A 477,738-nucleotide genomic window follows, 5' to 3' on the forward strand; every position below is an offset into this window, starting at 1 on the left:
TTTGTTGCATGAGAGTACACGTGTATGTGATGTACATTACCTTTATATCCCCTTGAACGCTTCAATATTGCGCATATATACTATATTTTGTACAGCTTCTATAAAATTTTGTATGTTTGTTTTGGCTGTTAATCTAGAGGCTGGAGTACAAAGAAGTGGCACAATGATGTGGGCTGATGACATTTATAATTATCAAGGAATCACCCCTACATTCGCTCAGGTATATATCGTTGACTATAATGTATTTAACATATATGATTGTTAGAATATTAATAATTAATTTTTAATTCTATCAGAATTTTAATGAAACTGTCCCTTGGGAAGGAAGAACTGATACCTTGATATCACGGTTTGTACATCCTATATATACAACAAATTTTAGAACATTATATAACGAAGAACCAGATCATCGTGGCCATGTGATGTGAATAAAAGGACTTGAATTTGATGATATTTTTATAATGTTAGATAACATAACTAAGTATCTTCACAGTAAGATAGGATGACATGGTTTACATGATCTTAATGTTGTTCACTTGAGTGATGATATTATAAGGAAAAGTGTAATATCACAGGTAGGATGATTCATAATTTAGAACTACTAACTCATGTATGTATTAAAAATTAAAGAAATATATTAAATTTTATAGGATATTTATGTTTAGTAACCAGTAATCTAGAGATTGGAAAGATTATCATTTCTCCTTTGTGGTAGTTTACATATAACATAATGCAACTAACATGTCACGATTAATGCAAAATAAATAAATTACTAATATAGACATTTTTTTAGTAATTTGTATAATCGTGAAACGAATTGGACTTTTTAAAGGCAAATATTAAAGGAAACATGGAATTGATGCCAATCTATCACAAATATTATTTATACTACTTATTTGCGCAGTTTGAAGCGAATCAAATTGATGAAGGTTTCTTTGTTACATGTTAATTTACATTTTAAAAGACATAACAGGCACGCTAATTAGTTTGCTTAAGATACTTTCGAGATACCAAGTTAGACGCGTTTCCATGAAATCATATCAATTTTACCATGATATTTTTCTATCAAGCATGCAATTATAACCGTATCGTCGATTAGTGCATACAATTATCCATGTACATTCGTCTTTCCGAGTACCGCGCTTCAATATTGCTAATTTCAAATTCATACATTAATCTTCGTAAATGCTTGAAAATGCTATATAACTGTATCAGCTTCTGTTAAAAACATTTTATAGTAAAATCTCTATAAATTTGTAATATTTTTTAGACAATTTGAATTCATTATATTATACATCATACATTCTAGTCATTTCTAATTAAGTTACTTTTGCGATGTTTAATTACATTTTATGTATATTCTTATAACTCTCTCTGTTACGGCGCGTACGATGGTCCGTGCGCCGTCTGAAACTTTATACTATATACTGATCTACTACATACTATATCCTATAAACTGAATCCTTTGACGTAATCTTAATAGCTTGAAGGAATCTCTAACCCTGTAAGTGTTTTCGGTTTATGGATGGTCCTTAGAACAATGCTTAGGTTTATTGCGCACTCTTACAAATAACGGAGAAAGCGGGTAGTTATTTTTCCAATAAACAATGTCACCCACGAGCCACGTTGGTAGGAGGCTTCCTCCTCCTATCTTCATTCATTAACGTTGGCTATAATCAATGGGCACCCTCATTTTCCTAACGAAAAGTGTGAACAACGAATCCGCGTTCTTCGTTCAGAAAGCACACTGAGATTTCCTCTCGTGGCGGCACACGAGAACGCAAATCTCACCACTCGAAACCAACTAGTGTCGGACGACGGCAGCGCAGTGGTTAGCGCCATAGAGTACAAACGTTCGGATCCCGGGTTCAAATCCCGGCGCCTCGTACTTTTCCAAAGTCCGAATTTTCTTCCACGACATCTAAATAAGAAGAAAATACAGCAGTACTTCACCCCCGGCAAGCGACATCTACAGCCAGCAGCCTACAATTATCACGGATATATGAAGGAAGACGGAGAAAAAGAAGAAAAAAAGTGTGTTTCGTCCAGAGCCTGCTAGTGGACTCATCAGTAAGGCTTACCTAGCAGGCTCATGCCTTAGACACAATGGAAGGAGGGGGAAACAAAGCTATGTACATGGCAGAGACATTGAAGACGGATTCCTCCCTCCCACGGCCGGACACTGTATCCAAGGCCGGTCGGATCTCCTACCCTCTCTTGCGGGTATAAACAAAATAACATCGAACCGGAGAATAGGGGTTGTATGAGTACAGCAACTAGAAGAGGAACAAGAACTGCCCGAGCTGGGTGAAGTCTCGGTTTATATACGTTTTGGTTTTAGGATGTTGAGTTAGTTAGGTGTAGGTTATGATGTAGAAAAGTGTCCGAAGGTCGGGGGTCCATATCCTATCTCTGATGTGGACTGAGGTGCGTCACAGCCTTGGTGTATGCTATGATGATAAGGTGGTGATGTGTCCAAAAGTGTCCAAAAGTGTCCGAAGGTCGGAGGTCGATGTATTATCACTGATTTAGGTTGAGATGTGATTGATGTCACACTCCCATGGGCAATTTTCCGGCGCTACAATCATCCTCTTCCCTTTCTGTCACTCCATCTTGCCTTACGCACTGCAAGAGGGAAGACGGACGAGTAGGGTAGTCAAATAAAGGAGATGGAGAAGAGAGAAATAGTGTTTTTCGTCCGAGATCTGCTAGTTCGGACTCTTCAGTAAGGCTATGACCTAGCAGACCTTTGCCTTAGACACTGGGATAGAAAAACTTGTGTTGGAAGTTATATTTATCGAAACAAACAGTATCAATGTGACCACTAGTGAGAAAGCATTAATATCGCCTAGCCCTATGTTGATATCGATGGCCCTCTGGTGACAAGTGTAAGTCGTGTATTCTACGAACGTGTAATTTAAACTAAACCATTGTGATGAGTTATAAATAGATTGTACATTTATAGTAAATGTAAAGTGTAGAAATACACAGATTGCATCGAATATAATGTGCAAAGATATTGGAAATAAGGTTTTTTTTTATATTGTTAAGGATTAACGTAATAAATGAGTTATGATACTTAATTGTATTGAATGAAAGAAAGTTTTATTCAAGTTCAATTTCCATAATTGTATTTCTGTAATAGTGTTAAATAAAGCTACGAATTTATATAAACATGCACGGTCTAATCATAATAGAGAATCTGATATAAACAAAATTAGAAGAGTATGAAACAGAATATCGGCAGTTAGTGAATTCCTGTTTACATATCGTTAACGCCATATATGTTTCAAAGGAAAAAACAAAAGAAAGAAATGCACACTGTAATGTTTCTGGCCTGATGTTTTCTTCGTTTTTCCATATTTTTCACGTACGCAGCATCGTGATGAATCGAACTGTTGAATCTCGGTGACAAATAACAGGAATTACGTGCTGGATGCTAGAGGACCTCTATTTGCGCGTTCAATTGCTCGCGTTAGAATTTCATGGTTCGTACATCCTATACATCCAATAAATTTTGGAATATTATATATTGAGGAGCTACATTGAAGATTATTGTAACGTAAAATTGACACTTGGATTGTAAGAGAAAAGAAGGCTGAGTCGTAACCCAACTATTAATTTTCTTTTATCGAACTTTATTATAAATTTAGCACTTACAAGAACAGAATGACACTGAACCGGAGAGAAAGGGGCTGCACAAGAACAGAAACTAGAACAAGAACTGCCCGAGCTGGCTGAAGTCTCGGCTTATATGCCTTTTGGTTTGAGGATGCTGAGGGGCTTGGTGTAGGTTATGATGTGGAAAAGTGTTCGAACGTCGGAGCTCGATGTCTTATCTCTGTTGTAGGTTGAGATGCGATTGATGTCACATTATCATGGTCATGTGATTGGAATAAAAGGACCTGAATTTTGTGTAAGATAGAATATCGTGGTTTATACGATCTTAACATTGTTCCTTTGAGTGATTATGGAATGGTAACTATTAAGTTAGACAACGACACAGGCATTTCCTCTGACGTAAAAAATCTGATAATGGTAAATCATAACTTAGAATATTCTGATTAGTTGCGTCCTAAGATATTTGCTCGATTCCGGGAACGTGGCAACGAAGGGAATTCCATTTGTAGGAAAATACGGAGCATCCGTGGCTAGAATATGGCAAAGAAGAGATTGATTCCCGAAAAAAGAGTAACGATGTGTCAGTCTCTCTCTCGAGTGCGTATATATTATATACAGAGAGGTACGACATACTGTTAACGTATGATAGCGCGAGCGTGAAGTATCATTGTTGGAGCATTGCGAAATTTTCGTAAAAATGAGCATCGTTGAGTGGCATCTCTTAGTTAACCATCAAGCGTACAAGTAGAAGATTCTTAAGATTTACGTGATTGATTTCTGATAATTCGGTGCCTACAAATCAATGACTTTTACGATGAATTATAGTTGCACACGCACACAAAAAATTAATTCCGTGAAATGGAAGTGCAATCAATACGGTTTATCACGAAATAATAGCACAACGACGGTACATATTGGTATTGACGTCAGCTTCACAAAATTTCTCGAGTATCGCGGTCGACTATTTGAGTTAAGAATTCATTTTCAAGGTCCTACAAGCACGAGTATCTTATGGATATGAGATTTCCAGTGTACATTTTAATAATCGTATTTCATATTGCATGCTGCGGTCCGAGAAAAATCCGCAGTTACTATTCTGTTAATCCCTGCTGCTTTTAAAGACCATAAGTAGTCGTCCGTAAGGTTTAAAAGATTTCGAGTAGATTTGTATTACGTATTTTGTCTTCTAATTTTTAAAGAGAGGGTCGTGTTTAATTAATTGAAAATGACGAAACTGTAATGGGACATTATTATCAAATATTAAACGTGGTTCCATTGGGTACTTTTATGGTCTGCGAGATATATATGCATTATACGTTGCTATTAGCAACGCGTAGCGATGAACGATGGATCGTTATCTCGTCTCGGTTGTGTACATATCAGTAATGCACAGTACTCGTACTAAATATCTTACAAATTCCATACAGATTTTCAGATTAGTTTCGAATAATACCAACACGACCATGATAGTCACAGTACAGTATTAAATAGTGCCACTATGCATAATACACTCCTAAAATGTTTCTACAAATATATTTGTCCGAATATTTTTGTCAGCTACTATATCCTAACCACGATTTATTAAACAATATATAGATTTAAAAAAGAATATATAACGACATTACTTGTTTAGGCTAGATTGGTTTAACTTGTATAGTTTTAATAACTGTGTAAGATCAAACAAGAACTTATCGTTAGTTTGGCGAGATTTGATTACACGAAGCAACATAATTGCTTTGAAACTCAGGACAGAAAACAATGTCAACCGGTAGACGCGTTTGTCTGGTGAACGTGTAACGCGTGAATAATAGATAGCGACAATCACGCGAACGCTAGTTACAGCTGACTTGGCTTACATTGTAGCATTCAAACTAGAGTATACGAGCCGTAAGCGCTATTGAAAGTTGAAAGGCCGACTAGTGAGCTTCATCCTATCTCATTTTTTAATCAGGCGATGGATCGACGAATCGTATTGATTTCGAGGATTATTATAGTTCTGTGACAATTTTAAAGCGTGGTTTGTCTAATCTTGTCTCGTTAGCTACAGACTCTTTGGCGAGCAGCCTGAAACTTGATCCACTTTCGAGAAAATGAAAAATTCGTTTCTTCTCTTTGCTTCCCTGTTCCTTCTTTCCTCCCTTTTCCCTTTTTACATCGCTTTGTTTTACATCGCAATTTACATTTATTTGTAAAGTTTGAATCTCCTCGATATTGAAGATGTTGAAGCTGCAAGTATGTATTTCATTTTAATCCATTCGAGACCGAGATTTAATTGTAAGACGATACCTAGGTGTCGGTACGATCTGAATGTTTAGTTAGAATGATTCTGTGTTTTACTCTCTCCAGGGTATCCTTTTCATACTTTGATTTTAAATCGATGACAATCTTAAATAGTATGCTTCATATTTTTAAAATATAAAATTATATACTATGTTATTCTATAATGTATTATGTACAGTTATATATATATATATATATATATATATATATATATATATATATATATATATATATATAATAATTCTATATTGAAAAAAATATGAAATTAACATGATATATACATTACTACATAAGTTATATATAAAATATGTATATTATACCCTTGCCTACTGACTGATATGAATTTCTTTCGGTCTCGAATGCGTTAAAAGAGAGCGCAAAGAAGTCGAAATTACTTATTGTAATTAGTAAAACGACCTGAGAGGCAGACAGATACAAGAAAGAAGGAATATTATATTAGCGGCATTATCATGTTTTTGCTCTCTTTAAGTCTTTCATCGAGACAGACAATCTACAGGTATTAATCGACCAATTTCTCCAAGCTGATAACTTCGAATTGATGTTTATATATAAGAAGTGTTATGTGTTAATCTGTCTAAATGTTTAAAAGGTGTTATAAATTAAATGTTGTTAAACGATACGTAATTACCTTTTGATCGTAAATTTTACTATCAAAGGGTCTTTTATGTATGCGTAATCATTGTGAATTATAACAATTTATGTGATCGATATTAAAGGTGTTTAAAAGCATGTATTTTTTTCTATATTATTATTCTCCTATATTATTATCCTATATTATTATAGCATTCCTATATTATTATAATATCCAATTACATGTTGATACACAAGATATACAGATTATTATTTATAACGTTTTGGTTTTCTTAATTGAGTCATTCATTTAGTACAAATGATAAGAAATTAGTAATAATTCACAAAAAAAGGATATTGTAGTAGAAATATTATAAAAAAACATTTTCTGTTTTAGTGTAGAGTTACTCCTTCTTACAGACAGTGTCGTACAAATCTGTACGTCTCTGAGAAAATGTAGGTATCTGAGCCCTTACTTCCTCAACAACTTTTAGATCTGATAGAAAAAAGAAACATACGAAGTAATAAGTAATGCTTGCTAATAAATTCAACAAATACAGAGGAAGATGGCTAAATCGATTTTTTTTTTTATTTATTTGTTGAAATTTTTTTTTTTTTTTTTTTTTTTTTTTTGATATCGGTGACTGCCATATTCTCTTGAGTTTCCAAATCGTAAAGAATCTTTCCCCAGGGATTGGTCAACCAATCAAACCAACCAATTACTTTAATTAATGCAAGCTGTACTCGAGATTCGCGCATCTTGTGTAAACACACCGGGTCAGACAAAAGTTTTCATTCATCCCAGTAGAACTTTCGTAGTCCTTGAGGACGAGTGTCGCTTCTCGTGCATCTAAAGTTTCGTTCAAATTAGCCGATTTATTTGAACTCGATCGACTGGAAACCTCTTTGTCACTGTGAATTTGTTACTTAATTGATACTCTTATACGCCTTTGTCCTTTAAGCTCTTACATCCATTTTTAATTAGTCAAGTCGTTTGACTTTTCACAAGTATTTTGAAACTATTTTACTAGCGCGAATCTACTTTTTTTACTTGAGATTATCTGCTATTTTTATTGAAATGTATATGTACGTATATACACTTTTGAATTTTAGCCTTCTATTATTCTTATATCCTTTAAACGTCATTTCAAGCTTCAAGCGACTTTAACTCAAATAGCTCGATTTCAAGTTCTAACGTATACTGTAAAGCACACTTGCGAAGTGAAACAGTAAACACGATATGAAAACTCTCTCCCCAGTAAGAAATCGAATATCCAATTTCAATCGTGCTTCATCGATGAAGCATCAATGCTACGTAGAAGCATCGTGGCAGCCGCAATACGGATCCGTTGAACAAAAATTTCCTGGCACGATCGTTTTCGTAACGCTATTAGCCGTTTCAGTATCAGGGATGTTTTAAAAATCCGTATCGGATTGTACCATGAAGCGCAATAGCGCTTCGTTTATTTATTTACGAGAAGTGCCGATCAACTCGATTGCACTGCTCTTTTTTTTTGCCGGAACATACCGTTCAACGCGTTCACGCTTCACTTCATCAGCTATATCAGAAACGTTACACTAAAGAGTCAAAAGGTTGCCAAATATTCGTGCTTTACCTTTTGTTTGTGTGACGTTCTGTAATTGGTTTTCCAATTCAAGAGGTAATTTATACATTAGTTTTTTCTTTATTTGGTTTACGATTATTTGAAAGAAAAGTAATTACGAGAGGAAACTCTGATATGACTAGCGACAAGCTATGTTCGGAACCGAGCGCGTTGTGAATTGACAATCGTAACTAAACATCGCGACACAGTTCACCACACTACGCGTACAACATGATCACGCTGAGTGGCGTTGAAACGGTTAACGTAACTGCGCGTACGACCGTCGAATGGCAAAGATATTCAAGCTGAGAATCGTTTTCAGATGCTATAGACGACAACTGTACTGACTTTCAAGGAGAAACCATTCGACATGGTCTTATGCTTGTGCCGGGACCTGCGGTTTGCAGTCTCTGCATCTGCTATCATTCGAAGCCGAAGTGGTGCCAGGTGATCTCATGCAAACCGCCCGTAGTGAGTATATGCTCATTACTTAAACACTTAACACAACCAGAGAGAAACTAAAGCACACCGTTAACGCTTGCACGCTGGTCGTTAAAGCACATGCTACGCGAATACGGTACACAGCGATTCATCTAACTTGCCTTGAATTACTTTTACAAAGAGAAACATGGACAGGAATAATTTTTTGTTACGAGTCGTTTAATTTATTCGTTCGTTAGGACGATTGGTCTGACAAATTCAAAGTCTTGTTCCGTATAAATATTTTTAAACAAGCACGTCATAAGCTTTGTATATTTTTTCTATCGCAACGAAACTGTTCAGAGAAATGTTGAAATTATTAATTACAAAAGAAGACATTTACGTTGTAAAAATGTTAGCGAAAACATTTGTGAAAAAGTTACTTTGTTATAAATTCTACAGAAAGAAATATTGAAAATCACGTCCCATTTATTCAGTTGCACGTATGAAAAGTATATTGCATTCGCGCAAAAAAATCCCTTAAGGATACATATTTTATAATAATTGGAGTGTCAAAGTTATTACGCGGATTGGCGTACACGTGCCTTTTAATGAAACTAGGTTATTCATTTGTTATTCGTTCCTAACTTTTAACTTTATGATTTTTGCGGAATAAAATTTTATATTCCGGTTTAGTTTATAAATGATTCATTTTGAATTTAGTAAAATTAGAGTTACAGCAGTGCAATTTAATAAAGAACAAATAATCATTTGTACTTTATTAAAATGTTCTTTTAGCGTCTCGTTTTAATATTTCTCTAATAATATTTTCTTAACCGTAAATGGACGTACATTTATAATGAGAATTCAGAAGCAAAAATATTTCATACAAAAATAAATATTCCCCATGTGTAAATAGCTACGTTATTACTTTTATGTGTATCTAACGTCTTTCCATGCAAGGTAACGTATATTTGCTTCTTCGCTTCTGAGTAGTGAAACCTGGCATTCATGCGGCTGAGAGGTAGTTACGCGCCGACAACGAAAAACATAAAATGAATAAAAAGCATGAGCCATCCTATAAAAAAAATAAAGCTGCTTTTATCTTTCATTACATATTCGTCAGAATATTGTTAATAAATATTTAAGTTCAGATTTCAGCTTAAATAAATGCATAGGATTGGACATTTATTTATATATGTATCTGTGAACGCTTTTTGACATAAAATTTTTATAACGACTAAAATGACATATTCCGATATTAAATTAATTTGATGAGAATAAAAACTGAATTTTTTAAACGAGATTTTGTATGAAGTTACATTTATTGGGAAAAATTCATTCTTTTATAATATGATAAAACGAGACTCATAGTCTGTATAAATCATTTCATGGAATATTATATGTATGTACATGTGTTCTACGCTTTTATTATAAAAATGCTAAATGAACATAACGATCAAATGCATCGACAAATGCATTGAACATATCGATTGTTATTTTGAAAAATTGATTATCTTTTATTTGTTTCGAACTACAAATTGATTGAGACATTCGTGTTTGCTAAATTGCGAATTTAACGCAATGAAGTCGTCTGAATCCCTTGCGAGCATGTAAATATAGCGTCGAATTAACAGGTCAATTACTTGAGGTTGGAACTGAAAGAAAGAGAAAAATGGAGGAGGTCTTGCCTTTGAATGCTGGACACTTCTAAAGCCCACAGTTCGCTGAAATTGCCAGAGAATTCAATTAAATGGCAAATTAAACCATTGAACTGAATCTGTTTCCAATCGTGAGCTTGGAGGTTCTACCCTTTGAATTTTTAAACCAGTCAACCTTCTTTTGTACGTATGGTAACGAATATAATTCATAAACTAATGAAGTGTGTAATTCAATTGAAAGCTCTTTTCACTGAATTCAGTTTAGACTAAGAAAAATGATATAATAACGAAATTATCAATTTACAATTTATAGAGCGTATACTTTATTCGAAAGTGAAGTTTATTACTGCAAATATTAGTTGGCTATTTATAGCCTGTTTGAAAAGGTGATTTAATTTCGATTGATTTTCGATAAGTTTTTGTTGGTTTACTCAGGTTAATTAATCTCCAATAAAATAGAAATACCAATCCGGTAGTAAAATTGCTTTCTTGCTTATAACTTTTTTACTAATTAGCGATGCACGATTCCAGACCAGTAAATATTTTTCCATCGGGAGAAGTCTTACAATTAAATCTCGGTCTCGAATGGATTAAAATGAAATACATATTTGCAGCTTCAACATCTTCAATATCGAGGAGATTCAAACTTTACAAATAAAAGCGGCCTGTTCCCCTTTCCACGACAGACTCTCATACCATATCCGCTCTTATCCAGGCTTTTATTTGAAACCAGCAATGCGTTAATTTACAATTTAAATTTACCCGGACCATCCACTAAATCGTCAGCCCTTTATAAATATATAATAAACCCAGAACATGTGCCTGTGCCCCTGGTATCGACACTTGTGATGTTCGTACCGGAACCTTTGTACAATTTCAATTTGTCACGCGTGAATATCGATTCTTCCAAGGGTCCCAGCTTTGTGCGGCTAAATCCTTTAGAACGATTAAAATGATACTAATGATATGGTATTTTTTACAAAGATTTAACATATCCATAAAATAGGAAGTTTCGTGCTCTCCTATTTTATATTAATTATAAATTAATAAGTTTTATATGTGTTATTTATAGATCTAATAAATTTTTTATTGGTTTACAGCAGGTGCTCCGGGTATAAACAGACGACAAACGAACAAATAGAAATTCAAACTATTGTCGTTGTTTAACTCGCATGGGACTATAAGCTCGAATTGGACTTAAACGTTACGATCGTCGAGAATAATTACTATATATACCCTGTACGACGGGCAGAGAATCTTAAGTTATTAACGGCAATTCCTTTGTGCATGATTCAGGTTTATTAACAACCTGTAATGGATAATCATCGATGAACTCTTTTTGAATAAAGTTCACATTTATAAAGTAAACACAATAAAATACGACAGGACAATTGTAATCGATAAATAACATTTTATTAGGATATTATAAGAAGCTAAGATATCGAGTTCTAATTGTGAATATCAAGCGCTCGTCGTTCGAGGAGATTACCAATATTTTCTTCCTTAACAATATTAATTACGAAGTTTCGATACCGTTTATGACATTAAGATCTCTTGATAAAGTTGTATCGTTAAAATCTTACTGTTCCTAGGGAAAATATATAGTTAATATATATAGTTAAATATATATAGTTAAAACCGGAATATATATAGTTAAAACTTCCAGAGGAGCATCTCGCAGACAAATTATTGATTATTAGTGTCGATTGACTGTAATCGACATTTGGTGCGTGAAGTTGTATGTTTCGCGAACATGCGTTGATGCAGGGATTCTGTTGCAAATCATAAACTACGATACGTACTTCTCGCTACGATTCGGTGAATCGACGCCGCGAAGTAGTCGCTCCCCAGTTTCGGTTAAGATAACAGAGGTGGTTAAATGAATATGACACAGTAGAGTAAGTTATATTTCACCGTTTATTCCAACAACTTATAACGAAGGCAGTTACGCTGGTGCGTATGTACGAGATGAGTGAGTGACTGATCTACGGGTGTGTATACCCGGTTAAAAAGATGTTGACCGTTCGAAGGATGTAAAATCAGTACTGTCTTGGGAGACGATGCTGTCTCGGAGGAAAGCTAAGGATGGGTGTGTCTAGCGCACGGGACCATCGGATTTGTTGGTGACGATTTTAGTTAGGAGAGTGAGGGAATAGGCTTCGTTGTTAATTGGTTAAACGAAGGGTCTTAACCGCCCTCGAGAGAAGGTGGTTAGTGGGAGGAAAGTTGCAGCGTACGTGAGAAAAACTAACTTTCCCTTGTCCAGCCGTGGTAGACAATAGTCTTTAGAAATTCTTCGGAAATAGACGTTTGTTTGGTTTGAAGGACCTTTACTAGGAAATCTATGAGATTTATGGAAGGTGTAGTATCGGAATATATTAATAATGGATTGAAAATACAGATATTAGTTAGACAGAGAAACGATGTTTGATTAACAGGAAAACTACATGCAACGCTCGTATTTACAACAAATAACTTGACAACTATTTGGTAACTCTCTCTCTCTCTCTCTCACTAGCAATTCTAACACTCGACAACACTCGCAACTCAATTCTAACGACTCTATGCTTCGACGTCTCGATCAACTCTGATTCTCGCAACACGCACACTTTTCGATTCGCCTTGGATAGCGAAACCGTCCTTCTTCTAACGTTGTCTACTGTTTCCTTCATACCTATGTAAGAACTACCAACTACTTAGTCACGTAGACACTCTTAAATGTAAACGAACCACAGAAACACGACGTACACGGTTTTTCTATTTTCAGCCGATCTCCAATCAAAGCTATTCTACGATATTACAAAGGTACTTTTTTTTTATTTATTTGTTGAAATTACAATCAATTCTCGCGTTGAGAATTTTCAGTAATTTTTCTGACGTGGCGCAGTGACATGGCTGTTTATTTACAATAAGTTAATACTTATTATAGATAGGTATAATTTATAAGTATTATAAGTAAGTGCATATGCTTAATTTGGATAACTAAATGAATCTAACGTTTAGGTCTAGCGGGTAGTGCCTCTTCAGCCTGCGAATCTGGTCCGTCGTATCGAGTAGTCCAGCGATTAGGGGGTTTCGGTGTTTGTTAACTCTTTTGCTATATCTGTCGCTATATTTTGCTATTTCCTCTTTGACTGTAGGTATCTTGAGGTCGCGATGGATGGTTTCGTTGGTAACATACCAAGGTGCGTCTATTAAGGCTCTTAGCGTTTTCGATTGGAATCGTTGTAGTATTTCGATGTTGGAGTTACTTGGACAGCAACAGCTGGTGATACTGTCATACACCTCCATTTATAAACTTTCGAAAATCGATGTGACCTTCAAACTTTAGTGTATTCTGTTTCACAGCACAAAATGTTTCCGAAACGTACGTTTATTGTTACAATAAACTTGACTAGTGGCTCTGAAATACTATCCTTGAAAAAACAATGGGGAAATTGGAGCAAAAAAAAGAAGGAAATAAACAAAGACCTTGTTGGTTCGTAAAAATAAAATATGCTGCAGGAAAAACTTTTTCCAACGGATTGAGATGCGACAAGCTTTAAAAGCTATGACGCGAATCGAGCGTTTGTCTACAAGAGCACATTTTCGGTGGATATATATGTCGGAATGACATTGGGGATAGGGTTGTCGGTGTTTGAGGAGTCTTCATTGAAGGTAGCCATCGTTGCGGTGTAACGAAGATACGATTTATTGACACAGGTATGTGAGGTGGTATGGTGATAGGTGCGTAAGGAACTACTCTTGGTGTTTTTAACGAACAATAGTTTAATTAGAACTAATCAACAATCAGAGTTAACAATTAACAATTAACAATTACACTTAACAGACAACTGGTAACAACTAACAAATAACGATAAACACCGAGAGATCATTCGACGCATTGCTATACAAATAGTACCGAGGAGTTACACATTTAATGGCGTAAGGCAGACTGTCTGCCCTTTTGTTTCGGATCGCGCAGATTCTTCCCTTCGTAGCCCAACGATATCCCCCACTAGCGTGCATTCATTAGATGTGCCGCCAGTGCTGACACGTGTATGCTCTTCCGAGAATTCGGCGGAAAGAGTGTAAAGATATCGATGGTACATTGGGCACGTCGGTGTTGCGCTTTGGCGGCGTCGCGCTTTGCATCCGGAGCCGTTGAAAAGTTCCGTGGACCGTGCCGCCACATATGAATAACACAGGTTTGACAATCTACCACGGCGGTGAGACGTCCGCGACACTAGTGACAGTGGTCTCCGGTTCAATAACGAAACCGCGGCCAACGGGATGACAGATGGGCGTTCTCGCTGAATCTAAGTCTGACTCGTAAAAATAATTGCTGAGCGTAAAGACGTTACTCTTTGGTCGACGGGAGCGCGTAAAAGAATGCCCGTCCCGTCCCGATGATGCCACAGAGGAAAACTATAATGGGGTGTGTCTAAGGACACGAGATCATCTCGGTGACAAATAACAGGAATTACGTGCTGGATGCTAGAGGACCTCTATTTGCGCGTTCAATTGCTCGCGTTAGAATTTCATGGTTCGTACATCCTATACATCCAATAAATTTTGGAATATTATATATTGAGGAGCTACATTGAAGATTATTGTAACGTAAAATTGACACTTGGATTGTAAGAGAAAAGAAGGCTGAGTCGTAACCCAACTATTAATTTTCTTTTATCGAACTTTATTATAAATTTAGCACTTACAAGAACAGAATGACACTGAACCGGAGAGAAAGGGGCTGCACAAGAACAGAAACTAGAACAAGAACTGCCCGAGCTGGCTGAAGTCTCGGCTTATATGCCTTTTGGTTTGAGGATGCTGAGGGGCTTGGTGTAGGTTATGATGTGGAAAAGTGTTCGAACGTCGGAGCTCGATGTCTTATCTCTGTTGTAGGTTGAGATGCGATTGATGTCACATTATCATGGTTATGTGATTGGAATAAAAGGACCTGAATTTTGTGTAAGATAGAATATCGTGGTTTATACGATCTTAACATTGTTCCTTTGAGTGATTATGGAATGGTAACTATTAAGTTAGACAACGACACAGGCATTTCCTCTGACGTAAAAAATCTGATAATGGTAAATCATAACTTAGAATATTCTGATTAGTTGCGTCCTAAGATATTTGCTCGATTCCGGGAACGTGGCAACGAAGGGAATTCCATTCGTAGGAAAATACGGAGCATCCGTGGCTAGAATATGGCAAAGAAGAGATTGATTCCCGAAAAAAGAGTAACGATGTGTCAGTCTCTCTCTCGAGTGCGTATATATTATATACAGAGAGGTACGACATACTGTTAACGTATGATAGCGCGAGCGTGAAGTATCACTGTTGGAGCATTGCGAAATTTTCGTAAAAATGAGCATCGTTGAGTGGCATCTCTTAGTTAACCATCAAGCGTACAAGTAGAAGATTCTTAAGATTTACGTGATTGATTTCTGATAATTCGGTGCCTACAAATCAATGACTTTTAAGATGAATTATAGTTGCACACGCAAACACGAGCAGTTTTCACCGCAAAGGTTACTTTTATGTAATGTTGTACGCGCGAAAGTATTCATTTCTGTTACCACGCTATTGCTGTTTTGTAAATTTTAGTAGCACAACTATCGGTAATGTGCGATAAAACATGCCATATAATAGATAATTGTAAGTGAAATGACAAGGCGATGGTATAAATAGGTACTTCGACGAAAGTTGGTACAAGTATATCTACGATTCTCAGGAGTAAGTAGTGAGGTAAGTAGGAACGAAATATACAATAAGAATTGAATTTATATAGAGTATTTTGTTATAAATCTTCCTATGTACCTATAGAAACGTGTTTAATATTTTCGAGTATCCAGATTTTTCTATTAAAAGTTATCTGAAATTAATGATTTTCCTGATTTGTACCTTTCTCCTAAGTTTCTTGTAGTCGTCTTACTAACTCAACAGAAATCAACGTTAATTTTACAAAAAGAGCTATGGAGCTTTTTAGCGATTTGCACAAATGAAAATTTTGAAGCTTGTCACTGCGACGAGTTTGATCGTTCTAGTGTTATACTAAACAATCTTCAAACATGAAATTACACAGAAACGTATGTCGATGATATTTGTCATTCCTACGATCTATTTCACATGATCGTGCTTCCTGTCTAATGCAAATTCAATTTATAATACGAACTCGGTTTCCTTTATTGTTGTCAGTCTTTCTAAATCGCCACAGTTTTTCGCTCTTTGTTGCAAAACGTTGAATCATAGTGTGAACCAAGTTTCTTTTATTAGATTCATTCATCGTTATCAGTCCTGCGTCTTTTCAATTCGTCACTTTTTTATTTCAGAAAAATGATGGATCGCAAAGTGTTGTTTGCATGTTTGGTGTTAATTACTCTCCTGCATCCATTAGTTCACATGGTGTCTGGCGAAGGTTTGCACTTTAAGTTGTCTTTTTCCATGCACTTCAGATTCTAATACGACCTCGTCACGGAACCTTCGAGCTATTTCGAAATTTTACGCGTTTGTTAATTAGCACCGAAAAGAAAGAAGCTACGCAATACCACATAAAATACAAACGATTTTTATAATTTTTTATTTTCGAGATGGCGACGAAGTTAGTGGCAAAACTGAACTTGATTATTCACGTCTACTTCCCCGGTTTAGTTTCCAGAAAAAGATTCGTTAACTTCGCGAATATTCCAACGACCCGTTTTACGTACAAAATGAACGTGATAAACATTGCATCACGTCAATGAAAACTATTGGCGTAATGCCTAAGATAAAGGTGCAAAGATATTCTCGGAATTTCCAATGACAACTTTATAGATTTCTAGTTTAATGTCAGTACTGCACTTGAATCACTTTTACCTAACTGTGTTACATACTGTCGCTGAGAATTTTCCTAATTGCATAAAATGATTCACTAAAAATTGTCCTGAATTCCTAAGAATTTATTTACCGCAAAACTGAGAAAGTGTTTATTTAAAAAATGAGGTTGAAGGTAGTCCTTTCCTTTCAAGTATGGCTAACACAATATCTAATCAATTAAAACTTTATATTTTCACGTCGAAAGTTGTCTGTTGGGCAATCCGGTAGACTTGATCGGCTTTTTATTTCGAAAGTTGAGTAATCGATGTCGCGTTCTTACGTATCTTCGAACTGTATAAATGTATATACAATAAATAACAATTTTAAAATTGTTTGATCTAGAATGTACAACACCGAACAATCAAACAGGCAACTGTCTCAACATTAAAACATGTAACCCTCTGCAAAAAATACTGCAGACACAGGGTCATACAGCTACCGATTTTTTGAGGCAATCACTATGCAGATATGAGGGCCATGATCCGATCATTTGTTGTCCAAACGATCCAAACAAGGAGAAGAGAGGGATTTTAATAGAAACTGTGTATAAGTACGTGACCTTGCGTCCACCATATTGTGGTTTCAGCAACGGCGAGCATCCCAGGGTGGTTGGTGGTAAACCAGCTAAGCTTGGTACGTTTTATCTGTTCCTTTCCGATTAATAATAAGCGATTTACTGCGAAGAATGAACTTTAAAGGTACTTACGCGAGAGAAAATGATGTATGTTCACAACTATGTCTATTGCGTTTTAGGTGCTTGGCCGTGGATCGCTGCATTAGCTTTTCGTAATCCCCAAAACCCAGATATACTGAACCAGAATGGAAATGCGGAGGTTCCCTGATATCGGCTAGGCATGTTTTGACCGCAGCACATTGTGCAATACGCAGTGACTTGTACGTGGTTCGTATCGGAGACTTAAACCTAAACGAGAATGACGACGGAGCGCATCCTATTCAAATGGGATTCGAATCTAAACTAATACACCCTGATTATACTCCCAATATACACAATCATGATATTGCCATTCTTAGATTGGTGGAGGAGGTGCCATTTTCGAGTAAGTCCTCAAATATTGTTGAGTATATGCTATTGAGTATTAATGGAGAATCGTTTCCTAAAATTTCTTACCGTACACACATATTGTATCATAAAACATGTACTATTCTTTCTTATACTTTTCGTCATTCATTTCCTTCACTTTCATTTGTTTTCTTATTTTTCAGAGTACATACATCCCATTTGTCTCCCCATTGAGGAGTCCCTACGAAATAAAAACTTCGTGGGCTATAACCCCCTTGTTGCTGGATGGAGAGCATTAAGATATAGTAAGTGATAACAATTTTACAATAAAATTAAACAGTTCCAGTCTTAAATGTCTTTCTCATTTTCTTCGTAGGAGGATCACGAAGTGATGTATTAATGGAAGTATAAGTGCCAGTGGTTAGCAACGCCGAATGTAAGACAGCTTATTCCAAATTTCCTAATGCACCTATCACTGATGGTGTAATATGCGCCGGGTATGCTCAGGGTGGAAAGGATGCTTGTACGGTAATTAAGTAACAGATTAACAACAAATTATACGGTGTCTGAAGACGCATTAATTCGAATCAACATCAAATCGACGTCTTAAACTTTAAAAATAATGGATAAACACAATTTAATAGTTTAGTTTAATATTTAATAGTTATTTAATAGTTAAATAGTTATGGTATTTAATCTAATTTCCTTCTAATCTTAGTTATAGCATAATTATTTCAATATAATTCGATTGATATATTTCAGTATCTTTGATTAAAAATTTAACGATCGTTTAAGGGTGACAGCGACGGACCACTGATGATACGACAGCAATTAACCTTCTATCTAATAGGTGCTGTGTCTTATGGTCATGCGTGTGCTGTAGCTGGATATCCTGGTGTTTACACTAGGATCACTTCGTACCTCGACAACTTCATTCTCCCAGCGTTGCAATAATACGATTATTACTGTTCCATAAATGTCATTTTTCGTGTACGAAAGGTAAAGTTGGATTTTCTTATTGTGGAGATAAGAGACAGCTCAAATTTATATTGTTTTTTACGTCAAGAATTATAGTCTTAAAATGCATGAAATGTAACATCGAAACTACACTAATTTTTTACGTACGTTATACTTGTACCACTTAGATACGTAAAGATTATAAACGACCATTAAATAAATTTCCATTAATCATATTTATACTAATTTTGATAATAATAAACCAACTCTCTGAAGGTTTCTATAAATTTTCTTTCTGATGTATCAAGAGCCTGATTAAATATTCCATTTAAAACGTATACTTCTTGTATGTAAATACAAAATTTTCCGGCTAATCTAAAACGCTTCATAAGATAGAGAGCTTCTAGAGGTTGGGACACAGAAAGTTCATAAAATACAAGATAAATCTCGAGTCTTCAAAAACTATTTTTTATTCGCTAAAAATGTCCTGTATGCACATGCAATCACGTGCAACATCGAAACTTCGCTTATTTTTTATCACTTTCCAATTCAATACACTGTTTCTGCATTTTTGACTATATGTGTAATATCAAAAAAAGGGGGGGTATACGCTTGGTCTATCATATATTTAAGTTTGAGTTTTCTCGGGATAGTATAAGTTGTAAATTTAAGATATAGACTAAGAATCGTAAGAGTGCTGGGGAAGAGAGAAAGAGAGAGAGAGAGAGAGAGAGAGAGAGTGTGTGTGTGTAAGTAAGAGGGTATGCCTTGGTGATGTCAAAGCCAAATGAGTAATGGAGTGTTGAGGCTCAGTATTTTTTGACCTGGGAAGATAGACGTTGTAAGCCGAGTGTTAGACGTAGGAAAATATTTTTTTTTTATTATTATTTATTAAAATTACAATGAATTCTCGCGTTGAGAATTTTCAGTAATTTTTCTTGCGTGGCGCAGTAACATGGCTAATTATTTATAATAAGTTAATACTTGTTATAGATAAGTATAATTTGTAGTCAGTTTTTGGGTATTGCTTGTTAAAATAAAACTAAACTTCACTTCAAATAGAACATCCTTTCTTGTCCTTACTCTAGACTATTTAGATACTACATATGTATAGCGGTCCTTAGGCTAGCTGGAAATATTCGGTACGAATGTATCGACATTTGGCAATCATCTTGTCCGCAGGTATAGGGTCTTTGTGTCGTGCGTCACGCGACGTAAACTGTTGGGAAGTTTACTGTCAAGTGCCGCCACAGTACCCCCTTACCAGTGATAACGTTTTATACATTTTTTGATAGATCTTACGTGCTACTTATTTAAAACCTGCCTGGAAATAATCAGGAAAGCGAATTCTCCTGCCCGAGCGCGTGGTATACCGACTTCTTGAGTCGTCTTCGCGTTGCTGTGCCCGCTCGGTGTTTTGCGTAGTTGTGGTTTTAACCGGTATAAACATGTCGTGGGTTCCTGCGCTAGTTTTTAATTGTTGTTGTTCGATGTCGTCAGATACAGTAAAAGCGGGTTTCAACCGATCTAGGGAGACTATTACATTTTTATTATTTATTTTGATGGTAAAAGTCTTTTTTCCACGCTGTATAACCTGGTAAGGTCCGTCGTACGGTGGTTGTAAAGGACCTCCGCTCGCGTCGTGGCGTACATTTGTATTTACATATGGTGCTGTTTCGAGCTCGCGGAACACGAAGGTTTTCTTCTCGCCGTGTCGCGTAATCGGGTGAGGCCTGATTTTCTCTATTTGCTCTTTTAAACGGTTCGCGAATTCCGTATTGGCCTGTTGCATCGTTGGTGCGAAGAACTCAGTCGGTAATCGTATGCCGGTACCGTAAACCATTTCGGCTGCCGTCGCGTTCAGGTCCTCCTTGAAAGCGGTTCTTATGCCTAATAAAACAATTGGTAGGATTTCTACCCAATTGCTCGTATTGTGACATTTTATTGCTGCCTTTAGTTGTCGGTGTAGGCGTTCTACGATCCCGTTGGACGCGGGGTGATAGGCTGTTGTGCGTAAATGCTTGATGCCAAGCAACCGGCACAGTTCATTGAGGAGGTTTGATTCGAACTGGCGTCCTTGATCGGTCGTTATTTTTAAAGGTACGCCGAACCGAGCTATCCATGTGGAGAGGAGGGCTGAAGCGACGGTTGTTGCCTCCATGTCGGCGATGGGAATGGCTTCGGGCGAACGCGAAAAGCGGTCAATACACGTTGGACAATATCGGTAGCCCTGTGAAAATGGCATCGCGATAATGTCTATGTGTACGTGTTCGAAACGGCCTGCTAATTCTCCGAATGTTCCGACGGGCGAGGATACGTGCCTGGTGACTTTGCATCGTTAACACGGGATACATTGTCGTGCCCAAGTCCGGCAATCTTTATTTATGGATGGCCAAATGAAACGCGACGTCACCAGTTTTTGCGTTGCGCGTATCCCTGGATGGGAAAGTCGGTGGAGCGAATTAAATACATCGCGTCGCAAGGATTTCGGCACGTACGGCCTTACAATGTTGTTTGATACGTCGCAATATATTTCCGCGTCGTGTTCAGGAAAGCGTATCTTCTTTAATCGTAACGCGGTTGTGTTGGAATTTACGATGTCGCGGAGTTCGTTGTCGTTTTCTTGCGCGACGGCGAGAGTTTGGTGATCCACCGACTTCCCTATCGCGTCGATGCGTGACAGAGCGTCGGCTGCGTTGTTGTCTAGGCCCTTTATGTTTCGAATGTCGGTGGTGAATTGTCCTATATAGTCTAAATGTCGGAATTGTCGCGGCGAACATTTTTCTAATTTTTGTTTGAACGCGAAGGTGAGAGGTTTATATATATATATATAGGTCGGTATATATTGTAAAGTTTCTGCCTTCTAAGGCGTGTCGAAAATGTTTGACTGCGGTGTATATTGCGAGTAGTTCGCGATCATACGCGCTATATTTTTACTGAGCGGGGGTCAAAGATTTCGTTGCGAATCCTAGCGGTTGTAATTCGTTATTCGCGCGTTGTTGTAATACTGCCCCTATTGCGTAGTCGGACGCGTCTACCGTGAGACTGATCAGGTAGGAGATCTGCGAGTTCTTGTCCGTTACGAATATGCGGCGAGATGTCAAACCGTCGTCGTTTGCCGCTTTTACGGACGGCTGGTCCCGTTTCTCGAATTCCGCGAGTAAGGGAGTGTGGACTTTCTCCCGCTTTTTCGGAACTGTGCGTGATAGTAACGCAGTCCGTCTTGCCGCGGCGGATCGCGAGAGCGCGAACGGCGGCGGAATTGTGTACGCGAGCGTGATTGCGCTCGTGCCCTGCGGTGTTCATTGTTTCTTTGTTCGGCTACTAGCGCTCGTATCTCGCTCACAAAGGCGTCGATTCGCGCTAACAGCTCGGTGACCGAGTTGACGACGGCTGCCATAGCGTCGCCTAATCCGCTGTTCTGGAAAGGTGGGTGGGTTATAGTAGGTAGTCGGCCTGCGCTGGCCGCGACGATCTGCCCTGATTCAGAGGTGGCTTCGTAAATGATATCGGCTATTTGTATGAGGGTTTCCGGGTCTTTGTTCTGTACAGAGGCTAGGCAGCTCCGTACGCGCGACGGAAGTCGACTTTTCCAGACGATGAGGATGACATCGTCTGTTAACGAATTGGCGGCTAGGCTTCTTAGAACACGGTAAAACTGAGAGGGCTTCCTGTCCCCCATTTGTTCGTTTTCGATTACATGTCGGAGTCTCTTGGCGCCCGACTCTCCCAATCTCTTCATCAGCTCCTTTTTGACGTACGTGTAACGCCCGGTCGCCGGTGAGGCGTCCAATACGTCTCGAATTAATCTCATGTGCGACCTGTCGAGATTCGCAACGACGGCCTGGTATTTTACTTGGTCACTCGTGATCCGGAAAGTTTTGAACTGCAATTCCAACATCTTGAACCACAAGTCAACATCGTCAGGCCAGAACGGTGGCACGTGGAAAGGAGCGTTTATCGAGCGTTTATCCTTGTCCCCGCCGGCCGTCGTACGTTTGGAATGGGCGTTAGTGGTCATTTCGAACTGATTTAGATTCACGGTGTTACGTTTCACGAGTACTATCACGGTCACCTCTTTTACTGATAACCACGTCGGGGTCACCACTTTGAGGGGATATGTCGTGATAGGATCGGAAGGAAAACTCAGATTTATTGAACGATAAATGTTTATTCACTATAATGTCAATGAGTACACTTGATACAGGATTCGCGATTGTATTCGGTTCGCGAATGCGCGGCTATAAGATAGAGCTTTGATAGCTACGATTCGAGATACGCTGCGAGTGCGGACAATGATTGCACGAGATGTCGAGAGCTTAGATAATTATTCGGCTCGAACCGTGTAAGTATAACGATCGTGATATGTCGACTCGCGGTAATAGACTGACTTCTTGTCGCGATGCTGCTGCGGAGGAAGACTCGTTGGGATGTGTCTAGGGATGCGAAGGCATCGGATTCGTTGAGAAAAACTTTGGTTCGGAAAGTGAGGGAAATGTACGTTAATGTTTATTGGCTAATTCGTGTTGGTCGTTGGAAAAGAATGCTAGGTGGGAGAAGGGGGGCTCGAACCGTGTAAGTATAACGATCGTGATATGTCGACTCGCGGTAGTAGACTGACTTTTTGTCGCGATGCTGCTGCGGAGGAAGACTCGTTGGGATGTGTCTAGGGATGCGAAGGCATCGGATTCGTTGAGAAAAGCTTTGGTTCGGAAAGTGAGGGAAATGTACGTTAATGTTTATTGGCTAATTCGTGTTGGTCGTTGGAAAAGAATGCTAGGTGGGAGAAGGGGGGCTCGAACCGTGTAAGTATAACGATCGTGATATGTCGACTCGCGGCAATAGACTGACTTTTTGTCGCGATGCTGCTGCGGAGGAAGACTCGTTGGGATGTGTCTAGGGATGCGAAGGCACCGGATTCGTTGAGAAAAGCTTTGCTTCGGAAAGTGAGGGAAATGTACGTTAATGTTTATTGGCTAATTCGTGTTGGTCGTTGGAAAAGGATGCTAGCTGTCCTTGGGAGGGTGTTGCCAGCGGGCAGCATCCTACGAGAGAGATAGCAGATTTCTCGTGCGTCCCCGTGGTAGGTGGTCGACTTCGAGACTGATAAACAAAGACTGTTTGTCTCTTTGGAGGACCTTAGCTAAAATAAATACTAAGATTTATAGCGGTCCTTAGGCTAGCTGGAAATATTCGGTACGAATGTATCGACATCTGGCAATTATCTTGTCCGCAGGTATAGGGTCTTTGTGTCGTGCGTCACGCGACGTAAACTGTTGGGAAGTTTACTGTCAAGTGCCGCCACAGTATCAAGAGAATAATTAAATATTCCACTTAGATCGTATACTTCTTGTATGTACATACAAAATTTTCCGGCTAATCTAAAACACTTCATAAGATAGAGAGCTTCTGGAAATTCGGACACAGAGAGTGCATAAAATACAAGATAAGTCTCGTGTCTTTCAAAATTATTTTTTATTCGCTAAAAACGTCCTGTGTACTCATGCAATCACATGCAACCTCGAAACTTCACTTATTTTTTATCACTTTCCAATTCAATACACTGTTTCTGCATTTTTGACTATATGTAAGAGAAATTTCCATTCAGCCAAAGGTATACTTACAGATTACAGATTCCTATACGACTCTCAGTAAAAATTTATCCGCACTCCAGATAGTTAAAACTTTTGTCGACCATATTCACCCATCTGCACTCTTCGTATGACGTCAATATCTGTTCAGTGCTGCTGCGTAGGTTTCATTGTGTTACGTCAATTCGTTTGTGACCGTTGCGCGAGTAATGGCGCTTTGCAATGGTGATTTGCAGGAAAACAGTGCAGGATGCTGTGATTCGTTTCTTGTGGTCGGAGGCTATGTTTGATGCCTATATTTATCAAAGATTTAATGCACATTATGGAGAAAGTGTTTTGTCACGAAGTGTGTTTGAATGGGCACAAAAGTTCAAAGAAGATCGCACAAGTGTTATGAAAAAACAGCTGGTCGCCCGTCCACATCCACGATGACAACATTGAACGTGCTCATGAACTTATGCTCTATGGAATAGACGAGTGATACTGGATAATGTGGCAAATCATTTGCAAATCAGCCACGGCTCTGCTTATGCAATAATGCACGACAGATTTGGGGTTTAAAAAGTTTGTGCGAGATGGATGCCGAAAAAGCTGATGAAAAGGTGAAGACGACGATGCATTCGTGGTTCGCAGCTCAGCCCAAAACATTTTTTAATGAGAAAATACGAAGGTCCTTCAGCAAATGGACAAAGTGTATACAGAAATTGAGTGATTAAATAAAGTGATACATCAAAAAATGATGTATGTCTTTTTTGACAATTGCTTAAAATAAATTCTACACCGACAGAGCGGGTAACTTTTTACTCACCCTCGTAAGACACTTACATTTCCAATCTATTATGATGAATAAAAGAGCTTATACTATTAAATCTAATTGTATTTTGTTGCATGAGAGTACACGTGTATGTGATGTACATTACCTTTATATCCCCTTGAACGCTTCAATATTGCGCATATATACTATATTTTGTACAGCTTCTATAAAATTTTGTATGTTTGTTTTGGCTGTTAATCTAGAGGCTGGAGTACAAAGAAGTGGCACAATGATGTGGGCTGATGACATTTATAATTATCAAGGAATCACCCCTACATTCGCTCAGGTATATATCGTTGACTATAATGTATTTAACATATATGATTGTTAGAATATTAATAATTAATTTTTAATTCTATCAGAATTTTAATGAAACTGTCCCTTGGGAAGGAAGAACTGATACCTTGATATCACGGTTTGTACATCCTATATATACAACAAATTTTAGAACATTATATAACGAAGAACCAGATCATCGTGGCCATGTGATGTGAATAAAAGGACTTGAATTTGATGATATTTTTATAATGTTAGATAACATAACTAAGTATCTTCACAGTAAGATAGGATGACATGGTTTACATGATCTTAATGTTGTTCACTTGAGTGATGATATTATAAGGAAAAGTGTAATATCACAGGTAGGATGATTCATAATTTAGAACTACTAACTCATGTATGTATTAAAAATTAAAGAAATATATTAAATTTTATAGGATATTTATGTTTAGTAACCAGTAATCTAGAGATTGGAAAGATTATCATTTCTCCTTTGTGGTAGTTTACATATAACATAATGCAACTAACATGTCACGATTAATGCAAAATAAATAAATTACTAATATAGACATTTTTTTAGTAATTTGTATAATCGTGAAACGAATTGGACTTTTTAAAGGCAAATATTAAAGGAAACATGGAATTGATGCCAATCTATCACAAATATTATTTATACTACTTATTTGCGCAGTTTGAAGCGAATCAAATTGATGAAGGTTTCTTTGTTACATGTTAATTTACATTTTAAAAGACATAACAGGCACGCTAATTAGTTTGCTTAAGATACTTTCGAGATACCAAGTTAGACGCGTTTCCATGAAATCATATCAATTTTACCATGATATTTTTCTATCAAGCATGCAATTATAACCGTATCGTCGATTAGTGCATACAATTATCCATGTACATTCGTCTTTCCGAGTACCGCGCTTCAATATTGCTAATTTCAAATTCATACATTAATCTTCGTAAATGCTTGAAAATGCTATATAACTGTATCAGCTTCTGTTAAAAACATTTTATAGTAAAATCTCTATAAATTTGTAATATTTTTTAGACAATTTGAATTCATTATATTATACATCATACATTCTAGTCATTTCTAATTAAGTTACTTTTGCGATGTTTAATTACATTTTATGTATATTCTTATAACTCTCTCTGTTACGGCGCGTACGATGGTCCGTGCGCCGTCTGAAACTTTATACTATATACTGATCTACTACATACTATATCCTATAAACTGAATCCTTTGACGTAATCTTAATAGCTTGAAGGAATCTCTAACCCTGTAAGTGTTTTCGGTTTATGGATGGTCCTTAGAACAATGCTTAGGTTTATTGCGCACTCTTACAAATAACGGAGAAAGCGGGTAGTTATTTTTCCAATAAACAATGTCACCCACGAGCCACGTTGGTAGGAGGCTTCCTCCTCCTATCTTCATTCATTAACGTTGGCTATAATCAATGGGCACCCTCATTTTCCTAACGAAAAGTGTGAACAACGAATCCGCGTTCTTCGTTCAGAAAGCACACTGAGATTTCCTCTCGTGGCGGCACACGAGAACGCAAATCTCACCACTCGAAACCAACTAGTGTCGGACGACGGCAGCGCAGTGGTTAGCGCCATAGAGTACAAACGTTCGGATCCCGGGTTCAAATCCCGGCGCCTCGTACTTTTCCAAAGTCCGAATTTTCTTCCACGACATCTAAATAAGAAGAAAATACAGCAGTACTTCACCCCCGGCAAGCGACATCTACAGCCAGCAGCCTACAATTATCACGGATATATGAAGGAAGACGGAGAAAAAGAAGAAAAAAAGTGTGTTTCGTCCAGAGCCTGCTAGTGGACTCATCAGTAAGGCTTACCTAGCAGGCTCATGCCTTAGACACAATGGAAGGAGGGGGAAACAAAGCTATGTACATGGCAGAGACATTGAAGACGGATTCCTCCCTCCCACGGCCGGACACTGTATCCAAGGCCGGTCGGATCTCCTACCCTCTCTTGCGGGTATAAACAAAATAACATCGAACCGGAGAATAGGGGTTGTATGAGTACAGCAACTAGAAGAGGAACAAGAACTGCCCGAGCTGGGTGAAGTCTCGGTTTATATACGTTTTGGTTTTAGGATGTTGAGTTAGTTAGGTGTAGGTTATGATGTAGAAAAGTGTCCGAAGGTCGGGGGTCCATATCCTATCTCTGATGTGGACTGAGGTGCGTCACAGCCTTGGTGTATGCTATGATGATAAGGTGGTGATGTGTCCAAAAGTGTCCAAAAGTGTCCGAAGGTCGGAGGTCGATGTATTATCACTGATTTAGGTTGAGATGTGATTGATGTCACACTCCCATGGGCAATTTTCCGGCGCTACAATCATCCTCTTCCCTTTCTGTCACTCCATCTTGCCTTACGCACTGCAAGAGGGAAGACGGACGAGTAGGGTAGTCAAATAAAGGAGATGGAGAAGAGAGAAATAGTGTTTTTCGTCCGAGATCTGCTAGTTCGGACTCTTCAGTAAGGCTATGACCTAGCAGACCTTTGCCTTAGACACTGGGATAGAAAAACTTGTGTTGGAAGTTATATTTATCGAAACAAACAGTATCAATGTGACCACTAGTGAGAAAGCATTAATATCGCCTAGCCCTATGTTGATATCGATGGCCCTCTGGTGACAAGTGTAAGTCGTGTATTCTACGAACGTGTAATTTAAACTAAACCATTGTGATGAGTTATAAATAGATTGTACATTTATAGTAAATGTAAAGTGTAGAAATACACAGATTGCATCGAATATAATGTGCAAAGATATTGGAAATAAGGTTTTTTTTATATTGTTAAGGATTAACGTAATAAATGAGTTATGATACTTAATTGTATTGAATGAAAGAAAGTTTTATTCAAGTTCAATTTCCATAATTGTATTTCTGTAATAGTGTTAAATAAAGCTACGAATTTATATAAACATGCACGGTCTAATCATAATAGAGAATCTGATATAAACAAAATTAGAAGAGTATGAAACAGAATATCGGCAGTTAGTGAATTCCTGTTTACATATCGTTAACGCCATATATGTTTCAAAGGAAAAAACAAAAGAAAGAAATGCACACTGTAATGTTTCTGGCCTGATGTTTTCTTCGTTTTTCCATATTTTTCACGTACGCAGCATCGTGATGAATCGAACTGTTGAATCTCGGTGACAAATAACAGGAATTACGTGCTGGATGCTAGAGGACCTCTATTTGCGCGTTCAATTGCTCGCGTTAGAATTTCATGGTTCGTACATCCTATACATCCAATAAATTTTGGAATATTATATATTGAGGAGCTACATTGAAGATTATTGTAACGTAAAATTGACACTTGGATTGTAAGAGAAAAGAAGGCTGAGTCGTAACCCAACTATTAATTTTCTTTTATCGAACTTTATTATAAATTTAGCACTTACAAGAACAGAATGACACTGAACCGGAGAGAAAGGGGCTGCACAAGAACAGAAACTAGAACAAGAACTGCCCGAGCTGGCTGAAGTCTCGGCTTATATGCCTTTTGGTTTGAGGATGCTGAGGGGCTTGGTGTAGGTTATGATGTGGAAAAGTGTTCGAACGTCGGAGCTCGATGTCTTATCTCTGTTGTAGGTTGAGATGCGATTGATGTCACATTATCATGGTCATGTGATTGGAATAAAAGGACCTGAATTTTGTGATTTTCTTATCCAGTTGGATAATATAACTGGGTATCTTCACAGTAAGATAGAATATCGTGGTTTATACGATCTTAACATTGTTCCTTTGAGTGATTATGGAATGGTAACTATTAAGTTAGACAACGACACAGGCATTTCCTCTGACGTAAAAAATCTGATAATGGTAAATCATAACTTAGAATATTCTGATTAGTTGCGTCCTAAGATATTTGCTCGATTCCGGGAACGTGGCAACGAAGGGAATTCCATTCGTAGGAAAATACGGAGCATCCGTGGCTAGAATATGGCAAAGAAGAGATTGATTCCCGAAAAAAGAGTAACGATGTGTCAGTCTCTCTCTCGAGTGCGTATATATCATATACAGAGAGGTACGACATACTGTTAACGTATGATAGCGCGAGCGTGAAGTATCACTGTTGGAGCATTGCGAAATTTTCGTAAAAATGAGCATCGTTGAGTGGCATCTCTTAGTTAACCATCAAGCGTACAAGTAGAAGATTCTTAAGATTTACGTGATTGATTTCTGATAATTCGGTGCCTACAAATCAATGACTTTTAAGATGAATTATAGTTGCACACGCAAACACGAGCAGTTTTCACCGCAAAGGTTACTTTTATGTAATGTTGTACGCGCGAAAGTATTCATTTCTGTTACCACGCTATTGCTGTTTTGTAAATTTTAGTAGCACAACTATCGGTAATGTGCGATAAAACATGCCATATAATAGATAATTGTAAGTGAAATGACAAGGCGATGGTATAAATAGATACTTCGACGAAAGTTGGTACAAGTATATCTACGATTCTCAGGAGTGGTGAGGTAAGTAGGAACGAAATATACAATAAGAATTGAATTTATATAGAGTATTTTGTTATAAATCTTCCTATGTACCTATAGAAACGTGTTTAATATTTTCGAGTATCCAGATTTTTCTATTAAAAGTTATCTGAAATTAATGATTTTCCTGATTTGTACCTTTCTCCTAAGTTTCTTGTAGTCGTCTTACTAACTCAACAGAAATCAACGTTAATTTTACAAAAAGAGCTATGGAGCTTTTTAGCGATTTGCACAAATGAAAATTTTGAAGCTTGTCACTGCGACGAGTTTGATCGTTCTAGTGTTATACTAAACAATCTTCAAACATGAAATTACACAGAAACGTATGTCGATGATATTTGTCATTCCTACGATCTATTTCACATGATCGTGCTTCCTGTCTAATGCAAATTCAATTTATAATACGAACTCGGTTTCCTTTATTGTTGTCAGTCTTTCTAAATCGCCACAGTTTTTCGCTCTTTGTTGCAAAACGTTGAATCATAGTGTGAACCAAGTTTCTTTTATTAGATTCATTCATTGTTATCAGTCCTGCGTCTTTTCGATTCGTCACTTTTTTATTTTAGGACGATGATTGGCTTCAATATACTGTTCGCATGTTTGGCGTTAATTGTCCTGCATCCATCGGTTCAAGCGGGGCGCACTAAAGGTTTGCACTTTAAGTTGTCTTTTTCCATACTGCAGATTGCAGTACGATCTCGTCACACAGCCTTTATCAGTGAAAAAAGCGAAGTCACGCGTGACCACATAAAATTGAATGGAACACGTTTGATTTTTTATTTTCGAGATGGTCACGAAGTTAATGGTCACGAAGTTACTGGGAAAATTCCACCTAAGTATTCACCTCTTCACCGGTTTTGTTTCTGAAAAATGCTTCGTTAACTTCGCGAATATTCCAACGACTCGCTTCACGTAGAAAACAAACGTGATAACCAGGATAATCGTGAAACAACCAGCGAGGACGAATTAATTCATCACTCTACTGTCAATTCTCTAAATATAATAACTTCTTTCACTATAAATGTTTTATAGCAACCTCGAATGTGCCCTTGCGTCCACCACACTGTGGTTTTAGCAACGTTACACATACCAGGGTGGTTGGCGGTAAACCAGCTAAGCTTGGTACGTTTTATGTCTTTCTTTTCGATTAATCTTTCCGTTTAATTAGAAGCGATTTACTATGAAGCATAAACTTGAAAGGCACTAGCCAGCATATCAAAGTACAGTATGGACAGAGATCGAAAATTGTTAGGGGAGAAATTATATGTTTGAACTTATGAGTTCCGTATAATTCAAGTAGAAATTTTATGGAATTATCTAATACTTGTTATTACATTGTAGTCAAAATTTAATTTCTCTTTTAATCAAATCTTTATTTGAGAGTATTTGTACGTATCGTCCTTTGCATGATCGAATATCGAATACATAATAATAGCGTTTAACTCATTACGCGAGAGGAAATTATGCATGTTCACAACTATACTATTGCATTTCAGGTGCTTGGCCATGGATCGCTGCATTAGGTTATATTGATTGCGCTGATCCAGATGGAGAACCGTTTTGGGGCTGCGGAGGTTCCCTGATATCGGCTAGGCATGTTTTGACTGCAGCACATTGCGTAGAAATTTTTGGATTGTACGTGGTTCGTATCGGGGACTTAGATCTAGGACGAGATGATGATGGAGCGCATCCTGTTCAAATAGAAATCGAATATGTACTAGAACATCCTAATTATACTAACGGTACACACCATGATGATATTGCTATTCTTAAACTGAAGAAAGATGTTCCATTTTCGGGTAAGTCTTCAAATATTATTGAGTTTCTAATATCTATGCTACTGGGTATTACTGAAGTATCATTTCGTTAAATTTCTTACTGTATATGTATATTGTATTATAAAACGTGTAGAATTCTTCCTTATACATCTCGTCCCTCGTTTTCTTCACTATGATTTATTTCTTTACTTTTCAGAATATATACGTCCTATTTGTCTCCCCATAGACCAGCCCTTACGAAATAACAACTTCGAGGGTTTCCATCCTTTCGTTGCTGGATGGGGAGCGGTAGGATATGGTAAGTAATACTAATTTCATAACAAAATGAAATTTGTTCCAGTTCTAAATGTCCCTCTCATTTTCTTCGTAGGTGGAAATTTGAGTGACGCATTACTGGAAGTACAAGTGCCAGTGATTAGCAACACCGAATGCAAGAAAGGTTATTGGCCAATTGACAAGCAGCGTATCACCACAAAAGTAATATGCGCCGGCGAGAAAGGAAAGGATGCTTGTCAAGTAATTAAATAACAGATTTACCATAAATTATACAGTATCTGATGATAACTCAATTCGAATCAACGTCAAATCGAGTTCTTAAATATTGGAAATATTATTAAAGTTAACTTAAGACTTTTGTCCACTTCTCACACATCATTATTATATTTAATATAATTTCTTTCTAATCTTAGTTTTTCTTAAAATACATATAACATGTACATTAAAAATTGGAATATATCAATACATAAATTAATAATAGATTGTTACTGTATATAAGTATAATTTCAATATAATTCGATAGAAATATTTCAGTAATCTTGATTAAAAATTTAACGATCGTTTCAGGGTGACAGCGGCGGACCACTGATAATACCACAGCAATTCACCTACTATCAAATAGGTATTTTGTCCAGTGGTCACAGGTGTGGCACTGCTAGATTTCCCGCCGTTTACACTAGGGTCACGTCGTACTTTGACGACTTCATTCTGCCAGTGTTGCAAAATTATTAGTGTCTCATAAATATAATTTTTCGTGTACGAGAAGCAAAGCTGGAATTTATAATTGTGGTGATAACAGCCAGCTCAGACTTATTGTTTTGTATGGCACGGATTATAGCCTTAACATGCATGAAATGTCACTTTGAAGCGACACTAATTTTTTAGACACGCTAAAAATGCACGACATAGAGATATAAAAATGATAAACGAACATTAATTAAATTACTATTTCCGCTCCTTCTTTTTTGATGGTAATAATAAATCAACTTTCGCAAAGCTTTTATAAATCTTATTTCTGATGTATCAAGAGCATATTCCACATAGAACGTTTACTCTTTGTATGTATATGCAAAATTTCGGACTACTCTGAAACATTTCATAAGATAGAGAGCTTCCAGAAGTTCCAGAAACAAAGATAAACCTCGCGTCTTTCAAAACTATTGTTTTCCGTTGAAAATTTTCTGTCTATTCCTGAAATTACGTGAATCCTCGAAATTTTACTTATTCTTTTATCACTTCCTAATTAAATACACTCTTTCTGCATGTTTAGCTGTATGTAACAGAAATTTCCATTCAGCCAGAGGTATACTTATACATTACAGATATTTACAAAACACTTTAATTCCCAATCTATTATGATGCATAAAAAAATTTATAATGTTAAATCTATTCGTATTTTATTGCGTGTAAGTATAGATATAGTGACGTACATTATCTTTGAACGTACATTACCATTACTCCGTTGAATGCTTCAATATTGCGCATATTTACCGTACTTTATACAGACTTTGTAAAAGTACTTTGTATGATTCTTCAGATTATTAATCAAAATGCTGGTGCATAAAGAAGTGGTACAATGATGTGTAGTCTAGTGTCATTTGTGAATATCAAGGAGTCTCCCCTACATTTGCTCAAGTATATATCTTTGACTATACTCTATTGAAAATGTATAATTATTAGAGTATGAATAATTAATTTTTAATTCTATCAGAATTTTAATGAGATTGTACCTTGGGAAAAAAGAATTAATACCTTGATATCATATATACAATAAATTTTGGAACATTATACAATGAAGAGTCAAATTATCATGGTCATGTGATTGGAATAAAAGGACCTCAATTTGATGATATTCTTAGGAAGTTAGATAATATAACTAGGTATATGATATTCACAATAAGATAGAATACCATGGTTTACATGATCTTAGTATTGTTCATTTAAATGATCATGAAATAGCAACTGTTAAGTTAGACAGCATAATAGATTTTACAAACTATGTTAACAGCTCTGATTACAAATCTGTGGTTACCTCCCCAAGATTACACATTTTCTCCAATTCTGGTATGTTGCTTCATCGTACGAGCTATTAAGTCTATTTAAATTATTAGTAACAGATTCCTTTTTCTGCAACTCAAAACAAAAATTCTGAATCTCATATGGATGAATGATGTTAATAATTTGTGTCTCTTTTCAGATTAAACAATTTTCTTCTAGAGCCAAAGAGCCCTTCTAGAAGATAAACTTCTAAAGCCCACAGTTCGCTGAAATTGCCAGAGAATTCAATTAAATGGCAAATTAAACCATTGAACTGAATCTGTTTCCAATCGTGAGCTTGGAGGTTCTACCCTTTGAATTTTTAAACCAGTCAACCTTCTTTTGTACGTATGGTAACGAATATAATTCATAAACTAATGAAGTGTGTAATTCAATTGAAAGCTCTTTTCACTGAATTCAGTTTAGACTAAGAAAAATGATATAATAACGAAATTATCAATTTACAATTTATAGAGCGTATACTTTATTCGAAAGTGAAGTTTATTACTGCAAATATTAGTTGGCTATTTATAGCCTGTTTGAAAAGGTGATTTAATTTCGATTGATTTTCGATAAGTTTTTGTTGGTTTACTCAGGTTAATTAATCTCCAATAAAATAGAAATACCAATCCGGTAGTAAAATTGCTTTCTTGCTTATAACTTTTTTACTAATTAGCGATGCACGATTCCAGACCAGTAAATATTTTTCCATCGGGAGAAGTCTTACAATTAAATCTCGGTCTCGAATGGATTAAAATGAAATACATATTTGCAGCTTCAACATCTTCAATATCGAGGAGATTCAAACTTTACAAATAAAAGCGGCCTGTTCCCCTTTCCACGACAGACTCTCATACCATATCCGCTCTTATCCAGGCTTTTATTTGAAACCAGCAATGCGTTAATTTACAATTTAAATTTACCCGGACCATCCACTAAATCGTCAGCCCTTTATAAATATATAATAAACCCAGAACATGTGCCTGTGCCCCTGGTATCGACACTTGTGATGTTCGTACCGGAACCTTTGTACAATTTCAATTTGTCACGCGTGAATATCGATTCTTCCAAGGGTCCCAGCTTTGTGCGGCTAAATCCTTTAGAACGATTAAAATGATACTAATGATATGGTATTTTTTACAAAGATTTAACATATCCATAAAATAGGAAGTTTCGTGCTCTCCTATTTTATATTAATTATAAATTAATAAGTTTTATATGTGTTATTTATAGATCTAATAAATTTTTTATTGGTTTACAGCAGGTGCTCCGGGTATAAACAGACGACAAACGAACAAATAGAAATTCAAACTATTGTCGTTGTTTAACTCGCATGGGACTATAAGCTCGAATTGGACTTAAACGTTACGATCGTCGAGAATAATTACTATATATACCCTGTACGACGGGCAGAGAATCTTAAGTTATTAACGGCAATTCCTTTGTGCATGATTCAGGTTTATTAACAACCTGTAATGGATAATCATCGATGAACTCTTTTTGAATAAAGTTCACATTTATAAAGTAAACACAATAAAATACGACAGGACAATTGTAATCGATAAATAACATTTTATTAGGATATTATAAGAAGCTAAGATATCGAGTTCTAATTGTGAATATCAAGCGCTCGTCGTTCGAGGAGATTACCAATATTTTCTTCCTTAACAATATTAATTACGAAGTTTCGATACCGTTTATGACATTAAGATCTCTTGATAAAGTTGTATCGTTAAAATCTTACTGTTCCTAGGGAAAATATATAGTTAATATATATAGTTAAATATATATAGTTAAAACCGGAATATATATAGTTAAAACTTCCAGAGGAGCATCTCGCAGACAAATTATTGATTATTAGTGTCGATTGACTGTAATCGACATTTGGTGCGTGAAGTTGTATGTTTCGCGAACATGCGTTGATGCAGGGATTCTGTTGCAAATCATAAACTACGATACGTACTTCTCGCTACGATTCGGTGAATCGACGCCGCGAAGTAGTCGCTCCCCAGTTTCGGTTAAGATAACAGAGGTGGTTAAATGAATATGACACAGTAGAGTAAGTTATATTTCACCGTTTATTCCAACAACTTATAACGAAGGCAGTTACGCTGGTGCGTATGTACGAGATGAGTGAGTGACTGATCTACGGGTGTGTATACCCGGTTAAAAAGATGTTGACCGTTCGAAGGATGTAAAATCAGTACTGTCTTGGGAGACGATGCTGTCTCGGAGGAAAGCTAAGGATGGGTGTGTCTAGCGCACGGGACCATCGGATTTGTTGGTGACGATTTTAGTTAGGAGAGTGAGGGAATAGGCTTCGTTGTTAATTGGTTAAACGAAGGGTCTTAACCGCCCTCGAGAGAAGGTGGTTAGTGGGAGGAAAGTTGCAGCGTACGTGAGAAAAACTAACTTTCCCTTGTCCAGCCGTGGTAGACAATAGTCTTTAGAAATTCTTCGGAAATAGACGTTTGTTTGGTTTGAAGGACCTTTACTAGGAAATCTATGAGATTTATGGAAGGTGTAGTATCGGAATATATTAATAATGGATTGAAAATACAGATATTAGTTAGACAGAGAAACGATGTTTGATTAACAGGAAAACTACATGCAACGCTCGTATTTACAACAAATAACTTGACAACTATTTGGTAACTCTCTCTCTCTCTCTCTCACTAGCAATTCTAACACTCGACAACACTCGCAACTCAATTCTAACGACTCTATGCTTCGACGTCTCGATCAACTCTGATTCTCGCAACACGCACACTTTTCGATTCGCCTTGGATAGCGAAACCGTCCTTCTTCTAACGTTGTCTACTGTTTCCTTCATACCTATGTAAGAACTACCAACTACTTAGTCACGTAGACACTCTTAAATGTAAACGAACCACAGAAACACGACGTACACGGTTTTTCTATTTTCAGCCGATCTCCAATCAAAGCTATTCTACGATATTACAAAGGTACTTTTTTTTTATTTATTTGTTGAAATTACAATCAATTCTCGCGTTGAGAATTTTCAGTAATTTTTCTGACGTGGCGCAGTGACATGGCTGTTTATTTACAATAAGTTAATACTTATTATAGATAGGTATAATTTATAAGTATTATAAGTAAGTGCATATGCTTAATTTGGATAACTAAATGAATCTAACGTTTAGGTCTAGCGGGTAGTGCCTCTTCAGCCTGCGAATCTGGTCCGTCGTATCGAGTAGTCCAGCGATTAGGGGGTTTCGGTGTTTGTTAACTCTTTTGCTATATCTGTCGCTATATTTTGCTATTTCCTCTTTGACTGTAGGTATCTTGAGGTCGCGATGGATGGTTTCGTTGGTAACATACCAAGGTGCGTCTATTAAGGCTCTTAGCGTTTTCGATTGGAATCGTTGTAGTATTTCGATGTTGGAGTTACTTGGACAGCAACAGCTGGTGATACTGTCATACACCTCCATTTATAAACTTTCGAAAATCGATGTGACCTTCAAACTTTAGTGTATTCTGTTTCACAGCACAAAATGTTTCCGAAACGTACGTTTATTGTTACAATAAACTTGACTAGTGGCTCTGAAATACTATCCTTGAAAAAACAATGGGGAAATTGGAGCAAAAAAAAGAAGGAAATAAACAAAGACCTTGTTGGTTCGTAAAAATAAAATATGCTGCAGGAAAAACTTTTTCCAACGGATTGAGATGCGACAAGCTTTAAAAGCTATGACGCGAATCGAGCGTTTGTCTACAAGAGCACATTTTCGGTGGATATATATGTCGGAATGACATTGGGGATAGGGTTGTCGGTGTTTGAGGAGTCTTCATTGAAGGTAGCCATCGTTGCGGTGTAACGAAGATACGATTTATTGACACAGGTATGTGAGGTGGTATGGTGATAGGTGCGTAAGGAACTACTCTTGGTGTTTTTAACGAACAATAGTTTAATTAGAACTAATCAACAATCAGAGTTAACAATTAACAATTAACAATTACACTTAACAGACAACTGGTAACAACTAACAAATAACGATAAACACCGAGAGATCATTCGACGCATTGCTATACAAATAGTACCGAGGAGTTACACATTTAATGGCGTAAGGCAGACTGTCTGCCCTTTTGTTTCGGATCGCGCAGATTCTTCCCTTCGTAGCCCAACGATATCCCCCACTAGCGTGCATTCATTAGATGTGCCGCCAGTGCTGACACGTGTATGCTCTTCCGAGAATTCGGCGGAAAGAGTGTAAAGATATCGATGGTACATTGGGCACGTCGGTGTTGCGCTTTGGCGGCGTCGCGCTTTGCATCCGGAGCCGTTGAAAAGTTCCGTGGACCGTGCCGCCACATATGAATAACACAGGTTTGACAATCTACCACGGCGGTGAGACGTCCGCGACACTAGTGACAGTGGTCTCCGGTTCAATAACGAAACCGCGGCCAACGGGATGACAGATGGGCGTTCTCGCTGAATCTAAGTCTGACTCGTAAAAATAATTGCTGAGCGTAAAGACGTTACTCTTTGGTCGACGGGAGCGCGTAAAAGAATGCCCGTCCCGTCCCGATGATGCCACAGAGGAAAACTATAATGGGGTGTGTCTAAGGACACGAGATCATCTCGGTGACAAATAACAGGAATTACGTGCTGGATGCTAGAGGACCTCTATTTGCGCGTTCAATTGCTCGCGTTAGAATTTCATGGTTCGTACATCCTATACATCCAATAAATTTTGGAATATTATATATTGAGGAGCTACATTGAAGATTATTGTAACGTAAAATTGACACTTGGATTGTAAGAGAAAAGAAGGCTGAGTCGTAACCCAACTATTAATTTTCTTTTATCGAACTTTATTATAAATTTAGCACTTACAAGAACAGAATGACACTGAACCGGAGAGAAAGGGGCTGCACAAGAACAGAAACTAGAACAAGAACTGCCCGAGCTGGCTGAAGTCTCGGCTTATATGCCTTTTGGTTTGAGGATGCTGAGGGGCTTGGTGTAGGTTATGATGTGGAAAAGTGTTCGAACGTCGGAGCTCGATGTCTTATCTCTGTTGTAGGTTGAGATGCGATTGATGTCACATTATCATGGTTATGTGATTGGAATAAAAGGACCTGAATTTTGTGTAAGATAGAATATCGTGGTTTATACGATCTTAACATTGTTCCTTTGAGTGATTATGGAATGGTAACTATTAAGTTAGACAACGACACAGGCATTTCCTCTGACGTAAAAAATCTGATAATGGTAAATCATAACTTAGAATATTCTGATTAGTTGCGTCCTAAGATATTTGCTCGATTCCGGGAACGTGGCAACGAAGGGAATTCCATTCGTAGGAAAATACGGAGCATCCGTGGCTAGAATATGGCAAAGAAGAGATTGATTCCCGAAAAAAGAGTAACGATGTGTCAGTCTCTCTCTCGAGTGCGTATATATTATATACAGAGAGGTACGACATACTGTTAACGTATGATAGCGCGAGCGTGAAGTATCACTGTTGGAGCATTGCGAAATTTTCGTAAAAATGAGCATCGTTGAGTGGCATCTCTTAGTTAACCATCAAGCGTACAAGTAGAAGATTCTTAAGATTTACGTGATTGATTTCTGATAATTCGGTGCCTACAAATCAATGACTTTTAAGATGAATTATAGTTGCACACGCAAACACGAGCAGTTTTCACCGCAAAGGTTACTTTTATGTAATGTTGTACGCGCGAAAGTATTCATTTCTGTTACCACGCTATTGCTGTTTTGTAAATTTTAGTAGCACAACTATCGGTAATGTGCGATAAAACATGCCATATAATAGATAATTGTAAGTGAAATGACAAGGCGATGGTATAAATAGGTACTTCGACGAAAGTTGGTACAAGTATATCTACGATTCTCAGGAGTAAGTAGTGAGGTAAGTAGGAACGAAATATACAATAAGAATTGAATTTATATAGAGTATTTTGTTATAAATCTTCCTATGTACCTATAGAAACGTGTTTAATATTTTCGAGTATCCAGATTTTTCTATTAAAAGTTATCTGAAATTAATGATTTTCCTGATTTGTACCTTTCTCCTAAGTTTCTTGTAGTCGTCTTACTAACTCAACAGAAATCAACGTTAATTTTACAAAAAGAGCTATGGAGCTTTTTAGCGATTTGCACAAATGAAAATTTTGAAGCTTGTCACTGCGACGAGTTTGATCGTTCTAGTGTTATACTAAACAATCTTCAAACATGAAATTACACAGAAACGTATGTCGATGATATTTGTCATTCCTACGATCTATTTCACATGATCGTGCTTCCTGTCTAATGCAAATTCAATTTATAATACGAACTCGGTTTCCTTTATTGTTGTCAGTCTTTCTAAATCGCCACAGTTTTTCGCTCTTTGTTGCAAAACGTTGAATCATAGTGTGAACCAAGTTTCTTTTATTAGATTCATTCATCGTTATCAGTCCTGCGTCTTTTCAATTCGTCACTTTTTTATTTCAGAAAAATGATGGATCGCAAAGTGTTGTTTGCATGTTTGGTGTTAATTACTCTCCTGCATCCATTAGTTCACATGGTGTCTGGCGAAGGTTTGCACTTTAAGTTGTCTTTTTCCATGCACTTCAGATTCTAATACGACCTCGTCACGGAACCTTCGAGCTATTTCGAAATTTTACGCGTTTGTTAATTAGCACCGAAAAGAAAGAAGCTACGCAATACCACATAAAATACAAACGATTTTTATAATTTTTTATTTTCGAGATGGCGACGAAGTTAGTGGCAAAACTGAACTTGATTATTCACGTCTACTTCCCCGGTTTAGTTTCCAGAAAAAGATTCGTTAACTTCGCGAATATTCCAACGACCCGTTTTACGTACAAAATGAACGTGATAAACATTGCATCACGTCAATGAAAACTATTGGCGTAATGCCTAAGATAAAGGTGCAAAGATATTCTCGGAATTTCCAATGACAACTTTATAGATTTCTAGTTTAATGTCAGTACTGCACTTGAATCACTTTTACCTAACTGTGTTACATACTGTCGCTGAGAATTTTCCTAATTGCATAAAATGATTCACTAAAAATTGTCCTGAATTCCTAAGAATTTATTTACCGCAAAACTGAGAAAGTGTTTATTTAAAAAATGAGGTTGAAGGTAGTCCTTTCCTTTCAAGTATGGCTAACACAATATCTAATCAATTAAAACTTTATATTTTCACGTCGAAAGTTGTCTGTTGGGCAATCCGGTAGACTTGATCGGCTTTTTATTTCGAAAGTTGAGTAATCGATGTCGCGTTCTTACGTATCTTCGAACTGTATAAATGTATATACAATAAATAACAATTTTAAAATTGTTTGATCTAGAATGTACAACACCGAACAATCAAACAGGCAACTGTCTCAACATTAAAACATGTAACCCTCTGCAAAAAATACTGCAGACACAGGGTCATACAGCTACCGATTTTTTGAGGCAATCACTATGCAGATATGAGGGCCATGATCCGATCATTTGTTGTCCAAACGATCCAAACAAGGAGAAGAGAGGGATTTTAATAGAAACTGTGTATAAGTACGTGACCTTGCGTCCACCATATTGTGGTTTCAGCAACGGCGAGCATCCCAGGGTGGTTGGTGGTAAACCAGCTAAGCTTGGTACGTTTTATCTGTTCCTTTCCGATTAATAATAAGCGATTTACTGCGAAGAATGAACTTTAAAGGTACTTACGCGAGAGAAAATGATGTATGTTCACAACTATGTCTATTGCGTTTTAGGTGCTTGGCCGTGGATCGCTGCATTAGCTTTTCGTAATCCCCAAAACCCAGATATACTGAACCAGAATGGAAATGCGGAGGTTCCCTGATATCGGCTAGGCATGTTTTGACCGCAGCACATTGTGCAATACGCAGTGACTTGTACGTGGTTCGTATCGGAGACTTAAACCTAAACGAGAATGACGACGGAGCGCATCCTATTCAAATGGGATTCGAATCTAAACTAATACACCCTGATTATACTCCCAATATACACAATCATGATATTGCCATTCTTAGATTGGTGGAGGAGGTGCCATTTTCGAGTAAGTCCTCAAATATTGTTGAGTATATGCTATTGAGTATTAATGGAGAATCGTTTCCTAAAATTTCTTACCGTACACACATATTGTATCATAAAACATGTACTATTCTTTCTTATACTTTTCGTCATTCATTTCCTTCACTTTCATTTGTTTTCTTATTTTTCAGAGTACATACATCCCATTTGTCTCCCCATTGAGGAGTCCCTACGAAATAAAAACTTCGTGGGCTATAACCCCCTTGTTGCTGGATGGAGAGCATTAAGATATAGTAAGTGATAACAATTTTACAATAAAATTAAACAGTTCCAGTCTTAAATGTCTTTCTCATTTTCTTCGTAGGAGGATCACGAAGTGATGTATTAATGGAAGTATAAGTGCCAGTGGTTAGCAACGCCGAATGTAAGACAGCTTATTCCAAATTTCCTAATGCACCTATCACTGATGGTGTAATATGCGCCGGGTATGCTCAGGGTGGAAAGGATGCTTGTACGGTAATTAAGTAACAGATTAACAACAAATTATACGGTGTCTGAAGACGCATTAATTCGAATCAACATCAAATCGACGTCTTAAACTTTAAAAATAATGGATAAACACAATTTAATAGTTTAGTTTAATATTTAATAGTTATTTAATAGTTAAATAGTTATGGTATTTAATCTAATTTCCTTCTAATCTTAGTTATAGCATAATTATTTCAATATAATTCGATTGATATATTTCAGTATCTTTGATTAAAAATTTAACGATCGTTTAAGGGTGACAGCGACGGACCACTGATGATACGACAGCAATTAACCTTCTATCTAATAGGTGCTGTGTCTTATGGTCATGCGTGTGCTGTAGCTGGATATCCTGGTGTTTACACTAGGATCACTTCGTACCTCGACAACTTCATTCTCCCAGCGTTGCAATAATACGATTATTACTGTTCCATAAATGTCATTTTTCGTGTACGAAAGGTAAAGTTGGATTTTCTTATTGTGGAGATAAGAGACAGCTCAAATTTATATTGTTTTTTACGTCAAGAATTATAGTCTTAAAATGCATGAAATGTAACATCGAAACTACACTAATTTTTTACGTACGTTATACTTGTACCACTTAGATACGTAAAGATTATAAACGACCATTAAATAAATTTCCATTAATCATATTTATACTAATTTTGATAATAATAAACCAACTCTCTGAAGGTTTCTATAAATTTTCTTTCTGATGTATCAAGAGCCTGATTAAATATTCCATTTAAAACGTATACTTCTTGTATGTAAATACAAAATTTTCCGGCTAATCTAAAACGCTTCATAAGATAGAGAGCTTCTAGAGGTTGGGACACAGAAAGTTCATAAAATACAAGATAAATCTCGAGTCTTCAAAAACTATTTTTTATTCGCTAAAAATGTCCTGTATGCACATGCAATCACGTGCAACATCGAAACTTCGCTTATTTTTTATCACTTTCCAATTCAATACACTGTTTCTGCATTTTTGACTATATGTGTAATATCAAAAAAAGGGGGGGTATACGCTTGGTCTATCATATATTTAAGTTTGAGTTTTCTCGGGATAGTATAAGTTGTAAATTTAAGATATAGACTAAGAATCGTAAGAGTGCTGGGGAAGAGAGAAAGAGAGAGAGAGAGAGAGAGAGAGAGAGTGTGTGTGTGTAAGTAAGAGGGTATGCCTTGGTGATGTCAAAGCCAAATGAGTAATGGAGTGTTGAGGCTCAGTATTTTTTGACCTGGGAAGATAGACGTTGTAAGCCGAGTGTTAGACGTAGGAAAATATTTTTTTTTTATTATTATTTATTAAAATTACAATGAATTCTCGCGTTGAGAATTTTCAGTAATTTTTCTTGCGTGGCGCAGTAACATGGCTAATTATTTATAATAAGTTAATACTTGTTATAGATAAGTATAATTTGTAGTCAGTTTTTGGGTATTGCTTGTTAAAATAAAACTAAACTTCACTTCAAATAGAACATCCTTTCTTGTCCTTACTCTAGACTATTTAGATACTACATATGTATAGCGGTCCTTAGGCTAGCTGGAAATATTCGGTACGAATGTATCGACATTTGGCAATCATCTTGTCCGCAGGTATAGGGTCTTTGTGTCGTGCGTCACGCGACGTAAACTGTTGGGAAGTTTACTGTCAAGTGCCGCCACAGTACCCCCTTACCAGTGATAACGTTTTATACATTTTTTGATAGATCTTACGTGCTACTTATTTAAAACCTGCCTGGAAATAATCAGGAAAGCGAATTCTCCTGCCCGAGCGCGTGGTATACCGACTTCTTGAGTCGTCTTCGCGTTGCTGTGCCCGCTCGGTGTTTTGCGTAGTTGTGGTTTTAACCGGTATAAACATGTCGTGGGTTCCTGCGCTAGTTTTTAATTGTTGTTGTTCGATGTCGTCAGATACAGTAAAAGCGGGTTTCAACCGATCTAGGGAGACTATTACATTTTTATTATTTATTTTGATGGTAAAAGTCTTTTTTCCACGCTGTATAACCTGGTAAGGTCCGTCGTACGGTGGTTGTAAAGGACCTCCGCTCGCGTCGTGGCGTACATTTGTATTTACATATGGTGCTGTTTCGAGCTCGCGGAACACGAAGGTTTTCTTCTCGCCGTGTCGCGTAATCGGGTGAGGCCTGATTTTCTCTATTTGCTCTTTTAAACGGTTCGCGAATTCCGTATTGGCCTGTTGCATCGTTGGTGCGAAGAACTCAGTCGGTAATCGTATGCCGGTACCGTAAACCATTTCGGCTGCCGTCGCGTTCAGGTCCTCCTTGAAAGCGGTTCTTATGCCTAATAAAACAATTGGTAGGATTTCTACCCAATTGCTCGTATTGTGACATTTTATTGCTGCCTTTAGTTGTCGGTGTAGGCGTTCTACGATCCCGTTGGACGCGGGGTGATAGGCTGTTGTGCGTAAATGCTTGATGCCAAGCAACCGGCACAGTTCATTGAGGAGGTTTGATTCGAACTGGCGTCCTTGATCGGTCGTTATTTTTAAAGGTACGCCGAACCGAGCTATCCATGTGGAGAGGAGGGCTGAAGCGACGGTTGTTGCCTCCATGTCGGCGATGGGAATGGCTTCGGGCGAACGCGAAAAGCGGTCAATACACGTTGGACAATATCGGTAGCCCTGTGAAAATGGCATCGCGATAATGTCTATGTGTACGTGTTCGAAACGGCCTGCTAATTCTCCGAATGTTCCGACGGGCGAGGATACGTGCCTGGTGACTTTGCATCGTTAACACGGGATACATTGTCGTGCCCAAGTCCGGCAATCTTTATTTATGGATGGCCAAATGAAACGCGACGTCACCAGTTTTTGCGTTGCGCGTATCCCTGGATGGGAAAGTCGGTGGAGCGAATTAAATACATCGCGTCGCAAGGATTTCGGCACGTACGGCCTTACAATGTTGTTTGATACGTCGCAATATATTTCCGCGTCGTGTTCAGGAAAGCGTATCTTCTTTAATCGTAACGCGGTTGTGTTGGAATTTACGATGTCGCGGAGTTCGTTGTCGTTTTCTTGCGCGACGGCGAGAGTTTGGTGATCCACCGACTTCCCTATCGCGTCGATGCGTGACAGAGCGTCGGCTGCGTTGTTGTCTAGGCCCTTTATGTTTCGAATGTCGGTGGTGAATTGTCCTATATAGTCTAAATGTCGGAATTGTCGCGGCGAACATTTTTCTAATTTTTGTTTGAACGCGAAGGTGAGAGGTTTATATATATATATATAGGTCGGTATATATTGTAAAGTTTCTGCCTTCTAAGGCGTGTCGAAAATGTTTGACTGCGGTGTATATTGCGAGTAGTTCGCGATCATACGCGCTATATTTTTACTGAGCGGGGGTCAAAGATTTCGTTGCGAATCCTAGCGGTTGTAATTCGTTATTCGCGCGTTGTTGTAATACTGCCCCTATTGCGTAGTCGGACGCGTCTACCGTGAGACTGATCAGGTAGGAGATCTGCGAGTTCTTGTCCGTTACGAATATGCGGCGAGATGTCAAACCGTCGTCGTTTGCCGCTTTTACGGACGGCTGGTCCCGTTTCTCGAATTCCGCGAGTAAGGGAGTGTGGACTTTCTCCCGCTTTTTCGGAACTGTGCGTGATAGTAACGCAGTCCGTCTTGCCGCGGCGGATCGCGAGAGCGCGAACGGCGGCGGAATTGTGTACGCGAGCGTGATTGCGCTCGTGCCCTGCGGTGTTCATTGTTTCTTTGTTCGGCTACTAGCGCTCGTATCTCGCTCACAAAGGCGTCGATTCGCGCTAACAGCTCGGTGACCGAGTTGACGACGGCTGCCATAGCGTCGCCTAATCCGCTGTTCTGGAAAGGTGGGTGGGTTATAGTAGGTAGTCGGCCTGCGCTGGCCGCGACGATCTGCCCTGATTCAGAGGTGGCTTCGTAAATGATATCGGCTATTTGTATGAGGGTTTCCGGGTCTTTGTTCTGTACAGAGGCTAGGCAGCTCCGTACGCGCGACGGAAGTCGACTTTTCCAGACGATGAGGATGACATCGTCTGTTAACGAATTGGCGGCTAGGCTTCTTAGAACACGGTAAAACTGAGAGGGCTTCCTGTCCCCCATTTGTTCGTTTTCGATTACATGTCGGAGTCTCTTGGCGCCCGACTCTCCCAATCTCTTCATCAGCTCCTTTTTGACGTACGTGTAACGCCCGGTCGCCGGTGAGGCGTCCAATACGTCTCGAATTAATCTCATGTGCGACCTGTCGAGATTCGCAACGACGGCCTGGTATTTTACTTGGTCACTCGTGATCCGGAAAGTTTTGAACTGCAATTCCAACATCTTGAACCACAAGTCAACATCGTCAGGCCAGAACGGTGGCACGTGGAAAGGAGCGTTTATCGAGCGTTTATCCTTGTCCCCGCCGGCCGTCGTACGTTTGGAATGGGCGTTAGTGGTCATTTCGAACTGATTTAGATTCACGGTGTTACGTTTCACGAGTACTATCACGGTCACCTCTTTTACTGATAACCACGTCGGGGTCACCACTTTGAGGGGATATGTCGTGATAGGATCGGAAGGAAAACTCAGATTTATTGAACGATAAATGTTTATTCACTATAATGTCAATGAGTACACTTGATACAGGATTCGCGATTGTATTCGGTTCGCGAATGCGCGGCTATAAGATAGAGCTTTGATAGCTACGATTCGAGATACGCTGCGAGTGCGGACAATGATTGCACGAGATGTCGAGAGCTTAGATAATTATTCGGCTCGAACCGTGTAAGTATAACGATCGTGATATGTCGACTCGCGGTAATAGACTGACTTCTTGTCGCGATGCTGCTGCGGAGGAAGACTCGTTGGGATGTGTCTAGGGATGCGAAGGCATCGGATTCGTTGAGAAAAACTTTGGTTCGGAAAGTGAGGGAAATGTACGTTAATGTTTATTGGCTAATTCGTGTTGGTCGTTGGAAAAGAATGCTAGGTGGGAGAAGGGGGGCTCGAACCGTGTAAGTATAACGATCGTGATATGTCGACTCGCGGTAGTAGACTGACTTTTTGTCGCGATGCTGCTGCGGAGGAAGACTCGTTGGGATGTGTCTAGGGATGCGAAGGCATCGGATTCGTTGAGAAAAGCTTTGGTTCGGAAAGTGAGGGAAATGTACGTTAATGTTTATTGGCTAATTCGTGTTGGTCGTTGGAAAAGAATGCTAGGTGGGAGAAGGGGGGCTCGAACCGTGTAAGTATAACGATCGTGATATGTCGACTCGCGGCAATAGACTGACTTTTTGTCGCGATGCTGCTGCGGAGGAAGACTCGTTGGGATGTGTCTAGGGATGCGAAGGCACCGGATTCGTTGAGAAAAGCTTTGCTTCGGAAAGTGAGGGAAATGTACGTTAATGTTTATTGGCTAATTCGTGTTGGTCGTTGGAAAAGGATGCTAGCTGTCCTTGGGAGGGTGTTGCCAGCGGGCAGCATCCTACGAGAGAGATAGCAGATTTCTCGTGCGTCCCCGTGGTAGGTGGTCGACTTCGAAACTGATAAACAAAGACTGTTTGTCTCTTTGGAGGACCTTAGCTAAAATAAATACTAAGATTTATAGCGGTCCTTAGGCTAGCTGGAAATATTCGGTACGAATGTATCGACATCTGGCAATTATCTTGTCCGCAGGTATAGGGTCTTTGTGTCGTGCGTCACGCGACGTAAACTGTTGGGAAGTTTACTGTCAAGTGCCGCCACAGTATCAAGAGAATAATTAAATATTCCACTTAGATCGTATACTTCTTGTATGTACATACAAAATTTTCCGGCTAATCTAAAACACTTCATAAGATAGAGAGCTTCTGGAAATTCGGACACAGAGAGTGCATAAAATACAAGATAAGTCTCGTGTCTTTCAAAATTATTTTTTATTCGCTAAAAACGTCCTGTGTACTCATGCAATCACATGCAACCTCGAAACTTCACTTATTTTTTATCACTTTCCAATTCAATACACTGTTTCTGCATTTTTGACTATATGTAAGAGAAATTTCCATTCAGCCAAAGGTATACTTACAGATTACAGATTCCTATACGACTCTCAGTAAAAATTTATCCGCACTCCAGATAGTTAAAACTTCTGTCGACCATATTCACCCATCTGCACTCTTCGTATGACGTCAATATCTGTTCAGTGCTGCTGCGTAGGTTTCATTGTGTTACGTCAATTCGTTTGTGACCGTTGCGCGAGTAATGGCGCTTTGCAATGGTGATTTGCAGGAAAACAGTGCAGGATGCTGTGATTCGTTTCTTGTGGTCGGAGGCTATGTTTGATGCCTATATTTATCAAAGATTTAATGCACATTATGGAGAAAGTGTTTTGTCACGAAGTGTGTTTGAATGGGCACAAAAGTTCAAAGAAGATCGCACAAGTGTTATGAAAAAACAGCTGGTCGCCCGTCCACATCCACGATGACAACATTGAACGTGCTCATGAACTTATGCTCTATGGAATAGACGAGTGATACTGGATAATGTGGCAAATCATTTGCAAATCAGCCACGGCTCTGCTTATGCAATAATGCACGACAGATTTGGGGTTTAAAAAGTTTGTGCGAGATGGATGCCGAAAAAGCTGATGAAAAGGTGAAGACGACGATGCATTCGTGGTTCGCAGCTCAGCCCAAAACATTTTTTAATGAGAAAATACGAAGGTCCTTCAGCAAATGGACAAAGTGTATACAGAAATTGAGTGATTAAATAAAGTGATACATCAAAAAATGATGTATGTCTTTTTTGACAATTGCTTAAAATAAATTCTACACCGACAGAGCGGGTAACTTTTTACTCACCCTCGTAAGACACTTACATTTCCAATCTATTATGATGAATAAAAGAGCTTATACTATTAAATCTAATTGTATTTTGTTGCATGAGAGTACACGTGTATGTGATGTACATTACCTTTATATCCCCTTGAACGCTTCAATATTGCGCATATATACTATATTTTGTACAGCTTCTATAAAATTTTGTATGTTTGTTTTGGCTGTTAATCTAGAGGCTGGAGTACAAAGAAGTGGCACAATGATGTGGGCTGATGACATTTATAATTATCAAGGAATCACCCCTACATTCGCTCAGGTATATATCGTTGACTATAATGTATTTAACATATATGATTGTTAGAATATTAATAATTAATTTTTAATTCTATCAGAATTTTAATGAAACTGTCCCTTGGGAAGGAAGAACTGATACCTTGATATCACGGTTTGTACATCCTATATATACAACAAATTTTAGAACATTATATAACGAAGAACCAGATCATCGTGGCCATGTGATGTGAATAAAAGGACTTGAATTTGATGATATTTTTATAATGTTAGATAACATAACTAAGTATCTTCACAGTAAGATAGGATGACATGGTTTACATGATCTTAATGTTGTTCACTTGAGTGATGATATTATAAGGAAAAGTGTAATATCACAGGTAGGATGATTCATAATTTAGAACTACTAACTCATGTATGTATTAAAAATTAAAGAAATATATTAAATTTTATAGGATATTTATGTTTAGTAACCAGTAATCTAGAGATTGGAAAGATTATCATTTCTCCTTTGTGGTAGTTTACATATAACATAATGCAACTAACATGTCACGATTAATGCAAAATAAATAAATTACTAATATAGACATTTTTTTAGTAATTTGTATAATCGTGAAACGAATTGGACTTTTTAAAGGCAAATATTAAAGGAAACATGGAATTGATGCCAATCTATCACAAATATTATTTATACTACTTATTTGCGCAGTTTGAAGCGAATCAAATTGATGAAGGTTTCTTTGTTACATGTTAATTTACATTTTAAAAGACATAACAGGCACGCTAATTAGTTTGCTTAAGATACTTTCGAGATACCAAGTTAGACGCGTTTCCATGAAATCATATCAATTTTACCATGATATTTTTCTATCAAGCATGCAATTATAACCGTATCGTCGATTAGTGCATACAATTATCCATGTACATTCGTCTTTCCGAGTACCGCGCTTCAATATTGCTAATTTCAAATTCATACATTAATCTTCGTAAATGCTTGAAAATGCTATATAACTGTATCAGCTTCTGTTAAAAACATTTTATAGTAAAATCTCTATAAATTTGTAATATTTTTTAGACAATTTGAATTCATTATATTATACATCATACATTCTAGTCATTTCTAATTAAGTTACTTTTGCGATGTTTAATTACATTTTATGTATATTCTTATAACTCTCTCTGTTACGGCGCGTACGATGGTCCGTGCGCCGTCTGAAACTTTATACTATATACTGATCTACTACATACTATATCCTATAAACTGAATCCTTTGACGTAATCTTAATAGCTTGAAGGAATCTCTAACCCTGTAAGTGTTTTCGGTTTATGGATGGTCCTTAGAACAATGCTTAGGTTTATTGCGCACTCTTACAAATAACGGAGAAAGCGGGTAGTTATTTTTCCAATAAACAATGTCACCCACGAGCCACGTTGGTAGGAGGCTTCCTCCTCCTATCTTCATTCATTAACGTTGGCTATAATCAATGGGCACCCTCATTTTCCTAACGAAAAGTGTGAACAACGAATCCGCGTTCTTCGTTCAGAAAGCACACTGAGATTTCCTCTCGTGGCGGCACACGAGAACGCAAATCTCACCACTCGAAACCAACTAGTGTCGGACGACGGCAGCGCAGTGGTTAGCGCCATAGAGTACAAACGTTCGGATCCCGGGTTCAAATCCCGGCGCCTCGTACTTTTCCAAAGTCCGAATTTTCTTCCACGACATCTAAATAAGAAGAAAATACAGCAGTACTTCACCCCCGGCAAGCGACATCTACAGCCAGCAGCCTACAATTATCACGGATATATGAAGGAAGACGGAGAAAAAGAAGAAAAAAAGTGTGTTTCGTCCAGAGCCTGCTAGTGGACTCATCAGTAAGGCTTACCTAGCAGGCTCATGCCTTAGACACAATGGAAGGAGGGGGAAACAAAGCTATGTACATGGCAGAGACATTGAAGACGGATTCCTCCCTCCCACGGCCGGACACTGTATCCAAGGCCGGTCGGATCTCCTACCCTCTCTTGCGGGTATAAACAAAATAACATCGAACCGGAGAATAGGGGTTGTATGAGTACAGCAACTAGAAGAGGAACAAGAACTGCCCGAGCTGGGTGAAGTCTCGGTTTATATACGTTTTGGTTTTAGGATGTTGAGTTAGTTAGGTGTAGGTTATGATGTAGAAAAGTGTCCGAAGGTCGGGGGTCCATATCCTATCTCTGATGTGGACTGAGGTGCGTCACAGCCTTGGTGTATGCTATGATGATAAGGTGGTGATGTGTCCAAAAGTGTCCAAAAGTGTCCGAAGGTCGGAGGTCGATGTATTATCACTGATTTAGGTTGAGATGTGATTGATGTCACACTCCCATGGGCAATTTTCCGGCGCTACAATCATCCTCTTCCCTTTCTGTCACTCCATCTTGCCTTACGCACTGCAAGAGGGAAGACGGACGAGTAGGGTAGTCAAATAAAGGAGATGGAGAAGAGAGAAATAGTGTTTTTCGTCCGAGATCTGCTAGTTCGGACTCTTCAGTAAGGCTATGACCTAGCAGACCTTTGCCTTAGACACTGGGATAGAAAAACTTGTGTTGGAAGTTATATTTATCGAAACAAACAGTATCAATGTGACCACTAGTGAGAAAGCATTAATATCGCCTAGCCCTATGTTGATATCGATGGCCCTCTGGTGACAAGTGTAAGTCGTGTATTCTACGAACGTGTAATTTAAACTAAACCATTGTGATGAGTTATAAATAGATTGTACATTTATAGTAAATGTAAAGTGTAGAAATACACAGATTGCATCGAATATAATGTGCAAAGATATTGGAAATAAGGTTTTTTTTTATATTGTTAAGGATTAACGTAATAAATGAGTTATGATACTTAATTGTATTGAATGAAAGAAAGTTTTATTCAAGTTCAATTTCCATAATTGTATTTCTGTAATAGTGTTAAATAAAGCTACGAATTTATATAAACATGCACGGTCTAATCATAATAGAGAATCTGATATAAACAAAATTAGAAGAGTATGAAACAGAATATCGGCAGTTAGTGAATTCCTGTTTACATATCGTTAACGCCATATATGTTTCAAAGGAAAAAACAAAAGAAAGAAATGCACACTGTAATGTTTCTGGCCTGATGTTTTCTTCGTTTTTCCATATTTTTCACGTACGCAGCATCGTGATGAATCGAACTGTTGAATCTCGGTGACAAATAACAGGAATTACGTGCTGGATGCTAGAGGACCTCTATTTGCGCGTTCAATTGCTCGCGTTAGAATTTCATGGTTCGTACATCCTATACATCCAATAAATTTTGGAATATTATATATTGAGGAGCTACATTGAAGATTATTGTAACGTAAAATTGACACTTGGATTGTAAGAGAAAAGAAGGCTGAGTCGTAACCCAACTATTAATTTTCTTTTATCGAACTTTATTATAAATTTAGCACTTACAAGAACAGAATGACACTGAACCGGAGAGAAAGGGGCTGCACAAGAACAGAAACTAGAACAAGAACTGCCCGAGCTGGCTGAAGTCTCGGCTTATATGCCTTTTGGTTTGAGGATGCTGAGGGGCTTGGTGTAGGTTATGATGTGGAAAAGTGTTCGAACGTCGGAGCTCGATGTCTTATCTCTGTTGTAGGTTGAGATGCGATTGATGTCACATTATCATGGTCATGTGATTGGAATAAAAGGACCTGAATTTTGTGTAAGATAGAATATCGTGGTTTATACGATCTTAACATTGTTCCTTTGAGTGATTATGGAATGGTAACTATTAAGTTAGACAACGACACAGGCATTTCCTCTGACGTAAAAAATCTGATAATGGTAAATCATAACTTAGAATATTCTGATTAGTTGCGTCCTAAGATATTTGCTCGATTCCGGGAACGTGGCAACGAAGGGAATTCCATTCGTAGGAAAATACGGAGCATCCGTGGCTAGAATATGGCAAAGAAGAGATTGATTCCCGAAAAAAGAGTAACGATGTGTCAGTCTCTCTCTCGAGTGCGTATATATCATATACAGAGAGGTACGACATACTGTTAACGTATGATAGCGCGAGCGTGAAGTATCACTGTTGGAGCATTGCGAAATTTTCGTAAAAATGAGCATCGTTGAGTGGCATCTCTTAGTTAACCATCAAGCGTACAAGTAGAAGATTCTTAAGATTTACGTGATTGATTTCTGATAATTCGGTGCCTACAAATCAATGACTTTTACGATGAATTATAGTTGCACACGCACACGAAAAATTAATTCCGTGAAATGGAAGTGCAATCAATACGGTTTATCACGAAATAATAGCACAACGACGGTACATATTGGTATTGACGTCAGCTTCACAAAATTTCTCGAGTATCGCGGTCGACTATTTGAGTTAAGAATTCATTTTCAAGGTCCTACAAGCACGAGTATCTTATGGATATGAGATTTCCAGTGTACATTTTAATAATCGTATTTCATATTGCATGCTGCGGTCCGAGAAAAATCCGCAGTTACTATTCTGTTAATCCCTGCTGCTTTTAAAGACCATAAGTAGTCGTCCGTAAGGTTTAAAAGATTTCGAGTAGATTTGTATTACGTATTTTGTCTTCTAATTTTTAAAGAGAGGGTCGTGTTTAATTAATTGAAAATGACGAAACTGTAATGGGACATTATTATCAAATATTAAACGTGGTTCCATTGGGTACTTTTATGGTCTGCGAGATATATATGCATTATACGTTGCTATTAGCAACGCGTAGCGATGAACGATGGATCGTTATCTCGTCTCGGTTGTGTACATATCAGTAATGCACAGTACTCGTACTAAATATCTTACAAATTCCATACAGATTTTCAGATTAGTTTCGAATAATACCAACACGACCATGATAGTCACAGTACAGTATTAAATAGTGCCACTATGCATAATACACTCCTAAAATGTTTCTACAAATATATTTGTCCGAATATTTTTGTCAGCTACTATATCCTAACCACGATTTATTAAACAATATATAGATTTAAAAAAGAATATATAACGACATTACTTGTTTAGGCTAGATTGGTTTAACTTGTATAGTTTTAATAACTGTGTAAGATCAAACAAGAACTTATCGTTAGTTTGGCGAGATTTGATTACACGAAGCAACATAATTGCTTTGAAACTCAGGACAGAAAACAATGTCAACCGGTAGACGCGTTTGTCTGGTGAACGTGTAACGCGTGAATAATAGATAGCGACAATCACGCGAACGCTAGTTACAGCTGACTTGGCTTACATTGTAGCATTCAAACTAGAGTATACGAGCCGTAAGCGCTATTGAAAGTTGAAAGGCCGACTAGTGAGCTTCATCCTATCTCATTTTTTAATCAGGCGATGGATCGACGAATCGTATTGATTTCGAGGATTATTATAGTTCTGTGACAATTTTAAAGCGTGGTTTGTCTAATCTTGTCTCGTTAGCTACAGACTCTTTGGCGAGCAGCCTGAAACTTGATCCACTTTCGAGAAAATGAAAAATTCGTTTCTTCTCTTTGCTTCCCTGTTCCTTCTTTCCTCCCTTTTCCCTTTTTACATCGCTTTGTTTTACATCGCAATTTACATTTATTTGTAAAGTTTGAATCTCCTCGATATTGAAGATGTTGAAGCTGCAAGTATGTATTTCATTTTAATCCATTCGAGACCGAGATTTAATTGTAAGACGATACCTAGGTGTCGGTACGATCTGAATGTTTAGTTAGAATGATTCTGTGTTTTACTCTCTCCAGGGTATCCTTTTCATACTTTGATTTTAAATCGATGACAATCTTAAATAGTATGCTTCATATTTTTAAAATATAAAATTATATACTATGTTATTCTATAATGTATTATGTACAGTTATATATATATATATATATATATATATATATATATATATATATATATATATATATATATATATATAATAATTCTATATTGAAAAAAATATGAAATTAACATGATATATACATTACTACATAAGTTATATATAAAATATGTATATTATACCCTTGCCTACTGACTGATATGAATTTCTTTCGGTCTCGAATGCGTTAAAAGAGAGCGCAAAGAAGTCGAAATTACTTATTGTAATTAGTAAAACGACCTGAGAGGCAGACAGATACAAGAAAGAAGGAATATTATATTAGCGGCATTATCATGTTTTTGCTCTCTTTAAGTCTTTCATCGAGACAGACAATCTACAGGTATTAATCGACCAATTTCTCCAAGCTGATAACTTCGAATTGATGTTTATATATAAGAAGTGTTATGTGTTAATCTGTCTAAATGTTTAAAAGGTGTTATAAATTAAATGTTGTTAAACGATACGTAATTACCTTTTGATCGTAAATTTTACTATCAAAGGGTCTTTTATGTATGCGTAATCATTGTGAATTATAACAATTTATGTGATCGATATTAAAGGTGTTTAAAAGCATGTATTTTTTTCTATATTATTATTCTCCTATATTATTATCCTATATTATTATAGCATTCCTATATTATTATAATATCCAATTACATGTTGATACACAAGATATACAGATTATTATTTATAACGTTTTGGTTTTCTTAATTGAGTCATTCATTTAGTACAAATGATAAGAAATTAGTAATAATTCACAAAAAAAGGATATTGTAGTAGAAATATTATAAAAATACATTTTCTGTTTTAGTGTAGAGTTACTCCTTCTTACAGACAGTGTCGTACAAATCTGTACGTCTCTGAGAAAATGTAGGTATCTGAGCCCTTACTTCCTCAACAACTTTTAGATCTGATAGAAAAAAGAAACATACGAAGTAATAAGTAATGCTTGCTAATAAATTCAACAAATACAGAGGAAGATGGCTAAATCGATTTTTTTTTTTATTTATTTGTTGAAATTTTTTTTTTTTTTTTTTTTTTTTTTTTGATATCGGTGACTGCCATATTCTCTTGAGTTTCCAAATCGTAAAGAATCTTTCCCCAGGGATTGGTCAACCAATCAAACCAACCAATTACTTTAATTAATGCAAGCTGTACTCGAGATTCGCGCATCTTGTGTAAACACACCGGGTCAGACAAAAGTTTTCATTCATCCCAGTAGAACTTTCGTAGTCCTTGAGGACGAGTGTCGCTTCTCGTGCATCTAAAGTTTCGTTCAAATTAGCCGATTTATTTGAACTCGATCGACTGGAAACCTCTTTGTCACTGTGAATTTGTTACTTAATTGATACTCTTATACGCCTTTGTCCTTTAAGCTCTTACATCCATTTTTAATTAGTCAAGTCGTTTGACTTTTCACAAGTATTTTGAAACTATTTTACTAGCGCGAATCTACTTTTTTTACTTGAGATTATCTGCTATTTTTATTGAAATGTATATGTACGTATATACACTTTTGAATTTTAGCCTTCTATTATTCTTATATCCTTTAAACGTCATTTCAAGCTTCAAGCGACTTTAACTCAAATAGCTCGATTTCAAGTTCTAACGTATACTGTAAAGCACACTTGCGAAGTGAAACAGTAAACACGATATGAAAACTCTCTCCCCAGTAAGAAATCGAATATCCAATTTCAATCGTGCTTCATCGATGAAGCATCAATGCTACGTAGAAGCATCGTGGCAGCCGCAATACGGATCCGTTGAACAAAAATTTCCTGGCACGATCGTTTTCGTAACGCTATTAGCCGTTTCAGTATCAGGGATGTTTTAAAAATCCGTATCGGATTGTACCATGAAGCGCAATAGCGCTTCGTTTATTTATTTACGAGAAGTGCCGATCAACTCGATTGCACTGCTCTTTTTTTTTGCCGGAACATACCGTTCAACGCGTTCACGCTTCACTTCATCAGCTATATCAGAAACGTTACACTAAAGAGTCAAAAGGTTGCCAAATATTCGTGCTTTACCTTTTGTTTGTGTGACGTTCTGTAATTGGTTTTCCAATTCAAGAGGTAATTTATACATTAGTTTTTTCTTTATTTGGTTTACGATTATTTGAAAGAAAAGTAATTACGAGAGGAAACTCTGATATGACTAGCGACAAGCTACGTTCGGAACCGAGCGCGTTGTGAATTGACAATCGTAACTAAACATCGCGACACAGTTCACCACACTACGCGTACAACATGATCACGCTGAGTGGCGTTGAAACGGTTAACGTAACTGCGCGTACGACCGTCGAATGGCAAAGATATTCAAGCTGAGAATCGTTTTCAGATGCTATAGACGACAACTGTACTGACTTTCAAGGAGAAACCATTCGACATGGTCTTATGCTTGTGCCGGGACCTGCGGTTTGCAGTCTCTGCATCTGCTATCATTCGAAGCCGAAGTGGTGCCAGGTGATCTCATGCAAACCGCCCGTAGTGAGTATATGCTCATTACTTAAACACTTAACACAACCAGAGAGAAACTAAAGCACACCGTTAACGCTTGCACGCTGGTCGTTAAAGCACATGCTACGCGAATACGGTACACAGCGATTCATCTAACTTGCCTTGAATTACTTTTACAAAGAGAAACATGGACAGGAATAATTTTTTGTTACGAGTCGTTTAATTTATTCGTTCGTTAGGACGATTGGTCTGACAAATTCAAAGTCTTGTTCCGTATAAATATTTTTAAACAAGCACGTCATAAGCTTTGTATATTTTTTCTATCGCAACGAAACTGTTCAGAGAAATGTTGAAATTATTAATTACAAAAGAAGACATTTACGTTGTAAAAATGTTAGCGAAAACATTTGTGAAAAAGTTACTTTGTTATAAATTCTACAGAAAGAAATATTGAAAATCACGTCCCATTTATTCAGTTGCACGTATGAAAAGTATATTGCATTCGCGCAAAAAAATCCCTTAAGGATACATATTTTATAATAATTGGAGTGTCAAAGTTATTACGCGGATTGGCGTACACGTGCCTTTTAATGAAACTAGGTTATTCATTTGTTATTCGTTCCTAACTTTTAACTTTATGATTTTTGCGGAATAAAATTTTATATTCCGGTTTAGTTTATAAATGATTCATTTTGAATTTAGTAAAATTAGAGTTACAGCAGTGCAATTTAATAAAGAACAAATAATCATTTGTACTTTATTAAAATGTTCTTTTAGCGTCTCGTTTTAATATTTCTCTAATAATATTTTCTTAACCGTAAATGGACGTACATTTATAATGAGAATTCAGAAGCAAAAATATTTCATACAAAAATAAATATTCCCCATGTGTAAATAGCTACGTTATTACTTTTATGTGTATCTAACGTCTTTCCATGCAAGGTAACGTATATTTGCTTCTTCGCTTCTGAGTAGTGAAACCTGGCATTCATGCGGCTGAGAGGTAGTTACGCGCCGACAACGAAAAACATAAAATGAATAAAAAGCATGAGCCATCCTATAAAAAAAATAAAGCTGCTTTTATCTTTCATTACATATTCGTCAGAATATTGTTAATAAATATTTAAGTTCAGATTTCAGCTTAAATAAATGCATAGGATTGGACATTTATTTATATATGTATCTGTGAACGCTTTTTGACATAAAATTTTTATAACGACTAAAATGACATATTCCGATATTAAATTAATTTGATGAGAATAAAAACTGAATTTTTTAAACGAGATTTTGTATGAAGTTACATTTATTGGGAAAAATTCATTCTTTTATAATATGATAAAACGAGACTCATAGTCTGTATAAATCATTTCATGGAATATTATATGTATGTACATGTGTTCTACGCTTTTATTATAAAAATGCTAAATGAACATAACGATCAAATGCATCGACAAATGCATTGAACATATCGATTGTTATTTTGAAAAATTGATTATCTTTTATTTGTTTCGAACTACAAATTGATTGAGACATTCGTGTTTGCTAAATTGCGAATTTAACGCAATGAAGTCGTCTGAATCCCTTGCGAGCATGTAAATATAGCGTCGAATTAACAGGTCAATTACTTGAGGTTGGAACTGAAAGAAAGAGAAAAATGGAGGAGGTCTTGCCTTTGAATGCTGGACACTTCTAAAGCCCACAGTTCGCTGAAATTGCCAGAGAATTCAATTAAATGGCAAATTAAACCATTGAACTGAATCTGTTTCCAATCGTGAGCTTGGAGGTTCTACCCTTTGAATTTTTAAACCAGTCAACCTTCTTTTGTACGTATGGTAACGAATATAATTCATAAACTAATGAAGTGTGTAATTCAATTGAAAGCTCTTTTCACTGAATTCAGTTTAGACTAAGAAAAATGATATAATAACGAAATTATCAATTTACAATTTATAGAGCGTATACTTTATTCGAAAGTGAAGTTTATTACTGCAAATATTAGTTGGCTATTTATAGCCTGTTTGAAAAGGTGATTTAATTTCGATTGATTTTCGATAAGTTTTTGTTGGTTTACTCAGGTTAATTAATCTCCAATAAAATAGAAATACCAATCCGGTAGTAAAATTGCTTTCTTGCTTATAACTTTTTTACTAATTAGCGATGCACGATTCCAGACCAGTAAATATTTTTCCATCGGGAGAAGTCTTACAATTAAATCTCGGTCTCGAATGGATTAAAATGAAATACATATTTGCAGCTTCAACATCTTCAATATCGAGGAGATTCAAACTTTACAAATAAAAGCGGCCTGTTCCCCTTTCCACGACAGACTCTCATACCATATCCGCTCTTATCCAGGCTTTTATTTGAAACCAGCAATGCGTTAATTTACAATTTAAATTTACCCGGACCATCCACTAAATCGTCAGCCCTTTATAAATATATAATAAACCCAGAACATGTGCCTGTGCCCCTGGTATCGACACTTGTGATGTTCGTACCGGAACCTTTGTACAATTTCAATTTGTCACGCGTGAATATCGATTCTTCCAAGGGTCCCAGCTTTGTGCGGCTAAATCCTTTAGAACGATTAAAATGATACTAATGATATGGTATTTTTTACAAAGATTTAACATATCCATAAAATAGGAAGTTTCGTGCTCTCCTATTTTATATTAATTATAAATTAATAAGTTTTATATGTGTTATTTATAGATCTAATAAATTTTTTATTGGTTTACAGCAGGTGCTCCGGGTATAAACAGACGACAAACGAACAAATAGAAATTCAAACTATTGTCGTTGTTTAACTCGCATGGGACTATAAGCTCGAATTGGACTTAAACGTTACGATCGTCGAGAATAATTACTATATATACCCTGTACGACGGGCAGAGAATCTTAAGTTATTAACGGCAATTCCTTTGTGCATGATTCAGGTTTATTAACAACCTGTAATGGATAATCATCGATGAACTCTTTTTGAATAAAGTTCACATTTATAAAGTAAACACAATAAAATACGACAGGACAATTGTAATCGATAAATAACATTTTATTAGGATATTATAAGAAGCTAAGATATCGAGTTCTAATTGTGAATATCAAGCGCTCGTCGTTCGAGGAGATTACCAATATTTTCTTCCTTAACAATATTAATTACGAAGTTTCGATACCGTTTATGACATTAAGATCTCTTGATAAAGTTGTATCGTTAAAATCTTACTGTTCCTAGGGAAAATATATAGTTAATATATATAGTTAAATATATATAGTTAAAACCGGAATATATATAGTTAAAACTTCCAGAGGAGCATCTCGCAGACAAATTATTGATTATTAGCGTCGATTGACTGTAATCGACATTTGGTGCGTGAAGTTGTATGTTTCGCGAACATGCGTTGATGCAGGGATTCTGTTGCAAATCATAAACTACGATACGTACTTCTCGCTACGATTCGGTGAATCGACGCCGCGAAGTAGTCGCTCCCCAGTTTCGGTTAAGATAACAGAGGTGGTTAAATGAATATGACACAGTAGAGTAAGTTATATTTCACCGTTTATTCCAACAACTTATAACGAAGGCAGTTACGCTGGTGCGTATGTACGAGATGAATGAGTGACTGATCTACGGGTGTGTATACCCGGTTAAAAAGATGTTGACCGTTCGAAGGATGTAAAATCAGTACTGTCTTGGGAGACGATGCTGTCTCGGAGGAAAGCTAAGGATGGGTGTGTCTAGCGCACGGGACCATCGGATTTGTTGGTGACGATTTTAGTTAGGAGAGTGAGGGAATAGGCTTCGTTGTTAATTGGTTAAACGAAGGGTCTTAACCGCCCTCGAGAGAAGGTGGTTAGTGGGAGGAAAGTTGCAGCGTACGTGAGAAAAACTAACTTTCCCTTGTCCAGCCGTGGTAGACAATAGTCTTTAGAAATTCTTCGGAAATAGACGTTTGTTTGGTTTGAAGGACCTTTACTAGGAAATCTATGAGATTTATGGAAGGTGTAGTATCGGAATATATTAATAATGGATTGAAAATACAGATATTAGTTAGACAGAGAAACGATGTTTGATTAACAGGAAAACTACATGCAACGCTCGTATTTACAACAAATAACTTGACAACTATTTGGTAACTCTCTCTCTCTCTCTCTCACTAGCAATTCTAACACTCGACAACACTCGCAACTCAATTCTAACGACTCTATGCTTCGACGTCTCGATCAACTCTGATTCTCGCAACACGCACACTTTTCGATTCGCCTTGGATAGCGAAACCGTCCTTCTTCTAACGTTGTCTACTGTTTCCTTCATACCTATGTAAGAACTACCAACTACTTAGTCACGTAGACACTCTTAAATGTAAACGAACCACAGAAACACGACGTACACGGTTTTTCTATTTTCAGCCGATCTCCAATCAAAGCTATTCTACGATATTACAAAGGTACTTTTTTTTTATTTATTTGTTGAAATTACAATCAATTCTCGCGTTGAGAATTTTCAGTAATTTTTCTGACGTGGCGCAGTGACATGGCTGTTTATTTACAATAAGTTAATACTTATTATAGATAGGTATAATTTATAAGTATTATAAGTAAGTGCATATGCTTAATTTGGATAACTAAATGAATCTAACGTTTAGGTCTAGCGGGTAGTGCCTCTTCAGCCTGCGAATCTGGTCCGTCGTATCGAGTAGTCCAGCGATTAGGGGGTTTCGGTGTTTGTTAACTCTTTTGCTATATCTGTCGCTATATTTTGCTATTTCCTCTTTGACTGTAGGTATCTTGAGGTCGCGATGGATGGTTTCGTTGGTAACATACCAAGGTGCGTCTATTAAGGCTCTTAGCGTTTTCGATTGGAATCGTTGTAGTATTTCGATGTTGGAGTTACTTGGACAGCAACAGCTGGTGATACTGTCATACACCTCCATTTATAAACTTTCGAAAATCGATGTGACCTTCAAACTTTAGTGTATTCTGTTTCACAGCACAAAATGTTTCCGAAACGTACGTTTATTGTTACAATAAACTTGACTAGTGGCTCTGAAATACTATCCTTGAAAAAACAATGGGGAAATTGGAGCAAAAAAAAGAAGGAAATAAACAAAGACCTTGTTGGTTCGTAAAAATAAAATATGCTGCAGGAAAAACTTTTTCCAACGGATTGAGATGCGACAAGCTTTAAAAGCTATGACGCGAATCGAGCGTTTGTCTACAAGAGCACATTTTCGGTGGATATATATGTCGGAATGACATTGGGGATAGGGTTGTCGGTGTTTGAGGAGTCTTCATTGAAGGTAGCCATCGTTGCGGTGTAACGAAGATACGATTTATTGACACAGGTATGTGAGGTGGTATGGTGATAGGTGCGTAAGGAACTACTCTTGGTGTTTTTAACGAACAATAGTTTAATTAGAACTAATCAACAATCAGAGTTAACAATTAACAATTAACAATTACACTTAACAGACAACTGGTAACAACTAACAAATAACGATAAACACCGAGAGATCATTCGACGCATTGCTATACAAATAGTACCGAGGAGTTACACATTTAATGGCGTAAGGCAGACTGTCTGCCCTTTTGTTTCGGATCGCGCAGATTCTTCCCTTCGTAGCCCAACGATATCCCCCACTAGCGTGCATTCATTAGATGTGCCGCCAGTGCTGACACGTGTATGCTCTTCCGAGAATTCGGCGGAAAGAGTGTAAAGATATCGATGGTACATTGGGCACGTCGGTGTTGCGCTTTGGCGGCGTCGCGCTTTGCATCCGGAGCCGTTGAAAAGTTCCGTGGACCGTGCCGCCACATATGAATAACACAGGTTTGACAATCTACCACGGCGGTGAGACGTCCGCGACACTAGTGACAGTGGTCTCCGGTTCAATAACGAAACCGCGGCCAACGGGATGACAGATGGGCGTTCTCGCTGAATCTAAGTCTGACTCGTAAAAATAATTGCTGAGCGTAAAGACGTTACTCTTTGGTCGACGGGAGCGCGTAAAAGAATGCCCGTCCCGTCCCGATGATGCCACAGAGGAAAACTATAATGGGGTGTGTCTAAGGACACGAGATCATCTCGGTGACAAATAACAGGAATTACGTGCTGGATGCTAGAGGACCTCTATTTGCGCGTTCAATTGCTCGCGTTAGAATTTCATGGTTCGTACATCCTATACATCCAATAAATTTTGGAATATTATATATTGAGGAGCTACATTGAAGATTATTGTAACGTAAAATTGACACTTGGATTGTAAGAGAAAAGAAGGCTGAGTCGTAACCCAACTATTAATTTTCTTTTATCGAACTTTATTATAAATTTAGCACTTACAAGAACAGAATGACACTGAACCGGAGAGAAAGGGGCTGCACAAGAACAGAAACTAGAACAAGAACTGCCCGAGCTGGCTGAAGTCTCGGCTTATATGCCTTTTGGTTTGAGGATGCTGAGGGGCTTGGTGTAGGTTATGATGTGGAAAAGTGTTCGAACGTCGGAGCTCGATGTCTTATCTCTGTTGTAGGTTGAGATGCGATTGATGTCACATTATCATGGTTATGTGATTGGAATAAAAGGACCTGAATTTTGTGTAAGATAGAATATCGTGGTTTATACGATCTTAACATTGTTCCTTTGAGTGATTATGGAATGGTAACTATTAAGTTAGACAACGACACAGGCATTTCCTCTGACGTAAAAAATCTGATAATGGTAAATCATAACTTAGAATATTCTGATTAGTTGCGTCCTAAGATATTTGCTCGATTCCGGGAACGTGGCAACGAAGGGAATTCCATTCGTAGGAAAATACGGAGCATCCGTGGCTAGAATATGGCAAAGAAGAGATTGATTCCCGAAAAAAGAGTAACGATGTGTCAGTCTCTCTCTCGAGTGCGTATATATTATATACAGAGAGGTACGACATACTGTTAACGTATGATAGCGCGAGCGTGAAGTATCACTGTTGGAGCATTGCGAAATTTTCGTAAAAATGAGCATCGTTGAGTGGCATCTCTTAGTTAACCATCAAGCGTACAAGTAGAAGATTCTTAAGATTTACGTGATTGATTTCTGATAATTCGGTGCCTACAAATCAATGACTTTTAAGATGAATTATAGTTGCACACGCAAACACGAGCAGTTTTCACCGCAAAGGTTACTTTTATGTAATGTTGTACGCGCGAAAGTATTCATTTCTGTTACCACGCTATTGCTGTTTTGTAAATTTTAGTAGCACAACTATCGGTAATGTGCGATAAAACATGCCATATAATAGATAATTGTAAGTGAAATGACAAGGCGATGGTATAAATAGGTACTTCGACGAAAGTTGGTACAAGTATATCTACGATTCTCAGGAGTAAGTAGTGAGGTAAGTAGGAACGAAATATACAATAAGAATTGAATTTATATAGAGTATTTTGTTATAAATCTTCCTATGTACCTATAGAAACGTGTTTAATATTTTCGAGTATCCAGATTTTTCTATTAAAAGTTATCTGAAATTAATGATTTTCCTGATTTGTACCTTTCTCCTAAGTTTCTTGTAGTCGTCTTACTAACTCAACAGAAATCAACGTTAATTTTACAAAAAGAGCTATGGAGCTTTTTAGCGATTTGCACAAATGAAAATTTTGAAGCTTGTCACTGCGACGAGTTTGATCGTTCTAGTGTTATACTAAACAATCTTCAAACATGAAATTACACAGAAACGTATGTCGATGATATTTGTCATTCCTACGATCTATTTCACATGATCGTGCTTCCTGTCTAATGCAAATTCAATTTATAATACGAACTCGGTTTCCTTTATTGTTGTCAGTCTTTCTAAATCGCCACAGTTTTTCGCTCTTTGTTGCAAAACGTTGAATCATAGTGTGAACCAAGTTTCTTTTATTAGATTCATTCATCGTTATCAGTCCTGCGTCTTTTCAATTCGTCACTTTTTTATTTCAGAAAAATGATGGATCGCAAAGTGTTGTTTGCATGTTTGGTGTTAATTACTCTCCTGCATCCATTAGTTCACATGGTGTCTGGCGAAGGTTTGCACTTTAAGTTGTCTTTTTCCATGCACTTCAGATTCTAATACGACCTCGTCACGGAACCTTCGAGCTATTTCGAAATTTTACGCGTTTGTTAATTAGCACCGAAAAGAAAGAAGCTACGCAATACCACATAAAATACAAACGATTTTTATAATTTTTTATTTTCGAGATGGCGACGAAGTTAGTGGCAAAACTGAACTTGATTATTCACGTCTACTTCCCCGGTTTAGTTTCCAGAAAAAGATTCGTTAACTTCGCGAATATTCCAACGACCCGTTTTACGTACAAAATGAACGTGATAAACATTGCATCACGTCAATGAAAACTATTGGCGTAATGCCTAAGATAAAGGTGCAAAGATATTCTCGGAATTTCCAATGACAACTTTATAGATTTCTAGTTTAATGTCAGTACTGCACTTGAATCACTTTTACCTAACTGTGTTACATACTGTCGCTGAGAATTTTCCTAATTGCATAAAATGATTCACTAAAAATTGTCCTGAATTCCTAAGAATTTATTTACCGCAAAACTGAGAAAGTGTTTATTTAAAAAATGAGGTTGAAGGTAGTCCTTTCCTTTCAAGTATGGCTAACACAATATCTAATCAATTAAAACTTTATATTTTCACGTCGAAAGTTGTCTGTTGGGCAATCCGGTAGACTTGATCGGCTTTTTATTTCGAAAGTTGAGTAATCGATGTCGCGTTCTTACGTATCTTCGAACTGTATAAATGTATATACAATAAATAACAATTTTAAAATTGTTTGATCTAGAATGTACAACACCGAACAATCAAACAGGCAACTGTCTCAACATTAAAACATGTAACCCTCTGCAAAAAATACTGCAGACACAGGGTCATACAGCTACCGATTTTTTGAGGCAATCACTATGCAGATATGAGGGCCATGATCCGATCATTTGTTGTCCAAACGATCCAAACAAGGAGAAGAGAGGGATTTTAATAGAAACTGTGTATAAGTACGTGACCTTGCGTCCACCATATTGTGGTTTCAGCAACGGCGAGCATCCCAGGGTGGTTGGTGGTAAACCAGCTAAGCTTGGTACGTTTTATCTGTTCCTTTCCGATTAATAATAAGCGATTTACTGCGAAGAATGAACTTTAAAGGTACTTACGCGAGAGAAAATGATGTATGTTCACAACTATGTCTATTGCGTTTTAGGTGCTTGGCCGTGGATCGCTGCATTAGCTTTTCGTAATCCCCAAAACCCAGATATACTGAACCAGAATGGAAATGCGGAGGTTCCCTGATATCGGCTAGGCATGTTTTGACCGCAGCACATTGTGCAATACGCAGTGACTTGTACGTGGTTCGTATCGGAGACTTAAACCTAAACGAGAATGACGACGGAGCGCATCCTATTCAAATGGGATTCGAATCTAAACTAATACACCCTGATTATACTCCCAATATACACAATCATGATATTGCCATTCTTAGATTGGTGGAGGAGGTGCCATTTTCGAGTAAGTCCTCAAATATTGTTGAGTATATGCTATTGAGTATTAATGGAGAATCGTTTCCTAAAATTTCTTACCGTACACACATATTGTATCATAAAACATGTACTATTCTTTCTTATACTTTTCGTCATTCATTTCCTTCACTTTCATTTGTTTTCTTATTTTTCAGAGTACATACATCCCATTTGTCTCCCCATTGAGGAGTCCCTACGAAATAAAAACTTCGTGGGCTATAACCCCCTTGTTGCTGGATGGAGAGCATTAAGATATAGTAAGTGATAACAATTTTACAATAAAATTAAACAGTTCCAGTCTTAAATGTCTTTCTCATTTTCTTCGTAGGAGGATCACGAAGTGATGTATTAATGGAAGTATAAGTGCCAGTGGTTAGCAACGCCGAATGTAAGACAGCTTATTCCAAATTTCCTAATGCACCTATCACTGATGGTGTAATATGCGCCGGGTATGCTCAGGGTGGAAAGGATGCTTGTACGGTAATTAAGTAACAGATTAACAACAAATTATACGGTGTCTGAAGACGCATTAATTCGAATCAACATCAAATCGACGTCTTAAACTTTAAAAATAATGGATAAACACAATTTAATAGTTTAGTTTAATATTTAATAGTTATTTAATAGTTAAATAGTTATGGTATTTAATCTAATTTCCTTCTAATCTTAGTTATAGCATAATTATTTCAATATAATTCGATTGATATATTTCAGTATCTTTGATTAAAAATTTAACGATCGTTTAAGGGTGACAGCGACGGACCACTGATGATACGACAGCAATTAACCTTCTATCTAATAGGTGCTGTGTCTTATGGTCATGCGTGTGCTGTAGCTGGATATCCTGGTGTTTACACTAGGATCACTTCGTACCTCGACAACTTCATTCTCCCAGCGTTGCAATAATACGATTATTACTGTTCCATAAATGTCATTTTTCGTGTACGAAAGGTAAAGTTGGATTTTCTTATTGTGGAGATAAGAGACAGCTCAAATTTATATTGTTTTTTACGTCAAGAATTATAGTCTTAAAATGCATGAAATGTAACATCGAAACTACACTAATTTTTTACGTACGTTATACTTGTACCACTTAGATACGTAAAGATTATAAACGACCATTAAATAAATTTCCATTAATCATATTTATACTAATTTTGATAATAATAAACCAACTCTCTGAAGGTTTCTATAAATTTTCTTTCTGATGTATCAAGAGCCTGATTAAATATTCCATTTAAAACGTATACTTCTTGTATGTAAATACAAAATTTTCCGGCTAATCTAAAACGCTTCATAAGATAGAGAGCTTCTAGAGGTTGGGACACAGAAAGTTCATAAAATACAAGATAAATCTCGAGTCTTCAAAAACTATTTTTTATTCGCTAAAAATGTCCTGTATGCACATGCAATCACGTGCAACATCGAAACTTCGCTTATTTTTTATCACTTTCCAATTCAATACACTGTTTCTGCATTTTTGACTATATGTGTAATATCAAAAAAAGGGGGGGTATACGCTTGGTCTATCATATATTTAAGTTTGAGTTTTCTCGGGATAGTATAAGTTGTAAATTTAAGATATAGACTAAGAATCGTAAGAGTGCTGGGGAAGAGAGAAAGAGAGAGAGAGAGAGAGAGAGAGAGAGTGTGTGTGTGTAAGTAAGAGGGTATGCCTTGGTGATGTCAAAGCCAAATGAGTAATGGAGTGTTGAGGCTCAGTATTTTTTGACCTGGGAAGATAGACGTTGTAAGCCGAGTGTTAGACGTAGGAAAATATTTTTTTTTTATTATTATTTATTAAAATTACAATGAATTCTCGCGTTGAGAATTTTCAGTAATTTTTCTTGCGTGGCGCAGTAACATGGCTAATTATTTATAATAAGTTAATACTTGTTATAGATAAGTATAATTTGTAGTCAGTTTTTGGGTATTGCTTGTTAAAATAAAACTAAACTTCACTTCAAATAGAACATCCTTTCTTGTCCTTACTCTAGACTATTTAGATACTACATATGTATAGCGGTCCTTAGGCTAGCTGGAAATATTCGGTACGAATGTATCGACATTTGGCAATCATCTTGTCCGCAGGTATAGGGTCTTTGTGTCGTGCGTCACGCGACGTAAACTGTTGGGAAGTTTACTGTCAAGTGCCGCCACAGTACCCCCTTACCAGTGATAACGTTTTATACATTTTTTGATAGATCTTACGTGCTACTTATTTAAAACCTGCCTGGAAATAATCAGGAAAGCGAATTCTCCTGCCCGAGCGCGTGGTATACCGACTTCTTGAGTCGTCTTCGCGTTGCTGTGCCCGCTCGGTGTTTTGCGTAGTTGTGGTTTTAACCGGTATAAACATGTCGTGGGTTCCTGCGCTAGTTTTTAATTGTTGTTGTTCGATGTCGTCAGATACAGTAAAAGCGGGTTTCAACCGATCTAGGGAGACTATTACATTTTTATTATTTATTTTGATGGTAAAAGTCTTTTTTCCACGCTGTATAACCTGGTAAGGTCCGTCGTACGGTGGTTGTAAAGGACCTCCGCTCGCGTCGTGGCGTACATTTGTATTTACATATGGTGCTGTTTCGAGCTCGCGGAACACGAAGGTTTTCTTCTCGCCGTGTCGCGTAATCGGGTGAGGCCTGATTTTCTCTATTTGCTCTTTTAAACGGTTCGCGAATTCCGTATTGGCCTGTTGCATCGTTGGTGCGAAGAACTCAGTCGGTAATCGTATGCCGGTACCGTAAACCATTTCGGCTGCCGTCGCGTTCAGGTCCTCCTTGAAAGCGGTTCTTATGCCTAATAAAACAATTGGTAGGATTTCTACCCAATTGCTCGTATTGTGACATTTTATTGCTGCCTTTAGTTGTCGGTGTAGGCGTTCTACGATCCCGTTGGACGCGGGGTGATAGGCTGTTGTGCGTAAATGCTTGATGCCAAGCAACCGGCACAGTTCATTGAGGAGGTTTGATTCGAACTGGCGTCCTTGATCGGTCGTTATTTTTAAAGGTACGCCGAACCGAGCTATCCATGTGGAGAGGAGGGCTGAAGCGACGGTTGTTGCCTCCATGTCGGCGATGGGAATGGCTTCGGGCGAACGCGAAAAGCGGTCAATACACGTTGGACAATATCGGTAGCCCTGTGAAAATGGCATCGCGATAATGTCTATGTGTACGTGTTCGAAACGGCCTGCTAATTCTCCGAATGTTCCGACGGGCGAGGATACGTGCCTGGTGACTTTGCATCGTTAACACGGGATACATTGTCGTGCCCAAGTCCGGCAATCTTTATTTATGGATGGCCAAATGAAACGCGACGTCACCAGTTTTTGCGTTGCGCGTATCCCTGGATGGGAAAGTCGGTGGAGCGAATTAAATACATCGCGTCGCAAGGATTTCGGCACGTACGGCCTTACAATGTTGTTTGATACGTCGCAATATATTTCCGCGTCGTGTTCAGGAAAGCGTATCTTCTTTAATCGTAACGCGGTTGTGTTGGAATTTACGATGTCGCGGAGTTCGTTGTCGTTTTCTTGCGCGACGGCGAGAGTTTGGTGATCCACCGACTTCCCTATCGCGTCGATGCGTGACAGAGCGTCGGCTGCGTTGTTGTCTAGGCCCTTTATGTTTCGAATGTCGGTGGTGAATTGTCCTATATAGTCTAAATGTCGGAATTGTCGCGGCGAACATTTTTCTAATTTTTGTTTGAACGCGAAGGTGAGAGGTTTATATATATATATATAGGTCGGTATATATTGTAAAGTTTCTGCCTTCTAAGGCGTGTCGAAAATGTTTGACTGCGGTGTATATTGCGAGTAGTTCGCGATCATACGCGCTATATTTTTACTGAGCGGGGGTCAAAGATTTCGTTGCGAATCCTAGCGGTTGTAATTCGTTATTCGCGCGTTGTTGTAATACTGCCCCTATTGCGTAGTCGGACGCGTCTACCGTGAGACTGATCAGGTAGGAGATCTGCGAGTTCTTGTCCGTTACGAATATGCGGCGAGATGTCAAACCGTCGTCGTTTGCCGCTTTTACGGACGGCTGGTCCCGTTTCTCGAATTCCGCGAGTAAGGGAGTGTGGACTTTCTCCCGCTTTTTCGGAACTGTGCGTGATAGTAACGCAGTCCGTCTTGCCGCGGCGGATCGCGAGAGCGCGAACGGCGGCGGAATTGTGTACGCGAGCGTGATTGCGCTCGTGCCCTGCGGTGTTCATTGTTTCTTTGTTCGGCTACTAGCGCTCGTATCTCGCTCACAAAGGCGTCGATTCGCGCTAACAGCTCGGTGACCGAGTTGACGACGGCTGCCATAGCGTCGCCTAATCCGCTGTTCTGGAAAGGTGGGTGGGTTATAGTAGGTAGTCGGCCTGCGCTGGCCGCGACGATCTGCCCTGATTCAGAGGTGGCTTCGTAAATGATATCGGCTATTTGTATGAGGGTTTCCGGGTCTTTGTTCTGTACAGAGGCTAGGCAGCTCCGTACGCGCGACGGAAGTCGACTTTTCCAGACGATGAGGATGACATCGTCTGTTAACGAATTGGCGGCTAGGCTTCTTAGAACACGGTAAAACTGAGAGGGCTTCCTGTCCCCCATTTGTTCGTTTTCGATTACATGTCGGAGTCTCTTGGCGCCCGACTCTCCCAATCTCTTCATCAGCTCCTTTTTGACGTACGTGTAACGCCCGGTCGCCGGTGAGGCGTCCAATACGTCTCGAATTAATCTCATGTGCGACCTGTCGAGATTCGCAACGACGGCCTGGTATTTTACTTGGTCACTCGTGATCCGGAAAGTTTTGAACTGCAATTCCAACATCTTGAACCACAAGTCAACATCGTCAGGCCAGAACGGTGGCACGTGGAAAGGAGCGTTTATCGAGCGTTTATCCTTGTCCCCGCCGGCCGTCGTACGTTTGGAATGGGCGTTAGTGGTCATTTCGAACTGATTTAGATTCACGGTGTTACGTTTCACGAGTACTATCACGGTCACCTCTTTTACTGATAACCACGTCGGGGTCACCACTTTGAGGGGATATGTCGTGATAGGATCGGAAGGAAAACTCAGATTTATTGAACGATAAATGTTTATTCACTATAATGTCAATGAGTACACTTGATACAGGATTCGCGATTGTATTCGGTTCGCGAATGCGCGGCTATAAGATAGAGCTTTGATAGCTACGATTCGAGATACGCTGCGAGTGCGGACAATGATTGCACGAGATGTCGAGAGCTTAGATAATTATTCGGCTCGAACCGTGTAAGTATAACGATCGTGATATGTCGACTCGCGGTAATAGACTGACTTCTTGTCGCGATGCTGCTGCGGAGGAAGACTCGTTGGGATGTGTCTAGGGATGCGAAGGCATCGGATTCGTTGAGAAAAACTTTGGTTCGGAAAGTGAGGGAAATGTACGTTAATGTTTATTGGCTAATTCGTGTTGGTCGTTGGAAAAGAATGCTAGGTGGGAGAAGGGGGGCTCGAACCGTGTAAGTATAACGATCGTGATATGTCGACTCGCGGTAGTAGACTGACTTTTTGTCGCGATGCTGCTGCGGAGGAAGACTCGTTGGGATGTGTCTAGGGATGCGAAGGCATCGGATTCGTTGAGAAAAGCTTTGGTTCGGAAAGTGAGGGAAATGTACGTTAATGTTTATTGGCTAATTCGTGTTGGTCGTTGGAAAAGAATGCTAGGTGGGAGAAGGGGGGCTCGAACCGTGTAAGTATAACGATCGTGATATGTCGACTCGCGGCAATAGACTGACTTTTTGTCGCGATGCTGCTGCGGAGGAAGACTCGTTGGGATGTGTCTAGGGATGCGAAGGCACCGGATTCGTTGAGAAAAGCTTTGCTTCGGAAAGTGAGGGAAATGTACGTTAATGTTTATTGGCTAATTCGTGTTGGTCGTTGGAAAAGGATGCTAGCTGTCCTTGGGAGGGTGTTGCCAGCGGGCAGCATCCTACGAGAGAGATAGCAGATTTCTCGTGCGTCCCCGTGGTAGGTGGTCGACTTCGAAACTGATAAACAAAGACTGTTTGTCTCTTTGGAGGACCTTAGCTAAAATAAATACTAAGATTTATAGCGGTCCTTAGGCTAGCTGGAAATATTCGGTACGAATGTATCGACATCTGGCAATTATCTTGTCCGCAGGTATAGGGTCTTTGTGTCGTGCGTCACGCGACGTAAACTGTTGGGAAGTTTACTGTCAAGTGCCGCCACAGTATCAAGAGAATAATTAAATATTCCACTTAGATCGTATACTTCTTGTATGTACATACAAAATTTTCCGGCTAATCTAAAACACTTCATAAGATAGAGAGCTTCTGGAAATTCGGACACAGAGAGTGCATAAAATACAAGATAAGTCTCGTGTCTTTCAAAATTATTTTTTATTCGCTAAAAACGTCCTGTGTACTCATGCAATCACATGCAACCTCGAAACTTCACTTATTTTTTATCACTTTCCAATTCAATACACTGTTTCTGCATTTTTGACTATATGTAAGAGAAATTTCCATTCAGCCAAAGGTATACTTACAGATTACAGATTCCTATACGACTCTCAGTAAAAATTTATCCGCACTCCAGATAGTTAAAACTTCTGTCGACCATATTCACCCATCTGCACTCTTCGTATGACGTCAATATCTGTTCAGTGCTGCTGCGTAGGTTTCATTGTGTTACGTCAATTCGTTTGTGACCGTTGCGCGAGTAATGGCGCTTTGCAATGGTGATTTGCAGGAAAACAGTGCAGGATGCTGTGATTCGTTTCTTGTGGTCGGAGGCTATGTTTGATGCCTATATTTATCAAAGATTTAATGCACATTATGGAGAAAGTGTTTTGTCACGAAGTGTGTTTGAATGGGCACAAAAGTTCAAAGAAGATCGCACAAGTGTTATGAAAAAACAGCTGGTCGCCCGTCCACATCCACGATGACAACATTGAACGTGCTCATGAACTTATGCTCTATGGAATAGACGAGTGATACTGGATAATGTGGCAAATCATTTGCAAATCAGCCACGGCTCTGCTTATGCAATAATGCACGACAGATTTGGGGTTTAAAAAGTTTGTGCGAGATGGATGCCGAAAAAGCTGATGAAAAGGTGAAGACGACGATGCATTCGTGGTTCGCAGCTCAGCCCAAAACATTTTTTAATGAGAAAATACGAAGGTCCTTCAGCAAATGGACAAAGTGTATACAGAAATTGAGTGATTAAATAAAGTGATACATCAAAAAATGATGTATGTCTTTTTTGACAATTGCTTAAAATAAATTCTACACCGACAGAGCGGGTAACTTTTTACTCACCCTCGTAAGACACTTACATTTCCAATCTATTATGATGAATAAAAGAGCTTATACTATTAAATCTAATTGTATTTTGTTGCATGAGAGTACACGTGTATGTGATGTACATTACCTTTATATCCCCTTGAACGCTTCAATATTGCGCATATATACTATATTTTGTACAGCTTCTATAAAATTTTGTATGTTTGTTTTGGCTGTTAATCTAGAGGCTGGAGTACAAAGAAGTGGCACAATGATGTGGGCTGATGACATTTATAATTATCAAGGAATCACCCCTACATTCGCTCAGGTATATATCGTTGACTATAATGTATTTAACATATATGATTGTTAGAATATTAATAATTAATTTTTAATTCTATCAGAATTTTAATGAAACTGTCCCTTGGGAAGGAAGAACTGATACCTTGATATCACGGTTTGTACATCCTATATATACAACAAATTTTAGAACATTATATAACGAAGAACCAGATCATCGTGGCCATGTGATGTGAATAAAAGGACTTGAATTTGATGATATTTTTATAATGTTAGATAACATAACTAAGTATCTTCACAGTAAGATAGGATGACATGGTTTACATGATCTTAATGTTGTTCACTTGAGTGATGATATTATAAGGAAAAGTGTAATATCACAGGTAGGATGATTCATAATTTAGAACTACTAACTCATGTATGTATTAAAAATTAAAGAAATATATTAAATTTTATAGGATATTTATGTTTAGTAACCAGTAATCTAGAGATTGGAAAGATTATCATTTCTCCTTTGTGGTAGTTTACATATAACATAATGCAACTAACATGTCACGATTAATGCAAAATAAATAAATTACTAATATAGACATTTTTTTAGTAATTTGTATAATCGTGAAACGAATTGGACTTTTTAAAGGCAAATATTAAAGGAAACATGGAATTGATGCCAATCTATCACAAATATTATTTATACTACTTATTTGCGCAGTTTGAAGCGAATCAAATTGATGAAGGTTTCTTTGTTACATGTTAATTTACATTTTAAAAGACATAACAGGCACGCTAATTAGTTTGCTTAAGATACTTTCGAGATACCAAGTTAGACGCGTTTCCATGAAATCATATCAATTTTACCATGATATTTTTCTATCAAGCATGCAATTATAACCGTATCGTCGATTAGTGCATACAATTATCCATGTACATTCGTCTTTCCGAGTACCGCGCTTCAATATTGCTAATTTCAAATTCATACATTAATCTTCGTAAATGCTTGAAAATGCTATATAACTGTATCAGCTTCTGTTAAAAACATTTTATAGTAAAATCTCTATAAATTTGTAATATTTTTTAGACAATTTGAATTCATTATATTATACATCATACATTCTAGTCATTTCTAATTAAGTTACTTTTGCGATGTTTAATTACATTTTATGTATATTCTTATAACTCTCTCTGTTACGGCGCGTACGATGGTCCGTGCGCCGTCTGAAACTTTATACTATATACTGATCTACTACATACTATATCCTATAAACTGAATCCTTTGACGTAATCTTAATAGCTTGAAGGAATCTCTAACCCTGTAAGTGTTTTCGGTTTATGGATGGTCCTTAGAACAATGCTTAGGTTTATTGCGCACTCTTACAAATAACGGAGAAAGCGGGTAGTTATTTTTCCAATAAACAATGTCACCCACGAGCCACGTTGGTAGGAGGCTTCCTCCTCCTATCTTCATTCATTAACGTTGGCTATAATCAATGGGCACCCTCATTTTCCTAACGAAAAGTGTGAACAACGAATCCGCGTTCTTCGTTCAGAAAGCACACTGAGATTTCCTCTCGTGGCGGCACACGAGAACGCAAATCTCACCACTCGAAACCAACTAGTGTCGGACGACGGCAGCGCAGTGGTTAGCGCCATAGAGTACAAACGTTCGGATCCCGGGTTCAAATCCCGGCGCCTCGTACTTTTCCAAAGTCCGAATTTTCTTCCACGACATCTAAATAAGAAGAAAATACAGCAGTACTTCACCCCCGGCAAGCGACATCTACAGCCAGCAGCCTACAATTATCACGGATATATGAAGGAAGACGGAGAAAAAGAAGAAAAAAAGTGTGTTTCGTCCAGAGCCTGCTAGTGGACTCATCAGTAAGGCTTACCTAGCAGGCTCATGCCTTAGACACAATGGAAGGAGGGGGAAACAAAGCTATGTACATGGCAGAGACATTGAAGACGGATTCCTCCCTCCCACGGCCGGACACTGTATCCAAGGCCGGTCGGATCTCCTACCCTCTCTTGCGGGTATAAACAAAATAACATCGAACCGGAGAATAGGGGTTGTATGAGTACAGCAACTAGAAGAGGAACAAGAACTGCCCGAGCTGGGTGAAGTCTCGGTTTATATACGTTTTGGTTTTAGGATGTTGAGTTAGTTAGGTGTAGGTTATGATGTAGAAAAGTGTCCGAAGGTCGGGGGTCCATATCCTATCTCTGATGTGGACTGAGGTGCGTCACAGCCTTGGTGTATGCTATGATGATAAGGTGGTGATGTGTCCAAAAGTGTCCAAAAGTGTCCGAAGGTCGGAGGTCGATGTATTATCACTGATTTAGGTTGAGATGTGATTGATGTCACACTCCCATGGGCAATTTTCCGGCGCTACAATCATCCTCTTCCCTTTCTGTCACTCCATCTTGCCTTACGCACTGCAAGAGGGAAGACGGACGAGTAGGGTAGTCAAATAAAGGAGATGGAGAAGAGAGAAATAGTGTTTTTCGTCCGAGATCTGCTAGTTCGGACTCTTCAGTAAGGCTATGACCTAGCAGACCTTTGCCTTAGACACTGGGATAGAAAAACTTGTGTTGGAAGTTATATTTATCGAAACAAACAGTATCAATGTGACCACTAGTGAGAAAGCATTAATATCGCCTAGCCCTATGTTGATATCGATGGCCCTCTGGTGACAAGTGTAAGTCGTGTATTCTACGAACGTGTAATTTAAACTAAACCATTGTGATGAGTTATAAATAGATTGTACATTTATAGTAAATGTAAAGTGTAGAAATACACAGATTGCATCGAATATAATGTGCAAAGATATTGGAAATAAGGTTTTTTTTTATATTGTTAAGGATTAACGTAATAAATGAGTTATGATACTTAATTGTATTGAATGAAAGAAAGTTTTATTCAAGTTCAATTTCCATAATTGTATTTCTGTAATAGTGTTAAATAAAGCTACGAATTTATATAAACATGCACGGTCTAATCATAATAGAGAATCTGATATAAACAAAATTAGAAGAGTATGAAACAGAATATCGGCAGTTAGTGAATTCCTGTTTACATATCGTTAACGCCATATATGTTTCAAAGGAAAAAACAAAAGAAAGAAATGCACACTGTAATGTTTCTGGCCTGATGTTTTCTTCGTTTTTCCATATTTTTCACGTACGCAGCATCGTGATGAATCGAACTGTTGAATCTCGGTGACAAATAACAGGAATTACGTGCTGGATGCTAGAGGACCTCTATTTGCGCGTTCAATTGCTCGCGTTAGAATTTCATGGTTCGTACATCCTATACATCCAATAAATTTTGGAATATTATATATTGAGGAGCTACATTGAAGATTATTGTAACGTAAAATTGACACTTGGATTGTAAGAGAAAAGAAGGCTGAGTCGTAACCCAACTATTAATTTTCTTTTATCGAACTTTATTATAAATTTAGCACTTACAAGAACAGAATGACACTGAACCGGAGAGAAAGGGGCTGCACAAGAACAGAAACTAGAACAAGAACTGCCCGAGCTGGCTGAAGTCTCGGCTTATATGCCTTTTGGTTTGAGGATGCTGAGGGGCTTGGTGTAGGTTATGATGTGGAAAAGTGTTCGAACGTCGGAGCTCGATGTCTTATCTCTGTTGTAGGTTGAGATGCGATTGATGTCACATTATCATGGTCATGTGATTGGAATAAAAGGACCTGAATTTTGTGTAAGATAGAATATCGTGGTTTATACGATCTTAACATTGTTCCTTTGAGTGATTATGGAATGGTAACTATTAAGTTAGACAACGACACAGGCATTTCCTCTGACGTAAAAAATCTGATAATGGTAAATCATAACTTAGAATATTCTGATTAGTTGCGTCCTAAGATATTTGCTCGATTCCGGGAACGTGGCAACGAAGGGAATTCCATTCGTAGGAAAATACGGAGCATCCGTGGCTAGAATATGGCAAAGAAGAGATTGATTCCCGAAAAAAGAGTAACGATGTGTCAGTCTCTCTCTCGAGTGCGTATATATCATATACAGAGAGGTACGACATACTGTTAACGTATGATAGCGCGAGCGTGAAGTATCACTGTTGGAGCATTGCGAAATTTTCGTAAAAATGAGCATCGTTGAGTGGCATCTCTTAGTTAACCATCAAGCGTACAAGTAGAAGATTCTTAAGATTTACGTGATTGATTTCTGATAATTCGGTGCCTACAAATCAATGACTTTTACGATGAATTATAGTTGCACACGCACACGAAAAATTAATTCCGTGAAATGGAAGTGCAATCAATACGGTTTATCACGAAATAATAGCACAACGACGGTACATATTGGTATTGACGTCAGCTTCACAAAATTTCTCGAGTATCGCGGTCGACTATTTGAGTTAAGAATTCATTTTCAAGGTCCTACAAGCACGAGTATCTTATGGATATGAGATTTCCAGTGTACATTTTAATAATCGTATTTCATATTGCATGCTGCGGTCCGAGAAAAATCCGCAGTTACTATTCTGTTAATCCCTGCTGCTTTTAAAGACCATAAGTAGTCGTCCGTAAGGTTTAAAAGATTTCGAGTAGATTTGTATTACGTATTTTGTCTTCTAATTTTTAAAGAGAGGGTCGTGTTTAATTAATTGAAAATGACGAAACTGTAATGGGACATTATTATCAAATATTAAACGTGGTTCCATTGGGTACTTTTATGGTCTGCGAGATATATATGCATTATACGTTGCTATTAGCAACGCGTAGCGATGAACGATGGATCGTTATCTCGTCTCGGTTGTGTACATATCAGTAATGCACAGTACTCGTACTAAATATCTTACAAATTCCATACAGATTTTCAGATTAGTTTCGAATAATACCAACACGACCATGATAGTCACAGTACAGTATTAAATAGTGCCACTATGCATAATACACTCCTAAAATGTTTCTACAAATATATTTGTCCGAATATTTTTGTCAGCTACTATATCCTAACCACGATTTATTAAACAATATATAGATTTAAAAAAGAATATATAACGACATTACTTGTTTAGGCTAGATTGGTTTAACTTGTATAGTTTTAATAACTGTGTAAGATCAAACAAGAACTTATCGTTAGTTTGGCGAGATTTGATTACACGAAGCAACATAATTGCTTTGAAACTCAGGACAGAAAACAATGTCAACCGGTAGACGCGTTTGTCTGGTGAACGTGTAACGCGTGAATAATAGATAGCGACAATCACGCGAACGCTAGTTACAGCTGACTTGGCTTACATTGTAGCATTCAAACTAGAGTATACGAGCCGTAAGCGCTATTGAAAGTTGAAAGGCCGACTAGTGAGCTTCATCCTATCTCATTTTTTAATCAGGCGATGGATCGACGAATCGTATTGATTTCGAGGATTATTATAGTTCTGTGACAATTTTAAAGCGTGGTTTGTCTAATCTTGTCTCGTTAGCTACAGACTCTTTGGCGAGCAGCCTGAAACTTGATCCACTTTCGAGAAAATGAAAAATTCGTTTCTTCTCTTTGCTTCCCTGTTCCTTCTTTCCTCCCTTTTCCCTTTTTACATCGCTTTGTTTTACATCGCAATTTACATTTATTTGTAAAGTTTGAATCTCCTCGATATTGAAGATGTTGAAGCTGCAAGTATGTATTTCATTTTAATCCATTCGAGACCGAGATTTAATTGTAAGACGATACCTAGGTGTCGGTACGATCTGAATGTTTAGTTAGAATGATTCTGTGTTTTACTCTCTCCAGGGTATCCTTTTCATACTTTGATTTTAAATCGATGACAATCTTAAATAGTATGCTTCATATTTTTAAAATATAAAATTATATACTATGTTATTCTATAATGTATTATGTACAGTTATATATATATATATATATATATATATATATATATATATATATATATATATATATATATATATATAATAATTCTATATTGAAAAAAATATGAAATTAACATGATATATACATTACTACATAAGTTATATATAAAATATGTATATTATACCCTTGCCTACTGACTGATATGAATTTCTTTCGGTCTCGAATGCGTTAAAAGAGAGCGCAAAGAAGTCGAAATTACTTATTGTAATTAGTAAAACGACCTGAGAGGCAGACAGATACAAGAAAGAAGGAATATTATATTAGCGGCATTATCATGTTTTTGCTCTCTTTAAGTCTTTCATCGAGACAGACAATCTACAGGTATTAATCGACCAATTTCTCCAAGCTGATAACTTCGAATTGATGTTTATATATAAGAAGTGTTATGTGTTAATCTGTCTAAATGTTTAAAAGGTGTTATAAATTAAATGTTGTTAAACGATACGTAATTACCTTTTGATCGTAAATTTTACTATCAAAGGGTCTTTTATGTATGCGTAATCATTGTGAATTATAACAATTTATGTGATCGATATTAAAGGTGTTTAAAAGCATGTATTTTTTTCTATATTATTATTCTCCTATATTATTATCCTATATTATTATAGCATTCCTATATTATTATAATATCCAATTACATGTTGATACACAAGATATACAGATTATTATTTATAACGTTTTGGTTTTCTTAATTGAGTCATTCATTTAGTACAAATGATAAGAAATTAGTAATAATTCACAAAAAAAGGATATTGTAGTAGAAATATTATAAAAATACATTTTCTGTTTTAGTGTAGAGTTACTCCTTCTTACAGACAGTGTCGTACAAATCTGTACGTCTCTGAGAAAATGTAGGTATCTGAGCCCTTACTTCCTCAACAACTTTTAGATCTGATAGAAAAAAGAAACATACGAAGTAATAAGTAATGCTTGCTAATAAATTCAACAAATACAGAGGAAGATGGCTAAATCGATTTTTTTTTTTATTTATTTGTTGAAATTTTTTTTTTTTTTTTTTTTTTTTTTTTGATATCGGTGACTGCCATATTCTCTTGAGTTTCCAAATCGTAAAGAATCTTTCCCCAGGGATTGGTCAACCAATCAAACCAACCAATTACTTTAATTAATGCAAGCTGTACTCGAGATTCGCGCATCTTGTGTAAACACACCGGGTCAGACAAAAGTTTTCATTCATCCCAGTAGAACTTTCGTAGTCCTTGAGGACGAGTGTCGCTTCTCGTGCATCTAAAGTTTCGTTCAAATTAGCCGATTTATTTGAACTCGATCGACTGGAAACCTCTTTGTCACTGTGAATTTGTTACTTAATTGATACTCTTATACGCCTTTGTCCTTTAAGCTCTTACATCCATTTTTAATTAGTCAAGTCGTTTGACTTTTCACAAGTATTTTGAAACTATTTTACTAGCGCGAATCTACTTTTTTTACTTGAGATTATCTGCTATTTTTATTGAAATGTATATGTACGTATATACACTTTTGAATTTTAGCCTTCTATTATTCTTATATCCTTTAAACGTCATTTCAAGCTTCAAGCGACTTTAACTCAAATAGCTCGATTTCAAGTTCTAACGTATACTGTAAAGCACACTTGCGAAGTGAAACAGTAAACACGATATGAAAACTCTCTCCCCAGTAAGAAATCGAATATCCAATTTCAATCGTGCTTCATCGATGAAGCATCAATGCTACGTAGAAGCATCGTGGCAGCCGCAATACGGATCCGTTGAACAAAAATTTCCTGGCACGATCGTTTTCGTAACGCTATTAGCCGTTTCAGTATCAGGGATGTTTTAAAAATCCGTATCGGATTGTACCATGAAGCGCAATAGCGCTTCGTTTATTTATTTACGAGAAGTGCCGATCAACTCGATTGCACTGCTCTTTTTTTTTGCCGGAACATACCGTTCAACGCGTTCACGCTTCACTTCATCAGCTATATCAGAAACGTTACACTAAAGAGTCAAAAGGTTGCCAAATATTCGTGCTTTACCTTTTGTTTGTGTGACGTTCTGTAATTGGTTTTCCAATTCAAGAGGTAATTTATACATTAGTTTTTTCTTTATTTGGTTTACGATTATTTGAAAGAAAAGTAATTACGAGAGGAAACTCTGATATGACTAGCGACAAGCTACGTTCGGAACCGAGCGCGTTGTGAATTGACAATCGTAACTAAACATCGCGACACAGTTCACCACACTACGCGTACAACATGATCACGCTGAGTGGCGTTGAAACGGTTAACGTAACTGCGCGTACGACCGTCGAATGGCAAAGATATTCAAGCTGAGAATCGTTTTCAGATGCTATAGACGACAACTGTACTGACTTTCAAGGAGAAACCATTCGACATGGTCTTATGCTTGTGCCGGGACCTGCGGTTTGCAGTCTCTGCATCTGCTATCATTCGAAGCCGAAGTGGTGCCAGGTGATCTCATGCAAACCGCCCGTAGTGAGTATATGCTCATTACTTAAACACTTAACACAACCAGAGAGAAACTAAAGCACACCGTTAACGCTTGCACGCTGGTCGTTAAAGCACATGCTACGCGAATACGGTACACAGCGATTCATCTAACTTGCCTTGAATTACTTTTACAAAGAGAAACATGGACAGGAATAATTTTTTGTTACGAGTCGTTTAATTTATTCGTTCGTTAGGACGATTGGTCTGACAAATTCAAAGTCTTGTTCCGTATAAATATTTTTAAACAAGCACGTCATAAGCTTTGTATATTTTTTCTATCGCAACGAAACTGTTCAGAGAAATGTTGAAATTATTAATTACAAAAGAAGACATTTACGTTGTAAAAATGTTAGCGAAAACATTTGTGAAAAAGTTACTTTGTTATAAATTCTACAGAAAGAAATATTGAAAATCACGTCCCATTTATTCAGTTGCACGTATGAAAAGTATATTGCATTCGCGCAAAAAAATCCCTTAAGGATACATATTTTATAATAATTGGAGTGTCAAAGTTATTACGCGGATTGGCGTACACGTGCCTTTTAATGAAACTAGGTTATTCATTTGTTATTCGTTCCTAACTTTTAACTTTATGATTTTTGCGGAATAAAATTTTATATTCCGGTTTAGTTTATAAATGATTCATTTTGAATTTAGTAAAATTAGAGTTACAGCAGTGCAATTTAATAAAGAACAAATAATCATTTGTACTTTATTAAAATGTTCTTTTAGCGTCTCGTTTTAATATTTCTCTAATAATATTTTCTTAACCGTAAATGGACGTACATTTATAATGAGAATTCAGAAGCAAAAATATTTCATACAAAAATAAATATTCCCCATGTGTAAATAGCTACGTTATTACTTTTATGTGTATCTAACGTCTTTCCATGCAAGGTAACGTATATTTGCTTCTTCGCTTCTGAGTAGTGAAACCTGGCATTCATGCGGCTGAGAGGTAGTTACGCGCCGACAACGAAAAACATAAAATGAATAAAAAGCATGAGCCATCCTATAAAAAAAATAAAGCTGCTTTTATCTTTCATTACATATTCGTCAGAATATTGTTAATAAATATTTAAGTTCAGATTTCAGCTTAAATAAATGCATAGGATTGGACATTTATTTATATATGTATCTGTGAACGCTTTTTGACATAAAATTTTTATAACGACTAAAATGACATATTCCGATATTAAATTAATTTGATGAGAATAAAAACTGAATTTTTTAAACGAGATTTTGTATGAAGTTACATTTATTGGGAAAAATTCATTCTTTTATAATATGATAAAACGAGACTCATAGTCTGTATAAATCATTTCATGGAATATTATATGTATGTACATGTGTTCTACGCTTTTATTATAAAAATGCTAAATGAACATAACGATCAAATGCATCGACAAATGCATTGAACATATCGATTGTTATTTTGAAAAATTGATTATCTTTTATTTGTTTCGAACTACAAATTGATTGAGACATTCGTGTTTGCTAAATTGCGAATTTAACGCAATGAAGTCGTCTGAATCCCTTGCGAGCATGTAAATATAGCGTCGAATTAACAGGTCAATTACTTGAGGTTGGAACTGAAAGAAAGAGAAAAATGGAGGAGGTCTTGCCTTTGAATGCTGGACACTTCTAAAGCCCACAGTTCGCTGAAATTGCCAGAGAATTCAATTAAATGGCAAATTAAACCATTGAACTGAATCTGTTTCCAATCGTGAGCTTGGAGGTTCTACCCTTTGAATTTTTAAACCAGTCAACCTTCTTTTGTACGTATGGTAACGAATATAATTCATAAACTAATGAAGTGTGTAATTCAATTGAAAGCTCTTTTCACTGAATTCAGTTTAGACTAAGAAAAATGATATAATAACGAAATTATCAATTTACAATTTATAGAGCGTATACTTTATTCGAAAGTGAAGTTTATTACTGCAAATATTAGTTGGCTATTTATAGCCTGTTTGAAAAGGTGATTTAATTTCGATTGATTTTCGATAAGTTTTTGTTGGTTTACTCAGGTTAATTAATCTCCAATAAAATAGAAATACCAATCCGGTAGTAAAATTGCTTTCTTGCTTATAACTTTTTTACTAATTAGCGATGCACGATTCCAGACCAGTAAATATTTTTCCATCGGGAGAAGTCTTACAATTAAATCTCGGTCTCGAATGGATTAAAATGAAATACATATTTGCAGCTTCAACATCTTCAATATCGAGGAGATTCAAACTTTACAAATAAAAGCGGCCTGTTCCCCTTTCCACGACAGACTCTCATACCATATCCGCTCTTATCCAGGCTTTTATTTGAAACCAGCAATGCGTTAATTTACAATTTAAATTTACCCGGACCATCCACTAAATCGTCAGCCCTTTATAAATATATAATAAACCCAGAACATGTGCCTGTGCCCCTGGTATCGACACTTGTGATGTTCGTACCGGAACCTTTGTACAATTTCAATTTGTCACGCGTGAATATCGATTCTTCCAAGGGTCCCAGCTTTGTGCGGCTAAATCCTTTAGAACGATTAAAATGATACTAATGATATGGTATTTTTTACAAAGATTTAACATATCCATAAAATAGGAAGTTTCGTGCTCTCCTATTTTATATTAATTATAAATTAATAAGTTTTATATGTGTTATTTATAGATCTAATAAATTTTTTATTGGTTTACAGCAGGTGCTCCGGGTATAAACAGACGACAAACGAACAAATAGAAATTCAAACTATTGTCGTTGTTTAACTCGCATGGGACTATAAGCTCGAATTGGACTTAAACGTTACGATCGTCGAGAATAATTACTATATATACCCTGTACGACGGGCAGAGAATCTTAAGTTATTAACGGCAATTCCTTTGTGCATGATTCAGGTTTATTAACAACCTGTAATGGATAATCATCGATGAACTCTTTTTGAATAAAGTTCACATTTATAAAGTAAACACAATAAAATACGACAGGACAATTGTAATCGATAAATAACATTTTATTAGGATATTATAAGAAGCTAAGATATCGAGTTCTAATTGTGAATATCAAGCGCTCGTCGTTCGAGGAGATTACCAATATTTTCTTCCTTAACAATATTAATTACGAAGTTTCGATACCGTTTATGACATTAAGATCTCTTGATAAAGTTGTATCGTTAAAATCTTACTGTTCCTAGGGAAAATATATAGTTAATATATATAGTTAAATATATATAGTTAAAACCGGAATATATATAGTTAAAACTTCCAGAGGAGCATCTCGCAGACAAATTATTGATTATTAGCGTCGATTGACTGTAATCGACATTTGGTGCGTGAAGTTGTATGTTTCGCGAACATGCGTTGATGCAGGGATTCTGTTGCAAATCATAAACTACGATACGTACTTCTCGCTACGATTCGGTGAATCGACGCCGCGAAGTAGTCGCTCCCCAGTTTCGGTTAAGATAACAGAGGTGGTTAAATGAATATGACACAGTAGAGTAAGTTATATTTCACCGTTTATTCCAACAACTTATAACGAAGGCAGTTACGCTGGTGCGTATGTACGAGATGAATGAGTGACTGATCTACGGGTGTGTATACCCGGTTAAAAAGATGTTGACCGTTCGAAGGATGTAAAATCAGTACTGTCTTGGGAGACGATGCTGTCTCGGAGGAAAGCTAAGGATGGGTGTGTCTAGCGCACGGGACCATCGGATTTGTTGGTGACGATTTTAGTTAGGAGAGTGAGGGAATAGGCTTCGTTGTTAATTGGTTAAACGAAGGGTCTTAACCGCCCTCGAGAGAAGGTGGTTAGTGGGAGGAAAGTTGCAGCGTACGTGAGAAAAACTAACTTTCCCTTGTCCAGCCGTGGTAGACAATAGTCTTTAGAAATTCTTCGGAAATAGACGTTTGTTTGGTTTGAAGGACCTTTACTAGGAAATCTATGAGATTTATGGAAGGTGTAGTATCGGAATATATTAATAATGGATTGAAAATACAGATATTAGTTAGACAGAGAAACGATGTTTGATTAACAGGAAAACTACATGCAACGCTCGTATTTACAACAAATAACTTGACAACTATTTGGTAACTCTCTCTCTCTCTCTCTCTCTCTCACTAGCAATTCTAACACTCGACAACACTCGCAACTCAATTCTAACGACTCTATGCTTCGACGTCTCGATCAACTCTGATTCTCGCAACACGCACACTTTTCGATTCGCCTTGGATAGCGAAACCGTCCTTCTTCTAACGTTGTCTACTGTTTCCCTCATACCTATGTAAGAACTACCAACTACGTGCCTTTAGTCACGTAGACACTCTTAAATGTAAACTTTTTTTTTTTTTTTTTATTTATTTGTTGAAATTACAATCAATTCTCGCGTTGAGAATTTTCAGTAATTTTTCTGGCGTGGCGCAGTGACATGGCTGTTTATTTACAATAAGTTAATACTTATTATAGATAGGTATAATTTATAAGTATTATAAGTAAGTGCATATGCTTAATTTGGATAACTAAATGAATCTAACGTTTAGGTCTAGCGGGTAGTGCCTCTTCAGCCTGCGAATCTGGTCCGTCGTATCGAGTAGTCCAGTGATTAGGGGGTTTCGGTGTTTGTTGATTCTTTTGCTATATCTGTCGCTATATTTTGCTATTTCCTCTTTGACGGTGGGTATCTTGAGGTCGCGGTGTATTGTTTCATTGGTTACATACCAAGGTGCGTCAATTAGGGATCTTAGCGTTTTCGATTGAAAGCGTTGGAGTATTTCAATGTTGGAGTTACTTGCTGTTCCCCATAGTTGGATTCCGTAGGTCCAGACAGATTTTATTACGGTCTTGTAGACCCTTTTATCTTATCCCTTCCTTTTATCTGAGATGTGTGTCTTCCACGTTAGTCTCCTGTCCAGGGTCATGCCCCGGTATCGGACTGTGTCGCTGCTAGGAATTGTTGCATTGTTGATGGTGACCTGGGGGCAGGTTTGTTTTCGGAGCGTGAAGGTTACATGTGAGGATTTCTTTTCGTTGACTTTGAAGCCCCATTTGTGAAACCACTTTTCCATGGAGTCGAGACTTCGCTGGAGAGTGGATGAGGCTATTACCGGGTCTGCGTGGGTAGCTAATAGCGCTGTGTCGTCTGCAAATGTCGCTATTGTTATATCGTTTGATATAGGTAGGTCGGCAGTGTAGATGAAGTACAGTAGGGGGCCGAGGACACTACCTTGGGGTATGCCGGCTTCTATTGGGAATGTTGCGGAAGTGGCGTCTAGGCATTTAACCATGAATTGTCTGTTGGTTAGGTAAGATTTTAGGATGGAGTAGTAGGGGTGGGGTAGGATCTTTTTAAGTTTGTATAGTAGCCCTTCATGCCATACTTTATCGAATGCCTGTTGGATGTCTAGGAAAACCGCTGAGCAATATTTTTTCTTTTCGAGTGTTTGGCTGATCGTATGAGTTAAGCGGTGGATTTGCTCTACTGTAGAATGATGTTTTCGGAAGCCGAATTGGTGACCTGGGAGTGTTTTCAAGTTCTCTAGGATTGGAAGGAGTTGGTTCGTGAGCATCTTCTCGAATAGTTTGGACAGGGTAGGTAAAAGACTGATTGGACGATAGGAGCAGGTTTCGTATATCGGTTTACCGGGTTTAGGGATGAGGGTAATCAATGAGATTTTCCAAGCCTTAGGATAATGTTCCAGGCAAAGGATAGCATTAAAAATCGATGTGATGAGTGCTATCCCTTTTGTGGGAAGTTCCTTGATTGCTCTATTGCCTATTAGGTCGTGTCCTGCTGCTTTCTTGGGGTTTAGGCGACTGATTGTTTCTATAGTCTCTGCAGAGGAGAAGGGTTCGATAGGAGGGGACATTTGGAAGGGGGTGTGCAGGTATTCAGTAACGTCCGCGGCGGCTTGGGGGGAATGGGGTTTGAATACTTTTGACAAGTGTTTGGCAAACAGGTCGGCTTTTTCTATAGGGCTTCGCGCCCATCCACCTTGCGGACGGCGGATAGGTGGGATTATTTGTGGGGGGCGTGTGAGTTTCCTGGAGGCCTTCCATAGTGAGTAGTTGGCGTCGGCTGTGGGGGATTAGCTGGCGAGGTATTTATGGAAACAGTCGTTTTTATAGTTTCTTAAGGTTCTGGATAGCTTTCTAGTTGCGCTGTTAAGTTTGCGTTTGTTCTCCGGTGATCTATGAGTCTGCCATACTCTTCTTAGTCTACGTTTTTCTGCTATTTTTTTTAGTATGTATTGGGGATATTCTTGTTTGCTGCTAGATGGCTTTGTCGGTGTGGAGAGGCGGATTGCGTTTATTATGCTCGTGTTTAAGTATTCCGTGGCTGCTTCGATATCTTCCTTTGTTTTTAGTGGGGTGAAGGCTGAGGTTGAGTGTGTAAAGACTTCTCTGAAGAGCTGCCAGTTGGTGTGTTGGTTGTGAATGGAGCCATTAGGTGTATTCTCGATGATTGTTGAACTGATTGTTGCTATCACGGGAGAATGATCAGAGGAGAGATCAGCCGAGGAGTTGATCTGGACGTGTCTTGATGGGATATTTTTAGTTATGAAGAAGTCGAGAAAGTCGGGTATTTTGTTGGTATCAGTGGGCCAGTATGTGGGTTCGTATGTGGTGAGGTAGTTGAGGTTGTTGTTTATTATGCTGTTTAAGAGGTTTTTGCCTCTTGCTGTAACCAGTCTGCTGCCCCATTGGATGTGCTTGGCGTTGTAGTCTCCTCCAACTATGAATCTATTGCCCAGGGTGTCCAGGAAGTTATCAAAGTCTTCTTTGGCGATGGAGTGTCTGGGAGGGCAGTATACTGCTGAGGTGGTGATTGAGCCATGACAGTCTTCTATTGCTACGTTTGTTGCTTGGAGGTAGTCTTTCTGGAATGATGGGAGCTCGTAGTGCTTGATACTTGCTTTGATTATTATTCCGGTGCCACCGTGGGCCTTTCCGCTGGGGTGTTGGGTATGGTAGAATTTGTAACCATTTATTTTCAGGTAGCTCTTGTCGGTGAAGTGGGTTTCCGATACGAGCATTACGTCGATTTGCTGGTGTTTTAAGAAGAGTTCTAGTTCAAGTTTGTGTTGCGCTAGACCGTTGGCGTTCCAGAGTGCTATACGCCTTGGTTTTATTTTGAGTCGGGGCGTGCTAATTTTTCCACGATGAGTGTTAGTAGCGATAGCAAGTGATTTATTTGCTCCGATTGTTTCTCTATTAGCTTTTCAAGCCTTGAGGAGTTGTCTGTGTTAGGTGGGTTGGGGACACTGTTTTGGGGAAGGTTCCTTTGGCTGTTCGGGTTATTTTGGATGCCTTGTACTGCTTGGGCATAGGAGGTTGAGGTGGAGATGATTTTGGTAGGACTGGGTGTTTGGTTGGTTGAGGGGGTTGGGGTAGTCGTGAATTTCGGCGGGCTGGGTGTTTGGTTGGATACCTCTTTTGCTCTGAGCTTAGGGTACCTGTTCGTGTATAGTGTTTTATATGCTGGGCAGCCTTTGTAGTTGGCAGGGTGGTCCCCTTGGCAGTGGATGCATTTCGCTGGGGTTTCCGGTGATTTGGCGCACTGGTCAGTGGAGTGAGTGCCTGCGCATTTAACGCAGCGGAAAGTATGGTTGCAGTATTTCTGCGTATGACCGTACCTTTGGCACCTTTTGCACTGCACTATTTCTTTTTTCACGAGCGGTGGTTCGATCTTTACTATCGCGTTCATTAGGCGACTGATGTTGTAGATTTCCTTATTGTTCGGTTTTTGTTTAATGTCTAGGAAGAATAAGGATAACGGGTCTTTCGAGACTCTATGCCTTATATTACTTACGTTGATGACTTCGTGGCCGAGTTTTGAGAGTTCGTATTTTAGTTCGTCTATGTCTGCTGAGTGGTGTATGTTTCGTAGGACTACCCGGAAAGGCCTTTCCTGTTTGAGTTGGTAGGTGTGGAAGTTGGCGTTCAGGGTCCTGAGTGTCTTGGTGAGTTTTCTGTAAGCTTCTGGGTTCGTCGGTAGTATTTTCACCTTGTTGTTGCTTATCTTAAGGTTATATTCCTCCTTGCTGGTATCTCTCTCTAGGGACTTGATCATTGTCTGTATGTCAATGACGTCGTCCACAAATATTGGTGGGGGAGGGGGGATTCTCTGTGAGTGTTGGTTTGGTGGCGGTTCTACGATTTCCATGGCGTCGTTTGAGGATTCCAATACGGCGAACCTGTTGTGTGTGTTTATTTGCGTTGCTGTTTCTATTTTCCTTTTCTTTGTAGTGTTAGCGTCGTTAGTGCGGAGAGTTCTGCTACACTTCTGCCACGGGGGGGGGAGGGGGGTAGCGCGGGATAGCTGCGAGTCTGCTCCGGAGAGCCTGGTCGCGGTTGCTGGGCCATCATCGAGCTAGTTAATTCGGAATGAACAACTAGTCGTGAGGCTGTGAGGCTAGTATTCGGGTTGGGGTTAGGTGCGTGGGATTTTCTTCTCCCTAAAAGGTAAGGGACACTTAGCTGTGTTCTCTTTCGACGGTTGGGCGACACGTGTTGTTTTCGAACTACGCTGGGCACTAGAGACACGTCTGCACGCTTCGGCACTCCACAGCGAACTGAAATGTAAACGAACCACAGAAACACGACGTACACGGTTTTTCTATTTTCAGCCGATCTCCAATCAAAGCTATTCTACGATATTACAAAGGTACTTTTTTTTTATTTATTTGTTGAAATTACAATCAATTCTCGCGTTGAGAATTTTCAGTAATTTTTCTGACGTGGCGCAGTGACATGGCTGTTTATTTACAATAAGTTAATACTTATTATAGATAGGTATAATTTATAAGTATTATAAGTAAGTGCATATGCTTAATTTGGATAACTAAATGAATCTAACGTTTAGGTCTAGCGGGTAGTGCCTCTTCAGCCTGCGAATCTGGTCCGTCGTATCGAGTAGTCCAGCGATTAGGGGGTTTCGGTGTTTGTTAACTCTTTTGCTATATCTGTCGCTATATTTTGCTATTTCCTCTTTGACTGTAGGTATCTTGAGGTCGCGATGGATGGTTTCGTTGGTAACATACCAAGGTGCGTCTATTAAGGCTCTTAGCGTTTTCGATTGGAATCGTTGTAGTATTTCGATGTTGGAGTTACTTGGACAGCAACAGCTGGTGATACTGTCATACACCTCCATTTATAAACTTTCGAAAATCGATGTGACCTTCAAACTTTAGTGTATTCTGTTTCACAGCACAAAATGTTTCCGAAACGTACGTTTATTGTTACAATAAACTTGACTAGTGGCTCTGAAATACTATCCTTGAAAAAACAATGGGGAAATTGGAGCAAAAAAAAGAAGGAAATAAACAAAGACCTTGTTGGTTCGTAAAAATAAAATATGCTGCAGGAAAAACTTTTTCCAACGGATTGAGATGCGACAAGCTTTAAAAGCTATGACGCGAATCGAGCGTTTGTCTACAAGAGCACATTTTCGGTGGATATATATGTCGGAATGACATTGGGGATAGGGTTGTCGGTGTTTGAGGAGTCTTCATTGAAGGTAGCCATCGTTGCGGTGTAACGAAGATACGATTTATTGACACAGGTATGTGAGGTGGTATGGTGATAGGTGCGTAAGGAACTACTCTTGGTGTTTTTAACGAACAATAGTTTAATTAGAACTAATCAACAATCAGAGTTAACAATTAACAATTAACAATTACACTTAACAGACAACTGGTAACAACTAACAAATAACGATAAACACCGAGAGATCATTCGACGCATTGCTATGCAAATAGTACCGAGGAGTTACACATTTAATGGCGTAAGGCAGACTGTCTGCCCTTTTGTTTCGGATCGCGCAGATTCTTCCCTTCGTAGCCCAACGATATCCCCCACTAGCGTGCATTCATTAGATGTGCCGCCAGTGCTGACACGTGTATGCTCTTCCGAGAATTCGGCGGAAAGAGTGTAAAGATATCGATGGTACATTGGGCACGTCGGTGTTGCGCTTTGGCGGCGTCGCGCTTTGCATCCGGAGCCGTTGAAAAGTTCCGTGGACCGTGCCGCCACATATGAATAACACAGGTTTGACAATCTACCACGGCGGTGAGACGTCCGCGACACTAGTGACAGTGGTCTCCGGTTCAATAACGAAACCGCGGCCAACGGGATGACAGATGGGCGTTCTCGCTGAATCTAAGTCTGACTCGTAAAAATAATTGCTGAGCGTAAAGACGTTACTCTTTGGTCGACGGGAGCGCGTAAAAGAATGCCCGTCCCGTCCCGATGATGCCACAGAGGAAAACTATAATGGGGTGTGTCTAAGGACACGAGATCATCTCGGTGACAAATAACAGGAATTACGTGCTGGATGCTAGAGGACCTCTATTTGCGCGTTCAATTGCTCGCGTTAGAATTTCATGGTTCGTACATCCTATACATCCAATAAATTTTGGAATATTATATATTGAGGAGCTACATTGAAGATTATTGTAACGTAAAATTGACACTTGGATTGTAAGAGAAAAGAAGGCTGAGTCGTAACCCAACTATTAATTTTCTTTTATCGAACTTTATTATAAATTTAGCACTTACAAGAACAGAATGACACTGAACCGGAGAGAAAGGGGCTGCACAAGAACAGAAACTAGAACAAGAACTGCCCGAGCTGGCTGAAGTCTCGGCTTATATGCCTTTTGGTTTGAGGATGCTGAGGGGCTTGGTGTAGGTTATGATGTGGAAAAGTGTTCGAACGTCGGAGCTCGATGTCTTATCTCTGTTGTAGGTTGAGATGCGATTGATGTCACATTATCATGGTCATGTGATTGGAATAAAAGGACCTGAATTTTGTGTAAGATAGAATATCGTGGTTTATACGATCTTAACATTGTTCCTTTGAGTGATTATGGAACGGTAACTATTAAGTTAGACAACGACACAGGCATTTCCTCTGACGTAAAAAATCTGATAATGGTAAATCATAACTTAGAATATTCTGATTAGTTGCGTCCTAAGATATTTGCTCGATTCCGGGAACGTGGCAACGAAGGGAATTCCATTCGTAGGAAAATACGGAGCATCCGTGGCTAGAATATGGCAAAGAAGAGATTGATTCCCGAAAAAAGAGTAACGATGTGTCAGTCTCTCTCTCGAGTGCGTATATATCATATACAGAGAGGTACGACATACTGTTAACGTATGATAGCGCGAGCGTGAAGTATCACTGTTGGAGCATTGCGAAATTTTCGTAAAAATGAGCATCGTTGAGTGGCATCTCTTAGTTAACCATCAAGCGTACAAGTAGAAGATTCTTAAGATTTACGTGATTGATTTCTGATAACTCGGTGCCTACAAATCAATGACTTTTAAGATGAATTATAGTTGCACACGCAAACACGAGCAGTTTTCACCGCAAAGGTTACTTTTATGTAATGTTGTACGCGCGAAAGTATTCATTTCTGTTACCACGCTATTGCTGTTTTGTAAATTTTAGTAGCACAACTATCGGTAATGTGCGATAAAACATGCCATATAATAGATAATTGTAAGTGAAATGACAAGGCGATGGTATAAATAGGTACTTCGACGAAAGTTGGTACAAGTATATCTACGATTCTCAGGAGTAAGTAGTGAGGTAAGTAGGAACGAAATATACAATAAGAATTGAATTTATATAGAGTATTTTGTTATAAATCTTCCTATGTACCTATAGAAACGTGTTTAATATTTTCGAGTATCCAGATTTTTCTATTAAAAGTTATCTGAAATTAATGATTTTCCTGATTTGTACCTTTCTCCTAAGTTTCTTGTAGTCGTCTTACTAACTCAACAGAAATCAACGTTAATTTTACAAAAAGAGCTATGGAGCTTTTTAGCGATTTGCACAAATGAAAATTTTGAAGCTTGTCACTGCGACGAGTTTGATCGTTCTAGTGTTATACTAAACAATCTTCAAACATGAAATTACACAGAAACGTATGTCGATGATATTTGTCATTCCTACGATCTATTTCACATGATCGTGCTTCCTGTCTAATGCAAATTCAATTTATAATACGAACTCGGTTTCCTTTATTGTTGTCAGTCTTTCTAAATCGCCACAGTTTTTCGCTCTTTGTTGCAAAACGTTGAATCATAGTGTGAACCAAGTTTCTTTTATTAGATTCATTCATCGTTATCAGTCCTGCGTCTTTTCAATTCGTCACTTTTTTATTTTAGGACGATGACTGGCTTCAATATACTGTTCGCATGTTTGGCGTTAACCTTTTGAGTGCTGGATACTCCCGGCGAAAGCAATCCGCGTGGACGGCACGCGCTTAGCGGTTGCGATGATTGAAGACGGTATACCTTTTTTGCTAAGGTGAATTGTGTTAATTGAATACGCATGGCGGAACTAAGTTATAATTGTAATTCCTGTACACCAAATGAAATAAAACTAGAAAGTTATTTTCGAACATTACTTATTCTATTAAAAACATTAAAATGTAAAACATATTTAAACTTGAAATTGTGTTAATAAATCTAAATATTCGAGTCCAAAAAAGTATGGAAAGTTCTTTACGTATATTTTAAACAAAGAAATATTTAGTTTTAAATCACATGCGTATTATATCTACACCAGATTCATTTCACAAAATAAAAACTTTTATGTATATTGATAAAATTAAAATTGTTTAATTATTTTTGTTTGGACATGTATAATTTTCTGTGCTGGGCTGGGTTAAATGCGCAGTAGAGATACTTGTATGCGGGTATCGGTGTGTGGAGGTATGTGTGTGCGCGGCGTTTCGAAAACAGATGAATGTAAACTATTCAGTGGGTTATAGGTCGAGTATAGGAGAAAGTGCCGAGACGCGCGCAAGTGTGTATCCATGAATATATAAGAAATCGTCCATGAAATAAGTATATAACTATTCTAATATTAATTCCAAGTGTAAATTTAGTGTTCCTGTAACATTATTTCGGCTTCAAAGATCCACAATTCTCAACAATTTTCTAAAAACTTTGAGCAATTCAAATCCACTAAAATTAGAAGTTCATTTGGGTGTGGTAAGTCTCAAAACAATCGATACATAAACCGACATCGCATTTTCTGCATTCATATCGCGTATCACTTCGTTTTTTATGTTTCGCGCAAACAACGCATTTTCTTCGTGCTAATTGTGCCTTGTCCGTTTGATTTGAACATTTTGATAGAAAATGTCTCTCTGTTAAACGAAACGGTATATCTTTCGAATCTTTTTTATCACCTCCCACTACGCTTCTACTTTGTGGATATTTCCGTAAAGTGTCTTTTACCAGCGCCGAATGAAATTCATTAAATTTTTGTTTCGTACCAGTAGAATTTTTGTATAGGATATATGCATTGTATATTGCTAAATCTAGCAAACGGAAAAAAAGTTTCTTATACCATTTTATGGTTTTCCTTGTAGAATTAAGTGTACTTAAAACCATATCAACTTTGTCTACAGCACCCATGTAAGAGTTATAATCTGCAATACACGATGGTTTGGTCTTCTTTAACCCTGTTCGATAGTTTTGTTTTTCCGTTTCAATCAACCTAGCTGCGTGTACAGTAGATAGCATCCAGACATCCTTCTTGTCACGCCATTTCATCGCCAATAAATTATTCGTAGATCGGTAACAAATTTCACCTTTCTTCAAGCTTTCTTCCATACGGGGCATTTCGCTCCTATTTTTGCGAACAGTTCCGAATGCATTGGTTTTGTGCTCGTGTAACAAAGTATATAAACGTGGGCTTGTATACCAATTGTCCGTAATTAACGTATGACCCTTCTCAAAGTAAGGTTGAAGGAGCGTCATAACAACGTTTCCAGAAATCCCAATGGTCGAAGTACTTTGACTTATTTCTGTCTTTTTTCCAGTATAAATGATAAAATCCAATACGTAATTAGTTCTACAGTCGCAAAGAACAAATATCTTGATACCAAACCTGCTTCTCTTAGAAGGTATAAACTGCTTGAAATAACATCTGCCTTTATATAGTACGAGGCTTTCGTCGATGCATAGATTTTCATATAGTGTAAATGACTGTGAAAAGGATTTCTTCAGTTTGTCGACTACTGGTCGTATTTTTATTATCGGGTCATCGTTTATTACGTTATGATCATTGAAGTTTAACATTTGTAATAATAACATGTACCTGTCTCGTGCTATTATCTTCCGGAATATACTGGTTTTCAGCATTTCATCGGTGGACCAATACTCCCTCAAAGAGAGTTTCCTTACCCGCGACATTAGCATTGTAGTACAGAAAAATCCATACATTTCGCAGACTGAGGCATTCTGCCAATTGTTCAAACGCGAATTCGTTTTACATGCTATATGATCTTTTACATACTTGAAGTAGTTGTTCGTCTGTTCGGTAATTTGAGAGACCAATTCCTCCGAGAAGAAAATTTGGAAAGCATCAAAAGGTGTTGACTGTGCGTTCAAATGCACTTTTACTCCGGAATTTCCATCGTCAAAGATATGTAATATGGGCGTCAAATTCTTCTTCGTCCACAAGAACATTTCCGTCCGTTTACAGTTTTCGATATTTTGAGTTAAATGCGGATCTTCCTCCTCCGAAGACGTACTCAATGTTCTACACCATTTTCTATTTTTATTTCTACGTGTACCTAATCCATTATTTATATAGTTTTCCACATATTCTTCGGAGTCCGATGAATTGTAATTTTCATTTATTTCACTATCGTCTCTTGTAGTATATTCTTCAAGGTTATTCGACATTTTTTAATATATTAAAGATAAAAAGTAATACAATGATTTATATAAACGTTAAGGAGGTTGAAAATATTGATAAACACATATATAGGTCCTTAGTCCACACAGATAGACTCTCGCTGGACTCGTATATGCGTCCATAGCACTCAAAGGGTTAATTGTCCTGCATTCATCGGTTCAAGCGGGGCGCACTAAAGGTTTGCACTTTAAGTTGTCTTTTTCCATACTGCAGATTGCAGTACGATCTCGTCACACAGTCTTTATCAGTGAAAAAAGCGAAGTCACGCGTGACCACATAAAATTGAATGGAACACGTTTGATTTTTTATTTTCGAGATGGTCACGAAGTTAATGGTCACGAAGTTAATGGGAAAATTCCACCTAAGTATTCGCCTCTTCACCGGTTTTGTTTCTGAAAAATGCTTCGTTAACTTCGCGAATATTCCAACGACTCGCTTCACGCAGAAAACAAACGTGATAACCAGGATAATCGTGAAACAACCAGCGAAGACGAATTAATTCATCACTCTACTGTCAATTCTCTAAATATAATAACTTCTTTCACTATAAATGTTTTATAGCAACCTCGGATGTGCCCTTGCGTCCACCACACTGTGGTTTCAGCAACGTAACGCATACCAGGGTGGTTGGTGGTAGACCAGCTAAACTTGGTACGTTTTATCTATTCCTTTCCGATCAATAATAAGCGATATAATATGAAGGTTGAAATTGAAAGGCACTAAACAGCACATCAAAGTACGTTTCAATTAATTTAAATAATAATACAACGGTTTCATTGGTAGTAACTTTGTTTATTAACTTGAATTATTTCCTCCTTTTAGTTCATGTTAGAAAGAGTATGTTTTTACTTGAAATTAAAAATCGACATACGAGTAATGATACGGATGGCGATGAAAAAGTGTTCGGGAAGAAATTACATATTCGAACTTTAGAGTTCAGTATATTTCAAGTGGAAATTGTATAGAATTAACTAATAAGTGTTGTTCCATTGAAGTCAAAATTCAATTTCTCTCTTAATCAAATTTCTATTTGAGAGTCTGCATCATCGAATGTCCAATGGATAACAATAATTTCTAACTCATCACGCGAGAAAAAATTATGTATGTTCACAACTATGTCTATTGCATTTCAGGTGCTTGGCCATGGATGGTTGCATTAGGTTATCCTAATTACACACACCCAGATGCGGGACCAGTATGGGATTGCGGAGGTTCCCTCATATCGGCTAGACATGTTTTGACCGCAGGGCATTGTGCAGATGACGAAGATTTGTACGTGGTTCGTATCGCGGATTTAAATCTAAAACGAGATGATGACGGAGCGCATCCTATTGAAATGGGGCTCGAATCTATACTAATTCATCCTGATTATATTACCGGGCAACCCTTCCATGATATCGCTATTCTTAAATTGGAGAGAGATGTACCATTTTCGGGTATGTCGTCAAATATTGTTGAGTTTCTAAAATTTATGCTATGGAGTATTACTACACTATCATTGCTTTTGGTTTCTTATCATTTTTTATCATTTATTTCCTTACTTTTCAGAGTACATACATCCCATTTGTCTCCCCATAGAGGCATCCCTTGAAAATAACAAATTCGAGGGCTATAATCCCTTCGTTGCTGGTTGGGGAGCATTAAACTTTAGTAAGTGACATCAGTTTTATGATAAAATGAAATACTTTCATTCTTAAATATCCTTCCCATTTTCTTTGTAGGTGAATCATATACTAACGCATTAATGGAACTGCAACTGCCAGTGGTTACCAACGCCGTATGCGAGAAAGCTTATGAGGATTTTGACATAACTATCACCTATAAAGAAATATGCACCGGCGGAGACCCTCGAGGTGGAAAGGATGCTTGTGGAGTAATTACATTACAGATTTACTATAAATTATACGGTGTCTGAGGACATGTCAATTCGAATCAACATCAAATCAACGTCTTGAACATAAAAAATAATAGATAAACACAATTTAATAGTTTTGCCCATTTCTCACACATCATTATGGTCTTTAATCTAATTTCCTTCTAATCTTAATTTTTTTCAAAATACATATAATATATACATTCTAAATTGGAATATTTCAATACATAAGTCAATAATAGATTATTACTGTATATAAGTATAATTTCAATACAATTCGATTGAAATATTTCAGTAACTATGATTAAAAATTTAACAATCATTTCAGGCTGACAGCGGAGGACCACTGATGATACCACAGCAATTCACCTACTATCAAATAGGTGTTGTGTCATCTGGTCATGAATGCGGCGTACCTGGTTATCCGGGCATTTACACGAGAGTCACGTCGTACCTCGACGACTTCATTATCCCAGTGTTGCAAAATTATTAGTATCCCATAAATATCATTTTTCGTGCACGAAAAATAAAGTTGGAATGTATTATTGTGGAGATAAGAGGCAGCTCAGATTTATATTGTCTTTTACGTCAAGAATTATAGTCTTAAAATGCATGAAATGTTACTTTGAAACGACACTAACTTTTTACGTACGCTATATTTGCACGACTTAGATACGTAGAGATGATAAACGAGCATTTATTAAATTTTTACTAATTATATTTAAACTAATTTTGGTAATAGTAAACCAACTTTCTGAGAAGTTCTGTAAATTTTGTTTTGGATGTATTGAGGTGATATGTCGTGATAGGGTCGGAAGGAAAACTCAGATTTATTGAACGATAAATGTTTATTCACTCTAATGTCAATGAGTACACTTGACGCAGGATTCGCAATTATATTCGGTTCGCGAATGCGCGGTTATAAGATAGAGCTTGGATGGCTACGACTCGAGATGCGCTGCGAGTGCGTACAATGATTGCACGAGATGTCGAGAGCTTAGATAATTATTCGGCTCGAACCGTGTAAGTACAACGATCGTGATATGTCGACTCGCGGTAATAGACTGACTTTTTGTCGCGATGCTGCTGCGGAGGAAGACTGCGTTGGGATGTGTCTAAGGATGCGAAGGCATCGGATTCGTTGAGAAAAGCTTTGGTTCGGAAAGTGAGGAAAATGTACGTTAATGTTTATTGGCTAATTCGTGTTGGTCGTTGGAAAAGGATGCTAGCTGCCCTTGAGAGGGTGTTGCTAGCGGGCAGCATCGTACGTGAGAGATAGCAGATTTCTCGTGTGTCCCCGTGGTAGGTGGTCGACTTCGAGACTGATAAACAAAGACTGTTTGTCTCTTTGGAGGACCTTAGGCTAAATAAATCCTAAGATTTATAGCGGTCCTTAGGCTAGCTGGAAATATTCGGTACGAATGTATCGACATCTGGCAATCATCTTGTCCGCAGGTATAGGGTCTTTGTGTCGTGCGTCACGCGACGTAAACTGTTGGGAAGTTTACTGTCAAGTGCCGCCACAGTACCCCCTTACCAGTGATAACGTTTTATACATTTTTTGATAGATCTTACGTGCTACTTATTTAAAACCTGCCTGGAAATAATCAGGAAAGCGAATTCTCCTGCCCGAGCGGGTGGTATACCGACTTCTTGAGTCGTCTTCGCGTTGCTGTGCCCGCTCGGTGTTTTGCGTAGTTGTGGTTTTAACCGGTATAAACATGTCGTGAGTTCCTGCGCTAGTTTCTAATTGTTGTTGTTCGATGTCGTCAGATACAGTAAAAGCGGGTTTCAACCGATCTAGGGAGACTATTACATTTTTATTATTTATTTTGATGGTAAAAGTCTTTTTTCCACGCTGTATAATCTGGTAAAGTCCGTCGTACGGTGGTTGTAAAGGACCTCCGCTCGCGTCGTGGCGTACAAATACATATGGTGCTGTTTCGAGCTCGCGGAACACGAAGGTTTTCTTCTCGCCGTGTCGCGTAATCGGGTGAGGCCTGATTTTCTCTATTTGCTCTTTTAAACGGTTCGCGAATTCCGTATTGGCCTGTTGCATCGTTGGTGCGAAGAACTCAGTCGGTAATCGTATGCCGGTACCGTAAACCATTTCGGCTGCCGTCGCGTTCAGGTCCTCCTTGAAAGCGGTTCTTATGCCTAATAAAACAATTGGTAGGATTTTTACCCAATTGCTCGTATTGTGACATTTTATTGCTGCCTTTAGTTGTCGGTGTAGGCGTTCTACGATCCCGTTGGACGCGGGGTGATAGGCTGTTGTGCGTAAATGCTTGATGCCAAGCAACCGGCACAGTTCATTGAGGAGGTTTGATTCGAACTGGCGTCCTTGATCGGTCGTTATTTTTAAAGGTACGCCGAACCGAGCTATCCATGTGGAGAGGAGGGCTGAAGCGACGGTTGTTGCCTCCATGTCGGCGATGGGAATGGCTTCGGGCGAACGCGAAAAGCGGTCAATACACGTTGGACAATATCGGTAGCCCTGTGAAAATGGCATCGCGATAATGTCTATGTGTACGTGTTCGAAACGGCCTGCTAATTCTCCGAATGTTCCGACGGGCGAGGATACGTGCCTGGTGACTTTGCATCGTTAACACGGGATACATTGTCGTGCCCAAGTCCGGCAATCTTTATTTATGGATGGCCAAATGAAACGCGACGTCACCAGTTTTTGCGTTGCACGTATCCCTGGATGGGAAAGTCGGTGGAGCGAATTAAATACATCGCGTCGCAAGGATTTCGGCACGTACGGCCTTACAATGTTGTTTGATACGTCGCAATATATTTCCGCGTCGTGTTCAGGAAAGCGTATCTTCTTTAATCGTAACGCGGTTGTGTTGGAATTTACGATGTCGCGGAGTTCGTTGTCGTTTTCTTGCGCGACGGCGAGAGTTTGGTGATCCACCGACTTCCCTATCGCGTCGATGCGTGACAGAGCGTCGGCTGCGTTGTTGTCTAGGCCCTTTATGTTTCGAATGTCGGTGGTGAATTGTCCTATGTAGTCTAAATGTCGGAATTGTCGCGGCGAACATTTTTCTAATTTTTGTTTGAACGCGAAGGTGAGAGGTTTATATATATATATATATAGGTCGGTATATATTGTAAAGTTTCTGCCTTCTAAGGCGTGTCGAAAATGTTTGACTGCGGTGTATATTGCGAGTAGTTCGCGATCATACGCGCTATATTTTTACTGAGCGGGGGTTAAAGATTTCGTTGCGAATCCTAGCGGTTGTAATTCGTTATTCGCGCGTTGTTGTAATACTGCCCCTATTGCGTAGTCGGACGCGTCTACCGTGAGACTGATCAGGTAGGAGATCTGCGAGTTCTTGTCCGTTGCGAATATGCGGCGAGATGCCAAACCGTCGTCGTTTGCCGCTTTTACGGACGGCTGGTCCCGTTTCTCGAATTCCGCGAGTAAGGGAGTGTGGACTTTCTCCCGCTTTTTCGGAACTGTGCGTGATAGTAACGCAGTCCGTCTTGCCGCGGCGGATCGCGAGGGCGCGAACGGCGGCGGAATTGTGTACGCGAGCGTGATTGCGCTCGTGCCCTGCGGTGTTCATTGTTTCTTTGTTCGGCTACTAGCGCTCGTATCTCGCTCACAAAGGCGTCGATTCGCGCTAACAGCTCGGTGACCGAGTTGACGACGGCTGCCATAGCGTCGCCTAATCCGCTGTTCTGGCCAGGTGGGTGGGTTATATTAGGTAGTCGGCCTGCGCTGGCCGCGACGATCTGCCCTGATTCTGAGGTGGCTTCGTAAATGATATCGGCTATTTGTATGCGGGTTTCCGGGTCTTTGTTCTGTACAGAGGCTAGGCAGCTCCGTACGCGCGACGGAAGTCGACTTTCCCAGACGATGAGGATGACATCGTCTGTTAACGAATTGGCGGCTAGGCTTCTTAGAACACGGTAAAACTGAGAGGGCTTCCTGTCCCCCATTTGTTCGTTTTCGATTACATGTCGGAGTCTCTTGGCGCCCGACTCTCCCAATCTCTTCATGAGCTCCTTTTTGACGTACGCATAACGCCCGGTCGCCGGTGAGGCGTCCAATACGTCTCGAATTAATCTCACGTGCGACCTGTCGAGATTCGCAATGACGGCCTGGTATTTTACTTGGTCACTCCTGATCCGGAAAGTTTTGAACTGCAATTCCAGCATCTTGAACCACAAGTCAACATCGTCAGGCCAGAACGGTGGCACGTGGAAAGGAGCGTTTATCGAGCGTTTATCCTTGTCCCCGCCGGCCGTCGTACGTTTGGAATGGGCGTTAGTGGTCATTTCGAACTGATTTAGATTCACGGTGTTACGTTTCACGAGTACTATCACGGTCACCTCTTTTACTGATAACCACGTCGGGGTCACCACTTTGAGGGGATATGTCGTGATAGGATCGGAAGGAAAACTCAGATTTATTGAACGATAAATGTTTATTCACTCTAATGTCAATGAGTACACTTGATACAGGATTCGCGATTGTATTCGGTTCGCGAATGCGCGGCTATAAGATAGAGCTTTGATAGCTACGATTCGAGATACGCTGCGAGTGCGGACAATGATTGCACGAGATGTCGAGAGCTTAGATAATTATTCGGCTCGAACCGTGTAAGTATAACGATCGTGATATGTCGACTCGCGGTAATAGACTGACTTCTTGTCGCGATGCTGCTGCGGAGGAAGACTCGTTGGGATGTGTCTAGGGATGCGAAGGCATCGGATTCGTTGAGAAAAACTTTGGTTCGGAAAGTGAGGGAAATGTACGTTAATGTTTATTGGCTAATTCGTGTTGGTCGTTGGAAAAGAATGCTAGGTGGGAGAAGGGGGGCTCGAACCGAGTAAGTACAACGATCGTGATATGTCGACTCGCGGTAATAGACTGACTTTTTGTCACGATGCTGCTGCGGACGATGACTCGTTGGGATGTGTCTAGGGATGCGAAGGCACCGGATTCGTTGAGAAAAGCTTTGGTTCGGAAAGTGAGGGAAATGTACGTTAATGTTTATTGGCTAATTCGTGTTGGTCGTTGGAAAAGGATGCTAGCTGTCCTTGAGAGGGTGTTGCCAGCGGGCAGCATCCTACGAGAGAGATAGCAGATTTCTCGTGCGTCCCCGTGGTAGGTGGTCGACTTCGAGACTGATAAACAAAGACTGTTTGTCTCTTTGGAGGACCTTAGCTAAAATAAATCCTAAGATTTATAGCGGTCCTTAGGCTAGCTGGAAATATTCGGTACGAATGTATCGACATCTGGCAATTATCTTGTCCACAGGTATAGGGTCTTTGTGTCGTGCGTCACGCGACGTAAACTGTTGGGAAGTTTACTGTCAAATGTCGCCACAGTATCAAGAGAATAATGGAATATTCCACTTAGATCGTATACTTCTTGTATGTACATACAAAATTTTCCGGCTAATCTAAAACACTTCATAAGATAGAGAGCTACTGGAAATTCGGACACAGAGAGTGCATAAAATACAAGATAAGTCTCGTGTCTTTCAAAATTATTTTTTATTCGCTAAAAACGTCCTGTGTACTCATGCAATCATATGCAACCTCGAAACTTCACTTATTTTTTATCACTTTCCAATTCAATACACTGTTTCTGCATTTTTGACTATATTTAAGAGAAATTTTCATTCAGCCAAAGGTATACTTACAGATTACAGATTCCTATACGACTCTCAGTAAAAATTTATCCGCACTCCAGATAGTTAAAACTTCTGTCGACCGTATTGATCCATCTGCACTCTTCGTATGACGTCAATATCTGTTCAGTGCTGCTGCGTAGGTTTCATTGTGTTACGTCAATTCGTTTGTGACCGTTGCGCGAGTAATGGCGCTTTGCAATGGTGATTTGCAGGAAAACAGTGCAGGATGCTGTGATTCGTTTCTTGTGGTCGGAGGCTATGTTTGATGCCTATATTTATCAAAGATTTAATGCACATTATGGAGAAAGTGTTTTGTCACGAAGTGTGTTTGAATGGGCACAAAAGTTCAAAGAAGATCGCACAAGTGTTATGAAAAAACAGCTGGTCGCCCGTCCACATCCACGATGACAACATTGAACGTGCTCATGAACTTATGCTCTATGGAATAGACGAGTGATACTGGATAATGTGGCAAATCATTTGCAAATCAGCCACGGCTCTGCTTATGCAATAATGCACGACAGATTTGGGGTTTAAAAAGTTTGTGCGAGATGGATGCCGAAAAAGCTGATGAAAAGGTGAAGACGACGATGCATTCGTGGTTCGCAGCTCAGCCCAAAACATTTTTTAATGAGAAAATACGAAGGTCCTTCAGCAAATGGACAAAGTGTATACAGAAATTGAGTGATTAAATAAAGTGATACATCAAAAAATGATGTATGTCTTTTTTGACAATTGCTTAAAATAAATTCTACACCGACAGAGCGGGTAACTTTTTACTCACCCTCGTAAGACACTTAAATTTCCAATCTATTATGATGAATAAAAGAGCTTATACTATTAAATCTAATTGTATTTTGTTGCATGAGAGTACACGTGTATGTGATGTACATTACCTTTATATCCCCTTGAACGCTTCAATATTGCGCATATATACTATATTTTGTAAAGCTTCTATAAAATTTCGTATGTTTGTTTAGGCTGTTAATCTAGAGGCTGGAGTACAAAGAAGTGGCACAATGATGTGGGCTGATGACATTTATAATTATCAAGGAATCACCCCTACATTCGCTCAGGTATATATCGTTGACTATAATGTATTTAACATATATGATTGTTAGAATATTAATAATCAATTTTTAATTCTATCAGAATTTTAATGAAACTGTCCCTTGGGAAGGAAGAACTGATACATTGATATCACGGTTTGTACATCCTATATATACAACAAATTTTAGAACATTATATAACGAAGAACCAGATCATCGTGGCCATGTGATGTGAATAAAAGGACTTGAATTTGATGATATTTTTATAATGTTAGATAACATAACTAAGTATCTTCACAGTAAGATAGGATGACATGGTTTACATGATCTTAATGTTGTTCACTTGAGTGATGATATTATAAGGAAAAGTGTAATATCACAGGTAGGATGATTCATAATTTAGAACTACTAACTCATGTATGTATTAAAAATTAAAGAAATATATTAAATTTTATAGGATATTTATGTTTAGTAACCAGTAATTCAGAGATTGGTATTCATGGTTACTATAACGAGGCTGTAGAAACGCACCCTTTCTTCTTTGCAAATGGTCCTGTATTTATGTCTAAGCCGATAGACCATAAGGAATGATACCGTATCACACCTAATCAAGTGCCTTATGAAACATCAACAGGATATCACAGTAATCCCTTATCGACTGATACGTAAGTAAAAGTTATGTGTCATTGTTATACACAGTTATGTGTTATTGTTATACACAGTTATTTATCATTTTCTATTAATTCAGTTGTAGCCACTACAATATCTATGACACTGGTAGTAATTATAAGAACAATAATGATGTTCTATAAGAGGAAATGATGATTAGGAACAAAAACTTACAGGTAAGTCAAAGTATATGTTATTTGCCATTTGAAAAGAAAGTTACTAACTTAGAATTTTTTGGTAAATAATAATTGTGCAAAATATATTGGATTTCAAATTTGTCAAAAATTGAAATTTAAGAAGCATTGTAATAATATAACATTAATATTTTGATTTTTCAGGAGATATCATGCGGTGGATGGATAATATGTAAAAAATATTAAGCAGTATATGAATTTTCATATTGCGTAGAGATAACAAAAGTGAATTTTAAAAAATGTCGACATGGTAATAAGAAATAGCATCATGACAAAGAATGTATAAACACAGTTTCATTTTTTATAAATAAAAATTTGTTGTTCCAGATTTTGAAATATAGTGAAACGTTTAATTAGTATCTTAATATCTTTAAATAATTATTATTTTAGAATCAATTGTAATTGTATCATACGTACTTTTGAATTCATGCAAGAACATATGTAATTTTGAAGTAGTTATTATTAGGAAATTGTTAGACGCGAACAGTATGCGAAAAGTTAGTATGTAGTGTAATAATTATCAATCAAAACACAAGAATTAAATTCTTTAGGAAAAAATTTCCGGAATTTCTTATTTACATGATTATAAAGAAATCCATAATAAAAAGGAGCTGCTTTCTAATACTTCTCTTCCTTGTAATGCCTACGTTAACAATAACGAGGTTCGACTTTTTGTTTTTAGAGGGATACTGGAAAATTTGAAAGTACAGTACCGTTGGGAAGAAAATCACGATATTGAAAACGATATTTGCAAGTAAATTTCCCAAAAATCTGTTTTCAAATTTTCGCTTTCTATTTCACATTAAAAGAAAGGGCTGCCTTCTTTTTCTGCAAGACAAAACAAACATTCTGAATCTCGTATCAATGAATGATGTCAATAAGTTATTTTTCTTTTCGGATTGAACAATATTCCAGATTTATTCATAATTTCATACTACGCGAAGAATAGACTTTCATAGGTATATAAAGGAAATATTAAGTATAGGAAAACTCTTTTTCGTTGTAGGTGACATATGCTTCACGGTTGAACGTATTTTTGAACACATATAAATGAAAAAGTACTCTTATGGAGAAAAAGAATTGATACCTTCGATTGACATTAGATAATGTATATAAACTTATGAACAATCACTATCAGTTTGTATTTTAGGTGCACACGCAGATTTGTTGGAGTTCTTATAAAATGTACTTCCTGTACGAACGTTTTATTCTTCCAAATTTTACGATACTATGTCTCATATAATAACTATATGGATTAAACGTAATATAAATGATCCGAAAATAGACTCGAACGACATTAATTGTCTTTCTATTTATACCAATATCGAGAATACAAGTAAAGCTGGAGCAATAGTATGCAAGAATGGACTATTTATTATTTTAAACCAAATCATAGCATATTCAGAATGCACAGTATTATCATGAAATGTAAATGAATCAGTTGTAAACGAACGATTTTACTGTAAAATCATTGCCTCCTTTTTTTCATCTGAAATATAGCAGCAAGTACTCATTCTTTTGATATATAATAAAACGAGATATCTTTATAAAGTTACATATGTCATCACTGGTAACTGTTATCTCGTATGACACCAAATATACCGTTAGTATGGAATGATATTTTTATGAAGATATACTTTAATGATAGATTTTATGAATGAAACGTTATATAAGAAAAATTATCTCTTGTTATTCTATGAAGTGTAGTAGCTAATGAAGATTAATTTTACGAAGTATTAGAGCAAAAGAGAATTAAAAAATTAAAAAGATCTAAATAAGATTGTTCGTGTGGCTTAATTATCTCAATTCTGGTACACCACTTGTTACATTCCAACTAATTAGCGCTAAACAATAACTTGCAAATATTAAAGATATTAACATCTTAATATTAACACCTAAAGGTTTTCAGGAAATTTTATAATATTTGATTATTGTATATCTAGTCATTGATTGATAAAATTTCTTGTATAAGCATAGATCGAGGTTGACGTCATACGCAGATTGCATTACAGGTATCGTTTTAATTTATTTTATGGCTAGAATCATTTGAATATTATACGAATAATTATTTCCATTCGAACGATTAATAAATCACGTACCTATAAAAGATATATTATGAAAAAGACGTGACGAAACAAAAAAATATTGGAAATTCCGTTGTCATTAGATCAATTATTTTTGCAATGATTTTTATTTCCATGTAATTACATATGAAATGGGTAATTCATTAACATCTCCTCGAATCGAATATAATTCGTTACACTTCACAACGATTCAAATAATGGACGGGAAATATATAATAACTTTCCTGTCCTTGCGTTAAAATAGTACTGTACAAATCAGATGATACAGGAAATACCCAAAAAACCCAATTACATCCACATTGCATGACAGCACACTTGCAATGGATTTTTGTGATTTCAATGTCACAGACAATGACACAACTAATCAGAACACGTTCGAGGCTATAGACATTGAAATTACCGCGTGTTTAATACGTTTAAAGCATAAATCTAAATTTCACGCGATTATTTCTTTGTACATTGTGAAACTCTTAAATTATCTTAATCGAATAAATAATCCTAATGTAATAAAACATCTTGAAATAGACCTAGATATCTGAAAGAGAAACTCGAAGGATAAGAAATCCTAAAAGGTACTAATCCTAAAATAACAAACTCCTAAATAATAAACAAGTGATAAAACCTGTTATAAATAATAAACCTTACCTGGAATAATCAAATCCTAACTAATCGAAAATAAAATAAGGCAAGCAATTCTTAATCTTTCAAGTAATTTTTCCGAAAACACAGAAAGATAGAGAAATTAAAAAGACGCAGCACAAATTGCAGCACAATGAAAGTTTCAGAGCGATGAATACGATCGTATTAAACTAAATAATTTTCAAAAGTGAAATTACACTGAAACGTATATCGATGATATTTGTCATTTCTACGATCTGTTTCGCTTGATCGTGCTTCTTTTCTGATGTAAATTCAATTTATAATACGAACTAAGTTTCCTTTATTATTATTAGTCCTGCGTCTTTTTAATTCGTCACTTCTTTTATTTCAGAACAATGACGGGCTCCAAGATGCTGTTCGGATGTTTGGCGTTAATTGCTTTTCTGCATCCATTACTTCACGTTTGTACTTCGAGTAGTACAGCTCAAGGTTTGTACTTCGAGTTGTCTTTTTCCATGCACTTCAAATTCCAATACGATCTGGTCACCTGGCCTTCGTACAATTTCGAAATTTTACCTGTTTGGTAATCGTCAATGAAAAAAGAAGTTATGCGTGACCTCAACACATTGAAACAATTTTTATGATTTTTTATTTGCCGGTTGGTCAGGAAGTTAATGGAAAAATTTCACTTAACTATTCGCGTTAATTTCTTCGGTTTAACTTTTGGGAAATGCTTCGTTAGCTTCGGGAATATTCCAACGATTCGTTTTACGTACAAAATAAGCATGATAAATATTACATCACGGTAATGAAAACTATTGGCGTAATACCTAAGATAAAGATGCAGAGACATTCTTAGAATTTCTAATGACACCTTTATAGATTTCTCGTTTAATATCGCTACTACATTTGAATCACTTTTACCTAACGGTGTCACATAGTCTCGTTGGAAATTTGTCAAATTCCTTAAAATGATCACTGAAAATTTTCCTAAATTTCCAAGAATTTATTTATCACGAGGTAAAGAAAATGTGTATTAGAAAGATGAGATCGAAGGTTTACCATTTTTTCAATTATGGCGAAAGCAATGTGTAATCAATGAAAATTTTATATTTTCACGTTGAAAGTTTCTTCAGATAATTATTATCCAGATGATGACTAACTCTTACGAATTAATGCGTGTCTGTAGCACAATCCGGTAGACTTGATCCGCTTTTTATATCGAAAGTTGAGCAATCGGTGACGCGTTCTGATACACCGAACCGCGAAAAGCAAAATTTCATATGATCTCACCAATTTCGGATGTCAGTCAAATCAGTCAAATAATAAGTTCGCGTTAATATACACGTTCGATTTTTGAAAAGCTTGTTCAATTTAATAAGAGTCTTGGTAACAGGCTTATGTTCTTAGACCTAATTGGTTGTTTTCATTTACAAGTACCTCGTGTTAAAGTACTCATAAAATGACATTAAAATCAGAAAACTAATAACTGAAAGATTATCATTTTTCCTCTGTGGTAGTTTACATATAACATAATGCAACTAACATGTCACGATTAATGCAAAATAAATAAATTACTAATATAGACATTTTTTTAGTAATTTGTATAATCGTGAAACGAATTGGACTTTTTAAAGGCAAATATTAAAGGAAACATGGAATTGATGCCAAATCTATCACAAATATTATTTATATTACTTATTTGCGCAGTTTGAAGCGAATCAAATTGATGAAGGTTTCTTTGTTACATGTTAATTTACATTTTAAAAGACATAACAGGCACGCTAATTAGTTTGCTTAAGATACTTTCGAGATACCAAGTTAGACGCGTTTCCATGAAATCATATCAATTTTACCATGATATTTTTCTATCAAGCATGCAATTATAACCGTATCGTTGATTAGTGCATACAATTATCCATGTACATTCGTCTTTCCGAGTACCGCGCTTCAATATTGCTAATTTCAAATTCATACATTAATCTTCGTAAATGCTTGAAAATGCTATATAACTGTATCAGCTTCTGTTAAAAACATTTTATAGTAAAATCTCTATAAATTTGTAATATTTTTTAGACAATTTGAATTCATTATATTATACATCATACATTCTAGTCATTTCTAATTAAGTTACTTTTGCGATGTTTAATTACATTTTATGTATATTCTTATAACTCTCTCTGCTACGGCGCGTACGATGGTCCGTGCGCCGTCTGAAACTTTATACTATATACTGATCTACTACATACTATATCCTATAAACTGAATCCTTTGACGTAATCTTAATAGCTTGAAGGAATCTCTAACCCTGTAAGTGTTTTCGGTTTATGGATGGTCCTTAGAACAATGCTTAGGTTTATTGCGCACTCTTACAAATAACGGAGAAAGCGGGTAGTTATTTTTCCAATAAACAATGTCACCCACGAGCCACGTTGGTAGGAGGCTTCCTCCTCCTATCTTCATTCATTAACGTTGGCTATAATCAATGGGCACCCTCACTTTCCTAACGAAAAGTGTGAACAACGAATCCGCGTTCTTCGTTCAGAAAGCACACCCACACTGAGATTTCCTCTCGTGGCGGCACACGAGAACGCAAATCTCACCACTCGAAACCAACTAGTGTCGGACGACGGCAGCGCAGTGGTTAGCGCCATAGAGTACAAACGTTCGGATCCCGGGTTCAAATCCCGGCGCCTCGTACTTTTCCAAAGTCCGAATTTTCTTCCACGACATCTAAATAAGAAGAAAATACAGCAGTACTTCACCCCCGGCAAGCGACATCTACAGCCAGCAGCCTACAATTATCACGGATATATGAAGGAAGGCGGAGAAAAAGAAGAAAAAAAGTGTGTTTCGTCCAGAGCCTGCTAGTGGACTCATCAGTAAGGCTTACCTAGCAGGCTCATGCCTTAGACACAATGGAAGGAGGGGGAAACAAAGCTATGTACATGGCAGAGACATTGAAGACGGATTCCTCCCTCCCACGACCGGACACTGTATCCAAGGCCGGTCGGATCACCTACCCTCTCTTGCGGGTATAAACAAAATAACATCGAACCGGAGAATAGGGGTTGTATGAGTACAGCAACTAGAAGAGGAACAAGAACTGCCCGAGCTGGGTGAAGTCTCGGTTTATATACGTTTTGGTTTTAGGATGTTGAGTTAGTTAGGTGTAGGTTATGATGTAGAAAAGTGTCCGAAGGTCGGGGGTCCATATCCTATCTCTGATGTGGACTGAGGTGCGTCACAGCCTTGGTGTATGCTATGATGATAAGGTGGTGATGTGTCCAAAAGTGTCCAAAAGTGTCCAAAAGTGTCCGAAGGTCGGAGGTCGATGTATTATCACTGATTTAGGTTGAGATGTGATTGATGTCACACTCCCATGGGCAATTTTCCGGCGCTACAATCATCCTCTTCCCTTTCTGTCACTCCATCTTGCCTTACGCACTGCAAGAGGGAAGACGGACGAGTAGGGTAGTCAAATAAAGGAGATGGAGAAGAGAGAAATAGTGTTTTTCGTCCGAGATCTGCTAGTTCGGACTCTTCAGTAAGGCTATGACCTAGCAGACCTTTGCCTTAGACACTGGGATAGAAAAACTTGTGTTGGAAGTTATATTTATCGAAACAAACAGTATCAATGTGACCACTAGTGAGAAAGCATTAATATCGCCTAGCCCTATGTTGATATCGATGGCCCTCTGGTGACAAGTGTAAGTCGTGTATTCTACGAACGTGTAATTTAAACTAAACCATTGTGATGAGTTATAAATAGATTGTACATTTATAGTAAATGTAAAGTGTAGAAATACACAGATTGCATCGAATATAATGTGCAAAGATATTGGAAATAAGGTTTTTTTTTATATTGTTAAGGATTAACGTAATAAATGAGTTATGATACTTAATTGTATTGAATGAAAGAAAGTTTTATTCAAGTTCAATTTCCATAATTGTATTTCTGTAATAGTGTTAAATAAAGCTACGAATTTATATAAACATGCACGGTCTAATCATAATAGAGAATCTGATATAAACAAAATTAGAAGAGTATGAAACAGAATATCGGCAGTTAGTGAATTCCTGTTTACATATCGTTAACGCCATATATGTTTCAAAGGAAAAAACAAAAGAAAGAAATGCACACTGTAATGTTTCTGGCCTGATGTTTTCTTCGTTTTTCCATATTTTTCACGTACGCAGCATCGTGATGAATCGAACTGTTGAATCTCGGTGACAAATAACAGGAATTACGTGCTGGATGCTAGAGGACCTCTATTTGCGCGTTCAATTGCTCGCGTTAGAATTTCATGGTTCGTACATCCTATACATCCAATAAATTTTGGAATATTATATATTGAGGAGCTACATTGAAGATTATTGTAACGTAAAATTGACACTTGGATTGTAAGAGAAAAGAAGGCTGAGTCGTAACCCAACTATTAATTTTCTTTTATCGAACTTTATTATAAATTTAGCACTTACAAGAACAGAATGACACTGAACCGGAGAGAAAGGGGCTGCACAAGAACAGAAACTAGAACAAGAACTGCCCGAGCTGGCTGAAGTCTCGGCTTATATGCCTTTTGGTTTGAGGATGCTGAGGGGCTTGGTGTAGGTTATGATGTGGAAAAGTGTTCGAACGTCGGAGCTCGATGTCTTATCTCTGTTGTAGGTTGAGATGCGATTGATGTCACATTATCATGGTCATGTGATTGGAATAAAAGGACCTGAATTTTGTGTAAGATAGAATATCGTGGTTTATACGATCTTAACATTGTTCCTTTGAGTGATTATGGAATGGTAACTATTAAGTTAGACAACGACACAGGCATTTCCTCTGACGTAAAAAATCTGATAATGGTAAATCATAACTTAGAATATTCTGATTAGTTGCGTCCTAAGATATTTGCTCGATTCCGGGAACGTGGCAACGAAGGGAATTCCATTCGTAGGAAAATACGGAGCATCCGTGGCTAGAATATGGCAAAGAAGAGATTGATTCCCGAAAAAAGAGTAACGATGTGTCAGTCTCTCTCTCGAGTGCGTATATATCATATACAGAGAGGTACGACATACTGTTAACGTATGATAGCGCGAGCGTGAAGTATCACTGTTGGAGCATTGCGAAATTTTCGTAAAAATGAGCATCGTTGAGTGGCATCTCTTAGTTAACCATCAAGCGTACAAGTAGAAGATTCTTAAGATTTACGTGATTGATTTCTGATAATTCGGTGCCTACAAATCAATGACTTTTAAGATGAATTATAGTTGCACACGCAAACACGAGCAGTTTTCACCGCAAAGGTTACTTTTATGTAATGTTGTACGCGCGAAAGTATTCATTTCTGTTACCACGCTATTGCTGTTTTGTAAATTTTAGTAGCACAACTATCGGTAATGTGCGATAAAACATGCCATATAATAGATAATTGTAAGTGAAATGACAAGGCGATGGTATAAATAGATACTTCGACGAAAGTTGGTACAAGTATATCTACGATTCTCAGGAGTGGTGAGGTAAGTAGGAACGAAATATACAATAAGAATTGAATTTATATAGAGTATTTTGTTATAAATCTTCCTATGTACCTATAGAAACGTGTTTAATATTTTCGAGTATCCAGATTTTTCTATTAAAAGTTATCTGAAATTAATGATTTTCCTGATTTGTACCTTTCTCCTAAGTTTCTTGTAGTCGTCTTACTAACTCAACAGAAATCAACGTTAATTTTACAAAAAGAGCTATGGAGCTTTTTAGCGATTTGCACAAATGAAAATTTTGAAGCTTGTCACTGCGACGAGTTTGATCGTTCTAGTGTTATACTAAACAATCTTCAAACATGAAATTACACAGAAACGTATGTCGATGATATTTGTCATTCCTACGATCTATTTCACATGATCGTGCTTCCTGTCTAATGCAAATTCAATTTATAATACGAACTCGGTTTCCTTTATTGTTGTCAGTCTTTCTAAATCGCCACAGTTTTTCGCTCTTTGTTGCAAAACGTTGAATCATAGTGTGAACCAAGTTTCTTTTATTAGATTCATTCATCGTTATCAGTCCTGCGTCTTTTCAATTCGTCACTTTTTTATTTCAGAAAAATGATGGATCGCAAAGTGTTGTTTGCATGTTTGGTGTTAATTACTCTCCTGCATCCATTAGTTCACATGGTGTCTGGCGAAGGTTTGCACTTTAAGTTGTCTTTTTCCATGCACTTCAGATTCTAATACGACCTCGTCACGGAACCTTCGAGCTATTTCGAAATTTTACGCGTTTGTTAATTAGCACCGAAAAGAAAGAAGCTACGCAATACCACATAAAATACAAACGATTTTTATAATTTTTTATTTTCGAGATGGCGACGAAGTTAGTGGCAAAACTGAACTTGATTATTCACGTCTACTTCCCCGGTTTAGTTTCCAGAAAAAGATTCGTTAACTTCGCGAATATTCCAACGACCCGTTTTACGTACAAAATGAACGTGATAAACATTGCATCACGTCAATGAAAACTATTGGCGTAATGCCTAAGATAAAGGTGCAAAGATATTCTCGGAATTTCCAATGACAACTTTATAGATTTCTAGTTTAATGTCAGTACTGCACTTGAATCACTTTTACCTAACTGTGTTACATACTGTCGCTGAGAATTTTCCTAATTGCATAAAATGATTCACTAAAAATTGTCCTGAATTCCTAAGAATTTATTTACCGCAAAACTGAGAAAGTGTTTATTTAAAAAATGAGGTTGAAGGTAGTCCTTTCCTTTCAAGTATGGCTAACACAATATCTAATCAATTAAAACTTTATATTTTCACGTCGAAAGTTGTCTGTTGGGCAATCCGGTAGACTTGATCGGCTTTTTATTTCGAAAGTTGAGTAATCGATGTCGCGTTCTTACGTATCTTCGAACTGTATAAATGTATATACAATAAATAACAATTTTAAAATTGTTTGATCTAGAATGTACAACACCGAACAATCAAACAGGCAACTGTCTCAACATTAAAACATGTAACCCTCTGCAAAAAATACTGCAGACACAGGGTCATACAGCTACCGATTTTTTGAGGCAATCACTATGCAGATATGAGGGCCATGATCCGATCATTTGTTGTCCAAACGATCCAAACAAGGAGAAGAGAGGGATTTTAATAGAAACTGTGTATAAGTACGTGACCTTGCGTCCACCATATTGTGGTTTCAGCAACGGCGAGCATCCCAGGGTGGTTGGTGGTAAACCAGCTAAGCTTGGTACGTTTTATCTGTTCCTTTCCGATTAATAATAAGCGATTTACTGCGAAGAATGAACTTTAAAGGTACTTACGCGAGAGAAAATGATGTATGTTCACAACTATGTCTATTGCGTTTTAGGTGCTTGGCCGTGGATCGCTGCATTAGCTTTTCGTAATCCCCAAAACCCAGATATACTGAACCAGAATGGAAATGCGGAGGTTCCCTGATATCGGCTAGGCATGTTTTGACCGCAGCACATTGTGCAATACGCAGTGACTTGTACGTGGTTCGTATCGGAGACTTAAACCTAAACGAGAATGACGACGGAGCGCATCCTATTCAAATGGGATTCGAATCTAAACTAATACACCCTGATTATACTCCCAATATACACAATCATGATATTGCCATTCTTAGATTGGTGGAGGAGGTGCCATTTTCGAGTAAGTCCTCAAATATTGTTGAGTATATGCTATTGAGTATTAATGGAGAATCGTTTCCTAAAATTTCTTACCGTACACACATATTGTATCATAAAACATGTACTATTCTTTCTTATACTTTTCGTCATTCATTTCCTTCACTTTCATTTGTTTTCTTATTTTTCAGAGTACATACATCCCATTTGTCTCCCCATTGAGGAGTCCCTACGAAATAAAAACTTCGTGGGCTATAACCCCCTTGTTGCTGGATGGAGAGCATTAAGATATAGTAAGTGATAACAATTTTACAATAAAATTAAACAGTTCCAGTCTTAAATGTCTTTCTCATTTTCTTCGTAGGAGGATCACGAAGTGATGTATTAATGGAAGTATAAGTGCCAGTGGTTAGCAACGCCGAATGTAAGACAGCTTATTCCAAATTTCCTAATGCACCTATCACTGATGGTGTAATATGCGCCGGGTATGCTCAGGGTGGAAAGGATGCTTGTACGGTAATTAAGTAACAGATTAACAACAAATTATACGGTGTCTGAAGACGCATTAATTCGAATCAACATCAAATCGACGTCTTAAACTTTAAAAATAATGGATAAACACAATTTAATAGTTTAGTTTAATATTTAATAGTTATTTAATAGTTAAATAGTTATGGTATTTAATCTAATTTCCTTCTAATCTTAGTTATAGCATAATTATTTCAATATAATTCGATTGATATATTTCAGTATCTTTGATTAAAAATTTAACGATCGTTTAAGGGTGACAGCGACGGACCACTGATGATACGACAGCAATTAACCTTCTATCTAATAGGTGCTGTGTCTTATGGTCATGCGTGTGCTGTAGCTGGATATCCTGGTGTTTACACTAGGATCACTTCGTACCTCGACAACTTCATTCTCCCAGCGTTGCAATAATACGATTATTACTGTTCCATAAATGTCATTTTTCGTGTACGAAAGGTAAAGTTGGATTTTCTTATTGTGGAGATAAGAGACAGCTCAAATTTATATTGTTTTTTACGTCAAGAATTATAGTCTTAAAATGCATGAAATGTAACATCGAAACTACACTAATTTTTTACGTACGTTATACTTGTACCACTTAGATACGTAAAGATTATAAACGACCATTAAATAAATTTCCATTAATCATATTTATACTAATTTTGATAATAATAAACCAACTCTCTGAAGGTTTCTATAAATTTTCTTTCTGATGTATCAAGAGCCTGATTAAATATTCCATTTAAAACGTATACTTCTTGTATGTAAATACAAAATTTTCCGGCTAATCTAAAACGCTTCATAAGATAGAGAGCTTCTAGAGGTTGGGACACAGAAAGTTCATAAAATACAAGATAAATCTCGAGTCTTCAAAAACTATTTTTTATTCGCTAAAAATGTCCTGTATGCACATGCAATCACGTGCAACATCGAAACTTCGCTTATTTTTTATCACTTTCCAATTCAATACACTGTTTCTGCATTTTTGACTATATGTGTAATATCAAAAAAAGGGGGGGTATACGCTTGGTCTATCATATATTTAAGTTTGAGTTTTCTCGGGATAGTATAAGTTGTAAATTTAAGATATAGACTAAGAATCGTAAGAGTGCTGGGGAAGAGAGAAAGAGAGAGAGAGAGAGAGAGAGAGAGAGTGTGTGTGTGTAAGTAAGAGGGTATGCCTTGGTGATGTCAAAGCCAAATGAGTAATGGAGTGTTGAGGCTCAGTATTTTTTGACCTGGGAAGATAGACGTTGTAAGCCGAGTGTTAGACGTAGGAAAATATTTTTTTTTTATTATTATTTATTAAAATTACAATGAATTCTCGCGTTGAGAATTTTCAGTAATTTTTCTTGCGTGGCGCAGTAACATGGCTAATTATTTATAATAAGTTAATACTTGTTATAGATAAGTATAATTTGTAGTCAGTTTTTGGGTATTGCTTGTTAAAATAAAACTAAACTTCACTTCAAATAGAACATCCTTTCTTGTCCTTACTCTAGACTATTTAGATACTACATATGTATAGCGGTCCTTAGGCTAGCTGGAAATATTCGGTACGAATGTATCGACATTTGGCAATCATCTTGTCCGCAGGTATAGGGTCTTTGTGTCGTGCGTCACGCGACGTAAACTGTTGGGAAGTTTACTGTCAAGTGCCGCCACAGTACCCCCTTACCAGTGATAACGTTTTATACATTTTTTGATAGATCTTACGTGCTACTTATTTAAAACCTGCCTGGAAATAATCAGGAAAGCGAATTCTCCTGCCCGAGCGCGTGGTATACCGACTTCTTGAGTCGTCTTCGCGTTGCTGTGCCCGCTCGGTGTTTTGCGTAGTTGTGGTTTTAACCGGTATAAACATGTCGTGGGTTCCTGCGCTAGTTTTTAATTGTTGTTGTTCGATGTCGTCAGATACAGTAAAAGCGGGTTTCAACCGATCTAGGGAGACTATTACATTTTTATTATTTATTTTGATGGTAAAAGTCTTTTTTCCACGCTGTATAACCTGGTAAGGTCCGTCGTACGGTGGTTGTAAAGGACCTCCGCTCGCGTCGTGGCGTACATTTGTATTTACATATGGTGCTGTTTCGAGCTCGCGGAACACGAAGGTTTTCTTCTCGCCGTGTCGCGTAATCGGGTGAGGCCTGATTTTCTCTATTTGCTCTTTTAAACGGTTCGCGAATTCCGTATTGGCCTGTTGCATCGTTGGTGCGAAGAACTCAGTCGGTAATCGTATGCCGGTACCGTAAACCATTTCGGCTGCCGTCGCGTTCAGGTCCTCCTTGAAAGCGGTTCTTATGCCTAATAAAACAATTGGTAGGATTTCTACCCAATTGCTCGTATTGTGACATTTTATTGCTGCCTTTAGTTGTCGGTGTAGGCGTTCTACGATCCCGTTGGACGCGGGGTGATAGGCTGTTGTGCGTAAATGCTTGATGCCAAGCAACCGGCACAGTTCATTGAGGAGGTTTGATTCGAACTGGCGTCCTTGATCGGTCGTTATTTTTAAAGGTACGCCGAACCGAGCTATCCATGTGGAGAGGAGGGCTGAAGCGACGGTTGTTGCCTCCATGTCGGCGATGGGAATGGCTTCGGGCGAACGCGAAAAGCGGTCAATACACGTTGGACAATATCGGTAGCCCTGTGAAAATGGCATCGCGATAATGTCTATGTGTACGTGTTCGAAACGGCCTGCTAATTCTCCGAATGTTCCGACGGGCGAGGATACGTGCCTGGTGACTTTGCATCGTTAACACGGGATACATTGTCGTGCCCAAGTCCGGCAATCTTTATTTATGGATGGCCAAATGAAACGCGACGTCACCAGTTTTTGCGTTGCGCGTATCCCTGGATGGGAAAGTCGGTGGAGCGAATTAAATACATCGCGTCGCAAGGATTTCGGCACGTACGGCCTTACAATGTTGTTTGATACGTCGCAATATATTTCCGCGTCGTGTTCAGGAAAGCGTATCTTCTTTAATCGTAACGCGGTTGTGTTGGAATTTACGATGTCGCGGAGTTCGTTGTCGTTTTCTTGCGCGACGGCGAGAGTTTGGTGATCCACCGACTTCCCTATCGCGTCGATGCGTGACAGAGCGTCGGCTGCGTTGTTGTCTAGGCCCTTTATGTTTCGAATGTCGGTGGTGAATTGTCCTATATAGTCTAAATGTCGGAATTGTCGCGGCGAACATTTTTCTAATTTTTGTTTGAACGCGAAGGTGAGAGGTTTATATATATATATATAGGTCGGTATATATTGTAAAGTTTCTGCCTTCTAAGGCGTGTCGAAAATGTTTGACTGCGGTGTATATTGCGAGTAGTTCGCGATCATACGCGCTATATTTTTACTGAGCGGGGGTCAAAGATTTCGTTGCGAATCCTAGCGGTTGTAATTCGTTATTCGCGCGTTGTTGTAATACTGCCCCTATTGCGTAGTCGGACGCGTCTACCGTGAGACTGATCAGGTAGGAGATCTGCGAGTTCTTGTCCGTTACGAATATGCGGCGAGATGTCAAACCGTCGTCGTTTGCCGCTTTTACGGACGGCTGGTCCCGTTTCTCGAATTCCGCGAGTAAGGGAGTGTGGACTTTCTCCCGCTTTTTCGGAACTGTGCGTGATAGTAACGCAGTCCGTCTTGCCGCGGCGGATCGCGAGAGCGCGAACGGCGGCGGAATTGTGTACGCGAGCGTGATTGCGCTCGTGCCCTGCGGTGTTCATTGTTTCTTTGTTCGGCTACTAGCGCTCGTATCTCGCTCACAAAGGCGTCGATTCGCGCTAACAGCTCGGTGACCGAGTTGACGACGGCTGCCATAGCGTCGCCTAATCCGCTGTTCTGGAAAGGTGGGTGGGTTATAGTAGGTAGTCGGCCTGCGCTGGCCGCGACGATCTGCCCTGATTCAGAGGTGGCTTCGTAAATGATATCGGCTATTTGTATGAGGGTTTCCGGGTCTTTGTTCTGTACAGAGGCTAGGCAGCTCCGTACGCGCGACGGAAGTCGACTTTTCCAGACGATGAGGATGACATCGTCTGTTAACGAATTGGCGGCTAGGCTTCTTAGAACACGGTAAAACTGAGAGGGCTTCCTGTCCCCCATTTGTTCGTTTTCGATTACATGTCGGAGTCTCTTGGCGCCCGACTCTCCCAATCTCTTCATCAGCTCCTTTTTGACGTACGTGTAACGCCCGGTCGCCGGTGAGGCGTCCAATACGTCTCGAATTAATCTCATGTGCGACCTGTCGAGATTCGCAACGACGGCCTGGTATTTTACTTGGTCACTCGTGATCCGGAAAGTTTTGAACTGCAATTCCAACATCTTGAACCACAAGTCAACATCGTCAGGCCAGAACGGTGGCACGTGGAAAGGAGCGTTTATCGAGCGTTTATCCTTGTCCCCGCCGGCCGTCGTACGTTTGGAATGGGCGTTAGTGGTCATTTCGAACTGATTTAGATTCACGGTGTTACGTTTCACGAGTACTATCACGGTCACCTCTTTTACTGATAACCACGTCGGGGTCACCACTTTGAGGGGATATGTCGTGATAGGATCGGAAGGAAAACTCAGATTTATTGAACGATAAATGTTTATTCACTATAATGTCAATGAGTACACTTGATACAGGATTCGCGATTGTATTCGGTTCGCGAATGCGCGGCTATAAGATAGAGCTTTGATAGCTACGATTCGAGATACGCTGCGAGTGCGGACAATGATTGCACGAGATGTCGAGAGCTTAGATAATTATTCGGCTCGAACCGTGTAAGTATAACGATCGTGATATGTCGACTCGCGGTAATAGACTGACTTCTTGTCGCGATGCTGCTGCGGAGGAAGACTCGTTGGGATGTGTCTAGGGATGCGAAGGCATCGGATTCGTTGAGAAAAACTTTGGTTCGGAAAGTGAGGGAAATGTACGTTAATGTTTATTGGCTAATTCGTGTTGGTCGTTGGAAAAGAATGCTAGGTGGGAGAAGGGGGGCTCGAACCGTGTAAGTATAACGATCGTGATATGTCGACTCGCGGTAGTAGACTGACTTTTTGTCGCGATGCTGCTGCGGAGGAAGACTCGTTGGGATGTGTCTAGGGATGCGAAGGCATCGGATTCGTTGAGAAAAGCTTTGGTTCGGAAAGTGAGGGAAATGTACGTTAATGTTTATTGGCTAATTCGTGTTGGTCGTTGGAAAAGAATGCTAGGTGGGAGAAGGGGGGCTCGAACCGTGTAAGTATAACGATCGTGATATGTCGACTCGCGGCAATAGACTGACTTTTTGTCGCGATGCTGCTGCGGAGGAAGACTCGTTGGGATGTGTCTAGGGATGCGAAGGCACCGGATTCGTTGAGAAAAGCTTTGCTTCGGAAAGTGAGGGAAATGTACGTTAATGTTTATTGGCTAATTCGTGTTGGTCGTTGGAAAAGGATGCTAGCTGTCCTTGGGAGGGTGTTGCCAGCGGGCAGCATCCTACGAGAGAGATAGCAGATTTCTCGTGCGTCCCCGTGGTAGGTGGTCGACTTCGAGACTGATAAACAAAGACTGTTTGTCTCTTTGGAGGACCTTAGCTAAAATAAATACTAAGATTTATAGCGGTCCTTAGGCTAGCTGGAAATATTCGGTACGAATGTATCGACATCTGGCAATTATCTTGTCCGCAGGTATAGGGTCTTTGTGTCGTGCGTCACGCGACGTAAACTGTTGGGAAGTTTACTGTCAAGTGCCGCCACAGTATCAAGAGAATAATTAAATATTCCACTTAGATCGTATACTTCTTGTATGTACATACAAAATTTTCCGGCTAATCTAAAACACTTCATAAGATAGAGAGCTTCTGGAAATTCGGACACAGAGAGTGCATAAAATACAAGATAAGTCTCGTGTCTTTCAAAATTATTTTTTATTCGCTAAAAACGTCCTGTGTACTCATGCAATCACATGCAACCTCGAAACTTCACTTATTTTTTATCACTTTCCAATTCAATACACTGTTTCTGCATTTTTGACTATATGTAAGAGAAATTTCCATTCAGCCAAAGGTATACTTACAGATTACAGATTCCTATACGACTCTCAGTAAAAATTTATCCGCACTCCAGATAGTTAAAACTTTTGTCGACCATATTCACCCATCTGCACTCTTCGTATGACGTCAATATCTGTTCAGTGCTGCTGCGTAGGTTTCATTGTGTTACGTCAATTCGTTTGTGACCGTTGCGCGAGTAATGGCGCTTTGCAATGGTGATTTGCAGGAAAACAGTGCAGGATGCTGTGATTCGTTTCTTGTGGTCGGAGGCTATGTTTGATGCCTATATTTATCAAAGATTTAATGCACATTATGGAGAAAGTGTTTTGTCACGAAGTGTGTTTGAATGGGCACAAAAGTTCAAAGAAGATCGCACAAGTGTTATGAAAAAACAGCTGGTCGCCCGTCCACATCCACGATGACAACATTGAACGTGCTCATGAACTTATGCTCTATGGAATAGACGAGTGATACTGGATAATGTGGCAAATCATTTGCAAATCAGCCACGGCTCTGCTTATGCAATAATGCACGACAGATTTGGGGTTTAAAAAGTTTGTGCGAGATGGATGCCGAAAAAGCTGATGAAAAGGTGAAGACGACGATGCATTCGTGGTTCGCAGCTCAGCCCAAAACATTTTTTAATGAGAAAATACGAAGGTCCTTCAGCAAATGGACAAAGTGTATACAGAAATTGAGTGATTAAATAAAGTGATACATCAAAAAATGATGTATGTCTTTTTTGACAATTGCTTAAAATAAATTCTACACCGACAGAGCGGGTAACTTTTTACTCACCCTCGTAAGACACTTACATTTCCAATCTATTATGATGAATAAAAGAGCTTATACTATTAAATCTAATTGTATTTTGTTGCATGAGAGTACACGTGTATGTGATGTACATTACCTTTATATCCCCTTGAACGCTTCAATATTGCGCATATATACTATATTTTGTACAGCTTCTATAAAATTTTGTATGTTTGTTTTGGCTGTTAATCTAGAGGCTGGAGTACAAAGAAGTGGCACAATGATGTGGGCTGATGACATTTATAATTATCAAGGAATCACCCCTACATTCGCTCAGGTATATATCGTTGACTATAATGTATTTAACATATATGATTGTTAGAATATTAATAATTAATTTTTAATTCTATCAGAATTTTAATGAAACTGTCCCTTGGGAAGGAAGAACTGATACCTTGATATCACGGTTTGTACATCCTATATATACAACAAATTTTAGAACATTATATAACGAAGAACCAGATCATCGTGGCCATGTGATGTGAATAAAAGGACTTGAATTTGATGATATTTTTATAATGTTAGATAACATAACTAAGTATCTTCACAGTAAGATAGGATGACATGGTTTACATGATCTTAATGTTGTTCACTTGAGTGATGATATTATAAGGAAAAGTGTAATATCACAGGTAGGATGATTCATAATTTAGAACTACTAACTCATGTATGTATTAAAAATTAAAGAAATATATTAAATTTTATAGGATATTTATGTTTAGTAACCAGTAATCTAGAGATTGGAAAGATTATCATTTCTCCTTTGTGGTAGTTTACATATAACATAATGCAACTAACATGTCACGATTAATGCAAAATAAATAAATTACTAATATAGACATTTTTTTAGTAATTTGTATAATCGTGAAACGAATTGGACTTTTTAAAGGCAAATATTAAAGGAAACATGGAATTGATGCCAATCTATCACAAATATTATTTATACTACTTATTTGCGCAGTTTGAAGCGAATCAAATTGATGAAGGTTTCTTTGTTACATGTTAATTTACATTTTAAAAGACATAACAGGCACGCTAATTAGTTTGCTTAAGATACTTTCGAGATACCAAGTTAGACGCGTTTCCATGAAATCATATCAATTTTACCATGATATTTTTCTATCAAGCATGCAATTATAACCGTATCGTCGATTAGTGCATACAATTATCCATGTACATTCGTCTTTCCGAGTACCGCGCTTCAATATTGCTAATTTCAAATTCATACATTAATCTTCGTAAATGCTTGAAAATGCTATATAACTGTATCAGCTTCTGTTAAAAACATTTTATAGTAAAATCTCTATAAATTTGTAATATTTTTTAGACAATTTGAATTCATTATATTATACATCATACATTCTAGTCATTTCTAATTAAGTTACTTTTGCGATGTTTAATTACATTTTATGTATATTCTTATAACTCTCTCTGTTACGGCGCGTACGATGGTCCGTGCGCCGTCTGAAACTTTATACTATATACTGATCTACTACATACTATATCCTATAAACTGAATCCTTTGACGTAATCTTAATAGCTTGAAGGAATCTCTAACCCTGTAAGTGTTTTCGGTTTATGGATGGTCCTTAGAACAATGCTTAGGTTTATTGCGCACTCTTACAAATAACGGAGAAAGCGGGTAGTTATTTTTCCAATAAACAATGTCACCCACGAGCCACGTTGGTAGGAGGCTTCCTCCTCCTATCTTCATTCATTAACGTTGGCTATAATCAATGGGCACCCTCACTTTCCTAACGAAAAGTGTGAACAACGAATCCGCGTTCTTCGTTCAGAAAGCACACCCACACTGAGATTTCCTCTCGTGGCGGCACACGAGAACGCAAATCTCACCACTCGAAACCAACTAGTGTCGGACGACGGCAGCGCAGTGGTTAGCGCCATAGAGTACAAACGTTCGGATCCCGGGTTCAAATCCCGGCGCCTCGTACTTTTCCAAAGTCCGAATTTTCTTCCACGACATCTAAATAAGAAGAAAATACAGCAGTACTTCACCCCCGGCAAGCGACATCTACAGCCAGCAGCCTACAATTATCACGGATATATGAAGGAAGACGGAGAAAAAGAAGAAAAAAAGTGTGTTTCGTCCAGAGCCTGCTAGTGGACTCATCAGTAAGGCTTACCTAGCAGGCTCATGCCTTAGACACAATGGAAGGAGGGGGAAACAAAGCTATGTACATGGCAGAGACATTGAAGACGGATTCCTCCCTCCCACGGCCGGACACTGTATCCAAGGCCGGTCGGATCTCCTACCCTCTCTTGCGGGTATAAACAAAATAACATCGAACCGGAGAATAGGGGTTGTATGAGTACAGCAACTAGAAGAGGAACAAGAACTGCCCGAGCTGGGTGAAGTCTCGGTTTATATACGTTTTGGTTTTAGGATGTTGAGTTAGTTAGGTGTAGGTTATGATGTAGAAAAGTGTCCGAAGGTCGGGGGTCCATATCCTATCTCTGATGTGGACTGAGGTGCGTCACAGCCTTGGTGTATGCTATGATGATAAGGTGGTGATGTGTCCAAAAGTGTCCAAAAGTGTCCGAAGGTCGGAGGTCGATGTATTATCACTGATTTAGGTTGAGATGTGATTGATGTCACACTCCCATGGGCAATTTTCCGGCGCTACAATCATCCTCTTCCCTTTCTGTCACTCCATCTTGCCTTACGCACTGCAAGAGGGAAGACGGACGAGTAGGGTAGTCAAATAAAGGAGATGGAGAAGAGAGAAATAGTGTTTTTCGTCCGAGATCTGCTAGTTCGGACTCTTCAGTAAGGCTATGACCTAGCAGACCTTTGCCTTAGACACTGGGATAGAAAAACTTGTGTTGGAAGTTATATTTATCGAAACAAACAGTATCAATGTGACCACTAGTGAGAAAGCATTAATATCGCCTAGCCCTATGTTGATATCGATGGCCCTCTGGTGACAAGTGTAAGTCGTGTATTCTACGAACGTGTAATTTAAACTAAACCATTGTGATGAGTTATAAATAGATTGTACATTTATAGTAAATGTAAAGTGTAGAAATACACAGATTGCATCGAATATAATGTGCAAAGATATTGGAAATAAGGTTTTTTTTATATTGTTAAGGATTAACGTAATAAATGAGTTATGATACTTAATTGTATTGAATGAAAGAAAGTTTTATTCAAGTTCAATTTCCATAATTGTATTTCTGTAATAGTGTTAAATAAAGCTACGAATTTATATAAACATGCACGGTCTAATCATAATAGAGAATCTGATATAAACAAAATTAGAAGAGTATGAAACAGAATATCGGCAGTTAGTGAATTCCTGTTTACATATCGTTAACGCCATATATGTTTCAAAGGAAAAAACAAAAGAAAGAAATGCACACTGTAATGTTTCTGGCCTGATGTTTTCTTCGTTTTTCCATATTTTTCACGTACGCAGCATCGTGATGAATCGAACTGTTGAATCTCGGTGACAAATAACAGGAATTACGTGCTGGATGCTAGAGGACCTCTATTTGCGCGTTCAATTGCTCGCGTTAGAATTTCATGGTTCGTACATCCTATACATCCAATAAATTTTGGAATATTATATATTGAGGAGCTACATTGAAGATTATTGTAACGTAAAATTGACACTTGGATTGTAAGAGAAAAGAAGGCTGAGTCGTAACCCAACTATTAATTTTCTTTTATCGAACTTTATTATAAATTTAGCACTTACAAGAACAGAATGACACTGAACCGGAGAGAAAGGGGCTGCACAAGAACAGAAACTAGAACAAGAACTGCCCGAGCTGGCTGAAGTCTCGGCTTATATGCCTTTTGGTTTGAGGATGCTGAGGGGCTTGGTGTAGGTTATGATGTGGAAAAGTGTTCGAACGTCGGAGCTCGATGTCTTATCTCTGTTGTAGGTTGAGATGCGATTGATGTCACATTATCATGGTCATGTGATTGGAATAAAAGGACCTGAATTTTGTGTAAGATAGAATATCGTGGTTTATACGATCTTAACATTGTTCCTTTGAGTGATTATGGAATGGTAACTATTAAGTTAGACAACGACACAGGCATTTCCTCTGACGTAAAAAATCTGATAATGGTAAATCATAACTTAGAATATTCTGATTAGTTGCGTCCTAAGATATTTGCTCGATTCCGGGAACGTGGCAACGAAGGGAATTCCATTCGTAGGAAAATACGGAGCATCCGTGGCTAGAATATGGCAAAGAAGAGATTGATTCCCGAAAAAAGAGTAACGATGTGTCAGTCTCTCTCTCGAGTGCGTATATATCATATACAGAGAGGTACGACATACTGTTAACGTATGATAGCGCGAGCGTGAAGTATCACTGTTGGAGCATTGCGAAATTTTCGTAAAAATGAGCATCGTTGAGTGGCATCTCTTAGTTAACCATCAAGCGTACAAGTAGAAGATTCTTAAGATTTACGTGATTGATTTCTGATAATTCGGTGCCTACAAATCAATGACTTTTACGATGAATTATAGTTGCACACGCACACGAAAAATTAATTCCGTGAAATGGAAGTGCAATCAATACGGTTTATCACGAAATAATAGCACAACGACGGTACATATTGGTATTGACGTCAGCTTCACAAAATTTCTCGAGTATCGCGGTCGACTATTTGAGTTAAGAATTCATTTTCAAGGTCCTACAAGCACGAGTATCTTATGGATATGAGATTTCCAGTGTACATTTTAATAATCGTATTTCATATTGCATGCTGCGGTCCGAGAAAAATCCGCAGTTACTATTCTGTTAATCCCTGCTGCTTTTAAAGACCATAAGTAGTCGTCCGTAAGGTTTAAAAGATTTCGAGTAGATTTGTATTACGTATTTTGTCTTCTAATTTTTAAAGAGAGGGTCGTGTTTAATTAATTGAAAATGACGAAACTGTAATGGGACATTATTATCAAATATTAAACGTGGTTCCATTGGGTACTTTTATGGTCTGCGAGATATATATGCATTATACGTTGCTATTAGCAACGCGTAGCGATGAACGATGGATCGTTATCTCGTCTCGGTTGTGTACATATCAGTAATGCACAGTACTCGTACTAAATATCTTACAAATTCCATACAGATTTTCAGATTAGTTTCGAATAATACCAACACGACCATGATAGTCACAGTACAGTATTAAATAGTGCCACTATGCATAATACACTCCTAAAATGTTTCTACAAATATATTTGTCCGAATATTTTTGTCAGCTACTATATCCTAACCACGATTTATTAAACAATATATAGATTTAAAAAAGAATATATAACGACATTACTTGTTTAGGCTAGATTGGTTTAACTTGTATAGTTTTAATAACTGTGTAAGATCAAACAAGAACTTATCGTTAGTTTGGCGAGATTTGATTACACGAAGCAACATAATTGCTTTGAAACTCAGGACAGAAAACAATGTCAACCGGTAGACGCGTTTGTCTGGTGAACGTGTAACGCGTGAATAATAGATAGCGACAATCACGCGAACGCTAGTTACAGCTGACTTGGCTTACATTGTAGCATTCAAACTAGAGTATACGAGCCGTAAGCGCTATTGAAAGTTGAAAGGCCGACTAGTGAGCTTCATCCTATCTCATTTTTTAATCAGGCGATGGATCGACGAATCGTATTGATTTCGAGGATTATTATAGTTCTGTGACAATTTTAAAGCGTGGTTTGTCTAATCTTGTCTCGTTAGCTACAGACTCTTTGGCGAGCAGCCTGAAACTTGATCCACTTTCGAGAAAATGAAAAATTCGTTTCTTCTCTTTGCTTCCCTGTTCCTTCTTTCCTCCCTTTTCCCTTTTTACATCGCTTTGTTTTACATCGCAATTTACATTTATTTGTAAAGTTTGAATCTCCTCGATATTGAAGATGTTGAAGCTGCAAGTATGTATTTCATTTTAATCCATTCGAGACCGAGATTTAATTGTAAGACGATACCTAGGTGTCGGTACGATCTGAATGTTTAGTTAGAATGATTCTGTGTTTTACTCTCTCCAGGGTATCCTTTTCATACTTTGATTTTAAATCGATGACAATCTTAAATAGTATGCTTCATATTTTTAAAATATAAAATTATATACTATGTTATTCTATAATGTATTATGTACAGTTATATATATATATATATATATATATATATATATATATATATATATATATATATAATAATTCTATATTGAAAAAAATATGAAATTAACATGATATATACATTACTACATAAGTTATATATAAAATATGTATATTATACCCTTGCCTACTGACTGATATGAATTTCTTTCGGTCTCGAATGCGTTAAAAGAGAGCGCAAAGAAGTCGAAATTACTTATTGTAATTAGTAAAACGACCTGAGAGGCAGACAGATACAAGAAAGAAGGAATATTATATTAGCGGCATTATCATGTTTTTGCTCTCTTTAAGTCTTTCATCGAGACAGACAATCTACAGGTATTAATCGACCAATTTCTCCAAGCTGATAACTTCGAATTGATGTTTATATATAAGAAGTGTTATGTGTTAATCTGTCTAAATGTTTAAAAGGTGTTATAAATTAAATGTTGTTAAACGATACGTAATTACCTTTTGATCGTAAATTTTACTATCAAAGGGTCTTTTATGTATGCGTAATCATTGTGAATTATAACAATTTATGTGATCGATATTAAAGGTGTTTAAAAGCATGTATTTTTTTCTATATTATTATTCTCCTATATTATTATCCTATATTATTATAGCATTCCTATATTATTATAATATCCAATTACATGTTGATACACAAGATATACAGATTATTATTTATAACGTTTTGGTTTTCTTAATTGAGTCATTCATTTAGTACAAATGATAAGAAATTAGTAATAATTCACAAAAAAAGGATATTGTAGTAGAAATATTATAAAAAAACATTTTCTGTTTTAGTGTAGAGTTACTCCTTCTTACAGACAGTGTCGTACAAATCTGTACGTCTCTGAGAAAATGTAGGTATCTGAGCCCTTACTTCCTCAACAACTTTTAGATCTGATAGAAAAAAGAAACATACGAAGTAATAAGTAATGCTTGCTAATAAATTCAACAAATACAGAGGAAGATGGCTAAATCGATTTTTTTTTTTATTTATTTGTTGAAATTTTTTTTTTTTTTTTTTTTTTTTTTTGATATCGGTGACTGCCATATTCTCTTGAGTTTCCAAATCGTAAAGAATCTTTCCCCAGGGATTGGTCAACCAATCAAACCAACCAATTACTTTAATTAATGCAAGCTGTACTCGAGATTCGCGCATCTTGTGTAAACACACCGGGTCAGACAAAAGTTTTCATTCATCCCAGTAGAACTTTCGTAGTCCTTGAGGACGAGTGTCGCTTCTCGTGCATCTAAAGTTTCGTTCAAATTAGCCGATTTATTTGAACTCGATCGACTGGAAACCTCTTTGTCACTGTGAATTTGTTACTTAATTGATACTCTTATACGCCTTTGTCCTTTAAGCTCTTACATCCATTTTTAATTAGTCAAGTCGTTTGACTTTTCACAAGTATTTTGAAACTATTTTACTAGCGCGAATCTACTTTTTTTACTTGAGATTATCTGCTATTTTTATTGAAATGTATATGTACGTATATACACTTTTGAATTTTAGCCTTCTATTATTCTTATATCCTTTAAACGTCATTTCAAGCTTCAAGCGACTTTAACTCAAATAGCTCGATTTCAAGTTCTAACGTATACTGTAAAGCACACTTGCGAAGTGAAACAGTAAACACGATATGAAAACTCTCTCCCCAGTAAGAAATCGAATATCCAATTTCAATCGTGCTTCATCGATGAAGCATCAATGCTACGTAGAAGCATCGTGGCAGCCGCAATACGGATCCGTTGAACAAAAATTTCCTGGCACGATCGTTTTCGTAACGCTATTAGCCGTTTCAGTATCAGGGATGTTTTAAAAATCCGTATCGGATTGTACCATGAAGCGCAATAGCGCTTCGTTTATTTATTTACGAGAAGTGCCGATCAACTCGATTGCACTGCTCTTTTTTTTTGCCGGAACATACCGTTCAACGCGTTCACGCTTCACTTCATCAGCTATATCAGAAACGTTACACTAAAGAGTCAAAAGGTTGCCAAATATTCGTGCTTTACCTTTTGTTTGTGTGACGTTCTGTAATTGGTTTTCCAATTCAAGAGGTAATTTATACATTAGTTTTTTCTTTATTTGGTTTACGATTATTTGAAAGAAAAGTAATTACGAGAGGAAACTCTGATATGACTAGCGACAAGCTACGTTCGGAACCGAGCGCGTTGTGAATTGACAATCGTAACTAAACATCGCGACACAGTTCACCACACTACGCGTACAACATGATCACGCTGAGTGGCGTTGAAACGGTTAACGTAACTGCGCGTACGACCGTCGAATGGCAAAGATATTCAAGCTGAGAATCGTTTTCAGATGCTATAGACGACAACTGTACTGACTTTCAAGGAGAAACCATTCGACATGGTCTTATGCTTGTGCCGGGACCTGCGGTTTGCAGTCTCTGCATCTGCTATCATTCGAAGCCGAAGTGGTGCCAGGTGATCTCATGCAAACCGCCCGTAGTGAGTATATGCTCATTACTTAAACACTTAACACAACCAGAGAGAAACTAAAGCACACCGTTAACGCTTGCACGCTGGTCGTTAAAGCACATGCTACGCGAATACGGTACACAGCGATTCATCTAACTTGCCTTGAATTACTTTTACAAAGAGAAACATGGACAGGAATAATTTTTTGTTACGAGTCGTTTAATTTATTCGTTCGTTAGGACGATTGGTCTGACAAATTCAAAGTCTTGTTCCGTATAAATATTTTTAAACAAGCACGTCATAAGCTTTGTATATTTTTTCTATCGCAACGAAACTGTTCAGAGAAATGTTGAAATTATTAATTACAAAAGAAGACATTTACGTTGTAAAAATGTTAGCGAAAACATTTGTGAAAAAGTTACTTTGTTATAAATTCTACAGAAAGAAATATTGAAAATCACGTCCCATTTATTCAGTTGCACGTATGAAAAGTATATTGCATTCGCGCAAAAAAATCCCTTAAGGATACATATTTTATAATAATTGGAGTGTCAAAGTTATTACGCGGATTGGCGTACACGTGCCTTTTAATGAAACTAGGTTATTCATTTGTTATTCGTTCCTAACTTTTAACTTTATGATTTTTGCGGAATAAAATTTTATATTCCGGTTCAGTTTATAAATGATTCATTTTGAATTTAGTAAAATTAGAGTTACAGCAGTGCAATTTAATAAAGAACAAATAATCATTTGTACTTTATTAAAATGTTCTTTTAGCGTCTCGTTTTAATATTTCTCTAATAATATTTTCTTAACCGTAAATGGACGTACATTTATAATGAGAATTCAGAAGCAAAAATATTTCATACAAAAATAAATATTCCCCATGTGTAAATAGCTACGTTATTACTTTTATGTGTATCTAACGTCTTTCCATGCAAGGTAACGTATATTTGCTTCTTCGCTTCTGAGTAGTGAAACCTGGCATTCATGCGGCTGAGAGGTAGTTACGCGCCGACAACGAAAAACATAAAATGAATAAAAAGCATGAGCCATCCTATAAAAAAAATAAAGCTGCTTTTATCTTTCATTACATATTCGTCAGAATATTGTTAATAAATATTTAAGTTCAGATTTCAGCTTAAATAAATGCATAGGATTGGACATTTATTTATATATGTATCTGTGAACGCTTTTTGACATAAAATTTTTATAACGACTAAAATGACATATTCCGATATTAAATTAATTTGATGAGAATAAAAACTGAATTTTTTAAACGAGATTTTGTATGAAGTTACATTTATTGGGAAAAATTCATTCTTTTATAATATGATAAAACGAGACTCATAGTCTGTATAAATCATTTCATGGAATATTATATGTATGTACATGTGTTCTACGCTTTTATTATAAAAATGCTAAATGAACATAACGATCAAATGCATCGACAAATGCATTGAACATATCGATTGTTATTTTGAAAAATTGATTATCTTTTATTTGTTTCGAACTACAAATTGATTGAGACATTCGTGTTTGCTAAATTGCGAATTTAACGCAATGAAGTCGTCTGAATCCCTTGCGAGCATGTAAATATAGCGTCGAATTAACAGGTCAATTACTTGAGGTTGGAACTGAAAGAAAGAGAAAAATGGAGGAGGTCTTGCCTTTGAATGCTGGACACTTCTAAAGCCCACAGTTCGCTGAAATTGCCAGAGAATTCAATTAAATGGCAAATTAAACCATTGAACTGAATCTGTTTCCAATCGTGAGCTTGGAGGTTCTACCCTTTGAATTTTTAAACCAGTCAACCTTCTTTTGTACGTATGGTAACGAATATAATTCATAAACTAATGAAGTGTGTAATTCAATTGAAAGCTCTTTTCACTGAATTCAGTTTAGACTAAGAAAAATGATATAATAACGAAATTATCAATTTACAATTTATAGAGCGTATACTTTATTCGAAAGTGAAGTTTATTACTGCAAATATTAGTTGGCTATTTATAGCCTGTTTGAAAAGGTGATTTAATTTCGATTGATTTTCGATAAGTTTTTGTTGGTTTACTCAGGTTAATTAATCTCCAATAAAATAGAAATACCAATCCGGTAGTAAAATTGCTTTCTTGCTTATAACTTTTTTACTAATTAGCGATGCACGATTCCAGACCAGTAAATATTTTTCCATCGGGAGAAGTCTTACAATTAAATCTCGGTCTCGAATGGATTAAAATGAAATACATATTTGCAGCTTCAACATCTTCAATATCGAGGAGATTCAAACTTTACAAATAAAAGCGGCCTGTTCCCCTTTCCACGACAGACTCTCATACCATATCCGCTCTTATCCAGGCTTTTATTTGAAACCAGCAATGCGTTAATTTACAATTTAAATTTACCCGGACCATCCACTAAATCGTCAGCCCTTTATAAATATATAATAAACCCAGAACATGTGCCTGTGCCCCTGGTATCGACACTTGTGATGTTCGTACCGGAACCTTTGTACAATTTCAATTTGTCACGCGTGAATATCGATTCTTCCAAGGGTCCCAGCTTTGTGCGGCTAAATCCTTTAGAACGATTAAAATGATACTAATGATATGGTATTTTTTACAAAGATTTAACATATCCATAAAATAGGAAGTTTCGTGCTCTCCTATTTTATATTAATTATAAATTAATAAGTTTTATATGTGTTATTTATAGATCTAATAAATTTTTTATTGGTTTACAGCAGGTGCTCCGGGTATAAACAGACGACAAACGAACAAATAGAAATTCAAACTATTGTCGTTGTTTAACTCGCATGGGACTATAAGCTCGAATTGGACTTAAACGTTACGATCGTCGAGAATAATTACTATATATACCCTGTACGACGGGCAGAGAATCTTAAGTTATTAACGGCAATTCCTTTGTGCATGATTCAGGTTTATTAACAACCTGTAATGGATAATCATCGATGAACTCTTTTTGAATAAAGTTCACATTTATAAAGTAAACACAATAAAATACGACAGGACAATTGTAATCGATAAATAACATTTTATTAGGATATTATAAGAAGCTAAGATATCGAGTTCTAATTGTGAATATCAAGCGCTCGTCGTTCGAGGAGATTACCAATATTTTCTTCCTTAACAATATTAATTACGAAGTTTCGATACCGTTTATGACATTAAGATCTCTTGATAAAGTTGTATCGTTAAAATCTTACTGTTCCTAGGGAAAATATATAGTTAATATATATAGTTAAATATATATAGTTAAAACCGGAATATATATAGTTAAAACTTCCAGAGGAGCATCTCGCAGACAAATTATTGATTATTAGTGTCGATTGACTGTAATCGACATTTGGTGCGTGAAGTTGTATGTTTCGCGAACATGCGTTGATGCAGGGATTCTGTTGCAAATCATAAACTACGATACGTACTTCTCGCTACGATTCGGTGAATCGACGCCGCGAAGTAGTCGCTCCCCAGTTTCGGTTAAGATAACAGAGGTGGTTAAATGAATATGACACAGTAGAGTAAGTTATATTTCACCGTTTATTCCAACAACTTATAACGAAGGCAGTTACGCTGGTGCGTATGTACGAGATGAGTGAGTGACTGATCTACGGGTGTGTATACCCGGTTAAAAAGATGTTGACCGTTCGAAGGATGTAAAATCAGTACTGTCTTGGGAGACGATGCTGTCTCGGAGGAAAGCTAAGGATGGGTGTGTCTAGCGCACGGGACCATCGGATTTGTTGGTGACGATTTTAGTTAGGAGAGTGAGGGAATAGGCTTCGTTGTTAATTGGTTAAACGAAGGGTCTTAACCGCCCTCGAGAGAAGGTGGTTAGTGGGAGGAAAGTTGCAGCGTACGTGAGAAAAACTAACTTTCCCTTGTCCAGCCGTGGTAGACAATAGTCTTTAGAAATTCTTCGGAAATAGACGTTTGTTTGGTTTGAAGGACCTTTACTAGGAAATCTATGAGATTTATGGAAGGTGTAGTATCGGAATATATTAATAATGGATTGAAAATACAGATATTAGTTAGACAGAGAAACGATGTTTGATTAACAGGAAAACTACATGCAACGCTCGTATTTACAACAAATAACTTGACAACTATTTGGTAACTCTCTCTCTCTCTCTCTCACTAGCAATTCTAACACTCGACAACACTCGCAACTCAATTCTAACGACTCTATGCTTCGACGTCTCGATCAACTCTGATTCTCGCAACACGCACACTTTTCGATTCGCCTTGGATAGCGAAACCGTCCTTCTTCTAACGTTGTCTACTGTTTCCTTCATACCTATGTAAGAACTACCAACTACTTAGTCACGTAGACACTCTTAAATGTAAACGAACCACAGAAACACGACGTACACGGTTTTTCTATTTTCAGCCGATCTCCAATCAAAGCTATTCTACGATATTACAAAGGTACTTTTTTTTTATTTATTTGTTGAAATTACAATCAATTCTCGCGTTGAGAATTTTCAGTAATTTTTCTGGCGTGGCGCAGTGACATGGCTGTTTATTTACAATAAGTTAATACTTATTATAGATAGGTATAATTTATAAGTATTATAAGTAAGTGCATATGCTTAATTTGGATAACTAAATGAATCTAACGTTTAGGTCTAGCGGGTAGTGCCTCTTCAGCCTGCGAATCTGGTCCGTCGTATCGAGTAGTCCAGTGATTAGGGGGTTTCGGTGTTTGTTGATTCTTTTGCTATATCTGTCGCTATATTTTGCTATTTCCTCTTTGACGGTGGGTATCTTGAGGTCGCGGTGTATTGTTTCATTGGTTACATACCAAGGTGCGTCAATTAGGGATCTTAGCGTTTTCGATTGAAAGCGTTGGAGTATTTCAATGTTGGAGTTACTTGCTGTTCCCCATAGTTGGATTCCGTAGGTCCAGACAGATTTTATTACGGTCTTGTAGACCCTTTTATCTTATCCCTTCCTTTTATCTGAGATGTGTGTCTTCCACGTTAGTCTCCTGTCCAGGGTCATGCCCCGGTATCGGACTGTGTCGCTGCTAGGAATTGTTGCATTGTTGATGGTGACCTGGGGGCAGGTTTGTTTTCGGAGCGTGAAGGTTACATGTGAGGATTTCTTTTCGTTGACTTTGAAGCCCCATTTGTGAAACCACTTTTCCATGGAGTCGAGACTTCGCTGGAGAGTGGATGAGGCTATTACCGGGTCTGCGTGGGTAGCTAATAGCGCTGTGTCGTCTGCAAATGTCGCTATTGTTATATCGTTTGATATAGGTAGGTCGGCAGTGTAGATGAAGTACAGTAGGGGGCCGAGGACACTACCTTGGGGTATGCCGGCTTCTATTGGGAATGTTGCGGAAGTGGCGTCTAGGCATTTAACCATGAATTGTCTGTTGGTTAGGTAAGATTTTAGGATGGAGTAGTAGGGGTGGGGTAGGATCTTTTTAAGTTTGTATAGTAGCCCTTCATGCCATACTTTATCGAATGCCTGTTGGATGTCTAGGAAAACCGCTGAGCAATATTTTTTCTTTTCGAGTGTTTGGCTGATCGTATGAGTTAAGCGGTGGATTTGCTCTACTGTAGAATGATGTTTTCGGAAGCCGAATTGGTGACCTGGGAGTGTTTTCAAGTTCTCTAGGATTGGAAGGAGTCGGTTCGTGAGCATCTTCTCGAATAGTTTGGACAGGGTAGGTAAAAGACTGATTGGACGATAGGAGCAGGTTTCGTATATCGGTTTACCGGGTTTAGGGATGAGGGTAATCAATGAGATTTTCCAAGCCTTAGGATAATGTTCCAGGCAAAGGATAGCATTAAAAATCGATGTGATGAGTGCTATCCCTTTTGTGGGAAGTTCCTTGATTGCTCTATTGCCTATTAGGTCGTGTCCTGCTGCTTTCTTGGGGTTTAGGCGACTGATTGTTTCTATAGTCTCTGCAGAGGAGAAGGGTTCGATAGGAGGGGACATTTGGAAGGGGGTGTGCAGGTATTCAGTAACGTCCGCGGCGGCTTGGGGGGAATGGGGTTTGAATACTTTTGACAAGTGTTTGGCAAACAGGTCGGCTTTTTCTATAGGGCTTCGCGCCCATCCACCTTGCGGACGGCGGATAGGTGGGATTATTTGTGGGGGGCGTGTGAGTTTCCTGGAGGCCTTCCATAGTGAGTAGTTGGCGTCGGCTGTGGGGGATTAGCTGGCGAGGTATTTATGGAAACAGTCGTTTTTATAGTTTCTTAAGGTTCTGGATAGCTTTCTAGTTGCGCTGTTAAGTTTGCGTTTGTTCTCCGGTGATCTATGAGTCTGCCATACTCTTCTTAGTCTACGTTTTTCTGCTATTTTTTTTAGTATGTATTGGGGATATTCTTGTTTGCTGCTAGATGGCTTTGTCGGTGTGGAGAGGCGGATTGCGTTTATTATGCTCGTGTTTAAGTATTCCGTGGCTGCTTCGATATCTTCCTTTGTTTTTAGTGGGGTGAAGGCTGAGGTTGAGTGTGTAAAGACTTCTCTGAAGAGCTGCCAGTTGGTGTGTTGGTTGTGAATGGAGCCATTAGGTGTATTCTCGATGATTGTTGAACTGATTGTTGCTATCACGGGAGAATGATCAGAGGAGAGATCAGCCGAGGAGTTGATCTGGACGTGTCTTGATGGGATATTTTTAGTTATGAAGAAGTCGAGAAGGTCGGGTATTTTGTTGGTGTCAGTGGGCCAGTATGTGGGTTCGTATGTGGTGAGGTAGTTGAGGTTGTTGTTTATTATGCTGTTTAAGAGGTTTTTGCCTCTTGCTGTAACCAGTCTGCTGCCCCATTGGATGTGCTTGGCGTTGTAGTCTCCTCCAACTATGAATCTATTGCCCAGGGTGTCCAGGAAGTTATCAAAGTCTTCTTTGGCGATGGAGTGTCTGGGAGGGCAGTATACTGCTGAGGTGGTGATTGAGCCATGACAGTCTTCTATTGCTACGTTTGTTGCTTGGAGGTAGTCTTTCTGGAATGATGGGAGCTCGTAGTGCTTGATACTTGCTTTGATTATTATTCCGGTGCCACCGTGGGCCTTTCCGCTGGGGTGTTGGGTATGGTAGAATTTGTAACCATTTATTTTCAGGTAGCTCTTGTCGGTGAAGTGGGTTTCCGATACGAGCATTACGTCGATTTGCTGGTGTTTTAAGAAGAGTTCTAGTTCAAGTTTGTGTTGCGCTAGACCGTTGGCGTTCCAGAGTGCTATACGCCTTGGTTTTATTTTGAGTCGGGGCGTGCTAATTTTTCCACGATGAGTGTTAGTAGCGATAGCAAGTGATTTATTTGCTCCGATTGTTTCTCTATTAGCTTTTCAAGCCTTGAGGAGTTGTCTGTGTTAGGTGGGTTGGGGACACTGTTTTGGGGAAGGTTCCTTTGGCTGTTCGGGTTATTTTGGATGCCTTGTACTGCTTGGGCATAGGAGGTTGAGGTGGAGATGATTTTGGTAGGACTGGGTGTTTGGTTGGTTGAGGGGGTTGGGGTAGTCGTGAATTTCGGCGGGCTGGGTGTTTGGTTGGATACCTCTTTTGCTCTGAGCTTAGGGTACCTGTTCGTGTATAGTGTTTTATATGCTGGGCAGCCTTTGTAGTTGGCAGGGTGGTCCCCTTGGCAGTGGATGCATTTCGCTGGGGTTTCCGGTGATTTGGCGCACTGGTCAGTGGAGTGAGTGCCTGCGCATTTAACGCAGCGAGCCGAACATGTACTGCGGAGACGCATCGACATCTGGCAATCATCTTACTCGAAGAATAGGGTCTGCGTGTGGCGAGCCACGGGACAGAAACCGTTGGAATGTTTACTGTCGCGTGTCGCCACGAATATTTCTTTTAAGGAGAGCTATAGAATTACTCCATACCTTTGTTAGGCAAAGCGTTCATCCCTTGACCGCGGCTACGTTGGGCTACAGACTGTCACCTCGAGCCAAAGCTCACCGTCACTAATCTCGAACAATTACAATCGGATTGAATAACTACAATAGTTTAGTTACAGTTATAGTAGACTTTAGATTGCAATGTTGCGGGGCTATCCAAAGGTTCCGGTGTCCTTTCATCTCCGACATATAGATATACATGTATATGTGACGAAATATACTAAAGCAATATTGACCCTTTGTCGCTGAAAGTACCAAACTACAAAACTTCCTTTCAAATTTTCAGAATAAGGAAATCAGGATCATGATAATTGGAACATAATTAAAAATAATATATCTTCTCTATAATATAATGAATACATTGGTTCATTTAATTTTTATGGATATTCAAACGCTTCTGTGAAATAAACCGTCAAGATTATAGAGTGTAAAATTCATAGCTATGAAATAACTAAAACTCTGATGTATTATTAAAAATATACGTTAGGTTGTATGTAGTGATACATACAAAGATTACATGTACAAACCCATAATTAACACAATGCTACCGCAACCATTCTGCAATCTACCTTGCCCAAAACACTCTTCCAGTCACCTCCAAACTCTTCAATTCTCTCCACCTAACCACCCACAAACCATTCACAAACATGCAATTCTCGACAAAAGAAGAACTTATCGTCAGTTGTCCTTAACATCTCGTTCATTCATTTGGTCCCTATCCCCCTATTTCCTCCCACTGCGATGATCGCACTACATTTTTCCACGTCTCTATTCTATTCTCTGGATGACCTGAATTCTCGAGCAGTCGAGTGACGATTGATCTGTACAATTGATCGATTTCTTTTTACTGCAGACATGCAAGAAATTCCGTGTTGGAGAGCGATGTTGCGAGTTCGAGTGCCCGGACCATCTGAAGAACGTTACCGGAACTGGTATAGTTTATGTCGTTGATGATAATAATTCCTCCACGACTCAGCAACAAGAGCTATCATCTGGGTGATGAGCTTAATGGTGCTGTTGCGGCTATTTTAATTTTTCAACAAGGATCCAGATGGCGCCGTTGACGAAATTCTTTCATTATAAACGTCAACGATCAACATCAGCCATCAGGGAACGAAGAAGGTACGCTGTAACGTGTCTGAGTAATTATACCTCGAGGAGTACATACAATTATGTAATGAAGATTCGTATGTGAGTGTTTGTTTTCTTATTTCTTTTCCCTTTGTTTCATTTGAATGGATTTTTGTACTCAAAGAGCGAGGTAAGATTACGTCAGATACGTTTTTACATATGCTAAAAAAATGGAAAATGATGATGATGAATCAATGACACGTAGAAAATTATAATCTGTTGTATTGCTGTTATCTAATGGTGTTGTAGTTGACTGTATGGTGGATGTATCTAATGGTGTTGTAGTTGACTGTATGTTGTTCAATATTGCTATGAAACTCTTCTGATTCATTGTCACTTATACGAAGGATGGAAGTATACGAAATTGATAAAATTATTAATAATATTTACGAAGAGAAAGTAAACTGTTGGATATATGACAAAATAATTCTATTTTAAATAAGAGACTGGTCAGCGTGGTTATTTTGTTTACAAAATCAAACGAATTTAATGAATGTAATGATAAGGAAGTAACTATAAGTGGCTGTTAAACTATTTTTATGCTTGAAAAGTAATTCGCAAAGTAATGTAAAGCAGTACTACTGAGCTGTACATAACCTCTTTCAGAATTTGTTCTTAACCTCTTGCTTCATAACTTCCTTAATTATACTCTTCAAACTTATTGACTACTTCGATGTTGTTACGAACAGGAACTGATAAAATATTAATCTTAAATATAGATTGAAATGAAAGCTTGTCACGTAAATATATACATATATGTACTACTTACTCAAACTATGGATCACATAACCTATACAAAAAAAAAAAAAAATTATTGTACACTATAAAGCAAGAGGTTAAATCTTTAATCTGTTAAGAATTAAATTTTTTATTGTAACTGCGAAAATTATAAAAGTACCAAGCGAAGCAAGTACGGAATATATGCGGAGTATGAATCGCTCAACGAACCAAAGAGCGGCTCAGTGACAAAATTAGTAAAGTAAAGACCACAAATATTACAACATTATATTCTACCACAAAATAATTCTCTATACAAAAAAGGTACACAACGAATCGATTTTTCACAACGTTAAGAATCAACAGAACCAATCAAGACCAGGCGAGACTCTCATAAGACAACGATATCAGAGGGATCAAATCAGCGACTTCAATCTATGTTACAGAGTATAGTTATCAAGAAAAATTGCTCTTTTCATGAAAAGCATGGTAATGATACTCTTATAATACATTGTATATCTGGCAGTCGGATGTGCCCGTGGCCATCGGAAATGTAAAGACGACGCTTTTAGAAAGTGATAGCGCCATCGCGTTTTAAAAACTTTTACTTTTTCATTTACCATTACGAAGATTGTGATGGAAGAACGTAATGGGGTAAAAGACGACAATTCCTTAGTGAAGAATGCTCAAAGAGATTCTATAGAGATCGATGCTCGTTCCGTTGGGTGGTTCATTCGAATTTTGATTGTGTTACGTCGCGTATCAGTTCGCTGTGGAGTGCCGAAACGTGCAGACGTGTCTCTAGTGCCCACCGTAGTTCGAAAACAACACGTGTCGCCCAACCGTCGAAAGAGAACACAGCTAAGTGTCCCTTACCCTCTAGGGAGAAGAAAATCCCACGCACCTAACCCCAACTCGAATACTAGCCTCACAGCCTCACGACTAGTTGTTCATTCCGAATTAACTAGCTCGATGATGGCCCAGCAACCGCGACCAGGCTCTCCGGAGCAGACTCGCAGCTATCCCGCGCTACCCCCCCCCCCCCGTGGCAGAAGTGTAGCAGAACTCTCCGCACTAACGACGCTAACACTACAAAGAAAAGAAAAATAGAAACAGCAACGCAAATAAACACACACAACAGGTTCGCCGTATTGGAATCCTCAAACGACGCCATGGAAATCGTAGAACCGCCACCAAACCAACACTCACAGAGAATCCCCCCTCCCCCACCAATATTTCTGGACGACGTCATTGACATACAGACAATGATCAAGTCCCTAGAGAGAGATACCAGCAAGGAGGAATATAACCTTAAGATAAGCAACAACAAGGTGAAAATACTACCGACGAACCCAGAAGCTTACAGAAAACTCACCAAGACACTCAGGACCCTGAACGCCAACTTCCACACCTACCAACTCAAACAGGAAAGGCCTTTCCGGGTAGTCCTACGAAACATACACCACTCAGCAGACATAGACGAACTAAAATACGAACTCTCAAAACTCGGCCACGAAGTCATCAACGTAAGTAATATAAGGCATAGAGTCTCGAAAGACCCGTTATCCTTATTCTTCCTAGACATTAAACAAAAACCGAACAATAAGGAAATCTACAACATCAGTCGCCTAATGAACGCGATAGTAAAGATCGAACCACCGCTCGTGAAAAAAGAAATAGTGCAGTGCAAAAGGTGCCAAAGGTACGGTCATACGCAGAAATACTGCAACCATACTTTCCGCTGCGTTAAATGCGCAGGCACTCACTCCACTGACCAGTGCGCCAAATCACCGGAAACCCCAGCGAAATGCATCCACTGCCAAGGGGACCACCCTGCCAACTACAAAGGCTGCCCAGCATATAAAACACTATACACGAACAGGTACCCTAAGCTCAGAGCAAAAGAGGTATCCAACCAAACACCCAGCCCGCCGAAATTCACGACTACCCCAACCCCCTCAACCAACCAAACACCCAGTCCTACCAAAATCATCTCCACCTCAACCTCCTATGCCCAAGCAGTACAAGGCATCCAAAATAACCCGAACAGCCAAAGGAACCTTCCCCAAAACAGTGTCCCCAACCCACCTAACACAGACAACTCCTCAAGGCTTGAAAAGCTAATAGAGAAACAATCGGAGCAAATAAATCACTTGCTATCGCTACTAACACTCATCGTGGAAAAATTAGCACGCCCCGACTCAAAATAAAACCAAGGCGTATAGCACTCTGGAACGCCAACGGTCTAGCGCAACACAAACTTGAACTAGAACTCTTCTTAAAACACCAGCAAATCGACGTAATGCTCGTATCGGAAACCCACTTCACCGACAAGAGCTACCTGAAAATAAATGGTTACAAATTCTACCATACCCAACACCCCAGCGGAAAGGCCCACGGTGGCACCGGAATAATAATCAAAGCAAGTATCAAGCACTACGAGCTCCCATCATTCCAGAAAGACTACCTCCAAGCAACAAACGTAGCAATAGAAGACTGTCATGGCTCAATCACCACCTCAGCAGTATACTGCCCTCCCAGACACTCCATCGCCAAAGAAGACTTTGATAACTTCCTGGACACCCTGGGCAATAGATTCATAGTTGGAGGAGACTACAACGCCAAGCACATCCAATGGGGCAGCAGACTGGTTACAGCAAGAGGCAAAAACCTCTTAAACAGCATAATAAACAACAACCTCAACTACCTCACCACATACGAACCCACATACTGGCCCACTGATACCAACAAAATACCCGACTTTCTCGACTTCTTCATAACTAAAAATATCCCATCAAGACACGTCCAGATCAACTCCTCGGCTGATCTCTCCTCTGATCATTCTCCCGTGATAGCAACAATCAGTTCAACAATCATCGAGAATACACCTAATGGCTCCATTCACAACCAACACACCAACTGGCAGCTCTTCAGAGAAGTCTTTACACACTCAACCTCAGCCTTCACCCCACTAAAAACAAAGGAAGATATCGAAGCAGCCACGGAATACTTAAACACGAGCATAATAAACGCAATCCGCCTCTCCACACCGACAAAGCCATCTAGCAGCAAACAAGAATATCCCCAATACATACTAAAAAAAATAGCAGAAAAACGTAGACTAAGAAGAGTATGGCAGACTCATAGATCACCGGAGAACAAACGCAAACTTAACAGCGCAACTAGAAAGCTATCCAGAACCTTAAGAAACTATAAAAACGACTGTTTCCATAAATACCTCGCCAGCTAATCCCCCACAGCCGACGCCAACTACTCACTATGGAAGGCCTCCAGGAAACTCACACGCCCCCCACAAATAATCCCACCTATCCGCCGTCCGCAAGGTGGATGGGCGCGAAGCCCTATAGAAAAAGCCGACCTGTTTGCCAAACACTTGTCAAAAGTATTCAAACCCCATTCCCCCCAAGCCGCCGCGGACGTTACTGAATACCTGCACACCCCCTTCCAAATGTCCCCTCCTATCGAACCCTTCTCCTCTGCAGAGACTATAGAAACAATCAGTCGCCTAAACCCCAAGAAAGCAGCAGGACACGACCTAATAGGCAATAGAGCAATCAAGGAACTTCCCACAAAAGGGATAGCACTCATCACATCGATTTTTAATGCTATCCTTTGCCTGGAACATTATCCTAAGGCTTGGAAAATCTCATTGATTACCCTCATCCCTAAACCCGGTAAACCGATATACGAAACCTGCTCCTATCGTCCAATCAGTCTTTTACCTACCCTGTCCAAACTATTCGAGAAGATGCTCACGAACCGACTCCTTCCAATCCTAGAGAACTTGAAAACACTCCCAGGTCACCAATTCGGCTTCCGAAAACATCATTCTACAGTAGAGCAAATCCACCGCTTAACTCATACGATCAGCCAAACACTCGAAAAGAAAAAATATTGCTCAGCGGTTTTCCTAGACATCCAACAGGCATTCGATAAAGTATGGCATGAAGGGCTACTATACAAACTTAAAAAGATCCTACCCCACCCCTACTACTCCATCCTAAAATCTTACCTAACCAACAGACAATTCATGGTTAAATGCCTAGACGCCACTTCCGCAACATTCCCAATAGAAGCCGGCATACCCCAAGGTAGTGTCCTCGGCCCCCTACTGTACTTCATCTACACTGCCGACCTACCTATATCAAACGATATAACAATAGCGACATTTGCAGACGACACAGCGCTATTAGCTACCCACGCAGACCCGGTAATAGCCTCATCCACTCTCCAGCGAAGTCTCGACTCCATGGAAAAGTGGTTTCACAAATGGGGCTTCAAAGTCAACGAAAAGAAATCCTCACATGTAACCTTCACGCTCCGAAAACAAACCTGCCCCCAGGTCACCATCAACAATGCAACAATTCCTAGCAGCGACACAGTCCGATACCGGGGCATGACCCTGGACAGGAGACTAACGTGGAAGACACACATCTCAGATAAAAGGAAGCAACTAAAGGACAAACTAAAAAAACTCTATTGGCTCACGGGCCGACGCTCCAAACTAAACATACAGAATAAAATTACCCTCTACAAGACCGTAATAAAACCTGTCTGGACCTACGGAATCCAACTATGGGGAACAGCAAGTAACTCCAACATTGAAATACTCCAACGCTTTCAATCGAAAACGCTAAGATCCCTAATTGACGCACCTTGGTATGTAACCAATGAAACAATACACCGCGACCTCAAGATACCCACCGTCAAAGAGGAAATAGCAAAATATAGCGACAGATATAGCAAAAGAATCAACAAACACCGAAACCCCCTAATCACTGGACTACTCGATACGACGGACCAGATTCGCAGGCTGAAGAGGCACTACCCGCTAGACCTAAACGTTAGATTCATTTAGTTATCCAAATTAAGCATATGCACTTACTTATAATACTTATAAATTATACCTATCTATAATAAGTATTAACTTATTGTAAATAAACAGCCATGTCACTGCGCCACGCCAGAAAAATTACTGAAAATTCTCAACGCGAGAATTGATTGTAATTTCAACAAATAAATAAAAAAAAAACGAAAGTGGTACAAACGAAGTCCACTTAAGAATAGTACAACAAAATCGGTTGAGGTTAGGTTATCGTGCAGATATCGCGGCTTTTGCATTGGAAATCACGCAACTGCCAGTCTCGTCGTTCCTTGTAAACGAAAGAAATTTATTGTAATCGGTCGGAATTAACATAAAACTCGTCGCATGCGACCATATGGCCTGAATGTTGAATAAACGAGAGTAGAGCGCGAGCTATGTGATTCTAACCGTTTAGGCGGAAACTAATGATTGTAACCAGAGCCGAGATATATGCCAATATTACTTTGCTCGACAAAGCGTATAAGATGAGGAGAGAATCGCGATAAGGTAGAACAAGAGACAGATATTCTCTACGTAAAGCAAGTCTGTCAACTAGATTGAAATCCTATAGCTATAACTACAGTGAATCCATATTCTGGCGAATTGTCTTTTCACAAATGAAGCTTCTGAAGAACGGAATTGATACAATAACTGCTGTTCATTCATAACTACTGTTGTAAGAATCTATATATTTGTCTATCTATATCTATATATATCGAACTATATATATTTGTCAGAATGTCATTTTATCAAAAAATCCATCCTCTGTAATCATAGTTTAACGAAGCATAATTAATAGAAGAGGTAGAGCGTTCAGTGGAGATGATTTAATCACAGTTAAGTAGATAAATCTCTATATTAGTCTCTTTAATTAAAATGTCCTACGTTTTATTTGCGTCATGTTTTTTCTTCATCCAATTTAAAATGTTTAAATAACAATAGCCTATACAATATAATCTTATGTAAAAAAATTGATTATACCATGTTTATTATAGATATTTAACATTTTTGTGTACATACAAAATTTAAATTATACCTCGCTTGAGAACAAAAATTCTATTTGTTTCCCTAACATGTACTAATAATTATTGATCAAACTAGAAAAAGCTGGAGGAGATTACTTAGGAAGATTACTTAGCATCTTATATTCCTGGCAAGGCTCGAACGTTTTATCTTCCTTTAGATTTTCCTAAGTTTCCATTTCTCTGACTTGCTATTTTAGTTAGCTTAGTATACGTGCTATACATAGGTATGTATAGTGTCATGATCGCAACAGTCGTGAGTTACCCACGCTTTATCCTCTGTAAACTATTTATAAAAGAAGAACAAATTACATGTTAGAACTTTCATTCAATTTACCAATACAAATAATTTTAAACAAGAAAAAAGACCTAATGCAGTGGTTTCAACTTAAACATATCCAACAGTTATTTACGAATAAATAGTATAAATCTTTTAGCAACATGAAATTCGCGATATTTATTCAAATATTTATATTTACAGTGCGCCATCAGCAAAGAAAACGTGTTTATCGAAACGTGCGCTATCGATTTTATGCTTTTGCCACGCAAACAGGGAAATTGCAACTCAAAATTGAATTCGCACTGCAAAGCGTTGACGTTACGACATCAATTACATACTTCAAAAACACCGAAGGTATCACACGGAATCAGAGAGATTCTATGAGAAGTTAAACGCATAGTCATCCTATTGGGAATAGGATTGCTTTGATTCGAGCTCAAACATAGGGAAAGCTGAAAGAATCTTTTGCGGATCTTCCTTCTTCTCTACGTTGGATTTTATACAAAACGACTTTAACCTTTTCAAGGAAATACGGAAATAAGGATTTTAGATAGAGAGATTTATCTGGAAGGAAATGGATAGAAAACGTAGAACCAGTTCTTGTTGGTTGAAAGATTTTTTCTCTTCGCAGAGATTCAAGCTTTAAAGAACGATCAAATATGTGCGCAGCTGACTTACGCGTGAAGTTATTATTAAAAAAAATTGTTGCATTTAAAAGGATAAATATTAATTTAAATTTAAAAAAATTGTTTGTTCAATTATCATAAGTTTAATTTAAATTTAAAAAAATTGTTAGTTCAATTATCATAAGTTTAAAGATATGTAGATATTGTATTTACATATCGAAAATCAGACAGCAATATTAATTAACACACCTAGTCAAACGCACACGTACTTTAAAACCGTGCTTTAAAATCGATATTCGCTGAAACAATACATCGCTCTGCGCTTCCAATTTGTTTTCGCACGAAGAATCAGTCCACTCATTGTTACCGTCACCATCTCTACCGTAATCTATATTACTCGAATAAATTCTATATCTTGATTGGAAAATCACATATTTTAACGAACTTCCTTATTTTTTGTTTTTTATGACTTTAATTGGCAATTTCCATAATGTTCTATAACTTGACAATAGACTGATAATATATCAGGATATATATACATACATCATGTTTTTGAGGATTCTGTAGTAAAATAATTATAGGAAAAACAAACTATTTAAGAAAAAATTACCACCTTCGAGTAATAAATTATAGAAGGTTACCAATGTAATTTAAAACTTAAAAATAATCTATTACACGTAACAAAGAAAAAGATTTCTTCGCAAACAGTAACTCGAAAATTACTATTTGGATTAAGAATTCATTTTCAAGGTTCTACAAGCACGAGTATCTTATGGATATGAGATTTTCAGTGTACATTTTAATAACCATATTTCATATTGCATGCTGCGGTCCGAGAAAAATCCGCAGTTACTATTCTGTTAATCCCTGCTGCTTTTAAAGACCATAAGTAGTCGTCCGTAAGGTTTAAAAGATTTCGAGTAGATTTGTATTACGTATTTTGTCTTCTAATTTTTAAAGAGAGAAATTCTTAAAGAAACTGTAATGGGACATTATTATCAAATATTAAACGTGGTTCCATTGGGTACTTTTATGGTCTGCGAGATATATATGCATTATACGTTGCTATTAGCAACGCGTAGCGATGAACGATGGATCGTTATCTCGTCTCGGTTGTGTACATATCAGTAATGCACAGTACTCGTACTAAATATCTTACAAATTCCATACAGATTTTCAGATTAGTTTCGAATAATACCAACACGACCATGATAGTCACAGTACAGTATTAAATAGTGCCACTATGCATAATACACTCCTAAAATGTTTCTACAAATATATTTGTCCGAATATTTTTGTCAGCTACTATATCCTAACCACGATTTATTAAACAATATATAGATTTAAAAAAGAATATATAACGACATTACTTGTTTAGGCTAGATTGGTTTAACTTGTATAGTTTTAATAACTGTGTAAGATCAAACAAGAACTTATCGTTAGTTTGGCGAGATTTGATTACACGAAGCAACATAATTGCTTTGAAACTCAGGACAGAAAACAATGTCAACCGGTAGACGCGTTTGTCTGGTGAACGTGTAACGCGTGAATAATAGATAGCGACAATCACGCGAACGCTAGTTACAGCTGACTTGGCTTACATTGTAGCATTCAAACTAGAGTATACGAGCCGTAAGCGCTATTGAAAGTTGAAAGGCCGACTAGTGAGCTTCATCCTATCTCATTTTTTAATCAGGCGATGGATCGACGAATCGTATTGATTTCGAGGATTATTATAGTTCTGTGACAATTTTAAAGCGTGGTTTGTCTAATCTTGTCTCGTTAGCTACAGACTCTTTGGCGAGCAGCCTGAAACTTGATCCACTTTCGAGAAAATGAAAAATTCGTTTCTTCTCTTTGCTTCCCTGTTCCTTCTTTCCTCCCTTTTCCCTTTTTACATCGCTTTGTTTTACATCGCAATTTACATTTATTTGTAAAGTTTGAATCTCCTCGATATTGAAGATGTTGAAGCTGCAAGTATGTATTTCATTTTAATCCATTCGAGACCGAGATTTAATTGTAAGACGATACCTAGGTGTCGGTACGATCTGAATGTTTAGTTAGAATGATTCTGTGTTTTACTCTCTCCAGGGTATCCTTTTCATACTTTGATTTTAAATCGATGACAATCTTAAATAGTATGCTTCATATTTTTAAAATATAAAATTATATACTATGTTATTCTATAATGTATTATGTACAGTTATATATATATATATATATATATATATATATATATATATATATATATATATATATATAATAATTCTATATTGAAAAAAATATGAAATTAACATGATATATACATTACTACATAAGTTATATATAAAATATGTATATTATACCCTTGCCTACTGACTGATATGAATTTCTTTCGGTCTCGAATGCGTTAAAAGAGAGCGCAAAGAAGTCGAAATTACTTATTGTAATTAGTAAAACGACCTGAGAGGCAGACAGATACAAGAAAGAAGGAATATTATATTAGCGGCATTATCATGTTTTTGCTCTCTTTAAGTCTTTCATCGAGACAGACAATCTACAGGTATTAATCGACCAATTTCTCCAAGCTGATAACTTCGAATTGATGTTTATATATAAGAAGTGTTATGTGTTAATCTGTCTAAATGTTTAAAAGGTGTTATAAATTAAATGTTGTTAAACGATACGTAATTACCTTTTGATCGTAAATTTTACTATCAAAGGGTCTTTTATGTATGCGTAATCATTGTGAATTATAACAATTTATGTGATCGATATTAAAGGTGTTTAAAAGCATGTATTTTTTTCTATATTATTATTCTCCTATATTATTATCCTATATTATTATAGCATTCCTATATTATTATAATATCCAATTACATGTTGATACACAAGATATACAGATTATTATTTATAACGTTTTGGTTTTCTTAATTGAGTCATTCATTTAGTACAAATGATAAGAAATTAGTAATAATTCACAAAAAAAGGATATTGTAGTAGAAATATTATAAAAAAACATTTTCTGTTTTAGTGTAGAGTTACTCCTTCTTACAGACAGTGTCGTACAAATCTGTACGTCTCTGAGAAAATGTAGGTATCTGAGCCCTTACTTCCTCAACAACTTTTAGATCTGATAGAAAAAAGAAACATACGAAGTAATAAGTAATGCTTGCTAATAAATTCAACAAATACAGAGGAAGATGGCTAAATCGATTTTTTTTTTTATTTATTTGTTGAAATTTTTTTTTTTTTTTTTTTTTTTTTTTTGATATCGGTGACTGCCATATTCTCTTGAGTTTCCAAATCGTAAAGAATCTTTCCCCAGGGATTGGTCAACCAATCAAACCAACCAATTACTTTAATTAATGCAAGCTGTACTCGAGATTCGCGCATCTTGTGTAAACACACCGGGTCAGACAAAAGTTTTCATTCATCCCAGTAGAACTTTCGTAGTCCTTGAGGACGAGTGTCGCTTCTCGTGCATCTAAAGTTTCGTTCAAATTAGCCGATTTATTTGAACTCGATCGACTGGAAACCTCTTTGTCACTGTGAATTTGTTACTTAATTGATACTCTTATACGCCTTTGTCCTTTAAGCTCTTACATCCATTTTTAATTAGTCAAGTCGTTTGACTTTTCACAAGTATTTTGAAACTATTTTACTAGCGCGAATCTACTTTTTTTACTTGAGATTATCTGCTATTTTTATTGAAATGTATATGTACGTATATACACTTTTGAATTTTAGCCTTCTATTATTCTTATATCCTTTAAACGTCATTTCAAGCTTCAAGCGACTTTAACTCAAATAGCTCGATTTCAAGTTCTAACGTATACTGTAAAGCACACTTGCGAAGTGAAACAGTAAACACGATATGAAAACTCTCTCCCCAGTAAGAAATCGAATATCCAATTTCAATCGTGCTTCATCGATGAAGCATCAATGCTACGTAGAAGCATCGTGGCAGCCGCAATACGGATCCGTTGAACAAAAATTTCCTGGCACGATCGTTTTCGTAACGCTATTAGCCGTTTCAGTATCAGGGATGTTTTAAAAATCCGTATCGGATTGTACCATGAAGCGCAATAGCGCTTCGTTTATTTATTTACGAGAAGTGCCGATCAACTCGATTGCACTGCTCTTTTTTTTTGCCGGAACATACCGTTCAACGCGTTCACGCTTCACTTCATCAGCTATATCAGAAACGTTACACTAAAGAGTCAAAAGGTTGCCAAATATTCGTGCTTTACCTTTTGTTTGTGTGACGTTCTGTAATTGGTTTTCCAATTCAAGAGGTAATTTATACATTAGTTTTTTCTTTATTTGGTTTACGATTATTTGAAAGAAAAGTAATTACGAGAGGAAACTCTGATATGACTAGCGACAAGCTACGTTCGGAACCGAGCGCGTTGTGAATTGACAATCGTAACTAAACATCGCGACACAGTTCACCACACTACGCGTACAACATGATCACGCTGAGTGGCGTTGAAACGGTTAACGTAACTGCGCGTACGACCGTCGAATGGCAAAGATATTCAAGCTGAGAATCGTTTTCAGATGCTATAGACGACAACTGTACTGACTTTCAAGGAGAAACCATTCGACATGGTCTTATGCTTGTGCCGGGACCTGCGGTTTGCAGTCTCTGCATCTGCTATCATTCGAAGCCGAAGTGGTGCCAGGTGATCTCATGCAAACCGCCCGTAGTGAGTATATGCTCATTACTTAAACACTTAACACAACCAGAGAGAAACTAAAGCACACCGTTAACGCTTGCACGCTGGTCGTTAAAGCACATGCTACGCGAATACGGTACACAGCGATTCATCTAACTTGCCTTGAATTACTTTTACAAAGAGAAACATGGACAGGAATAATTTTTTGTTACGAGTCGTTTAATTTATTCGTTCGTTAGGACGATTGGTCTGACAAATTCAAAGTCTTGTTCCGTATAAATATTTTTAAACAAGCACGTCATAAGCTTTGTATATTTTTTCTATCGCAACGAAACTGTTCAGAGAAATGTTGAAATTATTAATTACAAAAGAAGACATTTACGTTGTAAAAATGTTAGCGAAAACATTTGTGAAAAAGTTACTTTGTTATAAATTCTACAGAAAGAAATATTGAAAATCACGTCCCATTTATTCAGTTGCACGTATGAAAAGTATATTGCATTCGCGCAAAAAAATCCCTTAAGGATACATATTTTATAATAATTGGAGTGTCAAAGTTATTACGCGGATTGGCGTACACGTGCCTTTTAATGAAACTAGGTTATTCATTTGTTATTCGTTCCTAACTTTTAACTTTATGATTTTTGCGGAATAAAATTTTATATTCCGGTTCAGTTTATAAATGATTCATTTTGAATTTAGTAAAATTAGAGTTACAGCAGTGCAATTTAATAAAGAACAAATAATCATTTGTACTTTATTAAAATGTTCTTTTAGCGTCTCGTTTTAATATTTCTCTAATAATATTTTCTTAACCGTAAATGGACGTACATTTATAATGAGAATTCAGAAGCAAAAATATTTCATACAAAAATAAATATTCCCCATGTGTAAATAGCTACGTTATTACTTTTATGTGTATCTAACGTCTTTCCATGCAAGGTAACGTATATTTGCTTCTTCGCTTCTGAGTAGTGAAACCTGGCATTCATGCGGCTGAGAGGTAGTTACGCGCCGACAACGAAAAACATAAAATGAATAAAAAGCATGAGCCATCCTATAAAAAAAATAAAGCTGCTTTTATCTTTCATTACATATTCGTCAGAATATTGTTAATAAATATTTAAGTTCAGATTTCAGCTTAAATAAATGCATAGGATTGGACATTTATTTATATATGTATCTGTGAACGCTTTTTGACATAAAATTTTTATAACGACTAAAATGACATATTCCGATATTAAATTAATTTGATGAGAATAAAAACTGAATTTTTTAAACGAGATTTTGTATGAAGTTACATTTATTGGGAAAAATTCATTCTTTTATAATATGATAAAACGAGACTCATAGTCTGTATAAATCATTTCATGGAATATTATATGTATGTACATGTGTTCTACGCTTTTATTATAAAAATGCTAAATGAACATAACGATCAAATGCATCGACAAATGCATTGAACATATCGATTGTTATTTTGAAAAATTGATTATCTTTTATTTGTTTCGAACTACAAATTGATTGAGACATTCGTGTTTGCTAAATTGCGAATTTAACGCAATGAAGTCGTCTGAATCCCTTGCGAGCATGTAAATATAGCGTCGAATTAACAGGTCAATTACTTGAGGTTGGAACTGAAAGAAAGAGAAAAATGGAGGAGGTCTTGCCTTTGAATGCTGGACACTTCTAAAGCCCACAGTTCGCTGAAATTGCCAGAGAATTCAATTAAATGGCAAATTAAACCATTGAACTGAATCTGTTTCCAATCGTGAGCTTGGAGGTTCTACCCTTTGAATTTTTAAACCAGTCAACCTTCTTTTGTACGTATGGTAACGAATATAATTCATAAACTAATGAAGTGTGTAATTCAATTGAAAGCTCTTTTCACTGAATTCAGTTTAGACTAAGAAAAATGATATAATAACGAAATTATCAATTTACAATTTATAGAGCGTATACTTTATTCGAAAGTGAAGTTTATTACTGCAAATATTAGTTGGCTATTTATAGCCTGTTTGAAAAGGTGATTTAATTTCGATTGATTTTCGATAAGTTTTTGTTGGTTTACTCAGGTTAATTAATCTCCAATAAAATAGAAATACCAATCCGGTAGTAAAATTGCTTTCTTGCTTATAACTTTTTTACTAATTAGCGATGCACGATTCCAGACCAGTAAATATTTTTCCATCGGGAGAAGTCTTACAATTAAATCTCGGTCTCGAATGGATTAAAATGAAATACATATTTGCAGCTTCAACATCTTCAATATCGAGGAGATTCAAACTTTACAAATAAAAGCGGCCTGTTCCCCTTTCCACGACAGACTCTCATACCATATCCGCTCTTATCCAGGCTTTTATTTGAAACCAGCAATGCGTTAATTTACAATTTAAATTTACCCGGACCATCCACTAAATCGTCAGCCCTTTATAAATATATAATAAACCCAGAACATGTGCCTGTGCCCCTGGTATCGACACTTGTGATGTTCGTACCGGAACCTTTGTACAATTTCAATTTGTCACGCGTGAATATCGATTCTTCCAAGGGTCCCAGCTTTGTGCGGCTAAATCCTTTAGAACGATTAAAATGATACTAATGATATGGTATTTTTTACAAAGATTTAACATATCCATAAAATAGGAAGTTTCGTGCTCTCCTATTTTATATTAATTATAAATTAATAAGTTTTATATGTGTTATTTATAGATCTAATAAATTTTTTATTGGTTTACAGCAGGTGCTCCGGGTATAAACAGACGACAAACGAACAAATAGAAATTCAAACTATTGTCGTTGTTTAACTCGCATGGGACTATAAGCTCGAATTGGACTTAAACGTTACGATCGTCGAGAATAATTACTATATATACCCTGTACGACGGGCAGAGAATCTTAAGTTATTAACGGCAATTCCTTTGTGCATGATTCAGGTTTATTAACAACCTGTAATGGATAATCATCGATGAACTCTTTTTGAATAAAGTTCACATTTATAAAGTAAACACAATAAAATACGACAGGACAATTGTAATCGATAAATAACATTTTATTAGGATATTATAAGAAGCTAAGATATCGAGTTCTAATTGTGAATATCAAGCGCTCGTCGTTCGAGGAGATTACCAATATTTTCTTCCTTAACAATATTAATTACGAAGTTTCGATACCGTTTATGACATTAAGATCTCTTGATAAAGTTGTATCGTTAAAATCTTACTGTTCCTAGGGAAAATATATAGTTAATATATATAGTTAAATATATATAGTTAAAACCGGAATATATATAGTTAAAACTTCCAGAGGAGCATCTCGCAGACAAATTATTGATTATTAGTGTCGATTGACTGTAATCGACATTTGGTGCGTGAAGTTGTATGTTTCGCGAACATGCGTTGATGCAGGGATTCTGTTGCAAATCATAAACTACGATACGTACTTCTCGCTACGATTCGGTGAATCGACGCCGCGAAGTAGTCGCTCCCCAGTTTCGGTTAAGATAACAGAGGTGGTTAAATGAATATGACACAGTAGAGTAAGTTATATTTCACCGTTTATTCCAACAACTTATAACGAAGGCAGTTACGCTGGTGCGTATGTACGAGATGAGTGAGTGACTGATCTACGGGTGTGTATACCCGGTTAAAAAGATGTTGACCGTTCGAAGGATGTAAAATCAGTACTGTCTTGGGAGACGATGCTGTCTCGGAGGAAAGCTAAGGATGGGTGTGTCTAGCGCACGGGACCATCGGATTTGTTGGTGACGATTTTAGTTAGGAGAGTGAGGGAATAGGCTTCGTTGTTAATTGGTTAAACGAAGGGTCTTAACCGCCCTCGAGAGAAGGTGGTTAGTGGGAGGAAAGTTGCAGCGTACGTGAGAAAAACTAACTTTCCCTTGTCCAGCCGTGGTAGACAATAGTCTTTAGAAATTCTTCGGAAATAGACGTTTGTTTGGTTTGAAGGACCTTTACTAGGAAATCTATGAGATTTATGGAAGGTGTAGTATCGGAATATATTAATAATGGATTGAAAATACAGATATTAGTTAGACAGAGAAACGATGTTTGATTAACAGGAAAACTACATGCAACGCTCGTATTTACAACAAATAACTTGACAACTATTTGGTAACTCTCTCTCTCTCTCTCTCACTAGCAATTCTAACACTCGACAACACTCGCAACTCAATTCTAACGACTCTATGCTTCGACGTCTCGATCAACTCTGATTCTCGCAACACGCACACTTTTCGATTCGCCTTGGATAGCGAAACCGTCCTTCTTCTAACGTTGTCTACTGTTTCCTTCATACCTATGTAAGAACTACCAACTACTTAGTCACGTAGACACTCTTAAATGTAAACGAACCACAGAAACACGACGTACACGGTTTTTCTATTTTCAGCCGATCTCCAATCAAAGCTATTCTACGATATTACAAAGGTACTTTTTTTTTATTTATTTGTTGAAATTACAATCAATTCTCGCGTTGAGAATTTTCAGTAATTTTTCTGACGTGGCGCAGTGACATGGCTGTTTATTTACAATAAGTTAATACTTATTATAGATAGGTATAATTTATAAGTATTATAAGTAAGTGCATATGCTTAATTTGGATAACTAAATGAATCTAACGTTTAGGTCTAGCGGGTAGTGCCTCTTCAGCCTGCGAATCTGGTCCGTCGTATCGAGTAGTCCAGCGATTAGGGGGTTTCGGTGTTTGTTAACTCTTTTGCTATATCTGTCGCTATATTTTGCTATTTCCTCTTTGACTGTAGGTATCTTGAGGTCGCGATGGATGGTTTCGTTGGTAACATACCAAGGTGCGTCTATTAAGGCTCTTAGCGTTTTCGATTGGAATCGTTGTAGTATTTCGATGTTGGAGTTACTTGGACAGCAACAGCTGGTGATACTGTCATACACCTCCATTTATAAACTTTCGAAAATCGATGTGACCTTCAAACTTTAGTGTATTCTGTTTCACAGCACAAAATGTTTCCGAAACGTACGTTTATTGTTACAATAAACTTGACTAGTGGCTCTGAAATACTATCCTTGAAAAAACAATGGGGAAATTGGAGCAAAAAAAAGAAGGAAATAAACAAAGACCTTGTTGGTTCGTAAAAATAAAATATGCTGCAGGAAAAACTTTTTCCAACGGATTGAGATGCGACAAGCTTTAAAAGCTATGACGCGAATCGAGCGTTTGTCTACAAGAGCACATTTTCGGTGGATATATATGTCGGAATGACATTGGGGATAGGGTTGTCGGTGTTTGAGGAGTCTTCATTGAAGGTAGCCATCGTTGCGGTGTAACGAAGATACGATTTATTGACACAGGTATGTGAGGTGGTATGGTGATAGGTGCGTAAGGAACTACTCTTGGTGTTTTTAACGAACAATAGTTTAATTAGAACTAATCAACAATCAGAGTTAACAATTAACAATTAACAATTACACTTAACAGACAACTGGTAACAACTAACAAATAACGATAAACACCGAGAGATCATTCGACGCATTGCTATGCAAATAGTACCGAGGAGTTACACATTTAATGGCGTAAGGCAGACTGTCTGCCCTTTTGTTTCGGATCGCGCAGATTCTTCCCTTCGTAGCCCAACGATATCCCCCACTAGCGTGCATTCATTAGATGTGCCGCCAGTGCTGACACGTGTATGCTCTTCCGAGAATTCGGCGGAAAGAGTGTAAAGATATCGATGGTACATTGGGCACGTCGGTGTTGCGCTTTGGCGGCGTCGCGCTTTGCATCCGGAGCCGTTGAAAAGTTCCGTGGACCGTGCCGCCACATATGAATAACACAGGTTTGACAATCTACCACGGCGGTGAGACGTCCGCGACACTAGTGACAGTGGTCTCCGGTTCAATAACGAAACCGCGGCCAACGGGATGACAGATGGGCGTTCTCGCTGAATCTAAGTCTGACTCGTAAAAATAATTGCTGAGCGTAAAGACGTTACTCTTTGGTCGACGGGAGCGCGTAAAAGAATGCCCGTCCCGTCCCGATGATGCCACAGAGGAAAACTATAATGGGGTGTGTCTAAGGACACGAGATCATCTCGGTGACAAATAACAGGAATTACGTGCTGGATGCTAGAGGACCTCTATTTGCGCGTTCAATTGCTCGCGTTAGAATTTCATGGTTCGTACATCCTATACATCCAATAAATTTTGGAATATTATATATTGAGGAGCTACATTGAAGATTATTGTAACGTAAAATTGACACTTGGATTGTAAGAGAAAAGAAGGCTGAGTCGTAACCCAACTATTAATTTTCTTTTATCGAACTTTATTATAAATTTAGCACTTACAAGAACAGAATGACACTGAACCGGAGAGAAAGGGGCTGCACAAGAACAGAAACTAGAACAAGAACTGCCCGAGCTGGCTGAAGTCTCGGCTTATATGCCTTTTGGTTTGAGGATGCTGAGGGGCTTGGTGTAGGTTATGATGTGGAAAAGTGTTCGAACGTCGGAGCTCGATGTCTTATCTCTGTTGTAGGTTGAGATGCGATTGATGTCACATTATCATGGTCATGTGATTGGAATAAAAGGACCTGAATTTTGTGTAAGATAGAATATCGTGGTTTATACGATCTTAACATTGTTCCTTTGAGTGATTATGGAACGGTAACTATTAAGTTAGACAACGACACAGGCATTTCCTCTGACGTAAAAAATCTGATAATGGTAAATCATAACTTAGAATATTCTGATTAGTTGCGTCCTAAGATATTTGCTCGATTCCGGGAACGTGGCAACGAAGGGAATTCCATTCGTAGGAAAATACGGAGCATCCGTGGCTAGAATATGGCAAAGAAGAGATTGATTCCCGAAAAAAGAGTAACGATGTGTCAGTCTCTCTCTCGAGTGCGTATATATCATATACAGAGAGGTACGACATACTGTTAACGTATGATAGCGCGAGCGTGAAGTATCACTGTTGGAGCATTGCGAAATTTTCGTAAAAATGAGCATCGTTGAGTGGCATCTCTTAGTTAACCATCAAGCGTACAAGTAGAAGATTCTTAAGATTTACGTGATTGATTTCTGATAACTCGGTGCCTACAAATCAATGACTTTTAAGATGAATTATAGTTGCACACGCAAACACGAGCAGTTTTCACCGCAAAGGTTACTTTTATGTAATGTTGTACGCGCGAAAGTATTCATTTCTGTTACCACGCTATTGCTGTTTTGTAAATTTTAGTAGCACAACTATCGGTAATGTGCGATAAAACATGCCATATAATAGATAATTGTAAGTGAAATGACAAGGCGATGGTATAAATAGGTACTTCGACGAAAGTTGGTACAAGTATATCTACGATTCTCAGGAGTAAGTAGTGAGGTAAGTAGGAACGAAATATACAATAAGAATTGAATTTATATAGAGTATTTTGTTATAAATCTTCCTATGTACCTATAGAAACGTGTTTAATATTTTCGAGTATCCAGATTTTTCTATTAAAAGTTATCTGAAATTAATGATTTTCCTGATTTGTACCTTTCTCCTAAGTTTCTTGTAGTCGTCTTACTAACTCAACAGAAATCAACGTTAATTTTACAAAAAGAGCTATGGAGCTTTTTAGCGATTTGCACAAATGAAAATTTTGAAGCTTGTCACTGCGACGAGTTTGATCGTTCTAGTGTTATACTAAACAATCTTCAAACATGAAATTACACAGAAACGTATGTCGATGATATTTGTCATTCCTACGATCTATTTCACATGATCGTGCTTCCTGTCTAATGCAAATTCAATTTATAATACGAACTCGGTTTCCTTTATTGTTGTCAGTCTTTCTAAATCGCCACAGTTTTTCGCTCTTTGTTGCAAAACGTTGAATCATAGTGTGAACCAAGTTTCTTTTATTAGATTCATTCATCGTTATCAGTCCTGCGTCTTTTCAATTCGTCACTTTTTTATTTTAGGACGATGACTGGCTTCAATATACTGTTCGCATGTTTGGCGTTAACCTTTTGAGTGCTGGATACTCCCGGCGAAAGCAATCCGCGTGGACGGCACGCGCTTAGCGGTTGCGATGATTGAAGACGGTATACCTTTTTTGCTAAGGTGAATTGTGTTAATTGAATACGCATGGCGGAACTAAGTTATAATTGTAATTCCTGTACACCAAATGAAATAAAACTAGAAAGTTATTTTCGAACATTACTTATTCTATTAAAAACATTAAAATGTAAAACATATTTAAACTTGAAATTGTGTTAATAAATCTAAATATTCGAGTCCAAAAAAGTATGGAAAGTTCTTTACGTATATTTTAAACAAAGAAATATTTAGTTTTAAATCACATGCGTATTATATCTACACCAGATTCATTTCACAAAATAAAAACTTTTATGTATATTGATAAAATTAAAATTGTTTAATTATTTTTGTTTGGACATGTATAATTTTCTGTGCTGGGCTGGGTTAAATGCGCAGTAGAGATACTTGTATGCGGGTATCGGTGTGTGGAGGTATGTGTGTGCGCGGCGTTTCGAAAACAGATGAATGTAAACTATTCAGTGGGTTATAGGTCGAGTATAGGAGAAAGTGCCGAGACGCGCGCAAGTGTGTATCCATGAATATATAAGAAATCGTCCATGAAATAAGTATATAACTATTCTAATATTAATTCCAAGTGTAAATTTAGTGTTCCTGTAACATTATTTCGGCTTCAAAGATCCACAATTCTCAACAATTTTCTAAAAACTTTGAGCAATTCAAATCCACTAAAATTAGAAGTTCATTTGGGTGTGGTAAGTCTCAAAACAATCGATACATAAACCGACATCGCATTTTCTGCATTCATATCGCGTATCACTTCGTTTTTTATGTTTCGCGCAAACAACGCATTTTCTTCGTGCTAATTGTGCCTTGTCCGTTTGATTTGAACATTTTGATAGAAAATGTCTCTCTGTTAAACGAAACGGTATATCTTTCGAATCTTTTTTATCACCTCCCACTACGCTTCTACTTTGTGGATATTTCCGTAAAGTGTCTTTTACCAGCGCCGAATGAAATTCATTAAATTTTTGTTTCGTACCAGTAGAATTTTTGTATAGGATATATGCATTGTATATTGCTAAATCTAGCAAACGGAAAAAAAGTTTCTTATACCATTTTATGGTTTTCCTTGTAGAATTAAGTGTACTTAAAACCATATCAACTTTGTCTACAGCACCCATGTAAGAGTTATAATCTGCAATACACGATGGTTTGGTCTTCTTTAACCCTGTTCGATAGTTTTGTTTTTCCGTTTCAATCAACCTAGCTGCGTGTACAGTAGATAGCATCCAGACATCCTTCTTGTCACGCCATTTCATCGCCAATAAATTATTCGTAGATCGGTAACAAATTTCACCTTTCTTCAAGCTTTCTTCCATACGGGGCATTTCGCTCCTATTTTTGCGAACAGTTCCGAATGCATTGGTTTTGTGCTCGTGTAACAAAGTATATAAACGTGGGCTTGTATACCAATTGTCCGTAATTAACGTATGACCCTTCTCAAAGTAAGGTTGAAGGAGCGTCATAACAACGTTTCCAGAAATCCCAATGGTCGAAGTACTTTGACTTATTTCTGTCTTTTTTCCAGTATAAATGATAAAATCCAATACGTAATTAGTTCTACAGTCGCAAAGAACAAATATCTTGATACCAAACCTGCTTCTCTTAGAAGGTATAAACTGCTTGAAATAACATCTGCCTTTATATAGTACGAGGCTTTCGTCGATGCATAGATTTTCATATAGTGTAAATGACTGTGAAAAGGATTTCTTCAGTTTGTCGACTACTGGTCGTATTTTTATTATCGGGTCATCGTTTATTACGTTATGATCATTGAAGTTTAACATTTGTAATAATAACATGTACCTGTCTCGTGCTATTATCTTCCGGAATATACTGGTTTTCAGCATTTCATCGGTGGACCAATACTCCCTCAAAGAGAGTTTCCTTACCCGCGACATTAGCATTGTAGTACAGAAAAATCCATACATTTCGCAGACTGAGGCATTCTGCCAATTGTTCAAACGCGAATTCGTTTTACATGCTATATGATCTTTTACATACTTGAAGTAGTTGTTCGTCTGTTCGGTAATTTGAGAGACCAATTCCTCCGAGAAGAAAATTTGGAAAGCATCAAAAGGTGTTGACTGTGCGTTCAAATGCACTTTTACTCCGGAATTTCCATCGTCAAAGATATGTAATATGGGCGTCAAATTCTTCTTCGTCCACAAGAACATTTCCGTCCGTTTACAGTTTTCGATATTTTGAGTTAAATGCGGATCTTCCTCCTCCGAAGACGTACTCAATGTTCTACACCATTTTCTATTTTTATTTCTACGTGTACCTAATCCATTATTTATATAGTTTTCCACATATTCTTCGGAGTCCGATGAATTGTAATTTTCATTTATTTCACTATCGTCTCTTGTAGTATATTCTTCAAGGTTATTCGACATTTTTTAATATATTAAAGATAAAAAGTAATACAATGATTTATATAAACGTTAAGGAGGTTGAAAATATTGATAAACACATATATAGGTCCTTAGTCCACACAGATAGACTCTCGCTGGACTCGTATATGCGTCCATAGCACTCAAAGGGTTAATTGTCCTGCATTCATCGGTTCAAGCGGGGCGCACTAAAGGTTTGCACTTTAAGTTGTCTTTTTCCATACTGCAGATTGCAGTACGATCTCGTCACACAGTCTTTATCAGTGAAAAAAGCGAAGTCACGCGTGACCACATAAAATTGAATGGAACACGTTTGATTTTTTATTTTCGAGATGGTCACGAAGTTAATGGTCACGAAGTTAATGGGAAAATTCCACCTAAGTATTCGCCTCTTCACCGGTTTTGTTTCTGAAAAATGCTTCGTTAACTTCGCGAATATTCCAACGACTCGCTTCACGCAGAAAACAAACGTGATAACCAGGATAATCGTGAAACAACCAGCGAAGACGAATTAATTCATCACTCTACTGTCAATTCTCTAAATATAATAACTTCTTTCACTATAAATGTTTTATAGCAACCTCGGATGTGCCCTTGCGTCCACCACACTGTGGTTTCAGCAACGTAACGCATACCAGGGTGGTTGGTGGTAGACCAGCTAAACTTGGTACGTTTTATCTATTCCTTTCCGATCAATAATAAGCGATATAATATGAAGGTTGAAATTGAAAGGCACTAAACAGCACATCAAAGTACGTTTCAATTAATTTAAATAATAATACAACGGTTTCATTGGTAGTAACTTTGTTTATTAACTTGAATTATTTCCTCCTTTTAGTTCATGTTAGAAAGAGTATGTTTTTACTTGAAATTAAAAATCGACATACGAGTAATGATACGGATGGCGATGAAAAAGTGTTCGGGAAGAAATTACATATTCGAACTTTAGAGTTCAGTATATTTCAAGTGGAAATTGTATAGAATTAACTAATAAGTGTTGTTCCATTGAAGTCAAAATTCAATTTCTCTCTTAATCAAATTTCTATTTGAGAGTCTGCATCATCGAATGTCCAATGGATAACAATAATTTCTAACTCATCACGCGAGAAAAAATTATGTATGTTCACAACTATGTCTATTGCATTTCAGGTGCTTGGCCATGGATGGTTGCATTAGGTTATCCTAATTACACACACCCAGATGCGGGACCAGTATGGGATTGCGGAGGTTCCCTCATATCGGCTAGACATGTTTTGACCGCAGGGCATTGTGCAGATGACGAAGATTTGTACGTGGTTCGTATCGCGGATTTAAATCTAAAACGAGATGATGACGGAGCGCATCCTATTGAAATGGGGCTCGAATCTATACTAATTCATCCTGATTATATTACCGGGCAACCCTTCCATGATATCGCTATTCTTAAATTGGAGAGAGATGTACCATTTTCGGGTATGTCGTCAAATATTGTTGAGTTTCTAAAATTTATGCTATGGAGTATTACTACACTATCATTGCTTTTGGTTTCTTATCATTTTTTATCATTTATTTCCTTACTTTTCAGAGTACATACATCCCATTTGTCTCCCCATAGAGGCATCCCTTGAAAATAACAAATTCGAGGGCTATAATCCCTTCGTTGCTGGTTGGGGAGCATTAAACTTTAGTAAGTGACATCAGTTTTATGATAAAATGAAATACTTTCATTCTTAAATATCCTTCCCATTTTCTTTGTAGGTGAATCATATACTAACGCATTAATGGAACTGCAACTGCCAGTGGTTACCAACGCCGTATGCGAGAAAGCTTATGAGGATTTTGACATAACTATCACCTATAAAGAAATATGCACCGGCGGAGACCCTCGAGGTGGAAAGGATGCTTGTGGAGTAATTACATTACAGATTTACTATAAATTATACGGTGTCTGAGGACATGTCAATTCGAATCAACATCAAATCAACGTCTTGAACATAAAAAATAATAGATAAACACAATTTAATAGTTTTGCCCATTTCTCACACATCATTATGGTCTTTAATCTAATTTCCTTCTAATCTTAATTTTTTTCAAAATACATATAATATATACATTCTAAATTGGAATATTTCAATACATAAGTCAATAATAGATTATTACTGTATATAAGTATAATTTCAATACAATTCGATTGAAATATTTCAGTAACTATGATTAAAAATTTAACAATCATTTCAGGCTGACAGCGGAGGACCACTGATGATACCACAGCAATTCACCTACTATCAAATAGGTGTTGTGTCATCTGGTCATGAATGCGGCGTACCTGGTTATCCGGGCATTTACACGAGAGTCACGTCGTACCTCGACGACTTCATTATCCCAGTGTTGCAAAATTATTAGTATCCCATAAATATCATTTTTCGTGCACGAAAAATAAAGTTGGAATGTATTATTGTGGAGATAAGAGGCAGCTCAGATTTATATTGTCTTTTACGTCAAGAATTATAGTCTTAAAATGCATGAAATGTTACTTTGAAACGACACTAACTTTTTACGTACGCTATATTTGCACGACTTAGATACGTAGAGATGATAAACGAGCATTTATTAAATTTTTACTAATTATATTTAAACTAATTTTGGTAATAGTAAACCAACTTTCTGAGAAGTTCTGTAAATTTTGTTTTGGATGTATTGAGGTGATATGTCGTGATAGGGTCGGAAGGAAAACTCAGATTTATTGAACGATAAATGTTTATTCACTCTAATGTCAATGAGTACACTTGACGCAGGATTCGCAATTATATTCGGTTCGCGAATGCGCGGTTATAAGATAGAGCTTGGATGGCTACGACTCGAGATGCGCTGCGAGTGCGTACAATGATTGCACGAGATGTCGAGAGCTTAGATAATTATTCGGCTCGAACCGTGTAAGTACAACGATCGTGATATGTCGACTCGCGGTAATAGACTGACTTTTTGTCGCGATGCTGCTGCGGAGGAAGACTGCGTTGGGATGTGTCTAAGGATGCGAAGGCATCGGATTCGTTGAGAAAAGCTTTGGTTCGGAAAGTGAGGAAAATGTACGTTAATGTTTATTGGCTAATTCGTGTTGGTCGTTGGAAAAGGATGCTAGCTGCCCTTGAGAGGGTGTTGCTAGCGGGCAGCATCGTACGTGAGAGATAGCAGATTTCTCGTGTGTCCCCGTGGTAGGTGGTCGACTTCGAGACTGATAAACAAAGACTGTTTGTCTCTTTGGAGGACCTTAGGCTAAATAAATCCTAAGATTTATAGCGGTCCTTAGGCTAGCTGGAAATATTCGGTACGAATGTATCGACATCTGGCAATCATCTTGTCCGCAGGTATAGGGTCTTTGTGTCGTGCGTCACGCGACGTAAACTGTTGGGAAGTTTACTGTCAAGTGCCGCCACAGTACCCCCTTACCAGTGATAACGTTTTATACATTTTTTGATAGATCTTACGTGCTACTTATTTAAAACCTGCCTGGAAATAATCAGGAAAGCGAATTCTCCTGCCCGAGCGGGTGGTATACCGACTTCTTGAGTCGTCTTCGCGTTGCTGTGCCCGCTCGGTGTTTTGCGTAGTTGTGGTTTTAACCGGTATAAACATGTCGTGAGTTCCTGCGCTAGTTTCTAATTGTTGTTGTTCGATGTCGTCAGATACAGTAAAAGCGGGTTTCAACCGATCTAGGGAGACTATTACATTTTTATTATTTATTTTGATGGTAAAAGTCTTTTTTCCACGCTGTATAATCTGGTAAAGTCCGTCGTACGGTGGTTGTAAAGGACCTCCGCTCGCGTCGTGGCGTACAAATACATATGGTGCTGTTTCGAGCTCGCGGAACACGAAGGTTTTCTTCTCGCCGTGTCGCGTAATCGGGTGAGGCCTGATTTTCTCTATTTGCTCTTTTAAACGGTTCGCGAATTCCGTATTGGCCTGTTGCATCGTTGGTGCGAAGAACTCAGTCGGTAATCGTATGCCGGTACCGTAAACCATTTCGGCTGCCGTCGCGTTCAGGTCCTCCTTGAAAGCGGTTCTTATGCCTAATAAAACAATTGGTAGGATTTTTACCCAATTGCTCGTATTGTGACATTTTATTGCTGCCTTTAGTTGTCGGTGTAGGCGTTCTACGATCCCGTTGGACGCGGGGTGATAGGCTGTTGTGCGTAAATGCTTGATGCCAAGCAACCGGCACAGTTCATTGAGGAGGTTTGATTCGAACTGGCGTCCTTGATCGGTCGTTATTTTTAAAGGTACGCCGAACCGAGCTATCCATGTGGAGAGGAGGGCTGAAGCGACGGTTGTTGCCTCCATGTCGGCGATGGGAATGGCTTCGGGCGAACGCGAAAAGCGGTCAATACACGTTGGACAATATCGGTAGCCCTGTGAAAATGGCATCGCGATAATGTCTATGTGTACGTGTTCGAAACGGCCTGCTAATTCTCCGAATGTTCCGACGGGCGAGGATACGTGCCTGGTGACTTTGCATCGTTAACACGGGATACATTGTCGTGCCCAAGTCCGGCAATCTTTATTTATGGATGGCCAAATGAAACGCGACGTCACCAGTTTTTGCGTTGCACGTATCCCTGGATGGGAAAGTCGGTGGAGCGAATTAAATACATCGCGTCGCAAGGATTTCGGCACGTACGGCCTTACAATGTTGTTTGATACGTCGCAATATATTTCCGCGTCGTGTTCAGGAAAGCGTATCTTCTTTAATCGTAACGCGGTTGTGTTGGAATTTACGATGTCGCGGAGTTCGTTGTCGTTTTCTTGCGCGACGGCGAGAGTTTGGTGATCCACCGACTTCCCTATCGCGTCGATGCGTGACAGAGCGTCGGCTGCGTTGTTGTCTAGGCCCTTTATGTTTCGAATGTCGGTGGTGAATTGTCCTATGTAGTCTAAATGTCGGAATTGTCGCGGCGAACATTTTTCTAATTTTTGTTTGAACGCGAAGGTGAGAGGTTTATATATATATATATATAGGTCGGTATATATTGTAAAGTTTCTGCCTTCTAAGGCGTGTCGAAAATGTTTGACTGCGGTGTATATTGCGAGTAGTTCGCGATCATACGCGCTATATTTTTACTGAGCGGGGGTTAAAGATTTCGTTGCGAATCCTAGCGGTTGTAATTCGTTATTCGCGCGTTGTTGTAATACTGCCCCTATTGCGTAGTCGGACGCGTCTACCGTGAGACTGATCAGGTAGGAGATCTGCGAGTTCTTGTCCGTTGCGAATATGCGGCGAGATGCCAAACCGTCGTCGTTTGCCGCTTTTACGGACGGCTGGTCCCGTTTCTCGAATTCCGCGAGTAAGGGAGTGTGGACTTTCTCCCGCTTTTTCGGAACTGTGCGTGATAGTAACGCAGTCCGTCTTGCCGCGGCGGATCGCGAGGGCGCGAACGGCGGCGGAATTGTGTACGCGAGCGTGATTGCGCTCGTGCCCTGCGGTGTTCATTGTTTCTTTGTTCGGCTACTAGCGCTCGTATCTCGCTCACAAAGGCGTCGATTCGCGCTAACAGCTCGGTGACCGAGTTGACGACGGCTGCCATAGCGTCGCCTAATCCGCTGTTCTGGCCAGGTGGGTGGGTTATATTAGGTAGTCGGCCTGCGCTGGCCGCGACGATCTGCCCTGATTCTGAGGTGGCTTCGTAAATGATATCGGCTATTTGTATGCGGGTTTCCGGGTCTTTGTTCTGTACAGAGGCTAGGCAGCTCCGTACGCGCGACGGAAGTCGACTTTCCCAGACGATGAGGATGACATCGTCTGTTAACGAATTGGCGGCTAGGCTTCTTAGAACACGGTAAAACTGAGAGGGCTTCCTGTCCCCCATTTGTTCGTTTTCGATTACATGTCGGAGTCTCTTGGCGCCCGACTCTCCCAATCTCTTCATGAGCTCCTTTTTGACGTACGCATAACGCCCGGTCGCCGGTGAGGCGTCCAATACGTCTCGAATTAATCTCACGTGCGACCTGTCGAGATTCGCAATGACGGCCTGGTATTTTACTTGGTCACTCCTGATCCGGAAAGTTTTGAACTGCAATTCCAGCATCTTGAACCACAAGTCAACATCGTCAGGCCAGAACGGTGGCACGTGGAAAGGAGCGTTTATCGAGCGTTTATCCTTGTCCCCGCCGGCCGTCGTACGTTTGGAATGGGCGTTAGTGGTCATTTCGAACTGATTTAGATTCACGGTGTTACGTTTCACGAGTACTATCACGGTCACCTCTTTTACTGATAACCACGTCGGGGTCACCACTTTGAGGGGATATGTCGTGATAGGATCGGAAGGAAAACTCAGATTTATTGAACGATAAATGTTTATTCACTCTAATGTCAATGAGTACACTTGATACAGGATTCGCGATTGTATTCGGTTCGCGAATGCGCGGCTATAAGATAGAGCTTTGATAGCTACGATTCGAGATACGCTGCGAGTGCGGACAATGATTGCACGAGATGTCGAGAGCTTAGATAATTATTCGGCTCGAACCGTGTAAGTATAACGATCGTGATATGTCGACTCGCGGTAATAGACTGACTTCTTGTCGCGATGCTGCTGCGGAGGAAGACTCGTTGGGATGTGTCTAGGGATGCGAAGGCATCGGATTCGTTGAGAAAAACTTTGGTTCGGAAAGTGAGGGAAATGTACGTTAATGTTTATTGGCTAATTCGTGTTGGTCGTTGGAAAAGAATGCTAGGTGGGAGAAGGGGGGCTCGAACCGAGTAAGTACAACGATCGTGATATGTCGACTCGCGGTAATAGACTGACTTTTTGTCACGATGCTGCTGCGGACGATGACTCGTTGGGATGTGTCTAGGGATGCGAAGGCACCGGATTCGTTGAGAAAAGCTTTGGTTCGGAAAGTGAGGGAAATGTACGTTAATGTTTATTGGCTAATTCGTGTTGGTCGTTGGAAAAGGATGCTAGCTGTCCTTGAGAGGGTGTTGCCAGCGGGCAGCATCCTACGAGAGAGATAGCAGATTTCTCGTGCGTCCCCGTGGTAGGTGGTCGACTTCGAGACTGATAAACAAAGACTGTTTGTCTCTTTGGAGGACCTTAGCTAAAATAAATCCTAAGATTTATAGCGGTCCTTAGGCTAGCTGGAAATATTCGGTACGAATGTATCGACATCTGGCAATTATCTTGTCCACAGGTATAGGGTCTTTGTGTCGTGCGTCACGCGACGTAAACTGTTGGGAAGTTTACTGTCAAATGTCGCCACAGTATCAAGAGAATAATGGAATATTCCACTTAGATCGTATACTTCTTGTATGTACATACAAAATTTTCCGGCTAATCTAAAACACTTCATAAGATAGAGAGCTACTGGAAATTCGGACACAGAGAGTGCATAAAATACAAGATAAGTCTCGTGTCTTTCAAAATTATTTTTTATTCGCTAAAAACGTCCTGTGTACTCATGCAATCATATGCAACCTCGAAACTTCACTTATTTTTTATCACTTTCCAATTCAATACACTGTTTCTGCATTTTTGACTATATTTAAGAGAAATTTTCATTCAGCCAAAGGTATACTTACAGATTACAGATTCCTATACGACTCTCAGTAAAAATTTATCCGCACTCCAGATAGTTAAAACTTCTGTCGACCGTATTGATCCATCTGCACTCTTCGTATGACGTCAATATCTGTTCAGTGCTGCTGCGTAGGTTTCATTGTGTTACGTCAATTCGTTTGTGACCGTTGCGCGAGTAATGGCGCTTTGCAATGGTGATTTGCAGGAAAACAGTGCAGGATGCTGTGATTCGTTTCTTGTGGTCGGAGGCTATGTTTGATGCCTATATTTATCAAAGATTTAATGCACATTATGGAGAAAGTGTTTTGTCACGAAGTGTGTTTGAATGGGCACAAAAGTTCAAAGAAGATCGCACAAGTGTTATGAAAAAACAGCTGGTCGCCCGTCCACATCCACGATGACAACATTGAACGTGCTCATGAACTTATGCTCTATGGAATAGACGAGTGATACTGGATAATGTGGCAAATCATTTGCAAATCAGCCACGGCTCTGCTTATGCAATAATGCACGACAGATTTGGGGTTTAAAAAGTTTGTGCGAGATGGATGCCGAAAAAGCTGATGAAAAGGTGAAGACGACGATGCATTCGTGGTTCGCAGCTCAGCCCAAAACATTTTTTAATGAGAAAATACGAAGGTCCTTCAGCAAATGGACAAAGTGTATACAGAAATTGAGTGATTAAATAAAGTGATACATCAAAAAATGATGTATGTCTTTTTTGACAATTGCTTAAAATAAATTCTACACCGACAGAGCGGGTAACTTTTTACTCACCCTCGTAAGACACTTAAATTTCCAATCTATTATGATGAATAAAAGAGCTTATACTATTAAATCTAATTGTATTTTGTTGCATGAGAGTACACGTGTATGTGATGTACATTACCTTTATATCCCCTTGAACGCTTCAATATTGCGCATATATACTATATTTTGTACAGCTTCTATAAAATTTCGTATGTTTGTTTAGGCTGTTAATCTAGAGGCTGGAGTACAAAGAAGTGGCACAATGATGTGGGCTGATGACATTTATAATTATCAAGGAATCACCCCTACATTCGCTCAGGTATATATCGTTGACTATAATGTATTTAACATATATGATTGTTAGAATATTAATAATCAATTTTTAATTCTATCAGAATTTTAATGAAACTGTCCCTTGGGAAGGAAGAACTGATACATTGATATCACGGTTTGTACATCCTATATATACAACAAATTTTAGAACATTATATAACGAAGAACCAGATCATCGTGGCCATGTGATGTGAATAAAAGGACTTGAATTTGATGATATTTTTATAATGTTAGATAACATAACTAAGTATCTTCACAGTAAGATAGGATGACATGGTTTACATGATCTTAATGTTGTTCACTTGAGTGATGATATTATAAGGAAAAGTGTAATATCACAGGTAGGATGATTCATAATTTAGAACTACTAACTCATGTATGTATTAAAAATTAAAGAAATATATTAAATTTTATAGGATATTTATGTTTAGTAACCAGTAATTCAGAGATTGGTATTCATGGTTACTATAACGAGGCTGTAGAAACGCACCCTTTCTTCTTTGCAAATGGTCCTGTATTTATGTCTAAGCCGATAGACCATAAGGAATGATACCGTATCACACCTAATCAAGTGCCTTATGAAACATCAACAGGATATCACAGTAATCCCTTATCGACTGATACGTAAGTAAAAGTTATGTGTCATTGTTATACACAGTTATGTGTTATTGTTATACACAGTTATTTATCATTTTCTATTAATTCAGTTGTAGCCACTACAATATCTATGACACTGGTAGTAATTATAAGAACAATAATGATGTTCTATAAGAGGAAATGATGATTAGGAACAAAAACTTACAGGTAAGTCAAAGTATATGTTATTTGCCATTTGAAAAGAAAGTTACTAACTTAGAATTTTTTGGTAAATAATAATTGTGCAAAATATATTGGATTTCAAATTTGTCAAAAATTGAAATTTAAGAAGCATTGTAATAATATAACATTAATATTTTGATTTTTCAGGAGATATCATGCGGTGGATGGATAATATGTAAAAAATATTAAGCAGTATATGAATTTTCATATTGCGTAGAGATAACAAAAGTGAATTTTAAAAAATGTCGACATGGTAATAAGAAATAGCATCATGACAAAGAATGTATAAACACAGTTTCATTTTTTATAAATAAAAATTTGTTGTTCCAGATTTTGAAATATAGTGAAACGTTTAATTAGTATCTTAATATCTTTAAATAATTATTATTTTAGAATCAATTGTAATTGTATCATACGTACTTTTGAATTCATGCAAGAACATATGTAATTTTGAAGTAGTTATTATTAGGAAATTGTTAGACGCGAACAGTATGCGAAAAGTTAGTATGTAGTGTAATAATTATCAATCAAAACACAAGAATTAAATTCTTTAGGAAAAAATTTCCGGAATTTCTTATTTACATGATTATAAAGAAATCCATAATAAAAAGGAGCTGCTTTCTAATACTTCTCTTCCTTGTAATGCCTACGTTAACAATAACGAGGTTCGACTTTTTGTTTTTAGAGGGATACTGGAAAATTTGAAAGTACAGTACCGTTGGGAAGAAAATCACGATATTGAAAACGATATTTGCAAGTAAATTTCCCAAAAATCTGTTTTCAAATTTTCGCTTTCTATTTCACATTAAAAGAAAGGGCTGCCTTCTTTTTCTGCAAGACAAAACAAACATTCTGAATCTCGTATCAATGAATGATGTCAATAAGTTATTTTTCTTTTCGGATTGAACAATATTCCAGATTTATTCATAATTTCATACTACGCGAAGAATAGACTTTCATAGGTATATAAAGGAAATATTAAGTATAGGAAAACTCTTTTTCGTTGTAGGTGACATATGCTTCACGGTTGAACGTATTTTTGAACACATATAAATGAAAAAGTACTCTTATGGAGAAAAAGAATTGATACCTTCGATTGACATTAGATAATGTATATAAACTTATGAACAATCACTATCAGTTTGTATTTTAGGTGCACACGCAGATTTGTTGGAGTTCTTATAAAATGTACTTCCTGTACGAACGTTTTATTCTTCCAAATTTTACGATACTATGTCTCATATAATAACTATATGGATTAAACGTAATATAAATGATCCGAAAATAGACTCGAACGACATTAATTGTCTTTCTATTTATACCAATATCGAGAATACAAGTAAAGCTGGAGCAATAGTATGCAAGAATGGACTATTTATTATTTTAAACCAAATCATAGCATATTCAGAATGCACAGTATTATCATGAAATGTAAATGAATCAGTTGTAAACGAACGATTTTACTGTAAAATCATTGCCTCCTTTTTTTCATCTGAAATATAGCAGCAAGTACTCATTCTTTTGATATATAATAAAACGAGATATCTTTATAAAGTTACATATGTCATCACTGGTAACTGTTATCTCGTATGACACCAAATATACCGTTAGTATGGAATGATATTTTTATGAAGATATACTTTAATGATAGATTTTATGAATGAAACGTTATATAAGAAAAATTATCTCTTGTTATTCTATGAAGTGTAGTAGCTAATGAAGATTAATTTTACGAAGTATTAGAGCAAAAGAGAATTAAAAAATTAAAAAGATCTAAATAAGATTGTTCGTGTGGCTTAATTATCTCAATTCTGGTACACCACTTGTTACATTCCAACTAATTAGCGCTAAACAATAACTTGCAAATATTAAAGATATTAACATCTTAATATTAACACCTAAAGGTTTTCAGGAAATTTTATAATATTTGATTATTGTATATCTAGTCATTGATTGATAAAATTTCTTGTATAAGCATAGATCGAGGTTGACGTCATACGCAGATTGCATTACAGGTATCGTTTTAATTTATTTTATGGCTAGAATCATTTGAATATTATACGAATAATTATTTCCATTCGAACGATTAATAAATCACGTACCTATAAAAGATATATTATGAAAAAGACGTGACGAAACAAAAAAATATTGGAAATTCCGTTGTCATTAGATCAATTATTTTTGCAATGATTTTTATTTCCATGTAATTACATATGAAATGGGTAATTCATTAACATCTCCTCGAATCGAATATAATTCGTTACACTTCACAACGATTCAAATAATGGACGGGAAATATATAATAACTTTCCTGTCCTTGCGTTAAAATAGTACTGTACAAATCAGATGATACAGGAAATACCCAAAAAACCCAATTACATCCACATTGCATGACAGCACACTTGCAATGGATTTTTGTGATTTCAATGTCACAGACAATGACACAACTAATCAGAACACGTTCGAGGCTATAGACATTGAAATTACCGCGTGTTTAATACGTTTAAAGCATAAATCTAAATTTCACACGATTATTTCTTTGTACATTGTGAAACTCTTAAATTATCTTAATCGAATAAATAATCCTAATGTAATAAAACATCTTGAAATAGACCTAGATATCTGAAAGAGAAACTCGAAGGATAAGAAATCCTAAAAGGTACTAATCCTAAAATAACAAACTCCTAAATAATAAACAAGTGATAAAACCTGTTATAAATAATAAACCTTACCTGGAATAATCAAATCCTAACTAATCGAAAATAAAATAAGGCAAGCAATTCTTAATCTTTCAAGTAATTTTTCCGAAAACACAGAAAGATAGAGAAATTAAAAAGACGCAGCACAAATTGCAGCACAATGAAAGTTTCAGAGCGATGAATACGATCGTATTAAACTAAATAATTTTCAAAAGTGAAATTACACTGAAACGTATATCGATGATATTTGTCATTTCTACGATCTGTTTCGCTTGATCGTGCTTCTTTTCTGATGTAAATTCAATTTATAATACGAACTAAGTTTCCTTTATTATTATTAGTCCTGCGTCTTTTTAATTCGTCACTTCTTTTATTTCAGAACAATGACGGGCTCCAAGATGCTGTTCGGATGTTTGGCGTTAATTGCTTTTCTGCATCCATTACTTCACGTTTGTACTTCGAGTAGTACAGCTCAAGGTTTGTACTTCGAGTTGTCTTTTTCCATGCACTTCAAATTCCAATACGATCTGGTCACCTGGCCTTCGTACAATTTCGAAATTTTACCTGTTTGGTAATCGTCAATGAAAAAAGAAGTTATGCGTGACCTCAACACATTGAAACAATTTTTATGATTTTTTATTTGCCGGTTGGTCAGGAAGTTAATGGAAAAATTTCACTTAACTATTCGCGTTAATTTCTTCGGTTTAACTTTTGGGAAATGCTTCGTTAGCTTCGGGAATATTCCAACGATTCGTTTTACGTACAAAATAAGCATGATAAATATTACATCACGGTAATGAAAACTATTGGCGTAATACCTAAGATAAAGATGCAGAGACATTCTTAGAATTTCTAATGACACCTTTATAGATTTCTCGTTTAATATCGCTACTACATTTGAATCACTTTTACCTAACGGTGTCACATAGTCTCGTTGGAAATTTGTCAAATTCCTTAAAATGATCACTGAAAATTTTCCTAAATTTCCAAGAATTTATTTATCACGAGGTAAAGAAAATGTGTATTAGAAAGATGAGATCGAAGGTTTACCATTTTTTCAATTATGGCGAAAGCAATGTGTAATCAATGAAAATTTTATATTTTCACGTTGAAAGTTTCTTCAGATAATTATTATCCAGATGATGACTAACTCTTACGAATTAATGCGTGTCTGTAGCACAATCCGGTAGACTTGATCCGCTTTTTATATCGAAAGTTGAGCAATCGGTGACGCGTTCTGATACACCGAACCGCGAAAAGCAAAATTTCATATGATCTCACCAATTTCGGATGTCAGTCAAATCAGTCAAATAATAAGTTCGCGTTAATATACACGTTCGATTTTTGAAAAGCTTGTTCAATTTAATAAGAGTCTTGGTAACAGGCTTATGTTCTTAGACCTAATTGGTTGTTTTCATTTACAAGTACCTCGTGTTAAAGTACTCATAAAATGACATTAAAATCAGAAAACTAATAACTGAAAGATTATCATTTTTCCTCTGTGGTAGTTTACATATAACATAATGCAACTAACATGTCACGATTAATGCAAAATAAATAAATTACTAATATAGACATTTTTTTAGTAATTTGTATAATCGTGAAACGAATTGGACTTTTTAAAGGCAAATATTAAAGGAAACATGGAATTGATGCCAAATCTATCACAAATATTATTTATATTACTTATTTGCGCAGTTTGAAGCGAATCAAATTGATGAAGGTTTCTTTGTTACATGTTAATTTACATTTTAAAAGACATAACAGGCACGCTAATTAGTTTGCTTAAGATACTTTCGAGATACCAAGTTAGACGCGTTTCCATGAAATCATATCAATTTTACCATGATATTTTTCTATCAAGCATGCAATTATAACCGTATCGTTGATTAGTGCATACAATTATCCATGTACATTCGTCTTTCCGAGTACCGCGCTTCAATATTGCTAATTTCAAATTCATACATTAATCTTCGTAAATGCTTGAAAATGCTATATAACTGTATCAGCTTCTGTTAAAAACATTTTATAGTAAAATCTCTATAAATTTGTAATATTTTTTAGACAATTTGAATTCATTATATTATACATCATACATTCTAGTCATTTCTAATTAAGTTACTTTTGCGATGTTTAATTACATTTTATGTATATTCTTATAACTCTCTCTGCTACGGCGCGTACGATGGTCCGTGCGCCGTCTGAAACTTTATACTATATACTGATCTACTACATACTATATCCTATAAACTGAATCCTTTGACGTAATCTTAATAGCTTGAAGGAATCTCTAACCCTGTAAGTGTTTTCGGTTTATGGATGGTCCTTAGAACAATGCTTAGGTTTATTGCGCACTCTTACAAATAACGGAGAAAGCGGGTAGTTATTTTTCCAATAAACAATGTCACCCACGAGCCACGTTGGTAGGAGGCTTCCTCCTCCTATCTTCATTCATTAACGTTGGCTATAATCAATGGGCACCCTCACTTTCCTAACGAAAAGTGTGAACAACGAATCCGCGTTCTTCGTTCAGAAAGCACACCCACACTGAGATTTCCTCTCGTGGCGGCACACGAGAACGCAAATCTCACCACTCGAAACCAACTAGTGTCGGACGACGGCAGCGCAGTGGTTAGCGCCATAGAGTACAAACGTTCGGATCCCGGGTTCAAATCCCGGCGCCTCGTACTTTTCCAAAGTCCGAATTTTCTTCCACGACATCTAAATAAGAAGAAAATACAGCAGTACTTCACCCCCGGCAAGCGACATCTACAGCCAGCAGCCTACAATTATCACGGATATATGAAGGAAGGCGGAGAAAAAGAAGAAAAAAAGTGTGTTTCGTCCAGAGCCTGCTAGTGGACTCATCAGTAAGGCTTACCTAGCAGGCTCATGCCTTAGACACAATGGAAGGAGGGGGAAACAAAGCTATGTACATGGCAGAGACATTGAAGACGGATTCCTCCCTCCCACGACCGGACACTGTATCCAAGGCCGGTCGGATCACCTACCCTCTCTTGCGGGTATAAACAAAATAACATCGAACCGGAGAATAGGGGTTGTATGAGTACAGCAACTAGAAGAGGAACAAGAACTGCCCGAGCTGGGTGAAGTCTCGGTTTATATACGTTTTGGTTTTAGGATGTTGAGTTAGTTAGGTGTAGGTTATGATGTAGAAAAGTGTCCGAAGGTCGGGGGTCCATATCCTATCTCTGATGTGGACTGAGGTGCGTCACAGCCTTGGTGTATGCTATGATGATAAGGTGGTGATGTGTCCAAAAGTGTCCAAAAGTGTCCGAAGGTCGGGGGTCGATGTATTATCACTGATGTAGGTTGAGATGTGATTGATGTCACACTCCCATGGGCAATTTTCAGGCGCTACAATCATCCTCTTCCCTTTCTGTCACTCCATCTTGCCTTACGCACTGCAAGAGGGAAGACGGACGAGTAGGGTAGTCAAATAAAGGAGATGGAGAAGAGAGAAATAGTGTTTCGTCCGAGATCTGCTAGTTCGGACTCTTCAGTAAGGCTATGACCTAGCAGACCTTTGCCTTAGACACTGGGATAGAAAAACTTGTGTTGGAAGTTATATTTATCGAAACAAACAGTGTCAATGTAACCACTAGTGTGAAAGCATTAACATCGCTAGCCCTATGTTGATATTGATGGCCCTCTGGTGACAAGTGTAAGACGTATTCTACAAACGTGTAATTTAAACTAAACCATTGTGATGAGTTATAAATAGATTGTACATTTATAGTAAATTTAAAAGTGCAGAAATACAAACGATTTTTATAATTTTTTATTTTCGAGATGGCGACGAAGTTAGTAGCAAAACTGAACTTGATTATTCACGTCTACTTCCTCGGTTTTGTTTCGAGGAAAAGATTCGTTAACTTCGCGAATATTCCAACGACTCGTTTTACGTACAAAATAAACGTGATAAACATTGCATCACGTCAATGAAAACTATTGGCGTAATGCCTAAAATAAAGGTGCAAAGATATTCTCGGAATTTCCAATGACAACTTTATAGATTTCTAGTTTAATGTCAGTACTGCACTTGAATCACTTTTACCTAACTGTGTTAAATACTGTCGCTGAGAATTTTCCTAATTCCATAAAATGTGTTACGCCATGCGGCTTACCATAGGTCATATTCTTAACTATCGATCGCGGCACTATAATGTCGCAGACGGACCGTCGCGTCTGCCCGGCAAATAAACATTGTAGTGGCAAGCGCATGGTTCATTAAGCAGGGCGACTTCCAGAAACGTCGACTCGTGGCCCGTATTTTACCTCGCAGTAAAAGAATGTGGCGTGATCCGAACGTAGTGGGGGTCGCCTTCCAGAAAAAACGAAAAAAATCGAAAGACGTTCAGAACTTTTCGAGAAGTCGAACCGTCTACACATCTGATATGTCGCGCATTACTTATCAACCAAAACGCAATTACATTTTTTTTGTTCCATTTATATCTTTCTAGTTAATAAGTTGTTGAAATAAACATTAATTTATTTGTGTTAATTCTGTGGAATTTCATTGAACTACCTTTATTATCATAATCGAAATAAGGGGATCGATCAGTTCGTGGCGTCGATTATTTAATCGTAACGGGAACTTACAACTCTCGTTGACGTGCTATCTCGCGATCGCGTCTCTCCGCGAACGGTCGAAACATTTTTGGTCCTTCGAGCCGGATCACGTGCCAGTGAAGAGTGCACTTACCAGTGACCACACAGTGCCACGTGACTTTATCAAGACCAGCAGCGGGAGCGGGAGCAACCACTACTGCGAAACCAGTGACGTCAGGCGCGTCATCTTCGAAGAAGCACATCCCATTGGCAAGGGAACACAACCACGCAGCCTTCCGCCGCAGCTGGACAGTCATCAACGCAACGAATTTCACAACTTAATAATACAACCGAACGAGTGGCCGTCGGGAAGGAACAAGGCGTTCCTCGCCAAGCATACACGCGACCTCACGCCGCACGATAGTAAGGTAAGCTCGTTCCTTATTTCGACCATCTCCTATCCTCGGCAACGATGACAAGCGAAGACCAACTCATCTCCCTGCGGAGACGAGGCTATTGTAGCGGCCGATTCACATACGTATCGAACCGACTGGACGAGTATGAGCAATCCGAGCGTCAGCAAAATTCCTTGTTAACGAACTACGAGAAACAACTGACCGAAGCTGCGAGTCAATTCGAAGCGATCCAACTCGAGTTAGAAGTATTAGACGAGGAGGAACAAGCGCGCGGCTTCGAAATAAGGAATCAGTACGTCGCGGTAGACATAAAGCTACAAAATCTTCTGAGGAACGCGCAAGCAGCATCGCCGTCGACATCCATAAACCTTCCAACCTGTGCATCATCCGCAAGTTTAAATCCGATAGCCATTAAATTACCAGATCTTCTTACCTACTTTTCTTACCTACTTTTGACGGAAGCTTAGAGAAATGGAACACGTTTTATGATACCTTTTCTTCCACAATCGATAAAAATCCTAGTCTCACGGACATACAGAAATTCCATTACCTGCAGTCCGCCCTGCAAGGAGAAGCAGCCAATTGTTTAAACGCGTTACCCGTTAGTAATGTAAACTACAGTCAGGCTATAGCCGTTCTCAAGGAGAGTTTCGAATGTCCACGATACACAGCTTTCAGTCACTGCATGGCAATAATTGATTATCCAAGGATAACCAAAGAATCTCCAACGGAATTAAGGCGCTTAGTCCACACATTTAAACAACACATATATGCATTGAACAAATTAGGAGAATCCTACCCCGATACCAGTGCTATGCTCAACAGCCTCATCCTCTCGAAAATACCACTAAGTATCCAAAAACAATGGGAAATGACGCTGCCCAATAACGAGGTGCCTCCGTACATTCATTTACTAAACTTCCTAGAGAGATTAGCACGAAGCTCCAGACCGATCACCACGGTCAAACAAACAAGAGAATTACCGGAACAAACTACTCCGGTCCATCAACGCGCACCATGAGGGCATGCACTTACGGCGACACAGGTTACTCCAACATGCCCCACCTATCAAGGACCACACCCCATTTGGAGATGTGACACCTTCAAAACCAAATCCCTTCGCGAACGCATTCGGGAGGTCAAAAGAGCATCACTATGCCTCAACTGCCTCGGGAAAGGGCACGCAACGAAGCATTGTTTCGCAGGATCATGTCGCGTATGCGGAGAACGACATCATACAATGCTGCATAGGACAAAACGCCATTCAGGGTCTCGTTCCAGCAAGTCCAGCTCGAAATCTTCCCCATCAAATAGCCGATCCACAACACCTTCTTTGCCACCCTACGTATCACCCACTCGTCGCAAAAAGCACACAACAGACCACAGATCGAAAACACCACGAATAGCCGCGTCTCCAAGTCCACCGCCCAGTGACAGACGAACACATAACCAATGACGCCGACAATCGACGACTCCATTGATGACCGAACATATCAGACCAATAGCATCCGAATTATTATCCAATGATCTAATCATCACAGCGCAGATTAACATTTTGAATGATAAACAGCAACCAATCCGATGTCGAGCGTTGCTCGACACCGGATCTAGTATGAATTTCATTACCGAGGAATTAGCAAAATCGCTAAAGATAAGGCAAAACAAATGTTCGGTCCCAATCGGAGCTCTAGATACCTTGACAACGACTTCTAAGCGACACATCACGGCCACGATCACTTCCACTGACGGTACATACACACGGACATTAACGTTCCTTGTCATTCCGACCATATCAACCTTAATTCCCAGCGAACCCATCGATCGTTCGACACTTGAGATACCAAAAAATCTCAAATTGGCCGATCCACGATTTCATTTACCAGCTCCGATCGATGTACTACTAAGCTCAGGTTCAACACTCGCGTCGATGTGTGTGGGACAAGTCAACCTAACGCAGCCAGACGAGCCTGAACTGCGTCTGCAAAAGACGCGGTTCGGATGGGTAATCGGGGGGAGTCCAACTTCCCAAACCGCGACAAACATATTTCACACATCCACGACGACTTTACAAGCAGACCCCTCGCGGTTTTGGGAAATCGATGAAGGACCCTCAATTAAACATATCTCAGAGGGCAGATCGACGATGCGAAGAACACTTCCAAGCCCACACCCGACGCACCAGCGAAGGACGATACATCGTCGCTCTGCCTTTCAACGATCAGCTTCAGTCACTCGGATCCTCTAAAACGCTGGCAATTAAACGACTCGCCTCACTCAATCGCCGATTCCAGCACGACAAACGCTTCGAATCAGAATATCGAACGGTAATACAGGAATACCTGGCATTGGGACACATGACAAAGGTCAATGTCAACCACTCCGACGACAACGGATACTATTTACCCCATCATGGCGTGACCAAAGCATCGAGTCAAACCACCAAACTCCGTGTAGTTTTCGACGGATCGGCACCAAGCACTACTGGAACCTCCCTAAACGATACACTTTACACAGGACCCAAGTTACAGGAAGATTTATTTTGTATATTAATTAGATTCCGCGCTCATCAGTACGTACTCACTGGCGACATCGAGAAAATGTATCGGCAATTCCTCGTACGACCAGAGGATCGGAAATATCAAAGGATATTATGGCGCAGCGCGAGTGGAGAAACAGAAACATATGAGCTTAACACCGTAATACTCTTATCATAGAAATAGAAGCAGTCCTCAATTCCCGCCCGCTAACTTCTATCTCCACCGATCCAAATGATCTCCTAGCCCTCACTCCCGGACATTTCCTCATTGGCGATTCATTAATGTGCTTACGTGATCGAGATTTCAGAGACATTCCATCGAACCGACTCTCCAAATGGCAGCATATCCAACAGCTTAAACAACATTTTTGGAACCGCTGGCATAAGGAGTATTTGAACGAGCTAACCAACCGCAATAAATGGAGCAAGGGTGGACACAGCATCCAAAAGGGCACAATCGTCATCCTCAGAGAGGACAACGTTCCCTCCATGCATTGGCCTCTGGGCCGAGTTATCAAGGTTCATCCAGGCGCCGATGGTGTCATCCGGGCAGCTACAGTTCAGACGGCAAAAAGCATTTTGGATCGGGGCGTCAAAAGGCTTGTCCCACTGCCGATTCAATCCGATCTCGAGAAACCCGAACAACTAGCCACCGAGACGAAATAAGATGGGAACTTCAACCACACCTCGCTAGTTTGATCGGTACCCTCTCAACGGGGGGAGAATGTTACGCCATGCGGCTTACCATAGGTCATATTCTTAACTATCGATCGCGGCACTATAATGTCGCAGACGGACCGTCGCGTCTGCCCGGCAAACAAACATTGTAGTGGCAAGAGCATGGTTCATTAAGCAGGGTGACTTCCAGAAACGTCGACTCGTGGCCGTTATTTTACCCCGCGTAAAAGAATGTGGCGTGATCCGAACGTAGTTGGGGTCGCCTTCCAGAAAAAACGAAAAAAATCGAAAGGCGTTCAGAACTTTTCGAGAAGTCGAACCGTCTACACATCTGATATGTCGCGCATTACTTATCAACCAAAACGCAATTACATTTTTTTTGTTCCATTTATATCTTTCTAGTTAATAAGTTATTGAAATAAACATTAATTTATTTGTGTTAATTCTGTGGAATTTCATTGAACTACCCTTATTATCATAATCGAAATAAGGGGATCGATCAGTTCGTGGCGTCGATTATTTAATCGTAACGGGAACTTACAGCTCTCGTTGACGTGCTATCTCGCGATCGCGTCTCTCCGCGAACGGTCGAAACAAAATGATTCACTAAAAACTGTCCTGAATTCCTAAGAATTTATTTACCGCAAAACTAACAAAGTGTTTATTTAAAAAATGAGGTTGAAGGTAGTCCTTTTCTTTCATTTCATTCATTTTCATTTTCTTTCTTAAGTATGGCTAACACAATATCTAATCAATTAAAATTTTATATTTTCACGTGAGTTTCTTTAGATAATTATTATCAACATGATGACTAACTCTTACGGATTAATACGTGTCTGTAGGGCAATCCGGTGGACTTGATCGGCTTTTTACTTCGAAAGTTGAGTAATCGGTGTCGCTTTCTTACGCATCTTTGAACTGTATAAATGTTTTAAAATTGTTTGATCCAGAATGTACCACACCGGACAATCAAGAAGGCAGGTGCCTTGACTACAGAAAATGTAAACCTCTGCAAGAAATATGGCAGATACAGTACCGTACAGCCACCGATTTTTATAGACGATCAGTGTGCAGATACCAGGGCAATGTTACGATCGTTTGCTGTCCGAACGATCCAAACAAAGAGAAGAGAGAAATTTTAATAAAAACTGTGTATAAGTATAAGGCTTTGCGACCACCATACTGTGGTTTTAGCAACGTCTCTCATACCAGGGTGGTCGATGGTAAACCAGCTGAACTTGGTACGTTTTATGTCTTTCTTTCCGATTAATAATAAGCCATTTACTGCAAAGAATGAACTTTAAAGGCATTAAACAGCACATCAATGTACATTTCAATTAGACTAAATAATAATGCTATGATTTTATCGGTAGTAACTTTACTTATTAACTTGAATTATTTCTTTCTTTTACTTCATGTTAGAAAGAGTATCTTTTTGCTTGAAATAAAAAATTGATATAGGAGTAATAATATGGATAGAGATCAAAAACTGTTAGGGCAGAAATTACACGTTTGAACTTTATAGTTCAGTATAGTTCAAATAGAAATTATATAGAATTATTTAATAATTTGTATTCCACTGGAATAAAAATTTAATTTCTGTCTTTATCAAATCTCTATTTGAGAGTATTTGTACCTATGTACTTATCGTCTGCTGTATGATAGAATATCGAATAGGTAATAATCGTTGTTACTCATTATGTGAGAAAAAATTATGTATATTCACAACTATGACTATTGCATTTTAGGCGCTTGGCCATGGATCGCTGCATTAGGTTTTCGTAATCCCCGAAACCCAGATATATTGAACCAGAATGGAAATGCGGAGGTTCCCTGATATCGGCTAGGCACGTTTTGACCGCAGCACATTGTGCAATACGCAGTGACTTGTACGTGGTTCGTATCGGAGACTTAAACCTAAACGAGAATGACGACGGAGCGCATCCTATTCAAATGGGATTTGAATCTAAACTAATACACCCTGATTATACTCCCAATATACACAATCATGATATTGCCATTCTTAGATTGGTGGAGGAGGTGCCATTTTCGAGTAAGTCCTCAAATATTGTTGAGTATATGCTATTGAGTATTAATGGAGAACCCAGACAAACCACTATGGAAGTGCGGAGGTTCCCTGATATCGGCTAGGCATGTTTTGACCGCAGCACATTGTGCACATATGGATGGAATAGAAAACATACACAATCATAATATTGCCATTCTTAGATTGGTGGAGGAGGTGCCATTTTCGAGTAAGTCCTCAAATATATATATATATATATATGCTATTGAGTATTACTGAAGTATCATATCCTGAAATTTCTTACTGTACACATATATTGTGTAATAAAGCGTGTACAATTCTTTCTCATACTTTTGGTCATTCGTTTCCTGCATTTTCATTTATTTTTTTATTTTTCAGGGTACATATATCCCATTTGTACGAAAGAGCCCCTACGAAAGAGCAACTTCGTCGGCTATAACCCCCTTGTTGCTGGATGGGGAGCATTAAGATATAGTAAGTGATATCAATTTTATAATAAAATTAAACAGTTCCAGTCTTAAATATCTTTCTTATTTTCTTCGTAGGACGACCACAACGTAATGCATTAATGGAAGTACAAATGCCAATGATTAAGAACGCCGAATGCAAAATAGCTTATTCCAAATTTCCTAATGCACCTGATATCACTGATGGTATAATATGCGCCGAACATGCTCAGGGTGGAAAGGATTCTTGTACGGTAATTAAGTTACAGAGTTACTACAAACTATACGGTATCTGAAGACACGTCAATTCGAATTAACATCAAATCGATGTCTTAAACATTAAGAATAATAGATAAACACAATTTAATAGTTTTGCCCACTTCTCACACCTCATTATGGTATTTAATCTAATTTCCTTCTAATCTTAGTTTTGCTCAAAATACATATAACATGTACATTATAAATTGGAGTATTTCAATACACAAATCAATAGAAGATTATTACCGTATATAAGTATAATTTCAATACAATTCGATTGATATATTTCAGTATCTTTGATTAAAAATTTAACGATCCTTTCAGGCTGACCGTGGCGGACCACTGCTGATACAACATGAATTAACTTCGTATTTAATGCTTATTTATAATGCGTATTTAATGCTCTTATGCTTATAAGTGCGGCACAGCTGGGTATCCCAGCGTTTACACTAGGGTCACATCGTACCTTGACTTCATTCTCCAAGCGATGCAATAATATGATATTACTGTTCCATAAATATCATTGTGTAAAAAACGTAAAGTTGGATTTTCTTATTGTGGAGATAAGAAACAGCTCAAATTTACATTGTTTTGTACGTTACAAATTATAGGCTTAAAATGTACGAAATGTAACTTTGAAACGACACTAATTTTTTACGCACGATAAACCTCCACGACTTAGGTATGTAAAGATGATAAACGTATATTAATTCTATAAATTTGGTAATAATAAACCAACTTTCTGAGAAGTTCTGTAAATTTCGTTTCTGTTGTATCAAGAGAATAATGGAATATTCCACTTAGATCGTATACTTCTTGTACGTACGTACAAAATTTTCCGGCTAATCTAAAACACTTCATAAGATAGAGAGCTTCTGGAAATTCGGACACAGAGAGTGCATAAAATACAAGATAAGTCTCGTATCTTTCAAAATTATTTTTTATTCGCTAAAAACGTCCTGTGTACTCATGCAATCACATGCAACCTCGAAACTTCACTTATTTTTTATCACTTTCCAATTCAATACACTGTTTCTGCATTTTTGACTATATGTAAGAGAAATTTCCATTCAGCCAAAGGTGTACTTACAGATTATAGATTCCTATACGACTCTCAGTAAAAATTTATCCGCATTCCAGATAGTTAAAACTTCTGTCGACCATATTCACCCATCTGCACTCTTCGTATGACGTCAATATCTGTTCAGTGCTGCTGCATAGGTTTCATTGTGTTACGTCAATTCGTTTGTGACCGTTGCGCGAGTAATGGCGCTTTGCAATGGTGATTTGCAGGAAAACAGTGCAGGATGCTGAGATTCGTTTCTTGTGGTCGGAGGCTATGTTTGATGCCTATATTTATCAAAGATTTAATGCACATTATGGAGAAAGTGTTTTGTCACGAAATGTGTTTGAATGGGCACAAAAGTTCAAAGAAGATCGCACAAATGTTATGAAAAAACAGCTGGACGCCCGTCCACATCCACGATGACAACATTGAACGTGCTCATGAACTTATGCTCTATGGAATAGACGAGTGATACTGGATAATGTGGCAAATCATTTGCAAATCAGCCACGGCTCTGTTTATGCAATAATGCACGACAGATTTGGGGTTTAAAAAGTTTGTGCGAGATGGATGCCGAAAAAGCTGATGAAAAGGTGAAGACGACGATGCATTCGTGGTTCGCAGCTCAGCCCAAAACATTTTTTAATGAGAAAATACGAAGGTCCTTCGGCAAATGGACAAAGTGTATACAGAAATTGAGTGATTATGTCAAGAAATGATGTATGTCTTTTTTGACAATTGCTTAAAATAAATTCTACACCGACAGAGCGGGTAACTTTTTACTCACCCTTGTAAGACACTTAAATTTCCAATCTATTATGATGAATAAAAGAGCTTATACTATTAAATCTAATTGTATTTTGTTGCATGAGAGTACAAGTGTATGTGATGTACATTACCTTTATATCCCCTTGAACGCTTCAATATTGCGCATATATACTATATTTTGTACAGCTTCTATAAAATTTTGTATGTTTGTTTAGGCTGTTAATCTGGAGGCTGGAGTACAAAGAAGTGGCACAATGATGTGGGCTGATGACATTTATAATTATCAAGGAATCACCCCTACATTCGCTCAGGTATATATCGTTGACTATAATGTATTTAACATATATGATTGTTAGAATATTAATAATTAATTTTTAATTCTATCAGAATTTTAATGAAACTGTCCCTTGGGAAGGAAGAACTGATACATTGATATCACGGTTTGTACATCCTATATATACAACAAATTTTAGAACATTATATAACGAAGAACCAGATCATCGTGGCCATGTGATGTGAATAAAAGGACTTGAATTTGATGATATTTTTATAATGTTAGATAACATAACTAAGTATTTTCACAGTAAGATAGGATGACATGGTTTACATGATCTTAATGTTGTTCACTTGAGTGATGATGTTATAAGGAAAAGTGTAATATCACAGGTAGGATGATTCATAATTTAGAACTACTAACTCATGTATGTATTAAAAATTAAAGAAATATATTAAATTTTATAGGATATTTATGTTTAGTTTGTATTTTAGGTGCACACGCAGATTTGTTGGAGTTCTTATAAAATGTACTTCCTGTACGAACGTTTTATTCTTCCAAATTTTACGATACTATGTCTCATATAATAACTATATGGATTAAACGTAATATAAATGATCCGAAAATAGACTCGAACGACATTAATTGTCTTTCTATTTATACCAATATCGAGAATACAAGTAAAGCTGGAGCAATAGTATGCAAGAATGGACTATTTATTATTTTAAACCAAATCATAGCATATTCAGAATGCACAGTATTATCATGAAATGTAAATGAATCAGTTGTAAACGAACGATTTTACTGTAAAATCATTGCCTCCTTTTTTTCATCTGAAATATAGCAGCAAGTACTCATTCTTTTGATATATAATAAAACGAGATATCTTTATAAAGTTACATATGTCATCACTGGTAACTGTTATCTCGTATGACACCAAATATACCGTTAGTATGGAATGATATTTTTATGAAGATATACTTTAATGATAGATTTTATGAATGAAACGTTATATAAGAAAAATTATCTCTTGTTATTCTATGAAGTGTAGTAGCTAATGAAGATTAATTTTACGAAGTATTAGAGCAAAAGAGAATTAAAAAATTAAAAAGATCTAAATAAGATTGTTCGTGTGGCTTAATTATCTCAATTCTGGTACACCACTTGTTACATTCCAACTAATTAGCGCTAAACAATAACTTGCAAATATTAAAGATATTAACATCTTAATATTAACACCTAAAGGTTTTCAGGAAATTTTATAATATTTGATTATTGTATATCTAGTCATTGATTGATAAAATTTCTTGTATAAGCATAGATCGAGGTTGACGTCATACGCAGATTGCATTACAGGTATCGTTTTAATTTATTTTATGGCTAGAATCATTTGAATATTATACGAATAATTATTTCCATTCGAACGATTAATAAATCACGTACCTATAAAAGATATATTATGAAAAAGACGTGACGAAACAAAAAAATATTGGAAATTCCGTTGTCATTAGATCAATTATTTTTGCAATGATTTTTATTTCCATGTAATTACATATGAAATGGGTAATTCATTAACATCTCCTCGAATCGAATATAATTCGTTACACTTCACAACGATTCAAATAATGGACGGGAAATATATAATAACTTTCCTGTCCTTGCGTTAAAATAGTACTGTACAAATCAGATGATACAGGAAATACCCAAAAAACCCAATTACATCCACATTGCATGACAGCACACTTGCAATGGATTTTTGTGATTTCAATGTCACAGACAATGACACAACTAATCAGAACACGTTCGAGGCTATAGACATTGAAATTACCGCGTGTTTAATACGTTTAAAGCATAAATCTAAATTTCACGCGATTATTTCTTTGTACATTGTGAAACTCTTAAATTATCTTAATCGAATAAATAATCCTAATGTAATAAAACATCTTGAAATAGACCTAGATATCTGAAAGAGAAACTCGAAGGATAAGAAATCCTAAAAGGTACTAATCCTAAAATAACAAACTCCTAAATAATAAACAAGTGATAAAACCTGTTATAAATAATAAACCTTACCTGGAATAATCAAATCCTAACTAATCGAAAATAAAATAAGGCAAGCAATTCTTAATCTTTCAAGTAATTTTTCCGAAAACACAGAAAGATAGAGAAATTAAAAAGACGCAGCACAAAAATAGAAAAGTAAGAAGATTTAAATTCAAACAGCATGATTAAAACTTATATTGATGATGTACAGAATATATTAAAGATCTATTACGTTTATATGGAATATAAAGATTCCCAGAATGGCAACGAAATATTCCTTTACGTTTTTAATAATTCGTATATCCCCAGCTTTCTGAAAACTAGCTATGCAAATGCGTCCTAAATAACGTGTTATGCGGCACAGGCTTTTCAATTTATGATATAAATAATCTGATTATCGTGAACTATAACTAAGAATGTTTTGATTAATGGCATCGTAAGATATCCTCGATTCCCCGAATGTGGCAACAAAGGAAATTCCATCGAAATATTCGTAAGAAAATACGGAGCATCCATGGTAGGGATATAATAAAGAGGAGGTTGAATGCCGAAGAAGGGATAACGAAATGACAATCTCTCTCGAGTGCGTAAATACTATATACAAGGAGGTACCATATACTATTAGCGTATGATAGCGTCAGCGTGAAGTATCATTGTCGAAGCGTTACAAAATATTCGTAAAAGTGAGCATCGTTGACTGGCATCTCTCAGTTAGCCATCAAGTGTGTAAGTAGAATGTTCGTAAGATTTACCGTGATTGGTTTCTGATAATTTCGTGCCTACAGATCAATTACTTTTGAGTTCAATTAAAGTTGCACGTGCCACACGAGCAAGCAGTTTTTATCGTGCAAGTAACTTTTATGTGATGTGTTAAGTTTTTATTTCTGTTAGCACGTTAGTTTTATTTTATAAATTTTAGTACTGGGTTTATCGGCTTATAGTGTGCAACTAAATATACCGTATAATATACAATTGTAAGTGAAAGGACAAGGTGATGGTATAAATAGGTACTTGGAAGTCAGTACAATCGTATCTTTTTTCCAAGACTAGTCTGGTAAGTAGGAATCGAAACATAATAAGATTCGAAGTTATGTAGAGAATTTTGATATAAATCTCTGAATCTTCTTGTGTACGTATAGAAACGTGTTTTGATATTTACAAGTATCCAGATTTTTCTATTAAAAGTCATCTAAAATTATTGATTTCCCTATTTGTACTTCCTCTCTAAGTTCCTTGTAGTCATCTTACTAACTCAACAAAAATCAACGTTAATTTTACTAAGAGTACTATGCTGCTTTTTAGTAATTTGCACAAATGAAAGTTTCAGAGCGATGAATACGATCGTATTAAACTAAATAATTTTCAAAAGTGAAATTACACTGAAACGTATATCGATGATATTTGTCATTTCTACGATCTGTTTCGCTTGATCGTGCTTCTTTTCTGATGTAAATTCAATTTATAATACGAACTAAGTTTCCTTTATTATTATTAGTCCTGCGTCTTTTTAATTCGTCACTTCTTTTATTTCAGAACAATGACGGGCTCCAAGATGCTGTTCGGATGTTTGGCGTTAATTGCTTTTCTGCATCCATTAGTTCACGTGGCGTCAGCTCAAGGTTTGTACTTCGAGTTGTCTTTTTCCATGCACTTCAAATTCCAATACGATCTGGTCACCTGGCCTTCGTACAATTTCGAAATTTTACCTGTTTGGTAATCGTCAATGAAAAAAGAAGTTATGCGTGACCTCAACACATTAAAACAATTTTTATGATTTTTTATTTGCCGGTTGGTCAGGAAGTTAATGGAAAAATTTCACTTAACTATTCGCGTTAATTTCTTCGGTTTAACTTTTGGGAAATGCTTCGTTAGCTTCGGGAATATTCCAACGATTCGTTTTACGTACAAAATAAGCATGATAAATATTACATCACGGTAATGAAAACTATTGGCGTAATACCTAAGATAAAGATGCAGAGACATTCTTAGAATTTCTAATGACACCTTTATAGATTTCTCGTTTAATATCGCTACTACATTTGAATCACTTTTACCTAACGGTGTCACATAGTCTCGTTGGAAATTTGTCAAATTCCTTAAAATGATCACTGAAAATTTTCCTAAATTTCCAAGAATTTATTTATCACGAGGTAAAGAAAATGTGTATTAGAAAGATGAGATCGAAGGTTTACCATTTTTTCAATTATGGCGAACGCAATATGTAATCAATGAAAATTTTATATTTTCACGTTGAAAGTTTCTTCAGATAATTATTATCCAGATGATGACTAACTTTTACGAATTAATGCGTGTCTGTAGGATAATCCGGTAGACTTGATCCGCTTTTTATATCGAAAGTTGAGCAATCGGTGACGCGTTCTTATACACCGAACCGCGAAAAGCAAAATTTCATATGATCTCACCAATTTCGGATGTCAGTCAAATCAGTCAAATCAGTCAAATCAGTCAAATAATAAGTTCGTGTTAATATACACGTTCGATTTTTGAAAAGCTTGTTCAATTTAATAAGAGTCTTGGTAACAGGCTTATGTTCTTAGACCTAATTGGTTGTTTTCATTTACAAGTACCTCGTGTTAAAGTACTCATAAAATGACATTAAAATCAGAAAACTAATAACTGAAAGATTATCATTTTTCCTCTGTGGTAGTTTACATATAACATAATGCAACTAACATGTCACGATTAATGCAAAATAAATAAATTACTAATTTAGGCATTTTTTTAGTAATTTGTATAATCGTGAAACGAATTGGACTTTTTAAAGGCAAATATTAAAGGAAACATGGAATTGATGCCAAATCTATCACAAATATTATTTATACTACTTATTTGCGCAGTTTGAAGCGAATCAAATTGATGAAGGTTTCTTTGTTACATGTTAATTTACATTTTAAAAGACATAACAGGCACGCTAATTAGTTTGCTTAAGATACTTTCGAGATACCAAGTTAGACGCGTTTCCATGAAATCATATCAATTTTACCATGATATTTTTCTATCAAGCATGCAATTATAACCGTATCGTTGATTAGTGCATACAATTATCCATGTACATTCGTCTTTCCGAGTACCGCGCTTCAATATTGCTAATTTCAAATTCGTTCGGGAATGTAGCCTGTATCTTGCACAGGAAATTGCGCAACGAAGTTTACACAAAGGCAAATACGTATCCTTCGCTGTAGGTTCTGAGAAACCATCCGATGATAACATTACTTCATGAGAATTAACATAAGCGTTTTGAGCGTGGCAAGAATGTTTATGATTACGTTATTCCAAGGTTTTAAGATTTAACGTGCATGTAAAAGTAACGACACAAGAGAACATTATGCAGAAATTCACATTTGTATAATCCTCGAAGCCTTTTATTTAATATCTAATGAAGTTAAATATAATTCAAGGATATTCCAAAAATATACTACATGCTTATATGCCGATTTGCCATATGCTATATGATGATTTCATATTTTCTATTTTTGTATTGTCATCGTGCTAATAACTATGTCGTGCTAAACTTACGAAGACGAATGAAGTATCCGCAATGTAACTATATTGTTAATTCTAGGAGAAACACGTAATCCAATTGTATACGACGTGAACGAAGTATCAACAGTAACGGTTAATATTATGTAATATATATATACACATTATTATTACAAATTTTATTTAACAAGTTAATCAGAAAAGACGAATTAACTCGTCACTCTATTGTCAATTTCTTAGTTATAATAATTTCTTTTTTTATAAATGTATCATTTTAAAATTATTTGATCCAGAATGTACCACGCCGAACAATCAAACAGGCAAGTGTCTTGGCATCAGAGTATGTAAACCACTGCTGGAAATGCTGCAGACACAGGGCCAAGCAGCTGCCGATTTTCTGAGGCGATCAGTGTGCAAATACGAGAATAATAATCCGATCGTTTGTTGTCCGAACGAACAAAGCAGGGAGGACAGAGGAATTTTGGTAGAAAACGAGTATGGGCCTTTGCGTCCACCACAATGTGGTTTTAGCAACGTCTCTCATACCAGGGTGGTCGGTGGTAAACCAGCTGAACTTGGTACGTTTTACGTCTTTCTTTCCAATTAATAATAAGCGATTTGTTACGAAGCATGAACTTTGAAGACACTAAACAGCACATCAATGTACATTTCAATTAGACTGAATAATAATGCTATGATTTTATCGGTAGTAACTCTACTTATTAACTTGAATTATTTCTTTCTTTTATTTCATGTTAGGAAGAATATCTTTTTGCTTGAAATAAAAAATTGATATAGGAGTAATAATATGGATAGAGATCAAAAACTGTTAGGGCAGAAATTACACGTTTGAACTTTATAGTTCAGTATAGTTCAAATAGAAATTATATAGAATTATTTAATAACTTGCATTCCACTGGAATAAAAATTTAATTTCTGTCTTTATCAAATCTCTATTTGAGAGTATTGGTACGTATGTACTTATCGTCTGCTGTATGATCGAATATCGAATAGGTAATAATAGTTGTTACTCATTATGTGAGAAAAAATTATGTATATTCACAACTATGACTATTGCGTTTTAGGCGCTTGGCCATGGATTGCTGCATTAGGTTTTCATTATCCCAGAAACCCAGTTCTTGAACCACTATGGAAGTGCGGAGGTTCCCTGATATCGTCTAGGCATGTTTTAACCGCAGCACATTGTGCAGAAATCAATGAATTGTACGTGGTTCGTATCGGTGACTTAAATCTAGTACGAAATGACGACGGAGCGCATCCTGTTCAAATAGAAATCGAATCTAAAATAATACATCCTGATTATATTTCCGGGGTAACCAAACATGATATCGCCATTCTTAAATTGGTGGAGCAGGTGCAATTTTCAGGTAAGTCTTCAAATATTGTTAAGTTGCCTATATTTATTAGCATAAAATATGTTGAATTCTTTCTTATACTTTTCCTCATTCGTTTCGCTCACTATCACTTATTGCCTTATTTTTCAGAGTACGTATATCCCATTTGTCTTCCCGTAGAGGATAACCTTCGAAACAACAACTTCGAGCGCTATTACCCCTTCATTGCTGGATGGGGATCAGTAGGACATCGTAAGTGATACCAATTCTCCAATAAAATGAAATAGTTTCCGTCTTAAATACCTTTCTCATTTTCTTTGCAGATGGACCCGGTAGTGATGATTTAATGGAAGTACAAGTGCCAGTGGTTAGCAACACCGAATGCAAGAACTCTTATGCCAGATTTGCTACTGCACATGTCACTGATAACGTATTATGCGCCGGATACACTCAGGGCGGAAAGGATGCTTGTCAAGTAATTAAATAACAGCTTTACCATAAATTATACAATGTCTGAAAACACGTCTATTCGAATCAACATCAAATTGACGTCTTAAACATTAAGAATAATAGATAAACACAATTTAATAGTTTTGCCCATTTCTCACACGTCATTATGGTATTTAATCTAATTCCTTCTAATCTTAGTTTTTTTCAAAATACATATAACATATACATTAAAAATTGGAATATTTCAATACATAAATTAATAATAGATTATTACTGCATATAAGTATAATTTCAATATATTTCGATTGAAATATTTCAGTAACCTTGATTAAAAATGTAACGACCGTTTCAGGGTGACAGCGGGGGACCACTGATGCTACCAAAGAAATTCACCTTCTATCAAATAGGTGTTGTGTCTTATGGCTTTAAGTGCGCCGCAGCTGGATATCCTGGCGTTTACACTAGGGTCACATCGTACCTTGACTTCATTCTCCAAGCGATGCAATAATATGATATTACTGTTCCATAAATATCATTTTTCGTATACGAAAAGTAAAGTTAAATTTTCTTATTGTGGAGATAAGAGACAGCTCAAATTTATATTGCTTTGTACGTCAAGAATTATAACCTTAAAATGCATGTGATGTAACTTTGAAACGACACTAATTTCTTACGCACGTCAAATCTGCACAACTTAGATATGTAAAGGTTGTTTTCGCACGTTCGCGGGGAGACACGATCTCGAAGAAGCGCGCCAACGGGAGTCGTAAATTCCCGTTACGATTTGCTAATCGACGCCGCGAATCGTTCGATCCCTTATTTCTTTTGGGATAATAGTGTAATATCGAAAAATAAGGATAGAAATTTTTTTCCGATTACTTACAATTTATTAATATTAAACTGAATATACAGATATAAATTGGACAGAGAACGATATTTATTTAACGGAACTAAATGCAATACTCGTATCTATATCAAATAACTTTACAGTTATTTGATCACTCTCGTCACAACGAATCTAACACACACACACTCTCTCTCTAACAACTCTATCAATTCTCACGACTCTACTCTTCGACGACTCGAAACCTCTAACGACTCTACTCTTCGACAACTCGAAACCTCTAACGACTCTACTCTTCAACGACTCAATTAGCTCTGACTCTCGCAACACACTCGCTTTTCGACTCGCATACTCTGACCTCTCGGTCGTCCGCCCTTGAAACACGAAACCGTCCTTCTGCTCTAACGTTGTTTCTTGTTTTTCTCATATCTCTGTAAGAACTAGGTGACTTTAGTCACATAGGCGCTCTTAAATGTAAACGAACCACAGAAGGACGACGTACACGGTTTTTTTTCTATTTTCAACCGATCTCTAATTCAAATCTATTCTACGATATTACAATAGGGGTAGTTAAATTGAAGATAACGCTGCCACTAACAGGTTATTATATGTTTTCACAATCCAACAACTTCGGTGTAACACAAAATGAATGTAACACTGTATAGTAAGTTATAAATCCCGTTTATTCTAACAACTTGTAAAGAAGATAGTTACGCTGGTGCGTATGTATAAGATGAGTGAGTGACTGATTTTCGGGTGTAAACCCGGTCGAAGGATGTTGACTGTTCGAAGGATAGAAAATCAGTGATGTTCGGAGACGATGCTGTGACGGAGGAAAGCCAAGGATGGGTGTGTCTAGCGCACGGGACCATCGGATTTGTTGGTGACGATTTTGGCTAAGAGAGTGGGGGAAATAGGCTTCGTTGTTAATTGGTTAAACGAAGGTTGGTGGACTAGGAAGGGTCTTAGCCGCCCTCGATAGAAAGTGGTTAGTAGGAGGAAAGTTGCATCGTACGTTAGAAAAACTAACTTTCCCTTGTCAAGCCGTAGTAGACAATGGTCTTTAGAAATGATTCGGAAAATAGATGTTTGTTCGGTGTGAAGGACCTCGACTAGGAAATTCCTGAGATTTATGGAGGGTACTTGAGACTATTTTTTTTTTTTTTATTGAAATTACAATCAATTCTCGCGACTTGAGACTATTGAGGGTACGCAGTAAGTATCCGAAGACATCTGGTTGCCATCTTGTCCGCGGTGTGTGGCCCGGTCCAGGTAGAGTGTTACGCGACCTAACAAAGGTAATAAATGAACATTAATTAAATTTCTATTAATTTTGATAATAATAAATCAACTTTTGCAAAGTTTCTATAAATTTTCTTTCTGATATATCAAGAGCCTGATTAAATATTCCACGTAGAACGTATACTTCTTGTATGTACATACCAAATTTCGGAATAATCTAAAATACTTCATAAGATAGAGAGATTCTGGAAGTTCGGACACAGGGAGCGCATAAAAGACAAGATAAGTCTCCCATCTTCCAAAACTATTTTTTATTCGTTAAAATCTCTCTGTATATTCAGGCAATCACGTGCAGCCTCAAAGTTTTTATCACTTTGCAGTTAAATATTCCCTTTCTGCATTTTTAATTAGATGTAAGAGAACTTTCCATTGAGGTAAAGGTATAGTGAGAGATTACACATACTTACAAAACACTTTAATTCCCAAACTATAATGATAAATAAAAAAGTTTATACTGTTAAATCTGTTCGTATGTTATTGCATGTAGATACATGTGTACGTGACGTGCATTACTTTTGTATCGCCTTGAACGTTTCAATGTTCATAGGAAAACACTGTCATAGTTGATAAATCACTAAGGAGCTTTCACAATAATAGAGAATGTAGACACGTATGTAAGACATGTATGTTCATAGATACAAAAATGTACAGACGAGGCTGCGGTAACATATTTTTCTGTATTACGATCACCCGCAACCGACTTTTTTTTTGTCATTTTCAATGTTACCGACTGAGCGTAGAATAAGATTCTGACACTGGTGATAGTAGTAGGAATTAAAACTACATTTAAATAGATGATTAAGGGGCGGGATAATCAAAATATCATTGGACTAGGTGCGTTTGTACAGCTATCTATAACAATAAGTATTTTACGTTTAATGCATTAGAGATTATCTATGGACTATGACCACGAAAAATTCATTGATACTATTCACTACCGATTATCATTATATCTGATTCGCCGTTTAAAAGATCACAGATTGAAATTTCACATCTATTGTAGTCGATATTAATATCAATTTAGAGTGATATATAAGTAAAAAATATACCGCGATATTGTAAAACTTCTATTGAAATTGATCGCTACCATTCCATTGTCTTCGAGGTAAAAAAAATATTTTAGTGATAATAGATTAGCAGAACTTTATCACAAAAGAAATCCTGCTACGTAATATAGACGTTAGATGTCAGGATGTCGTTGATAACGTCGCACGTGTTACGTTGTCGCAGTTTAAATAAACTTGTTACTCCGTTCAGATTAGCAGTGACCGGTACTGTTAGTAAGTCACGATTGTGTTCTCTGTTTGAAAAATACGTAAGGAAAATGTCATACACCACGATCGAAAGGGGTGCACCGAACAGCACTGATTACAGAATATATTTCAGTAAGTATGGAATAACATAACCTTAAAGCTAAACCGTGATCTTTCGACTGTCTCAACGACCGTTAATATGTCGTCATCGGATACTTCACTAAAATTTTTGAACATATCATCGTACGACCTCGTGTTCTTCATAACATGACTCTTATATTTTGTATCATTTTCAACTTGAATATTGAAACTGCATATTTTAACACACTGAGTGTGGAACACGTTTCTTCGAACGTGTGTACATAACATGTTACTTTTTCGTACGCATTTTTTTCATCTTAATGTATGAAAAAACCAATGTTTTTCTGAACGTATTTACATTCTTAGAATAGGAGTTTCGTCATTTCAATAGGAACGAGTTCCGCGTAATATGAACGTGATATTTAGCTTTGGTGAAAGGATCGGATGCTTTCAGTGAGAGAAAAATATTCGGTTTCCTATTTGTCGCATATGTTTATAGTTCATTCCTATTTTTACTAGTGTTATTTCAATTCTATTTGATATTTTGATTATTGAAGGTGATCCGTTTGAAGGTACCTCAAGTTTGAGGTTTGCGCGTTCGTCTTCATTTTTTCAATACGTGTTGCGCAAAAAATTGTACGCTTGTCTATGATTTTTATTTATTATGTTATTACGTATGACGTAATTCCTCTGTTAAAATTGGAAAATCAAGTCTATCATCTTTTAATATCAGTTTAAATTCCCCCAATACTCCCTAGCGCATTTTATTTATATATATCAGATCCTTGTTTCTAAACTTTAATTTTTTTTACAGTATTTTTTTGAATACTTGCTCTTGTAAAAAGAAAATCAGATTTATGAAGAAATATATTTCTATATACAAGTTATGTGCTATATGTATTATAGGAAATGATACTGGCCCAATTTCACCCATGCATGACATTCCACTTTATGCTGATGAAGCTAATAAAATAGTGAATATGGTTGTTGAGATACCAAGATGGACAAATGCAAAGATGGAGATCAATCTTAAAGAAACATTAAATCCTATCAAGCAAGATGTTAAAAAGGGCAAATTGAGATACGTTGCCAACTGTTTTCCTCATCATGGATATATATGGAACTATGGGGCTTTACCACAGGTAGTTTAATCCTCTGATGAAACTATTATCAAAGTATTAGGTTATCAATGTGAGGAATTAGAGTACAAAGAGATTTGTAATTACAATATGATAAAGATGATACATTTCCCCTTCTGTGACATTCTCTAATGGTTATAAAATGATATCATCAATTTTATTAGCTCTAATCTGAAGTAAAATGAATGATGATTGCGTGGTGTAGACATATATACATTTTTCTATCCATGCACATTCACTCAAGTGTGTGAACAATGTCTTATCATAGCTTATGTAAACTCTTAGTCTGGGTTCAAGACCATATTATCTGTAGTGGTTATTGTACAATGCTCAATTTTTCTCTATTTAGTTTTATATATACTCTCTATTAACTTTTTCTCTTTTATTTAAATATTTTGATAAATAAATTTGTAAGGCATTTTGCAATATAAAATAGTCACAAGAAATAATGCTTTTTAAACAGACATGGGAAAATCCAGACGTCATGGATAAAGCTACTGAGTGTAAAGGAGATAATGATCCCATTGATGTCCTTGAAATAGGATATAGGGTAAGGAATTTTTCTCAAAAGTCAATTAATGAGAAATTTTACTTTGCACTTAATAAAATGCTTCTTGTCATTAGATTGCCAAAAGAGGAGAGATCTTGAAGGTAAAAATTTTGGGTTGTGTTGCTCTCATTGATGAAGGTGTGTAATATTGAATAAATAATTAAGAATTATTTTTTCAGATATGTTATCTTATTTTTACTAATTTTAGGTGAAACTGATTGGAAGATTATTGTTATCGATGTCAATGACCCCTTGGCAGATCAAATGAATGGTAAGATTAAGATTCTACAGCTGATGATTAGATTAATCATACTCTGATTTATTTAGCAATTTATGATATTTTTTACAGATGTATCTGATATCGAAAAGCTTTATCCTGGTCTAATGAAAGCTACAATTGAATGGTTCAAGATTTATAAGATACCAGATGGTAAACCAGAGAATCAATTTGCATTTAATGGGGAGGCAAAACCAAGAGACTTTGCTTTGCATATAGTAGATGAAGTAAATCAACATTGGCAGAATCTCATTAAACGAGAAGCTCCTGCAGGAGGAATTGCATGGTTTGTAAATTCCCCAAATATTTTATTCGAACAAAAATATTCATTTCAGACATTAAATTACACAAATAAAAACAATTTGCACAGCACTAATACAACCGTGATAGGCAGTCCCTTCAAAATAACTCCAGAGGCTGCAGAAGAAATACTGGAGAAGGCTCCAGGAACATTGGAGGCTCAAGCAATAGATCCGATTGGTAAGTTACAAATATTCGTTTGTTTGTGTCAATTATTTAATTAACTTCAAATAACACGCAGCCTTGATTTATTTACAGTTAATAAATTTTACTTCATTGAACTACTACAACATAAATTATAAACACATTCAAGATATTAATTCTAAAAAAGTTTCGTTATTTACTTATTCTCTATATGTGTTGTTGATTGTTATATGTATTGTATACATTGATATTAAATGATTGCTATTAAAATATTTTGCTATTTGATTTCAGTCGATAAATGGCATTACGTGCATCTTAAGTGAGAGTAAAGGGGTATTCTCACATCAATACATCTGTTGATGCTTACATACACTTGCTTGTTTTTATGGCACATAATGGAATACCGCGTATTGCTCCCACACCATAAGTTGTAATACATTCGATAGTTATAGATAGTATTTAAATGTTATTGCATGTGCTTACAGTACCGAAACAAGTAACTTATACGCGCAGTCAAACATACATATATCTTATTATTTATTTTAATACGTTTGTAATTATCAAATTGGAAAGTATGTGTACAAAGTTCCTTAAGTATTTTTTGTTTTGCATTGAAATATTCTTGTTACTGTACTGTACGTACATATAGATGTAATGGGCAGGAGGAATTAAATATACTCTTGTTAAAGGTTGTGACACGGCTTTTCATAGATATTCAGGAATAAGGTATTCTAAGCCAATAAACTTATTTTTCACCCACAATTTGTTATATCACAGATCCAATGTGATACAATAAATTAGTTTGCGACTTAAATTTCATATTTTCTATGAAAGATCTTAAACCCTGTACACCTATTTCCTACTTCCGAAAATATAAAAAAAAAAAAAAAAAAGAAAAGAAATGAACGAAGAGACTATATTGTGAAAATTTACATAATTACCTTGAAATCTATACTTAGATTAATAGATTTAAAAAATCGATGACTAATCAGCTGAGTTGGAATTAAATTACTGATATATCTAATAAAGGCACAAATGCTATTAATTATAAAGAGAATCTTACTTATACTGTGTGATCGTGTCGAAGATGCGTGTTTAGTTACTACATTCCGCGATGAAGTAGTCTCTGAGGAGACATTTGAGTCTGTTTCGTAGTATACTAAACATATGAGCCGCGAGGAATATACATCGTTCTGCAGGACACACATCTCCGAACCGGGGAGACGAATTGGCCCTTTGGTACAATAAATTCCTAAGAGAAGCGAGATCTAACATCGAAGTGAGGAATCGAACCATCTCAAATATTAAAAGCAATTTTAAACCAAGTTATCTCATCTATCAATAATACATACAGAATTTCACAATTTTAATATCTAAATCTCTTTAAACTTCTCTAAAGATAAAAAAAAAGATAAAAAATTTCATTAACATTTCATAGAGAAAAATGAATAGGTATAGAATTGTACAATATTATAGTTCTTTGTTATAACTTCAATCTCTTATTCAAAAGTGTTGGTGTAAATGTAAAGAGTATGAAAGATGAGATGGGTAAATAAGCAAGCATATATTGTACTATGGTTATTGTAAACCAAGCCTTATTTCTTCATCGTGAGGGCAAAGTTAAATAAATATCAAAAAGAAATATTAATCAAGTAATATCGTAATCCCGAGATTCCGCTGTAGCAAATAGCGGTTAACGTAGCAAGACAGCCGGAAAGAAGGCAATATTTAACAAATATGTATAAAGTAGCGACCCCTTCGAGTTGGTTTAGTAACATCTCCCCCTTTGTATTTCCCGGTGATGCGATCTATTTTATAGAGATGTCTGCGCGACGTTGTCTTCCTGGTTTCTACTCTCACGGGAAGTGTCCGTGCACTTCCACCCGAGGAAAATAGCTCAGCAGCCAGGGAAGTGGGCGGGGGTTAAGATATAGTCCAGGTTGCACGGTAAGAAAATAGTAAGACAAATTGCCACGACAACTTTTCACTCGAAATACAGGCCTGCTTTTATGTCTCTAAGTACCTTCAAAGAAAGGATGAAACTTAACGAAATGATAGAAAGTACCTGCCACTTGTATCCCGCGTTACTAAAATCTTGAACGTAACTCCAGAAAGTATAGCCACCATAACGTAGATACACACCATTCTACTATTAACTTTCCTTTAAAAGCTCAATAATGGTAACGATTTAATTTTACGGCGTCGATTTTGAGGCGTTTCAGAAATTCGTCGCGCGATTTCACTCAATTGACAAATAATTTAACTGTTGTTCTCCGATAGGTTGTCCATCTCGACTTTTCATTCCCACCCTTCCGATTCCTTCCCGCCATTTTTTGTATCAGTTCGAACGACAGATGTAATAATCGATGTCAATCATCGTCAAATCTAATTCCTTCCACAAATTGTTTATAACATCTAATTTCAAGCATTAATCTAGAAAGTAATGGAAGTAACTAGATTTATTTATAGCCGGATCATTTATTACGGAACTTTTAATTCCACAATTTTGAAAACGAAAAAGGTGTTTCCATCTTCAGATCATTTTCAGGTAATACGTACATATTCTTTTCTCGCCCTATTAAATCTCCATTTCCAAATAATACAACAAAACCCCTAAGGATTTTAGCGAATATCGGTTCGACTCCTATCAAAACACGATACGTCATCGAACGTAATGAAACCTCGAGCAACGAGGTGTCGAGTTAAGGAGATTCTGGTTTAGAATCACTCGTCAAAGAGTCTCTAATCTGATGCGGGTTCAAGAAGAAAGTACATAAGAGGAAAGAAAATAAAAAGAAAGAAAACGGTACAAAGAAAAAAAAAAGAAAGGAGAATCTTGCCAGGTCAGTTTGGACGAGTATCCGATGCTGGATGGGGACTGGATTCTTTCTTGGTGCCCTCCTGCCGAATTCCCCGCGCCCTTTTTTTCTCTTGTCAACTCACTGGCGATACCGGCTAGGTGAACCGAGAGAGCAAGTGGAGGTATTGACTGGCGCAGTGTACCACGCGCTCGCGCGAATCTTGCTACCGGAGACTCGCTGAGGTAGACGTAGCTGTACCGTAGCTCGTGGAAAAGGAACAGAGTGAGAAGGGTAGTCCCGCTTATATAGGTAACCGCCCGCAGCCCCCAGCGTCCCTCTCCGACATTCGCCGGAATCCGACCAATAGGCGGCCACGCGTCTGTGGTAGTGCGGCGTCGCCTCAACTCAGCTCGCGCAGTCACAACTCGTTCGACCGTCGAACTGTACGCTTCCGCTTAGCGGGATACACGGGTAACACAGAACGTGTTGGAGTTTACGTGCGCGCCTTTTCAACGTCGTTTTCCTGTCATCGTTTCGCGGACAGATTCTATTGTTCTTAGTTGTCGAATCGTGTGACGGTGCACGTGTTTTGCGGGAATTTGCGCGGCGTCTCCTCGTTTCGTTGGTTCACGGTGGACGGTGCTCTCCCGCGGGATCAAGAGCCATGCGATTTTCCTGGATGTTCGTGGCCACGATGCTACTGGTTCTAGTCAGCGAGGCGAGGTGCAAACGAAAATTCGACGGAGATTTTGAGTTCGCCGAAGAGGTAAGTTCAATCATAGTTATTTACGATTGTACGACGTTTCTTGGTTGCCCTTGTCGCGCAACGACCGCCACCGGCTAGCTGACATGTCACGTCGCGTTTTGGAGATCCGACAAGCGCATTAATACACTGCATAGTGGGCCATATAGCAGTTCTAGTAAATAAATAATGAAATCGATCAGGGGCGTATTCCTGTGCTTCTTATTTGTAACTTATTTATGCGTTTTTGGAGAATATACGGGTGCAAAAATTTACAGAATGCACATGACATTGTCAGTGGACAAAACAAAGTTTTATTTACATTCTATTCTTTTAGTTATGTTCATAGAAATATAAAATTACATAAACATCCACAGTCTATTACGAAGAACATAGAAAGTGATGTTTATACTTGTGAAAAGTACAATATTCGAAACAAAAATAATTTTATTCAGTAATAGCTTAAATTTATTTTTTACCACTCAATGGAAAAGGCGCGATGGGTTGAAAAACAACCAGTGCTGGTTCTTGTTTCCGTGTAATGATTCGAAACGGAAAAGCATAATCGTGAATCTATTGAGTCTCTGTTGTTTGAATCCGTGTTGCGTGTTGTTTACGCGATATGCTTTGTTTTATTAGTGGAACAGAAGTCGCGGTAAAACGATTCTTATTGGAACGCGTCGGTTGGCTGTCGTTCGTTTATCGATAGGACGAAGATCGAACTCGCGATTCTCTAGCGAAGTGGTTATGTTTTTCGCGAAGTTAGTCATAAGATGTAACGGGACAGTTTGAAAAGTTCGATCGAATTTGTTAGTTAGTGTCGCCAAGGATACAATTCCTGTAAAACGACCGTCGAAGGTTGAACACATCGTAAAGCTGTCGCTGAATGAAATAATACGTTGTTTTTGTTTTCATCTCGCGGTTCAGGTATGTCTTATGGTTTGTTTTTCAACTCATTATCCATCGAATGTGAATACAATCTTTCGATTCTTAAACCGAGCAAATTTATAACAAGGTATCGAGGATTCAACGAACAGTAAATTGTTTGTTATTTTTCGTTTATATGTATATAAAGACCACAGGTATAAAATATGATCGTCTTTTAGGGGGGAGCAATTTAAAAATTCAATATGTCGTCAATCAATCTCATCTTCTAATTCGATTCTGGGATTGAATATGTGTTTTTTTTTTAGCTTTTTGAACATTTCAGAAATATTAATAACATTGCTTGTGCGGATTAATATTGATATAGCTAAACTAACATAAGAATTATAGTAGTATTATTCGTTTCTTACAAAATATTGTGAATTTATCATCTATTCTCAAAGATTTATATCTTTCATTTCATTTCGTTTCATATCGAAATACTTCTCTTTATTTTTTTCGTGCATGGTCTTCACATATTCATAACGAAATATAATTGGCGGCAACCTTCTTTAACAGCGTCCATAAAATACACATTTATAATCGCAGTTCATTAGGTGGCTAGAGAGCACGCAATGCAGCCACTTTTACTTTCACGTAACTGGATCAGTGGTCTAATGCGAGTTATAGGTCCAATTGTTTATTTTTTTCCTGGACCGTGGCGTGGTCGCTTTCTATACGTCCGATCTCGGTTAGATAAACATCATGATAGCAAATAATTATGCATGTATAATATACGCGCGTGCATAAGCACGTACATCTTTCATTACGCATAGTGTTTCCATGGTGCGTGCACCATATGCCATTGAGCACATGTAAATCTTTTAGAGTACTAGCCCGAAGTGTGCTTTCGACTGCAATGCAGTGAGTCGAGTAACAAAGACAAAGAAAGAAACACCGTGTAACTTAGCTCTTGCTACGTCTTTTTTATTTTACGTACGAACGATTGTATCGCTGGCTCGCTAGGCGAGTGACACGTTTTACAAATCGTCAATTGTCAGATGTTTGTATAAATTGACACTGGAAGCGAGCTACTTATGAGGATGATAATGTTATAATTATTCGATAATAGAATTATACCGTTTAATGAAAATGTGATCATTCAATGTAGGATTGCTTTAATATATTTCTAGATTGTGAAATCCGAAGCCAATTAATTAAATTGTAAAAGATAGAAAACATTTCCAGCACTAAATAATTGAGTAACCAATAATTCTCTATTTTCAATTTTCTATTGCAAATCAATGTCTGGAGAAGTTCACTTTTTTTACGTTGTATCATATCGCTCTTCTATAGCGAATTGACGTTATCAATGTAGCAAGAAGTTCGTATTGCAACTATAGAATTATTTATACCGTGTAAGGTCAACTATTTTTCACATTTGAGTACCGCCTATGTGCTGCGGAACATTCCATGCAGGATGTATCTTTATCGACGAAGTCCACGTTAGGGATGAACTTAGAACGCCATATTTGATTTTCTACACGTCCAAACAACGAATCCTATCAACGAATCATATATATTCAATTGAAACTTCCTTCTTTCAATATTTCCACGCGATAGAAGCATAAATGCGCCATTTCTGTTGATCATTGCAGGAAATAATATAATGGGATTAAACTGCGCGTTCGGCGAGGTACTTCGAACGTCAACAAATAGGAAAACTTTTTTTTGGTTATTTACTCGTATCATATTACGCTGCGTTTTAGGCTCACGCTTCTGGCCTTGGTTTCAAGATGTAAACACTCCAAGACACATGGACACATTCGCAGGATCGTTTCGTGTTGCGCGGCCATCGTTTAATATCCGCAACTCGAAGGAATTGGAAAACAAGGTCAGGAACAGAGACTGCACGTGTGCATTTATCTTTCCGCGGGACTGGGCCAGTTAGCATTATTGTTGTTGAGCCTCGGATCCGAAAAAGGTTCGTTTCATTGCGCGCGCGAGCTTAATATCGCGCGCACTTTAAATTTCTGAAGCGGCATTTTGAACGGCGTGGCTCTGCCCCAATTTTTCCCATTGCTATAACGTTATAACTCTCTGTACCCGGTGCTGGCTGTATGCACCACCCACCGACACTTGACCCTCTTATCTTTTCTTCTTTACAATCCGCATCGCCATTTTTCGACTCGCGAGCAACGCGCGCGCGAACACGCGTCACGCATCGCCTGCCCTCCGTGAGAAACTGTTGAACCACTTACCAATAACGCCTCGCTTTCACGATAATTGCGTTTTTTTCCCCCGTTGCTTCCCCCTCGTTACCTCGCGAGCAACTCGCGTTTTCCACGTTAGGCGGGCAAATACTGCATTTCCGTTCGTGGGAATGCTGCAGAATGCTATATAAAGCAGTCGGTTATTAGAGTTAGGTATTTTTTGATTGTTCGAACCTCTCAGAAATCACATCGATCAACTTGCGACTTATTTCTTGTGAATTTCACAATTATTTTATCTAGGAACGTAATTGGTATAGGACTTCTTCAGAAACAACTGATTTATTTCTGTAAATTTATTTATCCTAATTTTTGAAAAGTGTATCAAGCTTCTCTTGCAATTTAGTCTGCAATTTATGAAGTCGATCGATGTGACTTTTGAATGGTTAAATTTACCTTGAGCATTAGGTATTTACTGGAAGGTAAAATTAATTATCTAATGATTTAGGGTAATTAAGGTTGATTGCTTCTGGATTTAAGGTAATTTTGAGAGATACGAATTTCGTTTCTAAATATGTTTCTAAATGTTTTGAAGGTATCGATATTTATTTGTTATGCATAGCTGATTATATTAACTAACGATTTTTATGAACTCGAGCTTCCATAGATTATACTACTAAAATACCTAGACCTATATCTTATAGAAGATGTATTCTCACTTGTATTTTGTTACAAGCGAATTGAATTATTTTCATTAAAATTTTGAGGGATTAAATTTTCACGTAATTGGATGTAAAGTTAAAACTAAATTGCAATAAATATAAAAATAAAAAATTAATATATAAATATAAAAATATAAAATAAATATAAAAATTCTTGAAAGGTGAGTACGTAAAACTAGACCCATCCACTACTTACAGAGCAGAGCACTCTTTGCCAAATTAGTTGTTTGGCTGAATCGCAACAATTTTTTAACGATTCTACCAACACACAGATAGATACAGATATCTATGATCCAGCTAATTATGCTGATACAAATTTCGTTTCTGTTTATTCAGACAATACACTGGCTAAAGCGTAACCGGTTGGAACGGCCCTGGTCTCTAATTAGAAGAAGTCTGTATTTCATCGTGTTTGTCGATTCACTAGCAAGTTTATTCGAGCGATTTTTCCCCCGTCCTTTTTTTTGCTCAGCCAATTTGTATAAATTAACCCTCGTTTTCGTCGACGTTTTTACACGATCAATCCACGATCGTAATTTCTCCGCACGATCGTTTGTTTGCAGTCTCGTTTCGAAAGGGGCGAACATACGAATCGCGTTTTTTTTTCACACGGTCATCGATTACCAGACTATTAGAAATATACTCGCGAACTTATTCCAGCACTTGCCATAGAAAACACTTATGTCCATTTTATATGTGTTACATAAAAGACATTTACAAATTTCATTAGGATTGTAGTAAGACACCATTGTCATGATTACATTGATCAAATTTTTTGAAACCAATTTGAAAATGCATATAGGAATGGCAAGATATTTATTGCACACATATATTTACCAAAAAATTAGCATACAACGTGAATAGTCATCCGAAGGATACGATGAATGTCGAATATGATCATAATGGATAATTACTTGTTTGAACACTTTTTGATTTTTGCGAAATATATTTGCACCAAATATCGTATAGTTTCTATCTTATATTTTCAGATTTGTTCCAAATTTTATTAATATGTAACCACGGCAGTCGAGTTTCATTACAGTGGTAATGAAATTTCAAAATGCTTCGTACAGCGCATAATATATTCATAAAAGATTTCTGCAAGTTTCTGCAACCTTCGTCAAGGTTCCGCAACTTGATGATTCAATCAAACATAGTTCTTCTATGATATAATTACGGATACACTCACAGCAATCGCGCAATGAATATTTAAACGATGAATATCTCGCCAAAGAAAATTAAGATTTATCGAACAGAAATATTAAAGACGAATATCGTCTGGAAAGAGACAAACATGAACAAGAGTTTTTATCGCGAGCCTTCAATTTTATCGTTGGCTACGACATGATGCGCAGCAGAATCGATCGCGTATCAGAAATGGTAACTTTGCTCTCCGTCCCCCCTGCTGCTTCGAAGGAACTTCTCGATGCGAATTACGATTATCATTTATTTACCGTGACCGAAGCCAATCGATCAGGCTTGATTCGATAACGATTGCCTCGATATTCCGACGTACTCGAGCGGAAACTTACTTCTCTTTTGTTCTTGCACTCGCAACTTGTCGGACTCGGTTGAAAATGGAAGTAGAATCGAACATCCGGGCGGAATCGCAATTCAATTTTTATTCGCCTCTTTTTGCGGCACTTACATTTTCTTGGCGCTGGAAACAAAAGCTCGGAAGTTTAACACTTGACTGAAAGTGGAGATTAAAAGTCGAGTGAAAATTTCAAGATCCTCTTATCATTATCGTGACATTAACACGTTCTGTATGGACAAGCAAGCGTTTTGGAAAAATGTTAAGTGGAAAGGAAAATGATTGCTACTTGTATTAAAATTTCAGTGTTTTAACTTTTTTTTTTAGGATTTTTTTTCAGGATGTCAGGATTGACACGGGAATTGTAAATCAAGAATTAGGAATTATTAATATAAAATTAATATTTACTGAGAGCGACACACTGTGTATATGCGATAGTTTCTAATTAAGTTCTCGCCATTCGATATCTGTAGTCGAGGTTCGTAATGAACTGCATGATTCAGCATTTCTCAGGAATTTGAAATATCCTGTGTGGACATTTCTTCGCAATTTAGGAAAATACTTATACAACTAGAAGGTTTATCGTTTAAACAAAATCATACAAGATATTTCCAATTATATTAAATATTCATATTTTCCCATTGCGTATGACGATGAACGACAAGTTGAATATTCAGCTAAAAATAAAATATTCCACGTATGGCAAATATTTATTAATTTTCGGTAAATATCTTCCACTTAACTGTTGACATAATTTTAACATACCGTAACACATTATGCCATGAATATCTTCCAAAACAATTTGTACAGTATCTTCACAATTATGTCACCGAGAATAAACAAAATGAAGCACCCTATCAACCGATTACAAACGTACAGAAATATATAGCAAACCAGGAACTGGCGTAAATTAGGGCCTATAAACTATCAATTTCCTTATTTTACAGTAGGTGCTTATGGGAATTGTAGGTTAAAGATAGACGATTGGAATCATGCACGATCCACGTGAACAGGTGTTCCATTATACGAAAGACGGGCGGCAGAAGTCTGCCTTCACCGAGCATGCTACGAAACGACGTTCATTAAAGCCACGTTATTGCGGATCGTGCTACTCCCGTTTTGTAATTTCAATAATCGAGCCGCAGCCTTGTCGCGAACCACAATCTCTCTCTTTCTCTCTCTCTCTTCATCCTCTCTTTGCTTTCTGCTTTCTGCTTTCTCTCTGTTTCTTGGTGGGATGCGGTTTATAGGCACACACACGTATATATCAGACGCTTTTCATCGTATCGAAGAGAAAATCGATTATCCTGTGGCGTAATGGAAAAGAATTTCTCGTATCGATCGTCACGAGGAGAGAGAATACCGTGTGACCTAGTGGCGCGAAGGTAAACGAGCATACCGGTTGCACCCGCTCTTTTTCACGACCTATTGTTCCTCATAAATTACTACTTACCCCAGCCACCCCCTCTCTGGTCGCAGTAGTAATGTCTCTTGTTCCCTTCGTTCATACTTTATGACACGAACAACGCCACCGTCACGAGAACGTAATAATAATAATAATAGATATCGAATGATGCATATTTGATCGAGGCAATTGCAACTTTATTTCGTTACCATCCTGTAATTCTTCTAGTTTATTTTTATACTTGCAACTCTGCTTTGCATAGGATGTTGTATAACAGTGTTTTGCGTTTGGTGGTTTATGACGAAATATTTGTATTTTTTTCTTTTTTTTTTTTGGAACCATAGAATTTTTCTTTTCAGCGATGATAGGTATCTATCATTCGAATATGTTTCACGTACTTCGAAAAAGCAATTTATTCCATTTACAATTGTTCAATAACTTTTTTCTATACGTATTATTTCACTGTTTAATGGATTGAAGAGATTTGAAGCTTCCTTTGTCCTGAAATGACGAAACGTTCCATGTTTTCCCTCGTTGTATAATTTCCTCGACACTCAAAATATCTACCGAAAGTTCAACATCTCTACGACTACTAAAATTGATAGCGCGTTCCATCCAGATGAAAGAAGAAGATAATTCCATCGTATAATCTTCCCCGGGCACGATTTCCATAATTACTGTTATTTGCACGTTTATTCAGCCGCGAACCTTGAACTTTCACGGCCGAACAACGTTGGAGAGATTGAAACGTTCCTGTCCGTGGATATTTCCACCCTGCGCAGCAACCCCCGGTGTTCGACTTTGTCACGCGAGTTCTCGTTGCAACGCATACATTTCTCGCATGTTTTCCGCGCTTCTGTCTCTCCCTGTATAGTCACGGACCCACTCGAGATCACTCGATTATCTCCTTTGTCCTGGAAGCTACTCGACCGAGTGTGTTTCGTGTTCCAAGCCCCTTTTCCTTTACAACCCCTCTCGGTTGTCTGCTATTTGAAATCTGAATGGCTATACTATGCGTTAGGTTATCATCGCGCGGTTCGAGGACCCTGTAGTTTCCTATTTATTCTTGTTTCACGTAGTCACGAATTAGAGAAGCGAAGTAGTTTTTGTGGATTTATGTATCTTTGTAATTGACTAATCTAGTTAAACGTTATGTTTTATCTTCACGGATTTATTCCTTTAATTAAGTAGGAACAGTTAAATGTTGGGTAATCAAAATAAAATTCAAAGATCGATCATTTTATCTAGTTATGTAATATTTCATTGTGCACGTGGATTATCGTTGGACGCGACAAAGGAGAACTGTGTTTCTGCGGTGGAATTTGATTTTAGTTGAAATTTTTATTTTTCCATGCCGGATTAACATTTTTGAAACGATAGTTATATATATATATATCTCGAGAGGATTGAAGATCATTATGATGCGAGATAAAATTTTATTGAAGTGAAAATTAGAATTTTAATTGCGTTATTTTAACTTCTGAAGGTATCGTTCATTTAGCAGTAAATCATCACGTTTAACAGCCACCAAAAATATCAAGTAAGGTGTAGATTAGATTATTCGTATATTCAAACAACGATCTTTGACATATCTCTTCCAGCACTCCAAATGTCCGACCACTTTTCACGACTATCTCGAGCCCAGAAAACGGCCTTTTCCCTTTTCCCATTGACTAGTCGCTAATCTCTGCTTGACGTAAAATTCCGTGGGTCAGCATCCAGACGCTTCGTTGTTTCATTTGCTTTACTCCAGATAAGAGCAAAGCATACTCCAACGAAGACAAAAAAAGAGAGTCAAAGTAAGGAAAAAAAGAAAAAAAAATGAAAGAAAAAGAAACGAAGAGGAAAAATTAGAACGGTGGTAGAGGATAGTCCGACAGTTTTACAGGGGTAAAAGGGTCATTAAGAACCCTTTAAAAACTCAATACGCTTTTCATAAATTTCGAAGCATCGCGGCCGCATCCTCGCATCCGCGTAATTCGAATACCGGTTCTGCTGGGTATTTATGACGAACACACACGCTCTTTGAAAACGTGAATACGCCCTTTATAGGTCGTTCCGTTACGCGTACCAAGGTGTTCATAAAGTCGAATTTATTCACGAAGGGAATCAAGCGGCTAGAGAAGCGCGAGATCTTCGTTTTCGACTCTGTTGAAGCGTTAGGGATAGTTAGTTCTAAGCCATTAGTTTATCATATTTACGTGCTTTCTATCTTCGAGTTTTTGATTTTCTATACGCATCTTTCAAATGAACGTTGTTCTAAAAACGTGTTTCAGAATTAAACGTTTTAAAGGTACATACTGACTATTAATTCTTGGCGTATAACGAACATTGTTATCTTTAGATTGATTACATTAAATTGATACATTAATATACATTAAATGGCGTAATAATTAACGGAATTTAAATAGAGATTTCTTTCGTCTATTAAATATCGCTGTTCGGAATTTTGAGTGGTCGTCCGTTTATGGCACGAACAGGCCCATTTCCTTCTTTAGGAAATTCCGAATTATATGTCCTCCCCGAGCTGTAAACCTAATGACTCCGAGGTCAGGTATAAAACCCCGGGAAAGGACTAGTCGGAAGGGCACGAGAGGCAAGCGAAATCCAACGGTTGGTAGAGAGAATCAGCAACGTAGGAGGACAATTCATCATCAGACATCGTACCGGTGAGATACTTCACTCCCAACAAGATCTTACCACCGTCGTGCATAACATCACACTTTACGTTATACAATAAGTGCAGATACAATGCTGGATTACTTCAACACTCGATCTATTAAACCTCCTCCACCTTGAGCGTTAAGTCATTCAAGGTACGCGATATCGACCGATCGGTTTGACCTGACCGGTTGTTCTTTAGTCGATAATTGGCAACAATCGCGAAGGGTGAAATATTTCGTATGTTTTATATAGGTAATTGTGCATATTATGTGCGTTCTGTGTATTCTAGCATCTTCAAATTGTTCTATAAGCGTGTAAGAATCCTAGTTGTTGTTTTCGGTTATTGTTATATATTGTTGTTGTATAACAATTGTTTGAAATGAACGATCTATGAGGATGTATCCATAGTGAAAGAGTTAAAGCTCGCGATTACTAAACTTGCGCGAGATGTAACTACCATGAAAGCTTTTATAAACCCCTTAGCGAGGGATAAAGTGGCGCCGAATGCTACGAAATATCTCGGAGAATTTCGTTTCTATACAATTTTCTTGCCACCGGTGCACGGTAATTGGCCGCGGCATCCACCGGAAGTCGCAAGCAAACCACGCTTGTGACTTAAGTTTTGCTACCTGTAGTTTGTCTCTCGGGGACTGCAAAGGAGTATAGCGCAGTCTTCGGTGGTTTATGCGTTTGCGTGCTTTATTCTCTCACAGTTCTTGCTTCTTGGATGTTAATTCAGATAATTTCGTTTGTTGTTACGGAGGGTTGAAAGGATTTAGAATTTTGTTTGGGGTTGAGGTTTTACTCCTTGGCTTTATGATCTTCTACGCGTGTCTGCGTATTAGAGTTAACTGCTTGCTACTTTGGTAATGAAATGTTCGCATGGAGTTTGTATTTTGCGACTATGTTGTGCTTTCCACGTAATTCGTGACTCAAATATGACTCGATTCTATTATGGCAACAAGCTGTGCGTGAATTTAGTTCTTTTCTTTAAATTAGTTAACACAGTGGGTTGAACGATTGATTTAAGCAGAGATGTACACGTGAAGGATAATAAAAAAGAACGATATCGTTGATTGATGTCAGATGGAGGATTCTGTTGGCCATTTTACAATTCGTGTCCTGTAAAATGAAATCTGACAGTACTCGAAGCGTTTAAAACGTTACATCGAACAAGTTGACACGAAACGTTTTATCGTCGACACAATAGCGATCGATTCGAGAATCGTTCCCTATTCAAACTTTATTCTCAAACCTTCTGTTACTGTCGTTTACACGCACTTTCTAACCTCTAACCTTTTTCGTTTCTTCATTTACATACTTTCTATGTGCTGTTATTTCTAAACTTTCCAGACGCTTATCTTTCACAGTGCTCGGCATAGAAAATATAATTATTTAGAAACTTACATTTTTCTTAAGATACGAAATATCGGAGAACCTACTTTGCTGTTTACGAGCAGCCAAAACTCTTTAGAATACGAAATTTCCAAACATCGGAAATCTGTTATCTGTAAATCTGAAGATCTTCGGTATACCAAGCACTGCAAAATCCACCCTTCAGAGTATTAAATAGCCGAAAACCATCTCTTCAGAAGTTAAACCTTCAAAATTACCCTAATCCTATAAGCCCGTACATTCGCTCCAAATTTCTCGCCTCCTGCAAAAAATATCTCGCCGGTTACACGCTCGGTTCCACGTATTTCCATCGACGACCATGGGATTAAAAAATTTCAGCTCGCGGGTACTCAGCACTTGGCTTTTCCGCGAGTACAGCGAGTCTCGTATGCGTCAGGAGAAATCGTAAACCCGTTGGACGATCATCGACTATGAAAGCCAGGGCTTTGTGTGCATTGCGTTCTGGTGCAATGCAGCAAAGACAGGTGGAGCAAATCGGCTCGAACGTTGCAGGTGGCAGGAACGCGAGGAATGCCGACCGACACCTTTGGCAGCATTTGCCAACTCTCCTCCTTCGGTGTCACATCCATTCACCTTGCAATCCGGCTTTGCCGATCGCTTCGCGAGCTTATTGTTTATGGCTGCGCGAAACTGCTCCGGGGAAGGCGTGGCGAACACGATCCTTCTTGGTTTGCGCGCATTCTCTCTGATCTCGTTTTTTAAAGGCTTGTTTGTCTGCTTCTTGCTTCGTTCTTTAATTTCATTTCGACGATCGGCTAGGAAGATCAGCTCGTTCGAGGCCAAGCTCTTACTAGAAAATTCGGCCGATCTTTTTGGACAATTTCAACTATATTTGTTCATTCTGGAGTGTTTTTCAATACCACGCTGGTCAAATAGGTTAGATAGGACGATCTATGATAGAGATTTACGCGACAGCAATGGCAGTTTAGAGAAAATTCGCTACTTTTTTTCTTTTCCTACTTACGACGTTATTAATACTCGGAGGATTTGGATATCTGAGCAGCAGAGTTATTATCGTATCGCGCCTCTTTTGACAGAATTCTCCATTTCTTATTCGTCGTTAGATAGGACAGATTAGGTATTTTTTTTTAGTTACGATCTTTGAGAAATTTGAATATTTGCCGTATGAGCGTAAAGTTGAAACGTTTCACGTGGTAATATGTAGAATTTGAATATTAGACACAAGGTATATAGTTGCTGAGAAATATTCCACTTTTTTTATTGACAAACAAGTCTTTCTATTCATAAAATCGTCTATCTTCAGAAAGTTATACTTGCGCAAAATCGAGAAATTAATAAAAATATAGCTCTAATTAGCTCGTATTAGATCTTCGAATGAGTTAACATCAAATCAATTGTTATTTTCATTTTTACAAACATTTCTCTATTACCTCCTGTTTGTATTTATAATGTCATCTCTTGGACAGTTCCTCGGACGTTAATGTCGATTTATTCCTAAGAAACGTATGCGTCATCGTTTGCATTAGACAATATATGATGTACCTACTTACTTATTGTGTCATCGGTTTGGAATGGGTTAGAGTGTATGGCGTATGATAGAGGAGATTGTACGGAGTGGATGAAAGGTGGATTGATAGGGTTTGCAGTTACTTTTTGCGCGTATGAGTTGACAGGATTATTGATTTGCATATGAGTAGGGAGTAGGCTATGTGGTTATGTGCGAAATGTGTAAGGTGCACGGTTTTAGAAGCCTGCAGGGATATTGTGCTGAACGCTGTGTACTTCTCATACTTTATTCCAACTATAATCTAACTCCGGCTACATAAAATCCGAGTTTCCCAGTGAAGTTACGTAGTTAAATGCTTCTAAATATGAACTTTTTGTAACACGTTTTTACTAAGCTTTTATTCTTTCTTTTTATAAATTTATTATTCAACGTAGAACAATGATTTGTGTTATACGTAGATCACGAGTGAAAAACACGATAAGTTAGATTTTCTGTGTTTTGTACAAGAGCAGTTGTAGAGTTCATTACACGGCAAACCAATTCTACTTGTTGGAACTTTTTACTTGATTTTATCACCTTCTTAATATTTAAGTAATATAAATCCCAACTAAAGAGAGTCACGCAGAGTAATATTAATTAAGTTAAACTAATCTAAGAGTCTCAAACTAATATTATTCTCTGTTTTTCGAAAAACATCGTGGATTTCTGTCACCTGCTTTCGAAAGGTTTACGTTCCTTTTTACGACCAAATGGTAAAAGAGTTAGAAGATTAACAAAATATTAATAAAGTTGACTTGACCGAAGAAGGATTAGCCAAAAATTAAGATTTTCTATGCGTATCTCTCGGTATGTGGAAAATGATAAACGAATTGATGGAATGCGATCGCCGGGCAGGACTGTTGATTCTCTTTGTCAAAATTATAGCTCGTTAACCAGGGAACAGGCGTTGTATCTGTGATTTGATACACTCGTTTCATTAACTTTATTTATTTATTCATTTATTTATTTATTCCTCCTTTCTCTAATTTCCTTTTTATTTTCTTTCCACGCGAAGCTGCAATGAGTCACTATCGGGCCGAATGAGATTTTGTTTTATGTAGGTCGTCGGATTTATTTCGTCTCGGGGCGTTCGTGCGGCGGAAAAAGAGGTTTTCGGCCGTGGAAATTAAAAAAAAAAAAAAGGAAAAAGAATACAAAAAACAGAAAAGAGAAGAAATAAAAAACGAAACAGAAAAAGTGCATAAAAAACAACGAGTATAGGTTCAATCTGTGAAAAATATTTCGAGCAATCTGGATGTGCTATCACGTCTCTCTCTCTCACCCTCTTCCTAGATGATTTGCATTTGTATTGCTTTATTTGTCGCCAACTTCTCGTAGCCGTTTTCTTAAATTAATTAGCCACTGGCCATTTTATCTTGGATATTCTTCGTGCCCTAACATCGGGTCAGTTATCGGTTCTATTTAAATTCCCTGACACAACGACGAGAAACTAAAACGCCGCCTATTCCTTGTGTACGTATATAGGTGTTTCATACGTGTTAATCAGATTACTCCCGTCGACGTTTAGTATTCGTGAGATCTAGATCGCCATGACCTTGTTTCACTCTCGTTTGTGTAGTTTTTAATGAATATCATTAAAATGTTATTTTCAATTGCTGAAACTTTCCTTTGATAACAGTATGCTTCAACGAGAAGTACTTTCACTTAAGAATAAAAAAAGTTAAAGCGTTATATTTCTATTTTTTATGTAGCATGCAATATCTTTGACGATAGTATTTTGATAAGAAATCGAGAAACTTTAGAATTGCATGTACTTGAAACGACCGTAGGATTGCAGAAGATGTTTAAACAGGCAACGTTGTTTATTAATGTAGATTCTACTTACGAGACGCAGTTGGAATCCTTAGTAGTCAGTTTTAAATTTAGCTTCGCCTTCTTAAGATCTCCGAAGGTTTCTCTGCATTTATCAGATATGTTTTCATTAAAACTCGAGACACGACCATAGAGAATCCATAAAAAACGAAAAAACTTCAAGAAACAACTTAAAACGTTTTATCAATTATTGATAAAGCTAGAAAATTTTTTAAGAAATGCGAACGTGAGCCAGAGGCACAAGAAATCACAACGCGAATATTCTCCTTAAATCTATTAGCAGTTTAAATGCGAATAAACCTTACATTTCATAACCCAACGTCGCTAGCGACACGAAGAATCCCATTGTTTCTAATCGATCTCGTTAGCTCGCGATTTTTCGAAAAATATCAAGCGAACACTACACTGTATCTAGGTCAGTATTTATACTAGAGAGATGCTGGTAATCCAGCCCATAATCCTTTCTCCGAAGTTCGTTTTTAATAGCCGTTAAAGCCTCGGTCGAGTGTCGTAATCCGCGATTCGTTCTCACGCGCGTTCTTCTATCCCGCGTGGGTATCATCAAATGACTCAGCCGTCTGTCATCCTTTAATTATCCCCCGTGTCCACGCGTTTTCAATTATCGCTTTTGTTTGCCGCAACGGTTCGCGCATTTGCTAGGCCATGTCCACGCCCTGCATATTTCAAGATCTTCGCTTAACCACAACTCCAGTCGCTTAACTTGTTATTACCGAGGTTATGAATAATTTTCGCTGAAATGGGCCCCTCTGTCGATTGCTTTCCGTTTTTAAAATCTCTTAGGGTAAAAATTTTGCCGTGTCGCGAACAGAAGGTTTACTTACTTAGTATATCTTCGCTTTAATTTTTTACTATGCTTATCATTATAACGCGTTGTAATTTTTGTTAAGAAAAGGATTCTTCTGTCGACTGTTTCTTTTTTTTTTTTTTTTTGGTAATTTTCAGAGAAAAGATTTTCTCTTTCATTTCTTTCTGATTAGTAGCGTGTTAGATGTATCTTATCAACCGATTGTTCTTCGTTTTTACTTTAAAAATTCTCAGGGAGAAGCATTTCTCGTTTGGAGTAATTTTGTCTTAAGTTTCGATTTGACTTATTATCGGTACGTTAAGGATGTTAGGAATGGGTGTTTCCGTCTATCGTTGTCTGTTTTTAAAAATTCTCAGGGAAAAATATATTTCCATTTACGTACCGATTCTTCTTTTGAATTTTCTAGTTTAGATATTTATTGTTATTATTTGTACCGCGTTACGAATAAGATCGTTGATAAGGAGCCCTTTTCAAACATTTCTCAAGGAACGTATGATGTTATGTCGCGTCGCTGAAGAAAGACTTTCTCATTTGTATATTAGCTTCTCTTTAATTTTCTGTATTTTCCCTAAGCTACCTTGATGGTATTTACTTAAATTACTCGAGATATATATGGAAGAAGCGAAGAGCGATCTTGTACTTTACACTGGCATTACTTTGAACGTTTTACTATTTTTCGAGGTTTCCCTCGTTTTGAGAAGATACGATGATTTGTAGAGTTATTGGAGTGCGTAAGAGGAGCGACTTTAGCGTTTTCAAAACGAGATCCTCGTCTTTGACGTCTTCTTAATTCGATCACGCTCGTTGAACTCGCACCAATGTTTTCGTGGCGGGTGTTTCCTTGTATATGAAACTTACGAATAACGTTTCAGAGATTCTTACATTCAACGAAATAAATATTACAAAATTTCGCTGGATCTTCGCGTAATTTTCGTGTCGTTTCCTATAAAGCTCATCTTTTTTTTTTCTTTTTTATCGAATTTGTAGTTTCAAGAGAGTGGAAGTTAGGATCGGTCTGTTTCCTGGGAATGTTTCCATTGGAAAGAGATTCTTTCCGATCGGGAGATTACGAGAAGCAGAAAGAGGATTAGGAGTTGTAGAACGTTTCTTTATTTGTAGACGAGCCCATGAAGAACCAAAAATGTGGAACCAGTTTTCGAACGCTAGGTTTCCCACGACTACTTTTTCCTGGCCAGAAACAAAAATAGAAACGATTTTTAGAAAAGTACTAGCAAAATTGCAACGTCGTAACTTTTGAAGAAATTATTAAAGAGCATCGACCAACGAAGAAATTCGAAAAAATTATCCTACTAGAATAAATTGATTTCCTATCCAAAATTTAATTGTCAATGTAAAAAGAAAAAATGTACACGATTAAGCATAAATTAAATTTCTATTAAATCAATATTAATAAAAATCTGTATTTACTGATGATCATTGCTTCGAAAAATTGATGCATTTTACGTTGGCCTTTTTTTAGGAAGCGCAAAGAATATCTGCACACAGAGAGATGTACGCACACACGTACACAGTGCTAGTTTCTTTGAAAAGTGCATAACGTCCTCTCGTTTCACATGCATGGAATTTATGCACTTGGGAGTTCTTTATGCCTGTTCGAGTATTTTAGTCAGAAAAGCTGCTTTTTTGGTTATTTTATTGGAGGAATTTTTACTCGACATCGTATTCAACGTCTACTTTATGGCCTCGTGTAACCGCGAACGGGCCAAATAGACATATTCATAGGTCACTTCTTGCTCCGTGTACCGGTGATATTGCAAATTTGTTTTTCGCACAGACTTTAAAGGAACCGAGTACCCGCAAAAACTATTCAGGAATAAATGGGTGAGCAGGCATGTAACCACTAAATATAAAAGCGACTAGAAAATTTTTCTCTATATAATATAACGTATAACATCAGCTAAATAAAACGAGAGTCAAGACATACAAGTATACGTACAAAAGTACGTAACTTTTAAGCTACATGATGTTCTATGGTTTTTGAAAGTTTCATAAGTATAGACTGTTTAAAATTAGCCGAAATATTCCAATATTTAATTTTTATAATATTTTTATAATATAAATTATATATTGTATATAATATATACAATAAAAATCGTATTGTAAAAGTATCGTATCGTTACGGTACACAAAGGTAATATAAATAAAATATGTTAAAAATCCAGATATCTGTAGTTGGGGATTAACCTAATGCAACCTAACTCTCGTCCGAATTTCCTGAATAAAAAACAAGATCTAAGCACCATTGTTCTGTAAAATGAAGCAGCGATCCAACATCTCGCTAAATTCCCATTCACTCGAGATCGCCGGAGATTATCGGATCCTTAGGTAGCTTGGCGAAATCCGTAAACCATCTCCGTACTAGGTAAATCCTTGAAACCTCAAGAGAGAGACGGAGAGAGGAGTTCGCGGTGGTACGGTAAGTCGAGGGAATCTCGAAGGTGTCAGGTGCACGTGGTTGCTTTTATTCGCCGCGTGGCTCTTCAACGGGCCGACAACCCTTAAATTGCCGCTGGTACTTCCGATGTCGAAGTTTCACCCGGTTTCTTTGTCTTCGCGATCCGTATCGTCGCTAGACCGATGCTTTTCTAATTTTCCAAAGATTTGTTCGACGAAGACACCGATTTCTGTGGTTTTTGGGTATCAGACATGTGATTTCATCGGTATTTTTATAAACTTGATTGAACAAATGGAATCTCAATATTGTAGCAGGTATTATACTTTGGATATTTTGTATCGTGCATTTTTGCAATTTTAAACTTAAAATTATATGCGTATATATTTCTTTATCACTCGGTGCAAACAATCTTCACACGCCCGATAAAACTTTTATCATGACAATAATTACGAAAATATTATTATTAACACGATTACATTGCTTTTATTGGGTTGACAACTGAGTGATTGCGTATTTTGTCAATGACCACCTAATGACAAAATCTGCAATCATTTAGTTGCCAATCCAATAATTTATAAATTGAAGACTAAATTGAAGACGAGATGGAAAAATTTAATACATCCAGGAATTTAATACGAACGTGATAGTCCGATATTACAGAAACTTCTATCGTATAAGGGAACAAAAGTGAGAATTTCTTTTGTCATGGAAATCAACGTCAATTTGTATATTCCATTGTGCAAGCTTTTATGAACCATTGTTCTGTGAAGACCTTCATCAATCGAAGTTTATACCGTGCAAAGGTATGATCTTCGATTTAATATCGAACATTCCATCTTGAATTTTCGGTGTTTTTAACCATCAACCGCGACGAATTAATGCGTTTATCTTTTGACTATTTTCCTTTAGAAGACGTTAAAACGTTGTTTTACGTTTGACGCGATAAAAACGATAAACGATAGAAATGATTATGAAAAGCTCATATACGACTAAGTTCGATTATCCTAAGCAGTGTTGAAGATTGGATTTTAAGACGTTGAAATGAATCGAATAACCTTTACCTGCATTGGTATACGCTGAGGGATTAAATAGTATCAGGAATATTTCGAGAGATATGGATTTTTATCAGAAAAGAGGAATTTGATTTGCGTTACCAGTAGCTTTAGCACAAAGCTTGACAAAAAGATCGCCAGCGTCTGATTGTGAATTTTAAACGTTCAGTGATATCGTCTTGCGGGATCAGCTTTCCAATATCGTGAAAGTACAGGGGAGCCGTCTTACCTGAAACGTTCTATTCATAGTATGTAATCTCGAATGCTGCGGAATCAGTGCTCGATAGGATCTCGGGACCCTTCTTATTCGCAATAAGCCGGTGTATTTTGTTCGCTAAGGAGAAACCAATAAACTTGGCAAGAAAATATCCGGGATCATGAAAAAGAAAGGATCTAACCAATCGTTAAATATCCAATCAGCTAACTAACACGGTTTTTGAACGTTATGGAAGGAAAAGAAAGCTGTTTGCAACCCCGGGGGTCAAATTATTTTTTATAGTAAAATTGATCAATTATTAAGATACTTTGTTCGAGTGTATAATAATAATTTCAATAGCTTAAGAGACCGATATGTCATTTAGAAAAGCGAAATATTCTCATATAGTCGCAATTCACAATTTACGTCTAACGATAAGTGTCGTAATATTTCTCTTGTCTCTGAAATATTTCAACGTAATCGACTGACTATTTAATATGCTACGTACGAGATTTGATATCTCTAAACCTTCGAACAGTAGAATTCCATTTTTTTCTTCTCCATATCGACAATAAAAAAAATATGTAAGGTATGTGTACGTATTGGTATGTACGTATGTATGTATATATTATATATGTGTCTAAATATATGTTCAAGCAATGGAAGAATACATATGTATATGTAGATATGTACTTCGGTCTTCTGTGGCGGATGAGGGAGGATGTTCTCAACTACGCGGATTTCCATCTATGCGGACAGTCGGCGTCCCTAACCCCTCCGTGTTGTTCGAGCCAGCACTGTAGAAGATCAAAGAAAAGCTGATTGAATTTTTCGTATCAAAGACATATTATAGTATGCATGTTGTAATATAGTCTAGTATTTGCCTAAGAAGGCGCGATCGTTTCTCGAAGAAAGGGGATGAAAGGAAGGCATGAAAAACACGGAGCACATAACTCGAACGTTCTGGAAACGAAGATTGTTGCGGAAAATGTTGCCACGCAGGATCATCGTAGAGAGAACTTTTCGCGGAATCTTGCCGGTATGCTTTCGTCGCGACGACATCGTGGAAAACAGCGTGCAAAATGAAACGATTTGTAGTTAACGTATCCTCAGAGGTATAGGAAAATGATCGTGATCCGATGATTATTATTTCTAATATTCTCGAGTTTTCTCGATTAGAAATTGAAACTCGGAACGACGTTACCTTGATCGTTGTATTTCTTATTCTTTGACAATAAGCGAATAAACCGAGTTCGGTTAAGTTGTCGAACTTAGTCCTAGAGAATGTCACGGGAATGGTTAGTGGTACAAAATGAAATTGAGGGGAATAATCGTGGATTAATTTACTGGAGTTAGGAAGGAAAAAGTTTGAAAATATTGTTGACTGGCTGCTAGAACTCGTGGAACTGCTTGTACTTGTTGAAGAGTAAAAGGAAGTTCTAACGAAGGAGCGAACTCCAGGCTTGGAATTTGTTAGGACGGGAACTTCGATAGACGTTGTAACGCTTGTAGGCACTCTCACGTTGAGCTTTGGTAAATCTTCGCCATCCTTTCCGATGTCGTCGACGAACCACTGAAAGTATAGACAGGAACTTGTTGCAGATCGATCTCAAGCATCACGAGATCACGTGAAATCGATTACATCGTTATATAAAAATCTGAACTGTATATTTCCGTAGGTTATGATTTTATTTCCTTGCCACCTATCTCTTTCGTATCGAATACAATCGTATCTGTATCTGTACAGATAAGTTTCTCTTGTTTATTCAATTTAGCGCAGCTTATCAGACAAATGGTGTAACTTCTGCAGCTTGTAGTTTCGTAACACGTGCATGAACTTTCATAAATACCATATACAATAAGACAGCGGAGTTGCATCTGGCAAATACGTAAATTAAAGTTATAAATCTTTGTTTATAATACATTAAGAGCTAACGCTCCATTAATCCCATGTTCCTGAATTTTCGAGTGTTCAAATTTTTAAATATTCGAACAACCAGGAACTCAAATTCTTCAATATTGAAATTTCCGAATTTTTAAGAATCAAACTACCTAAATACTTATATCTTACGAATTTTCTAATTTTCAAATCTTCGCTAATTATATACGTATAAAATTTCCATTACACATAATTCGTTCTATAACATAGCGTGACCATAACTTTCACGCATTATTTCACTGCTTCACCCTTAATCGCTTAACCCGATAGAAAAGAAAAAGAAATTAATATCACCGGTACTAGAACTGTCTCAGAATCGCTTAATAGCGAAGCGTGTACGAAACTTGTGAAATACACGGCGAAGTCCCAGCAGTGGTTAGAGGACGTTGTTAAATTTCCGCAAGAAAATAACGAGCCGGTTTTTAAAAAAGCAGCCGGGGTTGGTTTGCAGGGGTTGTCGCGTGACAGAACGGTGCGTAAAAGAGGGGCATAAAAGGACCGCCTTCCTCATTAGAGAATATAATCCGCGATAAAATTGTAACATGGTCGACGCGTTGATGGTAACCAACGAACCAGCCCAGAACGTGATAAGTACTCCCCTTCCTTGTGCCGCCGTGTTACCAGGATAGCGTGACTACCTCCGTGAACACGCAGGTGGACACGCACCTGTAAATATCTTCGACACCCACGCCAAACCAAAGAATCTCCTCGAATCGTGATACCTTTCGTGTTATCCTTGGTTGAGCCTTGTATGTAACGATCGAAACGTTAGATAATCGATGGCCTTGGATGCTGCTTTGATTCCGGATAATGTACGCGAAAATATCAGCGATGGTTTAGAAACGAGAGAAGTTTGATACTCTAGGTTTGCTTACTTATGTAATATTTAAATAATTTTATACCAAGAAATTAGAATTCTGGTTGATAGTCTGAAGTCGATGATAGTTTAGATATTCGTTCGTTTGATATTTCTTTAATATTCTGAAGAATTAGAAATTTGAAAACGTTTGAATTAAAATATTGTGACTTGTGGTGGTTCTTAATTACGTGGAAGGCTCTAGGCAAAAAGTTGAAGCAAAAGGAGGATTTAAGAAAGTTTCTAGTTTACAACGGAAAAATGTGGTTGATAATTAGCATGCAAGCTGGTGAATTCTCACGCTAGAGAATCCATAATTAGAGAAAGTATCAGATTTCAGAGTCTAGGCTCGTTGAAGAATGATATATTAACAGTTTTCTAGAAAATCTTAGGATCCTATAATTTTATGGGTGGAAAACAAGAAATAAGTAAAAATTTCGAAAATAAATAGTAGATGGATAATTGTCCATAGATATAGCAGGAATCGTAGAGTATAGGAATTTGAATGATTTTTATACGATATTTTACAGAATCTTATTATTATTATTATACAGTAATTTTTATACAACACTTTATCCATTGTTTTTATACAATATGTTATGAAGTATGTAACAACTATTTTTTCTCTTCGGATTATATATTTTTTTTTTTTTTTGATATGTTATTCGTTTTAATCCCCCCCATAAAATTGTTACGAAATCTTAGAATTCGCATAACTTCCACTTCCACTCACCATATACACAGTCGCTGACTGTTTGCGATGAAAACTCCAGGCAATAATCTTGGCGTGCAATCGGGCAAATTCTCGAAACAGGCAATCGATAAGGAAGGGAGTACGTGAACGGTGTACACGGTGCAGCGTGTCCGGGCCGATGCACGGACATATATTGAGGATGTACGCGGGTATATTGAATTATCAGGAATTTGGGTCACGTTCACCGGGCAGTATCGGAAATTCGTCGTGGGCGGTCGCGATCGATCGCGATTGATTAATTTTGGAAAACTGCCGGAGGAACCATCGTGAAAGGACCGGTCACGTCGAATTTTCCACGGGTCCCACGGAAGGGAAGTTGAAACGCGAAATATCAAGTTGTCCAGTCGGTTGTGAATTTCCCCGAGCCGCAAGGATGCACTTCATAAACTTTGCTTAATACATTGAGAGCTAACGTTCCATTAATGCCATGTTTCTGCATTCTTAAATGTCCAAACTTTCGCATATATACATTTTCAAATATCCACATTTCCAAGTATCCAAGTTTTTAAAATGTTTGCCAACTTCCAAAGCTTCGCGATTTCAAATCCTCCAACTTTCAGGTTTTCGATCTTCTAAATTTTCGGATCTCCGAAACGCGATCTTTTCCTCGCTGTATCTACGACATTGTGCAAGAAGTTGACTTTCGTTTTGAGAAAGATCGAAGATGCCTTAAAAATTTCTAAAAATACAGGCGAATACAAATTAATTATTAAGTACGTATACAGTGTACCCTCTTCGAACTATATTTATTTACCCAAACTTTTTTACTAGAGTTATTAATTTGTCGAAGTAGTTCCTGTCCCATCCCGTGTATTTTATTCGTACAAAAATGTTTCATTTTTCTGTTAATTTTTTATCGTAACCAACGTTACAGACCAGAATGTAAGAGCCCTTCGGCGATCATAAAAAGTTGATCTGAATCCTTAGCTCGTGAACCATAACGAAGAGCCCAGAGGGAGTCGTATCGACGGATTAAGGGCGTTTTAATTTATATTACCATCGAACTAGCCCAGCGTACGCGTTACGAGGGAAGCGCTCGGAGTGTACTGGCTATGCGGGTTAATTGAAAGCAAACGCTTTCTGCTATTGTTTCAGTCTGGCGAAGCTCTATAATATTCGTCTACAATGAAAATCGCATCGATGATATTCGGTAGTATTTCGGGATATTCGCGAGCCAGGGAAAATTATTTCGGAGCGCAGATGCCAAGGAAGATGGATCGGGTGATTAGTCGCGAGCGACCAGGTTTTGTCGAAGACCGTACGGATAATCGAGCGATGGGCGCACTTGGGTGCACCAGGGAAATAATTCGAATTAAGAAACTCAGGCACCGCCCGTCCGAAGAGAATGCCGGATGGATGAACAAAATGTACTTTGATGGCACTACGGAGAATGGGAGAGAAGCAAAGGTTCGAGCACTTAATCGAAGGGTTGCAACCCTGAATTTGCCTCGCCTTATCGGTTCGTTTCAAATTAAATTTTCTATAGAAGAAAATACCCTTGATAGTGATGAAATTAAGTTGAACGTTGTTATAAATTTAAGTCGATATCGGTACATAAAAGTTTCATTTCGTGATATTCGGATTACCGTTTCAATAATTCAGAAGCCATGCCGATCGAATCTACAAATTAGAGTACAAAGAATAACGACGATTCTAAACACTCTATTCTTTTAAATTTATCTGGAAATTTGCAATTATTTATACTAGCTGACTCTAACAGATAAATTCACGAAAATAAGTGTTATCACCTCCAACAAGTATCAGTTTTTGTTCAAAAAACCAGATAGCGTGTTACTTGCTCGTATTGGACAGCGAAGTGGCGAACGAAAAGTTCATTCTGGTGCATCCTGCATCATCGGCGATGAGAGAAGAAACCGAAAGATCTGGGGGCGTTTTCATCGAGCGTTCCGCGCAACCTTCCCTCGAATTTTCTCCTTTTTCCACCCCTAACCACACTTTCCGGTATTCTCTATCCCATTCGGTCGGATTCGACTCGTTTCCTCTTTTTCGCCGCCATTGGCCACGCCACGGGAAAGAAACGGCACGGATAATGGTGGCGCGAGGGGTGGATGCAGAAGGGGTAGTCAGGGGTGGCTGGTGTTGGATAGTAAAATATTGGCCAGACCGGCGGGCGCCACCAACGACTTTTTCATCGGACGACGACGACGACGTCGAGAATGTTCGGTTCTCGCCCTCTTTTTCCAGCCACTGACCCCTCCGTCCGCGCATTCACCCCTTTTCCGGTCTCAACATCCCCTCTATGACTCTCTGTCTCTTCCTCTAGTCGTCTGCATGGCGACGCTGCGTGCTTCAGAAACTTTCGTATCTTTCTTGCCCTCGTATCTTCGCTTGTTAGGTGTTGTATTAACGTTGGCGCATGCGAAATGTCGCTTCGACAGTTTGTACCTGACAGTTTGATATCACATTAAATTATGCTCTATCTAATTACGAAGATCACAAGCTGAAAACATAAGTCGTATTCTTCGTTTCTTTATAGAAAAACGAATTTTAAACTTCAACGTTATTTTTATATTTTTACGAACGTAGTTAAAGAAATAGGATAGATAGATGCGATAGAGATAAAAATAGAACAATAGATGTTATATATATAATTATCGTGCGTAGAAATCCGCAATTTAGATATCAAACAATTTCATATCAGAACTATCTTTTCATTTGATTGTGGGATTAAATACAATCTCTGTCAGTGACTCGTACATTTAAAAATTATTGATAACGTCAACCGCGTAGATTATCGTTAATCAAATTGAACTAACTAAACAAATATTATTAGCTTGTTATAAATATCGTGGGTTTACCCCTTGTTTTTTTGAAGTTTTATTTTTAAAAGCCTTTCATTGTAATCTTTGAATCTACCAGGTCATTCACTTTTCCCATCGTTCCTCTGTTTTCTCCACTGTGTTTCTTTTCGTACGTCTGCTGCAATCGAACGACGTTGCGGTACAAAGGGATGGTTCCGTGTTCGCGGAAAGTGCAGCGAAAATATAAATGCAGACACGGAGGTTAGAGGTCGGGTTATGGAGCGATCCTTCGGTCGATGGCTTCGCAGATCGCTCGTTCGATCTGTTCGCCCGTGGAATTTCGAATGGACTCTGCGGACTTCTCGGTTCCCCTATTCGTCCATTCTAGTAAATCTCTTTTCTTGTGTTTTGGAGAATTTACATTGATCGTGGGTATTCTTTTTGAGAATTTTCGCGAACGGTTTTATTCATGTATTCCGAGATCTTCAGGTATGCAAGTAAATAAAGTTTACGAATCTGATTTTAGTAGAAAGTTTGAGTAAAAAGTTTGATGCGAAAGCATATAGATTCAAACGTGATAGAAAAATTGAAGAGTATTTTTTTACGAACAAACCTTCTTATACGATCGTGAATTAAATAAATTTTCCTTTATAAATTGTAACTCGAGTTTCAATACGTAAATTATATTTCTTTCTAACGAATGTCTAATGTTTCTACTTTCACGGTTTCAACGTTACGAATTTATTTGTCCAATTTACTTATTTTATTCTTTCGTTTATTTTTCATGGAATATTCCCCTCTTCCCGTTAGAGTTCCAGTTATATTTCTCTTTGATTAACACTTATGGTTTACCTTTCCAACTAGCAAGCTTCTCTGAACATTTCTTCTTAACATTTCTTAGCATTTAAACTTAAAACCTGCAACTTAAATTCAATCTCGCTATGTCTATATATCTCTTATGTTCTCTACACCTTTACATACTTGTGTATGTACATTCTCTCAGTGTCTAAATCTCAATAACATACAAATGCAAACAGAAACATAAAATATGAATCTCCAACAACGTAAAATTTAAAAATACAAAAATATAATATAAAGCTATAAGTATGCAGCTATTCTCTATTCTTCTTTGGTCCTTCTTCTCCTGTTCTCCTCTCTTCCTACTTTCTTCTGAATTAATTTTTATTATTCCATCTGACGATTTCTCCTTTGTAATTCACATCTTGATATACAAACAACATTTTCTTTTCTTTTCTACTGAATCCCCTGAATGTTTCTTGACTCACGATTTTAAGGCGACGAATTGATCTCTGTGCGTTCGCCCGATGAATTGCCTGTTCCTTATCACAGTGTTAAAGCATGTAGATTAGATGGCGGTATAATAGTATGATATTGTCCCCGGGAAGGGCGCGAGATAGATAAAATTTTGAAATTTTTATTCCGCGGTACACTTTTATTACCTCTACACCAAGTCTATTACTTGTTTCATCTCCGGCGCTAAACGAAGTTATAAGGGGTGCCCGTGGCCGTGGCAGAAGTTACAAAATAGTATGTAAATTTTAAACTTATCGCCGTATAAATTTTAATATTTTTCGAAAGCCTTTGAGGCGGCACCTGATGAAATTGCGTTCGCCACGGCAGTCGAGTGAAAATTTCATTCAACGCCGTTCAATTTCGCTATATCCTGATGAATTTTATTTTTTCTATCTCGTCAAACATTCTATTCACGCGGATCGTAATTTATTCGCTGACAAATTTGTATCTACTCTTCCTTTATTCTTGTCGATCGTATATACCAAAGAAAAACACGGCGCAATATTATTATGAAATGTCGAACTTGATAGAGCTATAGTTGACAGAACTGATGTAGCGAGATCGTAAATTGAAATATTAAATAACAGCGAATGATGTGTATTTAGAATGTCTCGTAGGAGCCATGCGAATATCAGGTTCCAAAAATCATTTACGTACCGTGACAGTGCTAATGCAATATTGTTAATATGAAAATCACTTTTTACGTCATTTTAACGGATAACAAGCAAAAATTGCGGATTACTATTATATAAGTTTCCTTTCTGAAACAACATGTTTTGTTTGAAAAGCTTAAAGTTGATCGATCGTATTATACAAATTTTCCCAGTGTACAAAGTTGAAAGTTCTTTGTAATATACGTGCATTAAGTAAAAGTAGGAAATTACGTATTTATAAAACCTGTTTATCAAATCGTATATCGTACACAATTTTCTAAAATACTTTCTAAAGAACAATATTAAGAAAGATTTTTGAATGGATACCATACGACTGAATCTTATAAATGAAATTTGAATTTTTACCTAAGTTCTATGTGCCTGGAATGTGCTGTCTTTCTTTGCTTTTGAATCGTGTCTCACTAATTCTCGAAGACCAACTTTCACCGACTGTACGTTCTCTTCGTTTCCTTTCATTACGTCAAGGAACGGAACGAAAAATCGGAAAAAACAGTGCGAAAAGTCGTATCTTTCCCTCCGCGGAAGAAGTTCCGCTTCATTATTCCAGCGTTCCACAAAGCGTCTCATCCGATCTCTTTCGCATTGACTCTCGAGAGCCGAAAGTAAGATGAAACAGTCGCGACAGTTGCACATTCGCCATTGTTACTCCACCTTCTGTCTACTGGGGCGGTTTTCACGTGGGTTGTTTACGTAGACAACCGATTTGAATTGTGCAATCTCCGCGCCCCATTTTCTCTGGATACAGAGAATCGTTTCTTTCGATCTTTATCCATTGCTCTGGTTAACCAGACCCACTATCAAGTGCTAAGATACTTTTTTATGTTTGCAAACGTTACGAGTCTTCAGATAATTTCTCTTCCTGAAATTATGAACAAAGCTGATTAAAGGCTCGTGCAAGAATAATCCTTGTCCGGGTCTGCATTTTTTTCTAGAAAAAACAAAGATTATTTTATAAAAATGTTTTATATAACGCACAGAATGTACACGAGCGTTGTTATCCAAAAAGTAGACAAATTTGATAATTATTATCTAAAAGACGAGGAAATTTGACGAGAGTTGTTTTCGTTCCGTGTCTCGTAATTTTTGATTACTCCTCCGGATGTTCAGGGAAATTAATTTTTAGTAGGATATTAATTTTCTTGCCGGAAGCATGAAAACGCAGCACGTGCTGCAAATTCCCTGGAAGCACCTTTGAGCAAGTTAAAGTTACATCGTGCGGGGTAAAATAAAAGTTGAGAGGAAACACGCTTCGTACGTGATACATTTGTATCTCGAGTTCGGCGCAGCTTGTGTATACAGCCAATTCAACCGACTGAAATGTTATTTAACACTGCAAACATTGCGGCCACTATTCTAGCGCGAATCGGTAAAGAAAAATGGAGGCTAAAATTTAGATCGCACACGGGCTTCGACTACTTCCTGGATAAACTTTGCATCTTTTATGGTAACGACTCAAGTTAATATGTTACTCGAATATGGACCGTTTTAAGCGTCGTTCAGAGATTATAAAAATAGGAAACATTACGAGAAAAGATAATGAACTTCACCCGATACAATGGCTCGTTTGGTTAATAATTACTATCGGTATTTCTCCTGAAAATATTATTCGTCTCTAGCAACGCAAGATTTACCTCGGCAAATAGTTCAAGATGGATAAGAGAAATTCATAGTGTATCAATTCCCGCCATTATAAATATCAATACGAATTCCACTCGGACAGAAACTGGACGAAAAGTGGCAATGACGAAGAAAATATCTTCAATCGTAAATCATCCTACACGTTAAAGACAATTAGTCTTCGTCAGAGCGTGAGAACAAACGATTTTTTGTCTTACCATCGTCGAATAGGCAGCCAGGTAAAGAATATCGTCGCGACACAAAGCTACGCGTCCCAGTTTCTTTCTCGGCTGGTCGTTTCGTGGTAAACGAGGCTTGTTTAATTTCCCCCAGTCCCATTCCAGCAGGGGAGGAAGAAAAAAGGAAGAAAGGAAGAAAGAAGGGAAGAAGAAAAAAAGAAAGAGAAACATCGGTGTTGGCGCAATTTGCACGCGCGCGTGCCATTATTACGAAACTCGTAATACGTGCGAACATGCCGTGGAACCGCGGCCCTTTTACGCCTTGTGATGCAACCAGACTGGCTGTCCCGCGAAGTTGCCGCCACTCGACTGACCGCCTAATGGTCGCGACAATTCCGAATTGCGGCTGAGTCCACTAATGCACTCCACGTTGCTCTCTAATACCGTGTGTTCCAGTCGATTTTCCCTATCGAAAGACGTTGTTACGGGGCAGAAAGAGTGCAGAATGAAGTTCACGGGTCGACTAGCACGGTGGTAACTGGTCGTCGGTAAACCACGTTACCAGATTATTTAACTAGAGTTATTAACCAATTAACTGGGTTCGACGTGTATACACGTCAATCCAAAGTTTTATTTCGATGTGGTTGACGTGTATATTGATCGTGTAAAATAAAAAATTACCATTTACTATAAAAATCGAAAATTTTAGTAGAAAGTAATATAAATGACATTTAATGGTATGTTTCCTTTATGCTTTCAGTAAACCTATTATGTATTTTATGAAAAAAAGTTTGGTTGTTTGATTGTTCTCTTTGATACGTATATTGGTTATTCCCCGAATTGTTCTGTGTTTTATACCGGCTGATGTAACTTTATACCAACTACAGCATCAAAAGCGAATCCACTTCGAAGATATACCGTCTGATCAAAAAATAGAATCCGTAAGCAGCCACGTTATTGGTGCTCGACCTGCGAAGTGCCACTAGGCGTGCTACCACCTTGCTTTGAACAATATCACACTGAAATCAATCGAATTTCTCAAAATTGTTCTTCTTCAATTTTTCTTGTTTACCAATTTTATTATTTTTTGGCAATTTTTAAGTTTCCAATAACAATGTACCTTTTCCAACGACGAATTGTCAACTTTTCATCGAATAAAAATATAATCCTTCCTCGTTTTGCTTTACTCTTTTCGTAAAATTTATGGTACGATCATTTGCTCTGCGTTCGACCAGTGTATACTCATCGTTGCTTGGTTTTACCTGCGCATCCTGTAAGGGATTTCTGAAACTAAATTCCGCAGTTAATAGGTTGGAGCGGGATAAATTTTATGGACTAGAAGATCGTCAACAATGTCAGGCTATGCGGGTACTAGCGACGACAATTTGTCGCGCAACCGTTTCGTCGTTCACGAAGAGGCCATTCGTTTATTTCCCATCGTACAGATATAAGAAACGAGTGCACGAGTTATCTGTTACAGTGTAAGTGGTTCAGATGTAGGAATAGAAAGAGAACGCTGCATATAAGCCCCTTATATGCAGGTCTAATCAGGCATGCACATTGAGGTCGCTCGTTGCTTGCTGTTACGTTTACATATTTATTGTACGAATACGCGTGCATTATTAGACAAGGACACAAGAGATCTCTATGCAGAGTTCTCTTTCCATTGCTATATCAGGTTTTCAGCACGCCCACGCTATATCTCTATGGTTTATATGGACGTATGCGCATTGGATAACGCGACTTTAGGACGAACTTCTTGTTATTAGAAACTGTGGTAGACGATGTGACGTGTTGTTGGTTAAGATAATAACAAGACGAGTTAATTTAGTTAATTATATTTACAGATATTTTAAAATATAGAATACAATGATATTCGTTGTGAGATTGCGCGATACTGCGGTACTGATACTAATTGTTATGCTGATTCGCCAGACAGAGACTTATACGCTCGACTGATTGACTGACTGATACTGATCGATACTGATATTAATTCGTGCGACTGATTGTGTCTGGAGGACATGGTCGTCTATTTATACTGGTCGAGGGGGGTACCGAAACGTTTGAACTTGTCGCCGATTGTAGGTTGCACGTAGCAGCGGAATTGCTTTGTCCAGAGTTTGTTTATTACATTATGTGCATCGTACAGTGTTAATCCTTTGTGGCAAAACAACTACGTGAGGCATTTTCGTATCGAAATGTTCTAAGACGCATATGTCGCTACAAAACTTTTGATCGACACGAGCGAGAGCGACGAAACTGTTGTACAGTAAATTGCTGCTAATGCCCGCATAGTCTTAGGTAACAGAAATAATATTGTCAAAGGAAAACAGCGGGATGTGACATTTTGTAAAAATGAAACGTTACGACGTAGCATAATTTCATTCTATCGCGGGTCCCAGGGAAAAATATATAGAAGTAACAGTTTACGTATTAAAGGATTTCCTGAATATTCGAGATTATGAAATTGCAATTAGCAACCCACCGGTAAAAGGCTATATTTCCGAGACTCAATTTTACCCTTTTCTTCTTCTTTTTCCACAATGTCATTCACCCTAATCTAGCGACAGACACACGAACATCTGTTAATTTTTTCTCCACGTCTATCGAGATTCGCCCTTCTGCAGACAGCACAAGGACATATCTGCGTCTGGCCCTTGATCCGCTTTGATCGAATATCCTTTTCGCCTCGTGACACAGCGAATAATAATCCCCTCTTACGGGATCACTTTTACGGACTCTCGTCATAATGGCGTCTGAGTCTCGTCTTTGCGACGACCTGCTCTTCTCCTTCCATCTATTACAAAATAATATTTAAAAGCCAATCGAATGAAAGGAAACTTACGTTGACTTTTACGATCCTATTGACTTTTCATTGGCCATTTTGTTACATTCACATTGATTTCTCTAATAATTTCAACATTATACATTCGATCTTTCTGTGTTCTTTGTGTCATTGAGTGATCCAAGTTTGAGGAAACTCGCTATCGATACGTCTGATTTGCTCCTTTTATGTTTCTGCCAAACATTTTCTTCGAACATTAAAATCTCTTTGTCTATGTAAATATTATAAATACTTGTATATAGTTCGCATAAAGTTCCAAAGGCTTCGTTAAAAAATAGGCTAGAATAGGTAAGTAAATTAATTAAACAATTCAGAAACCGGGTTTTTCATTTTCATCGTCATTTAGTATCTTATTACGCAAACTTACTATCAAAATAAATTTAATTTTTCTCATACGTTTAACATCCCCATTGTAATTGTAGTTCGATTGACAACGTATAACGTTACTGCGCGTAACGCTGCAAAATAATCTCCACGCAGAGATTTCAATTGCCTCAATTAAAAAAAAAAAAAAGAAAAAGAAATTCTTTCCCTCGATCGAAGCGAGGTTGAGTCGCAAAAAAAGAGGAGAATCCCAATTGGGATTCCAATTGATATGAAATCGTCATTTTCTCCTAATTTTCGTACTTTTTAATGGAATTCCAAGTTTGCAAATTTCAATATCTCCGCGCGCATTTTTCAACCGGGACGCGAATTGAGGATGGAAAGCGTAATTTTTGCAAAATTCGCCAATTCGAAGTGCAACGTAGACCTGGGGTGGAGGCGTGGGGAGAGGCTTGCAAGTGGTGGGCCGAGGTGATATTTCATACCAGTGTTCCGTATATAATTAATGGCAAGTTCTTCCGCTTCCTCGGCCAATTCCGTGGTCCACGAACGCCATTAACTTCGTCTCTTTCGCGTCACACCGACGTAAATGATCGTATTGTGCCGTGTCGTATTCATTTACCTTCTAAATCTCGATTATTACTCGGTTCTGAAGCGGCGAGAGAATTATAAAGAACCCCGTTGCTCTTCGGTGCCATTTATGGCCAATAAAAGTTCCTCGTGCTTCACGGTCCCGGCAATCCGTGAATTTATCTCGACCCGTAATTGTCTCTTTTTTATTGCTATTACGATTTTATTAGTTCTCACCAACGGATACCGGTATTTTCATTGAGACCGACAAGTTTCGATCTTGCGAAAGGAGCGCGCTAGAAAATAGCCAGTTTCCGAAATGAAGGATTTGTTCGGGTCATTAACCTTTTATGCCCTGAGGATACTTTTAGAGCGCCGTATACTTTCGTTAGAATGATATCATGAATCAAATATACTTGCAGTGACTCGCGGTAGTATTTCAATAATTATCGTGGTAAATTTTTTTCCATATACGATGTGCGTTACGCGAGACATTTTGAAATTTCAGTAGCAGCGTAGCGAGACACGATCGTCGTAATTATACTGGTAAGATTCGGAACTAATGTGGGAATGCACGTAAGTAGAAATTGCAAGATATTTACTGCAAATATATACGCATTTAATATGGCCACGATTATTATCAATTACATGGTACGTAACCTCGTAACTCGTAGACGAATTCAACGAATTGGAAAACAAATAGTTTTTCATGTAATGGCATTCAGCGTGGTATTTAAGTGGTACGTAATGGATTTTGTATGGAGCATCCTCGTTTAAAAAATTTCATGCAAACGCTGTTTTACCTTGATATATTCGAAGCATCAACGTTTCTTTGACATAGGAACGTGCGCGCACGTCACAACCCACGCCTCTGTGTAATTGTACTCTGTACACTCTTCTAGTTGCTAGCTAATGAGTTAAATTGAAGTTAGCTTTGCGTTACACGTGAGTCACACTCTTACGTTAGGCCAGCTTTGTCCCATTAGATTAATGAATAAAATTAGTTGCGTCTTCCACCGAAGCTCGCCAGTGTACCTTCATCGCGTACAACATCGTTTGCATAATTTATGCCTGACTTAACAGTACAACGTTGGCAGCTAAATGATTGCGGATTTTGTCATTAGGTGGTAATCACAAAATCCGCAATCACTTAGTTTCCAACCCAATAGAATATACCGTCATAGTTGATCGCGTAAAGATTTTCGTCTGGAATGCGACTGACCCTCGATTCACACGCTTTCATAAAAGTATCGTAAGTGATCTGAATTACGTCACTTAGAAATATTCCACGTTGATCAATTTTGTAAATCAGAAAAGTGAAGGAAACAATTCTATTACAAACGTTCGTTTTCTTAGAATTCAGCTTGGAATTTTTTCAGAGAAATGCAAGTATTTCCAGTTTTGTCGCGTTAGTCGATAGACTGCGGATTTTTATGGATTCCTGGGAAAATGCAGAGAACGTACATAATATGCAGAGACGTATAAATTATCAGAAGCACAGTATATTTGTTACAAAGTATAGTTTACATAGACAAAATTACGAAACAATTTTCCGAAGTCCATCTTTTTTTTTTTAATTACCTTCATAGAAACGTGAATTTGTATAAATATCCGAGATCGTCGATCAACTCTTATAAATAAGAAAATAGACAAATGTGTGCATAGTATTGCAAAATTAATCACTTAAACAGCGTTCAATAATTTATAATGAAAGTACATCGTTAATGAAATACAGCTTGTTAATCGTAACAATAAAGTTTATTGGACAGGTATTTCGATATTTATCATCGCGTTATTCGCGCGTACCTTTCAGCTAACCATCCGTGTCGATTTGTTCGCGAAAAATGGGGGAAAAAAAAAGAAAAGAAAAAAGAGAAGGAAGAAAGGAGAAATGCCCAGAAAAGAGGATGGTAGGTGAAAAAAATGGCTGGACGAGTCTCGTGATTTCCATTCAGCTGGCTGGTTTTCGTATTTGCTTCCCCCTATCATGAAATCGCGTTTATTAGAGCGCTTTTCATTCTACGCGTGTAATTTTTACGCTCCGTTGATGCAACGAGCCTGACCCGTAATTCGAAACCGTGTTTTCAGCCCGGGAAAGGCCGGGCTTTTACATCGATACTCGTCGCATCGACAAATCCAGCGTAAAGTTATCGATACACCACAGCACCGTCGGTACCCATTAATCAGTTCCCCGGTTACGCGCCTCGAAATTCTCGAAATTGCTCGTAATTGGTGCTATTATGGCACCGCACCGTACCGCCAGAAAGCACACGATCAGCCCGAACCGAGAATTTTCTATTCCGTTTCACTTTCAGTCGGTTCGTTTCCTCTTTCGATACTGTGCTTTGATAATCCGGCAAATAGATAAGGTTTCATTTCAATAGAACATCTCTTAGATCTGAAGAATTCAGTTGCAAACTCTACCTTTTACTTATTTCGTTAAACCTTTTTGGAAAATGGTTGACAGGATCTTGTTTGGTTAGTTTGTCAATGGATCGAATTACTTGTTATTAGATGTTAATTTTGTAAGATATCGTAGAAAAACATAGAGAAGTTTGTATTAAATACTATGGTTTATATTCAAGGATTTTGATTGCAAATTACGTATCTTCCTCTGAAAAAGACTGAACCTTTATTTGTTACATATGGCAACTGTTTGTTTGTGATGATGGTGGAGGTTCGTTTGTACGATGAAATATAATTAAACGTATTAGTAAATTATTGTACAATATCTTTGAATAATTGTTTACAACTGTCCCTTCGTGTAATGGAAAAATATTCAAGGAAACTTACACGTAAATGTCCGTTATGTAGGAAAATTTATTAACACCGATAACTTGTAACTCGCAGTTTGGAGAATCTCACTAACAATGTTGCGCAAGGATAGCCAACAAACTTCGATTCCACTTTACCAAATTCAGACGGCGTTTCACAATTACTTTACTCCACATAGAATACCACTACAGCCCTTTTACCTTAAAATTCTCCGCAATAACCGTCTCACGAACTCATTTCCCATTTCCTGATTAAAAGCAAATAGGCTTACTTCCACTTTATCTTGCCTTCCACCAACCAACTTTTATTCAAACAATCGCCAACTTCCTCCAACCTTGTCCTTCCTCGATACACCGCGTAATTGAACGATACAGCGTTAGGTATCGAGGCACGAAGGCGAAGAAAGTCATGTGTAAGGGTGTTTGAATGGGGTCGATACGTCGAAGCTCGGTCTTGTGGATGGTAAGAAGGTGGAGAGGCATGGCAAGTGGTCGATTACACGTTATTGCTCCGTGTGCTACGCTTCCGGGTGGCTGCATCTGCATAAACACGATGTCGTTGCCGAGGCTCGGTCAGAAATTCCAACTTGGTTATTTTGCTAGGGAGTGGCGTGAGCGTATCGATTTTCCGTGCTCACCTCCCGAACCACCGTAAACGGAAAACACCGCCGGTATCGTTCGCGAGTTACAGCTTATACATCGTCTCAGATTCGAACGCTACCTTGTTTTCACGTTGCGTTTCCACGTGTGATGCACGTGTGTTCGTACCGATGTAGGTTACAGTTATTCGTTTCGCTATTCACAGCGTTATTCGAATCGAAGGTTTCATAAATTGGAGAAAATCATTAGGCAAATAGATTCGAAAAAGTTGGTTCATTGTTCGTGGTGGAAGATTTGATTGGATTTCAAGCTGTATAATTACGCCTGCAGAAAATTTGTTAGGATATAAGTTTTATCTGCGTATCACTGTGGTTTTAGTTATTCGCAATTGTATATGTGATTGAGTTCAAGGTTTCGTGATCCGCGGGATTTATCAGTTTCAATGGATTTGAAGAAGTTGATTTATCGTTCGCGGTGGAAGATGCGATTGGATTGAAAGTTGTGTGATTACATCTATAGGGGATTTGTTAGGATAGAAATTTTGTCTTCGTACGATTGTGGTTCTGGTTATTCCGTTATTCGCAATTGAAAATGTTCTGATTGGATTCAAGGTTTCACGATTGCAGGAATTTATCAGCGAATAGATTTGATTGACTGTGTTCGGGTGTGTTTGAAAAAGAAGAAGTTCATTCTACGTGGGCGAATTTGGATCGATGGTTGTATGATCGTATAGGGGAATTTGTTAGAAAATAAACTTTTATGGATGTAATTTTTGATTACTTGTGATTGAAAGCGTCGTGATTGGATCGAAGATCATATCGTAAGATTATGCAGAGAAATTTATTGGGAGATGGATTTTGTTAGGTTGCAACCCGATATATTCCAATCTAAAAAATGTAATTTTATTCGCATAATTGAACTTTGAGCTTCAACCGAAAATCAAAATTCCCTTTGCGTTTTAAATAATAATTAATGGCTGCTGAAATATTTTTACAAGGTAATTTGATCAAGACACTGAAATCACTATCCAACGAAATCAGAGGCGAAAGTTGGAAATTCCGTTTGTTAGCTCTCTTATTTTCAAATGGATTTTCAGGCTCGACCGTGTTTGAAGCGCATTTAAATTGGTCAGACGTAACCAAACAGATTACGGGCCGTGCAAAAGCGTCGGATGGTTTGTCCGTACCGAGTTTTAAGGGAATTAGGTTTTTCGATGCGATCCCGACCGCGTCGATCTCCAAATTGATATTACAAATTACCAGAACAGTTAATTAAAACTATGCCGTAGTCCCGTCCCAATTAAGCTTCTGTCGATTCTTCCGGAGCAGTAACTCATAACTCTGTGAAATCGTATGAAACTCGTTTCAGTTATACAAATTGTTTGAATAGTTTGTTATTCCCGCGTGATTACCTCTAACATTTACAAAAGAAATACTCCATTAACTTTAATTTCAATTAACAATGCTGTTATAAAAATAAAAGTTGCACGTTTCATTTTCTCTTCGCCTAATAATCCAAGAATCGGTTTTATCAACCAGTTAGCTTTTTGAAAATACCTAACATGTGTCGTCAAAGGTATACTCGTCAAACACACAGTACGTGTGATTGTTACGTTTGTGGTGAGTTATAATGAAACGACTTTATTTTATTTCTTAATTTTATTGCTAACAGAGCTTGTTATAACACAAAATGTTGCCATTTCTTCACGACGAGTGTGACATATTTTCACGAGTATACTGGTTAAAAACACGTGACTGGTTAAAAATACCAAAATAGTATGTGATCTATCGACACTATCGACTCCAAAGCGAAGATCTTCAATCGATAAGTCACAGCCGAACGATGAAAGAAACTCGGGCATCGTCTTGTTAGTTTTAATTGAATCGCCGGCCCCACAAAGTTGATGCGTCTAGTTTTACCGTTGTATTTGTTCTCGGTTAGTAATCCGCATCGTCGAGTCTCGACTTTTCAAGTGAAAACCTTTGGCAATCGCGTTCGGTACACAGGCGGGCCGAGAGTGGATGAGTTGGAAACTGTGCTCGTAACGAGGCGACGACGCGAGGTTGACTTGCAGGAACCTCTGAAATTGAAACTTGGACTTGTTCGAGTGCTGCAACGTTACAACTTACATCCTCGTCCGGGACTCTAATTTAAGAACTTTATATGGATTCCAATTTCCTCGCGCCGGAAACCGTCGGCGTGCGCGACACTTTCTTTGATCCTGGAATTCTTTGTCTACCCTGCCTACCCTGGCGACCTGTTTAAGGTGTCGCGTCTCGACGATCGATCTTTCTTCGGGCTAATCGGACGCGGTTTATCGGGTTGTTATTAAAGAGACGGTTGGATAGACTGAAACGCAGAATTTCCAAAGCTTGTGTTTTTTCCCCCGGTTCCGCTGCTTTTTTAATATACGAAATAAAACAGAGACGCGGAATTTTTACAGCTTTTGTTTTTTTCGTTGAACCGCTGTATACTAATATTGAGTTGGCAACTAAGTTATTGTGGATTTTGTCAATAGGAGGTGTTGACAAAATCCACAATCACTTAATTTACTCAATAATAGATTGTATTGTTATAAAATATTGTAGCTGAGCAAAATCTTCTTATTCCGTTCTGATACACATAGCAATTCTTTGGAATTTTTAAAAGGATTACTGGACACACCTATCACAAACTTTGGATGCAAGAATTTATATTCCTCATTATGCATGGATATACTTTAAAATAACACAAATTACAAAATACTGAGAAAAAGATAAATTTATATAAATTATAAACATAAAAATTACTTTTTACCTTTAATATCTGATATAATATTTTTGCAGTGAATCGACGCTGTACGAAGATAATACAGCAAAATACCTGATCGTTAAATTTTTTATTATAAAAGTTCTTTAGTACTGTAGCGGCACATAAGTCAGAGGACAATTCAAATCATGTTGTTTTACCTCGGAGTATCAAGATCGTTAGGATACAAGTAATGTCAGAACAAATAGACTCCGGGCGAAACATGCACCGTCGAATGAAGACGAATTCAAATTTTCCGACTTCCCCCGACCAGTATAAATAAACGGACGCGATCGCGAGCAAGAGAGTACATACCGAGTATCTAACAGTATCTACGAATATCGCGAGTACGCTGAGTACTGCGATGAACATTAACGAGCTTTTATCCACGATTTTATTTTGCAATGTATACTTTGTACTAACGACTCACGTATATAGGCTGTACATTAATTTATTATTTTAAATATATTCGACGGTTTCAACAACTCACGTACCAACTATCCTCTACACATAAACCCCTACAGTACTTTGACAAGTTTTCGAATCTGATCAGATGAATAATTGAAATTCCATAATATTGTTTGAAAATATTGAAAATATTGAAAATATCATTAGGTGGTAATAACAAAATCCGCAATCACATAGTTGCCAACCCAATATATAAAATACGATAGCGGGTGTTCACTTTACTTTGCTTTAGTTTTAAAATGCTTAAGGAATGTTTAAGGTTTCTATTCTTCCAATCGTTATGGAATTGCGTATACAAACGTAATACAATTTTTAATTCTTCCATTCTCGTCAAGTATTACGATGCAAAATACAACAGAGAATAGATAGAAATATAAAATTTTCCAAGCTTCTGTTTTCAGAGTAACTTCTTTTACTGAGTGTAAGTTTAAAGAAGTGTAACTTCTTTTAATTAGAAGTATTATACTCAACAGTTTCTTCGATATTTAAACGATTCAAATTGGGCCTCAAAAATTGCATCGAAATCGATTACCCGGCACAGAACTGCATCTCCAGTTTCAAAGCTATTCATCATGCCAAAGCATCGTTCCGTTGAAGGTTCGGTCTATCCGCGCCAGTCGTAGATAACCAGCACCTAAAGACACCCAGCGTTCTAACGGGGGTGATTAATCGTCGACAACCGGCGTCTCCGGTCTCGTCTATTTTCTTATCTCTCGATTAATAATCTGCAACAGAAAGAGCGTTGCTCAGCCAGATGTCGATGACTACAGGCCTGTCTCCTCGTTTCACGAGAGTTCAGCTACGGCTCGGTTCACGATTATTTTAAAGCACGATCGATCCATGGAATGACTTATTTTTATAATTCGTTCATCGCAAGAACATCACACAAATAATCGTAAATCCCAAGGAAAATTGAAGAAACGCAGCGTTTTGTAACATTATCGCCTCTTCAATTCATGAAATCGGTCAATGTAGTTTCCGAGCGCCTCATTCGTATTAAGTTCAAAGCAACTGTTCGTACCGTATCTATATCAGTTTTTCATTAATCAGCCACGTGTTTGCAACGAATTCCTCGTAACTTGCGATCGCTGTAATCTCGATAGTTCTGTTTCGCTATACCAGCGATGAAATTTCAGAAATTTTTCATACGAAGCACACGAAGCGTTCAGAAAAAATGTTCTACGGTAAGCGTTCCAATACTTTGGCGATTATCAGTGTATCTCGCGGTTAGTATTCTAAGTTTTAACGAGCCCTGCGGGGCAATTATGCCCGTGTTCTGCCCCTCGTCGCGTAATTGCCTAAAAATTGGGTGAACCTTTCCAATGCACGCGTCGCCAACCGAAAATGTATGCGGAAAGTTTCGCGTTACGGTTTTTCCCTTGGCCACCATTAAGGGAAACTTCGTCGTTGACGATGTTATAATGCGCGACTAGACTCAATGAAAATTCCAAGTTCCTTCGTTCTTGTTCGAACGACGGCGAAAGTTATACCGGTCGATCGCGAAGAACTTGCTAAATGCTGACAAAACGCGGCGAATTTTTGCGACTGCCAAGATCATTGCGAATTCTCTCAGTGACCTTAATTGACCCGGGAAATAGGCTGGAGACGGTTCAGAACGTCGGTCGAACATTTCGACGAAAGAAATTGTTTGGCGATTGTTCACTTCGCTGATTTTTTGTGGAAAATGTGGAATTTCCTTTCGGATATATGTTCGAGGAGAGGCAACTGATGCTTCGAATTGCGAAATTGATTTTTTCATACAGATCTGTAGAAAATTCAAATTGTCACGATAAGTAGCAAAAGCGATAGCGATAATATTAGAAGAATTTTGTAGAATATCAAATAGAAAGCAGTAAACAATTCGTACAAGCTACTGATAGAATAAATTCTTAATTAAACTTGCTTTAGGGGTTGATGGGTTGACGAGTAGGATTCACGAATAAATTCGCTACTCAAGGGACTAAAAATTTCATAAAGGGGAAGAATACGCGAAAATGTAATTTATTATAGTAGTAAGTAGTCGACATAATGAAATACACGACATATTTCAAAGAGATTCATATACATATATATTAGAATTAATAAAACTGCTGGCGACACAAATATCGGCAAAATAAATTCTCAAACATCACCGAAAATATCGGTGGAAAGTTCATTTAAAAAAGTTCAATTTATCGAGCTGTCTGACTATGACGTTGCGCCAGTGGTAGAAACTTAAAACAAAGCCGACAGTTTGAATCATTCCGCGTGCCGTTTCTTTTCTATAAAGAAGAATGAATTCCCAATTGCACGCTGCGTCTCTCAATGCACGAAAATCCTCTCCTATCTATCAACCACACGCACCAGACAGTAACGAACTTAACGAACGCTTCCAATCACGCATAAATCTTCAATCGAACATCGTGAAAAATCCACGAAAATCGATTGAAAAGAGACACGGCCGCTCTTTCAGCGTGCTGCGCGACTTCGTTTTGAAAAAAATACTTTTCGCTGCAGGTCCATTGTTCGCGCGTATCTGGTTAACGTCCGCTGCCACGGAGAATACGTACTCCCGGGGTTTATTGTGCGAAACATCCAACGCGAGAAGTTGGCGATAATTCGTAGCCGCGCGGATATCGAGCGGATGTTCTTTCCCGGCGCGAAATGAAATTTCAGTGAAAAGTTGTTCCCGCGCGGTTCTTCCTGTGCCGGGTCCAGACTCGCCACGAGTTCTCCCATTAAATCGTTGCAACACGCGCCGCATATTTACCGACCTCCTTTTTTTTTCTCTTTCGTTTCATAAGAGAGACGTACGCGTTGTACAATAACTATACCGAATGTCTAAATCTCCTGGATTTATAGATCCAGAGGAATTTCGTTTGGAAGAATGGTCCGGCTGAAAACCTGTGTCATCCGCGATTCCTTTCGTTCAAGAGAAACAGTTCTGGAAATTATTGTACTGTAATTTAGACGTATTGATTTCTTACGTATTTGTAAGAATATCGGAAACTCTGAAATTAATGAGAATTACGTATGGCAATTGATGTATTGGACGAAGTTTTTTGTACGGAGAAAGTTTTTGGTTTGCTGAAAATTCCTTTAATTTTGTCAATTACAGCGAACTATTTTCGTGAATTTTTAGGTTCATCACGAAACGGTTATTTTTCACGGACAGTGCAACTTATTGCAAAGAATAGTATGAAATTTGAGGGTATGACAATTCTTTCTGAATTTTATCAACTACAGTCCTTCTTATTCGAGTCGACCATTCTTTGTTAATTTTTATTTTCGTCGTAGAAAAGTGTCTTTCTCAACTAAACGTCAATCTATTAAGCGATTTAAAGATTGGCCTAGGTGGCGATGATTTATAAGCATAACAAATTGCATTTGAGAAAATCGATTCACGAAAAATTCTCTCACCTCTGACTCCCTCCATTCCCCTTGATTCTACCAATTTTCGTATTTGTCATGGAAAACTTTGTTTCGCGACAGAACTATTAACTTTTACAAAGAACACTGAGAAATTCGAGTTATTTAGTGAATAACAATGTCGACGTTTTTAGCTAGCGTGTAGCTGATACCGAAGGGAACGAGAGAGGAAAAAAAAAGAACATTTCAGCGGAAATTTTAGGAACGTTCCGGGGATTACAACTCGGCGAAGCCATTTATTTTAAACAATATCGATCCGCCGGCCGTTTTAATTGAAAATTCAGTCGCGTGTTTGGGGGTGGTTCGAGCGAATATCAGTTATCGATGCTTTTTTTTAACTTGTACATAACAATTTCGAAATTTTACGAACGATCAAACCGTTTGTCGTTTCCCTTGGACAAACAGACCGGACGAAAAATTATATCCGAAAGGATATGAACATTTTATGCACGGCATAAAATGCTCGCGTTTACAGCGTACGAACGTTTCGCTGTTTCCAACGCGTATAAAAAAGATATACGCGCGGAAGAAGCTTATTTCGATGCAGTACAGAGTCTGGCGAATTAGCTTCTTTTTTTCAACCGGTCTCATATTTTTTTTCTTTTTTTTTTTATGTCGACTAAACTCGTCCACCATACGTTGGATCGGATCTCGTTCAGAGATGCGAGGAATAATGCGCGACACTCGTAATCGCGCGAATAATTGCGGCGTGACATAAATTAAAGGCATAATCTGTGGCCCGTGGTAATATCCCCTGGGAAAAATGCTGATAATAAAAAGTGCCTCGGTATAAACATTTGTCGGCGATGTTCATATAAATCTGCAGATTTTTGCTTGGGATTTTGTAACACAGGCAAGGGGCCGAGAAATAATATTTTTTGGAAATTAAAACATCGCACGACATTTTCCCAGTTTTTTCTTCGAGCAAACAATCTAACTACGATAAATTCAATTCTTATAGCCCAGATTGTGATGGAGCGTTCCGAATGAAATTCCGCGCTCTTTTGTTAAGTTTTATCTTTACCGTGTGAAACTGATAGGTGTCAAGGGTTTATTCCGACCCGAGATACGTAAAATACTTCTCTTCTCTTATAGTTATCACAAATTACACGTTTCTTTCGACGGATTTTATTATTTTAATAAATAACGATAAAGTATGATTTATTCGTGATACTCAAACAGAGTAATCTGTCTGGTCGTTAATAATCTTACGGTTAACGAATATCTCAGTCTTAAATGTCATTTTTACAGACATTTCAACGTTGAAGATCTTTTAAATCTGCCACTCGTTCATCAACTATAAAATACGGTATAAAATATATGCAAAGTAAATTGATCAACGAGATATACCTTTGTATCTCTTAAGGGTCGCAGAGTGTTTTATTTAAAGGTTTTATTTATCGGAGACGTTGGTATAGGAGCATGTTAATGTTAAGGTCGCACGTTACTGCACTTTGGCTTACAAAAATTCACGTGAAATTGCAAGCTATAGCGGGGCAAGTTAAAAGAATAGGAAGAAAAAGAAAACGACTTTGGAGCGGCTAGAACAACGTTCGCGCGTAAAACCCTCCGAAAACCGAAACGCCACATGCACTGCATCTAAAGTACGCGAAGAATATACAGGGTGTTTCCGCTAACAATCTACGGTCGCGCCTAGTAATTTCAATTGTTTCGTTGCAACTAAGTTTCGTGACTCGCGTTCGAATTACGTTTCTCCGTTTCTCGCATTAAGAGGGGAAAAAGAAAGTTATTCTGAAAAAATGTTTACGGATTTTAATTAAAATACACAAATACTAATAGGAAACCAAACTTCGTAATGGAAAAAAAGAAGAAAAATAATACGTATGAAAGTTGACACGTTCGTTAATTAAAAATATATCGCGGGAATCGTTATGGGAAAATCTATCGGTTGATCTAAACTAAATGTCAAGTAACATAATTTCGTATTTCAGTTTTCAAATTCTTCGTAATATCGAACTTCAATCGTTGTCAATTTACAAAAGTACAAAAGTGGATTATACGAATTGTAGGTTTTTAATATATGTAACGTTTCAAATAAAGTAGGATGTACGTTTAATAAAATTGAATCCATACAATGCTGCATCGGTTTCCATTATTTCTTTTTCTTTTTGACAAATTTCATTTTCTATTTACATTTATCACAAATTAATTCATTCAACGACCAGTGTGTCTCTGTCAGCTGCATAGTTACAGTATAGCTGTGCGTACGCGTAAAAACAAATGAATTCTTATCTTCTTCTTCCTTCAAATAGTTTGTCAAATGTTCGAATTCGATTTTGTTGCTCGATACATACGGCGATGATTTCAGGCGAAGACAGTTGCGTCTAATGGTTTCGTAGCGAAGACTACAACGAGTGAATTTAACAGACGTAAATTTTAAGATATAATATACATTTTAAATAGTACATATTATGCGTATGTACTGGAAATATATGAATATGCGTACGTACGTGAATATTTCAGTTTTTGCGGGAGAGAAAGAGGCTCCGCACCTACGCGGATTTAACTCTACGCGGTCAGGCAACCTGCCTAACCCTTGTTTTAAGCACCTCTGTCGAGCAATTCTTAATTCTATTCTCGAATCATGAATTTCATCTCCGACTGATTCTTCAATGATCAACTTGATAGCAAAAATAGCACGTTTATGGGATGTTTCGCATTCTACAAAAAAAGACAAAACAACGTTTCAACGTGGTGCAACGCGATCGCATTCTTCTATCCTTTATTTTTGCCTAAGAGATTTTTTTCTAAAAAAATACTCAGTAAAATAACATAAACGAAAGAAACATCGAAATTTTTAATACTTAACTGATACAGTTCGGTGTCTTAGAAGCTGATACAAATCGATTCGACCAAACCAATCGTCGCTGCATCTTGAAACCTTCTCGTTTCATCGATTTTCTGAATCTCAATCAACGATATCGATTTTCATTTTTCACTTTGTTCATCGTCGTTTAAGACGTTCGTTTCAAGAATTATTAGAACCAAACTATCACCTTGTAGACTGGAGAGTACGCCACTGGATAGACCTTCGCGTGTCACGTACAGAGAGAAAGGAAGGGACCGCATTGTACGTACAGGTGCGATGCACTTTTGCGGACGTGCTGCATCTCCATTGTTGCGTCGTGAACATGGACACGGATTTAGCGCGTTTCACGCCACGGAGAAAAAGGAGCAGACAGATCTGCCCTAGTTTGCATGCGCCAGGATTTTGCATATTATGCGACACCCAGGACTTTGCTTCTATTTCGTTACGTTCGTAGCAAACTGACGGAAATCTTCGCTCTTACAACGGTGCCTCCTCTGATCTCACGTTCGTTTGATTATTTCACCGAGTTGATACGAGTTTCGAACAGAATTTGTGGTAAAAGGCTTGATTGTGCAAAGATTGAAAGCTTCCAACTTTTCATTCCAAGGCATTCGAACAAAAGAATTTTCTTCTAAGGGAAAACTGGGTTTTCGGTGTGTTGGTTGATCGTTAGTTGGCTACAGATGTTTGTAGGAGGTATATAAAATTATATATATGTATATTAAAATATTTAGGAAATTCTGCGTCCGTATAAAGTGTTTCTTCAGTGTTTGAGAAATTTACTGGACAGTAAATACGTATAAATACCAGCTGCGGTAACAAAGTATTATATTTTATTATATTTTTCCATTGAACCAGGTAAAACGTCCACGGATATTAAAAGGTACACAGGAACCCGTTTCGCGTATTTTCGCAGATACTCCATTTTTCCAGTTGAAATAAACTTTCGTTAAAGTTTGAAACGCTTAATGAGAAAAACAAAAAAAAAAAAATACAAATATTTTAAAGATCATCGGTGAATGACACGGACATATCCTAATCGTTGGTCCTGAAAAAAAATCACAACTTTAAACCACAAACCTCAATATATGTACACAATATAAAATTCTCGAAACAAATAATTTATAAATCAATATACTTGCTATACCAATATTGAAAGTTGTGGGAAAGTTCAGGCGATACGAAAGTTTCTTTACTTTCCACGCAAGAACACGAGAGAAGGGAAGTTGGTATTCTGCGGTATTTTTGTGGCGTTGGTACGTCGTCGACAGAGAAATCGATGGACGTATAACGCGATGTCAGCCGGCGTTCTTACACCCAACTAACAGAGTCTAGGCTTCCTAATCTGAGCAGCTTAACCTGGACAGAATACTGTCTTAATCGCTCGTGTTTCGCTACAACGCTGGGCTGCAGCTGCGTCGATAGATGTCGAAGTTGCGCCAACACTTGGCACGATACCGTGGGTCCGCTAGGCTACAACGACGTTATGTTATCCCCATCGCAAATTAATGCGACTCAACTTGCCGTGTATAGCCAGAGCATACAAGGTATTGAATTATTTCGACGTTTCAATCACTCTGTTCCATTCTAATACGATTCTAATACACGTTCCATTACAAATCTGATACACTGCATATCAGTACGAATGTAATTCTTTTAAATGCACCTATACACGTATATTGTTCATATTATTCATACGTAAGCTATTAGGTTGTCCGAAAAGTTTCTTTCGTTTCATAAGGTGATAATAGACGAACAACAATTTACCTTTTATATTATTTTATTGAATTAGGTACGATCCATTTCGTCATATTTCTATTATTATGTTCGTGCATAATTCAATAAACTAATATAAAACAAAAAACATTGTGCGTCTATTATTTCCTTATAAAACGAAAGAAACAACCTAATACATAGTCGAAAATCATGCTACCATTCCTCGCGTATCCACCGATAAAATTCCAAAACGGAAAACCCATCCTGAAAGATCGTTTAGCTCGATCAGACTATACCAAATCAATCAAACACAAAAATCCGTGACAGACTAAAATCCCTTTGAAAATTCCCGGAGGGATAACTAACGTCCCGAAGAAGTCAGGTCTCGTGTTCGTGTACATCAATCGCGACTACCGCCATTTGTTAAGTTACGCAGTAAAACGGAGATTTACGATGGCGCGTGCGGACCAAACGATGCAAACAAACGAGGGAGAAAGCGAGAGAGAGAGAGAGAGAGAGAGAGAGAAGAAGCTTGAAAGTTGTACATATCCAGTTCGAACGTAGATTCGAACATTTTGCGGCTAATTTTTCAAAGGATAAATCCACTTTGTTCGATGAAGAATTTAGAACGAACGCTTAACTATGGCGAATCGAGCCGGACCGTATCGTTAGCAACGCGCAACAGGGGAATTTCGTTGGGCCTCTTCCTCTGTTCCTCTTGATCGTAGCGACCTGCAGGTACAGCTGCGCAACACTGATTCACCCCGTCTGGTTGCGGTGTAGTTTACAATTGGCGGATCTGTAAACACATTAGCCCCAGAGGCAACGACTACGCGTCCTTAATACAACGAATTCCCCGAGCCTGTTTGTACTCGTGACGGCGGTCGTGAAATCGCGATTCCTGGCACGTCCTGCACCCGCGCAATACGGATCACTTTCTGCATTCAACTGCGCTGAATTATCGCGCAAGGAACTACGAAAGCCACCGACGCGTACCTTTATTTCCCACCGAAGCGTCCTTTAATCAGATTCTGACTGTACATTTTGTCAAATTTGTATAGTTGTCGCAGCGCAACAACGCGATCATGAACCCGTCGAATCAGTTTGTAAGCAATCGACGACCGTTTATAACCAAGAAAAAACCAAGGAATTTTTTGGAATTAGCATACTTTTCCTCCTTTGCTTGAAGTGTGGTAGTTTCAGAACTTGCCGCTACCTAATCCGACTGGTGAGTAGGGGTTGGACTTCAACCCTCTTCGAAACGTGTATTCGCCAATTGCTTATTCTCGCCATTCTGTCCATCCGAAGAAAATGCCAAGTCAGGCAATTCCAGGTCCACTCGCAGCCCAAGTTTAACCATTTTTTCCACCATCGCTGTGTAATGGAGCCTCGACAAGTGACGCGCATTTTTTCTACAGGTCTATGCGTCTATTATAGTCTTTTTCTCGAGCCATCCTTACGCTTCAGTGAAACTCGATCGCGTCCAGTTGAACTTCAAAGTAGTCGAGCGATAGTTCACGCGAACGGTACTGCAACGATAGTTATAATATGAAAGTGCTGGCGAATGATGCGAAATTTAACATACTTGGTTCTAATTAACTAGTACGTAAATACTATAATGATAATACTTACTATGGCCATATATTCTGGTATTATATACTATTGGGTTGGCAACTAAGTGGTTGCGGATTTTGTCAACACCATCTAATGACAAGATCCGCAATCACTTAGTTGCCAAGCCAATAGCACGTGAATTACCAGCGTAGTTTCCCGATCGTTTGTTCGAAATTCTTTGGTTGTTTCGAGGTGACGACGAGAGGTATCGTGACTATTGTCGGCGATACGATTGAATTCTCGTCAGAGGCGAGAGAATGGAATGTTGAGGTAGACACGTGTCTACACGAGTTTGTGTGGCATTATGATGGGACGATGGGACGTGTAACGAGACACGAAGCGTTTTCATAATCTATTCAATCGATTCTCGCTATAATTGTATGATTTTTAGACAGATTAATTTTTATATTGGATCATTTGCAACGACAGTTTTCATGGACTATTCGATTGACTCTTGCCGTGACACGTTTTTATTGGCAATTTTTAAACCTTCCTTTTTCACCACTGCGTTTAATGGCCAACTAACGATATTTACGTTGAGGTATTTCTATTGAATTTCGTTCTATTAATTTGAACACGAATATGAAAAATATGTGGAAGCGGCAAGAACTTGAAAAAAGAAGATAGCCAATTAAAAAGTTGCATGCAAAGGTAGCCAGGTAAAGTGCTAATGAGAAATCATTGGATAGAAAATTCAGAAAGCGTTCGAGAGAAGAAACGAGGAACAGCCGGAGTAACGATCGTATCAACCGACGTTCAAAAGACCCTTCGCGTAAATTGCAATGAAATTTATCCTTCGGAACTTTTCGCACGTTTTGGGAATTCATTATCTTCTTAAAAGCAGTTCAAATGTAATTAGTTTGGCGAACTATCATTAAAAGGACCACCGTACGTAATTAGCACGTTGGGATTTTCCCAGTTAACGAAGCGTCTTAAGTTTCTTTAATAAGTTGCCGGCGATCGTACCGAATAGACAGAAAGGATTCTGTACTAACAATGACTTCCTTTTAATTCTCTGTTTCAGGTGAGTATCTTTTGAAGTTTCCACTGTGAACAACCGTCCGTTCTTCAGCTATTATCTACGTTACTGTAAGTTCTTTTGAATCATGTTCTTGTAACGAGGATATCTTGCCAGTAAGAATAAAAAAAAGAAAAAGAAAATGAAAGAAAAGTCGATACGATCCTCGATTATGACTTTTCACGAAAATATTCGCGAAGATTAGTAGACACTTTTTATGAATATATCGCGTGTGTTGTACGAAACATTTTAAAATGTCGTTAACACTGTAACGAAACTCGACTATCGTGTCGGTATTGGTAAAGTTTGGAACAAATTTGAAAACGTACATACGTAGAAGCTACGAGATATTTGGTGGAAAAATAATATATCGGGGAAAGTCTGAAACAACTCTACAGTCTGTTTTTGAGGTAATACTTTGAACTTTGCTATCTGGCTTTCGTGACATCTAATCAATATCTGTCTTTTATGCTTCAAATTGATAGCAGAAATACCCAGAACTATTTTCGATTTGGAAACGCTACAAATCGAATGAAATATCAAACAACGACATATATTTCTCAGAGATCATAAAATTATTTAACCAGTCAATCATCTACTATATTAATTAACGAACGATATTATGCCCATTAAGATAGATATCCATGTAATATTTTAATTTTCTATTAAATACACTTTTTACTAAATCCTGCAACTTTCACGTACATATTTCAAGCTGTTTTTAAATTTGACTATTTTGATCGTGACAGTCGTGTCTCGTATTACAGTGCTAATACAAAATATTTTATATGATCAAAGTTTCTTCTATGCTAACTGTTATACAAATACTTGTTCGACTCGCCAAACTTGGATATTTACATTCTTCGAAGAAAAATATGTTTGATCTTTGAAAAAAGAGAAGGAGCGAAGGTATCGTATGAATTTCAACGCGAATAACCAAGAATGTATAAATAGAGTAATGGAGGAAACAACGCTGGTCCCCCGTAGGGAATCACCGATGTATATATATCTCGTCGAGAACTTATTAAAAGTTTTATCGAGAGGACCGTGGACGGGAGGGAGGAAAGTTGAGGTTCAAACACGTGGAAAACATTTTGTGGAGAAATATGGAGACGGTCGTGACTTTCATCCATTGCAAATTGCACGACCTATCGCGAATCTATTGGTTCCCAGTATTTTATTTCGGTCATAATTTTCCTCTTGAAAGTTGCAAACTTGCCTCTGCCGACTGAACGGCGATGCTCCATTAATTTTTCTTAAATCGATATATTCGCGTTTCAAATAAGAAGAATTTTGTTCTCAGACTGTTCGTTGTTCATTGAATTTGTATGTAAAGAGTGAAGCAGTTAGACGATAGAATTAAATCGAATAGTCTTAGGTACAGCATTTTCACCCTCTTGAGTATTTACAGGAAATTTTATTTTTATTACAAAAATCGACTTAACAAACAATCGTACGTTAAACAAACCAACAAGGTCCTCAGAATTTTTATAAATTTTCCGAAAGTCTACCACGGTGCAAAAGAACTGTGCTTCAGCACAAGCGAATCATTTATCAACGAAACGTAAGAAAATAAGTAGATACGATCGAATGAAAGAAGTGAAAATTAAATAGGTAGCAGAATAATAAAATACTTGGAAAATAAGCATTGAATTATGTATATTTAAGAAATTTATATGCATCGGTACGACGTATATTTTTCTTTAACATACAATTTTCCTAGATTTATTTTAATACCATTAATGGCGTAAAAATCAGCGTGCGTAACGACCGTAGACTTTCTCTTCCCCTTTCACCCCATCTGAAAAGTTTAGCTGCGCGCGTAACGCCGGGTAAATTTTCTCTGGCTCCCTTGTTACAACGACTAGTAAGTATATTTCCCCTTTTCCATCCCTTGTTTGATTCACGAGCGAGAAAATAGCAGTTTCCACGGTCTATCGCGTCCAATGCGCTTCTCTATGCGCGTTCCACAACCGGTTTTTATATTCTAACGCGGACAGGAGTTGGCTTCGGTGGCGTTTTTACGTCCGAAACACGGCAGTATTTTAACGAGACGAACTCCGAAAGTGCCGGCGTTCCCGCTCGGTTGCATAGGTACACACACGGAACGCAACGCGGCCTCGTGTGTATCACAGTTGTAAGAAACTCGGCCGCGGAGGGAAAAATATGCACACGCCCGGGACATCGTTTCCCCGCGTTATTTGCGAGCTTTCCCGCGCAAAAATACCGACCCCTTTCGATCAATTATTTTAACTCCGCGCTTCGACGAAAATCCATCCATCGCGAATTCTTTCATTAAATTCTGCTTCTTCGACTCATTTCCAATTCGAGACGAGTATAATTGTCGCTTGAAGGGAGATATTTCGAGGATGAATTGGATGTGCAGCTAAGTCTCGATATAAATTTGATCACCGATCGCCTTCACTTTATAATGAAATAGCCGTTTTAGAAGATTGTTTTTATCGCAAGAAGGAAAAGCAAAGCGGAACGGTGAGGTATTCAATCGAGTGATGAAAAAGAGACAATGACACTTCTTTGAATACAAAATGCTCTACATTTAGTCAACGCCGACCCAAATAGCGTTCAACCCCTGTGACTTCCTAGTCGATTTTTGATCCAAATTTTCTACCACTCACCGCTTCTGTCAATATATCAAAAACGATATTAAGCTTGACAAAATTTATTCCTATAGACAATTAATCGGAGAAGATCCTTAAAGAAGGAAAATATTTTCACTTCGAATAAAGAATTCCCTCTCGACGTATCAGGAATAGACGTATCAGGAGCGAAAAAGTATTTTCAACCCCGTCAACTTCCACGACTTTTCAATCGACTCTACCATTCCTATCCCAACCCTGTCGTCTCGTAATAGATCGAAAAATACGTTCGATTCGCGTTGACACGTTTCGTGGCGGTGGTGACATAGGCGCGTCGCGAATTGTTTCTCGGCGTGAAGCAGGCCGCGATGTGTAATCCGCCGGCGGTTCTGTAAGGAAATTTGCACCGTGCCGGATATGACTGACTCTGTGGAAGAGGGAGACTAGTCTCGGGTGAAATTTTTCACCGCGGAATTTCACGGGGTCGCGGAACCGCCGTGGGCGTAACGTTGGCGTGAAAATGGAAACGCGATATTCGCGCGAGTTCTCGCTGCTCCCTGAACCACTCGCTCTCGAAATGCGCGTTTCCCCTGCTTATTCTTCGCTTGAAAAATATTTGAAACGTGTATCGGCCTTCGTGATTCTTGCCCGTAGCGAGAAACGCTTGGGAATTTCACCGTGTTTCAGCGCGCGCGCGTTCCTTTAGCTCGTTTGTGCAACCTTCTTTTCTTTTTCTATGTGGAAGGATTTTGACTTTTTTTTTTTAAGTTATTGTCAAATTGGATGGTTCCCTGTTTCTTGATATTTTCTGCATTTTGTATTGAATCGTGGACAACAAAAACGCTGATAGTTTTATCCGTCGATCAGGTTGTCTCTTAATCGGAAGCTTTTATAGCTGCAGGGAGTATTTTTACAATTTTAGAATTTTTATGTTTCAGATGATAACGAAGTAGCGAGAAGACGATAGTTATGGTATGATTATTTATATTAAGTTGACAATAGGAATCGCATATTGTTATTATAAATTGATCGATTATTTATCATCAACAACGATCGATGACTATATCCTTACTTTTATCACGAACCAGACAATTACGTTATTGCTCGTAACTAGAGGAAATTGTGAACTGCGTAATGGATATTTTATTATAATGGCATGAACGATCGGGTACGCGTATATAATATTATCGATAACAGTAGTAAAATTCTCGACGTTTATTACATGGAACGATGAGCTTCGTATTTCAACAAAATATATTAATACTGGATAAATATTCGCGATATTCACGCGCACGTGTTCTATGAATTACACTTTGGAAGTTCATTACGGGATATTGCAAATTGTGCGAATTCACAGTGAACGAACTGCTTATCGGAATATTAATTAACATAATGTGTCAGCAGGACTCGATTTTGTTAACAGCCACGTTAATCGTTCCGTGTAATCTGAACTTTTCAATTACACCAAAACTCGTTTCGCGAAATCGTGTCGTACCTCTCAACGTTCTGCTGGAATTTGTATAATTCGCGCAGATTTATTCTCTTTTACAACATGTTCGGTTAATTTCAGAAATTATTCTAAACACGCTCATCTCTCTATATTACCGAACGCGATTTTCTATAGTCGAAAAGAAAGCAAGCGTATTCGAGAGACGCTAAAATTCGAGTAAAAATATCAGTCGGAGCGAAACAGGCTTCGTTTCGTTAGAGAAACCGAGCAGAATTTAGAGAAAAATAACAATTCTCTACTGTCGATTTCTTTCATATTTCTTTCTGGTTATTGAAACGCCAGTCTCTGGCGTCTAATTTGTTCAAACACTGTATCGCAAGATATTTGTCTTCGTCTAATGAAAATTAATTTTCGTTGGTCGCGTAATTTATTAGATGATCAAATTGAAATGAAATTCTGGTAATCAAGGGTAGCGACAATTAGTATAATGTTGTGTTAAGTTGATAATGGTATTCAGTTAAGAGGGGTAGATAAGAAGTGCTTTGGCATAGGGATAGTGATAGGAGGTAATTAGGTCTTCGGTGTTCAGCATCGGTAGTCGAGGTTTGTGTTAGATTTCTCAGGAATTTGCCCGCCATTTCGATATTAGTGTTTCCAAGTTTATCTACACAATTTCCACTGTAAATATTTCCCTTGATACATTTGTGTTGCACTGATTTAATTAGATTGATTGCTTTATTATCATTAATAAAAGTACTTCATAATAATTAACATCGTCCTAACGTTATTATGCCACTGTTGCAACGACAATTGCATATTTCGTACAGATCAACTAATTCTCCTTCTTTCAGTGAAAAATAAATAATTTGTCGACTCAGAAAATTTTTTGAAATATGATTGATCGAACGTAATTGAAACATATAATGGTTCAACGTGAGATTCTATACTATCTAAGAATTGTGTATTATTTAAATATAAAAAGAGCATCGTAAAAATTGTTAGAAACACGCATTTCGTAAATTTCTAATGCACAAATTATTCAAAAGAAAAAATTAGAACAATTTCATTGCAAGAATTTTTGAATTCTCTAATCGACATTTCGTAGCAAAGAAATATTTGTAAAATTCACGCGATTGACGCAGGAGACATTTATATAATAACATTGGCCTAAATAAATATTTTCCAGAGTGAAAATAACTAATTTCGCCATTTTCTCAGTTATTTTGAAGACATTTCACTGTCGTTTCGTATTAACACTCTCTCCGGACGAAGTAAATAAAATTACCACGGTAGCAGTGGAACGTATCTCCGTTAGGAAAATATTTTTCGTATGCACGACATCGACTACACCGGAAGGATAATGAATTTATTCGTGCTCCAGTTCTGTCGCAGACGTAGGCGCGCCGGATAGTTCGTGTTCGAGCTAATTAATTATCTCCTGTTGATTTTCTGGATTTTCTTGAGCAAACAAGCCTCTCTTTCCTCCTTCCCGAGGGAAGCTTTCAAACATCAGGCCCAGATTATAAAGGTTCGTACAAGTAGATTAAAGGCCGAATATATATATATATATATATTTTTCGGAATAAGACAAACGTGCGATGTTATAAGGAAAAGATTGAGCCTTTATTAATTATTATTATTGATTGGCGATTAAATTGGTAGGTTGGAAATTGAATTAGATTTTCTTAAAACGTCGTCAAATTAAAAGTGTCGTTAGCAATAAAATTATGAGCTAGAAAGTGAAAGTGTTTGTTTGAGATTCGATTTGGAATGTATTTTACCTTTGAATTATTTCACTGGAAGATCAACCTGTATGTAAACGTACGTAGCTTTATGTGATCCGCAACTTTTCCATTCGTTGTAGTAAATACACCACCTTTTTCGCTATTCCGTATCGCTATTTCTATTTCAATACGTCATACGTCATACGTCAATACGAGTATCTTGCAACCATCTGTAGCGCAAACTTTTTCAAGTGTCAAATACCGAAATCGAATGAAACTATCGAACGAGTGATTTTCTATTTTCATTTATATATTAAAATTTCGAAATAATCACGCAGAAAGAAATGGATCGCGTGGATATTACGCAGCAATTGTCTATGATTTATCTTCTCCGCGGCTTTCCCTTCTCATTTTCCAAATAGCAAAAACTATCGCCGGAGAAACTCTAAATTACGGCGACTGTTTACGCAGGAAGAAGTACGTTCTTTCGTACAAAGAAGCTACCAGGGATGATCGATAACGTTACGTAAGCATGCAACAAAGTGTTCGTTCATTCATCATCCCCTTCACCAAGCACACAGAGAAAGAGGAAGGGGGGGGGGCGGGAATGAAGAAAGGAAATTGGATAGAAAAACAACCGGAGAACGCATCATCTCGAGCTACGAGAAAGTTGATCATGTAATAAATAAAGATTTTTCTCGTCTCGTTCATTCGCAACGCCTCGTTTGCGTAATTGCCTTTTATATCGAGCCGTTTTACAGTAATTTCGCCGGTGACGTAACGAAAATCCGATTCGTTGGTTGTTAGTTTCGTAAAAAAAAAAAAAAAAAAAAAAAAAAGAAAAAAAGAAAAAAAAATCTTATATAACGACGTATCACCGCGAATTATGTCGCAACGAATCGCAGACGAGATCGTAGTTTGACCCGAATTACCTAACACGGTGGAAATCGAAGAAGTCGAGGAACTGGAGGAATTGGCGCGAAATTCGAAAGTCGATCTCGGAAGTATCAGTCATTTGTCGTTCGATTCGTTAAAAATAACTGACGTAACGATACAACTGACGTGTAATATTACCGCGAATTAATGATTCCTCGGCGAGATCAAATTGCCTAGCACGGTGAAAGTGGAAGAGATCGAGCAACTGAAGGAATTGGCGCGAAACTCGAACGCGAATCACGAAAATTCCATTTATTTGTCATAATGATTCGTCGACGGGATCAAAGTTTTACTCGAATTACGTAGCGCGATGGTAACCGAAGAATAGGAGAGAGGCGGAGAGATTGGCGCGAAATTCGAACGTGGATCCCGCCCGTGGCCTAATAAAACGGGACAGGAAAACAATGGAGGGTTAACGAGCGGTCTTTACTCCGGAACAACGCCGTTTTTTTGTTGTTCTTTCCCTGTCAACGGGGACAAAGGCTGGTGTTCGATTTTTTGATCCCACGAAGCCGATGTATCTCTGCGCTCTTTGCTTCCTTGTTGCGTTTTTCCTTTGACAAGCGTTCATCTTTTGTCACGGGAATAATTGCGAAATGGATTACAAATTTTCGATCTCGATCACGAGGTATTTGTTTCATTCGTATTCTATTCAATCCTTTCACGTCGTTTCCACGATTTTACGCTCGTTACACGAACTTTCTCTTAGCGAATAGCAGTTAGCGAAGCGATAAAGTCACTTACTTAACCTGATTTTCAGTTTACTAAAGAGAGCCTGTTCACGCGGATTCGTTTTAATCTTGTTCTTTCGTCGGAAAGGATTTATCTTATTTCATCATCTTTCACCATGAATATTTATAGCAAGGATAAATATTTACGAGACATGACCAGAAACTTGGAAAATGTAGTAGCATTTCCCGTGTTCCGCTACGTCTGAATAATATAAATCCGGAAAATTGGTCGCCCGTTATATCGTTATATCAACTAAATGAGTTTTCAGGTGCAAGAGCCGCTACGTTCGAAGATGCGATATGTACGTATGCGCGATGTTTCGTGCGTTAAAGAACTAGGAGGGAAAATCAAGTAGTAGAAAGCAACGATTACATTAAAAACCTAAGACGATAATAGCGTGGATATAATTATTTCAAACGCGAATTCAGCATGTTGGAAGTTGCTGACAATTAGAAACTCATAGAGACGATCCCGCACAGTCGCGGATCTGCGTTGAAAATACCAGGTTAGGTCGTTAACGCAGCCTCAACGATGAATCTAGCGAGAACGACCGAAGCGATATCAGAATTATTGTAGAAACACTAATGAGCATCCGCACGCAATACCAGAAACCGGTGTACGTGAGCCGTAGGGCTTTGGTTTGTCTCCAGAACACGCTCGACAGCCCGAAGATTATGCAATTTAGGATGACGTCTTTCGGTCGTGGGTGCAGCAATTCCTGCGGTTGAATCAATTAAACACGCTCCCCTTCGAACAAATTCCCGCGTATTTTCCTCAACTTCTGGCTTTCCAACTCTAATCGAATTACAGGCCGAAATAAATTTCCTCGTGTTGGGACTTTCGATTATTCAAGTTCTTACACGTTTAACGTTTCGCATATTTCAATCTTCAGGTATCGAAAATTCCAAATATCCAAATTCTCGAATATTCAAACATCAAAATTTTCAAATATCTGAGCTTCTGAAATTCCCCATCATCAAGATTGTAAATATTTTAATGTTCAACCCATCGAATCTTCCAAGTTTCATTGTTGTTTCTTCCATAATGTTGCATCTATCCAACTTGCACTGTATATTCGCTAGTTCATCGTCGAATCCTTAACGAGTTGATCAAGAAATTTTTAAATTTCATTAACAATAGTATCTCGGTGTTGGAGTTTACTATTGTCGGATACAATCTTCAGGAAGTCTTTCAACGTCTGTTTACCCGCTTATCGCTACCCGTCCTATTGAGAACGTCGAAGTTTGGTTGGCTGGAGGATCGGCAACATTCGAAGTTTCATCGAACTACCTTGTTTTCTTCGGCGGTAGTTGTTCGACGGCAAGAAAACGCTCGAGTCATAAAGAAATTCTGTCAGAAGCTCGTTCGTTTTGCCGGCGTTCCCTGAATGGAGCGCGCGTTTCTCTTCCAGGACCCGGATGACGTTCATGTCTGAATTGCTGCAGAAGTCATCTCGGTTTTATTGTCCTCGCATTAAGTTATGAAACGTTATAACCCTTAAAGAAGCACCGTGCGAGTATCTTCCGCTAGTTCCATGGAATTCTGCCCTTAAATTTATTAAATTTAGCAAAAACACGAACCTCTGTTACTATTTCACTCGAAATGACGCACACGAGTCTTTAAGACGAAATAGTCCTGCGAGTCATCTTGCGATGCTTGCAATTTTTCATAGGTTACAAGTTAGATAAAGTAATGTTTAAAAAATAATGAAATATCGTATTTTATCCTCCCCCTGTTCTTCATAAATCTACGTCAACCAGATACCTGTTTTTCTTCGTCATCGTTCAATCTTTTTTTTAAAGTCGTTTTATCGGTAGGATGGACTCTCCCCCACTGTCGCTCAATCTTTCTAAATTCGTCTTAATATTAGTCGAAACTGGTTTGAAGCTTTTCGTATATTTAATACGCAGATTTTAATACACATGTTCCGTGTAGTTTTCTTTGCGAAAACGAGAACAACAAGCGTCACAACATATACGATACCTATAAAAGCGGTACAAATATCTTGTGGTAAAATTTATAGGTTTTGTAAATTTCTTTTTATTGCGGTCTACGCAACAATCTTTTTACCCTTATAACGACTTTCGAATATTCGTGAACTCCTTTTCTATTGTATTTTTATACACAAATCTGTCTCCTACAGTTGTATCTCCTATAACTGTAGCCACAGTCTGCCCAATTTAAGGACTCATCGCTCGAACCACTTCTACTTATTCGCTGGAGCAATTTCTGCTTTGCACCGAACTTCCTACAAAATCGTCGTCTGTCTGTAAATAACTGTGGAAACTTGCAACTATATAACGATTGGATCCAAAGCAATCCAGTTACTCAAGTTGCCAGTTTTCACGCTGCGCAAGCTTCCAGTCACATCGATCTACCGACTGGCTTCCGTAAATACACATCTGTAGGTACAAGTTTTAATCGCGAGTCCCAGGTTTCGACTAGTCAGCTTCGAGTTGATGAAACGTGGACTAATGAAGCGTCGTGATGCGTGAGGAAACGCGATACGCACACCTTATAATGGTGGATATGTCGTTATTAAGATTGGTCAGTTCGCACCCCGAGAGAAACGCGATATTGCCGATACGTTTGACACAGAATGCCAGCTGAATTCGATTAAAGCTGACGATAGTGGCAGCCATACGCGATCTGCCTCTCCCTCTTTCTCTCGTACAACGTCCTGTTGAAGATAATCCCTCGCCAGTGGAGCAAGGAGAAGCCCCGACAGGTATTTACTTACCTTCGCTGATGTAACCAATAAGGTTGACTCTATGGATTCGTTTGTGTCGCAGAGAGAGAGAGAGAGAGAGAGACAGAGTGAGAGAGAGAGAACGCAGCACGTGTAATTTGTAATACCTTCTAATCGAATTATTCGACGTCTAGTTTCGTGCAGACGACGTGAATAATGATTGATGATCGCGATGATTAGTGAAAAATGGTTGATCTGCAGTGTGAATAGAGTCAAGAGAGAGAGAGAGAGAGAGATACCTTGAGGTAGATTAATTCCAGGCCGAACTGTAGATCGCGCGTTCTTAGTTTGAAGCATGCAAACACTTGCGTTGTAATCCTAATTTCTAGAACCGTAATCGCGAACGAAGGCGTCCAATTGAATTATTTGCTATCTCGTTACGCGTACACTTGCAAGACGTGGACGCCACGTGAGCGACGCGATGATTGATGAAAAATACTTGATTATTCTAAATGAGCTTCCAAGTGGGGGAAGATAGCTCGAGGTAGATTAATTCCAAATGAGTTGTATATTAGTCTCATAGTTTCAAATAGAGAAACACTTGCTTTATGATCCTAATTTCTAGATTCTTAATGGGCGAACACGGTTGAATTATTCGCTGTCTCGTTTCGTGTCAACGTTTGAAAGACGCGGACGACACGCGTGGGTGCTGCGATGATTAACGAACGACCGTCGTTTGGTAGGTTCTATGAGATGGATTTATTGCAAACAAGCTATAACGTACGTTTCACCAATCTGGAATATAGAAATATTTGTATCTCGATTCTAATTTCTACTACACGCGATTCACGTTATTCGTACGTATATACGCGTTTACCAGAGACAAGTTGATCGCGCACGAAGTCGTTCCATATTTCGCGTATACGCAACCGCTATCTTCCACTTGTAACGCGCAAAGATGATAAAGAGGAAGACGAAGGAAAAGAAAGAAAAGAAAGTAGAAAACAGGAGAAACGACAGAAAGGCAAACTACACGGAAACGTATTACGTATGCATCAGCGAGATGTTAGGGGCACAACAAGGCGCGAGAGCTTTCTAAAAATTGAAAGGAACCCTTTTAACGCTAGCATCTTTGATGCTTCGACCTTGGAACGCGCCAGTCTCTCTACCAGGCTGAGTTTCCTGTCTTCTTTATAGCTGTTTCTATCCCGGGCGACCTCCTTGGAAAGCAACCCTACAAGCGCTCACAATACACACATCTGCATACCGATTCACCGCCGCGTATAGAACCGTACGAACGTGCTGGCTCCGCTTTTTTCCACTTTTTGCATTCTTCCTTTCCTCGCTCTTTCTTACCTCTCTTACCTTCCTTTACCTTCCCTTTTCTTCCACTTGTGTTCATCATCTTCTTCTTCATCTTCGTGTCCTCTTCCCTCTCTACAAGGTTCTTTCCTGGTTCGTCCTGTCTCAACCTTTCCCACCTATCAACTTTTCCTGGCTGCTTTCTCTTCTCGTCCCTCTCTTTCCCTCTCTCTCTCTCTCTCTCTCTCTCTTTTCAGAGTGGTACCAGAGGCAAGCAAGGCAGAGAGGCCCTCTCTCGTTATCGATTCGCGGAAAACCTCCTCCATCATTTCTCTACCGCCCCCTTTTCATCCTCTGTGTCTCTCTTGTGCAACGAAGCGGCAAAAATCTGTCTAGAAATTCCTCGTACTCGGCGATCCTTCGTTACGAGAAATATCGGCAAAGAATCTTCTACTTATTCTTCCTCTTTTTTTTCTCTTGCCTGCTCTTTCGCTGCCACTGCTGGAATGCTAATCGAAGCTTGAGCATGGAAGCTTGTTCGTGGTATTTCAGCAGAGAAAGCGTAGATGTTTTCGGGTAATTTTGCGGATCGATAGATTGGGAATTTAGCATGGAATCGGTCGATCGATTTATCCATCAATTGTGGATCACGATCTTTCGTTTTTGACTGTCGTTTTCATTCTCATCTGTAATGTAAATGATGAGCATAGCGACGAAAAGCGTGAACGTTGATGCTTAAAGAAGTACGAACGAGCAATTATCAAAGAATTGTACGCGCATGAATCGTGTAAATGATCCTAGAAATACATAGATTTCGGTAATAAATTTTCTAGCTTCTTGAATTTTAATCCGCTTAAGCTTAAATTCTAATACAGAAATTTTCTCTCCATTACCAGAAATAAAATTGATCATCTTGTCACTCGTATCATTTTACCTTCGAGCCTCTCAATTATCCTCAGAACAATAGGTTCGAGTTTTCTTGAAGATGTACCGCACCCGGTCGCGTCTTCTGAAAGCTGTCGAAGCGTGAATCGAGATGTTTAGCGCGTATCGTTTCAGGTACACGCCGTACGTTTCACGTTTCTTCGAGGATGGTGCACTAATCTCGACCGAAGGATCGTCTCGTGCGTGGAACTTTGCTGCCCTATTGATATCCAGTTCTACAATAATATTTTATGCAATGAGGCCAGCATTAATGAATGCGTGTCACTGACGCGAGAGGTACTTCCCCGAAGGCGTAAGCGATTTTTGAAAAGACACTAAGAGCCACATAGATTATTTCTAAAATTCTGTAAAATTCTTACGAAAGTATTCGTTGATGCTGGAAACCTACAACTTGTAATTTGTATAGTTTCATTGATAATATTACTTTAATTGTATACAAGCGGACTGGGAATTTTTCTGCTTTTGTGGGAAATTTAAAAATATAAAATTGCACAGAATGCAGATAATAGGAAAAAGAGTGTAAAATATTCAAATAATACTTGGTAGGTAAGACAATTTTCTATCGAGATTATAATTTTTTAATTATATTCTCAAAGATATTAATTTACGCAAAAATTCCCAGTTTACGCGCACAGAATCAACGAGCGAAAAAATGTGGAACGTCAATTTTAACGAATTTTGAGTTTAACATTGTTTCGTAAGCTGCTATGTGCGCTCTTTGTCGCTGGCTGTGTCGCGATTTCGAATTAAAATTCTCTGAGTTTTACGGTAATTATACAAAATTGAGGTGTACAACGGTGGGGGAAAAAAATGGGGAACGTGAAAGAAAAGCAAGTAGGCGAAATATTTCGGGGCTCGCAAAAGTTGGAAATAGCGCGGGATAAAATAAAAAACGAAACGATGTTCCATTTTAATTTACGAGAAAATATGAACTCGTGATATTATATATCGAAAAATAAATTTCCGTTTGCTCAGCAATGAAATTAAAACTTGGCGTTCTCCCTTTTTTCCTCCCACAGTCCCTTCGTATAAGAAACTTGTGACAGTTAATTTTCATCTGAATGCTGTTAATTCGCAAAGAAACCAAAAATTCTTGCCACCGACATTTGACTAGTGAACAAAGAACGAGTTAATGAAATGCAGATCTCGCGAGAAAGTAGCTTGCCGCATGCATAAGCGATTTTTAAATTGTTACCAAGTCATCAGGGGATGGAATTACACCGTTTGCATGCTTTGACGTTTTCCTTTTTCTTTCTCCTTTTTTTGTTTTCTTCTTTTTTTTTTCTTTCTCCCCCAAGAGTTCTCCACTTGCGAGGATACGTCGTTTCTCGTAGAATCTTGAGTTGGATGTCGACGTCGGTTTCGAGGAGAGTCGTGGATCGTCGATCTCGCGGCCACTTTTCTGACACGTAGCAAGGTAACGACGTGCAAGCACGGGGTTGCGGCGACGTGCGTCGCATACAAGCGAGCGTTGCAGAGAAAATTCATTTCACCCCGCGGCCTGCTCTCTTCTCCTGTTTTTTACCCTCTCGACGCGGATATTACGTTGTAACGTTGCTTCATGATTGCATGGCGACGCGTGCCGTTGCGTTGCCAGGCGATCCATTACACTGACGCACTTAATTCTCCCAAGACGTTTCCTTTGGAACTTCTTCTTCTCCAATTTTATTCGCTTCTTCTCGGCTATCCGATACACGACAATAAAAGTTCTTCGGTTATTAGAATTTACAGAGACGCAGCTCAGAGTTAGGATCGTTTAATTCTCAATTGGTGTAGTTAGTCGCTTAATTCAGCCAAGATACTCGCTTCGCAACTTCTTCTTCTTCTCGAATTTCGTTATCGTTATGAATGTTGTCTTGTTCATTCGACAGAAGGGGATAAAAATGATTTATTTTAAAAGAATATATAAAGATGTAAATTTAAGATTATGGTTTTTTTTTCTCGTAATTGATACCACTAACGGTTCTATAAATTTCAATGAAGTCTCAATGATCAATGCTTAATCTGCATATTTAACATATATAAAGTGTATAATATGCTTTAATTTCTTGGATAAACACGAGAGTCGGATAGAAACTAAGACATTAATTCGTTCAGTACATACAGAAGCATATGTATTATTACCATATTTAATTATTCTTTCTCGTATAATAGCGAGGGTGGTGAACGACACGCGATGCTTTAGTGAATTTTACAGCAGATCCTAGATGGTTGCGGATGATAGAACAAATTGTTTTACAGCTGCTTAAATTGCATCGCGGTATAACAATATCCCGTTTATACGGAGAATTACGCGTTGAAATATTTGATCAACGTTTCGAGATCACGCTGATACACGAGTCGAGTTCGGTATGATTTAAGTCGCGGATAATGAAAATTACCCGGGGGAATCGCGTTTCTTTGTTTACTCGCGTTGGTATTTAATCAACCAGCCCATGGAATTATCTGATAGCACGGCGGTGGCGAATGAAAGAAAAAGTCTATTCCAACTGATTCTATTCCAAATTGAATCCAAAATTGATGGAATTTATCGAAATGTAACGTAAATGAGACTTTCGCGACGTTTGAAAATTCCAAGAAATAATTGAAATTATTGCACAGTACTCGAGAAAAGGTTATTATATCGAATATTACGTCGAATCGGTATAATTTCAATTTCTTCGTACAGACAGAAGATATTGCGCGATCTTTTGCAACGCTTGTAACAATAACAGGCAACTATCGTCGCACGATATTCATCAGAATATTAATCACCCTTCGACGACATTACGTGGTAATTTCTATCGACGCGTAGCGTCTCCCTGGAATTCAATTAGTTTTATTAATTCATCGATCGGAGAATTTTGCGGGGCGATGAATCGCGTCGCGAATTTCCATGATATACGCATATAAAAGATTCGAACGTGAGATCGTCGTTTATTAAAATCGTGTGTATTTCACGAGCACGGCGCTTGGTACGCGGCTTGTTCGGGCACTGGGCTTTGCGTTTCAATGCAGACGTAACATTCTTCTGCAAACAAAAAGAGAGAGAAAAGCACGATGGAACACTGAAAATCTCGTAAATTCCAGCCGCTAAAAACAAGGTGCTTCACGTTTCGTGATTTTGTTCACTTCATCATTGGCACGCTCCTACGCGCGAATGAAAATATTCTCGCGACGAATGAATCCTCACAAATTTTTTTTCGTCCTCCGTTAAATAAATGAATTATGTGTATGTAATTGCAGATTATGCGACCAGGCTCGATGCTTGACACTTTGACTGCCACGCCGAAATCACATGTTTCGCTGAGGACGCCACGCGAGTGTTTTTATTATTCAAAGCATATACTGACAAAATAGTAATAAATCGATGATGTAAGACAACATTCTTGCCCAATGGACCGTTTATCTTATTGGTGGTCATGGGTGACCACCGTGGCGCCTTGGTAACAGTCGATAGCGACATATTACAACAAGGCTTCGTTTATTTCAACAAACCATTCGCATTCGTTATTTCGTCGTAAGCAAAACGTGCAGAATATATTGTTGAAACGTATAGAAGATATTAGTAAACGATATTTGCTCGTTCTATGTATAATAGTAAGGTATGTGCACACTTCTAACTTCAATTGTACGATTATAAAGCAGCATTTACGATTATTTTCTAAGCTGTGTTTATAATAATATTCGTAGATTACCCCTCAAAGATATGGATGCAAACACAGTGCACCGTTAGATGCAAGATTTGTTCTCATTTTTTTTTTTTATTAATGTTCTAATAAAAATGTTCAATCGTTTAATGGGGCACTTTTTATTTCAAAGTATCTTCTATTTATCGGTTATATTCAAAATGCCCTAACTGTCAATTTTCATACAATTTTTACAATTGTAAGAAGTTTAAGCTCCGGTCACCAACGACCACCGTGGCGTCACAGGAGAAACCGTGGTCGGTCATATGCGACCAACGTGACAGTCAAAGTTGTAATATTGGTTTGTTCTCTTATCATTTTATTGAGTCGATTACAATTATTTTTCCTTTTTTCTTTCATATCTCAATGCTAACAGTAGATTGGGTTCGTTGCTAAGGACCAAATTATCTATGCCTTTTTATTAACAGCATATAGTTGAACGAAATTGATTATTTAATGAAACTGATAATTTAATGAAATTATACGAAAGTTCCTGCCTGACGCGCTTTCGAGACTATCGTCTTCATTGTGAGAGCTTTTTCGACGATTTCTTTCATCCTCGTTCTATGGCGAGACGATCAAACCCTTCACCGAGTCTTTTGTTCCACGTACGAAAGAGCGCGGTCAACTTCTCTGAAAGAGATCGTCCACGTCTCTTTCTCTTCCTCTTTGAATATTCACCTGTTAATGAAAAACCAGTCAGCTGTCTGCCAAGAATTCTCTGTTTTCCTGACGTCCGCGGTAATTAATGATCGAACCTCCGAGATATTATTCGCGGCATTATTCTCGGCGATTCCACTTCGTCTCTCTCTTCCCTTTGCTTCGCCTCGATGATGATAGTTCGTCGTTTAATTGGAAAATTCATAAAATAGGAGAAGCTCGGAGAATGAGAAATTTGGGGAAACAGCAAAACTCGAGGCAACTAAATAGAATATCGAACCAAAAAAATTCTGAGGCCCATAGAAAGACTACGACGATTCTCAAGCGTTGGAAGTTGTAAGGAATTTTTAAAAATCGCGAAGCTTGGTAAGATAGAAGCTTGTGAAATTTTGAAAAATTTTGTTAATTCGATCCAAAGTATACTTTTATTGCGAATTCCCATCGACTGCACAATTGCCCAAGTAGTTGGGAATTTTCCTCTGTTAAGGGGACTACGAGATTGCCAAAGTGGTGGAAATAGTGATCGGAAATGCGCGTCGCTGTTGTCGGAATATCATGAATTTTCGCGCTGTTTAACAACCATTTTTCGTCGAGTCTCTTTGTGCGTCGACAGATCGTCGATAAGTACATCGAGCATTGCTCAACTGAAAATAGAAAAGGGGAAATATTTTTAGCGTCGATACGAATTGATGACGTTCGAGCCGCTATTTACGTGTATTATAGGTATCACGTTTGTTCTCGTAGCTCGTATCGTATCTGTTCTTTGAAATCATTTACCAATAAATAATCCATCCGAGAGAATCATTTGATAGATACCTGTGCAGAATATTTCATTTATTCCAGTCGAACCTTTTTCTTATGTTCTATGACCTACAACAACAAACAGGAATATACTTTTCTAAAATGTTAGAACGAAAATAAAACATAGAAGAAATAGAGTTTAATATATATGAACAGCTTTGAAAGTGTACAAACTATGAACTGAAGCAACGATACAAGAAATTATTTGTACTCATAAAGCATCTTTTATTGCTCGTATTCATAAAGTATTTTAACAAAGTTTAACAAAGCTAGAAAAAAAAAAAAAAAAAAAAGACGAGACGCACCCGACAAAGGTCCATTTATCCGAATTTTCCCCGTTAGCTATAGTTTTTCGTTAACACAGCAATAACCCACATTCGGATAACAGTGAAACTTGAATCGCAGTTAATCTAGCGAGGCTTTAACTATAAAATTTTGTTGAAATAAATGGTGTTGCGTTAAGTACAGGTTTTAACACGTTTGCAAGTACATATTTATTATCCACGCTCATGTGTATCCTGAAAAATAAATATATTACGTGGCGTATTACATATATTACATTATAACGAGCGAGGTTCGGGTTAGGTTCGTGCGGGTCAATTGTCGCGCGTGTCGTACATGCCATTTAATAATAACGTATAATTAGCGAGCAATCGTGGCGGAAATGTTTACGGCCATTATAACGAAATGCACGTGACTAAAACGTCGGAATGATCGTATATTCGTTAATTTCGAGTTAGTACCTAGACCCTTCGTTATTATGCATTATCAAATTCGTACCAATTATACCTTTGTAATTGCGTATTAAAATTGGATTACGCGCGAAACATTGGAGAAGAACGAGCTTTTCAGAACAACTGGGTCACAGACGTGACATTGACGCGAGAACTTCTATTTCCTATCGGAATTTGTATTGTTAATTTTTAACGTTTGTGTCTGCAGGGTATAGCGCACTCGCGACCGTAAGTAACATCGCGTAACGTACTTCAGTACGTTGCCTAAAACAGAAACTTTAAAACAATATGACGCGATTGTTCGCTCAATTGATTCTACTATTCGTGTTACAGTCAAAGAATGTTCTCCTTTTTCAAGTGCAACGCCTCTGGTTAGAACGGCTTTCGTAATACGGTTGAAAGTCAATGAGATTGTGAATTAAAGTGAATATATAGCGATACTTGGCATCGCTTGCGATATTTCACCTACTTCGACAGAGATTAAACGAAGGCTAGCGAATACTCAAAGCGACCCTAATTCACGTTTTCGATGCTTATATTTTCTGTCTGCTTCCTGTTAATTCGCTCAGCGACGCACTTGTTCGTCTAGGTTTTATTCCGATCGATTATCGCCAGATTCGTTCAACTCTTTTTCATTCATTCGCTTAATATTGGCAAAATCGAATGATTAATATCTGGAATATTAACTAAGATCCTTGGCATTTGGAATAATCAGTAGTTTGCTGGATGCTCGTATATCTTATAAGTACAGTCATATGTGAAAATAGCACGGAGTATAATCACCAGATGCTATCTTGGACTAATGATTCCTCGTCGAAACTCATCTACAAATGAATGAACGCGGATCCTTCAAGAGCGAATCGAATTAAATTGAACTGAAGTAAATCTTTCTTCTGATACCGAATACTCTAAGCTATTAATTATCCTTTTGCTCGAATACTTCACGTGGATCAGCGTCTTTCTCATGTCCATTCAGTGATAGTCTCTAACGACTACTTTCTTTGAAATCATTCTTGACAATTATTTGATTACTATAGGGATTATTGATTAATTTAGAGATTCTCTTCTGGTCCCAGGTATTTTCACGAATAATATACATCAGGTTCAATGGTGAGAGCTAATTCATTAGTCTGCTGAATTTATTAGTCTCTTACTCCTCGAGTATGTCGTAGCCTAATGAGGGTGGAACTTGGGAAAAAATTGTACATTTCAGAAAACGATTCTGTCATGGTGGCGGGTTCTACAGAGAACTTCAGCAAAGGGAACGTCTTAAGTTTCTAGGGGAGGACGAAGTAAAACGAAGAAGGGTTTAAAAAACGGTATAAGTACACCGGGACTGAGAAATTTCAGTCATAACGACGGCAAAAGAAATGGAATAATAATAATAATAATAATAAAAAAAGAACAGGAGTAATAAAAGGGGACACAATTGGTAGGTAAGAAAGAAAGAAAGCTGTTCACCTATTAACGAGAAAAGCAGTTGTAACTGATTGCCAGAAAAAGGCAGGAACGAATAGTAAAACAGGTTCGGTATAATGGCAGCAAAAGAAGACTCTGAAGTGCGATAGAAACAGCGGCGTAAAGCTACTAGAACAGGAGTTACAGAAACGGAAAGAATAGCGCAAAGATACCAAAGAAAGAGCTGCAGCGGTAAAAAAGCAGTGGAAATTCACCGCGAGAAAGAATCGCGATAATAGAAGCGCGTAAGAAACAACAACAAGCTTGTACGAATGAAAGCAGAAGAATTCTAACAACGAAGAAAATTATTTTCACACGTAGAATCATCTCCGAATCTTCGTTTGTTCAAATTTCACTTTACACGTCCACTTCACGTTTTTTTTTTTTTTAAACTACTATTTCGACAATAAATGTTAGCCTCACCCAGACAACGTCCACACCATCGTGCGAGGAAAATTGATCCTTCGAATATTCCCCCTTAAAATTATTGAAAATTATTGAGGCTTCAGGGTTAGTTGGGGGTTAGCAACCCTTGCAGTATCTTTTCTACGGTGTCAATGAATATTCGTGGCAAATTTGGTGCGTTGGACGGTACAGAACATTTTACAGAACGTACACACATGTATACAAATGTTGACTTTTATATTATACAGATATTTGTCGACTTGCTTAAATACCTACGATATGAAGCTCAATCAATGCAACACGTTACTCGTCATTATAAGATTATTGTAAATATTTATTAACGTTTATTTACTTATAATTCTCAATGAGAATTGATTGTAAAATTCATCCAAATAAACAAAGAAATGTATTAACGGTAAACGCAACGGAATGATCTGGTGCCGATTACCTTCTGCTACCCGGCTAGAAATTTCATCGAATTTACAAATACTCGACGAGTTTTCAGATCCCATTGTCCCGGAAATGACACCATCCGGCGTAATTTAATTATCGTTGGTTTTCCTTGATTTTCGTTTCATTTTGAGCCGACGTATAAGAGTACTTGGTGAATCTCCCGGATGTCCTTCGCGTCACGAATTCAGAATCAGTATTTTAGGTGTATTAGGAAGTCTTGGTACGTACTAGTTGTAAATTACAAGCTAGTGTAACGGTGTTTTGTCACGATGTTTCTGTCCAGGCCAATAACGAGACGGTTAATCAGCATATTAACGCGGCGGATAATCACGAGCGGGCAAATTGTTAGTAGAAATTCGTGGCCCGTGAACGAAGATTATAATTTAGCCGGGGCAATGTAAACGCGTTCGGTATGCACGTCGCGTGTTTCAAAGCGGACATTACGCGCGAGCATTGGTTTCACGTCACGGACGATCATCGTCTAGAATAATCGACGTGATCGAACGTGATCGAACATGAAGAACTGCATGCGCGTTTTCAACGGCCAATCAAACTATTATTTAATGATTGTCCAATGGACCGTTGGAAACTCTGCATGATTCTCGATTGTACGGAATAAATAAATGAAAATTAAGCACCGGACTAGTAGAGAATGGATTCAGTTTAGCAAGCATTCGAATTTGATCATTTTGATTTTCATAATGCTATTTAGGACGCGGATGATATCGATGTTTAAGCCCAGCTGATTCCATACCTCGGACGAACGATCTGTCCATTTTTTCTGTCCACTTTTCTCAACGTAGAATAACGCTACATAAAACTAACGAGATCGTTTAACATCTCATAGTTGAAATAACGACAAAGAATACTAACAATAAAGTTTCTGAGACGCGGTTAATTGGAATGGTATTTTTCATTCCGATTTCGTTCTCGTTACGTATCAACGGAACCAAAAAAAAAAAAAGCTATCGCTTACGAAACCATGCAGGGTAAAGGCGTAACTTCAATCCATTAACGACGAAACAATGGAATAATACGCAACAGTTACATAAAAGCTATATAAAGAATTGCGAAGGACGTATTAGAATAATAGAGACTTTTCAAAAGTCTGGCATTCAAACCAGAAACAAGAAAACGCTTATGATTTCTGAAAGATATAGTTTATATCATGAAATATAATTAATCCTCGAATTTACTCGAAATTTATAAAATCACACGATCAACATAGAAGAATGATGGTAACAAAGGAAAAAGAGGAATAATTATTAGCAACTACTAATTTATTAATAACTACTAAATAATACTGAAACAATAATTACTAACGACAATGAAAATATACACCATATTCTTAGGCTTTCTTTTCATGAACGCCATAATATCACGGTTTCACGATATAAATCAACAAAAAGAAAAAAGAAAGATATTGTGGGAATAGCGTTTGCACGAGCGATACGTCGATCCTTATGTAATCGGTTAAACGAACGTAGTATCAGCCATAAATCCACACTGAAATAAATCACATTGCATTGTAACAACCTCCAACAAGATATCCGCTCGCAACAATCACTTTCACCGGTTCTTTGATCGAACGGCAAACGTTTGAAATTAACCACAACATCGGAATAAATTGAACGCGTTGGGAGTTGCTGAGGAAATCACGGGCGTTTAAATCCCCATTGAAATCGGCGGCGATTAACCTGGCAGCCAGTGCGAAGACAGAGGTGAAACGAATAGATCTCTGTCGCGCATTTGTGTATTTTAATTTGCCTCGGTTCCGCGAGCCTCGATTATTACGAGAGCTAAATAGAGAAATATGTATATCGCGAGAATGGCGGTAATTCGGCGAATGTTCCATTCAAAAGCCGAAGAGCTGAGCAGCCATCGCGCAATTGCCAACGATAATGTCGTAATGGGAGCGCGTATCATCGTGAATTTTTGCTACATGTTCGATTAGCCAGATTTCGACTCGGTCACGCATTTATTCGTTCGTTAACGTACCTTCTGATAACCCAGATACGGCTGATATTTTTCCAGAGGAACGGCCGTAACATTCATTTTATTTGAGGTGTCAGACAACCAAAAAGAACTAGGTAATAGCGCGCGTAACATAAAGATTTAATTAACATATCTGTACGATTTTCGAAGAATGGCTGTGAGATAATTTTGTTCGATCGTTGCTTCTGTTTATATCTGGCAAAGCTTAATCTAAGTACAAAGTTATCGATGAAAGAATTTGCTATTCTGTTCATTGCTATAGTCGTATAATAACATTTCTATTATAATAAAATTATTATTATCATAATAAAATTATGGTTTAGATAATATCGATTAATTATTCTGCCCTTTATAAAGTTACTAATTGGACGTTGTAGAAAGATAGTTAGATGCTGGATGACTGTTTCGTTATTCGACGAAAATATGACATTAAATTATAAAATTGTTAATAGAGAGCGAGATATTTATAATTGTAATTTACTGGCAGGCAAAATCGATTCAGATTCAGATAACGTCTAAAATACGTTTATCGAACTTAATGACATGGAAATTATGAATCTGTGCAAGACAAATAAGGCGAGATATTAAAAGTAAGAATCGAAACAGCGACATATGCTTTGTCATTGAGATGGATGCTTTTGTCGAACAACCTTCTCGATATTTTCCAACGATCGTTGGTGCGTTCCATCGTGACGCAATTCTCGTCGTGGGCGCGCCGGCTAAACGAGTTTAACTTTGTTTACCGGATCGAGAGAACCAGCGAGCGAGCGTTTCGATTAAAAGTGGCACCGTGTCGTTCATTTGAAATGGCAATTGTGCTCGGCTGCCGGAAAGCGCAGTCCTTGGAGCAACACGTGCGACTTTCTAGCGAATCGACAACTTTTGGATCGTCTGAATTGCCGACAGCTAAGTTCCAACAGTGACAATCTGTAAATGTAATAACAATAAATTCGTTTCTTGTCATTCTATAAATTTCATCGAATTTATCTAGAATTTGGAGGGCAGTTTCTTTCCCTTCTTTTTTTTTTTTTTTTTTTTTTATTAAACGTTAACAAAGTTCGTGAGATCGAAATACTAGGAAATGTTATAGAAATCGTTAGACTCCAAGGAGGAATTATTACGTAATTAGTATTAATTAAGAAATATTTTAAAACAAATTTCCAAACGATACCGGTGTGTTTATTTACGAAGACTTTTTAATCGACAACTGATAGCTTTAAGAATTGAAAAGAAAAATTATTATAGAATAGAAATTATAGTAATTCGAAGTAAGAGAAAATTAGAAATTCGAATGATTTAAAAAATAATTTAAAAGATTTCCAGATTACGAAGGATTCATCGATAAAGCATCAAGAATTTACAGCGACGTTAAGGAATTTTAGACTTTCATTAAAAAAATAAAAACTCCTGTTATTCGAAAAAGGAGGATAACTATTACACGGTATATATATATATATATATATATATATAATATACCATAGTATAGCATAGCTGCACGATGTTTTTCGAGTATATATCCGATGCTTTAAGTAATCCGAACTCTCTCGATTTATGATCATTCACGTGGAAGTATATCTGGAACGGTGCAATTACTCTTTTCCGTGGTCGTAATCCTACGTCGGCAGCCTCGACAGGAAACTTACCCATCTGTTTCGGAGATTTTTTTAAAGTTGGTAATTTCTTGGGAAACTTTGCCACCATCCTGTCCTAATTTTTATCTCTCGCGTCCGTTACGTAGACTGTCTAAGAAGTTCCGCGCCTCGAGATAAATCGAGATGACCTACATTTTTGAGAAACGACGCTGCTCCTTTTAAAATATAGAGATCTCCTGGTTTTACACGTTTTTCAAGGACCCGCATAAATCGAGATCCGCCATCAAAACGAGAAAGCTACACCGTTCGCCGCAAATGTCTTGGGCTGGGAATTTATGAAGCGACTTACCTTGGGCTGAAGTTTGAACATTGCAATCCAATAACTCGTCCGATAAGAATGTGTAATCTCTAAATTGGACTCTGTTCAAAGAAATCGTTTGAAGTAGATCGTATATTGTACATTAGGAGGCAAATTATATACACGTTATTCTTCTTTATATTTTTAGACGCAATTCACCATAAGCATTGGAACATCTATTGGTCATTGAACGATTCTAACAAATTCTATTTTATTTAGTACTCTACGTTAGAAGTCTATGATCCACAGAAAGAGATCAACGAGATCAACGAATCTTTGTTGAGAAAAGAAAGTTTAAGAAATTGATAAAACAAAATTCTTCGGTTCTTTGGAATCTAACACCGTTCAAACATATCCCAATTACGCCTTCAAGCATTAATTTTCTGATTAAAATATCAAATGTTAGTATAGCAGAATTTCTGCAATTACGAAGAGATTTTTAGCAGAAAATACTTCCGAACGCACAAACTTCGTCGATACGAGGACACACGCGCGAATTGAAAATCAGCATTTCGCTTGTCCATCCCCTAATTTGTGGCCAAAAGACAGTACAGTGCAATGGTAAAAGTAAATCGGCACGGTCAATATTTGAGGGAATTCGATTAATATCGGACAGATTGGCAGAGTTTGCTTGTTTCCTGGCTAGTTTTCGACTTTCCTTCCTCACCCTAAATCGGCCAAATATTTGACGTTCTCTCTTTTTCCACGTGACGGCCGTTTATCCCTCGTGTGGCCCCTGCTCTCCGTAGCGGCATTAATTAACGCCGATTCGCCTTTTAATTTGCCACGGCCCCCCCCCGACAGAAATATTGCCGAGGTTTGACGGACAGTATTGACGGAATCTCGCTAGCGGCTGGCTGGCTAATCAATCAACGGCATCGACATGTTGGAATTAGTCGCGGATTTCCAGGGATTCACCAAATACTCCAACTATCGCGAAAGATTTGGTTAAGGAAGGAGATTATCGTATCGTTGTACGACAGACGTTTTTGTAGGAAATTTTAACATGTGACACGTTCTTTTGTTCTCGATCATCGAGTTTCTTAAAATATTCCAAAATGAATTTGCATATTTATATACCTTAGATAATACAGTTACGATGGGATTCATAGAAGGAAGCTACTGTTGCTTAAATTTTCGAAAAAGAATTTATATATCTGATATACATTTTAAAATATAAATTGTACAGTTATTTGCGCCCTTTAAATTTAAATCGAAAGAAAAATAAAATACTCCTTTGTCGTCGATATCTTTTGCGTTTATGCTACCACGCAATTTGTCCTTTTGAATTTCTGCACGATCACATTTAAGATGTGAATTTTATGCGTGTGCCTCGTATTTAGCATTTTGTAAAGAGTCTTTTCTTCAGCGGATAAATCTTCAGAAAATTTCTGTTCAAAATACTCGTATCTTCCTCCAAATCCTTATTTGTTCAACTTTCACTTTATACATTCACTTCCCGTTTTTTTAAAACTACTGTTTTGACAATAAATATTAACATCATCCAGGCAGGGTCCACACCATCGTGCGAGGAAAATTGATCCTTCGAATATTCCCCCTTAAAACTATTGAAAATTATTGAGGCCTTAGGGTTGGTTGGGGGATGGCAACCCCTACAATATTTTTTCCAAGGTGTCGAAGAATATTCGTAGGAAATTCGGTGCGGATACGTCGCACGGTACAGAACCTTTTACAGAAAGTATTAGGTTGTCCGAAAAGTTCCTTTCGTTTCATAAGGTGATAACAGATGAACAACAATTTCTGTTTTATATTATTTTATTGAATCAGGTATGATCCATTTCGTTGTATTTCTATTATTACATTCGTGCCTAATTCAATAAACTAATATAAAACAAAAAATATCGCGCGTCTGTTATTTTCTTATAAAACGAAGGAAACTTTTCGGACAAAATAATACATACGTGAATACAAATTTTGATTTTTATATTATACAGATATTTGTCGACTTTCCCAAATGCCTACGATATGAGAAGGCTAAATCAATCTAACATGTTACTCGTCATTGTAAAATTATTGAAACATTTATTAACGGCAAACACTCTTTAGAACGTTAACACTTTACTGAGTTCAACTAGCAGTTCAACAGCATACGCACGTCCGACCAGCAGCTCAGGCGCAGATTCTTCCTGGCGCCGGCTCTGTTTCGGTTTAGACTCTCCAATACCATTCTTTTCGTCCATCGCGAACGATAAGTTTTTCAAATCGGTATAAAACTGTGGCAGCTTACAAAGCAACGCAACTGAAGCAACTGAGCAAGGTACCTTAATACTAAATAACAAACTACTGTTTAAATAATAAGAAAGATTGTCGGAGACAAAAAACCGATTAATCGGCTATCGGTCGGTAAGCGTCGGTGACAAAAACCGATTAATCGGGTATCGGTCGGTAAGCGTCGGGGACAAGAAACCGATTAATCGGCTATTGGTCGGTAAAGTGTTAAATACCGTACGTAAAAATACGGGACGAGCACAGCGGATGGAAAACGAGGACAATAAGTAGGATGAAGGAAATAACAATTGAGAATAGTTGATTACAAGTAACAGCTGTTGGCGATGGCTCGCTTCGAGGCTGTTACAGAATCATGAAAAATATCACTTTTGTTGCGAAGCTTGTTGACCAAGATACACGTTCGGTTAATAGGACTAAATTTACCGTAAGAGGTACAGCGTTGTTGTACAAAAAGCGTAAATGGGAATCTGCAAGCTCCGCGAGGAGCGTAGATTTTAAAGAATTCGACAATTGCCGCACAATTTATGGCACCACTTAACACACATTGCGAACGAACAAGATGTCACACATGGCGCGTCTCTGCTCGAACGTTAATATATTTAAATTAGAAAGAGTAAACGTACAATTTTTTACGATTAAAAAATATGGATCAAGCCGTACTCATATGTCGCTGCTACCCTTAAGAATCTACGTTGTGCAACTTCGACAGCGGAATGTAAGCGATGCTGACAATTATCGTTGAAACCTCTGCCCTTATAACGCACGAATAAAAATGAAGGGACGCGTGGATCTCGCGAAATCAAAAGTAAGATACTCGAGAACAAAAAGATATCAACCGCGTCGTGCATGCAATTTTTTCATCGTAACTTGCCACGAAGAAAGTGTCGAACAGGCATGTGCGACGATGTTCCGTTAACGAGCCGACCTCGAAGCTCGCGGACCATTAAATTCTTCGAGTTTCCACAGAGCGACTCGGTAAAACTGACAAAGCGTCATTAAATCTCCAACCTTACCCTCTTTACTTTACTTGTCGCGAGAAAACGTAATTGCGCGGACGTTGCCGAGATTCCTCGCTTGTTTCGCGGCTAATGCGGCCGCGTAAATACCAGACTGAACGATAGGTGCCCACCGTGTAGAATGCAAGTCTACCACGATCAGCCAGGGTGAAAGAGAGTGTAAAGGGGATGTATAACGTTATTGGAACAGGCGTACACGAAGCTGCGTACGGGGTGAGTCGAAACTCTCGATGAAGTTAGGGAAAGATTCGGTAACGGAGCAGAAACAGATAGAAAATTTTGTTATTCTTTGAACTCCTTTAGAAAACTTTGAAAAATATACTTAAATTCTTTAATCCTTGCAAATAGGAAATCTCGTAATTTATTAAATAGGTAGATCTTTAAGGGTAGAAATAAACAGTAGGATTAAATTATGAAATGTACAAAATGCACGGATAAAAGAAGAATGTGGGAATAAATAAGATTTCTAGGGATGGAAGTAATTACTATTTAATAATATAATTAATAATTAAAACAATGGCTGGCAATAGATAGAAAGTTATTCAGGATGGAAATTAATATTTCAGCAGCTAGTAAATATTGAAAGATACCAATGGATAAAATAAAGTAGGTTGAATTAAATTAAAATTATGAATATAACATTGATAAATATAGAAATGAACGGAGAAAGGAGTTCAAATAAATAAGAACATTTTCAGAGATACATATAAATATTTCAGCAAAATCAAATATAATATTCCAAAGATAGGAACGAATAAAGATGTTGAAGATGGTAAAAATGAAAGGTATACTTAAATAGTTTGGTTTTCGAGAAATTGAATAAAGATTTACTTTCAGGGCAATAGAGTTTGGAAGTTAATTGTTGTACACGCGTACTTGAAATTCTATATAGTTCGGTTGTTACTAGGATTTTAATGTTTACCGAAAGGCTAATAAGATAAGTATTATGTATACATTACTAAAATAGTTTCAAAATAAACGAGTGAATTTGTGTTATTAAGTGAGGAACCTGCGCTGTACTCGTTATTATTATATTTTATCCTATAACTTATTCAACAGAGACTTACAGTTTCCGCGGAAAGTTAGCTCGGGAACTTACAGTTGCCTGCACTATCGATCACTCCTGCTAAATAATTAATCGATTAAATAACCAGGATAAGATAGTTATTTATTAACTAAAATGCATCTATGAATCGGTTCAATCGACATGACATACAAACATATTTGACTGGAGCTGCCATTACAAAATCTAAGTAGGAAAATAAATACCACAGAGGTATTTCCTCGATACTCTGAATATCCTTCGTACAAGAAGGAAAAAATCAAGGAAGAAGAGGAATACTGCGAAGTTCCCGCGAAACGATGGAAAACCAATTAAACAAAGTATCGAAGGAATCACGTCAATTTCGCCGCGAGCCTGCTTTGCCGAGAAGATTGGAAAGTTAAACGAAAGACAGAAGAGCGTCGTCGAGAATAAAAAGGGAAGCTTTCCGATAAAACGGTGAATAAGAGAAAGCCAATATAAAAAAAAGACGAAGGAAGACGAAGAAGAAATAAAAAAAGAAATAGAAGAAAACATCAAAATCCCTGACACGAGAATTTCGATCGAGCCCTGCCAATAGCACGGAAATCAGGATCCTGATGGATTGCGTTCCTGCCAGGCCCAACTTCCTCGCGTTCTCGCCCAACCGATAGAGAAGAAGTGACCCTGTCAGAAAGGGTAAGAGACCACCTTACCATCCCTGTCGATATCTTCCACTGATTCACGAGCGCACGAGGAACTACGTACATCCTGCACCATAAGTTTCTAGATACTTGATTGGTAGACAGTGGTAAATTAATTTTACCGTAAACTTAGTTACCAGATCTTCAAACTGAAGATGCTTATATCGTAAATTATACATCGTTGTCGCAGCCTACAATCTCGAACACTTTCTTATCTCCAAGAAAAGTTGAGATAGTTGGCTCCATATTTTTTATCATTTCGTTTTGTCACAATCCGATGCTCGCACTCAACACTTATACTCAAACATCTTCCTAAATCCAATTAAAAACTATGTTCCTGTCACAGCGATTTTTAAAGACGGAATTTTCAAACGCGATCAAAATATCTTTCTCTGCCCCTCATTTCGCTACGCACGATCCGATCCTTCTCACGCAGATACCTTCAAATTACTCGCACCATAAATTAAGCCAAGAGTCTGCCTAAAAGCTAATTATAGTCCTGTCAGTCCAATTTAAAAAAAAAAACACCGCACAATCTTCCCACACGTCCTCGTCTCCAAAAGGAATCAAAATATCGTCGTTCTCTCTTCCCCGTTTTTTCGTCTCTCGTCTCGCTCCATATAATTCGATACCTCTTGCACAAGCCCCCATGGCTCTCCCATAAAGCCAACCAAGAGACCTTCTAAAAGCTACCACACTGCCACTGCTTGGAGGAATTCAAAAGCCAGGGTCCTCTGTTCCTGGAAAATTCGTTTCGATAACGGCCACCAACAGCGGCAGCCTGGTCGTAGATTATTTCTGCCGGTCCTCGAACAAGTTGCCCTTTACTTTGGCGCGTCGAACCGGCTGAATAAGTTTCGATGCAGTGGCCCGGCCGATCCATTATCGGGAAACTCTCCTTTCGGACGCGGCCTCGTGAAACGCCGCGATAAAACCCCTTTTTCCGGGCCACGGGGAATAGGGTTGCAGCTTTGGCGACGGAAGTGGCCCAGAACCAGGGCGAATTCCATCGGCCCTCTCCGCTCTGCCCAACAGGGATTCGATTTCGGCGTTGAAATCAGCTTTATAGCGGAGAAAGAGGCGCTCGCTCACCTTTGTGCGCTCCAGGGCTAAAAGTCGAACGGTGTCTTCTCCTATTTTTCCAACAGATATTACCCGTCAACTGACCTGCTTTCAACCTCCAACGTAACTGGCTCTACAGTTACTTCTTTCAGGAGATAAATAGCAGGTGGATAGCGTATTGCCACTTGATACGTCGCTGGGAGATCTTTATCACAATGGTAACAACGATGGACGATGACAGCGTTTATTTGTTTCGCGTGTGCTTAGATTTTGGTGGACTTTTTTTTTTTTTAAGTAAACTTTAAGTGAATTTTACATTTAGTAGAAGATAGTCTCGTGAAAAGCTCGTTTGTCGTTGTAATAGAAGAATTGTAAAGATATAAATGTTTATAGCTGTTGATTAATTAAGGAGCGACAGATTTAAAAAGATGCCAAGTATCTTCTTCGCATCCGTGGTTCTTGGAACGTTTCTGTTGAGCGCAGGATTTGAAATTAAAATATGCCAAATTACAGTGTAATAAAAGACGTAAACGTTAGAAAAACGAAAAAGAAAAACATCTTAGCGTTTTGTAAAATTAAACGTGCAGCTTCAACAAGTACCTTTCGTTTGATAGTGACGAAGCGTTTCAACCGAACAGTTGCTCTGTTCTAGTTGCTTTTTCACGATCGAGAGAATAGTTGGCACGATCCATCGTGCACGAAAGGAATTCGTGGAAAGGCTGATCCGCCGTAGACGAGGCAGAATGGAAGTGTAACGCTCATAACGAAGCGTGCATCGACAGTATCGGAAAAGCGTTTATATAGAAATGTCCAGCGCGATAGAGTAAAACGTCGGTGAACGCGGTCACGGGAGGAGAAAATGGCGATCGGCCGGAAATTGCTGAAAGAACGTCAGGTCGATTAGCAATTTATTGCCACGACCATGGTACGACGGTTGACCTGCAACCTACGACGTAGAAGAAATATTATTAGCCATTAGATTTGCGGTGCGCGATATTTTCACTCGTCTAACCCTTATATACGGGTGTCCTGGCTGCAGCTTGCTCGTAAAGTCACGTTAAAGTAAGGGGAAGTTTCTTGAGTGCCCCTCAGAGTTATATTCTATCTTTGCGAAAGATATAACTGGAATTTTATATGTAAATTTTCCACGCAGTGAATTTATCTTTAAAATATGTTTTTCCTAGAAAAGTGATTTTCAATTTGAATCGTGATCGATTTGCGAAAGTGTATCGACCGATTGGTCCTCCATATGATGGTTTTTGAAACTAATGGATGTTCAAATATTTATACAAAAAATTTGATAATCCAGGCATTTGATTAATTATACTTCTGAATGTTTGGAACGATGATTCAGCTTCTGTGAAATTAAAATAATCACCACCACTTTGTGCAAGTTTCGCAATTTGGTTATTTAATAGACGGTACGAATTCTACAACTCGCTCGTTACACGTGTACGTATTTGATAATTTAATGCATAATTTAATCCAAGAAGTTTATTACTGATTTAAAAAAAAAAAAAAAAAAAATGAAAGAAAATTGACTAATTCTAGAATGGATTCGAATTAAAAGGTTGTTAGTTCCAAAAGAATTGCTACCTCTAAAAACTCTAACGCGATATCTCTCGAACAAAGGAAATTATCTCACGGGCAACGTGTAGCGTAACGTTCCTTCCAGCAAAACGAAAGGAAGAAAAATAAATGGCCGACCATCACGGTGGTTTCTCACAGAGCGAACGTTCGCTCAAAAAATCATGCAGCTTCCGGTGCAACACATTTCTGCGTGATTACGAGAATAGCTGGAACATTCCGGATGATAAAGCGAGACGACACGACACGCGCACACGCGAGCGCAAAAATTGGAATTGCCCCGGTGTCCAGGTGGATTTACGAGTCAGATTAGCTCCCACATATTTTTATGCGAGATGTGTTTTACGAGATTAACAAGGTCCACGTTCGTATTTTATTTTAAAGCCCCTTCCACCTTGATAGAAATAAATGTCATTTTTCGAGGAGCGTGCCTTGGAAAATTTATGATCTTGTTTCGTTGCAGCCTACGTTAAATTACTTATAATTTCATCTAGTTAATCTGGTAACTATTAAGCCATTCAAAAAAATTCAATTTTTGTATTTTGCCCCATATACTACATTTAGTAAGTCGACTGCGGATATTAAGGAAAGTCCTATTTTTATGGATTAAATTAAATAGATGGAAGCTAACATTTTTCACGTGTTAAACGTTCCAACGAGTACTATAGATTAAGTATCTTATATATTTTACAGTATTGTATTAAGAATTAAAAAATTTAAAGTTAAAGAATTTAAAGAATTTAAAAATAGGATTAATCAATTTTTAGTAAATAGCAATTTTTGTTTTAAATGTAATTTATAGTATTCTGTACATGTTCGTACCGTTAAATTTCACGTCGTAGCTGCATAAGGATTGACAATTTTAGGGTAGTTTTTGCAGTTAAGAGATGCAGTATAATTGCGTGTATACAAGACGGAGACGGCAATTTCATTTGGCACGTTTTTAACAACGAACTCATAAAGTTAAAATTGAAGGTAATCGTTGATGAATTAAGACTCTTCTCTTTAGACGAAGGAATTAATTAAAGGACAGTTCCATGTCCTACCGACAGAAGTTTAAGGCTGTTCTCAAACGAACGAGGGAAAGAAATATCTGTATGTTTGCACGATGCGACGAAGAACGTCTATTCTCGGGTTTATTTGGACCAGATCTGGTCCGAATGAAAAGATGATCCGCTTTTCTTGGAATAGACGTCGTAAAGCGTGTTACATATTTTAGCGGATATTTAATCGAGAATAATAGCGAATGTATGTCCTATTTATGCCGCGTTATACTTGGAACGAGTGGTTTTATTTTATTAGATCGTTTCAGTTGAATGATTGAGTAATTGGGATTTGGAAAATGTATGAAAATGAAGTTGGACGCGATGCGATTTGAAGATATAGTTCATTCAAAAGATGATAACGAAGATTCAATGAAATGTATTGAAGCTAACAGCATTTGAAGTTTGAAGTTATTCACGAGAACGAAGCTTTAACATTCTCCTCGATAGTTCTATTTCATAGAATTATTCGACAGAATATTCCCAACTAAATAGGGATAATGATAGCTGGTACCTAAACAGAATGATTCATGCGAATGCGGCTTAAGACCTTCGAAACCGATAACTCGGTAATTCTACCAATTTCTAGGATAACATTGATCTTCGTGTTCATCAAACAGACTCGCAAATTCGAATCGAACTGAACGCCATGTGAACGCGGTTTAAGTTCTTCTAAACCAGCGATTCAATAATTCTACGAACTTCCACAATACTGTTAATCTTCGCAATATCGCTCGGTTCATCCAGCTGAATTATATACGAATTTAATCACGCTCAACCGAATGTGAACATGGTTATTCATGTAAATGGGGCTTAAGGTCTCTTAAGCCAAGCCAATAATTCAATAACTTCTTTAACTTTTTGTCGAGAATATTCGTTTGCTTATTCGTCTACAAGTTCTATTGATTCGCTGAAGTCCGATAACACGGCAAGAGAGCGTTCATGAAAACGTGGTTTAAGCTCCAGTAGATTTAGAATTAAACTCAAAATTGATTACCTAATTCTTTCTATCCCTTTCGTAGAATTCTTTTTTTTCTATACTTGTCCACGAAGATATTCGAATTTCATCTAAGCCGGATAAAGTATAGATAGACAATTACATGGAAATGTGACCCAAGGTTCGATAGGCTCAGAATTAAACCCACAATTAAACGAATCTTTCATTACAAAGGACCTTATTTTCATACTTATCCACCGAGAAGATGCGGATTTCTATAAACCCAATGAAACGAATTTAAGGAACATTTCATGAAAACGCGATTAAGGCTCCGATAAATTGATAATTAAACTTTCCCTCCTTCACGAACGATGTTTTTCGTGTTTGTTCACGAAGATGCGCAAATTTATCTAAACTCGATAAAACGAAAGCGTATCATGGAAACGCGGCTTAAGGCAGCCTTTCGACAGGTTCTGGTAACCACGCAAATTTCTACGAACGACGGTTCCCGGGAGACTCGATCGCAAGGCGGAACACAAACGTCGGTCTCGTGAAATTCTTACGCGCGTTGGAAACCCGGCTTAATGAATATTGGAAGGTCTCGTTGCGTTGCGCGCGCGCACCCTACTCGCCGTAAGTACCTGGAATATATTCATTCGACGGATCTCTCGCCATTTATCCGGAACCCTTTGAGGGCAAAAAAGGGGGAGGATGGCGAACGAATGGTCGACATCTTCCACTCTTCAAAACTATCACCCACATTCTACTTTTCCACCGCATATGAGAGGGTTATTATTATTTTTGCTGGTTGGTTTATTCAAAGGATCGTCACGGTACGCCCTTGATCCTCCCGTCAGGATAATTATAGAATAACACGGAGAGAGAACGAGTCTGTCGTGTCATTTGAAAATAGAATATGGAATCTCCAGGCTCTTCCTATCTGTTCGATCTGTTTCGGGAAAACGATGAAAAAATAATATTTTAGGCGTGATTGAGTTTCACACGGATGAATCGTTAAGGAGCGAAATTTGTTTGAAGCTTTGATTAGATTAGTCATGTTGTTAAAGTAATTCGAGTAATTGTTTACTGTCTTTGATGTCCTTATATTTTATATAAAAATATGTCCATATGTTCTGTTATGTTTTTTGCATTGTTACATTGTTGCACAGATACTTGGAGTTGATTTTTATATTCTTCTTTACCCTTCGTAACTAGATCTTTTAATGCACCTCAATTACGTAAATGTCTGATTTTCCTGATCAATTTTCTTATACAAAATACCTGTATCTTTTTAAAGTATCGTTTTTCAAAATTTTTAACAATTCTTTCATAGTTTCTGTATATACATCGCAGCAAGCTGTTCGATGCTGTTCGATGCTATTTCCTACATACTTAAAGTTAGGATACCTACTTGAGTGCACACTACTTCCAGTCATATATATTCGAAGTAGAAAAGGAATTATGTAGACGGACAGTTAGAATACCGTACGTATTATTGGAGTTCCAGTTATGTGTTGATGAACTCGCTCCATTATCCAATGTTCTCTTAAGCAGACTCCGTTATTTGTCACCAGTTTAAAGTAACAGCTTAAATGTTCCTAGTTTGAATACAACATAGTATCGTTTACGACGTTCTTCATTGCTACGATCATTTATGATTACGCGATTAATTCACTGCATGAGTCGTTTAATGTAAAAGTGTCGTAAGTCAATTTTTCGCCCATTTGCTTTAACAGAGCATCTCGAGAGCTTCGTTCTGTTTTGTGCAGAAGTCGCGCAAATATATCTTCGTTAGTTTCTCGGTGGATAAGAGAACGTGTAAGAATCGCCCACTCGACCCCTTAAAAAAGTTTTGCTTCATCCCTCATTATTCGATGATCAAGTTTTTCGACCTACAGCACTTTTGCATTAAGCGATTCATGTACCAGTAATACAATTACACGCTGTTAGAAACGATTAGAATAATCATTTTCCAGTATCAGTGTGACTTGTCTCGTTACTCTTTATGTCTGTACGTTTCTTATTTCCGAAGTCAATTTTTATATACAGCATCGTACGAAGAACGTGTCTTAGTTGGTACAATAAAATCGTTCGTAACAGCAATCGTGCAACTGTATCAAGCAGCGTGTTTTAGTTAAACATATGAGTACCTAACATGAGACACGCCTATCGAGCAAATATTCCATTAAGTTGCCGTTCGAAAAAGGAAACTTTAAATTGCAATCACGTTCAATTCGAAACGCAGATCGGAACGAGCCATCGTTTTCAATCAGCGCTACAATTTCCACGTTACCGTTACATCGGAAAAAAGATAGGCCGGCGGGGAAGAGAGGCGGAAAAATCCAGTCAGCAATCGACACAAGGTCCAACCTATTGGCCGGGCGTTTTCTATTTAAAAGCGGTGAATTAGTGAGGAACGCGATCGAAATGATTTACATCGTTTCCCTTTTAGCGTGACCACGCCAGACGGCGTCGTCTCTGTATAAACAGACGCCAATCATTATTAGAGCGTTCCATAAACGATTCAGCCGATAGAATATTTAATGAGTCGGTTGGAAAGCCCGCCGTGTAAAGAGACAGACAGATAAGTGACACCAACGAGCCGGAGAGAGGAAGATAAAATTGGCGCGTGCGTCGCCGCATTTGCAAATTCTGCGTGAAAGTTTCCACGCAGACAGAGGGAATGGAAAGGTTCGAAAAATTTGAAAGCTCTCCGCGTTGAGTCGCGGTGGAATTTTTGAGAATCCCTTTCAACGTCGGCCAAAGATAAATTATCGCTATAACGCTGGCTAGCATCGTGCCTCGTGTTCGTCTCTTTTCTTCTCTGTTTAATTTCGTTCCATGTTTCCTGTATTTCCTCTCTTTTCATTTTCTCCCCCCGAGTGTTTGAAGTATTATGACGAATATTTCTCCTTGTTACCGTATTTATCTTTCTACTCTCGGTCTGATGGCTAAGACCAAGTACAGTTACTAGTACATTAATCTGCTCTATTGCAGATGTTACGAGCCGATCGCTTAAGTAGATGCTTACTTCGCTTAACCAGACATTACTGGCTTTTTGTATAGACGTGATATATCGTTCTAGATATGTAGGTTTGTGGTAACGATATAAAGTAATGACATCGATAGTGATCTTACTAGATTAGCTACTAAATACATGATACGTATATGTTGAAACATCCGTTTTGTGTATTTAAATATAAAGTGGAACAAATTTTAGAATCGTAAATCCTGGCCAGGTTCATTATTACATTATATTTATTTAGTATTTTAATATACTAATATACTAATCTAGTAAGTCTTGTTCTTCCAATCTGACTATCGACTAAATACCACATCACAACCATTTCTCTTTGTAGCTCGGTTCAACTCATCTCCGTCGCATATTTAAAACGCAATGAATATCCTTCTTTATTGCACCGTTTACTTTCTCATCAGCTCGCAGATTCTACTCGCTGGCTACTCGCACCAGCTAAAACCAGCAGAAATGAATCAAGCTTAAACGTTCTCATTTAACAATATTAACAACATACCGCCGTCTGAATATCCTTTGTTACAACCAGATTCCACGCAGATATCAGTTACACGAAATAAGTTTAGAAACTATCATCAAACCCAACTGTCGGCTAATTGCAAATATCGTTCCACCGCTGGCCACCATCATGGCAACCGTGTTCCATTCCTCCATATCCATTTCTCTCCTTTTATTTCTCTCTTTACCTTCGCCCAACCTTCCCAAAAGCCCTTCTCTCTTTGCATTTCCCTTTTTCTCCTTTTTCGTTGATTCTCCGGCTGGTTCCTTGCGCCACTCCACAGGCAAACGCATCAGGCTAGCTTCCTGGTACTTGTGGCTTTAATCTCGTTAATGCAGGTCCGCGCAGTTCGGCGGTCGTTTCGTTAATTCCCAGCCATTTCAATCGCTCCATCGAGCGAACCCTCGTTATGCTGGATGCATATACAATGTACGCCCCTGGTTAACCCCCTCCTCCAACCCCTCCAGCCCTTCTTGCCAACCTCGTCGACGTCCAATTTCATATCCGACGGCTGATTCGTGTCGGGAACGCGTGTTCGATAAATAATAAAATGACCGGCTTTAGGTACTACGAGATGATATTTTCGATGTAGCATGCTCTAATTGTTGGTTATATCGCGTTTGATTAATTTGTATTAATTTGGCTGACGGATGGTAATGATGCGCGCCGAGACATCGAGGGTTCCCGTGGTGATTATAGGGGGGCGGGCGGAACTTCAGTGGATTTCGAGTAGCCCGGTTATTGTTGGTTTTCGTTTCTGTCGCGTTCGAGTGATTCTTGCATTAATTGGAAGCTTAATGGGAAGGGATTTTTATCGATTACGGGGAATAATTTCCCTGGGATCTTTGGTGCGAAAAATAATTAACAGAGAAAATGAATAGAAAAGAAGAATATATATCGTGAAGTATTTTTCTTTTATTATACGTTATTTTTAACCATTTTACCATACAAAATTACAGCTTTCTGTTTCGTTCAACGAAGAGACACACATTTCGATACATACGAGAATGCACAAACACGCATAAATATGAAAATCATCGATTCCTGGCAATTTGATATTTGCAGGGCTGGTTACCGCGTTACGATACAAGTTTATTTTCGCTGTCGTTCTTCGAGTTATGACGTTGTAAAAATACCCCCCCCCCCCCCCCCCCTCTAGTAAACTTGTAACGTAATTATGATACTAAGGAGATGATATTTCTGAAAGTTCAAATACGTGACTAAATTCGAAGTGTGATCTTCGGCCCGTCGTTCAGCAATTTATAGGAGAACGGTAGAGCATAAAGTGTTTATCTATTCTAGTAATTCGAGCAGTAAATCCAGGCTGATCCATCAGGACGATAAGCAATCGTTATCATCTTTGGTAAATTTCGTTGTCGAACGATGTTCACAGCGTGGCATCGAGATATCGATTTTCCAGTGCTTGCATAGAGGATGGAAAAGCGTGCGTGGCTCGTAAGTACCGAGGAATTCTGATTGTTCGCTAATTAACCTCGGGGCCTGAATTGGCCCGATGACTTTTCGATCGCGGCTTCCAATTTATCCGTGGACGCTTCGGTTGCACGCGCGTCCCTCGGAAAATGATAGTTTCGCGTCGTTAACGTGCTCTTCAATAAACAACGCATTAATCGAGCCGTGAAGCGTTTTCCAATTTATCCGTCGCGAAAGAAATAATTAACATAAAGGACCGACGGCGCCGAATGAATTATCGGTTCGAGTGGCATTCCACTTTTACGTTTCTGTTCCACTTCTTTCTTTGAAATACTTAAACATTTAAAAATGCCAATATTGAGATTATACAATATTTACAGGAAAATTTCGCTCCCTGAGACGTCTGCTCTAGTTTTCTTTATAAACTGCGCCGGTTACCTTCGTGAACGATTATTTTAGAATATTATTGAGCGACAGTGTGCGACAGATTTATTCATTTTTAAAGAGCGTTCAGACGATCGATATTATCGTCAATATTTAACACGTTCCAGCCGGCGCGATTTTCCACACGCGCCTCCTCCAGTGGCATTTGCATTTTATTCCAGTTTTTGTTGAATTACATTTTTGTAAATTAAAATTTGGAACGTAGATGGCGTGAATCACTGTTGGATCAGGCCAGCCGATGATAAAAAAAGAAGCCACGACTCACCGGTGATCCGTCAGATAGATGCGCAGATCTGTGGTCCACCGGTGGGCCACGCCAGTTTCAACGCGTTAAGCTTCTCAACATTGTATTGACAAATTCGCGTATATTGATCGCCTAGAGGGTCTCTTACGTACGATAACGCGAACGACCTTAAATATCGACGATAACATTCACTGTCGCAGCGCTCATCAGATTCGTTTGACGTTTTTAGAATCCAGAATTTGTTCGAAAAATTCCGTTTCTCTTATGTTTCAATCTCTTTCTCAACTATTACACGATTGTAAAATACGAACTTCGTTCTGTACATTCGAAGTTTGTTTGTCTTAATCCCTGATACATTATCTTCACCCATTTCTTGAAATTCTATTAATCACACCAGAACGATTCAAACGACTCGTCTCTCAAGAGTCTTTTCCTCTGTCTTTGAATTCTTTCTCTTCACGCCCCTTCCGTTACCCTTCTCTTTCCCGATTGTTTAACCTTCCACTTCTCGACACTTGGTCTTGTATTTCTCTCGCGTTCGACCGGCTCTTGTTCGCCAAATTGCTTCACCGTCCAAGCGGAACCGAACCGAATCCGCGAGGAAATCGTCGATTTTTCCTGCAAATAGCTGCACGTTCCGCTCAATTCGTGGCTAACCGTCTAATTACTCACTCGGTAGTTAGCGAAGTGGATGCCACGTGGGATTTTCGTCGCGGGAAGCACTCGAGACGTAGGTTCGTTGCCGGGTCGTAAGATCGCTTTTGTATTTGAATTAGAAGAATCAAAAATTGAATCCAACGAAACAAGATTTACGATGGCGTGGTTCGAGGAATTTCTGAATTTAATTTCTTGTAAAATATATGGAAAAGAATTAGTTTTCTCATATGCTTCTTTTTAACGATATCCTTCGCTTTATTATCGATCAATATTTTTATCATTTAATTTTATCTTCTAATCATTGTTTTACTTTAATTTTCTGCCGTAAATTTCAATTAAATGTTGCGAAATAAAATTTAGTAAAAAAAAAAAAGAAAAATAATAGAGCGCTGTATGTTCTTTAATCGCGATAGTTCTAATGTAAAGAATATCCACCGCAAAGTATATCCCTTTAGCGCTTTCTATCTTCCACGCTACGGAACTCGATGCCTTCGTTTGCTCGTCTAATGGCGTGTCCTACATCTCCAACACTCTGTCGCCTCTCAAACGATGAAAAATGATAGGGGCAGTTTGTTGTCTCTCGATAGAACGACGGAGCGACGTTCGGCTCGACGAGAGGGTTGCTCAGACGTTGTTTGCCCAGGATGATTGAATTTTTCCAACAATGGTTTTTTTGGAGAAGTTTTTGGCTCCGCTGGAGTTGTTAGTCAGTGTTGATAATAAAAAGATCATGGATTTTTAAGCGAATTCGTATCTTTAGAATAGAAGATTATTTCATTTTTTAAATACTGCAAGGAACGCTTCGTAACGAACGATTACGATTATCGAAAAGTTCTTTTATGTGCAAAGTCAAATTGAAACGATATGCATAGAAAGATAATAGGAAAAGAGCGACGAGATACTTATTTCAAAAAGAAAGATACCGATCAAGCTGAGATTAATGCCAATATGGATACTATAGATTCATCCTTCTAAAATCATGCAAGTACGTTTCCAACAGAAACTTGATCACTGGCAGATTTTTACTCTTAACGTTTTAACTACTCTAATAATTCTAACATTCTATTCTAGTAATATTCTGCTATTATATTAATTTCACTAATATTCTCCTAATGTTCTGCTATTCCAACAATTCTAACAATCCCCTACTAACATTCTATTATTTCAGTAATTCCAACAACATTCCACTATCACTGCGTTACTTTAGTAATTTCCAACATTCTAAACAACATTTTACTATCCCAATAACCTCTAACCCTCCAACAATTTACCACTTGTTTAACGTTTCACGTTTCCTACGCCAGTTATTCGTACTCGAAACTCCGTTATTCGGGAAAATAACAAACCTTCGTATTCCTCGTTCGACATAACCGACTGAGGAATCCTGAAATCCATTGTAGCGACCGCGCCGTACAATAGAAAAGTGGATACAAAGATCCTCTCGACCGTTCCGCCAACAATAACCGTATTCCTTAACAAGGTCCAATCGTTGAAAAAAGGCAGAGTAAAATTCAAGTCGGATGCGTTTCACAGTCCGATTGTTCGCCTAATAGCAAAGATGCGCGTTCCCCGGACCCACGGAAAGACGGATGAAGGAGAGACAGAGAGAGAGAGAGAGAGAGAGAGAGAGAGAAGGGGGGAGAAAGAAGCAGGAGAAAGGCAGATGGGAAGTGGAACGTCGACAGTCGGGATGGAAGTCTTCGGTAACGCGGATGGAACTCGTTATCATCCTCATTCTCGTCGTCGGGATGCTTCTTATCTGGCCCGTTGGAAGCTGGTCTTCCCCGTTTGTTCTAGTAATAGGTAGCCCGACCTGCTAGCTCTAGGAATACTACTTGCCGTGTTCCACTTGCCTGGCTCTGTCTGTGCTCTACTCTCTGTTTTTACACGCGACCCGTTTCGCAAGGCAAAACCTTCTTCTCTGTAATTCCGTGGCTGCTGTTAGAACTCCTAACCTTTTTTATTTTTACTTTTAAATGTGGCAACGAGATTAGAGACGTCGTTGGCGAGCTTTTCCATTTTTCCACTTTTGTGTCCTGCAACTTATGAATCTTTTAATTTTCGTACCGCGCAGCTAGGGAATTTTTAATCTTCCGAATTCGCGTGTTTGCGAAACTCGAGAACACTTTCAGCAACGTTTGGCGAGTATCGTTCGTTACTTTAGCGAGCAAGTACGTTAAAAATAGGTGTTCCGCGTTCTTTCGTTCGGAGAATTTTAATCCGCATCGGAGAGTACGTTCATTAGAAACAGATATCCTGTCTGTTTTTTATCGCTGGACGATAGATCAGAGAAATAAATAAACGACCAAGTAGTATAATATAGCAGCTACTTCGAACAATTTCCAGACTGATACTTAACTATTTACGAAGTGTTGCTCGGTTTCTTAGAAACAGCTGAAACGAAACGAATTGGAGGAGCTGCTGTAGTACTCTAGTTACTGTATTCGAGAGTTGCGATTGTTTTTAGCGTGTCGATTAGTGGAATTGCTTTGGGCGTGTAAAGTGTTTCTCGAGAAGCGTTAATTGTTTGGCGATTTAGCGAAGCGTCCCGAGGGTGATCGACGCCAGCGAAGGGATTAATTTAGCATTGAGAAGCTGACGGGGATCGTTGAAAAGCCTCTGGTGGCGAATCTCCGGTCTTGAGCGTTCCTTGTTCCTCTGATATTAATTAACGCGACTTTGTGTTCGGGCAACGCGACGATCGCGGTGAACGTCGTATAACACGCGGTTCTTCGACCAAGTAAACTTTTCTTCCAAGTTTTGGTAGATACGCGACAAAATTCTCATTGCGCTAATTGCAACAAATTTACAGATCATTGTGCTAATTTACTCGCACACTTCTGTTTCTGTTTTTATTTCTAGTTGTTGTTTCTTTGCTTTCTGTTTGATTTGTTTACGTTCGCTCCAGCTTGCTTGCATCTTGGGCTTATCTCTTTTTCAAAAAAATCTCTTTTCCTTCAATCTTGCCCAACATCCTTCGACATCTACAAACTCGTACTTTTATTTTTCCTCTCAACCTTTTTTTCTCGCTAGAAACGTTACGGTGGAACTTCGTTTATCCGCGCCTCGTTTATCCGCGCCTCGTTTATCCGAACAAGTTAATGCTAAGCTTCTTTTATCCAAACTACGATCGAGCGTAATTTCGTAAAACACTTATTCGTATAATGAATATACGCGTGAACGTCTGTTATAGCAGCTTCTCAACTGTTTTGTCCGCTGACGTGTTCGGATAAACGACCTTCTACCCTATTCGAATTTTCAATTTGTGTATTTACGTGCTCTTTCTATTTGTTTGCTTGCATCTTGCACCTTAAATAATTGTAATTACGTGCTTATCACATTGACAATTCCACACGCGGAGAACCGAAAAAGCGTAACATTCGCGACACAAAAGTCACTGCAAAACAGCTGCTCAAAATTCCAAAACGTATAGTAGCAACTCAATGTTCCAAGCAACCTGAAGAAGATGCTAAGTAAGAAGGAAGAAACAAAGCGCCTTCTACAGTTTCCAAATGACACGAACCTTCCCAATCCGCTGTTTTCCAATAATTTAGCCGCAGAAAAGTAACGATATTCGTTACAACTGAATTAGCAATTAGCTAATATCAATTTATGTTAGAAATATTGTACACATTTCTGACCAAACAACAACATACTAGTCTGATATAATATCGCATAAACCTATGAAATCCAACAATGGACAACTGTAATTGCTAATAACTCTGCAAGGTGAATAAGGCTGCAAATAAATAAATTAAGAAAAAGAAAGAAAGAAAAGAAGAGCTGGATGCGCCTCACAGCAACAAACAACTCAACGATTCAACCAACACCCCTTCTTCAGTCATCCTCGACGAACCTTCACGTCTACGAAATCCACGAACTTGTGTACTTCCATTCTTCATCGACGTTTCCAACCCTCTTCAATCCTTCTCAGCCTTACTCGTCTCTCTCAGCCTCTTGGCGTTCCTCGAGATAATCCTTATCCCGAAACAAGTCTCGCGTCTTGTCTAGTTGTTGCGGCTGTTTTTTTGCACCACAATGGTCGTCGATATAAATGCAGCGATAAAACGTCGCGACGCCGCCATTCCTTACCGAAGCGGGCGTCGCGATGCCTGGCCACCCCTCCACGGTCTGTCTTCTACGACTACGCTTTAACGCCGGTTTATTGTTAATTTCGCGTTACGCGTTTTCCGCGCCGTGAATCCAACGATGGGACTCGAGACGAACGAGACGACGAACCATCGTAAAAGACGAAGCAACTTGGCATTCCGTGGAAGGAGAGCCAGGAAAGTAGGTTATTACATGGTCGTTGGTCGATTACCTTTGGGTCGCGCGAAGGCTGCTTTGGTGGCTGATTAGATTTCTCCGAGAATTTCGGCTCGGATTTTCCGCGATCCTCCGGAGGAAATAGGATTTACAGGACGGGTAAGGGTACGTGGATTTCATAATGGAAGAATTTTGATTCGTATTTGCTGGTTGAAGAGAATTTTTCGTACGTTTTAAATGGTTAACGTGTGTCGGGTATGGCGGATACGTTTTAATTTTGCTTGTTAGAAAAATAATTGAATCTGCTTTTTTTCTGCTCTTTGCGATTGTAGCGGCACATGAGACAGAGGGCAATTCAAATCATGTTGTTGTTTTCTCTCGGAGTATCAATATCGTTAGGACATACGTAATGTAATAATAAATAAACTGCGTGCAAAACGATGTTATTAGCGACTTATACACTGTCTTTAGCAAATTTGTTAGTACGAGCGTCTTCGCGAACGTTATTTGTATTTATTTATTTATTATTTTAAATACACTTGACGGTTTCAACAGCGAGTTATCTCGTTATTCAAACAACAAACCACACAACCATCCTGCACACGGTTTGTATTAAAATTTTGTTGGGTTAATGGAAGAACAAATTATGTGTTCAGAAAGATTGGACAGAAGTAGCCGTGTTACGCGTCTTCAAATTTTTCCCGCCAATTCACAGCATATATACAAGTGTATACAGGGTGGTTGGTAACTGGTGGTACAAGCGGAAAGGGGGTGATTCTACGCGAGAAAAGAAGTCGGAAATATAGAATAAAAAATTTTTTTTCTTTTTTTCTTTTTTTTTTTTTAATTTTTCCATCGAGACAACGATCTACAGTGAGATCCGTTATAACGAGACGTGATAAAGTGCACGCGTACCGAGCGAAAATTCAAAGTCGATTTTCTCGAAAACAAAGCCTCAAACGAAAGATTTTTATTCTATATTTTTGACTTCTTTTTTCCCGTAGAATCATCCCCTTTCCGCTTGCACCCTGTATATCGTATATCGATAACGATACTTTTATGCTATCTTCGAACTTCAGAAGATTCTAAATGAAATATCAACGCGTTATCATATCTCTGTAGATTTTTTGCTTAAGAAACTCAATTTTCCTGTGATACTGTTCGAATATCTGGCAAAATCCCTGGCGAGTCTCGCCATTCACCACAACTCTGTCTTCCTAACGCCCCAATTACAAATCCATTTAAACCGTTCGCTCAACCTCGCTCGGAAGAAGCTTAAAATTTAATTCCCCGCCATTCCCACTCTATATCAATATTCATCTCGCTGTTCCCGGAAGAATAAAGGAGCAATAAATTCCAGATACTCTTGGTTCATCGCGAATCTTTACACGATTAATATGTATTTCCTTGCTGTTCTAGCGGACTTGCTAAATATTCTACAGTTCCATCTAATCGCATCCGAATTTGTAAAATTTGAGAAAGAAAAAGGCAGCTTCAGTTCTTCATGCCGTTTTAGAACATAAAAGAATGTTTAAAAAAATTCAATTCAGGGACGCGAAGATAGAGGTTCTGCTTTTTAAAGGGAGCCCAGGTAGATCGTTGTGCGACATTTTTTCACAAAGTCACAGCGATTCAAAGACCCGCAGTTTTTCGTGCAAAATTTTATGATCTTTTAGTTTCGTGCAGTAATACGTTAATAACGAAACAATTGTTCGTCACAGCAAGGAAATTATTTCTAGGAACGGGTTGGCTGAAATAAAAATTGGTATTAGCAAACTGCTGATTTTTATGCATTTATGAAAAGATTTAAAAACGCAAAAATACAGAGAATGCACGTAATATGAAAAATGTTAATTAAATTATAATACATAGGAAGTATTTCTATAGTATTTGGTAGGCGAAGAAATTTTTTACCGAGTTCCTACTTTTTTTACTCGTATCCTCATTTCTGCAACGTTTTAAATCTTGCCCCTGGCATAACGTCCAGATCGCAAAATATTCGGCTAGAATGCCGCTCTTTAGGGATTTTTGAGGTCGCCGAAGCCGAAAATGAGAGTCGTTTTTCCCGGGAATAAGACGTAAAAAATCCTAGTCAACCTGTTGATGCGTTATGCCCTCGTGGATTTTGACAGTTTCTCTTTTAGAATTTCCGGCTCTTGACCTACCATGCGTATGGCTTACTCTGTATGCGTTTCAATCGTAAGTATCCGTTAACTTTGCACCATTTTTTATTATTCGGACGCTGCCTTCAGTATATATTCTGCCATACCTTCTGTATGGTCACGCTCTTACGCAAATTTCCAAGGTTAAGACCTTGTCGGCCAAATGGACGAGTTTTCCAATTCTTAATCCGTTGGAAAACGATCTTCATTTTCAGCTTTAGCATTTTGTCATCCAAAATAACTCCGAAAGAACACCCTCGAATTATAAATTTTGCAATCCGGATCCTATATCAAATCACAAATTTCTTTTTTTTTTTTTGAACTGTCAAATTGCCAAACTATTCTCGTCAGTAATATTCTGCGAAAGATTCTTCCTGTCGTTGCTTGCAACGCGTACGTAAGCGTGTCCCTTCCCTTCTTTTTTTTTTTTTTTTTTTTTTTTTTTTGTAGACAAGGGTGAAGAAAAACTCGTTTAGCACGCGTCAAGTCGCACCAGAGGTAGTTTTTGTTTAATTGTAAGCAGGGTGCACCGTTGGGTGCACCGAGGACGAAGACGACGAATACGACGATGCTTGGGTGCAGACACGCGGAATCTGCAGTCTGTGCGGGTCGTTTAAATTTCATCCACGTCGTTCGTTTGTACAGTCACAAGACAGGATCGAGTCCCTTTGATTACTCCTGGGATTCCGTGAATTCCGGTTTTCTATCTGCCTCGCTCTCTACTCTATTTTTAATTCATTATATGCGGTACGTTCTGATGTTACCCGAGTCACGGGATTCCATTTGTAAGGAGATTGCAACAAGCGCGTCAAAGCGAAAACGCGATATGCTTCTTTACATCTTCCTTCTTAGCTTCTTCGATCTAATCTTGTGTTTTGTCTGTTATTTTCATCTTTCCTCTTTTTCGTTTGGTACTTATGTATTTTTGGCAGAATAGGAAATTGGCTCGCTTCGTTTCCAGGAGGATATTTGATGGAACTATCGTCGGGAAACTGTGCGTTTTTACTAGAAAAATATTGGATCGGCAACTAAGTGATTGCGGATTTTATCAATGCCACGTAATGACAAAATCCGCAACCACTTAGTTGCCAACAGCAATTTAATAGGTTGAAGGAAAGCTGTTGACGAAATGAGTCGAAGAAACGTTTGTAGAAACTGAAAGTAAAATCAATTCGAATAGAAGAATCTGTACGGTTTCAGATATTAACACGTCAACGTCCGGAGAAATGTGGTCTAAAACAAAAGTTCGTAAAAGCATGATTTTAGTCGACTGCTGGCGAAATGCCAGAGACATAAATAGGGTTTTACCTATTGTGCGTTAAATGTCGCTTGTTTATAAATCTAATATGTGGCGTCTCTTATCGATCAGATTAAAGAAATGATAGTTTTAACCGTAGTTAAACTGAATCTGTAATTATACTCGACACGTAGTTTTATGCAAGACACGAAAAAACATATAGTAGGAAGAATGAAAACTAGTGGAAAAATACGCCACCCATAGAAACGGCGCCGCGTGTGCAGTAAATATAATAAACGCGGCACAACGATTTACATCTGCAAACATTGCAATGTAGCTTTTCACAGATGTACACGCTTCGAAAAATATCGCACTATAAAAAATTACGAGCATTGTAATATCGCAGAATACACACGCTTTATTTAAAATAAAAAATTTAATCGTAACGTTTATTTAATTGAATTTAAGTGAAACTTACTTTGAATGGAGCAACGTATCTTGTAAATTAATTGTAAAATAAAGTTACTATCGAAAAGTCTTGTCTTCAAATTTCGTGAAAAGATAAATCATATTTGAAAAGTTACAACGATTTTTGCAAAGCGACGCAATGTAGACGGAAACCTTAAAATATTCCGGCTAAACGTATTAATTTTCACGTTGATGGACGTACGCGTAAAAACTTGAAAGTCTATAACAAATTCTTTTAGAATTTAAATAAATATTAAGTTGTAGCATATGAAATGTCCAATTTCATGGTGTTCTTGTATTTTTACATCCTCTGCAACAATATTTTCAAAGTACTACATGTCGTAATATTAAAATATCAACAAATTATATCTCGCCTTTCAAAAATCTTCGACAACGTATCTACGTCATTTTTTAAATATTTATCTTCTAGAATCTATCAAATTATTTTCACTTTCGATTGTGCTATATTAACCTTAAATTAGCTGTCGCGATCTCATTAAAAAGTGTGCACATAAAGCGTATCGCAAAACGTAAGTCGTCGAGAATCGCAAGACGTCGAGTATACTCGTCAAACACATTTTGAGTATACGTGGCTGCTATGATATAGAATTAAGTCGTAACGAAACTACTGTCTTATTTTTTAATTTTATCATCGACAGGGCTCGTCGTAACGCGAAATATCGCCATTTCTGCGTGACGAGTATACTCGTCAAAAACAGCTAACTGGCTGCGATTCTCTTATTTAATCAGAAAGTAACGTCAAAATAAAACCCATAGAAACAAGGTCCTCGCTGCACATTTTTATCAACGATCTTCGCGCACAATGAATCAAAATTCTATCGCGCGATCAAAAACAGAAGCAAGAATTGCCAAGCACAGTCAGGAAATTTCATTCGCGATTATTCCTTTCGTTTTATCGTATCTTTTGGTCTCTTTGGTTGCCGGTGTCTCGTCGCGTAGCGCACTTCCTTCGCGTTATCAGAGCCAGGGCTTCGTTTTATCGAGACGCGAGATCGCTGCTCGCCCAGAATTGCTACACTTTAAATCTCAGACTGCACTTAGCCAGTCTTATCAGCGCCGGCGTATTTCATTCATATTTCATATTGTGTCTCGCGCACGAATAAGCCGCGCTCCGCGTTTGGTCGCAGCGATTGCTAGCGAGAAAAAAGGCAGAGGAAGAGAGAGGATAAAAAAGGAGAAGGAAGTCAACGATCTGTATCGTGCCGCCGTATATCGCTTTTCCACGCGAACGAATAAATTAACGGCTGGGTAGGGAAAGACCCTGCGTCGTTCACGCGTGCTTCCATGAACCGAATAATAGTTGTACGATGATGTCACAGTTGTTTTTAATTCTACTCTGATAATACGCTTCTGAATTTTCCATCGTTGTATTCGTAATTTTGTGGATTTTTAGTAATTTTAGTATTTCTCAGCAAGTCTCAAGGTGAATCGTCGAAAGTTTCGCGAGAGTAAGCGAATTGCAGATTGAAATTGTAATTCTTACGTTTGTACGTCGAGGCTTGCAGTATTAGATCGTTCGATCTGTGTTCGCCGTGTGTTTTCTCTCGAAGTGAACGATTGTATATCAACGATTAGTCGGTGACGTATCTTCTCCAATTTTCAACAATTGTTTCCAGTCTTTCGATGAAGTTTTCTATGTCCCTTCTGCAAAAGTTGGACCGTAACGAGTTTCGCTGTTCGAAACTCAACTGGCAGTACTTATGGGATGACCCAATGGAAAAACGAAGGAATTGAAGATGTCTAGAGAAATCTGGATAGAAAAAGTTTCGAAAAAGAAACAGAGATCTTTACCCGGAGGAAATTTTTATAGCGATATGAGAGCAGCGCTGTGTAATAGCTGTTTCATCGACTTTGCCATAGCTAAAGTTACAACAACGAAAACAAAGTTCAAATTGAAAAAATGAACAATCTTTTAAAACTGCTCAATTGTTTATAGAATTATTTTCTTCTAATAATTCCAATTTATCGTATTTACCGTTAGGAGATTACCATTTTTAATTCGACCATTCGAAAATTTGAAGCTTCGCGTTCCTCGTTTCGCGCAGTGAAAATTTGATCGTTTCGCGTATCAAGACACAACATACTTTTTCATGAAAGTTATTCCAAGTGAAGGAAATTTGTAAAGAGTTTCGTTACAGTTGTATGGGGGTTGGGGGGAGGAGAAATATAGTTTGCAGCTTTCGCACTTGGATTACCAGAAGCTGCTGCGTAGTAGCTGCGTTCTTTTGCGAATTTCTCGAGGGAAATTCTCTGAACACATCGAAACGCTCCGACAACATTGGCGCAGGCGCTGGCTACCATTTAAACGCCGTTTAAATCATCCCGTTTCTTCCTTTTAATTGTTCGGCTAACGAAAATTTACGGCCAACGATTCATTCTTTAAGCGATATTTATTATTAGTTCCCAGTCTTGGCGAATGCTAGTTATAAACTACAGAAATGTTTAAGAAAGAACATATAGAGGAAAATATAGCGAAAATATATACCGACGGATAAAAGAAAACTCTCTTACAGAGCGATTCTCGGGTTCGTCTAAATGTATTCAACCGGCAGAAGTTGATTCGGAGTTGGTTCAATCATACACCAACTTTGGCCAAATAAATGGAATTCATCTAACTATAAAAGTACGTATAAAAGTATAATACATCATAAAATCGCGTACCAACACCAAATATTCCAACTGTACTTGCGCTATTTTATTTTAACGATTATTTACGTTATTTCATTTCAACGACCATTCAAGCTACTTTATTTCGGTAACATCCGTCGAAATACAATTTTCATTTCGGTTCGTACAAACCCGCATATAAACAACAGTGTTAAACATCTGTAACGGCCCATGGCCGTAGAAAAAGTTATCCGAAGATGGTATCCCACTGGGAGTAGCCACCCACATGATAATCAAACAGCTAAAAAAATTTTACCAAATGTCCAAACTGGACAAACTGTGAATGTAAAGAATTAAATAAAAAAAGAATATATTTACTGCACCTACGACCGACCGCGGTGATAGGACCAGTTCTCTTAAGTAGGGCCATGATGCAAATGGGTTAAGGACCCACCATGGGTCTTGGCATTTTTCATAGTCAAGGTCCTTCAGAGCAAACAAGTATCTTTTATCTTAAGTGCCCCTTTTACATTTATTGTTTACTATGGGAAGATTGGTTTTCCTCACGTTCGGTATCTTCCGTTAGCAACTTTCTCTCGAGGGCAGCTAAAACCCTTCCTGGTCCACCAACCTTTTTATTATCCAATCGGAAGCGGCGTCTACTCATTTTCCTAACCAAAATTGCCATCAACAAATCCGATGGTCCCGTGTCCTTAGACACACCCACCCCTAGCTCTCCTCAGACACAGTATCGTCAGTAAAACTTCACTTATTTTGTATCCTTAGAATAGTCAACATATCTTTTTATCGAGTTTCTACCCTTAGACCAGTCGCGTACTTAACGTATCAGTGTAACTAGGTCTTACATAAAGTTGTTAGAGTGAATTGTGATTTATGTGTGTTAATTCGGTGTGTATTCCATTGTGATTGCTGAATTCATAACAAAGTTTAATAAAAGCAAAATTGATAGTTGTCTTACGACTCGGCTATTTTATTTTATCATCCAACCCTCGAGTTTACGTGACAATCACGTATGCCTCCTTCTTTGTTGGATAAGATAACGGTCACGTTGAACGAATCGATGTTTCTCGAACTTGATGAACTATGCACTTGCCGCTACATGGTCTATTTTTCGTCGGTCAGATAAGACGGTCTATTTGCGACATTGTAGTGCCACGAGCGGCGGTTAGGGTACCATACAATAACAATAACAATAACCATAAGGAACCTCTTGACTCGAAAATGTTTTATGCCAATTGTTACGATAATAGGGGTGGTTCAATTGAGGTTATACTGAATTAACAGGTATAAATTAATTTTTATTCCAACAACTTTGTGAAGAAGATAATTACACTGATGCGTATGTATAAGTTACGTAAGTGATTGATTTAAGGATAGAAACTCGGTAATGACATGTTGACTATTCTAACGATGAAGAATAAGTGAGTTAAAGTGACGATGCTGTGTCAGAGGAAAGCTGGTGATGGGTGTGTCTAACGCAAGGGGCCATCGGATTTGTTGATGACAATTTTGGTTAGGAAAGTGAGGGCAGTGGACATTGCTTCTGATTGGATAAAAGAAGGTTGGCGGACTAGGAAGGATCCTAGCCGTCCTCGATAGAAAGTTGCTAGTGTGAAGTGTCATGCGTGAGAAAAACTAACTTCCCGTAGTAAACAATAAGCCTTAGAAACGATTCGTTAAAGAGATGTTTGTTCGGCCTGAAGGACCTTAGCTAGCAAATTCCTGAGATTTATGATGGGTCCTTACGACTATTGAGGGTACACAGTAAGGATGAGCGGATATCTGGTTCCCATCTTGCTCGCGGTGTGTGGCCTGGTCTAGGTAGAGTGTCACCCGACGTAACACCAATTGACAGTCTTAACGGTAAATCAAATCAGCCTCGATCTATGACAGTTCCTTAGGATTATTGCGATCCGCTTAATTCTATGTGCACAGCTGGTGGCCACCTCGAACGTAAAGAGTCACCGGACGTAACTATCTCTATACGCTATCTCTGTACTTATTTTAATACATCTGACTATTACAAATTTATCTACTCGTTGCTTTATTAGATACGCCTGCACGTTATAACTACCTCACATCGACTGAATGGAAACGACCAAGTTAAGAACTTTCCCTATAAGAAAAACAAAACGGCGAGAGCCAAGTGGAAACGCGGGGGCGAAACAACGTAGGAGCAATTTCGCCGTGTCATCTCGAGTTTGCGAAGTCGACTCGACGAAATCGAGGCGGACAATCTTATTACGGCACAGTAACTGTCGCGAATTGGATGTTTCGATCGACCGAGAGGGTCCTTTCGGTCGAAAGTCGATTCACCCTACAGTGGTGACTGTGTCCAATAAGACGAGGACGTTGTGCTCTCTACTTGGAGACGTCCCGAAGGTTAACTGCGTCAGAATTCTGCCTTCGGTATCACGAACTACGATCTAAACCCCACGGAACAGAATAGGGACAAGCGTAAATGGCCTTCGTCCGCGAAATTTCATAGAAGCAAAGGACGAAACAGGAGACGCGGCATTGCAGGTTTTAGCTTGGGTTTGTCAGCGACACCGGTTTACTGCCGAATGATCTGACTGGGTTCAAAGAGACAGAGGAAAAAGGGTTTCAGGACTGATCAAAGGAGGCTTGTAACGAGCTTGGAAGCTTTCGAAGGACTGACGAGACGTTGCAAGATGGCCAGGATCAAAGCTTGTCGGAAATTTTGGGTTCGAATAAGGGTTGAATGGATCGTTTATAGTTATCTCAACGAAAGAGCTTTATGTTTTTGTCAAATAAGGTTTTTTTCCCTTCCTTTTGTATTTTAGAGATAGAGAGGTTTTGTCGAATAATTCATATTCGATAGGATAGCTTGTTTGTTAGAAAATTTGTTCTCTATATTTATATATTTATAATAGAAAGAAATATAAGAGTGGAAAGACTAGTGAAATAGGTAGAAACGTCAATTTAAGAGGAAATTGGGATAAATGTATAGTGGAAATTGTAGAAAATATTAAAATCGCGTTTCGACCAATAATAACTTTCTTTTCGTCCTCTGTTTCAGGTGAGTACTTTTCCAAGTTTCCATCGTGAACAACCATCGTTCTCCTGCTATTGCGTACGTAACAGCGGGTTCTTTTGAATCATAACGAGATTATCTTACGAACAAAGGGAAAGGAAAAGATGAGAAAGTATTTCTTCGCTATCATGTGAAATCTCCAAAAACACAGTAATCTATTACACAAAATTTCAACGAAAAATCGTAAATTTCTTATTTTAATCGTTCTAATAGTTGCCAAGCTTTCTATCTTGACTACTTTAATAAAATTCTAATACAACGAATAAACCTCTGATAAAGCAAGAATAATATCTTGTAGTAACGAGCTGCGCTGAATTGTCCGTAAAACATGGTACCAGTCGTTTCTTGTCTCCGCTTGTTTCACGAGGAAACAAGGTTTTTGCAGTGACGTTTTGCGTACGGAATCTTAGTCGATGGACAGCGTAGAAACGCGGGAAGAACAAAGACGCGGAAGATCACGGCCATACCACGACGTTTCCCCTAATAAAGGTAAATCCGCTTTCACGGTCCCGGACGCAAACTACAAATTGCTGCGTTCCCAACGATCGACCGTGCTCCCTTTGCCACGACATTATAATCCTCCCGGTTGTCCTGACGTCGAATATTCTTCGCCAGGGAATTTCCTTCTGTCTCCCGCGGCGAACGTCCCCGAGAGATTCTTCGAGTTCGATGCACCCGCGGTTTAATCGCGAATTTTCTCAAATATATTTTCCCTTGAACATCCCATCTCTTTACCTTTCGAGATTGTTTTTCTTCGAGAGTCGTTTGGTAGCAGACCGTATTGTAAAACGTCGAAGATAGATGGAACGTGAACCGAGAAGGATCATTAGGTGCGCGTTTCAGAAGAAATTTCCAGAGATACAGCGCGGTACGAAACAAAATTTTAACAGCGGAGTGCGGCTACTGCTCTTTTGAATTTCACGAAACACGTTCGTCCCGAAGAGCCGTCTTTCCTTCTCTTTCGACGTTGTTTCTCTCGCAGATTCGTTTGATAGGATGTGTCGTAAAATATAAAAGATGGCCGGTACGTTTATTAGGTACGCGTCGAAGAGGAAATCGCAGAGATATAGCGTAATGTGAAACGTAATGAAAAATTGGAAGAATTTTAGATTTGCAATCTTCGCGATGATCAATGAAACGTGCTTTTCCCGATCGATCGCATAGGAGGTTTACTCGGAAGAGAAACTTGGTCGCGAAATTCTTCTCCGCGATGTTATATAAAAAGGGGAACGCTCTCTGCGATTTCTTACTTAGCTTTAATTTTTACGGCGCAATAGCTAGATGGCTAACAATTTTACGACAGAATTCGAAGGATTAAGTCTCGAGATGGCATCGTTTCATGGACCCGTCATGTCGCTACTTTCTCATTCTACGGACAAGATGAGCCCTGGGATCCAATAAACCGTGTGTATCTCTCCTTTGTGCTCTTACGAGCTTGGAAATCGCCTACAGCCTTTCAAATTCTCTCCAGGCCAGCGTAGTTTCAGCAAAACTGCGACTCTTACCCCGTTTTCCGCGACAATCCTATCGCGTTTATTACGCCGCCTTGAATTCTTCATGCTCGATTTATCGCCACTTTCATATCCGACCCGAATGCTTCTCCATACCGAACTTCTCTCTCTCTCTCTCCTCTCGCGTGTTTTCCCTTTTTGCCCTTCGAAAAATCCCAGTCCCTTTTCACCGGCTCCGATTGATATTCGATCCGGTGGACTCTATGAAAAAACTGTGTCACCGGTTTTTAACATCCCCCTCTTTTCTGCTTGGGAAAAAATTCCCTTTTTTCCCCGAAGGAAAATTCGAACGCGTGGTTCTTTGATCGCGAATCGTCGAAATAAGCGCGTTTGAAAGCCAGATACGCGAGTTTCCATGGACTGGCTATAGAAGAGCTTAGGCTAATATCGCTTCGAAGACTTTAACGAGAAAAGTTCACGCGAATATGATTTATGAACAGCGGAGTTTTATTTAATATAGGATTTTTTCTTTATTCGATGTTACATTACTGTTATCCAAAACAGCCATTTCATATGAGAATCTATAATCGTTTAACGAGAGAATTTAATTGTTACGCCTTCAGGATTTTTTCATTCAAATCACAGATGCTTTTCACGCGGAAAATGGATGCTATCGCGGCTATTTTTGTTTCAAACTTGTTGACATTCCACCTTTACGGGACACGATCAAACGTCAATTCGAATTTCACCGAATTCTCCACAAAGAGATACAAAGAGATTCTTCACTCAGTCGCTTTACATTCTCCGAAACTAACGCCAACGCAACTCTGTTTTCCAATGTCTGTTTTCTAGGAAACGTAATCCTGGAATTTCAAACTGGCACCTTATACAAATAGGAGAATATTTTTTCACGCGGACAAGTAGCTTGAAATTTTTCGATTCAGGACTGACATCGACGTTCCAGCTCCTCGAAACACGATCGAATTCCACCGATTCTTCCATAAAGAGCTTCTTCGAATCTAAAATCAACAAAACGCACTGTTTCTACAACCGTGCATAGAAAAATACTTTCAAAATTTTCCATCCAAGATTTTTCTTCCTCCTACACGAGCAAACAGCAATCGAATCTCAGTGATTCCATCGCAAAGACTCTTCCACCCAACGTTCTCTAAAACAGTCCAGGAAACAATTTATTGGAAGAGAACGCAATCCTCGAACGTGGTGCTATTTTATACAAATAGAAAAACAGCGAGCCACGCAAGAACTTGCAACCTGAAAAACTTCTTTCGCGCGAACCTCTGTTTCCTGCAAGAACACGTTCAAATTTTTCCATAGAAAATGGAAATTCCTGCTTCTTAAACACGAGCAGATTTCGATCGAATCTTAGTAATTTCTGCGCGAAAGAATATTCTACTCTCTCTCTTTTATCCTGCATTCTGTAAAACCAATGTCCGGGAAGCAATTTATTACAAGAAAAGGCAATCCTCGAACGCGCAACCATTTGATGTAAGTAGAAGCAGCGGACAAAAAACGTCGAATTGAAAAGCTCCTTTCGCGTAAGCATCTGGTTCGCGGGAGAACACCTCCAAATCATTCCATTCGAGATTCCTTTTTCTCAAACACAAGCGAATAGCAATCGAATTTTCCTCGCCGCCCTTTCACGCTTCTCCAAATCCATCACCAGCGAGACTCTTGTCCCCTCGAAAATCCTGCACCTTTGCTTTACCAATCTGCCGATACAACAATCTCAAACTTGAAATCCAATTTCCAAAAACCAACCGTAAACGCGCCTGTCTCCGTACAATCTCACCTTTTCTGTCCGCGATAAGAAATCGTTGAACGAGGTTTTCGATCAGAGAAACCGGAGCAGAGAAAAGCGTGGAAGAGGAGAATCAGTGGGCCACGTTTGCCAGTGTTTTCGATAGCATGTAGATAAATCGATTCCGCAGCGCGGCAACACAATTTCGTGGTTGTCGTCGTGTCGGTGACCTACGATAAGAGTAAGAGAGGAAGGCAGAGGGCAGAAACAGAGAATTGGTGGAAGGAGCAGGTATTTCCATTTGGCGGAGTGCAATCGACACGGAAAAGCGGCTCGCCGAGGTTTCTCCATTTCCGGATGAGTTTAGCCTGACGCAGCGACGGCGGCGGCTATCGAGAATTGATTTGTCCCGGGAAAACACGCGAATTGTTGGCGACTACCGTCGCGATTCACCGCATCGTGATCGACACGTGGCCACCCTGTCACGCGTCCCGTCTGTTTGCTCCTCCTACGCAAGATTTTCTCTTTTTTTCATCCTCGTACGTTTTTCTGTATATACACGGTGGTCATAAATTCTCGTGATAGGATAGAAATTCTATGAATATCTCTATCGCCTGCCACGGCTATCGATCGATGCTGTTGTCTGATGGTGGCATTACAACGCTGGAAAGTGGAGGAAAGTTTCGCGATATTTTATTTGTACGTAGAATGTTTAATGAACTCGTAGACTGTCCCAAAGAGAGAGAAAGGTGGAGGAGGAGAGTGGAGAGTTCCAAAATTAATGTTCCTGTGAGAAATCTACGGCATCGTGAAATTTTCTACGTTCAACCTCGTAAAACTGAGTTTGCTCACCGCATTGACGTAAATCACACGGCCGTTAATACTGATATTCTGCTTTACGTAATTGATATATTCTTCGAATCTTCTTTTACTATGAAAAAGTCGAGTTTTTACTATCACGAAATTGAATTTTGCTAGCTATAGTTGTAGCCGCAGTCGCTTTATCTTTTTATATGCAAATATGTATATTAACTTCGTGTAGCCTAACGGGTTATTTCCGTAAACGATGAACGACAAAGTAAAATAAGACGAAAGTCGAGAGCAATAAAATTGCGAGGCAGCGTTTTCGAGAAAATCGGGTTTGAAAATTTGCCAAGTACGCGTGTAATTGTTTGGCAAAGTACATGTTCAAACTCTATTTTCTTTAAAACAAGGCTCGTCTCTAAACGAGGAAACTTTATTCCACATTTTCCACTTACTTTCGCCGATAGAATAATTTCCTGGCAATTGTCTATTCTTGTCTAATTGGAATTAAGCAATTTACATGTACTCGACAAGTTTTCAAACTTGCTTCTCTCGAAAATGAAGCTTCCCAAGCAATTTTGTGTCTTGATTTTTATCTTATTTTGCGCCCTGCTATCTGCCCGGTTTTTTAATTGTACGACGAATTTACAACCACCGTGTATATTCGTTCGTAATAATATCAATGAATTAATTGCATTTTAATATAACAAATTGCAATACTTTTTCTGGTTAATAGAAACATAAATTTTATTCGTTTAACGTCAATACTATAGTGTTCGAATATTAATAAGAGTCACTGTATAACAGAGAATTGATTTGTCTGGGGAAAATACGGGTTGTTGGCAACCAATCGTCAACCAATCCCGAGTCGAAATCGACACGTGGCCATCCTATCACACGCCTCGTCTGTTTGCTCCTGGAATTCAAGAGTTTTCCTTTTTTTTTTTTTGCATATGTGTGCATGAGATGGTGTGTTTTTGGGTGTGCGCAGCGTGGGAGACAGGTTGATGGATTTCGATTGTTTCGTTTGGTTAAAGTTCAATTCGCTTATCGAACGAATCGTGAGGTTTTAATTTAGTTGAAGCTTGGTTCGCGTGTGTGGAAAGTTCGTCTTTCGGAGAACTCTTCCTTTCGCCCTTTTGTTTCGAGTGATTCGTTGGGAAAAATTTTCGGTACGAGGGTCGTGAAGTTGCTGCCTGATAAGAGTTTTGTTTGTAGCAGAGGATTTTTCTATTTCACAGCAGATTGCTTCGTTTAAAGAGACTGTTTGAGTAATAGTTTGATTAAATTTCGTGTTCGTGATATGAATTGCAAAATTTATATTCGCTTGAAGCTTCCTGTGTATCGTGGAATTCTGTATTCCGAGTGGTCCATAGAATTTTGGCTAATTTATTGGATGAAACTGTAATTTATTTATGTCGTGAGCTTATACAATTTTCTATTTGCCGAAAGTTTCATTTTTAGATGTATGGAAAGCTTCTTCGTTGTGGAATTTTCATTTACTCGCGAGTTTCGTTCGCATCGTGTAATACAGACATTTGTATTTGCAGAAGTTCAACGAATTTTTCTCAATTCGTCGAACGAAAATAGAATCGGATAATGTCGTGGATTTTGAATTTCTTGTTTTCTTGGAATTCAATTTGCTCGTATATAGAGCAACTTTTTATTCGAGAAGAAATTTCTAGTTTCTAATGAGAATCTTACAAACTGACATAGTTCAGAAGCCATTTTATGCATGCAACACTCGTGTAGAAAAGCGATTGCGAGTTTATTTAAGACAGATGTATAATGTTGTCTTAATGCGAGTTCGTGTTATGATAATGGTCATGGCTTAGGACGAGCGAGTGGATTAGGCTAGACTACACTAAATTGAACTAAGCTTAGGCTAAAGTAGATCAGGCAAAAGTAAATTTCGGTTAAGAGTAGACCGGACTAAATCAAACTTAAATTATGCCTGAGTAAAGCGCACGAGATTTCTCTAGGTCGGACGAATCTAAATTAATCCAAACTATATGGCAATTAGAATGAACCTTTCTCATATTCAAAGATTAGAATATTTGAGATACTTATAGTCTTCTGTCTGCTATGATATTCGAGAATAATTTTCGAATCTCAGAGAAAATCTGCACGCTACGTAGTTAACTTTGAATGCTCATGAATTTAAAATGCCACAACTGCACGATACACAGATATACGTAAGAAACTCGAAAAATATAGCAGTCTTTTTATAATATTTCACAAATAAAACAATTGCCTACCTAGGTCACGATTTTCTAAACTATATAAAATATGAATTTACACTGTTGAGAATTGTGAATCTTAATTGCCGAAATAAAAGTAAAGGAACACTAAGGTTACACTTAGAATTCATATTAAAATAGTTTTAGATTTATTTAATTTTACCATTACTCCAAGTCTCACCATTTTTTATACCACACTGCCAACGGAACAGTTACATTCATCTGTTTTTCGAGACGCTCTGCACACACATACTTCTGTAGCGACATTCGACAGCAAAACTTTCCAACGGTTCCTGTTCCGTGGCTTGCTACGCAAGGACCCTATCCTCAGCTGGACGACGGCAGTGCAGTGACTAGCGTAATTGGTTACGAACGTTCAAGACCCAGGTTCGAACCCCGGCACTCATAGTGCTGTTTTTCACGATTCCTAAATGAGAAGAAGTCAGCAGTCCGGATGGTTGGAAGAAAATCCCCAACTCGAACAAAGACAAAAATCATATGCATCAGCAAGTAACACTATGACGATCTATATCCACCTCACTTCCATATACTCATATTCACATATCACTACTACGTGTGTCACTACCACGCGGCTAATCTAGTCTAGCACACAAAATTATACATTTGTGGCGGCAGTCGACCACGGAAATTTCCTGCAACGGCTTTGCGACACAAAGCGGCTATACCTTCAAAGCGTAAGGCTGACAGGCCTAATATACCATCGATATCCATACGGTTCTTTCGCCGAATATTCGGAAGAATGCATACGCGGCAACCGTCGCGGATTTCTAATAAACGCGCGCGTAGTGGGGATATCGAGGGGCAACGAAAGAAAGAATCTGTTTGGTTTTGAACCAAACCTAACCCCAAGCTGCGAAGTACGGAAGGTTAAGCGAAGCCAAACACAATTAGAGAAACGGGTTATTGACTCTTGAGAGTTCAGTGTTAATCGTTACTTCTTATTAATCGTTATTTGTTGTTAATTGTTAAGAGTTTGATAAACGTTATCGTTGAAAATCAAGAGTATTTCTTGTGGGCACCTTCGCCGACGATCACCTCACATATCTCAATATGCACAAATATTCACAGTCTACTCGTTACCATCGTCGCGAAATTCCATGCTAAACGTAAGTTGCGTATAAAAAAAAAATCAAGGAAAGAGGAGAAAAGTTTATCACGATCGCTATAGACGTCGTCGAGAATGAACAAAGCCGAAAAGTGTTGGCCGTGTGTATCGGGGGTTAATTTACCCCTAGCTAGTTCTTCGTTGTTTTCCCACCCCTTCTTTCTTCTCTCTTCGTTCCTTCTTTTTAGCCTGGCGCATATTTTCCAGAGTTATTGCAGCGCTAGTAAATATAGCGATAAGCTTATCGAAGTTTTCCGCCGGACCGTGAGTTTCCCGTCGAATTTATATCCGGCCTCGTGAACGTTTCGTTACGTATCTCACGATAAATATTTATTTATAGAGCGCTTTCAGCGACGCGCATTTCAGCCTCGATAACAAAAACCTTTCACCGATTCGCTAGCCGTGCTGCGTTATTTTCTAAATAACGCGAGCAAATGTCCGGCGTCAAATTTTCGTCGCGTATTTATCTCCATCGTCTGCTTGTTCACTCGTTTCATCAATTTCCTGTGTATTGTATATCGCATCGTAATTTTGAAGCGGCTATTGGAAGAATATGACAGTCGAAATACACTCACAAATATATATATTTAGTTTATAAAAGAGTGTCTGTCAAGGAATTGCTAGAATATATTTTTATAAAATTTCCTATCTATCGCTACAATGTCACGCGCAAAATTCCCTAGAGTATCGGAGGTGCGGAGGAAGAACGTTTGGAGTGAGTGAGCGCTTGAGACCGCAGCACGGACGAAGGGTGAACTACCCCGGTGCGAACGTGTTTGAATGTCTTCTAGAAATGACAGTATCGAATGGAAGAGGTAGAGTACGTGTACGACGATAAATGGTTGGGGAATATGAGCGAGTGTATTAGTTAAGAATAGAGTTGAGTTCATAGTTTGTATGGATCAAGTTGTTACAGTTGAGAGTAGAAAGTTAACAGGGGTAGTTTTTGAGTAAATTAAGGGTGGTAAGTTTAACGAAATTTAGAGAAAATGTAATATATTTGATACTCGTTAATTAAATTATCATAAGTTATTGTTTTTACAAATATCATTATTATTAAATTTTATCGTTACTAAATATAGTTTATTATCTTTCATTTGAAATTTCTCGTTTGAAAAAACTGTTCGTAAAGTTACTACTATACTCTTATACAAAATGTTTAGTAGAATTCAATAAACTACGTGATCTATTTATTGCAAGATATAATTTAATAACAATTTGCTCCTCGATGAATTTAACTGCGGATAAAAAGGAAAAAGAATTTAGCGAAATTTATGGCAGGAAAAAAACGACCGGTTCGAGAAGAATGATGTTTACGATGGATTAATACTGGGAAAAGTGTGGCTCGTTAACCGTGTCGAAGATAAACGTTTCGCGTTGAAAAGCCCAGTGACTTTCCCGTGGAAAGCTCAACTTGATTGTTTGCTCGGCGTCTTTTTTCCTTTACCTCCCGTTGCTTTTTACACGTGTTGTAATTCCGCGTCAATGCGATGTAATTTGAGAACGACAGGGAGCAAAAGATGCGAGAACACAGGACGGCGAAAGGAATTGAATTCCCGTTGAATTATTTTACAGCAGAAACAAGCCGGCGTTTGTCGCATTCGCCGCATCGTTTTTTAACAGATTTTTTCGTACCATTGTTCTCGTGATCGCGTAGAATTTAAGAGAATGAGAAAGAATTCGAACAAATTCTCCCATCTAGTTGTTCGAACAACGACTAAACTTTATTATTGATCGATGCAATCTAACTTTATACTTCTATTTTTTTTTTTTTCATTGGATATTTAACCCTTTCCTGTTTTGCTTATATCGCGAATATTATTATTTTCTTAATATTCGAAAGATCTGATAATCTGACATCTGCAAAATTCGCGAAAGAATAAACATTCTATTATTATACAGTTCATATACTCTGTTAACCAAAAACGTAAAAGAAGAATACAAATTGATCATAGTATGTTCTAGCAGTCGAAAGACAATATATCCAACGTTTTAAAAATAACAGTAGTGAATCGCGAATATAAAAATGTAACATATACCAGCTATTTATTGAAGAGAAAAAAAAATACAAAGAGAGGGAGATGTTACAGACTAGTTATTACACAAATGCACGATGTACAAGTGTAACTCTCGACGCTCTGAAAATCAGTGATAATACTCGACCATTCCATCTACCGACGCTTCAGTGATGTAGGTCAACAATGCCGCAGACGGCTTCAACTATTTCGGACACTACAAGATTCGAGTATAGAATATCTTGAAAGTTATTGATCACTCGTAGGACCTAAAATCTACACACACGAGGATGAGTATGTGAATTGCGTATTCTCTTAACACCAGAATTATTTTTAATATATCTTTAAGTATATACTTAAATATGTCGTACGTAGTTGAAATAGAATTGAAGCAATACGACGAAAGGAAATAAACGTTTCGTAAGAGCGAATTAGCAATTTAATTGTATCAAAATACTATTTGATATTATCGGAAACATTTTCGATATTTCATGGCTTTTGGTAATTATAAACACGAAATATCAGAAATCTAATCTATCAGCAATCTATCAGAATTACTTCTAATGTTATAATTAGACTGTATGTAGATAATAAAATTAAGAATTTACATAAACGATCGATGTCCTCGTATTTCGCGTATTGAATCCACCGACACTGGAAGACACTGAGGAAAGTTTGCTGACATTTCTGTTTCATTTGAAATCATCAACGATCGGATCGTCAGTCCTCCGTTGCTTCAACCTGATTAATTTCAATGCTTGCTCACGTTCTTTAAAGGCAATACTTTGGTATTCCTTGTTCACATCTTCTTAACTGATTTCAGATTTGGCGATCACGTCACCAGATTACGCAACTATGCAAATAGCATCTCCGAACGAGTCGATCTCATCTTTGGACATTGCCATAAGTCAAGACGATCAGCGTTGCGATTATTTAACCCGTAGCGTGCTATTATAATTTAACGTCCCTCGTCCGTCTAATTCCTTATATATTTATATATTTCTTTCCTTTTCTTAGTTGTACGTCTGTTATTCATTATCCTAACTCATTTTCTTCTTCGTACCATAAGAAATTGTACCATACCAAAGTAATTGTGTATAGTAATATAATTACGCTTTAAGCACATACTGTATGCGAATGGAACGTAAATGAGAAACGATCTTAAGCCGCAAGGCAAGGATTAAGAATAAAATAACAATAGATGAAATAATTAACGACGATAATTAGCCAGTTCAACGGTTTCGATATTACAATTTCGAGTACATATTCACCTTCCAGTTGCTTCTCACCGGAGCTACGTTACGAACGAAGAAAAATTCCGCTGGCAATTTTTATTGGCCACACGTGCCAATATATATGACATAGGATAGGATAGGCGCGAAAATGAAATCCGAACAGTTGCTTGCTCAACGATGAATCGACGTCGCCTTCTATTCCTCTTTCTCTCTCTTCTTTCTCTCCTCTCTCTCTCTCTCTCTCTCTCTCTACCTTTTACTGTGCATGCATTATGCATATCGATTCGGGCAGACGTATGCAAAGCGTGCAGCTTTCTCGCACGCGCGTGTTCCTCTGTTTCTCTAGATTAATCGGATTAGAGGGATAGTTGGGAGGCATAGTAAGGCGAGTTCTCGCCTGCTGTCAAACTTTTACATTACATCGTATCGTCGAAAAGGGAGTTTCCGGTGTCCTTCTTGGACGCTTCCGCTCTTTCCAACACGTCACACGTACACACGATTATGTGTGCACGTGATAACGCTGCCAAGCTATGGCGAAAGGCTACTCGTTAATCCTTTGTAGTCCACCGACGTCGTTGTTTCCACGATTGTTGCAAATTCTTACGTAGTTTTGTTTCTATTGATGAAACACAGGAAAGGGAAACGTAGATTTACAAATAATTTACATCCCTGTTTCTTTTTCTCTTCTTTGTTTTTAGAACGTCGTTTTTGGTTTTGGAAGAAATTGTACAAAATTTGGAAAAGAGCGTTGAAATTGTTGAGTTGTTACGTATATTGCATCGGTTGGTTCTCGTCGTTATTGGCTCTCGTAATTTTCAGATGGACTGCTTGAGTCTTTATTAAGGCTAAATGGAAACGTTCACGCGGTATTATTGGCGGAAAGTTCAGATATGTTATTGGTGCAATATTCGGTCCGGTGGGTTGATAATAATACGCATTTGTAGACTCGACAAACAAGGATGAAGATAAAGATATGTGAGATACTAGGTGGAATTGGTTAGATAAGTTAATATAATTTATAGAAGAGTTTTGTAGTATATTCGGATAATATTAATGTCCAGACAATGCGTGTGCAAAGTCTGGCGAGTTGGAAATTTGGATAATTGGGGGGTTTAATATGTCGATATTAACAAAGATATCGGTAGCCAGATTAGTGTTTGTAACTGTTTCGTGCCTGTCAAAGTTATAGAAAAATTTTGCCCAGATCTGATTATCGCATCAAATATTACATAGCTCGTGTGTTTCAATCGTTCCTCTACTTCCATCGATTCTTTAAAAAATAATCCTCAACGTAACAGCCACTCTGCGATAATCCTAATATTAAACTGTCTATAAAACATATGCTAGAAGATAAACGTCCTTCTACGATCAAAGAACGTCTAAACAAAAAAAATTATATATCCTTTGTAGAACAACTTAAAATAATAAAGGGAACATAAACTAGCAATAAGAAACTAAAATATATAAAAATATATTAGATAAATTCTAATAATTATATATAATAATAATAATTAGTTATTATATAATATATATAATATTATATAATAATATAAACATATACTAGAAGATAAATGTCCTTCTACGATCAAAGAACGTCTAAACAAAAAAAAATTATATATCCCTTGTAGAACAACTTAAAATAATAAAGGAAATATAAACTAGCAATAAGAAACCAAAATATATAAAAATATATTAGTCAGATAAATTCTAATAATTATATATAGTAATAATAATTAGTTCTAATAAATATTAGGTCCTAAGGTATGGAATATTAAGTAGAAATAAAAGAAAGAAATATTCTACGACGTCGTACAATAATATATAGTAATGCGATATATTGGGTTGGCAACTAAGTGATTGCGGGTTTTGTCAATACCACCTAATGACAAAATCCGCAATCACTTAGTTGGCAACCCAATAAGTGATCGCTAGTAGCTTTAAAATATGATGCGATATTGTAATAAAGAACTAAAACGAAAGAAGAGTAATCCCTACAAATTCCATCGACTCTCCAACTTTCAATACATTTCTTCGCTACTGAAAAAAATATCAGCCCCATTCAGGAACCAAACGATACAAAACCTTCCGTTGCACAAAAGAAACTTTCATCCACCAAACAAACCCATTCTCAAGCGGAATAACCGTACGAAACGAAATTTTCCTTGTCAATCATCTATTCTCTTGGCTGTTTATAACCAGAGAGGAGAAATTATTCGCGCGATTCGCGAGCCGTTTACCAACACGGTAGAGCGGATCGAAAGCTCGCGGAGGAAACAGTCGACGAGGCCGATTCATTTTCCGGCGAAAACGTACGTCCGTCAAAATGTACATCCGGCCGTGCTGTTGGCGCGTACGCGCAAAAATATTCGCTTACGTCCGTCAGCGGTCCACGATATGGAAAATCTGTGATGACGGGACTGAGTTTTACTCGTTGCGAGGTTTTCGCGCGCGCCAATGTACGCTTTTGATACACATGCAAAGCCACGCAAGAGAAAGAGAGAGAGAGAGAGAGAGAGAGTGCGATCGATCCATGTTTTTCCTTTTTCTTACGAGTTAGTAAGACAATTTTCGAGAGAATCGCGACAAGATTCCGATGTGTGAACGTTGTAGGAAGATTCGCGGACAAAGCCAAACACCAGGAAACGTTTGCTCGTTCGCTGACGTTGGTAGAAGTTGCTTTCTCGAAGTATAATAGAGGGATGTTAATGAGCAAAGACAGGAACGTATTTTCGTATTCCTCTTTTTAACGTTATTCGAGCTTCTTTTTATTATTCGTTCGTAATATTAATCATTTAGAATGAAAAAATTATTAATCAACGGTAGGTTATCGAGAGTAACGTGCGTTTGGCGGTGCTTTCGAGAGAAATGATATTTTCAATGTTACGATAGAACCTCGTAGTTACGAACCTCTATAATTCGACAAAATTCCATAAGACTAGAATTTTATTCTTCCTCTCTGCTGTAAGAAGATCTTTGTAAGTCGAAATATTAACTTCCTCTACCTGGGATTATTTTCTCCTCGTTTAGCTGCGTTACTTTACCCGTGTAACTTAAATCACAGACTAATTGAGACTAGATAACTGAAATAACAGAAAAGCTCTGTACATCGAGCTTCGCGTCTATAAGTTACCGCGTACCGTGATCCCTTTTCTTCCAGATTGTTTTTCGTCACTAAAGTGAAAAGCGCATATGCACAATTTCTACCTTTAATTTTTATTTGTTACGTATCTTTGCGTCCTTGGATATCTATAAACCGAAACACTTAACTCGTAACAAAACCTCTGTAAGTCGAACTTTCGTTCGTAAAAATTGCCTACTTCCTCGAGAACTTCGATAAATGGAAACCTTAACAACTCGAAGGTTTAAACTCTTCCCTTTCGATTCGAGTTACCGAGGTACGTTGTTTATTTATAGTTTCGATAAGACAAAAAGAGCAACGTTTGCTCGAGGAAGAACAAGCGGCACAAAGGTTGCTAATAAAATCAGCCACGTCGGACTATTTGGAAGCGTCTGATCGTGGAAGAAACGGTTGGAACAGCTGTGTGTCTGCCTTGTGTAACTCATTCGTAGCATGTAACCGCGCATTCCCGACAACGCGATTCGCGCGAGGAACGCTGGCTATGTTTTACGGCTCGCCATGGAGCGTGCACGCGCGTGTGGCACGAGGATTTGAAATATCGCGACGATCCGAACCGCAAACCCGCGGGAAAACGCGCCAATTTCTGGTCCATTTGTCCCGTCTCCCCTACGGAAGACCCGTTTCCACCAGTTAGAACCGAATCTCCGTATACTTTGTCTTTTTGCGATTTTTAGGAAACGCAACCTGCGTGTGAATCTTTCTTAAATTATAAAACTCGAGTCTTGGTGTCTTAATAATCGATGTTGAGAAATATCGGATACTTTTATGAATTTTAGAAACTCTTAAAATAATTTAGAATACGGCGCTGATGTCTGTTTGAAGCAGATTAGAAACGATACTTGGAATATTCTGTAATTTAATGATCAAAGCAGAGAATGGTGTGTGCTGGTATCTGTCTTCATGAATTGTAGAATTCTTGTAGATGACTTGTAATAATTTATTTATTTTGCAATAATTGAAATAATTATTGAAATTGTTGGTCAGATAGCATTTGATATTGCTATTCTATATAATAGATTAAAGACTGTTAATAGAAAAAAATTGTTTTTTTATTTGGAAGTAGTTTACAATCAATTCTCATTGAAAATTATAAGTAAATTATTTTGCCGTGGTACTATAACGTGAATAATAAATGTTTATCGTATGTTTGGTTCCAGCTGAATCTAATGTTTAAATCTAATGTCTTTTTAGCCTGCGGATCTGATCCGTCGTGTCAAGTAATTGAGTGACTGATGGGTTTTGGTTGTTGTTAATTCTTATGTTATATCTATTACTGAATTTGGATATTTCTTCTTTAACTGTAGGTATCTTAAGGTCGCGAATACAAAAATTGAGAAATTATTCAAAAGCGTGAAGTTAATCGGTTTGACTTCTAATTCTATGTATTATCAGTGTATTATTCTGGTGGAAAATTTGCTTGATACTAACACGATCCATTCATTTATGCTCTCTTCTTTTTTTATAACTAATACGTCACGTTAGGTGCTACCTATGGGTATTTTGTTGCTCGAATTGCAGGCTAGAATGAGAAACTGCAAGTTAGAAAGTGGATGTTGTATGTTAAATTAATGCTCACGTTTGATGCAGCAATTGCAGCCGCGGCACGCACATTTTATAGCTGCTACGTCTTTACAGCTCGTGTGGAACGTTCATTTCAACGAATTTAATGGTGGCTCGTTGGTACGATCGCCTGCTCGAAATTCATGCGCATGCATCCCGAGATAGTCCGAACGCTCAGACTATTTCCACGAATAATTTCGAGATATCGTAAAGAAATATCGCATCGAATGGCATAAACCGTCAAAAAAATATGTTGTATCCTTTAAAATAATAAGCTCGATGTTCGAAATTAATTTGAACATTTCAAATCGTCAAAGCGCGTTACCGAAGTACAAAATTCATAAACACAAAACTTGCCAATTCAAGTATTCAGAATTCTGATTAACTTATTAACAAAATGATTATTTCGAATTTTCACAAACTTATCAAAAAACTAATAATTTGACATTTTGTCTGATTAATCGAGAGACTAATTATTTGGAATTTCGACTCGTTTATCGAAAGGCTAATTATTTCGAATTCCAAATGATTTATTGCTGCACATGATTCGGTGCTTTAGAAATAGTTGCATCTGGTTTACGGTTTCATGACGTTCAACCGCCCAGCTCAGCCGTGTAGTTCAACATAGTTAACGGTAGACCGAGATTGTGTGGTCTGGGATATTTCTATAGTGACGCGGTTTGATATGGGAGCCTTGAATCGGAGAAATGGCATGCAGGCATGGCGCGTTCCAGTTCGAAAGTTGGATGCTGAGGACCGACAGCCTGTGGAATAGACTATATAGCGAGGATCTTAGGATCATGGAAGTGGAAGGTGGAGGTTTTAGAGTCACGGCATCGGATTCTACAACGCGACGGCTAAAGTCGAGGATTCAGGTTGTTCAAAGCTATAGAATTTAGGATAGAGGAATAGGTAAGTTACTGTTGATGATAAAATAGAAAATATGAGAATATGCAGAATCGTAGACGATTAAGATAGAAGAAATATGTTGAGCCGTGAATTTTCCAATGTCTGTGGGGTTAGGAAACTCAGATTCAACGAAAAAGATAGTACAACTCGATATACGGTATGGTAGGTGACGAAGTTTGATAGAAAAGATGGATCAAGGAACGTGATAAAGATATTGGAATATAGAAAAATTGAAAAATGAAATTGTATTAATTGTATATTTCATTTTATTCGAATCAAATGGCTTTTTAACGTGCGAGAAGAAATTCTTTCTCTATGGAATATTAACTTTTGTTTAATAATTTTGTTTCCAATATTGGGAGCAATTTTACCAGAAACAAATTTCTACTTGTATAATACAAGTGGTTAGATACATCAAACGTGAAAATGTTACTAACACGTAACTAATATGACAGCAACTAGATACTAAATATCATAGTGGAAGTTTCTCCTGCTCTGTCAAAAATTCTGACACTCGCTCTGAACTCTCAACTCCAACTAACTGATCTCAACTCTGACTCCTACTCAACTGACGCTTGCATCCATTTTCTCTGGCCGTTTATGCTCGTGCCTGCACATTCTCCGTTTATTTATTTCCACGTTTCGTTGTATATGATATTTTTCAAAAGGCATTTACACTTTTTCAGACCTTTGATGCGCATTGCCATCTCGAGTATTCGGTGCAGATATTCTTCTCTCATCATTCGTTTTACACATTTATCACTCCGTATAACTAGACCGAACACCTCCAATTCGCTCCGCGTAAATTCTAACATTCCTTCGCGAGAAATATCAGAATCGTGGAAGAATGCATATGAAGAATTCCTGAGGTCGTCGGATTCCATGCATAAAATACTTAACTTCAGGATTATGTGACACGTTAACTGCATAATGATCAAAATGAACAACTCGTCATTTTTCGTAGAAATGTTATACATTTACCTACGATGTTTTTGGCAGATTTGAATAATTTTTCATCAGCTACGCGTATCGACGAATCATCGTTTTTCTCCTCCGTTGTGTATCTCGTTGTATATTTTCCATCTTAATTTTTCGAAAAATAATTTTTTTCACTGTATTACGTCAAATTAGATTATTCAATGCCAAAAAGCAGTAACATCTCGCTACATAATGCATCAGGACTCCAGTTTCAAATACAGTAGAGTCCCCTTAAATATGCACATATTTTATTAGCGTTCATATACGATATATTCTTTCCTTTATCCGATTCAGTGAATGCTAAATACAAGAACTTAGTATGAGACTAATCGCGTTCTAACTGTCCAAGCAAAACACGAGAATAATCGAAAAACTGGAAAGCGGCGTGATTGGAAGAGAATTAGGAAAAATACACGATGTTGGAAGAGCCACGATCACGGACATTAAGAAACAAGAACACGATATTGGAAATTGCATGCAAACGTTCGTCTGATGCTGGCAACGGTAGAACAACACTAAATATACTGATGTAATGAAATGGTTCCACTACGATAAAGACGATAGTAACGACGATTTTATACAAATGGAAACAGAAAATGGTAATGAGAAGTATTCCTCCTGATGCCGAAACTTTCGTAGCATTCGAAAAAGGACCTCGCTGGTTCGAAGCATAAAAAGAATATAACTCTTCGCGGTTGCTTGCGTTGAAAGAAGAATTATATGATTTAGCAGGCAAATAAAAATACACGATCCCTAAATATTTCATTTATTCGTCCTATTATCTGAAAATTCCATCGTCCGAACAGTGCTGTCGTCTCTCCCCATTAGTTCGGATAAGGGAGGCTGTAATTTCAATATTGACTCTCGTAATCTTGATTTTTCTCCCTTGTGTTACATCTCGTTATACCAAGTGTCCTTCCTTTAGACCTTCATAACCTCTAGTTTCCGCGATATTGGATTCTACAAGGCTGGTGTTTCCCGTACCGAGTCTCATAATCTTGATGTGCCTGGTATCGGACTCGACGATCCTCAGCGTCCTTGCTATCGAATTCTTCGTCCTACTTTTCTTTCCATCGAGACTGCCGCGACTCTGATATCTTGCTTGCCGAGCCTTGCGGGCGCAGAATGCTTCGTATCGAACTCAACAATCGTGGAATTCCAGCTATCGTGCTTCTCCATCTAAAACACTCTGATCCTCCGCTTATCGATAAATCCCGTTTGCAACTGCGGTCTTCTTATCAGAAAGACATGCTTTCCAAGCACATTACGTGAGACCATTGCGCATCTGTGTGCATACGCGCGCCTGTGTTTACGTTAGGATAGATGATGCGAGCAACCGAATGACGAATGATACGTGACCCAGGACGTAAAAGCGTAAGCCAGTGACCGTTCTGCGGCTGCATTCGTACACATAGAAGACGTTCTTAATACTAGAGCTACCACATCAGTCAAATTGACTGGTTTTACAATTTTATTTTAAAATTCCTAAAAATTCATGTTATATTTTTTTCCGCGATGATGTAATGACTTTCGCAACGATAACTAAAAGAATAATATAATGAATTTTATTTTGTTTTTTATGTATTTAAACTGAAAATAATTTTGTATCAAAGCTACTTATATCAATACCAGTCAAAATGACTGGTACTTGTCGAAGTGTAAAAGGATGCTGCAATCTGTTTGTCGAACCTCAATTAACCAGTTTCCTCGTTTTGCACAACTTCCCACACGTTCTTACAATTTTTACTGCGTATCATTCGATATGATGATATCAGTTATCAGGAAAATTCCGGATCGATCGCTAGATCGCTAGATGCTAACACTATAAATATCACACCAGTGAAAATGACTGGTTCTACAATTTTATAAATGTGTCAACCCTCGTTTAGAGATCATGGTCCCAGATGGATTAATAATACCAGAAATGTACTACATAACATGGAATTCCTTCTGTAAGAAAGTAATAGATCAATAAATATAAAAATATTCTATTATTACATATTTTTTAAAGTCCAGTCATTTTGACTGGTTTTAGTAGAAATAGCTTTGTCTTAATTATCGGCAGTTCTAGTGTTAATAAACTAAATCTTTTTATATAGATTCCTTGTAAAATCGTCAGGAAGTATGCTCGCAAAACCGTCACTGGCTGAACGATTGTATCTTCGATCACGTGTTATTTGTAATTCGACGCTATCAATTTTTATGAATATTCCGTGGTATATATTATATTTATTTGTGGTCCCTGTTAAATATGAATCCATTTTATGAGACTATGGTGTCTTCTTGTTTTATGAAGCTTCTTTATCGATTTATAAATTAATTCAGCATCAGTAGACACTTGGTAAACTATACTTTTGCAAAAATTGCCAGTATATATACGTTTTTAATTATTTATCGTAGTGTATTCAACTTGCTGTAATCCGCAGATCTTGTACATCGATGTATTATAGCACCTTGAAAATTCCTGCAAATAGGAAAAGTGAAAATTGAAAAAGTCGACTGAAAGAGAGAAACTGAACGCTCGCACCTATCGGATGCACGTCGAAGAAGCAGATGGCCGCGATTTGTCTAGGCGGATAGGATTCGAAATGGACGAAAAACCGGTCGTTTCAGCCGCAGTCGGTCCGTGATGGATGGTCGTAGAAAGTTTCGAGGCTTTGTGACCGATTCGAACGGGAACGAGCTTTATCGACTCGATCGACCGAAGGATCTACGCTGGCCTCGATTTCCAATACAAACGCAAATGAAGAAAACGAGAAGAAATGATTATCATAGGTGGTCGTTAGGACTAGATTCGACCGATTATCGATTGTTGTTACGTTTGATTGTTGACTTCTGCTCCTAACCACCTAATGACAAAATCCGCAATTACTTAGTTGCCAACCCAATATTTTTCTCGCATATTCTTCACACGGTTCCATAGTTATCTTACTGTACGTATTTCCATTATTAATTCATCGATTTATTCTATTTAAGATTCAAAGAGAAAGCGTAATTAAAATTCTTATATCGTTATTCGTTTGTTATATTTCATCTGTCCAAGCAAGACGATCCGTCAAGAATCATAGAATCGATGGAGAAAAATTATTTCTTGAAAAATGACAAACGTATCGCTTTCTGTTGAAACTTATTTCCAGTGTTTTATGGTATTTTCTCATCTTCCTAAATTTTAGCGATGTGGAAACCTACTTCGACACCGATTTAAACCAGTAATATGAAAACGAGAACGATCGTGATGTATTCGCAGTCACGATTCCTACTTCTCGAAGGGGAAAGCCACAAATAAGCGTGATCTTTCGAGGCGTGGCGAGGCGAAAATTATAACCGAGCATTTTACATCAGTTAAGCTGGCGGTAGTACGAGGTAGGCGTAAATTATGGATAATGTACATCCACTACATTAGCTCACTCCGACGCAATTAACTCGTCGAGTTGCCCGCATTTCGCCATTTACCGTTCCCTTCCTTCCCTGGCACCGCCCAATTTCTTTGTATTCCTATTCCTTTGCCTGTCACGCGTTTTCCATTTTCCTTTCGTATACCTGTTCGATCTTTCGCCACGGAAATACGTTTCTTCTCTTCTTTAACGATCCTTCAAATTTTCTATACTTTCCTTTGACTGATTGTCGCTACCACGAATTTCGTAATATTACCATATATTTGGTTAAAATTTTCATTGAATTATACGAGACTCTAGTTTCTTTCGCGAGAGTTAAAATATTATAAATCTTGGCATTAGATTCTCTTTATGAGTAATATGCAAATGGCGTAGCGTGTACTGAAGATTCAGCAGCGAAAGAATACTCGAGGTTTATGACGCGAACGTTTAGTTCATGTTAATGTAAAAAAAAGAAAGAAAGTCTTTCATTCTTTATTATTATTGTTTCATTAGGTTAATAAATTTGTTTAAGTAAATTCAAAAATCAAAGGCCAGAAACTATTTTCTAAATGCAATTTTCCATATTCGGGTGCTTCTATTTGTATCTTGTATTCTGGATAAATTTTCTCGTGTATCTCCATTACCAGATATGTCGTAAAACAGGAACACGCCATCGGTGATCACTGAACACGGGGCTACTCCCCTTTACGTCTGACTCTCCATTGACCTATACTCCTAACTCGTTACCCTTCGAATCATCTTGTTACTCACAGGCCCATAAGGACTGTCCAAAGGAAATTCATTTACTGATAAGACTAGTCGTCTGTCCACTATATTTTAAGATAAAAGGTGAAAGAATCAGAAGATCGAAGTACAAAGGTTCAAGACTTAATTAACCTAATTCGTTGCTGCTAACGCGTGTTGCGTGGATTCGTGCGTTACACATCTCTACAGTTGTATCTTTGCAGCATTTAACAGTTATATTTTTGCAACAGTATATTATACAGCGTTCTTTTAATAGTAATTTTAAATTATAAAAGTCGAACGACAAGGGGCAGAAAAACTATAGTCGAAGAATTAAGGAAGTGTAGAAACCAGTTGCATTATTAAACTCAAGTTAAATTAATTTTCGTATTTATCTTCTTTTGCAACTGTAATTACAATTTACGAGGAAATTCGTTACGTTTGATACTAATATTCGCCGTTGGCGAATAAAACGTAGAAATCCCGTCTGAGTAATTCGTTCTTCTAATCCGCGGTTCTTCCAAGCGGCACGAACAGTACACGTTATTTCTTCGTTCGTACTAATTTCACGCTGCGTTTCTTCGTTTCTTCGTCGCGAGGCTGGCCCAATTTCTATTCCAGCGAAAATAATATCGCCGCGAACGCATTACCGCGTTACGTGGCTTTCTCCTGTACACAATGCGACCAAAATACACGTCATTTCCAGTTTTCCCAGTTTACCTCCAATAGATATCTAATAAAATCAAATTAAAATCTATATACAGTCGTAATTTATGTTCCTTCTTTTCTCCTCTTTCGAGTTTTCCATTTTTAATTCAAATTATAACTTACAAACTATATTTAACATTCGAGCATTGCATAATATTTTCTCACGTTATCAACTTCTGACCGACGTTATCGCAATCACAGAGCTAAAGACAATCTTTTAGAAACGAAGAATCCTTTTTGCTAGAGAATCTCATCTCTCGAAGGTACTTTGCGATGCTGGTATTTCGAGATGTTTGCTGTGACAAAACTGTTAAAGTAATTACTTGAAGAAAAATTCTACATATTTCTCTTTCGTACACCCGTGACATGGAAACCGCTGTTACGAAGAGAATAGAATTTAGCGAAACAAACAAAACAGTTCAAAAGAAGGAAAGGTCCATATTTTTGTGCCTTTGAATATAAATGTTGTTTTGGGTTGCAAGGTCTAGAAACAAAAGAACTATAAGCTGATTTATATTGCTGTTTCTTGTAGCCTTCAGCTAGAGCTACACGCCAAAGTTAATTTCTTTGGTAATGTCCTTTGCTATAAATGTATGAACGTGCTCCCTATTACATTCTATTGTATTGTAACAGTGAAAGAGCGAGGATCTGGATCAGCATACACTGTACTTGTACTTATTTCAATATATTTTTCTATTAAAAATTCATCCACTCGTTCCTCTATCAGTCAACCTTCACAAAAAAGGTGCGATAGGAGTCTCGATAAATTAAGCATTCCTTGCTACGATAGACTTTTACTTATTCCCTTTATCGTTTCTACTGTACCTTGGCAAATTGGTCATTTCTTCCTACAGAGTGTTTTTGTCCATCGACCAAGTTTTCAGGACAGAAAAAATAAAAAAAAAATACATAAAAAAGCTCCGCTCCCCAGAGGCTTAAACCCAAAAACTGTATCATACAACGAAAAATGTAAAGCGCTGACACATAATACAGCATGGCTATGTCATACCGCCGCGTATCGGTACCTTTGCCTAACATACCATTACAAAAATTCATGTTTATTGTGAATAATGTACCTAAAACTGTATTTTCTGGACTCAATAAACTTTAAATCTCTCAGTATTTTTGTCCATCGTTTTCGTTTACTTTGCCGAGGATACGATAAACGATCGAAAGACAATCGCTTTAAAATGTCACACTCGGTAGATATTGCTAACAATCACGTGCCATTGATCGAAATTAAGAAATACGCGGTAACGTTGGGAACGGAATTCCTTTCCAACGTGCAAGGAAAAATGGGAAAGACGCTGTTTTATCGGCAGAGTAAGGGTCGAGAATGAAAAATACAAGGGCGCCCGATGTATATTCCGGATTAACGGCAACGAAATGCAGTTGCCTGATAACTGAGATTAGAAAGACGGATGGCCGGTGACCGGGTTCCCGGATTACAAGCGTATCCAACTTAAATAAATCTGGATTAAGCGTAAAAGCATTAGCCCCATGGCACCCTTCGCGATGTGTACGACAACCCCATTACACTTATGGAATAGCGCACGCTTGATTCCACCCCTATAAAGATGGTGCTCCCTGTGGATCGGAAAGTCTGCCTATTAATATCGATAATGATAGTTTCGAATGGGATTAATCGTCGTTCTAACTTTCAGTATACTGAAGTATCGGATACTCTAAAAAGTTTTATTTCTTATTGGTATCTGAATATCAAATTCTTAGCCATTAGAATCGTCGATGATATTTTTGGCATCAAACTTGCTGATGTAATCTGTACGAAAGCTTTGGACACTTTTGGCGGAAATGAAGGAAATTGATATCGCAGGCAGAGATATCCAATTGTATAAAATAATATTTCTATTTAATTTACAGTGCGAGTGTTTCAAACAAAATTACTTAAATATTTCAACCCTCATTTTAACGCGTCCCTTATTTTCGCAACTTAATATATCTCTGTATGAAATCGACATAACGATAAGACACGAGTGCAACGAACACGAATAATTAATTTTGTCCCTCGTCGTTCACATGCATCCGCACGAATTCTGCTTAATCGAATTTCATTCGCACGTGCTCCACTTCGTACTGCTTCGATCTTACCGTTCTTAACTTTGTCTCGCGACGAAGAGAAAAACGAGGAGAAGCCACAGCACCTCTTCTTCATCATGTTCGCAGCAAATTTCGATATTCAAAGCCGTACACGTCTAGCTACATTTTGAAGGAACTTGTGCAATGAGTGCGCAATTGTGCAATAATTACGAAGCAGTGAAGTGAAATATAGGGTCTTTCTTATAACAAATATCGCCATACCTTCTTATCGCGTGTTATTCCATTGATCAAAACGAAATATATATATTTCCAAGTATACTTGATCACATGAAAACTAAACCTTAAATGAAAAAATTATATTCCATATTTTGCTCTTATTCTTTCATAAGGAACCACCTCGTGTCCAATACTTGTACGTGTTATTCGACCGCACCCTGTACATAATATATTATATTTCACGTTAATAAAATAAAAGTCACGTAGCGTTAGGTCCAGTTTTCTACAAATGCCAGTATAACGTCACCCTTTGCGTGAAAAATTGACACGAGGTACGGGAGGAAGGTCGTGCAATCGACAAATCAATATCTAACAAAATTCGATTAATTCTACAAAACATTCCACATAATCGTCCACTTACAAACATTTCTCATAAACCAGTCTTCCTTTCTTCCATCTCAAACTTATCTAAATATTGTAAAACCCGAGATCGTTCGAGCCACGCGTAAAAATCGATGATCCAACCTCGTTGAAACCCTCTCAGCCTCTAGGATTCCCCTTTCGAATGTCCCTCTAGCGGCGAGTGACCGAAACACGGTCGCATCCCTATCGATCCCAACACAGGGCCAGCATTTTTTAGCGAGCCACTCTGTTCGTACGCGTTTATAAATAAAGCTTGGCCGTCGAGCGTACGTCAAGGCTCGCGAGGGTTAAATCCCTCTAATTAACTGCAGCGTGGCGTCGTCGCACGTTCTTCCGGTGCGACTGGATTAAAGCGTGCTTATCGTTTGGCGAGGGGCCGCGAAAGTCGCTTGAACGGACGCACGAAGGAAAGTGGAACGCGATTCAGTGGCGAATAGACGGTTTTATTCGACCCTGGCGGGACACGCGGGGTATTAATCATGGAAAGTGGTCGGTACAATCACATCCAACTTCGAAGGTTACACGATTAATCCGCTCTATTTTTGGTCACCAAGGTTGCAGGCTCTCGTTTGCTTTCGAGTTTGGATTTTAGCAGCGTCGCAAGATATTAGGTTGTCCGAAAAGCTTCTTTCGTTTCATAAGATGATAATAGATGAAGAACAATTTCTATTCAATAAACTAATATAAAACAAAAAACATCGTGCGTCTATTATTTCCTTATAAAACGAAAGAAACTTTTCCGACAACCTAATACAAAGGATACGCGTTTGAGTAATCATTATATCGGTACTTGAGTATGTTTGTGTCTGTGTAACGATACTTAACTGTACTGCTGCGTGTTCTTACTGGTGTGAGAAACTATCTGAAGCTGGAACGAAGTATGAGAAAATTGTTATTCGTATGCGTGATTACTTTAAACTGGTTTCAACTTTATGGTAAACATTTTCTTGAAACGTTACGAATCTGTTTTGTTCGTATTATGTAATTGTTTAACTGTTCTTTGCTAATGTAGAAATAGTAACTACGTTTTGTAACATTCATCGAATTGATTTGTCAGCCTACCGTGTTTGGATCAATTTTAACACTTGAAAGACAGGCCATGTAGATTTAGATATTTGCATTTATCTAGTACGAGCCGCGTTGATTCACGTTTTTGCATAGTATGTATTAGGCTGGGTGGCATACGGAACGCGACAGGGCGATGCTATCCATTAAGTTTTTAGAGGATGAAGCGCAGAATATAATTTCTTCGGGCTTTGTATACGGCGCAGTATGTATCGATTACTCGCACGACACGTAATTAGATTATTACTCGGCTGTTTTTTTTTTTTTTTTTTTTTGTTAGTCTCGTATTTCCTGAGAACTTTATTTTCCGTCGATGTACGCGTTATGATGTTTCAAAATATCGAATTACGTTTCTCCACGTACAGGCAGAAAATTGAAAATGAAAACATAGAATGAAAAATAAGATATCCAGGTGTAACAATTTACGTAACTCACCCGTCACGTGGAACAAACGGAATCTATTAGAAGGTGATAAGAAATTTAACGCTAGCTCTTTCATTTCTCCATACAATGGTTATCACCAGTCACGTGTTTCTACCAAACGTAGCAAAATTGTTCCCCTTTAGAATTTCGAACGATCTCTAGAAAATCGTTTTGAACAACAGAATTCATCCCTTTGCGATGCAAGAATTTTTCCAGAAATTTTCAAAGCTTAGAAACTTCACAAAGTAATCTTTACACGTCATGTACTTCTTTAACAACCACACGAGCAGACTTACAAATTGACCCATTAACCAAACATCAGCCCTGTTTCTGTTTGCTCCACGACAAACTAAAGCCTTGACCATTCGCAGGAAGCCGAACGTGAAAACCAAAACAGAAACAAACTCCCTCCGATAATCGAACCATCTTCGCTTCCAAACCAATTACCCTGCAAGCACGTATCCAAACCGAAAACCTCGATCCAACCTTAACAAACCAGATTTCTCAAATAAATCTCAATAAATCATTTCGCAACCTGTTCAAGTTTAACCGAGTATCTCGGCTTAACCTCGTTCGGATGCTTTTATGTTCGGAATTCGAGCGGAAATCGAAGTTTCTGCTAAAGCGGTCGATGCACTAGGATAATGCAACGAAGGAGTAAATCGATTCGTTTCGAAGGACGAAACGGTGGCCGGCGTAGAGAAGAGAAGAGGCGGGCAACCTCGGTTGATCGAGCACGAGGCCAGAGGTCATCGTGGTCGATCTCCGTGGACCGAATTGCGGAGGAATGTCGCGCGGTTCCGCTACAAAATGCATTACCTCCGGGATGCTCCCGTGTCCAGCTGTGTTCCACGGCAACGGAATCCCCTTTCTCCGCGTAAAAGCTGCTCTCTGACAAATTAACTTACATTGTCCTTCCCCGCTCGTCCTTCGTTTGTCTTAACTCGACCGAGGAACAAGAACGGTTGGTCAGGATGATTTTTGACTTTTGTAACTTGACGTTCGTGCGATTGGTTACATATTGCATCAGAGATCGCAGTTCTTACAATTTTCGTTCGATATTTGTGAGAATATTAGGTCGGTCGTGGCGTTTGGGAAAGGTCGGGATAATTTTGGTGGAAAGTATCGTAACGTATAATTTTCTTTATCTTGCAGTTTTGTTGAAGGATAGTAGGACACGATGATCTTCTTGAGTCAATTAACAAATTGTTTGAGAGTGTATAGGTATATGGTGGTTTATCTGTCGCCTAATTATGGCATTCAGAGCAAACTGTTTTGCGAAGGGTTCGTCTAAATTAGATTGGTTTTCGTGTAACGTGTAATTTTCTTTATCTCGAGTCAATTATCAAATTGTGCGAGACTGTATATGCAAAAGGTCGTTTATCGATCGCCTAATTGTGGGATTCACAGCAAGCTGTTTTCTGAAGGGCTCGTCTAAATTAGATTGGTTTTCGTGCAATTTGTAGTTTTCTTTATCTCCGGTTAATTGTGAAATTTAATCCAGTTTATTCGAAAAAACCTGTTCATTTATCACTGAAGTAATTGTTGGATTTAAAGTAATGTACTTTGCGAAACGATAATTCCAGTTACATCGGTATTCGCGTATGTAAGTATAATTTTCTTTATCTTCGGTGAATGATCAAAGTTAATGCATTAGTCTAATTTATTCGAAAGCGTATATGTAGAAACTTGTCGATCGATCGTTTGAGTAATTGTGCGATTTAAAGAAACATGTTTCGCCAAGGCTTTACTTAAATTAAATTAGTTTCCACATGGTGCGTGATTTTCTTTATCTCGAGTTAATTATCAAAGTTACTAGTCTAGTTTGGTCGAAAACGTATATGGAAAAGCTCGTCCATAAATCACTTAGGTAATTGTGGGATTTAAAGTAAGATGTTTTGTGAAGGGCTAATCCGAGTTAAATTGCTTTTCACGTGACGTATAATTTTGTTTATCTTGTGTTAATTACCAAAGCTACTTGCATCAGTCTGTGTAATTCATTCGATAACGTAGGAAGCTCGTTTATCTATTACTTGAAATTACTCTGAAATTCATGATCGTTCTGCCCCTCGAAAAAAATATTTTTCTTCTCTTTAAAAAAGAAAAAAAGAACTCTAAAATCGATATTTTCTTTCTATACGTATAATCCAGAAAGACACAGATTCGATGCAGTGCAGAAGGACGAGCGCAAATCCTCGAGAATAATCCGTTTAGGTCTGGTCCGTGGAAAATCCAACGCGATTTTCCAAAATCGCACATCGAGAACCGCTCGATCGTGGTGCAACACAGAGGGTGAAACAGACAGAAACAAAATATTCTTTGGGATAAAAGCAAATCTACTGGCGAATAGGTCGAGAGTCGAAAAGGAGCAACGAGGATGAATTCGACACGGATATTCATCGAACTATCGGTACAGGGTTGCATCGGTTTCATCGATCGAAACCTTGAATGCTCTCGAATACACGTTCGACTTGCTTTCATCGTTCAGAGATCTTCGACTACTTTGTACGCCGTGTCTGAAAATAGCCCTTTACACGTCCGTGACTCGATCGATTAAATCGGGACAAATGAAAATTCGGTGTTGGCTGTAATTGGAGCGTGAATCAGTAAGTTCACAGAGCGGAAAAATTAACTAATCGAAGATAGTATGTGGAAACGATGAAACCGTGATTTTTCTAACGAAAAAATATTCTCTTCGTTTGTGTATCGAACAAAATTTTGTACGATACAATTTAGATCCTGCTTTCGTGTTAACGAGCATGAAATGCTCGTAATGTTCTAACAAGATATTTTTTACATGAGATTAAAATTTTCTAACTCGTTAACTAGAGTTCTATTATCTTGGCTGTGATAATTCATCTATTCAGAAATAATTTCTTTTCTTCATCTTTCAGAAATAATTGCCACGTCTAGAATGTACTATATCATGTTTCTATTCGCAAGACATCATTATATTGTAATATTTTATTGATCAAAATTATTTCCAACTAAGAAATAGTCCGCTCGATAAATTAAGCTCGTGAACTTCTATAATTTCGTGCACTTTCAACCCCCTTGTGTTCCTTTATTCCCCGCGTGTTTCAATATCAAATACGTACGATAAGAGAAAACAAAGCTATTGGATAGATTCTTTTCTCTACAGTGTCTTAGTCAAACGTAATTCTACCACAGATCAGCTAACATCTAAATAGAACGATAATGTACACGTACAGAATTGATCTCTATCATTGACCTACCCCACAATTAGATCGGTCGATCGGCTCCACCAAGTTCTATCATAAATTCGAGCAAGGGGTCGAAGGATTTCGGTTAATTGCAGAGGATCCAACGGGAGAAATCTCTTCGACTCTATCTCGTGAGGGCAACGAAATGGTTTTGAAACGTGGCCAAAGCCTTAAGTCACCTCCGATCGGTCGGAGTCCTGGTGGACGTGGCCACCGAACAGTTCCATCCGATTATCGGCAACGCCGGTTTAACGTCTTCTCGACACTTTGCGCAGATCCACCGACAACCGCCATTATTTTACCGAAAAATCGACGAGAAACGACTAGCTTCTATTCTTAGCAAATTTTGCGGAAGATCGGATCACAAGAAATGAGAATATTTTTGACTCGCGTCGAGTACCGCGATACTATAATAGTTAAATTTGTTTCTAAACTGATTTGATAAAATCTTTTTATTGAGTTAGCTGCGTAGTAGCGATACTTGTATGTGAATATCAGTGTGTGGAAGTATGTGTGTGCGCGGCGTCTCGAAAACAAAGGAATGTAAACTGTTCAGTCGGTGAACAGTCTGGTATGGAAGAAAGTGCTGAGACGCGTGTGTATCGACGAATATCTTTGAAATCGTTTATCAAATAAATATATAACTATTCTAATATAAATTCTAAGTGTAAGTTTAGTGTCCATATACCATTATTTCGGCTATTAAGATCCAAAATTCTCAACACTTTTAACAACTTGCAAGCACAAAGTTTAAGGAAGATTCGTAAGAATAATATTTAACAAGATTTTTTAAGCATCTTCGAGGAGGAAGATGTGATCAAATTTCTTCATAGACGTTTATATCAATTTCATTGAAAAATTATACTACGTTAGGTTGCCAAAGATGGACGCTTGTTTCGCGTACGATCTATTTCACTCGAGGTATCTTTCAGAAAAGAGATAGCTGAGGTTGGTCGGGACAATTTGGACAATAAGTTGTTGTTTTCTTCAAATTCTTTTGTGCTTTTGTATAGAACAAAAACACTGATATGAACAAACTATAAACGAATTATATTTTACAACGTTATATAGCAAGAGGAACATCACTGGAATTTGAAGCTAATCGGTCATTTAATCTTTGACGCGTCGTAAACTATGACAGAAAACTACCATCATAGATAAAACTATTAAGATAGACAAGCCATGAACAAACTATATTTTACAGATTAAACTACAACGGGGAAATGATTGAAAGTTAGAAACAATCGATCATCGTGTCACTATAATTAAATTTTTGATGCATCGTTTCGCTAACCCGACTTTGCTACCACTTGCGATATCGAACGCCGGATTTTCAAAATAGTTTGAAATAGGGGAGGGGCGCGGGTTGTAGGCGATCCTGGGTGAATTTGAGGGAAACGATGACCGATGACGACCGCGGATAATCACGGGGCACAGAATTTTCGAGGCAGTGATCGAGGCCCGACCCTCGAGCCTAGAATAACAGTGAAAAGGCGCGCGACAGTCTGCTTAATTGGTAAAGTTTCGCGTTTACGGTGACCGCCTCGTCCCGGACGCTGTTCCACTCACTTTTAATATAGTGGCAGGCAAAGGGGCAGGTATTAATAGCGGGGAAAAAGTTGATCGTTCCGTTGGGTCGCTTTGCAGATTGAATGTTTAAAGAGGAACTGCTCAGAATACGACGAGCCGATGATATTTGTGTCGATATTTTCGTTCAGGCGAGAATTCTTTCATTGTTATGCGTAACATTCGTGTAATTATTAATCTTGCGTTATCCAGATGACGCATGATTAATATCCAATGTCTGGAAAATGATATTTTATTTTCATTAATTTATTTATCATAATGAGATAGCACGCGAAGACTATAGTAGTAGAGTTAATTTCAAGGAATATCGTTCGTTGTTGTCGTTCGTCTATGCATTCCGATTTTTAGAGTTAATCAGAACATGGCTTTCGAGCGACTCGTGTATCAGCGTCACGTAAATGTCTTTTTCGTGTTATATCAGTCGACCATCGTCCGCGTAAAGATATACCTTTGTGTCATATTTTAGCGTATTATTATATCGCGATATATTTTACATTGGCATTGAACAGCTTCCTAGTTATAACAACGTTTTTCCACATTTCTATCGTGAAATTTTCGCTTAAAATTTTAGATTGCCTAATAAACATCGCTATCTCGCGTGATAATATCGCGTAATAAATATGTGACCGGTAGATGAACGCTTTTATTAGGAATAGTAGACATTGTTATATTTATCGTTAATCGATATCTCTGCTAAAATCCGACGTACATTGATCGCTCATTGTCAATGTCCACATTTGTTAAGCTTTACATTTTCACCGTGATATGTCGGTTTATAGCACATCTCGTCTGCGTATTTGTTTTTACATGGACTTTATGTGCAGAAACAAGCAATGACGATAAATGAACCGAAGAGCATCTTTGAATCGAGACAATTCTAAAACTTGGAACGTCTTGCTGGCTTTAACAGATCACCACTTTACCAAATGAGAAATTAACAGGAGAAACGTTTCCAAATTCCTCGCCAGTGCCGAACAATTCGACGAACTATTAGACGCTTATCCAATCTCTAAACTATCGTAGATTATCTGCTCGAAATGCAGCCAACAAAACGAGGGCCAGCAATTGCGAGACACGAGACATCATAGGGTGGAAACACGAAAACGCCAAACTAGAAAAGTTCCCGACCCAATTAGCTCGTGCACAATTTCCAGACACACGTTTTCACCTTCCTCCCCGGTGAACTCTTCTGCGGAAAACCGTAGACACGGTCGACGTGGTACGTGGAATCGACTTATAAAAATGTCGATGCCGTTCTCCGCGTGCAGGGCCATTTTTACAGGACGCTTCCAGTTGGCGCCTCTCCAACCTCTCTTAACCCTCTCCCCTCCACGTATCATTTCTCTAGACGTCCAGACGACGAAAAGAGATATTTGCCAGCCACCAGAAGAGAAGATCTCTAGATCGGAGGGGACGTTTCGCAATATTCTTGGATCGTGTTTGAGCGTTTCGCGTCCGTGCACGAAATATCTCGCGACGTGACGTCGTGCAATGTTTCGCATGTTTGGATATTTCGTAATACGATGTCATTTATTTTCCGCGTAACGCTGGCTATTATTGCTATTAATACGAATATTAATGTCGTTATTGTTATTGGCATTGTTGTATCGTTGCTATACTTTAAGGATGGTAGAAAATATACATATTCCATTGATATGAAAAACTTCGGAGTAAAAAACAGTTAATAACAGAAAAATCTTGTTAACGAAATTAATCAAATTAGTGAAATCGTCGATAGGGTAAGATGAGATAACGCGATTGATCTTTATTCAAAAAATCATCTCGTCACTGGGTGTAAAGAAGTTAATGGTAATTGTGTGAATGTTTATGATTTATTGAAAATTGAACAGTGCAAAGATGGAAAGAGTTCTATGCGTGTTGTAATATATTTGCTGAAACAAATTTCTATCCGGATATCATTTTTTAAGCTATTAGAGGAATATGCTCGCAGATTTGCGTAATACTTAATTTACGTCCAGCATATAAAAATAAATGTTGTTGGTTGTGAAAAATTATTAGTCTCTGTATTATAGGGGTCCTCGGACGATGGGAAATAATTTTGCTAAATCCACATCAGACTTTTTTATCTTATTTATCGTTATACGTACTTCAAAGAATGTTTGTCAAACGAGTGAAAAAAGAAAATTTCACGAACGAAACTGCATCACGAGATATTTTAGCTGCGGACAAACGAAGGCTAAAACAAACAAGGGATTCGTCGGGAATGTTTTGTTTCGCCGACGAGTCGTTTACCTAGGAAGGAAACCAGACACGCGTTTGCGGTTCGAAACAAGTTTAGACCAAGTAGCTAGAGCTGTGGAAAGGCACTTAATTGGCCAACTTCCGTGGCCCAGTTCCTCCGTAGATTCTCCCCTTCGCTTTTTCTTTCTTACAAATCTTGCTCGCGTCTCGAATTTGGATTTACGGAAAAAAATTCGTTGTTGATAGAAGAACAAGCTTCAAGTAAGCATGTTAATTGATGATGATCCTCTCGACTTACTTGACGTCAGACTAATATCCTGTCCTGTGCAAGATGATAACGAAGCGAGTGTTGAATGTAATCAGACGCGATGGGCGCGAGATGAAACGAGGAAACAAGATTGAAGACAGAATCTGCTAGGAAATATTCGAAATTAATTAACAGTAAATTAAACGAATGACTTTTAGAACGAGAAATTCATGAAATATTGCAATTATGATGTTAGATTTTGTTATTTGAAGAGTTTTCTAATTGCATCTCCGTTATTTCTCGAGTTTCTTCGTTGAGAACACCGTCTGACTACGCACAGTCCGTTTCTACTTATTCCACTACGCTGTAATTTGTACCAACAGGCTTGTTTCCCTCTTGTTGCTTCTTTCTCTTGTTTCTTCGTTACGTGCTTTGGTATACTTGCTGCATTTCATTCATTATTTACATACGAAAATATTCACCGTTAGACAATATATTTACATCGTTCTCATCCGATAGATGCTGTTCTTCGATGCTACAAAGAACTAAGATCTGTCGGCCTTTTTCAGTCATTTTACGTTGGTTTTTAAATTTCAGAAAATTCCACGATATTTCTTCATTCCGGATCTCGAGTATTTCCCATTTTCACGACACTGTATTAAAATCAAATATTTCTCCGAGCAACAAAAAGCGAAATAAGAAAGCGAATCTAATGTTCTAACTTTAGCCAACAGAGAGAAATCATTCTACATGCGCGCAATCGTCGTATTCCAAAAATCATGCAAGCACTTTAAAAAGTCGAGAAGGTTAGCAGAAGCGTAACGGGATGAATGAAACCGGAAGAATCGTGGCGCGTCTCTGGAGGAACGTTATCCGGTACTGTTTAACGCGGGAGCATGTGCCCGGGAATGCATACACCGTAGACGAGTGAGACCTGCTCCTAAAAGCAGTTCTTCATAGACTTGAAAGGCCATTTTCGGCTCGACGAATAATTCAGTCGGCTCGCGTCGGGCGAAAAGTGGCAGGTTATCTCGACCGAGAGTAACGGAATAACGATGCGATAGGAGGTTATGCACCTAGTTGAAACGACGCACATCTACCCCCTCGGAAGAGATCCTCGTGTATCCGGCGAACGACCTTGTTAAATTCACGTGGATCGATACGCGATCTCGTACGAGCCTCGAGAGTTAAGTAGCACGAAAATTTCATTCGATGGTAGAGTAAAAAGTCGAACGTGTCAAGTTTATTGATGAGCAATTGGAAAATCTTGAAATCGAGATGATTGGAGGAATTTTTATTAGAAATAAAAATTTTTCACGTTTCGCTATGATTCTAGATAGAAAGATGAATAGATAGATACGCGATGATTCTAAAGTTTTAAATTTGTGAATTCAGGTTCTATAGTATTAATAATTTTCGAAATTAAACTTTTGCTCCAGTAGAGAGAACGAAACGCGTGTAGCATTTGTCGATGAGGAATTGAAGAATTTTTATTGCGAATAAAAATTTCACGTTCCGGTATACGCGATGAATAGAGCTTTGATATCGCGAATCCGGATTTTTTGATATTAATAATTTCGGAAATTAATTGAACAATTTTATAAACTACTTTATTGAAGAATTTTTAGTGGGAATATAAATTTTACGTTTCGGTGTGCGTGGTAAATAGAGGTTTGTATTCGTGAATCTGGATTCTTTCATACTGATAATTTAGAAATTAAACCTTTGCACCAGGAGAGAATCAAACGTGTGTGGAATTTATCGATGAGGAATTAAAGAATTTTTATTTGTTATTCACATTACATTTCAGTATATAATTCTGCAACTTTGAATTTCTGAATCTAAACACTATCATGTGTATTAACAATTTTAGAAATGAAACCTTTGCTCCAGGAGAGAGTCGAATGTGTAGAAATTGTTGATAAGTTTGTAGTTTCTGTCCTCTTTCATTTTCTACCCTTTTTGTTTCTGTAGTATTTATTATTCAATGATAATTTTGTAAGTTGCTTTGTAATTTTAATACCTTCAATCTCGGAAAGTTAGGTAGCATTCTATGAGGCACAGTTATGTATTAATATTTGTAGGGTAATTAGTTCTTAGAGGCTTTAGAGGAAGTCCATGGTACAAGTTGTTGCTGTTAATGTAACGCAATTGTGTATTGCACCTAAGGCACATTGTTTAACCAACATTGTTGAGCATCTAATGCGACTATCTTCATTATTGTAGTCTTATTTAAACGAAAATATCTTTAACCTTCCTCATCGTATATCTTGTCTCATGAACCTCATTGAAAGAACCATTTATATATTCTAATAATCAAACCAAAAATATATATTGTATGTATAAAAGGAAGAATTTAATTCTCTGATTCTTTTGATCTTAATATGCTGAACAAAAATGGAAATTCATGAAAAATCCTTCGATGTTATACAAACATTGTTTCTTCTCCCATAAAATAGATAATGAACATTTGATCCGCAGCGAATTATTAAACTCTTCTCAAAAATTTTCCCCTTGAACCACAAATTTCAATTTTAATTCCAATTCTTCCAAAAAGTTGTCCGATCCCAGTTTCTTTGGAAAAGCTGTTTCAGTTCTAATCGATAATAAAATTATGCCATGAACCTGAGCAATTCACTATGCATACAACATGGGCCGCTGACTGACGTAATTTCTTGAGAAATTAATACCTCGAATGCTCGAAACCAGCCCGGGAATCATGACAATGGCGTAGCCCATATAAAATGATTAATTCTCGATCAGCAGGCGGCCGAATTATTCGGCTGCATATTTTCGGATTGACAGCGACATAATTCCATGCATTGTAGAAGAGATGATTCCGCGAAAGCTGATTACGTCGCTGATTAATTATTGATCAACGGGAAAACGGACATTTCCATAATCGGAATGCCGAGTGTTCCGCTCGTCGTTTGGGGAAACTCGTCGTCCGCTCCATATTTATCGACGCTCAAAGACACAAGAAAATCTTGTTCTACATTATGGTTCATAAATAATGCGTCACCTGATGTAATTTCATCAAAAGGTCGATGTCTTTGCTATACAGTGGTTCACTGCACGTTTACATCACACACGCGTTATCACGCTTTAAAAATATTCTACGACTCTGGTTATAAACAATATTAATCTTCAGGAATACACAAAAGTCTATACACGACAGTTAATACGTACAGTTTAACACACGAGGAGCATAATTTCGCAATTATTAGGTTGGCAACTAAGTGATTGCGGAGTTTGTCATTACCACCTAATGACAAAATCTGCAATCACTTAGTTGCCAACCCAATATGTCCATTTTGGACCAATTTGAGATATTTATGAGTTTTAGTTGTTAGAATATTCAAATATTAATTGAAACTATTATACGAGAAGATTAAAGAAATTATTTTGATAATTTTTGAGATATAAGTGATAAATTGGACATGTCAATGTCCGTTAAACGTGACCAGAATTTTCATAGCAAAGTCATTCAGATGTATTCGAATTTCAAAGGCAAAGAGTCAGGGAAATCATGACAGAAGGAAGCGTCTTGTTCTTCACGCCCCCTGTTAAAATACACGAAGGGTGTCTAATAAATTTCGAGAGGGCCGGCATTAGCAACGTTCCCGATCACTGTAATTACTCGCAGAGACAAGGAATTCGTTTCTAGGCGAGGACGATGGTTTGGCTGCAGTAAATTCGACGTTGCGCCGCGTTTCACAAGCTAAGCTATTCCTTATTCCATCCGATGATAATTACAGGGTGTCGAGTCTCGTCGTTTGCAGCGATTCGCAGCAGGGCAATTTGAAAGTCCGAAACGCGGCGAAATAGTTGAAGCGGCACCCCTCGTGTCTTCGAATTTCGCTCGAGAAACTACCGTTATCCTGCTAATTGTAAAATATCATTCCGTTCTAATTGCATACTCGTGTGAAACGCGACGAGAGCGAGGCTCTCTTGTTTAACACGTTGACGATGGTCATCGGTAATGCACGTTCCTTCGCTAAATTCTTTAGAATTATCGAGATAAGTTTCGTGAACCAAGCAATGTTCAACAATGCGAATGATTTAAGGGGGTGTCCTGAATTAGAATGTTTTAAAACAGCGTCCTTTTGTGAATTTTTTTTTCTTTTAAAAGGGAAGGAAAGAAATGAAGTTATTGAATTTTGAGATATGGTTTTATATATATTTAACGAATACAAAAAAATTTTTTTTAAAGTAAAAAAAGAAATTATAACAGATTTCTAAGCCTATTTCATGGGCTGCAGTTTTCAATCGGCGGGAAAGATCCACCTCGTAATTCTTGACCGAAACAAAAAACCAAAAAAGAATTAAATTATTATATATTTTTCTTCTCGATGAACTAAAAAAGTTCGTCAAAAAGTTTATTTAAATAATTGTTGTAGCACCTTAAAGTTTATTTTTTCTTTTTATAAAACACGTTTTTTCTTTGAACCCGCCAAAATTTTTAATTTCATACTGTTTTCTGCTTCTTTTTTTTAGTTCATCGAGAAGAAGAATATATAATAATTTAATCCTTTTTTGGTTTTTTGTTTCGGTCAAGAATTACGAGATGGATCTTAGAAATCTGTTATAATTTCTTCTTTACTTTAAAAAAAGTTTTTTTGTATTCGTTAAATATATATAAAACCATACCTCAAAATTTAATAGCTTCATTTCTTTCTTTCCCTTCTAAAAAAAAAATCACAAAAAGACGCTGTTTTAGAACATTCTAGTTCAGGATACCCCTTAAATGCACGTCCTCTTGAAAATAAGTGGGCAAATATAATATAATATTTCGTGGAAATGAAGTGTTGCTACGGTGTATATTTACAGTGGCTACAAAAAGTATTTGTACAAAAGTTTGTAATTAATTAAGACCCGGTATATTACATTTCGTATCATCTGATAGTACCTTCATGCCACTACAAAAATTTAATGCTATGAAAATGAAATGCGAAACTTGATAAAAAGTGTTTCGTTGGAAATTAATGGTATGTACAAATACTTTTTGCGGCCGGTGTATTTGAATTTATTGCGACTGCCAGAACAAAATATGTGAAATTCGCGTGGCCTTCCATCGCCGCTAAAATATTTGTCTTTTGAAACTCGTCGATCTTTCCTACGACATTTCAAAGCTATTTGCGCGTGACGCTAACATGCCGTCACCCACCTTCCAGGTCATGACGTCAACGTTGAGTCATCGGCAGTCAACGCGTTAATGCTTGTTACGTTATGTTACACAGCAGTGAGAATGTTTAACAGAAAGTAGCAGAAAAATCGACTTTTAACGGAAACCTGGTAAATTGATGATTCGGACGCGAGTACGCGAACGTTTTTCACCGAAATGCCACGTACAGAGCGTGGGCGCGATTTGCATGAAAATTAAAATATCACTCGGTAAATGGATATTGTAAATCGGTGTCTAAAAATGTTACATTTTATCTTTCCTTGTGCACAGTGGAATATCATTAGGACAGTGTGAGAGTGAGGTAGTTGAGTGAAAAAAATTGATCATCTATTGTTGTAGTACCGCGAAGTTAGGAAAATAACTGCAAACAATGTAAAGTAAAAATACAACGAGTATAAGAATCGTTAAAGCAACGTTCACACGTTCAATATTATTGTCAATATTTGAGGTCCTCTACGTTGTATTGAAATATATTTACATTAATCGTCTAGAGGATTTCTTACATACGATAATGCTGAGAACCTTAAATATTTACGATACTATTGATCATAATATTGATCCTCTGAACGTCCCGTAAGAAATTCTCGAGAAGTAAACAGTTCAAGAAAGGAAAAAATATGAAAGGAACTCTCTTCTCTTACGCAGCAATAGGATTCATTGAAGAAAAGAAACGTTAAACGAAAAAGAAAACAGGGAAATAAAGGAAAAAGCAATACCGTAAAAGGGACGAAAAGATAGAAAATCGAAAAGGAGAAAAATAAAACAACAAACGATGTCTAGAAAGAACACGAGTTATAGAAGGTAATTTTGAATTCACCAAGCACTCTCTCAGAATTTTGTCCGCAACCTCTCCAATTTCTGCAACCTCTCGGAAAACACGGTCGAAAGATCTCGAACTCCACTCAGTTTCGTTCGAAACTGTTGGTCAGCAATAATATAGCCTAGATGATGAAGCCAGTTTCTCCTTCGGTATTTCAGATATTATCCTGGAATTGTTGCAAACTGGCACGTGAACTATCACGCGAGCGTTTCGCGATATCCCTTCGTTTCACTCTTGGTATTCGGTAGCACGGGACGACCTCGGCCTAAACTTTGAAACGACTCGTTTTTAACCGCGCAACCCTGAATTTTATGCACGTGATGAGCGATCGTTGTTGGTCGTTTCGCCCACGACCGCAACCAAGGTTGTTGCGGTACTCGACGAAAGACTGTTGGCGCAGGACAAGGCTGAACCATGAATCTCGTGACACGAGCCACGACCTTCGATACCGGCCGTGCTAAAAACGCGAGCTGCGGTATATTCGCTCGTGAAAGTATTTCAACATTTATACACAATTTTTATTTATAGAAAAATCCACATATTATGCGTATAGATTCATCGTCACTGTGGCAAGACACAAGCGACACGATTACGTTGGCAAATTCTCTGAAACCGATCTAAAAATGCATGCAAGGCAACAAGTTTGTTCTGATCAGTGATCTCAATACGTCTTGAAGATCTTCCAATGTGCCATATATATTTCATTGGAATGCCACTTTAAACAAGATATAATCACGAAATTATTTGAACGCTTACCATAGAAAACTTTCATGTGAATATCGTGTATGTTTTATAAAAGATTTCAAAATTTCATTAGTGTTGCAACAAGACACGACTGTCGTCATTATATTGGCAAAATTTGAAATGAATCTGATTTATTGAAGTTACGAGACGTTTACTATGAATTTACAAAGTGAATATTCATCCTAAGTATTTAATAATAAGTATTAAAAGATGATCCTACTGAATAGCGAAACTTATTAATATTACGGATATAATCACAGTCGAATGTCGTGACAGTGTTAATGAGTTTTTGAAAATGTTCCGTATAATACACGTAAAATATTCATGGAACGTTTGTACAAGTGTTTGAATATTTTCGCGAGCCGGCGTACGCTGCTTTTACGACGCATACTTTGCATCGAGAAAAGATCATGGAGGATTTATGAAAATTCGAGGAACGGGAAATGGGTTTTACTTTAATTGTCTCGAAGGAAGCAACGATCGTTCCGTTTGCTTCCATTTCCTTCTCTTTACTACAGACCAGCTTTGTTATCATTTTCGTGTTTGTAACCTCGGATTACGCAAAGCGCGGATTACTCGTTGTTACGTAACAATGAAGAGAATTTCATTATTGGATTTCATGTAAAATCGTGTGCTCGCGGCGGATTATTGAAAAAATACCTTCAGAGATGTTTTAAATAAATAAATTAGCGAAATAGAGCGGAGAAGGATATTGCAGGTGTATAATTTTAATTGGAAATATTCTTTTGTTACAGGATGATACGCGTATAATGAAAGTGGGCGATAAGAAAAGATGGATACACGACCCAAATAGTAAGTATCGAATATTCAATTAGGTATGAAAATAAAGCTTTGTATACAACGAGACGAGCTTGATGTAGTTGCATTCGTTAAAAAATATTTTTAATCCTAAATTTAGTATTCTCCCTGATAACTTCTAATTTAATTAATTTTAATCATATCTATATCTTAAAATTAGTGTAGTGACATAGAAAGAGAGAGAAAGAAAGATTGAATATTTTATAAATCATAGAATTGCTGGAAGCAAATTTGAAAGAATTTTACGAATTCTCTAATAAAATATTCAGAATCGAGATATTAATGTTAATTAACAGCTCTATAACCAAAATTTTGTTAATCTCGTTCTTTGAAATGATTATCCTATATAGATATATAGAAGAATAAATTTATTGATACAATTGATCGAATCGAATTTCAGTGAAATTTATCTATCAAACAATCGGATTAACTTCAGGATCCAATTTCTTACGGTCAGAATAAAGTATGGCTAGATGGTGTAAAATTTATTACATTCATATTTATCAATTAAGATATAAATATGAAAATAAAGAGGTGACTGTGCAAATATTTTACAATTCACTGTATATTTTAACGTTACATAAAACAGCCGGTAATGATCACCAGCTAAATGTCGAATCACGCTATTATTCACATATTAAAGCTGTAACAATTAATCAAATTTTAACGTGCCACCAAATTGCCCATTTTTTCATATCCTCGAAACCAGACCGTACGTTGCAATTTAATAATCGCGATATCTGTTAATTGACGACTCTGGCGCGATCAGAAATTTATCATTGAAAAACGATTAAAATCATTGTTACTCGTCTGATTGGAAAGTTAGTCGCTTCTATTCTACCCGCTCCATCGATGTGTTCTTTTTTTATTCCCAGGCTAAATAGCCAATTACTTCGAACTTTGGGGCTAACCCACTTCTTGAAGTGCAAATTCTCTCACTAGAAGAAAGAAAAAAAGAAGGAAGGAAGAAAGGAAAAAAGGTAGCGAGAGGGGGTGGGTGCGTTAAAGTTTGCCAAGAAGTTCGGCGAACCTTTGGTAGGAAAATTATGTTAATCGGTCCGAGGGATACGTAACTTTTTTCTTTTCCTTCCAGCTACTTTGTGCCACGGTTGCAAATACTGTTACGAAATTTGCTTCTGATTAACTTTTCCATACGCACCGTACGATGAAACTGTTCTACTTTCCAAACTCTAAGTTTCCTAGAAGAAATAGATTGTTCGCATTGGCTACAGAAGTATAGAAAACAATATTCGCTAACTAATTAATACCTAAGATACATAATTATTTACCAATTAAATTCGCTAATTAATCGACTAAAGTAAAGTTTATTTGTTACAAAATATATATGGTCGTTTGAAATTTCATATTGTATGAATTGGTACGTATGAAGCGTAATGTGGATTTTAAAGAGAACCCATGAATTAAAGAATGTAATATAACGTAAATCCGGAAATTCTTTATGCAAACTCGAAAGAGAAGGTCTGGGTTAAATAAATAACAAAATAATAAAGTGAAGCAACTGCACCGTATTAAATGTGCAAACATTATTGACTTATTTACATATTTATAGAATACGTGTAAGTCGTAGTTGGTAATGCAAATGGTTTAAAAAAAATAAACAAAAAACAGTTACTATACTCTCTGCTCGAGTTATTGTTCAAATATTTTATCATATTTGAGGAAACCATTTATGGAAGAGTGCATCGTTCAAAATTTCCAAACTTTCTTAGATTCCCCTGTTATCTCTCAAATTTCTCAAACTCCATAAAACCTCGCAGAGACAGTCGACCAGAAATTGATTACACATTCAATGTTCAATTGTTTCAAATTCGGGACAAAGCTTACGTATTCTTCGTTTGTCACTATTGAAAACCATCGTATCGTTTATGGTTTTCCGACCAAGCTAGTGGCGAATTTATCGATGGAAAAAGAAAGCATAAATCCGGCGGAAAACGTAATATCAACGCGTTCTGTCATTTACGCAGAAAAATCCTATGAAAAGTATATTTATCGTGTTTTCTCGTCCCTAGGCCGGCCAATATGTTTCCAGGGCTGTGCTCGTTTAATGCGCACAATGTTGCCGTACCGATTCCATAAATATTCAACATTTGCTAGGCACCAATATAATCCGCAAATAAATTCGTTTGCCGCGGTTTCCTCGATCTATCCGGTTAATTAATCATTTCTTTCTATCGTTCGTTGCTGTGATTATTTTCTTTCCTCTACCAGCAATAAATATCGCGCTCCTTTACCCTTGTAATCTAAAAAATCCATAGTGATTTTGCGATAAAAATGCGAAACACTTTCGATGCTTTCATCCCTTTCTTCCCTTTTACGTATCTTTCAGTTATGTTCCTCCATTTATCTTCTTTTCTCTTCGTTACGCGTTTCCAAAGTATCTCTGCTTCTGCTCCAAATTTCATTATTTTCATCTGCTGTTAATTCCTAGATCCTTCATCACATGTTCACGCGTCTCATTAAGAACTCTTCTAAAAATATTTTCCTAGTTGCAATCAGAATGTTCATAATAAAAAATGATTCTCCTGAGCCAATTTCCGCCTCGATATAACATTTCAAAAGGTACGTAAAGTAATTTTTTCACCTTGCCAATAATAGAACCAATTACTTTGACCAACGAGAATTCATTCATCTCTCGCATATTTTCCTTTCGTTTTAATTATACACAGAGTGCGTCCGATTCCATGCCCGTGTTATTTTTTCCCCCTCTTCTTTTTTCTTTTTTATTTTTTCGTTTTCAGCAAATTTGTTTCACCGTGGAGAGCGCGTCTTTGAAACTATACGAGGCGGAATCGGTGCTGCATTCTCAAAAAGAAAGAGGATTCCGTTTTGAATCGTTAGTAAAGGAGCTACGCGATTGTACGAACGAAACAAATACAATTCTTTTGTAAATTGCGCTGTTAGATCAGCTTGGCGAACGACACACAAAGAATGAATGTAATCGTGCGCACTCGTTCTGTTATTGCCACGATTACAGTTCTGCCGTTTTATCTTTTATCGTACCGTCCATCACGTTACGCCCTTTCACTGCTTTTACTTCCATATGTTTGTTTTCCTTTCTTCCTTTTCCCTCTGCTATTTTTATTTCTTTCATTTACCAACATGTGCAAACGGTATCATACTTTTTGTTCGAACCGGTTTATTGAAATTTGTTTGACTGTTCGTAGGTAGTTTTTGATCATTCGTCGTTTTGTATTTGAGCTGTGTGTAACGAAGAAAAATTACTTTACATTTAATCTCATGGTATCGATATTAGACAGGAAAAATCTATGGATTATTTTTTAATGAAATTATTTTAATTTTCACCTTATTTGTATTCGCACGTTTCTGTACACGGGTTTAAGTACTGTATACTCGGTGGATGATGCATATTTACTTGTTTTTACTATGCATTCCATTTCGTTTTCAAATTGCTAGACTGTCTCTGTACGAGTATCGTAAATGAATAAATATTTATTAGAAAAAGGATTTTGAAAGACATAACAGAACTTTATTCTACATCTTCGACTCGCTTCTACCACAGAAATCACATCTTTTCCGCTTTTATCACCATTTCGCAAACATTCTGTATACTAAGATTATCTTGCGATCAGGATTGATACGTTCCAAACGTATAAATCACTGCCAGTAAATTATCACACTGTGTATATTCGTATTCGATTCACGTTTCCATAAACGCGATCAGAGAAACGGAACCCAGGCAGAAATTCGTTTCAACCGCTAAATATCGTAATGAGTATCGTACCTTGGCACATTTCATACATTTTTGCGTGTCATGCATTTTCGCATCCTTAAATTTCTCATAAGCGCGCAAAAATCCACAGTCCGCTAATTACACGCAGTACGATGGTAATATTATAATGCCAACTTTTACTCAAAGCCGTGTGTCAAAAGTCGAAAGTATGAACGCGTTCCACGCGAGTCGCTGGAAAATTTCGCCGAGCAGCAGTCAGAGAACAAAGGTAGAGGAATCGATAAATCAGATTTGTCCCCTTCCTGGAGGCGACGTTTTTCCACTGGTTCGTTCGTTAAATTGAATCGCGAGGCGAGAGAGCCGCGCGCGCGTCCAATCGCCGGTATACCCGCCGCAATTACTTTGTCCCCTTTCGCCGGAAATAACCGCGGATCCGGCCGCTGATTCCAGGCTGGTCATAATAATAGCCCCGTCGCGTCGGTTAGCCCTTTGTGCATACCGCGTTACGTTCTTCTTGCTGCGGCCGAACGTAAGCGTGGCAGGGTTGCGTTTAGGGGGTTGAAACGAATGTCACGTGTTCGTCGGTGGAAAGGGGTTGAACAGTCCGGCGATTACTGCAAATCAGAGGGAATAATCGATGGGGTTGTTGGAAGGGTTCGATTTGTGCAAGTGTTTTTTTCCCCTGCTTTCTCCGGGGTCAATGGTTAGTAGTTTGAGGCAAATGGTTTTTCGTAGCAATTGCAACTGAATTTTTTCTAACGGTAGTTGGTTAGTTGATGTTCGGTTTCAATTTGTGCTGGTGTTTGTCTTCTGCTTTCTCGAGGACGAATGGCTAGTGGTTTAGGGCAAATGGTTTTCGCGATGGATTCTGAAAGCATTTGGAATTAAATATTTCTAGGGATGGTTGGATAATTAATACTCGGCTTCGATTTGTACTAGTGTTCGTTTTTCCTGTCTTCTCCAGGGTCAATGGTTAATAGTTCGAGGCAAATGGTTTTCGCGATGGATTCTGAAAGCATTTGGTATTAAATATTTCTAGAGATGGTTGGATAATTAATACTCGGCTTCGATTTGTGCTAATCTTCGTTTTTCCTGTCTTCTCCAGGGTCAATGGTTAATAGTTTGAGGTAAATGGTTTTTCGTAGCAATTGCAACTGAATTTTTTCTAACGGTAGTTGGTTAGTTGATGTTCGGTTTCAATTTGTGCTGGTGTTTGTCTTCTGCTTTCTCGAGGACGAATGGCTAGTGGTTTAGGGCAAATGGTTTTCGCGATGGATTCTGAAAGCATTTGGAATTAAATATTTCTAGGGATGATTGAGAAGTAGCACATAGTCTTTAATCTTTGACCTATCCGCTACGAGAATAGATCAATGAAGTAAGAAGTTGCATGAACTTTGAAGAAACTTTATAAAGATCTTGAGACGCCCACCTCCCGATCGAACTCTTCCGTGCGGATCGCGATTGGCGAAATATCGTTATAAAAATACATTTCTTCTGGAAAATAGACTATTTTTTATTTGCAACGTAATCAAGACTTCGTGACCTGTTTGGGAATCGCAGAGTAGATTGAGAGAAGAGATTGGGAGAAAATTGAAGAAGAAGTTCGAAAGTAAAATGGAAAAAGATAGAAGAGGAGGAGTAGTAGTGTTAGATTAAAAGTATCTAGTAGAATTATTTATGTTGGGACATGAAGTACCTATGAATTAATGCTGAACGAGCAGAAAGTTGTTATTCGTAAATTTGATTTTGAAAATGAAATAGAAAGAACTTGTAGCATCGAAAATTTCGTGATTCCTTTTAACGGTGAATGATAACAGACAAAATTTTCTGAATTAAAAAATATCTATCTTTTTTCTCTTTCATAAATTCATCGAATAATTAATTTTAAAACAGCAGAGGCAGTAATGGTAAATAAATAAAAATTTCTTATTAAAAAGAATGGAAAATTCTAATTTCAGGAAATTAATGACTATATTAATATGAACGTGATATCAACATAATGAAACAAATAATTTCAAATTACGAGAATAAGGTACGATACGTATATCAAAAAATTTAATTATAGTGATGTGTTTTATGAATATACTTTTAATTATAAAATGTAATATACATATGAAATATACATATTAAAATACATAATCCAGCGTCATAAATTCTTTTCCAACTTTTCTACTCTTCCCATTCTTCTTCAAACATAAAGTGACCCGACCACGTTGTTCGATTATAATCACAAACTCACCCAAAGAATTAACCTCCTAAAACGCAAAACAAGAGAAAAAGACATTAACCCAGAGAATTCCCCCTTCTGTCGCTCATACGTTAAATGCTGAAACAAAGGCACACGCTAACTAACAATAGGAAGAGCTGCTCAACTATAGGAGTAAGTACAGTAACTATAAAAATATAAAAACGAATTTCTTTGTAACTCGGAATAGTTGCAAACACCTTGCGACTTGACTTAACGCAAAATTGCAGTAAAATCCAATATTCTACTAAAGAAACATCAGTAATATACTCATTGTCCACAAAAACACAGAAATCGATAACTATATTACAAAGTACTATCGTTTAAAATGTTAATAACTGAAGCTGTCGAAATTTATGTCAACTTGCCACTAATTAATCCTCTACCAAATATTACACGGAAACTATGGTTTCTCCGTGGTTACTTCCCCGTAGAATACAGGATGGCTCGTAAGCACCACACTTCGGCAGTGGTTTTACACACGAAAACGATAAAAAGAAAGTTCGCGTATCTTCGCAAGCTGCGTTCAAGATGACCTGCGTGCGTACGAGCGCAGAACGCGAAGACGATTTATCATCGATTGGAAACTTTCACAAGATTAGAACACAAGCTTCGACGTTAAATATCGAGCTCTGTTTGTGACCAGATAGGCGAAATTAGTTCAACTACATTCGTCTTTCCATGGAATTATTCCAACGATAAAATTCGTTGTAACCCGAAAACGAAATGAAACAGAACATTTTTTATTATTTCTACGTGCAGAACCCACCGGTCTAATGTCGAACAGTCCGTACGATCGAAGAAACGGCAAAGACGTTGTTCAACCTGTAAATCTCGTCTCGCGTGACACTAGTTGTCTGATTTTAATGGCGGCATAAATCGCTGTCGAAAAAGCGTGGCCGCTCCCGATCCGCGCGTACAACTTGTTACTTTGATTCCAATAACATCCGTGCCAGCCGCTCGTAAATTTTATCGGCGTAACGATACGAGCAATTACGCGATATCTATATAATTTAATCGTGTATCGAAACCGGAATAACCGCGTGATCCTTCCCGCGAGCTCGTCCACGCTCACCATTCCACCAACCTTATCTTTCCCGTTTATCTTTCGTTGCCTCAGGCGATACACACACGAGCCATCGTTCTTTGTGCGACCGTTAGGTACGAATCTAAGCATGTGTGGGCGCATCCTTAATTCGGATGCAGCGGCACGTCGTGACTCTTCGCTGATATACAGCCACGAGGACAGATTTCCTCGCTTAATTTAAGCAGTGACCGAGGAATTTTCTTCCTTGAGAAATTCTCGCGGACCAGGGGGTGTGTCTTCGCGAAATATCGCAAGCGGTGCGACGTGTTTCTTGCCCTCGTACATTCTTCCTGAGTTATTCAGTCAGCGATATCTATTTTCTTTTGGATCTTTTTTTTTTTTTCTTTCTGCTTCTTTCGGATCTTTTCTAGTAGTCGGAGGTTGGTTCTTTAGAAGCGAAAGTTTCTTGAAGGGAGAATTATTACTATAGTTATCGTGGATTGTGATAGTTCTATAAATCACGCGACTATTGTAATCTTCTCTGAAACTTTTCTATCGTAGATATCGATTTTTCTGTTTTTCATTGGAATTCGCGAATATTGTAAATGAGCTGTCTAAAATAAAGTATTCTTCAGCGTGCCTTTTATCGAACGCGAAGCTACCATAAATTTGGAAAATTTGCTATTTTCTCGTCGGCAACTTTCCTTTGAAGCATTTAAAAGTTTCATAGAAATTATTTAGATGCGAAATGGTAGATGAAATGGTATAACTCTGCAAGTATTATTTTATATGCTTATCGTTCGTCATAAAAAATATAATTTTCTGTGTGTATAAACAAATTTCTACGTTTTAAATTAGCCGCTATGAACAAGAATCCTTTAAATTGAAACTAGAACAGCCCTTAGCAATATAATTTACTACGTTCAGCTATCAGCATCAAAGTTACGTGATTTCCAAGAGTTATTACAATTAACTTGCATAGCTATCATTTTTCTCTCCTTTGAAGCATTCGTAAACTTGACAGAAATTTTCTAAATACAAAGACGAGTACTGTCTCTCGCAATGTTTCATTATATCCGGCCTGAAGGCTAGATTTCCATAAGTTTCACAAATACTGTAATTTCCTATACAATTTACCTGAACAGGAAACTTCTTTCTTCTTGGCCACCTATAATTTACGTAGAAATTTTTATTATTATATAACTTTATCACATACATCGTTGCAATTTTCTGTCTGACTTATCTAATTATCAAATACCTACACTTCTCTTAACTATTTATTATCATTATTATTGTTGCTTAGTCCGTGCCTTTCGGCTTTGGACGAACTTTCGGTTTTACATCTGTTATGTCTATTTCTCTTCTTATATGTCTACCTGCCCTCTTTTCCACTCTATTCTATTGCATTACCTTACTTATTCTACCTCTAAAAATTAAAATTACAAATTATAAATTAGCAACTAATGACTATTGCAACTTTGGTTTTTAGCCTCCTTGCTGTGCCTCTTTCCTGTCGTTTGCCCTTCTCTTCTATATTATTGCTTTCAGTTCTGTTAAACCTTCTGCAGTCTCGTTTAGCGTTTTCCTATGTCCTTTGGTCCTCCCGTTATTTCACATTCTCCTATTACATGTCTTAGGTCTTTCTCTTAACTATTTTATTACCTAAACTTATGACACTGTAATATTGTCACGTCGGAGACACAATAAATCACGAAACCGATAGATCGCCGGTGATCTCCTCGCGTTGCAGTTCGAACGTTTCACGAATAAGATGAAGAAATTGAACTTTATATATGATGATAGAATTTATTATGCAAATCCAACAGAATGACGGTTCAAAGTTTTACAGAATGGTTCAAAGTATTACAAGAGACTGAGTCAAAATATTTTAACAGACTGGGGCGAGCGCTTATTTTGGAGAGTTTTTATACTCAGGTTTTAGACCCTCTGGAGGGTTTGTCATCTGGTGCATCTCAGAGGCGCCTATTCCGTTACTATTTTATTATTGTTTCGATGGCTGTGGTATGCAGGATGTCTAGCCTATCCTATTACTGTTTCTGAGCGGGTGGTCTTCTTGAGCGTGTGACAACATCATAATACATCCACCACTCAGCATAAAGTTTTTATAATCTCCAGAAAAACATTATAATTTTCTTACGACTTTTGTAGCAACCGAATTTTCTCTCCTTACTTAACTATAAGCTTCTCAGAAATATCCCAAATATAAAGTAAAACACTGTGCCTTGCGCTGTTTAACATAAATGTTTCACAAATCAAGCACAATATCTCACTATAACTAGCACTCTAATCTCGATCCATCGATTTCCTCCCTTTGACGAGTTAAGAACAACACCAGACGATTTTTCATCTTTTTAATTATCTATAAATTTACCAGCTAACTTGGAGAATCCTCTACACGCAAACCAAAACACCGTTGGATACATACGTTTAACAGGAAACTTGCATAAATTCAAGAGATATTGCGATATTTCCAATGAAATAAATCTAATGCTGGAAGAATCGTTCAAAGAGCAACCGAGACGCCTATTGTTAGGTTCACGATTCAGCATAAAATTTGCATGAATTCAAGAAACATCTAAATATAGCCAGCAACTTCCTTATCCATTGATTTCCCTCGTTCGACTGATTAAAACGGTATCCCTCGCAATATTCGTATAGCAAGGTTCGCACAACTGGCCATAAATCTGGCCTCTAAATCATCACGCATTCCGAGAATTACCAAGGAGCCGTGGCGAACCAACCGTTATAAATTGCTATTACCTTCGTTACATTGTTCCATCGTGAATCGTGATTAACTTTATCGCGCAACACGATACTGTTTATTATTTATGTCTTTATCAGTGGATACTTAATCGCTATTACTCACCGGTCATAATATTTTTCTTAGCGGTATAGGACAGCCTGAGCCACGTGGAATATAGCGAATCCACTTCTACTACGGATATGATTAAACGTGACTACGAGATAATAATACGATCTTATCGCAGGACCACAGACGCCGACCTTACGGACAGCTAATTATATATTACGTGGTAATAGGCACGTATGAAATTAGATGCGTGATTATCTTGCTTTTATCTTGATCGGCGTTCGCCACGACGAACGTGTCCCTGTCTGAAAATCGAGGATATCAACATATGTTACATGTAAATACGTGATTGGATATCGTGGAATGTGATCGTTTGTATCAGACTATCGGAGGGATTTTATTGTATCAGAGTTAGTCGCGTTTGTCGTTATTTCGCTTTGATATTTAGAGTTACTTCGGTTACTTTCATAACAATTTTCAGGTATTTTGTTCGTTCAACGACTGATTTGATCTTCGTCGGCTTATGAAAGGAAAGGTAGACTTTTTGGAGCGTCCAATTTATTAGAAGATCGTGGGATTTATTTCTAAGACGCGTGTGAATCGTCTAGTTTCAATTTGAATTACGCTACGTTATTTTTCGTTGTACAAATTGTAAAAGTAGTTTGCTTGACTGTTTTATTGGTCTTGAAGGAAGAGAGCAAGTCTTTGGACCGCCGGATTTACTGCTAGACCGTAAATCTTGGATCCTTAGTTCGCTTGATTCGTTGGATGATTGCGTGATCGCGATGAATTAGTCGAGAGATACGTTAACCCGATAACGCCAAATTTTTCCAACTCATCCACCAAACAATTTACTCGAAACAGTTTACGCGCGTCATCCTGGACGATGGCCATCGTTCGTCAAATAATGGAGCATCGATTCACTCGGATGACTCCTTCGACCTGAAACAAGACCCGACATTATCGTCGATGACTTAGCCCACCATCTTGGCCATTAGCATCGTCAATTATTCGTCAGGCAAAATGCACGATCGATCGGTACATTATCTCCGTTTTGCAACGTCTAATTCACGCAGAAGTCTGACCATTTTGGGCCGCATTGTGCGCCGTAATTGTCAGTAGCGTAATATATGCTATAATCGATATCGTAATGCGGTTTCGAAGGGACAAGGGTTGATATTGAGAGAGAGAGAGAGAGAGAGAGAGAGAGAGAGAGAGGGAGGAAGAGGGTGGGTCATCGTACATTCGACAGTAAGATAGACGGATAATTTATGGGGTTAATGGGTTCTTGAAGCTATTACGCCGCGGGGTTGAGTGGACGCGAGTTCACCACGCTCGTTAATTTTTTAACGTGACTGACCTTGACGTTAATGAGGCTCGGCGTTTAGTTAGATTGTTCTGAAAGCGGTTACCATCTTCTGAGGAATGAGTTTCGTGATAAGTATTTCACGTTTAAATTTTTCATCGACGCTTGAGAAAATTTGGTTCGTTTTGAAAATGGTAATTTATGCTTCGGAAATTGTGAAACATAAGCCGATGCCTGCGTTAATGACGCGGTACTATGAAAGTATCATGTATATGTAAAGTTACATATAATTCAAGTAATCTTCAGTGTATAATCATATTAAAATAAAACCGATCTTTCGAATTAGAATAATCTCCTTGGTTATACGAAATATAAATGACAAAGTTCAACGACTTATTTGTCGTTGTTATATACAAATATCGCAATATCCACCATACAAACTTTCCCACAAATAAAAACCAGCAATGGAACAATTTCGGACCAAGTATCAAATATCCCATAAAATATCGAATATCGTGTCCATAAAATGAACGCTGCAACAAATAAAACACTTCTTCCTGTATAAAAAAAAAAAAAACACATTATTTGTCAGGATTCATCTATCTCGGTGTTACGAACGATCGATTCTGTTTCAATGGTATTATCAATCGACGATAAAAATCGCGAAATTGAAACACGAACGCGTGAATGAACAAAGAAAAAGTAAAATTTCTGCATGGCAAACGTGGGGAAAGAGGGTTGGAACGACGTCAGGTGGTAGAGGAATTGAGCGTATTATAATTGCAAAGGAACGTCGTATCCGGTGAGCACGCTAATTCGCTTGGAACGATTCCACCGAGCCGATTTTTGTTTCGAAAGTTCCCTCGTGGAATCCACGCCACGGTCCATTGTCGACCGACTTAAGGAACTTCGAACGTGGTCCGCGATAACTTGCCTCGATTAGCATATTACAAGCATAGATGTAATTACTTCCGTGGACAGGAAGTTGTTTATTCGCTGTCTCATTCAGATTTCATGCGAACCGATCTTGCGAATAAAATGGGTAAATGCAAATTAATCGAACGAAGAATTGGCAAGATTTCGAGCTGTAGAGTTTCTATCGGAATTTTGAATTTGCAGATTTATTTGGCTTCCGCTCGGTATCTGCGATTTTTTCAAACCTCGATATATCGAAAAGCGGTATTTAAATAAGCAAAACGTCACACAGAAATGATCGTAAAACAGAATTTGACGAATCGTCAAATAAACATGATTTTATTATTATATTTCAGCTATACAGATGAAAAACATAGCCAATTTATGGCTTTTCAACAGAAGTAATTTTACTTGATCGACGTTAATCGTATCGATTAACATATTCAAATGTAGACACTGGAAACAATTTAGAGCAACTGAAATTTCGCTGCAATTTATATTGTGACATGTACACGCACGAATTAGTCGAAGATAGAATAAGTTCGAACAAGAAGATGGCACGAAACCCTATTAAATTTCCATGTTGCTCGAGCTGTTTCACTGACCAAGCGCAATAAATCTACCTTGGAAAGATGGTTCGTGACGTCTGTCAGAAAGCAAACGTCCGTAGAAATCGTCGAAGAGACGTTGGATCCAATTCACTTGGCGCGAAGCCCCACGTGGAAACTGTCGGCTCGCATCATTGTCTTCCGCCTTCTTTGAAGCGGCACGCAAAGTTCCGGCGAACGGATTACCGTCTTGTCGATTCGTTTAGAATTTCTACGAATCTGACATAAATCTTTGTCATTGGAAATGTTTTAGAAATATCGAAGATTCGCTTATTGTACCTTTTATAAAAGAAACATTGAACTTTAACTCTGTTGTATCAATCTTCGAATTTTTATATCCGCCAATATTTCGAGAAACTCTTCGTTGTTTTTTCTTGTTTTCATTATAAATTGAAAATTGTTAGCCTTCGAACGTATAATTGGGTTCTTTGCGCCTGAAAAATTAGGTTGAACAGTTGATTGAATGGGACAGAATTGAAAGAACAATAGCGCTGTAGTTGAGAGAGGGAAATAAAATTATCTAGCATGGAATTCAAAAAGACACGAGGCAGACCGATTTAACAGTATAAAAACAGTGATAGTATTTTAAACCTACGCTCGAACAAAATAATAAAAATAAAACCGATCCTTGTATAAAATATATCGGAACTCTTTTTTATTCGCTGTCTCTGGTACCATATAAAAATGGCATTTTTGAACAGTTCTATGCGATACGTCAAATAAAATATAAATTACATTACATCCTTAATTAAATATAAATGAATATACTAAATCCAATTTAACGATAGAAAACGATTCTAAAATACAAAACTGTCATTATTTACTGCCACGATATATATATGTACATCGTATCAATATCACATTCTTTCCTTCTCAGTTTTATATATCACACACACTGCCAGATAAACTATGAAAACTAGACGTTCCTAGATATTCACTTACGCTCACCTAAAATTTTCTATGGTCACAGTAAAGCTCCTTATGTCTTCCGAAACGTTTCAAAATACTCGTTTCAATCCTCTAAACTGTAAAACCTTTAACGTCAGCGCAGTTTTACAACGACTATTAACTTAACTCGTTTTAACGTCAATTTAACTCGTCTACTAGAACAATTCAAAAATTCAATTCACCTCCCAATTCGCACCAAAATTCCCATTATCGTGCGGAACAAAAGTTCCTGTACGCGGGAACACAGCACACCTTTGTCTATCAAACGCCTTTATCTCGCAAATCCAACAAAATGCCATCGATCTCGGTATTCCAATCTCCATTTGCCGCAATTACACCGTTCCTCGAGGTACCTGCTCTTTAACGGCGTTCCATTTGCGAAAAGGTTCGTTCGTAGCACCGAGAAGAAGACTTCGATACCGAGCCCTTTGAACGGTCAGGTTTTTTTTCCTTTCTTTTTTTCTCCTCTTTTTTTTTTCTTTTCAAATCGTGTACCGATGCAAATGGCCTTCTAAGTCAGAGAAATCGGACCGAGAGGCCTCCTTAATTCGCGCCCAAGCTCCACTTTAATTCTGCCTGCCTCCTTTCCAGCGGATATTACGCGACGAGAACTCGAACATCGCGAGACAAACCTTTAATTAGACGCGTAATGAATCGCGATCTCACGCCAATCCTTTGTTTGTTTGCGATAGATGTTTTCGAGCCACTGTATTGAGGATGTTCGCCCAAAGAGACGGAGAATGTGAATTAGAGAAATATTTGAGAAAAATCCTTATTAGGATTTATTATTTAATTTAATCTAATTTAATTTGATTTAGTTTAATTTATTTTTAAACGGGTTAAATATTCTTTTTAGTACAAAGACAATACACAGTGGTATAAAGAAGAGAAGCGAAAGGACGAAACGAAAAAGAAATAACAAATGAGCAAGTAACGGTACAGAGGAAAGAAACACAGTAGAAGAAGAATGAGCAATTAAGTAAACGTAGACAATAAGATGAGCTGATTTAACATGGAGAAACTCGGCCTCGTTATCGAGTAGTACATTGTACAGCGAAGATTTTTATTTTAAGATTTTTTATTTATATTTCCCGGAGAAAGGTCAATTTCTCTCGTTATACGATTTAGCAGGGATATGCTGGGCAGAATGGGACGACAAACATTGAGACAAGACGAGCGTAGAGACCATTGGAAAACCATTTAGAAGGACGAGCTGGTGCCTTCAAATTGACAAGTGATAAGACGATGGAGTTGCTGGTTAGTCTGTGCATAATCTTCTAAAGAAAACAGGGGTCTGTAATAGTCGTTCAAATTTTGAGCGAAATGATACTTGAACATTTATGATCATAATCCAGGAACGACATAATTTTATTATTACAATATATAAAGATACGTAAGATATCGGAGGTAGAATATGCCTTGCAATTTTTAGCTGGTGAAACGAACTTTTGTTCAAGTTTACGTAAAAATCCGCGTGAAATAAAATATTAATAAAAACAGAGATTAACGCAGCTGTGATTCTAAAAGAACGAGCTCGTAATGTTAAAAAAATATTTTAGTAAAAAACATGGTGTCAAGGATATATACGATTAAAAAGTAGAACTATATATAAATATATGTAACGTATACATATGTGTATATAGGGCGGTACTCTCGGTTGAATGGTTCGAAAAAGCTTTTGTAAAACAGGTTGATGTACTGTTTTAAAATACGGTGACGTAATTTCTCGATGGAAGTAAAATGCACTCAAATCAAGGAGATCCTCACAGTCGCTGTTTAGAATGCGAATATCCGTGAATTCATTGAGGTTACATTAAGTACAGTAGTCGCGTAAAAGCAACGTGGAGACTGTTCTGGCGAGGTAAAATAGACCTGTATATAGTCAGACACTTAGAATGGATCGCATATCTAGAACTACACCTTCTACAGTCAAATGAAATGAGACTGTTCCTGTTTGGACAAGTAGAACACGACAATTTGTAGTTGAATCAGTGAAATTGGACAGTATATAGATCGGACAAATGAAATTTAAGCAGAGGAACGTATAAAGCAATTTTCCTTATCTATCTTCAAATAAGTTTTAGAATACGTTTAAATGAATGGAATTTTCAAAGTAAAAATCACGAATAAATCCATCACAGTAAATATAATAAATGTAAAAATGATTGGTAGACACGTAAGTAGTACAAATCCATATATAAGTAGACAGCTAGCAGAGGAACTAGCCATAGGATAATAGAACAGATAGAAATAAAGATGAAATAATAGAATGAATAGAAATAAATTTGTACACAGTTAAATAAACAGTGTAAATGTATTAAATTAACAGGTAGGAATATCTTTCTGTCAATCGAGATACCAGAAATAGAAATTCAACCGTAAAATGTCGTTAATCTGAGAATACATGTCACGCATCGAATACATCAACTATCGACCGAAAACGATGCAGGGTCAAAGGTACTTGGTTCACCAATTAAAAAGGAAATCTACATCCAAAAATTCCACGCAGAACCGTCGATCAAAATTTCTAAAACCATCAATAAAAAGAAAAAAGGATGATAAAAGAAAGAACGATACAAATCTCATCGATCAATTACCACCTGAAAAACCTCCGAACCCATGCACCACTTAAATCGTCAATTTAAAAAACCTCAAATGCAAACATTCCACGTGCGACGATCAATCAAAATTTCGAAGACCATCGCTGGAAAAAAGGAAAAGCATGCGTGGTTGTCACTGCAACCGAGTTAAGATTTTGCCGAAAAAAATTCTCACGTGGTCGTTGGACACGCCGATCCGGTCGAACGATCGAACACGAATAGCCAACGATCAGAGAATCACGATAGTACGTCAGGACAAATCCTTATCGGTTTTACAGGTGAAAAGGTAATCGCGATTCGCGAGTGCAGATGCGCGATGGCTGAGCCATGTTCACGGGCTTGGGGTTAATGGAGAAGAGAGAAATTCGATCCGATGCGGTATGCTCTCTGAAACGACCAATATCGCTTGTCGACTATTTCCACGCGAATGCAATTGCGCCTGGCCATTGAACGTTCGGCCACGGCACGCTACATCAAAGAAACGAATCATTTCGCCCGGTGAAAATCCCGAATTGCTTCCTTGCGTTCAACGACAGAATTAGTTTCACCCTCTCTCTCTCTCTCTCTCCCTCCCTCCGCCTCTACCCTTCGAGCCTGGTTACTCCAACAAACCCGATCAACCGTAACCCTTTCGCGACTTCGAAATCCATTTTCGACCTTTCAGAGGGGAAAAAAGGCTTTTCACCGGTCGCCTTTGAGAAATTGATTTTTGGGCGGAGTCGATGCCGATTGATCCATTGGAATTGCTTGGGGATTTGCGACTCCTCGTTGACGATAGTTGCTGGCATAGAATTTTTGTTTGCCAGACATCTATATAGTTCGGGAACTTCAAAAGGTAGAATTTGAAAAGTGAATTTCATATTACAGCGTGGAAGAATGGATAATTGAGATAGAAAATTCTAGGTTCGTTGTTTAACGATGGTTGTTCCGCGTGCAAGTCTTGTTCAAGCTTCTTTAGATATTTTTTGGAAGGTCGGAATGAATGGTGAATTTCATGTCGTAGCGTCGAAAAAGAGAACGATCGTGGATATTTCGCATTAATAAGAATTATTTGGAAATATTATTTGTAGATATTTGCGCGACTTTTCTAAATTGCAGAAGGATTATTGATTCGTTATGAGATCGATATTCAATTTTTTCTAGCGCCACCCTTTTCACGAAATAGAATTCCAATTTCAAATTACATTATCAACAACCACCATTATCGTCGCATTATCGTCGTCATTCGCGTCGATTCTTCTCTGTAGAAAAATCCTCTCCGACTTTTTTCTGCGAGGAAGAAACGAACGTTCGTGGCGAACAATATCGTAAAACGCGAGGAAATCAGGTAGGTATTCCTCGGCCGGAAGCGGTCTTAAAATTTAATAAGGCGAAACTGCGCGCGTTCCAAGGCGTCAATACGCTGGCGGATTACGAGGCCGAGGCGTAATATCGACGTACGAGGGAAGGATAGAGAAAGGTAGAATTTTTCCACGTCGTCGATCGTGACTACGAATGCTATAGTTTAATTCTGACGAACGTGAATCCGCGTCTTCGACGTCGTTTACAAGCGTCGCCGAACGAGAAATTTTTCCGCCTTTTTAATATCGAGCCGCGTTCACAATCGTCAATACCGTTCTCCGATGCTTCCTGGATCTTCCTTTTCTTTCCTCTTTTTTTTTTTTTTTGTTTTGTTTTTCTCTTCCCTTTTTATCTCTCGGTATTCTATAAAACGAAACGATCACGGCGTTGCGATGCAACTCTCAAGAAATTGAAATCGATTGGACGCAGAAAGTGTTGTTAAAAATGGCAGAGACTCGAAAGTCTTGGGAATTAAATTGGTTTGTTGTACTTAAGAAACCGTAACAAAAGATCGATTTATGTAATCAGTTCCGGTTTGTAGTTATAAATTGATGTAACGAAGAGAATTCGCTGTGGGAAACGCAATTAATAAACGAATAATTACCTCTTCTATCTTCCAAATATTACAGTTAATATTTAATTACCGTTATAAAAATTATTTAAATCACTGCTTTGGATATTTCTATTGCTGTACATTCTTTCGTATTACGGCGACGAATAATTACACGTACTGGTGACGAATAATTTGAAAATCGTATTAGATAATTGGAATCTTTCGCTTAATATGGTTTTTTGCTGATTTCAGGTGAACTTTGTCGTCCGCTGAACTGCAAGAAGAAGGACTTGTGCCTCTTGAAGGATACGTTCACCGCTGTGTGCGTCTCCAAGAAGGAACTTGAGAAATCAGGGTAAGCATTCGTACGTTGAAACGCATAAATCTGATAGATCCAAAATCTAAAAGCATTCTGTCAAGCAACAGGATATAAAGCAATTTTTACGCAAAACAGACCCGAGGTCTCGTAAATTTCATTAAAAATAGTTGCCACGTTTATCTCCGATAACTGTCCCGTTTGATCCTCCATATCCTCGTTTTGGAATTCGAAATTCTAATTAGAAGCTAACTAGCGTGAAACTTGGATGCCTCTCTGAACAGCGATTGACGTAACACAAACCCACGAGAACGCGAAAATTTAAACCTATACATGGCGATTGCCAGCTGTTTCGCCAACTAATCGCTTGGATAGTTAAAATCGTATTTGGAATACGAAATCCAAATAAAAGTTCACACTTCCCTACAATCACGATTCATCCATAAAAAGAACACGAAAACTCCTATAACCGAATACCTTGCACGATCCACTCTACGAATTAACCAATGCTACACCGACCTCGAAGCCTATCTATAAAATCTACGAAATTCCTTTGCCCTTGCTCAACGTGCCATCAAATTCCCCCAGAACACCTATTACAAGCCGAAACCTCTTAAAACTTGCAAAACTTACGCTGCAAAATATTCTCCGCCCCAATAACCAAACAGCTGCCAGCCCCGTAGATCCCATTCAATCCCATTTAATCGCGTCGAAAGTTTTCGACTTTCTGCCTTCTAACGCGGCAAGAGCCGAGGAGTATGGCGCGATCGAGGCGAAGTGCCACTCGAATCCGGAACATCGTTTCGCCGAGAAGAAATAAACAGGAAATAAACGGTTCTGTTTGAGGATCAGTCTCGTGGAATCGGCGGATTCGTTGACGCGGTCGCGACGGATGATTAATCGCGGCGATATTATCCATGGAACACGGCATTAAACCGTGCAGATCGTCGGCTGTTGTGGGTGGAGAGGAGGGTGCGGGGACGTTGATCATTGATTTCCGAGCGTGCTTATTGCCAGTTAACGGTGATTGCAGGTTTCCACGTGGATATGAAGGCATTCAGGCGGCCCCTGGAATTTATCTTGAACGGTCCGCGCGAGACATTAAACGGCCTTTCATGGCCAATTAACGCGTAGAACGATCCGCGTACCCGATGCTCTTCTCTTCGTGTGCCTATGGGGTATACAGGATGAACAATCGCCAGCGAATTCGATCGTTTATAATTGGCGTATTATAACCGGGGAATATCACGTTTCTCGGATGCGTTGATTGGGATTCGGTGGAGTGCGAATCGCAGCGTGAAACGTGTCGCGGATCGATTACCGAGTTTGATACGTTTGTGAATTTGCTAGGACTAGCGCGTTGCCGTATTGATATTATTACAGCGGAGTAAATTACGAATTGTTAATTGTTAATGTTATTGTGTTCTGTTCGCGCGTTGATGTATTCTCTTAAATATCGGTGACGTGTTTGGTGATGAAACCAGCGAAGAAATTGATAACTTTTGATTAGCATTTGGTAGCGGAATCTGTCGCGATGTTTGATCAGTTGGCGAATTTGTTGTAATTAGAGTGTTCCTGAATTGATAGGTATTGTTAGCGGAATTTGATAAACTGCGAATCGCTGGTTATCGATATTATTGTATTCTCTTCGCACATTCATAAATTCTCTTAATTAACAGTAACAGCTTTGCTAATAAAATATGTAGTGATCAAGGAAGTTTATTAGAGCTTGTGAATCGTGGTGTGAAATATGTTGAATTTCTTAGGTCGAGAATTTTTCTTGCACCGAGATGTCATTAATGAAATTTTATCACCTACTATTGTAATATGATAAAAGGTTAGTTGCTTGTCCTCTTTCGTATGAAATTGTAGAATTATAAAAGAGATCCTTCTGACACGTTGGTCGTAGTCGTTTAGAATTATTTCAGTTTTTAAAAGGCAGCCTGCGGCGATTTTAAACACCGCACAGAGGCTCGAAATTTAGTCGAAACATTGCAAAATATTTCCCAAACAATTTTCAACGTTCTGTTGCAGCGATGAAAAGCAGCCCGTGGCTGCTTGAAACTCTCGTCAACGTCGTCCTAACGCTCGAAAAATACATCGAAGATAATAATTTTCATCTATCGTTATTTTACTCTAAAACATCGTTTAGACATCGTTGAACGTCGTTCGATGACACTAGAACTGTGGATTTCGCGAAACGGTTATTTCATCTTCGCAAGATGCATCTAAAATTCTTTTCTAATTTTCTTCCCGTCTTCTTTTATCGCGCAAAATTTTATATTCTGCTGGAGATATTACGCGCTAAGGAGCAGAGAATGGTACAGATCGACGAGTTCTCGCGTAAACGCGAGTCTGGCAGCATGAAACATGTTATGAGTAAAAATCTTCCATTGGACCGTGCAAACTGAACGTCGTTATCGACGATAGAAATTTTTCACGCGGCCTCCTAGGAAAATTTCTCTCTTTCTGTCTCTCTTTATCATTCTCCTCCGCCACCTCTTCTTCCTCTTCGTTTCGCACTCCATTCTACCCCGGCGAGAAATTATATTCGAAAGCGTTCCATTTTCCGTAGCCAGAGAAATCGCTTTTAACTTATTCCATTTCCAGAGTGCGACCCCGGTATCTTGACACAGTGGATCCGCTTAAATTTTTTAAATTCGCCAGACCTCTTTCGCCCCGAGAACGCGAATCGAGGAAACCGGTTGCGTTGTCTTTAGCGCCAACCGATCTGTCTAATATTAAATCTGCTTTTAACCATTTGCATTTATTTTTGCTTAGATTAATTAACTGAAGCGATTTCAAATAACATGTCTGGATTCTCGGTGTTTCTTGCGTGAGAGTCAGGAGCAGGAATTAATTCGATATCTTTTTCGTAGAAACAGAAATCTTGTCTTTTTAATCTTTATTAATATTTTTCGAGATTATGTACAGTAGCTACGAGAGATATTTCTACGCCGTAGTATTTATCATAGAATTTAATGTGCTAATTAATTAGGTTCGTGTTAATTAATTAAATTTCGTTCTATGTAGTGGTACTTTCGTACGACCATAACAAATTGACAATGAGAATGAAATATAAAAATTGGAAATGAAACGTAGGTAAGAAAAGCTAAAAAAAAAAACAGCTTCATTGCAAAGCAAGGTTGTAATTTGCGTACAAATACCCTGTTTTTGCAGCTGCTACGCGCGTGGATTTGAAGAATAAAAATATTTCAATGGTAAAATTTAGTGGAAAAAGCGCATTGGCTTGGCAAAAGCAATTGAAGAAGGATAACGCGGTTCAAAAGCTAGATCAAACACAGACCGTTTCTACTTGCTGGTTCTTCTTTTTTCAGAGACATCGTAATCCCGAAATCCCGGGCGGTTCAACAGAACCGACGAATGAGAACGGAAACTTCGGTTGACGCAGAGGACGACGATGCCTTCTTTGACTCCGAGGACGATGACGAAGATCAGGATGAATCCAAGTAAGTATTTAACACGTCGGCTTAAGTTAGTATCTACTCTAGTCGTTAAATTATTATCCAGATTAGCGTAGTTAGTGAATTATTACGAATATCCGAAACTCGATATCGCTATTAAAATATTGCTTCTAGGTATTAATTATCTTTTATTATCGCGTTATCGACGAGGCGCGATATTAATATCAAATGAAATTAATATGAAATTAATATGAAATTAATGTGAAATTAATATGAAATTGAAAGGTTGTATCAAAGAGAGAGAGGATTGTTATTATCTGTACGTTATTTGTTTAATATTATTCAGATGAAATATTGCTTGAAACAATTATACATCTCGTTTTTATATTACAATACGAGATTTTATTGAATCGTATTTATTACACATTCGTTATATAGTTACATGCTATCGATTCTTTAGATGTATTTTATACTCGGTGTTTCACCGTCTTTCTTTTTTAATCAGATGACCAATGTGATTATTTTTCAATTAACGCGTTAACCGGTCCGTCGATAAAGCGTTAATGTATTTCAGTTGTCGCTTATTAATTTCACTATTGATTTAATATTTTTTAACAAGTTAACGAACGAAACTTTTAACAAGCCAAAATCTTAATAAATTCCCAGTTTGCAATGTTTCCAAAGCATCGAAGATTTATTATATACATAGATATATAAATAAATGATAGATACAAATATGAAATCGTGTTTCCCCTCGTTCCCAAAATTTTCACCATTTTTACTCCGACCACTACATTAATTTAAAATTCTATTTTCCCGTTTTCTCGCCGAGAACTGAAAGAATTTCGTTACGCTCGGCTAAATTACCAGAAAAAAAGAAACGCGTGTTTTAATTAATTTATATCTCGAATGAAACACTTGTGCCAGATGAAAATCAGCCGAATGACAGACGAGTCACTGACGGGATGAAATAACACGTTCGAGCGACTCGAAGCAAAGATAGAGAATCCGGTGAAAGATTGGAACGACGACGGACTGTTTTCGTTAGTTTCCAAAAGTTGAAGAAATTTCTTTTCGTAACACGAACCAGTCCGAAAAGTTCGCACCTGGCCTGGTTATTAAAAGAGAAGAAGACTTCAATTTCAAAGTGGGAAGTGAAAAATCTACTTCCGCCGTTGTTTTTCCCTGGACGCGTAAAGTATCTTCCGCGAAAGCAACAAACTTTCAACGTGGAGAATAAAACACCTGAATCGCGATATCGAAAGTTTTAGTTTTCGAACAATACAAATATTCTACGTTTATTTTCTTATAGAACTCGAGAGGAATTAAATAAAAAAAAAATAAAATGAAAAAACAAACGTTTATCGGTAGAATTTATTTCTCGTCACGAGTTATGCGATGGCAAATAAAAAGAGGATAGGAAAGAATGCTCGTGTATGTGCCCGCGTGTGCGTAGACTGAGCGATATTGTGGTAAAAAATAGAGAAATTCTGTGTAACGAATAGTCGAATAATTCGGTTTAATTGGTTTCTCTGTTCCATGTCGCGTAAGTCGTATTGTGTTTTGCTAAAACGAGGATAAAACATTAAACAAATAGAAGAAGAATGCAAAACAAAAAGAGAACGAACACGCGTGTAAAGAGAGAAATAAAATGCGAAATGGTAGGAAAGGAGAGAAACGTGAAATGGACGAGTAGCAGACGCGGCCTCTGTTTCGTTTTTCACGAGACATTAAGCTGAAATTATTGGTTTCGCTGGTTCTCTTTGCGTGTCGAACGCAAACCTACGACCCCATGGGGCACGATGGAATAAAAGGCTAGCTTTATGGGTCACGTTTTCACGGATGCGTGCCTCTTAAGTTTCAATGCGATCATCCGCACCTGAAAAAAAGTGCCGTGCCTTAGTTTCCACCTCGAGTGCTCCGTTTGATGGTTTTCATAGCGTGTGGAAACAAGTTCCGAGAATTTTTTCGACACAGGGAAACGGGTAGGTTTCGTGGAAACCTTTTAATTAGTCGTTTGTGGAAGAATTCTTTTTTTTTCTTTTTGGGGGGTGAGATGACTCGGATATCTTTGGATATATTTTACTAATTAATAATTTGTAGTTGTAGAGTGTGTTAGGTGTTCAATTATCGCGTACAACTTTCAATTTTGTTATATTTCCATTTTTATATGAGATGAAGCTATTTTACACAGACGAAGCTCGTTTTATAGAAATGAAATTAAAAAAATGAAACATGGAATATTCTTGACAAATGCATTCCTTTATAGACAATCGTTTAAGGATTCTTATCGTTCTACATATTTTTCTGCATTCTCGAAAATTTCGATCGACCCATTGTCTTTCGTAGTTTCATTTTGTGCAAAAGGAAGCTTCCAACGCAAGAAACAAGGTGATCCAAGAAACATGACGATCCAAAAAATCGATGTAAATTCCCAAGGCTTTCGTACGGTGCCGCATCTCCAATGTCTGACCGTACACGTTCCTCTACTACTGAAACTACCTCGACATATCCCTACTATATAATGAATGACAACGAACCGTCCAGCAATTTCTCCTATATACAATATATTTAATAATTCAACGCACTGCTACCATAAACAATAACCATCTGACACGTTTCATTCCCTTGCTAATTTCCTATTTTAAGGTCATAGCTGAATGAATCCTAAACCATCAGATACGTACGACACTGTTAGCGATCGTATTTAATCCAACGAGTTGCTGCAAAAAGCAACACAGAGAACGATAACGTTCACGACTTAAACTCGCAAAACACGTAGCTACATCACGAATGATGAAATATGCAAGACGAGGGACGTAACAATTTCGCGTCGACTAAGAGAGAGAGAGAGCCGTGGCCGAATTCGATATTGTCTCGAAACGAGTCGGATTCCCTTGAAATTCAGACAATCCCGTATCCGTGTACACGTACGAATACACGGTACAACTTCGCGAAAAAATAAAAAATGAATTTCGAACGACACCGTTGAGGGCCGGAAGAAGAATAACACGGAAATAGAGGTGAGCGTTGTTGGAGGAACACGTGAAACCGGATGCGTTTACTTTAGCGCGAAGCCACGTCAAACAGGAGTTACCCCGACGTTTTCTGACGAGGATATAGGAAAAGTGAGGGTAAGAGGGTGGGGGAGAGAGAGAGAGAGAGAGAGAAGGTTTCGAAAGGGAGCTTGGTCGCGGGAGAAAGAAAAATTCCACGGGAAAAACAGCTCAGACGGAAGATGAACGAACGGAGAAAAGGGCAGGTAGAAAAAGCCAGCGTTGCCAGCGAAACATTTCTTCCTACTTAAATTTGCACGAGCGAGCAGAGCAAGGAGGGTTTTCCATCCACAATCTCCCACTTTGTTCCTCTCTCTTCTTTTTTTTTTTTCAATATTTTTATCCTGTATTCCCCGCCCGTTTTCATTCTTCGCCCCCTTTTTCGCTACTCCTGTTTCATTCCGAGCGTATCCTTCGGAAATCCCACCTGGAACGTCGCGAAAGTTGAGCGAGAAACGAGCCTAATTGCACGTTAATGTGGCGAACGGTGATGTTTCACGCGAACGCCATCTCATTGCCGTAAGCTTAGCTTGTACGTTGTATTATCCAACAGACGTATCTGTTTTTAACGTTAGAACAAATTCGTTGAAATAACGGAATCTCAGATTTCCTATCTTTGCCATTACCAAAGGCAAAATTAATTTTGATAGTTATGTTCATTAGCAATTTTCAGATTCTCTAGAACCCACAAACGGCCGAATAATCAATTTTATTCAGAAATGACCAATGGTCTCCGTATATGCTATAAAACATGGTAATCTACTACATCATCATCGGACGTAAACGTCTGGTTAATTTTTGGATCGACGTTGTGTGGTAGTGTCCGACCAGGCACGGTTTTATTGTACTCGCCCGGAGATCCGCTGACCTGTTCTACTTGTCACGCGCAGTCGAACGCGCGATTTCATTGTGCTCGAAGGTGTTTAATGGTTTGTTCTACTTGTCGGCCGGTGTACCGCGCCAAGCTTTTGTTCCATTTAAGGGCTTAAACTGGAAAGCTGTGACGTGTTTTTATGGACGATCCTCGCACAGGGGAAGATAGAATGTTCGAGCTGAATATTGAAATTTCCGCTTTTTTTTTTTTTTTTTGTCCAGTCGTTAAGCTAGAAAATGCGTTTCGATATTTCTAATGCGATACAAGAAACCAATTCTAACAAAATTAACATTGGACGTAATTAAAAAATTGACCAAATATAGACCAAAGAAATGAAATTTTAATTCAGTAAGAATTACCCAAACAATATTGGAAAATTTGGTAATTATACAGTTCACCGACTCGCCCCAATTTTTAGTATTTCATTGTAGTCTTCCTTTTCCTTTCTTTTCTTTTTCACGAAACAATTTTTTAAATTTGACGTTTAATCAATGAAGTAATAAAAGCTATTAGATTGTCCGAAAAGTTTCTTTCGTTTCATAAGGCGATAATAGATGAACAACAATTTCTGTTTTATATTATTTTATTGAATTAGGTATCATCCATTTCGTTATATCTCTATTATTACGTTCGTGCATAATTCAATAAACTAATATAAAACAAAAAAACATTGTGCGTCTATTATTTCCTTATAAAAAAAAAGAAACTTTTCGGACAACCTGATATATTAGTTTCTCAAGCTGTGACCACTAATGTCTTAATTTGGTAATAAAGTAAAGCTTGTTAAAAGCGACTGGAGAAAGTTTACCGTAAATTGCGTCATTTTCGCAAAAATTGCTAACTTCGACAAATTCGCGTACTCGTGTATATGTTTCACATTTCACGTATCCGTTTTAAAACGTCGTTGCAACGAATGTCAGTGTCTCCTTTGTTACCAAAAAAGAATCTTCTAATGGAAATCCACGACAAAGGGGTCGGTGTAGGTCACGTGGAAGACTGGCGAGCACGTACGAGCTTTAACGTCGCCAGAAAACTGTACCGAGGATCGTTAACGAGGAGTGGCCGCTTATCCGCGCCCCTAATGTGCCTTTGTCCACTGGCACGCGACTTTTCCGGCGAATTCCGCGGCATTGCCAGGATTCCTCCTCGTTCCGTACGATATACGAGGAAAAATTATAATAGCAGCCTGAAAAATTTCAAGCTTCTGTTGTATGCAAATTATTTTTGAATTGTACGCGGAATTATCCACCGGTTGGTAAAATATTTTGACCAGAAGTTTATTAAATATGCGCGAATACTTCTACCGCGATCCTCAAGTAGAATATCTCCGAGTAATGCAGTTAAGATGAGGGCTATTGAAATTACCTAAATATAGTCCACTTTATTAAGAGCGGTGATACTAAATGTCAACAGTTTTCAGTAGAAGAGAATAGAGATTAAAAGTTTTTCATTTTTACGTTTAATTTAATTTCGAAACAAAGAGGCGGTCTTTTGAAGCTCTCGAGAACCTTCAACCCAAAGAAGAGAATTATTACCGAAAAGTTATGCTCGTATCTCACCCCCATTGGCGTCGCAATTGCTTTATTTAATTCCATAATAAGAAACTCCATAGTAGGTAAAATAGAAAATGATAGAACAAATGATTAAAACATATATTGCAACCCAGAAGGAATAATTATTATATACGAATATACATATATATGTAATCTTGAAAATAGTCGTAGAAAGTTGTATGTAATTTAATTTAATTAACGATGAAATTAAAGAGCAATTTCGTTTAGAATTTTATTTGAAAGTTAATCGGAGAATGTATGAAGAAGAATAGAGAGGAGAAAACAAGTGACTGTCACAGAGCATAGGAAACGAAAGAGGAATTGTTTTTGAAACGATCGAAAAACATAGTGTGAACGAAACGGGCTCGATTCTGCCCGACGACTAAAGGATATTCTCCGCTAGTCTAAAAGCGGATTTTAGCGAGCTTCGCTTTCCGGTTCACAGAAACGATCCTGGCTGCCCCATTTTCAGACGAGCTGTGTTCTACCATTCTCCTTTTACGCGTCTCTTTGTTATAATTAACGGAGCGCAGGCCTTTCGAAAACGAAAGTTTCGCCCGGCCGTGAAATATTGCTCTTTCGCGATCACGCGTTTTTCTCCTTAAAAATAATCCAAACCCAATCTTATTTGATTAGGCGGTAGTTTCGAAATGAGTAAATGTACAAAGCTCTGATGATTGAAAAATAGCAAAGGAATAGAATACCCGGAAATATTTTCGAAAATTAATAATACGGATTGAAATATGGATCGGTGAGAAAAATTGATATCGACGAATGGAATATTGAACGAAAATGCTTTAGAACTCTTAAATAAAATCGATATATAAATCTAAGGAAAAGAAACGATAGGAGATGAAAATATTTGGAAAAATTGGATGGAATATCGGTCGGTGGAAATATTAACGGGAGGATAACCAGAATTCCGTCGACGTATCAGCAGAATGTTTTTTACTGGCGAGCTGATTGCAGCTAATAAATATAAATCGTTTAATTTCCGAATAGAAATCGCAGGAAACTTTAGCGGTGGCCATAAATCGGCGATCGTAAATGATCGCGCGTAAACACGGATATAAAATGGATCGTGATTTCTTATTTTCGCGGACGGATCTTCGAGTTTGAGCGTGAGACGCGTTATTGCTAATAAATCATTTTATTATTCTTGCCAAATAACGTCCGCTATGTTTATCGCTCTTTACCACACGAAATACGACAGACACGCAAGACAATTCCATAAATTTCACGAAATCGCGAGATCTAACATTTACTTCGAAATTTCTATTTACAATCAATATTATAAAAAATTGTATCACTCCATCGTATCATTTATTTAAAAGAAGGAAACATTTTTCAGCTTCTCCCTTATTCAAAAATTGCAAACATTCCCTTCATTTTGAACGAAACAAAATCTTTCCCTACGTACCCTAAAAAAGAAAAAAAAAAGACAAGAATATCAATTACAATCGTAACCTTCGTTGCTAAATATAATCAAACAGAATCGGTGTAAATGTAGCGTAAAAATAAAAAATAATACAGCGTAAATGAACAAGATTAAATATAATAACGAAACACTTGCTTACTTAAGAAAGCCATTACTGCCTTTGAAATCGCAACGTGCCAAACTTTTCCACCGTAACAAGTTTTCCAACTTCGACTAATCACATTTACAACGACTATTATCATTCTTGATTGTCTCCTACACCGGTCAATTACATTTAATTCGCCGAATCGTTTATCAAAGGATTCCAGCGAACCACGTTTCCCGCTCACAATTTACAGTTCAGTAGAAGTCCTTAAAAGCACCGTGAACAGAGAAAATAACGCGTCCATTCCTGGAGACCGCCGGAAACGCGGCGAACACTCGAAAGACGTCGCGGAGTTCCTTTAATGCCCGAAGTTATTCCCGGACTCACCGTAAAGGATAGTTTCCTTTCCTCTTCCCTATTTTGCTTCTCCTGGCTCGATTCCTTCCGGGAACGAGAAAGGGGAAAAGGCTTTCGGCCCGGCGAAACGTGTATTTACGATTCCCCGTACGGGAACGAACATCCGGCTATCGATGCCGTTTCCACTTCTCCTTCCTTCCCAAGTGAAACAATCCTCGATACGTTGAAACGACAGTGCGAGCAGAAAATGAAATTTTATAAACATCGCGATGCAACGGCGGTTGGTCGCGCTCGTACGATGCTTCTGTGCGCTCTTTGGTCGTTGGAATTGCCTAATAGATGCATCGATATGGTAAACTCGAGACATTTGCGATTTTAAATGCAGCGTACAATGTTTCACGATCTTCCCGACGATTCTTTTTCACTATTTTTTTTTCTCCTTCTTTTTGTGTTTTTTATTTGTGTTTTATATTTTCTCCGTTTCTCGCGCGCGTTGCATTTTTATTTTATTTTAGTTTGTTGGTTTTTGGTAAATTGGTCGATTGGATTTACGGAGGATTGTAAAGGTTTAGAAGTTTTAGGTATCCCGTGAGGGGAATATCTTGTTCTGTTTTTTTTCTTTTTTGTCAATTATTAGTAGATAATGTTATTAATATCGCAACGCGAGTATCGCAAAATTCGAAAGATAAAAGAAGCAGCTGGCGGTGTTTCAGTATAACCGTTGCTATCTGAAGGGAAGAATTTGAAAGAAAACTTTTGGATAGAATGTGCAATTCGCAAGATGTGATATTTCCATAAAAAATATGTCAAGTTTCTCATAAAGATTACATTTTACACGGAGAAAGCATAATTTGTAAATTCCAGATTGATGGAACATTTTCATCAAACGTGTTCATGACACTGCGCGACATTCATTTCATGACATTTTTATTTTATTTTTTAACACGTTGTATAATTCGTATACAACATGTATCGTATGTGTAATATTTTCCTACGTTCTAAAGATGGATCCCTTTGCCGACGAAAAGTATCGTTATTTTCTGTTTTACAAATAAATCAGGCAGTTTATAAATATCGTGTATCTACCGTTCAGTAAAATAACAAAATAGATTCGCACAAAGAAGCTTGAACTGCACGTGCGCGTCCGGAGGAAATAGAAATAATCGGTCGCAAAGAGCTGAAACTACTTTTTTCACCTTCAATACGATTTCCATTATTCCCATCAGGAATAGACTGTTTGGTCGATTTGTTTCGACGATCGAACACCGTAAAAATTCCATTATTACAGCCCCGTGGAAATTCATTACAATTGGAACGCATGCGGCCACGCGTATCGTTCAGCGCAACGAAAATCGCGGCGATAATGGAATTTTTATGATCCCAACTCGCGAGCCTTGGCGAAGCTTTGGGATAACTGCGCGATATTCAATGCGACGGCTATCCACCGAGAACCTTGAATTATTCTGGGAAATCATCATGTGCGGAAACTTTCGAGGGAATTATTCAAAAGTTTCGAATGTGATCATAGAAAAAGCCGCGAATTTCAAAATGTACAGTATATACGTGTAGATCTTTTGTATGTCTCGTTGATATAAAAGAGATTATTGAAACAAAGATTTAATGACTTTTCCTGCGTTTTATGCTATGTCTCTTGGAGCACGGTAACTCTTTCGTTTGGTTTGCGCGATAGGACCATTTATAACGGCTATTCTCTAACTACTTTGAACAGTAAAATATTACTTCGTTTATTACTTTCAGACCAGGAGTAGGAGAGTAAAAGCCGAATTAAGAAACTTTCAATCAAAGAGAATGGAAGAGATTTCAATACTTTCATGGAACCTAGAATTATATCCATAGAACTGTTCAGTAGAATAAACTGAAAATAGAAAATAGGATACATTACATCCCCCGTTACTTCCACAAATAACGAAAGAAAATCTGAATTAAAAGACTTTCGATCAGGCAAAATTGAAAATATTGTAATACTTCCAGCGCGCTGTATGCTACGCTGAAAATAGAAAATGCTACTTCTTAAATATAATTAAAAATATTACTCGCAGATCGAAAGTGGTAGAATAAGAGCTAAATTATGCAACTTTTAATTGGAGAAGAGCGAAGAAATTTCAATACTTTCAATACTATTTCGAACTGTATTTTTACGATTGGGATTAGCCAGTATAATGCTGGCCTGTTAAGCCAAAAATCATTACTACCAGATAGCACTGGTTTATCTGTACGTATGTTAAATAAGAAAGCCGTATCTGCATTGGAACTTGAAGATATAACAGTTTAAGTACGCGAGATCGATGTCTGGTTGTTGAATAGTAAAAGTCCTTTTTCTCAAAAATCACCTTTTGACTAGATACGTCTTTTTGTATTAAGACGACAGACTATACGCTGAAGGTGGAAAGAAAAATTCCTAAGGGAGGATTCTCATGTATGTAATGATAAAAGCGAGTGATTTTTATGAATTGTGTCTTTTGTGGAGGCGGCTAATTATAAATTATATGAGACACTGGACCTTTTTGGGATGTAAATGTAGTCTTGAAGCAGAAAAGTAATCTTTTCCTATTTCAGTTCTTCTTATCGTTTACTAACTGGCACGCACGCTGACTAGTCGATTAAACAATTCCGGACAAAGCTTATTCGCTTCGTTAGAAATTTCCCCAGAGATTGAACCTTGAAATTTCTATTGAATTACTCACTCGCATGTTCTTAAACGATACAAGCTCGATTTATCCGGCGAAAGAAGTAAATTTTTCTTCTAAACGTTGCAACATTCCAATTTTTCATATTTCTCTTTCAAAAATAAGTTCAATCACAGTGTGAACCATCTGGCCTTAAGAAAAATTCCTCGCTTTTGCGTTCTCACGACAGTGACAGATTCTACGCTACGCGCCAACGATGGATGCATCGTCGAAGATGATCAAAAGACTCGTATAATATACCTACAGCAAACGAGAAGAGTAACTGTAATAGAAAAATAGAATTTACACTTGCAGACTATTTACATCGAAAAAACATCTAGTCGCACATATTCGGTAGTTATTCTAAAAAAATATTCATAGAAATCGCTTGATTTTATTGCCTGTACACGAGAATCTCTCATAAAACGACTAAAAATATTCCAGCTCAAGCCAGAAATAGTGGAGTGGAAACCTAATTAAATTAAGAAACTGTTGGTCAGGGAAAATTAATGAGATTTCGATACCTTCCTTGTGACCTAGAATTATATTCTCGGAAGCGGCCCGGTTAATACACTGAAAAGTACAACGTAATGAAGAAAAATTCCGACGAAACGTCGTTTCGACAGCGGCTGCCAACGGAGTACGGTTCCGCTGGTCGTTTCTGGAAAGTGGAACGACGTAGTAGCAAGGACAAATGGCGGAAAGAGTATCTTCAGTCGATAAGCAGCCAGGTAATACGATGATGGACGAGCATCAGGGATCCGTGGCGCGCATTTTGTCACCGTTTCTCGAGCCCTTCCGCGACGAGAGGGCTTCGTCTCGTCTTTATTGCCGAGTAAGCTTCGCTCGTGCCCGAGGTGAGCCCTCGTTTCTTCGTCATTCTTCGTTCTCTCTCTCTCTCTCTCTCTCTCTCTCTCTCCCACTCTCTCTTTCTCTCTCTTCGACTCTCGTTCCTCTTCATTGCGGCTGAATTGGCAGCTCGTCGAAACAAACGGCATGTAAAATTGCACTCGGCAGTGCCGAGCTCGCGGTCACTGGACTCTTTATCGATTTAAAAAGCCTCTTCTTGCCTCGTGGAAACCTTGTCACGTTTTCGGGACAAGAGGAAAATCAATCCTGTTCTTCTACTGTTCGCCCGAGGCGTGAATAATTGGAAATGGACTGGATGTCAGGGTTATTCGATGGTCTTCTTAGCTTCTTGCATTTACGTGACGAGATGAAATGGAGGTTTTTTTTTATCTCGGTTGACTCTTTGATATTTTGCACTGTCAACTGGGCAGCTTTTTTTTAATGGATAGAGGACAGGCATATTTATGCATATTCCTATCTTTGTGAGCATAAGTAAAAAGAGTGGAAGAAATAATAATTGTTTTATCACAGGGAAGAGAACGAAGGTGTTGGAATTTCTAATTTGCTATGAAATTTTTGGACTATTATCTTCTCTGTTTGTAGACAATTGTGTTATTATAAAGCGTACCCACTGAAACTTTTATTCCACACATTTTAGCATTAATTGGAAACTTTTATTATCGTAGAGGAAGAAAGAAATTCCAGATAACAAGAACATTTATTTTGCTTTGAAAAAGTTAAAGCCGAGTGTTCTTAGTGATCTTAGGACGAACATTATCCAATGAAAGTAATTTGGAAGATACGATATATTACACTTTGCTTTTTCTTCTCTTCAATTGTCCTCTTGTTCTTAGTAAAATAAAACAGTTATATATCTATAAAAATCAGAAGTTGCTTTCTCTTCTGTACTTATCCTGCTTCCAACTGCTTAAATAACGCTAATTAAAAACTAATTCTAACTCTCATATTTTTACCTTGAAATATCTGTTAAAAAGCTATACGATCCTTTAGGATTTAGTTAACGCAATGCAAAGTAACAATTGTAACTGAACTTTTACGACACGGTAAATAAATTTTATTTATAAATGTTAACAGTTTCGTTCAATCTCTGCTTTCAACACGTACAATGCGGCACAGAAAATCGAAGAGAGTCCCTGGTGGCGGAAATCGATTTTTCTATACCGTGTTTCCATTTATCCAGGCGTCATCCGCAAGGAAAATAGGAAATCCCGATGACGCGTACGTTCACGTCTTCCGCATTGAACGTGTTAGGTTCGAACACTGAAACGAAGAACGTTCGAACAGAGTAAAATATTTTCATTTCTATAAACTGAATATACAGATGACAAAGATCGATAGATATTTAATGACGTATAAACGTTCGAACGACTAGTATAATCTGAATTACACGATATATATTTCCTCTATTTGCACGAGACAAAGATAGAATCCGATATTCATCTCTACGTAAAAAAAAGCAAAAAAGAAAGAAAATCTTGAAATAACGTTTTCAACGGATAAATCGAATTCCTTTGATTTCTTTGGGTCGCATTAAGAGGAATATCGTGACGTGCTGAAAAATTACAGGAGACACTTGTACGAGCGCGGTTGAGGACGACATTACAAGCGTCGTAAATTTCGTGGCACCGCGGAAGATTAATTTCTACCTGTCCGCTGGCCGCCGCGGAAAAATTTAACTCGTCCTAGACGTCGTAAACAGAAATTTCTTTGATAGTGCAACGCGTTGGAACATTCCTCTCTTGTTAAAAGTAGCGAAGAAACAGTTTTTAAAGTGTTTAAAGTAGATGATTAGGATCTTGTATTCGTTTTCTTGTCAAAATCTCGATCAGTATTTACAGCTTGGTAGGAAAGTAAAAATTAAATTTCCCTCGCTAGTGTCTGATTACGCGTCGACCTATTCTACTCTGTGGTCGACGTCGCGTTAATTATAAGCCTGTTCTACTTGAGAACGCCTATCTCGTTAAAAAATATGCGATGTATCGTATTCGCCGTCGTTTCATATTTTTCCTATGTTCTATTATCTTAACGAGTCTACGATAGTGAATTATTTAAAAAATAGCATTATAAAATTCGAACGTATGGAAACATTTGTTACATTCGTTTGTAACTTACAGGAGCAAGAACGATCCTAATTAGCCTTTTCACGGCATAACGAAACGAAGAAGTACACCAGACGGACAACTGAGAAAATAATTATTTACTCGACAAAATTTCTCCCACTTCCCATCAAACGTACGGTATCTCGCCGGTCTCTCACAAGCGATAAATTTTAACACTCTCGTTGCTCATTCTACATAATGATATGTAAAATACACGATTCATAATGCGCCGTATCTGACTTGTCCGAGTTTACTTTACTCTCATGCTACACTGACACAGGATTAAAATTAATATTTGATTCCATGATGGGACCAATTTCATCGATAACAAATACTGATCCCCAGATATCGAATTAAAAAATCAATATCCCTTCCTCTTCATCGACTAACAATACACACACACACACACACACACACACACACATATATATATATATATATATATATATATATATACATATAATCTTTTATTTTGCAACCAAAGGAACTTCTGATCAATGAATAACGCAATTCGCTGAACGAACTGAAATAAGAGGAAAAAACAGAGAAACAACTGGGTGGAATTTATCGACGAACACCGAATTACCTGTATATAGGGGTGCAGGATTAACAGCGGGCTCATTTCAAGCGGAAACCGCGTGTTTGCGCGCGGAAACGTATCGACGAGCCACCGTGCGAATTAGTCTAGCCGATTGGATTCCTTGCTGCCCTTTGCCGTCTCTCTGTGCACGCGTCTCGGCCAATGACACTCGCACGAATTAGGCTTTGCATCGTCGTGTATGCGTGTCCCTAACCGGACGCCGAAATGAATGCCGCTACATGCAATTCCGACTGCAATAGACTGCGGTCTCCAAGCGTATTTTGTGGCCATGGCTGCCACGCGCTCGCGGGACCTAGTTAATGCACTGTCGCCCGGTACACAGTGCGCTGTTGGATTCGGTTTCGGTTGTTATTCGTTAATCGATCCCTACGAACGACCGATAAATCGCCACTGTATGCTTTATTTCGGTGTTCGTATTGTTATGTTTCTCGTTTCGCTGAAACGGCCGGCAAAAGTTGCGAGAAAGTTGAAGCGATGTTAATAGATCGTTACGAATGGTCGAAAAATGACGCTTGTACTAAATTTTGAAAAATTTGAAACTACATAGTTTCTGCTGCGTTTCATTCGAAATTACGAGGAAATTGTGAGAAAGTTCAAATCGTTTTCAAATTGTGATCCTCGCTAAGCTTCGCCTGAGGTTTGTTGTATCATTGGTTTTCAAGAGCAACAGAGATAGTGATGGTGGATGATGCCAATAGGTTTGCGTCAGTAGCGTCTGGGTTTCTTCTACTTAAGAATGTTCTCACTCAAGTAGATATCAGTAGATCGTGCGCGATGATATTATTTTAATTTAATAATTGCAGTTAGACAACAATCGTCAGTACGCGAATATGTGTTCTTTTAATAAGACACTTTTATACCGATATTTTACAAACGGAAGATTTTACGTAATAAATTGAATGACAGGAGCGGTGTCTTCGTAGATGGAATTTTTTAATCGAAATTATCGAAACAATCGAATATTCCTGGAAATCGAGGATATCTACGAAACAGTAATTACAGTATTTTCTTATACACAGCGGTTGTTGCGACCGCAGAATGGAATATTCCGGGCGATGAACAAGAAACAAATTGAACCAGACTTTTAATTTCCCCGGAAATAATGGCCTCCGTCTCTGCTACCCGCCAGTTTTACGAAAAATCGAAAATTCATGCTACGATGAACGACCAAATTTGTTATCCGGTAAACTCTACCTATCCACCATAATATCCTCGCTAAAAAAAAAAAAAAAAAAAAAAAAAAAGATTAAAGAAAAGATATATAAAAGAAGAAACCAGGAAAATGATACTTTTTATACGTAATACAAACTGAAAACGAAAACACGTGCGCTTCTTGAGAATTAAAAAAGTATTGAAGAAGAATTAAACGATCAGATTCTTCAGATATTTTTAGGATCACTCGCCATGGATTAGAGACGTCACTTCGAAATCCATTCACCGTGTGATAACGATCGCCACATTGAAATCGGGTTAACAACGTTTAAACTTTACACGAGCTTGCCATTAACCACTTGAATTCAGCCTGCACGAGCTACCTTCTTCCTTTCGCGGTAATTATTACAAGGACAAAGTAACGTTTTGTACTTTCTACTGGAACGACGCTTCACCTTTCTTTTCCTCGGAATTGGCAGAAGAATAGGCGACGATTCTACGAGCAAACTCTCGAATCTTACCGCCGTGAAACGTAAAGTATTCCACGGAAAGAAATCGTCGCTGAAAAGAACGCTGAAATGTTTGAAAGCATCGCGATGATCCCAGAGATTTTGTTGTTCGCTGATCCTTTTCAGATACGATACCATGCGTGTAAACGCAGCAACGTTTGCTTGTAAATTAAACTATAAACGTAGCGTAGCGAGCGTCTTCCGTGTAAATTTTCTGTGAAAAGAATATTGTCCGCGCATTGTTCGCGAGAAGTACTTTTTCTTTGACGAATAGGATCTAAAAATACATTTGTCGTACTTTACTTACTTTGAAAGACTGTGAATATAAAGCGACAAATACGTTTTCATTAACGTTTTGATTAGAAATTGTTATAAAAATAGTCGTATCTTTTCTACACATAGGAAATCTTTCAACGATAGAAAAAAGCACACGTTGATTCGAAAACGATTGTATCACGGCCAATAGATATAACGAATATCTTTATTCGTTAATACTGCAATTACGCTAAAACACGTTCCGATTGTTTTCCACTTTTCCCCTGATATTGTTTCATCGAAATTGCACCGTGGAAATAGATTATTTTCCGATTTTTAGATATTTCCATGCGTGACCATTTCCGCGACTATGTGTTTCGTTGGTAGCGAACCGCGTTTAGAAACTATCAACGAAACAAAACGGAACGGAAAATACAATAAAATAAAATCACCTCGTACAGGTATCGCAAAAAGAACGTGGAACGATTGTTGCGTTCGATACGCATTAAAACGTGAATCGTGATTGAAAGTTACGCGTGCAGGTACTCGACGTCGAACACTCGAGCCCTATTATTTTGCCAAGTTACGAGCCAGGGATAATTCCGCGTTTTAATATGCATCGAACCGGTATAAAATTTCAATGGCCCGGCCAATAATAGAGCTACGCGGACATTTTACTTCCATTTGTATTCCACTTGGTCGACTTAAACACGCTGGGCTGTAAGGCTTTCCTATTCCCCTTCGTGCCGCGGTTAACATTTACGTCGAACTGTTCTGCTGTTACTGCACGATCATAAAAATAAAAAGAAGAGGAGGAAAAAGAAAAGAAAACACTCGTATGTAAAACGGCAGTGAAAGTTTCTGCTTCCATTTTGTCGGCCATTTAATTGCCTAACAATGAATCGCGCTGCCGCGGAAAATGCTTTCGTCGTTTAAATAAGTTCGCAGGAAACGAACGCTACGATTAAAACGATGTGATTGCAAGCTGTTTATATAATATACGATCTTCTGTTAATGATTCGTGGCAGTTTATTAATTGGCTAAAACGTTCGAGAGTAATTTGCTGCACTTAAATATAATCTATGGAAATTCGATCGGAGCGCAGGATATACGTGAGAATTCAAGTTACGTTACTAAACAGAGTCAGTAGAAAATGAAGTAAAATTATGACCATGTGGTGAGAGTAATTTCAGGCGCAACAATTATATTGTAACGCGGAGCTTACTAAAAGCGGAAATAAAGTTACGAGCGTGTAATTAAGAGAATGCTTTTGAACACAAGGAACCAGGTTATCGAATAAATTCTTCGGAAGCTGAATTAAAATTATTAACTGGCGTTAAGGGGAGTAACGTTAAGTACAAGAATTATGTTGTTAAACGGTATGGCCAAAAGCTGAACTAACGAGAGTAATAACATTGAACGGAAGAATCACGTTATCAAATAAAGTCTTCGCCAGATGTGGATGAAAATTAGATGCACGCAATAAAAATAATAATTTCCAGCGCACGTCAAGTTGCATCATATTATAGAAAATTATACGAATATCAGTCTCGACGCTTAATACATACACGTTATATTACATTTTCTTGAACGAAGCATACTCGGCAGACCACTTTGATTACCAGCAAACTCGTAAAACCATGATATCACTTTTTACCAAGCAGCAGCTTTGCTTCCCACGATCCACCTGCATCTTACACAAAGCTGTCATCCTGCTTTTATCTTTCTTTTTTCGCTTCTTTTCGCTTTAGAACATGCCTTTGGCGACGATCACACTTTGAGAGCCACGGAAAACGACAGGGAAACGGGACAGACAATTAGATGCATCCTAAATGCGGACTCTCGATGTCCATTAACCGAACTTTACAGTTTTCTGTGGGTGTTTTTTCTACTGGCGAAGAAAAAACTGCGAGAATCGCCCACAGAGACGTATTATGCCAATGGACGAATTCTTTCTGCGGGAATTTTAATTATTCGCTGAATTCGGTTCGTTAAACTAATTTGCGTGGAATTGTTTCTCAGCTAATTCTTTTCTGTCCCTCTCAGATCCCATCGGGTTTTCTTCGTTCTTCTCACAATGATTTCTGTCGTGCAGGATTTCTTAATTGACGGATGATTAAAGAGTTTACGTTTGGTTTAATTTTCACGAAAGTATCGTTCGCGAAGGATAGTTAATCGGAGGTCATAAATTCCACGCATTTAGCTATAGAATTTTTGTAAAGGAATTTTTCTACCACTTCGTAGATAATATTTCGTCTTTTCAGCTTGATTTGTTCCTTATAAATCTCAAATTATTAAAAAGAATTTTTATTAAAACTACCATACATTCTGTACACGATACTTTTCAATACGAGACCTCTCAAATAATTCTTTACTTTCTTAATTCGAAATCTCCTCTCTCCCTGAACAAAATTTCCTATCACGATAGATATTTCCTATACAGTGAACACACCCTATGCTTCTTATCGCCAAAACTACCCAACACAAATAATCCAATCCCGCCAGATCCAACCACACCTCGTTCCTCGCCTCACATCGTAAACAAGCAGCCTTATAAAGACATTAGCAAGCAAGTTCCTCCGAAACTTTATCATCAAACCGATATGTTTGGCGAAAGAGAGCGAACAGACAGGGGAACCATCGGTAAACGTCGTATTTCGTCGCGAAGACGGCTCGACGTCGTTTGTTATCCAGTTGGGCCGATTGAAAGGCGAAGTTTCCGTGGGCCGGTCGACTGCCAGAAATATAGCGACGTAGGAACGCGATGGGACAGAATCATGGAAGCGGTGTAGGAAGGGGCCGAAAGAGGAACGGCCAGAGGATTACATTTCGCATTCATGGAATTCCATGGTGCTCGCGTAAATCAAAAGTTCCGTGTAAGGGTACGGGAACGTGTTCGAAAATGCGTGTTCGACCGAACAAACCGTCGTTCGATCGTAATGCGCTCCGGCGTGGCGACGTCACGGGAAATAAAAATCGGCCGTGTACGGAAAAGGATGAGAAGTACAGCAACGTAGTAGCGTTCGTCCGAAATCGACCGTAATTCTTTCGCTTATGTTCAAATGATCTGACTTAGACGACGCTCGGTGTCTCGATTTCGATGATCCAACTTCGACTATCTTTGAATCAGTGCAACTCGAACCTAATAACGATGGCGGTAAATGTTGAGTTGGCAACCCAATACTATCCCTGTAAATCTAACGCAAACTTGGCTAACAAAATATAATAATACGTAGAATCTCGATTATCCGAACTGCTGTTATCCGAGTTCTCATTATGCGAATGTTCCATTATTCGAACAAGTCTCGCGCGTGAAAGGCTCGATCTCCTAGAAAAATTTCTATCGACGATCAACGATACTACCGACGAGAAGATGATACAAGCAATTATGTTTAAAGTTTACTGTTATATGCTGGCATATGCTTGAGTGAACGTCAAATGTGTGGCGCTAAGAAGAGCATGGAAGATACGTTGGAGACACGATGTAGGAAAAAATGGAAGATAATATTACGATAGATGCGGAAGAAACTCCTTCTGCGTTGAATATAATACCACAATTAGGTGATTGTGATAACGACGTGATAGAACGGTTTCAATCTGATGAATCTTCTTCAATTGACCATAATACCATCGTTGTATTACGGCTCGATTAATGAATTGAAACATGAATATAATGGCGATGATGATATTCCTCAAGGTTTTGAAGTATCTGAGACTTTAAAAATAGAGTTAAGATGGTAGGAGGTGGGAAAGAAAGGTAACTTTACATAGCATAAATCTTGAATCGAATTATACTTCGTTTCATTATTTGCATTGCTATTATTAACATTTATGTTCTGTTTTAAATATATACATGAAGATGAATATCGGGAAAGTAAGTACTGTATTAGCATTGAAATTCCTTTATCCGCAAACCCATTTGTCTGCCATTTAGTTCGGATAACCGAAGCTCTACTGTATATTAAAATTTTTGTAACAAGACACTACCTAGTAAAATTAAATTCTAATAATAATAGATAGATAAATGGAAAATAGAAATCAGAGTTTTCGTTTGTTATGTAGCAAAGAATAACGAACAGACAAAATATTGCTGGGAACATTGAAAATGCAGAAACTGGAGTAATTCGTCAATTGTCATCCCCTCATTAAAATTTATATTATTTCTCCCATTTATTTCACATCGGCATAATGTGATCTTGCCGTATGTTTTATACAATATCGTGACGTTCCGCATTTTCCAGGAAAACTTCAGCACTTCTAATCGGCTTAGTGCTGTGTATTCCATTCGATGGAAATCTTATTGCAAGGGATAGTAGGCAAAAAGGTATTACGTCTTGCTCGTTTGTTCTCGTCAGATGCATTCTCTTTCGTTGTCGAGAGGCGGTTGCGCGGTATTCATAGCACGGAATCGATACTTGTTCAATGAAATTTAAGCGAGCATTACTACACAATAGAGAAAGCGAGCTTCGACTTTGGAGAATAAATATTCTAGCTGGTGACAGGTTTTTAAGCGAAACGCACTTTGTAAGGGGGTGCAAAACGCGCTACAAACGTTGTAGGCGAGCTGTGTACGAGTTCTGTTTGGTTCGAGGAAACTCCTTCGGGTATACAGTATGGTAAACGGGCCTTCGTGTAGTTACGGAAGTGGCAGCGAATGAAATTCGGGAATTTGAATACAAATTGAGGCGAGGACACGGGGAATGGAATGGGATTCAGGGTGTGTTGATAAACTCTCTTTTCCCCCTTTTCAGTTTTTTTCTTTTTTTTTTTTTTTTTTGTTTCGAGGGTGAGAAATGATGGATCGGTTTTAGCGTAAACGATATTGCGAATTTGATGAAGCGAGGAAAGTTCGTGTTAGCTAACTTTTGATTTTCTGCTGTTGAATATTATTACGACAGAAGCTACATTTCCCTTTAGCAGAGAAAAAGAAATCTATGATAAGCAGAACGAAGAATTTTGTAATGGAAGTTTACTAAGAGAAGCGTAAAGAACGTTAAGCTGATTCCCAATGAAATTGCTGCAGATAATTTTTTGTCGTTACGCGTGATTTGAACGAAAATTGTAGCTTTTCTTTTAAAACTAGCGAAATAAATTCTCGTACCCTCGCGGCAAACGTTCGAAGTTAAACAACCTTCGCCTCAAATACGAAAATTTCATAGAAAGAAAAAGAGAGAGAGAGAAGAGTTCGAAAGACCGCCGGGCTTGGACCAAAACTTTTTTTCCCCAATGATAGCACCTGATCGAAGTTTCGTGCTTCTCACGGGCCGGATCGATATAGAAGCCTTGGATTAAAGACGGATTGGCACGTTCATTACCAACGAAGCTTCCGCTTTTCTTTCTCCCTCGTCCCTGTCGATCGAAGAATTTAGGAAGATACGAATTTAACAGCTGAATTGGAAATCTTATATCCTTTCAGTTATTATTATCCACAAAAGCCTTTGTACACTTTATGAAAAGGCTAACTATTTTTATTGAAATAAAACTATTTTTATATGGCTATACAGTATATATATGTAGTAAGTATGTAAATTAGTACCTGTGCAAAGCTATGAAATTTTATAACATTTTTTGATGTACGAATACTATCACAGGTCACTGTGTAACGATCGAACGTGTATCGGAATTCTTCGTACTTTGCAAAGAGAAAAATATTTGATGCTATTTATTAATCGTACACGTTCGTTTATGTGCAAACAGAATGTAAATAAAATAATTTTGTATGTTTATCTCAATTAGATTTATGAAAGGAATGGTAAACAAATGTCGAGCTGTTTGCTTCAAAGTGGGAAGAAGGTATCGGAGGAAACATTTTCTACGAAAAAATTCGATCTCGGGGGGAGAAAATTCCATTTCCATGGAAGTGAAACATATTGTATCAGGAAACATTTATTTTAATCTTCTTTGGTAAATAGTCGACTAAAAGAATACCACGGCACTTTGGATTACGTTCCTCCATCCATTCTCTTTTTTTCTTTTTTTTTTTTTTTTTGCCTTCTAACATTTCTAACGAAAAATTACCTTTGAATTCGATAACTTCGAATTCAATTATTTCTTGTCACCTGGCCTCTATTTAAAAGAATTTTTCTTTTTTTGACAGCAAGAAATTTTGAAACATAATTAGGAAAAGTATTTAAATACGTCGCTAAATCCGACCCTAATCCCGAAATTTTTTTTATTAAAACGTTAATCGCATTAATTATGTATTATACATATTTATATTATTATATTACATACCATAGTATTATGTATGAAACATAATATCCTTACGTTAATATACATGAATGAGAAACGATGAAGGCAAAGTACTAATTAAACGATAGCAAACTTCCTAAGCCACCCTAATGGATTTTAACTTTTTAATGCGGCGCATCCACCATAAAGCAGAAGAATAAACATTTCGTCGAACGGCGAAATTAAAAGCGAAGAATTAAACGCTTCTATGATTCGCCGCGGCTCCGGCCAGCGTTTACGGGGCTTATCAGGCTTTTAAAACCTTATCGGCACGTTTTAGTCGAGCAATTTCGTCAGGGATAAACTTTGGGAAACGCGAAGGCACGTAACAGTGGCGCGTAAATTCACTTGGCTAAGGCTCGTAACGTGGCCGGTCTCCCTCGTTTCGCGCGTTCTATCGTCAGCCTCAAACGAGACCTCAAAACTGGCGAAAGGCACTCGAAACGTCCTCGTGAAAACCCATGGTACGCGTCGGCGTAGCGGCGATGGTGGCCGCGATAAGAACTCGTTGAAACTGTGGTCGGACAGACGAAAATCCATCCGGCATAATGTGAAAAGACGAGTGCTTTTTCTCTCGGTCCCCGGGTCTTCTCGAAAGAGCATTTTCCCCCAAGAAGCTAAAAGAGACTTCTTGTTTTATTCTACCGCAGCCTGGTTTCTCGCAATTTTATCTTCTGCTCCTTTCTCGTTCGACGTCCATTAAAAGCAAGGTTTAGCAAGGGTGCAGAGGTTAATCCGTGACGTGAATCTGTTTGAAGTTAGGGTAGGCTAATTACGGTCTGATCGTGGCTGTTTGGGATGCGTTTATAGCTTGCGAATATTAAATGTGATAGACAGCGAATTATTAGAGTTGTTGGAATATTGAAGCTACATGTTTAGTATTTTGTTCTGAGCGGTATATTTTCGCTGATTTTATTCCATATGAAAGTGTCAGGTTGTCTGAAAAGTTTCTCCCGTTTTATGAGGAAATAATAGACGCACAATCTTTTTTTTTTTTTTTTGTTTTATATTATTTTGTCGAATTACATACGATCCATTTTGTTCTGTTGAGATAAACACCACGACATTTCACAGACTTTGTTTCACGTTTGTATGAAGGTGTATTGTAAAAAACACGTTTGCGAAAGAAAGACACTTTCCAGACAACCTAATATACACGTTGTGATAGGAATCTATTAAATTTATTAAGTAGCAGGGTAAACTATTAGGAAATTAGTTTGGACATGATATGAAAGGTGCGATGTTAAATGTAAAATTCGTGCTACGTGTTCAACCTGGATGCGATAAATATATAAAATATTGGAATGCTATTTGTTACGCATATATGTTACACGTGTGTATCAACAGTCCTGGAAAATGTACAGGGAAAGAAAAGGAATATTTGGTGGCGAATTCTTGTTCAAAATTTAAACATTTCAGACGTAAGTTTGCGAGCGTCCGCAGAGAAAAGTATAGAGAAAAGGAGGGCGACTAGTAGTTTACATAAATATGAACATTCTAGCCAGTGTGCAACGAAATTCGATTCGAATTTCTCTGTTCCCGAAAACCATCTCCAGGGAAAATTGTGTTCTCCGTGCAAAGGAGGGTCACGAGCGTATTTCTTCTACCGTAAAATTATTGCAAAGCACAGTGCTTGAAAAATTCAGCGAGAATATTTCGAGTAATTTCTCTCTCAGCATAAAAGCAGCAATTTTTTTCTTTTTTTCATTTTATTTTAATACCTTAATCTTCCTCCCTGAGGAAAGAAAGATGTTTAACACTAGGTTTACGGGACCCGTCAATTTGACGGATTTCAAACTTCGAAATGAAACATCCCAAAAACCATATAAACCGTACATTAATCATTTCATCTAAGGAATTTATACACACAATTATTTTTTTCTAGGCTTTCTAATTTTTGAAATCTGTATGTAGTGTACCTATCTCTACGAAACCCGTCAAATTGACGAGCTAGCTGATTTCATAAACAAATCGTTTTTCAAAGACAGTGTGCAAAAGTTTCAGTTATTGTAGACATTTCCCATTATTGTCTTCGCTTATTGTAATTATTTACAATAGGATAATTGAATTTGGACACAGTATTTTCTTTTTTTTAACCAATCCACCTTTTCTAGCAATCATGAGTAAATCCAGGAGATATATGATATAATAAGATAATAATATAATAAGATATTGAACAAAATTGTCAATATCAATGAAGATTGTTCTGAGGATACCTCCGAAGAAGATCAATATGAATTAGGCCAAAGCGAAGCTGACAGTGAAAGTTCTGAATACACTGAAAGTGGAGAGATAGAAGGATCTTCGGATAGTGAAGAGGAAAACTTCTTGAAAGTGTATCGTAACAAGAAAAGGATGCATATTTTCTTCTAGTTCTGTCTCCGAGGATGAAACGACGAGCATTCCAAGCACATCCCAAAATGTAATGGGTGAAATTGAAATTGCGATTGATGGGACACAGTGGATAAAACTGAAAGCAGGCGGATCTAGAGGTAGGACGCCCGTTCGTATGATATTCAAGGATATCGCAGGACCTACTGGCTGTGCTAAGAGAAATATTATGTCGGGTTGTGTAACTAGTACTTTCGAATTGATAATTGGCAGACACATAATGGAACCAGATAAAAGATTGCACTGAAACCGAGGCGCATCGAGTTTTGAAAAAAGACGGACAATCACAGTTGCTAAGTTACGTAATTTTCTAGGAATTCTATATGCCCGGGACGCATATGAAGCGAGATCATTGAAAGCCTCCGAAAGATTACAAACAGATAAATTTGCGCTGATATCCGAAATATGGAACAGACTTATAAGTAATAGCCAGGCTTGTTACAAGCCATATGAAAATATCTCAATAGATGAACAATTATTTCCAACGAAAGCCCGATGCAGGTTTACGCAATATATGCCGAATAAGCCTCATAAATTTGGCATTAAATTTTGGTTTGCAGTTGACGTCCAAACAAAACATATTTTGAATGGTTTCCCTTGTATGGGGAAAGATGAAACTCGATGCTCAAGAGAAAAAAGGACAAGATGACTTTGCTTTCCTTAAATTTATATAAATCAGAAAACTGCACGCTTACTGCGTATAAAAGTAAACCTAACGTAAGAGTCCTCCTTCTAAGTACCAAACATGCAGGTATACAAGTAGAAGACAATTATAAATGTGTTCTAGAAACCGGATCGAAAATATCCAGAAAGGAGTTCAGACGATCTAGATGAATGTCTAGTAGAAAAAATTGAATTAAAAAGCATTATAAATACGTTGTTAAGTTGATTACTTGTTAAACATAATATGTAATGACAACGTAATGACATATGAAGTGGCACCAATATTATTAACCTCTACAAAACTTTAATCATTTGTTTCATGTTACTGTTTTTATTGATACATAAAAAACTTTAATCGTGCATATATAAAATATTTTAATTGTGTAATACATTTCAGAGAGACATAATAAAAACGTCAATTTTTATAATCTTTTATTTATAATTTTTGATATAAAACAATACGTTGGTTGTTAACACAACCCTAACATATCTTCTTTTATATTAAACAATGTGAGTGTACAATAACAATTAAAACTATTTGTTTATCATACAAAGTATCAACAGATAACTAATTAGAAAGCAAAACGGTTTATACATTGAACTAGATAAAATCGTAATAATTTTACATAAAATTACCTTGTATCGTGAAATAATACTTCGCTTTAAATACAATGTGAAGAACATAAACACACGGTTTCGACTAAAACTACGGGGTGTTCTTATAACCCTCGAACATAAAACAAATATTCAATTGTCCGAAATATTACGTCCGAAACACTGAAGTCGCTCCATCTAGAGATCGTTTAATTCTAGAGATCGATAAATCGAAGCTACTCGTAAGCTCGAACGATTGCCAATTGCCATCTTAGCGTAACAATCCTTTCAATTCGAACGGTCCTTTCAAACGTGTGTTAACAAATATATCGCGAAAGTTATATATATTTCATTTTTATAAATTTGGCTCTTAAAAAAGTAATCCAAGGTTGGATTTTCCGCGTTTATTCGCTTTCGCTGCCACCTCCTCGATCTGTACTCGAATGGCGGGAACCAACATCACTGCTCAAAACTGATTTTCTCGACTCTAGAGTAGCAGAGCTGGAATAAAATAAACGCAATATGTGGCCATCACGGTATCACGGGAGCTATATTTCGTTTCGGTGAGTGTATTTTGATGTTCTTTTTATTTACCTTGCTGATCCACTAGCGCTGCGACTTCAAGAGCCACTCTTTGACCGTGAGCCGGAACGCGATCTAGATCTAGACAAAGATTTACATTTTGATCGGCTTCTGCTTCTTGATATACGTCTCCCCGACTGTGAACCACTCCTTGATCCTGATTATGATCTTGACGTTGATCGCGAAGCTACTTTTCTGGAACCACCAGGAGACCTTGATCTCGATCGTACTCCAGCTGCAGAACCCGATCTTGATCGTGCGCTAGCTGCAGAACCCAATCTTGATCGTGCGCTAGATGCAGAACCCGATATTGATCGCGCACGAACTGCAGAAACCGATCTCAAAAGTACACTACGTGCGGAGCCTGACCTCAATGGTGCACTACCTACAGAAACCGATCTCGAACGTACACTACGTGCAGAGCCTGATCTCAATCGTGCGCTAGCTGGAAGACCCCATCTTGATCTTGCCCTATCTGCAGAACCCGATATTGATCGTGCACTAGCTGCAGAAACCGATCTCAAACGTACACTACGTGCGGAGCCTACTCTCGATAGTGCGCTAGCTGGAGAACCCCATCTTGATCTTGCACTATCTGCAGAACCCGACATTGATCGCGCACTAACTGCAGAAACCGATCTCAAACGTACACTACGTGCGGAGCCTGGTCTCAATAGTGCGCTAGCTGGAAGACCCCATCTTGATCTTGCGCTATCTGCAGAACCCGATATTGATCGCGCACTAGCTGCAGAAACCGAACTCAAATGTACACTACGTGCGGAACCTGATCTCAATAGTGCGCTAGCTACAGAACCCGATCTCAAACGTACACTACGTGCGGAACTTGATCTCAATAGTGCGCTAGCTGTAGAACCCGATCTCAAACGTACACTATGTGCGGAGCCTGATCTCGATGGTGCGTTAGCTACAGAACCCGATCTCAAAAGTACACTACGTGGGGAACCTGATCTCGATAGTGCGCTAGCTACAGTACCCGATCTCAAACGTACACTACGTGCGGAGCCTGGTCTCAATAGTGCGCTAGCTGGAAGACCCCATCTTGATCTTGCCCTATCTGCAGAACTGGATATTGATCGTGCACTAGCTGCAGAAACCGATCTCAAACGTGCACTACGTGCGGAACCTGATCTCAATTGTACGCTAGCTACAGAACCCGATCTCAAACGTACACTACGTGCGGAGCCTGATCTCAATAGTGCGCTAGCTACAGAACCCGATCTCAAACGTACACTGCGTGCGGAGCCTGATCTCGATGGTGCGTTAGCTACAGAACCCGATCTCAAACGTGCACTATGTGCGGAACCTGATCTCGATAGTGCGCTAGCTACAGAACCCGATCTCAAACGTACACTACGTGCGGAGCCTGGTCTCAATAGTGCGCTAGCTGGAGAACCCCATCTTGATCTTGCGCTATCTGCAGAACCCGATATTGATCGTGCACTGGCTGCAGAAACCGATCTCAAACGTACACTACTTGTGGAGCCTGATCTCGATAGTGCGCTAGCTGGATAACCCCATCTTGATCTTGCGCCATCTGCAGAACTGGATATTGATCGTGCGCTAGCTACAGAACCCGATCTCGAACGTACACTACGTGCGGAACCTGATCTCAATAGTGCGCTAGCTACAGAACCCGATCTTAAACGTACACTACGTGCGGAGCCTGATCTCGATAGTGCGCTAGGTGGAGAACCCCATCTTGATCTTGCACTATCTGCAGAACCCGATATTGATCGTGCACTGGCTGCAGAAACCGATCTCAAACGTACACTACTTGTGGAGCCTGATCTCGATAGTGCGCTAGCTGGATAACCCCATCTTGATCTTGCGCTATCTGCAGAACTGGATATTGATCGTGCACTCGCTGCAGAAACCGATCTCAAACGTGCACTACGTGCAGAAGCTGATTTCGATCGTGCACTAGCTGCAGAAACCGATCTCAAACGTACACTACATGCGGAGCTTGATCTCGATCGTGCGCTAGCCGGAGAACCGCATCTTGATAGTGGCCTAGCTGCAGAACCCGATATTGATCGTGCACTGGCTGCAGAAACCGATCTCAAACGTACACTACTTGTGGAGCCTGATCTCGATAGTGCACTAGCTGGATAACCCCATCTTGATCTTGCGCTATCTGCAGAACTGGGTATTGATCGTGCACTAGCTGCAGAAACCGATCTCAAACGTGCACTACGTGCAGAAGCTGATTTCGATCGTGCACTGGCTGCAGAAACCGATCTCAAACGTACACTACATGCGGAGCTTGATCTCGATCGTGCGCTAGCTGGAGAACCGCATCTTGATAGAGGGCCAGCTGCAGAACCCGATATTGATCGTGCACTAACTGGAGATCCCGATCTCGAACGTACACTACGTGCAGAGCGTGATCTTGATCGTACGCTAACTACAGAACCCCCGCTTGATAGTGAGCTATCCGCAGAACCCCATGTTGAACTTGTGCTATCTGCAGAACCCGATCTTGATCGTGCACTAGCTGCAGATTCCGATCTCGAACGTGCACTACGTGGAGAGCCTGATTCCGGTCGTGTGCTAGCTGCAGAAGCCCATATTGATCTTGCGCCATCTGCAGATCCCGATCTTGATCGTGCGCTAGCTGGTGAACCCCATCTTGGTAGTGGGCTAGCTACAGGACCCCATATCGAACTTGCGCTATCTGCAGAGCCCCATATTGATCTCGCGCTATCTGCAGAACTCGATATTAATCGTGCACTAGCTGCAGATTCCGATCTCAAACGTGCACTACGTGGAGAGCCTGATTTCGATCGTGCACTAGCTGGAGGACCCGATCTTTTACGTGCACTAGCTGCAGATCCCGATCTCGAACGTGCGCTAGCTGCGGATCCCGATCTCAAACGTGCACTACGTGGAGAGCCTGATTTTGATGGTACATTAGCTGGAGAACCCGATCTTGATCGTGCACTAGCTGCAGATCCCGATCTCGAACGTGCACTACGTGGAGAGCCTGATTTTGATCGTGCACTAGCTGGAGGATCCGATCTTGTTCGTGCACTAGCTGCAGATCCCGATCTCGAACGTGCGCTAGCTGCGGATCCCGATCTCAAACGTGCACTACCTGCAGAGCCTGATTTTGATGGTTCATTAGCTGGAGAACCCGATCTTGATCGTGCACTAGCTGCAGATCCCGATCTCGAACGTGCAGTAGCTGCAGATCTCGATCTCAAACGTGCACTATGTGGAGAGCTTGATTTTGATGGTACATTAGCTGGAGAACCCGATATTGATCGTGCACTAGCTGCAGATCCCGATCTCGAACGTGCGCTAGTTGCGGATCCCGATCTCAAACGTGCACTACGTGTAGAGCCTGATTTTGATGGTACATTAGCTGGAGAACCCGATCTTGATCGTGCACTAGCTGCAGATCCCGATCTCGAACGTGCGCTAGCTGCGGATCCCGATCTCAAACGTGCACTACCTGCAGAGCCTGATCTCGATCGTGCACTAGCTGCAGAACCCGATCTTGATCGTGGGCTAGGTGCAGAACCCAATCTCGAACGTGCACTAGCTGTAGATCCCGATCTCGAATGTGCGCTAGCTGCAGATCCCGATCTCAAACGTGCGCTACCTGCAGATCCCGATCTCGAACGTGCACTAGCTGCAGAATCCGATCTTGATCGTGCACTAGCTGCAGATCCCGATCTCGAACGTGCGCTAGCTGCGGATCCCGATCTCAAACGTGCACTACCTGCAGAGCCTGATCTCGATCGTGCACTAGCTGCAGAACCCGATCTTGATCGTGGGCTAGGTGCAGAGCCTGATCTCGAACGTGCACTAGCTGCAGAACCCGATCTTGATCGTGGGCTAGGTGCAGATCCCGATCTCGAACGTGCACTAGCTGCAGAACCCGATCTTGATCGTGGGCTAGGTGCAGAACCCGATCTCGAACGTGCACTAGCTGCAGATCCCGATCTCGAATGTGCGCTAGCTGCGGATCCCGATCTCGAACGTGCGCTACCTGCAGATCCCGATCTCGAACGTGCACTAGCTGCAGAATCCGATCTTGATCGTGCACTAGCTGCAGATCCCGATCTCGAACGTGCACTACGTGCAGAGCCTGATTTCGATCGTGCACTAGGTGGAGAGCCCGATCTTGATCGTGCGCTACCTGCAGAACCCGATCTTGATTGTGCACTAGCTGCAGAACCCGATCTCGAACGTGCACTACGTGCAAAGCCCGATCTCGAACGTGCACTAGCTGCAGATTCCGATATTGAATGTACGTTAGCTGCAGATCCCGATCTCGAACGTGCGCTAGCTGCAGATCCCGATCTCATACGTGCACTACGTGCAGAGCCTGATTTCGATCGTGCACGAGCTGGAGAGCCCGATCTTGATCGTGCACTAGCTGCAGATCCCGATCTCGAACGTGCACTATGTGGAGAGCCTGATTTCAATCGTGCACTAGCTGGAGAACCCGATCTTGATCGCGCGCTACCTGCAGAACCCGATCTTGATTGTGCACTAGCTGTAGATCCCGGTCTCGAACGTGCACTACGTGCAAAGCCTGATTTCGATCGTGCACTAGCTACAGAACCCGATCTTGATCGTGCACTAGCTACAAAACCCGGCCTTGATCTTGGCTGCGATTCACTTTTCCTCAAACCACTACGCGATCTTGATCGCGATTGCCTCTTCCACGACCCTGATCTTGATGTCGGACGTGAACCACTTTTCTCTGCAACGGATCTGGATCTCGACGGACTTTTCGAACACAATTGACTTCTCAACTTGGAACCTGAACGAGATCTAGACCGTGGACGAGATACGGATCGAGATTGAATTCCTGATCGTGATCGTGATCGTGATCGTGATCCCAATCGTGAACTACTTCTAGAACGGCTTCTAAATTTCGATCTGGAACGAGACCTAGATTTCGATGCACGGGATTCTTCTGAGTGATACATAATTCGTCTGTTTCTGCGTACGTGACCTTCGTTACGGCTTTCACCTCTGAAAAACAAATTAACGACGCCATTAATTTATTTATTACATACCTCAGTATATTATATTCTTGTAGCGGCACATGAGTCAACGTTGTTTTGGTTGGCTAGGTTCAAAGGTAAACGAACTTCGGACAAAATATTATCGCCGTTATTTGTAATCGTCAACCGGAGTTACATTTAATCTTTTTGTGATACTATCGGTCGATAGACGAACATGCCCTCTAGGACGATTAGTATAACGAACTAGTATAGCGAATCAGTATAGCGAATTAGTATAGCGAATCATTATAGCGAATGATTATAGCGAGTTATACAGTCGAATAACGAGGGTAAAGTTGAACAGTAGCACCGAGCGAGCGACGATAACGACCGACATACACTATCTGTGTACTTGTACTTAAAGTGATTTTAATATACACTAACTATTACAATTTTATCACTCATCTCTTTAATAAACCACCCAACACGTATAATAAACCACCTCATTCTCATAAAATGAATGATCCTTACCGGTTGGCAATTTTAAAACCTCCTAAATCGCTATCAGATTCGCTCGTTGATGTAATTTCCTTCGATAAAGGCATCTTTCCCTTTGCAGTCTCAGCTGTACTTTTCCAAAATGCTCTGTCTTTCTTAATAATCCATTTTCTTCCACGTTTCGGCTTGAGTCGATCACTTTCTGAACCTGAATATTGCGAAATAAAATATATATTTTTTGAAAAACGCAAATTAATGACGCGTATAATCGAAAATCATGAAATACTATCTTACCACTTTCTCCACTCCCCATTTTTTTCTTGCGCATTACTTTACCCTTGACCCTGTTTTCTTTACGTTCACTTGCTTTTCTTTTGCGTTTCCTTTGTCTACGAGCTTCCTCCCGACTTTCCTCTCTTCCAGAACTACCACTGTCACTAACGTATTGATCAGTACGTGCTTGTTTTCCTTTCCTTCCAGGTTTTTCCGAAGACATTGCATCGAATACCAAAGCGTTCTTTGTCTTTTCAATGTACTCTAGACGTTTCTGTAACATTTCCTGTTCTTTTTGTCGTTGCATTTCTTCAAGTCTCCGTTGTTCTTCCATTTGTCGCATTTTAAATGCTTGTCTATACATTAATACAAGATCATTATTATGATGTTTGATGTATTCCATATGCTAATTATGTTGATATAATTACCTTTCTTCTTCTTGTTTTCTCCTAAACATTTTTTCTTCCTCGTCCCATTGTCTAGCTCTGGCAACATGATAGTGCGCTTGCGATAAAAGATCTTGACAGCACCTTGCTTTTGCTTTCGCAAGTTGCCAAATTTTACCTTCATGCGTTGATAGATATTGGAAGTATTTATATGAGATTCGCAATTCGGAAACTGCCTGGAGCACTGTTGTTAATGTGGACTTCTCATCCTTCAAAATTTGTGTCGCTAGACGTTGAAGGACAAGTGCAACATTGTATAACAAAACAGTGTCCTGTGGAGCTACTCTTCTTCCCTAAATTGATATAATGAAATTGATTAGTTATTATTCTTTAATCAATATTAACGATATCAGAGCATGACACAATGTTTCTGGCTCACCTTTAAAAATGTCAATTTTGCTTCTTTTAATTTACCAGCTTTAAAGTAAGCTCTTCCAAGATATTGCAAAACTTTGACATGATGGTATTTATAGAACTTCTGAAGGCAGTTTATATACTGTAAAAAGATATATTTTATAAAATAGATGCCGAAACGTTATCATATCGTATTACATACAAAACGGAAAGTTACCAGTTGGATAGCGTTAAAGAATTGTTTTTGCTCTACATAAATGTGCGCAATATTCAACCATACATCGCAAAATTCTGCTGTTGCTTCTCGAACTTGAGAAAAAATATCTTTAGCTTCATTTACACAACCTTTATGCGCTAGTACAGCTCCTATTCCATTTGCAGCCCAAATATTTTTAGGATCATTTTGCAAAACCTATGAATTTCAATATCTATATATGTATATACGAATTCATTTTATAAAGATTTATTATTTTTTAGTATCATACCTTTTTATACATAGTCAATGCTCTGTCTTGATATTGCTTCTTTTGATCTTTATCTTTTCTACTTTGATACAACATTTGCAACCAAATGTTACCCAAAGCAATCAAAGAATAGGCATCGGTACTTGTTTCTGGATTTGTTAAAATTCTTTTGAATTTCTTCTGGCTAGGACCCCATTGCATTTTATCGAAATGTAAGTTACCCAAAAGAGACCATGCACCTGGGTGCTCGTTATTTATTTTTAAAGCATCCTTAAACCAATCAATCGCTTCATAAATTTGTCCTTTATCTCGAGCCATACAGCCAAGTCGTAAATAACAATCTATATAGTTTGGATGTTTCCATAAAATGGATTTGTATAAGTTTTCTGCTTTATCAAATATACATAAAGCTTCGTTCAAACGAGCCAAATTATATGTCGTCGTAACTGTAATTGAGTTATAGTATACAGGATCGTGTAAGACATCAGCTTTAGAACGCGTTAAAGATTCCTCAAAATTTTTCCTAGCTTCTTCAAAGTTTCCAAGTCTGTGATAAAGTAATAAATTTTAACCTTGATAGCAGATAAAATAAATTAAAATAAAGAAATATGAAACATACCTATAATGTAGAGCACCAACATTATTTAGAATTTCTGGTGGTATATCTGCCTGGACATTTTCTTTTAAAATCCGAGTTACCATACCATATGCATTTAAGGCGGCATTATGGTCACTTTGCTCCAATATTTGAGCCAATTCAATCCATGCTTCAATATCATCCGGAAATTGTTGAGTTACTTTCTGAAGGTGGTTTTTAGCAATGTTGCGTTTGGATTGAGAACTTGAATTTGCGTAAAGAGATCCAAGAATTTTCATTGTTTCATAATTATCTGGCTGCACTTCCAACACCTTTTCGAAACATTTCGCTGCCTGTGATTTAAAAACAGTATATGTAAAATTTATTAGTTTTACCCTATCATATATAGTATATAATAATATATATAACACGTTATGCTTACATTTTCTGCATCACCACGATAAACATGCATTTGACCTAAGCCGAAGTATGGTAATACAAAAACTGAAGGCGCAAATTGTATTGCCTGATAGTAATATCGAAACGCTTGGTCATAGTCAGCCTGAAATAGTTAAATTATTTTTCAAAATTTTAAGTATGTATATATGTAAACTTACTTATATCGTACACTTACTTGAACATGAAATACTCTGGCTAATTGATAGCAACTTTCTGCACGCATAACCTCGTTCTCGGTATTCTGAAATGCATAGAGGGCAAAGTTCTGTACTTTAATATAGTTCTTTTTATAGAAAAAATGATTTGCCAGATGATTCAACACCATGGAATTAGTCGAGTCAATGATATAAGCTCTTGATAACATTTGAACACCAGCTTTGATGCTATCAGGCTGTCCTTGATTCAGTTTCAGTACTGAAAGTCCAACTAATGCTCCAACACATCGGTCATCTAACTGTAAAGCTCTTTCAAATGCTAAATACGCTTTTTCCTGGTTATTTAATTTCATAAAACAATGCGCCATCCCCAACCTCACAGCAGCTGGACAATTTGGATTTGTTCTCAATGCCTTTTTATAAAAAGCAAGCGCATCTCTGTAATCTCTTTTGTTAAACGCTATGCATGCTTTTCCAAGTAGGGAAGGAATATTATTTGGAGACTGACTTAGTACAAAATTAAATTGGGCATCAGCCTGAGCCATCTTATCCTCTTCCAGGAGGCAGAGATAAGCTCTGCCAAGTAAATGATTCTATAGCACAAGGAAGTATTATATAAATAATACATAAATATTTCCGGGCATCAAATAAAATATTAAAAATGATATATACCTCGTCATGCATAATAATCTTATCTGCAGTTGTATATAATTGAGTGGCTTTTGCAAATAGATCTTTCTTTCTGGCTTTATTCTTTTCTCTGTTGGCTTCCTGCACATAATATGCAGCCAACATATCCAACGCACGCATTTGATCTTGTTCATAGTTACAATAATCAATAGCAGCATCAATCCAAGAAGATTCAAGTATTTTAATGAAATGTTCGATTTTATGTTGTTTGTAATATTCAAGCTACAATGAAATACAATATGTTTAATGTCTTGTAGCTTTTCTATTATATCTATTATAATTCGAGGTACCTACAGCCAAATTGACCCAAATATTAAGTCGTAGACGTCCTTGACGTAAATTACTAAGAATCCCATCTATTTCTGGTAATTGATCCAGGTCTAACTCGATTACCTAATAGAATGTAATTTAATATATTAAAAAAATTAATCAGCGAGATATGGTGAGGGATTTGAGTAGACAAAAAGCTAATTAACACATTAACAGTAAATGCTCGCTAGATAATCATCGATAACTCGGTAGATAGCTCGTCGATACAGAAAGATACTCGTAGATACTGATAGATACTAACTCGAATAATAACTCTGATAATAACTCGAGTAATAACTCGAATAATAACTCGAATAATAACTCGAATAATAACTCAGATAATAACTCAGATAATAACTACTCGCCCGCGATCGCTTTCGTTTATTTATACTGGTCAGGGGAAAGTTAGAAAATTCAAATTCGTCTTTATTCGACGGTTACATGTAGCGGCGACATTGTTTTGCTCGGAGTTTATTTATCATTACGTTTCATGCGTCAAGGCTGTGTCAATGTCCCGAGGCAAAACAACAACGTGATTTGAATTGTCCTCTAACTCATGTGCCGCTACAGATTCAATTTCAACTAACAAATGTCTAATGTTTAACATTTTACTGTACATAACATAAATGGGAAACATATTGTAAACAATATGAACAAAATAAGATCAAAAAATTAGTCCAAAATTATGCGATTAAAACAAATATGAAACAATAGTCATTTATATTTCATATCGAGGACAAATTTCAAGATATTTAAAGAACGGATAAAGAACCATTCGTTTCCCATCAAAACAAGCCAGGGATTAAATCGTCGATTAACAATCTGTAACGATGCTCGATTAATTACGACCAGCGGTTTCGTTTCATCGAGCGAACGAAATTGCACGAATGCAATCGAACGCACGCGCGAATTAATTCGTTCCCGGAAGCAGGTATCGAGATTACGTGACCAATCGACTCTGACGTTATCGAACCGATCGAATAATTGATAAGTAACAATTTTAGTCTCGCGGTTTCGACAAAAACTTTCCATTTAACAGACTGAAGAGATGCTAGTACACGTTGTTTACAGCCAACATTGTGGTTTCGGAAGTTATCGAGTAAGTAAAGGATCGATATATTTGCTTTGGATAGAGTTGATTTTGAACCTTTCTGTTGTCAACAATTAGACTGCGAACGTTTGTGCAATTTCTTATTTTTATCGCCACAGCAAAAGAAATGGAACTTGAGGAAAAATTTTGTTAATCCAACGAACATCATATCTCATATATTTTCGCATATCACGCGTATTATGCACCTTCTTACACTATCAAACTTCCCATAAATGCATTAAACAGTCTGTTAGCCAAACAAATTTCCTATCACCAAGGAACAATCCATCGGTATTAATTAACCAATTTTCCAATTGTTTCTATTCTCTTATATCAAAGAAAGTATCTTCGTCAAATATTTCGACATAAAAATGATAAATTCTTGAAAATTTATTTATACAAACCATTCTACAAGATTCTTTTTTTTTTTTTAATAAAACATACAGAGACAACTGGAATGGAACATTTGCTCCTGAAATATTAATATCGAATCTTCCTGATATCAAAGTTTCGTTGTCTTTCATCCTTTAGAAATGTGTCCACGAGCGTTGCAAGTCACCTAGCTCGAGTCAGAAGGCGAATTCTCGTGGACGACGAGAAGAGGTGGCCGAGAAGCCGCAGGCCGCCGTCTTGATAAAGGAGTTAAACCGGCTTAATTACCGCGTTACTCGGTTTAAACTAATTACGCGTTTGCCGACAACCACAAATTCTCGAGGCGCAACCTAGCGGGTCGGCATTGTGGCCGAATCCGCAGAGCGACCCTTCTTTATTATGCCGCCATAACCGCTCGTAATTCTACGCGGTACCATTTATACCGTGCTCTTCGTAGCTACAACTGTTGATTCGAGCTTGCTAATCGAGAAACCGGCTCGAGAATTTCAGCTGACGCAACCTGAAGGAGCGTAATTTCTTCCTTTTATTTTCGTTTCGAGGATTAAAGATGGAGGATGAAACGGAGGAATGATTAAGCGCCTAGTGGATTCTCTGCAGGGCGGAAAAGAGATTGTAATTTATGGTTGAAATTTTTATGGCTCGATCAAATGGATGTAATTAAGAAGTTTTTGTAATATCGCATGTACGTTTTCATTAGCTCCTGCTATTCCAGGAAAATCGTTGTAATCGGGGACAAGCATTATAAGTTTATGGTTGAAAAGTGGGAAGAACATTGCCCTTTTTGACTGGTTAATTGCGAAGAAAATGGATGTGGTGCCTAAGAGAATGAAACGAGCGAGGAGTGGAATCGGTTTTTCTAAATATCGCGCGTATATCTTCGTTGCTTAAAGAGTTCAGGAAAATTGTTGTAATTAGGGCAGTTGTTATAAGTTTATAATTGAAAAGAAGAAAGATCATTGTCTTTATTACATTGTTTGTGAGACAGTGAAACGAATGTAACGGTAGAATCAGTTTTTGTAAATATCGCGCGTATATCTTCGTTGGTTAAGGACTGGAGGAAAATTGTTGTAATTAGAGCAATTATTATAAATTTATGATTGAAAATTACAAAGAAAATTGATGCGAAACGTGAGAGAGTGAAACGAGGGTAACGATAGAATCAGTGTTTCCACGAATCAGTTACACACCTGAAGAAACTTATTGCAATATACAGGGTGGTTGGTAACTGGTGGTACAAGCGGAAAGGGGGTAATTCTACGCGAAAAAAGAAGTCGAAAGTATAGAATAAAAATTTTTCGTTTGAGGCTTTGTTTTCAAGAAAATCGACTTTGAATTTTCGCTCGGTACGCGTGCACTTTATCACGTCTCGTTATAACGGATCTCACTGTAGATCGTCTGGATGGAAAAATTAAAAAAAAAGAATTTTTTAAAATTTTTATTCTATATTTTCGACTTCTTTTTTCGCGTAGGATCACCCCCTTTCCGCTTGTAGCACCAGTTACCAACCACCCTGTATTTATGGCAATTTGTATCGTTCCATTAGGAAGATTCAACATGATCTGATTGTACACTATGACTTATTTAAATCTACGATAATCACATGATAATTTTGATGATCTAGTTAAGAAGGCTAACTAAATCAGTTGTTCACTGATCAGTCGATCCAATCTCAAAAACCATTCCATCAAAAGAATTCCAAAATCCCGAATAACGGAAACATCATCAACTCGGTCATAAATCACTTAATTCACACGGTGCCTATCGCCTAACGAATAAATTCCAAACACGAGGATGTTTTCATTATCGAAACACAGGAAGAATACACTGATGTTCACAGGTTACACGATTCGCAGCAATATTTATCTGGCTCTCTGCCATGCGCCATCGTGTTTCCCAGTGGTTGCCGGTGCCGGGAACATTTTTCACTGTCCCGTTAAGGGAATTCTAAGCAAAGAAAATTTAATGGCATAATATATGCAGGAAGTAATATTATAAAATTATAATTAACATAGCCGCTCGTGCGAGCACGCTAAACGCATTATAATAGTATTTCAGTTTACGAGACATCCCTGTTCACGAGACGTGCAACATTGTTGGTGCGCGCAGACTGGCGCCCAACCCTTACAGCCTGGTAATTTCGTGTTACGACGATGCAGTGCTTAACGATTATGAAGCTCTCTCTCTCTCTCTCTCTCTCTCTCTCTCTCTCTCTCTCTCTCTCTCGTCTAGCATTACGGAAATTCCGGAATTTTTTCCGCCCTACGCGAGGGAGGGTATGGCGAGCGAATTTTGACAAAGAACTCAACCATCCCTGCTCCCAGTACTTTATCGACGTTATTATGTTATATAATTACGATACACGACACAGGCTGAAAAGCGAAATTTAGTTTTTAATACAGTTCCTTTATTACGTTGAGGAACGCTCCTCGCTATATGCAAAATCCATTTAATTACCCTTTGTTCTAGTAAAAGAAAAAAGAAACAGATACGAAAAGGAATAATAGAGTAATTTACTTTTTTAATCAAGCTATGCTACGCTAATGAAAAACCTCCTCTGAATCGCCTTTTATCGTATTACGTTAAAAGCCAGCTATTTCGACTTGTTTTGGAAACATTGTAGATTTGTTTGGAAGAAAATTCCTCTATTATATAGAATAGGGCATGATCATCTTTGTCTTGGTTATTATCCTTGTATGGTATAATCGACACAGTTTGAGCGAATGAACGAATAGATCCAAATATTAAAGTCATTCTTCAACTACTTGCTGGAAATTCGTAATTAACTATTCGTAATTAAATCTAAAGAAATTTATACGTTTGTTCTCTCTTTGGCTAATTGGAAATTTGATAGTGGACACGGCTGTTTATAAACTGATAATCGAATCCATTGTACGAAAATAACACGTCTCCTATCTTATAACCGACAAACGCTAATACTTTAGTCGAGACATGGAAAAATGCATAAAGAGACAACACAGATTGTGTAATATCAAAGCTAAGACGTTGCTATTATTATCAGAAATGAAATATTAACAACGAGTCGCTAATTGCAGTCGTATCAACGACGACAAATGCAAAGCAGGAAAATACCGCGTTTGCAAGTCTACTACCAAGCGAAAGTTTATCAAAACGAGGGAAGATCATTAAAAGAGGGGAAACTGAAAGATCTAAAAATGTGAGAATCTGCTCGTAGGGAGCGTAGGTTTGCGGTATTTTAATATCGTCCACTTCGTGCGGTGGAAACAAAGTTATGGAAATGGAGAATGAAGGGAAAATAGAAGGGAAATGCACTCGAGCAATTAAAGCGTTGCGCGGAGAACAGTTTCATTTAACGACGCGCGCGCGCGTGCTTCCCTCTTTTGTTCCAGATGTCAAGAATGTCCTGTGGTGAAGCCGACGTTCCTTTGCGGAAGCGATAATCGCACGTACAGTTCGCCATGCCGACTGGAATACCACAATTGCATCCACCACACGTCAGTTCGCATCGCCTGCAAAGGATTCTGCCCCTGCAAAGGTGAGGATCGTGTGTATCTCGTCGCGGAAACGTTTTCTAAACGCTGGAAATCGGTGTCAGTGGGTTCGAGCTCGCGTGAACATCGTTCTTACGTATCAAACTGCTTATGGAACAAGCCTTGTTGCAAGTTAAAAGGTAAAACAGGTGATACGAATAGAGCAGATGTTGCTATTTGGTCAATGAATTTGAATGGAAGAAAAATTTGGAATAATAGAATATTAGAGAAATTAGAGATCGAGTATTGTTTCGTTTAGTTTCGTTGTTATTTTGGTAAAATTCCATCAACTATGAAAACGAATCTAATCTATTGGGACGAAGGATTTGTGTACGAGATTCTTGGTAAAGATTCATTTGTATATGAAAAGACCAATTTTAGGATTCAATATATTGGCAATCGATTTTATATTTTTGAAACTTTCCTATTTTTAGTTTGATTTCGAGTCGACGTACGTTATTTATGTCTTTACCTATGTCTTCTGTATTTTGTATATTATTACAAACGAATCAGTGGATTATTATACATGGTTCTTTAAAGACTTGTGTTAGCTGTACTCCTCTTGTTAGCTACGACAGATACAAATGCTTCTTTTTATCCTTCAAGCGACATGAAAATCAAAAAATCAATAGAGATGTAGCTTTTATATTCTAAAATATGTATGTGGATAAACGAATAACAAATGACCTGATTCTCATAAAGTTTAATATTAAAAAAAAGTTACTCTAAAAATAGGGATCATCTATATGGGATCGGAATAGAAATCAACCCCTTGGCGTCAAATGACATTTGAGCGTGGCGTATCACATGTACGTTTCTCATGCCAGAATATAATTTAATTATTAGTACGACGTCATTTAGTATGAAATTCTATCCATTTCAGAAAGAACGTTTTAATTTTGAAATAACATAAATTTCCTTTTACCACAGTCTACGTAAAAACTCGCACGAAAATAGATGGTACTCTGTAGTTAAATATTATTATGTAGTATTATATAATAAATTTAATCATTTCCACATAAATTCTATTTGAATTTAATCACACGCCAAACACGCCAACGAAACTTAACGTAAAACGATATTACAGTTATTTCAGGGTTCACAAAAACTCGCGTGCCGTGATTTGCATAGCGCACCCTTTTAAAGCGTCCAGAATAAAAACTACATATATCTAACTTGATATAAAATTTTGGAGGAGATGTAGAAGTTTATACAGTAGTTTCCGCCAAGATAAAGTACCAAGAGTTGAAAATTAGATTTCCGTGAAAGTCTAAAGTAGAAGAATTTTACAGTTCTTTCAGCCTTGAAGAAACTCGCGTGGGGCAATTTATCCGCGACATCCTCTCTTCGCGTGCAGCGAAGTATTCAGGTCAACTTCGTGTAGAATCTGCTTAAAATACTCGAGATACCGAAAAACTTTGATATTTCTCTCCTATCATTAACCGATTACGTTGCATTCGATCGCTTCGGCTAATTTTCTCTCTGCGTTCATTTTCGATCGGACCGTGCTTTTCTCAACCATAAGACGCAAAATATTAAAAGAAAATATTCACGTTTCATTCGAGACATTAGCAAACCCACTAAAACTTGAAACGTCTTAGGACTAATACGTTAAAAGTCTTCTTTCCGATCGAGACGTACAAAATTCATGGATTGCAATAAAGTTAGAAATTGAATTAGCATAACAAAACGCAGCTTTCGCGATGTTACGTAAAAAGGGATACAGGAATGAAGGATACACGAAAGATAGGGAAAGGCGAATATAGGCCATGCAAACTCGATTTATTATCCAGAAAGCCGGTTTGATTTATCGCAGACAGCTTTTGAGAGGCGAATTAATGGTTCCAGGATACTCCTTTGTGGCGTATCGAAAATCCAGAATCGATATCGATAGCGGTATCAAACCGGAGAACGTCCCCGATCAATTTCCCAAAACGAATTTTCACACGTTTATAAATGGAAACATTTTTTCTTATCTCTTTTCAGAACAACCTTTTTTATTTCTTTATTTCTTTTTTTATTTCTCCTTTTTTTTTGTAATGAATGAATTGCAATATTCTTTTTTCTTATTATATATTTTGAAAATAGGACGCGTATAGGGGCGGGGGAGACGTTTAATTACCTTAACGAACCGTTCGTAATCTCGAATTCGCGCGAACGTTTTCTGATTTTACAGGCGGAATTAATTCGTTAGTTTATTCATAGGCAACCGCGCATTGTCGGTTTAGCAGTGGAGCTCGTATTTACGTCTCTCCGCCTGCTTCCACGGACAAACACATCTACTATGAATATTCATAATTGCCTGTTAGAACAATAATGTCGCTGTTAAAGCGTACGAGGTCACGTGTTCTCGAAATGAGGAACGAACGAGTCCGAGTCTAAGGAAACGTATTACGCTTTGGAGTTCAGAAACATTTCTATCATTTTCGTTTCTTTCTCGATATACAAAGATGAACTTGACACATCGCTTAATTAATCAGATGGAATATCGTAAATGAGATGACAAGCGTATATCGTACAATGTTTTTCTGCGGTATTTCCTACGATATTTCCTGTTAAGGTTGTCCATTAAAGTTTCATACGTTGAATTTTCAATTATGTTATTCTAGAAATCGAGATGCATAAAGTCCATCAACATCAATCTAGTTTAACATAAGTAAGAGTACAGTTTGAAGATAATGGAAGGGATCCATATATTTCTCTGAAACAATAGATTATCGTGGTATTGTTTGAGAAAATCCGAATTGATGGTTCGGTTGTATTCGAGGAACGGAAGTTAAAATATCTATCAACGTCAATCTAACTGCGTAAGTGGCAATACACGTATGTATGTTCAAGACATCGATCGAATGAAATTACTGGAAAATATCCACATCCACGAACGTTTCGAGATATCTTCAGAGATTAACTCGATGTTGTCGAATGTTATTTTAAATACTTTCCATTTCACCTCCGTTTTTATGTTTAATTGTAGATACGAGCGGAAAACAGCATTGGCAGTTAAACGCGATGCGAACGAACACAGGTCGGCTAATAAAGCTACGGCGGACAAGGCATAAAATATTCGGAAACGGCCGTGTAAACGTCGACAACCGAGTTTTATCGCTTTGTGGCCGACAGTGTCGTCGCGTTTGTTTAAAAATCATGGGAAAGCTCGTCGCCGCGTGTGTCGAATGCAAATGCTCATTTATTTACACGCGTTTAATGAGTCTTCGTTTCGCCATTCCGAATTTTCAGCGGTGAACTTTCCCACGATTTTTGCTTCATCGAGCATTTGGTTTATGAAAATCTACGTTACGAATTGAATTTTCCAGCGGCCGACCTGCGTGCACACAACAAGAAGATGCAGCTGCAAAGACAGAAATCACTCTCTGGCAAGATGTCGCGGAACCGTGACATCACTTTGACTCCTCATGTCTTCAACTATGATAATCATCATTATCAATACCTGAAGTACACCAAACGTGCCAAGGTAAGTTCGATTTTATTCTAAGACCTGTTTCACGACTTGCATTTATTTCTAATATAAGATTTCCCACGTCTTCGTTAACTGTTGTCCTTTTAAAGAAGACTTTAGATCGATTGACTGTCTAGAGTCGTCATTGCAAATAGATTCTACTAAATTTACGATATTTATTGCAATTTGTATTGTTTCAATAATGATGATTCAAATTTATGATACATATGGTAATTGTTACAATCTAACATCAGCTAAAAGGATTAACTACTTCTGTGCAATTTCGTTTCTTTCGGAACGTACTAAATATAAATGTTACTAAACCAAATATGAAGTTATATCCTAATAGAACTTTCGTCAATTGGCTAAAACGATTCGAAATAAGTTAACTGCTCGAAAAACAGGTTACCAAAGTAGTTTAACTTCTAAACTTTCCTCAAGCTCCTATAACATCTAATACAATCTCCGCCAAAATGTATCCGTAGCAAGATCAAAAGTGGGGTTATCCGATGCCAGTAGCCGCTGAACTGATATCGTAATACCCGTAATAACCCCATGATGTAACGTGTACTATCCATTAAACAGATCAACCGAAACTTCCATCATAGTTTACAATAACCTAACGTAACATCTCTTACCACCTATGCAACCAGTAATCAACCTTTATAATCAAAGTTTCCGAACACGGTAGGAGCAACAAATTTTAATTACAACATTCGCGGTGTATACGTAGGAGATCAACTGGCGTTTTCACCCCGTTGTAATAACGCGATAATGCCTCGCGCTTATAACGTAACCTAATATACAGAGAACCGTGTTCCGACTATCGTTTTCGGCCGGTTGTTGGCCGCCGTGGCGAGGATATTAGTCAATTAAACGGAAATTATGACGTATAATCGTCTCTGGTAGGGATGAGAGAACCGGTCGAAAGGAGGATACGGCAAAACTGGTGGTTCGCGTGGCATAAACACGGAAGCCACCGGGGATAGCACCGGATAAAACCGCGAGAACGGGAAACAGAACCGCGTGGCAGTCAGCGATTTCGGATTCTGCTGAATCGCGTCGCATCCAACCCTGTGCTTCGCGCGAATCATCGCCACGATCGCGATTTTCAGAGCTAGTTCGCGAAACATCTTCCATTTCGAGACATCGCGTTTCTCCCTACTTCTGTTCCTTCCTTATACGATATTCGTGACGATATTCTTCCGGAGTTTCTCTTAGAAAAAAAAACACCAGCTCTTTAATGTTTGAAAAGTTAACAATTGATTCGAACAAAAGCTGAGAAATTGAATTGTCTAATCGTATTTCGACGTGTACCGGAAATTTTTATTCCCAAAATCTTACGATCTTGAGAGTAGCTTTGTTCAGTCGCAATTCGAGCAAGATTGTGTATATAGAAAAAAGCATTTTTAATCAAGTAAAAGCATATTGAAAATTGGTATTCCAGAACGCAATTCTTATTAAATATTTAGATAGGCACGAAAATATTTATACAGGTTGGGAATCCGGGTTTTAAAGGAACACACTGGAAATGGGAATTTTATTAGGGTGCGAGAAGAAACGGCAATCTTTTTTCTTCTTGCAAGGTGCTAAAAGGTGAAGGAAGTGTTAGTAGGTGAAGAAGGGAGAGCATTAAAAATAATATGCTTACTTTTTAATGTATTTGTTAACGAAGGAGATGAACGGAAATTTTCTTAATTTATGATTAAGAAACTAAGACTCAAAGGTGGAAAGTTTCTTATCTTTTGATTAAAAAATGAAATAGAGGGTAATTAAAATTCTCTTATCGTTTTTTTTTAAATATTTCAAAATTAATCTTGACTACACATGTCCAATTATTTTTACATCGTACGTATAATATATTGATACGTATTAAAGATCAACGGTTCTATCATTAAATTCTCAAATCTCAAATTAAAAGCGTAACTTTTGTCGCGTTACTAAACTAAATATCGAACGAAATGCCGAACGTACGGATTCCTTCAAATAAAAAAAGAAAGATAAAAAAGATGCAACAAAAATGACCAAATTCTTCTTTCGATTTCTCTGATTCCAACATCACCACTCGCTCTAACAATGATCGTCTGTTTCCACGCTTCCACCTATCCCCATTGGTCAGCAACGGGATTCAAATTAATGGTTCACCCTGTCCTTCTCTCGTTGAAATATTCCCGGCGTTGTTTTGATTTACAATCGTTAATTCAATCGTCACGTAAACAGTTATGGTTTCGTTTATTTCGTCGACGGAGGCGATGGAGGAAAATTCTCGCGACCTGAATATTTCAACGGGACAGGGATTTTAAACGGCCGTCATTACTATTCGTATTAGGGGCTATGAATTATTTAAGTTGGAAATCACAGATTCGCGAGATGAACAGCATACTGTCAGGCTAAATTGCAAAATAAATCTGGTCCGAGGGGTTTAAATCGCTTTCCATTTAACCATTCGCGAAACCACCCCTTTACTCCTCAACATTCTCCTCCGCTTTCCGTCTTCAATCATACTCGTTATCCTATTTCATCCGACGAAATGGTGAAACTATACGCGTCATAGAGTCTCACGACAATTTTCTATAGCTTATCAAGGTGGATGATCCGCTTTTAAACTGATGCGTGAGAAGTAGCTTACTTCCTATTTAGAAAGTTAAAAAGTACTGGAAATCTTCATAATTTGTTATATTAGTGGAGTTTATGCGAATTTATATTATTTTCATGAATACAACTATGCAAAGATCTATTTCACTGTTTTATATTTTCTTTTTTTGCATATTATGTGCGTTCTATGCATTTGTAAGATATTCGAAGGTGAAATTTCCCGCAGAAGTTGATTTATAAAGAGATTTATTACAATTTTTATTTGTAACTTTGCATTAGAATTTGTCAAAACTAATTTATGTAATTATAAAAATGTATAGACATATGTCTATAAATACATATATTCATATATTTATAAATATGTGATATAAACTTCTAATCAATGCAATAAATCAATTTCCGTAAATATTTCAGCAGATATGTCTGGAATAGGTAGCACATATTTTTACCTGACCTACTTGTCCAGGTTGTCTCTTATTTAGAAATTCTTTAAAGAAATATTGATAAAATACCTGACTAAGTCAACGACACAGACAAGTTAAAAGAATAGCTTGATTCGTCCTTTCAGACTGAGAAGTTAAAATTGAGAAAAATATTTGTTGACGAGAGGATGGACATGTTTTGACACACCTTGTTAGCTTCCAGTTGGATAACGATGATGAATCTAGGTTAAAATAATACCGAGCAGCTAAATTTCCTGTTATAGAGTCTTTAATCCTTTTAGATTCTAGTCTCGTAAATTCCATGGTGCTAATCCTTAGAACGCTAAATTTCAAGCTCCCAAGATATATAATCCTAAATCCCAGGAACCTAAATTCTAAGGATCTACATTTTAGAGATACGATTCTCTAGAGCCGAAAATCTACCAGTTTAAATTCCACAGTTTTTTCTTTTTTTATCTCACAATCAGAATAAAAATGTCAATATTCCAACCAATAAAATCTTACTATCCTTAGCCATAAAATTCTGAACTTGAAAATCCCACCATTTCGAGATCCCTAATTCCAAATCTCCAGTCGTTAAAAGCATCCACAACCCCTACACTTAAAAATCTGACAAATTGACAGTTAATTCGACAAAATTGCAGATTAAAGATTCCAACGATCGTATTCCAACATATTCCAATTTTTAACCCTCGATATCGTATAATCTAATCTTCCAGCTATGGATAACAAGCAGTACGTTTTTCGCCAAAACATTCTCGAATGAAAATTTACCAATTTTTTAAATTAGAATCATCGAATTCTTTCGATGAAAATATTCCTATCTATCGAATAAAAATTCATCGTCTACTCCGAAAAGTGCTCAACCTTGAAGCACTCTGTACAAACCACCCTGTGCGTCGTTCGAATCAAACACGATAGCGTTTCGTTAACAGCGTTCGAGTCTTCGTCCCTGACACGACGACTTACACGCTAGGGAATACCTGTGCTTTGCGGGCTTTCTATAGCGGCGACCTTGTAATTTAAGGTTGAAGGTAGGCTGTGGCACGGGAACCGCTCGATAAAACACCAGCAGTGATAGAAGTCTCACGAACGTAGGGGTTGCAGTGGAATCGACCTGGCCACCCCTTGATTTACGCGACCCAGTCGATTCTGCTTACTTCTTTTTCCCCCCTTTTTCTTCCCCTCTTGTGTCTTACGCGGGTCCTTTTCCTTTTTACGTCTCTCCACCCATTCTCTCGACTCGGGAAAATTTATGTATCGATTATCTTTACGATTTTCATTGTCACGCGGGTTCAATGGATGTCGCAAATCTAAATCAGACGGATCCATTTATCCCAAACTTCTTTTCTCGTCTCTCGTTCTTGTTCCCAATGTTTTCTATGATTTCAGCTACTGCTCAAGTTACCGTTGGATATTAATATCTCGTCCTGAGAGCAGGATACTTGCACTTTGGTTAGATTCGCTGTTCGTCGTTGGAGAATTTTGGTAAATCAGATGCGGATTAAATAAACATCGTAGTCGTTTCTTACTTTTTATTTAATATAGCTCGTGTCTGTTATTGTGCAATATGTTAATATATTGCAATTTGCCGTAATTCAATGTTTTAGTCCTTGGTATATCAGACTTGAACCATTTTCGAAGACCTTATTTCTAGTACACTCATATAGTAATTTTCCTCTTAATATTTGTATCATAAGAAGTTCAACTATAAAAGATGCATCCTTACACATTAAAATTCTTGAAACTGCAACATTTATTTCATACTAAAAAAAACTCTTGTAGGAAGACTATTATATATAAAGTTATAGTTTATAAAAACTGTAAATCTGTTACCCATAAATTAGTCTATAAAGACCATTTACCCATAAATTCAAAGATAATAAGTATATCTTCATGCACAGTAGAACTCCGTTTATATCAACCTGTCAGGGAACAAGTTTTTCTCCCCACCATCTATAACTTTTCGTTCAGTTAATAGGAGTTCGTTTTCGTATCAGAGAATTCCACGAGATATTTCCTGTTAAATATATGATAATGTTGCAAACTTCTATCGATTGCAAAGCATATGAACGTGTTACATAACTCGTGTTCTCACTCTTTATGTCTTGTTGTTACACGTTCATATAGGTGGATTGACACTCGATGGTAGTTCAAATAATAAGAGCTGAGCTAAAGTTCAGTTTATCAGACGCTACTAAAATTTTGTTCCTATAAGTGCGAATACGTACAAGCGGATTTACACTGTACGCTATTTTGTATCTTGCTTGTTCTATCATACTGTAATATAATTCCTTAAGCTTCTGCCGCAATCTTCATCAAACCCTAAGCCCTTAACAAATCAGAATACTCTAGTTGCTTGAAACTCGAAACTTCTTTCCGCAATTCCAACGATTCTCGTCCACGTCGTCGTGTCTGCTATTCTCTTTTTCAACCCTCCGTTCAAACGTTCGTCACGCTGTTCTGGAGAGAAGGCGATTTCGATCCAAGGGTAGCACAATAACTGCATTTCCCCTTTTCCCGTCCCGTCAACTTAATACGCGGAACCTTTGTTACCGGGGCAAAAACAAACTGAACGTATCCAACAGCCCTCCGTGATCCCGCCTCTCGTATTTACCCCATTTCCGCCCTTTCCGTCCGTATAAATAGACGGAGCTCGAGCTGCCAAGAGAAGAGGCAGCGGTATGGTGTCTTTCATCGTTGGATCGAGGATCTGCATGTCACGTGGAACGACTGGTAATTTCCTGAACACGTTATCGCTGCGTCAGAGATCGTTCTCCGTCGATATCCGTGGATTTATTTTAATTTCTTTCGAAGAAAGTGATTCGACGCTTCGTAAATTGGTAGATTTCGTTTCACTTTGTTTCGAAGTTGATGTAGCGTCGTGGGAAATCGAAAACCGAGAAGGCGGTAGTTTTGATAATATAATTCCATTCGACATCTTCGCTACTAATTAGATTAGATTTTTAACGACGACTGCCGACGAAACTGTTAGGTTTTTCCTTTGACGAAAAGAACATCGAAGAAAGATGTTAAAATGTTAATTGAAGAAATTTAAGGATTAGGAAACAGACTGCGTGGAAAGGTAAGAATATTAGAGAAACAATTTCCAATTAGCAATTGCAGAAAGAATATTATTGAGAGAATAGTTCGATATAAATTTAGAGTTTGTGATGATTTCATTGAAACGCTCTGAAGAAGGGAATATTACTAAAAACAATTTCAATTTGGTAATTGGAAAAAGAATGTTGTCGACAGAATGATTCAATAAGTTTGGAGATGAGTGTTGTCGATGGTTTCGTTGAAACATCACGTAGGAAAGAATGTTGATTTTATGCGTGATTATGAGTTTTGCACGAGCCTGTAGGATGGAGGTTCACCCTTCGAATCCCGTTAACAAGGAAACCACCCTCTATCGTCGTCGTTCGCAATTCAATGCAGGAATATCACCGATAAATCGCCGCCTTCTTCGGGTTGCGCGCGTGCTGTGCGACGAATAAAATCACTTACGAGGGACCGTGGGTTCAGTCACGGGCTAAGAGAGAAGTGTCGCCCTCGTTCGTGACATTTAACGAAGTTTTAACGATGCAACTTTAAAGTAAAAATAAAAAATCAACGGTTATGCTAACCCATCTTCGTTGCTAAACACACAATGCGTGTAATAAGCAAAGATATATAAAATATCCAAGATAGAATATTTATTATGATATTTGATAGATGAAACAAATTTTTATTCAAATTCCACTTCTAAAGTTATGTTAATGAAAATATGAAAAGTCACAGTCCAATCATTAGAAATTTACGACATAACGATGATCTTTTTAATGCAAAGGTAATTACAATTTTTGGATAAAGTATAGTGTATCGAGACTGAAAAATTTGTTATCCCAACGTATGTTTTCGACGATATTTTAAATCGCTATGGCGAAAATGAGGATCGTTTTTGACGGAAGTGAATGGTTTCGAAAATTCGACTTTATGAACATTTGACACCATAAAGGCGTTAACTGGAGAAATCCGCCTAAGACCGTGACGATACAGAGAAATTTTAAAAAAAAAGTGTATCTTCAAAATCCACGAGGATATTGTACATCGACTAGTCGACTAAGATGTCTTACGCTCTGTGTCCGCAAACAACGATCATCAGTTTCGGCTTCAGCGACCTCAAAATCCCCTAAAAAGCGTCAGTCTGGTGGAACATTTTTCAATCTGAATACTACAGCTATCAGAGCCCAATTTTTTAACGCGACAACTTACAACGCAAAGATCGATACGTCTATCTGCGCATCGTTCGATTTTTCCGCTCGTATGAGAATCCCTCTGAAGTCCCTTAACATATTCACTTTCAGTTGCTTCTTTCTCAAGACGTATATAATACCGGAAACAGAAAGAAAAGTGGAGTGTAGGCGGGCGTCGCGGAGCTGCTCGAAATAAATAACGTAGTGGAAAGAAGGGAAAGCAAAAAGGACGAGCAGGATATCAATAAATAAAAGTTAGGAACCGAGCGAGGAGCGTCTAAACCGGCGAGGGGGTTGTTTGCGTATGCGGCGACCCGTCTGAAATTCCCTAGCACGGAAACTACAGCCCCACGCCCGGAATCGGAAATTAGCGTGTTGTGCCGGTAAATCATAACTTTCTTTGGGAAATAGTTTACGCCTCACAGCCGGCCAACGACGTTTCCAATGCGAATACCGGAGTTCGATAAACGTCGAATTTATACGACGCGAGAGCACCGACTATTTTTCGTCGTCCTTTTTTTTTTTTTTTGTGAAGAGGCAGTAGTGTAGGAAATTGGATATTTCAAATTATTTCTTCTTTGTCGTTACAAGTGGAGCTCATAAATATTAGAACACCTTTTGGCTTCGTATGAGACGTCATAATTCGATCGTTAAATCAAGCAGATGATTAACTGATCGCAGATTTGTATTCGTGAAAGGAGAAAATTAATGAATAGATATGGTAAAATTTGTGGTTAAATTTATGGTTAAATTAATTATTTCTATGCGTTTCGAAACGAGAGATAAATTCTGTAATTAATGAAGGTATCGTAGCTAGTCAAGGTCAGATTTTCCATCGTGAATTATAACTTTTATCGCGATATTATTCCTGCCACCTGATTTTGAAACAATTTTTCTATTTCTATTGCGAAGACTAGATAAATATGTCTATTGCAATTATATTCCAATCTGAAAGATATTTTAGAAAATACGATTTCAATGGAAAATAAACGGTATTAAAAATATAATCTTCTTTGAAAGCTTGTTTTTGAACAAATTTCTCATCCCTTTAATATGGATCGTCGACAAACGCTGAAAAAATAGATTTATTTTACCAAGAGCTATCCTCTAGTGCAAATTTCATTAAAATCGACGTGCGCGGATTTAATATATTTCCCTGCAAATGTGTACAGCGAAATGGTGAAATGTGTACAGCGCTTTTTTTATATATTCATAAACTGAAATCTCCTGCTAGCGAAACATGTTATAAAGCATTTAACGGTGACTTAAAATTATTAAAACACGTCTGTGTATTTTTCAACCCAACATACATATATTATTTCTTTCATTAAATCATGTTAAAGTATTTAACTGTTAAATAATATAAAAATCCAAAAATCGTATGTACGTGTTTCACAATTCTTTTGATATTCTCTTCATTCGAATAAATGAAGAAAAAACAGAAACGAAAGATTGAAAGATAACGAATTAAAACAGAAGAACTTGTTATTCGCTCAATTTTCCATCTAGACCTTATATTATAGTCTTTTTCCACTTAGAGCAGAAGGAAATGAAGCGGTAAAAAGTAGCCAGAGGCAAAGTAAACCGCAAAGTGTTCGCGGGGCCAAGATGTTCCAAGCATCTCCACCTCGATAAATGTAACGTCCTGTAGTCGTAACGTCGACTTAATTAAATCAACGCTTTAACAGAGCCGACAAACATTCTCGTATTCTCCGCGACACTTTATTCCTATCTTCTCGAAGGTTATTTCCATTCGCCCTCTCTCTTTTCTTCCCCCTATTCTTTCTTTCGTTCTTTCTACCATTGTTTTCTTCTTCGTGGAACATTCTTGAAGAAACCTTAGGATAACGGAGCCCTTCGTCACTGGGGACACTTCACTTTTATGATTTTCATTCCAGACGCGGGCTTTCATGTGGAACATTTGTTCAAACGTCGCGCCGCGCTTCTACCTCGACAGAAAACGATAATCACGCAATCTGGATAACTCACTTCTTCGTACAAACTTCTAGATTATTCAGTTTCTTTCTTGTCACAGACTCAAAGATTCAAAGATTCGAAGATTAAAAAATTCAAGGATTCAAAAATTCGGGGGTTCGAAGATTCGAAGAGCCGGAGATTCGAAGATTCAAAGATTCAAAGATTCAAAGATTCAAAGATTCAAAGATTCAAAGATTCAAAGATTCAAAGATTCAAAGATTCAAAGATTCAAAGATTCAAAGATTCAAAGATTCAAAGATTCAAAGATTCAAAGATTCAAAGATTCAAAGATTCAAAGATTCAAAGATTCAAAGATTCAAAGATTCAAAGATTCAAAGATTCAAAGATTCAAAGATTCAAAGATTCAAAGATTCAAAGATTCAAAGATTCAAAGATTCAAAGATTCAAAGATTCAAAGATTCAAAGATTCAAAGATTCAAAGATTCAAAGATTCAAAGATTCAATGATTCAAAGACTCGAAGATTGAAGATGGAAAGATTCAAGGATTCAAAGATTCAAAGATTCAAAAATTCAAATATTCAAAGATTCAAAGATTCAAGGTTCAAAAGGGTCAAAACTTCACCGAATACTTCGAAAAGCATGTTTGCAAAACAAAATCTAAAATTCTGAGAAATTACTTCTTCTAATCTCTCGCGACGCGAAAATCATCGAGACGGCGATTAATATAATGAGCCTACGGAGAAGCAAGATGGTTGTTTGTGCAACGTCACCCAGGGCGCGCGATTGAAATTTGTTCGCCGTGTGTTCGGCAGAGGCAAGTGAAAAGTTTCGAGCCCTGTATTCCCCCGTCCGCTCGCCTCTTCCAACGGAGACAGGATCGATCGAGTAAAATTAAATTTCGAGGCGAAAGTATCTCGAGAACAGTGAAAAAAAAAGAGGAAGCGAGAAAAAATAGAAGAAAGTTTAACATCGGGGGAGGGGGGCGAGCGCACCCACGAAAATCCGGGCTTATTGTGAGGGCGAAACAGAACTTTTAACGAGACAAACCTTTTTACTCGCAGTCGACGTTTTACCAACGAGCGCGAAATGAAGTTCGGCCAGCGGTATTTTTAAAAAGACAATACAGCCACCGTGAAACGCCGGAGGTTTGGATAAAAGAACGGAGGAATCTGGTAACTAAGACAAAGGCGGGAATGCATTGAAAATCGAGAATGGAAGACACAGACCGGTTGGAGGCAACACGCGCGGTGAAATGTTCATTGAATCGACTAATCTATTCAAATGACAAGAGCCCGTGAAGCGGAGACTAGAATGGAAAAGGAAGACCGGTGGTATTATTGGACAAAAGCTTTCCGTCGCGTTGCTCGAAAAAAAAACCTTTTTAAATTGAAAATCTGTCGTATTGTCCCTTTCTAATATGGCCAGTTTTCATCTCCTTAGTAGTCGTTCCCGCTGTGTCTCTTTTTTCCTTTCTTCATTTCCTTTTCTTTGGATGATGACCTGTTCACTTTGTAACTTTCTTTCTCTATCAACGACGACAGCTACTTTGTCTAATTGAACGTGAATGTAATCGAACGGAGTGGCGATCACAGAGGTTTGCGTGACAAATTTTTCTAGGAAATTATTTTCTCAGATTTCGAACGAAGAATATTTGACGGTACTGTGACTTCCTTTGGTATCACATGAAACGTAACGATCGAATTACGAACGTTCGTGAACATTCACGAAGAGTTCTTCTCATATCGAAGAATTTAGACTTTATGGTGGAGTTTCCAATCTTTTGAGTAAATTACGCCATCCTATGATGTCAAGATTACGTGGAGATTCTTTATGTCAAGACTTTGAGATCTTCCAGATTCTTCCAATAAATCCGATAGATGGTTCTCCTTATTGCACAAGTCTCCTTTTTCTATTTTATCTTTGAATAGTATCCAATCCATTACAATGGTAGAAAATCTTAATCGTTTGTTAACTTTTCAAACGAGAACTTATCCTTAATGCACGTTTCTTTGTTACGAGTGTTTTTTAGTTTATTTTATCATTGAATAGCAAATTCGTTAAAATCGAAGGAAATTCTAGTCGGCCGCTAATTATTCGAACGAGAATTTATAGGATTTATAGATCCAAGTTCTGTGAAAGTCTGATGGAGAGAAAAAGGAGAAAGGATTAGGAACAGCAAGGCCTGGCTAAAAGCGATCGAAGTTCAGCCTGCGATTCGGTAATCAACGTTCGCCTGAAATCTGGAAATCCATCGTCCGCGGATTTCCTTTCGAGGATCTTAATTAATCTCCACCAGCTCTTGGGCCGGTAGTTTCGCATTTTCCTCGACAACGTGCTGATCTCGACACTTCGCAGCCTCGAAGATTCTATCACTGCGTAGTCAGTAAATATCATTTCGAGTTTAACCACTGTTTTCAGTTTCGATCGACGGTGAAATTGCCAGAAATTCAACGAGATCGATAAATTTCCATTTTAAAATAAAAATGCAATATCGGTTGGAAGATTTTTGCTCGCTTCTAATCGGATTTTAATTAAATTTTTACGAATTGATAATAATTATAGGGAAAAGGTATTCGATCATTCTGGATGAAATTTAGAAAATGGATCCTGCGATTGTTACTGTGGAATCGAAAGATGTTCGAGACGAATGAAGAAAAAGAAAGAAAACGAAAGAAAGAAATTTAACAAAGAGATTTAATCTTTGATCTTTCAATTATTTTCTTGTATTTTCAATCCTCCTTCAGCAAAAGACAATTTTTCTAATGCGATGCTGCGCTCTTTAATCCTTTTCGATCGCTTTTCCTTCTCTTCCTTTTCTAACAAAATATCCATGTTCTTCGAACTCAATGCCGTCTATTAATCCCATTCGACTATAACTCTGTTTTAAAATTCATTTCCTCGCATCGAATCAATATCTTTAATTTTCTGCGCCAGTAAGAAACGATTTCTCACATAAGGTGCCTATACTTTAATCCTCTCTGTGCTCTTCTTATTTTTCATCTCTCCGCGACCCAATACTTGGAGAGTGTACACGTATCTTGAAAAGTGACAGGCACATTTGGATGAAACCATTCAGACGTGTCTCTGGCCGAGTTCTCTGTGTATAAAAACACCTCTTGCCCGTTTTCTGTGCTGCAAAACAGAAACGATAAAAGATTCAAGCTCCATTCCGCCAGGATTCTCCTATTGGTCCGTGCTATTTCTTTCTTCTACAGGAGAAACAGCGGAGGAGAACGAAGAAAAACAATAAGTCGCGCGGCAAGATTGAAGATAAACAACTGAAGGAAAATGTATAGAGGGACGCTGGTGAATAAAAGGACCTTGAAATAGAGAAAGAAAGAAAATAAAAGAAAAGGAAACAGAGAGAGAGAGAGAGAGAGATAAGAAGAGTTTAATTCGGGAAGCTGTACGGGAGCAAAATTAATCCTGGAAGCCTTCTTAAATTATTCCTCACTACGCCGGTAATTAATACTTATCTCCGTTTCTTTATCACGTCGGACTGTCTCCCTTCCCTGTAGAAAAAAAAGGAGGGTGAAAGAAATGGGATAATTCAGACGCCGGTATTGACTTTCCCTTGAAATTAAACTAGTTTCTGATAAGTACGATTGGTTGAGTTACTTAGCATCCTTCCTTCGATCGTATCAAATCACTGTTATCATTCGATGAACTTTGGGACATTCTTTTTCGCACCTTCGACCGCACATGATCCTTGGAAAAAGAGATTTTTTACAACTATGAAATTTCCATCGAATTTAAATCTCTTCGCTTTAAGACTTCCTTGAACCGTACGAACTCCTTTTCGTTCGGATCCTTGCACGTGATCTCTACAACTTTACAACGCTGTATATTTACGATCCTTATCCATGCAAAATCCTGATCGATTAACGCGTCGTTGTTTCATATCTTGCTCGATTATTTTATGATAAAATCCATTCCATACGAGACGCGTATATCTTGATATATATTTTCTCGAATAATTAAATAAACCGACGAATAAATGATTATTTCCTCGAACAGTGAAATATTCATGTAACACTAATTACATGCATCAACGTTTCCACGAGAATTATTCTCGGGGAAAAAAAGGGAGGGCGGGGGAAATTACCTACCGCGTGACGCTAATGAACGCTCATCAACAACAAAACCGAACGATTAATTAATCGTTCGGCGGAGTGACATTGAATTTTCCCGAATCTGGAAGTACAGGGGAAAATTAGCCGGGGATTGTCGAATACGTAACGAAAAGGATCATACGACGCATCGATTATCTTTCATAAGCCGGATTCGTTGGACGTGTACGAGGAAGATCGAGGGAAATTATCGAACGATCACGGTCCATCGTCGAGGTTGTTACCAATTATCGAACTAATTTTACATAACGGACGATACCGGATTATTAAACGCGGATATCCCTGTATAATTTTGCTTAATCACGCGTGCCAACCTGACGAGATTGAAATATCGTTCGAAAGACGCGATTCTCTCGCGATAATTAAAACAACTTTTCGATGCAATAACTTTCCGATAATAGCTTGTTATGAAGAAAAATATGACATATAATTAGCTATCGTATTATAGAATTAATTTCACGAATAGCGAAGAACTGGTTCATTTTCATCCTGTCAACCATTTCGATATAAAATTCTAAACATGAAAGCATCGAAAATATTTGGCAGCTTGCGAGCAAAATTTTCAATACAGAAGTAAAGTTAAATAAACTACGTGTTTGCTTTATAAAATCATTTTACCTCTTTTTTATATCACCTCTTGCACACATGGATGAGGATTCGTGAATATTTACGTTTCTCGCTGTTCATGTCGGGCACGTTTTATTAAATCAACGTATTCGATAAAAACTCCACGTATGACTCGAGAAATGAGAATGTATTTTTATATAACGTCGAACATGTACGTGCGACTTCGATTAATGTGTAAAATAATTCTCATCATTTACTAAAGGATTGACGATTTTCAGTCGTAAAATACGACAGACATTTAGAAAATTTTACGTTAAACGTCTCGTGATTGCTACCTGCCGTTCTTAAATATCAAATTTGGGAACACTTGGAAAATGTCTAAATTCGTAAACTCGTGTTTTCCGCGAGATTACAGAGCTACCTACTCTGATTAAAGCTTCGGTCTATTAAGGGGATCCGTTAGATCTGTTATTTTAGCCTTCAGCGTGTTAATAAACTAGTCCCGCTATTGATTCAGTGTTTCCACGGTAACGTAGGGTTATCATCCCTCGAAAGGAAATTCTAGATTCTGCCCCCTCCGCCGTCTCGAGGTTTAGACCATCCGTAATACACCATCAGCGAGATAAATATGAGTTTTCCTCAGCTAATTAAAGGATCAACGAAACGCCGTTGTGTTTCTTCAAATTGAAACGTCGCTCGTCTTTAATCCACCCAAGAATCCTCCCTCTTGATTACTTTTCTTTTATCATTCGCCCAGTTTTCTTCGCCGACCAGGTCCCCGCTCCCTCTAATTCAGAAATTAAAATCGATTTCCTCAATTTCTTGCCTGTTCGCCAACGGAAAATCGGTCATTTCGCGTTTAAGAAACATTGAAATTTGTATTTCTTCGTGTCTCTTAAAACATTTTCTACATTCAAGAAACATTAGTTATAAATAGTAAAATTAAATGTTATATATCTAAATGAAAATATGAATAAATAGCAGTCGTAATAAATCGTCGATTTAAAAAAAGAAGGGGAAAGAAGAAGAAGGAAATACGCGAGCTTCGATTTCCTATATCTCGCTCACGTTCTGATAGGAAATAGTTAAGGCAAATGTCGAGGATGGTCAAGATAGTGAAAATAAGGATACGATTCCAAAGACGTCTAGCGAAAATCGAGCCTCGATCCTTTATTTTACGAGAAGGTTGAGCATCCTTCAATGGCGGTGAAGCTGCCATTGGTCGACCGTAAGCCGCCACGAGTCGATGGCTCGTATTTTCGAGCAGCCTAGACGAGGCGTCTTTCCCATCGATCCGACGGAAAGCGTCGCCAGACGACGAGGAGCCGTAATATCGTTACGGACGGTTGCAACCCCGTAAGACTCGACGACGTGCATGCCACGAATAAAGCAGATCCGTCCAACGATTTTAATCCTCGGTGATTCTCATCGTTTTAGGTTCGTTTCATAGAAATTATCGTTTATATAGATCTTACGAGATACTTCGACACGGCGTTACTCGCCTTTACAGACGTTTCCATTGAGATTTGGGAGAAAATTGCGACGTGTATACAAGTAGGATCTTTTGATTCTCGATAAATATTATTAGCCAGCAGTGCAATACACTATATTGTGTTGTACATTAGAGTACCGATGACTCAGAATAATTATTTCTTCCACTATGATAGTAACGCATTCGTGGAAAAATTGCGTGGAGAATTGCAACGATCCGCAACAGTGTTCAACGTAAATACAGAGCGTAGAATATAAGATACAACATTGATTTGCTGAAGATTAGAAGGTGCAATAAGCAAACAGGCAGCGGTGAAACAATATTAGGTCGTCCGAGAAGTTTCTTTCGTTTTGTAAGGAAATGATAGATGCACAACATTTTCCATTTTATATTATTTTATCGAATCACGTATGATCCATTTTGTTCTATTAAAATAAAGATCATAACGTTCGACAGATCAGGTTTCATGTTTGTATAAAGATGCATCGTTGTAAAAGACGGGTCTGTAAAAGAAAGACACCTTTCGGGCAACCTAATAATTTTAGAACAGGAAGAACTTCAAACGTAAACTGTTGATGTGTAATCGCTAGGTGAGGAATAACGTAAGAATAAAGTATGAAAGGATGAGTGAGAAGATCAGACGAGGAATTTGGAAGCACATTGACTATAATATGATTTATATGAATTACGATACGATTTGATCTTCGTGTACCAAGAATCATAAAAATCCAAAATAGCCAGTAGGCTCTTTCGAACACCACAAATCAACTAGAGACGTAATTTTCGGAGAAGAAAATTGAATGAGAAGAATGGAAAACCATAAACGCATGTTGGAAGCATCGAAAGCATGCCCTCGAGGGTTGAACGAAGGGATGGCGAGCGATGGTAAAAGAAAAGAGGAGGAAGAGAATGAAAATGAAGACGAAGCTCGATTGTTTTTACGAGGGGAGGGCAGCGTGTCTAAAGTGGCGAGGTCGGCAAGATTTGTGAGATAGGAATTTAGAATGGGCCGGAGGCGAGATACGTCGTTTCTACTTATTGTTAGCAACTCTCCGAGGGGAGAAAATTAACGCGGTACAAGCTCGACGTTCATGACGCAAAGAGCTGAGAAGAGAAGTGAAAAACGAGAGACTCCTCGTGCACGAAAGCCTCGATGCTTCAGGACCTTTTATCCTGGTCCTGTGCATCAGACGCGTAGTTACATTTACATTACACCGAAATTACATGTATAGTTAATGATCACCCTTGTCAACCTTTATATCTTTCTCCCTCGCCGTGATACAAATCACAAATTACTTTATAGGAAACAATAAAAATTGAAACGTTTCTTGGTAATAGTTTATCGATTGCTAGCTTTTCTTACATCAAATCTTACGTTGCAATCGTTGATTTAATATTCCATCAGCCTAGTACATGTATATGATAAATTTGTAAATTTTTGTTCTCGGAGACAAAGCGTCTTGCGTAAAAATTGTATTCTACATTTTCGACTTATTCTCGCACGTAGAATGATCTCCCGTCGATTATTTAGTCCGGTCCAAGTATACTTGATAAATTTTCAAACTCGATTTTCTTCAAAAACCAAGCCGGGAATGAAAAAATTTGATTCTATATTTTTTTTCTTGTTTTCACGGCAAAGAATCACATCGTTCCCGCTTTTACATATCATCTTTTACGTGTTACTCGGCCGGACTCTGCACGTACACGTTTACTTTATTTATGAATTGTCATAAAAGAGCTTGCGAATAGCACCTCGTAACTTTTAATTCACAACGTGTGCGCAATAAACGTCTGAAAACACAGCGTTATTAATGCATAATGTAAACCATTTTTCAATAAATGCTACGTCTCGTATTACTAATTGACCATTGCTAGTCCTATTAATCTCGACGAGCTGCTTCAAACGTACATAATCAGGCTCGAATTTACAATCAAAGGATCATTGAACAACGTATTAAAAGCGTGTATGTAAATTCGTATGAAAAGATTGTTGATTAACGGACAACGATTGTATTAGGGTAGAAAGTTATTACTGGTTCCTATGAATTCCAGCCCGTTGATGATTAATCGCAAACGAAACACGGGTGCAGCTTTATTTCTCCGTGGAATCAGCGATGCTTCCTTTGTTTCTCGATGGTTGCAACAAATTTGCAACTTTTTCTGAAAAAAGTGCACCGCTCAGAGGTGGAAATTTTCACTAGGACGATAGTAACGAGACGTTTAATTATTCAAAACGATACAACTCGTGACGTAACGCAGATGTTCAAACGATATTTTAAAAAATGCAACAGTGAGAAGATTATATCTACTAATATAGTGTAAATAATAAATAAGCCTTATATGTAGCAGAAAAGAAACCCAAAAACGTTACTTTCTGTTCCTTGCATATTCATATTTTCATTTCATTTTTCATTTCTATTCGGTGAACAGTAAAATCGTTAAAATCGTTCAAAACGTTATAAATCGTTAAAATTATTTCGTATCTCTTTTACAGTACAAAAATAATCTTATCTTATGAATTATTTAAATTTTTCTTCGTCGTGTTTGCCTATCGTTAAAAAATTTCTCAAACCTGAGAAAAACATTAAAAAATCATTAATGCACTTAAACTTGTTTAGTATCTATCTGAAAAAAACGGAATTAGAATTATCATTTTTCCTAGCGTTCACCTTTCACAATTGAGGCAATTGATTTGCAAATTTACAACATCTTTTCCTCTGGTTATCATTTCAAGAAGAATTTTAATCAGTTACTGTAATGAATTATAATTAAGAAGAATATAATTAATACAAATTCAACGCGATTGTTTACTTACATTTTCATGTTTCAGGCACTGGCTGGAAGTAAATATGACGACAAGCATCTGATGAGCAACGAAGTGATGGAGAAGACACCATCTCCTTTGAAATCAACGTACAACTCCCAATCATCGCGTAACTCTGATTGCCCGCCGTCATCCAAACCCGCAATGGCGAATCGTTTGTTGGATTGGTTCTCCGTCGTGATGGCTGACTCTAAGCACCGTCGACCGCATCCTAAACCAAAAGGTACGAATATACAGACGGTAGAACTAGGTCAATCTTGAGTTTATACTTCGCAATATGACGTTTCAATTGAATTTCGATAATTACTACGGTGAGTGGTAAGACCCGTGGATTCTCTACGTCATTCTGTTTCGTTGATTGGTTATCTTATTTAAATAACGTCGTATAACACGTATGATAAATAATTAGAAAGGTAATAGAAAGATGAACTATATATTAGAAGACGCAATAATTTTATACCAATGTCCAATATTATATATTGAACGAATTTTGAAATCTTTCTTAACATTTTTCGATTTTCGTGCGTAATTCAAGAAGAACTTACGATTTCCTTCCATTTGGCTATCCTAATTAATTTTTTTAATAATATTTTTCATTAACTACGAAAAATATATTCATCGGATTACGAGGAATGTTAATTAACATTAACCTTCGATGTTGCGCACAAACGATATGCAACGGCCTGCAACTTTCGTCACTTTATTTTCGTTATTCTAAATTTCATCTTATTCTAGAGAAATTTAATCATCTACTGTTAGCAATAGATTAAAAATATGTATACGTAAGTTGAGTGGTCTATATATCGTAATAACGTGAGAAACATTAAATAGAAAGAGAGGGAGAATTAAAAAGGATTAAAAAGACTCCAGTGGCCGTTAATTACACTTTGGAAGTAGATAGCCGATCTGTTTCTCGAGTAATGAGTAAAATATTCCTGCCGAGCGATAATTTCAGTTAATTTCAGTCGCGTAAACAATAGACGGGCTTAAAAATCGCGTGACCACTGTAACGATAATTGCTCCGCGTGTTCTGCTTAACAGCTGGTAGAAACGGAAACGGTGGTGACGTGCTAAAAGTTGCTCTAATTATCAGTGAACTGCACATGCGATGACGTGGCGCAGCAAATTAGTAACAGGGGTAACGGCCATCGAAATTCTTGTAGTCATTCGTGTTATCGTGAACGATGTGCAACAATGGCAAACTAGTTTGCTTCTAAATAAATCCTGATCGACAATAATCGAATGAAAAGCTTCCTTAGTGTGTCCGGCGTTTGTCTTCGCAAATTTGTGAGAGATATAGAAACGAAGAAAGATATTTTTTAAAGAAGTAAAATTCTGCTATTTCAAGAAACAGAGAGAAGAACAAAATTTTACTACGAATAGATTCTTGAAATGTGCTATGGTTTTCATTAATAAGGAGAATAATCTTATCGTTAATTTCCACGTGATAGCAATTTTTTGATACATTTTACAGAAACAGCAGAAGGAAAGATAATGTGAATTATTTAAATTTCATATTTTCTGAAACCCTATACTTTTATATTCCATTGTTATGTAATTTAAGTTATTTGAACAATTGTCAAGTGAATAAAACTTTCCTTTTGAAAGAATTACGGTGATATAATAGGGGACTTATAGAGTTAAGATAGTCTCTAGACCATTAAATCCTATGGAGATGATTCCCAAGTTGTCAAGCCCGAATCGGATAGCTGGTGATTCGTGAAAGCTCGTTAAAACAGTTCCTAAATCACTGATCCCGATTAGAACGATCATCAAACAGAGTAATCCAGTCGCGATGACCCTAGAACCGATAGCGAGACTCTTGTAACAAGCCAAAGTCATCAATGTAACTAGAACAGGCACTACGATAATTTCGCTATTCTGTAAAATTAATAAAATTGATGAAATTTATAAAAAATAATTCATCATGCAATTACCATCTGTCTCGATATTATAGATATAGTGTCATGGTTTATTACTGTTGATTTTTCTGTCAGTAAACGCTAACTGTGTCCGTGTTATGGAACAAAGTCTTTTTTTATTCAAAATATATATATAATTCGTCAACGAGTAGAACGTTTTCATTTAATAATAATTGCAGTCGCGAGTATGGACATGACATGCGTGTCCCAACTTCTGAACCCATACTACAGTTTTCGCGATCAAAAAGAACTTGACATATTTGAAAAACGTAATGAAAATAAAAATTGATTCAAATTTTGTTGTAATATCTGTAACAATGTGCTTTGATATTTATGGGCAAATGTCCGAAAAATGAAATTTTCTAGAATTAAAATTTCGAAGATTCAAAAAGTGCTTAATAATTAATTTTAGATTTTATCACTGTACACCACCCTTCCTTTAAATTCCTCGTTTCACATTTTTATCGCTAAAAGTGCTCTAATTACGAATATAAGCTACTTAAATACCACAATACAGAAAATTGATGAACGATCCTAAGAAGACAGGAAATTTTTACAAAATCTCTCCGCTGTTCGAGAAACTGACAAGATTGTCTTATCTTGTTGACTGACGATACGTTTAACATTATTTGGAGAAACATAGTTGTCAATAGACCCGTCGAGAATGACCAAGTCTCTCGTTATAGAAACTCGACGATCGAGTTGAATATACAAGAGACTAATTGCTCCGCACGAAAAGGGTGGCCTCTGGACATTACAACGCTCACGATCCGGCGTAGTTTGGAACTGCGGGAACTGCCTCACATCACTGCACGCTATTCGACTTCGGTACAATCGCTTTCGTACCAGCACGGAATTGTCCCGTTCAAAGGAATCGCTTCCACTTCAGATCTACCGATTACTCGGCTCTATCTCCGTCGATACTGTTTCCAGTTTGTAACATCTCCATTTAATCTTATCACTGAAATCAAAGACCATTTATTTATTAGGATCTTCCATCAACTTCGTGTATCGTAGAGTTTTACTCGCTTTCGTTTCCAACTAAACACTCTTGAATGGTATTTAAATATGAAAATAGCAATCTTTAACCAATTCCTTTAAAAACTTCGAAAAATTGATAAAAGTATTCGTTATAGTAATAAATATCGTTATTCAGTAGGTTCATATTTGACATTTATTATTATGACATGGTTATTCATATTGTATGCTAATCTTTTACTGAACACACGTTTGCGATAAATAACTCGTAACTTCCGTATACATTTTCAAATTGCTTTCAAATTTGACCAACGTGATCGTGCTACACCAGTCACGGCTCGCTATAGCTCTAATGAAATTTCAATATAATCCATACGACACATATATAGAATACGTCCTCTTAAGAATTCTCCATGATAAACGTTCAAACACTTGCGTGAGATAGCGTAACTGTATTCGATCGAGTTACTTTCATTTACTATAAAATACAAGTGACCAAGGTGTACCTGTAGATGCATCGATATTTATATTTCATTGGTGGCGTCTGTCTGCAGAGGCGCGCGGCCATCAGAATTCATATTTCATTCCCGTACCATTTCCAGGTCACTTCCCCATCGGTTGCCAGAGCGAGGTCAGGTGGATGTTCGGACACTTGGACAGTGACAACGACGGCAGGCTCTCTCTTTCCGAGTTGTACGGCCTGGAACACGATCAGAACGAGCCATGTCTGAAACCGTTCCTCGACGGCTGCGACACCGACGGGTAAGAAGATGACTTCCGCCCGTGCGATTATTCCATCCACGTACCTCTCCGCCACGTTGTAATCCGTTTGTCACATCGCGGTGAATTTTTCTTCTTTCTTTGTTATTTTTTTTTTTTTTCCTTTTTACGTAATCCCGTCGTCCGTTGCTTGTAAATCATTAAACTCCGCGGATACGTGACCTGAAAAGGGAACGAAGAGAAACAGGGCGAGTTGGAGGAAAGGGAAGAAGATAGAGAAACCCTTTCAGTTTTTAATACCTTCGAGGGGCTTGACGCTCGAGCGTAATAGGTCTCGAGCGTACGTGCCTACGGAGCGGAGTGGCTGGTCGTTAAGAGGCAGACACATGGACCGTGTGTGAAACTTTCATTCCGAGTCGATTGCTTTTTACTCGCATGCAAACCGGGAAATAAGAAACGATGCCACGTTGCGTTTGTTACTCTCAAGAAGCGGAATTTCCGTTCTCTGTTGCAGAGTATGTATAGAGATTAAGTTGAGATGTTAGGGGGTTGTTATGTAGTCTCCATGAAAGGTTTCCCTCGTCATTCTGGCACGGTGAACTCTGTTACCCAGTCTGTGGATCGTCTTAAATAATTAATTCATAGTAGCTTCTTGGTGTAAGATTATTAATGAGATATATAATACATATACGGCATACATGTAACTTTCATATCTATGACGAGGACTAAATGTAATAGATCAAAGGCATTGGAGATCCAACTACCGGATGAAGAATATTAGTTGAAATGAAGATTAAATTCGGTGGCTCGATTAGTTGACTAACTAAGTGGCTATGATTAGGTGATTTAAAATCCGGATAAGATGACAGAATATCTACATAAGAAAGTAATATACTTTGATACTCTAATAGAAATTTGCATAGTTTCTTAACTTCCATAAATTTGCAATAAACATTTATCTTGTTTTCCTGTTCCCATTTAACGCGACGAAATTCTTTATTTAATTAAATTAAAAAATCAAGATTATGTGATATGTGACTCGTTATATTTGAGCTATTGTACGGTCCAAATGTAATATGTAAATTTTAAATGATTTAGCCATCGCAATCTGAGAATTAAAGTTAACAAGAATCCCTTTCTGAGAAACCAATACATCACTGTACAATAATAAAGTAAAGCACCAAATATCTATCACGTTCGACAATTTCCAGAGACATCTTCGTGAATGGTCCCGAATGGTGCGGATGTTTCTCGAAGGCTGAACGTCCCTGCGCCGCTGTACGCAAGCGATCATCCCCCGACGTTGCACCTGCTTGCGATTCCCGAGGGTATTACCGAAGCACCCAGTGTCACCGTGGTCTAGGACTCTGCTGGTGCGTGGATCCTCACGGCGTGGAATTCGCTGGAACTAGAACACGTGGCAGCAAGCCAGATTGCGGTGAGTGTTCCTCGATTGCCAAGAAAAATACTTTTTCCAACGATTATTCGATTATACTTAACCTGCCGATATTTTAGACACGATCGTGAACAAGATCAGCAACGGAGGATTAAAGACAAACAGCGTGGACCTGGATGACGACGAGGATGGTGGTACAGATTCTGCTCAGGATCTTGAGGGCTCCGCCGATCAGCCATTGGACTTCTAGACTCCTTAGAATCAACCAGTAACAACAGCAACGGGAGCAGCACCTTAACGTGATGTCGAACAGCCGGACGACATTGTTTCCCCTTGTAAAGGGGAACGGGGAACGCTCGTCCTGGTCGTCCGCTGGTTTCGAGTATCGCCGTTGTGATTGGAGGTGTCTTCAAGTGAAACAGGTCGGCGAAGGCTGCGACCCACGCGTGAGCCTAAAAAAAAAGAAAACGTCAGAAAAGCAACGAACAAATACGAGGATTAACGAGATGTGACACGAGCAGCGGATACACCCTCTGGCATCGTGATTGCACTAATTCAATTGCGTCCTCTTTAGCGATTGATCATGATCCTTAACCCGGGAATGATCATTCTTCAACAATTAATTTCCCGTAGCGATTTGTTGATTGATTATTTATAGATTGAATTGAAATAAGAATACTGTGTATAAAGATCTTATTTTTCTGATATTTTTCTCGTCATTTTACGTTTACGGTTAATACAAATTAATCTGTTCGAAAACACAAGTGCCAAACGGGTTAAGAAGCTGCTGAATCAGAGAATCGTAGGAAGTTTGTACAGTGCAATAACCAAGGGGCTACATCGTGCAATGGCAATCTTGTGTGATGTTCTATTTTGATCAAAGACCACGGTAAGAGATGTCGATGTTCGACGCGATGAAAGAATCGTATCGATGATCCTTGATGAGATACGTTGTACCCTGTGTGCCCGTCGAGGTACCTCCATGCACAACTCGTCTATAAATAATATAATTATATACTATTTATGCATATACAAACTAGAGGTTTCACGAGAAAGGGAAGAAAGAGAAAGGACAGATGAAGAAGTAAGAGGAAAAGAAGGAAAAGAAGCTCATTCTCCATCGGATAAAATTCACATGTCCACTCCACGACGTATAGAGATTATAATACCTTTAACAAGAAGAGATACAAAAAAAGAAAAAGAAAAGAAAAAGAATGCTCTATGTAATTATGATTTCTAACCGCGCTAGATTAACGATATCTCGAATTATAATGTCTAAGCATAATATATATATATAAATATACATATAAATATATATATATAATACTGTCTATGACTTACGATAATACAGCGGACGAAGACAAGCTGGCTGAGAGAGAAAACCTGGCTGATCGTCAGCGAACGCGAAGGACTCGTCTAACACACCCTTAGAGAGATGCACAAGCTTGAAGATGTAGAATATTAAACGGAAAAAGTAATTGCATAGTCCGAATCACGAGTTTATAGGTTTAATTGAGCTCTCTCGTAATAAAGCACCTTCGCTGGTTCTTAACACAGGAAAAAACGTATGCCGACAACTAATATAGATTTCCGTCGCTACGCTTATTTATTTTCTTCACGCTAAACGATTAATCTTTCTTCACCAATTCTGTCCTTTCCTTTTTTAATTGTCTTTTCTCTCGTAGCCATCTTGCGTTGCGAGGTTTAGTGTAAGATATATTGCATAAAAAAGGATGACCTATTTCATACTCGCTAACTACTAAACCGTAGTTCAATCACGACGAGCAAATCATTTTTTAAGCACTATTTTCATGGATATAATTAATGTCTGACTTTTTCTAGGATCGATAAAGACTTGGTTTCTACTGCTGAAAAAATATTTCTTTTTTATTGCAATAATTTTACATAATTTATATTGTAACAATTGAGAATACCTAAAGAACAAACTTTCTTATAATGTTTAACAAACACGTCGTGATTTAGCTGCGTTTACTGTAATTATAAGCATTTTTACTTAACAACTTTTACTTAACGAGTGTGTGGTACACCGTAGGTACTAGAGTATAACATGTAACCCGTAGAAAACTGATCGGTGTGACTATGTGAATATGCCCTAGTATTAGATGGCAATTTACGTAGGAATAGCCAGTGCAAATTATACGTATCTCTCATCTAGAACAAACATGGAGATTGAGTTTTCAAGTTTAGGGTACACATTGTTTCGTTGTATTCGATCAAATTCGAGCCATTTAGCGCTCTGATGTATTATTGATTAGAGATACATCTACTCTGAATTTCAGTACTTATATTTTAATCAAATCTCTATTCTTTTTCCAAACATTTGATCGATGGTATATGAAATAGACAACATCATTATGAAGTATTCACACCGAAACTAAATTGTACGTTTTATTATTCTGCGTAAACTGTGAGAGTAAAGTTTTTGCATTTTAACGAATAACATAATAGGTACCGCATCACTTTGAAACATTTAAAGTAACATAAAATAAGAATTCGTAGAAACTCTCCGTGCCATTTAAACATTTGGTGTACGGGAACCTCGTCCGCGATGAATTAATTAATTAACGTGTATACTCTTTGCTATGTTGAGCGCAATTTATATTCTGCCTGAATTATTATTATACCGTCGACCTAGATTAACAAGCATATTAACTTCAAGCAAACATACATAGTTTTACCGAAAGTCTTGCATATTGTATATACATAATTATATACAATGGAAAATCATCGTCTATGATCTTCGTACCGTGATGATTTTGTAAGGTATGCACCTGATCAAAGCGTAAAGAATTTTTACTTCATTCCGGAGCTACTATTAATATTTCACCAAATTGGTATTGTACATGTGGCTGTAAGAATTCTTTATGAATAAAGATTGTTGTAGAAATCCGGAGGTTTCGATTACTTTCAACCTAAATAACTACACAGAAGTAAAAGAATGTATTTATGCAGAAATATATTATCTTTATTCATGAAAAGTATATATTACAAAATATCAAATATTTTAAGCCATAACTGAAATACAAATGATATAAAACCTAGTAAAGATTTAATCTTTTTTAATATTTGAGCACTATTCTTAAGCTGCAATTAAAAAAAATTCATATTTATTATCAAAAAATAACATCTATATTTCAAAGAACTTGTTAAACGCAGATTATTGAAACTTACCAGTTGCCTGAATGCAACAAATCGAATCCCTCATTAATCTTATTGAACGAAAGAGTATGTGTAATAAATTCATCAAGAATTAATTTTTTTGCCATGTAATCTTGCACCAAATTGGGAACACTATCTTTGGACTTCCATCCACCAAATGCAGTCCCTTTCCACACGCGTCCCGTTACCAATTGGAATGGACGAGTGCTAATTTCTTGACCAGCTGCAGCTACACCCACTATAATGGATGTGCCCCAACCCTTATGACAAGATTCCAATGCAGCTCTCTAAACATAAAAAATATGCTAAGAAAGCCACCCAGCAATTTATTAAAAATTTTGATTCAATATTTAAAACTTACCATAGTGTTCACATTACCAACACATTCAAAAGTAAAATCTAGTCCACCATCAGTTAATTCTATTAACACTTCCTGAATTGATTTGCTATAATCTTTAGGGTTAAGAAATTCAGTACATCCAAACTTTTTAGCTTGAAAGAATAAATTTTTTTTATTATTTCTCAACATTTTTCATGCAAAACTTCAATAAGTTCTTTTATCTTACCCAACTTGAATTTACTTGGATTCAGATCTATTCCAATAATACGCTTGGCACCAGCTTGCTTACAACCAAATGCAACTGCCAATCCCACTGCACCTAATCCCCATATAGCACATGAACTTCCAGGTGTTACCTTAGCAGTGTTTACAGCAGCACCATATCCAGTAGATACTCCACATCCCAACAAACATACTTTATCAAGTGGAGCAATAGGCTCAATCTGAATTATATAATGTCTTTAAATTATTTCAAGCAATTTTGAAATACCTACATAAAATAAAAGTACCTTAGCAAGAGAAATGTCTGCCACTACAGTATATTCAGAAAAAGTAGAGCAACCCATGAAATGGGCAAGGGTTTGTCCCTTGCAAGTAAATCTAGAAGTACCATCAGGCATTACACCTTTGCCTTGTGTAACACGAATTTTGCTACATAAGTTTGTATTTGGATGTTTACAGAATTTGCATTCTTTACATTGAGGAATGTATAATGGAATCACATGGTCACCTGTAATTTATATATAATATCTCTTAGTAGTTAGTAAATATGCAATAATATATAATATAATAAATAATATAACAGTAGTACAATACCAGCTTTAAATTCGGTAACATCTTCCCCAACACTTTCAACAATACCACTGCCTTCATGACCAAGAATACAAGGAAAAACTCCTTCTGGATCTAACCCATCTAAAGTATAGGCATCAGTATGGCACAAAGCTACAGCTACAACTTTAATTCTTACTTCATGAGCTTTTGGTGGTGCAACTTCAACTTCTTCTAACGAGAGAGGCTGTTTCTCCTTCCACGCTACAGCAGCTTTACATTTAATTACCTAACATACAAAAATATTTTAATTCGTTATTTATTTGATCATAAATTACTGATCGCTATCTTTAACTTGGATAAATAGCTATCAAAGAATATGAAAAGGTATGTATAATTCTTAAAATAACCGTTTTTTGATTAAACGAAAATTATTTCAATGTAACGATTTATTGTAACAAATGAGTTACTTAGATTCAATTTAATCGTAACAATGGAACAAAACAATTTGTCAGAAAGAAATAAATACCTTTCCAGCTTTGTTCGACATTATTGTAAAATGCAATAGTTAATAAACGGTGTAAAAAGAAGCAAAAGTTGAATAAACAGTACTACGATGAATGTTAATCACACCGGTCACGATACGTTTAGCAATCAAATGAAATAAATTGAAGGTCGTTATTTTAATGCTACTGACATCTAGTGCTTGAAAATTTGTACTCTAAAATCAATACAAAGATCTATACAAAATTTTAATGCAATTTATAACTTCAAAATAATTTATAAATGTATCAAATATGTATAATAATCGTTTAATATAATTCAAATAAATTTATTCACAATCTAGCTGTAATAATTTTGTATTATCCAATATATCAACATCCTATTATATAAAAATAACGGTACAAATTTGTATGAATTTTTAAATGAAAAAATAAAATTTGTTATTAGAGGGAAGCATATTTCAAAGGTAGTATTTAGCAAAATTTGTATTTATGTAATTTATTGAACACAATATTTCAATAAAAAGTATATAACGATTTTTATTAACAAAATTTTATTCTGACAACATTTTAATCTCAAACATTATCAAATTATTACATCAGAAACATTATATAATTTGACCTAATATGACTTCTATCGGAGATAAAGCCTACTTTGTATGGTACAATTTTTATTCTGTTTAGCTGTTTCTACAACTTGTACATAGATTTATAAATCATCCTCTTAACTTTTATCTTTCATATTGCATTGTATAAAGTAGCAAATAATTTTGGTGTCATTAATAAAGACTAAAAAATTTTTCATTGCATATCATTCAAAATGCACAATCACTCTCCAGTAGTTTCAAGTTGCTTCAAAACTATAATAATACAGAAGAGATCAATTAATTATAAACACGTCTCAATATTGAAATAAATTATTCCATGTACAAAATGTTACATTTATCAATTGGAATTTATCACTTTCAATTTTATTTATTTGCACAATCACTGATATTTATCTGTGAACTTTCTTATCTAATGCCAACATAGGTAATGTTTTTACAAGTGTAATAAAATGTGCAACTGTATAGCCAAGGAGAGCACCTAAAACACATGGAATTGGCCAAGCTTGCCATGGTCGATCCCAATCTAGTGGGATCACAATAGCACCCAACCATGTGCCTAAAAGAGTAGCTTGAATGTTTGTCTTTATAGCATCTACTAGAACATTGCCTTTCTGTGATTGTGCTCCTGTTATTATTTCTAGTGCACCATCCACTCCTAAATGCAAACTTGCAGGAACAAATGTGAGTGTAGTCAGTGTGGCAGTGAGCATAGTAGTTTCTTCATGATGCATGAATACTGGTGCACCAAACAATATGATTATAATGTAATATACAATGGATAAAAGGAAACCAGCTAACAGAAATTTGAAAATTTCTTTTAGATATCTAGACCAAGTTCTTCTAGCTCTTGAAGATGTCTTTAATTCAGTTTTTGTTATAAGCGTAGTTTCAGAGTGAAACATGGGAAACATCAATTTGATTACTTCTGCAAAAAGCAGAATCAATAGTACTGGAATGAATTTATACTTTCCCACATTATACAAATTATCATTTAACTTAAGTAATATCAGAATGCCAGGGAAGTAAATGCAAGTAAATGAACAATATAACAATAGCAACCTTTGACTCAATTTGTTTCCAACACTCATCTCCCTTATTTTCCTAACCTGTAATAGAAAATTGAAATGTATTCATGCTAAAAAATTTTCAAAATATTTTAAGTATATTTAGTAATTACTGTTTACTTAATACAATATAAAATAATCCTTCCTAATTTAATATTCGATACAATGCTAGATATACCATATATAAGATATATAATAATATACTAGATATAAATATATCATTATATTTTGTTAGATTTTTTAAATCTTTTAAAAGATTTAACGAGATTTTCATACATATTATCTTTTAATAAAATAGTACTATTAAGACGTACAAATAAATAAAAATTACGCACAATTTCAGCTTTTAATTGAATGGGAAAAGGTATATCACAATAAAAAAAAATATATTCACATGTACACAAGCATTAATAGATCAGCTGTTCCAAACGTTATACTAGTACGAAAGTGAATGCTCAAAATTTATGTGTAGTCACAATATTTCTTGTTTCTTGTTGTTCTTGTAATTATCATGGGAAAGAATAAACAAGCGCAACGAACCAAAAATAATGTAAAAGTAAGGGAAAATTTATATTTATTGAAAAGATTAATTTGTATAAAAATTTTATAGGTTAAGTTTTATTATTATAACAATTTTTCTTAATCCAAAATTATTATATTTCTATAAAAAAATTATATAGTAATAACAATTGTATAAAATCATATCTTTTTAAAATAGTTATTTAATTTTAATCATTATATCAAAATTTTTTATATTCTTTGATGCAATCCGTCAATGAAAATTTTGAATCATTATTACAAACATTTCAATATTATTGTTATTTATCATTTATAGCCATCAAACAGCAGCAGAAGTGCAGAACTCCTGGGCACTTCGATGCCAAATTTTGTTGGTTTCTCAGCTGTAAAGGATGGAGGATATGTACCTATATTACCAGGTTTAGCACTTTGCAATACAAATGAGGTTGAAATGAATAATGTTGATAATAATTTTCAAATAGTACTAAAAAAAATGAATAAGAAAGATTCAACAACAAAATGCAAGGTGACAAACAATTATCTCTATTATGTACAAAAATAAATATTGAAGACTAAAAATTTTTATTTTTGATATTTTTCAGGCATTAAAAGAATTTGCTATTTTGTGTAAAGATTCAGAAATTTCAGCTGTGGAAGGAATGTTACCATTCTGGCCACGATTGTATTGTGCCTTAGCAATTGATATAGAACACAGAGTAAGAGAAACTGTACAGTTAGCACACGCAGCTGTTGTAAAACGTGTAGGTAGGGGTATAGCAATGTATTTGAAACAGCTAGCTGGAGCTTGGTTCACTTCTCAATATGATACATATCCTCCAGCTGCATCTGCTGCTAGTAATTCATTTAATGTAAGTGACTATAATTTATTAATAATAAAAACTTGAAACTACCAAAATTAATATCTACTTTAAGGTGAATATTTTTTACATATAGGATACGTTTCCACCAAAAAAAGTTATTGATGCCATTGTGCATTGTCAACATGAAATCTTGACTTATATCTGTGATAATATTACTGTTCATAATGCCCAGACTTTATCTATACAAAAGTATGTTTCTTATGCAAATATATATTTTTTAAAAAATGTAAGAGATGTAGATTATAGGACTTATTATATTACAATTTATTATTAGGAACCTTACTACAGAGGAAATGGAATTAAAATATCAGAGTGTGCTAATATCTAGTTTATATGGATACAGTGTTTATTTGAAGAAAGTTCCTATCCAAAAAATTGAGGATATGATTGATATTCATAATAAAATTATAAACAGCAACAAATTTTGGAAGCTAGCTAAAAATGATTCTGTCCCAGTCAAAACAGCTTTCTTTAGTGTACTAACATCAATGATTGAGAATGCTAATCTATTACTGCAAAATGAAAAAAAAAAAACTGTAACAACTATCATAAATAATCTTGATGAAACAGAACCTGCATTGTTGACGGCTGTATGGGAATCTATGCTTAGTACTATAAACAAAATAGAGGTAAATGATTATTATCTATACTGTTTTTGACATCATGAGTTTACAACATTAAATGACATATTATCTTTTCAGGACTGGTACACTGTAGTAAATATTGAGAAACTAGTATTACCGGCGTTATGGCGTGTTTTACGAAGTGGACAATGTTGCGCTAGTATTGTTTATCCAAATTTATTACCCTTTATTAGTCAATTTCCAAAACTAAATGTTGATCCTCATTACTTGTATATATCTTTCTTCAACCATATGCGACAAGGGTATTTAATTAATCAATTGAATTAAGTGTCTTAATTATATTAAATTACTCAGCATTCATTAATTTTTTCCAGATTTTCCGTTAAAAGTGTACAAATGAGCCGTTCTGAGATGCTTGCGGTGACGACATCGTTCACCGAATGTTTGCGTTATACAGTATTTTCAAATGTTAATAATCGAAACTTATGTAATGCTCTACTCATTGAACAGGTTTTTATTTTATCCACTTATGTACTACCGTGATGATTTCTACAAAAGGAATATTTATAACTAATTGATTAATTATTTTAGCTCATACCATCATTAGAAATGTGTTTGAAAGAAAATAGTCCAATGAAACAAATATTTTTTTGTGAAATTACTCATTTAATACGATATTGGAGTAAAAATCGGCACAATGATGATTATAAACTTTATTCTTGTTTGATACAAGAATTTTGGCGAAATCTTGATATATTGTTCACTTCACTTTTAAATGCCAACGAAAAATCCGAAACATTTGATACTCCAGATACAAATAATTCTCAAATAGAATTTCTAAACATATTAAGGACAGCCCCTGAGCAGTATCGGAAAAATTTGCAGGTGAAATTTTGTAATCCGGAGGAGAATGTAACAACTCAATCTCAAATACAAAATATGGAAGATGATACCGATATTGAATTTGTTGCTGAGCTTAATAAGTTTGTCAGTTCCCTTTGCATAAAATATTTTAACCACATTATTGGGAAACGTGAAAAACAATATGTCACATACCTAAACAAGCTTATAACTTGTTTTGAAAGCGATGAACTTTTTAAAAATTTATCCGACTTTCTTAAAACGCAAATTAATTTACTTAATTTCTGTAATGAAATTTTACAAAATTGGTTATTGGAACGATCAAAAGAAACTGAACATATAATAGAACTAATATTCAATCTTATGAAGTACATGGATCATTCTGAAAAAAACGAAATTTTAAAATCATTAATAGAGGTAAAAGATAAACATTGTTTTACGTGTTATTAAAAGGATATATATCACTGTACATTTTATTTGCTTTCAGTTTGATGATATTATAACTACAAAAAGTGTCATACAGTGCGCTTTATCTAAGAAACATAGAAATGATGTTATAGTACAGAAATGGTGTTCACAATCTAAGATTAATAGTATATTGATAGAAGTAGCAAAGGAAATTGCTTCAAGCAATTATTCAAGTAAAAATCAGAATCTTATATTGTCATCTTTTGAACCTCTAGAGGATGGTAGTAAGTTCTTGATATTTATTTAATTTGATTGCATTTTGTTAGTACAATACAGATAAATATTACATATACATATATTTTTTTAGGTTTGCTAATAAAAGAAGAAGCGGTCAATGAAATTATATCTATACTTTGCAATTCATTCTATGAAATAGATGAGATGTATCTGTTAGATTTCACCTATTTAATTTGCTGTATTGTTCCATTAGCATGCTCTCATAAGGGAACAACAGCAGGAGCAATACAAATATTAGGAACCCTTTTCGAATTGCGTTCACATAATTATTTCAGTAATAATTCTGACTACTATCTGATAGATACAATGCGAGATGTATGGACGAAAGAACTTTTGAAAACAGTTCGAGAACTTTCACGATCTGAATTTATTAATTTGACTAAAATGTTTGCGACTTCTATGTGGAAAAAGATATATAATCGGTAAGAAAATATGTTCATTATTTATAAAGTATTTTAATCCACTTTTTATAATATTTTCATTATGTTCCAGAAATGAAGAATATGATAAAGAAATATTGGTTAACATAGCCGTTGATTTTCTTGAAACTATACTTGATAGTGGAATCTTCTATGCAGAAGAAATTATTTTAACATTTTTAACAGATTCTGATATCACAACATGGATAGCTGAAACAACTGGGATAATCATATATGGTGAAGTAATAACTGGTGAACTGCATGTGTCATCTCTTGATCAAAATATACAAATTCACCAGAAATGTATGTCTATTGATTTAACCAGTAATACAATAACGGATAATACTGAGAGTTGCTTAAAATGGGCATTGTTTAATATAAATTTATTAAATAATCTATGTTTGAGATCAATTAGCAAATGTAAAACGGAAGAATCCAGTACTGAAGAATTATTGATACACAATTTGAATTTACCAGGAGCTACAAATTTATTAATTACTGTTATATATTCGATTATTTTGGGCGAACTTTACTCCAAACATTACAAATCTGTAAGTATAGTCATAGCTTGTAATATAGGAACACTTAATTTCAATAAGAAAGGAATTAATATTTCACTGAACAATTATTTTCAGACCAAATGCTATAATAATGTAAATAAAACTTTAGTGACTGTACAAGATAGTTTTAAACAATTGCAGATATATATTAATGAAGATACATTTAATGAAATTCGTGATTATATAACAATGTATGTATTTTGAATAAGTCTTTTTAATAAGAGAATTATTTTATAAAATATTACTCACTTTGATCATATTTGCAGGAATTTTTCGAAATACGGAAGTATGTTATCATATATAATATACTTTTGTTGTACAGAATTATGTCCTACCAAAGAACCTAAAGAATTATTTGAATGTTACAAAAGTAGTGACATATTTTCTCTAAATGCAGAAATAATGCTTCAAAGGCTACAGGTATTGCACTATTAATTTTAAAATTAATTTTTAATTCCATAGAGTAACAGAAAATTTTATCTTAGATTCTATCCAAATTTGAAAATTTGGATAATACCTTGTATACATGGAAGACGGACGATAATATTTCTGAATTAATACTGACAAGAACCATGTTGATTAAAGAAGAAGATATTTCGAAGTACTGTAGAATTGTGGAAAACAATCCTTCATTACCAGATGATAACATGTATTTTAACATGTGTTTTATATCATAAATGTCAAACTTCTAAAAATCAAAAATATATAACGCTTTTATGTTTCTTTTACAGTGAAATTTCTGAAATTTCCTGGGATAAATTAAATATACCTTTGGAACTTATAAGATTGTCAACAGAACTCGTAAAGAAAATTCCATCCAAATTAACATATAAACATTGGAATTTTATATTAATATCTATAATCCTATGGCCGCTTTCTGTTACTAATTCAGAACAAAATATTAATAATTTTAAGGTGCGCATCTAATTATCTATATTGTCTGAAAATAATGTATATTATAAATTTGGCTTATTTTTATTTATATTGGTATCTACAGGTATCTACAATGATAGTAGCCATTTGCCAACTTTATCACGCAGTGCAAGATTTAATTAACAAGCATGAACAGGAAAAGATAAAAGTCATGTCACCAAAGATATTAGATGAATGGAGAAATGCTCTCGTCAGTGATGCACAAAGTGGAATTGTTCACTGTTGGATGCTTTACGCAGGTATATTTATGATTTAAATTTTAAATCATTGACTTTTTGTTTGCAATTTATAACTATATTTTGTGTTTCAGATTCGTATAATGAAAAAACAACAGCTTTGAAACCTGTCCTATTGTTGGATCACTTAGGAAAAGCTATAAAAATGGTGAATGGAAATGTAATTTTCAAAAGTTACATATCTCTCACAACAACTGTTGAGCTGGCATTGAAATTACTTCAGTCTCCCATAGCTAGTATACAATTAGGAGCATATCATATATTAAAGCACGCAGTACCAGTGCTTGTGCAACAAGACAAAGATACTGCTGAATTAGAAAATTTCAATGTAAATAGCCTGAACATTAAAAAAATGGAAAAAGTACTTCAGAATACGCAAAATATCGTAAATATCATTCTAATGGATTTCAAGTAAGTTTTCAGTTATTTCTTTATTCACAGAAAACAAACTTTTAATTTATGATATTTTCCTAGATTATGTGATACTGTGAGTTGTACTATTCAACCATACACAGATTCTTATACTTATACTGTCGGATATTTATTATCATGGGCTATCGTCCTAGAAATGTGTGCAAATGCTCATGGAGATTTACTATATCAATATGCAGAGATACTTAAGTAAATATGTTACTTATTTTCAATTGAAAATTCACTTTCAGAGATTTTATTAATTCTAATTAATATTAAGGTTTCAATACTTATATATATGTGTTTTAGGGATAATTTTTTTCCTAATTTATTAAATAACATATTTCGATTAATGCCAGTGGAAGTGCTTCAAGACAATAAGAACAAGGGTGCTAAATTAATGGAAATTTTTTCTACTGAACCATCTCTAGATTTTTTCGGTAATAATATTTAAATTGCCTTTTGCTTTTGTTATATATAACTTTTGTTTTAATATCTATTCATTTATATCTCATAGAAAGTTGGACAGAATGGAGACTTGACCATATCGTATGTTGGTTATACACGAATAGTTTAAGACATTTACCAGTGTTAGTGAGACAATGGTGGAGTACTGCTGACAGTAGAGTCAGTGCCGCCGTGGATAAGATTACAACTCACTATGTTAGTCCTATGCTTTGTCAAGAGGAACTTCTCAACAATAAATTACAAAGCATCGAAAACATGCAAGTGAAGGTACATCCAACATTCCGCGAAGTGGTAGCTTTGTATCAAATGGATGATACAAAACTGGAACTTAATATTGTATTGTCACCTAATCATCCATTGGGACCAGTTACTGTTGAACCTGGACAACACGCGGGTGGTACAGTGAATTGGAGGAATTGTCACATGCAATTGTCCATATTTCTTACACATCAAGTAATAATTTATCAACATTAGTCAATTAAATTAATTAATTAATGTTTATAAGCATAAAACAATTAAGGAAATTTGTATTTTGTTTCCTTTTTATAGAATGGCTCCGTATGGGATGGACTCACATTATGGAAAAGAAACTTAGACAAGAAGTTTGCTGGTGTAGAAGAATGTTGCATATGTTTCAGTATTTTTCATATAAACACATATCAAATACCAAAATTATCGTGTCATACATGTCGCAAGAAATTTCATACTTCATGCCTGGTAAGTTTTTAGTATCCTTAATATTTAATAAAATTTCGTATGATTAATGCCGAAATATTCACTTTGCTTTTCAGTATAAATGGTTTAGTACAAGTCAGAAGCCCACATGTCCGATTTGTAGGAATATATTTTAATCTATTATATCATTTATAAAAAATAATTTGTATTTCTGTGTAAGTAAATAAATTAATGTATGTACATAATAAAATTAATGAAAGAGATCTATTGTCAATCAATTATATAACATTGTATAAATTTTCTGCCCAATGTAAATTATGTAGAAAACCAATAAGCTTAAATTTACAGCAAATGATTCAAAAAGTTAATTCCGATTAAATCAAGCTGCCTATACATTTAATGTGTTTCATTAATCAATTGAACGTCATTTAAAATTATAAAAATGTGTACATGAAATGTTTAATACTTCATCGAAAATTATTTAATATCGATAAGAAATTTCTACCTAAGATATGATTGATCAATCTATGGTATTTTCCGCAAAGAACTGTTTCATACGGTTTAAAGAGAATGCAAATAATATAGAATGTGATAAGATTACAACTGCTTTTAATCAGGTGTAGGTAACAGATAAGCATCACTCTTTTGGAAAATTCAGTAGTATCAGGTTCAGAGATGCCAGGTAAGCTGTAATATAACTTTATACAAATCATGTCATTATATCAACTTGTTTCATTAATAGACAATAATTGTATCTCGATACAGAGTATTTCATGTTTATCCCGCCAAATGTTGTCAGTATATTGTATAATTAAACATAAGAAGAAGATGTTATATAAACATGGGTTTGTAAATAATTTATTACGAAATTATAACAAAAATACTAAAATTACTAGTGAACGGATTCGCACTCGATCGATTAGTTATGTTTACTGAAGTTCTTGTTTAAATGGTCGTCAGCTCTTGTAAATACAAATAGCAAAGCACTTACTACCCCATGTTTACATAAAATTTTTTTTTTTTGTTTTTAACTGTAGAATATGCTGACACCGTTTGGCAGGATAAAAATAAAATATCTTGTATATCTTCAACAGCATATTCTCTATTTGGGAAATTAAAAATTTAAACTCTTCTACTAATCCCATACTTATCGCCAATAAATTAAAAGATATCCAAATTTTAATTCTACATTCATTGTTTACATGTAACAAAAATATTCACTCAGAAATTCTGAACATTAAATAACGAAGAATAAAATAATTCCATTATAAATGCCGATATTTATCTTTTCTTTTTTTCATATTCAGATTTTTATTTTCATTTATACGTATGGGCGCCAGACACCTTTTATTTGTTCTTCTCTTATCACTTGGGAAATTGAATTCTAGGAAAGTCTTATCGAGAAATGACGATTGCTTGCAATATCGTATATGAATCATATTACGGTTACAGTCATACTATTTATATGCCCCTATCTATTTTATAATATAGCTTTTAACGTTAAACTTACCTACACTATATTTAGGTACTTAAGAAAAAGATAACTTATAGCTACGATAAGTAAATATCAGTTTTTTATTACGCAACCGATGCAAGTCAAAAGAAAATATAATTATAGATAAGAATATAAATTTGATAAAGAAAAATTATTGGTAAATTAAAAAAATTTCTTTCATCAAAGCTTATAGGTGGGTTAATCGAAGTGCAGGGCAAAATTTGCCGGAAACCGCGGTCACCGGAGGTCGTGACATAGATGGGTCAACCATCTACGTCGGCAGAGCTTTCCACGACGGTGACATGATTCCAGCGAAAGTAATCCCCGATAAAAATATCGCCTATGTCTGTCACAATGGAGAAGAACACCAGAAACATGATTTCGAAGTAAGTCAAACGCAAAACGCTACGCATCATTACATTCAAATCGTTCAGTCTTTTATAGACGACCATTCATTAATCACTAATAATTTAGAAGACCGAAAACTAAAATTAATTCCGCAAAATAAATTTATCTCGAGTGATCATCTTTAGAAAACATTAACAAAATGAGTTGAAGTTAACAAGGGAACTTGCTATAGTCTCCAAACTTTTCAATGAAATTAAAAACATTCTTGATATTGTAAAATAATCCTTTATATGAAATTCAATTGAGAAATATATTAATATGGCGTATTAACAATTATTTCTTTTACATTCTCCTCTATCTTCCGTTATCTTCAACTATCTTAACTTTTTATTCCGAGAGCCAGCGATTGGAGGAAATTAAAAACAGCGGGAAACTGAAATTCGGTCGAGTGATTTTAATAAATAATACATTTTTCCAATGACGAACCTAATCATCCGGTGTAACCATATAATCAACCTCTTTACACACACAAACACGGAATCGAGATTTTGTGTCAAGGCGAAGTCGTTTTGCGGCACGGGATTGGAATACGGTTTATACGATCTGCATCATCCTTTAGCTAGTTTGTGCGATTACGAATTACGCGGTTGCCTTGGATCTTGAAAAGCTAAAACTAACAATTCGTTACTTGCATTTCTCATGTAATCATCTTTCTTTCATTTAAATGGCTTACTACCTTACGTTTTCACTCGTCTGTCCGCGCAAGGCAAAACATCTCATGAATCATAACAGATCATTCAAACTCTTCATCAAATATTTTGCATTCCAGATAAGAAGTTATTTTGAATAATCGCCTAAGGAGCTTATTATCATCCAATCCATGGAGAAATATAAAATACTGTCAAAGTATTCAGATAATCGAGTCGCACAAAAATCAAACTGTAACTCCATCGAAGTTAATCGTTCGATTACTGAAAAATTACATTATTATGTACATTAATTATGTATATTCTGATATTTTATAACTGAGAAACTTTCGGAAAATAGAATTGATCAGCTGAACCTTTACACCACTCAATTATTGTGTTTCCAATGTGATATTTAAATTTAACAATTGTATTTAGTGACTTATGAAAAAAGATTGTTCAGATAAGATTTTAATAAAATTAATTACCGATTGATTTTTATTTTCTGTAGGTTTTGTGCAAAGGAGAATTCGAATGGGAGTTCTCCTCCAACGGAGCAATCCCAGGCGACGCGGTGATCGCAGGACAGACCTCCGATGGAGAACCTCTGTATGTTGGCCGTGTTCTCCATAATGGATCCCAAACAGTTGGCAAGGTCGGAGTTTACTGTTCCTATAACCGTACAGAAAATTTATATTCCTAATGTAACATTGATCTTAATTAAGATTGATCAGTGTCACATAGAAAAGAAAGAGTACAAGAAAAAACATGACGCTAGATCTAATAGAACAAAATACCTTGAATTTGAAAGGACGTTTAAAAATGAGACTATTAATGAAAATATTGTTTCCTACAGGTTCAACCTAGCCATGGATGCTTATACATCCCCTTCGACGGCGAGGAATTGTCTTTCAAAGACTACGAAGTGCTCGTAATTCATTGAGTATAATAAAACTAAGGTTGTCAGTTCTTATTAATGGGAATAGCATTCTTTATATGATATGCCACATAATATGCCATTTTTATTGAAATTGTACACATTAATCATCTCTCAAAATAAATAAATTATTACCTGTTCTCTTTCACAATCTTTGATTTGCTGTAAAATCTCTCTTATCCAAACCACACGAATTTGAAAATAATGTAAAATTGAAATGTAGTCGATAAGATAATAATGGTGATACTAATTATTTGTTAAATATCGTATCTAAATGTGAAGTAATTCATTCTGACTTATCGAAAGATATTAATCATCTTTAGGAATGAATTTAGGAAATGTAGCTCTTTTGGCGTTGTTAATGGAACGATTTTTTGCGTTCAAGAATATTTGGTTGCAATGATGAATAATAATATTAACACAGACTATGTATAGATATATTTCAGTCAATTTTTGTATAAATTTTAATGATATATTTAAACTTTTGATTTAAAAGTTACATATCACCAAAAAATTAAGTAAAGAATTGTATCCTTTTACAAATTTACACAGAATTTTGCAAGAAAGACTAATCTACGTTAAACAACCGACGGTCTTATTAACCGACTTAAACGTGCAGGATGAAAGGAAAGAACGAGATGACCGGATTCCAGTTGGTCGCTCGATCATCGAGCCGGTCTGTTCCGAGATGAAGCGCGCGATGTCAGCGGACGTGCCGGAGAAACACGAAAACAACGGGTCTGTTACGACTCTGAATCGAATATTTTATAGCATTGCTTGAATTACGAGCATTACTCACTTGACGGCGTTATGACTATCGACTTAAGAGCCAGGGCCGTAACTTACACCTTTAATCCTGCCACGAGCCATTTTTACGTTTTTCAACCCTACAATTCCTATAAAACATCCCTTGAATATCTTATTTTAACTCTTACGACCTAAACTTTTCTATTTTTCTTCCTTGCAGAAATTGATAATAATTAGACTGATAGTTTCAAAATTCGGACATGTAAGACTCGATAGCTTGAATAGGTTTATAGACATTGACTAGATCACGCTGAAATAAAAGAAAATCTTTTGTCAAACTACCATTGTCTCTCCAAACAAATTTCTAAAGTAATTTAGCAATTCATAAAGGAATCTCCAATTGTAGGTAGAAATAAAAACTTAGTGAGACATATGAACGATAGGATGAATAAAAATATTGTGAACGTATTAGAACATTAGAACTACCGGACTGCATTATAACGTATATTGGATTAATTAAAAGTAAAGAGATCAGAAACACTCATTGGATATATATGCTCCATTAGGAAAGGATTAGATCATAGCGAATACTAAATCATTGTGTTGATAGTGAAACTCGATGAATATCTATGAAGCTGAGTGGAAAATGTTACAATTGCATTTTTTGTCCAGAAAACTAGATAAATTTCCAGATTTTTATGAGCACATATAGTAATGTATTTTAATATTTAGAAGCATAGACGTGTCTCTATTAGAATTCATGTATATCCAGTTTTCTTCCCAAAAGAGATATCGTCACTTATATTTGTGAGCTACTTATTCATTAGCGAATGGAGATATCACGGCAATGACCAAATTTCAACGAAAGCTCGATGGTCTAGAAAAATCTTGAGGCCATCGGGCAACGCGGGAACGAAGGAACGTAATTGCCAATTCGTCGCAATTGGTCGCCCAACAAAACGTGATTACGGGACCAGAAAGGTCCGGCGCGCATATCGTCGTCGTTGAGTATATACCTACTTAATACAATCTTTGATTTATCGTTCTATATGACCTCAGAAGGGTTAGGACACGGCCCTGCCTGAAATAGGATCTAGTCGTAGAAGACAAGACGGGCAGATATGATTATTTTATCAACAAATTGCTACATTTAAACGGCTCTTCGGTACTGCCCTATCGAGAGAAGTCGCACTCAACGGTACTCGCTATGTTTACGCGTATCTTCGACCACGATCAGAATAACAGGGTGCCTTTACATCCTTTCTAACAGTTAGTAGGATAAATAGACGAAAAGCGACGAGTTGCTTTGGATTTTTATGAAATAGAGGAATCGTTGATTCGTTGAATCGTTCATCGTTGATAAAATTAACTCTTTCAAGATTGAATTCTTTTTTAATCTGTGGAAAAATTATTTTTTATTAATTATTGATAAGAGAAACACATCTTGGCGGATGGTTTTTTTAAAGGAGACCAATAATACATCAAAATTTGAGGTCAGTTTTATCGAAAATAAATATAATACATTTATCGTTTAGTTAATTAGTAATTTTTTAATTGTTGCGTCATCATTCGATATTTGTCAGGAGATTTACGAAGGATTGCCTGCCCAAGGCAATATCAAGACAAGGTATGAATTTTGTGGAAGGATTTCTTACAACATACCGATTCTAAAAACGCTACTACATCAGGACTGGTTGTCCTCATACTTCTAACACATCGACATAATCTTAATAAAGATGAAAAAAGAACGTGATATTCGACGAGACAAACAAGAGTTTCGCGCTTGACCCACATTCATCTGACTCTAGTGAAACGTTCGGGACATATGAAAACAAACAGAAACAAATCGATGAATTAAAAACCTTACCTCTATACATAAATTATAATTCGTGCTAACGTAAGATATAAAAAAGAAAATGAAATCTCTATAAAATTTTGAAGAATCAAATCTCATATCTATAGACAAATTACAATTCCCGTTAATACATTACAGTATGATTACACGATGATTTCTTAAATCTTTCTGACGAAACAAAGTCTAAATTAGAAATTTCCTAAACCCTCTAAAATCTCAATAGAATTTGTATTTTCTTAGCTAATTAAAATATTGTCTGTAATTCCAACAGAAATTTCTGTTGCCTACAATCTCTTATAAAATCTCAAAAACCCTCCGTTGCAATTGTAAAATTGAAAGGAACCCTCGTGCATCGACTCTAAAAGTTAACCTTGACCCGAAAAGCGTCCAAGAGCGGAACCGGAAGCGTGGACGTTAGCGCGTGGTTGTCGATCGTCGCAGAAACGATTCGCACCGACGACGTTTCATCGTGTTACGAGTGTTATATTCAGCTAGGTGGATGTACCCTCGGATGTACTCTCCCCGCACGTGGAGTAGGATCGTCGAAGAGTTTCAGAGGGGACAATATGGAGGGAACACGAGGTGGTGGAGGAACAGCACGGAGCAGGAGGTGGCCGAGAGGAAGAAGAAGGGAAAAGAGGTAACATGCGTATCGTAATGCACAATGGTGCATTAGCCAGGAGTAGACAGTTAGACGGTCTCTCCCGCGGACCGGTTGAAATCCAACCAACCGGTATATCAACGAATAAATACAATTTCGAAGAATACGTACACCTAAAATCGGTCCAGAGGTAATTAGTCAACGAAGAAGTATCGAAAAAGGAAGAATCGTTCAATTGAACTAATTATCAGACGATGTGAATAATTGAGAAAATCTACCATATTAAAATCCGTGGAGAACGGTTGAATATTTGGTACCAGTCAAGACTGTATCTTCGCATCCATCCGCATGATTTTAATTATCTTCGAAAATTCTTGGAAGTTTCACTCAACACCAAGGATCTGCATTGGAAAACAGTTATCAAAAATTTGGAGCAAAGCGAGTTATATGACGCAGACTCTACAAGGAACGTAGCACACCACGAAGAATACTTCAGTACCATTGACATAGCTCAGTCTGCCCTTATTTATTAAGGAAATGGCTGACACGAATAATTCATCGACGATGGAGAAGAAACGTGGTGACACCACTGGAAACCAGGTAGTATCTGACAAAGCATTGGTCTGGAAGTCCATGACATTGCGCCAGAAATGGTCTTACTTCACCAGTAATATCACCGTGGAGCCTATGATCGCCTGCTACGTGATACCCTGTATGCTAGCTTCTCTGGCCACGCAGAATCTCAGCTTGGAAAAAGCGTGTAGAGTGAATCTGGCTTATCCTGACGAAGTCTGCACAGCATTGGCTAGAAGGAACACGACTGGTTATGAGATGGAAGAAACTGCTGTTCAACAACTGGTTGCTGGCATGCAGACATGGAAAACAGCTTTGTCTAGCGGTTTACCTACCATCTTGATCCTCTTCATGGGTGCCTGGAGCGATCGTACAGGATTGAGGAAGCCGTGTATGCTTCTACCTATCATTGGTGAATTTTTAAGCAGCGTTAGTATGTTGTTGTGCACCTACTTCTTTCACGAGGTTCCTATGGAAGCCACAGGTATCTTCGAAGCACTTTGGCCAGCGTTAACGGGAGGCTGGTTCACCATGTTCATGGGTGTTTTCAGTTATATCGCGGATATCACGTCGGTAGAGTCCAGGACGCTTCGAATTGGTGCTGCAAATGTTTTCTTGTCGCTTGGTGTACCGATCGGAATGGCATTGTCCGGAATACTGTATCTGAAAATTGGATTTTATGGTGTATTCGGTATTTCGACCGTGTGTTACGTGTTGAGCTTCATTTATGGGTTAGTGGTGATTAAGGAGCCACCTAAACCCCATTTGTTGCAAAAGGCGGAAAAAACGGAGACGAAGAAGATGACCGTGTGCGCATCGATCTTGGACTTCTTCGCGTTTAAGCATATTGAAGAGACCTTTCGTGTTGCTTTTAAACAGGGTAGAAATAATCGGCAGAAAAGGGTGTTGGTGCTTATGGTCATCGTTATGGTTGTGATTGGTCCACTTTACGGTAAGATTTTTATTTATTTTCTTCTTACTACTAATAGATCGTGAGAGTAGAACTAAAATAGGAATTTGTACCTATTTTAAATTCTTATGGGTACTTGGCACTTTACTTTGGGTATTTCCAAAGTATAATTGAATACTTTCGCATTTTGTGTGAATGCATGAAATGCATGAAATCTATAAATCTAATTATTAGACTTTTACTTTTGCGGAAGTAAAGTTTCTTCCTTAAATCTGCACGATAAGAATTTCTACTTTGATGAAAGTATTAGACGTTTGACGTAACAATTATTTGTTCGATGTAATAGGAAGGTTGCTAGTTCGTATCGTAAGTTTGGCAAGGGATGAAAGCCAGAAATTTTGAAATCTATAAGAATTTCTTAACTCGTTATCTCGAAAGTTACACAAAAATTTGATCGAATTGATCCAGAACGGCGGAGCGTAAACTAGTTTAGCTAGTTTTGTAAATTTCATTAACAAAAACATATTCCAACCCTTGCATCTGATACGTTCGTAATTACACTTTCCTTTCTCTCTTGTGATCTGTGGCCTGTGTGTATATGTAGCGATCACTCTGTTATGTATCTAAGTCTACTCTACGTTTACCCTTTGCACCATAATACTCAGAGGTAGATCGTTCTTATCTAATACAATTATATGTTGAATCGAAAAGTCTCGTTTTAATCAGCTCCTGAAAATCTCCAAATAACGTTGTAAATATTTTAATCTAATGCGTAAGTCTCCTTGAGTCTATTGTATTTTTTGATCGAATGATTATCGAGAGAAAGACATTGAAATAAACCACTGAGAATTTGCCTACAAATCAAAATTAAATTTACAAAGATCCACGATCCGGATATTAGTTACTACTACAATATTTACAATTTTATTCGAAGATTGTTTACAAACCTGATAAATTCGCGCGTCATCAAACAAATAATTGTCCTTCGCTAAACGTCTCTTTCCAGCAACTTTCACGATTTCCATATCGAAGAAGTTTCACACGTCCAATCAAACATTCAGAGATCTCCTGTTCATCAACTCTTGTATCGAAGCCTGTATCGGACGAGTGAAAGTAGGAAAAGTTTCGCATAACTCTCGTTAATCTCGCTAGTATTATTGCGGTAACCAACAGAAGTTTCCAAAGGTAATTGCAACATTTAGGCCACTAGAAACAGCGGAAACTGCTAGGTACGGTATAAAAATGATAAAATCGGGGTTTTCGAGGTAGAACGAGATAGAGATAGATGTAATGAGCTGTAATTATCGACAGCAAGTAGATGGATGTAGTCCGTGTTATGTGTTTCCAATAGTTTCTACATATATTCCATACGATGAGCGGAGATACGCACGTAACATGAAAATTGCGATAGATCGCGCAGGGGCGCTAGTGAAAGTGTGATTAATTGTCCTGTTCTTTGACGATCCTAACAAATGTCCTTGTAACGTCGTAATTATTGTTTTTTTATAGGATGTTCATTCGACTTTTACTCTTCGACAGATCTTTCGATAAGGAAATTCTTCTGTGAATTCTTCTTATTCCGTAAAAATGACCATCTTCATCTTTCTCCTGCTTTTAAATAAGAATATCTAAATAAGCATACGCGTATCTAGTTCTCAATTGCAATCTTGTAATATCTATGTTAAATTTGTTTCTATATATCGTCCATGTATATATATTTCCCCATTGAACTTATCTTTTCCCCATATTTTAAATACAAATATCTCGAACGAACGTTAATACACATCTTTGCCGTATCTGGACGATAATTATCTCATTAATCCAATAAAAATGTAGCTTAATTTAACCAATATTAAATTTACCGTGATTATCTCTTTTATCAATTACTTTTTTGATCGGAACAATGAGTGAACTTAGTGTCCCCATTTTCTCCGAATGGTTACGATGCTAATCTCGAACGACAATACGGTTCCATCCGTCAATTACGGATTATTAGCGCATCACGAATTCGTATTGCAACAGGGAATTCAAGGCGAGCGTCCTTGTCATAATTTAATTAGACCGCTAATACGCCGGACATTATAATGTTTCGTTGCGTCTTTATTCGTCTTGCTAAGAGCACTGGGTAATCATGCTGCTTATAACAATTTCGTGTAATGGCCTTCTTCCTGATTTTGAAAGGCCAACAATTAGACGTGCGTGCATATTCCTATGGTTTCTGTTTGTCTTCCTTGCGATATTGTCCTCAGTTTGACATTACAAAAGGAAGATTAACAAATTTATGTTTCTAAAATGACAAAAAAGAATCGCAGATAAAGATTTTATCGATAGGAAATCTTGTTCAGTTGTCGAGAGAACTTGGTCGAATTTCGAATTTGTGTCTTGATGTGTCTCACATGTTTGAAATATAATAAACTAGCCTGCAAAGTTTAGAAGTACAATATTTATTCTTACATCGCAGATTTTTATACGAATTTATATTTTTATGAAAACGATTAAAGAGAGGGAACTTAAGCAGAGATTTACGTATCTATATGCATTCTGTGCATTTCTAGATTTTACGTAAATTCGTAAAAATCCGCGATCCGTCTATTATATATTATTTCAACTTATGGAAATGTAATAAACAATGATTCTCGCTCTAGAAATACGAGATTAAAGAATTGGTACGACAAGTGATCTATCGACACGTCAATTACAGAAGGTACATTAATATCAATTATCCGAAACATTGTATAATTGGACCGTGCAATTGACGTAAGCTAATTCATTAATCATCACTGTTTAATTCGATCGAGTTCAAGTGTACTATCTTTCGACATTGGTTCGCACATGAACGCGTTATCGATCAAAGAAAACCATCAACAAACCTTCTTCACGGTATTAATTGCAATTACCTATCGACAGGAACGGCTACCGAAGGACGAGAGAATGGAAACGATAACCGATACTTAGATATTTTTGTAATTTGTTGCTGTAACACAAATCCACGTTTGTTTCAAAGAAATCCCTACTGAAATTACACGACGTTCTAATACCTCTCTATAAGTATATTTCATCGTCTTTTAAGAAATTTTTAATAAACTAATGAAACGTTTGAATCTTTCATTAAAAATACCGAAGAAATCAATTATTTTAATTAACGTATTAAAATATCCACAGCACTAAGAAATATTACACTTATAAGGAAGAAGAGAGGGGAATCTATTTCTTCAATTTTTACAACGAAACATTTAAATATTTAATTAACGCGTGAAAATGAAACGGAGAAATAAAGAGGAGGAGGGAAGAAAATAGAAGGAAGATACGAGACCGTAGATATAAAAAGCGAGACAATAAAGACAGTGGCCTGAAATTTATGACCGGTAGTGCGTCTGCGAAGTCAACATACCTATTAGAACTAGATTCTATACGCACGTATGCTAATGCGGTCTGATGGCCTAAGTAGCTTGATGTAATTTCAGATCTTTGACCGTCGGAAATCGGTCTAATCTTGATGGTTTGAAGGGTTATAGTAACTTCTATGATATAACGAGATAGGAAAATCGGTCATGTGTCAAAGTATATATATTATAAAGAGAAGAAGAAAATTGATAGAAATCTTAGGAGTCTTCTGATAGAAAAATCTAGTTTTTTATTATATAAATTTTCTTTCCCATATCTCTTTGCGATATATTTTCTTTTCAACAATACATTTCTTTTCTTTTTTTTTTTTATGCCTTGCGTTGTTTTGTCTATCATATCCTCTATCTTCTAAGGTTATCGCTTTATTACCCTTTTTTATTGCTAAAATTTCTTTTCACGTCCTTATTTAATCACTATTGATCGTAATTGCTTGATTCATTAACGAATAAATGAATTAAATTAGAAACGAAATATAGTACGAAGCAATCTTAGCTCTCTGATCTTCATTATATCGAAACACAAAGTAAATTCCTACATACATTTCCCTTTTAAATTTCAATGCAACATCGATCGATGTCTTCACTTTGCGTTTTGATTTATAACTTCCATATCCTAGGCGCTACTATACTACACTATACTATCGTACAACGAGATTCATATCTTGGATCGTTTCACATTTGATTTATCTCAGTTAGATCGAAAGATGAGAGATAAAGTTCGGACGAGTTAATTGAAAACTATATTTTATTTAGATTCTCTGCTATCAAAGTTTTTGATTTTGTAATAACATTTAGTAAGGAGATCGACAAGGTGCGATCGTGCAAGAATTTAGAATCAATCATTTCTTGACACTTCGCAATTATACGGTAACTGGCATTTTTTCTTTGGCCACAGAACATTTTTCATAATTATTTTAGCGTTAGAACTTGGATTTAATTTCTTTGCCGTTTACGATAATTTCCGAGCAATTTTCAACATTTCTTACGGTCTTCAAATATGATCCCTCGAATTAAATGAAATTACACAAGTCGGTACACAAATCGCGCTGTAGTCTGCATGCAAATTAGATCGACGACAATAAGATAATTGACGAGTTTCGTGGAAAGGAACGTGACCAATTTTGTACCAACTTCTTTTCGTCGACTTTTTCTTTTTCGTGCCAATTATTTCTAAATCGTATTGAGAAATTAGTGTTGCAATTTTTAGAGGTAACGGAATTCTTCTCTGTACAGGAAATGTTCATTCCTGGTATTTATATTCTTCATCATTTCGCTCGATTAATTTTTTCAAAAACCAGATAGACATGCCGATCTTCTCCCCTTTCTTCCTTTTCTAGTTCAGTTAAAATTTTTGTTTCAAGCGACGAAGAATTATATTTAACAAAACTGTTTCAATGAGAAATTACCAGCATGACGAGCTGTTGAAAACCCAACATTATTGTTTTAATCGCTTATGCTATGATTAAAACAATTACACCGAACTCATATCTAAGTCTAATTATACTGTGCGAAATGAATTTCCAGAGGATGAAGAATTCAAGAAAAACCAGCGTTTATCCAGTAACATAAAATTTGAGAGATGAATCGATCGATAAAAACACAATCGTGGAATTGTCTCTGACATTCTGAAGGAATGTTCGTGAGAAAAGCAAAGCAATGATGTGATAATAGCCTAAACTCGACGGAAACGATTAACTCGACAGCCTGATGAACGAACTTGTTGTGTAACGCCGTGTATATCCTTATGTAATACAGCTTAATAACGCGTCGAAATCATTCGGAATAACTTTTGATTGTGTTTATAGCTTCTCAAGCCACCCGAAGGTTCAACTACTATTAAGTTATTCCAGTTACCTCTGTGAAAGATCAACGATCCGAAACAATAAATGATGTAAATTCCAGGAATGGAGATTTTCAGAATCAAAGGAAATTAAAATAAGAAGTGAAATAAATAGATTGTTGCAGCTAAAAATTCGAAGAAATTATTCCAACATTTGCAGGCTGGAATTTATTTACCTACTTTTCTACTTAAAAAACATAACTCTTTTTCTTCCAATACTCGTATCGTGCATCGCATAAAATTCTGCAATTTTTATCGATCATTAATCGTTCGTAATTTCGTTTTTAAACGCTTCCTGTCGATAGAGATTTGCATGCATTCATATACAATGGGATTATGAGTAAAGGAAGTCCGGAGAATAAATAAGTAGATAGGAAAAAGTAAATTTCGTAATGGCCATTGAAGATGGAAAGGATAAAGTCAGCATTTTTAAGTGCTTCCTCCAGCAGGCGATATTTTTCAAAATGTCAGAGACAATTGACGAAACACGCGTAATTATGTTTTCAGTTCTTCGCTCAATCATGGTATGATGTTGAAGATTTCATTATTATTGTCGACGTGATCTGACTGAATTTTACATGTATCGGGTTGACAACTAAATGATCGCGGATTTTGTCATTAGGTGGTAATGCCTTAGTTGCTAATCCAATATTATGTCAGAGTATCACAACTCTGACTCATGACTCTTTTTTGAGTCATGACCCCTATTTATTCATAATATCCGAATAAAATGACAGCTAATATCCTATCCGACATAAAATCGTAGGATCGTAAAAATTATTCAGGTAACAAAGACCAACAACCCAACAACTCGTCAACTTATCGATTCATTAATGTTATCTAAGTTAGTAAGTTATAACTCCAGGCAAGTTAAATATATAATTGCGTTGATATGCAAAAGTGCTGGATGAGGAAGATTTCTCGCATCTTGTTCCAGAATTGATATCAAACAGAATTCCAAGTAATGTTCAGTTTAAGAACATAATAAGCGAAAGAAGATAATACAACGAATAGACGCCGTTATACAAGTTACAGGATGTTAGATAAAATTTGGTAAAATATCATTTTCTAGAGTATAAAGTGAGAAATCTATCTGATTGGAAACCTTTGCACGCTATTGTATACGTATCGCAATATTCTATCGAAGAAGAGACGTCAATGGTGGTTGATCCTTTCGTGGATCAATTCTCGAAGGCAATAATTTATTCAACTGTAAAAAGTGACAGGCATAACGGGCATAACTTTTTGCTTGTTCCAACGCCTAACCTTAAGCGGCCTTCCGCGTGTCATTTTCAACTTCGAGGCCCATTACGTACAGTGGAACGATGAAGCAACATTGCAGAGATAGCGGCGAACGCGAGCTGCCAATTCTGAAAAACGTTTTGACCATGATCTTTCATGCTGTGCAAGCGGAATCGTTCCACCTACATTGAATTTAGAACATTGTAACCCGTGGTTCGCGAAGTTACAACACGTACGGGATGATTGTAGTTTAGAGTAAATTAAATTATCGTTCTTGTTATTCAGAATTCAAACTTATTTAACCCTTTCGCACGCTCGTATACAGAATATATTGTACCTTCGTAAATTCTTAATTAAATAAACGATAAACGTATTTGTTTTAGCTAAAATAGGTCTCAAATTTCAATACGTGTCTTCTTTATAGAACCGTTCGAAAATATGCCTTCCTATTATTAATAATTAAGTATTAACATTAATCTTACCAGACCCGGTCAAATGATCGGCTTCAAAATTTAATTTAAAATTGTACATTCGTTGTTATTGCTTTTGTTCATCAAACTTTATGTAAATTCTTATATTATATTATCTGATTAATCAATTTCCCAATTATCGTTAATATAACAATTTACATGAAGTTAGAAGAATAAAAGGAATAACAATGAATGTAGAATTTTAAATTAAATTTTGAAACCGATCATTTGACTGAGTTTGGTGAAGTTAATAATGAATACTAATAATTCATAGGCTAAGAAAAATTTTATCTTAAACTTTGCAGGGTGAACCCTGCAATAGTGTTCTTTTATTGTTAACAAAATTCCTTCTTGTTCTCCTTAAAATCTAACAGATTCAAACAAAATTAAAGAAAGAGTAAAACTGAGATATAACAATAAGATCGCGGTAGAGCTATGGACACTATTATTCAATTTATTCTATTCTTTTAGATTTTTAATTCGCTAAGAGGTACGAAATAAGTGAAAATCGAAGATCTAAAACGGGTAATTATTGTTATAGGTGAAATGGCAGTGATGTATCTTTACATGAGATACAGGTACCACTGGAACGAAGTTATGTTCAGCATGTTCACCACGTTCGCCATGGTGACGAATTTAATCGGTGAGTAAATATTCGAGAATCGCCGTAGCTCATGATGATTCATCGATAGTATATCAATACATTATCGCGTATTTATGAGTAAACTTGATAACTGTCCATGTCAATTATCAATTACTCTAAGTAAAGGAAAATTTTTTGTTCGCTAGAGTTGATAATAATTGATAAAAAGATTAATATCTGAGAATCGAATATATTAAGGTCGAATATGAAGACAATGTAAGGAAGATAACAATTCCTCCGACAATTTCCAGAATAACATTTAATACCCTATTATTATCGTAGATACACGTGATTATTAATGAAAGAAGCAAAAAATGTTATTTAAGATTGGAGGAAACACGTGAATGAATAAAACTCGAGGAATTAACGATCGTCTGGAATACCTTACACGCTCGAAGCTGCATTTTAATAAAATACAATCCCACGCAGAAAACATGTTGTTACGAGTGTAATCATATTTCTTGAAAAAAATAGAATCTTTTTTGGCGATAACTGCCTCTCAAATAGAAGTATCTTTCGCGAAAAAAAATTGTTTCTAAGGACACATATTCCTAAAAGATATCTTCCAGTAGAAAATTTTTCCAATAAGATCGATTTTACAAGGAAATACTCTTCTAATGTAATCTTTACTGCCTTGATTTTTCCTTCCTCTATTTAAATAATTTTAATAATTTTAATAATTTTAATAATTTTAATAATTTTAATAATTTTGGTAGATTAAAATTCGTTCACTATTCAATTATGGTACTTTTATACTTTTTTACTGCACTTTTTCTAAACGTTTTCTCCCTCTTTCTTTCTTTTTTTTTTTTAAGACCTTGACGAATTCACGTGAAACTCGTACGTCACTCTTTTTGGCCTATTCTATCCATGAAAGCAACGGAAATCGATTATATAATAGGTTGCTCTGTTACGAAACGAAATCGTTGGCCATCGTTTTCAAGTAAATCACAGAAACCTCGAAACCCATAGCTATGAGGCTGAAACGTGAATTAATGAACGGAGTTGCCTTTTGTATTTTACTGCCTTTTTATATTAAACTTATAATTATTTAAAAATAAAAAGAAACCAGTTTTACATATTTTTGCAGTCATTTGCTTTTTTCATAACTGAAAAGCTATCGTACGATCATTAAACCTTGCAATATTCTCATTGACAGAAACCGAAAGATGCAAAAATTGTACTTGTGTCAAGTAAAATTGTTATCAATCAACTAAGCATTCTCAATCATTCTGCTAGAGGCTTGGATGATGGTGAAAGGAGTGATTTTAACTTCTTCACAGTACTTATCATGTTAATCACTTTTCAAGAGTGAAATTATTTTTATTTATAGGAACCGCGGTATCTGTCGGTGTGTTCAGTCACATTTTAAAAATCGACGATGCTATAGTCGGGATTATGAGCTCCATGAGCAAGATTTTGGCTGGTTTCGTCTATGCATTTGCAATCACGGACTGGATGATTTATTTAGGTAAATGTTCACATAAATGTTAAATCAAATGAACATCTCGAACATTAACGCATTACCAGTAGCATGAAGTATATTTTATTAAACTCTTTTGAAAATGCATATTTCTAAGATAAGAATCTGTGAAAATTATTAACGTGAAAATTGAATACAAATGGAATAATATTAAAGAGTAACAGTTCTCTCTTTGAAACGGTGCGAAAATATTATTATACGAAAAAAATTATAAATATACATAATACATACATAAAAAAATATTACTATACGAACTTAATAGTACTATTTTTCGTTTGAGGCTTTGTTTTCGAGAAAATCGACTTTGAATTTTTGCTCGGTATCTCACTGTAGATCGTTGTCTCGATGGAAAAATTAAAAAAAAAAACATTTTTATTCTATATTTTCGACTTCTTTTTTCGCGTAGAATCACGTAGAATTCCCTTTCCGCTTGTACCACCAGTTACCAACCACCCTGTATATCTGTATATATAGTATAATAATATATAAGTAATATTAATAATAGTATATAACAATATTATTCTACCGATCTTTTTTGCAATACTTTACTTTCAATGAATTATAATTTTTCAAATGTTGTCAAATTCATTATAAATTCTACAGTGAAAGATGGCACATTTACCTACACAAATTGATAATGCGTTAAGTTCCAAGAAAGGGAATCAATAAGGTAAAATATCTTTTTCGTACATCCTTGTTTCAGCGGCTATCGTCGAGATCGTGAATGGTACATCTTTCATAGCGATGCGATCGATAGCATCTAAACTCGTATCTACAAGTGAACTCGGTAAGTGAATACAGATTTATTACCTTGGCATAGCAGACTGACATTGAAACAAATGCGTCTTTTTTTTGTAAGATCGGAAAAACATGTAGCAGGTACCGTTACGTGAACGTTATGATACAAGTGTTAAAAATATTCCTTTATATAATTTGTAAAACATCTATGCTCAATTTACATAAGGCCTTTGTAAAGTTGGAATAAATTAGGCACGTAACGGAAGCATATTACGCAGGTATGACAGAAATACATGTATCACGAACTTGGCATTATACAAGTTTGATAAAACATGAAAACGGCGATGGAATAATAGATATTTCTAATAGATAATCCTAAAGAATAGATCGTATTCTTTAGGAACTCGATCAGAGCATCCTATACCAAAATATTCCATACAACTAAGGACAAACATATAGTTATAAAATGATAGACAATAGAAAAAGAAATGTCATTTTTAAATCACAAATATAAAAGTTTGAAATAGTATATAACATAGCGTACGCTCTAATATCTTCTAATTTCGAAGATGTCAAGTCATCTAATTTCAAAGATCTCGCTTTTAATTCCAAGAATTTTAAATCATCTTAAATTACAAAAATTATAAATCACTTATAATCTCAATAATTCCAAATTATCTCTCCATTTTATTTTAAAAAATGAGACATTCGTTTGTTAAGTAGAATCTCTACCGTTCTAAAGCTATGACTTGGTCTCATTGCATGAAATACCTTATATATGTAATGAAACGTACGTATTTGCACTTAAATACGCGAAACATGACACCATGAATTAGAAACTATATAAACTGGTCCAGCGTGATATAGCGGCCTTCGTTCTAATCGGATCATTTTGAGACGCCTTTTTACCTTCGTACATTTTCTTAGAACTGCGTAAATAGGATAATCTTGTTTCATCGTATCTTCGTGTCAAATCGACACCGTTTTTAAGCAATTTTCCACGGGTTTTCCTTTCAGCTGGAATAACGTCTAACAACGTTTTCCTGTCTAGCTAACAATCCAACTATTCTCGAGATCATCTTTCTTCCTGTTTTTTCTAATACCGGTATTTTATCTCATATACTAAGATGTTATCTTAATCATTTATATTAAGACTTAACCAGTATCATGAGTCATATATGGCAAACATAAGAATTTCAGTTGAATTACTCAATTTTAGCGTACTTTATATTCTTTTATACTTTTAAGCTTTTAGACTTTATATTCATTTCGTTTATTTCGTCTATTTTAGTATAATCTAATAATGTTAAATTATATTAACTTAAAGTAATATAATCGCAATACTATGATCCTACGATACTATTAAAGATTTTACCCTTTATATTCCATTGGTGCCATTTTAGCGATATTCGTAATGTGCAAATTGATTTTCTTCGTTATTTGGTTTTAGAAGAAAAGTATTAACAAAGAAGTATAAATAAAAATTTCAAAGGGCTCCGCCATAGAAGAATGTTTGGAGTACACAAGATTATGCATAGAAGCGAAGAAAACTGTGTATATTGATTAAATAACGACGTGTACCTGAATTTTCGTTGATTTGCAGGCAAGGTGAATTCGTTGCTTGGTGTCTGCGAATCTCTGATGCCTCTCATCTATGGGCCTATGTACAGTTCCATTTACGCTGCAACCATGAAAACGTTTCCAGGGACGTTCTTCATTGTCGGCGCCTGCATGACCATGCCAGCCGTCGTCGCGTTCTTGTAAGTTCTACCGGTTGCAAGTCCTCCATATCATAGATATTCAGAATGTGAGTCGTGAGCTAATTTTGAATAGGTCGCGTTAATATTATATATTAAAACATGAGAGTAACTTACATGTTCATTAGGAGAGCTTCACTCATGGAAAATCATCAGATGAACAATTCAAAGTGGATTCAGTTAAATACCACATTAATATTGCTACTTCCGTCTAGTTTCTTTTAGCTCGTAGATCATCTCTCGACGGCAATTATATCTCGTGTAATCTTCGAGTGTGTCGTGAAAAATTACCATTTTCGAAAGTGCTCCATTCGAGACATCCTCATGGTCACTAAATAAATAATTTTATAGAAGTATCAGTTAGTAAAGGAAGAGAAAAATAATAAAAGATAATAAAAGAGGAGGAAATATTACGAACATTTTTTCTAGATTTGCTCACTAATATAATGTACAATTACTAATTACTTTAATCATACGTTTTAAAAATAGATTGATTAATTGTCGTCTTTGATAAGACAGGAAGTTAGAGAGCTAACATGAATTTTTTTATGGACAGCTGGTTATACACGGAGCACAGGAAAGATCGTCAATTGCTGGAGCAAGAGAAGAAAGCGAAGAGCAAGGAAGGACCAGAAGAGAACGACTCGAAAACTATGAAATGGCAAGTCGTTGGCGAGAAAAAGCCAGAAGTTCCTACGATGAACGGTGTCGCAAATACAGCTTTCGAATCTGACCATTTATAACACAGAACTTACTATGGAAAATATCCCATTGAATATACATATGTATATTTCGTACATCGTTAAGAAAACAAATTTTTCAGTTATACTGAAATAACTTCTACATATAACTAACTTACACCGAAAGAAATTTTTCATTTAACGTACAAAATGCTATTAAGGTATGAGAAAAGATCCGGAATATAACCTTATTATCGCGTTTACGCGGTAAATCTGAAATAAAGACAAGACGGAAAAGATGAGAAAGAGAAACCAAAATCTTAATAACAAACGAAGTTATCCACTTACTCGACATGGAAAGCGCGTTTTAAATAAAGGATAACTTTATTTATTCAATCAGAAATACAAAATGCAAATAGGGAATGTAAATGTTGGTATTCATGATCTTTTCAGTCGATCTTGCCGATCGATAATTCAAAACTGTTATCCTTTATTTCAAACCCTAGTACAAACAGTCTCCGGTACTTAATAAATAAATGGTTAACAATAGACAATGTAGAACAGACATGTGTCTGTTCATGTGTATCAGTATTACAAATGCTACTTGTGTGTACTATTTCCAAACTACCAATATTGAATGAAAATACGAATACGATAGAGAAATTTAAAAAAGACAAGAGATTATACTTACAAAATGTAATGTAACTCTTGGACAAACCGAGACATGAGTTTCATCTTGTGTTCGATATTCTTAAATCGATGTAAGTCTCATACTCGCGAAGAGAAACCAACAAGATATCATATATGTGTATCGTTTCTTTTATTTTTCTGTAGATCATGCATTTTACGAGAAAGTACGTCACGTGAACAAAATCGATCTGTTGTACGTTTTTATCAAAATAGTATTTATGTTAAGGTACTGCATCATTCACGTACATACGTGTATTATAGTTTATTATGTGATATAGTACGATAGTTTTATATTTAGAAAATAAAAATGGAGTTTACAGAAAAAACCACATGCTGTTTTGATTATTACTGCTAATGATGACGAATAAAGAAGTCGAGCGTAAATTTCAAATTAAAAAGGACACTTGATTAATTTATATGATAAAATTCAATTAAAAATAATGTCATATTAAAACTTAGTTCCAATTTTAACTATTGCAAATGTTCTACCATTGACAAAGAACAGGATAGATGTGACATTAAATGAAGTTTCGTATCTAACGTTCTGAAATACCGACCTCGAAAAAAGTCAGAGTGTTTCTCACGCCCTCTACAATTTATAACATCGTGTCGCATCGCGACGATTATAATTAGTCCGTTTATTCAAACAAAACTTTAATCAGTGGTCGATTAAAGAAACTTCTCTGACTTTATTCTTAATGGGAACACCTTAAAACTCATAAATAAATAAACTTCTGGTCATTAGATTCATTTATCTGAACTATTATATGAACGAGAAATCGTAAGTAGTAAGGATATAAGTATTTGTCATATGACAGATTTAAATAAACTGAATTCTTCTGTATATTAAATACAAATTACAGACGTTGTTAAATAAAATAATGTAAGTAATCAAATTAATAATTAAACGAAAACAATACTTTAACATAGTTTTATAATAGAAAGTAAAACAGAATGGTGTGCGTGAAAATATTAAATTTATATATTTAATAATTAATTGCTGGATAACGGTATATACCTAGAATTAAGTTAAGAAAATTGATAAATTGTTATAAAATACTACGATGGGTTAGAAAAATAAAAAATCTTGTAGAAGAATTTGGAAAACTATAATTATTACAAACTGAAGTATTATATAAATTCTTTTCCCTTTGGAACACGTGAAACGGAAACGAAAAATTTCTTCTCTCTTGGGCCTCTCGCTTAC

The 477,738-nt window shown here is 37.5% G+C and overlaps 14 protein-coding genes, 7 long non-coding RNA genes and 4 pseudogenes across 42 annotated transcripts in view; 16 read left to right on the forward strand and 9 right to left on the reverse strand.

The window, feature by feature from the left end:
- LOC126867355 (uncharacterized) overlaps positions 1 to 443 on the forward strand; it is a 26,053-nt gene extending 25,610 nt beyond the window's left edge. Inside the window, exons 1-2 of one of the 2 annotated variants that reach the window (XM_050621792.1) lie at positions 1 to 220; positions 297 to 443. The exon at positions 1 to 220 is cut by the window's left edge and continues 47 nt beyond it. In XM_050621792.1, coding sequence (XP_050477749.1) covers positions 1 to 220; positions 297 to 428 — 352 coding nt within the window. In that variant the 3' untranslated portion in view covers positions 429 to 443. The remainder of the gene's footprint in view (positions 221 to 296) is intronic. The other variant, XM_050621794.1, reaches the window with a different exon arrangement.
- A 2,090-nt stretch (positions 444 to 2,533) lies between these two features.
- On the forward strand, positions 2,534 to 69,068 carry LOC126867330 (venom serine protease Bi-VSP-like; annotated as a pseudogene).
- LOC126867365 (venom serine protease Bi-VSP-like) lies at positions 16,487 to 20,106 on the forward strand (annotated as a pseudogene).
- Positions 25,423 to 25,912, forward strand: LOC126867356 (uncharacterized). The gene is made up of 2 exons (XM_050621796.1): positions 25,423 to 25,689; positions 25,766 to 25,912. Exons 1-2 carry the CDS (start codon positions 25,429 to 25,431, stop codon positions 25,895 to 25,897), a joined length of 393 nt encoding a protein of 130 aa, XP_050477753.1. The 5' UTR covers positions 25,423 to 25,428; the 3' UTR covers positions 25,898 to 25,912.
- Positions 29,755 to 168,472, forward strand: LOC126867333 (venom protease-like). Of its 9 annotated transcripts, none has more exons than XM_050621733.1 (7): positions 29,755 to 30,873; positions 99,119 to 99,208; positions 99,691 to 99,993; positions 100,106 to 100,207; positions 100,279 to 100,430; positions 100,759 to 100,843; positions 168,302 to 168,472. In XM_050621733.1, exons 1-7 carry the CDS (start codon positions 30,795 to 30,797, stop codon positions 168,361 to 168,363), a joined length of 873 nt encoding a protein of 290 aa, XP_050477690.1. In that variant the 5' UTR covers positions 29,755 to 30,794; the 3' UTR covers positions 168,364 to 168,472. The 9 variants fall into 9 exon arrangements, with proteins under 9 accessions (XP_050477690.1, XP_050477689.1, XP_050477687.1 ...); XM_050621732.1 differs by lacking the exon at positions 100,759 to 100,843 and adding an exon at positions 167,792 to 167,870 and having other exon boundaries at positions 100,279 to 100,339; positions 168,199 to 168,472; XM_050621730.1 differs by lacking the exon at positions 168,302 to 168,472 and having other exon boundaries at positions 29,755 to 30,206; positions 30,791 to 30,873; positions 100,759 to 101,029.
- LOC126867331 (venom serine protease Bi-VSP-like) lies at positions 40,195 to 44,409 on the forward strand (annotated as a pseudogene).
- On the forward strand, positions 74,068 to 119,400 carry LOC126867366 (venom serine protease Bi-VSP-like; annotated as a pseudogene).
- On the reverse strand, positions 78,329 to 94,637 carry LOC126867382 (uncharacterized). Of its 2 annotated transcripts, none has more exons than XR_007690232.1 (2): positions 94,387 to 94,637; positions 78,329 to 78,744 (listed from the first exon to the last, which is right to left on the reverse strand). It is a non-coding gene; the product is annotated as an uncharacterized LOC126867382 (long non-coding RNA). The 2 variants fall into 2 exon arrangements; XR_007690231.1 differs by lacking the exon at positions 94,387 to 94,637 and adding an exon at positions 78,906 to 79,173.
- Positions 96,820 to 98,544, reverse strand: LOC126867227 (piggyBac transposable element-derived protein 4-like). The gene has a single exon (XM_050621467.1). It carries the CDS (start codon positions 98,542 to 98,544, stop codon positions 96,820 to 96,822), a length of 1,725 nt encoding a protein of 574 aa, XP_050477424.1.
- Positions 164,180 to 192,317, forward strand: LOC126867358 (venom serine protease Bi-VSP-like). The gene is made up of 9 exons (XM_050621798.1): positions 164,180 to 164,280; positions 166,559 to 166,648; positions 188,083 to 188,126; positions 188,436 to 188,589; positions 188,760 to 188,855; positions 188,927 to 189,081; positions 191,135 to 191,230; positions 191,307 to 191,585; positions 191,688 to 192,317. The coding sequence occupies exons 4-8, from the start codon at positions 188,517 to 188,519 to the stop codon at positions 191,436 to 191,438; spliced, it is 552 nt and encodes a 183-aa protein (XP_050477755.1). The 5' UTR covers positions 164,180 to 164,280; positions 166,559 to 166,648; positions 188,083 to 188,126; positions 188,436 to 188,516; the 3' UTR covers positions 191,439 to 191,585; positions 191,688 to 192,317.
- LOC126867369 (uncharacterized) lies at positions 174,289 to 176,119 on the forward strand. The gene is made up of 5 exons (XR_007690213.1): positions 174,289 to 174,312; positions 174,505 to 174,600; positions 174,677 to 174,955; positions 175,031 to 175,418; positions 175,581 to 176,119. It is a non-coding gene; the product is annotated as an uncharacterized LOC126867369 (long non-coding RNA).
- Positions 192,318 to 193,815: 1,498 nt separating the features above from the next.
- On the forward strand, positions 193,816 to 199,199 carry LOC126867326 (venom serine protease Bi-VSP). 2 transcript variants are annotated; one of them, XM_050621717.1, is made up of 7 exons: positions 193,816 to 193,962; positions 194,770 to 194,855; positions 197,031 to 197,315; positions 197,823 to 198,125; positions 198,243 to 198,344; positions 198,416 to 198,567; positions 198,895 to 199,199. In XM_050621717.1, the coding sequence occupies exons 2-7, from the start codon at positions 194,774 to 194,776 to the stop codon at positions 199,048 to 199,050; spliced, it is 1,080 nt and encodes a 359-aa protein (XP_050477674.1). In that variant the 5' UTR covers positions 193,816 to 193,962; positions 194,770 to 194,773; the 3' UTR covers positions 199,051 to 199,199. The 2 variants fall into 2 exon arrangements, with proteins under 2 accessions (XP_050477674.1, XP_050477675.1); XM_050621718.1 differs by having other exon boundaries at positions 193,842 to 194,290.
- Positions 199,068 to 201,242, reverse strand: LOC126867370 (uncharacterized). 3 transcript variants are annotated; one of them, XR_007690215.1, is made up of 3 exons: positions 201,202 to 201,242; positions 201,096 to 201,115; positions 199,068 to 201,023 (listed from the first exon to the last, which is right to left on the reverse strand). It is a non-coding gene; the product is annotated as an uncharacterized LOC126867370 (long non-coding RNA). The 3 variants fall into 3 exon arrangements; XR_007690214.1 differs by having other exon boundaries at positions 201,096 to 201,224; XR_007690216.1 differs by lacking the exon at positions 201,202 to 201,242 and having other exon boundaries at positions 199,068 to 200,675; positions 201,096 to 201,129.
- Positions 201,243 to 201,371: 129 nt separating this feature from the next.
- LOC126867329 (inorganic pyrophosphatase) lies at positions 201,372 to 205,246 on the forward strand. Of its 3 annotated transcripts, none has more exons than XM_050621724.1 (8): positions 201,372 to 201,522; positions 202,929 to 203,164; positions 203,625 to 203,711; positions 203,786 to 203,849; positions 203,920 to 203,982; positions 204,061 to 204,274; positions 204,359 to 204,468; positions 204,547 to 204,717. In XM_050621724.1, the coding sequence occupies exons 1-8, from the start codon at positions 201,483 to 201,485 to the stop codon at positions 204,588 to 204,590; spliced, it is 858 nt and encodes a 285-aa protein (XP_050477681.1). In that variant the 5' UTR covers positions 201,372 to 201,482; the 3' UTR covers positions 204,591 to 204,717. The 3 variants fall into 3 exon arrangements, with proteins under 3 accessions (XP_050477681.1, XP_050477679.1, XP_050477680.1); XM_050621722.1 differs by lacking the exon at positions 201,372 to 201,522 and adding an exon at positions 201,616 to 202,073; XM_050621723.1 differs by lacking the exons at positions 201,372 to 201,522; positions 204,547 to 204,717 and adding exons at positions 201,621 to 202,073; positions 204,724 to 205,246.
- LOC126867388 (uncharacterized) lies at positions 204,983 to 207,439 on the reverse strand. The gene is made up of 2 exons (XR_007690240.1): positions 206,575 to 207,439; positions 204,983 to 206,455 (listed from the first exon to the last, which is right to left on the reverse strand). It is a non-coding gene; the product is annotated as an uncharacterized LOC126867388 (long non-coding RNA).
- A 220-nt stretch (positions 207,440 to 207,659) lies between these two features.
- On the forward strand, positions 207,660 to 444,624 carry LOC126867317 (proteoglycan Cow). The gene is made up of 10 exons (XM_050621709.1): positions 207,660 to 207,999; positions 352,929 to 352,986; positions 371,330 to 371,432; positions 374,732 to 374,863; positions 414,874 to 415,019; positions 418,329 to 418,486; positions 436,705 to 436,921; positions 440,201 to 440,360; positions 441,530 to 441,756; positions 441,834 to 444,624. The coding sequence occupies exons 1-10, from the start codon at positions 207,898 to 207,900 to the stop codon at positions 441,962 to 441,964; spliced, it is 1,434 nt and encodes a 477-aa protein (XP_050477666.1). The 5' UTR covers positions 207,660 to 207,897; the 3' UTR covers positions 441,965 to 444,624.
- Positions 399,761 to 410,478, reverse strand: LOC126867704 (RNA polymerase-associated protein CTR9 homolog). Its single transcript, XM_050622513.1, is given in 15 exon segments — positions 399,761 to 400,734; positions 400,828 to 401,064; positions 405,445 to 405,825; positions 406,329 to 406,503; positions 406,590 to 406,924; positions 406,997 to 407,307; positions 407,394 to 407,510; positions 407,586 to 407,780; positions 407,854 to 408,379; positions 408,452 to 408,762; positions 408,852 to 408,971; positions 409,044 to 409,616; positions 409,696 to 409,935; positions 410,008 to 410,106; positions 410,464 to 410,478. Coding segments are annotated over 15 exon segments (3,732 nt in total). The 3' UTR covers positions 399,761 to 400,637.
- LOC126867385 (uncharacterized) lies at positions 404,202 to 405,281 on the forward strand. 2 transcript variants are annotated; one of them, XR_007690235.1, is made up of 3 exons: positions 404,202 to 404,350; positions 404,741 to 404,950; positions 405,191 to 405,281. It is a non-coding gene; the product is annotated as an uncharacterized LOC126867385 (long non-coding RNA). The 2 variants fall into 2 exon arrangements; XR_007690236.1 differs by lacking the exon at positions 404,202 to 404,350 and adding an exon at positions 404,491 to 404,620.
- A 54-nt stretch (positions 444,625 to 444,678) lies between the features above and the next one.
- On the reverse strand, positions 444,679 to 446,702 carry LOC126867322 (alcohol dehydrogenase class-3). The gene is made up of 7 exons (XM_050621714.1): positions 446,535 to 446,702; positions 446,051 to 446,294; positions 445,744 to 445,964; positions 445,461 to 445,677; positions 445,256 to 445,386; positions 444,907 to 445,181; positions 444,679 to 444,819 (listed from the first exon to the last, which is right to left on the reverse strand). Exons 1-7 carry the CDS (start codon positions 446,553 to 446,555, stop codon positions 444,795 to 444,797), a joined length of 1,134 nt encoding a protein of 377 aa, XP_050477671.1. The 5' UTR covers positions 446,556 to 446,702; the 3' UTR covers positions 444,679 to 444,794.
- Positions 446,703 to 447,022: 320 nt separating this feature from the next.
- On the reverse strand, positions 447,023 to 448,664 carry LOC126867334 (phosphatidylinositol-glycan biosynthesis class F protein). Of its 5 annotated transcripts, none has more exons than XM_050621738.1 (2): positions 448,516 to 448,664; positions 447,023 to 448,222 (listed from the first exon to the last, which is right to left on the reverse strand). In XM_050621738.1, the coding sequence occupies exon 2, from the start codon at positions 448,202 to 448,204 to the stop codon at positions 447,506 to 447,508; it is 699 nt and encodes a 232-aa protein (XP_050477695.1). In that variant the 5' UTR covers positions 448,205 to 448,222; positions 448,516 to 448,664; the 3' UTR covers positions 447,023 to 447,505. The 5 variants fall into 5 exon arrangements, with proteins under 5 accessions (XP_050477695.1, XP_050477697.1, XP_050477694.1 ...); XM_050621740.1 differs by having other exon boundaries at positions 448,495 to 448,610; XM_050621737.1 differs by lacking the exon at positions 448,516 to 448,664 and adding an exon at positions 448,359 to 448,485.
- On the forward strand, positions 448,590 to 455,695 carry LOC126867280 (E3 ubiquitin-protein ligase listerin). Of its 2 annotated transcripts, XM_050621560.1 has the most exons (22): positions 448,590 to 448,736; positions 449,016 to 449,225; positions 449,302 to 449,568; positions 449,654 to 449,769; positions 449,855 to 450,209; positions 450,282 to 450,466; positions 450,539 to 450,674; positions 450,756 to 451,442; positions 451,513 to 451,717; positions 451,801 to 452,152; positions 452,223 to 452,700; positions 452,785 to 452,900; positions 452,976 to 453,129; positions 453,195 to 453,358; positions 453,441 to 453,624; positions 453,707 to 453,881; positions 453,953 to 454,289; positions 454,353 to 454,499; positions 454,599 to 454,729; positions 454,807 to 455,210; positions 455,307 to 455,474; positions 455,549 to 455,695. In XM_050621560.1, exons 1-22 carry the CDS (start codon positions 448,692 to 448,694, stop codon positions 455,606 to 455,608), a joined length of 5,076 nt encoding a protein of 1,691 aa, XP_050477517.1. In that variant the 5' UTR covers positions 448,590 to 448,691; the 3' UTR covers positions 455,609 to 455,695. The 2 variants fall into 2 exon arrangements, with proteins under 2 accessions (XP_050477517.1, XP_050477518.1); XM_050621561.1 differs by lacking the exons at positions 448,590 to 448,736; positions 449,016 to 449,225 and having other exon boundaries at positions 449,421 to 449,568; positions 449,633 to 449,769.
- Positions 455,696 to 455,823: 128 nt separating this feature from the next.
- LOC126867354 (uncharacterized) lies at positions 455,824 to 459,049 on the forward strand. Its single transcript, XM_050621791.1, has 4 exons — positions 455,824 to 456,114; positions 457,114 to 457,313; positions 458,473 to 458,616; positions 458,818 to 459,049. The coding sequence occupies exons 1-4, from the start codon at positions 456,108 to 456,110 to the stop codon at positions 458,902 to 458,904; spliced, it is 438 nt and encodes a 145-aa protein (XP_050477748.1). The 5' UTR covers positions 455,824 to 456,107; the 3' UTR covers positions 458,905 to 459,049.
- LOC126867372 (uncharacterized) lies at positions 457,321 to 459,179 on the reverse strand. Its single transcript, XR_007690218.1, has 3 exons — positions 459,034 to 459,179; positions 458,450 to 458,633; positions 457,321 to 458,246 (listed from the first exon to the last, which is right to left on the reverse strand). It is a non-coding gene; the product is annotated as an uncharacterized LOC126867372 (long non-coding RNA).
- Positions 459,180 to 462,171: 2,992 nt separating this feature from the next.
- LOC126867310 (solute carrier family 46 member 3) lies at positions 462,172 to 476,089 on the forward strand. The gene is made up of 6 exons (XM_050621677.1): positions 462,172 to 463,626; positions 471,082 to 471,183; positions 472,517 to 472,654; positions 473,370 to 473,453; positions 475,008 to 475,164; positions 475,718 to 476,089. Exons 1-6 carry the CDS (start codon positions 462,639 to 462,641, stop codon positions 475,902 to 475,904), a joined length of 1,656 nt encoding a protein of 551 aa, XP_050477634.1. The 5' UTR covers positions 462,172 to 462,638; the 3' UTR covers positions 475,905 to 476,089.
- LOC126867375 (uncharacterized) lies at positions 463,189 to 476,679 on the reverse strand. The gene is made up of 4 exons (XR_007690222.1): positions 476,533 to 476,679; positions 475,279 to 475,492; positions 474,986 to 475,187; positions 463,189 to 463,337 (listed from the first exon to the last, which is right to left on the reverse strand). It is a non-coding gene; the product is annotated as an uncharacterized LOC126867375 (long non-coding RNA).
- Between the last annotated feature and the right edge of the window lie 1,059 nt (positions 476,680 to 477,738).

Source organism: Bombus huntii, chromosome 7, assembly GCF_024542735.1.
Source record: "Bombus huntii isolate Logan2020A chromosome 7, iyBomHunt1.1, whole genome shotgun sequence".
Classification (NCBI taxonomy): Eukaryota; Metazoa; Arthropoda; class Insecta; order Hymenoptera; family Apidae; genus Bombus; species Bombus huntii.

Coding starts and splice junctions, on each gene's coding strand:
- LOC126867334 (XM_050621737.1), bottom strand. CDS start 448,454: ATGAAAATCTCGTTAAATCTTTTAAAAGATTTAAAAAATCTAACAAAA. Junction 448,223..448,358: donor TATTATATATCTTATATATG/GTATATCTAGCA, acceptor TTTCTATTACAG/GTTAGGAAAATAAGGGAGAT.
- LOC126867326 (XM_050621717.1), top strand. CDS start 194,774: ATGACGGGCTCCAAGATGCTGTTCGGATGTTTGGCGTTAATTGCTTTT. Junction 197,316..197,822: donor TGGTAAACCAGCTGAACTTG/GTACGTTTTACG, acceptor ATTGCGTTTTAG/GCGCTTGGCCATGGATTGCT. Junction 198,568..198,894: donor GCGGAAAGGATGCTTGTCAA/GTAATTAAATAA, acceptor CGACCGTTTCAG/GGTGACAGCGGGGGACCACT.
- LOC126867333 (XM_050621729.1), top strand. CDS start 30,795: ATGATTGGCTTCAATATACTGTTCGCATGTTTGGCGTTAATTGTCCTG. Junction 100,208..100,278: donor TTGGGGAGCATTAAACTTTA/GTAAGTGACATC, acceptor TTTTCTTTGTAG/GTGAATCATATACTAACGCA. Junction 100,431..168,198: donor GTGGAAAGGATGCTTGTGGA/GTAATTACATTA, acceptor CAATCATTTCAG/GCTGACAGCGGAGGACCACT.
- LOC126867317 (XM_050621709.1), top strand. CDS start 207,898: ATGCGATTTTCCTGGATGTTCGTGGCCACGATGCTACTGGTTCTAGTC. Junction 371,433..374,731: donor AAGGAACTTGAGAAATCAGG/GTAAGCATTCGT, acceptor TTCTTTTTTCAG/AGACATCGTAATCCCGAAAT. Junction 415,020..418,328: donor AGGATTCTGCCCCTGCAAAG/GTGAGGATCGTG, acceptor TGAATTTTCCAG/CGGCCGACCTGCGTGCACAC.
- LOC126867310 (XM_050621677.1), top strand. CDS start 462,639: ATGGCTGACACGAATAATTCATCGACGATGGAGAAGAAACGTGGTGAC. Junction 463,627..471,081: donor TGTGATTGGTCCACTTTACG/GTAAGATTTTTA, acceptor TTATTGTTATAG/GTGAAATGGCAGTGATGTAT. Junction 472,655..473,369: donor GGACTGGATGATTTATTTAG/GTAAATGTTCAC, acceptor TCCTTGTTTCAG/CGGCTATCGTCGAGATCGTG.
- LOC126867280 (XM_050621560.1), top strand. CDS start 448,692: ATGGGAAAGAATAAACAAGCGCAACGAACCAAAAATAATGTAAAA. Junction 451,443..451,512: donor TTTTAAAATCATTAATAGAG/GTAAAAGATAAA, acceptor ATTTGCTTTCAG/TTTGATGATATTATAACTAC. Junction 453,130..453,194: donor TAATGCTTCAAAGGCTACAG/GTATTGCACTAT, acceptor ATTTTATCTTAG/ATTCTATCCAAATTTGAAAA.
- LOC126867227 (XM_050621467.1), bottom strand. CDS start 98,544: ATGTCGAATAACCTTGAAGAATATACTACAAGAGACGATAGTGAAATA.
- LOC126867358 (XM_050621798.1), top strand. CDS start 188,517: ATGGATGGAATAGAAAACATACACAATCATAATATTGCCATTCTTAGA. Junction 188,590..188,759: donor GGAGGAGGTGCCATTTTCGA/GTAAGTCCTCAA, acceptor TTTATTTTTCAG/GGTACATATATCCCATTTGT. Junction 189,082..191,134: donor GTGGAAAGGATTCTTGTACG/GTAATTAAGTTA, acceptor ATGTTTGTTTAG/GCTGTTAATCTGGAGGCTGG.
- LOC126867354 (XM_050621791.1), top strand. Junction 457,314..458,472: donor ACCAGAAACATGATTTCGAA/GTAAGTCAAACG, acceptor TATTTTCTGTAG/GTTTTGTGCAAAGGAGAATT. Junction 458,617..458,817: donor GATCCCAAACAGTTGGCAAG/GTCGGAGTTTAC, acceptor TGTTTCCTACAG/GTTCAACCTAGCCATGGATG.
- LOC126867322 (XM_050621714.1), bottom strand. CDS start 446,555: ATGTCGAACAAAGCTGGAAAG. Junction 446,295..446,534: donor TGTCGAACAAAGCTGGAAAG/GTATTTATTTCT, acceptor TTTGTATGTTAG/GTAATTAAATGTAAAGCTGC. Junction 444,820..444,906: donor TTGTTGCATTCAGGCAACTG/GTAAGTTTCAAT, acceptor TTTTAATTGCAG/CTTAAGAATAGTGCTCAAAT.
- LOC126867356 (XM_050621796.1), top strand. CDS start 25,429: ATGATGAATAAAAGAGCTTATACTATTAAATCTAATTGTATTTTGTTG. Junction 25,690..25,765: donor TCACCCCTACATTCGCTCAG/GTATATATCGTT, acceptor TAATTCTATCAG/AATTTTAATGAAACTGTCCC.
- LOC126867329 (XM_050621722.1), top strand. CDS start 201,881: ATGTCGTTGATAACGTCGCACGTGTTACGTTGTCGCAGTTTAAATAAA. Junction 202,074..202,928: donor TGATTACAGAATATATTTCA/GTAAGTATGGAA, acceptor TATGTATTATAG/GAAATGATACTGGCCCAATT. Junction 203,165..203,624: donor ACTATGGGGCTTTACCACAG/GTAGTTTAATCC, acceptor CTTTTTAAACAG/ACATGGGAAAATCCAGACGT.